General features: G+C 45.1%; 1 protein-coding gene across 1 annotated transcript; it reads right to left on the minus strand.

The window, feature by feature from the left end:
• Positions 1 to 139,358: 139,358 nt before the first annotated feature.
• MYO16 (myosin XVI) lies at positions 139,359 to 487,127 on the minus strand (the record flags this gene model as incomplete). The annotated part of the gene is made up of 35 exons (XM_080928526.1): positions 139,359 to 139,586; positions 163,796 to 163,887; positions 171,555 to 171,713; positions 195,784 to 197,058; positions 203,547 to 203,815; positions 205,515 to 205,743; positions 211,303 to 211,399; positions 231,720 to 231,822; positions 260,216 to 260,421; positions 260,720 to 260,800; positions 264,086 to 264,258; positions 265,773 to 265,848; positions 286,483 to 286,683; positions 287,895 to 288,047; positions 298,270 to 298,342; positions 316,170 to 316,311; positions 318,703 to 318,774; positions 319,440 to 319,557; positions 321,819 to 321,930; positions 341,368 to 341,515; positions 349,863 to 349,980; positions 354,326 to 354,431; positions 356,976 to 357,103; positions 358,808 to 358,873; positions 365,395 to 365,505; positions 372,639 to 372,789; positions 380,913 to 381,066; positions 383,282 to 383,357; positions 385,928 to 386,053; positions 387,414 to 387,538; positions 396,512 to 396,620; positions 419,283 to 419,426; positions 425,070 to 425,140; positions 460,776 to 461,039; positions 487,100 to 487,127. The coding sequence occupies 35 exons, from the start codon at positions 487,125 to 487,127 to the stop codon at positions 139,359 to 139,361; spliced, it is 5,784 nt and encodes a 1,927-aa protein (XP_080784652.1).
• Between the last annotated feature and the right edge of the window lie 73,507 nt (positions 487,128 to 560,634).

A 560,634-nucleotide genomic window follows, 5' to 3' on the forward strand; every position in this document is an offset into this window, starting at 1 on the left:
ATCTATCTATCTATCTATCTATCTATCCATCCATCCATCCATCCATCCATCCATCTATCTATCTATATGTATGTATAAAAATAGTTTCCTCTATTTTTAGTTTTTATTGGATATATTTTATTTAATTTACACTTCAAATGTTACCCCCTTTCCTGGTTTCCCTTATCCCCCTGCTTCTATGAGGGTACTCCCCCATTCACCCACCCTCTTCTGCCTCCCCACCCTGACATTCCCTTACATTGGGGCATCGAACCTTGGTAGGACCAAGAGCTTCTCTTCCCACTGATGCTCAACACGGTCTTTCTCTGCTACACATGCAGCTGGAGCCATGGGTCCATCCATGTGTACTTTTTGGATAGTGGTTTAGTCCCTGAGAGCTCTGGTTGGTTGATGGTGCTGTTCTTATGGGGTTGAAAACCCCTTTAGCTCCTTCAATTCTTTCTCTAACTCCTCCTGCTTTGTTGCTTTCTAAACAAGAAGTGCATTCGCCCCTCCCAGCAACCTTGCAGCTCCATCCAGGCGTTTATGAGTTCCTGACGGCATTACAGCTGGGTGAGCATTACTTGGCCCAGTGCTGGTCTGCAGCTGTGCTCACAGACCCCTGGCTTTTAGGAGTGCTACTGTCAGAAAATTTCCGACATATTTTATTGCTCACTAGTATATATGGATGTGAAAGTCCCCTTGGAGTACACATATTTCATTTCAGACGATCATCTTTTCAACGATAGACACATACATTCCGGAATGTGGTTTTAAGCTCGGGCATGTTTCATCCTGGGAGGCTCAGGTTGCTAGTAAGGTATCCTGGTGATGACCCAGATCCCACAGGGACTGTTCACCTGGGTGTGTTGTGGTAAATAGTAAAAATGTGGTAACCTTTTATCCCACACTAGTGCAGGCACCATTAGGCCCACGTGGCGCTGAGGGGAGTCTTTGTCTCAGCGGCTCCACGCTGCGCCCAAGTACCCTCAGACCCAGGCAAACTGCAAGCTGACCTCTTCTGGCTGTCTCCCTGACAGCCGGGAACTTAGCTCACATTCCCCACAGTCTGGTAAAACCATGATTCAATAATCAATAATTTATCAATCAGATTTATAGATTAGATTTTCAATCCACGATACATCCACACAATAAGCTTATAACCATTTGACAGAGATGTAAACCAACCACCTAGATAAAACAACTTGATCGATAGGATCCCTTAGAAATAATCATATCTACCTATCGCCAATTAAGACAACCTGGGTCTAGAACCTCCTCCTTCAGCTCCATCTTGATTCTTCCTCCTTCCTCTCTCCTGCCTTACAAAAGCTTTGTCCCCGCCCCACTCCCTACCGTCCAATCATCTATCACCTTGACCTAACTAATGCCAGCCCTCACCTGCACATAGACATCAAGCTACATGGATGTTCATCAACACAGCTCAGTTATCCATGCCAGAAGAATGCTGCATTGTGGTCTAAGGAAGGATGGCAAAGAAAAAGAAAAATATATACAATTTGTTCCACAAACATTGGCTCAGTTCCATGTTTAAGGAGACAGGAACCAGACACATAAATGTAAGTGTGAATGGCCACACACAAAGATACCCAAAGATACCTAGGTGTAGCACAGTGTCCAGGATCTTTGGATACCACAGACTAGTCCCCATTTCTTTCTAGGTTCTTTTCCTTGCTCTTTTTTTGACATCCCTAGACTCTGTTGGCCTCAGTGTGGACTGAACACAGTGTCAGTCTCCTCCTCAGGGCATATTGTTAAAATTCCACTCAAGTGAGGTATTCGTGTAAATCCAAGGCTTGGCTCCTTACAACTGAGCAACACGTGTTAGCAATGAGCACTTGTGTTTCCAGCGTTTACTTGTTTTAATGAAAGAAATAAAAAAGCATGTGACTGTAATCTGAGTTTTGGTCTAAGCTTACCGAAAAGAAAAACAACGTGTTCCAGAGTGAACTGCAACACGTGAAGGATCAGAGAGAGAGTCGTCAGGGGAAAACTTGGGTTTGGAGCAACGGCTAAGCCACTGCAACTTCCTCTGGAGGAGACTGAGGATAAGAGCAAATGACTGACTCTTCACACCAGGAACACGGGATACTCCATGGAAGAAGCCTGTACTGTCCCCAGCACAGGAAATGGCTTCAGTAAGGAGAGTAACAGACAGAGCACATCTGTGACTGAGAAGCCAAGACAAAGCCTGCGTGTTGACAAGACCTGCTTTATGAAACACAAACAAATAACACTCAATTTAGTGCTGAGTCCTCCAGAACCCACAATGCTGCGCTGCAGGAAGTGACATTTATGACATGTGAATTCCATCCCAGGGAAGCTGTTGTAGAAAGCACACTTCCCACAGAACAGTCAGGTGCAGACTTGGAGCTCTTCACCCCTTACCAGAGCTGGAGAGCTGAGGAGTCAGCCAATGGCAGTGTGATAATTACTAAACAGAAACAGAGTCAATTTCATGCTCCTCTAGGGCGTCTGGTGGTAACCTCCATATATAACCTCATGCCAGGAATGCATGGGTTGACTGTCTCTGTCAACACAGGCGATTCTGAATCACTGGAGGAAATACGTGAGCTTGTCCTTAGGTGGATTTGATTCCTGCTTGTTTGAAGGAGACTGTATAATGTCTCTGGAGACTTATGTGTTTGAGCACTAGGTCTCTAGCTGCAGTGCCTCTTGGGCTTGGGCTCTCCCTGGCCAATATTGGATCTATGCTGGACAGGACTCCTCCTGTTCTGGAGGACTGATACCCCCGCATGAACCACCATGACCTCCACCAGGCCATCCCACCACAACCGTGAGCTAGAACAAGTCCTTTGTCTACTGGTTTGCTTCTGCCTGGCATTCTGTCACAGCCCTGATGCTGTGCTTCTTGTGGTGCTTGCTGCAGAGAGGAGCTCCCACTGCTTCTGAATCATCTGCAGAGAGAGCCAAGGATGCTAGGAAAGAGGAGGGCAAAATGAGCCATGGAGCACAAAGTGGAAGCGAAGGGAAACAAAGCAAAGCAGAGACAGGGAAGAGGGCACTGTCAATACCAAATGCCACAGGAGCATGAGCAGAAACCCAGGCATGGCTCAACTATCAGTTGTGTCTACAAACTGCGGAGGCCAGATTCCAAAATATAGCACATGCTATTTATAAAATCAAATTAAAAACACCAAAAGCTTATTAATTTTTAAATGGTATGGCCTGACTTGTGTGTGGAAAACCTGGTGTGTGGGACCATAGCACCAGCACCTCAGAGCAGACAGACACATGTTTGGAGACACGGTCCTTATGAGAGAATTGAGTTTGAGCAAGGTCCTTAGGTTGGGTTTTGCAATGGTACCACTGCTGCCTTTATGGGAAGGGAAAGATGTGGAGAGGTGCAAGAAAAGGCAGACCCTAGAGCCAAAAGAAAGCCTACCATGAAGGTCCCCTCAGGCTCAGGACCCAGGCCTCCAGACACTTTGTTCCAGGACTTTTGGTCTCCTGAAGTTTGAGACAATAGAGTTCTGTTTTCTAAGAAAACCATTCTAAGCAGAGAGACAGCAGCTTGAGTGAGTTAATGTCAAGTTAACACCAGTTAAAATCTCCACGTCCTTCCGCAGAAGCAGTAAAGCACCTGTAACACATGAGGCAGTCATGCAGCCAGTGAGAGAGGTAAGAGCCTGGGACACAGGCACAGTCAACTAAAGGGTTAAGGATCATCGAGAGGGCAAGATGTGCGGGTGGTGTGTTCCTAATGGATAAAAATGGGTTTTAAGACCAAGGCTGAGTGATGCCAACATTTAAATGAAGTTTAAACACTGCTTTTAAACACAATGAATAGGAACCATGCAGATTGCAAAAGAAAAAAAAAAAAGATGACATTTGATAATTAGATATTCCCGGAGCATCATCAGAGTGTGAAACCAGAACAGAACGGAATCTTTTCTACTGTGGGAATCAGTGCAGCTTCCAGCAAAAACACGAGTGCTCACAGCAACAACAGAACACGCTGTCTCATCATGGCTCCACCAGAGATGTTGGATGCAAACACTCCTCACAACATCCACCATTCAAGGGAGAATGCTGACTCTGATTATCTCATTCCCAGTGGGGAAAGCAGTGGGGCTTCACAGTTCTCAGGAGATGTAATGTCATCAATGAACGGGTGTCCAGATGCTGGCACCAATGTCTTATGAAGGCTTAAGTGATAACAGACACTTGAATCGTGTATCAAAGTATTGACAACACACATGAGCATATTTAGAATATCTTCGAATAGCTCTCAGAACTAATAGGAACCATTTGTCATTTTAGGAATTAAGAACGACTTCTAAAATAAATATTAGGGCTGGCCCTGGTGATGCTCACCTGTTCTCCCAGGTGCTCACAATGGCAGGGAAGGTGAATCATTGCTTACAGTTTGCCTGAACTATGAAATGAGCTTAAGGTTAAGCCACATTAGTGAGGTCCCACCTCAGTGCAAAACGAGAAGATCTTTAGTTGGTAAAAATGCTTGCCTAGCCTGTGCAAAGCTCTGGGTTCTATCACCTATTCCAAAAACAAAATAAAATCACTGTGGAAATCAGGTTGAAAATTTGGAGTTTTAGGTATTTTTATGAACATTTTATTAATTCAAATGACATAGTGACTTTTAGGAAAAAAGGGCAGAACACTAAAAGTCTGGCCATTATTGCTGTTAAGAATTTTATATAAAGCTAATTTACTGATTTTTCCAAACTGGAAATACAGTGTTTTAAAAGTTATTTATTCTCAACAATCTTGGACAAATACAAGGATGTGCTTTTATTTATTTATTTATTTATTTTTAAAATTAACCTTTACTGTTGGCACATGAGGAATGCCTCAAAGGAAGAGTTACCATGAGCCTCATAGACTCCTGTAAAATCAGCTGGAAGTTTCAGCCAAACTTTAGACTTGGTTGTGAACACTATTTTTGGTAGCATTCAGGTTACCACAGCCACCCATGGATGAGCTATCAATGGCATAAGTGTACCCCACAGAACCCCTTGGCTCTCAGCCCCAGTGTCTCCAACCTTTTCACTACATGCCAAGTGTACAGAGAGCACAGATCCGAGGGGGGTATTGTGGTGTCATTACAACCTAAGCTGCAAAACGGTGAGGCTTGACTCAAAGCGAACACCTCCATTTGGTGGTCTTTCAAAGATGGAAGAAATTCCCCATGACATTTGATGTCAGTAAAACCCATTTTCAGAAGGATGGTGGTCTCAGTGACAAAAATCAACTTGTTTTCTATTGTAAAACTTCACACAAGCCTTGGGATTGGAGGTCAGATAGTGAGCTAAACCAAGCTGCTTAGTGACTAGGCCTTGCCTGGAGGCCGTGGTTGTGAGTGTGAAGGCAGCAAGGCTGGCTCATGTGAACCTCAGATTGCATACCCAGGCCGTGGTTGTGAGTGTGAAGGCAGCAAGGCTGGCTCATGTGAACCTCAGATTGCATACTGTGGCTTGGACATTTGGAGAGTCACTGCTGTTTACTCAAAAGGAACCCAGAGACTGAGCAGAATGACAGGTTATGCCAGGGAAGACACGCATCCCTCCTTTGTGTCTGTTATTCGCCAATGGCCTTGAACAAGTCCTGTGCCGTTTCCAGATCAAGTGGGAGTCCTGAGTGGCTTCATATAGCAGCTGACGTTGATGTTTAGATGATCACAGAAGCAGCTATAAAGGTGGGAGATTATTTAGACGTTAATATCATTTTGAGGAAAGTTGTTTTAAGCACACCACAGGTAAAACATGTAAAATACCTATAACTCAATGCAGTTAAGCGGTAGATAAAGGAAGGTGCATTTCTGCTTGCGGTGCTTATATCTGACTGATGAATATACAGTATCCATGGATACACTGGACATCCTCACTCCTGTCCTTATGACTTGTATCATCACCAGTGTTCTCCGAAGCCATTCAGAAGACAGAAACGGGAGCTGAAGTAAGAAAAATGGAATCTTAGAAAAAAAATTTCTTTCCTTGCAAAGTTAAAGTTTTAGGTTAGTGTAGTAAGTGTGTTTTCGAGTTGCTGTCTGATAAAATATCCTGACTTAAACAGTCTAAGGAAGGCAGGCTTCACTTGGCTCACAACTGTAGTTACAGTCGGTCGAACCTGCTCCTGCTGCAGCCAGACCCACTGAAATCAGAGTGACGAATGAACACGTACTTAGCTCACTTCCTCCACGCTTACATGGTGCAGATCCCCTTCCTAGTGGCTCCAGACTGTGCAGTGTCCACACTGAGAACTAAGCATCACAGTTAGTCTAAATTCCCGTGGGGGAAATGCTGGGGTGACGTCACTGACAAGACATTCTGACATTTACCGGGCAGATAAATCATGAGAAATGAAAGACTAAGTTTGGGGTGAAAAAGAGTAAGGAAGATAGATTTGTCTGCATGTGAAGGGCCAATACATCAATTACTGTGGGTTTTGGGGGCTGGTGGGCTGCAGAACAGATGGAGTGACACAGAGGTGACGAGAGAGACACAGGAACAGGTAGGCGACACTTGGGACATAATCTCTGCCAATTATACATCTGTCAGGGGATTACTACTTGGGGTAATACTGTAAAAAAAAGGAGCACCTCAAATAAGTTATAGTCACTACCAGGACAGATGAAGTCACCAGCAACACTGAAAGCAAGCAGGCAAAAGGCAAAGCACTCCTTCCATCTCATTGTATCCAGACCACCAAACCTAACGCATCACCTTTACTGTGGGTTTTCCTGCTTCATGCAACCTGATGAAGAAAAGTCCTCCATAGTGTCTAGCAGCTTGCCTTGAGTTGATCGCAGAGCCAGTAATGTTGACAATCAAGACTAACCATGACGTACGTTACAGCCTGGATGCCTCTAACGGCAGGTGGCTGGTCTAGTTGTACCAGGATTACGTCATTTGGGGGAGGGGAGACATAGGTAGGGCAGGATATTATCATGTTAAATAAATTAAGTCAGGCTTAGAATGACACATATGTCTGAGAATGACATTATTAAACACATGTGCTCACTCATGTGTGCATGTGAGCACACACACACATACACACACACACAGATGTGCACACATGCACACACAGAGCTAGAAAGGAGGCCACATAGAGGAAGGAGTGAATTATTTGGAAGGGTGAAACACTATTAGGCAGTAGGAAGGTATCAGGGATGGTTAGAGTGAAGCACAGACAGACATCTGATCATGAACATCCCTATGGAAGAGGGAACGTGCTGGGTTACTTAGTAAACAGTCAGTGAGATGCTCTACCACATCTGAAACATTATATCGTGTTTTGAGGGAAATGCTCACCACAGAACGTTGGCATGGAATGAACATGGTGAGATTGGCTAACGTACCAGACCTTCAGGAATGAAACTTGGGTGAGAGTCAGTAGACATCAGGGATGGTTCACAGAGGTTGCTAAAGAACAGCTTGTTACAGAAAAGATGCATTGAACAGTACACACGTTACTCTGTCTGCCTCAGGAGGCCGAGGAGATGCATGCTCAGTGGGTGAAATATTTACCATGCAAGCAGGAAGGTCTGAGTTCAGATCCCCAGCACCTACGTAGAAGCTGGAAATGCTGACAGAGACAGGCCCATCCACCCCCACAGGCTTGCTGGTCAGTCAGTCTGATTAGTTGTTGAGCTCTGAGGCAGTGAGCGACCCTGTCTCAAAAAACAAGGTGGGGAACAATTGAGGGAGACACTCAGCATCCACACAAGTACACACATGTGTCCACACACAGAGACATGTGCTCATACACAAAATAAAAACTAAAGCATATTTACCCTATCTGTGAATCAAGTAAGTTTATCTTGCTAATGACTGTTTCCCCCTGAGTGTACTTACGAAAACATACTGTCTGCTGTATTTTCACCGTACGGTTACCAGTTTCCAGGTTGTAATTAACAAATATGAGATACTTGAGATGTGCAAACACCTAGTTCCTGACTGCCCGGCAGGTATCACTTTCATTCTGCGGTGACTATTTTTGGTGTTCACCAGGGGGTGGGGCTTTCTATTTCTTTTCTTCATTCTATGGCTGCAAGCTGGATTTCTGCTAAAATTAAAATTTCTTCATCAGCCGATTTTCTATTTCTGCTCTCCTGCCCCTTTCAATGAAAAGAGTTCGCCATCTGTGGAAACTCCAGGCCGAAAGTGAGGTGTTCAAGTGAGCAGAGATAACTTCACCTGCTACCGGTTCAGTCAGCTGCCTTTCCTAGTGTGCTGTACCAAGCACACTTAGTCTTCTATGTCAGCAAGAAGAAATCTCCAGCCACCAGAGAGGGAAGATGTGTAAGGTGTCTCTCCAGCATTTATCCAAAGGGTCTGTATGACAGGAGATGAAGGTGACATGGGAGCTCGCCACTGTGGGCCTGTGATTTTTGGGTCATATTCTGGAGCAGACAGTGGGTGCGAATGGAACAATGGCAAGGTCTGAGTGAAGTATCAGGTTGGCTGATTGCACTCTGTAGGAATAGAACTTTGGTGCTGACTCATGGCATCATGGCTACTGAGGGGCTGTCCCTGGGACAATGGAGAGAGGAGATACAGTGTTTGCAACTCCTTAAAAGTCGGTAGTTACTTCCAGATACAAAGTTAAAAGAGCAGGTGCCCAGGGTACAGTGAGACCCTTGGGTGGATTTTAACTACCCCTCCCCACTATATTTTGCACAATGACCCCTTTGAGAGCCTCGGTGTTTCTGGAAAACATATACTAACATCACACTTACAAAAATTATTACCATATATAAGTGCACAGAGTAACAGGCTTTATCTTCACATTTCAGGCATTCTTATAATGTTCTTCGGTCTTGTACACACTCTTGATTAAAATGTTTGACAGTTTCATCCTTGAATATAGTGTCCTGTGAATACATCCATCCCTGACTCCTGCCCTCCTCCTTCCTGACCACTTTCTCTCTCCTGCCTTTATGTCCCTCTATTTTCTATATTTTTTTTTCCTGGACCCCGTGAAAGCTGCTGTGTATTCATGGTTTGACCACCTAGTTGTACCCAGAAGACAGTGCCCCTCGGCCCTCTTTCTTATCTTCCATTCTGCCCTCTTCTGTGACGTTCCTTAGAGAGACAGACAGGGATGTGTCTCCAGGGGCTTAGCACTAAGCAGTCACTCACTCTAGGCACGTTGACTAGTGATGGTCCTCACAGAGCCCTGAAAAGACTTCCATATATGCTACATAACTGACACACATTATACAGTAAGTGTGACATTTGAGAGCTTTAGTTGGGGGACAGACAAACTGGACCACACGATCAACAGAATGGCCTTTTAAAAGAGGTGGTTGAAGCTGTTCAAATGTAGCTCGATACTTACTAACCCGAACTGTTACGATGCTATGACTAGGTGAATAAGCATCATTAAATCCCCCAAAGAGAAAAGCAAATGTTCTCAGACCACACAATGTCTATATTTAGCCATTTTGGACTTCTCTGGACAGTTTAACCACCAATCACACACATGTCAGTGGCAACCAACACATGTGTAATTGGAGGGAAGTCATGCCGTACACTGGACATTTAGACAGATTTCTGGAGCCAGTGAGGTCACGGACTTAGGAAAGAATCCATTACCATCACTTTGCTAGAACAAAATTCCTTTCTCTAGCCTAAATCTTATCCTTATCCCCACAGTAAGTGTATCTCCCACACCTCATTATAAAGTCTCCCTTTAAAGCACGTGGAGATCCTCACGGGAAATCACAGCTACACACAATGCAGAGAACAGGTTGAGGGGAGCCCAACACCAACAGATGCCTCTCCATCACAATCCCACTTGTATGCCTCAGGGAACACCGTAGACTATGGGATGGAAAGACTGTAAAAGTCAGGATACCAGACAGTGGGTGATGAAATGGTCTCTTAGAAATGGCAGTATGAGCAAGACTGGAACAATGCAAAAACAGTAGACATGTTAACACACAAAGAAATGTCTGTGAGGTACCACCACCAGATGAAGAACTACATGTAAGTAATGACATCTCAGAGCTTCATTACTGACTTGGCAGGGCAGAGTGGTCAACCTTGAAACTATATAAACACAATCAACCAAACCCAAAATTCACCACGTGTGTGTGTGTGTGTGTGTGTGTGTGTGTGTGTGTGTATACATCTAACAATACTATAATCTAAGAAGGAAAGGCTATCAACCTGAGAATTGGAGGGTTTGGGAGCAGTTCAAAGAAAGAAAAGGAGGGAGAAAATAATGTAAATATTTCAATGGAAAACTTATTCCAACAATCAAGAGTTTTCTGCCATTGTTTCTTAGCACGGTGGTGCAATATGCCAATAAGATTATGAACCTGATCACAACTGTTCTGTCTTTTGGTATGAAATAAAATTAGTTGAACAACATCACACAAGAAAATCTTTTGTAATTTAAGATTAAAAAAATAAGAATTTTAGGTTTGATGATACTGACGCTGCTCAAAACCTACAGCATTTTAGGAGGTTTGTACTGACACAGAGATTAGAGAGCAAAGAGAGACTACAGACAAATTAATGGGCAGCTATGAATAGAAAGATGGATGGTAGGTAATTGTATATCCATGGGCATGGTAGAAGATGTCTGTCTGTCTGTATGCATGCATTATGAGTGGATGGACAGATATACGAGCATATAGATGGACAGATGAGTGACTAGGTGGGTCCGTAGGTAAGATGGACATATAGGTAGGATTCAGGGAGATGTCTGCCTTACCACAGTGCCCAGGAAAGCTGGAAAGTGAAAACTCCCCTGTGTGGTCTCTGCTCAGGCCTTTCAACTCTCTCCAGGCCTCTGGGCTCCACACAAAGTTCTCTGCCAAGATGCTCTCATGCTGCCTGGGACTTGCTGAATTTTTCGGAGTGCAGTGCCCCTCTTACAGACTTTCCCTGTCCAGGCTCATGTGCTTTTCCAGAGCTTTCTGAGCTCTCACCCAGGAAACAAATGCCTTCTTCAGTGTGGGAAACTGAGGTAGCTCCCTGGGGAGGCTGTGTTCAAATGGGAGCTCTGAAGTTGCTGGGAGAAGAACCTCTAACTCTTCCTGTGAATGTGCAGAGACTGGAACCCAGTACCTAGCCTGAGCCATTCCAATCCCATCCCCTACAGTGGAGGCACAGGCTCAATGTGACCATTCTCCGCTTTATACATGGGCCCTGGGGATTTAACCTGGGTCTTCATGCTTGCACAGCAGGTGCTTTCTTATTTATTGAGTCATCTAACCAACCCTATATATTTTTAATATTAAGATTTGTTTTAATCAAATATATAGTCTTATAATTAGGAAAAAATACTAACCCACAACCTTCCTCCATCCCAAGTGATCAGAGATGATGGGAAGACAGACAACAAGGTGAGGGGACAGTGTGTCTGCCAGCACTGTGGTTAGTCCAAGCGATGTCACCTGTCACTCATCCATGTGCTGGAATCTCTTTTCTTTGGGAACATACAGATCCCTGCCAGCCACGCAGAGGGCGGTCTCCTAAAATTCACCACAGACTCACCTTCCTTCAGCACCTCAGAGAATTTATGATTTGCCATGCATATGTGCAAAGATATAAAGTCAAATAAACTGCTCTTTTCTTCAGAACATCTGTCTCCCTTATGTGGCAGTTATTGGGCAATTTCCTGAGGAATTTATTATTAAGCCAGGGGAAAGAAAAGAAGCCGTAGGATAAGCTATGGAAATCCCTCTGTGTAACCGAGGGACCGCGCCCTGAGTGCTAGAATACTAAGTAGACTTTGAAGAGCTGCCTTGCCTTCCACAGGAGCTCAGATGGATCCTCAACCTCAGCCTCTCGGGATGGGAGACCAAGTTGATGACGAGGAGGCGGTCCAAGAGTCCATGGGCACCAACTCACACCTGAGACCTAAACACTGTGTTATCCACCTTTCTTTAGGAAACTGTCAACTCCAAGGTCCCACGACGGGTGCAGAGTTAAAAGACTGATTCTGTAAGGAACAGCCCACCACTGCCCTGAAGACCTCGGGTTTTATTCACCAGAAGACCATGGTCTTTAGAGGAACTGAGTTCGGGGAGGGGGTTGGCAGCTTTACTCTTTACTGTCCCTCCCTCCATCCCTTTCCATTTTCTTCTCTCTCTCTCTCTCTCTCTCTCTCTCTCTCTCTCTCTCTCTCTCTCTCTCTCCTTCCATTTTCCCTTTCTTATTTAGCTTTCTATTGGTGGCTGTTTGATAGCCATAAAATTACATTATCTAAAAACAATTTTACTATTTAATATAATTTTTTTTTTAATTTGGCAGAAACAAGGACAATAAACTTAGGCTGTGGACAAAAAGGCTTGAGATTTTTCTTGTTGGTCTTAACAGTCAGTAGGACACTAGGTCCCCGCATCTCTGCATTATTAATGTCACATGGGTATTGTATGGCTGCTGTAGCAGGGCAGACCACCTGACAGCGCTACACGGTCGTGCTTGGTGGGGAGACAGGCTGCTCTCCTCTCTGCCCCTCCACAGGGACTGAGCCAGGCTGGGTTTCTAATGCCAACTTTGCCACTGCACCTGAACAGAGGGCACCCTAGGATTTATGCTTTGCCCACAGAGGAACACAGATAAGCCTTTTCATTCCTAAGTAATAAGAGGTATAGCAAAGAGGCCTCTTTAAACGTCGTAGGACGACAAAGCCATGGACTGATGCTTTGTTTCCAGCTCACCATGAATTGTAACAGAGTTTCTTTCGCAGCCCATTCCAAGTACAGTTTCTTGGGACAAGAAAATCATGATCTCACCGAAAGCAGGCTGCTGCCCTTTCCTGATAGGCCTTTCTAAAGGTCTGGGAAAGGAGCTGTTTTTTTTTTTTTTTTTTTTTTGTGCCCCTGCAATGAAAGACAGAATAAAAGTCCCTTCACTCCGAGTGCTTAGAAAGCACCGAAGTAATTTGTCCCGAGGTGTCTGATCTAGAAAAAACTGGCAGCCCCAGGGCCTTTCAGCTCTTTGAAGGTTTCATTATGGTGAGCTGAATAACCCATAATATAAAGACTGAGCAGACAAGTTGGAAAACTTGCAGCATATAAACTTTTACTGAACTCGGCCCCTTCATCAAATGGAAGCAGCGCCTTTGAACCGTGGGTCTGCGCAGTAATAAGCTTCACGTGGGTTATGACGTTTCTGGTCTTGGAAAGGCCCCGCATATCTAAGAGCCCTACTGAGGAGAAAGTTCTGTTTACAGCAGCCTAGCAGAGAGCTGCCCCACTGCCCAGCCCAGCTCTCTAGAGTATTAACCCTGGCTCTGCCGCTCTGAGGAGGAGCCTCGGGCCCTTTGCAGACAGCTGGGAGGGATTTTGTTCAGCCTTGCAGGCATTATGTTTGCTCTCACAGACGACTGGGGAAACAGTGAGAACAGCCTTTGCTCGTGGCTGTCACTCTCCCTGGCAGAGGCGTAAGTTGAAGAGGACAAAGGACTCTGCCAACCCAGGAGCAGGCCGAGTGGCGGGAAGCACAGGCCACACTCTAGGGATGGTTTTGACAGCCTGTTCTTGCAACTCAAAATGCTCAAAAGGAAGCTTTTGGCAGAGGGCTGGAGGGAGGTGCGCTTGGCACTGAGAGTCACAGCAGAGCAGATGGGCTCTCCCCGTCTAGACAGAATGGTACTGTCCCAGACGGAAAGGTCTCCCAGGCCAGACAGTCCTGAAGCACCACCCTGCTGAGGGGCCTCTCAGGCAGAGAAGGCAGAAAATAAGAGAACAGCAGTGTCCGTGCAGGCAAGGTAATTAGCAGGGTGAGCTGTGTCCATAGCCTGTGCGTGTGTGCATGTGTGTGTGCATGTGCATGAGTGTGTGTGTGCCTGTGTTCTTGTGCATGTGCATTTGTGTGTGTGTGTGTGTGTGTGTGTGTGTGTTTCTCGAAGTTCTCTACACATCACCCATGAGCTCAGTGTAACAACCTTCCACTTGGGTTTTAAAGGCAATTATAGAAAGTAAGCAATTCTGTAACTAGATTTGTTTCAAGCAAGTCAAAGAAACTCCCTTTCCACAGTTTGCTTCAAATAGCAGGTCTCAAATGCAGAATCCCAAAACTCAGAATCCAAACAATGATGCTGTCAACAACAGTCCAGTAGCCTCGGGTTTGGCATTTAAAGCAGTGTGTGGGAATGAATGTTTTGGGGAGGGTGTATATTTTCAAACCATGGACTTGGCAAACAGGAAAACTTTAGAACAACATGTCTCCTTATTTTAAAGCAGAAACCCTTCTCAGCCTCCCTGTGCTGAGGATCTGGCTCTGCTGTTCCCTCCAGAGGAAGTGCTCCTTGTATGGGCCTGGTATCTATTGGCTCTTTCTGCTTGAAGGTATTAGCATAAGTTTGTACAAATTTAAGTTGTAGCTCAGGGGAAAGTAAGCTGGTGCCTTGCTTGCACAAGGCAGCACAGACCTGCTTTTGAACGTGTGTCACGTGTTCATTTTCACACAGAGAGAACATGTTCCAGTCTGTACCAGTGCTTTCTTCGATAGGTGTCAGGGACCTCTGTTATTAGACCAGGGCAATTAATTGCTTTTGTGTAAAGTTGACATAAATTTGAGACACACGGTCTGTGCTGTGCTCATGGGGTTGGCCAGAGACCTAAATATACATGCTGCTTTGTATAAAACAGTGGAAATTTCCACGCCCGAACTTCCTCAGAGCCAGAGCCCCAAGCACAGGGAGGCTGTTTCCTGTTTCATCCACTGTTACTTCAAGACACCTTTAAAATAAAAAGCATAGATCTTGTGTCCACGATGCTGCCTGCTTAAACAAGCTCAGTGGGCAGAACAGCAGAGTCTGGAGGGCACCAGTGTGCTGCATCGGACTTTGTGTTCTGCACCTGACGCTCTGGAGAAGCACTGACCTCTCTCCCGACAGTCTTTACACCCGTGAGGAGTACATCCCAGGAAAATGAGGTGACATGACCATGTATGGAAAAAGTGGCTCCTGTCCTCTGTCACCATTCTGCCTTGGTCCTCACAGGGTCAAGTTGAGCAAAGGACAGAGACTTTGCCCCCTGGTGCCGAACACAAGCTTCACATGGCTGCCAAGAATGGCCCAAAGTCTATTTTAATCTGTGTTTTGTCAATTTTAGTGTTTAGTACTATGCCTAATCTGTAATCTAAGATGGCTGTTGGAAATAAAATCTAGATAGGGCTCTAGAAACGGGAGAGACATGGCAATCAGATAACAAACACAGTGCTAGCTAGTCTCCGCACAATAGGCTCTTGGCACAAACTGTAAGACACAGCTGTTGCTCAGAAATTGTCCCTCCAAATATGGGTTTGGAATGAATAAACAACACTGTTAATAGAGCCGAGAAGTTGCTGCCTTTGAGTTTGGGCCTATAGGAATTTATATTATATGGTGTTGAGTAATTTAAGGAGAATTCATTGTAATTGAATGGAAACATAACTATCACAAAATAATTTACTTCCAAGAGGAAAACTATTTTTTATGCTCTGTAGAAATGTTTATCATTTTTCTGTCTTCAACATCAAACTAATAAATGAATTTTTATCCTCAAAAATTAAAAGCCTACATCTCCACATAAGAAAATAGAGAACTCAACAAAGCAACTGTTTCTCAGGTTGCCCTTTCCTGGAGGGCTCTAGGGTTAAACAGAGTCTTGAAAAGGTTGGTGAGTGGGCTTTTTGGCAACTTGGGATTCTAGGGAGATTATTTTTGTTATGCACAAGGCTTTCTGCTTTCAAGTTTTAGCACCAGCAATATACTATGTAAATTTTACAAAAATAATAATAAAAAAAACATTTTTCATTGGTTGACAAAAAGATTGGCCAAGGAGAAGGTAGAGAAAAGGTAACCTCCATCGATACTCCAGAGCTGTTTATTTATTCATGGGGGTTCTTTGCAAATTTTTTCTAAACTCTCACTTTCTCTGTGGGCTGGTGCTGTGAATTTTCTGGATATGTCTTCTGGGTTTTGCACATTATACCTGCTCCCTATCAGCAGCTGTCATGCCTAAGTCACTCTTCAACTTGGCACCACTGCCTGTAGCTGGCTTGGTCTACTGCACAGCACATCGCAGCCTCCCTTGGGAGTCCCATAAGGCCTTTGATGGAGACACCTTCCCCTCTCCAAGCTGAATCCAGATGCATGTTCACACCTTCCTGTCTGCCCTGCATTCAGTGGGGTTTTTATCCAATGCCAGATTCAGTAAGGACTTTATAGCTTATCCTGATTCCTCCCCTCTCTCTCCCATGGGTCCCCAGACATAGGATCCCTAGCAAAAGTTGTCTTCTCTTTCTCACCAGCCCTCCCTCTCTTTTTTTCTGGTGGCCAGTGAGGTTTTCCTCTTAATGCCCATGTCTAATGATATCTTTCTCTGTTTTGAATCCTTTTAACAGCTTCATATATGGTCCTGAGATAAACCTAAAATTGATCATATTGCCAGCAGATTTCATGTTCTCTGAGCTGCCAATGTGATCAACTTTTCTAAGATTCCCAGGTATTGAACCTTCAGTCCTTCCCAGAATATTTCCAAAACTTGATCCATCAGATTCGAAGCCAGATCTACCACCATCTACCTACAAAAGAGTCCCTTGAAGAGGAAAACTAAGTCAGGGTCCTCTCCAAAGTCACTATCTGTACTGCCTGAAGGAGAAACTTTGTTCCCAGCAACATGTTAATGTGGGCGATTCTGTCACCGTGACAACATCATGCACATGAAGAAATAGTCATAGCTACTGTAGAACAAGAGCAGACACTCAGTTTCCATTTTGTTCTAGGTTAATCAGTCATGGGCTATGGGCTAATATGGAGAGAACATTGTCAACGGAGTTGGAAGGCTTCGAAGCCATAGCAGAATTCCATTGAGCCCAAGAGAATGTGGCATATTTACGAGACAGGAGAACCTGACAGGGATGCTGCCCATCCTTTTATAAGACCATTTGCACCATTATCACATATACATATGTGTACTGTATAGAGCTGAATGTACATCTGTTTCCTGGGATTTGTGTCACCTCACATGTGTGCATGACACACTTACTACACCATGATGTCAGGAGGGCTGCGTTGGCTCCAGGAGGCGGGCAGTTTTCAGCTCTGTTTTCAAGGACCACAGCGTGTTGTCAGTAACTGTGTTCTTATGTGCCTCAGGCTCCATGTCCTATGGCCCCTGCTCTCTTCCTCTCAGCTCAGAGGCAGGCTGGGATTTGCCCTCGCAGGGTCTCCAAGCCCCGGGCCGTGTGTGGCGTGCAGTGCAGAGGCATCACGGCGAACAGGCAGATGCTGTGATGATTAATCTGAACGTGGTTCATCATTTTGACCTCAGGATATGCTTTTTCTCTCCATGGGTTTTCTTTACAAGCCCTGTGCTGTGATGGATGGGACCGATGCCCAAGACTGCAGGTGATGGAACACCCGAGGAGCTGTGTGGAGTTCCTAAGCATTGAGGTCTGTAGGCTAGAGTTCCAGTGAGGCCTTTTCTTACCATCTGACCTAATTCTGACTGCTGAGCTTCTTTCAGCCAAACACATACCCAAGGGACTGGGAGATGGTCGTAGGTAAAGCTCATGAGAAACAAGCTCATCTGAGGACCCAAATCTCTGGATCCAGAAATAAAACCAAACTGGGTGTGTTTGTGCATGCCTATAACCAAAAATAAATGGGTGTGGTAGTTATGCATACCTATAACCAAGCAAAAAGGCTGTGGTTGCGCATGCCTATAACCCAGTTCTGGTGAGAGACAGGCAGATGCCTGAAGTTTGTTGGCCAGCCAGTCTAACAGAAGCAGTCAAGCTCTGGGTGAGTGGGAGAGTCTGATCTCAATAAAACAAATGAAGATGCTTAAGTTTAACCTCTGGCCTCAATGCAGAAACCACACACATACACACACAGACAAACAGACATAAATCCACACAAACAGACATACACATGTATACATACATATTCATACATACACACATACAAACATACACACATAATACACATACATATACATACACACATACACACAAACATACACACACACGTAGACACACATACATACACACATATACACACAAACATACACATGTAGACATACATATGCACACATACACACATATACACATACACACATGCATGCATACACATATATAAACATGCACACACACATATACATACACACATAAACACATATTCATGCATATACACACATGTACACATACACACATATAAACATGCATACACATATGCATACACACATAAACGTATTCACGAATATACACACATATACACACATACACACACATACACAAATATACACACACATACATACACATGCACAAACACATATATGCACACATATACACATATGAACACACACCCACACACACACAGACACCTCATCTCACCTGAGACCTTGCTCTATAATGCATGTGTAGATGATGGCCCCTGGGTGAGGCAGGGAGAGCTTCCTCTGAATCAGTTTTCCTGGACACCTGGATCCCAGAGCTTTTTACAGACCTAGGATTACTGAGCTCTGCTGAGTGCTCTTCTCTAGGCAGCTAAGGTTCTTGTTTGTCTCAGCTGGGCGTCGTTTTACATTGCTATTGTGCATACTGTATCTTTTACTTCATATGATGCCTCGATACACATTTTAAAAATAAGTCAATATTTAGAGACAGTGACAAAAAAATATCTAGCTGGTGTCTCTAACTTAAAATCCCGACGCTCACCCAGACACCCGGCACTATCAGCATAAAGCCTTGCTCTCAAATTTAACATTTCTTTTCCTTTGAGGCATATCTGCTGTACATTTAATTACCAATAATTGCCCACCAGGTGGAATGGTACAAGAAGTATCAATAATTAGTAATTGTGTAGCCGGCTCGTCCCCTCCCCTTCGGGGAGATTTATTTCTACCGTCACTCTCAAGCACAGCCCTTGAAATACGAGATAATGGATTTTTATTGATTTTCAGCTGAACATTGAAGATGTACAAAATACATTTCCATAACTTTGATGACTATGAGCTTGAGGACGTATTGATTGAGGAGACATGATACATTTGTTTGTTTAGAATATGATCGTTATGAAAGGCAAGGGCTCCTGCAGATAGGTCAGGTTCTTCACTGGGGAAGGAAGTGGGCAGATTGACCGCACTCAGAGCCCTGTCCAGGGGGGTCAGAGCTCCCTGCAGGGCCCTGCTGCCTGAGCCTCTCAGACCAACTCAGGAGTAGCCCAGCCAGCTCCATCTAAAGTGTGCACAAAGGAACCACCACATGTACTGTGTGCATGTGCGTGAATGCATATGTGTGCATGTTCATGTGCTAGTGCGTGTGTGTGTGTGAGTGTGTCTGTTTGTGTGCAAATGTGTGTGTGCGTGCCCAGGTGTGTGTCTATGTGTGTGCATGAGTGTGCATGCATGTGTGTGTAAGGGAGGCTTGGAAGACTGCAAGGTCACACTCTGTTTTTCTCAACAGTTGGCCAAGTGGGTTTGTGATCAGGGCCATTTTCAGGGAAATTATTCTTCTCAGTGAGCTGCAAAAAGCCTCAAGGCTCCGCAGTAAGGACACCTCTTCTTGCTGAGGAGAGCTGCGTACAGTTCATCCAGATGCAAATGGTGTTAGTGAGAAACAAAGGGTTAATTTATTTCTCAGAGGCTCTCTCAGCCCGGATGAAATAACAGGGCCTCAGCAGCCTCGATCCAGTTACAGAAGCCATCTTAGAAAATAAATCAGTCAGAGGCAGCCTATCCAATCAGCAGTTCATCTATTGATCTAGGGTACTCAAAGCAGGAACCTGACAGCACCCAGCCGGTGTTGCTGCTTTTGCTGGTCCTATTGGAAGCTGGATCTGCTCTAAGCCAGGCCCTCGTGGTTGATGATGCTCTGGTGGTGTCCTCATAGGGTAAAGGAAAGGCCCTGATACACAGGAGGCAGGAAGGGATTCCTGTCTCTTACCTGTTTTGAGCATCTTGTAGATAAGAACGGGTACAGAACGAGAATTAAACAAAGCTCACAAGGCCGCTGTCCGCATACTTGGCACAAGCATGTGAAAGTATGTTGAAGTTAGACAATGTCTGCCCCATTTATATGGGAGGATGCGAGCAAGTCTTTAAAATGAATACGAAGAATCCAGTAGACAGCGAAAGCCAGCATGGGTCACATGGTAAAGGTCCGTCCACATGGCCACTAAACACAAGGAAAGGCGCCAGTGCCTTCAGCGTCAGGTGGCACAGGCACTTGGTACCCGTGCTTCAAGGGGAGATTTTTCCAGCAAGTGGGTGGTCTGTGTTTTAACACTGGCTTTCTGTCTCTGATCAGCTATGTGCTTACAGCAAATCTTACATTTTAATGTACAAGGTATTGAGAGACACCTCCAGAGGCGCATCCAGCCCACAGCCTCTTCCCGATTTTGTAATATGTAAGTTAAGCTGGGTGGTGTAATCCTTAGCCTACACAACAGTCTGGTTAGGGTCTGAACACGAGAATTCAGAAAAGAGGAGTTCACAGCAGGTTTTTGCAAAGACCTGATCTTGCAGCTGCACAGGTATTGGAGTCTTTACACCCCAGCAGCAGCAGAATTAGCAGAAATGCAGAAATAACCCACTCTCGAATCTTAAATTATAGCCAGAATTTTTTTTCTGCTACTGAAATTATACTTTCAAAGATTCCCAATGTTTCTAAGAATAATTCATTAATAGAAGAAAAGAAAAGTGGAAAAAAAAAAAAACCCTCAAAATAGAAGGTGATTATCTGGTATTTCTATGGGAGAAAGTGACTTGGATATGTGTGTTTAAGAGCAAAGTAGTATTTAAAAATTAATCTTTTCCAGTTGTGTCTTTGGTCCTCGTCGAGCGTGTCCTTTGTCTCTACAACTGGAGAACCCAGCCTTCCTGCGTCACCTGACTCCAGGCTTGTCTGCTGACTCTCAGCAGAGCCAAGACTCTGTGATGGGAGTCAGACCAGCAGGGGTTCGATAGAAATGGGTTCAGGGCGAAGCCACCGCCCTAGCGTGGGTCTTGTCTCACTCTATGGGAATAGGGAAAGATTAGTGCCAGGCCCTCTGCAGACGACCTCTGTGACAAGCTGTGGTCTAAGTGACTTTCATCACACTCCGTGCCTCAGGCTTCTGCGCCCCAGGAGCTGCAGTATAAAATGTTTCCTTGCTAAAGAGGAAACTGAGGCACAGAGATTCCAGAGACTTGCTGGTAGTGGTGTCAGAATCGTTTCTCCTATGCCACCACCAGTCTTTGCTTCCTATGGACTCAGCAGACAAGGCAATGGGTGTCCAAGAAGGGGACAAGCCTTGTTGAGTCAGAAGAAGCAAAGCTTCCCAGAATGCACTCTGCTTGTTTGAGGCTGAATTTCATGACGTATTGCTTACCTTGCCCGGAGCTCACTGTGTAGGTGTTGCTGACCTTAAACTCTGTGATCCATCTGCATGTGCCTGAGTGCTGGGGTTTAAACCCTCAGAATGCATTCTTCACAGAGAATTAGGAAGCCAGTCTGAGAACAGGAGACAGACCCACCTCATAGTCACTGTTCCAGAATGACGAGGCACAATCTGAAAGCCATCAGGATCTAGTCCAACATAATAAGTGTGTTTGGAAACATAAAATATCATCTTGGAGGAATGTTGCCAAGAAACCCAGCTCATAGCTAGAGCCTGGGAGTTAACAGTTCCCCTCCCTCAGCTGCTGGACCTCCGGCTACAGGAGGATTGAGATGACACCGGTAAATGAAAACTGTCTCAATCTGCATTAAATCTCTCCGGTCCTGTGTCTCCTCATACCACCTACAGAAAAAGGGTGCAACCAGGAAGCAATCCATAACCCTCCCCGTGTTGCAGTAAGTCTCCATCCCCAATAAGTCTGTCTCAGTCGGGGTGTCTATTCCTGCACAAGCATCATGACCAAGAAGCAAGTTGGGGAGGAAGAGGTTTATTCAGCTTACACTTCCACATTGCTGTTCATCACCAGAGGAAGTCAGGACTGGAACTCAAGCAGGTCAGGAAGCAAGAGCTGATGCAGAGGCCATGGAGGGATATTACTTACTGGCTTGCTTCCCCTGGCTTGCTCAGCCTGCTTTCTTATAGAACCCAGGTCTACCATGCTAAAACTCACAACTCAGCCACAATATGTATAAACTGCACACCTAGACTGGGCAGATTTACCACTACACTACTCTGTTCCCCAGCTATGAGATCGCTTGCTACTTATGGCTTCTCTGGGCCATGAGGTTCTGCTCCATCTTCCTTCCACCTCTTTTTCATCCTCTCCTCTTTCCTTCCCTACTCTTCCCTAACTCTCTAAAACCTCCAGCCCCACCTTTCCATTTCACTGCTCTAGCCTTTATTTGGTCATTTAATGGGGAGAAGGTTCACATGAGAATGTGATCTACCTATCTTGAGGAAACAGGATTAACATTAGAATACAAACAGCGCCTGGGAAACCCACAAACCTCCCTGTCCCATGTCTGCCCTACTCTTCTTCCACCATGAAAAGGGCTCAGTTGTGGGTGTCATGTGAAATAAAATGTCATGTTATCATCTTCATATATGTAAACAACGGATTGTATCCATGTGTGATGATTTGTATATGCTTGGCCCAAAGAGTAGCATTGTTGGGAGGTGTGGCCTTGTTGGAGTAGGTGTGTCACTGGGTGTGGGCTTTAAGACCCTTGTCCTAGCTCCCTGGAAGTCAGTATTCTCCTAGCAGCCTTCAGATGAAGTTGTAGAACACTCCTGCACCATGCCTGCCTGGATGCTGCCATGTTCCTGCCTTGATGATAATGGACTGAATCAGCCAGGATTATATGTTATCCTTATAAGACTTGCCTTGGTCATTGTGTCTGTTCGCAGCAGTAAAACCCTAATACACGAGATGGTCTCAGGGAATGGGGTATTGCTGTGATAGGCCTGACCATGCTTTTGTTTGGAAGAATGTAGATTTGGGGACTTTGGATTTGGAAAGCCATAGGATGTTTTAAGTGGGGTTTAATGAGCCAACCTAGTAGGAATATGGAAGACTTTGCTGCTGTGAGTGATTTGAACTGTGCAGACCTGGCCCAAGAGGTTTCAGTGGAGAGCTTCAGTATGTGGCTTCAGTATGTGGCCTAGAGACTGTTTTGTAGTATTTTGGTGAAGAACGTGGCTGCTTTTTGGCTTTGTCTCCCTTAGATTAAGAAGAAGAATCTTGGATTAATTGCATTGGCAATGGAAGTCTCAGAAATGCCCATCATAGACTTTCTCTGCTTAAGTCTCTTGAAGAGCATTTTAAACAAGTATAGCATGCTGAGAAAAGAAAAATATAAAATATGTAGTTTGAGTATTAAAGGGTTACCAGGAAGTGAAATAGAATTGAATCCTGTGTTCAAGGAGATAACAAATTAAGGGAGTGGTACTTTTGGGGTAAGATCCTACCCAGTTAGACTCAGGCATGGTGGTACACACCTTTAATCCCAGGAGATAAAGACTAACAGATCTCTGAGTTCAAGGCCAGCCTGAGTCAGAGCTGCCGGTCTTATGGGAGCTGAGTGAGTTGGGTGACAGTACATCAGCAGTTAGTGTGTCCTTCTTCCCTAGTGACCCAGGGATTGCTAACGTGGGAAGAGACCAGTCCCAGGTGTGGCTGAAATGTTTGGATATGAATTCTTCAGGATGCTTGATGCTAGAAACCATGAATAACTTACTCATAATCTGCCTTCATTTCTAGCTAGAGGATGTGCGACTGTTTACTGCCCTGTGCTCACCACAGCAGGCTACTTATGGCGACAGCTTCTGTCCTGGGCACGGGTGCCCTTCCAGAAATTCTCTGCCTTTATGTTGAGGGTTCTTTTATCTTTTTATCTTGTTCCTGCTCATTAATGAGCATAGGCCTTCAGAATACTCCTTTTCTCTGGCACCTTCCCTTCTGCCCACCTGTGTTTATTCCCATGATGTCTAGGATGCCCTCTGTCTTCTCTTACCTTGAGACTTGGAGGCATGAGATAAAAATTGCCCTGACCTGTTTAGTCATGGAAAAGTCTCTCAATTTTGATATCTGTCTCCTGAGCCTTTATTTAGACACAAGGTAGGTTTGGCAGGCCATTCTACTTTGATTGGCTGTGTCCTGTTGTGTCTAAAGGCCTATTTTGGGGTCCCTTTGGGCTGTGACAACAAAACCAACAACAACAAAGTGGATGTCAGGGTAGAGTCATTGGCACAAATGGTCTCTGCTGAGGGCCTTGATCTGGGGTTCACAGTGACAATCTTGTCACTCTACTTCCCCATGGTAGAAGTGGCACAAAGGAAGAGGCAAGGGTACCCTGGGGGTTTCTTTTGTAACTATATTGACCTCATTTTGAAGGCTCCTTCCCATCATCCCTTTACCCCCATCCCCAAGGTCTCATGCCCAATACCACATGAGGGTTGGAATTTCAACTCATGAATTTCTGGAGAACCTAAATATTTGGTGCAGTAGGGCCAGGTGCTCCTAGTACTTGAGTGACAGAGCAGGATGTGTTAGATTACTTAAAGAGCAGCTGGGACAGGAGGAGCAGAGAGTCTGGGCCCGCAAGGGAAGCTGGGAAGTGTAGTCCTTCAGCAGGAAACCACCTTTCCCAACTCTGAGAAGATATAAAAATGCAGGGAGAAGAGTTATAGCTGGTTTCTTCTGAGGAAGGTCTTTATCAGAGCGGGTATCTGAACAGGGGTCCTCAGGTGAGAAGAGCTTGGTCAGCTGCGATGGATCAGGCGATTGCTGCCCTATGTTCCTGAAGAGACATGGCAATGTTCATTAGAGCGCTGTGAGCAGATAATTTGGTTACAGAGTTAAGCTGAGAGATTTCTCCGGAAGGCTGAGGGAGGAGGAGGGGCAGAGGTGGGAGAAAGTTGACATTGAGTTGATCTGATGACAGTGGCCAGTCTCATCCCCAGGACCGCTGCACCCAAATGACCTAACAGAAGCACTAGGGAGCTACAGAGCAGCAAAGGAAGGAGACACGAAAAGACAGAGGACTGATGTAAAAAACTGTGTCTGCCTTGGATGGAAGGGAGGAAGGTTCCTTTTAGCTAGAGTTTCTCCACAGCATCTAAAAAATCCTTTTGCTGATGTGTTAGAAACAAACAAAGCTGTTGTAGCGTGAGAGCCATTGGGAAGCTTGTGTAGAACATTTTGTTTGTGTATAGGGTGAAATTCAGTGAATAAACATGTGAAAGACAGGGTTAAAACAGGTTGAGGATAAGGAGGAAACATTATCAGTGGGAGGAGCCAGAGCAGAAGGGAATCGGAAGGAGTTTTTGTCTGGAACCTGTCTCTAGGCTCCTTTGAAACGAGCGAGGTGTTACTGGTGTGTGTGGAAGCAACATTAGTGGAAGGCATCCTTAGCAGCAGCCAGATCTAGCCCTCCTTCATCTTAGAATACTGCAGCCGGGATGCCAGCTGGTCCTGAGGGATGTTAAACTGATCTGAGCTGGTGAGACAGGTTTGATGCAAACAAGGCTTCAGTCCAGGTTTTTAGTCCGAGTCCCACAACCAGTGTTCAGATTGGCAAGGAGAGGGATGAATCAAATGGCCGATGGCACATTAGTCCCCTTATAGAGGTCACTTGAACTGTTTTGGGGGGTTTGGGGGATGTTGCTCTCTCAGCAATCACTTTAATGCTGGTAGAGGGCAAGGAGTAGAGCATCCATCAGCGACTCAGAAGAGGGTTCATCCAAGGGGCCATAATGAAACTTAGCAGTTGGCAGAAGATACAAAACCTAAGCCAGGAGGTAATAACTGTACAGCTCTGTGGGGAATATTAGGAGACAAAGTTACAGGGGGAAACTTTTGCATCAAGGTTAACAGGAGTTAAATGCAGTTGGACAAGTGGATGGAGCATGTGCCTGGGTTCTGAAGAAAGCTGAGGTAACTGTGATTACCTGTTTGTTCCCACCATAAGGAACCATCAGCTGGAGGCTCTGTAGAGAAGGAATTAAAGTCAGTGTCTGAGGAGCAGACGAGGTGTCTAAGTGACAGCTCCTTTACATGTGATGCATTTTGTATATTTGTCTTAAAAATGAACAATATCAGTTCTTATTTAATATTCAAAGCCAGAGTATCTTAAGTAAAACACAATCTTTGGTCAGAAACAATTTGCTTAAGTAAAACATGAACTAGTTTGGCTGACATAACAAAGGAAGGCTAAAGCCAGCTCTTCTGCTGATGGGCAGATCTCTAAGTCAGCACATGCTGACAACATAGAGTACGTTTCTTAACATCATTCTAGTATAAAATAGGCTGACTGTCTAGAGGCACAATGTGTAAAGCAAGGTAACTGAATTAAATGAGCTTTTTCACTTTTGGAATTTCCTAGAAAACATCAAGAGGCATCAGTGTGAAAACCTGTAGGCTCAAGGTGAGAGGTGCAGGTGCTGACCCTGGCGATTTCTGTTTGGGTAGAGAGTATATTTTCTCAAAGCCCCACAGGTGAGCCCAGGTTGGAGAGAATCTCCTTTGTGTAAGACTTCTCTTCCCAAAGGATCTAAAGGTTTCAGATATCACTTAATGGAATTGTTTGTTGACCCTACAAAAACAAAACCAACCGTCAAGGACACTGCTTATATATTCTGAATAACTTCAGAAGCTGTGAGTTTGATGACAGGGTATCAGAAATTATTCTTTAAAGAGGGAACATAGGGGGTTAGGGCACAAACTGAAATTAGCTTTGGCTGGAAGCAGGAATTGAGTGCCCAGGGGCATGAACGATTGACCTAGCATGCAGGTTCCACGTCAGTCAGGTAGTAGGCAGGCTTAAGTACAAGGCTCCTCTGTCTTCACCATCCTCATATGTCAGTTTGAAAACACTAAAAACAGAATAGAAAACTGCTTCCCAAAATTAAGCAAATCAGTAGCCTTCATCTATTCAAAGGATAATCAGGCTGAGAAAAAATTTAGGGAAATGACACCCTTCACAATAGTCACAAACAATATAAAATACCTTCGTGTGACTCTAACCAAGCAAGTGAAAGATCTGTGTGACAAGAACTTTTAAGTCTGTGAAGAAAGAAATTGAAGATCTCAGAAGATGGGAAGATCTCCCATACTTATGGATTAGCAGAATTAATATAGGGAAAAGTGGCCACCGTGCCGAAAGCAATCTAGAGATTCAATGCAATCACCATCAAAATTTCAACTCAATTCTTCATAGAATTGGGAAGAATAAATTGCAAATTAATTTAGATTAATAAAAAACCCAGGATATCTAAAACCATTCTCAACAATAAAAGAACTTCTGAAGGAATCACCATCTTTGACCTCAAACTTTATTACAGAGTAATTGTAATAAAAACTGCATGGTATTGACACAGAGACAGGCAGGTAGATCAATGAAACAGAATTGAAGACCCAGAAATGAACCCACATACCTACAGTTAATTAATCTTTGACAAAGGAGCTAAAATCATCCAGTGGAAAAAAAAGTCAGCATTTTCAACAAATGGTGCTGGTTCAACTGTTGGTCAGCATATAGAAGAACGCAAATTTACCCTTCTTATCTTCTTATACAAAGCTCAAGTCCAAGTGGATCAAGGACCTCCACATAAAACCAGATACACTCAAACTAATAGAAGTGAAAGTGAGGAAGAGCCTCGAAGACAGGGCACAGAGGGAAATTTCCTGAACAGAGCACCAATGGCTTAAGCTCTAAGACCAACAATCAACAAATGGGGCCTCATAAAACTGCAAAGCTTTTGCAAGGCAAAAGACACTGATAATAGGAAAAATGGCAACCAACAGATTGTAAAAAGATCTTTACCCATTCTACATTCGATAGAGGGATAATGTCCATTATATACAAAGAACTCAAGAAGTTAGACTCCAGAGAACCAAATAACTGTATTAAAAATGGGGTACAGAGATAAAAAAATTCTCAACTTAGGAATACCAAATGCCTGAGAAGTCACTAAAGAAATGTTTGACATCTTTAGTCATCAGGGAAATGCAAATAAAAACAACTCTTGAGATTCTACCACACACCAGTCAGAATGGCTAAGATCAAAAACTCAGGTGACATCAAATGTCTGATAAGAATAGGGAGAAAGAAGAACACTCTACTGTTGTTGGTGGGAATGCAAGCCGGTACAATCACTCTGGAAATCAGTCTGGAGGTTCCGCAGAAAATTGGACATAGTACTACCTGAAGACCCAGCAATACCACTCCTAGGCATATACCCAATTGATGCTCCAACATATAACAAGGACACATGCTCCACTATGTTCATAGCAGCCTTATTTATAATATACAGAAGCTGGAAACAACACAGCACAGTTATCACTGGTAGGGTTAACAGCACAGTGGCTTCTGTAGAGGAACAATTGCTAGGAATGAGGGGACAGAATCCTGTATGCAAGAGCTGGGAACAGGCAAAGACAGGAAGCGGGCAACAGGTTCAGAGTCCACTTGGAATGTTTTCCCTCTATGGTGGCAGAGAACTTCTGTTGGAAGAAATAAGGAATGAAACGAAGTTAATTAATAAAATCTAAACATAAGAGAACCGGATGTCTGCAATTGAAGTGGTGAGTGTTGATGGGAATGAGGGGCCATGGAAATAGCAGAGAGAAGTGCCAAGCTCTCTCTATCACTACAGCTTTCCTTTGCAGATCAAGGCTGAGAGTCATAGAGGGACCTCATCAACCTGTGGGTGAGCAGATGACAGGGAGGAGAGGGTGAAAACCAAGATGAGGTATTCTGAGCTTAGGATTGGGTCTGCAATTTCCATATGAACATTTTATCTGTTCATGAGGCCTGTGCACATTAAGGTGACCTTTGCCTGATTTGGGGACAAACTAGACAAGATGCCCTATGTTGATATCATCAGGATCCTTAATGGCCACTGAACTGGCTGGGACTTTGTTATAGTATGAACATACTTTCTGGAGAGTACTCTGCAGCTCAAGTTGGAGGTATTAACCCCTCCCTTAGTCAACACACACATCTCATGATTTGGGTCCTGTTTCTATTCTTCTTTGCAACTTTACCCTTTAGGTATAATTATTTTCATTGCTTAGTATGTGTGCTTAATTTTAAATTATTTTATTAATCACACTTATTGTTTGTTTGAGCATATATATATAAAGGGACATGTGTACCACAGAGCATGTGTGAAGGTCAGAGGGCAACTTGTAAAAGTTAATTACTTCCTGCAACCATATAAGTCACAGGGATTGAACTCAGATCATCAGGCTTGGGGGCAAGTACCTTCATCTACTGAGACATCTTGCCAGCCCCACATGTGTTATTTTAGTGAGGGAAATGAGCCAATTCTTTCCCTCTGGTTCAAATCATAATTTAAGAGGGTGCTTTTTTTTATTGTTATGACTATGATCAAGACAACTTGTATTTTTAAAGAGTGTTTACTTGGGTGTATGGTTTCAGAGGATGAGAGTCCATGATCACAGAGCAAAGGCATGGCAGCAGAAACAACTGAAACCTCAGTTTGATCCACAAGCAAGAAACAGAGAATGCACGAGGGTGAGTCTTTTTGAACCCAAAGTCCACCACCAGTGACACCTCCTCCAACCAAATTATAACCCTTTCCAAATAGTTCCATCCATTGCAGACCAACTATTCTAATATATATGGGGGCATGATTTTCCAAATGACTACACCCTCTAATGGCAAATGTCTGTGTACACCCTTAGAGCATTCATCCACACATTGAGTTCATCCAGTCCTCCATCCTCTGGTTCAGCTTATTTACAGTGTGCAGAGGGTATGTCTATGGGACTACAGTGTGGACAAATGTCCATGGTCCTTCATGACAATCAGCATAGAGTTAAGATTAAATGCTTCTGCAGTGAACTCTCTAAGCAGAAAATTAATGCCTAACCAAGCAACAAAGCGCAGACTACATTTCCCAGAATTCCTTGTCACTAGGCATGGTGTGTGAATGAGTTCTAGCCAATAGCTTGCAGGTTGAAACATCAGGTATAGTCCTGAAAAGAGTTGGATACAGTGTAAAGCCTGGTTATGACTTTTCTCTGTGTGTGTGTGTGTGTGTGTGTGTGTGTGTGTGTGTGTCTGTATGTGTGTATTTTACAGTGTCTCTTGGAATTAATTTTGACTGCTGAAGCTGTGTTGGCCATTATGATCTTTGAACAGCTCAGTGGAAGGCATATTTGATTAAACTGAGATTCTAGAAGGAGCCTGGATCCTTTAGAGTTGGCTCTGCTCAGCTCTGTACTCTTTAAGCCTTGTTGTTTAAGCTTCCGGTATTTTAAGAATTCATGTATGCATATTTCTGTCTAACTAAAAAGAAGCTTCTACCCCAAGAATGTTGGAGGAGCTCAGAAGATGGAATGGGATTCGGTCTGGAGCCTTGAGGTGCTTTCCCTGAGTAGTGATTTAAGTGAGTTGGCAAGTGTTTGAAATTTGATGAAGTCATGGATGGAGAGCCTCAGCTGGGGAAGAGCAGTGTGGAGAAGAATCATGAGGAAGAGCGGGCTGCACCTCAAAGGTGCAAGGATCCTGACTTCATCCCACTAAACCAGTGAAAGGCCGGCAGGGCATAAACCTGGAGAAGCTGGCAGGGACCAGAACCTCCCGAGGACAAAGGTATGGTAACAGTTCTGCTCTGAATTCTAAAAGGAAATGGGATGTTACTGAAGGGTTTCACAGCAATCAGACCACGACTCTTAAACTTCTACCCTTGTGCGTAGGAGTATTCACGTATTCACTGTTCAGGGAAGAAGGGCAAGACAACCCCCCAGGAACTCACCCTAGTTTTTCTTGCTGTTTGCTGTAAACCCAGAAACTGCAGGGTCAGGCAAGTTGAAGTCTCCTGAGAGGGCGGAGCTTGCCCTCCCTGCCCTGGGCTCTCTGTGCAAGGTCAGGAGGATTTCCTTAAGGTGAGAATTACCTTTTCTGGAGTTCTGTGAACACTGTCACGTTCAATTTATTGCTCCATAGCATACCCACAAGACAGCAGAAGTCTATTTTACACACTCTTGTGTGTTTCCAAGCATTCAGCACAGTGCCTTGCTCACAGTTGGTGCCCAATACATATTTATTGATTTAGTTAACGGATGGATGAGTAAACAATGCTTGTATAATTCTTCCCAAAGGAATCCAAAGATGTGAGCAGAACTTGCTGGAAGGCTCCTTGGAGAGTTGTTTGTTTGCTGACTCTGTTGATATGTGTAGCTAAGGCAGCAGAGACCGAAAGACTGTGTCTGATTTTGCAAATTCATTTGCCTGTTCAAACAGCCATGCTGCCAGCATTTTCACAGGACCCAGAGCAGGACCTGCGACCTCTGTCCTCCGGCAGAGTGTCTGAAAACACAGCCTAAGCCCACTTGCTCCTTTGCAACCGGGAGTAGTAACTGTAGGATGTAGGAGTCCCCAGTGGCTTTTTACCTCTTTGTCGTGATTCAGGTTTGAGCAACAAGTTTTGTTAACAGTTTTATGTATCTCCTTGATCATTACGGTTGTTTATTCAGGAAAGGGCAAAACAACTTTCACATAAATTTTTGGGGTTGAACATGAGTAAATAGAACCAAATATTTTACCCAAAGCCATGTAATTGTTGGCCAGTGAGATTTTCCATGATGAGTCAGAAACCCAGAAAAGACAGCTTCACTCACATTGTCCAGGCCTACTGTCAGCGGGCCCATGTGACAAAGGGAAACAGGTAGATCTGAGAAAAGGACTTTTAAAGAGTTCATAAATTGATCCTCCGATTTCACGCACCCAATCATTACTTTTGGGGGGTGGTGTTTTAGGAGACAGGAGCAGCCCTTTGTAGGAGTAGGACCCAGGTAACCCTGCCAGTGCACTGGGATCGAGTGCCCAGGTGTGTATCATGTGTGAGTAGAAGACCCATGAGAAGGGTTGGAAGAGACACCAGGAATTGACAGGTCGATTTCTTCCATAACTGGTCAGCACAGTTTCAGCTCACTTGCACTAACTGATGGTTCACCACATGTCAGTTTATCTTCAGAACATCCCCATATAGACCGAGTTAAAAATTTTGAAGACAACACACAAGCAGTGACATTCGGAGCCTGTATTTTTTCATCTCACCCCTCCCCCACATTTGTATTAATCCAACTTCTTCAAAGCCAGACTCTTCCCATAAGCCTCTGCTTCCCATAAGGACCTGTGGGTGCGCCCACAGCAGGGCTGTTTGCACAGGCAAATGAATTGCAGAGCCAGATAGAGTCTTTCAGTTTGCCCATCAGCAAACACTTGGTAATCATTTGAGAGCCTACTATTTAACTAAATTTGTGGCCACTGCATTGGCTGCACCATGCTTGCTTCCTGCTTGGTTACTGCATCTCTTTCTTTCATTTGGGGACTGCAAAATTCATTCTGGTTTTGTTTGGTTGCTTGCTTGTTTGTTTAATTTTGAAAAAACACAGGGCCCCTTTCTATGTTTCCCGGGTAACTTTGTTTCAGTTGGTAATATGTGATGGTTTGGATGTAAAATGACCTCCATAGGCTCATGTGTTCTAACACTTGATTCCCAGACAAGGATACTACTTTGGGAAGCTGCAGAGGCTTTTATGCACTGGGTTTACCAGCCAACCGGCAAGCTATAGGACAGACCAGAGAGTTAGGCTGACTTGGCTTCTGAGTTGGTTCAGCTTTCTGGTCTGGAATGTATATAAGGAGCAAAACCAAACCCTTCTTCCCCTAAGACACTCCTGTGTGGTATATTGTCACAGTGAACAAATGTATCATACAGTTACTGCAAAAAAAAAAAAAAAAAATGCACAAGAGCATGAAGAGGGAAGGACCCTGGTCTTCCATGAGGGTTGCCTTAGGGTTTTATTGCTGAGCAGAGGCGTCATAACCAATGAAATGTGTACAAAGGAAACATTCACTTGGAGCTGGCTTAGAGGTTTAGTACATTATCTTCATGGCAGGAAACATGGGTGGCGTGCAAGCAGACATGGTACTGGAGGGGCTGAGAGTTCTACATCGTGATCTGCAGCAGAAGACTGTGTGCCACACTAGACCTAGCTGGAGCATATGAGAGTTCAGAGTCCACCTCCACAATGACACACATCCTCCAGCAAGGCCACGTCTCATAAAAGTGCTATGAGTTAAACTTTAAAACACATGAATCTGTGGGAGCCATCCTATTAAAACCCCCACAGAGGGGTTCCACTTTACAGCATTCAGTTATTCCACTGGGTCTACTGTAGCCAGGACAGTGACTGCGAGGAGCCAGGAACTACATCCTTTCAGGCTCCCTGCCTTCCCCGCACCTGATGTACCCTTTGAGTCACAACAATGTTGCACACTTTGGTTTCTTTTTGTATCCTTAACATGTCTAAGCTACATTTGTTTCCATATCATTAAATTTCTCAGCACACATTGTATTGTTTTGGATACTTGCATATTTTATAAAAAGAATAAGCTGTAACAGTGTTTTTTTTTTTTTAAATCACTAACAATAGGATTTGTTTAATGTTTCATTCACATAAACTCTATTAACGTTTCTATTTACTTTGGGCCACAGATATTGCTAAATACCTAAACAACAATGGTCACACATTTATAAGAATCCTCACCTGATTTCTGATTATGGAACGTAGAGTGTGGGACCAAAGGCCAGGGAATTATGAAGACAGTATTTCTCAAAGAGGAATTTTCACAGCTAAAGATATTTGACTCAAGTCTAATTGGCTTCATTGATATGTCAGTTAACATTTGGAAATCGCTTAATCAATTAGACATCTTCCAAACGTTCAAGAGGGATTCAGAGAACTTCATGGCTCCAGTGCTGCTCCCGATGCTTGCTGGCTATACCGTAGACAGGGAGTAAGTTTACAGCCAGTGCTCTCTGCCAGAGAGTTCTGTAGACACACCTGCTGCCCTCTGTGCGAGAGGAAAACGTCTGGGGCTGTGCTCAGCACCTGTGCAGGTAGTGTGGAAATCCTCCTGCCAAAGGGGGTGTGTTAGTGGCCAAGGCTGGATGCTTTCTCCCTAGCGGTGAGCTGCTTCTATACCCCACTGAGAGAACACAGGTTCTAAGTTCATTGCACTCTGTGTAGACCCATGCCCTCTGCATCAGGCCGTTTGCATGCAGTCTGTGTCTCAGCATTCCTCCCACCCACGGTGCCTTCTGCTGGGAAGCAGACAGATCTGGAGCGGTGCTGGGCGCTGGGGGAACAGGTGGCTGGCAGCACTGTCTCATATTTCTTCCCCTTCTGGAAGGCAGTGGAATGTGGATCAGGACTGCAGACACTTAGCAAAGATGCTCTTCGATTACTAGAGGATCTGTTTGAGGAGAAAAAGGAATGAGTTAGGTTCCATGAGTAAAATTAGAAAACACGCCAGTCTTAGGAGAGGTGTTTAAGCACTGACAATGTGTCGGCCAATGCTGAGTTACGTATACATGGCAAAGACAACAACGGTTAAGCGACTGACCAGGTTCAGGGTGTGAAATCTTGAGGATTTTACTTTGTTCTGAAAAAATAAGGCAGTGGAAGACACCTTGGATGAGGCTTTGGGTTCAAGGGTATTGTGACAAACATGTGGGAACCTGTTCCCATTTAATGTGGACATCTCTGACCCAGGGATATGCAGCGATGAAACCAATGTGATAAAATATTTCATAGGTTTGGGGAAATATTCAAGCAGTCAACATATGAAAATCCAGTGCGTTCTTTGAGAAGAAGAAAAAAACAGACTTAAGGTTTTACAGCTTTACTGATGTCAGGCTGCGCACGTGAACTGCACATAATTCAGATGCACACTTGAGAGGTGTGCAGGTTACACACACACAAATCCAGCAACACTGAGAGTTGTGTCTGCTCCTTCACCCTGACTCTTCCTCTGTGCTGTTCACAGCTCTTCTCCAGACACGGTTGCTCAGCCTGTTGGGGCCATGACAAGAATGCATGTTCTGGAGTGATGTGTAAGTGGGCTCTTAGAATGTGCTCTCTGTTGTCGGCTTTGTTTGCCTCCACAGAACTGCATCACAGTCCATTCATATTTTAGTGGACAATGCTAGTTCATTCCTTTGTGTTGCTGATTAGCGTTCCCACGTGTGGCTGCATGTCTCAGCAGATATCATGGCTCTTTAAGTCACATGTGTTAATGTGTCACAGAAGTGCATTACAGGCTGAATTTTATTCTGCCTTTATCAAGTGGGTAAAGTTTTCTACAGCATCAGTGTTCTTTATGATTTAGAATGATGCTGTTTATGGCTTTTGTGGTTTTGTGTGTGTGTGTGTGTGTGTGTGTGTGTGTGTGTGTGTGTGTAAATGTGTGTACCAGTATGTACTGGCTGGTTTTGGGTCAACTTGACACAAGCTAGAGTTATTACAGAGAAAGGGGCCTCAGTTGAGTAAATGCCTCCATGAGATCCAGCTATAAGGCATTTTCTCAACTAGTGATCAAGGGGGGAGGGCCCAGCCCATTGTGGGTGGTGCCATCCCTGCCCCAGCAAATTGTGGGTGGAGCCATCCCTGGCCCAGCCCATTGTGGGTGGAGCCATTCCTGGGCTGGTAGACCTGGGTTCTATTAAAAAAGCAGGCTGAGCAAGCCAGGGGAAACAGGCCAGTAAGTAACATCCCTCCATGGCTTCTGTATCAGCTCCTGCTTCCTGACCTGCTTGAGTTCCAGTCCTGACTTCCTTTGGTGATGAACAGCAATGTGGAAGTGTGAGCTGAATAAACCCTTTCCTCCCCAACTTGCTTCTTGGTCATGATGTTTTGTGCAGGAATAGAACCCTGACTAAGACACAGTGCATGTGTATTTGTGTGTGCATGTATGTATGTATGTGTGTTTGTTTATACATGTGCATGGAGTTGCAACAGGGTTGCATATGTGCATTGTGTGTGTTGTGTTTTGTGTGTGTGTATGGAAGTGTGTACACTGTGTGTGTGCATGTGTGGGTATGTGTGTACATGCTAATTTGGAGACCAGAGGACCACCTTGGGTATCAGCATCAATCTGAAGACGTCACCTACCTATTTTTGAGACAGGGGCTGTCACTGGCTACAGGTCTATGATTCAGCCAGTGAGCCCCAGAGCTCCGTCTGTCCCCCTCTGCCCCATCTGGCCATATGGACTCAGATTGAATTGTTCCTTGAATGTTGTTGTCTGGGGTCTGAGGCAGAGGAGCTTCCTGCTTGCACTTTAAGGACTACGTCCTATCAACAACAAGCGTGATAGTCAGCACCTTACTGACAAGCAGGCCTTGTGTCGGCTGATCTCACCCACTGAGGTCCTGAGCACACCAAAGGCAGGCAGGTTGAAGGTGTGATTTCTGTAGCATGACAGATCATCATGGATGTCACATGGGATGTTTGGTGTCTGGCTGCCATCCAACTGTGTTGCCTTCTTCTATGCCTTTAGGACTTGTAAAAACGATGACATATATTTTATCTTTGCATCAAGCTATTGGTAGTGAGGCTCCAAACAGCCCAGGCTAAGACTTACATACTCCACCTCCTACTGACAACTATTGTAACTCCTGAGTCAGTGACCTGATCCCGTGAACCACCCTGCCACGAGGTCCCATACCATAGTCGGTTTCACTTGCTATGCGTGAGGGCCACTCCCTTCATCTTTATACCCCTATGCAAGGCAGAGGGTCAAAAGATGGCAGGCATTTACAGCAGGGTATAGGTGGAAGGTGGAAAGAAATCAGTATGGGGCAGGGATGAATGTGATTGGAATATATTGTGTGTAGTATAAAAAAGTCAGAATGAAACCATTATTGCATATAACCACTGGTGCTCGTAAAATATCTAAATGAGATAAAACTAAATTGAGTTAAATATATATTGGTTAGATGAGATGCCTGCTGAAGTATTTTATTAACGTATTGCTGGGCTAGGGAGGTGACCTATGGGTTGACAGCGTGTACTGCTCTAGCAGGGATCTGGGTTCAGTTCCCAGAACCCACAGAGTGGCTAACAACGGTACATTCCTACAGTTCCAGGAGATCCAGTGCCTTCTTCTGGCCTCTGAGTACACTTTACACACACACACACACACACACACACACACACACACATATATATATGCACACAAAATGTTCACACATAAAAAGTAAACTAAATAAATCTAAACTAAATTTCTAAGTATTGTCTTCTCTTTAAGGTGACCAGACTCTTGGAAAAAGACCTGGCATGACTGACTGGTACCAGGTACTCATGCCTCAGAGCATCTAATGAAATGTAGACCTAGTAAATGTTCTAGGAGAAGAATGCCTTTGCCATCTAGGATTTGTGCCAGCATACCCTTCCTTCTCTTTGTGGCTCTGGGAAGTCCACATGACTACCTTCCTTCCTCTTCTCTAATCTTTTCTCATTTTGTTTTTTCAAAAGTCACAAAGATGTTTGGGGGAATCATGCTTCAGCTGTTTTCTGGATCCCGGGCCTTGACTCGGGGCTCCCAGGTTGTTTGCTTGATACACTCACAGATGGCTTGTGACATTGCACCTGATCTGCCTTTACTTTTGTATCAGAACATCGGTGTGTGTGTGTGTGTGTGTGTGTGTGTGTGTGTGTGTGTGTGTGTGTGACTGAAGTAAGCTAGTGAAGAGTGGGGAAGAGAAGAAGGTCAGTGGGAATTGTGCCAACACAGCACATGCTCACCTGGTCCTCCAGAGCTTAGTGATGCTGAGGCAGAGACTGGCTAGTTACAGAACTCAGGGTATCCTCCTCTCCCTCATACTATTCCTCTCCTTAATGCCGCAGTGGCCATGCCCACCCCTCGATGCTCATGGTTAGACTGTCTCTATTCCATTCTCCCAGTCTCACAAAATGCCAGTGGATGCTCATGGCTCGCAGGCCCACCTTGACGTCCTTGGTGATAGCCTGCAATGTTCAGCAGCACCAGACTGAACTCCAGCCAGCCAGCCAGCTTTTTATCTCAGAGTATCTTGTTGCTGGGGCACAGGGTCCTCGAAGGGAGGGAGGGGTAGAGTCAGATGTCCAGCATTCAGTGGAGAGGAGATCACACCCAGCTCCTTCTCACAGCCAGGGTTTCCGTGAGAAACACTCAACAAAGGCCACACTCTCCTCCTGACTTCAGCTTGCTGTCAGCAGCCTACATTTATTTCTGAACATGGTTACCCACCCAGTCTGGCATCTCACACTTATGTGTGTCTGGACAGACAACTATGGAAACGTCATTCCAGATAATAATGGCCCCCAAACAAGAATTGAGTCTGCTGCAACTGAATCTCAAATACCCTGAGGTTCTGCTTCTGGAGAGCTTCCTGCAGTGTGAACGTTCCCTTAGTTAGGTTAGCAAGGAAGCTTTGCAACAACGCTCTGCCATTCTCACGTTGGGAGACGATGAGACAGAGAAAGCCTCCGACTTAGATTTTTCTACCCAGATGTACTTACAGTCACCATGGTCACACGCCTGTAGGTGTGTCTGTGAGGACAGAAGACCTCTGGATGTGCATCACACCAGCCTAGGATGGAAGGAAATGAGCAGAGCTGAGAACTCTGCTTCCTGCTGTGAACACACTTCGGCCTCTGCCCACCCTGCTGTTGACACCAGGACATCACTGCTGTGATGGGCTCACCCTCGTACTGCACACCAAAGCAGACCTTTCCTTCCTTCTGCCCATGTGTGAGTTATTTGGCCGAAACAACAGGACAGATGACTGATACATTGTCAAGCCCTTGCTGCAGCTGCCATCATGGGATCATGGTACAGAGGCAAAACAGGTGTGACCCTGTGGCCTGCTGGGTGCTGGGACATATGCAACTGTAAGACTTGCCGTGGCCAGTGGTAGGTGCCGAAGATGTCCGTGTTTTGGAGACTTGAGTGGGAATTCACCAAGGGCATGGTCTCTGTGTGAGATTCAACATGGACTGTGTGTGGCAGTCAGCATGGTTTGTGTGAGATTCAGCGTGGACTGTGTGAGATTCAGTGTGGACTGTGTGAGATTCAGCGTGGACTGTGTGACATTCGGTGTGGACTGTGAGAGATTCAGTATGAACTGTGTGAGATTCAGCGTGGACTGTGAGAGATTCAGTTGGACTGTGTGTGGCAGTCAGCATGGTTTGTGTGAGATTCAGCGTGGACTGTATGAGATTCAGCATAGACTGTGTGAAATTCAGCGTGGACTGTGTGTGAGATTCAGCGTGGACTGTGTGAGATTCAGCGTGGACTGTGAGAGATTCAGTGTGGACTGTGTGACATTCAGTGTGGACTGTGAGAGATTCAGCGTGGACTGTGAGAGATTCAGCGTGGACTGTGTGAGATTCAGCGTGGACTGTGTGACATTCAGCGTGGACTGTGAGAGATTCAGTTCGACCGTGTGACATTCAGCATGGACTGTGAGAGATTCAGTGTGGACTGTGTGACATTCAGCGTGGACTATGAGAGATTCAGAGTGGACTGTGAGAGATTCAGTGTGGACTGTGAGAGATTCAGTTGGACTGTGTGCGATTCAGCGTGGACTGTGAGAGATTCAGCGTGGACTGTGTGACATTCAGTGTGGACTGTGAGAGATTCAGAGTGGACTGTGAGAGATTCAGAGTGGACTGTGAGAGATTCAGCGTGGACTGTGAGAGATTCAGTGTGGACTGTGTGACATACAGTGTGGACTGTGAGAGATTCAGCGTGGACTGTGAGAGATTCAGCGTGGACTGTGTGAGATTCAGCGTGGACTGTATGACATTCAGCGTGGACTGTGAGAGATTCAGTTGGACCGTGTGACATTCAGCATGGACTGTGAGAGATTCAGCGTGGACTGTGTGACATTCAGCGTGGACTGTGAGAGATTCAGCGTGGACTATGTGAGATTCAGTGTGGACTGTGAGAGATTCAGCGTGGACTATGTAAGATTCAGTGTGGACTGTGTGAGATTCAGCGTGGACTGTGTGACATTCAGCGTGGACTGTGTGAAAGTGTGTGGTGCAGGCCATGGGTCTGGTCTCTCACTTGCCCCTCTCCGAGCTGCCTTACCTCCACTTACTCATTCAAGTTTCTCCTGAAGTTTTCACTCACGACCTTTCATGTAATTTCTCTCCCCCCTCCCCCACCACTTCTAGGTTGTCTCCATGGGGATAAAAGAACAAGGTGTTTTAATTATTCTTCCCTTGTGTTTAAGAATGAAACTACCAATGGCCTTATCAACTTAGTGCGGGAAGATGAGCACGTGGAAAATGGTCACTGTCAGCTCACAAATGCACACACCTATAATCTTGGCACTGACATGGGTGAGGCAGAAGCGGGAGAACTGTCGTGGGGTCTAGCCTGGGGAACTGTCGTGGGGTCTAGCCTGGGGTCTATAGTGAGTTCCATGACTGTGTGGGCTAAAATGAGTCACTGTCTTTAAATACACAAACAAATAAAAAAGCAAACATAAAAGCAGACACTATTTTTGGAGGTTGGTTTTAACTGAGAAGGCAGTTGTAGTTATTTGTCAGAGAAAGGATGTCATCCCTCTGTAGACTTGTTCCATGTGTGTTTCCATTAAATGATAACCATATTTGGTGTTGTTCATTCACTGACATTGAACCCACTGTACTTTGTGTCCAAATTAAGTTTATCCAACATTTACTTATTTCAACCAAGGCTCACCACAGCCTCACAGCCCACCAAAGCTCTATGGGGAAGTTCTGCCATCAGCCACCAAAACACCAAAAACCTACAGAGGTTTTGATGCCAAATGCAGTTACAGCGGGTGTCTGTGAGAGCCAACAGCAGAGGGCAGAGGACCATGTTGTTCAACCTTGCACAGTGATTCTGATCCATGAAGGACCCCAGAGCGCTAACCAGCTCTGGGTAAGAAGTGAGCTGTAAGGAGCGGCGAGATTCGCGAGTGTAGGATCTGTGACTGCCAACACACTACATCCCGGGACGGGCCATCTAGGAAATTATGTTCCAGACTGACAGTCATCTTTGGCTCTCATGGTGACTCTACCTAAGGTAGACAATTTTCCCTGGGTGTCTGAATGGAACACCTGCTATTTCTGCAGACTGTGGGACCTCGAGACTCAGTTGGGCCCGTGTTGCTGTAATGTAATACCAGAGGCAACTTAAAAGCAGGGAGGGTTTATTTGGGCTCATGGTGGGTAGCAAAAAGAAAACAAACAAACAAACAAACAAACAAAAAAAAAAAAAACAAACCAAAAACGTCACCTCACCACAGACAAAGAGCAGAGAGGAAGCAGTGTGAAGAGAGTCCAGACAAAACTACTCTTCACCTCTTCCCCAGCCCATCAAGTCTAACACCTCTACGTAGGACCACCAGCTAATGGACAAGCTTTGACCAAATGAGGCTTTGTGGACATTCAGATCTGAAATGTTCTAGAAAACTCATTTGACCCTGGTCCTCATTGGCTACTACCAATTTCCTTGGTGTTCTGTAATATTGGAGCAGACACCCAGAGTCTCTTCAGCAGGGCTGCTTCCCTAGGTAGCTTGTCTTTCTTCACAATTGGAGTCTGAGCTGTATCAGTAGGTAGAAGCTGGTTTAGGAGACATTGGCTACAGACTTTTCTTTGAGTCCTTGGGGTCTCCAGTGATCCTTGATATTCATCAGTGCCCCCTCAGAGCTCCTGGGTGCTCCTCGGTACTCCTGGGTGCTCCTTGGTGCTCCTGGGTGCTCCTCAGTGCTCCTGGGTGCTCCTCGGTACTCCTGGGTGATCCTCGGTGCTTCTGTGTGATCCACAGTGCTCCTGGGTGCTCCTCGGTGCTCCTGGGTGCTCCTTGGTGCTCCTGGATGCTCCTCAGTGCTCCTGGGTGCTCCTCGGTAATCCTTGGGTGCTCTTGGTACTCCTCGGTGCTCCTGGTTGCTCCTGGATGCTCCTCGGTGCTCCTGGGTGCTCCTCGGTGCTCCTTGTAATCCTTGGGTGCTCTTGGTACTCCTCGGTGCTCCTGGGTGCTCCTGGGTGATCCTCAGTGCTCCTGGGTGCTCCTCGGTGCTCCTGGATGCTCCTCGGTGCTCCTGGGTGCTCCTCGGTGCTCCTGGATGCTCCTCGGTGCTCCTGGGTGCTCCTCGGTGCTCCTGGGTGCTTCTTTGTGATCCACAGTGCTCCTGGGTGCTCCTCGGTGCTCCTGGGTGCTCCTCGGTGCTCCTGGATGCTCCTCGGTGCTCCTGGGTGCTCCTCGGTGCTCCTTGTAATCCTTGGGTGCTCTTGGTACTCCTCGGTGCTCCTGGGTGCTCCTGGGTGATCCTCAGTGCTCCTGGGTGCTCCTCGGTGCTCCTTGTAATCCTTGGGTGCTCTTGGTACTCCTCGGTGCTCCTGGGTGCTCCTGGGTGATCCTCAGTGCTCCTGGGTGCTCCTCGGTGCTCCTGGGTGCTCTTCGGTGCTCCTGGGTGCTCCTCGGCTGGAAGGTAACTCATTGCTGCCTCTGCTCTGTCACACTGCCTCCTGTGTGGTTCTGCCTGTGTTTCTTCTTCTGTAAGGACATTGGATCCAGGCCTGTCACATGACTTCATGTGCTCTGTGGTAAGTCTGTGAAGACGATCCCAAGGACAGCCCTGAGACAGCTCAGAGGATAAGGCGTTCACTGCCGATCGTTATAGTCTCCTATGCTTAGACCCAGGAACCATGGAGACTGAGAGCTGTGTTCTTTCCTCCACATACACAGGATACTCACATGTCCCCCACTCCTCTACACACGTGATAAATACATACATTTACTGAAGGAATTTTTTTTTAAAGACCATACTAAATCTAGCCTAAGGTCACACATACTGGAAGTTAGTGCTTGAAAACATCACTGGACATGCAGGGTTCAACTGGTGGCCGTGTTCCATGCTCCAGCATCTCAGTCATTTTTCTTGCAGCCGTAATGAAGTAGTTTCAGGGAGGCAGGGCTGGATCGGCTCCTGGTGTGAGGGCAGACAGTCATGATGGTAGGGGTGCCATGTCTGCTCCACACTGAGCGAGCCTGCACCCAGACAGCTCCCAATTTCCAGTCCCTTCCTTCTGAGACCCCAGCCCACAGAAGGTGCAGCTCACATCCGGCAGGTCTTCCCGGCTCTGTTGAACCCATGGAAACCTCTCTCACACAGAAAGGCGTGACCTTTGCTAATGTGATGGGTGTTTCTTGAGCCAGTGACACTTCAAGTTGGACACTTGCAGTTACATCACTTTACCAAGGAACCGACCCTCCCCACACACACACAATATAGTTTAGTCATTTAGACCCCATGGGGTGATTTCTTCTTTTCTCCTGGCTTTCTCTTCTCTTTGCCACTACAGAACAAGTCCCCCAATTCCCCCACACATTTCATTGCTTATTAAACATTAACGGAAAAAAAGCATACATCAACTTACTGTCTCTCTGAATAATTATATTTTCAACCTTAAGTATTTAATTTTCTAATTCAATCTAAGATGCTCATTTGACATTTGTAAAATATTATTAAATTCTTGGTGAAAGTAACAATTACCAGTGACACCAATCTCCAGGACAAGTACCCTGCTCAAGAGAAGGTTTTCAGGTGCAATTAAATAAAATACTAATGTGAAAATTTTCTGCCCAAGATCTCATAAGGGCTTATGAAGTCACAGTGCCTTCTGCTCAGTTTAATTCGTACTTTTTTCTACAAGAAAATAGAAATGGATACGAGTAATGATGTCTTATTTGTCTCTGAGGGACACCGCATACAGCTACAGTCGCTCTGAGGGACACTGTATACAGCTACAGTCACTCTGAGGGACACTGCATACAGCTACAGTCACTCTGAGGGACACTGCATACAGCTACAGTCGCTCTGAGGGACACCGTATACAGCTGCAGTCGCTCTGAGGGACACCATATACAGCTACAGTCACTCTGAGGGACACCATATACAGCTACAGTCACTCTGAGGGACACCATATACAGCTACAGTCACTCTGAGGGACACCGTATACAGCTGCAGTCGCTCTGAGGATCACCATATACAGCTGCAGTCACTCTGAGGGACACCGTATACAGCGCAGTTGCTCTGAGGGACACCGTATACAGCTACAGTCATTCTGAGGGACACCGTGTACAGCACAGTCACTCTGAGGGACACTGCATACAGCTACAGTCACTCTGAGGGACACTGCATATAGCTGCAGTCACTCTGAGGGACACTGCATACAGCTACAGTCGCTCTGAGGGACACTGCATACAGCTACAGTCGCTCTGAGGGACACTGCATACAGCTACAGTCACTCTGAGGGACACCGCATACAGCTACAGTCACTCTGAGGGACACCATATACAGCTACAGTCACTCTGAGGGACACCGTATACAGCTGCAGTCACTCTGAGGGACACCGTATACAGCTACAGTCACTCTGAGGGACACTGCATACAGCTACAGTCACTCTGAGGGACACTGCATACAGCTACAGTCACTCTGAGGGACACTGTATACAGCTGCAGTCATTCTGAGGGACACCGTATACAGCTACAGTCACTCTGAGGGCCACCGTATACGGCTGCAGTCATTCTGAGGGACACCGTATACAGCTACAGTCGCTCTGAGGGACACTGCATACAGCTACAGTCACTCTGAGGGACACCGTATACAGCTACAGTCACTCTGAGGGACACCGTATACAGCTGCAGTCACTCTGAGGGACACCGTATACAGCTACAGTCACTCTGAGGGACACTGCATACAGCTACAGTCACTCTGAGGGACACCGTATACAGCTACAGTCACTCTGAGGGACACTGCATACAGCTACAGTCACTCTGAGGGACACCATATACAGCTGCAGTCATTCTGAGGGACACCGTATACAGCTACAGTCACTCTGAGGGACACCGCATACAGCTACAGTCACTCTGAGGGACACTGTATACAGCTACAGTCACTCTGAGGGACACCGTATACAGCTACAATATTTCTGAACACAGCTGGAAACAGCAAGCACAGACCTGACCATTTTCCTCTTGCTGAGGTACCTTTTTGTTGTTTGTTTATTGTGTAAGATTCTTAATGTTTTCTGTGCTCTGCTTTTGATTCCGCAGCCAATTGGAATGAGAACACAGTGCCCTGAGAAGGAGGCAAATGGACTGCTGTTAGTGCTGCGCACCAGGTGTGCCCATGGCTGGAGAGAAGAGGCTTAGCTCACGTTGCTAATAGCAACAGGCACAGATCTGGGCTTCAGCCACAGGAAGTCACGTCCACGCCAGGCTGCTATCAGCAAGAGAGACAGACAGGTGCATCAGGTCCCCATCTCTGTCTAGCATCAGAGGTGTGTTTGTCACCCTGTTGTGACACATCCGCCAGAGATGAGCACTCAGACAGGAGGTCAAGCCAACTGAGTCTTTAATAGCTGGCTGGCGCATACCAGTCAGGTGTTTGCAAAGCAAACACAGTCCTGAACATTTCTCAGGGTGGGCTTTTAAGGATAGAAACTACAACCTGGGTTACACATCTCAGCAAAAAAACAGTCAAAAGCAGATCTACAGTAGCCAGGAAATACATTCGGCGAGTTTGCATGGACTTTGACAGATGAGTCTCCGTACAGCCCTACCTGCCCTGAGCAGCACAGAGAGAAGACGGCTGCCAAGGTCTTGTACTATCTAAGGCTTAGGTTGTGTGTGTTTTTTATTCTAGAACTAAATGGTAGAAACCCAGGGTCGGGATTAAAAATTTCTACAACGTTCATACATTGTTTCTTACTAAGCACATTTTTGCTACCTGCCTTACCATGGGCACAGACGCGCGTGTGTATGTGACTGTAAGGGTATGTTTGGTAGTGTGCACATGTGGAGGTTAAAGGACATTCTCCAGGACTGATCCTCATCTTCTGTCTTGTTTGTCTGATGACTGTGCCATGCTGGTTGCTCCGAGAGCTTCTGGAGATGCTCCTGTCTCCGCCTCCTATTGCCACACAGGAACCCGGGCACCGCCACTGCGGACATCTATTCCCATCTTTCTTTTCGTGGGGATTTTAACTCTGGTCCTTAGGCTTTTACAGCAGGGGTGTTTACCCAGTGAGCCATTGCTCCAGCCTGGCTAGCTTTTATTTTTTTAATTTAATATAATTTAAGTTTTTAATGAGAAGAAGTTTATCAGGGCAATAGTCCGTAGGACACACAACATAAGTGACAGCCCTGTGTTTTGATAATGGCTCCTGCATCTCTCTTCTGAGCTCACTGTGGGGAAATGTCTCTGTGTGTCCATTTTCTTACAATAACTTCTTATAAGAAACTGGCCAGCAAGTTGTTTCACACACAACCATGCCTTTCTTCTTAGGGACTTGGTTTGTGGAGGGCTAGTTTGCCAAAGCATCCTTGACAATGAGTGTCAACCCAGCACCAGCTCCTGAAGTTTCCAAAATGCAAAGCCCGGGTGAACATAATGTGCACTGACCTTCACTGTGAATGCCTGTTAAATGTTTTCAGCTCCTCGGGTCCCAGGGTAACCTGTTATGTATTCCGGGAGAGTATTGTGTGCTTGGTAGTATCTTCTCCGGAGAGCCTTTACATGCTAATTAATTAGATAATGCATCCTTACCATACCATGAGGTCCAATTCACAATTGGATCTGGCATATGGTGCTGGAGAAATATCTCCCAAGACACAGCACAGGCTTCCCGAGAGCCACTAGTAGGAGAAGCCCTCCTCTGTGGCCCTAATGAGACCAGCAGAGGAGCAGAAGCCTGGAGGCAAGATACTTGCAAATCAATCCCTATCTCATTCCAGGGGTTTCCTTCTGAGAGTGGCTTCACAGAGGGAGAAAGAATCTCTTACGACTGGTCATCATAACTGTATGAGGATCCACACTGATATCCTTGCAAAAGCATGCTGTTGGTTAACTTGACTTTCTATACATGCAAGAAATACTAGTAGCTAAAGGTCTGTCTGGGCAAAGCAGCATGAGAGTAGCGCTGTCATTCCGGGAGTGTCAGGTGTATGATGTGTGAGGGACCTGCTCCTGAGCCCAGCTCTCTCTTTAGGAGCAGGTCCCTAGATGCTAAGTCTTGGAGCGCAGGTGGGTTATTGAAGGCTCATAGTTGAGACCCTCTTTTGGACTCTCCTCAGCTGAGCAGAATTTTAGCTCACACATGGAGGTGTGCTTGTGTGAGTGGCCTCCCATACCACCAGGCTTCCACACCTCCATGGTTTTTGGAGCGGTGTCTTGCTTCACCATAATTTAACAACTATAAAGTCGCTCTGCGGGGTTTCCTGGTTCTTGTCATATGGCTGGTCCATGCCCTTTGATAGCCCCTTCCTTATTTTGTACATACTACCTTTCCCTAGACAGGTCGGGCCAGAGACAAAAGAAAGATAAGGACCGAGTCTGAGGAGGCACCTTGGGCATGCAGTGTCAAGCAGACAGTCCTCAAATACCCCTCAAAGGCAAGCCTGTGAAACTTTGATGGGAATCTATGGCCACTTCCATGATCCAGAGGAAGGATAGTATCTCAGGGTCCTAGCTGCTCAAGTCCATTGATCCAGGGGTCCTCACCACAATTCTCAGAGTCCCATTATTTTACTGTTGAGTCCTGAGTCTGGCATGGTAGAGCTTCTAGGGTTGGAAAGCCATGTCTGCAGGGCTTCAGCATTCTGCCTCCATCCGAAGCTCCTCTCGATTGATCCCTGCCTGAGAGGAAGGCCACCTCTGAATTTGACAAGAAGTGCAACTGTCAGCTTAGGTTACTCAACAAAGAGCATAGATAGATGCCTCTCGTGAGAAAGGATTCTCAGTATGGCGGCTGGAAGGCCAGACAAGATGCTGCCCAGCTTCTTCAGGAAGACTTTCCTGATGGCGTGGGAATCATAGCCTCCCTCTGGTGTGCTCCCGAGAAAGAGTGAGGCCTTCAGGATCCCTCTCTGTCTGGGGTGGGGACACTGATCTCATCTTATGATCAGACAGAACCTTACCCTCGTGATCACAGTGCCCTGATACCCATTTCTATCACATGAACAGGTTCAAATTCCTTCTGTAATTAGGGGGCACAATCAATGCACAGAAGAAGCCCTCTGATGTCTACCCTTATGGATTTTATTTCGTTCTCCCTGGTGCATGAGTCCCAAGTCTTTGCCCTGTGGGTCTGTGGGTCCCTCCTGGAAGAAGGCCTGCCTATTTACCCCTGGCTTATATATATCAGCTGCCAGCACAGAATCCCCCCAACACACTTTTAGTTCTCAAAACTCATCTCAGTTGTCAAATATTCAGTTGGAAGCAAAATACAATGTTATACAGGCTGTCACATCCTTAGCCTCAGCAGGGAACACCAGGTTACATGGTCCTGAAACCACCGCTATCCCATGGTCTACACGGCCCACAATTCCTACAGCATCTAAGTTATAGCACTAGCTGTGGTGAGTCTCACTGCATAGCCTGGGCTGACCTCTGAGTCTAGAACTTCTGCCACAGTCTCCTGAGAGATGGCCTTACAGGATGTTCCACCATGCTCAGCAGGAGCCAAGGTTCTCTCTCTCTCTCTCTCTCTCTCTCTCTCTCTCTCTCTCTCTCTCTCTCTCTCTCTCTGTGTGTGTGTGTGTGTGTGTGTGTGTGTGTATCTTTGTGCACATGTATGACCACAGGTCAATGTTGGGTGTTGTTTTAAATCTCTCCACTTAATTTTTTGTGATAGTTTTTCACTGAACCCAAGAGCTCTCCAGTTTCACGAGGATAGCTTAAAGAATTCCTCCCGTGTCACTTTGCAAGGGCTGGAATTACAGGTGACTGGCTATTTTACCTTCTACCAACTGGACCATCTCCTTATTTTTAAGTTTGCATATTTATATGCCACAGAGTGAGGCCCTGTGAGTGGTGCTGTGCTCTTGAGCGATAGCCTCACCTAACTGAGATTAAAAGATTAGAAAGGAGGCAGCAGTCAGAACAGGCATGTCACCAACAGCTCTGTGAACACCCCAGGGAATTCTGTCCCACATCTTTAGCTGTGGACTCTGAGCCTAGAATCTCTTGCTCAGGGAACCCCAAGGAGGATTTCTCTCCATTTTCAGGTGGGGCTTCTGCTCTGATCATTCATCCTATGAATCTGTCCATCTGTATTCATCCATGTGTCTGTCTGTCCATCATCCACTCACTCACACAACCATCCATTACTCATGCATCTGTCCTTTCAGTATCTGTCCATCCACTGTTGTCTGTCCATCCATCTGCCCGTCCATCTGTCCACCCATTCATTCACCTCGTCCTTTGTGCTCAGACTTAGAAGTAAATAATCCACACCCTGGGGGACAGAGGGACTGTCTCTGCTACTCAGGTACAAATGAAGACACATCGCAGGGCATGCCGGATAGGGAGGTGCTGTCCCATCGGAGGCTTGTTGGAGTCCTGAGAGACTAGGTATAGAGCAGGCAAAGCCTATGCCAGTTACAAAGAAAGACAGGTATTGTGTTTAAACAAAATACCTCCATGTACTCGGGGTGAGTCAGCAGGAACACAGAGACCTGGAGATGAACCTGTATGTAATAGGCAACAAATTTCAGGGTAAAATTTTTTTAAAAAGCAACACTCAGTTACTTCATTTGCTCTTAGCTATCAGAATATTGAAAATCAAAATAGTCCATGCAGATGAGAGTTCTGCAAAAAACGTCTCATATGTACGGGGAAATCTAAGTTGACCAAGTCTTTTGGTTTCAGAGTAGTAACCATGTCCTTTGGTCCCATGATGGCTGCTCTGGGAGCAAGTCCTCAGATCTTGCTTCTAAAAAGGAAGAAAGAGGCCGGTGAAGACGCACAGCTAATGGACTTGGGAAAATTTGTCATAGTACAGAGTTTAGCATGATGACAATTTTGAATTAATATCCTGTTTCAGAACAGGATAAAACCCAAATCGAGATAGGGCATAGCGAGAGTACCAAATCCATGTGACACCCTTGTGTTCTCATAGATACAATATGTGTGTGCCCCGCACAAGTGCCATTGTGACAGTTTCTGGAGTCTTCTTGGTAAAACATGAGTGTGAGCTAATTAGCTTGCCAGCTGTTTGCCATACCTGTCCCATGTATGACAGTCACATGTATGTTCTGCTCCAAGGCAACACAGATACCTCCCCTGGGGCTGAAGTTCCCAGGAACTCTGTCTCTTCTTGCCCACGGAGGTGAGTTTTTCCCCCACAGGCAGCTGGATATGACTGTCCTGGGAAACTGAAGAGGATCAGCATTTCTCTGGGGCTTTGCTCTGTGGACGCCCTCGTTGATTTGCTTTTAGGAAGAGCTGCACAGGTAAGTACCATGTGTGTCTCTGGAAGATGTGCCCAGCCAGGCCTACTGCTTCCAAGAGGGCATCTGCCTGTCCGTCACTCTGCTGCTGTGGGGCAGGATGTGAAAATGGTTAGTGCTGGCTGGGTCCAGGGTGATCTCTCCCTGCCCTGCTTCCTTGAACCCCAGACATTCTTTACTTGTGAGGTTTCTTTAATCCTTCTTCCCTTCCCCACTCAGGCCTTCCACCAAGGTGCTGGTTTTCTGGGGAATGTGAGTGGGCTTGTCCTGGCAACTCGGAGGTGAAGGTGCGGGAATTTGTTTATGTGGACTTGGACTCTTCCATCTCTGCGGAAGGTCCTTTGTGTTGGACATAGACTGGAACAGGGCATCGGCTGGAACAGCTCACACTTAGCAAGGCCCACCTTCAGACAGCGCTGGTGCCTGAGCTGCCTTTGAGCACAGTGACAGCATTCACCTTTCAGGCCTTGGGGGTGCCACTGTGTGACGTGTGCAGCACAGAACGGGGCCCCAAACAGGTGAGTGTCCTTCTTCTTCCTGTGCCACAGACAGGATGTGGGAACTCAGCCACTGAACCAGGGAACAGAAGAGGTATGAAGGAGAAGCACTTTATTGTCCTGGAAGTTAGTTTTGCACTGTGGTGAGGTAGAGGTGTGAACAGTAGCAGCCCTGAGAAGGGAGCTTGATTTGAAGCAAGGGCGAGGGGGGCTTTCTGTGCTGCCGTCTCTTCTTTTGGCACCTTGCTGAATTCACCCCCAGTCTCAAGGCACATGAATAATAGCCTGCCCGGTGTTCTAGCTTGGCTTTTGTCTGTGCTGCATTTGCAGAGGCTTCTCTGCGATGACAGAAAGGGGTTTTTCCCTAATGAGATGCTGGCCCCCAGCTTGAATTCTGTGCCTCTGCTTCTGCAAGGCCAAGCATCACTTGAGCCTGACAGGAATAGACCAGGCAAGCCCCACTTCTGTTCAGGACCCAGCCCTGGAGTAGCACAGGCTCCCTGGACGGAGCAAAGAGACAAAGCCAGCTACCTCTGCCCTTAGATTTGAAAGGGACGGGGGATCTGAAGTCCTTCCTCAGCTGGCACCACCCTGTGTGGCCTCGGCTCTTTCTCCTCCAGGCTCAGGTGTCAAGAAGAGATATGATCCCTGTGCCCCGATGGTGGCAGTACCATCACCCCTGGGCTTAGAGAGGCCACAGCAGGAACTGACAAGGACACAACGAACCCGGTTGTCCTAGGAGGGCACAAAGCTTGCCAGTCTGGGGCAAGATGGCATAGATGCCCTGCCTGCTGCCCGGGGGAGGCCCGGGCTTTATCTGCGTCTCCCCTTCCGCCTGCTCTACTTTGGGAAGGCTGTGACTGGTGACCCACATGCTTTGAATGAATTTTTCTATTTTTTGCTGTGGCCTCTGCTGTCAGCAACTCGTTCTGGCATTTTCTGCTCTCTTCGCGTTGCTTACAGCCTGGATGGAGACAAAAAACTCTATACCCTGGGCCAAGGCAGTTAGAAATCAGGGCACCAGAGCCTCTGAGAGGAGCAGACAACAACCTGCCTAAGTGGTGCGGAGCCTCTGCCAGCCAGTGACGTCTGTCACCGGAGGGGCTCATTGGCTGGAAGATGGCATTTTGGAGATTTATTAAAATTACAGTCATTTTCAAAAACAACAGCAACAACAACAACAAAAACCCAACCTGCCTCTTATCCCAAAACACCAGCTACGTAGATAGGACCGACCCACCCAGAAACAGATAGGAGGTCTTGGCTGTCATTTATTTATTTATTTTCTATAATAATAATGCATATTATTATAGAAAACAGCAAGCAGTCTCAAAATCAGTGTAGCGTGGAATGCAGTGGATTAGCATATGCAGTCACTACCCACACATGCTGGGATGCCCCAGTGCCGTGGATTAGCATAGGCCATTACTACCCACATCACCTAAAATCTACTCTACAAGTTAGAAGCTTGACCTGTTCATTGTTTATTTATTTGTACTAGCAATTGAACCCAGGGCCTTGTAAACATGAGGCGAGCACTCTTCCACCAAGCCTCACCCCGGTCCTCTTGTTTGCTTTTTATTTTGAGGATGGGTACTCAAGTGGCCCCATGTCAGGAGACCTAGAAACCCACGAGCACAGAGTCATCTTTAATGTCTCCTGGACTCTGCTCTGGTACATCTAAACACTGAGGGATGAAAGAAAGAAAAAAACTAAAAACTAAACAAAACAACAACAACAACAACAAAAAAAACAACAGACCTTACTTGATTTTTTTTCTCTACTTTCAATATCTTGCAGCGTTTGCTCAACAGTGCATGCCAACCACATGCAAGGGAGTAGATAAGTGCACGCGCCTTTGTGTGTCTGCACCTCCCTTCATCCTGCCTTCCCTTTCTTTCTCCTTTGTCTTATTTCAATGCACCAGAACTCAGGTCAAACATTTGTAGAAGGTTTTCTTCTGTTGTTCCGTCTTTATTTCTCTTAGAACAGGCCATAAAGTCTTAATACGCTCATAAATCTTAGGGTCTTTGTCACACTGAATGTGGTTGTTGTTTAATGTCTGTGTTTACAGTCCAGGTGAAAGAGGAAGGGCTTGTGGGATGAGAGGTCAAGGCGGCCCCTCACAGGCAGGCTGAGTCCTGGGGTCTAATGAGGGAGCATGGAGGCGCCAAAGGGCTCAAGGAATTAATCCAGACAAAGCCTGGGTTTCCACTCAGCAGCCTTGTGGGCTGCGGGCACTACACAAAGCATCCCAGGACCAGAGCATGAATAGAAGACACTCAGGGTGGCAACACTGGAAGCAGAAGCTGGAGCAAGGCAACCTCTGGGGTGGCTTCTGTGGGCCAGCCAACCCTTTATGTACTTTCCTTCTAGCCTCAGGGGGTGGTGTGGCTTCTGAGCCCTGACTCCCACCCCTTCATCCATCCTTCCTTCTCCTCTGGTGTGGGCATCTGATCCTGCAGTGTGGGTACTAGGAGTGAGGACTTAGGTGAACATAATTCAGCCCATACAGATGCCTCTGGAAGTTTCTTGCCGCCTCGTGGTCTGCCTGCCCTAGTGATGGTCTTTGCTACTTATTCTTTGTGAGGAGCTGCTGAGGCCCCACAAACAGCATTCAAATTAAATATTTATCCTGGTCTTTCAGGGCCCTGCTTACAGGAGGGGCAGTCATTGTGATGCTAATTACTTTTACCAGCATATAGTTTCTGGCAATAAAAGGTCTGTGCATAATTAGCTTGTATGAAAGAAACAACCCTGGTAAATATTAAATATTTAATAATGAATATTTAATAACTAAAAATAACTACCTATCATGCTTGGCCAGAAAAATCTACAATCCTGGACTCTGAGAAAACCAACTTTATAATAAACAATTCACAAAACCAACCTCTGCCCACTGCGTTACTTTATCCAGGGGAAGCAGATCTCTGGCCCGTTGGCACATATGGATACCTAGGTGGCCTCTCCTGTGCTGAGTCCGGCCACGTGCACAGCAAACGAAGAAGGATGTCACGGCTCCTGGATGACAGCAGGTCTCCTTTCACTCTAGGCTCCTTGAGATAGGAAATGTGTCCTGCTGGGAGCCTAATACGTTACAATTCTGAGTAAATGCTTGTACACCTCTGTAACAGAACTGGGCTTCTCCACCATCATTATTATTAGAGTATTGGTGGGTTATGTTGTTGCTGCGACTGAATATCTGGTAGCAAACAACTTAAAGGGGCCAATGAATTTGTTTTAGGTGATAAGGTCCACGGCGGTGAAGGCAGGGTTGTGGCATCTCTGTGAAGGCAGGAACAGGAGGAAGTTCTTTACTCCTACCTCAGTGGACCAGAAAGCAGAAAGAGTCAGAGGGTAGCAGCTCCGCCAAGATGGACTGTTTTTAAAGCTTTGTCCATTGTAGGACCCTAACATGCAGGATGGTGCCTCCAGGGTTCAGCTTCTCTCCTTAGTTTCCTCCATAAGATCTATCACAAGGGGGCTGGAGAGATGGCTCAGCGGTTAAGAGCACTGACTGCTCTTCCAGAGGTCCTGAGTTCAGTTCCCAGCAACCACATGTGGCTCACAAACATCTATGATGGGATCTAATGCCCTCTTCTGGTGTGTCTGAAGACAGCTACAGTGCACTCACATACACAAAATGAATATTCGGGGAAAAAAAATCCATCACGGATGAGTCCAAACACCCTGCATGGTTTCTTCATCTGATAGTTGACAACCTAGAGATCTTCACCACCATCTTTATCAATACTGTATTTAAACCTAAGAGCGGACAAAGAGAGACTCAAGAACAATGAAGACTGTAGGACAGTGGAGAAACAGAGTGTAGTTGGAGACAGGGGCAGCTTCACGGGCATGAAGGGCACTTGAGAAACACTGGGGGCACACTGAGGGGAAGGGCCAGCATCTCTGAACTGGTAGGGATGAGAGGTTCCTGCTGTACACTGGGTGCACTGGGCATGCCGGTGCTCCTTCCTGGCTAGCCACATATTCCAGGAAGGAAAGGAAAGCTCTGGCCTATGTTTCAGGAAGCTCCAGTGGCTGGCACCCCTTGCAAGTTTGCAGGGAAAGAGTGAGAAAGAGAGGAAGGCCCACAGGAGGAGTTGAGAAAAGTCTCCATTTCAGAAGGTTGGAGTGGTGGTCTTGACAGGAGGCAAGCTAGACTTCAGGGAGGTGTGCCAAGACAAACTCCAACAGTTAACACCTAAAGTAGATGTCTAATGAGTAAAGCCAGAGATGAGGAAATGGTGCAGCTCCTGATGCATGATCACAGACATGGGGACAGCCATTGGATGGCCAGACCGGCTCACTTGTCTGCCTTCTGTTCTCTGGAGCCTTTCCCCACTCCACCTCCCACCACTAGGACTCACATCACCAGAACCTATGGGTAGAAATTAACACGATCAGGATGCTGAGCTTGAAGCCTGGGGCCTGTGGTCTATGAGCAGGTGGAGTCATTTCAGGACAAACGTGTTAAGGACATAACCCCTATACAGCCACACTTGGAAATCCAGATGATGTAGATATCACTAGTAGAGCTAAAATGGCTTGGACCCTAATCCTCTCTGTCTGCATCCTTGTAAGATGAAAGCTACATGAAGACCGGCCCTGGGAGAAGCCACGTGACAGGAAGAGAGTAAAACCATGAGGCTAACCACCAAGGGGCTTTAATGGGCTCTAGGAAGCCTGAAGAGGCTCAGGGAATTACCCTGCTGTTCGGTGGTAGTATCTTCACACTCTGGCCCCCAGCATTGTTTCAGAATTGGTTTCTGCTGTTTGAAGCCACTTAACCTGATAATACTTGGTTACAGATGCCCAGGAGAACAGTCATACATATCTTGTGCTCTAAATCTAAAGAGAAAATCTAAAGAGAGAATCTAAAGAGAGAATCTAAAGAGAAAAAGCAAAACAAAACAAAAACAAAAAATCCAACGACTATCTTATTTGAAACTATTACGAGTATATCGAATGTCAAAGCTTGACCCCCTGTAAGTGGCTGTGACTCAGTTCATCTTTCATACCTCAGCTGCAACAAGATGGTCCCCACTCACTGGACTTTTTCTCCTCTTTAGGCAACAAGCACAGCCTTGCTCAACCCCAGCCCCCTCAAAACACAACAGCAGCTCTTACATATTCCATTCCTGTTTTGAGTTATCTCTGCTCTACTTCCGGCATAGATTTGAGGCAGCTTCTCATCAAAACATAGATGCAAGTTTTATGCATGCCAAAGATGCTGACAGTTGGAAGACACGCCCATAAAGCATGTGATAATATATGGTTATGTGGCCGTGTGTGCCGGAAGGGTAGTAAATTTCTGTGACTTCTAGATGAAGATGTATCTTTCTAATACCGGCTGACAGGTTACTCTGTTTATTCATTTGATCAATTTTGTTCTTGTGTTTTCCCAGAGCTTTCTTGAACTGACAGACTGATCGCAGTCTCATATGAACTGTGAATTTTGTGCTTCCCCGTGTGGGACTTACAGAGTAATGGAAGGGTCGGGAAGCAACTGGGGACTCTCTGTTGTCACCGATCTGGTTGGTTGGCTGCAGGTCATGTGTCCATCTCCTCTCAGAACGCAGGAGGCATGCTCAGCTATGTCGGAGTCTGTCTCCAGCACTGCCTCTGTAAAGCAGTCTGACAACTGACAGTTTGTCAAGGCAGCAAAGGTGGGTTCCTTTGTAACCCTTTCCCACCAGTTCCTTAGAGGCCAAGTTCTGGGCGGTGGTTGGTGGTCATCCTGCTGTCCTTTGCTTTACTGCTCAGTGACTGGATTGTGCGCCACCCTACAGTAGTGTTTGGCAAATAATTTTTATCATAATCATTCTGGGATCCCTTTTGTGTTTTTCTGGGAGTTTCTAGGAGACCACTGATGTCTTTTGAGTCACACAGCTATGGACAGGCTGGTTCTAAGGGCATTGATCTCTCTCTCTCTGCTCTTTTGGCTGCCAGTCACTGGGGGTGGCTGTTCCTGACTTCTGAGGATAGACTCAGTCCCTGCCCTGCTGGTTGGGGGTCCCAGAGTGTTCAGGGAAGACCGGCAGCCTGTCTCACACACACACTGACTGCTCATTCCTCATGCAGAGTCCTACAGGTGTGAACTTTTCCTCAGGACTTAATAAAGGTTCCCTCCTGAAGGGGGAGGAAGGTTCCAAATACCACGAAGTGCACGGGGACTCCTAAGACTCCTGAAGGCCCTGGATGAAACTGTGTGGGAACTATGTATACCAATGCTGGTGAGACGCATCGGTGGTGGGGCTACTTACAAGCTCTGCAGGAATCTCAAGCAGTGTGGCTTTCTTGAGCTGTCTGTGTTAGAGTGGAATTTCTGGCAATGTAGCAACTTGACTCACACATGCTCCTGTAAATGACCCCAATAAACTCACTGACCCATCAGGATGGAATCTTCGGTCTATTGGTTCCCTTCTGTAGAGTAAACAGACTTCTCAGGAAAAGTATCCTCATCCTCCCTTGTGGAAAACAGTGCTGTAACCACTATGTTTTCTCCCGCAGGATCCCCAGAGATGTTGCTCATGGTTTCAGATTAAGGAAGGATAACAGGAGGGAATGCTGAGAGCAGAGCAGTTGTCTGCCACAAAAGGAGTAAGCTGTGGTAAGAAGCTGTGGAGCCCGACCTAAGCCTTCACGCCATCTTCGCTGGAACGCCTGCTCCATGAGGGCAAAATGGCAGAGGGAGTGAATGTGCAGGCTGAAGTAGAAAAGTAGAAAGATGAGTCAGAAATCTATGCAGATCAGTTTGTGCACCCACGAAGTTTGCAGAAACAGAAGTAAGGGGAGCTGAAGATGGGGACACGACAGTATGCTGCTGTTGGTAAGAAGTCTCAGTGGACCTGGAATGTCATCCTGCTGAGCTCATCCGGAAAACTGACTGCCTTTCTTACAGCCAGAGCAGTCCTGCTGGCCCTCCACCGGCACCTTTGGCATTTTGGACTACTTCTGTTTCACCTGTGGCCAATAACTTGTGTACAATAAATCCTCTTGCTCTCAGCTGAAGAATCGAAGAAGAAGGAGAAGGAGAAGAAGAAGAAGAAGGTGACAAGGAGGAGGAGGAGGGGGGAGGAAGAAATAAAGAGAAAGCAGCATGAGGAGGAGAAGGAGAAGATGAAACAGCAGCAGCACTGGGGAGGAGAGAGGAGAAGATACCCAGCCCTAAGAGACAGTGTGTGGGGAGGGGGCATCCACCCCTTGAAAAGGGGCAGTGAAATTTGGGCTTAATTGGTCCCAGACTTTCTCCCAAATCAGCTGGTGCTGATCCCACCGGGTTGTGAAGGTGAGAAGAGACTAGCCTGCCCCATTGCTAGGCAGTCTGACAGTAGCCTTCATCCAGGTGCCACGGATCTGTGTCCGCAGTCCAGGTGAGGAGCGAGCATGCTCCTCTCTACTCTGTGGGAAATATTAACCTAATAATCTGGCTGGAAAGAGGAGTCCAAGGCCAAATGTGCAAAATAATTAAAGCCGTGATCAGGGACCAAGGCCATGGGAGAGTTAGACCTCCTAAGTATCGCATAGAATAGGGCATATTTTATAGTTCATGACTCAGTTCAATTCCTCATGTCACTCGGGACACTGAAACTGTTGCTTCTTCTGGGAGCACACCTATATGTCTCTTTGACAGAGGGTTGTTTTGGAGTGACTGAGATGACAGAATTAACTCTTAACCCCCCCCCCCCCCCAACTAGCCCGTACACAACCTGGGAAACACCCAGCATGTGGCAATCGTCTGCTGGAAATGTCTAGAGTTCTTTCTCACAGAAAGATCTGAGTGACACAGGTTGTGTGGGACCCACACAAGTGAGCAGGGTCTGAAGGCCCCTGTGGAGAGTGTTAGGTTTGGGGGTGAGTGAATGTGTGAGTAGCTGGTGTTGGGATTCTGTAAACCCCACCCCTCAGTTACCTGGCAGGTGTGCTCCGCCCCAGTGACCTGACACTATAAAGGGTGCTGCTTGACCCCTCCTCTCTCTCTCTCTCTTTTGGCCTCTTGCTCTCTTGTTCTCTTGCTCCCCCCTTACCCCTCCTCTTCCCTTTCCCTTCTCCCCTCTCCCTGCACCTTCTCATGGCGGCCTCTACTCCTCTATTCCTCTCTTCTCTCTCTCTCTGCCTCTACTACCCTCTTAACTCTCCCATGACTTGAATAAACTCTATTCTGTACTAAACCGTCCTGTGGCTGGTCCCTCAGGGGAAGGGATTCCCAACATGCCCCCCCCCCAAAGGCATCTCCCTTGCCCCCAGGCCTCACAGCTCCTCCACGGGCCATATGCCCTCCACTCTCTTCATCCTTCCCCTAACATTGGTGCTGAAATCCGACAACAGCTGGGGTATTGTGAATGAGCTGTGGTGAGGACGGTGAGCTGAGGAACCAGCATCCTCTTCTGATGATGAGGAATCGTGGCATAGAGATGTGAAATGGATTCCAGAATCAGTTGAGCGACTCTTCTCCATTTATGTGCCACCTCTGTATCTCCTGCTGATCGCACGCGTCCTTGTTTATCTTCCTCCGAGTGGACAAAGAGGCCCAGACACCAGGAAGTGCAGCAGTGGTACAGGTGCGTTAACTAACCACCCGTTGCCAGCCCGGGGGAAACTCATATTTCATGGTTCCAGTGTAATCAGAGGCTACAACATTTAACCAAGGGTTTCAGTACTTGAGAAGTCTGTGAGAGGATTACTTTGAAATATTGTCCCCCATTCCCCGCCTCCCATTTCTTTTCTTTAAGCACAAGAAGAGACCAGAGCGATGCTGGGTTTTAACCAGTATCACCAAAATCTTCAGATCCCACATGGGTCTTATAATTTAAGGCATGAAGAGCCACGCTGTACATTCTCTGCTTCCGTAAATGGCGAGGGGTGGTGGGGTGCAGCGACGAGAGGGGGCAGGGTACTGAAATGTATAGTGCCCATCAAAGGAGGGAAATCCTCCTAATTATTGTCCTTTAAAAAAGAACACCCCCAATTTTTTGAAGGAAATATATAAAATCGAGATCTTAGGTTAGGCAAGAGATCACTGGAGGATAAGATACCCAAACCCTAAAATCCTATTAACTTTGTAGTAGATCCTCCGATGACACCCTTTCTCTTGCCTACAGATGCTCATCTCTGTGAAACAAGATGTAGAAAGGAGGGATCTGTAACCAGAATTTGAGGGGAATAGTACATAGTGTCTTTTGGAAAACTGGAGGCAGGTATCTCTTACTATGCTAAAAGATGCCAATAATTGAATCAGGGCATCAAAGGGATGTCTCTGCTCCCTGAGGCAGGAGGACGTCTTGGGGACGAAACACACTGGAAGGGGAAATGGAAAGAGGATGCACAGATGTTAGCTGGTGACTGGTGTTCCGAGAGCCCACAGTCCCTTGTCACTAGGAATTTGTCCTGTAGAAAGCTTAGCTTATTCCCTTTCCTTGAAGCTTCAGACCTCTGTAATGCAGTCTGAATAGGCTTTAGCCCTCCGTGACTGATGTCCCTATAACAGAGTAGAGTAGGGTCCCAGTATGCCTCTGCAGATGACTAAGAGGTCATCTGAGCAAGTGGAGTGGCTCACCCTGAGCAGACAGTATTGGCAGCTTGTTCAAACCAAACAAAACAAAACTGTAGGTGGCTCATGGCACAAGTTCCAGTGACCCAAAGGGACATCAGAAGGTAGATGACAATTTGGGATGCAGAATCCTAGTTCACAGAGGCTCTCCAGGGGACAGACTAGTACAGCTACTCTGTCTAACACAGTTTCGTACACACACACACACACACACACACACACACACAGGTGAACAAGCAAACGAATGTACAACCACACACTTACTTACAGATAATAAACACAAAAGGGCACACATGTGTACATTCATACATAAACACGAACAACTCTACTTCAGACAAATGCACACACCCGTCACAGGCTGTCACACCCACTCTGCCGGTGTGAAAGAAAGCTTTCTGGAGCAGCTAAAGAGAGACCTTCCCCAGGGCTGCTGCTGGTACAAAGAAGGAAGCTGGGGAGCCCCCCACCTTCATGCTGTCACGAGGCTTTGGAAATAGTCATGAGGGATGCCTTGTCCCTGTATGCCGAGGAAAATAGTAAACCACAAAGACCAAGTACTTTTTCACCCCCCACAGAAGGAACAAAACAATTTATTTACTCTGACGTGCTGACTTTCCCATCCCTGCTCCACATCTGTTTTGATTTATGAGTGGCCTTTCTTTTCCTTAATAACAGCTTTCTTCTAGAATGTTCTCACCTGTGAGCAGATGGTGTCTTTTCTTGTCCCTATCTCAACATGTAGTATGAATGTCTGCATTTCTCAAGAAAAACCAGTGAGTTTCATTAAATGATGATGATGATACCAAGACATAGCAGCCTGTGTCTGCTCTGAAGGACGACACGGTACAGCTCAAAAGATCCCCTATTGGGGAATGGGCATCAGCTCCAGCCTTCTGTTCTTTCACTACAGACTTCATATGTCATCCATGAGTCTAAAAGGCTAGCTCCCCTTCTTAGGAGAGAGCTGTGTGTGCTATTTGGAGGATCTTCATAGCTGGGATAGAAGACCTCCCAACTGCCTTTGATGTCTGTGCTTATATAACTGTCTATCTGGATTTGTGTGTAGGAAGAAAATGTTCCAATAATTCCCAAATGGGATGATTTCCAAGGTGTTTTCCTGCCCTTAATGTTTTATAATCTCTTCCCCAATCAAGGGATTGTAAAGATCTTTGAGTTACATCTTCTCAGTCTGCCCAAATCTCTCTTGACCAGCCCTACCTCAGAATTCAGTTGGCTCAGTTCACCCAGAGGGTTGTGGGTGGAAGAGCCATGGGAAAGATGACAATTGAGCCCAGGCTCACAGATTGAATCCTAACCATGCCTGCCTCCACCCAGGGCTTGATTCCGCCCAGGGTTTAGTTTGATTCCAGGAATGGGTTCCTAAGAGCAGAGGACAACTGCCTTTAAATAGCTCCTGATCTTTATATTATTAATTTCCTGCCCCCCCCAAACTGAAATGCCTTGTAATTATCCAGCTGTAGGAACACATAAGACGGTGCTAAATTTTACTTAAGTACAGCCTATCACCAAAGCGGAAGCCAAACTATATAATTAGGTTGGCATTAACATTCTAGGGCTGTGCGAGTGATTTCGATGTCACAAAGGCTGTGGCTCTTGGGAAGGGCAGGGCTGCTGGGTGAGTGTAGCCGAAACCCTGCTGTAATAGTGAGCGCTCCCCAGCTCTGGTCATGGTGCCAGTGTAGGAGTCCCCACAAGAAGCAGGGCTCCACTTGGCAGGTCCCAGACCTCTGCGTCACAGTCACAGAGTCTAAGCCCATGAATGGAGGTGAAGAACCTTCAGACTGCAGCATTCCAAGCTCTGTCCCCGGCAAGAATCCATCTCCTTACCTAGTAACACAAAGGAACATCCATCTCCCTTGCCAGGCACTGTCCCTGGATGTGGGGTCATCATTTTCCACCATAAATTCCAGAAGAATTTTTCTAGTCAAGTAAACAGAGAGGTTGTGCCGGCTGCCACCTGCCCACAATAGCAATTAAAAGTCAGAGAGAACTCAGGGACACCGGACATTTCTCCGTTTGAACTCCTCATTTAAAAACTCTGCAGTGTGAATTCGGCCAGTTTATAAGGGAATGAACATTTTTAGTTTGGAAGTTGTTTGAAGCACGAGAAATCTCCTGAAGACACAAAATGGTGACACCAGCTGTTGACAGGCTGACTAACTCAGCCCTTATGACCTACAAAAGGGAGGGTATTAAGCACAGTAGCAGGGGAGTAAAAAAAATCTTAATCACTATTAATGAGATTCATTATAATATAGAGTCTCCCCCACAATGAATTTTAAATGTCCCTTGTCCATTTCTCTATCAACACGACACAAAAGGAAACATCTGCTCTGTGGTGGCCATGGGGCTGCATTCTGATTAGCTGATATGGGTAATCTATCCATTATCTCGCCTGTCATGTTGATGGACAAAGGATCAATTTCAGGCCCCTATCAATCTTCTGCCCAAAGCTCAAAGCTGGGGTGTATGTGTGGTGTGCTTTTAAAATCACATATTAAAATTAATACCCAGAAATTCAGCTTTGTTCTCTGTCTTTCTACTTTCTCTTATTCACACTGATAGAAACCAACCTTGCTGTTTATTATTTGACAGAATGAAATCCTAACCTAGTACATTTTAGGAAAGGAATTGAGTTATTTGTGAACGACATGGGGTTTAATCTTTCCTGGAAGTTTCTGCCCTGAGTAGCACTCTGCTAGAAACAGAAGGCAAGCAGTTAGCCTACTGAGCTTCTGTCTTCTGGTAGACACATTTAAAACAAGGGGGGAAAGCATATAAAATCAATACTAATGGTATTTTCTACTAAAGCCAACACTTTAAACATTATTAAGTCAGATGATCAGCATAAATATTGTAAGTGGCCTGGTTTCCCTCCCTTTGTGTGCCTTTCTCCTTCAGCTGTCTCTCCCCTCCCCTACTCACAGCTCGAGACCCAGACAGATGTAGCCCTGGCTTCCGCACCAGCCCTGTCAGGCTGCAGGAAACATTTTTCTGCTACTCTCATTTGAGAAACTACAAAACAATGATCCAAGGTAAAACAAAACCAGCCCCAGCTGCAGAGCCCTTCTGGGTGAACGCTGCCTCTGCGGCTGCTCCGAGGCTGCACCGTCCTACCGGCTTGAAGCCTTACTTTATCCTGAAGGTGGAGTGACTTGTCATTAAAATTATTATTATTATTTTTTTAATGATCTGACTTAATACCGTAAGAATGCACTTTGTGGGTTAAAATGACACTCTTTAGAAATATCTGCCCAGCAGATTCTGTGGATAGAAATCAACTGAAATCTGCTCCGTGTTGAGAGAGAATTTGCACTTTTCGTTTCTTTCTTGCTTGTAGAAACTGCAGAAGGTGGAAGAAATGAAGCTTTTCCCCACACTCCCTTTAGGCAGGCAATCGTCTGTAAATGTAACTCAGTATTTTGTTCAGTGATATCACTAACTTAGGAAAAGCACATCCTATGAACTCTTGTTTGCACTTTAGTCTGGGGCAGGTTTTTAGCATTCTTAAGCAGACTGCCAAGACCACACTGTACTCTACCTAACACATCCATTTTCTGTCAGTGAGTGCCAACTAGTTACAGAGCCAGAGACTCTTATTCTCTTACTCTAGATTAAGAGTCTTCGGTCATGATAAAAAGAGTTCGGTTTCGCACATGATGTATGAGCGATATCTCAAGCTCAGTGGGGGCCAAGAGGGGTTGGATCAAAAGAGGTGTAAAGCCACAAATCTCCGGGTGTAAGACGTACGGAGAGCTCTACTTACCAGAGAATAGCAATGCTTTGTCAGCACTAGACAATCCCGGGATGGAGACCAGCCTTTCCCTTGGTGGGAAGAGCTGTTGGGAGAAATGGGAGTGAACTGTAAGTGAATTGTGGGCAACATTTGACAACCTTAAGAGGGAGAGAGCATCGTAGAAGAGATGAGACAAATCCAGCGGAAAGCAGATGAGGTGAAGAACAATTGGCCACCCTTCTGATCGAAGACAATCCTTGAAAGTCAGTGGGGTTTGGCTCTGCAAGATGCGGGTTCACGGGGAACTCAGATGGCATTGTACAACAGTGATGTAGCCGTGAGACTGGTCCTAAGACACGACAAGGTGCCTTTCTTTCGTCACTATGACCCATGCTACAGAATAACGACAGCAAAGAGAGAGACAGACAAGAGCTGAGCATCTCTCCCATGCTGCCTCCTCACCACGACGTTCTACTTGCATCTGCCTGCGAAATGCAAAAGTTCCAGATAAATATCCTATAACCTTCGGGCGTCACGTTTATGTCCAATATACCTATTGTCTTGAAACCAAGTATGTCTGCACTGTTTTCTGCCAAATACGGAAATAACTGCCCGCGTTATGCAGATCGACACGGCCTCTGCAAGCTGTGTTCATCTGCACCTCAGCCGATCTCTGCACCTGCTGGGAGTGCTACCTGGAAGGCCAGGCTTCTGACATGGCGCTGATGAAGTTCATCCTGGTGTAAGGGACATGAGCATGTTAGTGCCACACAATTCCAACTGTCTTTGGAGAGTCAGAGGGCAAAGAAGTGGCTGCAGGACGCCTAAGTCATAGGAATCTTCACATGTGCATGCATGTGCGCAGACACACACACACACACACAGAGACATAGACACTCACATAGATACACAGACACACACAGAGACAGACACAGAGAGACACAAAGAGACACACACAGAGACACAGACATACACAGAGACACAAAGAAAGACAGAGACACACATACACAAACACACACAGACATGCACACAGACACAGACACATACAGAGACACATAGAGCAAGACACAAACACAGACACACACACAGACACACAGAGAGACACAGTAACACACAGATACACAGAGAGACATATACACAGACACAGACACATAGAGACACACACACAGACCACAGACACATGCACAGAAACAGAGAGAAAGAGACAGAGACATATACACACACAGACATACACACAAATACAGACATACAGAAAGACACACAGAGACACTGATACACAGAGAAAGCATGCACACACACACATACACACAGGTCCAAAGACCCAGCATGGTTCTCTAAGGGTCATCTTGGTGATACCACAAGCTGATCGACAGCAGGAAGGAAATCCTGGACACACACTAGGCTACAGTTGTCAAGAAATTGTACACATGTGTCCTAAAACACAGACCAGCCAAAACAGACCAAAGGCAGAACAGGATGAACTATGAAGTAACTGATAAACATTTTCCCAAAGCAATGATTAATGCACAGATAGGAACGTGGAAGGAAGTTATTAGTGGCAGGCCAAAGGGTTCTGATGAGATTAAGTTCGGTCAGATGCTTGCCTTACACAAAGCCATAGAAAACATGCTTCTCAAATTAGTGAGTGATCTAACCAGAGGGGACATGTGGAGATAAGCCAGTGAGAAGATAATCACGGGAGCTTCACCCTTAGACGTGCTGTGGGCCCAGCTGATTAGCCCTTCTGCTTTTGAAATGGATTCGGTGGGTTAAAATTTCCTTCCTATATTGTGTCTAGAAATAATCCCCAACTCAAAATCAAAACAGACGTGTGTGAATATCACTTATCAAGAAACCAAAATGAAAGGAAGAGAGAGAGGAAGCCATGCTGAGTGTTTCTCAGAGCCACTTCAGTGTGGAGGCCGCGAGTATGTACCCCTATAGTTCTGGGGTCCAGGAAAGGTCAACAATGTCTACCTCTCTAGTATAAGACAGACCTGGAGTGAGACCTTGAGCCTCAATCCCACCTGCTTCTGGCAGAGACTTCAGACTGAGTATCCCTCTGAGAAAGATTCTAGGAGAGCTGCCAGGGAGCCAGCAAGTGCATTGGTGATGTCAGACGGTGTCTTCAGTGGCCCTGGAGGACAGGGCCAGGCTTCAGTGGATGCCATGCTAGGCTATTCTATCCTGCTGGAGGAAGCAAGAGGTAAGAGATTAATTTGCACACCTGTAGCCTTTTTGGTGTTGAGACTCCCACAGTCAAGAACAGTCTTTGTTCCAATTAGAGGGTCCTTCTGTGTTGATGTTGGTATCGAGTGTCCTATACTTAGTGACTTATTGTTGCATGAAGAGGCTTCTCACCCTGAAAGACTCCATTCCATAACTTTGGGTGACATTTTGAGGGTGGAGGTGGACACAGAATACTGTCTGTCTGGTACCACTCGTGCACAGACAAGGGAAGGAGCAACTCCTTCACTTGGACTCAGTACAAAGGTTGTCATCCACCACTCTGATGGTAGAGGTTACACTCAGCTGCCATCTGCCATCTGATGGACCTCAAGGACCAAGGGGCAGGGAACTCCATCTTCCTGAGACTTCTGCCTGGTTCCATTCCTGCTGTTGACGGGACTACTCAAGTGTGAACCACCTGTCTTCTTGTCTACCTGGACGTGTATCTGTCTTTCCATTTCTTCATCTTGATGAGGCCCTGTTCTTTTCATCTCAGCAGCTGGACTCAGCTCAAGGCTTCTGCTTCCAATCGGAGACGCCCTCAGCGGCAGCCACTCTGGTCTCTGCCGTTCAATTTGGGTTTACTGTGTTTTCACTGTAGACAGAGCCTGTTCCTTCCTTTTGCTTTCCTAGCCATGGCTCCTCAGGGGTTTTTGAAACTCTGTGCCTTTAATCCTTAATAGGACTTGTAACCTGCAAATACAGAGAAAGATGTATTGACTCTGTGGTGTGTGATCTGAGATTACTGTCGGGAAGTTGGGAAAAAACTGTTCACTTGGGCTGGACTCAAGAAGAGCCAGATTATCAGGCAAATCGCTGTCGCTGAAACTTCCATACCTAGTGGATTTATGTTATTTAATGATTTCTGACACTGTGGGAAGATTCAAGTGTGTTCCTTTATGTTTCCCACACAGTACGTTCATGACAGTCTACTCAAAACTGAGAAAGGCGAGAGACTGTCAGGGCACGTGGAGATGGTGTGGATTTTCAGGTGGAGTGAAAATTAGTTTCCTGGTGAAAATGTGGGCTATAAGCAACAACAACAACACTGTGACCAAAGGACCAAAGAGGGTAAGTTAGAACTCACTCTTCCTCCCTGTTGGGAACCAGCCATACAACCATCTTTGTCATGACACGGTAGTTCAGGCAGTGTGTTGAGTGGCAGAAGGAGGCACTGTGTGATCTAGGGAGAAAGTGAAAAAAAAAACTGTCTAAACACACCAAAAATGACAGCCAATCAGAGACAGAGTCAAAGAGAACAGTGACTGTGATTTAGCAGCGGCCATGACAAGCAGGAGACACAGAAAGTGAAGCAGGCATAGACAAGGCCACCACTTGCTAATGTCGTCAGAACATCTAACGGTTCGTCTGCACGAAGTTCCAAAGCAGGAACAGTGCAAACACTTTAAAACCTCACTGTATTCCACAAGTCAAGAACCTGCATATCCCATTCCAAAGGGTGCTTCACATCCAAGAGAAATCCACATGAGACAGTCAATGAATCTCAAACTTAGAGGGTACCTAAGTTTGGATTCCTGTGCTGCCATGGGAGAACACACAGTTAAGAGTATAAAATAACGTGAACTTACAAGCTCCCTCATAGTTCTGGAGGTCAGGGTTCCAGACAGTCTTAGTCTGAAACCTGGGCATCTGCTGAGCTGTGATCTTCCTGGAAGTTTTGGAGAGAGTCACATCTTCTGGTGTCTCAGACTATCCACGCTTCTGCTTACAGCTCCCTTCCTCAGTTTCAAAGCCAGACTCATGGCGTCTTCAGATCTCCCTGACCCATGTTCATGATCCGTCCCTTCTCAGCCTCCTCCTGACAGTGCTCCATGATAACTGTTTCTCTGTAAGACCTGAGAATTCCCCAAGTCCCTCCTGCCGTTTTAAGGGAGCATTTTACATGAGTTAGAGATTCAGATGTAGGCATCTTTGAAGGGGGCGTTATTATTCCTGCCATAGGATGCACATGAAGAATTTCCCTCGAGGGAGATAAAGAGCAAAGCTAAGCTTGCTCGTGCTTCTTTCTCCAGGCTGCAGGCAGAATGGAAAACTACGCTAATAGTTGCTGGCTGTGACCTAACAAATGGCCCAAAGCTCAGCAGCTTAAAAGAGCAGAAGCTTGCAGTTCTGTGGTGAAGAATTCAAGTGCTTTACTGGGAAGGCACAGGTAGGACACCCTACCTTCAGGTGCCTTACGCTTTGAATTCTGGGTGTCTTAGTCAGGGTTTTATTGCTGTGAACAGACACCATGACTGATGCAAGTCTTATAAGGACAACATTTAACTGGGGCTGGATTACAGGTTCAGAGGTTCAGTCCATCAACATCAAGGAGGGAGCATGGCAGCATCCAGGCAGGCATGGTGCAGGAGGAACTGAGAGTTCTACATCTTCAACTGAAGGAAACCAGGAACACACTGAGCATCCTCAGGCAGCTAGGAGTGTCTCCAAGCCCAGCCCCAGAGTGACACACTTCCTCCAACAAGTCCACACCTTCTAATAGTGCCACTCCCTGGGCCAAGCATATGCAAACCACCACAGGGGGTTTTGTTTGTTTGTTTTAGTGAAGTTCAGAAGATATTATACAGAGTGTTCAGGGATTCCACGAAGCAGATGTTCTTGCATTTTCTGGAGAAAGTAAAAATAGAAATAATTTTCTAGAAGGGCAGTATGGCCATTTATCAAAATGTAAGGTACTCATACTCTTTGGTCAATGACATCACTCCTAAAAATGATTTTCTAAATAAATTTGCAGGCTAGTAAAATAATTTCGAAAACAGAATGTGTGAAGTATTCTTCAATTTTTTTAAAATTCAAATATAAAGAACATAGTCACTGACCCGTATTGACACAAATAAATTATTGAATAAGTCTGTAGGGGAAACAGAGAAATGAGTCACGCAGAAAAGCATTCCCAATAACTCAGTTATACGTGTCAGCCTCCAGGAAGACGATCATACCCTGAGAGTGGCAGCGTCCTTCTAAGGAATGGATGCCTCAGTAGAAAAGCCCAGTGGTGGGTGACTGGTGCCCATGAGCAAGGTCGATATCCACAGCATAACTCTCAGCCGCAGTTCTGTGGCACAGGATGATGGAAACTGAACCTTGTCTCTGTGTTTTCCTCTCAGCAAACCTCCAAGAGGGCTGTCTGCTGTCTGCCAAGAGGGCCGAGCAGAGCCTGAACGAATACATTCCACAGGCTAGGGTCCGGCAGGGAGGAAGTGTTAGAGCTCTGGGCAGCCTCTGCAGGGAGGGTAGCTGAGGTCCTACTACCTTCCAGAGTCTGCGCCAGCGACAGGGGCGGAGTCGGTGTTCGCCTGCCAGGTGTGTCCCAGATCCAGCTACGAATGCTTTGGAAAAGCGAACTTTTCCCCAATTGTACAGCCCAGTAAAACAGTTCCTTTCAGTGGATCCTCGGTGAAAACGTGTGCACTTCATTCCGTGTGGACAGAGACTATACAAACATCCAGAAACAGGGTGGGGTTTAGAGGTAGCTGTTTCCTATTGGCTCAGTTTGAAATATTAGCGACGCTCTGTTTGTGTGGGTAAGGACTCCAAGTGTTTTCAGTACGTGACTGTGACCGACTGTGACCGACTGCCACCGTCTTCTCAGTGGGGTGTCCTGGTTACATGTTCCGATCAGGTACAGAAATGGATCTCAAGTCTGAGATTTCTGAGATTTGAACTCATTCAACCTTACCGGTTCTTCTGTCTGGTGGCACCGCCCACTTGCCCCACATAAACCTATAATTTCCCTCTAATCGTGAGAACGCCATTAGCCAGATTCCACAGACAGTCTACAAAACACCATCCAGCCATCCTCCAAGTCAGTTATCCATAATAAGGACAGGCTGAGAGATTTCCTTGGCTAGCAGCACCCTGGGGAGGCAGGATGAATTCATGTGTGGTGGAAGCCCAAACCAGAAGAGATGGTAAAGTTAAGGGGATCGGAACGACAGGCACTATGTTTAATAGAGAGTCAGTGTTGGGTTGTTAACTATTACAAATACGCCACGGTACCACGTTTATCAAGTAAAGCTGCAGTAACAATTATTCCATCCCTCTTGGGCCTTCGCCACTTTTTGTGATGGTGAAATGAAGCTTTGTGTTGAGTGTCTACAGCTGATCTCCAGTTTCCCCCCAACCCCCATGCCTGGCCCTTCATCTCTGTGTAGACACTACGCATTTTGCAACTCTTTCTTAAAGAGCTCCCACATTTCCTGAAGCCTTGGTCCTGGGCCTCCAGTGCAGGCTCCGAAGTCCAGGCACACTTGTCTTTCAATCCTTTTGAGCTGTTTATCTCTGCTGGCAGATTTATTCAAACCCTTTAGGCTTAAATGCATTTTCTCAGGACAAATCAGCCATAATACTGCATTAATGAAGTGTATTCACTCAGACTACTGCAGGGGACTCTCTCCCATTGATATGCATATGAAGTTCCCATTAATGGTAATAAGAGTGAAATATGTGGGCATACTGACAGAAAAATAGGTCCCCCGGGCTCTACCTGTACAGTACATTTTGTTAATTGGGAAAAACTTATAAACAAAACAAAATGAAAAACCAAGTAAACAAAACAAACAAAAAAAATCACGGGGGACGGAGGGAAGGCAGCAACATTAAAATGACTTTAAATGAGAGAAGAAATCTGCTGAGTCTGGGTAGAAACTTGTTCTCAAAAACAAGTCAAGCTCCTGAGTTTACATGGAGGAGGACACCAACTGATTGGTGGCTTACAAAGGAGGACACTGCTGATTGGTTGCTTACGTGAGAGGTCACTGATTGGTTGCTTACAGGAGGTCACTGATTGGTTGCTTTCCTAGTTGTTAATAAAGTACCCGATTTAGACAACTAAGTAAGGCTTTGATTTGGCTCACAGAGTTCTGTTCATCATGGCGGGGTAATGTATGACACCATGAAGCAGCTGGTCACATTGCACCCGCAGTGAGGAACCCAGAGACAAAAGTGAAGGCCAGTGCTTAGACCTGCACTCCTTTCCTGCCTCCTGGTCAGCCGGACAACAGCTTGCAGTGCCGCCATTCAAGGTGAATCTTTCCTCCTTGGTTAAGTTTCTCTCCTAATATCCTTGCAGACATTCCCGATGTCTTCTAGGTTATTTCGAACCCAGTCAAGTGGACAATTAACATCATAGAAGAGTTTAAAATCTGGAGTGAGCTGTGCTGGCCTTTGCAGACCTCCTCCTGTCCCTAGACACCATTCTATTGTGGCTACAGCGACTTCACTGGGACCAGAATCCCTGAGCTTCCTCTCAGAAGCGCTGCACTGATAGCAGGCATTGTCCTCAACACAGACACAGCTATGACTGTTAGTTACACTCATAGACATTTCCCAATTGCCTCGACTGTCCGCCTTGGCATTTCCTAAGATTTGTTTTTTACCGACTGACCCAGTCTGACTCCTGAAGACTTGGTGACCTGGAAGTTCCAAGTGACAATTTAACACACTAACATACGCAATACAGAATTGGCTGTCTCCAGGATCTGGACCTAGCCTGAGCCACCCTGTTTCTCACATAGGCCAAGTCCTTGTGTTTCCTGAACTCTGACTTGCTGGAAAAAGACCAGTCATTCCCAGTATGAAATTAGGACACGTTGCAGAACCGAGCCTCTTTCCCCAAGGTTTCTTGGGATTGGATAACCTGAATCCTGTGGTAAAGGAAGCAGATGACATCAGCAGGTGAGGGGCCATATGTAGAATAAGGCCAGCTTCGGTGGTGGTGGTGGTGGTGGTGGTGGTGGTGGTGGTGGTGGTGTGTGTGTGTGTGTCTGTGTGTGTCTGTGTGTCTGTGTGTCTGTGTGTGTGTGTATCTCTAGGAAATAACATAAATCCAGCTGTCTCTCTGGTCTGCTGCCGATGCCACACCCCAGATGTGACCTTCATTTCAACAATTTCAAAGCCAAACTGTTGGGGCATCTCTTCTAATCTCTTCTAGCCATGAGTTGTTTCGGGGATCTGTGCTTAGTGCAGAGACAAAATGTTCAGGATCCTGGAGATTCACACAGAATGGTAAACATGGACTTTCTCTCCCATCCCTTTCCAGCTTTGTTAACAATGCAAATACATTCAGCAGTTCCTCTGCTCTGTGCCACCCAGGGGTGTCTGCTGGTAGTCTGCCGCCCCAGGCAAGATGGGGAAAGGAGACACAGGCCCACACAGCCCCCCACAGCTTACAGACCTCCCTGTGACAGTCACTAAAGCATTTTCCTGCCCTAGGCAACCACCTGCTCTCCCCACCAGTCAAACCATCCCTGGCAGCTTAATTCATACACAAGTAGACTGCCTTCATGTTTCTGTTGAATGGTGCCTACCAAACAGTGTGCATTCAAGTCAGTATATTTTTTAGGGGATTGAAGTAGTTTGTTAGAATAAGAGGAGGAGAAAGGAAGCTTGTGTGACCTCTCTTCTAGAAGCCCACGCAGCCCAGGATGAACTCACATCCCTCTCAGACGCTAGAACCACATGCATGCCCCACGTTCAACCTGCTTTTTCTTTTTTAAATAAATTTTTATAAGAACAATTTTAGTTCTTTTTCCCTTTTTGACTTCTTTCTTAATTTTCTTACAGTTATTTATTTACTTTAGACATCTGCTTGAACATTTTCTGTTTAATCGCCAGGGCTGGGTAGTTTTATGTCAACTCAACACAGGCTACAGTCATCTGAGAGGAGGGAGCCTCAGTTGAGGAAATGCCTTAGTAATATTAAGCTGTAGGCAAGCATGTAGGGAACCTTCTTAATTGGTGATTGATGGGGGAGGGCCCAGTCTTTTGTGGGAGGTGCCATTCCTGGGCTGTGGTCCTGGAATCTATAAGAAAGCAGGCCGAGCAAAGCTATGAGAAGCAAGCCAGTGAGCAGCATCCCTCCATGGCCTCTGCATCGGCTCCTGCCGCCAGGTTCCTGCCTTGCTTGAGTTCCTGTTCTGATTTCCTTCGGTGATGAACTATTGTATGGAACTGTGAGTGAAATAAATACTTTCTTCCCCAAGTTGCTTTTGGTTATGGGTCTTTTATCACAGCAATTGAAACCCTGAGACCTCACCATACTAAAATCCTTTTGAGAAAGGTGGGGGTTGAGATGAATCAAGTGGTTGTTGGATCATCTCTTGATGTCACTGTAGATGCAGTATTACATGGTACACAACCATCATATATATCATATCCTAAATATCCTCGGGACACACAGGGAACCAACTCAGTGCCACAGGCAGAGGCTTCCTACCCTCTGTGTAGGTAAGCTGATGCCACAAAGAGGCCAAGATGTAGTTAATTAAGATACATTGTATCTGCCTTCCCTAAAGCACACAAGACAGTGTGGTCTGAAAGATTAGATTGGAGTCTGGAGTCCCAGACCCCATAGGTTATAATCTGGAGATACAGGGAAGTTCTGCTTATCCACCCACACTCTCCTTTTGCATTTGACCTTCCATGTAGAGGTAGGGTCCCAGGAATATTTACCCAGGTTTTCCTGGTGCCACGATGAACTCATGTTTCCCCTACAAGCTTGGAAATAAGCTACAGATGATTCTTCTGCACGTCTGGGTGTCTGTACCTCAGCAGAGAGGGAGGAAAGAAAGCATGGGCTCCAGTGGAGAAAGACCCTTGTTACAAAGAGCCTGTTCAGAAAATGACAAGACAATGCCCCCTCCAAAGCCATGCTGGGCCTATTCTATTGTCTTGGGTCCTCCATCAATAAAAGGATTGGGACTTGAGCACAGGCATTCACTCATTACCTTGCTTCCAGTCTGAGTGTGACGGTCATCTTGGATCCTTCTCTCTGTAGTACGTCAGTCAATATTGAGTAGCCTCCAGCTTAGTTGCACGCCCCACCCCAGGCGTCAGGTTCACAAGGTTGGGAATGCTCAAATTCCTGACACTGAAAGGTGGTGGTTGAAATGGCAGTACTTCCTGGTCTTTAGCCTGCTCCACAACTTCAGTTAGTGTTGCTATGGTAATGCCTGACCTGTTTTTGGATGCACGGATGATTACCAAGCACCCAACAGTAGACAGAATATCAGGTTTCGAGGGCTGTGGCCAGCGTAAAGCGTCCTGCATACTCAATACTCAATCTCCCATCACAGTGAGGCTTGCACCACGTGGGAAGAAAGAGAAAACATGCCGTGGGTGACTACAATGTGTAAATATTGATTACTCATGTCATCAGGTATCTTAGCTCACATTCGGCTTCATTTTCTAAAGGGCTAGGTCAATTCCACGTCCTTTCTAGCTGCCAATGTCCACAAAAGTAAGATTTGTGAAGTCAGCTCCCGTAACAGATGGGAAAAGAGGCATAACACTTGAAAATGCCACCTTAATTTTCTGTCTGCCTCTGCCTGGTCATCTTCAGGGTGTGTTCTGATACAGCTAACTTGTCAAGCTTCCAGAACTCCAGGAGCAGTCACATAGATGTGTAAGTCATAAGTCCTCAGCGAGGTGAGGCTAGAGGGTAGGCAAACAAGTGAAGAGGAGCCTGTGGAGAGGAGCAGAGCCTTGGAGAGAGGGGCGGAGCCTGTAGAGAAGGGCGGGGCCTGTAGAGGGCAAAGCCTTAGAGAGGGGCGGAGCCTTGGGAAGGCCGAGCCTTGAAGAGGGGCAGAGTCTCTGGAAAGGGGCGGAGCCTTGGAGGATGAGATGCCTCTGGAGAGGGGCGGAGCCTTGGAAAGTGAGGAGCCTTGGGGAAGAGTGGAGCTTTGGAGAAAGCAGAGCCTGTGGAGAGGGGTGAGCGCGTCAAGCATTTGCTGTGTAAGTAGGAGGGCCTGAGTGTAGACCTCAACAGCAAAAAAGATGAGTGTACCACCTGCCTAGAGTCCCAGCATTGGGGACAAAGACAGGCGATTCCCAGAGGTTCCTTGGGGAGCCATTGAGGCTCATTCAACGTCAGCCTCTGACCTACACACACACACTTTAGTGGATAAGTGTACACACACACACAAACGGGGGGGGGTGACAGACAGACAGAGAAAGAGAGAGAGAGGGAGGGAGATCATGCCTGGTGCTGGCACCGGCAACTTAGACAAAAACCCAGGGAGAGTGAGGTCATGGGTCTGAGATCAGAACCTATATTACTAAATCAACATTGCCCCTAACTGCACTCTAGATGTTAGTCCTTATTCCTACATGAACATGTAGTCCTCACCCATCTGCAAGGAAATTCTACAGACCATTACAGAAAGCCATAGCCCATCAAAATGCAAATTGCTGGAGCCCAGTCCCAATGGATGCATCTACAATGCAACTCCTACACCTAGGACTCAGAAGATGGTAAGATATGAGGGTGAAAGATTGTAGGAGGCAGAGGATCAGGGTGTTTGGCGTGACATCATGTCTCCTAGAAACATGTCTGTTTAAACATGAGCTGAGCAAGGACAACATCAATAGACATGCTAACATGGATGGGGGAACTCTCACTGGGTTTCAACCCTACACAAAGAACTACAGGAAAGGAAGGAATGTTCAGAATAGGAAAGGTAGTCTTCCTCAGGGAAGAGCACACCAGCAAATGGCTACTTCTGAAAACAACGTACCATGAATGTATCTCATTATACAAAATGAGCAGTTGCATTGATGCGCTTACCAATATATACATGCACATTCATATACAGGGAACAACTACTGAAGAAAAAGAGGTCATAATTTGAAAGACAGCATGAGGACATTGGGGAGGGTTTGAAGAGAGAAAAGTGGAGTAAATCTAAAAAGTCCAATTGCTGCAGAAAACTCAGCACATGTTTCTCATGACTAAAGCAGTAACATGAGGAACAAGGTGGTTTCATGTTTTTAAAAAACTGGCCACATTTTCTGTGGTTACTTATGGGATGGTTATTGATTTGCAAGAAATAAATAGAAAAGGGTCCTGATGGGGTTTAATGTAAAAGGGATGGCTTTTTGTCCGCTGCTGACATCATTGTGATGTCAAAAACCTTTCATCTCAAAGGCTGAAGAGTTTTATATGTATTTAAACAAACGTGGTTCCTGAGAGAGTCAGTGCAATGGATGAGAGCCCTGCGTGTGACTCATCCAGGTCAAAAACAGATGATGGATCTTGGAGCTATGCATTGGTTAATCAGTTTTGCATGAGAGCCTGGCACAGTTTGTCCCTTTTGTGCCAACCAGACGACTCCTGTACGCATGTGAGTTTGCCACAAGGAAAAGCCAGTGTCTTTGAACTTCATGATATACTGAGTCATCAGGAGAGAAAGTTTAAAACATGAGGTGGGGGCCTGTGATGGTTATTCTTGACTATAAACTTGACTCACACCCTAGGCAGCTGTACCCTGAGTGGGATGGCCTGATGCCATGGCCCAAGGTGAATAAAAGGGACAAGCAGAGTGAGCTCCATCTGTCTGGCTAAGCAAACTGACCACTGGCTACTCTTCCAGGATGGACGATCTTCAAACTGTGAGCCGTGAGAAACCCTTCATTCCTTATGTTGCTCTTATTGGCTATTTTGTTATAGTACCACACTGAAGAATGACTAACTTGGGGTCCATCTTAAACACACTGACCCATGGGTGCCTTAGAGAAATCCACCACAGGAATTTCTAATAGCTGCTGGGATCTGCTATTAGATAGATGGCTTTTGACATCTCTGTTGGGTCCTAGAGTGATGTGCTGCAGAGCCGTTTCTTGAAGGTGGGCACGCTTCTGGGCCCCCTTAGCTCAGCAGCCTTGTCTGCAGTTCCACCAGCATTTGGGATGGACAGCTATAATTCTCATGGTTCCAGTGTTGTACTGACATTGCTGTTCACAGACCATGGTTTAAGGCACACTTACAAGGGTAATTTTATGCAAAACTCTCCAAAGCATGCACAAACACATGCCAGATTTACAGTTTAATAATACATGTGAGTGTTCAGGGTTGTCATATTTTAACCAAATGAGTCTACCACAGACTCCAGTTCTAGGAAGCTGGGAGGTATTTCTGGGGGTATCTGGCAGGCATTCCCAAAGCCCAGTTTTTGCTCAATGGCCAAACATACCTATAGAATGTCACGTACACCTTTAAAACACAGAGTACAGTCTAGAGCTCTTAAAGGCTAGTCATGCCCTCAAGTGAACATGCAGTTATTACATAATCAGTTTTCACAGGTTGGTTTTTAATGTGCAATGTAAGAGGGAATGTGATTAGAATCTTATAGACACAAGTGACCTTGGCTGGCAGATATCACAGGAAAATCAGATTCACACGTGTGGCATGCCTGGTTGGCTTACTTTGTGACACCTGTCTGAAGCCAGCACCCCTAGGCTGTGAATAGAGAGTGTGCCCTTTCCAGCAGGGCCTTTTGTCATTCTGTGTCACCTGTTAATGTTCCTGCTCCTAAAAGCTGCTTTGGACATAAAATGTTTTTATTCCAATGCACCAAGGAGAAAGCTGGCACATTGTGTCCTAGGTTTATCTCTGTAGAGCTATTTTTCCTACCACGTTTTCCATCAGTTCCAAATAGAGGGAATGTTCTCTTTAAACCATGTAATCTAATCTTTACAAGAAATTATTACAAGGAAATATGATCTTAAACATAAAAAATTTGTTTTTTTTTTTTTCTAAAAGGTGGGAAGATTTTTAGACTGGCTTTAGCTTTCATCAAGCATAATTGCCAATGTGTCTATTTTGGTTACAGATTATATTCTGTACCATTGCGTGCTGAGAGAATTTAACACAGTTTTGATTCTTACAGGAACCACAGTGAAGAGACTGCCTTCAGTTTCACAAGAGACTGTGGACGTTTGAATGGGGTTGAGGCTGTGAAAGACCGTGGGGACTTCTGAAGTTTAACTGAACATATTTTGGACCAGAAGGTAGCCATAGCCCATGTTGGACAAGAGACTGAATGCAAAGGTTTGATTGGGAAATGTCTTCCACAGGCTCACGTATTTGAGCATTTGTTCCCTAGTCATTGGCACTCTCTGGGGAGGTCATGGAATCTTTAGGAAGTGCAGGTTTGCCAGAGGAAGTACATCACCAAGGGTAGGCTTTAAGGATTTGTAACCCCCCCCCCCTTTCTGCTCACTCTCTCTGCTGTGTGAATAAAAACATGCTTAGCCAGCTTCCTGTTCTGAAGCAGACATGCAAGTCCTTGTGCTCACAAATAAGTTCTAGGGAAAGTTAAACTCACAATATTGGTCCTTTAAAGGAAAGGATGCATAATTCGTCATCTACCCAGAAACCTGGGAGTGGATGTTGTTAATGGCTTGGTGACTGATGTTCTATCGGTCTGGCCAAAGTCTTATCATAAGCTTGTTTTTCTCAGCCAATCAGTAGAAGCCATCTTTATGAAAGCTGTCCCGAGTACTTTGCAAAGAGTTTCAGTGTAGTCCCATCTGATGGTTACTTAGCCTGATCTGTGTTTTATTGTACAATGAGATTGCCTTAACTATCACCAGGAAAAGTTTTCAACAAATCTCATTGTGCTGAAATGGCCGGGAATAAACTACTGGGTCTCAGGGTTTCTACTGCTGTGAAGAGACACCATGACTGTGGCAACTCTTACAAAGGAACGCAATGAATTGGAGATGGCTGTTCCCTGTCATCATGGCAGGTAGACATGATACTGAAGAAGGAGCTGAGAGTTTTGCATCTTAATCCAAAGGCAGCAGCAGAAGACTGTTCGGACCACACTGACCAGACTTAAGCATAGATATGAGGCCTAAAAGCCCCACCCCCACAGTGACACCCTTCACCCAACAAGGCCACCCCCACTGCAGCAAGGCCACATCTCCTAATAGTGCCACTTCCCATAGGCCAAGCATATTCAAAGCACCACAAAGCCGTACTTGTCATAGCTTGAGCATAGGACACCTTGAAAACCTGTTCCCACAGTGATACACTTCCTCCAACATGGTCACACCTACTCCAAGAAATTCACACCTCCTCGTAGTGCCATTCCGTATGGGCCAAACATTCAAACAGATGAGTTTAAGGGGGCCATACCTATTCCAACTACCGCAACCATCTACTTAGTCATGTTGAACTGAATTGCATTCTTGCCTCTTGTGGCTGGTCTCTCTGCTGCCCATGAAGGTCACAGAGACCCCAAAGTTCTTCTGCAGATATGCTATGCTTCTCCTACCACCTCAGACTCTAGCTTCTTGCAACTGTAAGCCAAAAATAAATAAATAAACAAACCTTTTCCTCCTTAAGTTGTTTCCAGTCATAGCATTTTATTATGGCAACAGAAAAGTGACTGACATTGTCTATCAGTGGCCCGCGATGGTCTCTGAAGTCTCTGCCGATTTAGGTGTCAGTAACAATTTAGGTGTCAGTCCACTCAACAGTACCCTAGCAAGAGCAAGGCAGAGAGCATCCTGGCACAAGTACAATCATCTAATACACTCCAGATCCAAGTTGAGTGTGCAGGGCATGTGCCTGCTTTCACCATGTCTTGGCATGGTTTTATGAGACAAAGCCATATTGAGAGAAGCTGTAACAAGGTCTTGACCATCTCTTCTGCCAGCTCCTAGCCACACCCTGTGGATTCACTCAGGGCAGCAGATGCCACAGCTGAGTTCTGCTTGTCTAGGATGTCAGATTCTGGGGAAGGAAGTGCGTGATCCCAACACACTTTACTTGGGTGCTTGAAAAGAGGAGAAAAGAAAAAGATGTCTACTCAGTGCCCAGCTACCACAAAGCTCGTGCAAGTTAGCTGCTGACTGTATTAGGCCTGAGAGGTCTTGCTTATCACATTCGGAAGAAATACATCTGCTCTGAAAATGTTCAAAGTAAAAGAATAGAGCCAAAGGGCCAAGGAGCGAGAAATCGTCTCCGGTTTTAAACCAGCCTGGACAGGAAAGACTGGTTTCATTACTCTTTCAGAAAAGTTGAGTTGCACAGAAGGGCTGGTTGAGTGAGGGACCCTGGCTATGGATGTGAAATTTTCCCTTCAAGGGTTTGAACGCACAGTGCCTAGCTGCGGTACTGTTTGGGGAAGCATGTTCAGGCCTAGGGGGAGGAAGAGTGTCTTAGAGCCTAGTCCTGCTTCATTACAACCCTCTGCTTCCTGTCACCTTTGAGAAGCAGCTGCCTGCACTCTGCATCACCACAGTTAAGGCTGCCTCTGCACCGCGCCCTGTCCTCTAGGGTGAAGTAACTGTACTTCAAACCCTGAGCGAAAGTCCATCCTGGTTCTCTCAAGCTATTTTTAGTTGGTTATTCAGTCACAACAACAAGGGAAGTGACATGCAGAGCCCTTTCCAGGCTTCTAGTCCACTTATGAAGGGAAGGGGACAGCAGGAGGCATCAACTCGGAGGAGGAAAGTGAGGTCCACTCAGCTGTGGGTGATTGTGTAGTGGCCGCTGCAAATCCCCCTTTGTTTTGGTTTGGTTTTGGTATTGCTCAAACTCTGAGACTCAACATGTTTCCAGAAGAGAAGTGCCGTAAGACAGGTTGTGGAGGGGACATCAAAGGTCACATGCCAGACAGAATATATGCTCTTTAGCAGATATATCTCACCTTAGTCACAACTCGGAGTTGGCCGTGACTAAGCACAAGCTTCCTTTCCCTCTCAAATACTTCAAACCGTTTCCTCTCCGGCCTCTCAGTTCAGCTGTAGGATACAACACTCTATCAAGGCACGGGAGAGCAGGCAGTAGTGCGAGTAAAGATAACAAGGTCTCAGGGCAGGGGTAGGAGCAGGAGACAAGGGTAACACAGTAGGGGCTGAGAATCTTCCAGCTCATTGCCACAGCCTGCTATTCCCGTAGGGAACACCTTGGAGCCAAGAGTTCAAGGGACAGAACAGTTGCTGATACAGAGGACATCACCTGGGCAATTGGCCTGAAGCATCCTCCTCCCTCTCACCCTTTCTGTTCTCACATGTCTTATTGTACTAATCAATAGAGGAGACACAGCTGGAACTGAGCCTTAAGTATTGTAGGCTAAATATAGGCGAGCACAAACGCTTTGTAAAAGGTTTTTAAATGTGTAGTGTGTGTGTGTGTGTGTGTGTGTGTGTGTGTGTATGAATGTGTGTATGAATGTGTGTATGAATGTGTGTATGCATGTGTGTATGCATGTGTATGTATGCGTGTATGTATGTGTGTATGCATGTGTATCTGTTTGTATGTGTACATGATGTGTGTGAATGTGTGTATGTATGTGTGTATGAATGTGTGTGTATGCATGTGTGTATGCATGTGTATGTATGTGTGTATGTATGTGTGTATGCATGTGTATCTGTTTGTATGTGTATATGATGTGTGTGAATGTGTATTTGGTGTGTATGCATGTCCATAGTATGTTTGTATATGCTTGAGTCTGTGTGTGTATGTATGTGTGTGATTATGTGTATGTGTGTCTTTGTATATATGTGTGTAGTGTGTGTATGTGTGTGCTTATAGCTGTGTGTTTGTATGTGTGTGGGGGTGTCTTAGCCAAGGTTTCTATTCCTGCACAAATTATCATGACAAGGAAGCAATTTGGGGAAGAACGGGTCTATTCAGCTTATACTAACACATTGCTGTTCATCTCCAAAGGAAGTCAGGACTGGAACTCAAGCAGGTCAGGAAGCAGGAGCTGATGCAGAGGCCATGGAGGGATGTTACCTACTGGCTTGCTTCCCCTGGCTTGCTCAGCCTGCTTTCTTATAGAACCCAGGTCTACCAGCCCAGGGATGGCTCCACCCACAATGGGCTGCCTCCCCCCCACCCCCATCACTAGTTGAGAAAATGCTTTACAGCTGGATCTCATGGAGGCATTTCCTCAAGGGAGGCTCCTTTCTCTGAGATAACTCCAGCTTGTGTCAAGTTGACACAACACCAGCCAGTACAGGGAGTATATGTATATGTGTGTATCTGTGTGTATGTGAGTATGTATGTATATGCATATGTATGTATGCATGTCTGTAGTGTGCTTGTGTATACCTTTGTATATCTGTGTGTGATGTGTGTATGTGTGTGTATGTATGTATGTATGTATGTCTGTATCTATATCTGTGTATATGTATGTGTGTATGTATGTATGTGTGTAGAGTATGTGTGATTTCTATTGTTTTGGCACCACCACAACCAAAAGCAAAGGGCTTATTATAGCTTACAGCTCAGAGGAGTAGAGTTCACCATGGTGGGAAAAGCCTGGTATGTGATAAGAGCAGGAAGCTGGCTTGTCACATCTTTATCTGTACACAGAAAGCCTGAACAGAAAATGAGGTGAGACTGAAAACCCTCGTCACTTATCCCCAGAGAGGAAATTCCTTTAACAGGAATTCTTCCTATAAATATTCCATAATCTCCCCAAACAGCTCTATTAACCAGGGACCAAGTGTTCACATACAGAAGGCTAGGAGGACAATCTTTCTATGCAAACTACCACACAGTTTGGCAGGCAGACCTGCTGTAAACCCGGTTGCTCCCCAGACAAGGAATGGACACACACAAACACACACACACACACACACACACACACACACACACACACACTTCTTTTCTTATTCCCCTCCCAGGAGGCTCAAGAAATTGCACCAACAACTCATCTCTGCTATGAACTTACAATATGATTTGATAATCTGTGTAACTGGAACCTGATTTAGGGCTGTCCACATGACTGCTGTGCTTAAAACGGCAGAGAAAAAGAGTAAGCAGAACTTGTTCAGTTCTAAGACAGTTTCTGCACTTGTTCAGCCATTCCCCAGAGAGAAAACCCAGCACATAAACACACACTTCTGGGGTTGGGCGCAGAGCTGACATCTCTACAGGTCAGGACATGAAGAATCCTGCCTGAACTGGATGTAGCTTTCACCGTTTCATAAGCAGATATGGGAGAGTTGTAGCATCCCTGGGCCAAATGCATATTACCAACACTTTCCTTTTCATAATCAGCCCTGGCTACCCAACTGAGAGAGGAACTTGCTCCTTGCCTAGAGCTACTGGTGTGGAAAGGCAACATGGCCCAGAGGCAATGCCATTTTTTTCAAGGATGGGTTTATTGCTGTGACCCCTGGGAACAAAAGTCCCCAGCCATCAGAGGACATAATTGTAAGGACAAAAATAATACAACTTTTCCAACAGGGTGTTAGTGATAGACTGGGACCAGTTCCCTGGCTTCCAGACTAGAGGAGTATCACAGCAATCTGGAGGGCACGCGTGGGGCCATCATGAGCGGCTCCACTGCTGCATCACAACCATCTGCTCTTTGGGGGCCACTGCAAGATGGGGTGAGTGACACACATAAGCCAGTAACACCGCTGCACTTCTCTGCTGATGTGCTGGATTTCCGAAGGGGCAGGAACTCTGTGCCAGTGCCCTGTGGATTCCTTGAGCCCACACAGCCTTTGGCAAAAGCACTTCAGGCAAAGAGGACACATCGACCCCTTTCAAGACTGAAACCATTTATTTGTGATCACTTTTCCCAAGAACCAATGACTTCTTTTCAACTTGGGAGAAATGACTGTGTTAGAGACAGAAGTTTGGGGTGCTGGCTGGGTGGGTGGATGTTCTTTGTTTTGAATCAAGACCATTGGATGAATGCAGAGGTGGATGGCAGGACCCACACATAAACTCCATATTAGCTCTCAAAATTTGCTCTTAAGCCCACTGAGCAATGGTAAAGAAAGGAAGGAAAGATCATATCTCACACCCAGAAAACAGGCCTTCCTGCCTAGCTCATCAGAGAAGACTTCCTTTCTGACTTGGCTCTGTGTTAATGGTTCTCAAGGAACACGGACATCCTCGGACTCTGTGGTCACGACTCAAATGGAGATGTGTCTCAGATTTCTACACGAACGGGATCTAGTCTGGGCATGGGAGAATGAGCTGACTGGCTCCAGATTTAAAACACAACTAGAACAGTGGTTATAACCGGACCATTTGGTGGAGCTTTGTTATCCTTTCTTATCATTTATCACTGTGTAAACAGACCAGAACCGAATCAGGACATAGTAGGAAATTCTACCTGTTTACTTTTCACATCCCAGACATGGCTGTTACTCTCTCCAGATGCCCAGAATGGGACACCACACACATCTTCTTTGGCTGAATAGGAAATACACTTTACATCTACATGGAAATTTCTCTCCTTGGGTTTGAAATTGACCCCTTGGGTAAATTCTCAATTTCTAGAATCATCGCTCTCCTCACAGAGCATCTCCTCCTTGGTGCCTCCATGCTTTTTCTGGGCTAGAGGGAGCCTACAAAATATTGCCAGTTAAGCATGCAAACACGCCGCTCAGATGCGAGTGCTTGTGAATGCTGACGAGCAGATGTGGAGCAGGTACTGACTGATCCACATGGTGCTTACAGCACAGGGCCCCACAACAGTGAAAACAGACCTCCAACCTGGAAACCTCGCTTTGCCTCCTCTCTGTTTCATTTGTCTATGAGGGAAGAGTGAGAGGCGTTGGCCACTGGCCACAACGGAGGACTCACGCGTCAGTTCTTAGCACAGAGGGCTTGTAAGTTCTCTCTGCCCTTGAGTGGGGTAGGATTTCCCACACTTTCCCTTCATGTGACCCAGGGCTTTCCCACAAAGGGGAGACTGGTCTCATGTCTACTTGTTTTGTTCTCAGAAGGCTTTGGTGTGGTGGTGGGAGGGCCAAGTAATTAGAGAGGTTTGTATGGTTTGGGGGCAGTTAAACATGTCATGCAGTGGGGCTCCCTCCAAAGTTAACAATTATCTTAACACAATATTTACCTCATGGGGAAGCAGCCATGCTGTCTGCCTCTTCCTTTGGAGAAATCTCCTGTGGAGCAGACTTCAAAACAGTGGAGACAAATACCAGCTTTGTAGAGAGCTCTGCTGGAGCCAGGAAGTGCTGAGAATCAAGGTATCCCGTGGAAGTCTTGAGATCTGAGGTGGTCAGACGTGTGATTGGCAGCTCCAGAACACTGCAAACAGAGCTTCCAGTGGATTCAGGCATTGTGGCACAATCCTTGTCAGTTTCTTCTGCTGACAAGAAGAGAGGCACCAGGAGGGGACTGTATTGATTGCTTTTATTGACCATATTATCCAGGTAGTTATCAAACGTAGGCTTAACTACATGCTAGCTAGATCCTGCTGCGTCGCAGGGTGAACAGTGGGTCATAATAGAGTTTGCTGCAAATGGTGTTGACTGACAGAGATGCAGCCATTTATATCTTAATGTAGACTTAGAGCAGGGCTTTCCTGTAGGCTCAGTAAGTTTTCTCAGAACCCCAGGTATATTTTAGGATGAAGGAAGTCAAGCATACAATTGTCTCTCCCTTTTAATTCTTCAAGCTGTCTCATTTGGATAGAACAAGTGGAGCTGCAGGCTTTGGTGATGACGGGTCCTCCGTAGGTCTACAGGCTGTTGGCTTTTTCATGGTCCTAAGAATAATTGGGTCCCTCACCAGGGAGGAAACAGCTATGGTGGACACAAGACAACATGCAGTGCAGACCTCCAAAAGAGCTTTCAACCAGGACGAGAAGATTCATGGGCAAGAAGTGATTAGAGATTAAAGCAATTCAGTAGTGCTTGGGCACATGGATGACTATTAACATGACAGAGTCATGAGAATATTGAGTAGGAGAATAGCCCTGTTAAAGGGAGGTAAAATTGAATTACTGAATTACATTTTAAACATTTTTATTCTATATCTGTACATATATAGAATAAAGCATGTATAGCTTTGCCAAAACAAACAAACAAACAAACAAAAAACCCCTAAGTCCCCTTATTTACAAAAAGCTTATGTATAATGGTATATATCATAATAGAAACACATGCACACAATCATGTGCTTATACATGACCCTCAACACACACACACGTCAAACACCAAGTGCTATAAACTAAACTGTTAATTCTCACAATCATGCTGTGTTGCTGCCTAGTTTTGTTATGCTGATCCTTACCATTGGCAAACACACAAACAAACCACACAGGAGCTTCCAAATGAACAGTGTACAGAGTCATAAATCCCAGTTTTGAAGGTGGCACCCAGGACCTCTACTTTAGGGCTATACAAGTGATCTCCATGCACAGTGAGAGTGTGGACCATTGCTTTAAATAATTAAGAGTCATGCTCTGCTCTTAAACTTCCTCTCTCTAGTTTGAGTCTTCTGCGTAGGTCTATAGTGACTATTAAAGCCCACCACAAGTTTAGCTTTTACAGGAAAACCTACTCACCCAGTTTCCTACTTCCAGTGAGAGGAATCCACCTATTTCCTGCATTGAAGTAGGAAAAGCAGTGCAGAGTCCAAGTGCAAAATAGGCTGCCTCACACAAAGGCTGAATGACCTCTTCAGAATGCTGCTTCATAGGTATCTCTTCTCCATTCCCTCACACTCTCCCTCACTTCCTCCCTCCCTCTTTCCCTCTAGAACAAACAATTCTACCAGTTCAACATTAAACCAGCCCTTGAGGACTGGAATCAGTTATCCCTCAGACTTGCAACGTAGTTAAGTTGGAGGTCCCCTAATTATTTCTTTTAAGGGTAAAATGTTGACTATTTGAGGTTAAGAGGGTAAAGAAAGTCACTGTGGACATGTCTGAAATGCTAGTTGTATTAAGTAAAACCACATAGTGGTAGATCCATGTATCTGAAGATATGAAGAAAAAGGACCATACCAGGACTGAGTCAGGACTGAGGCCCCACTACAATGAGCCATACTCACCTGCAGCATACCCTGTTCTAGAGAGCTTTTAGAAGGTTCTTCCTGATGATGGTTGCATAAGGCTGAGATAGAGAAGAACCTAGAGATCATAAAGCAACCATAAGAATGAATGTGTGAGAGATAGATAGATCGATAGATAGGTAGATGATAGGTAGAAAGATAGATGATCAATACATAGGTAGATGATAGATAAATACATAGATGATAGATAAATACAGAGAAGATAGGATAGATAGATAGATAGATGATAGATAGACAGATAGATGATAGATAGATAGATAGATAGATAGATAGATAGATAGATAGATTAGATAGATAGATACAGATGAATGAATGGACAGACAAACAGATAGGTAGATGGATAGTGTGATTTTGCGAGTAGATGTAAGATAAGTCTGCCTCTATCAGGCCAGCATCTTAGTGATGGGTGTGGCTAAAATAAAGGCTAGAAAAGTCCCATGTAGACTCCCGAGTCATTGATGGGGAACAAGGTTTGCTGAAGAGGTGGTAACTAAAGCAAAGTAGTCATTTACACATGGGGAGGAAAAACCAAAAGACCTCCAGATATATTCCAGGTGCTCACAGCCTTCCTCAAAGGCAGGCAGTGACCTACTGAGGGCAAAATAAACAAATGAGCATAACTCTCAGGGCTAGGACCTTCTTGGGTCTTTTCTGAAGGCCACCCTTCACCAGCCATCCCTGTTGGCTCTGGCTGTGGACCCAACTCTCCTCCTCCCTTGAGAATGAAGCTTTTAGCACTTCATACTCTGTCATCCTCTCCTCAGCCTCTCTCTCTTCTCTCTGCTCTCCAAGGTATGGATGACCTGGCCCACATTACTGCTGTGCGTGGTGAATCATTTGTATAACTCGCCTCTGAGTTTGCTGCATCGGTGAAACTGTGAAAGCAGACAGTCTTCATCCCAGTTGTCTGTAACTCAGTGTCCTTCACCGGTTCTCCCACATTACTGTTCTCTGCCCTGGTCCTCACCTTTCTCGTGCATTCCATATCAGGTAAATAACTCTAGATAACAGTTGTATAATGTCAGAACAGACTTCTTCCCACATGGCATTGTCTAAGCCCACTTAGCCATCAGTCTGATGCCTCCGACACATCTCAAGTGTTACTTTTCAAAAGAAACCAGTGAGCACCAATCCAATCTTGCTGCATGATCTCACATATTCACACACTCACATGAACACATGCATTCTGATACATACTTATGTGTATATATAGACACATAAGCAGACTCCTGGGCACATAGTAACATAGGCAGGTCCACACAAAGAACCACAGATACACAGCACACATACCCACATAGATACAGATGGACAGATATACACACCGAGACAGAGACAATGACACAGTCTGACAGACATATATACCCACATATACATACATACACACACAGAGACACACAGATACATGAAACAAACACTGACACACACACATACACACAACTGGCACAAAAGACAGACAGACATACACAGACATACTGACACAGATACACACATAGATACAGACACATAGACATGAACACACAGAGAGATACAGACATAGACACACACAGACACACATGCACACACACACACTCATAGAAATACACACACACACACACACACACACACAAGCTCTTACCTTCACTTCCCCTGTCCTCTGCACTCTGCACATGCAGTTCTAGTTTGCTGAGCCTCTGGTGTAAATTTTAAGAGTAGCCTTGGCCTCTCCTCCCAATCACATTCCATACTTAATCCTCCAGGAAATCACCTTAGCTCTGTTTTCCGTTCAGTTCCAGAACTGACCTCAGCAGCTCCATGTCAGCCTGAGCCCCTTCAGATCACAGAGACTGTGGCAGCAGATTTGTCCTGGCCCTAGTGTGAATTCCTGCCTTCTAAGAAAAAGGTCATTCTTAAAAGTATCAGTAAACTCAGTTCAACCCACCTCTATGTCCAAACTCATCTCCAGAGTCCTTGGCCAGGTTGTTCCTTTGCTGCTCTCATGGAGTTCTGTCTGTCTCCTGTTGCCTATCAAGTGTTTGCCCCAGCAGAAGCCACCCTCCTCCTGCCCCTCTGAAGTGTCTCCCAATGTTACATTAGGAGATGCAATTCCTTTGACCTTTAATCACGAGGCCGCAGCTCACTCTCCTATAGTCATTCTTCATCATTTGAAAAATGCATCACAGATCCTGTTGCCAGGGGTCAGCAATCCTGGACTTCTGGGTTGGGTCAAGTCTCACAGCAGGAGACGATCATTGTCTGAACTTATATGTCTGACTTGCAGAGAGCAGCAAGAATTTAAACAAGAAATGAATTTTCCAGGTATTTATGTGCAGACCTCAGACACTTTGTGTACACAGGGAGACTCCCCAAGTTTCATTCCTTTGCTCATCTCTCTCAGGATAATCTGAAGAAAATATGTATGCATGGATTGTTCCCAGCGGAGCATTCGGATTCTAGAACAGGACTTTGAAAAAGTAGGGAATCTTTGTGGAATGAAGGGAGGAAGAATAAAGGGAAGAGAGAGATACTGGGAAGGAGAGGGGAAAATGGGTCCAAGACAAAAACTGTATACAGATGGCAAGAAAAGGTAGTAGGAGATAAGCTCAGGAAGAGCACAGGAGAGCGCAGGAGAGCACAGGAGAACATAAGAGAGAACAGGAGAAAACAGGAGAACATAAGAGAGCACAGGAGAACACAGGAGAACACAAGAGAGCACAGGAGAGCACAGGAGAGCACAGGAGAACACAGGAGAGCACAGGAGAGCACAGGAGAACACAGAGAGCAAAGGAGAGCACAGGAGAACACAGGAGAGGACAGGAGAACACAGGAGAACACAGGAGAGCACAGGAGAGCACATGAGAGCACAGGAGAGCACAGGAGAGCTCAGGAGAACACAGGAGAACACAGAGCACAGGAGAACAGAGGAGAACACATGAGAACACAGGAGAGCACAGAAGAACACAGGAGAGCACAGGAGAACACAGGAGAGGTCAGGAGAACACAGGAGAACACAGAACACAGGAGAGCATAGGAGAACACAGAACACAGGAGAACACAGGAGAGCACAGGAGAACACAGGAGAGCACAGTAGAGCACAGGGAGAGCACAGGAGAGCACAGAACACAGGAGAGCACAGGAGAACACAGAACACAGGAGAGCACAGGAGAACACAGAACACAGGAGAACACAGGAGAGCACAGGAGAACACAGAACACAGGAGAGCACAGGAGAACACAGAACACAGGAGAACACAGGAGAGCACAGGAGAACACAGGAGAACACAGGAGAGCACAGGAGAACACAGGAGAACACAGGAGAACACAGGAGAGCACAGGGAGAGCACAGAAGAGCACAGGGAGAGCACAGGGAACACAGAGAGCACAGGAGAACACAGGAGAGCACAGGAGATCACAGGAGAACACAGGAGAACACAGGAGAGCCTAGGAGAGCACAGGAGAGCACAGGAGAACACAGGAGAACACAGGAGAGCACAGGAGAACACAGGAGGACACAGGAGAACACAGGAGAACTCAGGACAACAGAGGAGAGCTCAGGAGAACACAGGAGAACATAGGAGAACACAGAACACAGGAGAACACAGGAGAGCACAGGAGAACACAAGAGAACACAGGAGAGCACAGGAGAGCACAGGAGAACACAGGAGAGCACAGGGAGAGTACAGGAGAACACAGGAGAACACAGGAGAGCACAGGAGAACACAGGAGAGCACAGGAGAACACAGGAGGACACAGGAGAACACAGGAGAACTCAGGACAACAGAGGAGAGCTCAGGAGAACATAGGAGAACACAGAACACAGGAGAACACAGGAGAACACAGGAGAACTCAGGACAACAGAGGAGAGCTCAGGAGAACACAGAGAGCACAGGAGAACACAGGGAAGCATGTCTTCTGCTCCTCTATCCCTTACGTACTGGGGTTCAGTCATTCTAGGGCTCAAGTTTCTGAAACAAACAGCATTTTTCTTGTTGGCTCTTCATGGTCCCAAGAGCAGTGCCAACTCAACCAGATCCCTTTGAAAAGCTTCACCAATTTGTGTGGATTTCCACCACACCAGCCATAGTTTCTGTGTGCATTTTTTTTTCAGACACCTTGGAGGCTGTGGTGCATTCTACCTGCCCTGGGTGCCCAAGAGAGATATTTGTGGGGACCCTGATGACACAAAACCCAGTATGTGGAGGCCATGTGTACCTCCTCAGCAGGAGCAATGCTAGGAGCTCTCATGCAGGCTTGGGCAGATGCTGGCTCCTCTGCCTTTGAAAGTCATCACTGATAAGGCATTTCAGTTGTGTTATCTCTGCAGCACAGGGCAAACCCAGAACCTCAGCATGTCCTCATTTGCACCCTGTGAATTTCATAATCCACTAATTGTCTTTTATAATGGTATTTGGCTTTTCATTTGCTTTTGCTTTTGAATATCTTAGCTAGAAGAAGGTTACGTTTTTGTTCAGGTTGATGTCATATCTTGTGAGAAGCATCAGTTCTTAGAAGCATCCTTTTGAGGAGCAGGGAGGGAAGCAAGTGCCTGTGTTTGGCCTTTTCAATTTGCTTTGTGATGTTTTAAGCTGCTTCCGTTCCTGTGCAGATTAGCTGGGAAGCATTTCTTGCGGTTCAGGGCTCTGCAGCCTTGGCACATTTCTTCAGGGCTGTCCTGTTCCTCTGGGTTCCTGCATCCCTGCTGTCCATCCACAGGTTGCTACGAGCGACCCTCTCACATGAGTGACAACCAAATGTGTCTCTGAGCCTGCTGGCCAGAGTCCTCTGGAGGCAATGTCACCTCCAACCAAGAAGCCCTAAAATTGGGGCTAGATGACTCTCCTTGTCATGACAGGAGCAGAAGAGAGACAGAACCCCCTCCCTGGGATGCAGATCCAGAAAGGCCAGCTTTAGTACAATCCAGTGCACTTCCATTTATCAATATTGAAAGCAAAACAAAGTGTTTGTTGGCATTGTACATTTTCAAAATTGCTTGTGTCTTAAGCCCCAGATCCAGATGGACACTGCTCGGCTACCGGAAACTCCAGCATTATGAGCCACACCTCACTTCCTGACAGGGCTGGGAGGGTCATACTGCTTCCCAGGGACATGTACAAGAGTTTAAGAGTCCAGAGTGGCGGTAAGGAGACATCCCGTGGCTTTCCGTACACAGCGTGTGTCAAGTTCTGGTTCAGCTCACAGACGCCGACTCAGCACCGCTGCTCCAGTGTTGGCGATATGCTTTGTAGATTCAGTCAAGCGCCACACTTCATGAGAAGCTTTATTAAAGACATTTATTTTAAATAATAAGGTGGATGAGGTATTCTGAGCAATCGTGATTTTGAAATGCTACAAATACATATTAAAAATTTAATAGACCATAGCCAGAACTTTGATTCGTGGAAAATTTGTCATTAACAGAACAGAATGACTAATTCCCAGCAAACCTTCTGAGATAGCCTGCAGCCATCAGCAATTTACGAAGGTTAAGAAAAAAATTTTAAACTATTATTACTATTGTAAATAATTGATTATCATTTATTATGAAATAATTACCTTTAAGCAATTACCACAGCTTACAAGTGATTGCTAAGAGATTATTGCTTAATCACTACTAAACAACCATGTGCATATGGCCTCTGATAGTCATTGTTCACTATTACTTTCTACAAGCACAGATGGCTTGGTACAATCAGTCAGGAAGACTGACGGGAAGTAATCATTTTTAATGTAATCACCACATAAATATGTCAAATGTTTTTCTGTTTGTTTTGCTAACAGCATAACACGATTTTAATGACGCTGCTGTGGATGGTGATTTTCCCATCTAACTAGACAAAAGGAGAATATGCAGCTGAGCTATTAATAAAGATTTATTTTAAAAGAATTTATATCACAGGCATTCATCCCATTGGTCCATCTGACCTTGGTTTAATCTCAGATGAGAAGTACATAGACGTTGTCATGGCCTGGTGACAATTCCTGGTATGCTGATGTGGATGGTCCATTCAATAGAGTGCACACACATCGATATGTGTGTGGTTCTAGAAAGGCTGATCAGAAGGTAAGAGGAGAGTGGGCTGCTGGCCAGTGCAGGAAATAATCTGCTCACTAGAGTTGACCCTGTGAATATACAAGACTCTCGATCATGTTTATAAGTTGTTTTCACTGAAGTATGAGGTTATGAGGAGAGTCCTGCACCCACGGCCTCCCTTCCCTGCACCCTGAAGCCCATCTTTCATCTCAAGGGCAAGAGTCCAAGCATTATTCAGATGCATGAGTAAACAGGAGGGCAGGAAACGACCCGTGTCGGCACCAGAGCTGGGTTTGGGAGAACTGGCTTTCGTGGGACAGCCTGGCTTCGGGAAATCTCACCTCTTGGTCTGGGAGACAAACAGTTGTAGACATCATGTAGGTCAGGGGAGGATTCATCTAGTGAATCTGAGCAGCCAGCCAGAAGTCTGAATCCTGGGTCCGGTCAGGATGCTATTGCTTTGGGCCACAGATGGTTGCAAGGTGGTGGCACATGTGGTCACTTCCGACTGTAGCACCGTCAGGGTAGTCATCTCCCTATAGAAAGCTCAGATCACAAGCAGCCTGCTCCTAACTTGGGAGGCAGGGCATGAACAGATGTTGAGAGTCTCCTTGGGGAGGCTCGGCATCGACTGCAGGAGAACAGGAGCTCTAGGGAGCCGACTGCTCCAGCCCCATGCCCCGGCTGCTGGTGGGTCCAGTGCCTGATTTCCGGTGTGCACTGGGTCCCTGGAGGATGCCACAGAGGCTACTTCCCGAGTGGTCATGTGCTTGTCATCTGAAGAGCAAAGATACACAGCAGTTTCAGGAAAATGAGAAGACTCTGCTGACAGGTCCTGGCAGTTAGGTTTTATGGCAAATCACTTTTTTTTTACCAAAATACTCCCAATTCTCTGGCACGAGTCAGCTCAGGGCAACCAATTACATTCCTAAGAGGCAGGAACCACAGCCATTTCACAGAGTCATGTGAAGGATTGAAGCCACCCTGGGGTCTAACTGGACCTACACCCAGGTCGGTCATACGCACATCTTGGGCACCCACAAGGTGACTCTCATTCCTTCTTGCACCGAACCCACAGATTCATGCAGAAGGTCCCATCAAATACACACCTTTAAGCTTATAATTGACTTAAGTCTTTCCCATGTAAAAAGTAGGAAAACATAGGCAAGAAGAAAGAGACAAGGGGGGGAGGAGTGAGGGGGAGAGAGAGGGGTGGAAGAGGGGGGAGGGGAAAGGGAGGGGAGGAGGAGGGGGAAGAGAGAAGGAGGGGGAGAGAGAGAGAGAACAAGACCCGTGGTGACCACCGAGCCTTTAGATTGCTCTACTAAGACTTCTCTGGTTTAGGGCTGGAAAGATGTCTTCATAGTAAAGAGCACTGTATGACCCCATTCCTAGCACCCATATGACTGCTCTTCATGGTCTATAAATTCCATTTCCAGGAAATCCAAGGTCCTCTTCCAGCCTCCACAGATAGAAGACATGCATACACATGATGTACAGACATACATGCAGATAAGACACCCATACACATAAATGAAAATAAAATAAAAATAATTGTTCTGTTTCAATCGAGATGCTCCGTCACCTCCACCAGAGAGTTGTGAGCTGCTCTTTCCAACAGTGAAGGAAGGCAGGCCGGTGGATGGGCTGACGCGGAGAAAAGTTCCGGCATTGTGAATTCCCTAGGCTTCATTGTGTAGAGAGCATGTCATGCGGCTTCTGATCCGGTTTCCCTGCGACATGGCACAGCCTACTCAGCTGATAAACGTTAGCTCATGTCAAGATGTCTTCCTTAGATCCTGGAAGTTTCTGGAAAGCCATTGTTAACCCACAGGTGTGTGTGCTGTTTCCCCTTTCCAGCTCCTTGTCACCAGCATCTATAGCTGATGCCAGTGGAATTGCAGGTTTTCTATAGGTGACTGCAGGGTTAGGGACCAGACTGGTCCCAATGGACCCCCACAGCAGGACACTTCTATTCCTGGTAACAGAAGGAACTGTTATATCCAGTATTCATGACAAGACTTCAATAACCCAGTAACCCGGGTGAGTTGAAATAAGGGAGGAAGGATGTCTCCTAATGTCCATCCCTGACATTCTCTGCAAGAGATGCTGAGCTAAGAGCTCGCCAGCACAGTTTCCCCCTCTCTCTCTCCCTCCCTCTCTCTCTCTTCCTCTCTCTCCCTCTCCCTCTCTCCCTTTTCCTCCTTCCCTCTACCTCTTTCCTATTTTAGGATCAACTTATCAATCAAATTATTTAATGCACAATTTAAGAAAACATTTCAAGGGGTCTGATAATCATCAAGTCTGAATCTCAGAAGGATGATTTGGGTTGGGCACATGTTTGAATAGTGAGTTCGACTTAACCATTGTGATTTATTTTTTAATCAAAGACAAACAACCCATTTTTAGAATGCTTAACTGAAACCGATGCTGTCCCTCAATATCCAGGCCACAGCACTTGAAGCTATTTAAGGGCACTTTGGTCTCAGAAATCAGAGCTCATGTTCTCGGGGGTCAGCTTAGATACCTGCTGCTGTGTGAGGCTGTTTCCGTCCCCACAAGTGCAGGGTGGACAGTTCACATCAACCACTCTCTGCTCCTCAGGCTCAAAGGGTCTGGATGGGTTTAAGGATTTGATAACATTAAGTGACACACGAGGGAAGCTGTTGGCTGGAGAAGGACAGAGACCTTCTTTGTTTTGGCATTTACAGTTAGGGCTGGGGTTCTAAGGCACAGAATAGCCTGGAGCGCCACCAAGCCCTGCCATTATTATTACTGAACGTAAAAGATGATGAATAGTCCTGGTTGTTCCTTGGTGCCAGGCACTATGCTGTTTTTATAAATCATCCCTGTGAATCATCGCACAACACAGCAACCGCATAGTTCATGTGTCACTAGACCTGAGGCCTATGAGGAGGGGAAACTGAGCCACAGCAAAGCAAGTTTGCCCCAATGCAGTGTCAGTTGATAGTGCTGATAGATCACAAAGTCCTGGAGGTAGAGGACCACTCCTTAACCACTTTCCTCAAGGCCACACCCACTCCATCAAGGCCACACCCATGATGACAGGGCCACACCCACTCCAACTAGGTCACACCCACTTCAAGAAGACCACATTACTCTAACAAGGCCACACCTCTTAATAGTACTACTCCTTGGACAGCGCATATTCAAACCATAAAATCTACAGAGTGGAAACCTTGAGTCCTCGCTGAGTGCACACATAGACCAGGCTTCAAATACAGCTACATCTACCACCTCCCCACGCATGTGCATGCTCTCCACAGTGCTCTGCCCCCAGGTTTTCTCAATAATTACCACATACATTTCTCTAAAGCAGAGGTGGCAAAACATTCCTGTAAAGGGGCAGCCACGATGGTTCAGCAGCCAGCAGGTCCCTGGGTACACTTCTGTCCAACTTCACAGCAAGGGAGTGATCACAGAGACCTGGGTGGTATTTGTGCAGTCTGCATGTCTGGATTTGATCTACTGAGTCATTTACAGAGTCCTCATAACTGTCAGCAACAGAAAACCTACTGTTTGTCTAATATTAAGCTGATCCCATTCTTCGAAAATCCACAGACAAACATTTGTGTACAGCAGCATCAACTTGAAGTTCCTTTGGTTTGGACAAAAAGATCAGTGTTCGGTGTTAGTGCTTCTCGCTCAGATCAGTCTACTAGGACTTTTCACTCCCTCCAACACAACCAGGACCCATCCTGTCAGTAGTGACTACCCCAGAGGCCACCTGGGAAAGTCATCAATGCTAATAAGGGTAGTCACCTTTCTGTGAGCTCTGACTCATGCCCTGGGTGCAAACACACAAACAAAATGTCTGCTCATGCCGGAGCTGTCACCCACTCAATAATTAGAATGTATGTTTCCAGGGAGAAGAGTGACAGGCAGTTTTCAGAGGTGGGATGAAACCCAAGGGTTCTTTTAATGCTAATGGGGAAATGGATGAAAATCAGAGACCTGGGCTGGGTACACAGTGGTATCGTGATCCCTACTTTTAAAAGTATCTTTTCTGTTCCCCTTGTCAGGCATGATACTCGGATGTCCCCTTGCTTTCACGTGTTGAACTTGACTGAGATGTCAGTGGTGATGGTCCACTGCCAGCAGGTATGCACTGAAAGCCCCAGATGTCATCTTTCCCAGTGGAAGGATGCTAGACAGAGTACCTAGGTGGACGCCTAGCCTGCAGCAACCTATCTCACGATCTCCTGTCTCTTACCTTACACCCCCTGTCCCAGGCAGGGATGGGGTGAAAGGGTGAACGGATGGTTACTAGTGTGAAGGAGTCTCATAAACAGAGCTGCAGGGGCTTCATAAATGGCAGCCACAGTCCAGTGCGTGCTGGAACTCTGCACTGACAACTACTGTCTGGGCAAATGCCTGCCACAGAGCCTCCGACCACTCAGCTTGCAGAGTTCCCCACTTGGTACTGTCCATGATGGTTCCTTGGATCCCTGCCTCCCTGGACCAACCTTCATTCATAAGCCAACTTGTGACTTCAGTTTTAGCTCTTCAAGAGCATCCCTACCAACCACAAAGAAAACAGTGCAAGTGTAATGAAATCATTATCAACAGCCATGAGGGGAGGCCAAGTTGAGACCAAGTCGAGAGGGCACATGAGCCAGAAGGCACAGACGAGAATTGGGCCCCTGTATACATTTCCCTGTTCAGGAATGGGCCTCTCAGACTCAGGGCCATAATGGCGGAGGTAGGTCCCAGCATCCTCAAATTATATACCAAGATGCATCGGATAGAACACACTCAGGGGCAAGGGGCTCAGTGAGTCAAAGCACTGGCTGTTCCCGCAGAAGACCTGGGTTTGGTTTCAGCGCCAACATGGCTATTCACAAACACCCATAACTTGTGTTCTAGGGCATACGATGCCTCTTTTGGCCTCCATGGGCATTGCTCACACATGGTGGACAGACATGCATGCAGGTAAAATACCCATTAAATAAAATAAACCAACCTTAGAAATAAATTTAAAAACGTGTTTAGTTCCTCTCTGCTCCACATATGTACTTGTCTGGATACTTTCAACACTATTCTAACCAGAAACCTGATGAACGACTGAGGGCGGGAAGGTTTGCCTCGGTTACCAGGCTCAGAGTGTGTCGTCCACTGTAGTGAGGAATGCATGGTGGCTGGAACTGCTTGGTAAGGCCTGAGGAGTGCATGGTGGCTGAAACTGCTTGGTAAGGCCTGAGACACAACACCCTGGTGGATCAGAAAGCAGTGAACTTAGGATGGGTGGAGACTTGGCTCCTAACCTTCAAAAGTCCATCTTCTTCAGTGGCTCGATAATACTAAAACTGAATAGTAAGTTGAATTTTCTAGCCCGAGCTCCAGTCTCCCTCAGCAGGTTCTGTGCTCCAGAAGCTTCAGAGCCAAAGACAGCTTTGGAAAGGCAAGCCATGCGTCCAAGGCTGGCTTCCTGCCATCTCCCAGCTGCAGGAAAGACACAACCATTCGGCTCCCGCCTGCTGTGTATGGGAAGAGTGAGGTGTGGCTCCCTAGGCCCTTTGCACTGTGGTAATTACAAGGTGAGAGTCGCCAGCAAAGGGTTAAATGCACTGGAATTCGTTTATATAACCATTTTCCATAAAAGAAAAATTAAATCATTTGGAAGAATTTGTTAAAAGCAAGCTAATCTAAAAAAACAAACAAACATAAAAAAAAACAAACAAACAACCCAAACTGCTGCTTTTCCAGACTAGTGTGGCTAAGACCACTGCCAATGTTAGAAAGAAGCAGATTGTTTCCCAGCAGTTGACAAGTTCTTAGTCTAACTAATGGTGATAGAGACAGAAAACGATAGCAATGTTAAATTAAAACAGGAAACCCCAGCCAGGTCCAGTTCATGCAGCCAGCTGCAGAAACTTCTCAGTGGATACACACAGACAGTCGAATGAACCATTTACACAATTAACTCGCAACATGCCACGCATGGAGGCCGTGTGCATGGAGGGATCACATGGAATGAGAGGGAAAAGGGAGCTACTTGAGCGGCTGTGAGAGTCACGTGATCACGAGAGGAGGCCACGCCTCCCTCCACCAGGGTTTTGGTCAATTTAGTCATCAACATTTGTCTTCCTCCCTTTACTCTGCCCTTCCCTTATTTTAATAGATTTACTTCTCTCTCTCCCTCACCACTCCCTCCCTCAGCACTCCCTTCCTCAGCACTCCCTCCCTCAGCACTCCCTCCCTCAGCACTCCCTCCCTCAGCACTCCCTCCCTCAGCACTCCCTCCCTCAGCACTCCCTCCCTCAGCACTCCCTCCCTCAGCACTCCCTCTCTCAGCACTCCCTCCCTCAGCACTCCCTCAGCACTCCCTCCCTCAGCAATCACTCCCTCAGCACTCCCTCCCTCAGCAATCACTCCCTCAGCACTTACTCCCTCAGCACTCCCTCCTTCCCCACTCCCTCCCTCTCCACTCCCTCCCTCCCTACTCCCTCCCTCACCACTCCCTCCCTCACCACTCCCTTCCTTACACTCCCATTCTTCCCACTTCCTCCTCCCCATTTCCTCCTGTTTTTTAATAGATTTTCCTCCTCTCTCCCTGTTCTGCTTCTTTCTCTCCCTTCCTCCTCCCTCTGTTCCTTTCCTCCCTCCTCCCACCCCTCCTTCCTTTACCTTCCCTTATATTTCAATAGATATTTCTCTCCCTGTCTCTTCTTCACCCTCTTCCTCCTTCCCTCCCTCCCTTCTTTTCTTCTTTCCTCTTATGTGAGTGCAGAGAACAGAGGCCAATGTCAGATGTCTTCTTCAGTCATTCTCTCCACCCCCCTCTCTCCCCTCCCCTTTCCTCTTCTTTCTTCCCTCTTTCATCCCCTCCTTTCCTACCTGCCTCCCTCTCCATTTCATTCTTTTCTTCATCCCTTCCTCCTCTCACCATCTTTCTTCCTCCATCAACTTTTCCCCTTCCCTCTTCTCTCTCCATCCCTTCTTTCCTCCCTTCCTCTGTCTCTCCCTCTACCTCCCTTCTTCCCTTCCTCCAACTCTCCTTTCCTCTCTCCTTTATTCTGTCTTGCCATTTTCTTCCCCTTCTAAATCTTTGATTACTATTTACTGTCTGGCAAACTTGGAGCATGGTTTATGTATTACAGTCTGTTGGAGGAGACAGGGAAGGAACAGGTGATCTTTATGCACTGACCACCTGCAGGACAGCGCTATACTCTGGAGTAGAGCCGCGGCCTGGCCACAGCTCTTCCTTCCCCTTTGCGGAGCACCTCCCTTTCCTCCTCTGCTGACACTGGCCCTTTACAATGGCTCATTGATTGGGTCTGCCAGCATTTCTCTGATATTCTGCTGCTTCAAACAGAAACACTCCTATCTTTTATCCATTTCAGAGGGAAACTCTTCTCTCCCCTTGTGTGTGTGTGTGTGTGTGTGTGTGTGTGTGTGTGTGTGTGTGTCTTTTATTTGATCTTCTGAAGCATTTTGTTCTGTGCAGATGTTGGTAGCAGGATATTAGAAAATTCTCTGGCAACAGAACAAATTGTCTTTCCAACAAAAGTAAATGAATAGATGTACAAAGGTTGATGGAAATAGCCTGAGGTCCTGGACTGACTGCTCCTCACCAGGCCCAGGCTTCCGACTATCACAGAACACAGTCACTGTGCACCCAGGGAGGAAGAGTCAGGAGGGAGAAGGTCTTTCAGCTCTAAAGACTGAAAAAAAAAGATTTCTCCTTTGGGACTCAGTGGCCCTTGAAGGCCTCTCACTGTCTCTGTTGGAAGTTAGGCAGACACAGGCAGAACCTTGCACACACAGTCTTGCCTTGTTAAGATAGTACCAATAGTTGTGTGAACAATACCAATCTCTGTGACCTTTAACCACACAAGGACAGTAGTTGCCTCTAGCACTTGTGTGCTGTGCAGTGATTTTTCCCTATTCTGTGATAATCTACTGCAAATAATGATCTAAGTTGGGGATTTAAAAAATCACACTTATCAGCAACATGAACTCTGTTCATTTCTAGAACGTGGTATTGTGGGTCTTGGTCTCCTGTTCTCCTACCACATCTTTCTCTCTCCTCCCTCCTATGTCACGGAGATGCTACATACTGCACATGCAGAGAGCAAGAGGACCAGATGTCAGAGAACAAACACCATTAGGTAGGTAGTTAGGACAACACCAACAGCATTAGTGGCTGTCTGGGGTCATGAAACTGACACAGCTTGTCCGTAGCGTGTAACGCTAGTTGTCAATATAAACCGACAGGAAGGCACATGGAAACAGGCTAAGGTTTTCAAAGTTAAAACAGATCATTTTATTATAGTGACCATAGCATGACCAATGTCAACATTTGGATCATATTAGTTTTAAAGAAGGAAAATGTAACTGGTAGTTTTGCAGAGACAACAGCTAACGCATTGTTTTATGTTTTTGTTTTTGTTTTTTTTAGGAATTTTTTTGTGTGTGTTTCATGACTGTATGTATAATTTTAAGAAAAGAAGAAGCCAGCCTACTTCCTGACAGGTTCTTAGTGCCAGTAAAGCAGCACGGCTTAATAAATGTTCCAGTGTTTCACAGGATTTATCGGATGCTTGGAAGTCCTTGTGTGCATCTACAGAGGTCACGAACACCACCTTTACTGGCCAGTTTGCTTTTTCAAAAATCACTGCAATGTGAAGTTGTATTCTTAGAAGCAGAGGGTGGGGTGGGGTGGAAGAAATTCTTTGGCTAAACAAAGAAAAAGAAGTGAAGAGAATACAAGCTCTTAACTGTGACTGACAACACACCGATGCATTAAAAAGTCTAGAGTCCCTTTAAATATTCTTTAAACACTTAGCATTGGGTGTTCTTCACACACACACACACACACACACACACTCACACACACTCACACAGTACACTTATACACACTCAAACACATACTCTGGTGTCAGAGGACATAGTCCTACTGTGTGTTGCTACTCATTTCTTCTCAAGGAACTTCTCACACACATTTTATTCATGTTATGTTTTGTCTGTAACACATTGACACAATCATCTGAGATCACACAGACAACACTTTTCAGATGAAGGTTAAAACTGAAGGAGCAAAAGGGCTCTGTTTGCTTGATTTTTAAAGTGTTAGGAAACAATTTTAAATTTTATTTTGAATTTTGTGATTTTTAAATGTATTACACACTTAAATCACAACCTTTAATATGTAGAATCATGATATGGAAGTCTTGAAGCAAACACAAACAAGAGGATTTCTTGCAGAGAAGTCAGGGATGGGGTCCCCAGGGGGAGGCAGTTTTTCTTTTATAGATTCTACAGCAAGCTTGCATACAAGGTGTTCTTGGAAGCATGATGCTAGGAACTAGGACAGCCTTAGGAAGGGACATCTCCACTCAGAATCACGTGCCCGGGTTTGATAGCTACATATGGGATGGATCCCCAGGTCAGGCAGTTTCTAGACTTTTCTTCAGTCCCTGATCCTCTATTTGTTCTTGTATTTCCTCCCATAAGTGTTTTGTTCTCCCTTCTAAGAAAGACTGAGGCATCCACATTGGCCTTCCTTCTTTTTTGAGCTTTATCCAGTCCATTAAATGTTTCTTGGTTATTCTGAGAGTTTTGGGCTAGTATGTGCTTATCAGTGAGTGCATACCATGCGCATTCTTTTGTGACTGGGTTATCTCACTTAGGATGATGTTTCTGTTCCATCCAGTTGCCTAAGAATTTCATGAAGCACACATGGAGAGACCCATGACTCCAGCTGCATATGTAGCAGAGGATGGGGTTGTCTGGCATCAGTGGGAGGAGAGACAGAATAATAATCATTGCTGGTGTCTATTGGTAGTCACTATGTCTGAGGCATAGCAATATTTGAAAGGTTATTGCTAAGGAAGCTGGATGTACCAGTTAGTTTTTATCATCAATTTGACACAAGCTAGTGTCTCCTGAGGAAAGGGAACAATAGTTGAAGAATTGACTCTGTAGGATTGGTCTATAGCCATGTCTTGGAGAAATTACATTTTTTCCTAATGATTAATGTAGAAGGGTCAAGCCTATTGTGGGTGTCCCCATCCCAAGGCAGATGGGTTATATGAAAAATTTACCAAAGAGCCCCATCCTTTCATGGCTTCTGCTTCAGTTTCTCATTGAGTTCTTGCCCCTTTCTGTCTCTGGACTTCAGGACAGCGTCCTCTGCCATGCCACCTGTCTCAGTCAGGGTGTCTGTTCCTGAACAAACATCATGACCAAGAAGCAAATTGGGGAACAAAGGGTTTATTCAGCTTACACTTCCACATTGCTGTTCATCACCAAAGAAAGTCAGGACTGGAACTCAAGCAGGTCAGGAAGCAGGAGCTGATGCAGAGGCCATGGAGGGATGTTACATATTGGTTTGCTTCCCCTGGCTTGCTCAGTCTGCTTTATTATAGAACCCAGGTCTACCAGCCAAGGAATGGCACCACCCACAATGGGTTGGGCCCTCCCTCTTGATCACTAGTTGAGAAAATGCTTAACAGCTGGATCTCATGGAGACATTTCTTCAGTGGAGCCTCCTTTCTCTGTGATAACTCCAGCTTATGTCAAGTTGACACAAAACCCCACAGTACACCACCTATTTATTTGATGTCTGCCTTGCCTCAGGCCCACAATAGTGGTGTCAGGGATCATAGTCTGACACTGTAAGCCAAAATAAAACTAACGGGACACCCTTTGAATTATTTCTCTCAAGTGTTCAGTCACGCTGATGGGAAAGTAGCTAACACAACTGGAATTAACTAAAGAGATTTTATCATTCACAAGAAAATGCTGAGTCTCAGCTAGGGCATCCCTATCAGCTAACCTAGCTAACTATAGGAGTCAAATCTATCACTGTGTGATGAGCAGTTGAAGTGTTGTGGTCCTCAGAAACAGAGGTACTCAAATGGCCGTGCTATGCTTCCACAGTTACACAATAGGGTCTACAGCTTGCCCTCACAGCAATAGACTATTGTCAAGAAGTAGACAGGAAAGGCACTATGATGGTGACGCAGGGAATGTGTGTGTGTGTGTGTGTGTGTCTGTGTGTGTGTGCTTGTTACCTTTGCATGCACATAAATCTTGCATGCAATGGAGTTTCTCAGGTTCAAGTGTGCCATAGGTGAAGTAGATCCCAGAAAATGGGATGCCATCTAGTTGTGAGTCTAGGGCTTTTACAGATATGGACAGGGCCTTCAGAAAAGATGACCAGGAGACGGTGACACAGTGCCCCTAACCCGGGTCATTAGTGTGAGAGTCCCCGCACTGCCAGAGTTCCATCAGTCACGCAGAAACAAAGAGTTTCTGAGAAGGGTTAGCTTCTGTACTGGAGCCTGATCCACTTCAGAATGTCAAGATACTATGCTGGAGAAAAGAATCATGTGCCTCAGGAAGGAAAGAGGCCAGTGCCACCATGGCCATGGTAGGGTTTGCAAGGTCATGAGAAATGCCTTAGAAAGGGTAGAGCTAGGCTATGGAAAACTGTAAAGCAGTGTGGGCAAGAGTATGCTTTGCCTTTAAAGAAGAAATAGAACAAGGTCTCACATGGATGTAGAGTGGGCATTGTTTTTAGGGCTGGGGGGGGGCAAAGGAATGGTGCATGCAGCCAAAGTGCTGCCCTGGGGAAACCACCAGGTGTGCTTCGTTTAGCAAAAGTACTGCCTTGGGGGGATACCAAAGGGTGTGTGTGTAAAAGTTTATGTGTGTGATGAGAGGCAGGCACACACTTCCTGTCCCTACAGGAGTGGCAGGTCTGGGACTCACCAGGTCAGAAGGCTTTCATCTCTCTTGCCCATTGATGAGGGGCAACTGGCTAGCCAGGACAAAAAGGAGTAGAGATGTGTAAGTGAACAGAGGAAGACAGAGGCCAAAGGTGAAAGACAGGGATGTAGGATGGTGCCAGGAAAACACAGAAGTGACTGCGGGCAGAACCAACGACCTGAGCATCACTGAGGTGTTATGTGCAGAGTCCGTTATGTTCATTGTATGTTATGTGCATTGTATGTTTTATGTGCATTGGACGCTATGTGCAGCGGCTACAGATTTTCATGTGCCATCCATACCCCTCCTCTCAACTCCTTTGTTCTAAGCACCTAGTGTCTATGGTACCTTTCTGTTGGACAGAGATGGTGGCTGACATGTTACCTATGACTTTTGTCTGTGAGACGTTGCTTAGGAATCTACCTACTGTGCTCTCTGAGACCTTCAGAGATCTGAGAAGCTGAGGGAAGGGAAGGATGGCCCCAGAATCCAAGACTGACCAAGCATAGTAACACCTCCATTTGGGCCAACGACAGCAATCTGGCTCTGAGAGTTTCCTAAGCCTTCCTCATTTTCTTCTTCTCTTCTCTGCTTCCAGGAAGAACATTGGAGGCCGGAGCACCTTTCCTGTCTCTTGGTTTCTTCACGTTCCAAGAATCCATGTTTCGGGATGACTGCTTCTGAGCCCCATTGTGGTGTTTCCAGCTTTGCCTCTGTAGAACTGTATCCAACCAGAAGGCTTGGGTGGCTAAACACATCTGGACCTCATGTGCCTGCTAATATACACATCTGCACTCCCACACAGGAGAGAAAGGTAGCACACAGCTCAGGGAACAAGGCCCTTGAATCTTTTAGTACCATCCCTTTCTCTCTGTCCTATGGCTTCCATACTCTGTGCTGCCAAAAGGGGGTGTCGACAAAAACATGAGCTTCTCACTGGCTCTTATAATGTCTCATCTCCTGTAACACAGAGCCATGCTTTGGAACCTCTGGGGATCCATTTTATTCTCTCTGCTGTTCCCATTCTCTTAATCTTTGGTGGTCTCCAGACTCTTCTGGAAGGGTCCCTGAATATCAGGCTGGCTCTTGTTAGAGAATTTATTTGACTGTGTGTGTGTGTGTGTGTGTATGCACAAGCGCACACATGTATGCACAAACACATATGCATGTGTATCTGTATGTATGAGCCTCCACACTATTCCCTACATGGATGAAATTCTTTATCAAAGTTACAAAAGAATTACTGAAGGCATCTCAATGAATTTGTTTTCTTTATTTCTTAAAATAATTTTGTTTTAGATATCATAAAAAATAATAGATTTCTTTTCTTTTTGCTTTTATTACAATGAAAAGAAACAAGTCTATATTGCATGCAACCTGCTTGGAATTTCTAGAAGATACTGGGCCTCTAACTCTAGGCAGCCTGATGCTTAGCTTAGAGACCCCTTCTCTTTCAACAAAGAAACCCTCAATTTATACCTCCACAGACCCATCTCAGCAAGTTCAGTCTTTCCATTAACCCCTGGTAGCCACAATGACTTCCTAATACCAGTTAATTAACAAACACTGGTGCTCCAACAGATGAATTCCTGGGAGAGTCTTTGGTGTGGTCCCCAGACTGCTGGAGCAGAGAGCAAGGTTTTCCTTTGTTCTTCCAACACTTTCCTCATGGGCTGCAAAGTACTTTGAATCTCAAATGAGCTCTCTAATTAGTCTCCACCTGCCGTCCTTCGGGATGGGCAGGACTGTCCATTGTCTCCACTTTGCAGATAGTAACAATTTACAGGACTTGGCTGAGGTCACTGGAACCTTAGCAACCCAGCCAGAATACAACTCTTAGTCACTAAACCCATCCTCCTACCCTGTTTCCTAGACAACTCCCTCCATCCCATCGGCAGGGAGACCTTACCGCTGCACAGTGAACTGTGAACTCGGGTGCTTGAGGCCAGGAGGTTAAGGGGGATTTGGAGAAAGGTGTTAAAAGGTGCCATGGATGGCTCAGCAACACTATGAATATTTCTGTCTCAAAACAAAACAAACAAATCACACCAATGCCATTACACACTCCATAGACTATCTTCATGGCCCAGATATTTCAAGGCAAGGCCGAGTGAATGTAGCACCTGTGGGTGATTCTCAGCAACTCAGCATGCTTGTGAAAGGTTTGGGGACTCACTGTGCCCTGTGGTGATTGCAGATGGGATTTCCTCACTGTCCAGCATTCTGTGCATGTGATTTGAGGCTCTTTCTGATGTGTTGAGTAGTTGTGACATGGGGAAGCCACATATTTTCTCACCTCCTGAGGAGACACCAGAACTCTGTTTGGCCAAAGTCCAGGGCCGTGGTAACTATAACCAGGTCTCTCAAGAAATGTGTGAGTGCAAACCGTGCAGATCCAGCCAGTTCCAGGGACTGCTACTGGTTGATCTACAGGCAAATTTCCCAGAGTGCCATAGCTGAAGACTGAAGAAGTGGCCTTTGATTCCTGGAGCCCCAGTGCTCAGAAATGTGTTTATTCATGATGTTCGGCTGACGCAGACTCCCAGACTCCTTTCCCCACCCTCTCTGAACAGTAAACAAGTCCTCCCATGACTGTGGGAACAGGACTAATGAGTGATTACACGTTTGAAAGTCACCAGAATGGAATCCCAGGGTGGACCCCTGGGTAAAGGAGAGTTTTGGGATAAATGCAAACACATTCTTTGGATTCCAGATTCCTGTGTGGTGCCAGGGCTCAGCTTCCTTGGGTAGGACATGAAAATACAGTGGGCTGCAAGGTTGACCCTCTCAGCCATTTCGCAAAGGCACTGCATCCAAGAAGGCCAGCCGCAAACATGAATATTATTGTTCAGACTCTTTGCTCTCTCCTTCAGATATTGTGAACAATATCAGCATAAGGGAATTCTCTGCTTTAAGAAGTGTTAATCTCAACCCAAAGCAAGGGATGACTTGTGTTTTTGTTTATTTACTGACTTGCTTATTTGTAGTAGCACTAACATATCTGAGTTAGTGAGCAAAGAAATGGGCATTCTTTATGTTTTGAATGTTGCAATCAATACTGACTATTTAGTTAACCTTCAATAAACGGCTCTGGAAACTATCAAAGCTAATGATTTAGTAAGGAGACCTGCCCCAGTCATCAGTGTGGACTGATCATACCTTGTACAGGTGAACCACATCCCATGTGTGGTAATCACGATAATCACTAACCCCTAAAGCTGCTTAAAGTCTGCCAGGGCTCTCTGCCCTTGGTAGCTAGAAGCAGCCCCGAGCAGCTGCTCCCTTTGGCCAACCAGTTCATTATTTCAAACAACATAGCGGCCAAGACATTAACTTGAATGATGGCCCTATGTCACTCCTATGGACTAGACCAGAGTAGTGTAGGATTTCTCTCAGGGTTGTTTCCAAGCTCGTGTTATGAAGGGAGCAAGCAGGCTTTCTTCAAAGGTTAGCTTCACCACAGGTGGCTTATCCCTTCTGAAAGACTCATCCAGTCCCCACAGGCCGACTTGGAGCATAGCTGACCCCCTGTTGCCATAGCAACTTGAGAAGGCCAGGGTTGTTGAAAACAGTTCCTTAATCTGTTTACTATTTCACACTCAAGAACAAGACCCGAGGTTTCTGTCTCTACCCCAAACTCTGCCTTTCTGACGTTTGAAATAAAAACAGGAATTAAAACCCTAAATGCTGTTTTACACGGAAGAGACTCTGAGGAACTAAGCTTTCTCCTCACGTTATAGACCAGGAAGTGGAACCAGGGGCTCTGCTTCATATGGTGGGCAGACTCAGCTAGAACCACCTACCAAGCAGTGTTGTCTCCTGGATCAATCTGCTGTGTGCTGAGACTGACATCCTGGAGTCACCTTCTGCTGTAGGTGCAGAAGTGTCTGGCTGCAATCATAGGGCTCAGACCCTGAAGGCCAGACCGTCAGACTGGTTAGTATTTCTATGGATTCCAGGGAGCTGATGAAGCTCTCGGAGCAGTATCAGCCGGCTGCCGATGCTTCTTGCCTGCCAGAGAGCCCTGGCTCTGTGGAAGGTGTGAGTTGCTGGGAAGGAGGAATCGCTTAGTTTATATCCTCGAGAAGATCTATCAGCTCTCTTGAAAAGTAGCTCTTTGGTGAGGTAAAGAGCTGCCTGCTTCTTCATCGTAATTAAGACGAAAATCAAGTCACTAAGAACTCAGTCTGTTTTTTTCATAATCCCTCTCCAGATAAGGTTCAACAAAACAAGTGGGACTCACCAGACTGGACTCCTTTGCATATCAATAGCTCCCATATTGGTTAGACACCTTGGTTGGAGTTCTGGGCAGCATCTTGATAAGGTGTCAGCTGGACAGGGCTTCCTTGCTTGGTGGTGACTTTCTAGGTGTCTGCAGCAATCTGGCTTTGCTGTGTTCTAGAGAAGGGTTCTGTCTCAAATACCTGCTCTGGTAAACTCACAGACACCATGTGGCCTCTTAGTTGAGGGTTCTTGGAGGGGAGGCAGAATATAAACTTAAAGCTTGATATTCAGACCCACGGGTGGTATCTCTGGACTCTCTGTAGAGAGAGGGAACCCATGTCCTCCAGTTTCCCTGTCAGGCAACAGAAGGGCTCAGTTTATCCACACTGAGCTGTCTCTTGGGTTGTTATCAAACACAGCGAATCTCATCTATCAAGCCTCCCAGAGAAAAGCCTTGGGCCAATTTCATTGAGAATTGAAAAACAAAAAACAAAACCAAAAACAACCTTCTGCCTTGCCCACTGGGGCAGGTCTATGTCCAGCAGCGCTAGCAATAGAAAGCAGGATCGGAAGGCAGATTATGTAAGTAGATTTCTAAGCAGTTAATTAGATTCGAGACAGGGAGAGGTTGATATCAAAATAAGTAAATGTTGAACGGGAGGAGTCTTACAGCTAAAGACAACTCTGGGAGAGAGTAGGAGGCCAGGGTGTACATGATTATTTCCTGACTAATTACTGTTAGAAACGGTTTTCAGCCACCTGAATGGGGGCTCTCAGATCAACAGATGCCTGGGATGGAAATTTACAAAGAATGCCTGAACACCTGGAGGTAACTCTTGGGTAGGAGCAATTCTCCACCACTCTATGATTCCTGTCTGTCTCTGCCTCTGTCTGTCTATCTCTCTCTCTGTCCTTTCTCCTCCTTTCCCTTCCCCCCCCTCTTTCCCCTTCCTCTCCCTCTCTCCCCACCTCCACATGTGCATACCTAATGCACACAAATGCCTGAAACCACAAATGGTTGTGAGCCACCAGGTGTGAGTGCTGGGATCAGGAATAGGGGGGTGGGATCCGGACTAGGGGGTGGGATCCGGACTAGGGGGGTCCTCTACAAGAGAAGAGCAGTGAGCACTCACAGCTGCAGAGCCCTCTCTCCGAAATGCACAACCCTCTTTGGAAGACTATTTTATTGTGGGTGGCGTGAATGAGAATGGTCTCCATAGGGTCATAGATTTGAATTTTTAGTCATTAGAAAATGGAACTCTTTGAAAGGATTAGAAAGATTAGGAAGTATGGCCTTGTTGGAGAAAGTATGTCACTAGGGGTGGGCTTAGAGGTTTCAAACATCCATGTCAAAGCCAGTTTCTCTCTGTCTTTGGATTAGGTTGTAGTTCTCAGCTACTTTTCCAGTGGTGTGCATGACACTATGTTTTCTGCCGTGATGATAATGGACTAAGCCTCTGAAAATGTAGGCAAGGCCCCAAATAATGCTTTTTTTATAAAGAGTCGCCATGGTCATGGTGTCTCTCTTTTTTTCTCTTTCTTTTTAGTCTTTTCCTTCTTCTTCTTCTTCTTTCTTCACTGGGGGTGGGGGAGAGTCACAGGAAGCAGACATAGAAAGACAGAGGTAAGCATGATCCTGATATATGATGTGATTCCCAAATGATCAAAATAATACTAAGAAAAGCAACCCAAGACTATAAGCTCTCTGTAAAAATCAGTTTGACCTCACTACTTCTGCTAATTGTATATTTTGGCTTTTGTAAATATATACTTGGCTTGCAGCTGCAGGAAGGAACCTTGGGTACTTTCCAGCTAGGTTTTCTGGCCTAAATATGGACTCTGAAAGGCTTTGGGGCTGCACTTGGGTCCCAGACACCTTGGTGCAGTCACCAACTGGCTGTGACAAACACGTCCAGGGGACTTATAGACTATATCTGAATGGTCTTCTCTGTGGGATTCAACAATGGGAGGAATAACTATTCCTTTATTGAGACAATGCACGTTCCTTTCCCTAAAACCCTCCTTTGCAGTGTGCATGGGGCTGCAGCTTGGCTCAGTTTCCTTCCTGTTTTCCTTCCTCCCTCCCTCATATCTTCCTTCCTTTCCATTTCCTTTCTTCCTTCTTTCCTTCCTTACTCCTTCCTCTCTCCCTCTTTCCTTCCTTCTGTCCTTCCTTCCCTTTTCCTTCACTTTTCCTTCTTTCATCCTTTCTTGCTTTCTTTCTTCCCCATCCTTCATCCTTCTTCTTTTTTCTATTTCCCTGTTTCTTCCTTCCCTCCTACCTTCCTTCCTTCCTTTCTTTCTTCCTTCCTCCCTCCCTCCTTCCCTCTCTTCTTCCTTCTTCCTTTTCTAATTTCTAAGCATGCTTTCTCTGACAATTTAGGCCGTCCCATTTTCTCTAAACTTATACCCCCACTTTCACTACATATCTGGTTGCTTCTATGTGTCTGCTTGCTCAACTCCCATTGCCAGAGCAGTAACTTAATCCAAAAGGGGTGGGTTCCCACTTTTCTTTATCCCTTTCCCCAGTTGTTGCTTACCCAGTTGTCTCTTAAAATCTAATAAAACTGCACTCTAGTTTCTCTGGGGGTCTACTTTTAAAATCTCTTACTGCTAAGAACCCAGAACAGGGGACCCAAGTCTTCCAAGTACAATGTAGTTCCCAACATGGGGCTGCCTAATGTTTCAGTAGCAATCTTGGACGAAACGTCTTGGTAGAGTCTTTGAGTTGACTCTGGAAACCCCCTTTAAGGGTAGCACTTGCGTATGATAGTTATATACTCTTGTGACTCATTACTACATGTGAGCCTGGTGGAAGTCAGGTGACCTGAACATTATGCTTGAGCCTTTAGCTCTTCCTGTTTAATCCCTGACATCTCTTAATGCATACTTTGCTAATGTTTCAGCCTGAGGGATCTAAATGTCCTGATGCCGTGCTCAAATGTGTCACTGGGGACTTGTCTGCTTTTCCTATCTATCTTATCAAGTCTTCAAATAAATACCAGTCACCAACACTGGCCAGTAATAAAAGCCAGCAATTGGGAATGCATCCGGCACACCTTCAGTACATTGTGGTGCTTCGGGGGGCTCAGGCTGCTCTCCATCTTCTCCTAGTGATTCCAGTTCTGTCCTGTGGGGCAATTTAATTAACCTTTCAGTGCCTGGCTTTCTTATCTTTCAGAAGGAGACAGCCACACTGTGTCTTGGATGTGTTTGAGGATTAATTGAGTAGAGACACCAAAAGGCCCCCTAATACTGTGAACCACATCCAAGTATCCAAAAGGGTGACTGGCTTCCAATGTGATCATGCAAATTTGACAGAGTTCCCATCAGCCTCTTCTCCTCCCTCTGTAATGGTGTGCACAGAAGGGTTCAGAGCTCTCAGGACATATCTTTGTACAAGGCCTTAAGAACCAGGAATAGGGTCTGTATTTTCGTAAGGCAAAAGACCAAACTGATGTACAGAAAGGAGAAACATCTCCATCTAGGTGCAGGTGGTCTAGACCAAGTATTCAAATATATGAACCAATAGGGGGCTTTTTCATCCAAAACACAATAGGCCTCCTGTAGTAAAGCCACACCTCCTCCCTGGTACTTTTAAAAATTATTTAATCTTAGTATATATGTATTGATGTGAGGGTGTCCAGATCCCTTGGAACTGGAGTTACAGACAGCTGTGAGTTGCCATGTGGGTGCTGGAAATCAAATTCAAGTTCTTTGTAGTAGCAGACAGTGCTCTTAACCACTGAGCAAGCCATTAGCTCATGAATATCCAATCCATGGCATTTTAGAAAGTACAACCAAATGCAGTGGAAATGTTCATCTCAGGCATAATCCTACAAACTCCCTTTAATGTTTTGAAGAAAACTTGGGCAATTTTATAGATATTTCAACATAGATATCTGAGCTTAGGTTTTTAGATCTCTTTGAAAACGTGACCTCAAAACCATTATCACACTCAAAGAGGGAGTAGTTTCTCCACACGAGTAAACGCCCAGTTAGGATTTAAGGTTTTGATTTCCTCTGCTCACCCCTTCCCCCTTAAAAATTTTTCAGGATTGTTAGCATAGTTCACATGTGCATAGGTATGTCTACCCCATAGGTGTGGTGTTTGAATGAAAAAGCCCTCCCTTTGGTTCATATGTTTGAACTTGGTCCCCAGATGGAGTGGTTTGGGAAGGTCTAGAAGGCATGCCACTGAATATGTGTGGGTTTTGATGTTCCAAAAGCCCTTGCCATTCCTAAGAAGTCAAATTAAATGGTTTCTTTTGTGAGTCACCTTGACCATGGTGATAGGAAAGTTACTAAAACTAGAGGTTTTGCCTCTTTTGTCCCTCATGTGTTATTTTTGAAGAAACTACATAATGCATCCTCCAGAGGTGTGCTCACAGCCCAAGGTGGAGCCACATTGCCAGCTTCTTTGAGCTTCTGGCTACTTGCAGACAGCCCATCTCAAGACTCCCCACCTGAAGAGGCTCTATGAGACAAAGCTGTGTTTCCCTTTGCACATCTCGCTGGAGAACCCTCAAACAGCTAGTCGTCATTTCTCCTCTCTACCAGAGAACAGAGGTCAGAAACACACACCCATACAAATGAGATATGAGGTGCGGACTTGGAAGAGTTGCTGGGTTTGAACCAGGCTCAGGACAATGTGTTTTAGGATCCTCATCAGACCTGCAACTGTATCTTGGTTCCTTCACGCTAAGAAACCCAGGCCTGAAGCACAGCTGTATGAATAGAACTTTTCACATGACAATTACATAACACACCCACATCAAAAATTCTCAGGACAAAGCTAACTACTAAGCAGTGAGTAACACTCTTGTATGCATGTGTAGGACATTTCACATGTGTACAGGACAGAAGCTTTTACATGAAATTCCTTGGTCAAAATTGAACACATAAATTATTCTACTAACATTCCCAAGTTCTATGTGCTTGGCGGAACACTGTTTTAATTTCCTTTGCCTTAAGCACTTACCACAACCCCCTGCTGTTCCGATTGGCCTCCTTTGTCCTTTGCTGTGGTGGAGGAGAGATATGGCTGTATTTTGGGATTAGGATTAAGCTAAATACTCATCACAATTTAAAAGCAAAGGAGAGCATCCTCAGCAGCTAAGGATGTTCCCAAGTGTCCTCTGCCAAGACCACAGCTTCTAAACATGAAGCATTAGTTAAACTGCAAACAGCATCTTCCAGGAAAGAGCATCCACTGCCGTGAGATGTAGCTGGGTTTGGTTTTTCTCAGGAGTGCTGTTTAGCTGTCTGAAGGTCTTCCTGAGATGTGTATCTGGCCAGGAGGGAGAGGTGTCCATGCTGTTAAAGATGGCTGTTATATCCAATCAGTGTCTCCTCTCAAAACCTCTTAGAGGAAAGTGTTTTTTCCTGCTCATAATTCCTTGGAGTTTACCAAACGACAAACTTCTTTTCAGGAGAGTTATATTCCAGAGTCAAGAAGGACTCGCTCCACAGGAAACCAAAGTTGCTTCTGAGTGAACTTTGTATGGAATTACAACAATCCTGTCAGATGACATCTAAGTATTCTTCTTGTATTAGTCAGGATCTCGAAAGAAAGCAAACTTACATAATTTTATATATGTAAATATATATTCTATAATAATTCTATATATACACATATATTTTTCATTCTATAATAATTCTATATATAGTATAATATATGTGTGTCTGTATGTATATTGAGAGAGAGAGAGAGACAACTGTCAAAATTTAAAAGCTCCCTTCTTCCATTTATATACCTTTCCTTTATATACTAGAAAATGTGTCCATAATTATATGTTCCCAGTTCAAAAAAACCTGGATTAAAAGTGCGTCTTTCTACTTGGAAAGATTTAATTAAGAAACAACTCTGTCAAAATCATAGCCAGACACTTGTGCTTTAGTTAATTCCAGATGTAGTCGATTGACAACCAAGAAGAGCCATCACAGATTCACCCCTGTCAGCTTGGCACACAGTCATATCTTTATGTCATGCTTAATTTCTAAATGAAAAGATAATCATGTCATAATGACACGGTGTGAATATCCCTCACACAAATGTGTTATAAATGTTAGAATATGTGACAATGCCTCTTGAGGAACATTCTTTCGGTATCTCAAAACTTAAATATGATAGATGCCCACAGTTATAACATAAGTCAATGATAGATACCTACAGTTATAACATAAGTCAATGATAGATGCCCACAGTTATAACATAAGTCAATGATAGATACCCACAGTTATAACATAAGTCAATGATAGATACCCACAGTTATAACATAAGTCAATGATAGATGCCCACAGTTATAACATAAGTCAGTGATAGATACCTACAGTTATAACATAAGTCAATAATAGATGCTCACAGTTATAACATAAGTCAATGATAGATGCCCACAGTTATAAGTCAATGATAGATACCCACAGTTATAACACAAGTCAATGATAGATACCTACAGTTATAACATAAGTCAATAATAGATACCCACAGTTATAACATAAGTCAATGATAGATACCCACAGTTATAACATAAGTCAATGATAGATACCCCACAGTTATAACATAAGTCAATAATAGATGCTCACAGTTATAACATAAGTCAATGATAGATACCCACAGTTATAAGTCAATGATAGATACCCCATAGTTATAACATGATAAATCAATGATAGATACTCCTCAGTTATAACATTATAAGTCAATGACAGCTACCCCACAATTATAACATGATAAGTCAATGATAGATACCCCACAGTTATAACATAAGTCAATGATAGATACTCACAGTTATAACATGATAAGTCAAGGATAGATACTCCACAGTTATAACATAAGTCAATGATAGTTACCCCACAGTTATAAAATAAGTCAATGATAGATGCCCACAGTTATAACATAAGTCAGTGATAGTTACCCCACAGTTATAACATAAGTCAATGATAGATACCCCATAGTTATAACATGATAAATCAATGATAGATACTCCTCAGTTATAACATTATAAGTCAATGACAGCTACCCCACAATTATAACATGATAAGTCAATGATAGATACCCCACAGTTATAACAGAAGTCAATGATAGTTACCCCACAGTTATAACATAAGTCAATGATAGATGCCCACAGTTATAACATAAGTCAATGATAGTTACCCCACAGTTATAACATAAGTCATGTCAATGACAGCTACTCCACAATTATAACATGATAAGTCAATGACAGCTATCCCACAATTCTAACATAAGTCAATGGAAGAAAACACAATTATCTGTGCAAACATATTCTTAATGAAACATGACAAAAACATGCAGGTCAATTATAATCTCTGTTTGTGCAACTGGTCAGGTGGCAGTGGGGCCAGTTATCCATGGCAGCAAGGTCATGCTCTGGGGCAGTTCACTTGGTAGAAACTGTACAAACTGCTGGTGTGACACTCCGTGGCACAGGTAGATTTTATTGTGTACATGTGTAGAGAGAAAAGCCAGAGGCATCTGGAAGAGTCCAGAGCAGAGAGAGCAAGACGTAGACTAAACATGGTCAGTGGTCAGCAGATGTGAAATGGTCAGGGTTATCAGTGAGAGCGAAGGGAGCAGCAGGACATAGGGGACAGAGAGAACATAGAGTCACAAGAGTTGTGAGGATGGTGAGGAGCTGACAGGAGGGAAGGACCAGGAGCTGGAGGGAGTTTAGGGCAGAGGAAGAGGAAGAAGGATTAGGATGCTAGTGTGGACTTGCAATGCAAATGGATAGGAGGCACATTCAGTTTGGAGAGCCATTTGTTCCTCTTGCTGAAGGGACTTCTGCTCTTGCTGGCACATCCTTTCTTTAACTGGCACTGAAACCCACTTCTTCAGGATTCTAGAATATACTGAAGACCAGCTGAGACATCTAGCCTGGTAGACTGAACAACTATCTTGTCTGTCTATCTTGTCAGTCTGTCTGTTTCTCTGTCTTTCTGTCTTATCTGTCTTTCTAGTTTATCTCTATCTATCTATCTATCTATCTATCTATCTATCTATCTATCTATCTATCTATCATCTATCTATCTATCTGACTATCTATCTATCTTTTATCTATCTACCTATCTATCTTCTATCTATCTATCTATCTATCTATCTATCTATCTATCTATCTATCTATCTATCTATCTATCTGTATATGTATACTCTTGGTAGGTGGGAACCAGCTTCACAAGTTCCTGAGAAATACTGGCTTTTATCTAAGTACCAGAAATCTGTCTGTGGTCCAGACTGAGCGCCTTTCTGGATATATAGGTTGCCTTCTGCAGTTTAGAGAATATAAATCTCTCTTGGACATGACATGGCAGCCTTTGTTGACAGTGAGTGGCAGTGAGAACCTGTGTGGCTACCTTGCTGGGGCGATCTTCCTGGACATGTTAGGCCAGCACTGTAGCCATCTCTTCTACCTGCCCTCACGGGATAGCACGGTACTGAGGGCATGGCCATGAGACACATGTATCTTTTCTCCCCTGCAGAAACACAAGCCGAATTCTTCTCCATTCATTGGACGTCAGCCTCACGTATTCAGAAAATTGGCCCAGACTGAGGCTTCCCTTTCCTTCCGGCTTTCTGGCTGGGGCCTGAACTCTGTCTCTTTGCCTGCATTTCCAGACACTTTGACGCTATGGAAACAAACATGTTTCAGTAGCTACTGTAACTATTATGTCCTGTGCTTCAGCTTTTCCAAACATGGCTATACACATATTTCCCTTCATGACTACTCTAACCCATGTGTTTCATTAAAGAGCATGGATGTTTGTATGTATGTTTTTCAGGATCATCTGTCTAGGAAGTAGTTTGACATGTGTAAATTTGGGATTTCTGACTCCAGCTACATTCTGACTCTTAGCATTTGTGAATGGTCCCGCTGTCCATAGTCAGGGTCATGCTGCTGAGAAAGTGGTCTAGGAGTCATTTAACTCAGAGAGACAATACTCTCCTCTTGGGGAAGTGATGCAGGCAGGGTTTCTGTGAAGGATGACTTTAAATGGACCTATGCAAGCCCGGTCAGGTGCCTCACGCCTCTCACATTCCACGGAGTCCGATTACACAACCTGCTTTGACTTTCTCCTCTGAGTAATTTCAACCATTTGTGCTCACATGTCCTGCTGAGGGGTTATGTGGGAGCCTGGATGTTTCGTTTCATGATAGACCAACTGGGATTCCTTCCTGTGTGGAAACAGGCAGGCCAGGCCAGGCTAACCCCATACAAGGCCTTGGGCTGCTGGCACTTCTGTTGTGTTGATATTCTATTTACAGAGAGCCTGGGTCTTACATAACCTGTATCTGCCAATGGTGATGAGGGCTTTCCTTATATAGCTTGTGACCCAGCCCCATAGTGAGCAATGCTACATTCGTTTCTCCTCCCTGAATCTGAGAACCTTGAATATGCTCCCTGATGCAATCCCATAGATTTTGTTTTGTTGTCTGACCTGGAAAACCAAATAGCAGGAAATGACTCTGATTTTTCTGTTTGCTTTAACACATCCAAGTATAAATCACTACCTGGTCTGTGGTCCCCAGGAAACAATAGTCACCTCTTCCCAAATCCCAGACATAACAATCAACAGCAGACGGTGAAGCACACACAAATCTACAAATTAACAAACACAAAACCTCATGGAAACTACAGTCTCATGGGCTCTCTTTGGTCAGAACATTTATGTTTTAATTCCTAAGTTAAAATTACTGAGGCCAAAAGTTATTTTAAAGAAAGTAGCTATAGTCCTGATGCAAACATGTTTTATTCTCTCCAGCATCCATGGCCTGTCAGGAATTCAACTCAGGAACAAAGAGAAACCTGAGCTTTCACTGAATTGGAGCATTCTAATCCTCGTTCACTCACATATAAAATGCTGTAAAAGCCCACCACCCTTTGTGGGCAGTGCTTGTTTAATGCTAATGGAAGAGAATTTGAGTTTTTGTAATTTTCTATGTAAAATATATATTTATAGCTAGAAGGAAAATTGGGGCTAGGCGCTTTTGATGCTGTTGCAATGGTTGCTCTTGCTTGATGTTACTTATACGCTTAAATGCAATACTCACCTGTCCCTCCATAGAAAGTGCCTAGGACTGTTCCCTTTGCAAACCAAGTTCTGTGTATTTCTTGCCTTCATGAAGCAATGAGGCTGAAGAGGAGTGATTCTGACAGGGCTCCTTCTCTAGATTCCCCCTTGCATCTGTGATTCTTTCCAATGGGATTCTCTTGTTTCTTTGGAATGATTGACTTACATAGACCTGACAGGGCTCCTTCTCTAGATTCCCCCTTGCATCTGTGATTCTTTCCAATGGGATTCTCTTGTTTCTTTGGAATGATTGACTTACATAGACATGGGAGAAAGAGCACAAAGGTGTTCCCATTTGGAGTGTTTTCAAAACCTTCCTAACACAGTTGCTCCACCTTGCTGGCTTGTGCCTCTCTGTTACAAAACACGGGTGCCCCACTCTTGATAGATCCTGCTGAACTCGGGCCCTTGTGAACTACTGAAAAGTGGGGTTTTACTTGAGAGGCCCAGTTTAACCCAAGGAACTTGCAAGAAACCATTTAGTTCCTTCAAATCAACCATTTTGATTTATATGTTGTATTTTAGAGTTCCCAGCTAATGAGTGCTTGGCAGTATTGATCTGTGAAACCCCTAACCTTGCCTTGACAAAATCCCAGAGGTTCCACAGTCCAAAGCATCAGGCTAAATTTGGCAACTGCTTAGACAGCTATAGGAAAGGAGGTTGGTTTCTAAAGCAGAGATCACACAGAAAAACTGTTCACTGGACGTTGAACTTTGAAGCCAGAACCCTGAACAGAGGGAGGGTATGGTACTGCCTTCCGGGTCTGTGGGCATTACTTCATACGTGTTAAAATCTCCACCCGTGCTCCACTGTGCTTGGGAAAACCTAGATTTGTGAATAGAAGGACAATGGAGTCAGTGGCTGGTGGGACACTGAGGAGGGACGGTGGAGGCATTTGACACAATTGATGTTGTTGAACAGATCCTGTGACTTTAAAATGTTTCACAAGTTACATTACTTTAGAAGGAGCATATTCCCAGGGAACTCATTGAAACTCCAAGCTCACTGGCTGTGAAGGCTCGTGACTGTGACTCAGCACCAAGTGACAACAACAAAGGGGTGATACAGGTGGCTGGGACACAGTGATTCCCTTGAGTCGAGGCTAGCCTGGGCTACAGGGCAAGACTTTCCAAATCTCAATAAAACAACTGAAAGAAAGATATCCTAGCCACAGCACCGATGAAAGAAAAGAGATGTCTGGGGTTTCAGCACCAATGTTAGGAAAGAGATGAAGAGAGTGAGGGAGGGGAGGACATGCTCCTTGGAGGTGTGGCGAGGCCTGGGGACAAGAGGGATACCTCTGGGGACCCATGTTGAAAATTCCCCTCCGCAGGGACCAGTCACATGATGGTATAGTACAGAATAGAGTTTGTTCAGGGCATGGGGAGGGGAGTTAAGTGGGTAGTAGAGGCAGAGAGAGAGAGAGAGAGAGAGAGAGAGAGAGAGAGAGAGAGAGAGAGAGAGAGAGGGAGGAGGAGGAGGAGGAGGAGGAGGAGGAGGAGGAGGATGACAACAACGACGAGAGGAATAGAAGAATAGAGGCCAGCCATGAGTATGTGGAGGGGGAAAGGGAATGGGGAGAGGGAAGGGAAAGGGGGAGAGCAAGAGCAAGAGACCAAGAGAGAGGAGGGGGAAAGCAGCCCCCTTTATAGTGTCAGGTAACTGGGGCAGAACATACCAGGTTATTGCCAGGTAACTGTGGGGTGGGATTTACAGAATCCCAACAACTCTCTCTCCCTTTTTTCTCTCTCTGTGTTTGTCTCCTTATCTCTCTGTCTCTCTGTTTCTCCCCCCCGTGTGTGTTTGTGTGTGTGTGTGTGTGTGTGTGTGTTGAAACAAAAGACTATATTTCATTACCTTTTCCTGACCAAAACATCAATCATCGAAGAAGTAAGACGGGAAGTCAGAGAGACTATGGACCATCCATCCTGTATAATCCACACACCCTGAGTTTTCTGGGCCCTGTGTCCCCCTCTACTTGTACCTTTTATTCCAGACTCTGCCATGACTCCCCTTTGTAATGCTAGTTTTTCTCCATAGCAGCCTAAAGCCATACATGAAGAACAAAACCTTTGTCACATGTGTAGACATTAAGTCCTGGTGACTGACTGTTTCTAAACACTTCCAGTCTCCAGGTTTCTCTCTTACAGTTTCCTTTCTGTCAGGTGTTGTCTCATGACCTTGGACACTGCCCAGAGAATAGGTGATGTTTTTTTAGGCCATCCTAGTGTCAATTAAGGAGAATTAGGTGCCACTTGTCTGTTGTGTGGCATTGTTCTCAGAAAGGATAAACAAACATCTATTCTCCCCTGATATGAAGCCAATGACAGACAAAGAAAAGATACCAGGGAAGTTCAACCAGTGAACTAATGAGTTGTGGTTCCTTATGCAGTAGAGCTAAGAGATGGGTCATAAATGACTCAAAAGAGCAGTATCACAAAGCCTATCCCAGCACTGGTGATGGCTCACAAAAGCTGGAGCCCTGTTTCTCCCCCCCCCCCCGTGTGTGTGTGTGTGTGTGTGTGTGTGTGTGTGTGTGTGTGTGCTCACCTGGAGCTCACCGCACAGCTCCACAGGTCGCACAATGTCTCTATTTTGGTATCTGGGCTGCCCCTTCTAAGCAGCTCAGCTTGTCTAAAGGCGTCTCCCAGAAGTCTTTCTGTATAAACTTGGGGAGGGAGGAGCTTAGTGAACCAGGTCAGTTTCAGGAACTTCCTGAAGCTATTGAATTTTTTATTTCCTAAGTTTAATTCTTACCGGATGGAATGTTCCCTCCCCTTAAAGCATCCTGTTCTTTAGGAGCCTCCCTCTAAGATGAAAGATTTTATCTGGGAGAAATTGTTATGTAACTGTCACATGGCATCAGTCTGGATATAGAAGCAAGAACTCAGACTTCAAATTTAGAGAGTTGTAGACATACAAAGAGGTGTGTTTCTACAAAATTTAAACATTTCTCTATACCTGAACATCTGTGACAGTCCATTGTCTCAAAGTCCTGTGATTGTTTTTTGTTCTTCAGTAATTTTACACCTGCGCAGTTGCAGTTGTGGAATGGACAGCAGGTGTTACAGTGTGGAACAGGTTGACTCAGACATGGGCATTTGCCTCTGAAACTACCACGGACTAACACCCAGCAGCTGCCGATGTTTATTTGTGCCCACAGCACTTCCAGCATGTGCCTACCCCTGTCCCTTGGTGTCTGACCCACTTTCTGTTACTAGGAAATTTGCATTTTCTCAAGTTGTGTGTCAGTGGGCCAGTGGATGCTCTGTGTTCCTTCCCAGCACACTGTCAGTTGCTGTGTGGCTGTGTTGGAAGCCTTCTGTCACTGCTGAGCAGTGCTCCATCACACAACTCCCCTGCCATTTGTCCTCTTGCCTCTTGAAGGACATTGGATCCCCTCCAATCTGAGGCTACTACAAATAAAGCCACATATGTTCATTTGCAAACATCTGCTTTCCATTGCTTTGGTTAAAGATGTTGAGAAAAGATTTAATTATATGACAGGCTATGTTTACATCCTCTAAAGCTTCCAGAATGCTTCCGAAAGGTGCTAAGAAGAAGTCACACGCAGAAAAGGGTCCCCTGTAATCAACAGGACTTTAGCTTGTACCCAAGTGCATAAGGTTGGAGAGATGGCTCAGTAGTTACAAGAGTGTACCACTATTAAAGAAACCCAAAACTCAAGTCAAACGGGTCACAGCTGCCTGAAACTTCATATCCAAGGCCTCTGGCACACTCTTCTAGCTTCTGTGAGCATCTGCACCTATGCACAGAAACCCACACATAGACACATGACTTAAAATCAAAGAGATTAAAAGCCAACAATCAAGTGCATTCACTAAGCCTGTGATCCCAGTCAGGCAGTGAAGACACAGGAGGCCCCCTGGAGCTCACTTGCCACATGGGTTCAATGAAAGACCCCATCCTAAGAAAGAAAACTAGCAAACAATTAGACACCCAAGATAGACTCCTGGTCTCTACATACTCATGACCAGACGTGTGAGCACCAGCACACATGAACATGCACATATACTACACACACACATGTGAATAGCACACCCATGCACACACATACACACACACCTCACAGCAAAAACTAAACAGTTTATTAACACATGTCTGAGCCTTTTTGCATTCCTGAAGGAGCTGTGTGGGGGGTCAAGATCTTCTAGTCCCCAGCAAGATGGAAATAATTAATCTCATTTCACTCAGCAAGCACGTGCCTTATGGCCATATACTGTGTTTCCAACCAGCCTTTCCAGGATGGGTGCAAAGCACCCCTCGGTGTGATTATTTGTGAGGTATCTATTCAAATCCCTGTTGTTGGGGGGAAATTGTTTAATTTCCGGTTGCTGCGCTCCAATGCTAACTCTTAACTTGGGACGCGTGTCCTTTGCTGGTCTGATTTGCGCCTGTCCCTCCCTTGCTTATGATGATGCTGGCCGTGTACGTGAGCCTTCAGCCGTCACGCAGTCTGGATCCACGGAGCCTTTTCCGACGTGGCCCTCAGGGTCTCTGCCCGTCTGAAATCGGCCTTCTTGAAGACTCACGCACCCCCACCCCATTCTTAGCAAAATGCAGCTTCATATGTCACGTCTAAACCTTTTTATTTCCCCGTGCTGGCTACCCACAGCCCACCACTGGTCCTCTATAAAGTTTTATTAATTTGATGATATCGTCTCTTACATTTAGTGTGCTTATTAGCATGGGTGGGCTTACACTAGTGACCTTACTTCTGGTTCCTTGCAATGACCCTGGTTTTTTGCTTCTTGTGGCTTGTCCTTATTCTAATGCCGTCGGTGTGCCTTGTGTTACATGGATGACACTCTAGAGTCGGGACAGTTTTTATGTAACACACAATCTTTTTACTCTTGTCATCCTCAAACCCTGTGGCAGTATGACCATCACAGGAACTGGAAAAGGATTTCCAGAGGTGAAGTGTATTTTATTTCCATGCTGCTCTTTGTGCTTTCGTTGTCACATATATATCATATGTGTGTAACACATATGTGTGTGTAACAAGTAGTATATGTGTTATACACACGTATGCTACAGTATACTGCTATATGCGATATAACTTATCTGACACACTTTTTGATATAATATAGTAACAAATCTAACGTATAAAATATGTTTGACACAAATACATGCTATTGTTTACTATTTGAATGGTCTCACTAGTGTGTCATAGTGAACACGTAGATGGCAGAGGACAGCATCAGGAGTTAGCTCTCTTCTTCCACCATGAGGGACTTGGGAACTGAACAAATGTCAGCCGGCTTGGTGGCAAGCGCCGTATTCGCTGATCCACCTTGGCAGCCGCAGGATGATTCTTACTTTGTTTTTGGAACAATTGAAAATAATTCAGTGGGTATACAAAGAACATTGAAATTTCAGTTTGTGCATCTTATAAATTGACAATCATGGAACAGTCGTTTGAACAGCAGACACACAAGTGAAAATACTTTCCGGGGTGTTTGGAGTCAGAAACATGGTTCCGCATTTGAAAAATTGGGATTCTCAGGGTAGTGAGCTATGAAACTTTAGAGTTTTCACCGGTAATTCTTATCCTCCTGCCCAGGCACAACCATCAACCATCTGTCTTTTCTAGTCCTCTGGATACCAGTGTCATAACTCCATTGTTACACACACACACACACACACACACACACAAACATGGATACATACACACATATGCATAGATACTCACATACATATACATATATACACACATGCACACACATGTACACACATGCAGACACATGTACACACACATGCACATATGTACATATATATACAGTCACACGCATACACACTTACATGCATGTACATGCATATACACAAGCATATACATATGCACATACATGCACACTTACACACAAACACACTCATATACACACAGGTACATACATGCACACACATACATACTCATATACATACATAAACACATACACACACATGCACATATACACAAACACAGACATACACACCCATGCACACATTAACACACACACACCATGAACGGAGCAGAATTATTTCCTGTATTGAAGTTGTCACTCAGAATTTTGTGTTTATTTCTTCCCCCATCATAGTTGGATAATCTGCATGCTGTGGAAGCTGGTGGAAGGCACTGGAGAAGTTCCTATCGAGAGGGTCCCAGCTCATTTCTAAATGGAGACCGAGGTCAGAACACATGAGGAAAACATTGGAGACCATAGATGACTCCAATGAGTCAACACAAGAAGGTTTAATAACTTACTGTATTAAAAAAAAGAACAGAGATGATCCTAAGGAAGTAGACAGTGGCCCATGTGGATTGATGTCGCTCTGAGGAGGAATAGGAGACATACCTGACATCTGGGCCTCACAGTGTGAATAACAGAAGTTAGTGGCTATATGTAGCAGCTCGTTTGTACAGTTAGAAGAAAGAAGAAAAAGGGAAGGGGTGGGTGGAGGATGTTGGCTTAAAGAGGATGCAGAGAGGGGGCAGATGGCCACTGAAGGTGAATTTATATCCGATCAAGACTCAAGAGATCACTTTTTGAGTAGATTTTCCCCCAAGAACTAGTGTTTTGATGGGATCTTCTCCAAGCTGGGAAATCACAATCTCCACCTGCCTGTCTGCAGATACCCCAAATACTACTTGCATCCTGTTGGGTGTTGGTTAGGAGGCCTGATCTCCCATCAGCCTTCTGTGCCTCCAGAAAAGCTGTGAGCCCTCCAAAGTGAAGGGCACTGTGCCCTCCTAACACCTCTCTACTCTTTCTCATCTTGTAACCACCCGTGACCAGAGCGGCCAGCGCAGCTGCATTCCCTGTGCTATCCTCACACTGGGCGGTTGTGTGCCCCATTACTTCCATTACTGCAGGAACAGAAAGGAGCAGGGGAGAGCATGGGAGAGGGACCCTGAAGTGCCAGCCAACCTTGCTTCCTTGGCTGCCTCTGGTGCTCTGGAATCGGAAGCCCAGACAGAAGTCATAGACACCACACATGGCCTTCTTAGAAATACATATAATTTCAGGGATCTACACTATAGGACTAGGTCTTATTCCTCAACACACAACCAAGACTGCAGTGTGGGGTGCTGGAGAAACAGCTGGCGTGGTGCACAAGACAGACAAGAAAAACCTTAAAACACAGGATTCCAGAAAACTAGGAAGAAGAGCCTTGAGACAAACTGTGTACTTCGTGGGGTTTTGCTTGTTTCAATACAAGTTCATTTTCTAAGGACCTGAGGTACTGGGGGAAAGTTTGCTTTTCCTTTTTATTTCCTTCCTTCCTTCCTTCCTTCCTTCATTCATTCTTCCTTCTTTTCTTCTTCCTTCCTTCTTCCTTCCTTTCTTGTTTTGTTCCTCCCTTCTTTCATCTCTTCCTTTGTTTCTTTTTTTCTTCTTTCATTCCTTCCTTTGTTCATCCCTTCTTTCCTTCCCTATTTTGTTTCTCCTGTCTTTCCTTCCTATTTTCCTTTTGCCCTTCCCTCTTTCCATCCCTTTCTTCCACTGTTTCTTCCTCCCTTCTTGTACTCTTTTGTTTTTCTTCCTTCCCCTCCTTTTCCTTTCTTTTCTTGTCCTCCACTCTCTCCCTCTTTCCTTCTCTCTTTTTTCATCCTCCACACCGTCCTGTTTTCTGACTTTCTCTTTGTGTGTGTGCATTTGCCTGTTTAGATTAACAAAGGTTTTCTGAAAGTGGTGAAGCCAACCTCTGCTAACTTTGCTTGCTGTGAGAAAATTTAAATACAAGTTCCTAGTAGACATCGAAGCTCTACACGGATGAGTTTCCCGGTCCTCTCCACTGTACATTTTCCATTGTTTTTCTAAGCTAGGACTGGAAACTCACAGTGTCTGGGAACTCAGAGTTCTCTTGTTTCTAAGTCTCCTTGGAAGCCCTGGTCCTACGCTCCCGCTTATCAGTGTGAATCAGAGATGAATCAGCATACCCACGTGTCTGGAGAATTAGAACCCCCACACATGGCAGGAGAGGCAGAGTCACTGTCTCAGAAAGAAAACATCTCAGCATGGTGCAGATGTTAGAGACAGAATATTCTCATCCCCACGTGGTTCTGGAAGCCACCCAAGTTATTAATAGCCATGGTGACAGGACTGTACATTACATTGTTTCCTCGTCGAAGGAACAGAATGTCAGGCTGCAGGGCCTATGACATGGAAAATTGGCTTTGTCTCTCCCCGTTCTCCTTTTGAGGCCATTCTGTCCTGTGTGCTTTTTCAATAATGCTTGTGGGCAAACATTTTAGGGAATAAGAAGAAACAAAAATGGCCTCCTAGAAGCATACTGGCAGTGACCCACAATTCATTGAAATAAAGTGGACACATTTTGTCACCCTCCTAGGGAGTGCCCTCAGCTTGGCTCCCCAGTGTTGGCCATATCTGTCCAAAACAATAAACCCAACCCTCCAAAGTGAACACACTGGATGGAAAGACTTGTATTTTCCCAGGCGAGCTTCAGATTCCCATCTGATCTAAAAGAGAGCAACTTTGGAGCTGAGATGAAGATCGACATGGAAAAAGCAATGTGCCGTTGCTGTTCTCAGTAAAGGCAGGCCAGCGTCGGGGCTGGGGACAGCAGCAAAGGCCTGTACCTTCACTTGTTGCTGTTGTGCGTTTGTTTACTCAGTGGGATGTCATAGATGTCCCTGCATCTAGCATTGGAATGGCCAGGTTTCTGCACACAGTGTCCCTTACACAGCTTCCTCTCTGAGACTGGGGAGGACCCATCCTTCTGCTTCTTGCTTTGACATTACTTTACTCTAGACTCTTCGCCACTTGGGGCTGGGTGGGTATTTGATGTACTTTACACTGATGTCCAGGTTGTTATGGTCTCATGACTGGAAGTGTTTGTTTTTGGGAATTGAGCCAACCACAAGCTTTCTGCTTGCCGAGGACAAACTCACCGTCCTGTAGTCTGAGCATCACAGAGCTGAGGTCTTTTTCTGGCTAGTGGGCACTCATGCAAGCACAGCGACTTTTGTTTTCTTACAAAACCTGAGGAGGGAGGTTATTATTTATAAAATATCATTATAAAATATCAAAATTTGTGGCTGGATAGATGGCTTGGAAGTTAAGAGTGCATATTGTTTTTTTCAAAGGACCTGAGTTTAGTTTCCAGAACCCATATCATGTGGCTCAGAACTATCTTTAGGGATCTGACACATTTAGGCTCTAAGAGCATACACAAATACACAGACACACAAATACACAGGCAGGCATGCATGCATGCACACACACACACATACACACACACACACACACACACACACACACAATTAAAAGAGAAATTTAAACCACCAAACTCTGGCTATATCTCTGTGGGGTTTAGTGTTATTTAAAGCACATAGTAGGGCATCTGCTCAGGGCTTCTCCAACATACGTCTCTTCCAATTCTCCAGGGTCCTTGGACTTTCACTTTATAGTTCTTAATCAATTTTACATTCCACGGTGGCCTTTTGGAATTCCACAGAAGACCTGCCTGTGGGGAAACAGTGGAGAGGTGTTTGCTCTCTGCTGAGCATCCCTTCTCTGATCTTCACTTTTAGGAAAAGCTGTTTGGTTTTGCTAAGTTCCTGAGGACTACCTTCTGTCCTGGTGTTCTCTGGGCAGGGCCGACCCCATGAGAACTGGGGGACAGGATGTCTTCCAGCTTCAAGTCAACTTTTATTTTCCATCCAATAAGCCGCTCTCTCAGGAGTGTCGTCAAGCCACAGACCTGTGCTTGTATTTTGTTTGTTTGTTTTAGAAATATCTGAAGGTTTTTCTAGAACGATCTATGCTCTTAGTTGAGAAGAACACTGTCCCTTTTAGACTTCCTGGCTGGTGCAACAACAGCCTTCTGGCTGTTCTGCCTTCCGTTAATTATCCAATTATGATACAAAGAATGAGACCCGAGGGCTGTGCTCCGGAGATTTGCTCCTGCTCACCTTCCTGTCTCTATCGGTCCAGCCCAGGCTTCACTCTGAGAGGCTGTTCACAGGCGCCTGCACTTATCACTGTGACTGTTCTGTGAATCTCATCCTTCCTTGGGTGACATCAAACAGGGACAGGCATTTGTAAGTTCTCTATCTGAAATGACTTGCAAAAGCAAAAGGCTGCATCTCCCCTTGGCTGTTTGGAGAGCCCCTGAGGGTTAAGTAATAAGGTTGTAATGAGACAGGGTGACTTGTGTTTGCAAACCCCTCAGTGTGAGCCTTCCCTTCGAGCAGGTCACATAACCGACACGTCATTGCTGAGCCTACTGAGGGTCATGACCAAGGAATGGAGTCTCAAGCTCCAACACTCAACACAGCCTATCCAAGCTGCATGGCAGCTCAGTAGGCCCTGCTCTTCCTCCCCTTTCTTCTTTCACCCAGCGTGAGCCTTACCCTTCCATCCATAAAGATCTAGAATGGGAAACCTCTTGGCATTCTGGATTCATGCTTCGATTTTTAACCATACTCTTCTGCTTACTAATGTTGTGTGTCCTGCCTGCGTTACTTAGTGGGATTAGATTTGTAGTCTCTAAAGTCCCCCTCTGTCTTTTCAGAAGGTAAGCTGTGGGTGACAGTTCCTATAGGGTTGCTCTTCAAATGTTTACAGAACAAGTCCCCACGAGTTGTGGGCATCTTGTTTGCTGTTGACATTCAGTGAGGGCTTCCAGCTCAAATTATGTTCTCTTTGACCAACAGGTGAAATCTATGTCAGAGACCCATGTTTGAGGGCCAGGTGTGCACCAGTGTCTAACACCCCAGCCTTTTTACCTAGCACCTCCACCCTGAGTCAGTAGCTCCTCTGGTGAGAATCTAGCCACAAGCTCAACAGCAGGGGCCCTCTGTGCTCAGCAGTCCCCGAGTCACCAGCCACACAGATTGGGACTCATCCTCACAAGGGCATACAGTCAGAAGAATCTTCCAAAAGCCACACGGGTTCAGTTATGTTAGATCACATAGGATCAACAATCTGATTGGGACCTCCGTTTAACTGAGTCTGTTTTGAAGGCGGTGGTGGTGTTTACTTTTTATAACACCACATGATATATGGATCACAAATTCAACCTTTGTTCTGAGCTCACATGGTATTTGTGAACTGGTATTTATAGCTCACTTTTTCCATTACCTCCTCTGCGTTACTTTGCACTCAGCCAAGAGGATTCTTATCTAGCAGAGTGTTCTCAGTCTTGATTTGTGCAAAGTCTGAGTTCTGTTGAACTGCTGACTCGTGCCATCAAGAAGACAGATAGTGGGTTTTAGCTGTAAGATTCCCTTCAAACCTCAAACTCCATCCTCTTAGCCCACATCATTATCATTTTCTTTACTGATACAGGCGCCTGGCTACTCACAGGCGCTCCACTGTTGGTCATTCACAAAGCCACAAGGTCAGTAGGACCACTCTTTCCTTGGATCAAAAGTTGCTATAGGAATAACACAATCTAAGATCAACTTGAATTTGCAGTGATGTGGGAGAGTGAGACATTCTTTCATCCCCAGCTTGCGTCATGTGTTGAGGTTTGGTCTTTTGCTATGCTAAATACTGGCTGCTCTCAGAGATCACACGTAGACCCAGGTGATACTATGTGACTGCCCTGCCATGTTATCCCCGATTGGTGAATAAAGATGCTGAAACCCAATAGCTGGGCAGAAGTGACATAGGCAGAGCTTAGGGTTCTCGGGCTTAGAGTAGGAGGAGACCAAGAGGAGAGAGAGGAAGATGGAGAAAAGAGAAGATGCCATGGGATAAGAATCTTAAAATCACAGCCATGAGGGCTGGCTCTTTGGAGTTAAGAGCCAGCATAGATGTAACATGGCAAATTATATTGAGGGATTATTGGCCTGGAAGTAGACTTAATATCATAGAAGACAGACATCTGTCCAGCTCTTGTGCGGATTAAGGCTTATTATAAGTATAAAGGTTGTGTGTGTGTCTTTTATCTGGAAACTGAACAATCAAAGGTGAGGTAGAAGCCCTAGATGGGGATTAAATATTTTCAACAACAAGTGTGTACTTATGTGACTGTGAAAGACCCAGTACTACACATTGATTTTTGTGCTCTGTTAAGGCAACATGCTTCATTTCATTCATTAGTAAACTCATTTTTACACGGCTGCCCCACTGAAGACATGGCTGGTGCCAGGTGTGCAGAGGACTATCTCAGCACCTGTCAAGACCTAGATGTGCCATAGAGAACAAGTCCCATGAATTTTCACCCATAGGCACTTTGTTTTTTGAAGGACTGAGGTTTGAGGCGAAAATTTTCTGGGTTGCCACAAGTTCAAAGCACTATGAAATAGTAATTGACAGTATCATGGGGTGAAGATTGGTGGGAAGGGATGAGAAATCCATAGCCAGCATCTAAGAGGAAAAAACCCCTCTATGGTAGCTGGTTGCTCTGCTGTGGGTACTAGCTGGGGCAGATGGGAGCTGAGTCCCTCAGTGAGGTCTCCTTGGTAGACAAGACATTTAGACGATGTAGTGGGGCTCATCCGCATGCCAGACTTGTATTTTACACCCATTTGTGTTAGCATAACCACGTCTTCTGGGAATCCTTTGAGAGGTCTTAGGGGTAGCAGAGAAAACTAAGTGGTCTGGCACTCACAGCATAGAAGGGTTTGCTTGCACCCTTCAATGCTGGCTCTTTTAGACAATATTCCCATGTGACTGGATTCTGAAGGTCTTTTAATTCTCTTACCAATGTCCATCGTTGGTTTTTTAGGTTGTCCATCTGAAATGTTCTCTGTTTCCCAAGAACCTACACATACCTATACGCAGATATTGTCACATCTAGTTATCTTTACACATGCCTATATGCAGATATCATCACATCTAGTTATCTTGCCCTTGGCTTGCCTCCTTGGGGGAGCGTGCAAAATTCTGTCCCTGACCAGGATGTCAATGACTCCAGCTTTTCTTAGCTTCCACTCAGCTTACTTTGGAGGTACAGAAGAAACACAGAATAAATAATTATGTAAGACAAGCATCTGTCAAATACTGATAAATGCTATAGACCCCCAAAATCCCTACTTTGAAAAGGTAGGGGTGTGGGGATACATTGCAAAGCAGATTAGAATGGTCAGCAGATGCTATCTTGACAAGGTAATAGGAACTACACATTAGCAAAGTGGAGTCTAAAATCAACTGCTGTCCCTAGCAGCAGCTGCTTCCAGGGAGATACTCACAGGACTATGGGAATGTGGACGGGAGGGTTCCTTCCATGGGAGACCCTGGTTGCCAGGTCCAAGGTACAATAATAGATTTGATATTTTGAGAGTTTTTAGTCTAAGAAACTTTTAGAGTTACATTACCCAGACACTGTTTTGGGCCTCAGGTCAGTCAGAAATGGCTTCATGAAAAAAGCAAGAGCTAGCGTCCTAGAATCAGGGAGTAGAGCTTGAAGGTTCTGAGGTCGTTGAGTTTTCCAGGGTCATTAGCTTCTTCCCTTTACCTCAGTCCAGTTTTGGGGATTCTTGTCTTAAGAGCTTCCTTGGTTCACACACTGTAGACTTGGGGGAGACAGAAGCTGACTTTTTTAAACCTAGTTATCTTACAGCTACAGGACAACATTTCATAGGGTTGGGTGTTCACTGGCATCCCACTAATGGTGGAGACTGATGATGAGAACCCTATGCGCGTCTCTCTCTCTACCCTTAGGATTTTCAAGATAGTTAGAAACAGCCAAATACCCCCAACTACACTGTCCTGCCTTTTTGCAGTTCTTGTCTGTGACAGCTATTGAGGTCCCCAGGCAGTCTAATTTAAGGTACACATCCATCACAGTACCCCACAGACTCACCGGAGTCCTCTGTTTAAGGACATTAGAAACAAATTGCATTCATACCTAACCAGGTCAGATGGTGCTTGGCTTCCATTTCTGAGAATCCGGTACCTGGGATGTCTCTCTGGACCCTGTGAGCATGTTCAAACAGTCTCATTGAAGAAATAGTTTGTGCTGGTCTGTCATCCACAGGATGACAATTGGCAGGGTATGCGGAGGCTCAGTTGGAGCATGAAGAGAAGACTCCGACTCTACAGGAATGGCCTGTTTGGGGGATGTGGCATTTAGGTGACATTTCCAGAACAGAAGGCCGGCTCTAGAGCAACCTTTTATCTATCTGATTGGAGAGCTGTCACCAAACCTATTTGCCAAGACAGGATACCAAGTCTACCAGTTTTGATGTGTCTTTCCCTGGCCATAGACTGTTCTTGTGTTAAATTGTTTTGTTTTTTGTCTTGTCTCCAGTACTTGGTGAAAGGTGACTGTGGTCTTCCTCTGTACTTCTAGGAAGCCCAATTTTCTGCTGCATTGTATGGATTTTCCACCTTACGGACTAGGGGCAAGGTGGAGCTGTTTTGCTTTGTTTTGGGGAGATGAGGTAAGGGTGGAGGTCTTGATCCATCACAGTGAGAGGTTAGAGGGCTCCTGACAACCTGGTGTCTTAGTTCATTCTGGTGCTGAAACAGAATATCGTAGACCAATGATAAATACACATGAGGACTATGCCACTCACGGTTCTGGAATCCAGGACGCCCAAGATGAAAGACGCAAGTGACTCCGCAGCCCCCGAGGGACCTGTGATAGATGCACGGAGCCTGGTTGCATCTGTACCTGGTAGTGGGAACATGGGGTCTCCCTCTTTATACCGTCACTCACTAAGCTTCATTCATGAAGGGACAACCTTCAGCAATTGGCCATCTCCCCAAAGAGATGCCTCTGAATACATCATTAAGTTCCAGCTTAGAAACCAGGGGTCAGGATAGTGATATTTAGACCGCAGAACGGGGTGGCCACCTTTGTGGTGAACACTTACCTGTGCTGTCTCTGTTGTAGAGAATAGGAGGTGCCTGGGATGGCAAGCTCATTTCAGGTAAGCAGCTGTAGAAGGTTCCAGAACCCTATACCACCATGGGTAGCAGCTCTCCTTTATACATACAGAACATCCTTCTGTTTAGGAAGCTTTTCCCACTCCAGTGTCCTGTTTATTCAAAGTCCTGTATAATAATTTAAGCATTAAAAAACAAGTCCACTTATCTTCAGAGATTTGGGATGGGGTAGACTTCTGTAAGTGCCAGAGTCTATATTCCAGAATATTTTTTCCTCCCTCCCCTCTCACCCTCCTTCCTCTCCTCACCCACTTATCTACTAGTTTATTTAGCCATTTATGAGGGACATATATCTTCTGTGTGCCCAGGACTACTCTGGAGTCCAGGGAAGTAGGGAAGATGAGATTTCATATGTCTCCTCGGTTTTGGGGGAGATGACAGAAATTATGCTATCAGTGGGCAGGTCCTGTAGGGAAGTCATATGGGATCACCCCGAGTCCTATACGCTTCATATATCAGAATCAACATGCATGCTTCAGGTGCCCTAAAGAAAATCTCTGAAAACAAAATGGAAAATCAACTGGCATTCTTTCCCCATAATAGCTGCTCAGCTCAAGAGAATGGCAGCCGTCCCCCAACAGTGAGAGCAGAAGGAACCTGTGTGCTCTCTAATCGAGGCTGTTCAGAAGTTAGTCTGGTCATTGCAGGACAATCTTACTGAACACGTCTGCAGACACTCAAGACCAGGGCTTCTGTACTGTGGGTCTGCTCCTCCAAGGCACCATGTGAGCCATGTGTCCCAGGGAAGTAGAATGAGACTCCAAGTAGGTTCAACCCCTCAGAACACAAAGGACCATGCACATCAGGTAACGACTACACACCATGGACACCCAGCTTCTTTGTTAAACTGAAGATCAAAAGCTTGAATTGAATTTGGTATTAGTCTGTTTTTCTGTGGAGTTTTGGTCTTTTTAAAAGAATTTATCAATAGTCTTATTCTCTTTCCTTTCTTTGGATATTAGGCACCAAATGGTGACATCAGGAGAAAATGGGGTCCCTCTGGCTACCTTCTTTGAAGCCGTCCACACTCCCGGCGGGGGGGGGGGGGGTTGGAGCAAGACAAGGCAGCACACTTGCCCAGGGGCCTGCAGTGACTAACTCAAAGGCAGTGAGGACATGGGGGGAGGGGGGGGAGGGGTGGGGGAAGGGGTGGGGGGAGGGGACATCCCTGTTACACCACAACAGTAAGATGGAGGCATTACTTACTCATCTTTAACTAGTTTCCTGTAAGAAACTCCTATCATTGTGATGTCCTGGTTTTCTGCATAAAACCCAGATGACAAGCCTCTGGTTCTGGAGCACACACAAGTGACATCTAAGTATAAATACACTTCAAAACCCTGGAGAGTGATCTGAGAAATTAAAACAGACAGATGCATGATAGGCTTCTAATAAGACTCACCCTTTGAAAATACCATCTCTAAAGTTTACAGCCAGGCTGGATTTTAGAGAAGCTTGTTGAAACCCTCACAATGGATGCTTGCAGGGGTCTGAAGAACTTAGGCAAGGAGACACAGCTACAGAAGTGGTTCATTCAAGGCTGAACCCTGGCTCCCACCGGTGCAGTTTCTTAAGGAAATCAGCGTCACACAGACACCGTGCGGAGCAAGCCATTGTTCACCGTGAAATATTATTGCTTGTGTAAATAATGAGGGTGAAGAGGGTGTGCTGAGGCTTTTGAAAGCTATGGATTTCCCATTCTGTGCCACACAGCCCTATGTGTGCACCTCTAGGAACAGTTGGAAAGATGCAATAAGTTTATACTAAAATTTACCTGCAACAGTTTTAATTTTCCTCCCCAGTCAACTTAAGAATGCTTTCAATGAGAATAGGAATTGAAATCAAATACATTAACTCCTCATCAAAGACTGAAACTGAATGTTGGTGGGATGGCTCTACAGCTTAAAGAACAGAAGGAAAATGTGCTGGGTTACAGTGAGACATCATATGCAGTGAGGCACCTCAGATCCGTGTGTGCATGAGTGTGAGTGAGCATGTGGTGTGTATGTGTGTATGTGTGTGAGGATGCGTGTGTATGTATGTGTGTGTATTTACCTGTGCATCTGTGTGTGCATGTGTGTTCATGTGTGTACATTTTTGTGTATATGTGTGCATCTGTGTTTATGTACCCATGCATGTGAACATGTGCATGCATGTGTGTGTATGTGTGTGCACATATGTGTGTATGGAGGCCAGAAAATTGTGCCTTTCCTTAGTGGTGCCCTCCTTTTTTCATTTTCTTCTTTGTCATGGTCTGTCACCTACCTAGTAGTTTAGGCAGTCAGGCCAGTGAGACAAGGGATCTTCCTGACTGTCTCCCTAGTACATGGGCTCCAAGCATATATGACCAAACCAAACTTCTTTTACACACTTGTACACAGACAGCTCTTTGTGTTTGTGTGGCATGCACATTGCCTACTGACCCATTTCCCCAGCTCCCAATCTTTGGGCTTATATGGCCTTGGAGCTTGAGTTTGATATCCAGCTGGAATCTGACAGCCATTGAGTTTTGGCAGAACTCTGGCCATCGTTCCAAGCTCAGGAATTTGTAATATATTACTTTTGCACAAACAAAGTAATTAATATTTCTATGTGAAGTTCGTTCACCAATCTTGGATTTTAATTGGTTGTTACTTTTATTGAGTGGATTTATGTAATCATAATTTTACTAAATTAGATACCACTACTCAAGAATAGTAATGAGGTATTTTTTCCACTCTGAAAAATAGGTTTTAAGTCAACTTAACCCAATATAAACATTTCAATAGTAGTTTGTAGAGGCCCCTCATATTTTTTTTAAAAAAGCAATAGAGTAGGTAGTGTTTGAACATAGCATCATAATTCTTACCAATTATATAGTTAAACATAAGGTTGCAGGCCTAATAATATATCATAATTCATACCTTATGGTCTGGTGGCAATTAAAATGCCATCTTTCTTTGCAACTGTGTGTAACTGAATATTGCTTGTGTAAAAATAATGTTCAGGGCCTTATTATCCAGAATGCTGCCTCTGTCTACTTACAATGTTACCCTTATTGCAGGGCTGTGCCTGGGTCTCCCAATGCACACAAAGAACTGGCCTTGATCTCAGTTACTATGGCTGGTGATGATGGATATTGTGGTGCTGGTGCTGGAAACTGCCCATCTTTCTATCCTGTAAAGTCCATAGCCTCAGTCACATGATGCTACAAAGTAATGGAAGCACAGGCCGTGTCTCCAGAGTGGAGAAGCCAAGCCGAGCACAGATAGCCTTCCACACTGATGGAGGAGCTGGCAATTAGGCTACAAGGGGTTGGCTTCTGGCCTCTGAAGGTCAACAAGGGGCCTCCGGAGACCCTGACTAGCTCATACTTTGTGATGCTCACAGCATTGTAGTAGTTGAGCCCTTCCTGTTGTATGAGTCTCTAGACTGCAAGAAGATTTGGATCACACACTTCTCAAAGACCCACCTTCATAGAGGATCTCCCTATAGTGGCCCTGTAACATAATCTCACACAGTTGTATATCTGAAAAAATTCACTTTGAAGATCTTAAAGCTCTAATGTAAGGTGTTGACAATGTTGGAAATCAAGTTGGAGTGCTACATTGGAATGGGAGAAGGAAAGGTGATATTTGAGAGGCTCTATTAAAACTCTGAGCTATAATTTTAATATTAATATAAGAATGAGCACAGTGACCTCATGGGTGTCTGTCAGGGCCATGAACTGAGCCCCTGTGTGTTTGCCAAGTTGACACACTGCAGCTGAAACCTCAGTGTGACAGCACGAGGAAGTGGACCTTTGGGACGACAAGGTCATGAGAACACAGACAGGACTCTGCGAAAGACACCCCAGAGGCCTTGATGCCTCTTTCCCTTTTCCCATCGCATGACCTTGTCATGAGAAGACAGCTATCTGTAAACCAATAGTCATCCCTCACTAGACATTAGCTCTCAAGAGAGCCCAGACCTAGGCCTTTCTGGTCAATAAGAGCTCTGAAAATGGGCTTTCCCCAGTCCACCCCCTTCGGGTACATCTCTGGATAGCACAAACAGTTCATTTTAGCAATAGATAGCCGGGCATCGCAGTCTGAGCATTGCACACAAGAACCGTGCTGACACGTCATGGCCTACTCTGTATGGAGGATCGGACAAGGTTCCAGTTCATTCCCGATTATTGACATTCGAAATGTATGAGGGCTGGTGGAGGCCAAAGCAGTTCTGTGTCAGTAAGAAGTCATCTCTGCCATAGTCCTGTGGGCTGAATTCAGAGACAGAAATGAAGAGGTGACAGAAAGGCTGGGTGGACCAGGCTAGGAGCAAGCGGAGCACCTCCTTGACCTCGGGAGGGCAATGTAGTTAGCCACAATGTGTCATTCTTCCTGTTGTGATATCCTGGAGGGGCTGTGGTCCCCAGGTGGCCTAATTCTTAGATATAGCAAGTCACCCTTCCTTGGGCATTCCTTTTCATTTGAAGCTACCAACCCAGAGCCCTCATCCCAACCACCTCCTTTACTGTGCCTTGATTCCTATAGATACTCCTAGATTTTTTTTTTTAATGCTGCACTCTCTTTGTGCTAGCAGGTGTCTCTAGAAGCTTACAAATGGCTACAAAGACCATAATATAAAGGAGGCTCGGTGAAGGCTCTCCTCTCCGTTGCCTCCACATAGCTGATCAGGAGACAAGAATTCCCAGAGGACAGCACTGAGCACAAATGACAAAAGAATAGAGTTGCACCTTTTATTGGCACAGATACAGTTGCACCTTTTATTGGCACAGAAACCCTGCAATGGCAGAAACGAAGGAACAGGTCCAAGTGGTAGGGGGAGGTGGCAGATGGCTGGTGGGGCCACCACTCAGAACTCACGGACAGTGGGCAGAAGGACGTGGAGAAGCAAGGCCATCACACGAACAGCAGCCGGTCGGGCACACAGCGAGGGAGTCATGCAGTGTTCCTAGGGAGGGCAGCACACTACTCTGTCCCATGAGATTCAGCCTGCTTATCAGTACTGCTGAAAGTCCTGTATCACCAGCTAGGAACTTGAAGCCATACGTTTCGAACCTTGAACATCCTGTCATCTATGTCAAGCCTAGGGGTTGGGTGGGAACAAAGCTTAACCAATGAGTGCCAAAGCCACATGGACCCAAGAGAGATGCTGGGTGCAGTGAAGTATGGAAGAACAGGACACATAAACTCTAGTTCTCAACCAGCATTGCTCTGGGTGTCTGTTAAAGTCAAGGTAACACACAGTCCCCAGGCCTTGAGGGGCTTTGGGTTAAAAACAAGAATGTAGAATTAAAAAAAAAATCCCTAGAAATATTTTTGTTTTTTTTTTAAATCTGTATTTTGAAGAAAGGGAACACACCAGTTGTGTAACGTTATAAAATATGTTAATAAACATGTGAAATGATCATCGGGTTTGTAGTTCTAATGACAGACAACTACAAGGAAATGAAACAGATGTCCTTTGTGCTGCACCATATGACAGCCACTGGTGGGGTAGTGGCCACTGTGGGGTGTAGTAGGGACAGCTGCCTGGAGGACCTCCTCCCATTGCTCTGACCTCTGACCTCAGCCACATGCCTCCTTGCTTCTGGCTATCTGGGAGCAGTGTGGCTCTATAATTCAGTGTGCTACCAAGAAATGAAGACGGAGCCAGCGAGCACACGAAGGAGGTCTTGGGAAGTCATCATTAGTGTCCTGTGCTTTTGTGGAGATGCCTGGAGAGGAGACCTTGGGCATCTGAAGGCAGCCTCCGGTGGAAGCAGCCTGAAGTTTGTCGACAGCTCAGACGGGTGCCCAGAGTCCAGGCTGTATCAGATACTGCTGTCCCAGAGTTGAGAAGGCAGCCTGGTGCAGGAGCCCCCCTCGGGCTTCTTGAGGAGTGTTGGCTTCTTACAGGGTGGTGGCGGAGGTGCGCGGGGTTCTGGGTGCTGTAGGGCTTCCTGCCAGCCTTCTCTGGCCTCACAGAGCTTCCTCCTCCAGTCCAGCAGCTCCCGCAGAGCTACACTTTCATTCTCAGAGAGCCTCAGCTGATGGATAACCTGCAGTGGAACAGAACAGAGTTGAGCAGGGGCGTAGGGCAGCAATGGTGGCAGGGAATGGGAGGGGGCCGGGGTGCAGAGTCTGTGGCCTTCCAGACCTCCAGCTGCAGGACCACTGGAAACAGTATGAGTCCAGGGATCGAGAAATGACCTTCTGCAGATGGTGACGTTGTCATCAAGAGGTACCACCCTTCCCAACAGTACCAACCTGCCCTGCATTTCCTAAGTTTACAAACACATCTGTGCCAGATTATATTTTCCCTTCATTTAATTCCTCTCTGAATGGATTTGCTTTGACAAAAGCAAGACGTCTCACGCTTTACCCTGATTCAGGAACCGCTTATTCATTAACACATTCAGCAGGAATGTCAGGATGACATAGTCCATCTCAATCATAGACTTTAGCCTAAGGACAGACCCGCCCCACCCCCAATCCCAGAACAGTTGCTAGAACTGGGTCATACTGATTAAAAAAAACAAAACAAACAAACAAACAAAAAACCAAAAAAAAAAAAAAAACAGTTCCCAAGCACAGGGGTAGTAAGAGACACCCACTAACATGCTGTCCACTGGAGGAAGGCTAGCTGTGTCTGAGAACACACTTGCCACCTGCTACGGTGTCTAGTCACATGATTCAGGTGAGGACAATGGAGCAGAGACATTTGTCTAGGTGCTGGGCACTTTCTCAGATGGTGAGCTTTCAAACACAGGCACAGCCCAGTCTTCTGCTGAACAGCACCTGACATGCAATTGTATTAGCTGCTTCTTTTTCATCGACAATGGTTCCTGAAAACTGACCCTTGGCTGCCCAGTTTATTTCAGCCTGGGCACAACAGGGTGAAAGGTTACCTTGTTAGGAACGAATCCCCCTCCCCTTGCCAGCGCTGGAACTCTATCATGCAGACCATTAGAGATGCAATTTTCTGGCTATTCTAACTTTTTTAAAGAAGATTTTTTTTAAACGAAGAATGAGATTCTAGAATTCCAGGGGAAACGTGAAAAACAAAACAAAACAAAACAACCTAAAAGATGGTTTTCTCATCTCCTGGGCCTCAAATGCCTGGCTGCAGTACCTTATCTTTTCTACCATGACTTCTGATTAAACCAGAGGGAGCAGAGCTCTATAGAACATGTACTGTGACCTTCTAACAGAGAACGGTACCCAGAGAGACAAGCCTTGCCAGCAGTCCTGGTCTAAGTCCGAACCCACAATTGAGTGGGCTGTTTAGTCACGTAAGGGTCTTTCAAAGTTGATAGCACCGAAGTCCCAAAGGTCAGATTTAGGTCCAGAGTCACTACATACAGTCCTCATTAGCAAAAGGAATTTCCTATACATGTGAACAAGTCATCAGAGCAGCAGCAGCAGGACTTCGATGAGGACATCTCTGGGCTCCTGTTCCATCCCAACCTCAATCTGAAGGCGTCTATAGAAAAGCTCTCCAAAGCAGGTTGGCTCCTTCGTCCTTGTACTAGTCTCCAGGATGACCTGCATGTGAGACAATTCTGCAGACTGTGTCTACCCACAATGGAATGAACCAGGAAAGCTGGGCTCTGGAGCATACATAGAATTTGTTCAGCTAGTGGATGTTGTGGAGGATTAGCAAGTACAGGCAACTTTCTGTGAACCAGGCTGCTCCTAGGAGTTCTAAAAAGTCGAGGCTATTATTCTGTGGGTGAGGCAGCTGAGGCACAGATCCGTTCGTTTGCCCAGCAGCACACAGAGAAGGTGCTGTTGCAGCCCACGTTTATGGCTTTGTCCAGCTTCTTGCCCAACTTCTGTCCAGGTGCTCTTTTAAGCTACAGTCAGGGTCTCCTATTGCCAAGTGTGTGACATGGATGTGACTCTTTGTGAGTGCATTTTCAAATGTCCCTGCTCCCCTCTGCTAATGTGACATTCCACTGAGGCCAGTCTCCTGTGTTCTGTATCTGCTCACAGTGAGCACACAGCATGGGGTAGGCAAAGGGTACTTTCCTTCAAAACTGGTAGTTCTCCACCAGCCCAAGTGGATAATCCCAAACTCCTCCATGCATCCAGGCAGCACTAACTGGACTGGATGTGTTAAACCAACCAACTAACCAACCAACCAACTAACCAACCAACCAAACAAACAAAGAAAACATTTAGAAGGACATGCAGCTAGAGGGAGATGTGATAGGGTAGGAGCTGGAAATCGGGAATGAGGGTTGGATGTGATCAAGATACACTGTATCCATGTACGAAATTTTCAAAGAATAAATACAAAAGTAAAGGAAGAATGTGCTGCTATCCAAAGGACCTAAGATGAGAGCCGACACTGACTTCTTAGCAGAAGTACTGGAAGCAGGAGAGTGACGAAGATGGATGGAATTGCTGAGAGCCAGCTTTCAAATCACAGAGTGAAAGAAAGACTGGCACAAGCAGAAATCATCCTCCGATACCTTGCATTGGCAGAGACACCGCAGGGTGGTTTCCCTTCATATAGGAAGAGAGTGATCTCAGAGGGGAGAAAAAGTAAAATTTAAGGCTTAGAAACACTGTAATTAGCAAGCCTACAGGTAAACATCAATTAGGAGCTTGGAAAGACTCCTAGACTGTAAGTCACACAAAAAACACTCAAGGCGGCCAACAGTAACTGCAAAGCTGGGGGGATTGAGGGAAGGTTAAAGCCAGAGTTCTAGAAATATCAGGGAAGTGATAAAAGTAATAAAATATGCTAGAATGTAATGAGTCAAGCATGCATGTCCCACCCTTCAGCCAAACCACTAAAGCAACAGAAACCAGGTTTAAACAAGGAATTAAAATAGGGGAAAGTGAATAGCAAATGCTCAGTTTAACTGTAAGAAAGCCAGGTGAGACAAGCCTGTAACAGAGACTGTTTGCAACAAAGAGTCAAATTCAAAACCCAAACAAAAGAACCCAAGCCTCCATTCAGCAGATGGTGCTGGGATCCCGACTCCTTCTCTCTGCAGATACAAGAACCTGTCTGTATTTCAACTACAGCATGAACTCTGCCGCATTTTCCAGGACAACCAAAATGATGCCAGATGCGAGACTCCATTAAACCCCCAGAAGGCACAGCTTTGAAGTCGGCATCACAAGAACCTAAACACAGGGGGCCTGTCTCCAAAGTGACTCTAGGGAACTGCTGATCCCAGTGAGACTTGACAGCAAATTTGACAGAAAACATCTCTTGAGTCACAGAGTCTTCTCCTGTGTGTGTGTGTGTGTGTGTGTGTGTGTGTGTGTGTGGTGTGAAAGCCAGAAGTCAACCTCGGACATTGTTCCTCAGATACCAACTTCTTTTTCAAGGCAGAGTCTCTCACTTGTCTGAAGCTCCTCAAGAAGGCTTAGCAACTGCTCGGATTCACATGTATCTGTCTTCCCAGAGCCAGGATTTACAAGCAGGTGCCGTCTGTACACGATTTTTTGTTTGTTTGTTTGTTTGTTTGTATGTGTGTGTGTTTTCTCTTTCTTTCTTTTCTTTCTCTTTCTTTCTTTCTTCCTTCCTTCCTTTCTTTCTTTCTTTCTTTATTTTCTTGTAGGTTTTCACAGTAAATGTCTTGCTGACTGAATGATCTCCCTAACCCTTGCCTTTTCTTCTTGGAAAAACAAAAACAAAAAAACAAAACAAAAAAAAAAAAAAAAAAAACCACACCAAAAAAAAAAAAAAAAAAAAACAAAACAAAACCTTTTTCTTCTTTTGAAAACTTTGCTACATTTATTAGAAATACTCAAATTACCAAGCACATTAGAAAACATGCAGCTTGTGCACACAACCAATTATCCAGCTCTCTCAGTGAGGGTGTCAGAGGCCTGAGGTGCTGAAGGGGGTCCAGAGGAATGGAAAGAACCAGCCAAGAGCATTCCATGGTCCCCCAATAGGTGAAACTCTGACTGACGATTTCGATAATCAGCTTGAGCTCAGAATAAACCCTTTCTTGGGAGAATACCACAGAACATTCCTCAGATTCTATTTTAGAGATTAGTCCCGATTAAGAGAAATTTATTAGGCGTAAAAAGAAGCACTGGCAGACTTGCATAAAAGGGATGCCAGAATGCCAGCATCAGTGTTCTGCATTAAACAGTAAGCATGTTCATAGGCATGTCTACATGGAATTCCGACATTCTACATCTTTGATGCAGAGGGATTTTAAGATTATGATTTTCAGAGGCTTGTCCCAAAAGGAAAACACTATGGGGCTATTAACATTTAATCTGCTTCACTTAGATCAATTAAATTTATTAGATTGCAAAACCCAAGTATCATGGTCTCAGAGGTGATAAAAATAGGGCTTTTGTATCTCTGATTAACAAGTCAGTGCCGTTACATTACTCCAGTGTGGTCCAGTACAGTGTAGACAAGAAGCATTTCAAATACCACACAGTGTCATAGAAACACCTGCACCAGTAACCTCCCTCCTTTGTGGTCTTATGATGCACTGGTAACAATAAAAGACACATCAAATAAATGTAATTTAAAAATAAATGAGTAAAACTGCTGTGTAAACCTAGGGAAATTCTCTGTGTTTCCCAAATGCTGTCAGCTACCACCCTTCACCATCCAGGGCCTCCCTGAATCTCCAGGGGCTGTGCCCAACGTCCCCTACTGTACAGGACCCATCGTGGCAGAGAGGCTTGGAACTGGGGCACTGTGTCGCCAGGTAAACTGTATCCTGTATCTGCCAACTCCAACAGCATTCAGTGATCAACAGAATCCACCTAGGCCAACCTCTCTGATAAGGTGAGAGCCACACCATGCTGGCCATGTTGTTCTAATGATGAACAGCCCCATTGCACACAGGAATTCTATGTTCCCTACAGCTCAGGGACACAAAGCCTGGGGCCCTCAGGAGGCCATGGAAAGCCAAGAACATTCTGCCTGGTTTGGAAATTTCCTGGAGGTGAACATTATTTTCATTCTCATGATTAAAAAAAGAAAAGTCACGATTATCTGACCATCCCTAAAACTTGGGGACAGTGAATGTTTGGGGACTAGCCTAGGACAGAGACCCACCAACAAGTAGACAAGTCCCAAAGTGACTCAAGGGAAGGAGTTGGGAAATATTAATCCAATGACCTCAGGGTCATATCTGAGACATTCATGATCAGTATAATAAAACGCTCAGTGGACAAATGCCCCTGCTGCCGACCCTGACCAGTAGAGGCTAATCCCCAGGGCACTGAGACGGCTCAGTGGACAAATGCCCCTGCTGCCGACCCTGACCAGTAGAGGCTAATCCCCAGGGCACAGATGGTGGAAAGGGAGAACTGACTCCCAAAAATTGTTCTGTGACCTCCATACACATACATACATGGCAGCACAGATGTCCACGGGTGTGCTCACGCTCGCGCGCACACACACACACACACACACACACACACACACACAATAATTAAATAACAATAAAACACACATGAATTATTTGATTGTCCTTTGATATTTCCCAAATGAACCGAGTGTTATCATTGGAGAAACTTATTTTGGTAATACATCAACCATTTTGCTTCTGAAAGGGGAAATCGTTTCCTCTTAGAGAAAGACGGAATCACAGGAGGTAGGGCACTACCACATCTCAGGTCAGGGTAGGCTGGCTTCACACCCAGTGGAACTCACCCGTTTGTAAGTCAGAAGTCACCCTCTTTCATCTTCCCCTCTGCAAGGTTGCACAGAACAGTCATTAGCATTTCTAGGCAGGAGGCAACAGTTATGCCAAGGCATAAGAGGCACCCCAGTTAAACCGTCGGAGCTCAGGGATCCGTCCTGGGCTCTACACATGACTTAAGGAAATGGTATGGATAACTTCCTTCGATACCCAGGGTGTAGACAGAGCATCCTGTCACTCTGTTGTTAACCATTTGCGTTGGTATGGTTGCCTTGGTAGGAGGCTTGCAGAGGATCTGAGTTTTGGATGGGGACAGCCAACTGAGCAACAGGAAACGGGAAATGACGCAGACTGTAACGATGACTCTGGACTTCACTCTTGACAGGGATCTTGAAGACATGGAGGATCTGGTGTCTAGGCCTGAAGGTCTGCCCTCTGGAGAGCCGGGCTGGGCTACATGCTCAATGTGGTCACAGAATATCTCACAACCATTTAAGCAGTAAGAACCAGGCAAGGGTGGGTGACTGACATGTGAGAACAGACACGAACAAGGGGTAGCCTTGGGGTCCTCACCTCACCTCCATGTCCTCTAGAATTGCTGAAGAAATCCTGATGCCCAAATCAAATAACATCCAATAGAAGGGCTTCTCTCAGTGAAAGGCCCTGGGGTTCCCCCATCTTTTGTTATGAAAGAGAAATTCTCCAAATTTCTCTTGCTGGAGTCACCGTGTGAGCGATTTAGGTGTAGTTGTTTCTGACAGTCTCAGAGGGGACTTAAAACCAAGGGAAGCAGTGCAGGCGGAGGAGAGAGGCTGAGAGTCGTTTCCATGGTTTTATTGTAGGTGTGAAATAAAATATTCTTACCGTATAAGCACATTGTTATGAGCGATTTAAGCAACTTTTAACAAAACACTTCTTTTTTTATTTATTTTCTGTAAGTGTGTGTTTTGTCTACATGTATGTCTGTGTACCCCCTGTATATCTGGTGCCTGCCTGGTCAGAATCCTATGAAAGAAGAGTTGCAGGCAACTGCGAGTTATCCAGTGGATGCTGGGAACTGGACCTGGGTCCTCTGTAAGAGCAGCAAGGCTCTTAAGAGTTGAGCTGAGCTTTCTCTCCAGCCCCCTTGAACAACCCTTAAACACTGAATGGTGATCTAAGACTCAAGAGTCCTTGTGTTGAAACATTCTACATCTAAGTTTGTGGTTTCTTTTCTTTTTCTTTCTTTTTTGGGAAAAGGCATCATGTTGAGGAAAATTTGCATCATTTGGACACATTCTTGTGTGATTTTTTTTGGTCATCTTTCTAGTTTATTGCTGTTTATTGCTTTCTAGTTTACTAGGGTGGCATATACCTTTAACCCTGGCACTTGGGAAACAAGAGGTAGGCAGATCACTGAGTTTGAGGCCAGTCTGGTGTAGACTACAGAGCCAGTTAGAGCAGGCTATGCAGAGGAAAGGCTGTCTCAAAAAAGAAAGCCATAATGAATGAACAACAAAAACAACAACAACAACAACAACAACAACAACAACAACAACAACAACAACAACAACAAAAGAGAAAAATCAACACAAGTTGTCCGATGCTGGGGAGCAGACAGATGGGAACACATATGCTTTGTTTCTCCTCCGAGCAAACCGAGTGACGGTGCAGAGATGAGTCAGCACAAAGGCTGGACCACAGCTCACTACAGAGCAGCTGTGGATGTCCCCGGCAGCCAAGGCAGGAACAGTCAAGCTGATAGAAACTTCCAGTGTTTCTGCCAACTCCCACCCAGGCCCGGTTTCAGCAGTGACTGTGCCGGAAGCAACCTTTACCTGAGTGTCCTGGATCTTAATTTTGTTTAGGCTTTTATGCTACTCAATTTGTAATTTTTTTTTTCAGGTCAGAACTCAATATGAGCCAAAAGGATAAAGGGAGTTCCCATAGCACCATGCATACTTGGAGTTAACATGTCTATAAGAATAATTGTCAGATGTTCAGGGTTGAGGAGAATATGTTTCTCACTTAGAATGAGCAGTCTCTCTCATGCAGGTTGGAGAAGAGCTGATTGGTCCAGTGTGTGCGTCTGCCTCTGACTGAGCAGACAACGCTGTCCTTTGGTGCTCAGTGTAGAGCATCAATTGAATCAACGTGTGAATGCTGGGCTGGGCTCAAGAGAAGGGAGGAACATTAGCAGAACAGAATTCACTCCTGGGTTCATTTTTTTAAAAAAACTCAACAGCAAGAAATCTTGTCTCCACCCCTCTCCATCTTCTCTGGGGAAGACCTTACAGGTCTATAGTTTCAAGCAATGCCAGGCTCACCTGGTTACACTGAACATATCTTATGCTTTGGTGCTTCTCACAGCTCAGAGACTCAGCTAAGCCCCTTTCACATACGGGAAGCCCTGGGAACTTACTAAAAATGAGCTGCTGGGAATCCCAGGGATGTGGGTGGCCCTGCAGCCCTGACTTGCAATGCATTCAGTCAAGCCTGGATGGGCCTGAATAACCAGTGGGCGGGGCTGTGGAGGGAGAGTGAGATGCCCCTGGGAGACCTTCTGCTGGCAAAGAATAAAGAGGCTTAAACCAGATGGATTAAATGAGTTTATAGTATGCCTGGGAGTGTTATTTGGGGATGGAATGGGGGGAAATGGTGTCTTCTTAAGACAGGTCCAGACCAATAGCTTCACAAACCAAAATGTTTGGGTGGGAGATCAAATAGAACACTTGAAAACTGTCCTGTGGATTTTTGTTTTTTGTTTTCCCAGACATAATATTCCAGCAATCTGAAGACTCTGACAACCCTTCTAGTTCAGTTGTGAGAGGGTCACATGTCACAGTGCACAGAGAACCAGAGAAACCAGATCCCAAAGGCCCGTTTCACAACCCGTGGCTGAGGCAGCATGACCAGAAAGCAAAGGAGACAGCATTTGTTCCCAGCGTCCTCCTGTGATTCTATATCACCAGACTCCACCCAGGCTCACCTACAGCAACATTTAATCCTGTGCCCTGCTAGCACGAAGAGTTTCTGTAAGGGGGGCACAGAGCTAAGTGCACTCAGATGTTTTCACAGGCCTCTGATGCTCCAATGTAAACAGTCAAGGTGCAAGACACTTCCCAGCTTGGAGACTGCTTTTTCATAAACAAAATATTTTTCTCACAAAGCCTGTAATGGAAAGATCCCTCCACTGAACCACTGATCCTTAGGGGGAAGAACGGCACAGCCTGGAACACACAGCTGGGGATAAAAGCCACAGTGTCCTTAAGGCCTCAGAGAGTCTGGATGACTCATAACGGAGACAGTCACATAATTTCTGTTTCCCCTGCTCAGATCCTAGAGTCTCTTGTGTTGTGCCACAGCTAGGAAATATCCATTAAAAATAAAGACAGAACTTGCTGCCATGTTATGTAGATCCAATTCATGCGTGCTGTTTCCTAAATGTTTATGTGTACGTGTGTGTGTTTGCATAAGTTTATGTGCATTGTGTTCATTCGGGAGCCCAAGCAGGCCAGAAGAGGTTGTCAGAACCCCTGAGCTGGAGACACAGATGGCTGTGAGCCAACCTGGGAGTTCTGGGAACTGAAATCAGGTCCTCTGCAGAAACAACACATACACTTCTTCACGGACCCACCTCTTTAGCCCGTGTTCTTTCTCATAAGTGAGACAGGCAGTTACATCAGAGGTTAGATAAACAGTAATTCTGAGCCTAGACAGAGATACATGAAGTCTGCAGGCTTAGGGCTGAGCATGTCTGCTCATTTTCAACAGCTTCCCGTGGTTAACAGGGTTCCATGAGATGAACTGTGAGCGGTTAGATTGCTCAGCTCCCCCAGACTTCTCCTGTTCTCCTTTGGACAACACTAATTATTAGCAACTGATTCCTGAGATTTTTACCTCAAGTCTTTCATCTCGAGGATTAAAATCATCTTTGTAAATAATTCAGATGCGAAGTCATATTGCTGTTCATTTATCTCAGAATTGATTTTTCTATCGACTGTTTACCCAAAGGTGAACAGAGGCATGTGCTGGAATTCATGGAAATTAAAAGAAGGTAGTGCCCTGGCTGTCCCAACTCTGAATATCAGTGTAAAGAAGGTAGTGCCCTGGCTGTCTCAACACTGAATATCAGTGTAAAGAAGGTAGTGCCCTGGCTGTCCCAACACTGAATATCAGTGTAAAGAAGGTAGTGCCCTGGCTGTCCCAACTCTGAATATCAGTGTAAAGAAGGTAGTGCCCTGGCTGTCCCAACTCTGAATATCAGTGTAAAGAAGGTAGTGCCCTGGCTGTCCCAACTCTGAATATCAGTGTAAAGAAGGTAGTGCCCTGGCTGTCCCAACTCTGAATATCAGTGTAAAGAAGGTAGTGCCCTGGCTGTCCCAACTCTGAATATCAGTGTAAAGAAGGTAGTGCCCTGGCTGTCCCAACTCTGAATATCAGTGTAAAGAAGGTAGTGCCCTGGCTGTCCCAACACTGAAAATCAGTGTTCCAGATGCAAATCTCATTTCTGCTCACTGTTAACAAGAGACAGGAAGAAAAAAATCAGAAAATGATATCTGAAAATCAGACTACATAAGCAAGGAACATTCTTGTGAATCTTAAAGATGTGGCTTAAAGCAAGTGAGACTCGGAACCAAGCCTGTGCCTCATGTTAATTGGGGGCTGATGTTTGAGATGGAGTTTCACTCTTGCCTACCTGCTGACTAAGAAATGCCAAGTACCTCAGGCTAGTCTCAACACAGTCTTCTTGCCCCAACCTCTCAAGTAGATGAGGTTACACTGCGAGCTACCATGTGCCATTGGAAAGTAGTGATTGCAGTATGTATGTCTCTACTTCCTTAGAAAACAAATAAACAAACAAACAAAGCAAAATAAAAAGAAACAAACAGCACCACATGGATCTAAAAGTGGGAATGGCATTGGTGGTGTGGACTGAACAAAGCTGTCTCCTCCTAATGCAGAAAAGGGTACTTATGCATCAGTCCAGGGGCATTTACTCATGGGACTTTGGTCTTTGTACCCTCAGGTTTAAACACAGGGTAGGAGGTCCCCCAAAGGGCACCGAAAGCTTTTACTGGCACGCAGCATGGCTGCATCTAGACCTAGTTAGGGGTAGGTTTGTCCTTTCATATCCGGATGATGGGATTTCTGAAAAAAATCCAGAACCATTCTCACTAATAACAATTAGCATTACAGAAAATAAATACCTATTTTGATTCCAATAGACGTTTATTTGGATTTGCTGCTGATTTCCTGCTATCAAGTTATGACTCAAAAAGGAACAAAAGATTTTTAAAAAGTCTGTATGTTTCTTTAAGTCCATTGGAAGTAATGAAACCCAAGGACTGGGAAGGATTTCAGCATTAACTCCGCTTGTCCCAACTCTAAAGCTAGGCAGGTGTAGAGGGCACCCTGTACACTCAGACACTGGAAGGCAGAGGCAAGGGATCTCCGAGGCAAGCCGGCCACCTAGGTTCAACTCAGAGACTCTGGCTCAATAAAGCAGTAAATAATCAAGGAAAATCCCTGTCACTGTGAAACTTCACGAGTCATCACACAAGGGCACACACACACACACACACACAGTCACACATACATGTTTACCCATACATGAGAACATGGATACACACATTCACATATGCCTCACATACCCAGAGGGGACAGTGACAAGAGAAGCTCTTACGATTGATGGCACAGAGCTGGTGAATATTTATAGTTATTGTTAAGTGACTCAGACGCAGGGAACTAATGAGAAAAGCTCGAACCTAGTAGACTGGAAACTTGGGAAAGTCGAAGTATACTAAAACCCCTCTTCACCTATTTTCTTGGCATGATAGAGAGTTGTTACAAGCCAAAGGAGGCCTGGCTGCAAACTGTTAATCCACACCCCACCTCAGAGCCTACATTATATTCGTGGCTTATTCTCAATGGTCAGTAGAGCTGCCCTCCCTCCCTTGCCCAAAGCACTAAGCCTGCAGGCAGTACTGCAGACTGTGCACGCGCTGGTGACTGTCTTGCCCTCATCTTTTCTCTCAGACCGCATATTTCAGTTCAGGCGCATGGACGCAGAATTCCTCTAAGGTTTTCTTTCTATTCCCTGTGATGGTCTCTGTGCTTTAGATACACATTATTCTCCTAACCACTCACAAGCTCAGGAAGGAAGCGGGTTAAAGGTTACCAGCACCTCTCTCAGACAGAAATCCACCCTTAGGTGCTGAAGTCACTGGGCTGTACCTGTAAATCGAGGAGGTAAATCCAGGCACACAGGGACTTGTGGGTCGGCCTTAGTCACGTTGTCGTCTGAGAGGTCCCCCTCTTCACCCATCTGTTAGCAAATGTATTTAGGTCCTCATGAAAATGGAAGGAACTGAGACTTAAACAGAAGTACCCAACACGATGTGTGTTCCTCCAGGTGCCTCGTGTGACAACAAAAGCAGAAACTCTTGTGAACTGGACAAACGGGGCAGGATATAGGTGTGGAGGAAGCACACAGAGAGAGCTCAAGGCAATCTAATGTTCAAAAGGAACGTATCAGGGATAGAGCGGTGCCTTAGCGGTTAGCAGTGCATATATGACCCCTACAGAGGACCCAGCTCAGTTCCTAGCAACTCTGTCAGGTGTTCACAACCACCTACCTCAGCTCCAGGAGATCCAAAGCCTCTGTGTCCCAAAGGCAAAAATGCTCACATACCCACCTCCCTTTGCACACTCACAGGCACATGAGCACACACACAATCAAAACTAAAATAAATCTGAAAACGGCAATAATTTCTTCATGTGATCACTGTTGGAACATGGAGGAGACCGTGCTCTCAAGGCAACATGAGGGCCGAGCTGTAAGGTCTCAGCTAGATTTGAAGGACGGGAAGGTCATTTGGGTGGAAGTATGTAAACAATGGCACACGTGCTGCTCACACCTTAAGCATGAACTTGAACATGAGACAGCAGCCATGGGGAAGCCGTCTGCACTGTGGACTAGCACATTGGTGTCTGCTTTTGAAAAACAACAGAACTAGGAATGAGGATGTAGGGAGGTGAGGCCCAGGCCAGTGAGGGCAGCCAGGACCAACAGGGTCCCACCCACTGTCCTCAGCAGACAGACAACAGGAGCCAAGAGCTACTTCCCCACCTGCTGTACTAACTGGCGGCGTCATGTGACATTTGTAAGGCATAGCCTGACCAGCTTTTTATTATTATCTCAAATATTTACCTTCCAGAAGGAACAGAAAGTTATGTGCTAAAGGGATAAATATAATTAAGAATGAGGGAAAAGCATTTTATGAAAATGGATATTCAACAACATCACCTAAGGGGAATACAATTGTCATCCATGATTGACAAAGGGACAAGGCAGCTCCTTGGGCCCTGGAGCCTGTTACAGTCAGAGGAGTACAATTGCTGTTACTCCCCAAACAGTTTCCTTCCTTCCTTCCTTCCTTCTTTCTTTCTTTCTTTCTTTCTTTCTTTCTTTCTTTCTTTCTTTTTTTAAGATTTATTATTGATATGAGTACACTGTAGCTGTCTTCAGACACACCAGAAGAGGGCATCGGATCCCATTACAGATGACTGTGAGCCACCATGTGGTTGCTGAGAATTGAAGTCAGGACCTCTGGAAGAGCAGTCAGTGCTCTGAACTGCCGAGCTATCTCCCAAACACAGCCGGGTCTCCCTGAGTGTCTGTGGGCTCGTTGTGGGTCTGTGTGGTTTCTGTATTCACTACTGAGTAGAAAGGTCATAAAAGCGGCATCTGTCCCTAGAGCTCCTGTTCTGTTGTCAGGTCTCAGTGGAGCACTGAAACATCTGGGCAATGAGGTCTAGCTGGGTGTGAGAAAAGAGAGTTCGGAGGGTACAGCATCTGCCCCAGAGGCTCTCGGGTTCATCAGTGTCTTGAACACAAAGTAAGCAAAGCAGACTGTGCACAAAACACTTCTAGGAGAGGAAGGAAAAAGACAAGATTTTGCCAAAGTAGGCAAAATGAGAGCCAATCTTTTAAGTCAAGACTTCCAAAAATAGGTAATAAAAATTACCTGTTAGTGTACAGAGTTATTTTAAATCCATGTGGATATCATTGCTGAGTTTTTATATCGTTGACTCCATGATGCTATGTGAGCACAGTTCTGTTTCCAACCTGTTTCTGGCAGAGTCAGAGAAACAAAGTGACAGCTTCCAGGAGTAATGCAATCACGGCAATCAGAGAAAACAGGCCTCCAGGTCTGGGGTTCGTGAGATAAATGCCTTCATCCCTGGAACTGTTTGCATTTTTGTACAATAGAGATCTGAACATTTTAGGCAGTTTTGTTTAAAAAAATTGAAAAAATGTTTCTTGATAAGATGCTCTGATCCTGAGTATTTTTATCAGAAATCTCTTATCTATCTATCTATCTATCTATCTATCTATCTATCTATCTATCTATCTATCTACCTATCTATCTATCCAACCTATCTTAGTTACTTTCCTATTGCTGTGATAAGTCATCTGATCAAGGTAACTTATAAGAGTTTAGTTGGGGTTTATGGTTTCAGAAGGTGATTCCATGATTATCATGGCACGGAACATGGCAGCAGGCAGACAAGAACAGCATGAAATCAAAGCTGAGAGGTCTCAACGTGAGACATAACCAGGAGACAAAGAGGCAGAGAGGGCTGAGTGGGAGTGGCCTGGGACTTTGAAAACTGGAAGCCTGTCCTGAATGGCACACCTCTTTCACCAAGGTTACACCTTCTAATCCTTTCCAAACAGTTCTAGCAACTGGAGACCAAGTATTCAAACATATAAGACTATGAAGGAGGCAAGATCATTCAAACCATCTATCTATCTATCTATCTATCTATCTATCTATCTATCTATCTATCATCTATCTATCTATCATCTATTTCTATCATCTATCTATCTATCTATCATCTATCATCTATTTCTATCATCTATCTATCATCTATCTATTTATCATCTATCTATCATCTATCTATCATCTATCTATCATCCATATATCATCTATCATCTATCTATCTATCTATCTATCATCTATCTATCTATCTATCTATCTACCTATCTATCTATCATCTACCTACCGATCTATCTATCTATCTATCTATCTATCTATCTATCTACCTATCTATCATCTACCTACCGATCTATCTATCTATCTATCTATCTATCTATCTATCTATCTATCTATCATCTACCTATCTATCTGTCTGTCTATCTGGCTATCTACCATCTATTCACTCTCCTTTCCATCTTTGTCCCCTTTGTACACTCCTTAGCAAATAAGCCTCCAAACATGGAATAATAATTTTATTTTTTTGTGAGTGTGTGTTGGCATATATACATGTATGTTACACATGTAGTGTTTTTACTTGCAAGTTTTTATGCATGAATATATGAGTTTCTGGGAATCATAGGTCGACCTTGGGTGTCATTTCCCAGAAGGTATCTACTTTGTTTTTTGAGACAGCATCTCTCATTGATACTTGGGGCTCCCTGATTATGCTAGGCTGGCTGAGTAGTGAGCCCCAGAGACCCATATATCCGTGTGTCGAGTACTGGGGTTTTTTGTGTTCTAGAGCTGGTATTCAGGTCCTCACACTTGTGTAGCAGGCTTGTTTATCTTCCTGGAGTAATGGTTATGAAGAAAGTCAACCCACAACACAGTCATTGTAGACATTTTTACAGTTAATCTCTTTCTTAGTCTGGGCCTACATTATAATTTATGAATTCCAACTTTATTGTAAGAAAGCAGCAGACAACTGCCTCTCCAGTGCCCAGTTCCTGCAGCTCTGGCTCACCCTTTTCTGGATATTCAGTTCTGCCAGCAGAAATCAGAACCCTTGGCCTTCTGGCTGGTCTGTGTTTGATGCCACTTCCTGGTCCCCAGACTCAGCCTCCACTCAGCTCAGGTGTATTCCTCCACAGTGGGCCTGGCCTCCTGCTGACTCAGCTCAGCCCCGCTTTCTTGTTCATGCTGCTTTTGGTGGATTATCTGTTTTTCCTAAATGCTGCCTATGGTTGGTTATTTTCCTACTGAAGCTGGGCTCACAGAGAGGAAGGTGATTAATTGTGAAGACTGGGGTATTCGGTAGGCCGGGCCACTGTTCAGAACAGTGGAGCTTCTGTGGACATTTGCTGGTAAATGGGTGAAGGAATGAATCTCTGAATAAACAGTTGTGTCCAATACACAATAGTATGTACACACTCATACACACATACACACAATAGTATGTACACACTCATACACACATACACACAATAGTATGTACACACTCATGCATACACACAATTGCATGCCTCATCCATCATGTGTTATGGATAAATGTGTTATATAGTTGTGTGATTATGATCAGCAGTAAAATACTGCATATTGCTTCTTATGGGCCAGAGAATCTTCTGGAGCCCTTCATATCATGTGACTCTCAGACTCTGCCCCCTTTCAGAGCTAGTAACAGAATGTTAGCATCCTAGATACTAAATTTATTGCTGTATTTTTTTAACATGGGTTTTAATAAAAACTATTCAATAAAGCTATGGAATATTATATCAATTTATTTGCCTTAATTCTTCTAGGGCTGCCACTGGCTGACAATTAAATTGAGTTGGCGATTTATTGAGTGCTGGTGTGTGCTTTCAATACAAAGTAATTAAAATGTACTTGGTGCAGTCTGTAAAAACGCAACTCCGTCAAGCTGCAGGTACATACACACACGCGTGCCCACGCACAGATAACCCTCAGAAAATACCCTCTCCAATACACACAGGTATACACACACACACACACACACACACAGAACAACTGTTTTCCAATCAGAGAAATGAAAAATATTACAGATGACATGATTCTAGACTCACAGCCCGAGAGGTTAGGTTCCTACATGTAAAAAGCAAAAGAGAACATCATCTTTAATGAAAGCAAATTATATTAAATTAAATTAAATTAAAAAGACTTTTCTTGAACAGAACAACAGAAACAGAGACCCTGAGGCTAAGGGCCAGTCACCCTCAGTCCATTAACAAACTTCCAAGGGTAGATGCCTGGAGAGGGTCAGGTCATGGAAAACCCAGGACAGACACCCTCTGCAGGACTGAAACGCACACAGAAAAAAACACAGCACCATCAGAGTCAGGAGCGTGAACAAGCATGTAAACTACAGGGGGCAGGGGACACTGTGGAGAGCTCAGAGAACCCTAGACCTGACCTAAAAGAACTCTCCAGAATGAGCTGCAAGCTGACAGGAAAAGTGTCCCAGCGTCAAGCGGCTTGGAGACCGGAAGCCTGGCAGCTGCCAAGACGCTAGCTTGCCCTGTCTGGTGTGGGTGCTTCTTTACTGTGACCGTTCTGATTAGTTTTTGTCAACTCAGCAAGAACTCCAGTCACTCTCAAAGAGCCTCAGATAAGAGACTGCATCCTTCGGACTCACCTGTAACCAAGTCCGTGGGTCATTTTCTTGATTTGTGATTGTGGTGAGAGGGGACCACAGCTGGGTCGGTGGTCCTGGATCATGTAAGGAAATAGGTGGAGCGAGCCATGGGGGCCAGCAGTGAGCGGCGCCCCTGTCCCTCCACAGTCTGCTCTGTTCAGTCTCTGTCTCCAGTTCCTGTTCTGCTGTCCCTCAGTGACCAACTGTGATGCAGATGCACAGGACAAACAATCCCTTTCCACCCCAAGAAAGCAAATGAAGACAACGCCTTCTGACAGCAATATTGCCTAGGAAGTTTTCATGCAGGCAGATGGACACCTATGATGATGGTTGGCCACCTATGAAGCAAGGGTCAGTTGTGGCGTGAAGAAGGGGTGGGAAGGGGTGACATGATTGGCTCTGATAGACAAAAACTTGGTCCGTGTCTATTACAATCAACAAGGCAATTACAAAAGCACTTACAAGGTTATGCAGTCAGACCTGTCAGGAAAAGAACAGATCCAGATGTGCCCCTCTGAGTGTCCACCAAAACAACAACCAGGGAACACCAAATGAGATGGCAACCTGACTCACGGCACAGGAATCACTTGAAAGAATAAAATCTTTAAACTCAACATTTATCAGTGGAGCATACTTTTAGAAGTGAGTACAGTTGGGAGCACCGCAGATCAGAACCTCAGCCCTTCATTTCCCCCTTGTAAAGAGTGAAAGGCACATCCCAGGCGCGCATCTCAGCATGGTTGGTAAAAGCAAACACACGGGCTGTTGTTTTTGTAGTTTTCCACACCAAGTTGTCAAATCATGGACATGATCTCAGGAATTTGTGACTGTATTTACTTGGATTTCAGAAGAAGCCAAAGTTGAACAGACCGGCTCACACCTAAAATGTGGTACATTCTGGCCACTGAATGCCAACACCTCCCCAGATCTCTGGTAAACTGAGGGTGAACATACCCAGACAACAGCAGCAGCTGTGCACATCTGGAGGACAGAGGCGAAGACCACTGGAACTCTTTCACCGTGAAATCCCTGGTGGCCAGGCAGTGAGACCAACCTTAGGGCAGGGGCAGAGCCATGTCCCTGGACTCTTCCTGCCCCCTTCGGTTTATGCCCTCAGATTTCTGGTGAGCTAAAAGCCGCCTTGGGTTGACAAGTGCAGGGGAGTGGTTGTCTTCACTAGTTCCGTGGGTCAGAGCAAACATCTCAACTCTAATGCTTCTTTGTTGAGCCTACAGCTGACACTCAGGCTGATAAATTGGAAAGACAGTAACATATCAAAATGAGACAAAATACTTCAGCCACATCCATCAATTCATCAGTCAATCAAACCATACAAAGACAGTCGCAGAATATCTGTAGGAGTGATGTATTTATTTACACTAAAAGCACACACAGTGCCAGCTGCTATCTTATGGGGACCGTATGATTTACGGATTTACTTGGCAAAGTGAAAGTGCAGATGAGGCTCTGCTGACTTCAGAGTGATGAGTCACTTCTGGTCTGGCAGGAAGGCTGGGATCAAGAACTCCACTATTGATTGTTTCTCTAAAAACTTAGCTCAGATGCTAATACAGCAAGATTTATCAAAGCAGTGTGTTTTAACCAACCACGGTGCTTTAAAGAAAATAAGCTAATAATATTCCAAAATGAAAAAAAAAATAAAACAATCATAACTATGGGGCTGGAGAGATGGCTCAGTGGTTAAGGTCTCTGGCTGTTCTGCCAAAAGGAGCCAGGTTCAATTTGCAGGACCCACACGGTAACTCACAACCCTGTAACTGCGTTCTCACACATGCAGACCAAGCACCAATGTACGCGAGGCATTAACAGAATAAAATCTGTTGTAGGAAATCATGGGACTAAGGCTATACAGTCCATAGGTAAAGCGATGCTGCGTCTGAGCTCACATCCAATGGCTCAGTAAGAACCCGGCATGGCTATCATGTCTGTAGCTTCCTAACTGACAGAAAAAGACAAGTGGGTTCTGGGAACTTGCTGGTCATTCAGCCTAGGTTCAGAGATAGACCCTTATAAGACAAACAGCAACAACAAAATCAGATATGTATGGGAAGACTCTAATGTGATCTCTTGCCTCTCTATACACACATGTAGATAGATGCACCTGTGTGTGCGTGCGCGCACATGCACGCACACACACACACACACACACACACACACACACACACACACACGTGCGTGCGCACACGCACTGATTTCTTTCAATTCCTACTAGATAATGGGTCTTTTAGATTCAGCCAACTCTCCTACAAAACAATGAGCCCAGAGACAGAAGACTCCTATCGGTTTGCTCTAGAAGTCAGAAGGCAGATCACCAAGTCACACCTACCACCCTTGAACAGTCTTAAAGAGATTGTTCTATGCCTGCATTCCAACAGCTCTGCAAGCCTTGCTTAGTCATGTTTCCCTCCTTTGAGTTAAATATTTTGACACACATCTGTGATCATGTTTGCTAGGATTGACATACTAACGCCCACGTGTTCTCAGTGACATCACTGTTCCTTATCCAAGTGTGTGGCTACCCGCTTCTTCTCATCAAGAAAAAAGAAGTGGTCTGAGTGAGGCCATATAGACATATGTCTATTTGGACCACATGTGTATATATACATGCAGCTGTATGGACTGATTGATGTGGTTATAAGTACATGCAGGCTGTGTGTAGACAGGTCTGTTTTCCTTTGCACACGTGACTTCTCATCCTCGGCATACTTTTACAACTCATCGGTAATCTTAAATATAAAATGCCACGCATCTTATCACATTCAGGTCACACAGGGAGAGCAACACAGAACTACCAAACATAGGATGTCTCCTGATGGTATGTATAGAGACACAGATGACAGACAGACAGAGGGAGAGATGATGAAGACACACAGCTCTTTTGTCAGAATTACCTATTTCTCCTCTACGTGGGCTTCAGAGGGTCACTATATTTAAACCAAACATATCTACGTATCTTTATCTCACCTGACAGCTTGTTTCAGTTCTGGCTAGGATAGTTTTCAGCAGGTCTATACCACACATATGACAGATATGAACAGCAAACACTGAATCTGTTTAGCGCCTGCTATTCTTAATTTTGTTGATGTATGACATCACAAAGAGGTTTCTTTGATAGTTCAGTAAAACAAACCACGTAACAATTTGCTCCTTAGGTTGGGTCGATTTTCTATTGATCCCGGTCTGGTATTCCACCAGCGGCTGTGTCAGGGGTGGACGAGGTATTTATGAAGGTTGTGGAAGCTGGCCTGCAAGGCATTTATCAAACGCCATCAATGATCTCCTGTGATGGGGATTTGGATATGCCCAATGCTCACGGTGACTTTGCACACTCTTTGAAATACTAAAGGAAAGGTCTTGTAAAGTCTGGCCAGATGTGTGAGAGTCCACCATGAAAAGGAAAGAAGTGGGAGGGGCAAAAGGCTATGGAAGAGGTGTCCCTGCAAGAGCAGCAGTGAATACAAATGACCTATCCTGGGAGGAAAAATAGAAGCAAGTCCTCGAGCAGTGTACAGTGTGGACACTTTATCTGTGTGCAGGGGGAGTGCCCCCAGCAGGGTGCACAATGGACTTCTGGGCTTTGTTACCACGGCTACAATCGCTCCACACACCTCCATGCTATAGTCTGTGTCTGTGTCTGCTGGCTTCTTCTGACGCGATCTAGCCCTCTGGCTCAGCAGTGGGCAAGCTGACTGTGAGAAGGAGGATCCTTAGGGGAGGAGGGGTCACAGGAGTGGGAGGAGGGAGGAGCAAGAGGGAGGAAGGCAAGGATGATCAGGAAGAGTAGGAGGAAGGGAGAGGGAACCATGCTGGGCTGGAGCTACCGGTATTGAACTCATTGCTGAGTCTTTCTCCACAGCTTTGAGACCAGCATGCCAACTAGCACAGACATTAAAGACAATTATTCAAATATCATAAAATATACAAAGATAAACATTCCTGTAAATGCTGTCTAATTCCCAAGTAAGCCTGCAATGCCTCTCTAACCTAAAAGATTTCTTCTATCTTTGCATCTACAAGATCCTCTAAGAACCAATGTGTGGAATTCTGGTGTAACTCATTGCTGGTGTGATTCACGCCTAGGACTATGCAAATATCCTACTGTGGCTCATGACAGCACACACTGGCATACTAACAAATACACCACCAAGACTAGGGGACTGTAAATGCCTGCAGCCCTGTTTTTTTTTTTTTTTTTTTTTTTTTGTTTTGTTTTTTTGGTTTTTTTTTGATTTTTGGCTATTTTAACTGAAAGTTAGATGTCATTGTTTACAAATAAAGGTATTGCATTTCTCAAATTAATAAAAGCCTACAGTGAAATATAATGCATTATTCATCTTGAGGAAAAGAACAAGTATTGGATGTGGAGGCTCTGATCTGGTCAGATACTGTTGTAAGTTTATATTAAGAGCGGTACAGGTCTGGGGAGATAGTTCAGTGGATTGAGCATTTCCCTGGTAAGCAAAAGCAATGATCTGAGTTCAAATCCCCTAGAACCACAAGAAGGCACTGGGCACAGCTGCACTTGTAATCAGAGCTCTGAGGAGGCAGAGACAGGCTCACTGGCTGTGGCACCAAGGTGGATGGCACCCAAGCTTTAAGTCTACTCATTGACCTGCATGCATGCACACACTGAAAAGCGCTGAGGTACGGCTCGGCTGCAGAACGCATGCTTTCCACTAACACCCAGCATTCAACACTCAGCACCAAACAGTAAACTTGGAGACTTTGTACGGCTGGTGTAGAGAAGGCACATTTGAAAACAAACGGACTTTGTGACTAGCGACAATGAACTCAGCACCAGTCAGAAGTATTTGCCAGCGTGAGGAATGAATGCCGGACTTCATCTGTGGGTACAGCTATTTGGGAAAACAGAAGGTCGAAAATCAGTGGGAAGGCTGGCTGGACAGGTGGTAGCAGACTTTTATTGTCCCTCTGTTGCCTCCCGGAAGTCCTCAAGAGGGGCTACGCCTTCCATCCCTTGCATTTTATGTCTCTTTAAGGCTGGCTATACCCCAGTGCCCCAACACGTGCTTGTCGCGCCGTGGAAGACAAGGAGAGAGCCAGTGTCTTCCTCTGATCCATCAAAGTAGCTGAGGTTGGTACAGGGAGACCAGCTCCCAACAAACAAGACCATGAGTCCACTGTGGCCTTCCACATGGAGTTCAAGCACACAGAGACGGAGGCAGGCCCCCTGCTTCGTTTCCCTCAGAAGCGGACTATGTGGTTTTAGCTCCCCAGTGAACTCGGCGAACTTGCCATCTGACCCCTCCCAAATGACCAACTCTCTGTCTCCTTTATAACATATTTTGTCTTTATTAAGCAGGTGTCACTGAAGCCCCCGGTGACACTAATTCCGAAGCACAGACTGGGCTTCATTTGGTGGCTCCCTTTAATCGCACTGCTGTTCAGCACTGGTTTTGTGCAATTCCTGTGGAATTGTTCTGGCAGAAACTCTAAAAGGCGACATGCCTGACTGTGTCTGTACTTCCTCTATAAATGTCAGGGAGGAGATGGATCCTGGGGACATGTGGCAGTTAAACCACAGTGTCCCATAACTCATAGCTTCTTGGCAGTAAGGAATCTGCTGCTGCATGTGAGTGCCTCCAGTCAGCACAGCCACAGAAGAGCATGGGTTTCCCTGTTTGGGGAGTGGGGGTGGGGGTGGGGGGACAGGGTGAGGTGACTGGGGAGGTCTTCCAGGGGGGAGATGGGAAAATTTCCCCACAACCTTTCCCAAGGCTCTCTGTCTTGTAGCTAAAGCCGAGAACGGACAGGAAGACCCAGAGCCTCCACTTCAGGAACCTGCTGCTAACGTTCTCCCAGCTCCTGAGACCCAGCGCAGTGGCTGGGAGAGGGGAGGCAGGTCCTCACTCCGTTGTGGTGCAGAGGAGTGGTAGCCCCTGTTCGGGGCAGAGAGGTGCCGTGGGAATCGCCACACGCTGGGCATGTGTGATCACAGAGGCAGATGCACCTCTCAGGAACACAGGCACGATTAAGACAATTTATTACCCCTACCAATCAGCATTTCTCTCCATCGTAGCCCTATAGATCAGCACAAGTGATTTCCGCAGATTGCCTACTGTAGAGATTTATATGTAAGATTAAAATTATTGATTTCTTTTTCACACCACCTCATCGGTGTTACTTAGAAAGATCTCGACTCGTAGTGTGGCTGTGCATACGTGGCATCAAATGTGTCGCTCAAAGCTAACCTTACTGGCACTAAATGGCTTCATTCTGGATTCCTTTGCATTCTGAATCCACTAGGGTATTGTTTTCTCCTGAATAATCTTAATTTTGGTGTAATATGTAAGGGTTAAAAAATGGTGAGCATGAACAGGTAATCCTGACACACACACACAAGGTTTCCAATCTAACCATATTCTCACAGTAAACGGTATCGTGCATGTACTTGTGTGTGTGCGTTCCTATGTATATGGGCTCATGTACTTATGAATGTATGCATGTGTGTGCAGGTGCATGTGTGTGTTTGTGTACACCCATGTAGAGTGTAGATTAGAGGTCAACCTGCTGCTGTTGTTCCTCGGGAGAGGCTGAATTCTTTTTTTTTTTTTTTTTTTTTTTGAGACACGCTGGCCTAGAAGTCACTGAAAAGGCTAAGCTGGCTGCTGGCAAGTGACAGGGGTCTGTCTCTCTCTGTCTCTCCTTCAGTGAAGTTTACCATGTGCTACAATATCCATCTTTTCCCTTGGGTCCTGGATCTTATACTTGCACAACTGACTGAGCCATCTTGGAAGCCTCCCTCCTCCCCCCCCCCCCACAGTATCTTAAGTGAAGCCGATTATGCAGAACTTGGAGGTTCTGAGGCTGAGCAGCAGGACCTCAGGACATCGGGATGCTACTTCCAAGTCTGTCACCATAGCCTTGTGCTTTACCCCGAGTCACATGCAAAAAATGACCTCACTGTCAGGAGTTTCATACCGTTACCACCAGCAGCTAGTGACATTAAAGAACCACACACAATGATGTCTATAATACTCTACTAAAAATAATGCTGGAGTTTGGCTGAGATGGAGGAGAGAGAGAGGGAGGGAGGGAGGAGGGAGAGAGGTTCAGACAAAGGACAACAGATTGCAGTGAGAACAACCTGAGTTCTCACTCCAGGAAAGAGACCCATCAGCATAACTCTGACTGTCTGCCATGGTCTAACTACACTCACTGCTGTGTGGAGGAGGACAGGGTGTCCTTACCTGGGTGGTGTGGCTCTCCCGATGTCTCTGAAACGATGAAGTCCCCATGCCACTCAGACACAGCCTTGAGCACCCATCATCCTCAGCTACACCTGTAGAGGTCAAAGCACAGAGCTGTGGTGAGTTTGCATCTCCTTGACAAATGGGAAAAAAAAACAACAACAAAACCCTTCATGCTTAGATATCAATCAGACACTGTCATATTCCATGCACCAGACCTCTAGACAGTAGCAGATATTCCCTGAGTATTGAATTGTGCAGCTAGATGAGAACACCTTAAGCGACTGTAGTTTCGGTAAGCAAATGAGGAATTACTGTCAGAGAGGAAAATAACCTCGAGCACGTTGGAGCAGTGCAGAAGGGGCTGAGGGAGGGGCGCCTTCCTAGATCCTAGATACCATTCAATGCACTTCCAAGAAGAAAGAAGCAGGTGACCGGCGGTGTTTCCCAACTGGAATGGCAATGAATGGGATGGCATGGAGGAGAAGCAGGGGCTGAAGAGATGGTGAGACAGAAGCACACCTGGGTGCCATGGAAACCAGGGCTGGTGTTGGGCAGCTGTAAGGTAAAACTGACCAGTTAGGACTGACCAGTTCTTAGCCAAGGACGAAGTAAAAGTGACCTTTCAGGAAAAGCACACGGCCCTCCCACAAAGGGTGCAGACGTCCTATGGGGCAGGGGATGAGTCTCTTTATTACTCTGCACAGCAGAGGCCTGTCTCTGACCCTTGGCCTTTGGCCTGTATAATTCTCTGTTCTAAGCCTGCTGTGTGCATCATAAACAGTAGCATACACCGTCTTTATGCGCTGGACTCACCCTGACTCATGACAGTCAAAATGATTTTAGACATTATTAAATGTACCTTGGGGACAGATCTGTTCCCCTACAGTGATTGAGGGCCACCATGATGGAGGTGGCATGTACTGCCCCAAGTGACTTGATTAATAAACATGAACAGATAAAAGGAGAAATAACTGCCCGATGGAATGAATTCAACCCAGAGAACTTTAAATACTGAAGCAATTACTCATCTCCTCTGGAAACATAATTAACCAGTGCAGTTTAATTGATTAAACATATACATGATTCCTAAATTAAAAATCATTAGGAAATCACTGTGCATTTTTCCAATTACAGGAGTGTGCCAGTTCCTCAGGGAGGTCTGTGTCCAATCAACATAAGGCGGGTCAGTCTGCTTTCTTGGTGAACGTACATAGGCCTCCATGTGAAAAGGTCTCATCAATGCTTTCCATAGCAATTTCTTCCCATATGAAGCATTCCATCCTAGAGGGAAACTCCTTAAGACTCAGACAGTTGTAAAGAAAGACTAGTTTAGACACAGGAAGCCGACAACTCACTAGCTCTAGGAAGTCTCTGAAACGGACCAGATTCTATCTCCAAGGTTATATAAGCAGCATTGATGGAGTAGGTGCTCAGAGGTTCAGATGTCTATGAATTATACTGGCTCTTATAAATAACCCCAGTAGACACATTGGTTTTTAAGGCTGGATTTTGGTGATATTATTTAGTATGTCATTGGTTCAGTTTTCTATCTGGGGTGAGTAGACATTTATTCCCAGAAAGATTGCTACAAACATATCAGGACAGAGCTGATTGTGAGTGAATAGTGACCCACCACTGAAGTGTCTGGTGGTGAAGACTGGGTCCTAAACATGAGCAATGGTGAAGGTATATTGGACACAGGTGACGGTGCACCTCAAACAATTGTGTGGCAGAATCAAGAGCTAGGACCCTATGGGTCAAAGACAAGACACCATCCGTAGAAAGACTCCTGGTTAAAGGACATGAGAGATGAGGGGTGAGGATAGGGGTACAAAAGTGGAGTCTGTATGACATGCTAGTCACTTCTGCTGCTGAGTTAAAATAACCAGCAGAAGCAACTTAGATAAAGTGTTTGAGTTCTAGGGAGGCACATTCCATCATGGTGGGGAAGGTGAGGAGACAGGAGGAGAGGCTCACTGGTCGCACTGAGTCCTCAGCCAGGAAGCAGAGAAAGAAGGAAATGAACCTGGGCTATGGAGTACCAAAGCCTGCTGCTCGTAATCCACTTCCTAAAGAGGAAGTCCAACTCCTCACAGTTCCACAGCCTCCCCAAACCACACCTCCAGCTGGAACCACATGCTCCAACCCAAGCCTATCCTTGATGTTTCAGATCACATGTCTCCCAGACAGGACAGAAGGTAGAGGAAGTGGAATCCATCTTCAAAACAAAACAAAACAAAACAAAAAAACAATTTGTAAACTAGGAACTTGATGTTTGGAATCAAAAGGGGAAATCAGCTTAGACAATGTCACAGATCCAGAACTTTCCAGAGAGTCAGTGGGTAAAGACAGTTGTGAGCTTTCTCTGAACACAGTGCAGAACAGTGGAGAAGAAAATAAAGAGCCCTAGTGATAAGGATTGTCAGCTTAATGAGCTGAAACATAGTTAGAAAAGAAAGAATGGACTCAGGGCTGGGGATAGTACAGACAGGGCCTCCGTGCAGGGGGAAGCAAGGAGTCCTACCTGGGAGATGGTTCAGGGACATTGGCTGACATGACCCTGAGGACAGCCAGTTTAGAGGGGCAGCTGCCTCTGGAAAAATAGGTCAGAGTGTTTGGTCCAAATGAACACAGGCATGCACAGTTATTTTCATTAAACGGTCCAAGAAAATGCATATAGGACATAGCAAGTTCATTTGCCTCAACACAGAAAAGATCTTTGGATTTGTGTAAAGAGAATTTGACTTGAAACCTTACATCCACCCTTGACCTCTGGAGCTGTGCATACTCTGGCCTTATTCGATCTGTTTCTACTCACTTTGGACCAGGCAGGGTGTGCACTTGGGTGTGTGTAGGTCACTCCAGGTAATTTATAGGGTTGCAGCCTGCACTATCCAGGAAATTCAATTCACCATCATGCTCCTTGTCTATTTCACTTATAACCCCCATGACTTCTCCATGCAAACTTAGAAAAGCTCCAAGATTTTGTGAATGGGTGCTGTTGACTTAGTGAATGGGTACTGTTGACTTAGTGAATGGGTGCTGTTGACTGAGTGAATGGGTGCTGTTGACTGAGTGAATGGGTGCTGTTGACTGAGTGAATGGGTGCTGTTGACTGAGTGAATGGGTGCTGTTGACTGAGTGAATAGGTGCTGTTGACTGAGTGAATGGGTGCTGTTGATTGAGTGAAGGGGTGCTGTTGACTGAGTGAATGGGTGCTGTTGACTGAGTGAATGGGTGCTGTTGATTGAGTGAATGGATGCTGTTGACTGAGTGAATGGGTGCTGTTGACTGAGTGAATGGGTAATGTTGACTGAGTGAATGGGTGCTGTTGGCTGAGTGAATGGGTGCTGTTGGCTGAGTGAATGGGTGCTGTTGGCTGAGTGAATGGGTGCTGTTGGCTGAGTGAATGGGTGCTGTTGGCTGAGTGAATGGGTGCTGTTGGCTGAGTGAATGAGCATTGTAGTGTGAATGCTGACTGGGCTGATGCTGCCCTATTAGGTTCCCCCCATAGAAGTCTGACAGGGCCACTTGCATTATTTCTTTTTCAAGTTGAGAAGTAAAAGGCTCAGGACCATGTCCATGTCTGAGGTGCTATTATGTCAGATCTGGGCTTTGACAACTGGCTGGATGACGCCTTAAACTCCAGGAAGGGTGGCAAAGCACACACAATCCCAGCGACTGATTTTCAATCCTCAGTTCCCAACACCGGCGAGAACACTTAATTAAACAAAGTCCAAAGTAGATTAGTTCCCAACACCGGCGAGAACACTTAATTAAACAAAGTTCAAAGTAGAGGTGATTCAGTATGACTTCAAAGTGCCTTGAACAGAAAGAGTATGTCAGGGCTGGTCAGATAAGACAGGAGCTCTCCTCCCTGGCAAAGGCCCCTCTGCCTCTCAGTGCGTACAACCGTAATACTCTTCCCTTTGTGAAGTGGAGGTTCGCTTGCTTCACTCTGGCTCTCGGGACGAGAATCAGACAACAGTGTGAGCGCCAAGGGATCTGGGCAGTTCCAGAGATTAAGTTGGAGATGCATGTTCTTGGGGCATAAGTGATGGGAGCCACACTCTGCTACCCTAGGTCTGTGTGACTTGGTCCTGATGCCTCCCACCGCCACCCCCACCCCCAGACGAGGGGAACGATGCTGAGATCAGCAGTCTTTCCCCTTATCCCGACTCTCCTGGTGAAGATAACCCAGACTATACACGGAGTGTAAACATAACACACAGAAACGGAAGAGGGATTAATGTAATGACTCCATTTTAATTGCCATTTTTCCTGATGCTCAGCAATAAAATGCATATCCATTGAGCAGCAAGAAAGAAAATCATACTGATCATAAAATGTCCTAGTTCGAACTTTTATATCTCTACTTCACCACAAAATAAACATCTTTGTATTACCATATTTTTTGTTTGATATAGCTGAAACATTCTAACACCAAAGGCAGCTCTCCAATGTAATGATAAATAACCACAAGTCCAGAGAATAATTAAGTACAAAAAAAAAGTATCCAAGTCTGTGTTCACATCAGCAAAAGGATGGCAATTAAAGTAAGTGATCGCTATAATTAGCCACACATAACTGTATTTCAGCAAATGAGCAAACATAATTATTTCTGGGAAACAGAGGCAGCACGCAGATCCCGGCACGCCAACGAAATCATTTCCTAGAAAATAGCGCTATTTCTGCCTCGCCCAGAACTTAAATTATTTTAAATATTTACTTGCTTCTGGTCCTTTTTTCAGAACAGACATTAACTGTTCCCTGGGCATGGGCATGATAAATCCATACCAAAACTGATCCCCGGGGCGGCTGGAGAGATGGCTCAGTGGTCACGAACACTTGCTGCTCTTCCAGAGGACCCGGGTTCGGTTCCCCGATTCCATACCGAGAGGCTCACAGCACTGTTGAACACTAACTTTAGGCTAGCCCCATCTACAGGTTGCCTGTAAATGCCATGGCATAGTCTTTCATCACACCCTTTTTAATAGGAGAAAACTGGAAGGTAAAAGATCAAGTATCTTTGTCCTATGGCTGGATATTATTGCACTGGGTTTTGAACTTGGGCAGTATGACACTCTACTGAAGGCTATGGTGTTCCAAGAGGATCTGACGTCATATTCTGGCCTCCATGGGTATTTTTACACATGTGGTATCCCCTCAATCCCCATACAAGATAAAATGTAATGAAATAAAATAAAATCTTATTCTCCTCTAGAGGTACTGTGGTAATGAGCAAGTCACAGCCTGCCTGTGTAGAAACTGCTCAGCTCTGTAACACCAAGGACGGGATTTTTCTGACTGTCTACTTAGCACTTACTGGCGCATTTGCAGGTGGTACTTTTCCTTCAATGGGCATATGTTTATTGAGGCTCCAATACACAGGGCCTGGAACCACAAAGTTTAATAGTTCTGGGAAAATATCTCTGACCAGGAAGTCATGGTGCTTGTAAAAATTCATCAGCTTCTACCAGTCAAACTTCCCTGAGAGATTTGAGTCAACTTTACTGGATCTACCTATGACCATTTTCCAAGTTGTAGCTTTTACATTTTGATGATTTTTTAAAACAAAACATAGACTAATTAAATATTTAGCTACCTTGCTTCCTCCTTCTCTAATGTGTTTGTTGTTTGATCTGCAGGATAATAAAGACTGTAAAGTCAAGAACATGGGAGCTCCCTGGAGGCTCAGGCTCCCCTGAGACTGGGCTGTTTCTGGTGGGGGGACTCAGTCTTCTTTCTCCTAGGGCTCCTTATTGGGACTCTTTAGAAGACCCTTAGCAGATCTGAAAGTCCATGTTTGTCGAATTAACTCAAAATTAGGGGTGGGGAGTAACTTCTCACATGACAACAGATAATGAGACATCTGCTGACTTTTTGGAGAGTGCCAGATTTATGTTAAGCTTTATGGATTATGAATGAAGGGTACAGAGCATCTGTTCTCCATGCTTGCATTGACACTGCCCGTGTCTGGGCTACATGGGAAGAATTTGCTGGGCTCTGTAACAGAGCACCACGTCTGATCCATGCCTGGATGCTTTCAACGAGAAGAGATTGCTGGGCTCTATAACAAGCCACTAAGTCGGACCCACGCTTGAATGTGGAGAGTTTACCAGGACCCATAACAAACCAACTTGGCTCTATGCCTCCATGCTTTCACAAGAGCCGGAAAACCAGCAAGTGTTTCTATATTTAATCACCCCCTCTTCTGCTAGAACCTCACAACCTTTCCCACTGAGCTGGGTCCACACCCACATCAATTCCTGCAATCCCATGTGGTTTTCTGTAGAAACTACCTACCCATTGTCCACCTAAGCAAATGAACAAATTCAACATCACCCAGCATGGGCTTTCCTGGGATGTGTGTTCTGCTTTCTGCTGGGCAGTCAGCTTCCCCTTCTGCCTGAATTTCTGCTTTTCTCCACTTCCTCTAAGTCACCTGTCTCTTCACTCTGACTGGTCAAGCTCTTTCAAGAAAACTGTGATTTGTCAGTTTTGTCTCCAATTTTCCATCTGAGCTCTGTGCTCATAGGTCTTAGGAATCTTCATTGTGTGCTGTGTCTTGTATCTAAAAGGTGGTTTGTGGTAATAGTAAGAGGCTTTGTCTTTTATTGCCCTTGGGAACTGATTTGTGTTTTCTCCAGGGGCCTAAGGATGTTACAGCTTCAGTCCAACTTGAGGGTTCAGAGGAGCCTTAGCTAACCCACGCTCCTGGTTCTGGCACAGCTGACTCTGGGTACAGCACTATTCCATCCCCTTGGTGGCCTTAGTGAATCCTGTACTTGGTATGCTATCAGAGAAGTAGGCTTTTCCAGTGTCCCCAATGTCCCTGGGAGGAGAATGAATGTAGCATCACTTAGGACGGTGTTTCTAGAAAGGTTTAACAGAGGAAGGATGATCTGCCCTGAATGTGGGTGGCACCCTGTTCTGGGTTCTTGAACTAAGTAAGAAGGAAAAACCTTGGTTAAGCCATCCAAGTGCCAGCAGGCCTCTCCCCTTCTCACCCTGGCCACTGTAACAATGGAGCCTGTCACCTCACCTCTTACTACCAGTGGCTTCCATGGCATGGTGGGCTATATTGTCTCCAATCATGAGCCACCATAAACCTTTCCTTTTGTAAGAGCAAAAACAAAAACCAAAACCAAAAAACAAACAACAACAACAAAAAAAACCCCAAACAACAACAACAACAACAAAACCAATAAAGGGCACCATAACCTCTGGTCCCAGCTCAGCATCTGACGATCTGTTAGGTCTCTGGCCACTTTCATTGGAGTAAGCTGAGATACTTCCTGAGGCTCCTCTGGGCACCCTCGGGAAAGAAGAGCTGAATTTTCCCATCAGCCACTACTAAATCCATCTCAGGGAAAATATCTGTTTGCATGGACTTGGGCGTGGTGGCCTAGCCAGTTTCTAAGGGATAGAGTCACCTAATACCCTAAAGCTGCTCTGTCCTTTGAAGCCGCTCAGTTCTTCCCTTCACGTTCTAAGCTGTGTGAAAACATTGAATTCCACTGTGTTGGTTGAGCACAAGAAGCATTGCCTACTGGTCCCTGTAGAGCTGTGTCCTCTCAGATGGTGGTGAGTCTCTTTTCTGCCTCAGTGGTGAGATGCTGACAGTGATGCTGAGGTGAACAGTTTTTGTTCTGTGTCCAGACGTTAAGCCTACTTCATCTTTAACTGTTAAATATCCCCTTTCTCCAAAGTCCACGTGGCTTAAAACTGTGGCTCTTGTATTTAGAGGGCTCACCGTTGGTGACGGGGTTTCCGTTTTCAGCCATAACAACACTGGACAGGGAGCTGGACAGTTGAGACCCGTGGTTGTTGGCGTTTCTGTCTTGAGCCTCTGGAACCATCTCTGATGAACCGGGTTCGTCCCGGCTACTCAGGTTCATGTTAGTTTCCAAACCTAAAATGAATTTTAGAAAAGTTTATTTCCTATCTAATAAAATGTACTTCAAATTGGAGTAAAACACTAGAAGATGCTCATTAATCAAACATTCTTTATGCTTAAAACAAATGCTCCAAAATACTCAGCGAATCTGCGGCCTAGCTAGCAGTCAATAGACACTGCCATGGTACCCTTGAATGTGAGCCGGGGAAAGCAACTTGTAATTTGTTAAACAACCTAGTCCAAGTTTCCGGTTTGTATCCAAGAGTTTGTTATAACCCTTCCCATGCTGAACAGGTAATGGATTTTTTTTTGTGTGTGTGTGACTGAACTATTTACATATGGTACAACAAGCTTATAGTTCTGAAAAATAAGTATGTGTTGAACAAGACTGCAAAACTTGTATTATCTGTTACAGTTATGGAAACTAAGCTCCTAACACACTGAGATACATTTCCCCCCCAAAAGGAGAGTGATGGTTTCCTAAGGCTGAAAAGCGTGAGTGAGCTAAGAGAGGAAAGGATGTGTTTCCTGCTGGAGTGTCACTTGGAACCCTGTAAGTAAGTGCGTGTGCTTATCTCTCTCAGATGAGACAAACAGCTAAAAACGGTCACAGTTGCAAACCCCAGGCAGAGGGACTTATGCTCAAATGCCCCAGTGAGCCACAGGCTGGCCAACTCTGTGGTGTACAGACACAAACGTGGACACTGCAATGGTGTTTGTGCAGTCAGCATCTATAAAAACGCTGACGCAGTGGGAAGTCAGGCTGATTTTCCTGGTGGCCCGTGCTAGAGCTAAAGAAACGGCTGCTCAGCCTGCTCAAGTCTTACAGCTCCTGTGTGCCACTAAAGCAGGCTCAGCTTCAAAGCCGTCTGAAGACACGGGCATCCATCCATGGGTCTGCATGTGTCTGTGGGGACATCATGCTTTGTTCTCATCCTTTTGTCCAGCTGCTGTCTGAATGCCTACTATGTACCAGACATACTAGGTGCTCGAGATTGGAAATGAGACCACATAGTCTTGAAGGCTGAAGCTTACCTCCTAGAAAGGGGCTAGATGACCAATCTACAAGCAAACACACCCACAGACCGAGCACTGGCAGGCGTGCAGCCCTGGACGAGGGAAAACTCTGGGACAGAACAGTTGCGGGGTCAAGCTGTATCTGCACAGGAGGTATTTCAGTTAAGAGAAAAAGCAGAGGGAAGCTGCAGATACAGAGATAAACTCTACAACATCTAGTTTAAAGATTTTGAAGCCAAAACGGACCAGCCTTTCCCAGGAAGCATGAAGCACTTATCTAGATGAGCCAGGAACGTGAAAACAAAGGAGTGACAAGTGTGGACATTGTTGGGGAGAGAGCCCTGTCACTCAGGTACCAGAGGCAGCCCAGGAAGAAATGAAGGCCTTACTCTCAGGGTGATGGGAGAGCCCCCAAGTTCAGGGAAGGTTAAATGAACACAGACCCAACAGAAGAATCTGGCTCTTTCTGATGGTCAAAGAGACAATCTTCCAAGATACATGGAACCTCTGCACTGAGCTGTTGATGTCAGTCTTTCTGGTAGCCTGTTTCTGTCATATAGACACGTGGACACCATAGTCTAATCCTTCAGTTTTGTTATTGAGGCTTTAAAGTATCTCTCTGCTTCCAATCCGCAGGCTCAGCTGGAGTCACCATGCGCTCAAACACTTGCGGGTGGGGGGGGGGGTTATATCTCAACCTTTGCATTGCCTGCTGGTTTTGTTTTTTCATAAAAAAACCCACCAGGTCTATTTTAGGGTAGCTGTGAACAGAAAGCAAGGTCCTGGTGCGTCTTAGTGTGAGCGCTTTCAGATGAAGAGCCAGCAGAGCAACCGAACAGGCCCTTCTGCCACGATCCAAGAGTTTAAGATTCGGTCTTGTCAAGGCAAAGCAGTACATGAATCCTCCTCCGAGCATGGCCCACCAGTGAGCACCTATGCAGTCCCAGCTCAGAGGGCTTCTCTGTGCACCCAGTCCTGTGTCCTCTTCCCCTGCTTATGGCCTTCCCTCGTAAGCTGAGGCGGCTTCTGTCCCTGACAGTATCTCTGATGTTCCACGGCGATGAACCAGGAACCCAGCCTGCAATATGCCACTGTCATAGAAGAAATTCCTGACCGAGGACTCGCTGCCCTCATCAGTGTGATTGTGTTTTCATCAACACTAATCGGGACATGTGGCTTGTTGCTGCAGTAAATATTAAAATGGATTGTTTATCTCTTCATCGGGCCTCGAGGTCCCACTCCATGGATGCCGCTCTAGTGTGGAGCCCAGCGCTTGGACTCTGTCACTCGGTCCACAAGCCACACCCTCCACATGACTCCCTTCCTAGGCGGTTCACTCCACCTGTCCTGCCACTTCTGTCCTGGGTGGATACAAATGCCCCTGCGTGTTCCTTTCCACTACCGCCTGGCACAAACATTACTCCAAAGCCCAGCAACTTTTCAAGCAGGTTTATATATTAACTTCTCAAGCCACAAACCCTCTACACAACAAGATTATATCCAATGGACAAAGATACGAACTGCCCTTCTGTAAGAGATAAAAAGACCTGTAGAGTCCCTTGAAATATTCATATCTACCTATTGCCAATCACAGCCACCAGGATCTAGGTCTGCTTTCTCCAGCTCCATCTTGGTTTTCTCTTTCTCTCCTCCTCCCTTCCATTTTCCTACCTTTTCTCCACCTACCTCTCTACTGTCTGATCATGTATCACCTTAAGATCAATCTACAGCTTGTGAGTGACATGCCAGTGTCTGTTCAAAAACACCCCACCCACTCACACCCAAAGAAGTGAAGGAGTCTATGCCATAACTCGTTGACATTTAGATTCGAGCCCTCTGCACATTCCAGTCCCCTGCATACGCAGCAGCTAGGTATAGGACCAGACTCTGCATTCCTCGCTGAAAGCATCACCCTTGCCTTGTACGTAAGCAGAACCACAGCAGAAACAAGTGGTCAGTTCCGTGGCATTCGGACTGTAGAGTTCTCCAAGTGCACACAGAAGCTGCGGACTTACCTGGGGCTAAGTCTTCAAGCCTGCTCATGCCTTGTTGCAGGAAGGGTGGGAAAGGTTACCAGGTGGAAAGGTTGGAGAGAGTCTTGATGATTCAGCAGAAGGAAAGAGAAGCGAGCAAGGAAAATGCTGTCTCAGAGTTACAGTCTCCCCGAGACATGTCTGGGGCTGTGCCTGATGTGATGCATGTGTGTGATTCATCCTGTCTTTCTGTTGGGTAACGCTTGATAGTTTGAATACCTGTGGTGTTTGAACACTCACTACAGAGGGTACAGGTTCAGAAGAAATGAATCACACCAGGATGTGACTCAAAAACAAGGGCTTGGCCTTAATACTGGGCTATGTATACATTGACTTTTAACCTAGTGCGGGGGGTGGGGGTTCTGGCAAATTCTCCAACATTAACATATAATTTTGTTGACTTCTACTTGCTCCTAAATAATAAAAATAGCATTCTGGGAGAGCGTCTTCCTTGGGAAACTGTGGCTATATATTAAAGCCCCTCCACCCCCCGTCCAAGGGGACACTCAGAAATGTCTGGATTCTTCTTAGTTGGACATTACAGCTGGGGTGGGAAGCGGTGTCTGGTATCTGGTGGGCAGAGGCCAGACATGCTACAAAACTTCTTAAGGTACCCAGAAAGGTTGGCTGCAGACCATGGATCGATTACCTGGCCTAGAATGGAGTGTCTCCAGCCCAAAAGTCCTGCTTTGAAACAGCGAGGTCATGCATTTCCAGCTCTGTGTTTTCTAGAATCATTTGAATTAAGGAACAAACGTCTCCAAGCAAAGGATCCTCCAAGACTCTGTTAGCCCCAGATTTTGTCCTTGTAAACTTTAACCTCCCTCTGTTCTTACTACCTGAGGTCACAGGCTTCAGGAAGAATAAAGCTCTGCACTTATTCATGACTCTGTGCCCATGAGGACGGCCCTCCAGGTGACCTCTTTAGGCAGGGCGGCTTCTCCTTAGTCCTTCGCCAGGCCTGGTACATCCTTTCTCTCCAGCTTGCTTGTGTTCTGCCTCCGTCCTCTGGTGGCACGTTTACTTCAGATATATGTCCTGATATTTTTACAGTGTTCACATGCCTAGCATGTAGCGGGAACTCAATACATCATGGCGGAGTAAAAGAGGTGTGGGCAGAGTTGTATGTGCTATAATCCCAGCACCCAGGAGGCTGAGGCAGGAGGCTCACTGAATGTTTGAGACCAGCCCTGGGATGCAGAGTGAATATTCTGGTTGGTGGGTCTTCATAGCAAGATGTTGTAATGCCAAGAAAAAGACGCATAAAGAAAAGAAGGAAGAAAAAAGAAGGAAGGAGAGAAAACGAGACAAATGGGCAGATTGACAGCAGGATGCAGAAGCTTCACTTCCCAAGCCACGCCCCCCACAGGGGTAAACCAGCTGTTTTCAGTAAGAATTCCTAGCAAGCCCCAGAGGCAGCCTCAGGCTTGGACAATGGCTGGAAGCCGGCAGGTCGGAGAGGACTGAGTGTCGGTGGCGATGGCATGCCTTTGTGTTCAACATCTGCTTATTTCAGATTCCAAGGTAAGGACAATATTCCACTGCACACTGGATGCCTCATCTATGGAAGCCCAGCATCTTGCAGGAGGAGACACTGATGGATGTTTGCAGGCCGTGCCTGGCCTCGTTCTGTAGTTTCTGTCATTGCCCCACCAATAGTAAATAAGCATGGCCTATAACTATGAGCTATTTCTTAAATATTACAGTATGTTGCTTTAAAATCTCCTGCTTTCAGGGAGTCAGTTTGGCAGGAACGGGCATTCCTCACTTGAGCTGCACGTGACTCTGGAGATCTGGTGGTTGGGATAGCCAGCTTGTATCTCTGAGCTACAGTGATGGGTGTCATTTCTCAGGCTTCCAGAAGGGGCAGGTGACTCCTCCAGGCCAACAGCCTTCAGGATACCCTTGAGGCTTCTAGTAGAGAATAGTTCCAGGCTTGCATCAGAGCTTCCCAAAACACTTACGAAGATCCACAGGAGAACATGGATAGTGGGGAAGTGCAGGGGGCAGCATCCTCACACCTCTGCATGGGATACAGAGAGAATGGGAGGGGCCCAAGGGACAGAACTGGTTGTGTCAAGAGAAAAAAGCCAGATCTGCTGCTGCTTTTGGGGTGGGTGGGGTCTGCTGTATTTGATTCCTCTCCAGCCTGGCTTCTTCCAAATGCCTTGTGCACAAGCTTAAGGGAGGAACTTGATAAATATTCACCCGGCAGAGCTCATACGTTTGGAGGTGAGGCTATAAATAGAAAAGCTGTAAGGGTTTAGACTGGTGCCCTGCTGAAGGTCTGCGCAGTGGGGCGAGGGGCAGGCCGAGGAGCACCCTCAGCAAGGAGGAGTCCAGAGAAGGAGGAAATGCTGGAAGACTCTGCATGGGGACCTTGGAGGGACGAGCATATACCCAAGGATTGAAGTGAGCAGCTGTCCTTGCAACAGAACGTGCATTTTAAAGTCATAGGCAGGAAGAATTTCTCCCAGGAAGGATGATGCTTAAGAGCCAGTGTGGACGGTAAAGGCAGTGAGGGACAAGTAAGGTGAGCTTACAGAGAGGAAGGAGCAGGCTCAGCCAGGGAAGGAATGGGGCCGGACTAGCCAAGAGTCTCAGTCCAGTCAAGGATAAGGGCACCCAACAGGTGGGGAGTGTTTCTTTGAGAGAAATGATTTTTTTTTTAAATGTACCCTCTGCTAGTTACCGTCGTTGCCTGAGATAACCTTGGCTCATCTTTTGAAATCACATGAGCTGGGATCCAGGTTTCAGTAATACCGGAGGGAACCAAACCGGAGCCGTCTACAGGGCTTGACGCTGAGAGTGCTATGTGAGGTAGAAAATCCTGAGGACGCAGCTCAGGTTCAGACTCATCACTCCTGCTTCTGGCTACAGCTCCCAGGCAACACAACAGGGAAAGGCCACCAGGCCACAACACTTGCCCTTTCTGCTTGGCATTAAGGGACACTTAAAGTACAGAGGGAGGGCCTGGCACCTCCCCCATCCTCTCTGGCTCTTGCTTTTAGGATTCTGGAATTCCAACTCAGTGCTGGTAACGAACACATACAGATGGTATATGCTAAGACCTGGACAGACCTTCTTTGACCTGAAACTGGCAGTGAGTTTCCATCAAGCTAAGTTCAGCCTGTGTTGCATGGGGCAATCTCCTTTTGACCCATGATAAGGCTAATTCTTCCGTTGTTGCACAGAAGGGCATCACGCACACATAAGGACTCCTTGGGGGTAATCTGGTGGCACAGCACTGCCTGACATGGGCATATGCAGGGACAAGGGTTCAAATCCATATAGCAACACACACACAAACCAAAAATTCAGCTTTAATAAAAGTGGCTGTCCTTTGTTCTTCATAAATCCCAGTGCAAGCCTGCTCCTCCGGAAGCCTAGATTTTGTTTTGTTTTCTTCTTTCTTTTATGAACCAGCACAAAATTAACCTCAAGGGGACAAAGACTCTTCTAGAACACAGATCTTACTGGAGCCTGTTGTTCCTGGACCTATAGACTTCTTCACCTTCAGATTCCTGCCCCCTTAAGGGGTACAGTCCTGTGTTTTTTTCAGCCCAGCCCGCCGCCAGCCAGTCCTTCCCATCTCCAGCTGCAGCGGAGGGACTGTAGTGAGCTTTCTTTTGGCACAGCCCAAGCATTTGCTTCCCGCTCTTTCAGAAAGACAGAGCTAGTGGAAAGGGTTCTCTAACAGCAGCTCCCTGGAAGCTCTGACTAGGAGATCCCCCACTTGGAAATGCTCAGGAGCGAGGGACAGGGCACCCCTGGAGGAGAAGTGTGCATAAGGACAAGGAGGCAGCAGAGAGGCCTGGAGTCTGCTCTGTGCAATTCCAATCCACCACAAAAACACACAGCCATGGCTAAAGTGTGTCACAGGAGACATGGGGATCCAGGAACCCAGCATCTGTCTGTGTGGCAGCTGGGCCAGTCAACACCAGGTTGACTGGAAGTACATCTGTGAGAATTTATTATTTCAAAACCCCCAAAGCACAACGCTGTAGCCCCTGAGAATGAACAGTATGGACAAAGCTGAATGGTTTCTTACAGTCTCAGCTCCGTGAAGTCTAGGAGGGTGGCTAGCCAATACAAAATTAGCTCAATGGTGTTCTGTACTGTTTACCTGTGTGTGTGTGTGTGTGTGTGTGTGTGTGTGTGTGTGTGTGTGTGTGTGTGTGTTGTCTTAGGGCTCTTCATTTTGCATATCTTGGTTTATGGTTTTTGGTTGTGTGTGTGTGTGGTTCTTTTTTTTTTTTTTTTTTTTAAGAGAAGGGGCATAGAGTTTGGTGGGTAGAGAGGATCTGGGAGGAGTTTAAAGTTTAAATATATTATATAAAAAGGAAAAATCAATAAACCACAACAAAACTGCATTTGTACACACATGCAAATGCACGTGCACGCACACAGGCATCCAGAGCTGGGTTTTCAGCTTCCTTCCCATGATGCTCCTGGTCCCAGGGAGGGAACTCTTCTAGCCTGCTCACCTCGAGCAGCAAGGCCAAGGCTACCTTCCCGGAGGGTTGGGTGGAAGAGGAATGTTTGCTTATCCCCATTCGTAACTCCTGCCGCCCACTCTCTGCCAAGCATGGAGAGATGCCTTCCAGGAGAAAACACCAACAGAGGAAACAGACTGGTATCTCCAACAACATATGTGCCCAGCCGGGGAAGAACGTAGGAATGGCAGAGCTAGGGAGAGGTTGTCAGTGTAAACAGGGCTCTCAGACCCAGAAAATGCACAGAAAATTAAGTCCTGCCAATTTCCTTTTAAATTTAACGAACTGTATCTTCTTTTCTGTCCTGTTTCTTCAGAATCTGCCACAAGAGGGGGAATCCTTGAACCCAGAACTGGCTGTGAGGAGCCATCCCTAACTGTGATCTTCTAGGCTGTGGAGACTCTGACAGAGCTGCTGGGCCCTCGTCCCCTCAGTAGCAGGGCTGTGGATTCAGAAGCCATGAAACCGTGCACAGAGGTAGTGTGATGGCTGACATTCCTTCAGACAAACAGCCTTGCTCTCCTGATGGGGAAGGCAAGGAGAGAGGATATGGTCCTCAACCTTCTGCTGGAAGGTTCTAGCACCTGGGCTAGATGAAAGGATAGTGATGTAAGCCATTTGGTGGAGTGACACAGGCCGGGAAGAACCAGCAACATGAAAGAAATGAAAGAAACAAAAAACAAAAACAAGAATGGTGGTGTCCTGCTCTTCTCAAATACCTTGCTAAGAACTCACTGCTAATGTGCCCACCAAAGTATGACAAAAGGCGCCGACCAGGTCCACGAGAACAGGTCTGAAACACTGAGCTCCTGCAGTATAAACACAGAGTATGAACAGCCGGGCTCTGCTTCCCAAAGCACAGGACCCTTGGCACGGAGGGACTAGTGCTGAGTCTGGGGTATGGTGGCTGCCACCTGCCCACAGCACAGCGGTTACTCTGAGGGCTTCAGACAATACATGAAAAAATCTCTATGGAATTGGCAGGTCAGATTGCAATCTTACTGGGCTACTGAGACTGTTCTTTCTGACAGCCTTGGCTGGTAGCTCTGTTGACGGACAGGTCCCTCAATTCCTGGAGTCTCCAACGTATGGATTAATGGGTCTACACTCAACCACAGCAGTGATTAGCACAGAGAGGATGTCCAACACCCAGAGAGAGCAACAGATAAGGAAGGTGATGATGGAATCATCCTCGAGCTCACATTTCGTCCAGAGCTACTGCAGGGGACCATCACCAAATGGCCAGTTGCTGCTGAGGTTTCCCTTGCCATGAGGCACTTCAGGGAGTCAACTGTGGGGGGGGGGGAGAAGCCCAAGAGGAATAATATACATCTGAACCTCCCAAACCAGAAATGCTGTGAGCCCCAGGTTTTCTGGGTGTCGATATATCCAAAGTGAAAAAATTACATAGCATGAATCCAACGGCATAAACAATGGTATAAAATGCCATATAAAACTGCCTTCTTTGTAATTGTCCCCCGAGAGGCTCCACACAGCAGCCAGCGGGAACAGATGCAAAGAACCAAAGCCAGACATTAGATGGAGTTCAAGGATTCTTGTGGAAGAGTTAGGGGAAGGACTGAACAATCCAGAGAGGACAGGGACTCCACGTGAAGACTAACAGAGTCAGCTGAACCAAAGTGTGAGCACAGGGTGGATCTAGGCTCCCCACACATACATCGCAGATTTACAGCTTGGTCTTTATACAAGTCTCCCAACAACTGGAGTGAGGGTTGTCACCAACTCTGTTGCCTGCCTATCGAGTCTTCTTCTAACTGGGCTGCCTTGTCTGGCCTCAGTGGGATAGGATGTACCCAGTCCTGGGTCTGTGGGGTGACACTTGGGAGGGGCTCCTCCTTCTCAGAGAAGAAGAGAAGGGGAGTGGGGAGAGATAACTGTGAGAGGGGGAGACTGGGAGAGGAGGGGTTGATGCTAGGATGTAAGCGAGTAAGTGAATAAATTAATGGAAAACCACCCTCTCCATATGTGTGCAAGGTGCACGTAACATACACGGATTTCAGGTTTACATCATAAGGTAAATGTAAGTACTCTGGAATTCAGAAAACTATATAACCTGTTTTTTGTCCATAAGTAACTGGATTTAGAAAGCAAATGGAAGCTAGTTTGGCATGGGTGCACACCTTTAATCTCAGCACTGGAGGCAGAAGCAGGTGGATCTCTGCGAGTTTGAGGCTACACCATAGGAAAACAAGCAAGTTTGTCCATTCCGTGGAGCCGGGTGCTGACTCTGAAAATCGGTTTCACACTCCTTATAAATCCTCCCACTCTCAGTTCCTCTCTGGCTTCCAGTCAGAGGGCAGGCGTCCTCTCTCCCTATCTGTTCCTCTCTTGCCCCTCCAGGATCTGTTATTCCCACTGCTGTAGCAGGATCAAAATGGCATAATTGTGTGTGAACTGGTGAATCATTCCAGTGGGTCTGGATAAACACTTCAAAGGGAAAGGGATGAGAACTCTCTGGGTGGGAATTTCACTAGCCTGAAGGCCAGGCCGAGCGCCTTCTGTAAAACACCTATGCCATCCCCATGGGACATGGTTGTCTTGGGCATCCCTCTTTACAAGGAAAACCCGCCTTTTCTTTTGCACCTGGGCTTGGGGAGGTGAGCCAGTGGGTAAAGTATGGATGCAAGCATCCAAATTCAAATCTTCAGAACCGGAGTACAGAGGTGTGGCAGCGTGGGCCCAGAGCTCAGAGACCGAGATGCACCAAAGGTGGGGATTCACTGGCCAATCTGTCTGTCTGTGAATGAGCTCAAGTGTGAGACCGTGGCTCAAAACACAGAACTATGGTGGTGAGCAGTAGAGAAATACTTGGTGTTGATCTCTGGCATACATGAATACATATATCCCCATACACTAGGGTACGAATGCATGTACCACATACATGCATCCACACATGTGCATACACCCCCACCTACACACACACACACACACACACACACACACACACACAGTGAGAGAGAGAGAGAGAGAGAGAGAGAGAGAGAGAGAGAGAGAGAGAGAGAGAGAGAGAACCAAACCAAAATTAAATCTGTGCTTTGGAACCAAAGAGACCCACACTGTATTTTGAATGAACAAATCAAGCTTGTCTCTCTTCACAATTTCTCTAATTCTATTTAAAATCTTAAGGCAAACAGCAACATTGCGTATGATAGCTAGTTTAACCTTTCATTATTATTTTGCCTGAAGTTAACCTGTGATTTTTTTTTTTTTTTTTTGTTTTTAAGTCCCGGAAGGAGCTACGTGTCTTGAGGCCATGTCAAAGAATAATTTCATTATCTGTTCCATGAAACGTGTTCTCCAAAGTTGTCACTGAAGGCTCCTAAGATGTTTTAAGTCACACAAACATAGAAATACACTCAGATTCCCAGATGGGTCAGACCGGCTTTCTAATGACCACAATGAAGCAGACAGTTTGAAGATTTCCCAACACCATGCACAAGCCCAAAGCCTTTCCCCTTGTACCCCCCCCCCCCTAAATTAGAGTAACAACTTCAACCTGGGGGCGAGAAAAGCAGAGACTCCTCACCAAGGCAATGACATTAATTCTACTAACTGGATCTTTCTGTTCTGGTGCCACACATAAGGGACCTGGACAGATCTCTGTTAGTGCTGAGGTCACATGGTGCATGCGGGTGTGGCAAGGATGGGCAAGGGAACAGCGAGCTGGGGTCAGAGACTGAGCTGGAGTCTCTGTGGATCAGTAACTGTGGGTGACATGTCTCTGAGGACTGGGGTCATTTATCTATTACAGATGTGAGGGACTAGATTACTAGATACACACAGAGGTGGCTAAATGCTGAGGACAGAGCAAATCCTCAAAGAAAACTGTGGAAGATGCAGTTTCCTCCGATTGCAACTACTACCGGGCATTGGCTACTGAGGGCCACTCTCAGTCAGGTGACTCCTGTGTATGTCCCATGTCTCCATTAGACCCAGGCTTAAGCTGTGTGGCAGGAGATGAGGTCTGAAAACTAGAGCTGGGGAAGTTATTGGGCCATGCATATGTAAGCCTGCAAGGACACTGGCTTCTGTCTCCACAGGCATGAGTGTTTGAACACCAGCTCTCAAGTGGAGGTGTAGCTAGAGAGGGAGAGATGGAGACCGGGCCTTGCTGGGTGAAGTGGGGTAATGGGAGTTGGGTTCTGAGGGTTACAGACATGTTCCACTTTTGGCCCCAGTCTGTGCTCTTTTAGCCCCCAACAAGCCACAGGGCAGCCTCACACATCTAATGCACAGCTATGAGCCACAACTCACAACACCAGAGCCAAGACAAACCCTCCGCCCTTAAGTTGCTTCTTGACACAGGCTTTGTTACAGCAATGACATCTGTAGAGTGACTTCCACCTTCCACCCAGCCAAGGTTTGTTCTCACTCTTTTCTTTCCACATACAGGGGGAAAGGTAAAAATCAATGTGCACGCTGTCCTTTGAAACACTCCCATGTGTCCCTGGAGGACTATGGCTGAACCCAAGCCATGTTTGGAATATGAAAAGGTTCTTTTGGTGGGTTTTTTGGTTTGTTTGTTTGTTTTTATGGGACTTTGGGCAAGGCTTGAGTTTGCAGATCTCAATGTACAGTTTGTGCCATGTTGTGAATCAATGGACCCTGCTGGCTGGCCTCACGTCCTGGCTGGGTTTAAGCAGGGTTGGAGGAAAGAGAATCCTGTTGGCCTGTGGCCTCTTACCATGTTCACAAACTAACAGAATACAGGGTTTAAACAAGAAATCTGCAGATCTCAAAGAGAAACCAGGATTCCACAGCTACAGCCCAAGGCAATTTAGCAGAGTGAAGGGAGGTAAGAGTGGTTTGCTCCAGGAGTGAGGGAGGCCCTGGACAATGTCATAGTGGGTGTGGTCGGCTCTGAGACTATGTGGAATTTTCTAGGCTGATTGTAGAAGTGATTACACTCAGGCATGGGGAGGGAATTACAATGGTAAGCAATTATAAATCAGTCTTGCCTCCCAGTGTTTTTACCACAGTGAGAACTTAGCTTCAGTCCTCATGTAGGTAAAGCGCTTTTTGGTTCTTTTCTCTTTGTGGGTGCATGTGAGTGTGTGCGTGTGCGAGTGTATGTGCGTATGCATGTGTCTCTGTGTGTTGGCATGCATGTGTGTGTACATGTGTTTGTGTGTATATATATATGGTGTGTGTATATGTGTATGGTGTGTGTGTGTGTGTGTGTGTGTGTGCATTCACGTTTGCATGCATGTGTTCCTGTGTTTGGAGGCCCTACATTGATGCTGGGACTCACCCTTGATCATTCTTCCAATATGTTCACTGTCACAGGGTTTCTTAGTCAACCCCAGAGCTCAAGTATTGCTGGGCAATCTTGCTGCATCTAGTGTTTCCCATTCCTGACTTCAGAGGTTCAAGGTACAGGTGGGCTACCATCCCTGTTAGGGATGTATTTGAGTTACTAGGACCCTATCCTCTGTCTGAATTAGGGTTTTTAGTGATGTCATGAGGCACCATTGCTAGAAGGCAGGTGGGGAAGAATGCATTTGGTTTATGATTTCATGTCACTGCATCATCAAAGGGGCTCAAACAGGACAGGAGCTGATGCAGAGGCCATGGAGGAGCACTGCTGACTGGCTTGCCCTGCCTGCTTTCTTATGGAACCCAGGACCACCAACCCAGGGATGGCACCAAATTGAGCTGCTCCCAACCCCCATCAGTCACTAAGAAAATGCTCTACAGCCAGATCTTATAGAAGTATTTTCTTAACCGAGGACCCTTCTTTTCAGATGACTCTAGTTTGTGTCAAGTTGACATCCTCACAACTTTCTCAGCAAGCACTGTGACTGCTAAGCCGTCTCCCAGGCTTTGTTTGTGGTGGCATTGTCTCCTGCACATCACCTCTGACCATTTCTTCACAGAAGGCATGAAACACCAGACAGTGAGCTATGCATGGACAGTTGTCCTGGCTGGTTCTGTGTGAACTCGACACAAGCTGGAGTTATCTCAGAGAAAGGAGCCTCCCTTGAGGAAATGCCTCCATGAGATCCAGCTGGAAGGCATTTTCTCAACTAGTGATCAAGGCGGGGGGGAGGGCAGTCCATTGTGGGTGGTGCCATCCCTGGGCTGGTAGACCTGGGTTCTATAAGAAAGCAGCTGAGCAAGCCAGGAGAAGCAAGCCAGTAAGTGACATCCCTCCATGGCCTCTGCATCAGCTCCTGCTTCCTGACCTGCTTGGGTTCTAGTCCTAACTTGATGAACAGCAATGTGGAAGTGTAAGCTGAATAAACCCTTTCCTCCCCAACTTGCCTCTTTGTCATGATGTTTTCTAGGAATAGAAACCCTGACTGAGACAAATTGGTAACAGCATGTTGGGGTATTCCTGTGACAACCTGACCATGATTTTGGGAGGACTGTGGAAGGACTTTGGAACTTTTGAGCTAGAAGAGCCACTGGGATGTTAAGAGCTCTGTGGGATGTTTTATAGAAACTTGGAAGATAATGTTGAGAACAGTGCAGAAGATGGAGGCCTGGCTTGTGAAATTTCAGAGGGAAGATAAAAGACTCTTCTCAGGGCTGTTGCTGTTTTGGTTGTGAAGATTCTGTGGTTTTGGTTAGCTGGGACTGAAGGATCAGATGTGATTAACAAGATACCAGAATGACTAAAGCAAAACCTTTGCATTACTGGGACTATTGATGCTGGTCAACTGGACCTAAGAAATTAATGGTGATTAAGAAGAGACCAGCATCACTAAGGTGAAATCTTCTGGGAAGTGTTTCCTGAGAGCACAAAGAAGCTGTGTCCCAGAGATAGCCAAGGTTGTATCTCATGCTGTGGCTGGACTTGGTAATGTGTAAGAGTCACCCGGGTGGTACTGGGTTTGAAGGAATGAAAGGGTCATGGAGAGCAGTTGAGGCTCAGTACTGTGAGAGGCCATGGAAGGCCATTGAAGAAGGTGCAGCCTCAGTTGCAATTAGTGCCCCAGGACTGACAGTAGTATTTTAGAGATGCCAGTACCATGAGATGACCATCAAAAGCAGCAGTGGCAGTAAAGAACAGGCAGCTGGAGCCTTAGAAGTCAAGGTGTGTGCTACAGAGAGCAGAGCTGAAGAAGTGACTCAAGCCCTTGGAGGAGCCCAAAGTGGATCCCAGACATTGAGAGTTTGATTTTTCTTTTGATTGTGACTGTGCCCTGATATTTTTCCCTCTTGAAGGAAAAGGTGGAGTCCACAGTTAAGAGACTTTGAATTGAAAGAAGACTTTGAATTTTAAAAGATTAGATATTTAAAAAGGACTGAAATTTTAATATGTAAGAATTTGTAAAGACTGTGGGACTCTTAAGGTTATTTAGATCTTGGGGATGAACAATAAAGTAAGGGTGGAGGCTTTATAGTGTTGTTTGTATGTCAAGTTGACAAGGGGTCAATTGTACTAGCTGGTTTTGAGTCAACTTGATACAAGCTGGAGTTATCACAGAGAAAGGAGCCTCAGCTGAGGAAATGCCTCCATGAGATCCAGCTGTAAGGCATTTTCTCAACTAGTGATCAAGGCAGGAGGGCCTAGCCCATTGTGGGTGGTGCCATCCCTGTTTGGGTTCTATAAAGAAGCAACCCAGCAAGCAGCATCAGTCCATGGCCTCTGCATCGGCTCCTGCTTCCTGACCTGCTTGGGTTCCAGTCCTGACTTCCTCTGGTGATGAACAGCAATGTGGAAGTGTAAGCCGAATAAACCCTTTCCTCCCCAACTTGCTTCTTGGTCATGATGATTTGTGCATGAATAGAAACCCTGACTAAGACAATAGTGAAGTTCCGATCATTGGGTGGGATGTATCGGTACAGTGTAGGCAGGTGTGGGAAAGTGGGGGAAGATGGAGGTGGCTTCTTTCTCTTGCCTAAGAATTGCTGAGTGGCTTGCAAAATGGAAGACTAGACTTCTCCTGTGAGCCTCCAGTGGCACTTTAATTTGTAATCCAGAGCAGAGGCACACCATACAGGATAGCTGCTTGTTTAACAGTTGACAGTATTTTTTTTTCCTAGTTATAAAAGGCAGCCCATCTCTGAAGCTACTGTGTCATTTCCATAGTTTTAGGTACCAGACTCTTCTGCTGACAGTGCATTCCATGCCTAATGGCTTCTTGGCTGCATTTGGCTCGTTTAAAAAAAACAATGCCCTACTTATGCCATGTGCACAGCCCTGGTGTGACTGACACGCTAGCTACTGTGAGTTCACAGAGGAGATGAGAAGGCAGTTTCTCTAGATAACTCATACAATTCAAAGCTAAGTTGTTGTTGTTGTTTTAAGACACACTGAACTAAATGCTTAACTGTGTAGCCTTCTGCTTGGTTTTGTTCCAAGGGATCACAGAATCATGAAGAAGCAAGAGCAACTGGAAGAGACGCCATTAGGAATGGGGTGGCTTTAACATTTTCTTACAAATGACCAGCATGAGAGCCAAATACGCGTGTGAGGTTAGCTCTTGGTCTAGTCATTCCTCACTTTGCTGACTACAGATGTTATGGGAGCAATGGGGCTATCTTTCTCCTGTGCTGACCAGGTAGCTACTGAAGGTCACTGTCTCTCAATCTACATGGTCTTAGCCATACTTCCCAGCACATGCTGTGGGCTGGTTCATTGCTCATTTAAATGCTGGGGTCCTGAATAGATGTCTGACATCTTCTTGTGAAATGGCCTCCAATGCCCTCATTCCTACCTGGAGTCAATTTGTTTTCTATGCAAGATTCTTGGTGGGCATGCCATGATAGAGCTTCAAAATGCTTTGCTTTTAGTGATGAGAACTCAGACACTGTGTTGGTTTTCTTTCTTTATTGTGACCAAATATCTGGCAAGAAGCCACTGAAGAAGGATGAACGGTTTATGTTGACTTCGAAGTTCAGGGGACATAGCCCATCAAAGCAGAGAAGGCACAGCGGCCAGGGCAGTTCCTGTCTGTCAAGGCAGTAGGATGCTTTCTTATGTCTCTGTCAGTCAGGAAGCTGAGAGAGGGGAATGCTGACTTTCAGCTTCTTTCTCCTTTTTCTGAGTCCAAAAGCCCAGCCCCCTTGGGATGGTGCTGCTCACATTCAGGGAAGCTTATCCCCTCGGTCAATCCTCTCTGGAAATGCCCTTATAGGCGCTCCCCAGATGCACACCTCCATAATGCCCTGGGTGTTCCTTAATCTGTTCAAATGAGCAATCCAAATTACCCACCACGGGTCCATCCAATGTCAACACTTCTCTATCAAGCCATAAAAGTCTGCAGAGTATGGAAGGAAGTCCAAGATAAAGAAACAGAGGGAGTAAGACTATCTTGGAATATGGTGAACAGCCCTAGCCTCATCTTCTGTGTAGGGTCCTACTGCAGCATAATGGACTTTGGGTTGTACAGGGAAGATGTGGTGGTTTGTATGTTCTGGGCGGAGGGACTGGCACTATTGGGAGGTGTGGACTTGTTGGAGTAGGTGTGTCACTGTGGGTGTGGGCTTTAATACCCTAGTCCTAGCTGCCTAGGAGCTAGTATTCTGCTAGCAGCCTTCAGATAAAGATACAGAACTCTTGGCTCTTCCTGCACCATGCCTGCCTGGATGTTGCCATGTTCCTGCCTTGAGGATAATGGACTGAACCTCTGAATCTGTAAGCCAGTTCTAATTAAATGTTGTCCTTATAAGACTTGCCTTGGTCATGGTGTCTGTTCACAGAAGTGAAACCCTAAGACAGAAGAGGAGCAGCATTCTAGAACATTCTCCCAGCCACGAACCTGCTCCTGGTGTTCTCGGGAATGCTGACAATAAGGTATAGGTTTTATCTGCTGTTTACTGCATCTGCTCCTGATAATGAGTCTGTGTTTAACCTCAGAAGGAAATGACTTTCTCAGGCAGGGTCTTGGAATCACCATTTTAATGTTAATTGTTTGCAGAGTCTGAAAATAGTATCATAGGGTTTGGGGGGTATGTTTGACTCCTGACTTTAAGATGGTAGATTTTGTGATTATGGGGAAAATCTCTCAATCTTGAAAGCCTCAGCTTTCTCCTCAGTAGACAGTGAGGTGACACCTGCATCTCTGCATCAGGAAGAGGAGTCAACACCCTGGCCAAGGAGAGAGCTGCAGGTAAACCTCAGCAGCTGTGCTTATGGACAAATACAGTCATAGGCCACACAGTATACTTGGGTGCTCCCACTATGTGACGGTCTGCCCTTACAGGGAGCCACCACCATACGGATTTTCCTCCTGTGGAGATTTGTGCTTGGTTGTGGGAGGGATTCGAATGGCCGTGCTAATTTCTGAGGGATAGAGGGGAGGCATGGAAGCATCAGAGCCTTTTCAGGAAGCTGAAAAGTAGCTTCTAGAGAGACATCACTCTGGGCTTGACCAGTGAAACCTGCCTTCTCTTTCCTTGTATCCAAAGCTATGCTCAGAAAGGGCCAGGGTTCCTGAGCTTACACACCTCACACCATGTGTTTTCTATGGCAATTCTGGGTAACCCCTCTGCATCAAGAAAAATCCGGCCACCATCATCCCTTCCTTCCTTTCTTCTTGTCTGTCCCAAAAGTCACAGGGACAACACCTGCTCCGAATCCTGACTGCAAATGTACTTTGGGGGCACTTTCTGCCATCATCTCTCCCAGGGTACTGCTATTGTGTGACAACCAGATGACATTTCAGTCCCCCCCCCCCCAACAAGGTACATAGGGGTTATGGAGACACTTAGAACTCAGCCATGGGTCCACCTCACACTTGAGGGTTACTCCTCTCCTGCACTTTCTCTCACTGAAGTGGGACTCCCACACAGCCTGGGAGAAGGCAGAGGCAAGAGGAGATTTAGTCATTTATTGTTTTGGATTTCCAGTAGCAAGCCCTGTTCTTACACTGAGTTACTGGGTAATGGAATTCATTCTGCAAGTCTACACAAGCCTGGCTGTACAATTTGCTCATACAAATTCTTGGGTATTTGGAGAGGGAAACTATGGTAATTTGTGAGATAAATGTCAAACTATAACCAGCATCTAGGCATTAAAAAAGTCTTTCTAAATATTATAGAGGACAAAGAGCTCTGCCCTTTACATGGGTAAATTTGGCTACTGATAAATTTATAAAAAGCCAAAGAACATTTCTTACTGTAACAGGCTAAAGTCTGAGTTTTCCAGACATCGGAGAATTAAAATAATTCAAACTCACAGCCACCTCTCCCAAGCATGAATACCCTTGCTTGATTCGAGAATTCAAGAAGTTAGTAAAGAACTCCTTGTCAGAGACACGCTACACCAGAGCCTGTGGATTTGGGGACAGCCACAGGTCTGCCAAGAGAAGAACCTTTGCCCAGTTCCTCTCAGGACATTATTATGAGTGGTGACTGGGCCTTCTCTGAGGATGCCTATCTCATTTCTCCAAAAGACTTCTTGTTTGGACACTGAAGGAAACTTAATGTTAATGCAAGATGGTTCCAGAATACAAGGGGATGCTTTCTGAGCCTAAGAGGGAAACTTCTGTGTTAGGGGAGTCTGTGGATAGCTGCAGTGGATGGAGGAGATTCGATTCACACAGCAGTGAACTGTATGCTGGCTACAGCTTTGATAATATTCAGGAGCCTTAGAGCTAACTACAGTGTGCACTCAGGGGCATGCACACTCTAAGTATATCACCGCATAGGGCGGTATCTGGGGGCAGAAGGAAAAGAAAGCACCCATGGACAAGACAGCACAAGATATATACATGGGCAAGAACCTGGGGTGGGGGGAGAGGTGGGGGGAGTGGGGAGGGTTGCCTCCTGTTATTTGAGGTCAAGATTTGCACTAGGCAGACTAATTTCTTGTGGTGCCATCTCATCTGAATGGGTCAGAGATTAAACAACAGTAATGTTGGGATTTCTGCTTCAAACACAATCATCCAGAGAGTAGGCATTTGCAAACAGGGAGCTTGAGGAGCTGCCAATCCCTGCTAGTAAGTCAGGAAGCAGGTGCATCTTGCTCCTCATTGCTAGGCAACACCCAGGTACTTGTGCTGCGCCTGGCACAGAGGCACCAATGCTTCATAGAATTTTGACTCAAGATGCAGCTTCGGCCTTTGTTTTCCGAGACAAGACGGAAATTCTTTCTGAACCCCAGTCCTTCATATTTAGCAATGTCTGGATGTAACATTCAGGAATACAGATTTTCCCCTAAAGCACAATGGTGGTGTATACCACCTGTCTTACTTCAGGAAGTGTCACCAAAAGTGAATGGGGATCTTGTTGGCATTTTTTTGGTGGCATGCAAGCCTAGACCACTGCTGTGCTCACTGAACGGTGGGCCTGGGAATCAGCTCTGCTGTGGGTAGAGGACACCCTCACAGGTGTACACGGGGTGCAGTGACTGCTCTGTCTGAGGTAAAGGCACTTGAGAATGTACCTTCCCCCTTGAAGAACATATACATGGGCTATTTATAAATCAAAGATTTGCTCCCAGCATGTACTTCCAGTTCACCCAGTGATGGGAACTGGCGTGGGCAGAAAAGAGAAAAATCCCAGACCACAGAGTACTCTCTGTAACCTATTCCCTTCGGTATATTCAAAGTCTTCCACAGGTTAGCTTTAAAGCCCTTCTATAACAATATTTGGAAATAAAAAAAATTCTGTATGATTTCATTTATAAAATACAGACTTCCAAACTCAAACTATACTTTATCTGAAATGCTTACATAATAGAGTAGACTGCTTGAAATGTACAGTAATTTCCACCTGGATTAAGCCAGCCTTACGTGAAAGCACAACGAGGGGATGGATCTAGGAAACATCTATATGTAAGCCTCTGTGTGTCTCTCGGTTGCTCTGCAGAAGTTAGCGCTTCCATAAGATAAAGGTTCAACCCACCCACAGTATGGCAGACATACTGTGTAGTAGTCTTCTGTGTAATCATTTCCAAGGACTTGTTTACTTATATCTTGTACACCCTGGATTTGTGAAGTCAGAGAAGAAATGAGATGGATGTTTATTTTGTTTTGTTTTAAAGGAATAACTTGAATCAAACTCTCATTAACCCTGGCCTCTTCCTACTTTCTTCCCCAAACTCCTACAACGCCCCATGTTTTCATGGACACCCCATCTTCCTGGTCCTGTCCACTGGAGGAAGAGTGAGCTCTGACTTTCAGGATGGCTGCTCTAAAGATAAACATGCCAGGCCTGACCCCCCACTCAGAGCAATGGCGCCTCCTAGTGTCTGGCCAAGCCTTCACCATTTGAACAGGGCGGGCCTCACATCTTCAAAGGAAGCAACTAGAAATAGCGTGGTGATCCTCAGACCATCAGAAGAAAAAGCATGTGTAGTTCGCTGGAACTATAGCTCTTACAGGGAGGGCAAAGGCAAATAATTATCTGGTCATTTTTTACCTCAATGACCAAATGTTCTGTTTCTAGAATTCTATAGGACTGTTTACGTGTAATCCAAAAAGTACCTGTTCAACATTCTTGAGTTTTCTCTCCCAAACTCTGTGACTGTTACTGTCACACTGCAGCAATAAAATGTGTATTTAACCCCTCCAACCCTGATCTTTCCTCAGGTAGCATCAAGCAAAGAATTATGGAAGGAGCTATTCTAGACAGACCCACTGCCTTCTCAGGCTTTGCCTTCCATAAGCAGAGAAACGTTGAGCAAGCTTCTAGTTTCCCCAGCCTTGGTTTTCCCACCTGTAATATGGGCATATTTGTAGCAGGTACCTCAGGATAGAGTGTGGGAGCAGCAGGGCTGTTAAAATGGTGCATGAAGCCCCCACTGCTGTTAGCCCAGCATTACTAAGCTTTCCAGTCAGGTCTATGTGACCCCCCTTTCCAACTCTGTGTTTTGTACTATTAGAATTTGCACGATTCTTTATCTCACAAGAAAAATCCAAAGCCTACCACTCTGGAAGCCACGGCAGGAGTATTGCCGTAAGTTAGAGGTCAGCTTAGGCTACATTTTGAGACCCTGTCTCAAAAAGCAAGCAGAAAGTAAGCTATTTTACAAAACACTTACTCATGAAACCCTACGAAGAAGTCTCCAAAAGAGTCCTGAGATAGAGTCATACACCAGTGAACCTATCTTACTCCTTCCTGTACACAGTTTCTTTCTTATGATTGCATAACACATCTGTGTTCAAAATATCTGCAACAGGGAATTCACTGACAGCTTAGTGTCCTCCAAGTCACCATACCAAAAAGCAGGAAAAACAAACCCAAAAAACAAAACCAAAAACACCGTGAGCCACTCTGCAAAGCACGCACACCAGTCTCCACACTTCTCGGCCAGGCACTGAGGGGAGCCACTGCTGAAACCTTCCAGGAGGGCGTATTAGTCACACGCTAGATGACTTTAGGTATAAAATGTCTCTCAAAGATTCGAGAGAAGACAGTTGAGCATCTGAGCTATGGTTCACTATGAACGCAGTCTGGGGATCCTTCAGTAGAAAGTGGATTTACTCTTCTGAGGATGAAACCCTGTAAGCCTTAATAATCGTGTAAGCCGCTCCAGCACACGGCAGGGGCATTAAATCCCTCTCTCCCATATCTTAACATAACCCTTTCACACTCTCAGAGATCACCCCGCTCTATCCCATGAGGGCACGTCACACAGGCGTATGAACCCACTTCCCTCACAGGCCAGAGAGAATTCCCTCAACTGTGCACCGGGAACTCCTGCATCTCCGTGGGAACAGCTGAGGCTCACATCACTAAGATGTCTGGTGTGATTACAGCACTGATCATAAATGGTTCAAAGCAGCTTCTCTTATTTCAGATTAGGACGCATTTTGTGAAAACTGAAAGGATACAAGAACGCTATAGTTTTCCCAGTCCCAGTGCTGGCTGGTATTACCTGGGAGCGGGACAGACGTACAGGCCATGCCTAGAGGCCCCCTGACGCCCCTCACCTGCTCTGCAGCCTTGTGGCTTCTCTTCGTTTCTTAAAGATTTGTTTTATTATTTAATCCTCGTGTCTGTGTGTGCATCTGTGCCTGTAGATGCTACAAGAGACTCTGACGCCATGGAGCTGGCATCCCAGGAGGCCGTGAACTTCCTGATGTGGGAGCTGGCGCAGAACTCATACACGCTGGAAGGGCACCAAGCACCCTTAACTCTTGAGACACTTCCCAGCCACCTCTGTGAGGTTTTTAAGTGATAAGCTCTCTCTAGACTTATATGGGTGTCACTACTTTGAGACAAAAAGGGATCTAGAAGAATAGACCCAGTTCTGACCTGTAGAAATGCATGTTTGATGGGTCTCTGATACACTCTTAGTTCTAGCATCAAATAGCACTTCTTGACTTTATTCCTTTTAGGGTCCATCTTGGCTGTTGGGATAACACATGACTTGTAGAATCACAACATTTTCCTGCTCCTTACTGGTGTACTTTCTTTTACTAATAGCTTAGAATCAAGAAGTCATTAGTTAAACAATTGGGCACTCCGAGGCGTGGCTGGGGAGTGGTAATTCATCTCCTTGTCAGTGGTCCAAAGCTTCGGCCTACTTTCATCATATTGCTTTTCAGTTTTTCCTAATTTTATTATTAAAGGTCCTGCTTGCATTAAACCAAGGGAGTTGGGATATTTATGTATTGGACCTCGAAGAAGGAAGTTGATGTGCACAGAACTGGGTTCCACTCCTGTGCTTGGCTCCTGTGCTCGCCCCGATGGAGATTCCTCCTGTCTACAGTGGCTCGGGTACCGGGTGCCTTCATCCTCAGTGGGATATGGGGCTCTGGAAGATAGACTTCTCCTTGGAATGGCAAGATGCTCCATTTCTTCTCCAAAAGATAGAACACTGAGAAGATAGTTCGATTTCTATACATTCTCTCTGTGGCACAGCACACTGAGCACAGCTGAAGCAGATGTGATGGGCCCACATCAGAGACTGTCCACATCCTCATGGACTGCTGTTGGCTTCCCTCCTTGTTTGCAGAACACAGAGTGTTTCTCATGGCTGGCAGCTGCATCTAGGCTGCAGCAGTCTAACCCCAGCTCAGCCGAGTGGCCAGAGACTGCGACTCTCTCTCAGCTGAGCGGTGACGGAAAAAAACAAAAACAGAACCAAGCCTCGCTCTTCCTTGGGTTGCTATGTGAGAGAACAGACAACCACCCAGGGGCACACTCAGCTGAGTGGTGTTAGGGAGAAAGGAGTGACTGGACCAACGACAACCTCAGATACTGCGGGCCAGCATGATGGGACAGAAGGACACTGGGGATGGATGACGAATAATAGCAAGAACACAAATCGGCAACATCAGAGGAGCAAAGGATACTACGTTACACAAAGAAGCAACATCACACCAGCAAAGGATACTATGTTCGAGTTGTCAGGAAGTTTCATGGGAAAACAACAGTACCAACAAAACTGAGAAGGTACATTTCAATTTTGCTCTAGTTTATATGCTCAAGCACTAATTTGTCAAGTCATGTCAGTGTGTGCCATTCAGAAGTCACAGAAAGTGTTCCAGCCTTATTATTACTTGTCATTTGAGACCAGGTTTCCAATCAACACTCACTCTGGATGGTCTCTGAATACAGGGGATGTGTGGCTTAGGTTATGCACATGTACCAGGATTCCATGGACTTTCTGCTTACCTTCCGCCTCCCTGATTCTTTGTCCCACTGCAGACCTGCGCAGCACACTCTTCCCGGAGTTGAAGAGGCTGGCCAGCTCATCCAGAGGGCTGGACAGCGGCCTGCTGTTGGGTGGGCTGTAAGGGCTCGGTGGGGAGAAGGTGGATGAGGTCTTCCTGAGGTCCCCTCTGGCTGTCCTTCCAGGTGAATACGGAGCCTTGACGAAGGAGCTGCAGGGACCCGGTACTGGGGCTGAACTGGGCTTTGGCTGTGTCCTGGGCAGGTCAGAGTTAGTTAGTGCTTTAGCTGCAGTGACCAACACAGAAGCTGGTGGGAAGGCGAAGTGTGTGGGTGGCCTGCAGGGTGCAGGGGCCGCCCCACAGGGTGCAGGAGGTGGTCCGCAGGGTGCAGGGGCCGCCCCACAGGGTGCAGGAGGTGGTCCACAGGGTGCAGGAGGTGGCCCGCAGGGTGCAGGAGGTGGCCCTGGGGGTGGTGGTGGTGTGGCAGGTGGTGAGATTCTGCTGGGCCCATTAAACCCAGGAAAGCCGGGAGACGCCAGCTGGTCATTTTCTCCCTTCTGTGCTTTTGAGTACTGTGGTGACAAGGGACTGGAGCCTTCGGACTGCACCGGGTACTTGAGGTTGGTCTCTAAGACTGGCAGTTTCTTCACCTCTAAGGGCGTCAGTGGAGACTCATCAGAAGCTGGGGAGCAGGTCACTGGGGTGGGGGGAAAGACCAGGAGTGGTGGCCTATGGGGAAGCAGATTCGGGAAGGGTGGGGGGATGTCACATGTATCCTTCAGGGGCTGGCAGTTCCCCTCGCCAGCCTCCAAGATGATGGCTTTTCGAGTCTCTAAAAACAGAGGAGGTGAGGCAGGCAGGAAGGTGAGCATCCCTGGGCCACAGCCCTCCTCAGGCAGGACATACTTCATCTCCTCATACACAGACTCGCCCTGGTCAGGGCTCTCGGTCTCAGATCCACCTGCCCTGGCTGCGTTCCCCACCATCTCAATATACACGGGTTCAGAATCATCATCACAGTCACTCTGTGGCAATGGCAGGCGCAGAGGCAGCTGTGCTGTGCACTGTGGCACTGAGTCAGGCCGGGCCCACTGCACACTCAGTGTCCCTGGGGCCTGATGCCTGCCCACCTGGCCCATTATGCCAGAAGGCCGAGGTCCCCAGATCTCCTCATAAGAGCCACTGAGTTTCGTGTGTGGACTTCTCTTTGGCTTCCGAGGGGGAATCTTCTTCATCGTGCTATAGTCATCACTGTGGGGTCTGGGCCGTGTCAGAGCTGAGGCAGAAGACAGAGATACAAGAGTCAGTAGCTGGTGTGTCCCAGGAAAGCCAGGCATATATGGAGTTGAGTGACCCTGCCCCCCCATCGCTTTGGTTGCCTCTGCCAGCCCTTATGCCCTTTAAGCAGAAGAGACTTGTGGCTTGAGTCCCTTCCGTCTGGAGGGGATCTAGACACCTGAGAGCACTAAGGGAAACTGTAGGTCTTGGTGCCAAAGACACAGTCTATGCACAGAGGAACATGGCCCATAGTAAAGGAAATCCAACAGATGCATGAGGAGGAGGTGCCTTCTCTCCAGAGTGACAGGGTCTGGCTGGTTCTGGATGTTTGCATATGAGCAGGAGTCTAGACTATAACTGCAAGATAACTGGCCCATCCTCAGCCTCAGCATGGATACACATGGCATAGAAAGACCATCCCTTCAGAGGCAAGAGACAGCTAGTGGGTACATTTCACTGTGTTCCTACCTGTGCTCACAGCATCAGGGAAACTGCAGAAAGTATGGTTGATCCTCTACCTTCATGGCCATTTTTGTACAATGGTATCCTACAAGACCTCCTATAAGCAGACAACTACTATAAATAGAAAGTGCTGACTTCCTAGTTCCCTAACGCATATGCACCATCCCAACTCCCTAGAGGCTAACCCACAGCAGCTCCTGAGCTTTCACCAGACTACCTAGGAAGGCAGTTAGATCAACACCACAGCAGAATCCCTCCACAGACACTTGCAGCAGCAGATCTACAGTGGAAACCATTTCTCCAGCTGGCTTCCAAGTGGGAGGATCTCTGGCTGCCTCAGAGAGAGATGCTAACGGGCGGGGCAGTATTGAGGACATCCTGACTTCTGAGGCTGAGCCATGGCAGCGTATCCTGCTTCCTACTGAGTGAACCCCAGTTCACCTGAGCAGTGCAGACTCCTCCATGGGATGTGTGAAGAGGCCTCAGAGAGGAAAAGAGACACCGAGTGGAGAGGAAGAAGATGCTTCAGTGAGGGAGAAACCTTGTGGAGGCGAGGGACTGAAGTCAGAAGATCTGAAGACTTTGCTGTCGAATCCGGAAATATATGAGCCATGCCTTTAAGGGCCTGAGCTTCAAAGACAGCCATGATCACACCATAAAGATAACATCTTATTGTGACCAGTCAGACTGTAGACCCATGAGGAAATGCTGCCAGCATCCTTGGATCCAAAGTCACTGCCTCTGGGAAGTTTGTTATATAATCCCAGAAACACAGTGCAGATACTGGAACCTGTGCCTCAGATGGTGAGAGTCGCCTCACTGTAGGAAGTCAGGGCTGAAGCTCCCCTTAACCAGAGCCTGAGGGCCCCGAGGAAGCTCTGAGAAGAGCCAGGGCAGATATGGTGTGGAAGCTAGAGGAAGCCATACAAAGCTTTACATACAGGGCTTTAGGCTGGAGTCAGAGGACAAGGAGAAAATCTCTAGCTGGTGTCTAAGGATTTGTTATGTCAGGGAACACAGCTCCTAGAGTCCTTCCAGTGTGACAAAGGAGAGATGAGACAAAGAACTTATTACCACAAAGGAATGGGCTTTATTGATTTCCGAGTCTATCAGTACTGCTCCGTATGCTTTGAAGATGGCATATTATTCTAATATGGAGAAAGGACAAGGACCTCCATGAAGCCTGCTCTTGCAGTTGGAACCACACACTCATCAACAACACCCTCCACTAAGACTTCAGAAAGACCTGTGCTTCTCGCTGATCTCTCCAAAGAAGCACGGCCACCCGCCTAAGTGTTGCCTCAGACAGTGAAGAAAACCCAATGCAGGAGAATTGTAGATATGGTTACTGACTAATGAGATGGGTTAGGAATTGACAGGCAGCTCACACAAGTATAAAGGGACTTTGTCCATGTGCCCTGAAAAGTGGCACCAGCCATGCCTGAAGAAGACACTCTGGCCCCTAGAATTTCGTGTGCAGGGAACAGGCTGAGGGAAAGGCTGAGAGAACACTAGCCCTACGGCTACATCACTGTCAAGATGAAGAACTGTAACTCAAAGGGAGCACCTAAGACCCTAGAGCATCAACCTCAGAGCCTAGGAAGAAGATGGTTGGGAGCAGGACTCCATTCCCATAGAGGTCCTCACAATGCCAGCCGACTGTTGTTCTACATGTCATGCACAAACTCTGAGTGTCACTTCATGTCCCCTTTCAGGCAAGAGCATGTCAGCCTAGCAGACGTGGAATGTCTCTTTATATCACAAATCTAATGAACCTCACTTACCCAAGTGAACATGGCCTTGAAGGAGACAGGAAAGCTCACTGTTTAAGGAGCTTCAGCCTAAACCTTAGATGTTGGGGGATGCAGGAAGAAGGCTTTGGGAGCTTTGAGAGGTGGCCTTATTGTCACCTAGGTAACTCTAGTCACCTAGGTAACTCTGTGAGTAGAGAATGAATTGCTTAGTTCAGAGTGGACTGAAGCCGATTGGATTTTCCAAAACATTTGCCACAGGTTTATCTTCAGCCCTATCAAGTGATTGGATGTGCACTTCCTTTCCCAAACCTGGACAGGATGCTGGAACTGTCCTGGTGAATTAGGTGAGGCAGAAGCAATTCTTCATGGCTCCTGGGGGTGGTACATATAAGGTGGCTCTTTTCCATCTGCCTTTACTCTTCTATGGTGAGAACTTTGGAGCAGAGGCTTTCCACATTAACCCTAGAAGTCTCCAAGCCATCAAAGCAAAACCTGAGACCAGCTAGAGAAACAGCTTGGATGCTGAGGTGTCACATGACCAAGAGACCAGATCTGGTGACCTGATTGTAGATCATTGTAGCCGACTTCTTGTGGGACCCTGAGTGTGAACCACCAGACAATCCACATCTCCCAGAACCTGAGAGACAGAGCAACAGCCATCATCTTATTTAAATCACTGTTTGGGTGGGTTGCTAAGCAACACTGGAAAATGAATGTAGCTTTCCTGCAGGCTTGCTTCAGAGGTAAAGCCTTTTGTATTGAACGACAGGACGAGGAGCCTGTTAGATGGGGCAGCCAAGCAATGGAGTTCTGGAGTCTCCCTGGCTGGAGCAAAGCTTGTGTCTGAATGACAAGGGCATGTCATACCCTGTTCCCTGACTCAGTTTCCCCACCTGCACAAGGCCACGATGATTTGCCACAGGCCGTTGTTAGGATGGGAAATACTGGGAATAAGACCTCTTATGTCAGTAAGCATCACCCCCCCTTTTCTTTCAACTGCTCAGAAGTGATGAATCATGGGAAATGCTCATTGCTCATAGGAGCTAGACAGCGCTCCTTAGAGTGTGGCTGGTGTTTCAGCAGGTGGAGCTCCGGCAGGTGCCTTGCCTGGAGTAAGGCACTGATTCTGCAGGGAGCACGGCTGGAGTCTCTGTTGCCCGGGATTAGGAATCTTTACTCTTCATAAGCTAAAATTAGGGAAGCCACAGTTAGAGTACTGAAGCCTAATTTGGTCTTGTGGCTATTTTGGGGTGTGTGCACATGATCGGCTTATTTGCAAGTACGGATGTAAGGACAATTAAAATTTACTTATTTTGAGAGTTTTCCTTTTTTTAGTTTCCAAGTTTATGTACAAAATAGTCACAAGTACTCAAAAATGCCAATGAAACGTGAAGCCCCAAACAACCCTGGTCACGGGGTGGAACACTGGACCAAGTTTTGGTGTCTAACAGAACTCAGAAGAAGCCACACTGCATTTCTAATCTCAGAGGTTCTGAGACTCCACCCCACCTGAGGTGGCCTGAAGTCACAGTCACCAGGCCCTAAGCTCTGGGAGGAGAGACACATCTGCACACACAACTTCCCTTTGGTGTTCTGTGTTCAGACACATTAGTATTATCTAAGACTTTATTCCTACAAGCACAACCAAAATAAAATAAAATAAAATAAAATAAAAAGACATGGTCCATGCAAGACTTTAAGGACAGTAAGAGGAAGCCCAGAGACCATAGGGTGGGTTTAGGAGCCCCCGGTTTCCAGTTCTCCCTGGGTGTTTCTGCTTAGGCCCAGCGCCTCTCTGGTTTTGTTTTTGTTCACTTCTTTCTGCCTCCAGCACCGGGCACACATTCTGCATTCATGCTTTCTCGCTATTTTCCTTTTTAACTATCTATGTGACTTCTGGCCCCAAGGGACCAGAACAGTGTCCTCTTAGCATACTGATGAACTTGGGGTCTTGGATTGAGCCTCACAGGACAGAAAGACAGACGCTCTGAGGCCTGTGCAGGGAGCTGACAGAGCCTGCCTGCTAGGTGCAAAGAAAAGTGGGGCTGAACTTCACAGGCATTGTGGTGCTCAGTCTCAGTCAGACTTGGGGGGTCTGGGCTTGCTTTGACTTTCCAGCACCTCTTCCCCATCCCACTCCCCTCAGTGTTACATTCTGTTTCATTGCCCACATAGTTTAATCGTCTTCTCTCCTTGTTCCCCTCCCCCTCTGAGGTTCCCTCCCTTCTAGCGGTGGCCTAGCACCTCACAGTTCTGAGCACACCCTTTCTCCGGTTCTCACAGGCCCAGAGGAAGAGCAAGCCTGCTTCCCGCCAGGCCCCGTGTTCTGTGATCCAGGAGACGTCTATTGCAGACCCTCAACATGGCCCTCTGGCCTCCACCGCCCCTCATATCTTGCACGAGGCCTTCCACCCCACACATGGAGATGTGGGCTTCTCCTATACCACCTCCTCAGAGTTTTGGAAATACAACTGGTGTGTTGAAACAGCAGCCTTTATTTTTGAGGTAAAATTTCTATAGAAACGTTTCTCATCTTATTCTTTCTTTCTTTAAGATTTATTTATTTTATATATATGAGTATGCTGTAGGTGTCTTCACACCAGAAGAAGCGTCAGATCTCATTACAGATGGTTGTGAGCCACCATGTGGTTGCTGGGAACTGAACTCAGGACCTCTGGAAGAACAGTCAATGCTCTTAACCGCTGAGACATCTCTCCAGCCCCCTTATCTTATTCTTTATTTTAAAAAAAAAGATTGATTTTTACTTAGATGTGTGTTTGCCTGTGTGTATGTATATAAACCACATGCATGTCCAGTGTGCACAGGTCAGAGGATATCATATCTCCTGGAATTGGATGGAGTTACAGATAATTGTGGGCAGCCATGTGAGTTCTGGGAACCAAACCTGGGTCCTTGAGAGACTAACCAGTGCTCTTAACTGTCAAGACGTGTCTCCAGCCCTCCTCTTTGCTTCTTTTTTACCTCCCCTCTCTCTCTCTCTCTCTCTCTCTCTCTCTCTCTCTCTCTCTCTCTCTCTCTCTCCCCCTCTCAGCTCCATCATGTTCTATCATGATCACCATGATCATCATCATCATCATTATTAATTTAGTTTTTGTATTTAACCTCCTGTACTCCCTGTCACCTCTCCCCTCTGCCTTTCCCCATCCACACACTGCTCCTTTTTTCCTGAGAGCCCATGGATACCAACCAATCATATCAAGTTGCAAGTATGATTCTAAGGAGTGTGACTGTCTCCCAGGGATCTCAGATACTGCCACTGCTCTGGTTGTCTGTCAGGGGTCAGAATACTGGGTCTTTCTTTAAACAGAGATTGTCATTTTGCTAGATTTCTGTTTCATGGAATCACTTAGCCACTGCAATCACTCAGCTCCACATCATACAGGCAGACACTGTGTTCCAGCCGCTTGCTAGAATCTTCTTGCACATACACCATGGCGACACCTCCGCCGCCTCTCTTTCCACAGCAATGGTTCCAGGCTAAGATCATCACAGGTTGACTTGTTTGTGACCTGTCCCTCCCCACGAGCAGGGTCTCTGCATCCCCAGGAAGGACACATGCACTTAGGTACTTGGTGGTCACCACACATCTCGTCTATGCACCTCTGTCGGGAGCCCGTTCCATCAGAAGGACTTGCTTTGTCTTTCCGGGTGTCGAACCAGCCGTCAGTGAGCACTCAATGGACATGGGTTTTTGAGAGTGGACGGAGAGTAGTTACCATTTCCCCTTCCCACATGGCTGTTTCTCGGCCCGTCAGAACAGAGCCCTTTGCCATCTGGTCAGAAAGTTACACAAACTGAGTTTTGTGAACACATTCCTCTTCATGTCCTCTCACTCGCCACATTAAAAAACAAAGTGGGCTTAGATTTTAATTAGATCACAATCGGGAAAGCCTGGCAAATATTTTCTACTTGTTGAAATGAATTAGTGACTATTTATATGGAGTAACAACCGACTTTTAGAACTGTCTTGGCAGTAAGACGGTGAGGTAGTGAGGCTGTTAGTTCAGGGCAGACATGAGACCCAGAGTGAAGGAACCCATACCTTAGGTAGCTTTCCCCTAAGAGACTTAAGGGTCTGAATATTATTTATATTTAATGATTAAAAAGCTGCCAGCAAGCCAACAATCGGATTTATTTCTATTAAAAAACCACATTAGGGCCACAGTGGTGCCATGAGCACTCCCTGACCAGAGTCCAGCACAGGAGTGAGCTGGGAAAACAGCATTCACTTGTTCCTCCCTTGACTGACCTTCACTGGTGGTGCCCTTGGCGGCTGAAAGGCAGGCACTCACAGCCTCATAGGAGGCACTCAGCCGGGTGTTGGGGTCCCTCTTTGGCTTGGGTGGAGGCTGTTTCCGAGGTGATGGGAGGCCAGTGCTGTCATCCATGCTGAACACAGAGTGCAGTGAGGGGGACCGGGTGGATGGTCCAGCCAGAGCCTGGGAGAGGCTGTCCCCTGCCACGGATACTGGTATGGAGTTGGAATGGACATGCCGGCATCCTCCTTGGTCTTCAGCTCTTAAGGGAAAACGAAATACAAACAGCCCCAGAGCAGAGGCCCAGGTGTGTCATTCAGGTTGACAGTGATGAGCCCATTACCCTAACACAAAGAGAGTTTCTTGGCAAGGAGCCTTGCTAGCTGGCCTTGCTGGAAAACCTGCGTTCAGTTCTTAGCACCTTGCTCAGCCAGGGATTGCTGCCTAGGCCTGTGTGGTGCACTGAGGATGTCCCTCCTGGTTCCTTTCAGGATTCCCCCAGCAATGCTCTAGCTACTTAAAGGGCTCCGTGCCTCCCATCAGCCATCCCCAGAATGGATTTTTCACAGTCTGATTCTTAAGCAAATGAAAAAGGCAGAACTTCAATCTGAATGATAATTTCTGGAAAATCCATCTTAATAGAGAGTTAGTGTTGCAGCCAGTATGCAGAGCTCACCACCAGTCCCTTGTCAAGAAGATAGTCATACGCCACACCGAGCAAGGGAAATTCACTGTGAGGCAGCTTCCCCCCCTCTCTGTCTCTCTGTTTCTCTCTGTCTCTGTCTCTCTCTGTCTCTGTCTATCTCTGTCTCTCTCTGTCTCCCTCCCCCTGTCTCTCCCTCCTCATCTAGTCTCACCACCGATTACTAATTATGTCTGGAATTATGACTCTTCCTGTGACTCTGCACAGTTGCCTGGTGCTGAGCAAGCCCCTGGTATCAACACGTAGCAGGCAAACATTTCTTCACTTAATTTTGCATCAGGCAAATAAAACCACAATCGAACTGAGGGATTGGAATGTCTGTTTAGTTCCAGCAGGGAAAATGATAAATAGGATTTGGGAAGCCACTGAGAACAAGTAGCTGTCCTGCTTTCACAGCTTCCTTTCTGCCTTCCCACGTGCATGTGAGTTCCTTTCCCCAGGAGTTCCTTCTTGCTGTTTCATAATTATATGTGTGTGTGTGTCAGAGCATCTATAGGGCTGGAACCCAGCAGCATGCGAGCTGGCTGCCCAAGTAGAGCATGAAGTCACAGAGGATGAAGTGGGGCTGCTTGGTGAATGATTTTTTCCTCTGTAATTCCTAATTACAGTTTTCACTACAAAAGAATTTTTGCCAGTATTTAATCACTAAGATATCAGAAGCTAATTAGCAAAGACACATAACCATTTCCCCTTAACAACAGCAACAAAATCATTCCACACAGGCAGTGATGGCAAGGGAGAGTCATTTTCAGAGAGAAAACCAGAGGTTCCCGAGTTCTTTACAAAAACTGACAGCTACCTCGTCAGGAAGGCCAGCACAAGAAGCCTAGTCCTGTCCTCCTGAGCACTCGCCTCATACATAGGGGTTCCGGTTTATTCACCACTTTTATGTTTTCAGAGAGGTGTCTGAACTCTTTGGACAGGTTTCCAGACTTTATTAGCCAGCTGTATATACCTTGCACCTTACAAGCCTGTTAAAGGTCTTGCTTGCCGATTTTGCTAGCTGGGAGCTTTGAGTGTGGCATAAGTAACATCAAGGAGGCTAAAGAAACAATGCTATTTTTATATGACTAAACTTACAGGTGGAGATTGTTTTCCAGGCAAAGCAAGCCTGTGATTGCTAGGGTGTCTGACTAACACATCTGTTCCCAGCTGTTCTCTTTTCTCCATTCAGCTGTGCTTCCTGTTAAGGGCTATCAGAAGCCCCTGGCTCCCAGGACCCATCTTGAAGATATTTAAGGTTACAGATTGACCTTACCTCTTGGCTCCTTCCTCTTGTCTGTTCCTGTGGTAAGCAGCATGGACCTCCTTCCGGAGCCGATCATGTTCCCGGGCGATGTCAGAAGCGTTCTGAATAACCAGGGCATCATAGGCTTCCAGCGCCATGTCCTCTGTGTTCTGTAAGAAGCTCTGGATGGATGCGACCTCCTGCTGCTTGATGCTCACTCTCTGACGTAAGTGCTGACGTGCCAGAAACCCTCTTACAACTTCATAAAAGAACACAACCCTAGGTCAGTAGGCAGATCTAAAGGGAGAAACCCAGACAGACACAGACATACAGACACAGGCACACAGACACATGCACAGATATAGGCACAGACACACAGACACAGAGATACACACAGAGATACAGACTCAGAAATAGACACAGACACACACACATAGACAGACAACAGAAACACATACAGATCTATACACAGACATTCAAAGAGACACATTCAGACATACAGACACAAATATACACATACACAAATACAGACAGACATACATACACACAGAGACATAAACACACACTGACATAAAAATATAGACACAGACATACAGACATGGACACACAGAAACACACACATATACATAGATATATACACAGACAAACACAGACACATTCAGATATAGAGACATAGATAGACATATACACAAATATAGACACACACACACAGACATAGGCACAGACATAGACAGACACACAAAAATATAGACACAGACATACAGACAAAGACACATTCACACACACACACACACACACACACACACACACACATACATGAGCACACAAGTACTGTAACCAAAACTTAACACATTTAACCCGGAATAAGAATTTGCTAGCACATCCCAATCTCTGTCCCAATGTGAAGTGTCCTACACTGTCTCCGATGCTCGGATAACTGGTTTCCAGCTGGTGGTGGCATTTGAAAGAGTGAGGACCCTTTAGGAGGCAGAACATTGCTGGAGGAAGTGAACCACTGAGATGGTGCAGTGAGACACTATAGATCAGCCTCACTTCCTGCTCACTCTCCCTCATGTTCCTCACCAAGGTAGACCAGATCCCACAGGAACCATGAACCCAAGCAAACCCTGAAGTTACTCTGGTTGGGGGCTATTTTATCACTGAGGGAGTATGATGGACAGCCCTCTCCCTGAATGACGTTTCTTATACAAAGCTCTCTTGTCTTTTTTAACACAAGCTGACATGGATGGCCTGGAATAAATAAATGAGAAATACCTCGGGTGTGGTTCCCCAGAACCATTTTGGGGTGCACTAATAGTCTTCCATAATTCCTGGTCATTCCAGAAAAACTCAAGGCTCCCTGAATTAGTTTCTTAAATACCTGTTCATAATGGTCCTAGGGTTTTAATACAACTTTTAGAGATAAACACTACCTCAAGAGTGACAGAGGTTTTACAGAAATAGGAAATGTACCCTTCCTGCTTCTCAGGATTGCTGGTCTAAAAAAATGTGTAAAATCTGGGAAACAATTAACTAGAAGATGCAGCAAAACCAATAATTGGTCAGTAGGGATTTTGTTGAAGAGAGAAAAGCCAGAGGCAGGATCTAAAGGCACTTGGTCTCTCAGATACTCAGATACGCCCTTTAGTGTGGTAACAATGTGACATAAAGATCTCTGTGCACTGGTCTCAGTGATAATGGAGCTCTTCGAACTTCCAGTAAAGAGGACGAGCAGGAACGGCAGAGTGTGGGTTCCCATCCCTCTGTGCTTGTGAGGCAGCTCCATCCCCCAAGCTGCTATCCTCTAGATGTGATTTGTGGCCCTCCAGAGGGGACAGATCAGCAATAGGGGAAGTCACATGGAAGGATATTGCAATCAATAGATGAAAGAACTTGCTAACAATTAGTGCAGGGTAGAAATGGAGCAGGCTGCCTTCTGAGAAAGGGAACTGCCCTTCACCCCTGATGTGGGCAAGGCAGGTGTAAGGGCCAGACCCTGCAGATGCTGGGGTCAGGCACAGAGTGCTGACATCCGACACTAGCCTTTCAGCCTCCGACAGGACGCCCCTTCAGGCTTCAGTTGCCTCAGATTAGGGGAAACTGTAGATGAAAAGGTCAGGCAATGTCAGAAGGGAATCACTATGACACTCCCTCATGCCTGAAGGCATCACATGTGTGGGAAGTCTAGGAGACTGTAAAGTTGGAGACAACTTTCTCTACTCAAACCCAGAGGAAGATGCTAACTGGAAAGTTACTTTGGGATACAGCTGCATCAATGCCCCCTGGAGACAGCCGTGCCGAATCAGTCAAACACCAAAAATATAACCGTAAAAGGTAGGCCAGACTTTCAGGAACGGAAAATTCAGAGTAAGATGAAGCACCAGAGGGGACTGGAGATCAGTCTGCGCTCTCGCCTGAACAAGAACAGTTTCTGGCCTTGAGAAGGCAAAGGTAGAACCACAGCCAAGAGGGTCAGGCTCCTGAAACACAGGGCAGACGGACATGGGGAGCAAATGCCAGGCTTCCCTGGAAGCCACCTTGCACACCCACGAAAGCTGCAGTCCCGTAGGCAGATGTCTCCACCTTCCCACCCTTTTCAGTTGGCAGCCTTCTAGAATAAAGTCACATGGGTTGCTGAAACACTCATTCTCAACAAAGAAACACGCACACACAAAAGTCAAGCATGCTGGAAGCAGGCCACAGATTTCTTTGTCCACAGTCTAAAGCCCGCCTCTGCCGCTAGACCATGGCTGCTTCATTTACAGTGTGTGTTTAAATTTTACTTTGCTTTAAATTTAAAATTCTCTCCTCTCCAAATATTTACCAATGACAACAGCCAAATTATGAAATTAAAATGTGGAAATTTATCTAGATTACATCAATTTTGAATGAATTTAACACCAATTTTCTAAGAGATGAGAAAACATAAAACCAAAAACCAGTAAGTAATGTTCACATTCCAAAGCCTGTGGTTCCAAAAGTGCTTTTCTTCTGGTGTGCATTCTTTCATTTATCCAAATGAAATTATGGTTTTCATTTCAATGGCGTTTTCACGGCTGTTCCCATTCTTATCTGCAGAAAGGTGAGTGGGTGGAGTTCAGATCATCCCTGTTCCAAGCTGGTTAAAGGGGGCTTTAATTAAAAGAAAAATTTCAAGTGGGCATCACATGGAAGAGGGGGCCCAGATTCCTCTAATTATTTTTAAGGACATTTCCCAGGAACACTGGGGTGCCCTGCTCTGTTCACACATAACATTGTGTTAAATGGGGCTCTTCCTGACCCAGATTCAGCTGTGGCCAAGTTTGGATTCAGTCAGTGTGGGCTGGTGCTGAAGCTACATTTCCAACCAGCGTCCAGGTGAGTCCCAGTCAGCATCTCTTGGGCATGGATGTTGAGCGAAGTCACAGGGGTCCACAGGGTGCATTTGTCATATGCCAGAGAGAAAGAGACTCAGAACCAGGAGCTGGGAACTGTATCCTCAGCCAAGGTTCCTCAAGGCTGGAGAGAGTGATGTCAGAGACTAGCCTAAGAGCTTGACATGAGTCTACTGAAACTGTGTGGGTTCAGCAGTCTGCAGGGCCCCAAGGCCACAGCTGTGACCAACAGGACTCACAGTGCCTATAGAAATTCCTGCCAGCCTTTTTCTCCAGGGCAGGGTAGTTTTCCAGGAAGAGACATCTGCTGGGAGAAGGGTGAAGGGGAGCAGGGTCTGTGAATCACTTGGCAAGGTGCTGGCCATAGAACTGTGAGTGCATGAAATCAGAGTAATGTGTCAGGATGGGTAAAGGACACTTTGAATCTGTCCCAGACAGGAATACCGGTGCTGGGTCACAATGTACCTGCCATAGTCCTTACCGCACTCCTCCTCCTCTACCTCTTCTTCCTCCTCCACTTCCTCCATTTCCTCCTCCTTCATTTCCTCTACATCCTCCTCCCCTACTTCCTTCTTCACTCCTCCTCATCCTCCTCTTCCTCCTCCTCTTCTTCCTCCTCCATTCCTACTCATCCTCCTGTTCCTCCTCCTCTACCTCTTCTTCCTCCTCCATTTCCTCCATTTCCTCCTCCCCCACTTCCTCCTCCACTCCCCCTCATCCTCCTCTTCCTTCTCCTCTTCCTCTTTCTCTCCTTCTCCCCATGCCTTCCTCCTCTAGATTCTTCCTGTTCCTCTTCCTTCCTTCCTTCCTTTCTCTTCTTCTTCCTCCTTCTCCCCCTTCCCTCTCCCTTCTCTCTCTCCTCTTGACCCTGAAGAAGTAGGAGGCACCTGAGAGACAGAGACCAAGATCATAATTTCTCTCATGGATTCTGTAAGGGGCAGGCCTGAAGTGGCCAAGATGGAGGCTGACTTGGAACAAGGTTCTGAACTTTGGTCAAGATTTAAACTAGACATGTTAAATTCTGTGTATGGAAGGGCATTTTTTTTTATCATCAGAGACTGCCGTGGCGGGGGGGGGGGCACAGATTTCCCCAAAGGCCACAGCCTAATCGAATTCACACAGGAAGGAAGACAGAGGGAAGGGGGCTCATAGCATCTTTCTAGCAGAGTTCCTGGTTTAGAAATTTTCAAATACATTCCAGATTTGGCATAGCCTAAGTTCTTTTTCCTGTGCTTTTTCTACAATGAAATAAACTATGGAACCTGTTAAAAACCTACTTAAAGAGGGCTGAGAAGATGGCTCTGTTGGTGAAGTGGTTGCTAGAAAATCGTGAATACCTGAGTCTAGCCACCAAACACTCAAGTAGAAAATCTGGTTTTAGGAGCAGTGGAAAGTTAGAGGGTTGGGGGCCAGAAAAGTAGACAGGGATTGCTGTTCAGCCATCTTAGCCAGTTGGATGAGTTCTAGATTTAGTGAGGAAACCCTGTCTCACAAAATAAGGAGGAAAGTAATAACATGTTACTCAGTATTTGCTTCTGACCTTCATGATGGCAAGAGATGCTGCATTCACACACACACACACACACACACACAGATATATACTCACAGAGATATACATACACACTCCCATGTGAGCAGACACACACATGTGCACAGAAGCATGCACACACACACAGATATATACTCACAGAAATATACATACACACCCCCATGTGAGCAGACACACACATGTGCATACAAGCATGCACACACATACATGCATGTGCATGCACACACACACAGATGTGCGTACACACATTCACCGACAGGGACACAGAAACATACATTTTCTCATGTACTGATTATATCCATTTCATGTGAGGAGTGGCTGTTTTGTACAGCTGTCAACAGTCATTTGGATTTGGATAGAAATCATATTCAAAGTTAAGTATCTCCCAGATTATAATGCAGCGGATGCCAACAGTCACGAAAGAAGTTGCAGCAAATTTTACCATCACTCTCTGAAGGAAAACAGGGTCAAGGGTTTTCCAGGGCTTAAGGAGAGTCACGGAAATGCTGTTTGGGCAGCTGGCTGGTTCCAGCTCTTGGAAGGCAGCACAGGGACCTGCACTGCAGCTGCAGCCAAGTGTGTTTCCCACTGCCCCGCACTTCCTGAGGAGCACACTGCAGCCGGCCATCTGCAGGGTACAGAATGCAGAGAGGCCGAGATGTGTCTATCTTCTCCCCCAAACAGATTATAACCCCTAAGACACGCAGGAACTGCAAACGCCGGTTGCAGTGGGAACTGGTACAGCTTCCCCAGACCCCATGTGGCGTGGTGCTTGCCTTGATGGAGTGTCAGTCAGCGAGTGGGTTGGGACGTGCGCCGTGGTGCTAACCCGGCTGACAGTTAAACTCAGAGGTGCACCGAGCGGTTTGGGAGCTGAGTGCCCACGTGTGCTTACCTTTCTGGCAAGTTACAATCTTCCTTTGTAGCTGAAGCCACATGTCACCGAGCTGGTCCACATGCCAATACTTCAGGAACACTTTGTGGATCCCCATCTACAACAAGAACAGCAAGGTCAGGTTTGGCAGCAATAAGGCATCAGAGGGATGGTAGGAAAAGGGTTGGGCAGGAGATATTTAGAGCAGAGAACTGGAAACTATGAATCACAGGATTAACCAAGGAATTTATTCCTTCTTTTATAGCACATTTTATTTCATCAGAACGTAAAGCGATTTGTTATAGAAGATTAGCCGGCAGCGTGTGCACCATCACCAGTGTGGAAATACCTGTGCATAGGTAACACTGTGGCTGCCCTACAGAGTAAAGACAACACTGCCCCAGTGAACCCTCCCAGGGCCTGATCAGGGCCCCTCACCTCTCTGGTGTGACTTTCATCTCCTGCTCTTCCCAAGCACAGCAGAGGAAGAACCCGATGCAGCACAAAAGACAATCCCACAAACAGGCCAAACAAACAGGGTGTCAACTGCTGTCTCACCTCAGTCCTTCTCCCCATAGCTCGGTGAATTATTATGCACCAAGTATTTATGTTTCTGTTGTTAATGAACTTCAGAATAATAGAGAAACTCCACAAAGCTGGTTTAAATATGTTTTCACAAAGACAGCTTGTGCCACGGATGTGAGTCTCCACAGTTTTGTTTTGTTTTTGTTTTTTTTTTAAATATTTTATTGGATAGTCTCTGTATTTACATTTCAAATGTTATCCCCTCCCCCCCCCAGCTCCCATCCCCTCTCCCCCTCTACTTGCTTCCATGAAGGTGCTCCCACTCCCAACACCCTCTCCACCTCAGTGCCCTGGCATCCCCCCTACACTGGAAAAACTTTCCTTCACTGGACCAAAGGTCTCTTTTCACATTGGTGCCAGACACTGCCATCCTCTGCTACATATACAACTGGAGCCATGGGTCTCTCCATGTGTGCTCTCCATGTTTTATTCCCTGGGAGTTCTGGAGAATTTGGTTGGTTGATAATGTTCTTCTCATGAGGTTACAAACCCTTTCTGCTCCTTCAGTCCTTTCTCTAGCTCTTTCATTGGGGTCCCTATGTTTAGTCCGATGGTTTTGCTGCAAGCATCCTCAACTATACACTAAAACAATTTTGATTTCTAAAGGAATTTCAGTATGACTTTAAATCTCTCTATTGAAAGCACTACAGGTGTCTATCTGAGCTTAACCTACGATACCAGTGGCCAAGAAGGTTGTATTGGTAAAAACTGCTGCTCAGGAAAGCATCTTAGAGCCAGAGTGACAAGCTACAGCCAGGTGATTTAAAAACTATTTTAGCCAGGTGCTGCACTTCTTGTCTGAGGAGCAACAGAGAGGAGGGGTGTGTGAGAGTGGTCCCTCACAAAGCAAGTGTTTGAAGACATCTGGGGAAGCAGGCAGGGAAAACTGGAAGATCCTGCTGTGTCCCAGCAGGAAGTGTGGAGGGAGCTTCAGTACTGTTCTGCTATGGAAAGACCAAATGCTGTCCCTATAACTATCATAATCAGGAGCTTGGCACTTGAGACAACTATCACTAACATAAGATTAACCTGTGTGTCCCCAAGCATGAGTAGGGGATGTAAAAGTGCCAACAGCTCTCAGTCTATACCACACATCCATGACACTAGAGGCTGGCACATGTGCCGCACTGTTAGATACTAAACGGGTTTGCCAGTCATGCTTGCGGTCAGGATGCTTGGCCAGAGGAGTCCCTGTGCCACAAAGTGCCTCTGAGCATATCTGGTACATTCCAGCTTTCCTGTGAAGTCTTTCTTAACAACTGTGGCCCACTGTCTGACTGAATAATAGTTTTAGTCTGACAGACAGGTCAGTGGAGAGAGCTCTCTGCTCCTGGGTTAAGCAGCCATGGACATCATTTAGTTTTCTCTCAGTCATTTGGAACTGGAAACAGTCACAATGAGAAAGCTCTTTCTCAGCAGCATCTATGTTTCCCCTTATATTGCAATTCTCTTTCTTCCCCACTGTACTGACTGGTAGAGTCATGGGGGGGGGGTCTCAGTTGAGGAAAATGCCTCCATGAGATCGACCTGTAGAGGGCCCAGCCCACAGCAGGTGGTACCATCCCTGGTCTGATGGTACTGGGTTCTATAAGAAAGGAGGCTGAACAAACCACAAGAAGCAAGCCAGTAAGCAGCACCCCTCCATGGCCTTTGCATCAGCTCCTACCTCCAGGTCCCAGCCCTGCTTGAGTTCCTGTCCTGACTTCTTCCAATAAAGGACTATGATCTGAAAGGCTAAGCTAAATAAACCTTTCCTCCCCAACTTGCTGGTTTTTGGTCATGGTGTCTTGTTGAAGCAATAGAAACCCTACCTAAGAGAAATTGGCACCAGCATAGTGAGGGCGTTGCTGTGCCAGATCTGACCATGTTTGGGGAAAGATTATGGAAGGACTTTGGAACTTTGGTCTAGACAACCATTGAGAGCTCAGTGGGATGTCCTGTGCTGAGAGCAGTGCAGAGGCTTGTGAAGCTTCAGAGGGAAGTTTTGATTTAAGATTTTTGTGGTTCTGGTTAACTGGGGCAGAAGAATCAGTTTCAATTAACAAGATACCAGAATCACTGAAGTGAAACCTTTATAGTACCAGAACAACCGATGCTGGTTAACTGGGGCTAAGAAATTTTCAGTGATTAAGAAGAGACCAGCATAATGGGAAGTGTTTCCTGAGAGCACAGAGGAGCTGTGATTCAGAAGCAGCCAAGGTTTTACCTGGTGCTACGGCTGGACTCGGTAATGTTTGAAAGTCACACAGGTGGTACTGTTTTTGAAGGCATGAGGGGGTCATGGAAGGCCATTGGTGAAGGTGAAGCCTCAGTTGTAGTAAATGGCCCAGGGTTGAAGGCGTCATGCAATGAAATTGCATGCTTCTGCCATGAAAAGAACCTCTGAAAGGTTGTTGGTGAAGCCTAGTTTCAGCAGAAGACCCCAGTATGGGAGATGCCAGTATCATGGGACAACCACTAAGAACAGCAGCATCAGTGGAGTAGAACCAGCCGGAGCCTAGAGGATAAGCAGTGTATGCTACAAAGGGCAGAGGTAAAGAACTGACTCAAGCCTGCTGGAGGAGCCCAGAAGATCATAAATGGAGCCCAGACACTGAAAAACTGGAGTTTGATTTCACTTTCATTTTGACTGTTACCATGCCCTGATTTTTTTTTCCCTCTTAAAGAAAAAAAGAATTTTACTAGGGTCCACAGTTAAGAAACCTTGAATTTAAAAGACTTTGAATTTTTAAGAAATTTGATATTTTAAAAGGACTGAAAATTTAATGTGTTTGAACCTGTAAAGACTCTGGGACTTATGTAATCATTTATGTTTTTAATATGAGATCTTGGGGAAGGGCTGTGGCTTAATAGTGATGCATCTGTGTGTCAGGTGTGTGTCAGGCTGATGAGGGGTCACTCGTGGTCTTTTTATTCTCTAACTGTGTGATGACTTTTGTAGTGGGCAGGAAGAACACTTAGCCCAGACTGTGAGCTCTGAAGAACAACTCTGTGAGATGGCCATGGGAAAGGAGGAAGCTACTTCTCTCTGCATCACAATCTAAGGGACTCATTTCATGGTAGAAAACTGAGTCCTTCAAACCCAAACTTGGACAGGGATCTTCCAAACAGTGCACAATGAGATAGAGCTTGAAGTCACACAGAAAGAGAAAAAGTCACTATGAGGTGCATGGGAGCGAGCAGAACACCTGGAGGAGATCAGGAAAGACAGAGTAGAAGGGAACTCTAGTCCTCAGCCTTGCCTTCAAAGCGTCTTGGGCAGAAGGTAGCTGGCGATGAAGAGTCATGCTTCCTAAAGTCAGTTAAATACCAGAGTAAGTTTATCTGGGACATTGTGCTAGGCTTTGGGGAAACAAGGTAGGTGACCCTTGTCCTTGGGGAGCTGATGGCTTACTAAGGGATGTTAGCATCAAAAACTTTGATAACACATGTTCTATCTGATGACTGCATTGCACACAAGAAAAGGAACACAGGGCCTAGAGGTGTGATCAAGATATGTTTAGGGCATATCTTTTGCAAGGGCATCTTGAAGGGTAATAAAATGACATGAAAGGCCCTTGGAGATATATCTATTTGGCAGAGAGGAGGGAATTTGACTTCCAGGAAGTATTAACATACCATGAATGGCTTGTTGGAAAAAACTCAACAAGTGTGTGCATGTGCACATGTGTGTGCAATTTGGCTATCCTGGAAGATTAGAAACTCAAGTCTAAATTCATAAGATAATTTTTGAATTTTGGATTGAATTTTACAAAGTTAATTTTAAAAAAGTCTGGATGGTAGACTTTTCTGGTGGGTTTTTGGAGTACACAATGGGTGATCAAGGAAGTGAAGCCATGGACTACTTGGGCTTGGAAAGATTCTGCATCTGCTGCTGGTCTGTTGGCCAACTCTTGTCATCCTTCATAACTAACATCAGCGCTCATTTTCACAGTGGGATTAAAATCAGCTTCTCTACTTCTACTGGGGCTCCGATGCCCTCCATTTCTATCCTCAGGGACTAGAGATCAATTCTTCACTCTTCTATTTGTGGATGCCATGGCTACATCTCTTGACGAACAGAGGCTCACATTCTTGAAGAATAAAGCGTTATGGATGGTAATGTGGACCATGCAGATAGGAAGAGAACAGAAGAGACAACAGATTGTACGTAGAGTTCTGTATAAGGCAAGTCATGAGGGCACTAAAGAATACTGTCTAGGCTGCCAACTGTCCCTCAGTAAAGATTACAAGCCAGCATAAATGGTGGGGCCCCCAAGGTAGTATGGTAACAGGGAGTGGGGTGAAAAAGAAGCAGGCGGAAGCCAGTTCATGTGTCATGGCTATAGAATGGGGGACAAGTATTTGCCTCACCTGTTCTCTACCCTGGATAAATAGGAAGTGAGACCTCACAATAGGGAGTTTGCAGGAAACAGTTTTGAGATCAGATAAAATGCTAAATGAATACATAAGCACAGAAGTGGGTTTTCTTTACACCACGTGGTAAAGATTCAGTGATACCGAAGATGGGTAGTGCAGGATATGTTTGCAAGGTCCCAGGAAGATCTGCATGCTAAGTTAACATGGATGTGAGAAAATAAGAGTTCTCCTGGGGCCTTGGGTTGGAGTGATAACAAGCAGGGGGCAGCAGGGAGACTGAGGCTCAGTGGTGAGGATGGAGAGAAGAATTTTGGGTAGGCAGGCCGTGCATGCCTCCAGAGTCTTCTGTCAGTGTTTGGTACAGCTGCACCCCTATGTTGATGGTGTGGGACCATGGGCTCTGAATGTGAAAGGGACCCCCAGGCTTCTGAGCCACTGGAAGGAGGATGGAAGTCTGAACTTGCATATAAGTAACTCAAGACAGTGAGGTTCCAATCATTGTGAAATGGATGAGATCCTACTTTAATTGCATTCAGGCTTTGAAAAAGAATTCTTCATTCAAATACTGAGACATAGTATCCTACTTTCCAGTGGACAGAGGACATTACAATATCTGTCAATACAGGGAAAACTCTACAGGTACCTGAAGATGATGGTGGGCTTGCTGCCATTTTGTGCCCGGTAACTCATATGAGAATTAGGAATATTTGGAGATGTTCTTCGGAGGTTTCAGCATTTGTTTGATTTCAATGACTGTTTTGACTTTTCATTAAACAATAAAACTGTCTGTCCACAAGGGATTCCATACAACTCTATGGATATCACACACACAGTGTGTGTGGGGGGGGGGGGGGGGAGTAGGCACGCTGTGTAATATTTAAACCAGGGCAGACATTCTTATTTCTCCAAATGTTGATCACGTCTTTGCAGTGAGCACTCTCAAATTCTTCCTTCTGCATAGTCACCATGTAACAACGCCAGCTCCCGTTTCTCCTATGTATTTGTTCTGTCCAAAGACGCTACATGTGCACACAGTGATTCCTCTCTCCCAAAGGAGTTAAATTAGCAGGTTGTTGGTATTTGGGAGTTCTTCCTGGGAAACTGTCTCTTGATTTCCATGATGCCAGGGATTAAAAAGGACAGAAGCCTAAGGATACCCAGAAGGAAAACATAGCAGCAGGAATCCAGAGAGCCAGCACTAGTTTATGCCACTGATTGGGTAAACACTTCTGGTCCAGACTGCCACTTTTGTCCAACAAATGGCTGCTGAGGTATTCTGTATTGAATCTTGGGTCAAGACTCAACAGATTTCAGTCCAAAGACGGAGGTCTTCTCTGTGAGTGGTCTGGTCCTACCTCCCCTGCAAGACTATCTCTCACTAGCTAGACACAGGGAGAGCTTGGAGTCACAGTGTTCTTATCTGAGACAAAAATGCTCATGTCACTCTGACCGCCTCAAGAGCAAGGCATCTGTGAATCACACTGTCAGGATGCTCCCCAGGAAGGCATTGGGACATTCTTGCTTGGAAGTGACAGATTTTAGAGGTTTAAACAAGATTGTCATTGATGACTTCTAAAGCTCCAATTATTCTTCCAGCTCCTGGGAACTTTTTCAGAAATGTGGGCCGTGGAGGCAGACAGACACAGGAACAGAGGTGTAGGTGGTATGTGGGATGTATTAGAATGGGGGGTGACGAGAGGAACCCTGTGAAACTCTCCTTGTTCCTTGAGGGCAATTTTGGGAGCATTTTGTATTTCTGGCAGGACTTTGTAATAGATCTTATAAGGGAAAATATATAACTAAACAGATATTCAGAATATATAACTGGGACAATTCATGTGAGTCACACTTTCTTTCCTCTGCCTCGATGAAAAGAAGAGAAATGAGCATGGAGCGAATCGTACCCACAGAGCCAGTCTCACAGAACAGGAAGCAGTATCACCATTTGGATGTCTGTGAGTTCCCGGAAGAAGACAGATCCACCGTCTGAATGCCCAGTGTGAACCAATTTAACTCACACACTTTATGCACAGCACAGAGGCTAACCGCTTCTCCTCTGGGTAAGTTACAGAAGAATGTGAGGTTCCCATGTCTCTTCTTGACCAAGGGCAAGGACGGGTCAGTTAAAGGATACAGGGAGGGTTCTGGTGACAAACAGGTGATAAGGAAGAGAAAAAAAAGACACTATGAGGTAAAATGTGTCTTTAGAAGGGATTATTAGGAGCCACTGTATATAGATCACAAGAGGGACTGTCCATAAATCATGCAGGTTTAGCCTATAGACCTTGCCTAGCTGAGCCTCTGTATGGTCTAGGAGAGGAAGAGATGGATAATGGACAGAGATGGTGGCAGAGGTGATCAGTCTGGGCTTTCTGGGATCCAGGGTAAAACACTAAACCATGGACTGAAGGTTCAGTCTGCTTATCCATCCTGTGAGCATCTTGAAAGTTGGGTCTGGCTCTACAGACTCAGCCATTCCAACAACCTGTAGATGTATGAATCCTTCTGCTGCAGGCTCTGTGACCCCATGTCAGTGTTGGCCACGGGCCTTGTCTGATAGTCTTGTATCTTCATAGTTCTCACATGTCTGTACTCCCTGATGAATCCTTTACCCCAAAGCTTCTGTTACAGATGATTCATACATCTGCAGGTTGTTGGAATGGCTGAGTCCAGGCCTAGAGGACTTGTTGCCAAAGGTCCACAGTGAATTTTATGTTTTTAGACAGGAGTCTCCTACACTTTCCTCCTCTGGCATTGAGTTCATCTCCTACACTCCCACCTCAGTGAGTTAAGGCGCCATGCTACAGATGTCCCTGAGGAACCTCCATCCCAAGATATGTCCAGATGTTATTTCTCTCATACACACAGGCTGTTTCTTTCGGGGGAATAGCAGACATATCAGCAACTTATTCTCTAAGACAGAGGTACAAGGTGCAACCAATCTTGTTTATGGCTTTTCTTTAGGTCCTGTTTAAAGGCCGATAGTTGGAAAAGTTCAATGACTTAAATAATTCATTGAAGACAAGCCTTAGCTATTTCATATACATTTAAACTGTGTATTTTATTTTTATAAAGCATGTGTAATGTGGTTCAAGAACTAAAACAACAAATCTTACATTCCCAGCTCCATTCTTTCTAGCATGGGATGGCTTCATCTAATGCTGTCCCAGTTCCCAGCCTACTCTTGGAGTCAACCTGAGCTCCTGAATACTGCTTTGAACTTCCTCATCTCACAGAAACTTTGGTGGCTCCATGTAGGCAGCAAGCCAACATGAAAACCCTTGGACTTGCCTTCAGAGCCCTGTTCAGCATAACCATTTCTAAGAGTGAATCCTTTTCCTCCTGTGAACGAGAGGCTATTTACTGTCATTTCAGCTTCCTACTCACTTGCTGAAGCAGAAAGCTGATGTGAGGAATCTTTATATACCAGCAGGGGCGGATGCTTAGACACGGTCCTTAGTGAATGATTCACTGCTCTTGTGAGTGTTATGTTCCGCAATTTCTCTTTATTTCTATAATTATTGGACTATTGCTATTTGTATAGATTATATTTTAACAAGAAATACCTTATTGAAGATGAGTTTCTTTGCTTCGAACAAAACATTTGATTTTCATTATTGATGATTCCACTCAACCTTTAAAATTTCTAATTTTCCTTAATCTAAAACTATTCACTGTTTTCGTAACTACTTCATGTTTTATGACATGATAAAAATACAGTTGCATTAAAAGTAGTTCTCTGCTTTTACTGGGATGTTAAGATTCCCTCAAGTGTCCTAGTATCTTCTGAAGACCCCAGCGATGTCAACATGCTCCTGGCTTAAACATATTGCTCTTCTGTGCTGACGCAAACAGTAGTCTTTCTCTTCTCCATCTCCCTCTGTCTGCAGAGGCCCCCAGTTGGGTTTGTTATTTTTCCTGCAGATCTGAGAATGTCACTGTGCTCCTGTAAAACATGGTTCTATTTTTACTATGCAAAGCAGTTTCTGTGCCTACCAGGTCAAACTCTTCCTATCAGAAGCATCCTTCAGAGCCCAGAATTTTGTGTTCCATAAAGAGTCCACTCTGTGTGCTGGTACAATGAACAGTTCACATGTATGTTTGTACCCCGCCCTCTCTCTCAACCTTACAACTAGTTCAGACACTGTGAACAGCTCACCGTCCCCACTTCAGTTCTTTCTGGCTTTCTCTTTCTCATAGCACAAGATACTTTGCTTATAAAAATCTTCCCAGCTCTGTCCTACACAGTCTGCCACCATTTCCCATCTGTATTACACACACACACACACACACACACACACACACACACACTTATACACGACACAAATCCACTGTATCATGGTCTTTTCTTGTACCACATGGCACATAAAATGTGGTCCATAATTTCCAGATGCTCAGACAAATGACTACTGTTCTCAACTCTCTTCTCTTCACACTGAATTCTCATGGTTTTCTTTTTTAATGCTTTGCTTGGTCTTTTTGAAGGAAAGCCATTATTTTCATAATACATATAAATATATATTAATTATACTATAAAAAGCTCAACAAATTAAATTTTTATGGTAGCATTGGAAACCTACTAAACAGAAATGGTTTTTTGTTTTTTTTTAATGTACGGTTTGGTTTTGAATGTCTGGATGTACTTTGAAATATGCTCAGGGATAAATTTATACACAACGCAAGTTCTCTTTGTTATAAATAGACTGCTCTTGAAGTTTCACTCCGACGTAGAGAAAGATAATCACAACCACACACATTTGACAGGGTATAGTGTGGTATCTGGGAGAAGATAGTTTGGCTTGAATGACGTGCGATTTTATGTTAGACAAATTAATTGCTCTCACCCAGGACAAAATAGTTTGCAGAACAGGCAGTGATGAGTTGAACTATTGTTTTGAGCTCACTAATGGATTAGTCACCCTGTGATCCTATATATTATTCATTATAAAAATCACATCAATATAGCAAGGATGTTCATGACAATTTCCCATTCCTAAAGGTGTAGACCAACAAGAGCCATGTACCCCAAGCAGCATGGGAAATTTTGATTTCTGGAGGAAGATTTGAGTCACAGTCAAAAGAAGCCACTATGGTACCCCAGTGGGGACAATACTAAAGCCACCATAGTCATTTGGCTGGTGCCCCACAGTGGAGACACCATTAAAGGCACTGCAGTCACTGGGCTGTGTGTACGCCCACATGAGTGAGCCTGTTCTCAGTACCTGCCAAGGCTCTGCCACTGTGCACTCTGACGCTTAGCCCACTTCTAAAGATACAAATACCCTTGGTATGCCTTCCTGGCACCCGGCCTTATACTGTTCACCACAATTTTAGTGATTCAAAACTTCTTATATTACCTTCTTATTTCCCGACAGCGTGTTAGTTGTGACTTCTTTGGGTTATCTTCTGTTCTCGGTCTCTGTGGTTTTTTGGGGTGTCGCTCAGGATTTTTTAAACCCAGTTTATAGTTGTTAAAGGCCAAGCATGTTCCTTACTTCACTGATACCCTGATACCCAGGACTTCATCTTATGCCTGTGACTTTGTAAGTGCAGAATGCAGCCTCTTCTTCCCTGCAATCCCTCATGTGCCATGTCTTCTCAGCCTCTGCTGTTCCTCCACTTGCCTATGGCACAAGCATTAGTCTGCGTGCTGGTGTCTCAGACCTATTCTTGTTCCCACATAAACACATTGAAAGCATAAGTCAGACCACAACACTGCCTTCCTGTCTTAGTCAGCACTTCTATTCCTGCACAAACATCATGGGGCCAAGAAGCAAGTTAGGGTGGGAAAGGGCTTATTCATCTTATGATTCCACATTGCTGTTTATCACCAAAGGAAGTCAGCTCAAGCAGGTCAGGAAGCAGGAGCTGGTGCAGAGGCCATGGAGAGGTGCTGCTTACCGGCCTGCTTCCCCTGGCTTGCTCAGCCTGCTTTCTTATAGAACCCAGGTCTACCAGCTCAGGGATGGCACCACCCACAATGGGCTGGGCCCTCCTGGTTTGATCACTAGTTGAGGAAATGCCTTACAACTGGATCTCATGAAGGCATTTCCTCAACCGAGGCTCTTTTCTCTCTAGTAACTTCACCTTGTGTCAAGCTGACACACAGAACCAGCCAGTACGCTTCCTTATAGCTTCTCATGAGAAAACCCACATTTTTATTTTCTTGTAGTTCATGGTGTATGACAGGTGCTCTGAAACATTTGTAGGAAAACAACCCTGTGGGTCTGGGCACTACACAGAAATTGCTTCATGACCCCCCACTGCCCTATTTAAACCAATGTCTTCCGGACAACAGTGTCATTGCCTCTCTCCCACTGGGGATTCTTCTCTGATGTATAATAAAACATGATGCTTAACTTTTAACAATCTTTCCCTTTCCCTTCCCAGGCCATAAGCTATCATCTTTACTCTGTATAAATTCAGGAAAATAAACATGTTCAATAAGCAGCTTGAATCACTAGAGAGGGAACGTTAGGCACAAACACAGGTAGTTTTTGTTTCATCTTTTAGGTTTGTATGCTTCCATAAGCCAATCAGCTAAGGGGGTGTGTCACTGAGAAAGCATACTAGAAACAGGCACACTCTCTGACTTTACAAAGTTCATAATAGAAAAGTGTGAGAAACAGTGAGATCAGAAACTCTGAGTGGTAGTCCCCAGGTATCTATACTGGTCCTGCCTAAAGGTTCCTGAATGTCCTTTTCAATTGCTTAAAAATCAGGAATACATATTGTTCTATAACAAAGTCTTGATGTCTATGTGTACTGTGGGTGTGTAAGTATTCAGCATAGGAAAAAGGAGGGTGTGATGGTTTGTATAAGGTCAGCCCAGGGAGTGGCAATTTTAGAAGGTGTGGCCCTGTTGGAGTAGGTGTGTAACTGTGGGTGTGGGCTTTAAGACCCTCACCCAAGCTGCCTGGAAGTCAGTATTCTGCTAGCAGCCTTCAGATGATGATGTAGAACCCTCAGCTTCTCCTGCACCATGCCTGCCTGGATGCTGCCATGTTCCTGCCTTGATGATAATGGACTGAACCTCTGAACCTGTAAGCCTGCCCCATTTAAGTGTTGTCCTTATAAGAGTTGCCTTGGTCACGGTGTCTGTTCACAGCAGGAAAACCCCAACCCAGCAGAGGGAATGAGATATGTGTAGCTGTGAGCTGGTTAGAACATCGTTTTCAGAGATGTGCTTAAATCACTACTGTTGACTCTTCTCAACAATGTTAATTCCACAGAAAGAGGAGTCATTGAAAAAGGTCACTTTATAGGCTATTTTCTGGCTCACAGTTACAGGCGATTTATGAAGTGCCCCTAGAGTGATAAAACAAAAGCTATAAACCATTAATTCGTTGAACTAATAAGAGCTGAGGGCCCTTGTCTTAAAACATGGTTTTTTGTTTTTTTTTTTTTGTTGTTGTTTGTTTTTGTTTTTTTGTTTTTGTTTTTTAAACAGGATGGTTAAACTTGAACAGTATCTTTGGTTCTCTTTTCACCATCATCTCCCTACTGCACTATTTTAGATTAATGAAGTAATAAATCCTTCATCCGGATGATTTTATTTAATGTTATGGTAAATGCTCCTCTTACTGTTCTCAGCACAGCTTGGGTGAATCCTTTAAAATCCTGTATCTCAGACCCAGAGGAAATGTGGGCCATTCTGTAAGCGTCACATTAAGAAGGCGATGACAGAGAAAGGGTGACTGTAGAAATGCTTTGTTGTGATTAATGACCACCCACAGGTGGAAATGTGTGCTCAGTCAGTCACCATCAGAGAAGTTTCTCTGTGCAGTGGGCAGTGGTTGTTAACACAGGAATCCATGACTGTCAAAGTGCAGAGAGTGAGTGAGTGCAGCTCAGCCATGCCCCTTTGGACCACACCCTTCTGAACCACACCCCTCTGGATCTCTCCCCTCTGACCACACCCCTCTAGACCACACCCCTCTGGATTACTCTCCCTCTGGACCACACCCTTATGAACCTCTCCCCTCTGACCACACCCTTCTAGATCACACCTCTCTGGACCATGCCTCCCTGGATCATACTTTCTGGATCACAGCCCTCTGGACCATACTCTTCTGGACCACACCCTTCTGGGTCATACTCTGGACCACACCCTTGCCTGAGCCTTGGGGAACATGCTAGAAGTAAAGAGGAACTACTGTGAAAACCATATGTCTCCTGAGAAGGACAGTACTCACAAACTCACACAGCCGTGGTTGCCTGTACCACATGCATAGTGCCATGCCAGTCACAGTGCCAGCATGGCACAGGACGCCTCAGAGCTGAGAGACCGACTGGCAGTGGCCTGTAGGGATAGAACAGACTATTTTAAGGATGTGTGCGGCCCTAACACACAAGTATATGGTTATAACAAACTGGAATCCATGGGCTATAAAATGGGACAAGAAGTTCGATTGGGGTGAGGCTGGGGGAGTTGGGGGGTAGAAATTTGTGTATAATCAAATGTTATATATATATATATATATACATATATATTAAATTCCTAAAATATTAATGTTATATATTAAAATTTTAAAATGACTTAAGGATTTGGTTTCTATGAGTGAACTTTGTTGCTTCTTAGAGTTTCTTAATCTTTGTCTTTCTGTGTCTTTCCCTATCTTATACATGCACGGGATGGAGGCATGCCTACCACATACAGAGACACAGACACACAGACAGACAGACAGACAGACAGACAGACAGACAGACACACACACACACACACACACACACACACTGCTCCCATTGCACAGGCCGTGGAGGTGAAGGAGAAATTCCCACTGCATTTCTTGCTTCCATCTGCATGATCTTGCAGAGGGACCTCGGGAGCATCCTGTCTCCTGTGCATTTTCCAACCACTGGATGACACGCTGTCAATGAGGCTGGACTGTAAAATGACACTGCTTCTGGGGACAACATCCCAGCACCTAATTCCAAGGATGCCCTGGATACCCCTTCCCTCCCTTCCTTCCACCCAAACTGTCAGAAGTCAGCAGAAAACATTCCCTCCAAGTATGTTTGAAAGTGTTCTGAGCAAGGCCACCCCAGCCCAACTCCCCGAGGCTCTCAGTGCCTGCTCTACAGTGCCTGGCATCCCGGAACACCCCGAGAGATCTGCTTCTCCATCCTCTCTCCCTCCAGATGGTAGAGAAATGAATATAGCATTCAAATAACAACACAGAAGAAAGCACCCTATAACCAGTTGATGCATATAAAACGTGTGAAAATCAGATTATACCACTTATTTTTCCACTTAGAATTAGTTTCAGAGGTTTTCATTTTACAGAAATGGAAGAGCAAGGAAAATAAGATTATTCCTTGGTGGTCTAATGTCTCCTAGTGGGGCATCTTCCCAGAGGCGCATAACTAGACACTGGCTACACCAAATTTATCTCACTGAATGGAAAGTGAACATATTGTTACAAATAAGGTACAAATAATGAATTACAATGTTGCAAATCATAGATGGTTCAATGACTCATTTAAATCTATGACTTCATTAAGTCTATTTGGGTTTATCCACCACACAAATAAGCAATTCATGAGCTCTTTGTTTAGTAGAGAAAAATATATCTTGTGAGAAGAAACCAACGTCTGGAGACAGTCACGTAGGTTCTACTCAGGTCATTTTTACTAAGCTTCATTCCTCTTAGCAAAGACACTGGTATTCCAAGTCGGCCTTGCAAATAAAGGTGTGTCTCTGAGTAGCTACACACACATACACACACACATATACACACATACACACACAGACACACACTTGTACACATGCATGCACATATATACACACACAAATATTTAAGAGTTATTTTATGTCTTTGTGTATATGTGCCCGTGGGTATGTATATGTCCATGAATGTATGTATGGGCACCACCCATGTGGAGAGCCTATGGAAACTTAAAGAGTGTGTCAGATGCCATGGAGCTGGATTTATAGGCACCTGTGCTCTGCCTGATGTGGTGCTAGAAAACCTGATTCTTCAGCAAGAGTAGCAGCAAGTGCTCTTAGCTATTGTGGCCCCACAGTTCATGTGTGTGTGTGCACGCATGCGCGCGCGCGCGTGTGTGTACATATGTATATGTATTTGACTTTATTATTTATTTTATGCCCTTAGGATTTTGCCTGTATATGAGTCTGACTCCCACAGGGATGAGAAGAAGGCATTGGATCCCTGAAAATGGAGTTAGAGATGGTTATGGGCTGCCATGTGGGTGAGGGGAATTGAAAACTAATCCTCTGGAAAGCAGCACGTGCTCTTAACGGATGAACTGTCTCTCAGTCCCCAGCTCCTGGTGTTTTAAACATGATGTTCTGTGTTAAACATAAATAGGAAACCACTAACAAGAAGGTTCCCTCCCACTGTGTTCTGATTTTCTTCCCCTTTCTTTGAAATAAAGCCACATTATGTAAGGGTAGTGATTCTGAGTATTCAAGGGACAGTACCGTGGGGGAGTTTGCCAGAACCGGTATTTACCAGCTCGCACTGTAAAAGAAAGCTGAGCTCTTCTGGTGCAGTCAGTGATTGTATATGTGAGAGCCACAATGGGAAGTACAGACTGGAAAGTCAAAACCTATGGAGCCACCTATAGCTTTTATAGAGATTCTCAACAAAATGTGACCTTATTTGAATAGTCTATGCCCAAATTGTACACAGGTTACTTTATGCATTGTATGGCCTTTATGTTTTTTCAACACAGATTTGATGGGTCAATATATTTTTTATAAGCATAGACTCCACTCTAGGACAGCTTCCTACACAATGTGTGCTAGTTTTCTGTTGTGGCCCCATTTGACAATTCACAATTGCTTGTCTACATAAAGTACCCAGTGTGTATCACTGGTGGTCCCTATTCTCAGAACTCTGATCCTTGGTTCACTTACAACCCTCAGGCAAAAGCTGGGTGCACTGCAGGAGCGATGCTCTGGGCACAGAGGACTCTTTCAGAGCCGGCTTGCACAGGAAGTGGTCCTAGGTCTTTCCTTCATCTGCCCAGTGAATTATAAATACACACACACATACACACACACACACATGCACACTCACACACACAGGCACACTCACACACACACAGGCACACACACATGCATACACACATAACACAGGCACACGCACACACATACAAAACTACCAGCTGCAAGGAGCAGACTGCTCACTGATATAAGAATGTGAAAGTACCTGAGACCAAAGCTCTATAATTAAGCACAATCTGTCCCTTTCAGAGCTGCCATGAAAGGCTGAAATCAGGCCAAATGCAAGAAGAAGGTTGAGGTAGACTCTAGGTTGATCTCAGCAAAGATGAGGTGAATAGAAGCTGGAGCCCTGGTTCAGACAGAACGCTGATCCAGCAGCCACCCTCTGGGGAGCAGCCTCTTTACTTCTACACTGTGGCTACTTTCTTCTTTTCCACAGAGAGACTATTAGGCTAAAAGTCAATAAAATGGAGAAAGTGCTGAGTGGTCACCTCACAACACATAGATGAAAAGGACTGGCTATTCGCCCCAAACTCCTCACATCCTGACAACCATCCAATGACATTCAATAAACCACGCGTTTGTCCTCACCTAACTCCCTGCAGCCCTCCCCCACCTCTCTCTCTCCTCACACTATCTTCCTCTACTTTCTCCATTTCTTTCTCAACAACAACAAAACCTACAGCCCCCAAGATCTGATGCCTTGAATCAGGGGGAGGCTCCAACAAGAAAGCAGACTCAGGGACCACGAAGCTGTTGTCCTGCTTAGAAGACATAAGGCTGACCGTGCCAGGTCTGATGGATGTTAGGGATAGGTGACAGAAGCTACTGGGCCTCAGAGACTTGAGGGACAATAAAAGAATAAACCCTTTATTTATGTCTCTCTGTTTCTCTCTGTGTCTCTCTCTGTGGGAGCTGCACAGCCCAGTGATTTAGAGCACCTGGTGCTTTTGCATGGACAGAGGTTTGTCCCCAGCACTCACATCAGGTGACTCACAACTGCATGCAGCTCTGACCACACCTTCTCTTGACCTCTGTAGCTCAGTGGCACATACGCTTAGGCACACATATACACATAAATCAAAAAAAGAAAAAAAGACATTTACTGAAGATTTGAATTCCAAGCTAACCCCTAGCTTAGGTTCATAGGATGTGAAAGTAGCTCTGGGCTCTTTTGCTCTCCAGTATCCCTTATAAAGATGTGGGGAAAATAACCATCAATTTGACACTGACTAGTTAGGGCCCAGTGCCCAATGTCACCACCCTGTGCTCTCGGTGTTGGGGCCATGCTTCACGTGTGTAAGCTTCCCGTTGCTCTCCTGGCTCCTCTGCCATGCAGCCCCTCACTAAATTTTACTTAATTTCCGATGCGACTCACAACCCAGAATAGAATCAATGGCGGAACCTGTCGTAGCAGCAGCCCATGCAAACATGTGCTTTGCTTGTGAACCAGCAGACTCGGATTACTGTATCAGGAAAAACTGAGTTTTTTTTTTTTTTTTTTAAATAGAAATTACTTTCTGTTTGACTTAGAAGTGTAAATAAGCATTATTTTCATGACTTTAACTACTCATCTTGTAGCAGAAAGAATATAGATGTCTCCCCTTGACAAGGCTGAAGAAAATCTGTCTTTCCTAACTAGAGAATGCAGAACTCATTTAGTAGATATATGGGGGGGGGGGCATCTCTCCCTCTGTCTGTCTGTCTCTCTCTGTCTTTGTGTGTGTGTATCTGTCTCTCCCTGTCTCTCTGTTTCTCTCTGTGTCTCTCTCTGTGTCTGTCTCTGTCTGTCTCTATTCTGACACACACACACACAGACATACACAGACACACACATACACACACAGACACACAGCACACACAGACACACAGAGACACACACACAGAGACACACACACACATAGAGACACACATACATATATACACAGACATATACACAGACATACACATATACACACACAGACACAGACACACACACACACACACACACACACACACACACACACACACACACACACACACCTCTCCTTAGCTACCCTCTCTCTTGTATTTTCAACTTTCTTGTATGGAGAAAAAATCAGGTCAAGCTAGCGAGATGGCTCAGCAATAAAGCACACTCATTACCCTCGAAGAGTTTCTGGGTTTGGGATCCAGTACCACATGGTGGCTCTAACTATGTGTAATTTTAGGCTTAGGAGATCCAGTGCCTGGATCTGGTCTCTGCAGGAACTAGAGACATGTGTAATGCACATACAAGCACATACAAGCACATGATGCACAGACATGCAGGCACTCACAAACATACATACAAGAATAATAAATGCATCTTTTTTTGTACATGAGGAGAAAATAGATTTGTGTAACAAAATGAAAATTTTTCCCTATTGAAATATATTTGATTTTTGTTTGTAAAAGTACCAATGTATGTTTCAACAAATACCATCTTCCATCTCTATGCCAAGTTTTCCATCCTGGACACAATTCTGGAAAGACTACTGCCAACCAGTGTACATCGATGTGCATCCCGCATCCCATCTTCCTCCCATGATTGATACTTACACACTGGGAATCCTGATTGGGTATCAGCACTGACAGTAACTTCCCTACTGGGAGAAGTGTTTCAGATTCTGTCAGCGTCTGAAAACACACACACACACACACACACACACACACACACACACACACACACACACACACGTGAACACCAGCAAGTATTCTTTACAGAAATATTACATACCCTGAAACCATTTACTTCATGCAGTTCTTAAACCACGACTCTACAATTACCTATTTGAATTCCCAGCAATGATTAAGCGGAAATGACCTCAGCTCCCCACCATTTTGCTAAACCATATTCTCTGTGGAGTGCACGCTGGTGTCTCAGGCTCCAGAGTGAGGAGCTGACATCACTCTTGGTTAGTCATTTCTTCCTTTTTAAATCCAGTCTCAGCACCGGCGTGCAGCCATGACAACCCAGTGTGAGTAAGAGTCCTCCCTCAGACTGTGATTAAAGTCCGGCTTCCATCAAGATTAGATGAGAAAAAAAAGGAAGAAAGAAAACAGAAGGGAGGTGCAGGGGTGAAGTCGTGACTCTTCAGAGCCTGAGCCCTACGCTCTTTGTTCTTGGTCATAGATGAGTGTACCCATGACACCTTCTCTGATGGGTACATGTAGGTCATGCTGCTCTCAGACGCATCCTGATGTGTGGAGCCATCTGCTCCCTCTGCTTCTGAAATGGTGCCCCCCTATTCACCCCCATCAAGGACCCTGCACACCTGCTCAGAGACGAACCATAGACCTCAAACCTGAGGTCATTCTGCAGTAAAGGATGCCTCACAAAAGCCCCTCCCCCATCCTCTGTACCACCTTTGTCCTCCAAGGACTTCACTCTCCCTTTCCCTAAATCTAACCAAGGATGCTACCCTGATATCATTTAAGGCACTCTTCCATCTCTAGCGGGGTACCCCGTGTGAGTTTGCCTTAAGTTATTTCCTTCCTGCGAAATATGAGCCACTTCCTGTGCAACACAGAGCACAGAGAGAAGCCCTGAGACTCACAGCTTGACCCCTTGTTAATGCTCAAAGAGAGTGGAATTTCACTGTGAGGAGGTGAGAAACAGAGCAAGGAGAAAGTGAAGTGGGGGTTCCTGAGCAGCCCCCCAGCCTGCGGGCCCAGCCTCAGTACAAACATTTTGTTTTGCTCAAGAGGTTTCCTTACTCTGCAGGGTTGCTTGTTTGTTTGTGTGTTTGTTTAGTTCTGCTTCCTTTATGGTTTGGATCTTATGTGTCTCCTAAATGCTCAAATGCCGAAGGCTCGGGTCCTCTCCTGTGGCCACTGAGAGGTGGTGGTCCATTCAAAGCTGAGCCTAGAGAGAGGAAGTCTGGTCGCCAGGCTGTGTTTCATCCTTGAAGTAGGAGACACTGGGACCCCGAGGTCTCCATCTTGCCTCTTCCTCTCACCCCCTTTCCTCTCCCATTCTTCCTGGGTGTCATGAGATGACCAGTTGACCTCTCCCCTCCATCTTTCCTCCTCTCCTCTCCCCCTCTCCTTCATCCAGGCCATAATCTGAGTGTCTTTATTCACACACGTACACTATGTGTGAGTGATGCTCACAGTCTGCCAAAGCCCAAACACAACGGCCCCAATGGACCATGCACTGTAGTCAAGGCAACCTTTTCTCTGTCTACCTCGGGTTCTTGGTCACAGAACTGGAAAAGTGACTAATATGGGTACATCTGAGATGCTTTACAAAGTGTTAGTGATCAGGCATGGATTAAGCCAACTGACCAAGCTCAGTAGTTCTCTATGTTGCTGTCAAGGTGGGTCGCCTCTTATGCTGTCTCCACGGCACTAAACCTCATAAATCACACAGAATGACATGTTTCCAGCCAGCACGCTGAGTGCTGGGCCTTGCCAAACATATCATGGGGGTTTGTTTTTGCCAGGAAGGCTGATGGCTACTGAAGTGACTCACATCTTTAAAACCCTGGCCATCTCTTTTCATAGTCTGTAGACCACTGACCTGCCAACCTTGTAGTTTACAGCCCTGGAGAACAAGCCGACATCTCTCCTCGGCAGGCTGACTCTTCTTCTCTCCCAGAAGAACGGAGGCCAGTGGCTCGTATCTGTCAGGAAACAAGTACAAGAGCAAGTGACTGCCAAGCAGAGGCTGAGATTAGTGGGGCTGGCTAATCATGCCGTTTCTCTGACTATCTTATTTTATCTAAAGAACCTTAAATAGCTCATTGGCTAGGTACATACCAGCCAAGTGTGACTATCCCCAACCTTCTACAGAAAAAAAAAATTAGCCTTAAAATGAGTTAACTATATTTTCAGTTTATATGTAGCACCGTCACACAATGACACAAGCCACTTACTCATAGAAAGTTGGAAGAGAATAAAAATCAATTATTTACCATTTAAATATTTGGCTTGGCCTTGTATAAAGAAACCACCTTTTTAGAAAAAAAATGGAAGCATCTTTTCAATTAGTACTTGAAGAAAGATTCAGATAGTTTACAGTAAAGAAAGATTAAAACAGTGACAATTCTTCTTTCAAGGGAGACAGAGCAACTTTCTCCCTACAGGCTGAGTATTTTAACATCCCAAAAGCATTTTTATTTTTAGGCATTATCACCGAGTCTTTGAGTCCCACTCATTACCTGAGACTCACAGCTGCACAGCGGTTTCCTGTAGCTTTTTCGGACATTTAAAAAGTTAGATCGGTCATTAAATGTATCCGAATACTTCATACTTAAGTTATGTAATGGGACACTGAAGGAAGGGGTGGGGAAGATGAGGGGGAAGTGGAAGAAATGCCCCAAGGTCCCACAGTGTGTTTTGCACACAACCCCCTCAGTTCTCGTGGGGACAGCCCTGCAAGCTCAAGGACGATCAATGCAGAAACCTAAGTCTGTGTTTTCCGATGATATTTGCACATGTCAGTGCTCTACCTAAAACACGCTGCGGAAACATTGACAAATACCACAATAAGTTTGTCGTTCCTGTCACCCACCCCATTTCAGAGTAGCAAGAACCCCCGAGACACCTCCAAGGTGTGGCCTGGGACACTTGAGAGGGTTCTGCTTCTACAGGAGAACACATTCCGAGTGTGACTGTGGGAATAAGTCTCAGGAGTGCAGTGGTGAAGGGTGGGAAGGAAACAGACACCTGACTGCAGGGCCCGTCTCTCCCCTGACATCTGCTAAGGAGTAGCTGACACCCAGACGCCCAACCCAGACAGTCCCAGAGCAGAAAAGAGACCAGGAGCCACAGAAGCCCAACAGCTACTACCATCAGCGAAGTTCACAGGCCGGAGGAGGACCTCAGTCTCCTGACCTCGGGGCGACTGTGCCCCTTTAATAGCAGGGCAGAGTCAGTGTGAAAGGTGGATCAATGTGTGCCCTCAGGAAAGTCCAGGTGAAGACAGAACTACACAAGGAAACAACACAACGTGTGTTCTAATTCTGCAGGCACATCCCACTCCATTTCGGAACTCACTGTAGCCGGGAATGCAGTTGATACCATTCAAATGTCTGAATCTGCCGTGAACGAGTCAGAACGGACAGCCCTGAAATCGCTGCTTTTCTAGTCTCAGATGGTTCTTCTGACACTCAAAAGTGAATAATTCAGACATTTCAGCAGCAATGACAGGAATGCCATCTGAGACAGGGAGGTGAGGACTCTTTTCCTGTGACTTACACAGATTGCGCCTCTCACAATTGAGGTGACAACTGAGTGTCACCTCGGGTGATGGCTCTTGGACAGAAGACATGATCACATATTTTCAGTGAGTCAAGTGTGTCTTCCTGAGGCTGACAGTGGCCCTGCAGCTGTCATTGGACCAGGGCACGGGAGCCTCAGACCACACTGGTGTCCGCTCGCCTGTCCCGCGGTTCTCAGGCTGCTCACCTCTGGCTCCCGAAGACTCCATGTGCAAGCTTTCACAGGCTCTCAATCGGAAGCTGACTACAAACCGAGACAAATTCTTGGCTCACCTTCTCTCCAAATCTCCCTGGTCTGGGACAAGGGGACTATTGTGACTTTACCCTCCTTCAGGCTCAAATGATCTATGCCCCATTATAAAGTGAAGAGGAAGATCCCTAGAACCCTGAGTGACCACCTGCAGCCCTTCTCCAGGAACATGGAGGAGGCCAGAGTGGCCGTAAGAAAGGAGCAACACGCCAGGCTCCTGAGAGGAGCTTTGAAGGTGACAGAGCAGGTAAGGATAGGGTGGCCTGCAGGTGATCAGCAGGACCTGGCTTTGTCAGAGCCAGCATATGTGACTCTAAAAGCACCCTTGGGACTGGGATGAAGTGGGGTTTGAGCAAAGATCAGGCCAAGAAACTGACACATGAGCTGGGTGGAGAAGGGGATGCTGGGAAGTCCAATCTGTTTCTTAGACTCTCAGGAAAGCAACGGGGTGACTGTGTAACTGAGAGCAGAAAGGAGTTTAGGTGGGGTGTGGCCAGAGGCACGGACAGTTCTCTGTTTTCAGGTGGTTATCTGTGGCCGGTTCCTCCACTGCCTAGATCTGATGACACAGCAGGCAGGAATGACACTTTTGGAAACTGAGTCACTGGTGTTACAGTGCTTCACACCCAGGGCCCCCGAGAGTCTAACACCTGAAGATGCACCGGAGGATACATGATCCTCCCTTCTGTACAGCATGTCTGTCTCCCTACCCTTGACGTCCTTTCCTTCTGCATGCTCTCTGTCCACATCGCCCGTCTGCAACAAGAGCAGGTTCCAAGGCTCTGAGAGCTTCTCTCTCATGGACACCAGTGATGCTGCACCTTCTCCACGACCAAGAACAAAGCACACATCTCTCTTCAGCTCTCAGCACCATGTATGAGGTAGAATAAAACCAGGGACTAAACCACCAACCAAAGAGTACACATGGAAGGACCCATGGCTCCAGATACACATGTAGCAGAGTGACTCAGTCAGGGTGTCTATTCCTGCACAAAGCATCATGACCAAGAAGCAAGTTGGGGAGGAAAGGGTTTGTTCAGCTTACACTTCCACATTGCTGTTCATCACCAAAGGAAATCAGGTCAGGAACTGAAACAGGTCAGGAAGCAGGAGCGGATGCAGAGGCCATGGAGGGATGTCACTTACTGGCTTGCTTCCCCTGGCTTGCTCAGCCTGCTTTCTTATAGAACCCAGGTCTACCAGCCCAGGGATGGCTCCACCCACAATGGGCTGGGCCAGGGATGGCTCCACCCACAATGGGCTGGGCCCTCCCCCCTTGATCACTAGTTGAAAAAAATGTCTTACAGCTGGATCCCATGGAGGCATTTCCTCAACTGAGGCTCCTTTCTCTGCGATAACTCCAGCTGTGTCAAGTTGATGCATGAAACCAGTCAGTACACATTGGATGGTCTTATCTGACATCAATGAAGGGAGGCCCTTAGTCCTGTGGAGGCTCAATGCCCTGGCATAGGGAGGTGCTAGGGTGGTGAGGTGGGAGAGGGTGGAGGAGCACCTGCATAGAGGCAAAGGCGAGAAGGGAGAAGGAGGGTGAGGTGGAGGGGAGGGGAGAAGGGGGATGGGATGGGGGGAGAAGGGGGATGGGATGGGGAAGGAGAAGGAAGACGGGGTGGGGAGTTGTGGAGGGGTAACCCTCAAGGGGAATATCATCTGAAATATAAACAAATAAAATGATTTTTAAAAACCCAAACAGACAGAAACCCAGTGTCATTCAGAGCCCCAAGTTGGAAAGACTCCACACTGGGGTCACTTTGAGGTCTCTGTGTTTCAATGGGGATGGATCGAAGTTAGACATAGAGAAAAGCCAACACTGTGTGAGGTCCCAAGAAGGACTCCAGAGGACACAAGCGAGTGCTTCTGCCCACAGGCCAGTGCCCCTGTTGGTGTGAAGGACACGGCTGACATCCCATTTCATGGAGTTGGGTTTGTTTTTCAATCCACATTAACACCGAGGTTTTAAAATAACAACCTTCAAAGGAAACGAGGAGGAAAGTACAAGCTAAGTAAATCAGGCTGTCTTTTCTACCCCCCAGTGCTCCTGTGAAGTTGTTTCTGTTTATTGAATATCGACATTCCCTCTTACCCTCAAAGAAAGTTCTGTTGTAAAAGTGAAAGTTCCGCTTTTTTTTGGCTCCTGAAACCCCTTAAAATTTTAATTATCTCAATAAATATTTATTGAGCATCTATTATGAGCAAGCAATTCCTGCCAAGAAACGGCTAGATCAGCAGTGGGATGGGGCGGTGATCTGCTTTCTCTGCCTGTAGTCAACTGTAGAGCACGGCTTTCCCGGATGAAGATTATCTTTCAGGAAAGAAGTGTTTTCCTTATTTTCAGAGCTTAAGAAATGCATCATTATGGTCCTTGTGAATAACGTGTGAATAACACCAGTTCCTGTCTCACTTATACCCCTGTAGCCGACTTGATGAAGGAAGGGGATCAGGGATGGAAGAAACGTTGTCTTTGGAACATCCCAGAAGGCTGGAGGGCTGGAGGCTGTCACCACAGGGAAGGAGTTTTGGCAAGTGTGCTGGTTAGCTGTGTCCCAGGGGACATTGGACCGTGATCTTCCAAGGCCTCTGCCTCAGTTCCTGCTTCCGGGTTCCCCACCCTGACTGCCTTTGGTGGTGGACTAGATCTGCAACTGTAAGCTGAAATAAAGCCTTTCCTCCCTACGGAGGTCACAGCACTGTCCCTGTAGTGGATCATAACTGATGTGGTAATGGAAAGGTACAGGGAGAAAGAGTCTGGACCTTTGTGTGCAGCGCTGAGTGCTGCACCCGGTGTCACGTGTCACCTTGGAGAACTGTCTGTGGGGTCTGGGGACGTCTTGGCTGATGGGAAAGGTGGAGGGTGGGGTTCTACAGGCCCCAAAACAGACAAAACATACAGACCTGTGGGCTACACGGAGGTAAAAGTTTGGGGTGTTCTGTTTTGCAAAAGCAAGAATATTGACAAATCTTACGGCATTCAGCATGCCTAGACACCCCCAATGCCTTCATTAACTCTCATTTTTATGTATCTGCATTTTAAAAGTGCATGAATCCATTCCCTTGAGGTTTTCCTCAGGGTCACAGCATGGCCACTTTACACACCACAGGTGCCCCAAAGCGACTGTCTGGTCCTGGTTTATGAACCAGGCTGCATTTGGCTCCCTGTGTGGACTTGCGTGGATGCTGGCTTTGCTCCCATGTTCTTGCTCGCGGTAAACACTGCACAGGTGCAGATTTTCTAGCTCCTTCTCCTCAGTCACAGGGCTGAGCACAGCTGCCTAGCAACAGATTTGCTGTGCACCATGAAAACAGTGGAGAGGAGGGTGGAGGGGGTGCAGGTAGGTTTGAATATTGCCACATTGAGTGTGGGGGTCAAACCGAGAGCTGGGCTGGCAATGATTATTTTCACGTAAGGAGAAGGATGTGAAAACAAAGATGGAGTTGCAGCAGCTCCCCTCGCACGGAGCCCTACTGCCTCCCTGCCTTCCCATTGCTTTAGTGAACCAACTGCCTACCACGCGCCAGCTCAGGGTGGCTCTCCGCGACCAGAGCATCCTGCCACCTACACAAGGGCTCTTTGCACCCAGATGAGTCAGTTCTCCGTGTGTCCCCGTTTTCACTCTGTGCTTCCTGTGGCCTCTTTGTGTATGCAGCGGCCGGATTTCTGTCTCCTCTCATCCCAGGGCCCTGTGTGTCTTCTCGTAGGTCAGCAGAGGTAAAAACATTTCCACTACCTGTGAGGCTCCTGGAGTGCTAGGCATGCACCTGGCATTACATTTACTTTCACCTTGATTGGGATCCACCCGAGTCCTATCCAACCTCAGCCCCAGAGAGTGTGGCGCCCCATCGAGAAAGAAATGAAGTCAGGTGTCAGGGAAATGGTAAGCCTTCTCCTTTCACCTTAGAAGTCAGTGGCAGCCTCAGTTAGAAGCATGAATACTTTTTTTTTTCTTTCCCTGAATGTGATCCCATGTACTTCCTGGATCATGAACAGTGGGGTCCTAGCAGAGGCCATGGAGTGTGTGACCAGGCTCCTGGATACAGGCAGCCATGGAGTGTGTGAACAGGCCCCTGGATACAGGCAGCCATGGAGTGTGTGAACAGGCTCCGTGGAAGAGCAAGCTTCTAATACAACCATGGGCTGTGTGGTGGTGCCTTGGAGTCTGGCACACGCAGGTACTTCTCTGACTTCAGCATGCGATTCGCTGGAGTTGAAATGGAGCAGGGAGGGAGAGATGCTGGGATTGAGGAAGATAAGAAAAGACTGGCAGAGTGACTGTGAAGTCCAGCATCCCCTCAGCTGCTGCAAGTCTCGGCTCCTCACCTGTGTCTTCGCAATCTGAGGATGCATTAGCGTGACGTCAGAACAAGAGGGGGTTCTGGCAGATTCCACCTCCTGTGTCTAGTTGTGGTCCTTGACTAAATGTAGATCCTGCCTAGCAGTGTGGTGGGAGAGGACAGAACTCACACCTTTCAGTCGTGTGCTTGGAAGGATAGAGACAACCATTGTAAAGAATAATGTATAAATGGAGAATATTAATGAAATATTAACTCCACCAAAGCCATTTATTTTCCTCATCCCCTTGAGGCAGAGACAGCTCTGTCAATAACCCAAGTACCAACCTGGTTATGTGTTAAGCATTTGTTAAATGAAACACAGCTTTTGGGATGAGGTTTGTCAGAAGCACAGAGGGTTCAAAGGCATGTGCTGCATCTCAGAGGACATGCACTGGACCAGAGTCTCTCCAGCTCGCTTCAGTGTGCACTGGCAGGCTCTCTCCCCAGGTGCCTCTGCTCACTACCCACGTGAGGCATGCGAAGATGAGGTACTACTGGCCACAAGCTACGCACATCCATGCCCATTCTGGCCATGGTTGTACCCACCGAATCTTGATCCAGTCTGAACATACAACTTCAACCTTATCCTGTGTACTCATGGGCTCCGTGGAACCACACCCAAGGCTCTTTACCCTGCACTCATGGGAACCGGATAATAAAGAATGATGCTGTTATATTTCTGACACTAGAACAGGAAATGCCCTTACGCACACAGTGAGCAGCTTTAGACCATCTGCCACCGGTTTCCATGACTACGCTCTTAAGCTCTGAGCTGAAGCTGTTCTCACCCTGTTATCTTGGTTTCGTGAATACAACAACATTTGACTCATCCAGAAATGAATGAAGGATGGGCTAGATGCCTCAGATGGTGAAGGCTGAAGGCACTTGAGGCCAAGCCTAAAGACCCGAGTTCAGTGCCTTGGTTCCACATAGAGGAGGAAGAGAACCAATTCCCACGACTTGTCCTCTGGCCTCCATGCGTATATGTACACACACACACACACACACACACACACACACACACACTTATTCACACACACTACAGATAAATAAATGAGTGAGTATAAAATATTTGAAATGTTCACTGATAAAGGAAACCAAAAGAGGAAGGAAGAAAGGATGAAGGGAAGAAAGGAAGGAGTAAAGAAGAAAAGAAGGTAAGAGGGAAGGAAAGAACAGGAAGGAAGAGAAGGAAGGAGGGAGGGAGGGAAGAAAGGAGGGAAGGGGAGGAAAAGAAGGAGGAAGAAAGAGAAAAAGGGAGGGAGGGGAGGAAGGAAGGGGAGGAAAAGAAGGAGGGAGGAAGAGAAGAAAGGAGAGAGGAAGGGAGGAAGAGAGGGAATGAGGAAGAAATGAGAAAGGAACAAGATGAGGTATATCACTCAGTTCATGTCTGCAGCAGCCCTTCCAACATGCAAGTTTTGTTTTGTTATGTTTTCTCAGCCAGGTCTGCCCCTGCCCCTGAGGCAGCCACAAGAGTATTTATCCTCTGCCCCCTTCCCCAAGACTTGTAGCTGAGGGAGTGTCTAAGGCATGCCTCTGTCTGGATAGAGTGATGGAGGTGGAATAAAGGTCGGTCCTGCTGCCTCACAGCCAGCGGTGCTTTCCGGGGAATGCTGAGCACAGCCAGTTCTGTGACTCAATTTGATGGCTCTATTTCCTCATCCTCTGTGCATTTTGTGATTTGCTGGCTGAGCCATAGCTTGTATCAGGTACAAGAACGGCCTGTCTAGTTGAGCTGAAAAGAACAGATGTTCTCTCCTTTAAGCCTGGATGAGAGACCACTTGAAGCTATGATGTTTAGATGCAATTACCCCATTCCTAAGACAATTTGCTACTTAATCCAATATTCTCCAGGGCCACTCTGACCTGTTTCTGAGCAGGAACAGGAAGCTCGTGCAGGCACACTACTTATCAGGGCATTTGTTACTCTGCTGTTTCTCCCTCTGCAGACCAGACAGGGGTGTCCTCGAAAGTGTCTAAAAGTTTTGTGGCAACAGGTGGCTAATGCAAAGGTTACATAAATTTAAAGAAGTGTGTGGCTGGCGCTATCACATTCAATTAGAAAACCATGAAGAAGGCCGGTGTGAAATGACGGTTTTCCACCGAGCCTGCTGGCACGGAGATCGGGGATACAGAGATTGGTTCTTACTATTTCATTTGCTAAACAGACCCCCTCCCCTTGGACATCCACACTGTGAGTGAGGGCTGAACTGAGACTGTGGCTTCTGTTGGTGAACTGAACAGTGCTCACCGTGGAAACTACTGGTTTTTTAAAAAGCACATAGCAAATACTTAAAGTTAAAAAAAAATACACCAAAAAAAAACCCCCAAAACAACGCTTATTCTAGTGAGGCATTAAGTATTAGGGACACCGCATCTTTATATCTTAAAAGGCAATTTTAAGACAAAACAACCATGTTGCTATGAGAAGGTGAGGTCTAAATTTCCTGCTCTGGGACCATTTAGCTACCAAAGATTGCTTTGGCCTCATGCAGCAGTGGTGAGAAATCTGCAACCCTATGAAGAATTTGAAGCCAGGATGCTTGTGCTTTGTCAGAAAATAGTGTATCGAAGTCATATGACTGTTGGATTATTTGTCCTTAGGGCTTGTAAATCCTGGGCAGAAAAGTTTACAGGACAAAAGCTGGTGACATGTGTATTTGTGAGTGCGTGGCTGGTGCAGGTGCATGTTCACGCTTGAGTGAAGACCCGAGAACCACCTGATACAAGTGGTTCTCACCAAAGTCTACAATAGGCCAGGCTAACTGGCCAGCAAGCCCCTGGTTAGGCTGACTGGTGGGCAACCCTCTGGGGCCCTCCTCTTCTACGTCTCCAATGCCTGGGTTACTAATACATATCACATCCAGCCTTAATACCTAGGTTACTAATGCATATGATACCCAGCCTTTTATAATATGGGTTCTGGAGATGGAACTTGGGCCCCCATGCCTGGGAGACAAGTACTTTAAAGTGGGTTGAGCCACCTCCTCAGCCCTTAAATGGAAGTCTTAAACAAAAGAAGAAAATTTCATTTAACTAGATCCCTGAAAGAATTAAATATATAAGAAGTCTTTTGCTCATTAACTACCCCACCTCTTTGTCAAACCTAAAAGCCTAGCCCTGTTGCCACTGTTCCTATGCTATTTCTTTGAAGTTATTCCTTAGGACTAAAACTTCTGGAGGTTACAAATAACAGTGAATAAGACTGGCCTACTCCGGAACTTTTCAGCTGAAAGCTGGGTCTCTGGGGTCCCTCTGGGTGTTAAGGAGCACTGTGGAGGTGTGAGTTTGATTGCTTTTGACGAGGTCCTTTCACAAATCTTTTGCAGAGAACTTGAGTTGTGGAAAACCTATGAAGGTCAAGTAAGCCCTGTCCACACAATGCATGTGACACCTCCCTGGGTAAGGCCAATAAATTCTGTCATCAGCAAATACAAGCCTTTGTAAGTTAAATTTTCATTTGAACTGGCATAAACATCTCACTTGTTTCCTTCCCCTTTACAAAAAAATTGTTAGGATGTGTTTCTAACCCATTCCTATGTCGGTCATGATTTTATCTGGTTGAAATCACACCTTAGTTGGTCAGCCTGTGGGAATGGAGACCCAACAAGGGAGGGATTCTGACCAGGCATTCAACCAACATCCAACATTCAGGTCCCTCTGTCGGAACACCCCACTGTTACTGCAGACTCCTTCACCAAAATACCTCAGATCTACAGAGCAGGAGCCTTTCTTCTCTAAGTCAAGATAGTAACAGCATTCCAGGGTCCCTGTCACACAATTCCACCCCCGTAAAACTTGGTGTTTCTGTCACTCTTGTCTTCTTCCAGAACACCTCCTGGTTCTTAACTTTCCCTGCCTCTCTACCTCCTACATTCTTTTCCTCATAGGCGCCATCCCTCCTTTCCCATGCTATAGATGTATGTTCCTATCAGCCAGGGTTCTTGACACCGTGGCAAAGTATCTGGCACAAACAGTATTCAGCATGAAGGCTATTTCTCAATGCCTGGCTTCAGAGGCTCAGTTCGTGGCTGCTTGGCCCCACAGGCATGGCAGTGGACATGTGTGGTGGAGAAGGTTTGTCACACAATGCAGCCAGGAAACACTGAGAAGGAATCCAGGAAGAGGTCAGGGCAAAATAAATCCCACAAAGATATTCCCTATTGACCCCCTTCCTCTAGCTGAGTCACACCTCCTAGTGTTTGCAGATCCTGCCAAAATCCTGTCCCTAACTGGAAAGCAAATGTTCAACACACCAGCCCTTGGGAGGCTCAGCTGGGTCGGTTGCTTCACCCTCTGCTTTTTTGATTCTCCTTCAGTCTTTTCTCAGCACCTCAGACACATGCCAGGCTGAAGCAGCCACATAAAAACCCAGGACGTAATGTGTGCATGGCAGACATGATGCGCATTTCTCATACTCCGTGATACTGAGAAAGCCCACGAGCAGCACAGGTTAGATCTGAGAACCACCAAGTCGCATATCCCTGTTTTCCTGTGAATCCTGGCGCTGGATTCCACTCTACCATATCTGAAGCCTAGTTTCTTCCCTACCGGAAGTTAATTGGCCTCTCAAGTCTACATCACCAGCCAGATTCATTGCTGCCTCTTCTGTACCGACAGCAGTACTGGTCACATTTAGGAGCAGCATTCGCACTAAGAAATGCAGCAATGACGGAAGTTTCAAACTTTCAGGTCTTAAGAGACTACTGGGGTAAGGCTCAGGCAAGAAATGGAAGACCTTTATGAAGGATGTGAAGGAGAAGAATCTCGATAGTGTTACATGTCGCCTGGTTTTCTTTATGATTGGTGCTATGACGGATAAATGCTCCAGTGAATTCCACGTTGAGAAAGTATCCCTACACTGTCATGTGACGGTTTTGTGTGCTCTACATCCTAGTCAGTTTTTGTCCACTTGACACAAGCGACAATAATCTGGGAAGACAGACCCTCTAACTGAGAAAATGCTCCCACCAGATTGGTCTGTGTGCAAACCCGAAGGTGCGTCTTCTTGATTGATGATTGATCTGGGAGGGCACAGCTCATTGGATGGTTTTACAGTGTACAAGAAAACAGGCTGACCAAGCCATGGGGACAAAGCCGGTAAGGAGTGATCCTCTCTGGCTTCTACTTCATTTCCTTCCTCAGATTCCTGTCTTGAGTGCTTGCTCTGACTTCCTTCAGTAACAGACTGTGGGTGTGAGGTGAATCACACCCTTTCCTCCTCTTGTTGCTTCTGCTTATGGCCTTTAATCATAGCAACAGGAACCCTCACTACAACATTAGAGAAAGGAATTCTGTGCGAGCACGATCAAGATGCATCTATTTCTCTGAGACACAAATAAATGCTAGTACGTCATTTTATACAGTTTCCCTGATCACTGACATTAAACGCCAACGCTGTATAACAACGGTCAGAGGGGTTTTGTGTTAACAGTGGTCTTTTGAGCATTGATGCTAAAAGAACATTAATTTGGGAAGGAAAAGGATTTCAAGTGGTGTTGGGGAGCCACCGGATGGGAGAGAGTGGAGCCGGGCTTGTTTCCATACCACGTGGCATCTGTGTATGGGATCTTCAAACGATAAAACTTTTTAGTAAAAGAGCAATGTCCTACTTTATTTACTTATACATTCTGAAGGTCCTTAAAACATGTTAACATCTCGGGATTCCCTGAGCTGCAACAGTGCGTGCCATCAGTAAGGGAAGGGAAATTCCCCTGTCATTAAGTTCTATTGTGAACAAAGCAGGTGGTACATTTTTTTTTTTTTTTTTTTTTTTTTTTTTTTTTTTTTTGAGCCAAGGCACTCTGTGAGGGAGATTTAGGGAGGGACTCAGAATGCTCAGAATTCTGTTCAGACACTTGCATAGAAGAATACAATTTTGACCATTTGGTGACTGAAACCCTCAACCCAGATTTCTCCAAGAATAGGCTGACAGTCATGGGCTACATGAACAATGTCTAGTCAGCTTACTTTTAACTTAATTAAAACCCGTGCACATTTAAACAAATCCCATGTTTGCCTCCACTTCCTATCCAAAGCCTATGAAATACCAGATGCTCTGTGTTAATTTCTATACAGAGACATCAATCTGTTTAGAAAATGCTAGGGTATATAATCTGAATAATCAGAGCAGAGTAGTGAATTACGCACACTCACCAAAACCAACTCAGTGCAAATGTTCAAACAAAAGCTCTAGTTTTGGGAGGTCTTCTGTAGGAGTAGGTTTCAGGGGCTCAGAGCATAGCCCAGGATCGATGCCCTGGTAACATCACAAGGATGGGCCTGCAGCCATCAAGATTAACCTCTGATTAATTAATGTCTCACTGTTGTAACCTGACAATACACAACTTGAGGAATCAAGGGTTTATTTGGGCCCATAGTTCAGAGCCATGCTGAGGAAGGCAAGATGTCAGGAACCTGGCAGCAATAGGTTACGTTGTATCTACAGTTAGGAGTGGGGGAGGAGGGAGAGAGACAGAGAGACAGAGACAAAGAGAGGGGGGAGGAGAGAAATGGAAATGGTGTCTTCCTCTTTTTCCCATTTTGTTTAAGTATATGACCCCAGCCCACAGGAGGTGCTACCTACATTCAGGGGGTCCCCATGCTCAGTTAAACATATCTGGAAATACCTTCATAAGTCGCCAAGGTGTGTCTCCTGGATTACACCCAACAAAGCCAAGCACACGCTCTCTAATCTACAAGGCACACAACTAAATAAAACATGCCAAGCAGTGTCCCTCAAAGATGCTAGTCCCTGAAGCCAATGATCTACAGACAAACAAGAAAGTTCAGTTCTAGTGCTGTCTTAGCTTGCACCATGGGAAAGTTTTCAGCCTTCTTTCTGGAGAGGGGAGGGGAGGCCAATTGGAACCCCACAGTATTTCCAAAATGGAGAGATCAAAGTGAAGGTGAGAATGGGCAGGCAGCTTAGCACTTTTGAGGGTCAGAGAGGAGAGCAGAGAGGGGAGGAGATGGGGAGGAGAGAGAAGAGAGAGAGGTAGTGGGAAGGGAGGGGGAGGAAGGGAAGGAGGGATGGATGGATAGATAGATGTGAAGATAGATAGATACATACACACATACATAGGTACATAGATACATAGATTGATACATAGATAGAACAGTAAAGCTCTTTAATTATTCCCTATAACTAAACTCTACCAGATCTGAAGAAAGAGAAGAGCAGAATCAAGATTATTGAAAACTTTCTTAACGCCCGAAAGTCTGTCCCAAATACACATCCCAGGAGAGACACCAAACCATGACATCTAAACAATGGGGGAAAATTATCCACTAACACTGACCTAGAAGCAACATAGATAAGGAACAAGGAATAGACACTACACTGAAGGGTGAAGAGTTGAAAAAAAGACCTTGGCTTGGGCATATGGAAATGAAAATTCTAAAAACTGAGAGCAGGGCGGGGGAGGGGGAAAGCACAGGTTGCTTTAGCTCAGAAACGGGAAGTCCACTAGAAGGCAGCCATGGCTGCCAGGGAATAAAGGCAACTCAAAGCAGGTGGGCAGAGCACAGGCTGTTCAGGGACAGTTGTGCACGATGCCGAGTGTGATACTGTAACTCCGAGGAGCGCGCAGAAGGGATGGCACAGCTACCGAGTTATTGGGCAAGCACAGACTCTGACAAAGCTCTGGGACTTAGGCTGAAGTTTGCTGAGACACTCTGCTCTAACAAACACACTATTACAAACAAGTAAACTACACCTGCAGCTTGAAGCTCAGCCCATGAGTTCATTAGGAAAGAAAACCACTGAGTGATTTCCTAGTCTTCCTCTCTTAGCCCACCTCACCAGGGGCAGCCTGTTCCCAGGTCTATCCTGTCTTCCAGGCTGCAGGGTGGGATTCCTCACCCCATTCCCTGGGTCCTACCTAGCAGTCATGTTGCATATTGACAGGGAAAGGGGACATCATTGTCCCTGGGCCCGGCCTGTATGGAAGGCTGCACTGCAGAACAGAATTTGGCATCTACAGAACTTTCTGTGGGGTGTGTGGCAGTTCCACAGCAGGACACAGCAGCTTCCGGTCCTGATCCTTGAGCCGGAAGCAGAGGCTTCCTGAGAACGTGTTCCATTTACCAAGTGTCTACACCTGAGTCACTGCTGCTCAGGATCCTGGGGCGATGATGAACTGACCCTCAAGTCTGTGCTATTTCATCGAACTGGGAAAAAATTCTGCATTGAAACCGAGGTTGAAACAGACCAGCACTGGTAGCCAGGGGCCCACCTTATGACAGAAGACACAGAGCTAAAATAAACCCACAGAGAGCTGGAAGGAGCTACTGGACTTAGAGAGGTTAATGTGGCTGTGAGGTTATTTGACAGGAAACAGAGATAACATCGGTGACCAGACCCTAGCTGGGCGACAAATAAGGAAAACCAGGTCAGTACTGACAGGTGCTCAGAAGCTGATTGGCTGAGGCATGTTGACTCTTCCCTTAGGCCCACAGGGACCGAAGGCAGGGTGAGCACTGGGCAGGCACCTCTGATTCCACCATGTCTGTCTCCTCTACATTGGGTGCCTTCCTCATTTCTAAATGTAGGTGTGTTTCCTACCCAGGGAGCCTGTCTAACCCGGTTTACCCTCCTTGAGCGCTGATGGCTCACAGACAGCTCATTTGCCTCCCCTGTCATCATTTTGGATTTTAGGAAGAGCCGAACCACCCTGGGCAAAACCAAACCACCCCAGATGGGAGCGGTTGTACAAGAATGTGAGGCTGCTTGGTAGAATGGGAGAAAGGCCTACTGAGAACCAGCGTGCCCCCTCAGCCAGTAAGGACTCGCTCTGATCACGGGATAGAACTGGGGCTGAGCCATGAGCAGCCGAGCCAGCGCTGGCCAGGATGGTCTCAGTCTGCTTACACACTGGCTCTTTCCACAGTCCTGCTGTTAACTAAACTCCGTGTTGTCGGCAACCCGAAAATGAGCTCGAGGTCACTAGCTTGCTTCAATTTGCTCGTCTTTCCCTGTAGCCACCAGGAATAAATGTCCTCTGTGTGTTAGGCTCTGTAGCCAACCCAACTTGTTGAGGCTTCTTCCTTAAGAGCTCCAGTCCCCACATCAGGAACGAAGTACAGGTATAGGGTGACCACACACCCTGCAGACAGGAAAAGGGTGATAAGGAAAGAGTCTGGGTAACTTGGATCCTCGTGACAATATGGGTACAAAATGCAGGCATGGTGGCTTACACCTGCAAACTGGCACTTGGGAACCACAGGCAGAAGGCTCATCGAAAGGGTCCTATCCTTAGCCAAGAGGCTGTTTGCAACTGATAGTGGCAGAGAGTGAGGGAGGGAGGGAGAGAGGGAGACAGACAGACAGACAGACAGACAGACACACACACACACACACACACACACACACACAGAGAGAGAGAGAGAGAGAGAGAGAGAGAGAGAGAGAGAGAGAAAGAGAGAGAGAGGAGTATTCTTCAGTTGAGTGGAACTAGCTATATTAACCCAGGACAAAGCCCTTGTTCAGTAGTTGCCCAACACAATTCAGACTCTCACTGTTATGTGTGAGCTTTATTTTTTGTTTCTTAGCCCCTGCCAGAGTCATACAGATACAGCTGAGGACGCCTGCAGCTAACCATTGGACTGAACACAGAGACCCCAATGAAAGAGCTAGAGAAAGGACTGAAGGAGCTGAAGGGGTTTGAGACCTCATGGGAAGAACAACATTATCAACCAACCAGGCCCTCCACAGCTCCCATGGACTAAAACACCAAACATTGAACACACATGGAGAAATCCATGGCTCCAGGTGCATATGCAGCAGAGGATAGCATTGTCTGGCATCAATGGGAGGAGAGGCCTTTGGTCCAGTGAAGGCACGTTTTCCTAGTGTAGGGAAATGCCAAGGCACTGAGGTGGGAGAGGGAGGCTGGGAGAGGGAGCACCTTCATGGAGGCAAGTGAAGGGGGGAGGGAGGATGGGAGCGGGGAAAAGGGGATAACATCTGAAATGTAAATATGATAAAATGTTTTTTTAAAAAATAGAGAAAAAAAATCATGAAGTTGGGTAAGTATGGTGATAAGGAAGGATCTGGAAGGAATTGGGGGAGGAAATTTCTGAAAAAAAAATAAGCAGAAACAGAAACACACACACACACACACAATGCCCCCTTAAACTTTTGTGAGGGCAATCTAAGGAAGGCAATTTCTCAACTGGGATCCCCTTTTCTACTTTTTTGTTGTTGTTGTCGTTGCTGTTGTTTTTGTTTTTTATGCAAAGTTGACAAGACAAAGAAAACATAAAAACTCAGTTGAAAGTACAACTACAAAAGTAACCACGAAGAAAAAGATTGAAAAATTATAATAAACTGAATTCATACTGAATGACCTCTCAAACACTTCTGCAGACCTGAACGAACTCACCAGCAAACTCTGTGAACAGATCAGTGTTTTCTCACACAGGACAGCGCTGCAGGAACTATTTGTCAAGGAAGTAGCTTGTGTGAACGGATCGTTAGAAGATTGAGAGAACCTCACTGGATGATGAACCCAACACAAAGTCAGGCAAGACATTGGGACCAAAGTTCAGCGAAGACATGTGGATACTGAGTTAAGCCCGTGGATGGATGTGAACTGGCCTTAGAAATCAGGAGAATACAAACTCACAAAACAACAGTGTATCCTCCAGAATATCACAACGAAATCAGATTCACCTTGTGGCTGTATCACTGGAAGAGCAACATTCGTTTTTTCTATTCTAACAAGAAAGAGCCAGGTTAGGAAAAGGACTCTTTATCATCCCTCTCCTGAGGAAACAGTCTAATGTGGGCCACGAGGGTTAACCATTCTCTACATGCAGCCATAAGATACTCAGCAAGCCCATGAGACAAAACAAAGGGCACAGAAGCAATTGCCAGAGGAGGCCTTGGGCAGTGTCATGGGTCAGTTTGGTGTCAACCTGATTGGATTTTAATCCAACTGGAGACAAACACAGGTAGGGTATTCCCAGAGACTTGACCAAGATGAGATGACCCACCTTAGTGGAACAGTACTATCCTAAAGGCTGAGAGAGAAACAAAGAGAGATGAGTACAGGTGTCACCTCTGCTTCCAGACACAATGTCACCAGCTGCCCCACTTCCCACCTGTGTGCTTACCTGCCCACGGTGGGCTCCACCCCTGGGAGAGCCGCCCAAGGTGGACTCAAGTCCCAGGAAAGCCGGCCACAATGGACTCCCCCCACTCCACCCCGGCCCCGGGAGAGCCAAGTGAATCTTTGTGTCCTTAATTCTCATTGCCAGGCTTTTTTTGTCACAGCAATGGAAAAATAATTAAATCATTTGGAGTGTGATCAGAGTGTGTTCTCTTCATTGGGAGTCATAACCAAAGCACCATCAAGGATCAGAAGTAGCTGTGCCTCATTGTGTTCTGAGCTGTTTAGTTCAAGGGTGGGAGCGGACTTATTGCAAGGATGTTGTCCTGACAGCAGAGTATGTTGGGTTAGAAAGGATTGTTCTAGAAGTGTGCCTGCCTCAAGTGCAAGCTCAGCAGATTCATTTTTTCCCTATGTGATGGCTAACTTTTCAAAGATTCTTCCTGGTAATTTCATAAAAGTCAGACTCGAAATGACGTGCAGGTCATCATTAATGAAAACAAGACAGCAAAGGTGCAATCTTGTTTTCCTGTATGAGTAGATCATCATTCTTTTATTATCTCTAATGAATAAATGTCAGATTCTACTTCCTACTCTTGGGATGGCTTCACAGACATCTCCTTAAAATAAAGCAGACGTCTTTCCTCCATGTTTCCTTTGACATTTTGCTTGACCGTGTCCTGACCATCACAGTTGAGAAAGGTCACCCTGGCCTTCTCTCTATCCACTCACCACTTGAGGCTATTTGTGCGACTTGTCTGTCTGTCTGTCTATCTGTCTGTCTATAATCTACATATCATTCTCAGGTCTCTCTAATACAATTCACTGTCCTGCTAATGCTATTATTTTGAGCTGATTAAAGGTTGTTTTAAATTATTAAACGTTTGATTGCCATAGATTCAGTTTCTACAGAGGTCTAAATAATTTTGTCATAAATGGATGATCTTTGAAAAAAGGCAGAAGTTTACAAATAAAATCATCTTATTTTGAAACAATATGTTTTTGTAAGATCATGGATTTCTTGATAAGAAAACAACTTTGTTTTACTCTAAACTTACTCCTAGAAGTGGATGACTATCATTCCTATAATATGAACATTTACTAGCTGAGCTGTCATGGAAGTAAGGTTTTAGGTTTAGGAGGTGGGACTTTCAGGAGTTCAGAGTACTCTGTATTTGTGGTTTCCTATAAAGTGGGTCAGCTCTGCTTGTGATCTTTCCATACGTTAAAAATAGTCTTTTACATAAATGTGAGATCAATACAATATCTCTTGTGATGTAATGTTTTTATTGTTAAAAATATTTCTGATGCACAAATTAATCTCTAACCTCACAGTGTAGCCGAGAATGCATTTAGTTGATTAAGCATTTAAAAAAAAAAGCCGAGAAACAGAAAATGCAGCCTTCTTTTCCATACGGAATGGAAGTGTGAATTTATAAATGCCTGTCTAGTTACTATGTGATCAGAAGTCTCGGATAATGGATAAAGACATATGTTTCAAAGTAGGAATATTGCTAAATAAACCACAGATACAACAGGACCATTAGGACCTACAACACCTAACAAACACTTCTATGGGGGGAGGTGATAATGAGAACCAAAGTAAACATTTTGAAACTATTCAGGCAATAATCAGCATGCCCCCATTAGTACATCCATTATGACGTATCAACAAGTACTATGTTTCAAACACAAGATACAGGGCTCCACAAGGAAACTGCATAGAAAATTACATCAGCTATTCAAGTGTATGTAGTCCACACAGAGGGTTTTTGTTGTCAACCTGTCAGCTGCCTTGTGACTGGCATTGAGCAGCCTTTTTCTAACAGCAAACTGTCTGCTGGGTATGGCAGAAACTGGAGAAATGAGCAGAGACATAGATGAGACTTCCAACCCCCCTGCTTGGCCATGACGCCTGGAGCTGGGTGAACTAAGAGTGGTCCAAAGACAAAGAGAGAGGGGATGCTGAGACAAGAGCTCAGCCTTGCATGCCCGGCTCTGCGTGCTCACTTCAGAGCAGTAAGGCTTGGAATTTTACTTCCTCTGGAGCTGAGCACCTGTGCACTTTACAAGGTGTGCTAATCTTTGAATTTTCCTTTTCCCACGGGAACCTTAGAGACTGAAGAGTCAGTTATGGGGAATCCCTGGGAAACGACCCTCTCTTGTCAGAGCTGCTCTTTTGTTTCATTGTGACTTTTGCATTTATTCTGGATTGTTGACCACCTGAGGACTAGTCTGCAAACTCTACATTGCTTACCCATGTTACCCGGTGGCTGCCCGGTGAGGCAGGGGACTGCTGCTGATGAATGAGGGGCGACTGTAGATTACTCTTATTTAGGGACAAACACATGGCAATTATATTTCATTATTTACGTGTGTGTTTATGCTTGTGGTGGGCGTGTATGTAGGGGTCAGAGGTCAATTCCAGGCATCTCCCTCCACTGTTCATCACCTTATGTTTCCAAATAATGCCCGTTGAGGCCACCCAATCTCATAGATTCCTCTCAAGTGGCTTGACAGTGAGCCCCTGGGGTCTTCCGGTCTTTCCCTCTTTCTCTGGAGCCGTTATGGATACGTGTTACCATGCCTAGCTTTCACGTGGGTGCTGTAGATGCAAACTCAGCTCCTTACACTTTTACAGAAAGCACTTTATCCACCGAACCACTCCTGCAGCACAGGAGACTGTTGTCAGAGCCTCAAGTCAATGGTTTCCTTTATTACTTTTCTGGCAGTACTGGGGACTGAACCCATGACATAGGCCTTGCTAGACAAGTGCTCTACTACTGAGCTTCATCTCTGACTCCTGTAATGATGATTAGTAGTTACATATACCGATTATCTTCATAATGTTAATAATTACCCAAGAGGGCTTCTCCCTGAAATCCAGTGACACAGCTTGTACTGAGTCCAAGTTACAGCAGCACCCTGACTCAGGAAAAGTTTGGACAGAGAAAGAATGAATGAATAAGTAATGAAGAAATGAATGATGAATGAATGAATGAGCACTGTCCCAGCGGGATAATAAAAACTTGAAAGAGTAGACATTGGGGTCTGAGCCAGATTTCAAGAGTGAGTGCTGAAGCCTCTCCTCATGGGCTCGGCTATAGCTCTGTGGCAGGGCATCCGTCCTCTAAGCACGCCAAGGCCTCAAACTCCAGCCTTGGTGCCGAAAGCAAGCAGCAACGAGAGAGCCACCGTCATTGCCCTTTCACTGTATAAAGGGCACTGCGCACAACACCGTCTGGAAAGGAGACAGAATCTATACGGATTGTTAGCTGTCCTTAGGCCATGCCCACATGTCCTGCTTGGGTGAGGATGGGTTCTGAACGCCTCGCCCCTGTCTGCCTCCACACTGCCTGTGCCACAGCCGAGCACAGCACATGGTCTGTGGGATCTCGGTGCTTACTTTTGGGGTCTCTGCAGACAGTTGAAGCAGATTATAGAGGAGCTGCTGACCCACAATCCCAAGCAGTGAACCACGCTATGAATAAAGATACACGGGATTATGTTGCAGTAAATATTAAATATCTAAATGCTTATCTCTTCATCGGCCCCTGTGGTCTCACCCTCGGACATCACTCTAGTGTGGAGATGAACTCGCGGACTCTGTCACTGGGTCCTTGAGTTACACTTTCCACAAGATTCCCTTCCCAGGAGGTTCACTCTGCCCGCCCTGGTGCTTCTGCCCCTGCGTGTTTCTTTACCCCACTGCCAGGCACAAACATGACTTTAAGGCCCGACAGCTTTTCATACAGGTTTATATATCAAATTCTCAATCCACAAACCCTCTATACCACAGATTACATCCAATAGACAAGGATACAAACTGCCTTTCTATAAGAGATAAAAGACCTATAAAATCCATTAAAAATATTCAATCCTACCTAATGCCAATTACAGCCACCAGGATCCAGGTCTGCTTCCTCCAGTTCCATCTTGATCTCCTCCATCTCTCTGTTCCTCTTCCGTTTCCCTATCTTTTCCCTGCCTACCTCTCCCATGTCCAACCATATATCACTTTAACATCAATTCACAGGATTAGACTTTTGTCGAAATGACCTTCCAGCCATAACATAAGCTTCTGTTAGTTCACATTTCAAAAATTAAAGGCCTTCCTTATTCCCAATTACACCAAGTCTTACATAAGCACAACAGATTTGGCAATACTGCCTTGTAAGAAAATGTATCCTTTGCCAATTCAAACTTTCAGGTTTAATATCCCCTGACCTTATAAATCTCAGTTCTTTTAAAGAAGTGTTGGACAGGGCTGGCATCTTCAGGGTGCCACAAGGACACTTTGAGAAGGTTTTGGCACAGACTGCCTGCTTTACTGTGTAGTTGCCACCCCGGGCTTTGAATCCACCAACTTCTGTATGTTTTCCTTCTGTCCTTTCCCCTGCCCTGTGCGCTGCTGTGGCTCTTTTCCTTCACAGCAAAGCCTTTGATCAGCCTATGTGGCTTAGACAAGCTGAAGGATTCATGTTATTTGCAGGCGGGATCTTTCCTAGTGTTGATCTGAAAACAGAGCTCTGGGTGATCCTTTGGCCAAACATAATATAGTCATCCTGGGGCTCTTGCTGGTCAAATCCTCTGTCCTTCCCAAATACAGTGACCTCATTAAGTATAAGCCTCTCTCTTCAATGACAATAGATGGCACTCACCTCCAAACATAAACAATTCCCTGTAAAAGCCTGCCACCCCACACCACCTGGGCACGTACCACCAAAGATTCTTGATCCCCAAACAGGACAGAAACTGAGGAGAAGAAAAAGAAGAGGGGGCAGGATCTCTCGGGAAGGCATAGCACACCGTAAACCATCGAGGATCACAACATCATGAGTATGCAGAGGATTGAAGAGATCGCTGAGGAGGATGGCCAGGGCCAGACAAGTTACGTTCTTAAACCGTGTGTCAGGATGTGTGTGTGCGTGCTGGCTCCTATGTTCTTTTGGTTATACACACATGTGGGAGTCTGTGGTACAGAGGTCATCTTTGGATATCATTCCCCAGGAAACATGAGACAGCTTCTTACAGAACCCCGAGCTAAGTAGGCTATGTTGAGTCCCAAGTGTGTGCCTGTCTGCCCCTCCAGAGCTGGTGTTACAAGCATGACTTACCATTCCCATTTTTTGGGTGGGTGGACATCACCTTTGATAATTCCTCTATAATTTCCTAAACACATGTTAACTCGATGTTTTCCAGCCCATGGAGTTAACTGTATATATACACACTGAGAAGTGATGAGAGCCAGCCAGTTTACACCTGAGGTCTGGCTGTAGGGGGCTTTCCTTTGCTTCCATATATACGCACCCCTGTCTCCCCTTAAAGGTATATAGCACCTTGCCCCAGTGTTACCACACCAGTTGCCTGTATTCTAAGAGAAGGGTCCATACCAGCTGCAACCATTGTGCCTCGCAGAACAGATGGAGAACTTGCTGTACCTAGCTGAGTAGGAGCCCCTTGGAAGCTTTTTCCAAGGTAGGAACTCTGAGCTGCTCTGCTGGAGGGGTTGCCCATAGTGGGGCTGCAAGGTACCAGACATGTGGGTGAGGAACACGCAGGCTTGCTGCAGTACCAGCTGTCCTGCTGTCTGTCCAGACCTACAGGAAAGAACTCACCCGTCCCAGCTGATTGGACAGGGAGGCTGGAGGAAGAGTAAGTTTTTGTTTTGCAACACTAAGTTTTGGGAGGGACTAACAAGGTGATGATGACTGAGCTCTGATGCTCATCCTCTTCTGCGTGCTTTCCATACCCCTCCTGTGGGTCTAGTCTTGTTCCACCTGTGGGTGCTGCTTCAGGGGATTTGAGAGAACAATGGGCCCACTTTCCCCTTCTTACTTACCAAGGGCGGGTTCTGATTCTGTCATGAAGTAAAGACCAAACTCACAGCTGATTTGAGCTGAACCCTACTGCTGCTAAGCCCCAGCTCATCAGTAACAAAAGCTTTGCTATTATGAAGTGCACAGTTTGGGTTGTTGGTAGTTTGCTGCCCGTGGTCTATAGAACAGGCTGGTGAGAACTGACTTACAAAGCCATGCTAGGATGTCACACAAATTGAAGTAATCGATGATGTCAACAGAGAAAGTGCTTGAAATAGAGACTCAGATCAGTCACTCTTGATACAGACGAGGCACACACCCAGGCCCCTTAGGGCAAAGCAGTGACAAGAAAACCCTCCATAAAGAGCCTGAAATTGAAGGTAAGCTTTTTGGACAACACATTAGATGCTACGCTTTCATCAGAATGGCCTGTAAGACCGTCTGAGGGCATTTTCTCAATATAATAATTAACATGGGAAGACCTAGTCCATTGTGTGTGGTGCTGTCCCCAGGCAAGTGTGGGTTGTATGAAAACGCAAGCAGAGAAAAGCTTGAAGAAAGCTCATAAGCAGCGTTGCTTTATGACCTGGGCTTTGGCTTTGGTCTCTAGGTTCCTGCCCTGATTCCCCTTCATGATGAGCCGCCAGCTATAGCATGAATGACCCTTTCCTCCTCAGCTAGCTTCTGATGGCGGCATTTTTTTTTTTTTACAGCAATAAAAAGCAAACTGAGCACTGTGTTTTCAACCCCACATTCTAGGACTTTCTCATCTGTTTTTGCCAACCTACCATCATGCTGAATTCAGTGTAAATGAATGTTATACATTCAAACTGCATTCAAAAGGCTGTTTACTTTACTGTAAAACTGGACAATGTTTTTATCTGTAACTTTGGGGTGAGCATAGATTTCATACATGGTAAGCCTTTTGCTTTGATGGGTTTTTACCTCTCTAATTTTCAAGTTAGCTGTGACCTGAGGAGAGGTATTTTATGATGGCATTAAGTAGAACACAAGTTCTGTTTTACTTGGGAGAGGTAAGCTGCTATCTGGAATTTCAGCAGAAAATGATTTCTATTAAATTCTACCTCCAGGCTTTGGTTTAGATGGTGGCGCTTCCTAGCATGGGGTCATTTCAGAGTGCAGGTGAGATTCTGAATATGCACAGAGTATTAACTCACAATGGCTCTCTGACAGCACTGTTTTGATTGTGATTTAGTCACGTTTCACAGAGACAGGCAATCTCTCCATAGATCAATGTTTTTTGTCACATTCAGAGAGATGGTGACACATTTCTGCTAAAATAAATTGATAGTTTAATTTCTGCCTAGCCATTCAAAATAAAGACAAGAGGAAATCACATCCCTTTCAGATAAGAAAATGCTAAAAGGAATACAGGGACAAACTCACGTGACAGTTCCCACACTCAAATTCTTTGTCTAACATAAATTCAAAAGTATGGTTTTTATTTTGTTATTCAAACGTTTTCATTCTAAGTTGAGATTCAGTTAATATCCTATGGCTGATTTTGTCTGAAGGGGTGTGTGTGTGTGTGTGTGTGTGTGTGTGTGTTAGGAATTGAACCAGGGGCTTCAAACATGCTACACAAACACCATCAACTTATATGTCTGGATCCTGAAGATATTTATTTAGTGCCTACAAGGGTTGTTAGTAGAAATGGTCCCTGCCGAGAAGCTATTATCTTAAGAGAAGTATAGATGTGAAAAACCTGTACTTAATTTCAAAAGGTTAATTGCATAATCTGTTTTCATTAAGGTAGGCTCTGACAGAAAGTCATATAAAAGGCAAGATGAAAGTCCTTTCAAATCACCTCAATGTATAATACCACACAGAGTCATGACCCCCACCCCCACTATTCTGTAGGGACACAGCAATTCAAGATGTCTGCTTGTTGTGATAAGCATTAGGGGGAGAATAAAGGTGCCTGGAGAATTCCTGAGGGATGCCTTCACACAGAGCTTGATCGACATTGTGTTCCTAAGACAGCCTCACTAAACAAACTAGTCGATGCCAGAGATGTACTGTCACTGTTGGCAGATGGGTCCTGCTGTTTGGGCCACAGAGTATCCCAAACGTGGGGGAAGACTCCTTAAGAAGTTTGGCAAATTGACATTTGAAATTGGTGGAGCTGAATACTTTACATTTTACACACACACACACACACACACACACACACACACACACACACACACACACACACACACGGAATTGGCTTTGCAAGGGTGATATCAAAACAAAACAAAACAAAAATTCCCTAAGAGATTACCTCAGAATGATGTCTATCCTTCATTAACTTCAACATTTCTGGCCAGCTTTTGGAAACAATCATTGACAAGATTCACCTCAAGCCCCAGAATATGAAGGATTTGAAGCCCCGATTTGGTCTACCTCTGATGTGCATGGCGTGGGCCTCTTATGAGCTGGAAATAAAATTAGTCCCATGGATCAAACTATGATGTATCTATACCCATGGCTGGAATATGATTTCCTTCATCTATAGCCTTTGATAATGAGCCATTGATGGAAATATAACCCAAAGCTTAGAATTGCGGCCCCTGTTGGTCCCATCCTGAAGGTTAAGATACATTTGTGAGGTCTCTTAGTTTTAAGCTTGCAAATGGATACTCTGGTTAAAATTCTTCCCTACACATAGATACAGGCTATTATAAATATTCTTAAGGGATGGGTGTGTGTAGATAGGATTTTGTGTTGTCTATATGGAAAATTTATCTTATCAGTTGGATCAGAGATATTGTGTAATATGTTCATTCATGTAGTTTCAGAGAAAGTTCAGTGGCTGGCTCACCAAACCTGCCTGTGTATGCCTGGTGTGCTAACAACCCACCAAGGGAGCAGGGAGTGAAAGTGGCGTGGCGGGTGCCACACTGGAGCGGCTTGCAGACCACCCAGGTCAGTGAGAAGGGGTCCAGAGAGCAGAACACGCCAGAACCATATATTTTTAAAAACATTTACTGCTACATTTCATCTTTTATTTATTTATTTATATTTTACTTTTAAATTTTATTTATTTTTCCTTTTTTTTATTGGATGTTCTCTGTATTTACATTTCAGATGTTATTCCTTTATCCCCACTCCCATCTGCCCTCTCACTCCCCTTGCCTCTGTGAAGGTGCTCCCTCTCCCAACCATCTTCTCCCACCTCAGCGCCTTGGCATTCCCCTACACTGGAGAAACACACCATCACTGGACCAAAGGCCTCTCGTCCCACTGATGACAGATAATGCCGTCCTGTGCTGCATGTGCACCTGGAGCCATGGGTCTCTCCATGTGAACTCACTGGTTGCTTATGGGCCAGTTTACAACTCATTTACCCAAAGACCACTTGAACTTAACGGTACAGAAGGGCTGGCCTCTAAAAAGCCAACTAGATGCATGAAACAAACAAACAAAACAAAAAGCCATAGACCCATTTTATGTTATACATCCATGAAGACTGATTTGATTTCTGCTGATGAAACAGACAAAGATGGATGGAGATGTATGCAATAACCAATAATATGCCCTCCCACTGCTATCGCAGCCTCATAAACCTTACTCCTGTCCAGGCTTACTGTACTCCTATCTAGTTACCAACTTTACAACTACCCGCTATGAATTATGGCACCATTGTTGTGTCTATAAGCAGTTATTAGTGCTGGTATTATCTTTACCAAGATTAATACTGACTTCACCTGAAAGCCAGCTCCCTGTGGCCTCTCTCCTGTGCTTCTGCACTGCAGGAACATGTTCTATCTACCCGGCTCTGTCTGCTCTTTACCCGTGTGTGCAGGTAGCTGTCTGCTGTGCATCTCTGAGATACAGAGTCAGAGGAAGGCAGGAGACGAGATCTCCAGACTGAAGAGTGACATTAGCATACATTTGTAAGCTAAATGAATATTCATTAACTACTTTCTTTAAAGCAGATTCATTTAGATTTTTGATTTTCTTAAACTGAAACTCACCTCTGGGTTTAGTTACCTTCTGTTGCCATAGTAAGGCGCCAGAGAAACAACTTAAGAGTCTGTTTTTGCTTATGGCACAGTTAGATTCCCGCAGTGATGGGGACAGAAGGCAGAGAGCAGGAACTGGAAGTGGGCTGTGGTTACAAACTTCAAAGCCTGCCCCTAGTGACACACTGCCTTCTGAGAGGCTCTGTCTCCTACTGGCTTCATAGTCTTCCTAAACAGCACCACCAGCTGGAGAGCAACTGACCAAATTCATGAGCCGATGGGGACATTTCTCATCTAAACTACCACACTTCTCAAGTGTGGTCACCAACATCCATGAGAAAAAGCCAGACAAAGAAGGAGGATTGTCCAATCCTATGGCTGGGGAGAAGGAACAGAGGGACCCCTGGAGAATGATGGCCAGCTAGCCAGTGTTTCCGAATCACATGTTCACTGTGATGCCCTGTCTCACAGAGTAGGGTGGGAAGAGATGGAGGGAAGAGGAAAGTCACCTGGTGTCAACGTGTTGTGTGCAAATGCACTTACGTACCACTGGGACATATAAACAGACATATGCTCCCCCAACACAACAGAAATAAACGCCACATAATACCTAGGCAGATACATAGTCTGAAAGCCTGGTGCAGCCTTGGGGTTGAATACTCCGGCCTAGCTGCTGTGGTAAAGATGCGTTCGAGAAGAGACAAGGCTCTGTTCCCCAACATGCCCCTTGTCTGTGCACTGTTCTGGGCACATAGGCTTTGAGTTGAAATGATCTAATATAGGGGAGGGGTCGATGCATTTTCCTATAGGGGCAAATAATAAAAATGCCTTAGCTGTATTCTGCACTGTCATCTCTGTGACCATCCTAAGGGGAAATAAGACCACAAACAGCAAGCAGATAGATGCTCCTGATACATTCCAGTCAAGTTCCGTTTATACAAAGAAGGGCCCGACTGTGTTGTTTGGTAACCTTCATCTAAACTCTACTTTTTTTTCATACAAGACAATGAAAAGATTACCACATTTACACCAATCATTGTAATGAATGTTATGCAAATACTGTGTATGTCATAAGTCCATGGACAGCCACACATGATGGGGACTGAATGGTTTTCAAAGTCCTGTCTTCAGCTATGTTGGTCACTTTTTATATAAACTCTGCTGACACCTTCCACTGCCTCCCAGATTCTCCTGTTTCATGACAGCAGAACCACTGAGCATCACGCTCCAAATGGAAGCTGAGACGGTATCAGCACAGCATCTCCACGGACGGCAGAGCAACAGTTCCAGACTAACCTGGAAAGGAAGTCCTCGAAGGAAGGGCGCACTGGGTACCCATATCGGAACAGCCTCACCAGCCCCAGGACACCGAGGTACTGCAGTTGGGCAGACACGTAGAAGTGATCGAACACACCAGGCAGCTGCGAGGTATTGGGCTTGATGCAAAGGATGAAGTGTGGACTGCCCCTCTGCAGCTTCACAGTGATGTCTGCCAGAGACTTCTACGGAGAGAGCAGAAGGCAGCTGACTCCCAGGACACACAGGCAGTGGGTGGGAGGACAAATTAAAACAAACAAACCAATCAACAAACAAACAAACAGGGGTCTCTGGATGCATTCCATGAGGTGTCTGTGTGTAATGCATTGTTTTAGTGTGTGTTTGTGTGTGTGTGTGTGTGTGTGTGTGTGTGTGTCCTTTCTTCTCAAGGTACTCAAGGTTTTAAAAATGCAAAAGAACCTGTCACATATACATATTACAACTGAAACAAACAGGGAGCTTTTGAAGAAGGAGGTCACTCACCGTGAGTTGTGACGCAGTGGTGGCTGGGTCTCCCCGTTCCAGTCTTTGTAGGAATGTGGACGTTCCCTTCTTTTTTAATAACTGTAGGGGGGCAAGGAGGACAGGTTTATCTTATTAACTTTTGGTTTAGGAGGAAAAAAAGAGAAACTAAACTTTTTTCTCATGTTAATACATTTCCAGACAAATACACAAGCAAGAGGTCATAAAAAGTCAGAACTACTGTTTGTTTTTTGTTGTTTAGTTACCACAGATTTTGGGAAATGGCAGCTGTGGGTAAGGTAACAGTCACTGCTGCTGACATTTCACACTTTCTTACTCAAAGCAGACTCACCACCTGCCTCTCCCCATCTTGAGCTCATAGTAAACTTAGGTTGGACCAGTAGATAGCGCTTCCGTGCAGTGTCCTGCCTGTTTACTAGTCCTTGGCATTAATCATGAAATGTAGCTACTTTGTTATAGTTTTGTTATTTTAGTTGTTACTCTGTTTATAACACAGGAGTGTGGGTTCGACTTATTCTTGGGTTTTCTTTCTTTCCTTTATTACTTCCTTTTAACTGCTGAAAGGAATAGGTTGGGTAGGAACTTCTTGAAAACAGACAGAAGGCTGTCTTCAATACAGATAAAAGCAGCTCTTTAAAGAAAAACAACAAGTGTTAATTGCTAATAGGAAAGGAAAACGGAAAAGACTGAGAATGGTGCCATTGAGTGAGGAATTAAAGGGCAAGTGGTAATTAATTAAACCCCACCAGGGGTGAACAATGCCACACAGCATTGCACAGAACTATGACGGGGCAGACTAACATACCCACTGCTCTAAAGCAATTTCTCTTAACACCATGGAAGAGAAAATTCTGATGAAACACAAATCTGGTTGGTAGCACTGTGAGGACAGTAGTTAATGAGAAAATCATCTGTTTAGTACCATGAGGACAGCAGCTCATTTCCTTTCATTAAAGATGAGCTATGCAGGGGAGTGATTCACTGTGTCCACAAGGGAATACATACTGAAGGGCCAGCACCTACCCATCTCCACAAATTCAATGCCCACTGTCATGTCCATTTAAGGAATGGGTAAAATTTCATGTTTCTGGCCCAGGGATAGATGTATAAGGACAAGGACCGGGGAAGGTTGAAGGGAAAAGCAAGGGCAGTGGGGAGCAAAGCACTTAAGGATTTGTGATGAAAGTAAATCTCCATCCCTACAGGTGGGCACAAAGTTTCTTGTTCTGGGTAGCTTGCTACTATAAATTATCTATCCTCTCCAGTCCTTCAGGGAAAAGTCTAAAGGTGCCCAGGTTTCAGATGCTTAATGACCGAGGTTAAAATGTGTGTTTAGATTAGGTGTATGGAAATTTCTTACTTCTGATATACTATCTGAATAAAATGCCCCTCAGAATCAAGTGCTCTCCACAAGGGCACCCTTGGCTAATGGCATTTACTAGGCTGTGAGAAGGGATTCCTGCCACATCTAATTCTACAACATGACTAAGGGTCAGTGATCCTAGGGTCTGCTGACTAATGGCAAATGCACACGTGAGCATGTCTACCTGCACACACACAGAAGCACATACATATACAAACACACATATACATATATACAGGCACCCATAAGCATATACATTTTCAGAGACACACATACACACAAGTATGCTTGCACATACATACATACATACATACATAAACAGGCACATATGCACAGGTACACACATACACATAGGCAGATACATACAAATATAAGTACATATGCACACATACACAAATACACATATACACAGACAGGCACACACATATACATGCATATAGGTACATGCCCACAGTGGACATACATATGCACATTTACACAAAGCATACCCATGTATGCACATTAGTACCTATAAATATATATGCACACATAGATATACATACACGCGCACATACAAACATGTGCAGAGACAGAGACACATACAGAAACACAAACACACATATGCACACATTTACCTACTTACATATAAACTTACGAAATATTCACAATAATATGCATGTATCCATTCATATATACATGTACATATGGTCTATGCACAGAACACATACACGTATGCACATATACACAAGGGCATACACACATTCCCGCACACCTGTCATTTTTCAAAGGGCAGCCTCTTAAACCATGCTTTCCTTTGAACTGGAGAGCTAAGCTTCAACCTGCCTCAGTAACTCCATTTTCAAAACCAATTGTTCTCAACCCCTTCCAGATTACGCACCACCCCCATATTTTGGTAGACATAATGAAGAGATTCGTTAAAGCAGTTTGCTCTTGTGTTCTAAAGAAACAGAGCAGTGCAGGGACATTTCCATAGCATTTGAAATAGCTCGGTATGGGGGCTTGAGTTCTCCTTTAGAAATAGAGCCTTTAGTCACAAATCCAACACGTGTGGATGAAACACACTGGCAACTGAGGAAACACAAAAGCAAGCCCAAGGTCTACACACACAGTGGAAATGTTCCAACCCTGGGAAAATGAAAGAAATGACAATTTATCATTTCCAGAACCAAACCTTGGAAGCAATCAGGTCAAAGGATAGGGTACTACGTTTATCTCTTCGAATCCAATTGCCCTGAAGTTCTTTCACACCCATCCAAAAAGATGGCTGAGATAAAAAAGGAACAGGATGTCACAGAGACAACGATGACATTGAAACCAGTCAGACTGAGTTGTCAGTATACTGAGCCTTCCGTGTCCTCCTGCATAGTTATAACATAAAACACTACCTGTCTTCGGGCAGCTTATCTGTTAACCTGAAACAGCCTAGAGGTGCCTGAAAACAAAAACAAAACAAAGAAAACAAACAAACGAAGGTACAAGTGATTGTTGTTATTGGGTTGGTCTCTGAGGGACTGTCTTATTTAGTGCAGGAGAGTCCAGGCAAGTGGCCCTGGGCTCTGCTGTACAAGACTAGCTAAGCACAAGCCAGTGAGCCAGCCAGAGAGTGAGCAAGCAGCATTCATTTGTGGTCTGTGCTTCAGGTTCCTGCCTTGAGTTCCTGCCTTGAGTTCCTGCCTTGAGTTCCTGCCTTGAGTTCCTGCCTTGAGTTCCTGCCTTGAGTTCCTGCCTTGAGTTCCTGCCTTGAGTTCCTGTCCTGCATGCCCAGCTCTCTCCGCCCCTGCAGCAGAAAGGCAACCAGCCCTGCAGTTTTCCTTTTAATTCCTTCTGCTGGAACATGAATATCTTCTCATTGTACTAAAACCCGGCATTTTATCTTTAATTCCTTCCGCTAGGCCATGAACATCTATCTTTATGTTGTATTAAAAATTGTGCCTTTAAGGAGGGCAGAGACCATACCTAAGCAGAGTAAACTACAACAGAAGTGAGAGCAAGGAACCCCCTACCTTGCTAAGTTCTAGGTAATTCTTGTTCACTCCAACCGTCGAGGATGCAGTTCTCTTACTGAGCAGGGTGGATTTGTGTCCTCCGAATTTGAGGGATGGGTAGGAAGATAGGAGCGATCCCGTCTGAGAGAGTTTTGACTGGAACAAATGGCTGATCACAACATTTTCACTTGCTAGGAGAGAAATATATGAACATTGTAAACTTAAAGTCACGGCCGGGGCAGGGCTCACACTACATGGAAGCACCGTCTATGGTATTTCCACCAGCATTCATTTGTCCAGACAGACAGTGAGGCTTGCCCACGGTCTACAGTGGCTGTTCTTTTGTCCCAGCAGAGCTAAGTAGCTGTAAGAAGACCCTAAGGAGACAGCTCTGTGCCCGCCACAGAAAGCATGTCAGTGCCTCACGTCAGTGAGTGAATCCTGAGTATGCCAGAGCAAATTGTAAACTCAGTGCTCCTGCTGAGGACTAAGCAATAGTTACCCATGTTTTCTTGACATCGGATTAACTTGTTAGTGAGTTAAAACAGAAGAAAGGCTTTAAGATACTGGCATTCTATAGACAAGCAAGATTAAAACATCTCTCGACACTGCTTTCTCATTCTATGTACACGGGGGTCCTGCCACCAGGGACAACACGAATAAAACAAAGGGACAATGTCTATGACATGCTCTGCTTGTCAGACCTTCACACAGAGACCAGCAGAACAGAGCAAGTTCAAGTAACCTTAGTGGGGAGGCCGCTACCCTACAGGGCGAGCAAGGCTGAGCATTTCCAGTCTCCAGCTCTTTGTGATTTCACCCGGCTCCTGTTCCCCTGCAGCGTCTCAGCCAAGAGAACTCACAAAAGCTGCGTGACTGAGGGGCTGAGAGAGGGCCGCTGTGTAAACAATGCATCATGACCACGAGGCTGTGGTGTGCGTGGTGACGCAGATATCTGACCTTCACTTCAAAGCACCTGACCACTTCACGAAGCCTGGATTGTCTTTCCAGGAAAGACAAATGGCTCTGCCTCACTGAAAACTCAGCCTGTTCCGTCAGAGGCTACCAGAAATACGTGAATCACCAGGGACTCTATTAAGAAAATTATTACTAAGAACAGACAGAATCACATATATCTGATTATGATAAATATGTTAGAGTATAGTGTTCCAAATTAAATAGAATCATAGTTGGCATATGCATATAAAATATTAATATCCACTAAGTAGGAGCCAATAACTATATGTAACTATATATCTCTGCACATGTGTATACGCATATACATCGATCAGCTTTCTACTTAGTGAGCATCAGTAGTTCATAACTAAAGGTACATGAAAACAAAATGCCACACAAGTTTTGCTCCTGAGTCATCTCTAGTGATAGAATTCACGGTGCTGTGGCCTAAGTAAGTTCAGAAGCTGATTTCATCTTCATTCGTCTTCACGGACAAGCTCTTCCGTGTTCATACACAGGTGTAGTAAAGCTGTTTTATTACATGCCTGTCTGAGAGAAGCTTAGTCAAAATTGCATTTCCACTGGACTCCCAGTTAGGCTGCAACGCTCCGTGTGGTGACACACCCCTTGCCATCCGGAAAGTTGGCAGGAAATGGTTGAGCACCTGCCCTCTAGGCAGAGCAGAGTGCATTTTACAGGATATTGTCCCAAGATCAAGAAATCAGTGCGGGGAGAGAAATCAACTTACTTTTCATTACAAATAGGAGGTTCTGTGACAGAGAGTCCTTGTTTCTTTCAGCTGCCCCTCCAATTTCATACATTACCTGAAATGAGACAAAAATAGCAAAAATGGTTAAGGATAAAAGGTGAGTGTGAAAAATTCTTAAAAAAAAACATGATTTATTTGGTCCCTTTAAAGGTCCCTGGAAGAAGCATCTTCAGGTTTCTGAGTTCACATATCATGTAGGGCAAAGCTGGCTGTCCAGTTGCCCACTCCAGAGCAGGTGTTAGCACACTGCAGTGTGAGTCAGGTACCACGCTGCAGTCCGTAGACAGCCATGGCTCATCACCATAGCTTCCTCTGAATCACAGAAGCTGCTCTCAGCAGGGCTGGTCACGACCTGATCAAGTCTCTCATCAGAACCTGAACACATTTTTTTTTTTTCTTTTTCTGACACAGTGGACCACACTTCTGAACATCCCGTGGTGCACACAGTGCAAGTTCCCAGCCATGGTGCAAGATCACACAACCTGTAACTCCTCAGTGTGGGCGTAAACTGGTCTGGGCTAGATTCTTCCTGTGTGAGGGAGCGCAGCTCAGTGACATCGTGCAAGCTAGGTCACCTCGTCTTTACAGCCACCTGGGTTCATCCATATAGACTTTGATAACCCCTTTAATGTCCCCAAGTTCTAATTTTAAATTTTCAAGGTAGTAGTAGGTGGCATCCTGTGTTGCTAAGTCTGTAATGGAACGCACGGGAACTTCTCCGCAGATCTTCCAAAAGTTAGACAGGAAGTCTGAGGTGCTGTTGGAGCATCTGGCCAGCCCACAGGACATTGCTGGTGACCTCTTCCACCCATTTTAAGGAAACGAACATCAGCTGAGCTCACCTTCTCTTGGCACAACCTCCATCATCACTGAGAAACAGGTGCAGCTTTGTGTTTTCTTTCTAGATTCCCTAGGGTCCCTTCCAGATACCCCTGATGTTTTTGTGAAGATTGTATCTACATTTTCCTCTTCCGACACCCTCTTCCTGGCTTCATGTGCTCCAGCTGCACACACTTGGCAGTTTCCCAACACTGGGTATTTAAACCACAGTCCTCATCCCCAACAGCCTATGACATCTTCGTGCTGTCTCTCAATTTACCTCCAACTCTCCTCAAACTCTCGCCTCTCCCAGAACTCTGGGAAGCTGCTTCACTCAGAGTCTTTGAGGTCTTGAACCTCAGGCTGAACACAAGAGCAGCAGGTGCTGGGGTTCCACATTCCTGACTAAGGAAACAGGGACAGGGTAGTCCTCAAGCCTTGACATGGGGAGAGACCCTCTGCACCCTGCATCTCATGCTAAGCTTTCGGCTCAGTCTGCTAAGAGTTTCCCAGTGCATCTCCTCATGACAGCTCATCAGTGGGCACATACTTAGGAATTGTCAAAATGCTCCTGGTCTTCCAGTTCCCAGCACAATTTCTAATTCCACTCCTTCTTGGTAGCTGGCAATATTTCTTGCTTTCAGGGTAAAGCTAAGACTCTTATGCAGTAACATTTCTGGGCTCTTATTTCCTTTCCAAATAGCTTTTTCCCATTGTTTGTGCTCTATTATGGTGGAGTGCTTGGTATGACCAAGATGGCTTCCCTGCTAAGATTGTCCCTGCCATCTGATGGTGGCTACAGCCCCGAGCTTGCTTCTTCTGTCTCCACTTTTTTACATGTTATTCATCCTATTAATTATTAGTAATACAAAATACTATTATTACTAAAATAAGAAAAAGACCAAAATTTAATTTCTGACTTCTATATTTTCATCTGAATTCAAGGCAACTCCACTGTTAGATGGGAATGTCATTTACACAGAACCACTGGGATGCTGGTGTGTAGGAATGTTCATTGTATGGTTCTAGGCTATAATACCAGTCTGCATGAGAATTCTCATAATGACTCCAAATGAAACATGCATGCGTGCACACACACACACACACACAAACACGAGTTTGCTCTTGTACTAGCATTGCAAATTCAATTTATGATATGGTCTTTACAGTCACAGACATACAGCAGCAAGACTTCCGAGTAGGGCCTGAAATTTAAAAAGAATGGAAAAGAAGAAAAGATAGAAAGGCAGGAAGGAAGGAAGAGAGGAAGGAAGGAGGAAGAGAGGAAGAGAGGAAGGAAGGAAGAGAGGAAGGAGAAAGAGAGAAAGGTAAGGGAAAAGATGGGGTAGGACAGAGATCAGCTGGTAAGAAGGGGGCTGACTAGGGTGAGGAGGATTAACAAGGGTATCAGAGGTGACTGTGATTGTTTGCCTCGTGAATAAGATGATCCTGTTAAAAACAAAAGTCTAAATACAGGCATCCATTAATGCCAGTTTCTGTGGTGTGAACAGCGTCCCATTCTGCCTTTTAAATATTACAACTTACTACTTCAAATCTAGGATACCTCAGAACCCATAAATCTTGTAAGAAATGATACAGGAAAGTTCTATTTGCCCATGATCAGTTTCCTTTCATAGGAAGATCCTATAACATAATCAAAACTGTGAGACTGACCAATGAGGTGAGCATATAGACTATTAACCCCTGCGTGGGGACTGCTCAGTCCACGTGTGTGCTCTCGGCTTCTTTGTTCGGTGAAGTCCACTGCCTTCTGCCACTGTCTTGAATACAAAGCTTCACCATGTCGTGAGATAGTCAGATGACCCTTCCCACTGTATTCTATAGACATCACTGTAGCCACATTAGTGACCGTGTCTTCCCATATACATTTACAGTGAGATGGACAATGCTTCCACAACTACAAAAATAATTGTTTTGATGCGAGGTCTCCCCAACTCATATTTCTTCTGCTTCTGCTTCCTCAGCAGTGGAATTATTACCGGCATGCTCTGTCACACACACCACACCACACATACACACACACACACACACACATGCTTCTTCCACTCTCACCTGTGTTTTTGACACACTCTTTCTATATATGTTTAGCGAGACTGGCTTATACCAGACCTGACCACTGTGCTGTTCCTGAGTGGTTATGAATGCTATCATGCTTAATTTCCCTGTCCGTGACTGACATTAAGATACAACACATTTTTATGTTTTCCTGGATCTTTCTTAAAGTTTTAATTTTTTGAGGATTTCATGCATGGGCACTGTTTGTATTATTTCCGCCCATCCCCCCCTTCCCGTGTTCCTCCCGACACCTCTGTGGTCAGCAGGGGCTCACCGTTAGTATTGCTATGCTGAACGTCCTGTCTGAATGCCTTGGTTCTGCTATGGTTGTCTTTCTCTTGAATGGATTCCTTGTGGTTTTGTACACTGACATGTATGTCATGTATAAGCAGGGATTTTTTTTTCTCCCACAATCTGTCAGGCTTTTATTTCCTTTCTATCCTCATTAGATTCACTAGAACCTACAAGGTCACATGGCACAGAGTGACAGCAGCCAGCATCTTTGCCAAACTCTTGGCCTTAAGAGTGACACACCTGGTTTCCAGGGTTACTTACAGCAATAGGCTGCTGCCAGTGCTCTTCCTGGGGCAGTAGCATGTCGTCCACAGCTGTTTTCTTGGAATGCTTGTTGTGGATATATGTTGAATTTTATCCAATGTTTTTTCTGCATCCATTAATAAATTACATATTTCTTCCCTTAGCTTATTAGTATTTTGGATTGTCCTGAATAATTTTCAAATATTGAAAGTACTTACATTTTTGGAAAGCATTAACTGACCATGATCATAATATACATTATACTATATTATTATGTTATTATATATTCATATATATGAACCCAGTCTGCTATATTTTATTGAATGCCTATCTAATTTTGTTCTTGAAGGACTGATTTGTGGTGTGTGTGTGTGTTTGTGTGTTTGCGCATGTGTGACTATATGTTTGTGTGTGTTTGTACGTGTGTGACTGTGTGTGTTTGTGTGTGTGTGCATATGTGTGTATTTATGTGTATGTGTGTGCACGTGTATGTGTTCTAGCTCTTGTCTGATTTGGGGAGGAGAGTGATGCTAGCCTTGTAAAACAGATCAGAAAGCGTTCTGTCTTCTGTTTTCTGGATGCGACTGCATGGAGTTGGTACTGATTTTCTTTGAAACATTTGGTAGAATTCTCCAGTTAAGCCATCTGGAAGAAGGTTTCTTTTTTGGGGATTTTGAATTTTCAAACTCTTTCCCTGACTGGCCTGTTTGGACGATCTCCTTCCCCGGGGTGAGGTGAGGTAGCTGAGCTCTCTGAGGAATCAGTCCATGTTAGCCCCACCATCCCACCATGTGGGGTTACTTCTGTGCCTGATCTGACTGCTGGCCAGGCCACAAACATACTTTCTGTCTTTTTCTTGAAATTGGTCATATGTATACACACACACACATACACACACACACACACACACACACACACACACACACACACACACATACACACGTATGTATTTTTGGTCAGCTTTACTAGAAGTTTTTCATTTTATCCATGTATCAAAGAACAGTCATTTTTAATAAAAGTGTTTATCTTGATTATTTTTAACTGCTGTGTGTGTGCATGTGAGTGCAGGTACTCACTGAGGCCAGAGGCATTGGATGGATGCTCTGGACCTGGTTATAGACAGTTGTAAGCCCCCTCACATGGGTGCTGGGATATCAAACTCACATCCTTTGGAGGATCAGCAAGTGCTCTTAACTGCTCAGTCTTATTCCTGGCTGCCATACGTTTACTTCAGATTTTCACTCTTCATTTATTTTTTGATCATGTTTCTCCCCCCCTTAACTCTGGTCCTTCCTACCTCCTCACCCACCTAACTTCATGATCTTGTCTCTTTCTCAAAAACAAAACAAGCAAAAACAAAAGAGCAAGGGCTTCCCAATGGAGGAGTTAGAGAAAGGACTGAAGGAGCTGAAGGGGTGTGCAGCCCATAGGGAGAAAAGCAATATCAACCAACCAGAACCCCCTCCCCCCAGAGCTTCCAGAGACTAAACCACCCAGCAGAGTACACATGGAGGGACCCATGGCTCCAGCTGCATATGTAGCATTGTTGGACATCAGTGGGAAGAGAGGCCCTTGGTCCTGGGAAGGCTCGATGCCCCAGTGTAGGGAAATGCCAGGGCAGGGTGGGTGGGGGAGCACCCTCACAGAAGCAGGGAAAGGGAGGATGGGATAGGGGGTTTCCAGAGGGGAAACTGGGATAGGGGATAGCATTTGAAATGTAAATAAATGAAATATCTAATAAAAAAGCTAATTTCTCCATTCTTGATTGAGACTGAAACTTAGATTTCAGAATTTCTGTATTCCCTGACAGGTGAGCATATGATGTTATCCAAAGACCTCTCTACTGTGTTGACTGTTGATGTGCTTTCACATTTAGCCAGCCATATAGACATACATCTATATTTCTATGAATCAATTCTCATGTACATATTCATATGTGTGCAGATGAAAGTACATATGTACATATATACAAATTCTCTTCAGATTCTCCTCTGTCGTTTTTGCCTAATATGTTATTTAGATGTTTAGTGGCAGGGTATCCAAAAGATGTTGTCTGTGGCAGGGTATCTAAGGGGAGTTGGTTAAGGCCAGGGTGTTTGGGGAACACTGTATCTGGTGGTTTTCTTTCCATTCTTTTCAGTTTGTTGCCAGTTGACTTGCATCACAGTGGGGTAACCTCCTCTCTGTCCCCCATGATTTAGGATTCCCTGAGTTTGGGCTGGGTCTACCCAGCACATGGTCCACACTGATGCATTTTTCTCCAGGTCTTAGAAGACGTGAGCTGTGTTTCAGGTGTCCTGGCTGTCCTAAAAACCCTTGCGCCCTGCTGGCTCCTGAGCTCTTCAGATGCCTCTTGGTGTGCCCTTCTTCTTTCAGGCACTGAGAAGGGCGAGCCGGTCCCTGGACTTGGTCTTCTCAGTCCTGTTTTCCTCTAATAACTGAGTAGGGAGGCAGGCACGGCCTCAGAACCTACCCACCGGGCATCAGCCTAGCTCTCCCTGGACATCTTTGAAGTGAAACTTCATTAATCCTGTTTGCCCTTCTCCTGGCTCCCCATCAGGCATTACCCCAAGCTGCCTGACCAACAAGAAGACTCACACTCACACGTCTTTAAATTGTATCAGTTGAAACTCATTTACAACTTTGTGACAGAACTGTATCTAAACAGAACAAACCTCCCAGGAAGGCATCCGGCATTGTGGCTCACCAAGAGCAGTGTCACTGGCCAGAACCCCTATCAGCAACACATTCACAGGAAAAAGACACAAAGTGAATCTGCAGCGAGTAGGACGGTACTGAGGCCTCGAAGACTAGGGAGCCTGCGGAGATCCGGCCACTGGCTTTCAGACAGTATAAAAGCAGGCAGCCTCAAAGCCTAGTAAAGTGGACAGGTTTCTATGCAGATAAAAAATCTGTCATAGAAACCACCCATAGCTCACCGACTGGTTGTCAGGGGAACAGAAAACCATCTGTTCTCCTATGGCAGCATCCACCTGGGGAAGCAGAGAACAGGTTTTAGTCAGAAGGCTTTCTTGGGCCATTAAGGTAGCTCCTCTGCCCGGGGCTCTGTTCCTCTGGTAGATAAAGGAGAGAGATGGGAAACGCAGAAGAGGGAGGCCAGGTTAATTCCTTCATTTCCCTTCATGTCCTCCTATAATGGGTCCTCAAGCCTTCCTACTTCCCCCTCCTTAGACCCTGAACAACAAGCTTCATGCTGTGAGTAGCAGTACTCCTCATGCATGTAATAGAGAAATTTATATGCACACAGCCCAGAACAAAAAAATCTTTGAGGAAATCGCCGCGTATTCAAAAATTTCTCTTTGGAATGATTCTGCTCAATAAAATTACTCAAAAGAAAACTTAGCATTCCGCTTCAGCTTCGTGGGCAAGCAACAGTCCAACAGTCGCTAGGCCTTGCTGTGTTGGTGACAGGCACAGAGGGGTTGGGAGGGGGAGAGTGGGGGGCAGGGGGCTGCTTTGGTGGGTGTACTCCCTGCAATACTCCTGATGTGTCACAATAGATACAATTAAGAGATAAATTATGTGAGCCATACACTAAAACAGGGAGGTGGGGGAATCTTCCCGGGGCTGTGAATCACAACTCGCCATGTTGCCTGGGTTCCTGGATCCACAAGGAAAATAAAAGTCATGGAACACGAAAGCACACGTGTGTGCTTTTTTCCTAAGCAATGTCAGGGTTAGGGTCAGGCTGGAGCTTGGCTCATCACCAAGGAGACAGGAACGCAAGGCAAGATGGAGCCTTAGCCGCAGCTCCCTTGGCTCACACAGATACAGTTCCCTGAACTTAACTTAAGAGCAGCTGGTTGCTTTGATTGGTGAGGAAGTTTGGGCAGGGGTCAGCCAGTACTTCCCAGGCAGGGGAAACCTCCTTTGCCTGCATGGGACCAGTGGGAGAGGGGTGCAAAGATGGGGTTACAGCCCAACCTAACTGCCAACTACGGGGCTGGTACAGTCAGCGTTTCTGAAAATAGGGCTTCCAGATTCCCCATCCTCCAAAGTCTTCATTTACAATTATTCATGTGAAGGCAAATCTTCCAGATCTCACCCAAACTCCCAGTTGCCATTTCTGGGAGGCAAGCCAGAAGCACACAGTTGCAGCTTCCTCCCTGGGCGGTTCTTATGCAAAGTCAGAGATGCAGGCTAGACCATGAAAGCAGAGGGTGTGAGCAAGTTCAAGCGAGCGTTAGGAAGGGAGGACTCCCAAGGGAGTCCCACGGTCAGTCCACAGTCACTCCCCATGCCTCAGTTCTGTTAGCACGGACCACGGATAAGTGTGGTGTTTGCAGAGACCGAGAGGAGGCCTTCTGTGGGCATGGTAAGTGGGCATGAGTGGACCTCAGATATTGAGATTTTCAATTTGTCTTTAGTGTGGCTGAGAGCAAAGTCTATTAAGATAAAATCGGCACCTGGGTGTGGTGGCTTACACTTGAGATCCAGTGCTCAGACAGAAGGCTGGGGCAGTGGGACTGTTATGAGTTCAAAGCCAACTTTGGCTATATAGACAGATCCAGACCAACTTTGGTTATGTAGTGAGTTCTAGACCAGCCTTGGAGGCTACAGTGTGAGACTCTGTTTAAAAAAAAATTAGTAACGACAAAAATGTACCTGGACTGAGATTATCTGAATTAAAAATAAAACTTGTTTTAAGTTCTATTAAATAGCTGAGTGCTCTCATAAAGCACATATTTATAAAATTTGGGAAACATTGAGTAGCTAAACTTTGGCATTACCACAGTTCCTTCTTCTAGAGATTGCTAGTCTTTAACTTCTCTCGATCTCTCTAACATCAGCTTTGCTGTTTTGCCTTTTCAAGAGCTCGGCCTCTGCACATGTTCCCCTTGCTTCTCCAGGACATCATCTTGTCCTCTCGGATGTAGGTTTGTCTCCAGCCATCCACTGGTCTACTCAGTTCTAGATGCTGACCTCCTAGAGATGCCCTGTGGTCTTAGTGCTACCTGAAGCCCTCATCTGGGATAGGATGGGAAAAGAGGGGGTCACAGCACCTCTGGTCACCACCGTCCTCTCCAGCCAAGCAGAACCTGCTGCTCAAACAAATGGTCACAGGACCCATGGCTCCACCTTCCAGCATCTGCCCCAAATTCCCGAGGCCCACGGTGCCTTTTCTTCCCATATTTCCTGCTGGGTGACATCTGGGTGGTGGCTGCTCCTGTTCTGTAAATCTCTTAGCCATCTCAGATTGTTGACATTTCTTGTACAATAGATCCCCCAAATCATGTGGCTCTCTTCAAAATTTATATATGTATAATACACACACACACACACACACACACACACACACACACACGCTGTGCCCTAATTTGACAGTTCCCAAGGTGGTTTTGTCTTTGCTGGTCTTGGTGCCAACAGTTCATCTCTTTGTAGCAGCCGTGTAGCTCACAGAAAAAGTGAAGCCAAGAATGCGGCCATGTCAGTCAATTGCTCTAGCAAAAATGTTGGGCCTCTTGAAGGTAAAAATCAAAATCAGGGTGCAGGAAGGCTGATAGATTCATTTTTTGAGAGACCCCATGGCAGGAGATCCTGACCATCCCCTGAACTCAATCATGTGGGCAAAGAGACCTAAACCAAAGGATGAAAGAAGAAACAGCCAGGGGCCAAGAGCTTCGGACACTGCATTTAACTGCCGTGTACATCCTCAGCCCTGGCCACACTCAGGATGGAGATGGCTTCCTCTGGGCACTGACATCACCACATGCACCGGCTTCTAGGGAAATTCTGGGTTTCCTGTAGATTCTCCAATCACACATCAGCTCTCTTAATCTCCATTCCGTTACAGTCTCCTCACTGGGGAGATGTCTCATAACAGACACTGGGCTAAATGATCATTTGTCTACTGCCTTCCTGCTCTGCTTTATAAGTCAACATGGCCAAGCCAAGTTGATAATTGCATCATTATGCAGTGTTCCTGAGCTGGAGAGCGACATTTCCATGTGGTTGAAGTGCTGAAAATCAAATCAAAAGTTTCTCTACAAAGTCCCCTGCAATGACAGCTTAGGCGTGTGAGGACATGTCACCTTAAACCTTGGAAGACTGACATGCACGGCTGTCACAGTCCACGTTACAGTTCTGCATGTGCACAAGTCTGTCTGTTCTGTGCTCAATACGCACACGTGTGTGTGTGTGTGTGTGTGTGTGTGTGTGTGTGTGTGCATTTGTTTGTGTCCTCATTGTTCTCTAATTTTTCTTCCAGTGTGTCACAGAGCCATCGCCCCTTTGATGTCATGGAAGAAAAGCCACAGCCAACAGAAACAAAGGTTCAGTCTTATTCACACTGGATACATGCGAGTCAGACCACAGCTGTGACGTCACCTCACTCCAGGTGGATCAACTCAAAAATCATCCAGAAGCTGAGGCAGGCCCTTTGCTCCCTGCTGGTGGGAACCTAAATTAAGACCGGAAGTATTGAAATCAAGATGGAGAGTCCCTTCAAAAGCTAAAAATTCGACTGCCCTATGGCATGTCCATCCCATTACTGTGTGTATATATCTAAATGGAACCATAGCATTGAACCAAAAAGACTCCTGAACGCACGTGTTTACTGTGGGAGCAGATAAAGCAGCTACCGCAGGTGTCAGCCTTGACCATCGGAGAGCTGACAATACAGAAATGCAGGTTAATCTGGGCTGTCTGAAGGTCTGTGTGCAGGAACCCCACTGCGACCACAGAAGTCAATCTGCAGGAAGGGGAGTGTGCCAGGGAAATCCAGGAATAGATGCACAGAACCGTCATAAGCATTTCTGTACTTAAGGCCTTTGGACAGCTCAGCTTTTGTGGATGTTTGCTGTTTGATTATGAAAAATTAAACTTAGTAAGTGAAAGCCAAAGTAGAGCGTTTGGAGCTGCCCACATTTATATCTAGTCGTACGGAAGACCCACACTTTCCAAATGCACTGGAAAAGGCAGTGCCAGAAAGAAAAATTAAATTAAATTAAACTAAAACCATGCCATGGAGAAGAAGAACTCTGAAAACATCTGGAACATCTGCCCTAGAATGAAAAGCATAGGTTACTTTATATTCAACAAACTTAGGGGCAGACTGGCCAAAAGGGCAGCTTGCATGTCATAGGTAAAGCATCTACAAGAACAACAGCTTATGTCTGCTCCTAACGAGCTAACAGCAGTGTTAACAGAGAAGCACAGCAGGCAGGGGCCTCAAAGGCAATACATTGATAAGCCTTCGAGGGAAAACAGTCCTTTGTTCTTTTATGGACTATTATCGTCCCAAATTCAGAGGCTCAGTGCCAGGAATGGCTTACCTCTTTAGGAGCTTTGTGGGTTGTTGGCCAAAAGGATCCAACAGGCCCCCAAAAGATCACAGGCTGTTCCCACCCTTCTTAGTTACCCTCGGGAACTTGACAGTCAGGTCCTGTTGCTGAAGACACCATTGGCTTGAGTCACAGAACGTAGAGAAACCAGGCTGTTACTTACCTTGAGGCCTTATCTCTCCTGGTTAGCTATCATAGTGTTGGAAGTGTTATGTCTGCTACCAGGGGAGAAAGGTATCCATCAGTCTCAGCCACCGTGGATTCCATGAACTGCAGTAGTGAAGGGCTACATTACTGCCTGGAAATATGCGCTCTCCAAGTAATGGTAGCACAAAGGTTACAGGGTAACTGACCATTTTCTGATTATGTGTAAGGACTATTCCACAGGATGGAACTTTTACTTGGCACCGTTAATTAGGGCAAGAACCTGAGACTAGATAGGTCATGGGCTCTAGGGGAAACCCTACCACTCTTATTCTGGTAAATGGAAACAATACTCAAATGACTCATAATGACATAACGCTACACTCATAAACGAATGCGCTGCTCAGGTCTCATCAGATGAACTTCTTTTGGTTGTAGAAGGCGACTCACACAGAGATTCACAACTAGTTGATATGAAAAAAAAAGGCGCTTGATAATATACAGGCCTAAGAAGGACATCTATATCACACCCTTCACTTCAGGGCTCAGGGATCTTCTAGTAAGAGGGAACAGAAAAAAACACAGGAGGCAGTGCTTCCATATTATGATGGATAGGTTGCACAGACAAACTCATGGCAGTTGTGACAGACTACGTGTAAGATCTGTGCTAGCTCAGTCCAGAGTCTAACTTGGAGGGCAGAGGGTCTCTAATGAGCTTCCCTCATTAGGAGCAAACTCTTGTAAGGCTCTTGGAGATGCCTTACCTGTGGCTCCTCCTAACTGGGGAGCTATTGATATTTGATGGATGCCGAAGGACCAAGAATAACAAGAAGCAGTTTTCCTCAAGGCTATTGATCTCCAATCTGTCTATCACACTCCAGGGCAGACCCCACAGCTAAGAATAGTTAGCTAACATAACAAGACTCTATTGGATATGGAAAAGGGAGAAGGAGATGGAGAGGGAGAGAAAGGGAGAGAGAGACAGAGACAGAGAGAGAGAGAGAGAGACAGAGAGAGAGAGAGAGAGAGAGAGAGAGAGAGAGAGAGAGAGAGAGAGAGGAGAGAGAGAGAGAGAGAGAACATAAGTTGGATGGGTAAGAGTGAATTTGATCAATATACATTGTACAAAAATATCAAGAATTACGAAAAATTAAAACACTTTAGATTTTGAGGTTTGACATCACAGTTTCTCAACTAATACTTCTAGGAGCAATTTTAAAATCTGAAGCTGAAATATCTATTAAATTAGAAACACTTTGACCTCAAGCCTTTTGGATGAGGGATATTCAACTTAGCCTTAGGTTTTCTTGCTTTGCTAAAAGTTAAATGTGGTATAAACATGGAAGTTATTTTTTAATTGATTTTGTTTTTAGAATGAGCTGAGAGAAAGTGGGTATTTAGAAGGTGGCAGGGAGTCCTGCGAAAATCTGGAGCTCCCAAGAGAGATAACTAGATCACATATCTGAGTAGCCATCTTCCCAGGACACCAAGTCATAAGTGCCCACCAGCTTGGCACTCAGAAGATCATCAATATTTATGGGACAGAAGTAAATCTGCACCATCCTTTACGTCCCCACTCCCCGCCTGCATCCTGCTATTTATGAGATGCAAAATATCCTCAGAGAAGTGGTTAGGATTAACAGATGATAAAAATGCAGAATCTTTGCAGACATACTTGTGAATTCAATATATCACACCAGAATATATGCGAAGACTGGTTTAGCAAAATAAATAAATGATCATTTTCAGGAAATGCAAATATGCCTGGCTGCTTCTCATACAAGGCTGCAGCTCCACACCCAGTCTGTCTCAAGGATCTTGACCCCTGTGGACTGCTGAGTTTGTTCTGTTTATCATCAAAATTATAAGCAGGGCACTGAGGGTTTGCATATAAGGTGTCTGCAAATGGTCTCTCAGAACACGTGTGCGCAGCTGGTACAACAGCTTGGATAGGTGTGGGGAGGGGGATGCTGCCCGGATACGGACAGGGCTTGAGGTATTTTATCTGCTTCCATTTCTTGTTCTCTCCACTTTTTGATTCTCCTGGATGTAAGCCAGCTCCCATGCCTACAAAGTACAGATGCCATCTCACCTTTCTGAGGGTGAGCAACTGCACCCTTAATTAATGAGCTTACATCATCCCCTCTTTCCCAAAGTCACTTCTTGTCAGCTTTTTGGTTACAGCACTGAGAAAAATAGTGAAAATGACACACTTGGTTATTTTTCCAAGAAATGACTTCTGATAGTTTTTAGTATTTCCTTTCCTTTCGGTTCCAATTCATGATGGGCACAGCCAACACTGGGCAACGGCAACGTGAAGAGTCATCGTCTTGATGACAAGAGTCCCGGTTGGTGAAGCTGGCACAGCTGAGGTGCATGAGCTCAGTTCATTTGCTTCTCTTGGGGAGATGGTATTGACAGGAAACTGTCGAAATTTTAGGAGATGCAAAGCGTCATATTTATAACTTTTTATCTGGCCATAAAAGTAAGAGGATGTGCTGAACTTAGAAAGAAAGCCCAGAGATCTCTGCACTCTTATCCACCAGTGAGGGAGGGAGAAAGAGAGACAGAGACACACAGAGAGACAGAGAGACGCACAGAGAGATAGAGGAGGAGCAGGAGAGAGGGAGATAGGAAGAAAGAGGAGAGGGAGGAGAGAGGAAGAGAGAGAAAGGAAGAGAGGGAGGGAGAAGAAGGAGGAGAGGAGGGAGGGAGGGGAGGTGGGGAGGGAGCATCTCTTACAACAGCAGCAAACCACTACATCTTCAAGGACAACCTTCAAAAGAAAATTTGACGTAGGAGGAAGACAGCAGGGTCCAGCTGAGGCTAATGTTTATTTTTAAAAACATCTGACCAAGAGGGGGAACAAATGTAGATTGTAAATTAAGCTCTTTCCACATGGGTCAAAATGTTTTCATCAAATAACCTTTAATAGCATCAGTTTTGCTGAGACCAGACAGAGTTGATTGTTGTGTCTGGAATTTTTGCCTGGAGAAAAAGTAAGGAGGGAAAAAAAAAATGCAGTAGCCACCCATCTATTTGTCTGTCTCCTCTGTCGTTTGATTTACAGATTCACTTCCAGAGTTTTCCTGGGTACACATTGTCTCCCACAAATCTTCAGAGAGACAAAACCCAGGGCACAAGCTATAAATGTCACTCTGGGCACAGGTGCACTTGCAAGGCTGAACAGGTTGAAGGGTCCCCATGATCTACCCATGACAATGGGTCAAGAGTGCAGAGGTTGATTTTAATCAGTATGCCACCTAGAACACACCAGGATTATCAGTGGAGCAAAGACTTTTCTCTGCGGGAAGATCCAGGTGCCAGCATAATTCTCAATAAGGGGTAATTTTCAGACTCCAGCTTATTCAGGGAGGGAACACATCCATTGTGAGGCTCCATTGTGAGGAGAAGAAAAGCATCCAGGTATTTCACAGATGGCCCTGTATCAATAACAGCTTTTTATCCTCATTCAGTACCCATCATCAATGTGCTAGTAACAGATTCTAGCAACTGCCTGGCAAATCACAATAACAAATAGTACAGGACTCAGGCTTGCGTGTCTGGGATGACAACTCCTTCTTTATGGATATAGTGGGGGGAGGTTGGGGAAGAATGCTGATGCGTGCTTTCAAAACCATAAGTACACTGTAGTCGGGGGCTATAAATTTTTATCTCATCGTAAAAATTACTATGCTAAGTGCATACGCCAATTGCAAGGTTTTAATTTTCTTAAAGATAATATTGAACGGATGTCACTGAATGTACAGTAAAGCCCCACACACCTGTGGGTTCGCACTGTTAGGCACAATCCCAAGTGCTAAAGAATCTAATAGTTTTGCAGAATTCTTTTTAATCAAGGCATAGCTACTCGCCCCACGGGATGGGTCCAGCCAATGAGAAAGAGAATGTCACATTAGCATAAGTCAAAGCAGTCATCTACATACTTTTAGCACAGGTTTTATGGCTCCCCCAGATAGAGAAATCACTGAATTGTCTCCACTTATTGTTCAGGGAAATCTATAAAGCTTGGTAGGAAGATAGGAAGAGACCATAGTACAATCAGAGTGGTCACAGATGTCCTAATGTTGACCAACTTGTGCTAGGAAAAAGGCAAGTATTGTTACATTGTTACTAATCCCGGCTCTGCCTCCCAACACATGCAACATTTATGAGATGCAAGACTGTACAAGTTCTGTCAAACCAGACCAGATACTTTAACACTTAAATATGGTAGGTCCCTTGGCCTACCAATATTCTCATCTGTACAAAAATAACAAACTGACAGATGATGCCTTGGTTTATTTAGTTTGATCTCTCTGCCTATTCAAATTTTTGATTAGCCTGGTGGCCTGCCTATATTGAAGGCCTTAGGTTACTGTGCAGGGGCTTTGATCGATATATTTGAGGAAATATGTAAAAATAAACATGCCTGAATGTACTGCCCGCCTACTCCTAAATCCCCAGGAGAAACCATGAGACTCATGATGATATTCTCCTCAATTTTTAATTTCATGGATGTGCAACTGAGGGCCCTTGTCTTCACAGTCATATAGCTATGGAATGAAACTCAAACTTGCTTAGGTAAAGCATTGCCTCTTTTTCTCCCCTACACATGTGGATTCTGCAGCATGTGGACCATAAAGCATCATGCCTGCTGACCCAGTATGTGGAGGAAGATGAAGACAGAGAGCCTTGTGAAATGAGAAAGAGGCCTGCCACCCACGAGAAACTCCTGTGTGAGTGGTCTCTCCCAAATTCATGTTCACCAAGTCTTATAGACTGTAATTTGCAATGTTTTTTAAAAGATGTATAATTTGTTAGACTCAGAGGGAGACATATTATCCCAAAACTCATAGGGGAAGAGGAAATGAGCCGTGAGACAGAGCTGGGAGAAATGTACTCACAACTCATGGACTGACTATCCTGTGAGCAGAGAGGCCAGGAGGAACCTGCAGATGCTACCCTACTAGTCCTACTGGCCCATGGTCTCTATCCTTCTGATCATGCCTGCTGGGGTCACATGACTCCTCAACCCTCTCTGCATACTACCATTAGATCAGACAACCTTTCATAACTAGGAAGATGCATTGCAGGGGGGCGGGGGGGGGGTGAAGCCAGCCAGTTTTTGTTCATCTGTAGCAAGAGATCTAACAAACTGTGCTCATAAGTGCACGACGGTGATGAACTGTAGACGCTGACCAAAGGCCTACTTAGAAACTGACATGGTGCTCTATGTACAAGGATGTGGTCACTGTGCAAGTGTCAGGTGTCACGGGGACAGTAAGGTGCAAAGTATCGTAGATTAGCTCAGGAGCATGATGTTCAGAGAGATAGCACAGATCTAGAACAGAGGACGCAGGACATCCAGCTGAGGAAAAGCACGGGAGACAAAGAGATCTAGAAGTGCAGGGGTTAGCTCAAGACAGATTACCAATGAGGAAGAGACTGTAAAATGTTATATGTCCATGTGTTCCACATTCCTTGTATGCAAAGTGACAAGAAACAGTGAATGTTTGTGTTCTCTTCCTCAGGCTGCTGCTGGAACCTGTAAATAGTTTGGGCAGCTGCAAAAGAGAGGTCTGGGCTCCTGTGATTCTGGAGAGAGGAGTGCCTGGAGCTCTGGGGGATTCCGGGCAGATCCGTCCTGGGTGGCTCATGTCCTACTGGCCCATGGTCTCTCTCAGATGACCCAGTCCCAGGCGACCACCATACACCGTAGCCCTGAGACATACACTAAGACATTTGCTCTGAGCAAGGCTGTTCAGAGGTTGAACACAGGAGTATCTGTTCATGTGTGTATGGGATGTGCATTTCACAACGGAATCTTTATTTAAATTTCTCTGACTTAATCTTTACAACCTCATAATCTATTCACCTTTTCTCACTGCAGAATTTAGAAGCTCTGAAGTACAGTTTCTGAGTAGAGTTCGTTTAGCATTGTCTTAATGGAAATCCACCTCTCCTAAGAGCTGGTGTTGTCAAGCTGTGATGCCTCTTTGCTTCAGGATCCTGAATTCTAACCAATAAATGCAGACACGTGTGTGGGTTTGACACTTACCTGCCACTTAAATCATCAGGTTAAGAGCAAATTCTAAAGCAGGTAACTTCGCATGTGATTTAAAACTGGCGGAAACAAATAATCAAACAAAATGAAGCCAAGCCCCCAAGCCCCTGAAAGCTTTCTTTAATTCAAACGTACACTCGTTAATGAGGTCTCGTTAATATTTCATGCACAGCCTCTTCCCATTTACTTTAAAATATTTCTGTAATGGAGACAGGAAGCTTCACTACGCTCCTGGGGGTAATGAAACATTCAGATGTGTTTAGGAAGAATCATCAGACGTAATTCAGATAATGGTGCTTAAACATTCCTAAAAGGACCTGCGAGCTTCTGCCTCAGGAAGCTCCCTAAGCCGGGCAGAAGCTCCTCTTTGCAGTTTCCAAGTTGGGGAAGTTCATCTAGAACCCATCCAGACAAGGACGGGGAACTGTGTTAGTTTCAGCTCTGCAGAGAGCTATCCCTCTGATATTCCATTAAAACAACCGAGCCAGCCCACCAGGCAGGAGCACAGCATGATGCGGGATGTTTACACCATCCATCTGGTCAAGGAGACGCCATGAAGAGGCTCAAGAGCACATGGAGTCAGCTTCCTGGGAGTCAGCTCTGGGGTCAAAGGTTACTCATTCTATAGAGTACACGCTGCCTTTCAGTGGGCGAGCTTCCCGCCCCGGATCACTTAATCAACAAAACGGAAAACCTTCCTGATAGTTTTGTTTTCTGATGCAGCAGTCCAACACATAAATGCCTGTGGCTACATCTGACAATTCAAAAGGCATATGGGCTGACATATTGCTCGAAATCACATAGAATCTACGCTGTGGCACGTGAACAGGGCCTTGGGGACTCCTTTGGCTACAACTCATTAGTACATCTCAGCAAAATGAAAGATTTCTGTAAAGCCACAAAATTGACTCCAATTATGGAAAACTCTCTTTAAAAACAAAGATGCTGTTAAAGGAAAATGCACGATTCCATGGGGGGCTTTGGCTCTGTACCAACTAATCATCAGGCTGTCCTGTGTTCTTTAATTTCTCTAAGAACTTGGTGAACAATTCCCTAGTAATTTAAACTGTCAGTTGTTTTCCCCTTAAAGTCTCAAAAACAAAATTAAAATTGAAATGCTATTAGGTACTTAGAAATAATTACAACTCAACTCAAAATAATCAGGCTAAGCTGCCGAACCAAACACTGTTGTTGATTTTTAATGCTCAGCACTTCTTATGGGTCTGCTATGTCTGTAAGGCACAATGCCACAGACTTATGAATAAGGGTGTTCAGATGCAGGCCGAACAGAGACTCTAGGAAGCTCCTGAGAAAGTAATTTCCTAAATTAGAAGAAGTCATGATACCCAACTGTAGCTTTATACATGTTTTCTCCAAAGTCAGTGTATCACATGAAGATGGTAGAGTTTGAAGACGGAGGAGAGTTACAAGTGGGCAGTATTCAGGGACTAAAATACAGAGCCTTGCTCCAAACTCTCTCCACGTCCCACAAGCCTCTTCAAGCGTCTAATGATCTCAGTCAACTCAACTTCTCACAGGGGCATCTTCTGCCTAACATCCACCTTATCAGGGCTTCCTCGTCTCCTCCCTGGGCTCCTGAGAGGCCTCTCTTGTCCATAGTGGTTTCTCTCCATGCTGTTCTTAGATGATTGGGTCAGTCAGGATGCTCACCATCCAGTCAGAGTTTGCATTAAATCTCCACACTACCAGCTTAGAAGACCTGAGCCTGGCATCTTCAGTGTTCCCCTTTCTGGGATACAGACCTTGGGTCGTAGTCCTTGTTTATCAGCCACATGAGGACAGTGGGGTCCTACTGGCCCTGATTCATAGCTCTGACTATCCTTTCCCTCACTGCCTTCCCTCCTTCTCCCTTGCTACTGCTCAAATGTGGATGCTGGGCGATCACACCAAGGCATGCTCTGCCTTTCCCCCAGTATGTCTAACACCATCTCCGTAGTAAAGCCTCATCTCAACTCCTTTGAAAATGCCAGGGCTTGAGAGGATGGAGCCATTAGGAGGCTGTACACAAATATCCACGGAATAGCCAAAAGCAACAATATTAGGTGTTTCAGCTGTCAACACTCCTTGCACAGTCAATGGGACTTGCACCCTTTCCCCAATACATGGGTGGGTAGAGGCCCGCCCACTCACCCTCACTGCTTTCTGTGACTGACTCTACTTTGCACCAGAGAGTTCAATGTTCTCTGGCTACCATCTGTCCACTGTGACTGCCCTTCTTAGAAGGTGGAAGTGACCGAGGCTGTACCTCTGGGCTTTCTGATATGTCACCAGGTAAGCCCACCACACACCAGCTTCTCTTTGCTGTGGCAGTTGGAGAACCCTGAGTCTAGTCCTGGTTCTTCCAGTACTGAGTGTGAGGGTGGGCTTGCTGCTGTTCTGCAGGGGATGTGGTGTCCGTACAAGAGCTGACAACAAGCTGGCTCATGACATCCTTTAGGAGCACCCCTGAAATTTCATCTCAGACCTTCTCAAATTTCTTCTAAGCTGAGTTGTTTCCTGTGCAGACAATGAGATTAGTTTCTGTCTTGTGCAGCTGAGTTCTGTGTGACACATACTTCCAGAGTTCAAATGTCAACTGAAATCCCTTTCCCTCACAGTTAACAAGTGCCTCTGGAGAATATCTATATACTTATATGAGTCAAACAACTGCATCCTTACATAGCATATTAATTTTGTTACTTCTTTCACCATTGGACTGTTAAGTGTGTGCTATTCCCGACTCATCTCTCATCTTCTTTTGGTGGACAGTGAAGTCTCAGTAAACAAGGGAAGTGATCAAATGGAATACTTCATAAGTCCCTAAATGGTAGATCAAAGTATGGGTGTGAGTGTGTGTTTGTGTGCATGTGCCTATGTGTGTCTGCCTGTATCTGTGTGTGTGTGCCTGTGTCTGTGTGTGTGTGCCTGTGTTTGTCTGTCTATCCCCCCCCCCCCCCGTGTGTGTGCATGTCCCTGTCTGTGTATGGTTATAATCCTGAACGTGGAAGGCATCAATAATAAACAAGAGGTGGGTAGAGAAGAACAGAGATTATTTAATTAAGAGGCAGGTAAATGTGTTGTTAAGTAGGCTTGAAGGATGTTTCTACTGTACCTAGGAATGAGTTTATTGGAGTAAGAGGGACCCAAGAAAAATGAGAGGATTAGAACCCCTGGCCTGAAGAGAAGACACCTCAGAGTTATGGCAGGTAAACCATGGGGCAACGATGCATTCATTTGGAGCATTCTAATGGGAGACAGCAAAGGATCATGGGGACACCCCTACAGACGGGTTAGACTCTGAAGGAAGGAAACCAGTTTTACAAACCCAACTAGAATCCAGGGAAAGGCTGGAGGGCTTGCTTTCTTAGGTTCTAAGAGAGAGATACTTCAATACTAAGCTCACATTCAGGCCAAGTGCATTCAGAAACCCAAAGTCTCTATAAGAAACATGTCCCCAAAATGTGGAGGAAAGATATTTATGATAAACTTGAGGCTCTTCCACTCATGTTAAAATCGAGTCTATACATGCAGTGAGATTGCTCTCCTGCCCAGCACACACTGTTCTGAGACATGAGCTCAGCCTCAAAGCAAAGGCAAGAAGCTTGCAAAAGTTGATGACTATGAGATGTTCACGTGGCCTTTGAGTGTGGAATAGCACATCCTGGAACCCCACGCTCCGAAGCTCCCTTCCCTCTGGTGCATCAGTACCCAGAGCACACCGCCACGTGAGCCGTCCACTCACCCTTCCTGCGTAGTGCATGACAGTGAACGCTGCGCCTTGGCCTTTGAGAGCAACATTCCCATTGCCGTCCTTTAGAGGGGAACAGACTGCATTTGTGTTTGACGATTCCAGGAGACCCTGCAGCTTTCTGGGAAGGTTTGACTCTACAGACCAAATCACTTGACTCTCCTCATCCAGTAGCGAGAAGAATCCTGATGGTTTCTGAAAGTCAGCAAAAGTCATATGTTTGCTTCTGTTATTCCACTTGGCAACCTTGATACATGCTCTCCAAATTTATCATATTCACACAGAAAACCAGAATGGGAGTGTCTTGAATTTTAACACATGTCTATGACTACCCATGGCTGTACTCAGCCACTTTGGATCTCCCAGACATAACTCTTATCCTAATAACTGGGTAATAGGTAGTAGATTTCTATGCTACAGTGTTAGGAAAACACAAATGGTTTGTGAGAAATCTACCATTGTAGAGAGACACAGAAGGTGGAAAATGATATCTCAAGCTTTCAAAAAAAAATCTAGATGTTGCCCACTTGAAACACTAGTCAAACATTGGAGGTGGTGGGTGACTCTATACAGCATCTCATGAGAGGAAACAGAAGTTACTGTTGACAAGCCTGATAAAACATGTTCTCACACGAGTTTATTATCTTCCCCCACCATGTGTGTTCAAGTATGTGTATGTGTGCACATCCACATGTTTACATGCCAGGGCATTCCTATGCAGGTCTGAGGACAACTTGCAGTAGTTGGCTGCTTCCTCCTACCCAGTAGGTCCAGAACAATAGGTGCCTTTACCACTGAGACATCTTGCTGCCTCATATAATAGATCATTATTGATTCAGAAAAGGCACTGAGTCAGAGCTTTCAGTGTACACGAAAATAAAGCATATGGGCATAATCACACGCGGATGCCCTCAGGATTCATTTTAATCAAAGATTAACTTAACCAAAAGATTGTATATTTTTTCCTTCCAACCTTTCAAAATATAAATTTCAGAACTTTTAAAGACCAATATGCAACAAACAATATATTTCATGGTCTCTCAGTCTTAGACATTAGTCTATGGAGCCCATTTTGTGCATTGGCCTCTTGTAACTGGCCAATGAGACTTTTAGGTTTGCTTAGTAAAATGGTGTGTATCCTTATATCAGCATGTTCTGATATGTCTTTTCCTTTCAATGAAGTTGTGAGCTTTCCAATGCCCCTTCAGGCAAGGGCAATTTGTGCTTCTCAAAAAACAAACAAACAAACAAACAAAAAACAAACTATTGGGGGGATTATAAAGGGATTGCAGAATCTCATAAACAAGGATACCGCACAAACAAGACCTTCCGAAAGAAAATTCTCTCTCTTCAGGGCACCTGAATGCAGGCCTCCTGTTACATTTCTAATTATGTTATATAAGTACCTGGAAGAAGAAATCCAAAACTCCAGCTTGGTTACCAGGAGAACAGGCAGTTTCCATGGCAACCCCCTCTTGTACACACTCTGTTTGCTCTTGTAGGAAAAGTACTTCTTGGATGTAGTGATGCATCTTTTCATTGGTCAGGTTGACACAGAGCTGTTCAGGGAAGAACACAATACTTCAGATGACACAGTCTGCTATGCAGAGCCACCTGCCCATGCTGAAGTGTCGTCCCCACACCCCCACACCCCCAGTGACACACAGACTGAGGACATTCAGACTAAATCTCCCATTAGGATGACTCATGAATCTTTGCTCTGGAAGGCAGCTTTACTCAGTCACTCCTGAGGTCATATTGTCCCAATGTTCAACACGAGGTGGGCATGTTAAATGCAACAAATGTGGTCACAGTGCCAACATACAAACAAGTCTCCAGCACTAGGAAAAAGAAAAATCACTTCTAAAAGGAAGAGGGATGCTGCTCTTGAGGACAACTGAAGAGAAATGCCTCTCTGCCGTGGGGTCCCAGGGAGAAGACTGTGGCTCTTGTGTGCCCTGTTTCTAGTTACCTATTGGTCATAGGTGAGAGCGGACATAGATTTCCTCTAGAAACTACATCTAGAGTAATGGTTTTATTACACAAATAGTGTTTTTAAATCAGAGTGCACCCTACAAGAACCCTCTTTCCAAAAGGCAGTCCAGAAAAAACAGAGTGTTATCTTTTAGTCTTAAGTTTTTCTTTTCTTTATTTGTTCTTTCATTAATTGATTTATTTATTGACTTTACATCCCAATCACAGCCCCCTCCTCCTCCCTGTTGTCCCTCATAAGCTTCTGCTTTATCTTAAAATGTTTATGTATTCCTCCACCATCTCCCCCCTCACACATGGTGCTTTGATCACACCAACCTCATTAAAAAGAGGTCGAGAGGCCAAAGGCCAACACTGGGGGGATGTGATCGAGGAGGAAGATTTCTGGCAGACCTCACTGGGGTTCCAAGAACATGGCTGCTAAGAACTGAGCCTGACCACAGTGTCTGCAGGGACTGGCCCTTACACCTGCCTTGCCAACATCATCCTTCCTGACTTCCTTCAGCTCCATCAACCCCATCTCTGCTTTGCCTACAGCCGACCTCCTGCAGGGCCAGATTCTTCAGTCTCACAGAGCTTTGTTTCTCTGCCAAGTGATCCCTGAACCATACCTAAACTAGTATTTCGAGTGGTTCTATTTCAGGAGAGGGATCATTTCTCTTTTGGGCAGTTACGGTCAACACTGCATGCTAAAGTCTAATAATTTTACAGTGGTTATTATTTCTTAGTAACAAAATGACCCGAGCTTTCAGGGAATTCACCATTTTAAATCGAGGAAATGCAACAAGATACCTCTAAAACAAAGTGCAATAACTTAAAATTTTAAATTCCCTTGTCTACTGGCTATTTTCATAAACATCTCTATCTTTTCATAATTAAAGATAGAAGTGGCAGGCATAAACGTTCCTTTCACTGCAGGGATGTATCATATCCAGACAGATAGCTTCTCTTCCAGAACCCCTGCTGGAGGTGTGAGTCCAGGAAAGAAGCCTACCCCCAGCTCCCCAGGGAGGCTCTGATGGACAGGTGTGAGGTTCGAAAGAGTAAGACAAGGAGGTAGGCCAGCTGGTCCCCACAGGTGAAGGTTTTAGTGTGGGACTTACATGTTGAGTGCATATGTATCCCCTTTGTCACCTGGAAGTTTTCCCTCTATTCAGTTCTCTTTGCTACAGTCACAGGGCAGGAAGAGTGACAAGGCCCATTTCGGTCCCCAATCTCTGCTTCAGCTGCACCTTCAGTCATCCACACAGATGACTGGCCTGACTTCTTATTCAAGAGAATCGGTTCACACAGTCACACGAAGTGTGTGCATTTCTGAGAAGCCTTGTGCCTTAAACCTCAGAACCCCCAGCTTGTACATCCTATGAAATACAGTTGCCGAGGAGCAGAGGGGAGATGTTCTAGAGAGCTGTTGGGCAGGTGCAAACAAGGTAGGGGCCAGAGAAATGACACCACTGGTTTAAAGCACCAGCTGCCAAGCCTGATGACCTGGGTTCAATTCCCAGAACAACCTGGTAGAAGAGAATCACTGACTCTTGCAAATTCCCCTAGCAATGTACGGTGGTAATGTACATATCCATGAATGTCCACACAACACACACACAGGGGAGGGAAAGAGGGAGAGGGAGGGGGAGAGGAAGGGAGAGAGATGCAATACATTGTTTTTAAAAAGAAGATTCTGAGAGTGCTAGTGGTCCTGCTGGAGTGGTGGTGGGAAGACCATGATGGAAACAGAGATTCCAAATTTAAAGTGATTCTCTCTCTCTCTCTCTCTCTCTCTCTCTCTCTCTCTCTCTCTCTCTCTCTCTCTCTCTCTCTTCTCTCTCTTTTCTTTTCTTTCTTTTGTGTGTGTGAGTGTGTGTGTGTGTGTGTGTGTGTGTGTGTGTGTGTGTTGTTTTTGTATGGGAGCACACTGTAGCTGTTTTCAGACGCACCAGAAGAGGGCATCAGATCCCATTACAGATGGTTGTGAGCCACCATGTGGTTGCTGGGAATTGAATTCAGGACCTCTGGAAGAACAGCCAGTGCTCTTAACCTCTGAGCCATCTCTCCAGCTGTTTTTTCTTTCTTTCTTTCTTTTGTGATTTTTCTCTTATTCTTTAGAATATAAATGCTCTTACACTGGAAATCAGAAACCCAAGGACAAAATGATCAGAGAGGACAGTATCCTGGAATTTTGGTTTTCCATCTAGAACTAAGAATTTTTGTTCTCATTGTATGGCTGTCAATATATCATGTTTACATTTTACTTTTAATGTGCTTATATTGATCAATATATTTTCATGAACATTTATATCTATCCCAATGAATTATATTGATTAATACTATATTTGATATATTTCCACATATAATACTCCATCTGTCATAGTACTAATGAATATTGTCTGTGTGGCTCTTCCTGGTGCTGGTCACTGGGAAAGGCATTCAGATCACTGACTGGCACTGGAAGCAAAGGCTGCTCCTGTGGTCCCTAGAAAGAAGGAGATACTGGCTTCCAGAGGAGGAATGGATATCCAGAGGGGCTTAGCTGCTACCTGGGGTACAATGACACTAGACGTAGCAGGACCTATGCATTTTTATATTACTTTTGTTCTAAGCATGGTCTTCCCGGTCACCCCCATCGAACACGAATGCCAGTGGTCTCTGGGTAGGTTTTCAATTTTACTAACATCTGTGTCAGCCATTTTTCTTCAACTGCGCTGAGTTACCAAAGGCTACACGTGTGTTCACCTAGTGTTTGGATGGAACCCGATGCAGCACAGTAGCTCAGGGAATCATCAAATACAGAGACCTTTCTGGGGGATGAACTTCAAAACTACCTATAAATGTTTGTAAAGCAGCTAACACAGCCCTTCCCTTCCTGCCTGGTACCTACTTGAAACAGTAAATGTACATCTCACTGACAAAAGAGGGACCCAAACCGGCCAACAACCAATGATTCTGCCTTCGTTTACCCTCCATGTAAAGATGTGTGTGTGTGTGTGTGTGTGTGTGTGTGTATGTGTGCATGTGTATGTGTGTATGTGTGTGTACATGCACAAGTGTACAACACCCACAGAGGAAAACTTAATAAGTACATTTGTCATGCTTCTAGAAGTTTCTAGAAGCATAAATCTCCATTTAATCTAGATGATCATCGGCTTCAATGCAAAACAATTGTTATTTCTCCTTTTCATGTCTACCCGCTGGAGTTATACGTGGGGTAGATCAGACTTCCGGGAACTCCCCAAAGCAGACTCAGAAGTGGGTGAAGGGTGAGGATAAGTTACTGTCAAATGGCTGGTAATTAGTATGGATACTGCTCTTATTAAGACACGTGCTTCATACTTGAAAGGAACTAGCAGGTTTAATAATAAAAGTGGTGCATCCTTTGAAATCTCTCTTCAGCAGGAGAACCTTGCGGCTTATCCAGATGGCCCATCACTCGGATTAATGACAAACTTAATTTCTTGAGTAAATTTTCACCAACTGTTCTCCCTTCATTTTTACTGCTCAGTGAAATCTATCTGCAGGAAAACTAGACAGTGCATGACGTATACATCACGAAGTTGGGAGGAGAATTGATTAAAGGTGACTCTGGTAGATGGCAGAGCCCTGAGTGGCCAACAGGAAGGACAGCGAGTCTTGGTTCTGTTGCTCACTGCAATTAAATGGGAGCTTTGTGAAGGCGGCTGATGTCTGGGTTTGACCCCAAACCCATTAAACTGGAGTAGGGCTCAGGCTTTGATGTGTTTAAAAGCTTTTCAGGTGGCTGTAGAACAGACTGAGCTAGATGAGAGAAAGGAGCACAGCCTGTTTGCCAATTTTCTCAGCACTGAATCTAGACATATGTACAAAGTGTGATTGGTTGGGCATGGGTGGGTGAGAGAGATGAGACTAGATAAAGCATTGAAATTTCAGACGCTGGACAATTCACAGATATGTCCAGGATATTTAACTGTCTGAGCTGTGGATAGCTATTTTCTAAGAAAACATTGAAGAGGCTGACGCCTGCTGGAGAAACGCTGAAGTAAGGGAAGTTCACACGCTTCTGTGCAGGACTTCCCAAGGCCTTCGAGACGTTAGGTAGGTGATGTGTCTCATCTGAACACCTGTTGTCCACATTGCTGGAATGCTTCCTTGTAACATTTCTGGATCTTGTCTCTTGCCCCAAGCTTCCTACCCTGCCACACTGGCTTTTACTAAGGTCCATTTCCTGCCTCTTACTGTCATGTATCCCCTGACAGACTGTCTTACCATTGCCGGCAGCCAGGTCCTATTTAAACAGGTTGTGGTGACAGTGGACTTCCCTGAGAGGTCCTTGGGCAGCACACAGACTTCCTTTTCTTTGTCCATTTTTTCATTTTGAAGATAAGGTCAGTGGGTCCTGGTCCCAAAGTCACTGTGTTGGTAACTTTGACTCTCAGTGAGGTGTTGAGAATATGGGATCTCAAACACGTCTGGGCTATGTGTGGTTGGTCCCTGTTTTCATCAGATGATGTTCCTGCTAGGATCTGCCTCTTCCTTTGCCCTTCTACTCATCTGTTCTGTGAGGAGCAAGCCTCCTACCATGGGGAATTCAGTATCCAGATGATACTTTAGGAATGGACACAACTTTGCCATATATAAAGCCTTTGGGAACCTTGACAGGTAGCATCTCAGAACCACGAGATAATAAGTCTCTGTTCTTCTACATTATCTGGGAACAAGGATTCTGTTGCCACAGCACAAAACCTCCAGTTAAGTCAATGTGTTGGGTCCGAGGCATGATCTTCAGGAAGTAGCTGGCCAGTAATGAATCATCCCATCCTGTTGGATTCCATATTTTATACACACTAGGCAGCTCAGGGTGGAAAAGCATCATGTCAAAGGGAATGACTTTTAGACATTTTGTAGGTCACCTCATAAATCAAACCTCAACTTGGGTAGAAACCAGGCTTTAGAATTAGAACAGAGCCTTTGGTCAAAACACCATTCATTCCAGGTTCTGGTGTTGTTTCTCACGGTTTATCATCCCCCAGAGAAAACAATGAATACATGATTTTGTTTTGTTTTGGCAATAAACTTTGGCTGAGTCAACACACCTCCACTTAAAGTTACAAGCACAGGCCGAGAATCAGCTGACATGGAATCTCTACTGGATGACCTGCAGGCTGACAGAGCACTGTGCTCAGGGCCCCGCCTGTCTGTGTTTGAGCTCTAGTTTGGCCCCTTAGCATTCAGAAGACAGCCAGAGTAAGAGATCACACAGGGAAATAAGCTCACTCAAAGGAGAAGCCTAAGGAAACTGTTCTTTGTCCGTCACGAGCCAAGACCACCCATAAGCACTACCATTAGGACTTCAGGGTTTTTCCAGACAGCCGCTGTGTTAATGCTGAAAACACTAGCTCTTCTCTGAGATCGTTGTATAGTATTAGTTGATATACTAATCAATAGTAATATTGATTACTAAGGAATAACTATGCAGTAATGAAGTACTATGCACTGTCTTCATTACTTTTCTAGTTGCCGTTAACAAGGGAAACCCAAGGAAAGGCCTTGTGCCTTCTGGTGGGAGGGTGCACTCCCTCCCTGCAGGAAAAGTGTGCTGACTACTGTCAGCCAGAGCAGGGAGCAGACAGCTGGGCTGATCTGGCTTTCTCCTTTCTCCTTTTTACTCAGCCCAGGTCTTCAGCCGTGAGACAGTGCTGGCCCACACACATGATGGGACTTTGCTCCTCAGTTAAACCTTTTTTGTAATGCCCCCAGAGCTGTGTTTCTGGCATGACTCCAAATTAGCCAAGCTGAAGTGGGACCTTGACGCTAACTTTGGATATGTTTCTAGTATTCACATAGACTCACAAATTCTTCCTTTTTGTTCCAAATCATTTTATTCTAATCACCCTGGTGCTAGGGTGGAAAGGTTTTCATTCCTACCTCTTTCGTTTTAACTAATGGTCGGCTTTAAAATGGATTTGGTGTAAAATTCCAGTGTAAATAGCAGCCTGTAAAAGGTATTAAAGGGACACTGCTTGTATGTCTCCCAATAGCTTGTATCCTAGCTTAGAGGAAATAATAAAAATGCTGTCATTAAGGGGAAGCAGTTGGAGTTTAGAAAGTGTATACTAATTGTAAAGGCTTGGGTCAGTCCTCCGATGGATGCAGGGTTAGATGGCTTTCAGGGGCAACAGGACAGCAGGCAGCATTCCACCAATGTGACCTAAACTACCTGAGCTTTGCTTTAGTGCCAGACAATGCAAATGAATGTACAGAACCAGTTCTGACGAACGGAAATCAACCTCACAGTGTGCACACTCACAGTTTGCACACATCAGCTTGCCTGAAGAGGCCCCTGCACTCTTTCTACGTATAGACTCTGATCTTAAAAGAGGCACATTAAATGCCGTGTGGTCCTATAACTGTTTGGGTTTTTTTTTTTTTTTTTTTTCTTGTCTATGAAACTACCTGGAGCAGAAAACACTTTGAGACAGAGCCAGTCATATTGTGTCCATTTGGTTTTCGAATCTGCATGGGAAATGAGTTAAGCTCCTCTGAGACTCCCTATCATGTATTCAGCATAAAGGTCTCCATAAATGTCCAACCATTTTCAGGAATCTGCTATGGTCAGAATCACATGGACCACAACCCCTTACACCTAGAGTAGCAGCTTTTCATCACCAAGTCTTTTGCAGTATCTCCTGCACAGGAACTATTAGGATCAGCCTTATATGGGAAAATATTAGTTCCCACGTAGTTTCCCCTGTGGGATTGTGCAGAGGATGCCACCATGGTTTAGCTTATGGTGCTTTTCTGCCTTTAGGTTTCTGTTCCTGGCTCGCTCATGAATGTTCATTGTATAGGTTTCCCATAGGTTTCCTCCCTCTCCTTCTGCTTCCAATTCTCTCCTTTTGTTTTTCCTTCCTTCCTTCCTTCCTTCCTTCCTTCCTTCCTTCCTGCCTTCCTTCCGGCCTGCCTTCCTTTCTTCCTTTCTTCCATTCTTCCTTCCTTCCATTCTTCCTTCCTTCCTTCCTTCCTTCCTTCCTTCCTTCCTTCCTGCCTTCTTTCCTTCCTTCCTTCCTTCCTTCCTTCCTTTCTTCCTGCCTTCTTTCCTTCCTTCCTTCCTTCCTTCCTTCCTTCCTTCCTTCCTGCCTTCCTGCCTTCTATCTACTATGCAATAGGCTACCATAGCACATTTCTCTCCACTGAAGCATCTAACACACTGCCAACTCATATAGTCTGGAAAACCGTGTTCACTGTAATATGAGAAGTCACAATGCATCAGAGAGCTGCCTCCAGTCCCACCACCTACCTACACTGAAATCTCACCCACTATTTCTGGTGCTAGAAGGTGAACAGGACCACCAACCATCCTTGTGGAAAACATTGCTGCTTTTATGGGTGTGTGGCCTTGTGTCCGACATTGTGAAGACACAAAAGGAAATCTCTGGTTGAGAAGGTGTCCTTAGCAGACACAGAACTTGGACACTGTGGCACCTTGCTTTTGGGTTTCCAACCTCCAGAGCTGAGGGCAATGAGCACGTACTGCTTAGCACAGGGTAGCTCGTGACAGCACCATGGAGACCAGGAGCAGCCCCATAGCATGAGGTTGGCTTGGCAAGAGGACACAGAGGTAGTGATGTCAGGGCTTTGGAGTAAGTACATCCTCTAGAGCTGGAAACCTACTGTGGGGATTTCCTCCTTACCAGATTCTTTTCTTCTATAAATTTCAATTGCAAACATATTTGATAAAATTCAGTTATGCACAAAACGATGGACCAGACACAATTTCAACCCTGCTGGAGTTGGCACCCTAGTCAACAGCAGATCTATCTGTCAATAAGCCCCAAACAGGATAGAGTGAATGCTTATAAGGGGAACACTGTCCCTTTAGGTATGCCTGTGAACAGAGCAATGAATCCTGAAACACAGCAGCCTCCGTGTATGGTGGACCGGGAAAGGAGGAAGTCCCTCTAGCAACAAAAAAATCCGCAGGGAAAGAAACCAGTGGCCTTAAAAAAGTTCATATGCAAATTTTGGAATTTACTGCTTCCAGGTAAAGATGCTGTTGCATTCACATTGAGAAACAACCTTGTCTTTCTGGGAGATTCCTAGCACAGCAGCAAAACAGACCAGCCAGAAAATGGCATGTTAAAAAAAAAATATTCTTTCATAATCAAAGTCCAAGAATTGATCCTGACATTTTACCCATCAGTGTTTCAAACTCAAATTTAAACAAAAGATCGATTCATTTATTAGATCTGAAGGGAAAATGTCCCCTTCCTGATACCCAGAAATCACAAGCTGAGAGTATATTCTGAAATACATCATTAAAACATTCAGCACAAAGACAGAACAAAGGCCCCTGTGATGGTTGTATAATGCCTATGTTTTCATAAGGAGGCACCGTGAATGTCTGAGTGTCATCTGGAAGCACAAATGTGCAAGCAAGCTGAGTCTGGCTGTGGATGCCAATCTCTCCAGAATGGGACTTCCTGGAGCATCCTTCCACTGTGACTTCTATGTGTCATTTACTGAGACATGTCACCGCATACATGGAGGTGTTTATGTATGCGCGCACCCACATGCATATGTACTTTTGTGCTTTTCCTAAGGTGAATCTGTGAGATCTTCACACTAGAGCAGACAATTCTCAGGGACTGAACAGAGCTCAGCTGAACAGCCTACAGGCCTGTGAGCAGTGTGCAGGCTCTCCTGCTCCTACTCCCAACCTCTTTTATTACTCCTGTTACACAACATGTACAAGCAGGTGTGAGGAATACATGCAGGCAGGTATGGACAACACATACAGGCAAGTGTGAACAACACACACAGGTAGGTGTGGACAGCACATATAGGCAGCTATGAATAACCCACACAGGTAGGTGTGAACAACACACAGGCAGGTGAGGAGATGTAGAACTGTTCTAGACTGAAACCAAGTTGATGCTACACTATTCTTAGTGTTCCCACACAAGACAGAAACCCATGCGTGGGGTATTTACACTACCCCAGCCTCTGTCACGGCCTCATCTCTTGCTTTGCAAGACAGTTGTTCACATAAGTAGATAACGTGAAGCCCAGGCATCTCTATTACTAAAGACACAGAACTGGTGTCCACGTGGAGTCTATGTGAATCCTTGTTCAGTGTCACTGATAGCCCACATTGTACACTTAAGAAAATAAAAGTCAACAAACTGCTCACAAATTACATGTAATTTGACAGATAAACAGCACCAAATTCAATTATCTCAAAGTGTCATCCAGTTACATGGCCACTGTGCAGGTTGCTAACAGTATCTCTGCTTCTCTTCAATATTTACATTTTGACTACATTTAATTTGATTTACAAACTATTCCTGCAGTACTACTGAGATGCACAAACAAGTCATATCTTTCTTAAAAAGCATCCTCAACAGATGATGAATGAAGGCAACTAGTGACTCCCCAATGTGCCTGTGGATTTCCAATACTTCTATGTGTGAATGTCACACAAGATGAGCCGTCAAACAGCAGCATGAGGCACAGCAGGGCCCTGCACTCTGATGCAGGCTAAGCTCGCTTGGAGCTGCTTCCTAACTTCAAATGCTCTTGGTCTCCATCTTCTTCTCTCACACAGTGCCCATGTGCCCACACACAGCTACACAAGAACTTAGAAACAGGTGACTCTGAGCACATGAGCCCTCTGGAGAGGCAATGGGCTGTTAAGACACCAAGATGCTAACTTGAACTGAAGAGAGGAAATGTTTCTTTAAGTCTGTATTGGAACGTCTTAACATGAAGCATGCCTTGTGAAACCAATAAACATTCACAAGATTTTAAAAGAAAACTTACTTGTTCAAATTCATTCTTTTGAAATTCCTCAAAACCAAAAATGTCCAGTATTCCAATATCCAATGTCTGTAGGCTGAAAGGAAACACATCATCATAAGTGGGCATTCTCAGTAGCCTACTGTTTGAGAAAACTGCAACTACACAGCACAGCGCATCACCACTGACTTAAGTGAAACATTGGAAAATAGTGAAATCTCTGAGAGTTGGCAGCACCGGGCCACTCCTTCATGGCTCCTCAAACTACACACTGAGAAAGACACCTTGCTTTCTACTTAATTCTAAGTGTAACTATGGGTGGATGACTTAATATTTCTCTCTGAAGTGCTGCCTGTGTCCTTCCCACTAGACCAAACCCACTGTCCCTCAGAACCATGGATCCACATGTTCAGTGTCCTTCTCCCCCTGACTGTACTCTTGCTTTCTTGGGTTCCTCGTACAGTCAAGAATCACCTCATGCTGTATAAGTACAACATTAGGGGAATCTATGATCTCTGATGGATCAAATTTAGACAATTAGTACTGTGAACTTTCAAAAGAACAGGTGAGGTGACTCTGGGTACCCTGCTTCCAGGAACAGATAAGAAATAATTTGACACACATTTTGGAAGTTTCTATTGACAGACCTGTTTTCAGAAATTACCGTGGGGGGGGGAGAATTCTTTGTACAAAGCTTGAAAATATTCAAATCATTCATCGGAGTGCATTTATGCTAAGATGGGTAGGCTACCATAAGAGAGACTTGTGAACAAGAACTGCCAAGGGCCGGCATTGGCTTGGAGAGGGGTTATGAGAGAAGGGGTGTTTGAGGTCATCAAAATAAATGACTCAAAGTCAAAGCATGGGTCCCAGGTGATGACTCAAGACATCTTTTGGATTGCTCTCTCTATTTTCTGCTCCAGACAGTTCTCCAAGCAGTTCTCTGTTCTATTTCTAAAAATTCTCTGGATAGCTCATCTCTTGCAGAACAAAAGCCAGCCCTTCGTTCACATATTAATTTAATAGACCAAGATCTCTTTTGACTATTCCATGAATCAACATCCCATGACCCCAGCCACCTGATTATTCAGAAGAGACAGCACAAGCACAGACTATAAGATAGCTGGGTAGAACCCTGCTCTGGAATTACCATTCAGACCACACCTAGCCTTGGACCTAAACTTCCTCTGTTGTAGGCTGATCTTGAACTCCGGAGTCTGCCTACCTTTGCATCTGCTGGTCTTTATATATTTCTGACAAGCTTGCTCACAGTGCACTGCCTCTTTAGATCCCTGAAGAACTTTATACAATTCATATCACATCCTTATATTTTGCATAGCTGAGAAATTATACATTTTTGAACTCATGTTTTCAGCATTCTTGCCCACAGCCTTGAGGGCTGTTCTGAAGGTCACAGTGTTCTGCCATTTTGCTGAGACATAGATACAACCTAGCCTCTCAGACCTGTGCTGTCTCTGATTGTCATTATCAAGATAAAGATTTAAATGTCACACATGCATTGTACATTGATGCAACAAAATGGTCACTTTCTTGGGGAGAAAAACACACAGTCTGAACAGAGTATTGCCCAAGTAGAGACACAAGAGAGCCAGCAGGAAGTGCAGCAAGCCCAGGGAAGGGAAACAAACTTCATGCTTACTTCTTATAAATGCTTTGTCATTCTGATAACCACCAAATATTCTATTCATGTTTACAAAATTATATGAAAGCATCAGGAATGTCCAGCAGCAACAGAAAGTCAAGAGAAAAGGTAGAAATGAATGTATCCTTTAGAAGAATTGAAAATCATATAATGTTAATGATATAAAAACGTGCACAAGGGATGCTCAGTAGGTAAAGTCCTTGGCATGCAAGCACAAGGACCCACATGTATGTCCCCAGAATCTATGCAGAAGGCTGGATGTGGTGGCTTGCATTTCCTAGTGCTCCTGCAGGGAGATGCAGGCTGAGGAAGCAGACTTCCTAGAAGATTGTAAACCAGCTATCCTGGTACATGCAGCAGTACGGGAAAGACACTTTCTCAAACAAAGCAGAAGGGGAGACCTTATGCCAAAAGTTGTCCTCTGACCTCCATATGCAACAGGCATGTCTTAGATACATGCATTCACGCGTGTACACATGCGCACACACAAGTTAACAAAATAATCACACTCATTTTACAGGACAAAATGAGAGACATGAAGAAAGAGTTGTTACAGACTGGCCAGGGGGCGGGCATTTTATAATTCTCTAAATATCACGTACTACTATAGCAAAACTTTTCATTAAGCATATTCAAAACCTTTTATTTAAAAGTCTATGCACATTTTACTGCAGAGGGCTTTCTATTGAGAAAGAAAGAGGTGTGAACCTGCTGTGGGGCAGAGGTAAGGAGCTCCAGCGAGAGACTGATAGGCTGTGCTGTCTCTGTTACTGAATGGGGGTATGCAGGGTCCATAGTCAGGACACAGGAAACTATCTCTTTTCCAAGTGGCTATCTCAGGGGCAGCCACCTACCCTCTATGTCCATCTCAGGTGTTAGTGGTTTCTTGTGTGTGCCCATCATCCAAGAGCGAACACTCCCTTATAGTATATAAGTCTACTGATATTATGTCATACTTTATTAACCTCATTCAGCTGCCTGCTCTGGTTGGTTCCCACTGACTTTGAGAGTAGGGTCCTCAGCATTACAACACTATTTTGGTAGAATTCAAAGAAAGTACCAATAGATTCCAGGGACCCTGTAATACTCCAACAACCTCCTCTTCTCCCGGGATTGCAGTGTGATGTTGACACCAGACAGAGGTGCTTAGTGACCGTATATAGAGGGCAGAAAACTTGCCTGAGGACTCTGACTTGCATTATAAGTATGTCATTAGTCACCCAGAGGGAAGGGGAGGCAGGTTGAAAATGCTACAAATTTAAAATTGGAAAACAAACAAACAAACAAACCAAAACCCACAAAAATTCAGAGTTAGGAAAAAAATTAAATGTAAGTGTAGAGCGTGGTGAGGCCTGTCTGCAGGGACTGTGGGAAAGGCGGGCTCTGTTACAGCCTCAGTTTGGTCCTTACAGCTAAGTGAAGTTGTGTTTTGACATTAATGCCAGTGGGAGAACTGTGCCACACAATGGCCAACACAGCCTGTGCCACACAGTGACTGACATAGCCTGTGCTGCACAGTTACTGACATAGCCTGTGCTACACAGTGACCAACATAGCCTGTGCCACACAATGGCCAACACAGCCTGTGCCACACAGTGACCGACATAACCTGTGCTGCACAGTGATGAACTTCCCCTTCCCCTGGAAAGCTCCAGTCCTGTTATACAGCTCTGCCACTCCATATCAAGGCTCCAGAAGAAAGAAACAGAGAGAGCTTCAGACCTATTAACACCCAATCTTTCAGGCGAAATGACCATAGTGATGACCCAGGCCATTCTACCTAAATTACCCGAGGGTTGTCCATGGAGCTTTCCTAGTGGCTGATAACTTACATTAGCTTATTGGTAAATTAAACACCTTTCATATCACACAAGTATTCAGTTCTGTGCCACTAGCCTTGTTTGATCGGGTGTATGAATAGGTGAGAGAAGGTTTGAATGTGAAGTGACATCCTCAGACTTAAACATGAGATGTCATCACAGGTGAAAGCCAGCTTAGACTGTTCTCATCCACAGAAAAGTCTTCTGGACAGTTCCCCAAGCCTTGAGTAGGCTCGAGAAAGGAACTCTAAACATTTAGCTATGAAGTGAAAATCAAATTTGAAAAGATGGTGAGTAAAATAAAGCCCAGTCAGGAGCCATGGTAGAGCATGGTTAAACGTAAGTTCAACACACAGCAGGAGGCCCAGGCCAGTTCTCCTGCATAAGTCATCTACAGAGAGCTATCGGCTTTGTTACAGGCAAATCAGCCTTTTTGCAAGATAGCAGACCAAGCTGGCTAAGAATCATTCCAGATGCAGCCAACACCTGAGCACTGTTGTGTGCCTCACAGCCCCTAGGAACAGCTGGATTCACACAGAGGTTATTGTTGGAGGTCCCATGAAGGAGTTGGCTGTGCCATGGCACCTGTCAGCCATGCCTTCACCAGCCACGTGGCTGCCATAAAAGTGCACATGATAAAAGTCATTTATTCCCTTCCTAGCCACAGAATCTGAAGCTCAGTTCAGTGCTGTTAGGGACACACGTCCCCTTGTGAGAACCTGCATTCACAGTCTTGATGTGTGGAGACTCATCACCAAGAATATCTTCAGAGACAGGAATCAAGTCAGCCTACTACGTGCTTTAACTATTTCAAAAACAAAAACTAAAAGCAACCCCCCAATACACAAACAATATTTAAATGATCTCGATGCTTGCACTCTAAATCTAAAACACCTCTCGTTTCGTTCCGACAGGAGCCTGAGTAAACGGATCATCACTACACCACCAGTGGCTCTCTAGTCATTAAAATGGTGGTTATAAAACTCAGAAACACAGATGAATAGTCACTGTAAATGCAAACAGCCCAGGTGCAAAACTCAGTGTATGGGGAATGAAGCAACTATATACTTCATCCGTGTCTAGAGACAGCCTACATGGGAAATGTGGTGTGTGATTTGGCTTCCTTTACAGAAATAAAGAACTGATTGTAGAATGACCCATAAATTCCATGTCTGGACTTATATCCAGAAGAACAAGCTCCTTTGTCCAATCGAAAACATATGTGAGCATCTTGGGACTTCTTTGTTCATGCATTAAGACTGGTAATGGTAAAGCAGATAATGAAACAGGCACCTGCTACATTGCTACATTGCTGTAGTTATTATCAAGGAGTCTTGGACAGAAGCAAAAATCTTGGACTACTATAACTAATAACAGTTGCCCTCAATGCTGACCAGGTCACCCGAAGCTTCTGACGTTGGAGGCCACAGGCCATCAATGTCGGCGGAATCCACAAAACTCTGTGTGGATGGCCAGACTCTAAGATAGGTGAGCATCAGTAGAATAGTAAGGAGATGTGTGCTCATGTGCATCTAACTATGCGGGGACAGAGTTTTCCAGGTAAAGGAATGATACATGATAGGTGCTTAGATAACGGTTACCTTGGCATTGACGGAATGGCATAAGGGTATGACATTTTATGACCAACTCTGTGCTATGAGTCACCAAGCACCAGTCATTACCAGAAAGATAACTGCAGGCAAGTGCATTCCAGATAAAGCTTCTGAGGTCCTGGCTTCCCTACCTTGGGTGTAGCTACCTATGCCATGCAGGAAGCTTCCTTGGCACACCCTGAGGACGGTATTTCATAGCAGGTGTCTTGGTCCTCTGGTTCTTAGACTCTTTACTGTTCCCATTTTGTCTTTTGCCTTGGGTTAGATCAAGATTTAATAACTCTGGAAGAAAATGATCCATGATGTCCTTCCAACTCCAGCTGTTCCAGTGAGGAGGCCACCCAAGTCCTGGGTTCTGTGTGGGTGAGCTTTTTTTTTTAAACTTAGTAAAGCCAAACATCCAAAGTTATGAAATCACAAAAGCAAGCAGAAACCTATGAAGGCCAAGCCTCTGTGCCTCAAAGGGAACGGCAAGCAAAGAACTGAGGAAGTCAAGGTTTGCATTTCTCTCGGGATCCCCTTCATGTTAAGTGGTAGGTCAGAATTGGAGTCCCGGTCTCTGCTTGTGAGCCCTTGAGAAATGAAAACGCAGCTAGCAGACTGAAGTGCACAAATCAACAGCCCCGTCCTTAGATGTATTTTCATTCCCTGTGCACAAACCTGAATATCCACGTTTTCCCAATGCATTAGCCAGGGCTTCTGTCAGGATGTCTAGGTTTTGTTGTTGCTTTCTTTACTATTATTATCCTTTCTGATAGTGTTGCTCTTGTTGTTTATTTTTGTCCCTTCTGGATAACTGCATTCCAACTCAAACCCTCCTTTGGCATTTCACTACATTTACAAATAAATAAATGTTAATGCATGTGTGTGAAGTGTATTGTGTGGTCACAGATTCACGCAAGTGTGTGTGTGTGTGTGTGTGTGTGAGAGAGAGAGAGAGAGAGAGAGAGAGAGAGAGAGAGAAAGAGAGAGAGAGAGAAACTAATGTCCTGCTAGATCCTCATTCCATCTCTCAGCGATGAGAACAGTTGTCACATTTAGCGTCTGTGCCTCTGTATGCCACATACTCACCACTCCTGCCTTTGATCAGCATTTTCCTGCCCCACACCCTGAGGCTCTAGTTTTACTGTGTGTTTTTAAAGAAAGCTTCTGTGTTTTTACAGTTTAATGTAAGTATGAAAAACAGGTCTTTATCACCCAAAGGAGGGTTCAGAGGGGGAGGCTCTGTGAGATGGTGTATCAAAGAGCTGAGGGAGCATCCTGTCCACATGTGGAGGCCAGGCTGCAGAGAGGAATAAGAACGAGGAGAAGGGACCGCGATGCCGCAGAGCGCGGAGCGAGCGCCTCTCCTCACAGTGGCTTTCAGCCAGGCTGCCTGTCACTCATTAGCTGGTCTGCCAGTTCACGGAATGTGCTCTCAGCTGCACCCCGCTCAGCAAAAGCTGCAGACACCTGCACACCCAGATGCAGAGAATCAGAGGACCTACTTCCCTCAGGCATGGCTCCCATTTGGAAACGCTTTACTGTAATCCTAACTTCACTGAGCGGAAAGAAATCACCGACATAAAAAGAATCATCTCTAAACCTTTCCTTTTAAAAACAGCCTCCCCAGCCCTATTGTTGCATCTGTAAAATTGTCTCTTCCAATGTCTTTTTCTGGAATGTGTGCCTGTACCCCACATGTGTGTCTTCTGCCAACAGGAGCCAGAGAGGGTTGGGTTCCCTGGAACCGGAGTTCCCGATGGGTGTGAGCCACCACATAGGTGGAAGAACAGCCAATGTTCACGACTGCTGACCCCTCTCTCCCAGTCCTCAGGATCTTCCTTATAAAAAGCACATCGGAAAGATGCAGGGTTCAGAACAAGATCTACCAGGGTTCACATCCCAAACCTTTTCTTTTGTTGCTGTGAAATCCCACCATTTACAAAAGCCCTCCATGTTTATGTAAAAACAGGAAAACAATGTGGCTCCCATGACTTGAGTCAGTGTACAGAATGACCGTCTAGGTCCTAAACTAACTTAATATAATGAGGTTAACATGACAACCTCAGCCACTGTCTCCTCACATGGATTAAGCTGCACACCAGAAGAAGCCAGGCTTGGATGGGTGTATGTCTCCAGGGAGGCAGTTTGTGCAGAGAGGAAACCTCCGATCATGATTCCGACTAGCTTTAGTGGGCTTTGCTTACTGGATACAGTCTCCTCAGACAAGAGACATTTATGACACAAAGGCCAAGGTGTTTAACTACAGTCACTGACAGGGCCTATGTGGACTTTCTGATACTGGGGCTCAGCACAGAGCATAACATGGCCTTTTGTTCAGAGACATGATCTCCAAGGGCCAGGATGCAGATCGTCTTCCCCATTCTTATCCCTCCAAGGCATTGTTCATTCTGACATAATTTTCATTATGCCCCAGCGACAGGCATGGGGAGTTAAGGAACAGATCCCATTAACTTCTCTGAGCAGGACAGGTCACAGGCACCAGGAGCTGGTTGAGCAAAGATGACAGGAGCTTCCCAGAGTTCTGTCCTACAAAACAAGATGTGTGCTGGCTTTCACACAAAAGGAGCCAGGAAGTAGGATGAAGAATGTTTATCTGCCTTAGAATCACTTAATTACTTGGAGAGATAGTATTTTCAAAGACTAGACGTCATCACTGACAAGAAAGCTCATGACACTTGATGTTACAATAGTCACATCTCTACAGATCAGTTGCATCTCTTGAAAACATGGAGTCAGAACCAAAGCAGACAGGTCTCCCTTACTTAGGCTAGTCTGTCGTTCTTGAATATAATTCATAAGTGTTATGACTGACATTTAAGTTCAACTATGATCTTGTCCAAGGTGTCTGGCAGTGTTCACAGTAAGAACAGCACATTCTTTAGTATCTGCCATGTGGACCTGGTAGGTCTCATTTGGGTGGTAGAATGTTCTGGGAGCTTTGGGTACCAGGGGCAAAATCTTTTCACTCCACTAGATCTTATTTGGAACTAGAAATGCTTGCACGGGATCATGAAAAAGAAATGCAGTTAAAGAGGAAGATGGTGGGCTCTTCAAGAAACCACCATGTGTGTCTGTGGGAGAGGAGTCGCCAGAGCTAGAGGTTTGTTTAGAGAACAGGTTTTGCTTTAGATATTTGCTAAATTGCAGAGTTTGGGTTGTCATGGTAACCAGCAGAATGATTTAAACAAGTCTACCCAGAAATAGAAGTCACTTGTACTGTATTCATAAGAATCAAAGAAATCTATTTAATGAAAAGAAAATTTCCTGATTTGAATGAAAGGAAACATAGTGTGTCAGATTCACTTCTCTGACAAACTGCTTGTTATTACATTTCTGGAATGGTAGAAAGACAAAATATTTAGAAATGAAACACGTAGAAAACTTGTGGAGTGAACTTGGAAGTATTTGCAGGGTCGTTTATATGCCCAAAGAAAAGAAAATCATCTAAAAATGCCAAACTCAATCCATAAGCTCAGAGAACAAAAGAACAATTCTCAGAAATAGCAAAAATGAGAACACAATAAACTAAAAACTAGCAAAAAGAATACGAGAGTTGATAATCAAACACCACCACTACCACCAACAGCAACAACAAATGCTTTTTAAGAAGTGATTCTTACAGGCTAGTTTCGAGCCAGACCAAACACAAAAACTCTGAGAACCGCATATCCCCACCACAGTTACAAATTTACTAGACCATAAGGGCACACCTGGGACCAACACAGAGTAAGGGTAAACCTTAAAACAGGTAGTCTTCGGGAAGCATACGTGAGTCAAAAACTAAACAGAATTTCATGGTCACAGCCAATCCGTTCCCTAACTGTTGATGGCATGAGAAACAGTGTTGAGAGGAGAGAGACACACAGGCTGACTCTCATACTCAGTAGTACGAATTTGACAGTCAAGAGATCAACCAGGAGGAAGAACTAGAATCCCATCTCATGAAAACAAACAATCCAACAAAGCTAAAGCAAACAAGGATGAAGCCCTTACTGGGAGAATGAATCAGTGTAAGAAATAAACCAGCCAACGAGAGAGCTGAGAGGTCAGGAGTACTGTCTGCTGTGGTGGAGGCCGTGGTTCCCGGCATCTACATGGGCTCACAACCATTGTGAACACAGCTTCATGGGATCTGATGGCTCTTTGCAGTCTGTGGTCACCAGGCACTTATTCGGCACACATACATACATACATGTGGTGCACATACATACATGTGGTACACGTATACACATGTGGTATACATACATACATGGAGTATACACATATATGCGGTACACACACACACATATATATAGTGCACATACAGAAACATGGTGCACATACACACAAGCAGGCAGATACTTATTAAACAATAACAAATTTAAAGTAACTAAAATATTTTAAAGTAAAAAATGGACTTAGTGAGCATTTGTGAGCATATGTGTGCATTTATGCATGCCTGTGTGTGTGTGTGTGTGTGTGTGTGTGACAATAGTCATTAAAGGGGAAGCCATGAATTTGACAGAGAGAGCAGGGAAGACAGCAGGAGCTGTGAGAGACATATATAGAGAACTTCCATGTCTTTGTCTCAAAGAGGAAAGAAAAGGCCGAGTGTGGTGGACCATGCCTTAACCCTAGCATTAGAGGCGGGTGGACCGCCGTGAATGTGAAGCCAGTCTGGATCACTTACTGGGTTTCAGGCCAGCTGGGGCTAGAGATCTTGTCTTGAAGACAAAACAAACAAAAAACAAAGTCTCATATCAAAAATTAAATATTAATTAAAAGTACAGACATGGAAGCAAGGGACAAGATGGTTATTATCATTCCAACAGATTTTAGAAAGTTTGCCTCAGGAAAGTTAGTGTGGGAACTTCAAGTCAACAGGGTGCAGAGGGCCAGTCTTAACCATAATGCCATCGTTTGGGAAACAAGACAAGAAAGACATTGTCACACACTTACAACTGTCTGGCAGCGCTAGTCTGCTCAGTAAAGCAGCAAGGGGAGCCAGGGGCACAGAGGGAGGAAACACCCTCTGATTGTTTATTAGAAAAGGCTAAGCTATTCCAGCAAAATCTCATCAGAACCGATAAGAAAAGCCCAGGTAGAACTTAGGATTTCTGGAGAGAAGGTCAGCCTGGGAAGTGCTCCTCTGGGAAGTGCTCCCCTGGGAAGTGCTCCTCTGGGAAGTGCTCCCCTGGGAAGTGCTCCTCTGGGAAGTGCTCTTCTGGGAAGTGCTCCTCTGGGAAGTGCTCCTCTGGGAAGTGCTCCTCTGGGCATCTCGGTAAACTGAGGCGTAGCGGAACAAAGTCCGTGGCGGTAACCCCAAGTGAAGCGAAATGTCCAGAAAAAAGAAAACCAGGGAGCAAAGGACACTCAGCGAGCTGAGGAGAAAGCAGCAGGCATTGCTGACTGCGTGAAAGAGCAAAATGCTGCAGTGCGGAAGCTTGCCCAAGAGGGACAGGCTCCGTATATCCGTGGCTGTGCTCTGGGCAGTAGCCTAAAAGAACATCTCATGAAAACTGAAATAAATACAGATTGTACAGAAGAATAAAGATCACCAAGACAAAGGAGAAAACTGGAAGCCACTAAAAGAACCAACTCGTTAAAATGTGTTATTAATATGATTTCAGTCGGGTTGAAACGCAGGGTCACCGAGCATGGATGTCAATGAATAGAGCAGGAACCCCTGAGTACTCAAATCAAATACGAAATTGTTCCAGTCCCTCTACACAAAATAACTCTTACAACGTGCTGAAAAATCTCAATTTTAGGAAAAATATAAAATACCCTTGTAATAAGAGAGGCTCATCTATGGAAAGTCTGGATCAAGACTGAAACGTGCCGTGCGAGCATCTCAGACAACCTCCGGGCCCAGCTGTCGCTGCATTTGCTGGAGGAGCCGCTGCTCGGTCAGAGAAATGCAGACTCATGCTGACAGCAGCCCTGTCATGAGAGCCCAGCCCAGGGGAATCCTGAGCGTGTACCAAAGCTGCACACAAGGATGCAGCTGGCAACCGAGAGAAACATGGAAAGAGACGTAGCTGTCATCTGCAGGTGAGGTTTACGAGCCCACAGGAATCATCCAGCAAGTAAAAGCAATAGGACCTCTCTTGATGGATTAATGTGATTAAATCTCAAAGCCAACATGGAGTTTAAAACAGGGGCAGAGAATACACTTCTGTGCTTCTTTACAATGTACTCTTAGGCAGTTGCCAGGGGAAAGAGGACGGCTGGAGAGCCAAAGGAATGGTGGGAAGGACTGAGCCAGGCCTACCCTAGGAAACAGAAAGGACCTATGCTTTTAGCTCTAGGTGCCTGTCCCTTCGGTCTCATTAAAAATGGAATGCCAAGTGTTATTCTTGCAAACTTGCAGCTGCAGGTAAGCACCCGCCTTCCATGTTACTTTGTACTTTGGGTTATTCAATCTTTTCTAGCAAAGAGTAAAGATAGCAACTGAGAAGGGAGGGACACCAAAGGCTATTAATTTTAGTAACGATATTACTCAGTAAATGGAGAAAGGACTGCTGAGGGAGACTCCCTCCATTTTCCAGCCAGTGCATGGCTGGTGTTTTACTATTTTCATGGGGCATTTAAAAATTAATAACATAAGTCCACTTATTAAGAATTAAGTGCTTTCAGAAGGATTAACAAAGAACATCTAAACTGTCTTTTTAAACCCCGTGCTCACGTCTAGAATTTTACTGCGTATTTTCTGCATTCTTTCATCTGCCTTACACTTTACTGAGGGTAACTTTATAAGCTGGAACCCTTCATGTTTAAATCTTCCTTGTCAACTCCATAAGATAGGGTAAGAAGAGGAGTCAGAGTTTATTGGAAAGTAATGATTCCTGTCCCATTCTTCGACACATCGGCTCTCTACAAATTACAGTTTCCTGATTTTGTATTTGTTAATCAAGGCTAGATATCATGTCCTTTCCTGGACTATCACAAGTATAAATACAAACTATAGTGAAATGAGATTGGGAGATGGAAGGCAAGCGATCACATCGTGTGGTGGTTTAAACAAGGGGAACCCCATGAGCTCAAGGGTGGCTCCCAGTGGAACTGTTCAGGAAGCTGCAGGAAGTGCACCCTTGTTGGAGTAGGTCTGGCCTTGCTGGAGATGTATTGTTGGAGATGGATTTTAAGGTTTTAAAAACCCATGCCAGGCTCCCTCTCCTCCTCCCATCCCCTTCTCTCTGATGTAAACTCTCAGCTACTGCTCCACTGTCATGCCTGTGTACCATCACCACGGTGATCACAGACTCACCTTCTGAAACTACTAGCAACCTCCCAATTAGATGCCTTCTCTTACAAGTTGGCTTGGCCATGGTGTCTCTCTATAACAAGAGAACGTGGTCAAGCATACATGTCTTCAAATATGTACAGTGGGCAGTAGAGGGGAGACTGAACAGCAAGAGGAAAGTTAGTCCAGCAGGCTTCCTCTCTATCCAGCAATTAACCTCAGCACATGGAGGAAATGGAAAGATGGGGTGGTGGCCTCAGGCCTCCTGGAGAAAGCCCTGGTCATTTGACACAGCAAGCCTTGAGCCCTTCCCTCTCTCTCCTCAATTCTCACCATTCCCAGGGGCAGAGAAGCACCCATGCCCGTCTCTGTGACGCATACCCCACTGATAAGCACCTGCTCAGGGTCTGTGCTAGTTATCTTTATGTCACCTTGACTTCTTGTCTCCTTGCCTTGGTTGAGGATGGAACCTAAGTAGAGGAACCGCCTCCATAAGATCAGATTGTAGGCCCATAGTCTCATGTTTGAATACTTGGTTTCCAGTTGGTAGACTGTTTGGGAAGGTTTAGGAGGTGTGGCCTTGTTGAAGGAGGTGTGGCTTTGGAGGAGGTGTGGCCTTGTTGGAGGGGGTGTGGCCTTGTTGGAGGAGGTGTGGCCTTGTTGGAGGAGGTGTGGCCTTGTTGGAGGAGGTGTGGCCTTGTTGGAGGAGGTGTGGCCTTGTTGGGGGAGGTGTGGCCTTGTTGGAGGAGGTGTGGCCTTGTTGGAGGAGGTGTGGCCTTGTTGGAGGAGGTGTGCCACTGGTGTTGAACTTTGAGGCTTCAAAAATCTAGACCACTCCCAGTTAGCTTTCCATGTTTCCTGATTGTGTCTCTAAAGGTAAGCTCTCATCTACGGCTCCATGCTGCCTGCCTGATGCCCACCATACTGGGCATGGATGCACTCTCTGGAACTGTAAGTCAGAATAAGTTATTTCTTTTATAAGTTGTCCTGGTTATACTGTCTCATCACAGCTATAGAAATTAACTAAGACACACATGAACTGTGAGGGTGGTCATCTGGGTTTGGCTGCATGCTTTTGAAATAGAAAAATAAAGGTCGTATCTCTCTAAACAGGAGCTCGAGGTTTACACCATCTGTATCAGCTCGAACCTTATCTTCTGGACTCCAGGACTCTGTATGACACTCCACATGTCTTCTGAAGGTGCTATGGAGTCCCAAACCCCTTTCCACAAACAGAAAGTCCACCACACACCTGTCTCTCAGGCACTGCTGTCTCCCACTGGACATGGGATGGGATGCAAGCAAATATATAAATATATTAATATTCTAGTATTTGATGAGAACAGAATTTGGCTAAGAAACAGGCTGAAGCTGCCCATAGCTGCTCTTTACTGGGCTGTAAGAGCATGTGCTGGCCACTGCTGTTCTCAGGACGGTGTGGGCTCCACTTGTGTGAGGAGCTAGGGACCTGGTGGGTAAGCCAGCTTCTGTGAGCTCTAACACATCATTTGCTTTTCTGATTCCTTTTGCCTCACTGCATGGCTGGTCCAGAGCCAGGAAGGACGGCAGTATCCCGAGGAGGGGAGCCATCAGCAGTGAACCAGAGGTGAGGATTACAGGTGAAGCAGGGGTCCACAGGTAGGGTCTGACTCTCTCATAGGAGCCAAAGCAGATGGTGCCCACACTGCTGTGGGTTACAGCAAGTTTTAACAGTGGCCTCATCATCTACTCCCCTCCCAGACAAGAAATTATAGCTTAGGAAAAGCAATGTCCCCAAAAAGGATTAACATCTGAAAACTGTGGCTTTAAAATGTATGTGTGTGTGTGTGTGTGTAAGTGTGTGTGTGAGAGTGTGTGAGTGTGTGTGAGTGTGTGACTGTATGTGTGAGTGTATGTATGTGAGTGTGTGTGTTTGTGTGCATGTGTGAGTGTGTGTGTGTATGAGTGTGTGTGTATGTGTGTATGAGTGTGTGTGTGTATGTGGGTGTGTGTGAGTGTATGTGTGAGTGTGTGTGTATGAGTGTGTGTGTATGTGTGTATGAGTGTGTGTGTGTGAGTGTATGTGTGAGTGTGTGTGTGAGTGTGTGTTTTAAGAGAGAGACTTGGAGGTGGGACTGGAGGGAGGCTATTGTTTTACCTTGGTGTTTGCTATTTTAGTTTTTAGCTATTTGATAGGATTTTTACCCCCAAAGGCACTTTTGGACACACACTTTGAGGATAACTAAGATTTAAGGAAACACAAAGCTGGGTTGTTAGAAGCCCCCCTGTCCTTGTTGCTTCTGTTATGGCTTTCTCTTCCTCAGTGTGTCAGGTCACCTTGAAGGAAGCCTATTAAACCAGCTCCAATGTGCCTCATGTCCGACCTGAACCACAGCCTAAAGCGTCCTGATAGGGCCACACAGATGTCAAGGTCACAGCAGATAGAAGCCCAGAAAGAGCTCACATCAGTCTTCCAGACAGGCTTCTCCAGACAAACACGGGGACAGTCTGTTCCTCTTAATTAACTCGTCAGGAACTGTCCCCTGCCTGACACCACAGGATTCTCAGAATCAAGAAGAGAACATACGATTGAGTTTTCATATTAGACCCATTTTACACTCTGAAATGAGGTGGTTGTTCCCAGAGAAGACATCAGCATTGACTTTGCTCCTTCCATGGTCCCTCAGCATACAGATGACCAGCATCCACTCTGGCTTGAAATGTTCACAATAAACTAGAGTGTCACGATATCCCATTTCAGTGTGCTTGCTAATTTAATCCACTGGGTTTTCAGAGTTCTGAACCTATCATCTTCCAACTCTTAAGAATAAATGGGGACTGGCAAGTACCAAAAGGTATTGCAAGGTTATAAAAACAACCCCAACCTTTCTAATCAAGAAGCAAACCTTTAGCATACGAATGTACTGAGAATTTCTAGGAGTTAGAAATAGAATAGATATAAGTTTTCGTTGCATTGCTAGAGGATTTAAACCCTACTTTGGAGGATCATGAAAAAAAAGTTAATATTCCAAGGAGAATCTATCCCTTAGAGGTAGAGTGTATCCTTATAATTGATGATTCTTTTCTCATTCTCCATGAACACTTTCCTCAGATAGTCCCTTAGAAAGAAATTCAGAATCCAAGGCTGCCTTCCACCATCCCATCCCAACACCCCAGTTTCCAATCATAAAATCTCAAGACTGCAGGATTCAAATGTCAAGTGGAAATGTTCTAAAAGTCTCCAGGTTTATGCACAAATTAAACATCAATTGATCACTATCCAAGTGAGTGAGGATCCTACTGTTGTTCCACAAGGTTAGTGTATCGGTATCAGCTGTGAATAATTGTCACGTTTACAGACTGAAGTCTCCTTCCTATTGTCAACTTGATTGCAGTAAGAACTGCATGTGGACATTAGTGGGGTACACCTTTGGTGGATTGTTTGTAAGACTGAAGTAAGGGAAGAATGTTCTCTTCCGTGTGGACAACCCATGGACTAGCAGGCTGGTCCAACTTAAAAGTAAACAGGAGAAAGCCAGCTTGATCCTGGTATTCCCCTGCCTCTGCTTTGTTGCTCACTGACTTGCTGGACTAAGCTGCTCCCACCCCAGACTTCCCACCCCAGACTTCCCACCCCAGACTTCCCACCCCAGACTTCCCACCCCAGACTTCCCATCCCAGACTTCCCACCCCAGACTTCCCACCCCAGACTTCCCATCCCAGACTTCCCTGCCAAGTCAGACTGTATCTCTTCCAACCCATAAACAAAAGTAAATCCTTTGTGACTTAAGCTCCTGCTCTTAGGTATTGCACAGGGAAGGTAAGAGCTGAGAAGACAGAGGACCACAGACCAACAAGAGAAGTGAGAGACAGGGCCCTTCTCACACTAGAGAGAGGGAGGAAGGGGGGAAGGGAGGGAGGGGGAGGGAGGGATGTCCCGCGCAACAGTCTCGCCTGCAAGAACGACGAGGCACACGAAATAGGATTCTTCTGCGGTAAACTTTAATGCTCTCGAGAACCAGCACTTGCTGCACATGACGAAGAAGACGAAGAAGACGAAGAAGACGAAGAAGACGAAGAAGGAGACGAACAAGACGAACAAGACGAACCGGAACTATCTAGCCCGTCCCCTTATAAAGGGATCAGTCCTTGCCTTGGACGTGGAGCCCCCTGATTGGTTGAAACTCATCAGGCCCTATGACCCACGGGAGAGGCAGAGCTCAAGGAGTGGAAAGTTACCCAGCACGTGCGCACATGACTTGTTTACTGCTAACTCCAGCCGGATGTCAGCGCCATCTTGTAATGGAGAATGTGCAGGCGGCGCCCCACAGAGGGAGGGAGGGAGGGAGAGAGAGAGAGAGAGAGAGAGAGAGAGAGAGAGAGAGAGAGAGAGGGAGGGAGGGAGAGCTCCAGGATGGGGCCCTCATCACACCAGAAAGAAAAAAGAGAGAGCAAGAGCGAGAGTGAGCAAGAGAGAGAGGGGGGGGGGGAGATAGAGAGTGAGCAAGAGAGACAGAGAGACAGAGAGACAGAGAGAGCACCAGTTTTTCTGCTAAAGCACATGAGCCACCCTAAACTTCCCAGGAGGTATTGAACACATGCACTGCTGGGTACTGAGATTGTTGCACAGTACATTTAAAGAACTTTAATATCCCTTAATTCAAAGCCTGAAATGCCTACACTTATCCCAGAACTTTCTCATTAATTGATGTTGATTTTAATATTTTCCAAGAAATGGCTTAATCCAGGGGTTTAGTAAAGAATTCTAGGACGACAGAAAAATTCTCAGAGTTTCATTCAAAGTCAAGCCTGCCTGTGAAGACTTGTGCCTGTAATCTCACTTACAGATGCCTGCTCAAGGTCATTACCAGTTACAAGAATAATATCGAAGGTCTTTATTGACAAAATGCCATGGGAATCTATAATTTTTAGATGATCAAATAGTCCTGCAAAGCTACTGCTTAGGGATAATTAAGGTTAAGAGCCAAGAGGATTGCCACAGAGGCCCTTTGTCAGACAACCCATGAAGCAGGTAAGGAATCTCAAGGCAGAATTAATACACACCATCCAACTGGTTCTGACAGAGACACACGTGGGCTTTCACCAACCTCTGAGCTTTAGATATTCTTAGACTGTCTTGTTCCTAGAGTCATGAAATTTCTATTCTTCTCATACACAAAAGGCCACATCCATACCTTCATTCTAGAGAGAACACATTTGCATATCTATGCTTGAGAGGCAGTTTGATTCATCCATCAGGGTTGGTGGGTGGGAAGGTGGGGTGGGGCTTATATTTCTAAAGCATAATTACTAATACCTTCCAGTGAGGCGAGCTTGCTAAAATGAAGTATGAATGAAGCCTACCCTTGGGCGAGGCTCTGATGTGTGCAGTGGAGTAACACTTGTGCCACCATCCACAGCACCTGAACTGATTGCAGCTGGATAACCCAGGGGCCCAGCACCTATGGTCCTGAGTTGTGTGTAACCGAGCGGCTGACATTACCAGCAACATCAACAGCGACTGGGCGGATGTGTGACAGGGTCACCGAGAGCTCAGTGTCCAGACCCTGAATTATGCATGGCATTGCAACATAGGTGCAGGCATCTGCCTCTCCTACCTTTTATATCCATCTTGGTTCTGGAGGCAGCCATTCACAGTGTTTATCAGAAAACCAAACAAACGACTGTACAGGGACTTGGCCAAGAGGTCTCGGTAAAATGCTGCCATCTGGGTGGTATGTCGGCGAATTATCACCTCTCCTGGAACAGTGAAAGGAAGAGGAGGCATGAGGACAACGGTCCCCTTGTTAGAAGCCAACACAACTGTCTACGTCCCATTGTCCTATTCACTCTCTCTGACACCCATGCATGTCCCCCCCCCAAAAAATGGGGCTGAGAGGCGGTGCCGGTTAGTTATCAACATCTGAAGTGAGCGTCGGGTGCCTTGACTTCTTACACTGTGCCTCTCCACAACTGAATCATTTCCTCACAGCTGAAAGAGCTAGCTCAGGGTTCTGTGAGTGAGCTTTCTGACAACAGCTCACTGGCTGGGCACCGAACTGGCCCAGGACATTTGCCTGCCTGGAAAGTAATGGCCAAATTGATCAGAATGTGCCTGTGAGTCTGGGGGGCAGGACTGGTCCTCCAGGGGAAAGCCCCTGTCATTCTCAAATGTAGTGATGGGGGATGGGGATCCTGAGAGAAGAGAACTTCCAGAATAGAAGCCAGTGAAGGAACTCAGGACAGGGAGTTAGGGTGACCTGGGGTACAGGAACCCCAATTTAGTACTGCTGGGGAAACAGTGTTTGAATGCTGGGGTCACGACTTCTTGCCTGTGGCCTTGGCCAGCAGGGTGTGTCAAGTCTCAGGCTGAGCAGGCTGCATCGATGGGAGAGCCCCCCAGTTGGCTGGAGGGATAGGAAAGAGCCACCACAGAGACAAGATAGAACTTCACCTCCTTGAGAGAGAAGATCAAGACCATGGATTGGTGCAGCCTTCCAGGAGATGTGGTTGAGGAGCTTTGGAGAACGGGCAACATGGTGAGGGGAGGGAGGGCCGCATGTGCTGAGAGGATGAGATGGAAAGTGACCAGAGATTTACCCTGTGTACCTGCTGTGTGTCAACTTGACACAAGCTAGAGTCATTGGAGAAGAAAGAGCCTCAGTTGAGGAAATGCCTCCATGAGGTCCAGCTGTAAGGCACTCCATTACTGATCAAGGGGGAGGGCCCAGCCCATTGGTGGTGGAGCCATCCCTGGGATGTGGTCCTGGGTTCTCTAAGAAAGCAGGATGAGCAAGCCAGTAAGCAGCACCCCTCCATGGCCTCTGCATCAGCCCCTGTCCCAGGTTCCTGACCCATCTGATGTCCTGTCCTGACTTCCCTCAGTGATGGATTGTGATCTGGAAGTGTAAGCTGAATAAACCCTTTCCTCCCCAAACTTGCTTTTGGGTCATGGTGTTTTGTTACAGCAATAGAACCCTGACTAAGACAACAGGTCTTCAAAGGACAAAACAGAGGGTCCTGCATCTTGAGAACATCAGGTGCTTGATGTAGCTGGAATGGATGGGGACATGGCTAAGAATGGCCACGGAAGGGGGCCCAGAAGTCTGTCCTACAGGGCGGAGCTTTCTCTGATAGAATTGGTGTCTTTGAAAGATTGTTGCCCACAGGTGAGAAGCACATTTCTATTGCATTCCCTGGAAAGGGGGAAATGAGTGAAGTCCAGATGAAAACGCCGACAGTGGCTGCTGTGGTGACGCTGGTTAGAAAATGGAGGGGGGTAGTGAGGACAGAAGTTCTTCTAGGGGTCAGAGGGATCCCACTGGAGAAGGGCGGGGTAAGTGGAGCCAGCAGAACCTGGTGAACGGCTGGGTGGGTGACGGGAAAACTCAATGTGCTGACCAGTGTGGAAGGGTCATTAGCCAAGCATCAAAATCCCTGTGAGCCAGAACCACGAGGCGGCCGGTAAGTGCAGCGTAGAATGATGGAGCAGGCTAGCCCTCCCATCTGTGAAGAGGAAGGTTGAAAGGGGGCATCGTTCCTGGATTCTCAGTGAGTAACTGAAGCACACACAGGAGGGCCGGTCTCCCGTGCACCCAGTATGGCCTTGCTCTGGTGGTACAGGGCGTAGGGCACAGAGAGAGCTGGAAGCTGCCCGTGAAGGCAGAGAACCTCTTTACCAGCGGCTTGGCATCTGTGCTGATTAACCCCTTTTCATCTGACGACTTTCCTCCCGAGGAAAGCAATGGTTATGCCCGCCTCCTGACTATTCTTGAGATCAAAGATGACAACATTCGGAGCATTGGCTCTGTGCCATCCTCTCATAAACACCAAATAAATGACAGCCCCCATTCCGAGCAGGAAAGGCAGAGAGAAGGCTGCCCCACCCTCCCCCCACGAAGGTCCATGTTTGATGAGAATACATCCACTTAGATTGATGGCTTTGTTTTTCTGAACTGACAGGTTGATTAGGAAGGGGGCTAGTTACTCAGAATGATCTCCCAGGAGCACGGCAACATTCTCACGTAGGAGCGGGGACCAGCCAGGCTTGCCGTGTTCTGACGGACGCAGGCAAGGCTGTGCTTAATTTCCATACTTGAAAGGAGCCCAGGGAGTGTACACAGGTCAATGTCAGATTGCACAAGGATTTACCTTTAAGATACTGGATGTCAGTTGTTAAGGCGGATGCCAGCTCGTCTGTGGACACCTGCAGCAGGCCTGCCACTGAAAGTAAAACAGCCCATGAGAACGAAGGCACCGTGCATCCTGACACAAAGAACAAGGCCGGCATGCTCGCTGTGCACATACTTCCTAAGGGACTCCAGACACCAGGGTGAGCTCCTGAATGTCTGGATTCCGTAAGGACACATTTTCCCCCTTCCTTCTCCACCCTCACAGAGAGTGCTGGATTATATCCCCCAAATTTCTTATTAAAATAACTTTGAAACAGGTGAAAATAGGCCACTTATTGAACACATGTGGTTTGCGGATGTTTTAAAAGCTAGGTGTGACCCTGAAGGCAGTACTGGAGAGGAGAGAACTTTTGAACACAGTATTTAAAGGGAAGTCATTGTGAATTTGTAAGGTTTTGCTAACGACTCCTCTCCAAATCCTGTGGGGTGGGGCAAAGAATACACAGATAATTTCACATTAGGTGACGTACGCTGACACCCCCATGCTCTTGGTGTGGTGTGCAGAATGGGACCACAAAAGCACATTTGTCAGCCACCCCCTTTAGAGGAAAGAAAGAGGTTCTCCCCTCCCCCCAAGGACTTCAGCCCCAGCCAGTGATTGTTGCTGCCAGCCTGACTTGTGCTGTGTCTCCATCTACTGGCAGCGCTGTGAAACTGCATCCCAGCCCATTCCCATCCAGGTGGTGCTCCACTGACCTTGTTCCAGGAGCTGGAGGTCAGAGACAAAGGCCGAGTCAGCCTCTGTCAGCGCGGTGAACTGAATGTCTCCGATGTGTAATATCGCTGATAGGATAACAAACAGGTTCTCCACCTCCTAAGTGTTTACAGAGAACAGACGGAATAATTCAGAGGTGGGAGCTCCAAGCACTCCGGGTGGGGGTGGGGTTGCCACTCTTCAGACCCACAGTGGGAGGTTCACGAAACTGCGACTGCTGTCCCAAGCTGTTGTTGCACATGGGTGCAGAGAACAGGACAGGAGGATCTAGAAGTCTAGAACTGAGGGAAGAACGGGACCTGGAGCTGGGAACTGCCATTTTCCCATCTTTAAAGTGAGCACCTGGAGATGCTGATCGTAAGTCCTAGGGATAACAGTCTGTGATGGCGGAGGGCAGCATTTCCTACTGGACTCCGCACAGGCAACGAGGACCTGTGCTGCTCGGCGCGGGGGTGGGGGTTATGACTCAGTGAGGGAGACAGAGCTCTGAAAGTTCAGTACAACCCAGGACATAACTCCCTGTGGAAGGAGGAGACCTGGGGTGCTGCCTCTGGCTGCAGTGGCTCAGTGGCTCTCACTTGCAGGCTGCCACAGTCTGGGTGCAGAGATGGAGGCTCCTCTGCGCGGCTGCCTCAAAGAACCGCAAGGCCTTGTGGGCTTTGGTCTAAGAACCAAAATCCCTTGCAGATTTTGCTCTGAAGGCCTTTTCGGGCAGAAATAGCATTCTTTGAATTGTCGTGGACTAAGGCCAGCCATTCCGAAGTGGAATGATTTTTGTTCCTCCCATTGCTTTAAAGGCTTATGATGAAGGGATGGATATCAGGCTGTTTGTGTAAATGCACTGCCGTCTATCAGCTATGCCAGCCAGCAGGTGTGTTTTGCTCGCCCTGCCTTTGAGGATCAATTGTAGAACTTCAAAGACATTTCCAAGTGAATGATATTTTGGTAAAATGGTATTCTGTCCCTGTCTGCCTTCCTGTTCCCTACAGGATCTAGAAACTGCAGGTTGGGGAGTAAGGATAAGAAAAGAGACATCACAGAAGCCAGTGCTAATAGAGAGCATGCCAATGGTCGGTGCAGAAAAAGACAGACATATAGATAACGAATAATCAGGCCCAAAAGAACAAGAAGTCACCGGACTGCCTCTTACTGTGTAACTCCACGCTCTGAAAGGTGTGGGGCCAGCCGAACAGAGTGTCTCAGTGACTCCACTTAGGGTGAGCCATTTGTCATCTGTCCTATATACCTCCCCTACCCCTCATGTCCTGTTGCTCAAGACTGGGCAAGTGTGACAAACTTTTCCAAGAAAAGAAAAGGAGCTCGTACTTCGGCTTCCATCTGGGATCAAGAGCTGTGTGCATGCTGGGGTCAACAGTGACCTCTGGGTAATTGTTCCTGAGGACTTGGCCACAATCCAAAATGCTTCCATATTGAGGGAGCAAAGATAACACATCAGAAAAGCAGAAATGACATGTAAGAGCATCCTCAGGGACATAACCACTCCTGTCTAATTCTCGGGACCAGACCGGTTCAGAGCCGTAACCTCTAATCATGTGGCTATATAAATTTAAACTAATAACTTAAGACATAAAAAAGTTACTTTCTTTAACCTCCTTTGTCACATGTTAAGTGTACAGTATCCGGAGAAAGCTGCCAGTCCTAGGCAGGCTGGCTTGACCGTGGGTCTCTCCGTTATCTTAGAAATTGCTCTGGCACAGCAGCGGGTTAGAACTTTCTATACACTCTCTAGCTGTTCGAGAAGATACTTACGTAAAGTGATTACATTAGTTCGCAGGGCAGTTGTTTTTAACAGTACAGTTTCTTCAGATTAGTTTCCACTTGGTTCAGACAACACAGTTATTTTGTTTGTTCTGGATATGGGAAAGGATTTTTCTATCTCTTTTGAAAATGATGGGTCTAAGGCGCAGGCTTAGTGTTTTGGAGTGCGGGTGCTCTTGGAGAGGACCTGGGTTTGAGTCCCAGTATCTACAAGGTAGCTTATAAAACATATGTAGCTCCAGTTCCAAGGGACCCAATACTCTTTTGTTATGCAAGGGTGCTCTGTGCAAGCTCAACACCCATGCATATTAAGGAGGGGGGGCAAAGAAACAGTCACACAACAGATAACATCAATGTCACTGTATCTCATAGCATCTCTGCCTTCTGTATCTACAGCCCTTTCATCCTGTTCATCTGTCTCCTCACACTGGGCCACATGGAACCTGTCCTCTGCTGAAATATTGTCAGAGCTGGCAACACCCCATGGGCCACACCGAAGTTCAGGAAATGGTTTGAGACAAATGACTCTGCAGACTGGTGGAGGCTGGTTTTCTGTGTGAAGCCCTGATGAGGGGACTCACCAAGGCACTGAAGCCGATGACATTCAGAGCATGCTTCAGAGCTGCAAGCCGCTCCTTGTTCAGAGAGCGCTCTGCAGTGGACACTTCCTCCCGCGTGCCTTGACTCACATACCTGTCGGGATAAATATGTGGTATTATGGCTTGGCTTGGAGTCAAATGCTGGTGGTAAAAGGTTACCTCATCGATACCTGATCTCTGTCATGGTGGAAATCACCTGGACGGTGTGTCCCTAGGTGTTTACAAAGCTACTCAAGAGCACATGATGTTTCAGGAAAGCAGACAGTTGGTTATTCTAGCGCCAAACTATCATCACACTGCAGACATGGGACTCACCTCATTTGAACCCTTCCTTGTGAAGGCAGAAGGTCACCAGCATTCTATGAACCTCACATAGGAGGCTAGCAGGTGCCAAAACAGGCATTGCAAGTCGCATTTTCATGAAAGATGCTTAATGCATACTAATGTATTATTCCTGCTTGCCAGTGGCATTCATTATTTTAAGGTTGCCGATCGATTCCTTTTTGATTTACAAACACAGAGGTACTGATTACCAAATGCAGGAGTACCAAAAAGCTGGGGACAGCACAGAGACAAAGGTGTCCTCCAGGAAACTCATCGGGAACAGGTTAGGTACCCAAGGCAGAGACGAGAGGAGGACTGGTGACAGCACAGCATGCAGGGAGAGCCACTGATCTGAGTGTGGGAGCACAGTGCTTGTAAATGTGGGAGCACAGTGCTTGTAAGTGTGGGAGCACGGTGCTTGTAAGTGTGGGAGCATGGTGCTTGTAAGTGTGGGAGCACGGTGCTTGTGAGTGTGGGAGCACAGTGCTTCTGAGAGTGGGAGCACAGTGCTTCTGAGTGTGGGAGCACAGTGCTTCTGAGTGTGGGAGCACAGTGCTTGTAAATGTGGGAGCACAGTGCTTGTAAGTGTGGGAGCATGGTGCTTGTGAGTGTGGGAGCACAGTGCTTCTGAGTGTGGGAGTATGGTGCTTGTAAATGTGGAGGAAGCAGGTAGGCACCAGGAGGGAGCACTGTGGAGGAGCGAGGCTCCCTCAGGAGAGCCAATGGCCAAGTAAGAATGGGCCTCCTTTGCAAGTAGTGCCCATGTCCTGGGAACCTGCAGTAATGTGTATGAAGTGAGACAAGGTTACTCACACATGGTGTGCACAAGATACACAGGTGAGCAACACGAGAATCTAGGGTGAGCAAAAACAAAGACTGCCATGACATAAGGGGGAGTGAGGGCTCACATTCAGCAAGAGGAGAGAAGCCCTGGCAGGGCTAGAGGCCGAAGACGGACATCTAGTCAGGGGCATCGGTCAGGGATCCATGAGATGAAGTGACCAAAGGTGGAGTGTAGTGGCTAGTTTTGTGTGTCAACTTGACAGAGAAAGGAGCCTTCCTTGAGGAAATGCCTCGGTGAGATCCAGCTGTAAGGCATTTTCTCAATTAGTGATCAAGGGTAGAAAGACCCATTGTGGTGGTGCCATCCCTGGGCTGGTGGGTCTTGGGTTCTATAAGAAAGCAGGCCGAGCAAGCCAGGGGAAGCAAGCCAGTAAGTAACATCCCTCCATGGCCTCTGCATCAGCTCCTGCTTCCTGACCTGCTTGAGTTCCAGTCCTGACTTCCTCTGGTGATGAACAGCAATGTGGAAGTGTAAGCTGAATAAACCCTTTTCTCCCCAACTTGCTTCTTGGTCGTGATGTTTGTGCAGGAATAGAAACCCTGACTAAGACAAGGAGAAAATCTAGGTGCAGACAGAAGTCAGGTTAAGGCTGGGCAGGAAATAGGCAGGCAGAGAGGGTAACCTGGGCTGGGCAGGGGCCGGGTTGAGAGGAAGCAGTTAGAATGCTTTATATCTGGTGTCAGTGTCCTTGGGGTGGTGGATCTGGTCTGTCCCCTGGGGATCATGATCAAGGAGTGTATCTTTAAAATAAACTGTTAAGGTTTAAGCCACAGCCAGAGAAATAACAGCGATAAAAATCTGGAGCTTGTGCAGCCTCAGGAGAAGAAGATGCACCTAATCTTGCTGTAGCTGATATGCCGAGGCTGGGGGTGAACTGGGAGGAGAGAAGAAGGGGAAGCTGTAATTGGGATGTAAAGTAAATCAATAACTTACTAAAACATAGTTAAAAACAAGAATCTGAAACTCAAAAATTACTAGAAAAAGGTAACAGGAAGCCTTCCCTGTGCAGGACCCTGAAATCACTTAAGTGAACGAGCTCACAATGGAGGTGGCTGTAAATGTATGAGGCCACCGTCTCTCCAAAGTTGCTACATATGAGAGGAAGTACATAATTATAAGAGCGTAGAGGAGGGCAGCTGAGAGGACGAGCTCGGTGTGCATCTCATACACACACACATGAGAGAAAGGGGTGTGAGAAGGAGATGGGAGGATGGAGACAGTAGGTAGGGAGATAGACTGATAAATACATAGGTACATAGATAGACACACAGATACTTAGATACATAGATACTTAGATACATAGGTGATAGATAGATGATATTTGTATAGATAGATGAAGGAATGGATAGATTGATAGATAGATAGATAGATAGATGATAGATAGATAGATGATAGATAAATACATGATAGATAGATGATAGATAGATGATAGATAGATGATAGATAAATAGATGATAGATAGGTAGATAGGTAGATAGATAGATAGGTAGATAGGTAGATAGATGATAGATAAATAAATGATAGATAGGTAGATAGGTAGATAGATAGGTAGATAGATGATAGATAGATAGATAGATGATAGATGATAGATAGATGATAGATAGATAGATGATAGATAGATAGATAATAGATAAATAGATAGATGATAGATAGATAGATAGATAGATGATAGATGATACATAGATAGGTAGATAGATGATAGATAGATAAATAGATGGATAGATAGATAGATAGATAGATAGATAGATAGATAGATAGATGAATGGATGGTAGACAAATGATAAGTGGATGACAGACGAATGATAAAAGAGCAGTATGTGAACTATAGATAGAAGAAATATATGATAGGTAGATGACACATGATAGACTATAGATAGATAATAGATAGATAATAGATAGATAATAGATATTATACACATAGATGATTGACACAGACCAAAATAATCCCTTATATTCCTGCATTCTATGGCACTAACAGGAAGTGACAGGAAGATTTTGGGTTGCACTATGTAGTTGATATGAAGTGACTCTGGACAACTTAATGACACTCTGCCTTAAAATAAAAAAAATAGTGAAGAAAAGGCCTGGACTGCAGTTTAGTGATGGAATATTTACCTTGTGGGGTCAACACTCAGCTAAAAAATAAGTATAAACAACAAACATCAGGGTGTGGCAGCGCACACTTTGAATCCCAGTACTTTGGAACTGAGGTAGAACATTCAGGGCTTCAAGTCTAGCCTGGGGTAAGTAAGGAGTGAGTGGCTAGCCTGGACTACATGAGATCCTGTCTCAAGAAAATAATCAGCCAAATGGACATGAATATAATGTTTCTATCCAAAACTGGGGGATCCCGAGCTTTGCTGTCGTATCCAGAATGATAACCAGGAAAAGTGTTTCGGAATTCCCAGCAGACTGTGCCTCATCATGAGGCAGCTGGTGATAAAGAAATTACATGTTTATATTTTATTTATTAAAGGTAGTGATTTTCCCGTTGACATCTCTCATCATGAGACCACACACAGAGGCACAGAGATTGAAAAGTATGCCTGGGAAAGTGTCGGAACCCAGTGTCTCCAAGGAGACTGACTCTAAGGAGCAGCTACCGCCCCCCCCCACTCTCTCCATGTGGAGTGAGCCTTGGGAAGCTACACTCACTAGAAAGCTCCCGGGTCTGTCTCACTGGAGGCGATTGTGCCTTCCACATACATGAGGGTTCCCTGAGTAGGTGGGGTGGGGTGTGGGAGGAGAATCAGTCAACATGCCGACTGTAATAACACAATGGCAACAGCTGACAACAGTTAAGTGAGCAGCAGGTCCCAAGCTGTAGGGACTTCCTGAGATGGTCCTGCAACATGGGGTAGCCCTGCCACCATTTCCCTTTCCCCTCAGCCGGATAGGAAGGGGGTAAGCACAGCTTCTAAATCGTTTAAAGAACCCCAGATGCAGGTTATGTGTGCCGCATGACAGTGGCCTTGGCAGGTTCTGTTACCTTTAAGGGGATGATGTAGGTTCAGGCTTGGATTTCCCTGTAGGTAGCCACAGAGCTTGACAGACTCCGCCCCCATCGCACCCCGCCCACCTTACAGCAGCTCCATGCACCCTCAGTAAACTCCTCTGGATCAGACTATTGGTCTCCAGCTTAACTCACTAATCAATGGTGTCGCAGTCCCCAAAGCTCTTACCCTCTCACTCAGGGTTCAGTATCTTCTGTGTCACAAGTGACAACCATACTCCTACATCAGGAACAGTCTATACTGTCATCTCCTTTTTAAATTCACAAATAGCACAGAGCCACTCAGTGCCTGCATTGGGATATTAAAGCTAGCCCCTTGCTGATGTTTCAAGACTGCTGGGTCAGGAGAACATTCTAGATGCTACTTTTCCCACCGGGCTGGAGAATGTAATTTAAAGGCTACATACTTCTTTGGTAACCTGGGCTACCCCTTCTGATGGAAGCCTATATACTTATTATATAGGTTTATATTATATAGTATGTATGGACATGGGAGAAGAAAGCTTTTGCTCTTTGCCCACTCGCCCTTGCCTTGTGACCATATCTGCTCCTTCACTGGCACTGGAACCTTCTCTGGGACCCCAGCATACACGGAAGATCAGCTGAACCATCCAGCCATGTACACTGAACAACAACTCGATTCCTGGACTTTCTGCTAACACCTACCTATTGTCCAATTATCTGGACCATAGCTGCTAAGCTATTCGAATAAAAGACATACACGCACACACTATTACATAACTGTATATTATATAATTATATTAGATATAATAAATTAAGAATTATGTATGTTATATTTAAATATTGTTACATATATTTATATGTCATATATAAGTATATAAATGTGTGATATATATTATGTATATGTGATATACATAATATAATAAAATATAAACATATTACATATTTATGTATGATTATACATTATACAATTAATATCTAATATTACTACATGGTGTATCCACCCAGAGATAAAGGATACCAAGTCTTCCCTACTGGCAGAAGCTGCTATGCACCAGGAGCCTGTAGCAAGAGTGGATGGAGGATGCTTAGGGGAGCTGAGTCACCAAAAGAACTACTTAAGACAAACATTTTATTTTCTTTTAAATAAAAATTTCATAAGCTACATCCTCTCTTCGACTCTGTCTTTGCCCCCCACACCCGTCCCTCCTGACTTTATTCTCTCCCTCCCTTCTTGCCTCCGTGCCTACCCTCATATTAACCCACTGAGTTTGATTAGTCTTTCCCGGATGCAAGGGTGTGGGGTCGTCCCCTGGGACATGGGTGTCTTAAGCATACACACTCTTACCCTCATACACTTCCCTTCATGGTCCTAACACACCCACATCTTTGCTGTGACCCCATCTATGAGGAGAGGAAGGAGGGAGGGTTTAGCTTGGGACTTCCTGTTCTGTTGATGCTTCTGGCTCTTCTTTCTCGGTGTTTTTTTAATCAAATATGCCCGCTTGACTTCCTCGTGTGATTGTTGGTGAGTAATATATTTTCAGCACAAACACTTTCCCTCTACAATAGCATTCACGTGTCATGTTATGATGATCACTTTTGAAATAAAACCAGTGCCCAAAAAGTTTAAAGCAAAACTCACTGAGAGGGCTACGAGCTCCAGGATGAAGCTAATACTGTGTTGTTTTCTGCATTCTAAGATGTTCTGAACCACTCAGTATGTTCCTGCCTACATTCACAAAAATGCCTTCATAAAATGATGAAAGACACTCCCATAACAAATAATACTCCCAATAATCTGTCTCCTGACATAGAGTGAGCTTTCAGGTGAGAAGGACTTCTATCTTAGGATGGAGGATAGGAGAAGAGTGGAGAGGGGAGAGAAGGGAAGAGAGAAGAGGGGAAGGGGAAGGAGGAGGGGAGGGGGAAGGGGAAGGGAGAGGAGGGGAGAGGAGCATGACCATGTACATTTGGAATTACAGATTATATGAAAGTACCAGGCCACTCTTCTTTAGGAAGTTATTTGATAATCTTAAATGTTAACAAAATAATAAATGAAAATTGTGACTACATTGTTCATCTTTGCACCTGAACGTCCATCCCCACAGCCTCCCCCAACCATGCTGTGAACGGGCTTATGATCACACAAATATGAGTATTCATCAAATTATTCATCCAATGTAGAGATGCTGAATGTTCAAGTCAAGCTTCTTATGCCAGTGAACCATGAGCTAGGCTGAATAACATGGAGGCTTTAAAACAAAAAGAAGGCGATCTTTCTAGAATACAGGTAAGGCTCATCGTAGGCTACAGTTCTCAGGGAAGTAGAAGATCTGAATAGAAAGGCTGAAAATGAAAGTTCACCAGGGGCACTACCCTTGCCTTTGATATACACTGCTGGTTAAAGTTGATAAAGCGTCAGTTAAGAGACAGAAATCGTTTCTGTAGCACCAAGAGTTGTGACTCCTGGGGACCCAAAGGAGACTGAGGTACATAACTGCCCATATACAGCAAGCAGGTCATCAGGGAAGGAGAGCCAAGATGGGGACCTGAGGCGGGTATGGGTGCATAGTTACAGCCAAGATGGGAGACCTGAGGCGGGTATGGGTGCACAGTTACAGCCAAGATGGGAGACCTGAGGCGGGTATGGGTGCATAGTTACAGCCAAGACGGGGGACCTGAGGTGGGTATGGGTACACAGTTACAGCCAAGACGGGAGACCTGAGGCGGGTATGGGTGCACAGTTACAGCCAAGATGGGAGACCTGAGGCGGGTATGGGAGCATAGTTACAGCCAAGACGGGAGACCTGAGGCAGGTATGGATGCATAGTTAAGTACTGTGGAGATGTATTGTGTATTAGACAGCAGTGCTTACTAAAGTCTGAGAGGGCACACCAATATTTACAGTGTTTCTTGGTTTATTTAGACTCTGATATGCTGGGACCTGTTCAGATGATACCAGCTTAAGCAAAAGCTAAGTGCATTCTAGTCGGGACACGTTAGACACTCGGGTCTGCAAATGCATTCTCTCACCTGTCACATTTTCTAAAGGCTTTGCAAGCCCAAGGGTTCTTCAGCACTGCGGGGAGGGTGGGCTGTCTACAGGAAGGAAACTAAGAGTCATGCAAGGGCTTTGAGCAAATGCATTCTTTGTCATAGTTGTATTAAACAAGCCAGAGTAAAAACAGCCAGATAATAGTGCTACCACTTGAAACAATAAGAATTGAAAAATGCATCTCCAGTCAGAAGCGTCCAGTGGCGCACCTGCTGAGCAGGCCGAAAGACAGACCTGGGGTCCTGTGGGCTCTGTGCAGGCTTTTACTACAAATTCACAATGGGTGATATTTGTGCCAAGGAATCCACAAAACTAGCTTATTGTATGAATGCGAACCCAAATCGACTTTTACGTGTTTAATAAAATTCAGCCAATTGAGCAAAATAAAATCAGTTTGCTTTGAATTAAAGAGGATATATTTGCTGAAACCAAAGTAACACCATATGGCATGTAAATTTCAAGATAATTTGAACCTCATAGCTACATAGCTCCCGCATGAGGATGCGTCTCTCAACTGAATCCATGCCTAGAGAAGACACCGCAGAGGAACAGCTGAGGGGTGTGTCTACTTCCGGGTTCTGGCTGTGTCTTTTCATGGTGTTTGGCCACACCCAGAGGACATGTTCCTCAAAGGGGCAGGGGCAGAATCAAGAGCCAGAGAGAAGGATGATCGTCACCTCGAGTCCACCCCAACCTCTCTCCCACCAGTGAGCACAATCTCTGCCGTCAAACTTCCTTTTACTCAAAGGATTCAGATCCTGTAGACTCCCTCACCATTCTCCCAGGGCAGGCCTTCTCGGTTCCCTTCTCCCTACGAGGCATACACACTGAGCCTTGTGCAGTCAAATAACAGAACTTGATGTGGGGGGAGCTTAAGTTGAGTAGAATACCCTAAAGTCAGGCCCGCCCTCTTGGGAAGAGTGTTTAGAAAACTGTTTTAGTCTCTGAAACATTCTCTGAGACATGAGCTAAGATTTCTGAACACATCCTGAGAAACAGGGCTCAACTGAAAACTATTCTATGAGACTAGAGCCCTGTCAGCCCATTCCTCGGTCACCCAGCACCTCGAATGCTGTTTGTCGCATTCATCTCGAGGGAGACAAGCAGACATATCTCTTATTTCAGAAATGAGGGCGATGTCCAGGGGTTGCGGAAGCAGAAGTCAGAAGCTCGCTGCAGCCCCGTTGTCTCAGCTCAGAGGTTTCGTTTCTTAATCTGATTCTTATTCCTGTGTGATCATCTGTAATTAATTAGCACTGGAGCTTCCTAGTTCCCTTTTCCCTTCAACAGCTCTCTCACATCGCAGTCACCCAATGCCTTCTCTGCCCTTGTGGTGATCACACTCTATTGCTAATTGACTGAGTTCTAGCTCATAACGCAGGCAGTGGTTTCATGGCTAGACTGCACAGGCAAAACAGGAGCATTCTTTGACTGAGTTGACAAGAGGCAACGAGGACAACACTTCAAGGGGCTGAGAGTAAGATGGAGAGAAATAGACAGGCATGGGGCATGCTGCTCTGTTTACCACAGGGTGTTTGAACAGCTGAGCCACCACAGCGAGCTGGGGACAAAGCAGTCTGTCCTGGGTGTGACACACAGATGCTATGCAAATCACACATGGGATGGGTTGCCTGGGGCAGGTGATGGAACCGTGGGTGGTGCCACCCAGGGCCCTTCTGTAGACATTGTAAGCATGTTATTTCTCATGAACATGCCAAGTAGATCTATTTATGAGCCATTTCCAGTGATGTCTCATAGGTGCAAAGAGATATGTTAGAATTTGGCAAATATGCTGCTGGGGTGAAGTTCAGTGAGGTCTGTTTCTTGGGCTAATACAGGACACTTGAGGCACAGCTTTCTGCTAGTCAATAGTAATCAAGCATACCTACAGACTCACAGATATTCCCTCAGACTTAATAGGCAGCACACAGCAGTTAAAACAATCCAACAAACCCACTTAGAATATATAATTAAGAAAATAACATCTTCATTTCTTTAACTAGGAAGAGCATTACCCCAGAATGTCTTGTTAGTCTAACCCTGAGACACCGTGGACCAGAAACCATAGCCTTTGGAAAGGCGACAGGCATCTGTGGGGGAGGGGACCACTGAGCTGCCCAGGAGGCCGCACCGGTTCCTTAGTGTGGATGAGATCTTATTATTTCACTTCTTTTATCCAGAGACTCTGTTTCTAATGGCTGTGTGGGGAACGAGTTATCGCTACCCTTATTACCAACCAAGGTGCTGGACCTCAGTGCTATGTAAAACATCTACTGTGGCACCCAGGTAGACAGCAGAGGTAGTACCCACCTCCTCCGAGGTAGATACTGATGGCCAGGTCAACATCTTTCCCACAGGAGTCAAGATGACAACTGGCCCTCTCCTGTGTCTAGGTGTTCAAACTTCAGTGGCATGCTAAGGAGTCTAAGATGGGGGTTAACATAAAACCATCTGGAGGACCGACCAACGGATGGAAAACTTCTCTGGACAGATCACCCTTGTCACAAGCCGTGCAGGTCCCCAGCCAAAGCCTTAGAAACACTGTGTGTCCTGGCTCTGTTGCTGTGCTAAGTATGTCCTGACCTAAAGCAACTTAGGGGAGAAAGTGTCAGCTCCCAATTCCATGTTGCCATCCATCATTGAGGGCAAATAAAGGCAGGAACTTGAAACAGTTGCATCAAACACAGTCTTGAGCAGAGAGAAACAAATGCACACACGTGTGTTAGTGCACAGCTCACACTCTACACTTATACAGTCTGTGATCCCCTGCCTAGGGAATGGCGCTGCCCAGAGTGATCTGGGTCTTCCAACATCAGTTAACACAATCATGACCATGCCTCACAGTGCCTGCAGAGCAACCTAATCTAATTTCCCAGGGAGGCTTTCTTTCCAGAGGATTCTAAATTGTGGCAAGTTACTAGTGAAGACCAACCACACCATACCACACCCTAAGTTACAGGTTACAGAACCTCTCTGGGCAACTAGCAGGAGAGTTACCAAGCAACCACAAAAAGCACTCAGAACTTTACATAAAACGACAGGCCGCAGATCACAAAAGAAGCTTGTTCAAGACTCCTGTAGAAATAATGGGTTGGGATATGAGAAAAGGAACAAAACAAATATTTGAGGGGAAAAAACAGATTTTAAAAAGAGCCAAACAAAACTCTCAGAAGTAGAAGATAAGTCACGGAAATGAATATTCAGAGCACGAGTTAAGCATGTACACAGGAAGGGTTGAGACACGGTACCATGGAAATTACCTAGAGGGGAGTGCAGGTGACACAGAGGTGAAAACATCAAAGAAAACAGAATGAGAAATGTGACATCTCCTTGAAGATGCTGGTAATGAGGGAGAGGGAGAAAAGAGGCAGAGAGAAGTCCAAGGAAAGACCCCTTATCTTTCAGATCTGGCTAAATGGAGTTCACTCGAGGAGATGCTGACCAGCCACCTCAAACAGCTTCAGCTTTTAAAATGTCACGACCCTGTGGTAAGTTAAACAGGACACATGCACGTGGAATGGTGTTTGTTCCATTCCTCTTAATGATAGAAGAGCTTCAGCATCCAGAGCTGGGACTGGGTTCTGACTCTTATAATGGGGGATGATGGGAGGGGTCATGCAGCCCACATATGGCCACAGCGAATGCCTTGAACAGTGAGTGTGCAACGAGTCTGTGTGTTCAGAAGATGGAGAGACAGCTGTGACAGATCCTGGACGATCACAGAGAGGGGTAGACACACAGCTCTACTCAGGGAGAGAGGGGGAAGGGTGGGGGAGAGAGGGGGAGATGAAAAGAAGGAGGGGAGGCAGAGGGGGAGAGGAAAAGGAGGAGGGAGGGGGAGAGGGAAAGGGGGAGGGGGATAGGGAAAGGCAGAGGGATGGGAGAGGGAGAGAGGTGTTGGGGGAGAGCTGCTGTGAGCCAGGGACAACCTTGAAGGTGAGAGGAGAGATGCTGGTGGGCACTTACAGATAAAGATGCCTGAAGATGCTGGTGGGTACTTACAGATAAAGAAAGGTGCCTGAAGCTGTGTGCTTTATTAGTTTCCCTATCTGGCTACTTGAAAACCAAATCCCAAGGTTGCAGGTTACCAGACAGGGCGATGCCAAGCTGCTCAGCATACAGAGATGAGAAGGCTACCCCCGGAGCAGCTGCTCTGCAGCCCATGGCCCAGTGCAGGCTTTATCCTTCAGGATGGAAAGATCCCTCCCAGGAAGAGGCCCCACGGGAGCCGAGATGCCAGCTACTCTTCTCTGTGGCCCTGCGAACTTTCGATGCTACTCTTGGTATCTTTGTAAGTGTAAAAAACAAGTATCCAACTCAAGCATTGTGTAATAAATGATAAAGAACATTACTGTCAAATGACTCCTTGGTATGCATCTCACTTTATCATTTATTGAAATGGAAAGGAAATATGCATTGTGATGAGATAGCTTATTTATTTTTGCATAAAACCCACCATGGCTCCCTAGGCCCCTCTGCACATCTCGAGTATTGTTATCTCTCTAGTCAGGATGGAGCCAACACCGATCCTATCTGAGCGAATTCCTTGTTTTTAACAACACAGGGATTACTGATTGCAGTAAAATATATTCCAGACTGATGTCAGGGGATGCGGAGGTTTGTTCCAGCCGTGAGAGTCTGTGAGCTTTCACAGGGCCCAGAAAGCTCAACAACAACCACCACCACCACCCTCGCAACCACGGAGACATTGGACAAATGAGATGGGACACCTGTGTGGCAGTGTGCACGCCTCCAAAGCCCACAGCAACCTGCTGGCTGCAGAAGACCTTGCAGAGAGTAAAATACAAATTTGTGTGTGTGTTCACACACAGACACACACACACAAGCACACGCACACTCACACTGATGAAGGTAACAGAAGCCGCAGCGAGGTGCAATCTCGCCGGAGAGAGAAAGAGGCGGCAGAATGCTCTACCTGGATTCAAGGTCTCTGCAACTGCCTGCCAGGAGGGAAAGCCTATAGAAAAGGCCCAGCGCCTAGGCTGAGAAACCTGGCTTATCTGGAGAGATGAGAGAAGGCTTGCAGAGGGGGTGGCAAGCCTGCAGGGAGCGTGGGTTTAGTCTTCTCACTGGCCAGCCTCCCTGTGGGCTAGGAGACCCCAGAGCCTTGGGCTGTCTGCCTCCATGAACACCTCCGCAGAGTTCCCTCTCTAGCAGCTGCAGTGACAACCGCTGCGGTCTCTGTGAGCACAGACGACTCTGCTGCCCCTGGGGTCTGCACTTCACACTTTCAATGTCTCCACCGCGTCCTGGTCACCAAATTCTTAGTTGGCCATTCCCAGCAGAACCCTGAGGTTGACAGACATAGTGTCAGCCCTCACCTTCATTGTCACAGGACCATCTGTGAGTGGTCCCCCGTCCCATTGTGGCTGGATGGGGCACACACAGCTAGGGCTGAGTGGATTTACCTCCTTAACTTAGCAAAGTGTTGATATGAATAAAACCCATGCCCAGCAGAAGCTGCCAGGAGTCAGCAGCTGAGGGATGGGGAACCTGACCATCTTCATGTGTTTGTGAAAAACATCCCTCACTCTTTCCTAACAATTTCTACCCTAACCCCCACCCCACCCCATTTTCCCTCCCAATGTCATAGGCTCTGATTTATTTAAAGCCCACTGTGCTTACTGTGATGTGTTAAATGAGATGTCACCATAGTCTTAGGACTGTAAATACTTGGTCCCTGGTGGTGTGTCTGTCTGTCTCTCCCCCCCCCTCCCACCTCTCTCTCCCTCCCTCTCTCTGTCTCTCTGTGTCTCTGTCTATCTCTGACTTTGTGTATCTGTCTGTCTGTTTCCCTCCCTCCCTCCTTTTCTCCCTCTCTCTCTTGTTTGTGGTTTAAGATATGAACCCTTGGCTGCCTGCCTACTGCCATGCTTTTGTGCCGGCACACCAGGTGGTGAACTCTTACCCCTCTGGAACCTGAAGCCCAGATAAACCGTAAGATGCTTCAGTGGTGGTGATTTACCACAGCCACCTAAGAGTGGCACTTGTGTGTGCACGGGCGTGGGACTTCCCATGGTTGCATCCCTGAACAAAACTGACCTCCCTTCCCTCAGCAGCTATCAGTTGCCAATAGCTCCCCAGAAAGGGGTGGGGCTTCATGATCCGCCCCTTCTCTATGCTGGGGTTTTGTCTGGCTTGATCCCTTGAAGGTCCAGTGCATGTTGTCCACCCTACTTTTTGGCCCTGTGTCACTGAGGCACTGAACTGGGAGACGGGGGACAGAAGTTTGTTCCATACCTGGCTGTATACAGCTGGGACGGAAGTGTGCTGAGCCTTAGGTCAACTCCATGCTGAGCATCAAGGTTTGGTTGGTTTTGTTGTTTGTTTGTTTTTGAATTTCACTCCCAGGCTATGTGATTTTTAAGTATGTGAGTTTAGCTTTACGTGCACATCTGTAAACACATGACCTGATCCCAGGACTCTGTAGAAACCAAGTGTATAGCCCATAAATGTTTGATGTGAGCCCCAGGGAGTCCTCTAAAGCACACAGAGTGGGTATCTCAAGCTCCACCCCACCCCTTCAGTCCTGCTGACAAACTCTTCTTCATTGTAACTGAGTGAGTCCAACTAAACATTTTCTTTATCACCCCTCAGATGATGTCCAGCCCTAGGGTGTGTGAGCAGATGTTCTTACAGGAGTTTTAACTTCTGTTGTTGGTACTCACAGGGCCCGGTGAGCATGGAAGAAGGGCCAGCAGCAGGCCTGGTGGGACCCAGAGGGGCCAGTGCATTTCCACATCCAGGGTGATCCACCATCAAAAGACAGTGGGAACAGGGCTGTCTCTGACTATATCACCTGCCTCTGGACTCCCCTAACTGGGCTGCCTTGCCTAGCAGAAGAAAATGCACCCAATCTTGCTGCAACTTGATATGCCAAGGCTGGCTGGTATCCATGGGAAGCCTCCATTTTACTGAGAGGAAGGGGCAGAGGGGTGGGTGACCAAGTGCAGTCAGAGGGACTGGGAAGAGAGGAGGGAGGGGAAGGTGTGATTGAGATGTAAAGGACATAAATAACTTAATCAATACGAGAAAAAGATACTGGACTTCGGGAACTCAGATATGCTGTTCACCAACTAGACTGGGCCATTCAAAGTCCTGACACTTGACTCGGCCACAGAGGCTCAGCCACACAGAAGAGTGGAGGGACAATTCTGGAATCCAAAGCTTCTGTGGACCTGAAAAACCTAACTGTTCTTTTGTAACCTTTTCATGAAGGCACGATCTCCATTGGTCTCTGTAGGATGGGGGGCAGAGCAATGGGTAGTGGGGGCGGGGCACACTTGGCACTGAGTGGAAGGCCAGAGATCCTCACTCACACTCACACGCACTGAGTAGTCTGTCCTCCCTGGCAGAGGAGAGAAGTATTTCTGATCACTCTCCCTGGGAGACCCGCTCTCATTTCAACCGCACTGGTGACTGACCATGCAGCTTTGAGGAGGGCAAAACAGGTATGTGCCACTGAATGAACATTCATGAACTGTGCTTACTGTTGCATATTCATGAATATTCATGAGCCACATTTACTGTTGCATATTCATGAATATTCATGAGCCACGATTACTGTTGCATATTCATGAATAGGCATGAGCTGTGTTTACTGTTGGATGTTCATGGGTGACAGGCAGCCCCTCACTCTGAAGTCTTTGTTCTTTAGGGTCCAGCAGCGGTGGAATCTCTGACTCTGTTGCTACAACACCTGGGTTTAGCTGACAACTCTGTCAGCAGATGAGCTTTGGCAATGTGTTTGTCCAAAGGACAGCGTCTTCAACTGTGGCCCATGACACTGTGTCCCTTAGGCTACAAAGACTGTGATCCTGACTGTCACTTCCTTTAGATTTGGAGTTAACTAAGAGGCATGCTTTTGGAACAGTTTTTGAGGCGTCAGGGCTCTCCCCCAGAGTAGGCAGCCCCTCCCAGTTAGGAGGACGAAGTATCGCTGCCTGCCTGCCTTTGCTCCTTGCTGGCGAGGGCATCCACCCTGTGGCTTTATTAGTTGCCGCTATCCTTTTGTGACTTTAGAACCCAACTTGTTCGGTCTTCCAATGCAGAACAAGAATGAGTCACACTCCTCAGAGCCCCCTCATGCCTACAAAGCCACACCGAACAGCTGAGGTGAGAAGGTGCTGCCTCTCAGTATCTCAGTAGCTCCATCACGGGGACACATGAGAGCCATCCTCGAGTCTCACTTTGTGATCCATTAGACCCTGTCTGACATGAAGACTCGGGAGTCCCGAGAGCACATGGAGTCTTCAAGAGAGGTTTCCATGTGTTAAACTCTACATACAGAAGGGGCTGTGGTACGAACGGTGCCCAGCAGGGCTCAAAGGAGCTCAGACCAATACACAAAGGGGTAGGGTTTACTCCACTTCATACTCAAAATGGAGGTCTCACACAGGGCAGTGTGGGTGCCCAGTGCAGTGGCAAAGTATCCCACTTGAAAAGGTCTGGAGAGAAAGAAAACAGCAGCCATTACCAAAAATGTATCGAGTGGCCGCCACATTGACTGGACAGATGGAACTAGTCACTGGTATGACACTTTACTAGAGCCATATAACAAGATCTGAAAGAACACACACTACACAAACACAGAAGCACACACGCATACATGCACATTTACACACATATGCACACACACCACAGAAACACAGAAGCACACATACATACATGTATACATGTACACATACACACATACATACACATAGGCACATACACACATGAAAACACCTGCATACATACATTTACTTACACATAAACGCACAAGCACATATAGTCATATACAACATATATATATATATATATATATATATATATATATATATATATATATGGTCCCACACAATACATCCACACATTAAAAACATACACATACACACAAACTGTGAACATGATCCTGTGCAATCTCAGTGGGACCATGCAGTCACCATGACCTTGCCTTTCTCCATTGCCCCAAGCTAAAACTCCATCCACCTGTTCAGTCACAGGGACCAGCAGAGCAAACTGAAAGTCCATTCCATAGTTTCTACCTATGTTCACCTCATATCCCATAATTTGCAGACAATGAAATAAATCTATTACTTCTAAGAAGTAAGTAGGGTTGGGGGGAGATGCCAGAGATTGAGAGGTGGGGACAGAAGGGAGCAGAGGAAAAGTGGTTCTTCGAGCTCCACCAGCCAGTGCTCTGCTGGGGTCCTGGAGGTGGCCCTGGTGGATCACTGAGAAAGCCTGTCCCGACCCAGTTCAGACCTGCACACTGTGTTCAGCCCCTGCTTTGTAGTTAAAGCAGAGCTCGTTCTGAAATCCACCATTTTAAAAGTTAGAGTCCTGTTTTCATCCCTGGTAGACTTGGGGCAACATCTTCTAATCACAAACAATGTAGTTCTGAGTAAAATTGCTTGAATCCTCCACAGATGCCCAGCGGCTCAAGCTGCCGGGGTCTCATCTCGGCTTGGAGCATCCATGAGCCGGCCAGTCTGGGTTTTCACCACCACCCAAGTCTTAAGTAATTGTCTGGTTCTCAGAACGCCGTGGGTTTGGGATAATGAGTAAGTCCTTAAGAACAGATCCCCATGTGCTCCGAATACACAGAGAATGCCTGCCAAACCCCGGATTAATGTTGAGCTGTGTTCTGACCCAAGAATGACTTTCTCTTTCCATGACTGATCCTTCACTCAGTAAAGTGTGAACTGTAGTAAGATTTCCCGCATAAGTCTTCCTAGACAGATGTCCAGTGGCTCAGACTGCCGGGGTCTCATTTCAGCTTAGAGCACAGGGTGAGCAAGTTTGAGCCAGGTCTGGGTTCTCACCGCTGGGTAAGTCCTAAGTCATAAACACAGGTTTTCACCCACAGGTCTCATAAGCCATCAGGGTTTTTCCTTGCCTAAAAAACATGTGCCTGAACAAATGCTTGTATGTCACAGTCACAGAGAGTCACCTTTAAATGACACTGAAATTTTCCTTTACCTTGGGGAAAAAAAAACCTCTGTGACATGCCTTCAGATTCACCCCAGCCCTGCCGATAACCACTTAGCAGAGTACACGCTTCCCTGGGAGTTAATTGCTCAGCTCTCCTTGACAGTGTTTGCAGCCATCACAAGTTCACGGTGACTCAGCTCCTGCTCTCTCAGAGCAGGTGAGGAGCAGGTCACCTGCTTTCTGTCAAATGACTTTCCCAGCACAGTTCAAATCCTGACCTTTGCCAAAGAAATCGTCCGGCAGTCAGCCAGGAGGGGGATTACGGGTCTCTTCTTCAGATTTAAAAGCTTAAGTTCTCCAAGGCTAAACCCACAGAGATCATTTTGAGTGGTTTGAAGACCAGCCTTGACTACGTAGGCTGCTTTCAGTAAATCTGGATTTGCAGGACTATAAATCATATTTATCTCCCACATGCAATGTAGTATGCACACACAAAAAAAGAGAAATATTGCTTACATAAGGAATATGGGGCAAGGGAAAGAAATACACAGAAGAAAAGTGTGAACAAGAAGAATGAGTTTGGTTTGCTGTTGGTTGGCTGTTCTGGTTTGTGGCCCTCTGAGGTGTGGGGAGAGCGCCCTCTTGTGGGATTTGCAGTGCATGTATTCTGGCTAGTCACAGCTTTACATGGTTATATGGGGGAGCTTGGGCAAAGGGCTGTTTCCATGAACTGGAGGGATGGGTGCCTATCCTGCCCAAGCAAGCTCTCTGGTCAGGCAGAGGAGCTGTGTCCTAGTGAGCCTTCCCATGTCCTCTAGAACTGTAAGCAGAGGTCCGTGTGTAGCTGGTCTTTAATTCGGAGGCAGGGTTTATTCGGATTTGTGTGAGGCTTAGAATACGTCACAACACGGGCATAGCTGAAGTTAAAGATGCGTCTGCTGTATGGATTCTAAGGCCACAGCAGAGACACTGTTCGTCTTTTAGAATAATGGTCACAGAAGTCAGGCTGAGTGCAAAGGTTCCGCACACTCATCTTCCTGCTTCACGTAGATAAGGAGATGTTGTGTGTGTGAGAGAGGAACAGCGTTCACTGCAGGTGGTGGTGGTTTGTCATAATTATTCTAAGATGTAACATACTTCATCAACATCTGTGTGTGTGTGTGTGTGAGAGAGAGAGAGAGAGAGAGAGAGAGAGAGAGAGGGAGAGAGAGGGGTGGGGTGGGGGAGGGGGATTGTGTTAATTTGTTCTGTCTAAGACAGAGATCAGGGAGTTTGGGCAGAATATGAGGTAAGCAGGAACATCCTGTAGCACAGGAGCCCCTGTCTTCATGTGAGTAGCACCCACTAGCTATTCATAATGTATGTTAATAGGACTCTTGCTGTGTTCCAGCACAAAGTCTTTGTGGCTCTTAAGCATCCTGCTGGGGCTCCTCACAGAGACACCCCAGGCGCATGGCTTTATAGTGACTTAGAACACTGCAGTCACTCTCCCAAGAGAGACAAGAGTCTGCTGTGTCCTGTTTATGAAGTCACCACTGCACCCTGCACTTTGCTCACCCATAATGGCTCCCTTGCTGTATCTCAACACCACACTTTCCATCTAAGCCCTGGGGCATCTCTCAGCTGTGCAGGACACTACCCTCAAGTGCCTGCATGGACTCTGTACATCAGGAGCCATCTGAGGTACCCCTGTCATCTACGACAGTCACTGGCTACCACCTGGCTCCCTGATCTATTTATCACAAAATCACTCTGGTGAGTACACACTCATTTGTCACAGGCTTCCCATAGGAACACACAGACTAAGCCAGACAGTTCAACAAAGCAGAGTAGAGATGAGCTGGAGTTTCAGTGTCCCAGCAGCCTCTGCTCTGGGCAGCATTTGCTCCTTGTAACTTCTAATTCTCATCCAAACACCAACTGGCCCAGTGCTCTGTGGGGTTCTGGGAGGAGGGAGTATATGAAACCAGTGCTCTTCAGGTGACCATTTTTGTGACCTCACGTCGCACCAATGGCTGAATTTCCCCAAAGCTTTGGCCTTCCATGAAGAGCAACCACCCTTGATTTAGAGGCGGATTCCTGTCTTCCTTGTGTAGTCTCAGTGACTACTAGTAAATGCTGACTACCCGCGCCATGGCCTGACATGTTAGACCAGACAGTGTGCCCAAAACAGTCAAAGGCACTGGCATGTTCACAGAATGCTAAGTTTTTGTCTCTCTGTCAGACTCAGTAAGTTCAGCACATCATTAGAACCCTGCTTCCCAGACAGCTCAGCCCCGAGGGTAGCCAACAATCTTCCCTTGGCCACCATTTCACCTCTGGAAAATATGACAATCTGAAACTGAGAACATGGTGGCAGTGTCCAGAAAACTGTTAGGAGTCTTTGATCACTCACCGGTGTGCACAGAAGTTACTAAGGTGAAGTCCACATTTTTCTTCCGAAGATAATCCGTCCATCAACCAGGAGAATATTAGAAAGCTACCCTGGCCAGGAGGCTGAGACACAAGCCTGGACTTCTCCAGCATGTAAGTGGAAATTCTGGCTGGTTAGGAAAAGAGATGGGATTCTGTTAAATGGCATTGTTAATTCAATTTCCATAAATTTACATGCTAATTAATTATAAACCATGACAACAAAGCTCTTCTTCCAGCAGACACTCAGAAACATAGGAGAGACTTCATTTCCTACATCAGCTTAGGCCCCTCAGAGATGCTCAGCCCAAGGCATCAGGAGTTCAGAGCCCCGACCCGGCTGCCACGGCCTATGCGGTCCCTGCGAACAGCTTATGTGACACTTGGTTAAGTCTGAAGGGTCAGCCCTGGTCTGTGCTCGACAGGGAAGTTCATGCTTTATATAAGAGCTCACACTTCATCCTGCAGTCCTGTCCCTTTAGAGAAACTTGTCACTGTGTGGAAGATCCACCTTTATTCTATCATAATACAGGGTTCCCCTGTGTTAGTCAGGGCTCTCTAGAGAAACAGAACTGAGAATGAACACACACACACACTCACACACATACTCACACACTCTCACACACACTCACACACACACTCATGTTTATTATATAAAATATTCATACATATATTTATTAAAATGGCTTATAGTCTGTGGTCCAGCTGGTCCAAAAATGTCTACCAGTGGAAGGTCTAAGCAAGAATACAGTAGTTGTTCAGTTCACAAGGCTGGATATCTTCACTGGTCTTCCTGATACACCAGAATCCCAAAGAAGTAGCTCTAATGATAATGAAGGAAACGGATTTGCCAGCAAGAGCGAGGAGGCAGAACACAAGCTTCCTTCTTCTGTGTCCCTTACACAGGCTGCAGCAAGAGTGTGGCCCAGATTAAAGGTGGATCTTTCCACCTCAGAAGATCCAGATTACAGTGTATCTTCTCACTCCAACTGATTTTACTAAGGAAAATCGTCCACAGGTGTATACAGCCACTTGCATTTTAATTCATTTCAGATTAACTAAAGAACAGTAGACAATCAAGAATAGTCATCACGTCCTCGGTCTGCAGTGTGTGTATGCATGTGTGTGGACATGTGTGCATATGTGTGTCAAGTGAGAGTGTGTGTGTGCATGTGTGTTAAATGCATGTGTGTGTCAAGTGAGAGTGTGTGTGCATGTATATGTCAAGTGAGAGTATGTGTACATATGTGTGTCAAATGAGAGTATGTGTGCATGTATGTATTAAGTGTGTGCATCACATGTATGTGTGCATGAGCATGTATGTGTGCACATGTGTGTCACATATGCATGTGTGCACATTTGTGTGTCAAGTGCATTGTGTGTGTTGCATGTATGTGTGTCATGTGTGTGTGTGTGTCTCTGGTGCATATCTTCTTGGTGCTCTGTCCAGAGAGAAATCTGAAGTTGAAATCTTCTAGTTTTCATTCGTTTTTATTTTTAAACAAAAAAGTTTGGTGATTTTTCTGCTAGATCTTAAGTGTGAGAGTGCGCACTTGACTCTGTGCAGGTGTGCCACAGGTCACCACACTGGCCCTGCCTGTGGTTTTCTGTGTCGGGTAAGAAGTGAGGGCTGAGAGGCCCTGGTGCCCCTGGCTTTGGCTAACACACACACACTTCTCCCAGCAAAGATTCCAGCTTCACAAGTGACTGGAAAACCCTCATCTAAATTCCTAAGCAGGGTAATTATTAATCATGCTAGTTAGCACATCTCCAGCAGTGAATTAAATTGCCTGGGATTAACGGGTTCTGATGAGCAAGATGGAAGGAAAATAGCATTTTTGAAAGAGCATCTACAGGCAAACTCAAATACAGGCGGAGCAGAGCCCAAGCAAGAGAAGATTCTTTGGCATCTGAGGGGCAGCAATGAGGTCAGAGAGGCAATGCAGCTCTGGGTTTGAGAGGTTCCAGCATCTAACACAGCCAGGCCCTCTTGAAAGAGCTCCCCTCGACTGCCAGCCTGACCCTAACGTGTGTTTTGAAACAGTTTTTATATTGGAAACAGTCCTGACCATAAACGCAGGTGTCACCCTTCACAGCTGTCTCCAGACATGGACATAAAAATATATTTCTCCGTGAGCCCATGCTGTTTGTTTGTACCTGACTTAGTCAGGGTTTTACTGTTGTGAACAGACACCATGACCAAGGCAGTTCCTATAAGGACAACAGACTTAGAGAGTTTCTTTCAGCCCATTCTCATCACGGTGGGAAGCATGGCAGCATCCAGGCAGACAGGGTGCTGGAGAAGGAGCTGAGAGTTCTACATCCTCATCCAAAGGCTGACAGGGCAGATTGGAGCACATATATGAGACCTCGAAGCTTTGTCTCTGATCGCCTCTCTCATTCACGTAGAAGTCAGGACATAAGGGTTTAGAGAGTGGCCCCTCACACTCTCACTTAAAAAAGAAAAAACAATTCATAATTTTTACGTTACCCAAGTATGTCACACAGCCATGGTAGACTGGAGGCATTTCCCACTGTGGGTGGGCTGTGGCTTTAACTGAATTAGATCTGGGGTTTGTCGGTACACAGAAAAGGCTGGGAGGCAAGTGCTTCCCCACTTCAGGCTGGGACTCTGGGATGGACACCATGATGAACGTCCTTGGGCAGGCTCCGGTTACTCCGTCCACCTGGCTCCTAGCCAATTCCAGGGAGCTCGGACCTGGGAATTGTGCACACACTGGCTTTTGACCTGGCTAGTGTTGTCTGAATCTGTGCTGTAGCCATACAGGATGTAGTAAATCATAACCTTACAGATTCTTGCCGTCCATTATCCTTCCCTATAGGCTTCATGGGGAGCTTCCGTTCTGAAGGAACTTGTGCCTCATGCCAATGTGTTTCTGTGAGAGAGGACGTCTCTGTGTTTTCAGGGACAAGGTACTTATTCCCGTAGTATTTCCACCAGCTTTTTTATCAATGACATTCTGTTGAGAGCCAGGCCAATCCAAGGCTTTCTCTGAGGCCCCATGAAAGGACAAAGGGAACCTGGTTCGATACCCTGGACAGAAGCAGAGCTGACAAGGTCCGGCATGGAGCTAGGAGTCTGGTTCCTGGACACTTGGCTTTTCTACCTAAAGAGACCGTAGCCATCAGTCTGGAAGCTGCTCTATGCTACCCGGGGCACACTTGGGAAACCCTGTGCTCCTTTTGCACATCCATTGACTCTTTTGAATATGCTTGGCCCACGGCAAGTAGCCCTATTAGGTGGCCTTATTTGAGGAGGTGTGGCCTTGTTAGAGGAAGCATGTCACTGTGGGAGGAGGGGCTTTACGGTCTCATATATATGCTCATATCTTCCCCTTCAAAACTTTATAATAGCATTCTGTGATTCTTAATAGACATGCTGGGTGTAAGATGTAGCCTGTGCAAGGCCTCCTTCACAAAGGGAATCCCAATCCACCCAGTTTGTTGCCAGAGGATGGTTTTCTCTCCACCTGAGGGCAAGGAAGGAAAAGGGGTCACAGCTGGAAATGAAACCCACATAACTCACTGAATGTGGAGAGGTTGGGCACACAGAGCCTTCACCCCCACTTTTCAGCATCTTTGGGACAGGAAGGTACACATGCAAAGAGAAATGTGACACCAACCCAGCCACAAACTCTTTGATCTACAGTGGTGCACTTCCTGTGAGACATAATAGGGCAAAGGGAACACAAAGCTCGTGTGAGGAGCCATCCAGTGTCACTCAGCAGTGCTGGTGTGACCGAGCACCTGTGAGATGGATCCACACTCGGCACTGCTGGTGTGACCGAGCACCTGAGACTAAACAGCTCAGGGAGCTAGGTAAAAGGTCATCACAATAAAGTGACTGTTGATGGCACTGTGCTCTCTCGCAGGCAGATCAGTGTCCCAAGGATCAGTAGAGAAGCTTATTCCTGCACAGATGGAACAAATATGGAGACCTGTCGCCGGGCATTATGCAGAAAGTGAGAGACCTTGGAGGATTCATTCCTAAATGGATGTCTCCATGGAATCCTTCCCCTCTACAGAAGAAGGGAGAGAAAGAGACGTAAGAACCAGAGGAGATGAAGGACCACAAACCAAGGCCCTCTAAATGAGCTGAACAGAGCTCGTCTGAACTCTCAGAGACTGAGGAGGTCCCCACCAGGCCCTCCGCGTGTGCGCTGTGGCTTCCAGTTCAGTGTTTTCATGGGACTCCTGAACATTCCAACAAATGGGTCTCTGACTCTTGTGCCTTCTCTTGGGCTTGTTTCTTTGTCTTTTCTGATTCTGACTTATTATTCTTGATTTACATATTATATTATTATTATTATATATTATATTCATGGCATTATGTTATTATGTTTCTTAGAAGCCTTCTTTTTCTACTGAGAGACAGAAGTGAGTGGATCTGGAGGGAACTGGGAGGGATCGAGGGAGGGAAACTGGAGCAGGATATATTATGTGAGGGGGAAAATCAATTTGCAACTGGAGGAAAAATTGGCATGTACTCTGGGGTGACTGACAATCTCATGATCTTGTTCACCTAAAGGACAGCTGTCATGCGGACACTTGGGACAGCCGCCTGACAATCTCTTCCTTCGTCTCACGGGTGGTGGTCTACAAACCTCTGCTTTCTTGGGCAAGAGAGGTGGTTGTCAAGGTGACGGTGGTAGGCACAAACACAGGTGCTCCCTGACTCAGTGGGACCTTCTTTGGCAAATCTTTCCTTAGGTGTTTACACACTGTTTCCCTATGCACTTGCCTGTGGTGAAGTCCCTCAATCTGGAAAGATAATGGTTCCTACATAGGGAAACCAGGAATGACTGCTCTGTTAAATGGATAATTAGCTGGAGAAAACACGGATATGGGAGCCAGACCAATAAGTTATTTGCTAATAAAATTTATGCAAAATTAAGAAAATTAATTCATAGCCACTCGTTCATAAAACTAAGCCTGATGTTTTTTTATGTTGCAATTTGTGGTTACATTCTGGCAAAATAATTGGTGTTAAATTATTTAAAAATCACTAATAACAACCACTAGAGAAAGCATCTATCAGCCTTAAGATTAGTATGATAATTCTCCCTGGCCAACCAGGGTAATCACTGCTTTGTACATGCTGATAACTTAAGCAAATATAGTCTACCATAAAGTGCAAATGCACCACAGTCTCTTCATTGACTTGACCTGATTGTAATAGTCTTAATGCAATTTCATTAGCTATTGCAATGAACATTTACAATTCATCTGCTTTATTAGCGGCTCAACTTCAGTGAGCGAGCTCTCTTGGCAGTTTAAATTCATGCATCTTTCCTTTTTCTTTCCTTTTTATAAAGTGTGTGTGTGTGTGTGTGTGTGTGTGTGTGTGCATGTGTGTGTGTGTGCAGTGTAATGTACGCCTGTGTGTGTGTTGTATGTGAATGATATGTGGGTGTGTGTGGTATGTAATATGTGTGTGTGGTTTGTGTGGTGTACATGTTCGTCTGTGTGTGTGTAATGTGGTATTGTGTGTGTATCTGTGTATGTTGTATGTGAATGGTGTGTGTGTGTGTGTGTGTGTGTGTGTGTGTGTGTGTGTGTTGGGTCCCTCCAGGAATAGTTCCACACAGAAGTTTGTTATAGCAGGTCTCAGACACCGACATTCTGGACTATTCCCAGGCTTCATGCCCACACATTTCATTTATCTTTGCTCACATGGACAGGGAAACAAGGCTTCCATGTTTTTCACAGAATATCAGACTAGCAGCAGGCAGAGGTCTCATCTTCAGAGTCAGCACAAAGAAGCATCTCTGTAGCTATCTAGCCTTAGTGTTCTGACCCCATGACCCCATACATCGCTTTAAGGCTCTGTTTCTCTACTCCCTCACCACATCTGAGCACATCACCATCACAACAAGAAAGCCGCATCCCTGAGCTTCTATGGTGGGTGTCCCTGTGATTAACTGATTGGCACGTCTTCACACTGCACATCACAAGCCCCGTCCACATAGTGAAGTGAGTAAGTCTGTCACAGAGCATTTGCCTGACTCTCCTCTGCCCTGTATCTGCACCATTCTTCCCATTCTCCAAAGATGATACACTCAGTCTCCAGTTTCATAATGAATCTTCCCAGGGTATATGATTATCGGTTTTCTTTTACAAAGAGCAGAGGTGAGCTTGAGGTTGAGCCCTTCAGTGCGCTCTGGCTTCGTAGGATCAGGAGCAAATCTTCATGTGCCTCCGAGAACACAATCCCAGAACAGCACCGACTCTCTGTGTTCTTTCCAATTAGCTTTATTTGCCTTAATTTTAGAATCTTTGAAAAAGATCACTGAAGCATTTGACTAGATTGTTAAAAGAACACCAGGAAGCTTTCACAACTACACATGTAAATGATGGAGTCTGAAGGGTCTTCATTAGAACAGAGTGAGAAAGCAACATGAAAGTGAAGGAGTGTGGAAAACGCCTTCCATGATATCTGCAAAGTGGTTTTTCAAAGGGAAGAGGCAACCAAGTCATAGACAGAGCCCAGAGAATTACCCAAGTCACATAGAGAGCCCAGAGAGTCAAACAAGTCACATAGAGAGCCCAGAGAGTCAAACAAGTCACACCCAGAGCCCTGGGAGTCAAACAAGTCACACCCAGAGCCCAGGGAGTCAAACAAGTCACACCCAGAACCCAGGGAGTCAAAAAAGTCACACCAGAGCCCAAAGAGTCAGCCAAATCACACCCAGAACTCAGGGAGTCAAACAAGTCATACACAAAGCCCAGAGAGTAACCAAGTCACACCCAGAGCCCAGAGAGTCAACATAGATACTCACAGAGCCCAGAGAGTCAACTGAGTCACACATAGAGCCCAGAGAATCAATTAAGCCACACACAGAGCCCAGAGTTAACCAATTTACACACAGAGCCTAGATTCCACTGCCCTCAGTCCACATTCTTTTCCCTGAGGAATCAGAGGCAGAACACCCGCAAGGGGCCACATCCTAGTCACATGAGCCTCTTAAGTACTTCGGGTGTAACTGGGCAGGACCATGGAAACTTCTTGACAATGGAGTGTGACTGATGCTCAGAAGGGGCTCCAGGAGTCTTGGTGCACTCTTCCAGCATGTGGAAGTAAAAGCAGTCGTCCTGCCAGTCCTCACAGCCCACCTTGTTTGAGACATGGCCTCTTCATAGCTTGTTCCTGCATACAGAAAACTAGCTGACCCATGAACTTGTGGAGGTAGGAGAACTCGGGTCTCCACCTCCCATCTCACTATGGGAACACTGGGTTTGCAGACACGTGCTGCTGCCCCTGCCTTTCCTGGCTTTCTGCGGACTCAAACTCAGGTCTGTCATCCACGCTCTTCAGAGTCTCTTGTGTGTCTACAACAATTTTCCATACAAACATTCTCGATGTGAGGACTCATGAACTCTCTTCAGGAGGAAGAAAAGAAATGCAGGAAGAACATTGTCGGGTACCTTAGTTAGTAAGTTCCCGAGGGGAAGAGGATATGGCTACAGAAAGGTTGCTCTAACGGAGCCCCAGATGCAGGTCTTTCCTTGACAATGTGTGGACTAGGTTTGTGATGCCCAGGCCCAGCATCAGCATGGGTTGAGGAAGGAAATGCTTTAGGCTTGGTAGGAGCCATGCTCTCAAACATTAGCCAGTATGAGGCGCCTCAGAGAATGTCCTTCCACACAGTAGAGCAGGCAGGTGGCCAGTGAGGGTCTGGGACACACCTGCTGACTGTTCAGTCTGATCACAGTCCTCACCGGGGTTTGCACATTCATGCACCGATGGAGTCACAACCTTTCTGTCTGGTCTCTGGGAATTTCTCACTTGGGAATCTTACACTATGCTCAGGGCCTACTGGTCAGTAAAATCTTGAATTATAAATGAGTTTCCAGGAAAAAAAAATGCACAGCTAATATTTAAAGCATATAAAAAGCCGATCCCATTTTAGTTTAGTTTGGTGATTATTTTGATGTTTAGATTGGTTGTAATTCAACTGTTTAAAAAATTTCAGATTTGATTTAAACAGACAGCACAGGGTGCTGTGTAAAAACCGCACGTAGCTATAATCTGTTTGTATCCTTGTGTGAGAAGGACTATTCCTGTCAGGTTTTTGTTTGTTTTGTAAGCCTTTCTTCTGTGTGGTGTCATTTCTACAGCAATCCTCCTTGGAAGGCTCACCTTGCAGTAGAGAATATTTGTGATTCCCAGTAAGGTCCGAGGCTTGAAACCGGAAGCCTCGGCATGCAGAAGGCAGGCCAGGTTCCTCTAGGCATACCTGGTCATGGTTATTATAAGACATTTCTAGGATGTGTATAAGAGACCTATAATTCGATAAGCCATGGTAGTGAATTCTCTTATAGTGATGGCCTGTTGTTGGCTTCTCTCTGCTGTGTGCTGACTTGGGGTTGTCTAGATAGTGAGGGTATGCTACACAGGCCCCATGGCCTCTGTCTCTCTGGGAGCAGGCGCCCTCTGCTGGCTGCATGCAAACTCACCTCCAGTTACGTGTTTCCTCCTCTGGCAGAACTGTAGTTCCCAGTACTGTATGAGACAACTGGATACATTGTTGAGTGTGGTCTTGGCGTGTCCGAAGGCTTCCAAGATGCATATGGCCTGTGGTTCAAGAGAGAATTTGGTTAGACTACTCCTTACAGGAAATAAAAATGGAGAGCCATAGCAAGGATGCTGGGCATACTCTGCTTTGTGGAAGGCTCTGTGCTTTCCACAACAATGCATACTGTAAGGTGGTCCTTTCCTCAGATGCAAACTACAAGTGCACACAAGGTTGTAGCCATTGTTAATATGGTGTCACATACTTTACCTGCCTGCCTGCACACACACACACACACACACACACACACACACACACACACACACACACACACACACTGGGGGAGGGGCTGATGGTATATGTGCACGTGTGAGGAGGACATTGGGTGTCCCAATCTGTCATTCTCCGTGTTCTTTCCTTACAACAGGATCTTCCCCTGAATCTGTAGCTAAGCTGACAGCCAAGATGCGCCAAGAGTCTCCTGTCTCCGCCCCACAGTACAGGAATTACAAGCTCATAGATGACTTTTGTGGCTTTTCACCTGGGTGATGGAGTCTGAACTCAGGCCCTTTCTACACTCTTACCAATTGAGACCCTGCCCCAGCTCCACGATGTTTTAGAAATGACAGAAACCTGAGTCCTTCCTAATCCCTGGGCACGTGACACATGCAGGCCTGCTAACCTCAGCTCTGCCTGCACTGCGGCCCTTTGCAACCCACTCTCTCTCGCTGACATGTGACAACTAATTCAAGTCACTGTCATGACCCCACACTATCATGTGCTTTGTCTCAAAGGCTGAGAGTCTGTGGTTCTAAAGCTCTAGCGCAAAGCCCCTCGGGTGGCCCTGGGATCTGACATATTCTCCAAACAAGTATCTTCGAATGTTGAGCTTGAATTAAAACCTGCTTCTCATTGTCAGCTGACAGTGACCCTAAGGATCGTGACCTGACCAGGTCTCCAAATGTACAGAAATCTGGAAAGTCCTTTGTCTTTTAAGGCTCTACAAATATGTTATACCCAGTGTGCCATTCAGCCACCAGATAGCAAAGGGTCATCTACTGAGTCAATGGGTCCCCATCCCACACCCTTTAGTTTAGGACATAACTTTTGAGCTCACCCTTATTCATCTGAAGCAAATATATCAATCCATTTCTTGTCTCTTTGGCATCTGTTACATATAGACACTCATTAGTTTGAGAAGCATTCTGTATGAGTGACTGTAATCAAGCGACACCATGATCCCAACCACAAATCAAAAATGCTAAACGTAACAAGGAAATGTGTTTAAGCATCTGGTTCTGAGACTGAGGTTTCTGAAGACACATTAAATCTTTACAGAACTCTATGATTTGGGCCTGAAAATTAATCCAACCTAAAGCAAATCACTAGCAGGCGAGATGCAACTGCCAGTCCAAAAATTAGTGATCAATGGGATCTTATTTTTCTTTAAAAACTACACAGAATAGGTGACTATGCATATGCTAAAATGAAAAATATAATTCCATCTCACTGCATGAACATACTGCAAAATAATTACTTTTAAAAGCTATAAAATAGGATGAATTAAAAATATTTTTGATTCGAAGCATCTGTGTATTGTATTTTACAATAAAGTGATACTTTATTATTCTATAAGAATATCATGGATAATGGGTGATGTGTGCCCAGACAGGACGTGTGGGGCAGTCTTTATGTGGTTGCCTCCCCATCTCAGGTTAGCAAGTTCCTTCAACCCCCAACATCATTCCGCTTTACTTTAACACAGGATGACTTCTTGGTGCTTTGCTGTGTCATGTGTGTAGAGCAGACACATGCATGACCAATAATGATTCTCTGTCCATCAGTGGCTGTAGACATACATCTAATGTGTTTACTATCTGTCTGCCCACATTCTAAGATGAACTGCCCACGTAAGCACATGTGTCTTCAACCTTCACCATCAGTCTCCACCTTTTCATCAAGCAGACAGAATCACCAGCTGTCAGGATCATGGACTCCAAATGTCCTAGCTGGGATTTGAACCACGGCAATCTGTCTGCAGAGTCACACACTTAATCCTAGCTTTGGTCTAACGTCACCCAATTTGCCTTGGATTAGCAATAAAGACATGTGACACTAGTAGAAAGCTAAAACCACCTAGGAATTGTAAATTCTTGAGACCTTTTCAGTAAGCCCACTGCTTTGATCTCCCAGATGGCAAAGCCAAGCTCTTTTCTTCTTTCTCAGCTAGTCAGCCAATAGGTGGCGCTAAAGAACTGTATTAGGAGAAATGCCGAGGAAACCCCAAAACTGGCATATTCCACTGTCTCCCTTGGCTCCGAAACAAGATTATGAGACGAGCACGTAGCCATGAAATTTTAAATAAAAATGCACAGAAATAGCACCTGCTTGTATCCTAGATGTCTACTGATTAAAATTTTATTGAACCGATAGTTCCCTCTTTATACTGTGTGGTATTAGTTTTAATAGTTAAAGTGACTATGTGCTAATTATATTGTGTTTCCCAGAAATAAAGATCTGGGGCTCCTGAATGACTACCCACACCCAGTAATCACACGTATCCCTTCTGCAAAGGGACTTCTCGGGAAAGTCTTATTTAAGTCATTGGGACAGAACTGAGTGACCCTGAACCTCATTTGGAATGCAGTGGACAAGAAGTCCCAGGTCATTTCTTCCAAAAAAGGTGGTTTTTCTGCTTCAGTGAATCCGGTGACACGGAAGAAGCCCTGATTCTGATCATCAGGGTTTGGATGTAGGGTCAGAGACCGAGCAACGTCGGGGCTGAGCTGCTCCCAGACTCAGGGGAGGAGAGCAAGAGCTCTGAGGACTGGACTCCACCGTCACTGAACACATGAAGCACAGCAAACACACAGGACGCCTCTCACAGGACGGGGAGCGCCCAGGCTCCCTCTCACAGGACGGGGAGCGCCCAGGCTCCCTCTCACAGGATGGGGAGCGGCCATGCTCCTTCTCACAGGACAGGGAGCGCCCACCCTCCTTAGCATCTTTCAGACCCAGCTGTGTCTTTGTCTTTATTGGGTTCCTGAGAACACCATGCCCCAAGAGCGTAAACCGAGAGGCCATGGACGTCCCAGACTCACACCCCCTTAATCCTATGGGGCTCTGACAAGGCTGTTGCTGTGTCCTTCATCACCCTCTGTGTGACAGTCACTGGAGGTGCCCTCTGCCCCATTTGTCTCGACTTTATCTCCCTAGCTTGTCCCTGGCCCGGGTGCCAGAGAGAGGTCCCAGGCAGAGGGGTCACAATCAGCCTGTCAGGACAGCCCGCCTGCCTTCACTTGAGAGCTTGCAGTCAGTGGAGCTGGGTCTCAATCTCAACCTCACTGCTAAATAGCTGTGTGTTCCAAGGATGCTCTCTCTACTGATTCCACTCCGCTATCTTTATCCCATGCAGAATTCAGTAGCCCCCACCTCTCATGCCCACTGAATTTTACAGATGCTCGTTACATAGTTTTACTATCGGTTCACAAATTCATCTGATGCTTGCACAAATCCCTGTTTATCCCCCAGGATGCTTTGCCTAACCTGCTCTGGGCTTCATGAACTTAGACAACGTTATTTGTGTGGATGACATCTAACATAGGGAATCCCACAGTTAATATGAGATTTAAATATCCCATGGGGAATGAAGAAAACATAGAAGAGGTTTCACTTGAAATAGCCACGAAGTTGGGGGGAGGTGTTGATTCCCCAGTGCCAGCAGACTTGGGAGAGTTGTACCCGACTAACTCAACAGGAATTGGAAAGTACTCACTTAAAGTAAACAGCAAAGTCAATTTACATAAAGTGATCAGAGTGCACCTTAGAAATTGCAGAGCCTGTTCTCTTGCCGATGATTATTTTAATAGATGATTATCTTAGCCGGTGATTTAGAGGGGGAGACTATTGTTCCCTGTCATTTCAATTAAGTCAATAGATTCTGCTATTTCCATTAGTTACCCGGCATTTATCTTATAACCATGTTGATTTATTCATGTTTTCATTTGGGAGTATCAGCCGCTGGTACGTTGGCATATTTGAGTAGAGGCTTGCCAGTCTTCCCAAGTTGACTTGTGGAGTGTAATGACAGGCTACTGAAGACGGTGCAGCCTTAACACATAGCTGTAGATTAAAACCACCCATGTTTACTGCAGCCACTTCTTTTAAAAACATTGCAGCTTTGTTGTTTGCTCTCAGGATTGCTCCACTGTGGCTTTTCGGGCACCCCCCCCCCAGAAGAAGTATCAGCCTGCAGCATTCTGTGCAAACACACAGAGAGAGGGCCTTTCTTTTACCCACAGTCTTTGACCATGGTTTGATTATGGGGATGCATCCCTGAATTAGCGGAGACATTTCTCCTGGCACGATCCACCCTCTCCCATACTCACCAGCCCAGAAGCCACTTACATGCTTGAACCTGGCATCAAACATGGTACAGCTGGAGCTGGCCCTGCTGGTCAGGTGCTTCATGATCTGCTTGCTGGCCTGGGTCTTCCCTGACCCTCTTTCTCCACTGAAAACACAAATTCACTGGCTTAGAAGAGGGAGAAAAAAAAAGCCAGAGATGATGCAAAGACCCAGGGATAGTGGGGGCCATGATGCTGTCAGGGAATCGATGGGAGTGTGTTCATTGGATAGTGTGTCCTAAACACAGAGTCAGCGGGTGTCCTGTCTTGTCACATCGGGTGTTGGATATCAGAACGCCAGAGGACCGCCTGGCACCTGTCTTCCTATGACTGAAGGGAGAACCATGTTATAATCAATTAATTAAAGTGCACTTGCTAGAAAAAAATGTTGAAATGTTAATACTAAACTCTCAACTTGATGAATGGTCTTCTCTTTTTAGCTCCATTGTCCTGATTGATAGAAGCTACCGGGACAATGGAAAAAAAAAAACCCCAAAAAAACAAAACAAAACAACAAGAAAACCAAAACCAAAACAACAACAAAAAACCTTTAGGATGTGATATTAAAATGATGATTGTAAAGCAAATTTAAAGCAATGTCTTACCTGGTACTAATTTATGGAAACACCTAATCTGGAGATATTTAACTTTTCCCCTTTTTATTGAAAATACATTTTTTTCTCACACATATCCTGATTACTGCTTCCCTTCTGTTGTTCCTCTCTGTCCCTCCCCACTTCCGGTATCATCTAGATCTACTCCTTTCTCCCATCAGAGAAAGAAAAGGCTTCTAAGGGGTAATAATAAAGCAAAGTAAGACAAGAAAAAAAAAAAAACTTGGACACTGGAGTTGAACAGGACAAAGCAAAGAAGGAAAAGAGCCCAAGAGAAGGCACAAGAATCAGAAACACACCCCTCTATTTTCACACTCGGGAGTCATAAAAACACCAAACTGGAAGCCACTATCTAAGCTCGGGTGACCTGGGCAGACCCGTGCAGGACCTGTGCAAGCTGCCTTGGTCTTTGTGAGTTCATAAGAGCTTTGATCACATCTACTTAGATGGCTTTATTTTGAGTCCTCCATCCCCTCTGGCTCTTACATTCTTTCTTGTTTCCCTTTCCTCCTCAGGGTTTGTTGATCCAGCCTCTCATGACTATAATACAGGCTACCCTCTGTCTACACTAGTTTTGGGGGCACACGAGAAACAGTCCTTGAGTGCACATGACTTCAGCTGAGCTTCTCAAGGCTTGAAGGTGAGGATAAAAAAGACTGAAGTCTTCTCCCTGATCACTGATTTCCACATGGAGGCCAAGCCATTGTGTGCAGCTTTCAAAGAAGGGCCAGACTGACTAGTCACTCCTAAATGTTTTCAAATCAGAGTCAGTCTTCGTTTCCCTTGCTTATGAGGATTTGGGAGACTTGCATAAATGAAGAAACAAGGTTTCCCCCTCCAAAAATATAGCACCCTTAAAATCTGCCCTAATGGGACATTTGTGGGGAGTTTGGGGGAGAAAGTTACCATGAGCAAATGAATGTAGAATTCGGGGGTGAAGCAAATGTAGCCATGTCTACCTACAGGACTCTTACAGGGCACTGTGAGCACCCCCCACAGCCTCCAGAGCAATCTCTCTGTCTCCAGCCCTAAAATTCCCTGAAGCAATGTTGAGTTTCTTAAGAAAGTGTTTTAGGATATATTTGGACAAGGACACACTGGGAGAGAGAAACATGAAAGGAACCAACAGTCTGGCCCACACTGGAAAGGCTGAAGGCTTCTCCTGAGATAGTAGTCCAAGCCCGATTTTAACCCTTCAGTACCCTCTACCTAAGTGTGATCCCATCCAGACCTGTTGCTGCCCGTCCCCTCGCGTCCCCTCACATCTTAATCTGAAGAGTTTTATTCCCCAGTAAACTTCCTTGCTGTAGTTTGAAATGTTTCCTTACAAATTTTCAAGACAAGCCCCTTCTGGAGGCGTCCAGAGAGAAAAGGGAGCAGAGGAGGGTAGGAGAGGCACGCTGAGGAAAGCCTGCCTTGTGACTAAGCAAAGCTATCACTTGGAGCTTGTGGGGACCACATATGGAGCAGGGACTTAGGCCCAATACTGTAGCAAGCTTTTCTTTCTCCAAGTCTGTTTCTTAGCTTTGAAAGCAGAGTCCTCGTGTTGCTGTTTTAAATCTTCAGGATGTGCTACCTGTGCCCTGGACTACTCGCTGCTAGCCCTACCTGCCTCTGGGGGTGGAGGTGAGGTGGTGTAGACCAGGAGCAGGTGAGAAATGCTGCAACAAGCTCATCGGAACTTTGCTGTGAGCTTCTTTAATACCCTCCACTAGTACCTCACTGGTCCCAAGAAAGCATCTCTTCTAAGCAGCAGTTCCTGATGGCTGGCACTGTCTGCACCGGCAATCCTAGGTCCTCCTGCAGGAGATGGTTTTACAACTGTGGGGACCCCCAGCACTTTCATAGAGGTGGCCCCACCGTTCCCACTACAAGGATGAAGTGCATAGCAGGCTGTTGGTTGCCATGGATTCTGCTACACTGGCCGAGTTCTCAAAGACATTTCCTGTCCCTTCTAATAAGACAAATGTGCCTATTGGAAGATAGACTGAAACATGTTGAGTCCTAGGATCTGCACAAGGTGAGTGGCTGGCTCACCTGAGGATGATGTTCTGCGACCTTCGCTCCTGGAACAGTCTGTGGAAGGCTCGCTCTGCACAGGAGAAGATGTGGGGAGGCAGTGAGGGGCTGCGCTGGCCTGTGGGGCTCAGGTACATCTGGGACACCTGGGGACAGCAGACCAAAGATGGAAGACTCATTCATCTCTTTTGTCCCTCATGAAAAGAGGATCTCTTGAAATTGAAACATGTTGCTGGGTCTATAGTAAGCCAGGGCAGGGGTCAGTGGTGGGGAATGGGGACAACCTGGACAGTCACCCTGCCCTCAGCCCAGTTCCAGGAGGACTAGTGACAACACAGAGGTTTATATTTTATCCTCAACTCTGGTCCACACGCCTTAAACTATTCTAATGGCTTAAAGAACAGCACCAGACAAGTTTCCAGTCTGGTAGATATCTCTGATATAAGCTTAAACTGGCATTTCCCATTACATCACAAGTTCACCCAATATTTGGCATCAACATCCTAAAATTATCCTTGAATTCATCACAGGAATTTATTTACAGGCTTCTCAGAGATGTAATTACTTTCAGTGACCTATGGATGTCACTGATACTCACTGCTAGTATCTGTGTTCCTGGAAAATTCTGTTTTAAGTAATAGGAGCCAAGTGAAAAACTAGGCAACAGGATCACTTCCAAGTCATGAGGAAGTGCCAAGCACCTGACAGGGTGGCACAAAAGAACACCGCTCCTGCCCTCACTGTACTGAGAGGCCAAATCTTTTAAGTTCACACTCCATTTTAGAGAGCCTGACCTAAGTTTGAACTCAGGTAAACTAACAGACTGGTACCTAGCATTAGTTTACAAGTTGCCCCCCTTTCCTCCCCCCAAAAAAAACTCTAGCTCCAGTCTCTATCACAGCAAGACCAGCATCTGCAGGTTATACCCTCCACGAAACCAGCATCTCCAGGTTATTCCACCAACAAACCTACACCTCCAGGTTACAAGTCCACCCCCCCAAATCTACCAATGCAGAAGGGAACAGAAATTAAGTTTATGATATGACTCCCAGCACCAGCCCACTATGTTAAAAGCCACAATAGCTTTCCAACTAGATCCTTGCACACTTACCTCCTCCCCCTGCTGCTTACTGTAAAGCCTTGCCCCAATAGATATTTTGGTACCTCAACACCAAAACCATCCTGCATAATGGCAGTGCATGGGGTGGGGGTGAGCTGGCTGGAATAGAATAAAGACCCTGCTGTGGGTTACATCAGATCAGCTCCTGTCTGTCTTTGTGGGGATCACTAACATATTTCCTGTCACTACCGGATCTCTATGGTACCATTCACACTAGCTCCCAAATCTCTGTGATGGTTTCAGAGGTGGCACTGATGTTTAAAATAAATTGATTATCCATACACATTTACCAGGTGTAAGGTGTATGCTGCAAATATGCAGCTAAAAAGACACTGTAGAAATAGGACTCAACAACAAAGCCAGACACAGTGCCAAGCTTTTCCTTACCATCCATCAATACCCATCCATGAACTAAACACCAGTCAATATCCATCCATGAACTCTAAACCAAATAATAACAAATTTGTCAAGGATGCATGAAAACATAGCGTAGTATTATTTGATTTATAGAGTGTCATACTTAAATGTAAAGGAAACCTTTGGTACAATAAGTTTGATTCCAAAAGTTGCATCAGAACACATTATCAAAACCATCATGCAAATTCAAGTGAGAACGACCCTGAGAAATTTTTCATTAATTGTTCTTTTAGTTTTTATGTCACCAAATACAAATGTGTATGCCCCATGAATGTCAGTCACTTCAACGTGGTATTTGAAGAGGTATACTCACCATAGTGGAGTAAATTGGGAGTTCTTTGAATGGGTTAACAAGCAAAAAGATGTCTCCGATAAAAGTCTGTCAAAAAGATGCAAATAGTTCATGAACCACATCATTAGAATCATCTAAAAACATAACTTAAACTATTATGGGAAATATAGTGGATCAATAAAAGTCATATTGCAATATTTTAAGCTGACTCAAGCACTCTTAAAAATATATAATTCATATTCAAACTACATGAAGCTATCAGGTTTGTTTCCATGAAACACAAGCAATGAAATGATTCTAAGGATTTACCCCAAAGGGATGTTGTGATAATTAGTCTGGGTAAACAACACAGAAGTAAAATAAACATAGCAAGAAGAAAATGGGAAAGTTAATTTTATGCCATTATAGGGAAAAGAAGATATAAAGTGTTTGTAAAACTCAAAATAAAACAATTTTAATGAAGAAAGTTAAAGCAATAAGATGTAAAGGCTTGGGGATAAATGGAATAGAGGTTATAAATGTAGATTTAAGCCCACAAATAGAGAGAGCTAAGTCCACAAATGTCTGTAATTACAACAAACACTAGTGTTCCAAATACTACAGCTAAAAGACAGAGACTTTGAACTGGGTGAAAATATTAGCTGTGTTCTGCTTTAGAGAAAAAAAATGCTACAAATATAGAGAACAAGGGGATTTGGAGGTAAAAGGATAAAGAAAGTTATACAGGTAAACAACAGCAGCCGAAAGCTGAGTGTGTATCAACCCACAGAGATGCAGCTTGGGCAATGCCAGGGGCCAAATGGAGCATTTCCTTATGAGGAATGGACAAAGCAATCAGGGAGAGATGACAATTCTATGCTTCCACGATAAATCAATCCACCATTAAGTATCTAAAGCAAACAGCTCCAGGGAGGAAACCTGGGCTCACACTGACAAGGGATGATTCTTGCCTGTTGGAATGAGCTAACGAAAAATTCAAGTAATTATTGATCTGACCAGTGATTCATTCAGAAAGCAGTTGCCAGAAACAGTAGATATTTATCCTCTAAACTAAACACAGGACAATGATTTAAACCTAAAGGAAGTGAGTGACTTGGTGTGGGGGTGGGAGAAGTCCGTCGGAACATCTCACCGCACACGGGAACAGCTAAGAGAGCTTAGGTGCTCACACTGGAAAATAAATGGCTGTGAGGCTGATCTTCTTAATGTTACAAGCCTTTCGGTCTGCAGGTCTACCATCGGTTAATTATTCAACACCACAGTGGGCACCCTAAATATATAATCCAAGTGAAAAATCTTTACATTGGGATCATTATTAATGGGATGTGAGATTCTCCCTGAATACGTGTGCTAAAATAAACAAAGATATAATGATAAAAATCTGATTGAACATGGCAGTAAAGTCATCAGAGGAGACACTGTATAAGTCACGAGAGTTGAAGAGGGCGCTCTGACCAGGGCTTCCTCGGCTGTGGAAACAGTCCCTGTAGTTCTTTGTTCTGACGGGTTGTTCTCTCAACAGTATGGACGTGCTCTCTTCCAGGAGCACCTTTCAAGTAGTGCGCAGGCATCTCAAAGCATACCTCAGGCAGCCTGCCACAGGAGAGCCTTTGGCAAGAGAGGCTGGCACAGTGTGTGGCATGCTGTTTGACCTCACACTGAAGTGCTCCTTAAGTGATCCCTGCCCTCTGACCTGCTTCACTTGAGCAGAGGTTACAGAGGACCCTGGGGCTGTCAGGAGTTCCTTGCTCTGGTTTGTCTAGCGCAGCCCTTAGAAACCAGGGGTTTTTGCACTGACTTTGCAGGCTGTTTCCTTGTCTCGTGAGCATCCTTGTGCGGTGTGTGATCTGTTCTCTCTGGTACTGTTAGCGTCCTTTATTCCAGACATGCAATGTTCTTATCTGTGCATTTTCCTGTCAAGCTCATCACCTGCAAGCCATCTCCTCCCCATTGTGGCAGACAGGTGGAAATTCCCCAACCAACCTAATATCCAAATGAGTGTTTCGCACTCAGGCAGAAGATGCATGTGAATTCCCCAACCAGCCTAACACCCAGGGAATGGTACACAGAGGACTGGGCAGGGCACAGCTGCCACGGGCAGAACACATCACAGAACAAATGAGATGGAGAAGAGGAAACGGATTCAGTCAAACCATCAGGTCAGCTGCAGCATCTGAAATATTAATAGCTCATCTCAGACTCAGCTGTTTGCCACAGATAAATTCCTATTAGCCTCTGTCTCTTGTGCTAAAAAGGTGTATTTGACCTTAGAGGCATTCTCATACGCGCAGTCTCTAAGAACCTTACATGGTACTGTGCATCCATGTGTGCATGCGTGGTGAGCATATGTGTTCATGTATGTGTATGCATTTGTGTGCACTGTAGGGGAGATGGGTCTGCGGCAGAAACCACACACAACATAGAACACGGAGAGCAACCTCAAAACTGGAAAAGCACCATGGGAAATTTCTGAAAAGTGAGGCCATTCATTGGTGTGCAGATTTTAGGGGTACAGAGAGGTGGTGTGCGCTCACTGGCATGGCCATCGTAGTTCAAGGTGACCAGCAGGACAGCTGTGGCACAGACGGTCAAAAATACAAAACATAAGGGGCCAGAAACAGTCTGTGGGCTCTGGCTTTCCCCTGAATAGCCACGCATTCCCTTACACAGAAAGTGAGAGGACGCTCTAGCAGACATAACTCCCCCGCACTGAGAACAGACAGGAAGTCAAGGGAAGCCCCGACCTTCCCTACAGATCAGGGGAGATGCCGTAGCTGGTGGCAGGGTGCAGGTCGTACCCGACTCCATCTTGCACAGTGGGGCTCATGGGATTCCCAAGACAAGCAGAAGCAGAGTATGAGCCTGGTCAGGGGTTCACACCAGTGGCCTCACCAGAGCCTGCCATCCAAACACCTTGGTGGGCTGAGGTTGGAAGAGTCTGTGATGGAGGCTGTCCTGGGGAGCTTAGCCAGCCCCTGTCTCATGGGGAAGCTCCTGCTTAGCATCTGTGAGGCTAGGGGTTCGATCCCCTCACATCACAAAAAAAAAGGAGAAGAATCGGGGGAGATGTCAAGCACCAACTCCCTGTATCTGTACATAGCCTGAGAAGTCAGAAGTACACAGCTGCAAGGGTCCCATTGGTCGGGTGGGCTGCAGGGCAAGGGGGAGGGGCAGGCGTGGGAGCAGCAATGAGAGGGGGAAGACCAAAAAAAGGTCTTAGAATGTGGAGATGTCTCCTAAGCAGTTCTTTCTATCCAGGGAAGGTACATCTTGGTTTAGTTCCTTTTGACTGAGGGGCTGACACTTTTATAAAACAGTAACAGATTCAGAGTTAAAAAATGAAAAAGGACAAAGACATAGAAAACACAAACTCCAAATCTCATCTGATCCAACAGGCTTGAATTTAGGTACCAAAAGCCGTACAATAGTGGTACATGCCTGAATTCCAGCATGTGAGAAATAGAGGACGGAGAATCAGGAGCTCAAGGACAGCCTAAGCAACTTCATTCTCTGGCTCAAAGGTCCAATAAAATAAATTCCAATAAGGGTTTCCAATGTTCCAATCTCTTTGCAGGTCTGTAGTACAGAGTTCACACGCCCAACAGTCCTTAGAAGATGCCCAAAGGCATTAATTGTCTGGAATTATGTTGAGATTACTCATCAGTCTCATCTCAACATGATTAGCTGTGACTTCAGCTACCTCAATGGCAAGTTCACAACTAACATGACTTTAGCATGAATGTTATTCCTGATGATCGAGCTAGAGAGAGAATCTGAGTAGAGACTGCTTCAACGAGTGTGAGTGAGTGTGTGTGTGTGTGTGTGTGTGTGTGTGTGTGTGTGTGTATGTACGTGTGTGACGTTTGGTGGATGGGGGAGGTGGATAGGAAGAACCTGGCCCTCAACGTCAGCAGCACTGGCCAGGCATCACATGAACACAACTGTCTGGTTCTATTCCGTCAAATCCAGTCTGACGCAGGAGCCACGTGTCAACCACAGCACAAGGAGAACCCTGCCCCTCACCCCACAATGCATGTTCTCACAAGAGAGAGCCCACTGTGATGCAGTTTGGAGATTAAGGGGAGACACGAAGGTGAAAGCATATTTGAGGGGGATTCTAGAAAGTTCTGTTCTGCAGAAAGCAGGAGAAAGATGCTGGCACACAGAGAGGAATCCCTGGAAAGCTCCCAATGCTGGAAGGAGGGCAGCTCTTGCCCGCCGAGTGACAGGGAATGAAGCCCACTCCTGGTTTGTCTGTAGCTGAGACAGGCTGGTATCTCAGCTATGAAACCAATCTCAGAAAAACATCTGTGTTCTCCCTGCCACAGGACAGACTCAGTGCCTATCCTGGCTGTCCGCAAAGAACATTCTAGTTCACTGCGAGCTCAGGTGGTAAGGAAAGAAGGACCTCCCAAGTTGGAGGATGCCAGGACAGGGAGGGTAGTGACCATAGTGACCCTAGCAGCACAGAGTGGGGCTGCCAGAACCGAAATGGTGTTGACCTCAGGTATACAAAGTAGGGCTGACAAAGCAGGGGCTGTGGTTGGCCCAATAGTGAAAGGGAGGAACAGATGCTTAGAGAGAGAAACCTGAGGATCATGAGGGAATTAAGGAACAAAGACCAATTCAGTCTTTCCACGGGCTTGGTGGTATAAAACCCTCAGAAGGCTAAGGCAGGAGGATTGCCAGGTCAAGATTATCATAGGATATGCGTTCCATGGCAGCCTAGACAATTATCCAGATAAAATGCAAAGAAAGGATCAGGGGTGTAGACCAATGGTTCAGAAGGAGCAGCTAGAACTAAAAATAAAACAAGTTAGAGAAAGAGAAAAAGGAAAGAAAAAAAGACAACGAGAAGAAACAAAAGGAAAGAGAGAGAGAGAGAAAGAAGGAAAGAAAGAAAAAAAGGAAAGAAGAAAGAAAGAAACGAAACAAACTAGAAACACATCACAAAAGCACCTTGACAGTTGATAATAGAAACCAAATCAGTCAGGCTTAACCACTTCTGTCAATGGCAACTTTCCAACAGTCCTGATGCACGTGCTTAATTTTAAATATATTTGTGGTGGCAGGCAGTTTATTGAAGCCTTGAGACGCTGGGTTGCAGCTTCATGGGTTAATCAGGACCTGACAACTCCTGTTATTGCTGGGAAATCTCAGTCTCCACATTTACATGAAAATGACTTAATCAGATTCTCAGTAGATTAGGACTAAATGGGTGTTATCAGGGAATATGACAGATTCAGGCATAATCAGAAATCTCCACAGGCACTTGGACTGAATTGTCTTGGGCTCTGTATGGGACAGAACATGGGAGGGAACAGAAGGAGGCTGTGGGGAGAAGGGCTAGCTAGCTACATTGTTACTGCATTAGAAACCTAACATACAGGCAAAGGTTAGAACCAATTTTATCTCATTCTTCATCTAATGATATTGTTTGCATCTTTGTAGAAATCTAACACACAGGGTTTATTGCCCAGAGAGACAGCCCGTAGATTGGGGGCAGTACTCAGAACAGTCTCTGGTGTCTAGGCAGACTGAGATTTATAAGCAGCTGACCTACAGATATTGCCAGTTCTGGAAAGATCTTCCACTCAGCCAGGACAACAACAAAAAGGCACAAAGAATGTGAAAACGAAATCAGAGAAGGAGGACAACTGTTCTTACAGTACAGACAAGACTTTATTGTGGAATTCGGGAGGAAGCAGGCAGAGGAGAGAGTCCAAGCTGAATGTGTCCAGGAGACTAAACCAGACCATGAGAGAAGGAGAGGGAGGGAAGGAAAGCAGGACAGGAGCTACTAACTGACCAAGAGGAGCAGCTAGGGCCAAGAGGCCAAGACATCAGAGTTCCCAAAATGGCTAGATTGTGGGGGATCAGGCTAGGGAAAGGGAACTAAAAACCAGCTGCTGGGACTGAGAGGAGCAGGGGGTAGGGTAAAGAATGCAGAGAAGGAGCCAGGGGTACAAAGGGATGCTGGGAGAGCTGGCCAGCATCTGCTTTGGTTTGTTAATAAGCACCTGCTGTATGTATACACTTGGTCCAGGGAGTGGCTCTATTAGAAGGTGTGGCCCTGTTGGAGTAGGTGTGGCACTGTGGGTGTGGGCTTTAAGACCCTCATCCTAACTGCCTTGAAGTGAGTATTCTGCTAGCAGCCTTCAGATGAAGATGTAGAACTCTCAGCTCCTCCTGCCTGGATGCTGCCCTGCTCCCGCCTTGATGATAATGGACTGAACTTCTGAACCTGTAAGCCAGCCCCAATTATATATTATCCTTATAAGTGTTGCTTTTGGTCTCTGTTCACAGCAGTAAAACCCTCACTAAGGCATCACTTCAACTAGCCATTTGTCTCAGGTTTCTGAGACCCAACGCAGCATTGGAACCCACTGTCTCTGTGCAGAGTACTAGCTTACACTTTACCCTGAATTGGGGAACTTTGCTAAATATGACTAAGAACCTTCCCAAGAAGAGTTTGAACTCAGCCATTCCCACATCCAGAAGCTTCCAGGGACCCATCACTTGCAGCATTGGTCCACAGTGGGGACACAATGGGAACACAGTGAGGACACAGTGGGGACACAGTGACACATGTGTTTGGTGGCACTCACGTGTATCTGGTCATTTCCAAAGCGCTTCTGAATTTCATACAGCAGACTGCTGTCGTTAAGCTCACTGAGTGTGGCTAGGTCATCGCTGGGAGCCGGAGGCGTGAGCTGAACCTGTGGGATGGGACAAAGGCCAGCCTCATCAACTTTAGTCACTTTCTGATCAGCTTTTCACAGGTGCATGTTCCAACTTCAGGGGCTTCTCAAAGTTCTGAGACTGAGACCTCCTGGGTTTGAAACCAACATTAAAAGGGGGGATGGTTTGAGGAAGAGAGAATTGTTCAGATCAGGGTCTGTGTTCCATATCTATAAGTCACATACATACACACACACACACACACACACACACTCACACTCACTCACTCACACACACACCACCTTGTGCCCAAGGTCCTTATGCCTTGAAGACCACCATCATGTTGACCTTGAGTGACATTTAAGCATTTGTTAGGTCCCAAAGCTAAGCCTGTAAGACTGTTTTGGGAATTGAAAGGCAAGGGGTTCAGGCTCTGCCTTCACCGGGGATAGAGTCAGGTCTTCAGGGTAGACCCCAGATTTGGGGCTTGTGATTTTTATTCTGTTTTATATTGGTTTTAAGATTAAGGTGTCTGTGCGATTAGGTAGCTGGCAAGGGGGAACAAAATCACACTCATCCCTTTAAAACCAAATGGTATTTCAATAACCACTTCAAATAAATTATTTCAAGATAAGTATTTCAAATAAACCCAGATGGCTGTGGTCTTTTAATTAGATGGAAACCAGTGCTCTCCGAATGAGACATGCGCAATGCTTAACCTCACAGATACAGAGCGCGCGCCAGCAGCAGACTCTGGAGGCCGCAGAGCAGCTTTGGCTCTCTCCTGTTAAGCCGAGGAAACAACAGAAGAATCTGTTCAGGGTTCTGCGAGCTCAGGACACACAGGAACCATAAACAAGTTTGCTTGTGATCTCTTTTTGGATGTAGCCCGTGTTCTCTCTCCTTCAATTCATATCTACATTGCACAGGCATTATTTATTCTGTGTTCTTTTGCTGAATAATTTAAATACAATTAATTATCACTGTTTATCCGGTGGAGGGATATTTGTAGAGTGAACTCAGAACATATCATAAACCAAGAAACTTAGACCAATTTCCCCAGAGCTAGTGACTACTTCACAAGTTGAAAGTTTCCTGCTCTGTCTCTCTGGCTGCGTGCTGCCCATGTACACTAGCAGCAGAGGCAGAGGCTCTGTCTTCCACATCTCAAACTCAGGAAAGTCATATAACCCACGGGGAAGAAAGCATAGCTAGGAGTCCCTGGGCATTGGACACCAATTCATTTCTCTACACGAGAACACAGTACACCAACAGAAGCCTGCTTACTCACTGAAAAACAACATCATACGATATTCCTGATCTCAAAATTTCCAACTGCCAGCCACCTGACCCTAAGACTCACGCACTGCACTCACGTGAAGAACGTAGCCCAGTGTCAGCTCTGCAGCTGAGCATGTGACACAGGCATGCTCAGCTACACAGCTCACAGGGGTCCAATGGCAATGACCACTCTGCCAACGTCCCTGAGGGATACGCTGGAGGGAGGAGAAGTGGGCAAGTGTGGACATTACTGGGCAGCCCCTTGCTAAATGACACTGTCAGGGATAATGGTTAGAGGAGTTGAAGGCTAACAAGGATTTATTTGAGAAGAGTAGAAACAGGGACCATAGACTGAGGTGGTATCTTCTAGAGTTGGGCAGAGATGAACTCAATTCTAACACTTGTCAGGGCTGATGATTAAGGGACGGAGAGGAGGCATCAGAGGAAAGGGCTCTAAGGGGAAACACGGGAAGTAGAAGGAACCTATGTACTGGATGCAGCAGATTCTTGCCAAAGGCAGGCAGAGTGCCCAGACCCCACAGGGCAGACGCAGAGGGGATGCTGATCTGATTTGCTATTCAGCAGGATTTCAGGCTGACAACTGGAAGAGCTGTTTTTTTCTGTAGCCCCATGATTGGTGATTCTTTATTTTGTTCAAACACTGGTGAAGGATGACTTAAAAGTATTTGCCCTCGGAGGGCAGAGAAACAGAGTCACGGCTGGCAAGGAAGCTGTGGCAGCGGTGAGAGCAGCTTGGTCTTCGGTGTCGAGGTGTCAACCAGGAGAGGGGAATGTCAGAGCTCAGCTGTCTTCCTTCGCTCTCAACAACTTTTATTCAGTTGGATGAAACCACCCACTTACGGGGGGGGGGTCCTCTCTCTTCAACTAAAATTGTCTGGGAAAACCCTCACGGGCACAGCCAGACGTTTCCAGTTCCATCGAGCTGACATTGAAGACTGACATCAGAGATGGTTAGTTAAAGAAGTTGGGCTGGTTAACACTGTGGAACAGTCAGAGAGAGAGGGCGGGGTGTGAGAAGCAGCTCCAGGAACACATTCAGAAGTTCACAGGCTCCGTGACAGGCCTCATGTCAGTAGTTTGATGCAAAGACAGAAAGAGGAAATAAAAGGAGACTTTGTCTTTCATCTTGGCATGTCCTCGGTCTGCTGGAGGGACAAGCAAAAGGCGCAGAAGAAAAGGACCTTGGAAGAAGTTTGCTCTGTGGTGATCTAGGCTGCTATGGTTTGGGGGGGGTGTGTTCAAATGAAAGTGGGAGTCATTTGGAAGGACAAGTCTCTTAGGATGGAGGAGAAGAGCCAGGATGATGTGTGGGGAACCCTTGAAGACCGCTGTGGCTGCAGGCATGCAGGTGTGAAACCTTGAAGAGTTGGGGATGGCTACATAGTTCCAAAGGTTATTGAAGGCTGCCCAGTGGCTGGAACACAAAATTGATTTCACTTTATGAAAGTGTTCTTTCAGCAGTTGGTAAAAGTAACAGGCAGAGGTGCCAAGGCTGGTTAGTAATTACCCAATGCAGGAGGTTCACAAAGGGAGTCAGGAGAGGAGGGAGAGCTGAACATATTCACCATGCTGCCTAGTTCTTCAACTTGACATGAGCTAGAGTCATCAGAGAGGAGGGCACCACAATTAAGAAAATCCCTCAATAAGAACAGGCTGTAAGGCATTTTCTTAATTAGTGATTGATGGGGGAGACCAGCCTATTGCAAGTGAGGCCATCCCTGGACTAGTAGTCCTGGGTTTTATAAAAAAGCAGACTGAGTAAGCCAGAGAGAGCAAGCCAGTAAGCAGCATCCCTCCGTGGCCTCTGCATCAGCTCCTGCCTCCAAATTCCTGCCCTATGTGAGTTCTTGTCCCAATTTCCTTCAATGTAGAAATGTAGTCACAGTTAGTCTTATCAATAGAAACCCCCACTAGACCTCTACTGAAGACAGGAGAGTATTGCTGCACTCCATAACTGGTTGCTACTGTGTACTTTATGTCTTAACAAGGATGAAGTTAGAGGAGTTGAAGGTTTTCTTGTATCAAGTGAACTGTTTTATTTCTAGGGTCACAGACTAGAGCATCCTTAGGTATAACAAAAGTCTATAAAAATTAAAGATGGAAAAGTATACATTTTCTAGAGATCCTGGCAGAATTCTTTACATGGAGAGATAGAAAATGAAATTTATATTTGCAGGCACCTATGTAGGTTAACGAGGGTGTGGGATTCCCTGGAGCTAAAGTTACAGATATGGTACTGAGAATAGAACCCAGGAGCTCTTCTGCCTTATCATCATCAGGTTCTTATTTTAAAGTTTTTGTGAGCATCCCATCATTTCCCACAACTAAAATCTCATGCATGGTATAGATCTTCACATGTAGATGATTGATCTGCTATATTATATAATACATAAGATTGCAAGAATATAGAACATTCAAAAATAAAGCCTAAACCATCTGCAAGTTAGTATGTGTTTAAACTCCCAAATCAAGATAGATAGATAGATAGATAGATAGATAGAGAGAGAGAGAGAGAGAGAGAGAGAGAGAGAGAGAGAGAGAGAGAGAGAGAGAGAGTGTGTGTTGTGGGTTGATGTCTATATGCAGGTGAGGGCAGGCACAAGATAAGCCAAGGCCTGTGATTGGCAGTGAAATATGCAGGTGGGGAAAAAGTTTTAGAGGTGGGAGACATAGGAGAGGAGAGAAAGAAGAGAAAATGGAGGAGGAGAAGGACAGCCCAGCCCCATGTGGTGTGGCTTTAAATAGCCACAGGTAGCTATGAATGTCTTATAAGGGATGGATTATTACAGGACAATTTGTCTTATGTAGGTGGGCAGTTTGTAATCAGTATCAGTTGGATCTGAGTTTATTGTGTGGACGTTTTGTGGGGTGAGAACTTACTGATAAATTACAAGCCTCAAGAGTTTTGATTTTACTGGGTTACAGGGGTTTGTGAAAGTTAACCCCGAGGTGTGTGGTCATTACATGAGGCTAGTGTGGTAGCGACCCCCCATGGGGCTAGTCATAGAGGCAGCAAGACTGCTGGGGACAGAGAGTATCTGGAGGTAGCATGGTGATTATTTATTTTATTTAATATTTACTGCTACAGGGAGAGACTTAAGAGGCATGCCTCCCACCAATGCAATGAAATTCCAGTTTTAACCAGGGACAAAGCTAGCATGTTCTAATCAGTTTCTACGGCAGGTTGAGAAAGCATTGCTAATGTTAACAGAAAGTCTATAGGAGCAACTGACAGCATCCAGTGGAAACCCCCATTTTCTTATGTGCCCCCATATTTGTACTGGGTTGGAGAGAATGTTCTAGAATGTCTCTGAATGATTCAAACAATGTGCTCTTTGGCTGGATTAGAGTTAAACAGTGACTCACATGGCATCAGAGACCATCAGGGACAGGCAGCTTCTTGTAGTTATCAAGTGGTTACCAAGACTTCAAAGTCAACAAAAGAGAGCTCTGATGCTCCATTCTATGCAGCTTTTGAGGGCATGGGTCCCTTACAGAGATTCCACACATGGCAGCTTTTCTCTGTCTTTTTCAGAAAGATGGATGGGACTGGACATAGCCACTAACTATCCATTTGATAAGATACCATTTGATAAAGTTACATTTTACAAAAATCCAGAAGAAGAGGTGCTAAGTGGTTTTGTTTTGATTTTCATTTCTTTTTTACATTACATACTTGTTTCTAAAATGTTACTTTGTACTTTGTTGCTTAGAAAAATCTTTTCCAAGGCTCTCCTGTGGAAGGTGAATGCATGACCCAGCCACCTATAGTGTGGCCTCTTATATGAAGAACTATACCAACCAAAGAGTACATATGGAGGGACCTATGGCTCCAGCTACATATGTAGCAGAGGATGGCCTTATTGGGCAACAAGGAGAGGAGAGGCCCTTGTCCCTGTGAAGGCTCAATACCCCAGTATAGGGGAATGCCAGGGACGGGAGGTGGGAGGGAGTTGATGGATGGGTGGGGGAGCACTCTCATAGAGGCAGGGGGTGGATGGGATAGGGGAATTCCAGAGGGGAAACTGGGAAATGGGATAATGTTTGAAATGTAAGTAAAGAAAATATCCAATAAATAATAATAATAATAATAATAATAATAATAATAATAATAATAATAATAAGATGATGATGATGAGAAGGAGGAGGAGAAACCATCCATCTAGTGGCTCCTTGACTGAAATGTCTGTGACCTGGATTTCGGGTGGCCCTTAGTAGATTTAGTAAATTTTACAGGTCAGTAATCCAAAATCCCCACCATGTCCTCCAAAATGATCACTGTGTTTTTACATCAAGGATACATAAGAGATGGCAGTCAGAACACAGAGACCACCCACAAGGAAGGTCCTGCCTCTGTGCTGGGATACTGTAAAAGCCTTATTAGTTTTTGAGAACATGTTTGTCTTCTAGAAACCCCATGTTAAATGATCACTTACAACCTATTATTAATTTGTCTACATAGAGGCCCAAATCTCAGCATTTACATCAAAGAATGGTCCAGGTTTGTGCTTCTTTGATTAAACCACTGATGGTTGTGCGATGAATAGACTCAGATATATTTAATAGCTTGAAGCCAAATTAGTGGTAGCATAGAACAATTTACATATTTTCACTGCACGGGGCACGTGAGGATTGTAACTGCATTGAAGTGACTCTGTCAGTGAGCTTCAGTAGTGGGAAAGTCTAACCGATGCCAGTTTCCACAGACTTCTGTAAGCCAGTCAACAAAATACTTCAAAACAATGGCAATAAAATGACCCCTTCCAGACATTTCTTGGTTTCTTTGAATTATCTTAAGCAATTTAAATTACACGTTAATAGTGAGTTAATAAAGGGTATCCTGGTCAGTTTACCTGTCAATTCGGCACGACATAGAATTACCTGCAAAGGGAGTGTTAGTGAGGAACTACCCAGATCAGGTTGATAATGTAGGCATATCTACAAGGGAGAAAGTCATGGCCCACTGTGGGCGCTGACATTCCCTAGGCAGAGTGTATTCTGAGCTTAAGAATAAGGATGTTAGCTGAGAGCGAGCGAGTGAGCAAAGATGTATTTATTCTCTTTGTTCTTGACTAAGGCTGTGGTGTGCATAGCTGCCTTGACTTCCCTGAATTGATCGATTGTAACTGGGGACTGTGAGCTAAAATGAACATTGTCCCTTAAGTTTCCTTTGTCAGGACATTCTTTCTTCACTGTCAGAAAACTGGCACTAGAACAGAGAGTCTTTTGAAAAATGAATAAAATAAAGTATTCTGAATTAGGGACACTGAAACAGGAACCAGAATGAACTTGACTCTGCCTGCTATTCACAAAGCACCTAGCACAGGAAATCATTTACTTCTGTACAGGAAGAAGGAAACTTACTAATTTGTATTTCTCAAGCTTATAACCCTTCAAAACAGCAAAGCAACCTCCCCTAAATCAGGCATTAGGTCTTAAGTACTACATGCACACACACACATACACATACACATACACACACACACACACACACACACACACACAGAGAGAGAGAGAGAGAGAGAGAGAGAGAGGAGACATCATAACTTCTTTAAAAATGAAACGCCTCTGAGCACATCTTTGACCTTGGATAGCTGAAGAGACAGAAAGGCAGAAAGAAGGTACAACAATATTTTCAAAGACACCTGAAAATATATAATAATAAGATATGGGTTAATTATTAATTGTAAAATTTAAACTTCTCTAAAATTAAACAGCAACTGTATTTATTAGTGACAGTAGGATGGCCACATTGGCAGAAACTTTGAACAGAACCCTGCCCTGTGCATTTATAATTTATCCTTGAGTGTGAGATGGCAGACAGCAGCTTTGAACGCTGTAGGTCTGCACAGTGACCTTGCACGGTTACCTGCTCTGGCTTGCTGCAGCTGCTCACCATGCTGGTCTCAGGAGGGCCGTCCTGGGATTCCTGCTTGCAGAGACCTTTTGTTGTGTCTTTGAACATAATGTCTTTTTCCAGTAAACTGTCTTGCTTGGCAATTGGTAGCACCAGGGGACTTCTACAAGAGACAATCAATACCATAATTAGTTTTCTTAAAACACTGCTGTATCAATCAAAAGCTCCACAAGACTGGGCCACAGAAGTTATGTTTACTCAGAGAAAAACATGTCCTATAAGCTGCAGAAATGGAACATTTTCATGTCAGTCCACCTGTCATTCAGTTTTACTTCTGAAAAGAAATGCATTTATTTCAACTCCAAAAGAAAATGTTTACCAGGATACATTTAACTGTAATAGAAAGATCAATAGGTAATTTGAATATGTTTGAAGTGCACAGTTGTACTAGGCACTGAATTTAAATGTGAAAACGGATTTGTAAACAAATGAAAAAAATTAGAATCATGATTAAAATACAGTGGGTATAAGATTTAATGTTCAGAGCCATAGGCAATAATTTGAGTTTGTATTGTATAAGAGTAAAAAAAAAAATTAAGTTGAAGGACTGCCACATTAGAAACAGAAAAATGCTGGTAACTTCCAAACAATTCAAACAAGGCAAAGAGAGATAAACAAAAGCTACTGCAAGCCCTGAATTTGTAATATTCACCACAAAATAATTACTGGGTTTGTGACATGACACTTTACAACAACGTTTAAGAACAATCTCCTTTAATGTGAGCGTTCAAGCAGAAATGCACACCCATTTTATCAAGTGAATGTATGCAAACACTTGTGTCTTCTGATGCGTAGGAGTGGATAGCTCTGGTTAGAGCTGGCTGAACTTGTTCTGTCGAATTTTAAGTGTATCTGTCTCATATGAAGTAAAACTGTTTTGTTGTAGACATACAGTACAGTGTTCTCTTTCTCTCTCTCTCTCTCTCTCTCTCTCTCTCTCTCTCTCTCTCTCTCTCTCTCTGGGTGTGTGTGTGTGTGTGTGTGTGTGTGTGTGTGCTTACAGAGGAATATGAGCAAGCTAAGGTTGATATCCTCAATTGTTTCTCTACCTAACTTTGAGACTGTGTCTCTCACTGTCTCAATGTTTCTATTACTGTGATAAAACACTGTGACCAGAAGCAATGTGGGGAAGAAAGGGTTTATTTCACCCATGGTTTCACACAACTGTTCACCATCAAAGCCAGTTTAGGACTGGAACTCAAGCAGGGCAGGAACCTGGAGTCAGGAGCTGATGCAGAGGCCATGGAGGGGTGCTGCTTAATGACTTGCTCCTCAAGTCTTGCCCAGCATGCTTTCTTATAGAACCCAGGACCACTAGCCCAGGGATGGCACCACTTGTAATGGGATGGACCCTGCCCAATCAATCACTGTTGGGAGAATGCCCTATTCTCACCAAACCCAAGACTTGCTTTATTGAGTTGACTACCTGACATTGTTTAAGGAGTGTGTGGTGGTGACAGCAACGTTACCGCAATAGTGTTGTTCATTTACAGCCGATGTTGACCCATGATTCCCAGTTCTCAGCGAGCACTGTTGTGCCCTCTGCTCCTTTCAGATTTGCCTTCAGAGTTTCTGCCTGAGCCAGGTTGTAAGTATGAGTGTTTGTTGGTCTGCCTTACTCTATCTCATGTGAGGCGTCTCGGGCTTATCCTATTTTGCTGGGGAAGATTATCTTCATAGTTTGATAGTCTCCCAATGTAGACTTGGCCCGGAGTTCTGATCTCCCTGAGAATTGGCCCTGAGAATTTTACTCTATTGTATTACTCATTATGAAGAACACTGTTGTGAGCACAGAGAATAAGTGGGTCTTTGAGGACCCCTACCTCATTTCTTTCCAGTTAAGGCCCAGAAGTTCCAGGATTCCAGGGTCACAAGGCAGGTAAATTTTAATTTTCTGAGCAACCTCTATGGTTTCCCAGCCAGAGCACAGGTCCCCTCCTTCCACTCCCTCCTCAGCACTGCCTCAGGTCTCCATAGCAGCGTCCTTACAGGGGTGGTAGGGTCTTTGTCTCTCTGGGGTTCTGACCTCTGTTTATTTGAGGTTAGAGATACCAGGCACTTTCCTGAAGACTTTTGGCCTATGGTGCATCTTCTCTGGGACTTACTGAATGAAGCCTTAAAACTGCTTTGTTTTTTTTAATTTTATGTTTTGTTTGTTTGTTTTGCTTTCTTGTTATTTGCTATTGAGTTCTTTGAACTCGTTTATTTTTTATATTTATCATTTATGAGGTTTGCAACTTTGTTTTGTTTTATATATTTAAAAGTACACTGGTTGGTTGATTGGTGGACTGACTGATTGTGTGTGGGGTGTGGCCATGCACAACATGACACGTATGTGTTTGTCCGTGTACATATGCAATATTTGTGTCATGAGGCTTGGTGGCAGATGCCTTTGCCTGCCAGGTCGTGTTAATGGCCTTAGTGACATATTTTTCTGTGCAGATGTTTTCAGGGGTGGCGGAGTCCCTCTTGGGGACATTTGCTTTTGTTCTTTGTGCTTCTGGTATCATATATGAAAAAAAGATCCAAAATAACAGTCTAAGTCCGTGTTAAGGAAGCTCTCCTTGTTCTCTCCGTGGGCTCCTGTGCTTAGAAAGCACACATTTCACCTTCGTTAGCCTCCATTTTACGTCTCTATAGGTGTAATGTAAAGAACACGTTCATATGGTCATCCTCCCGCGTGCAGGTGTCCAGCTATCACAGAGCCACTTACATGGAAGGCCATGCCTCCCTCTGTGAGTTGCTGGGAAGGCCCAGCTGCCCATACCTGCTTAATTCCCCTTCTGTGGCCCTCTTCTCTCCTACTTCTCTAACTATTCCAATCCAGTTCCATCCTGATTAAGACGGGTCTGTAGAGGAGTTTGAACTCAGGAACGAGATACTTCCAGCTTTATGCTCAGAATTGATTTGGGTATTTTTGTTCTTTTACAGTTCCTGGTGGTGTCTCTTTAGTAAAGTGTTGGGTGATACTCTCCACTTTTAGATAATAGTCTATATTCTAGACACAAATATTTAGATGAACACTTGAAGATATTCTTCCTCCCTATATTTCTATCAGTTTATTTCCATAACAATATACTCAATTTACTTTTCATTTTCAGGTTTTCCTTTTTTATGTCTTATCTAAGAATTATTTCCTCAACCCAAGATCAGCAAGTCTTTATTCTGGAATTTCTAGCTCTGTGCTTCCTTGTGTTTACATGACTTTCCATAAATCACAGCTTGGTGTCTTCTCTTACAGTCTGGGTGTTTCAGCACCCATTTTGAGAACAACGCCAGTCTTTCCTCAACTAATTATCTGTATCTGCTGGTGAGAATCAGTTGGCCATTGGTGAGTCTATTTGAGGGTTCTCTCCTGTACTGCATCAATAGGCTGATGCATTGATTTGATGGATGCCCTGTCTCAGGAAGTACTAACTCACACAGAACAGCCAACTTTGTTTGCTTTTAAGATTTTTTTCTTTTGGCTATTCACTGCACTTAGCATATTTATGTGAAACTCAGAATCTACACCAATTTTCACAGAAATGCCTGTCAGGATTTTGATGAATGTGTTTAATTGACGAACGGATTTAAAGAGAATTTCAATGCTAGCCATGTAGAATTTTGTCATTCTGGAGAACTCTCGACTGGTCTGTTCTGGTCTTTGCTAGTTTCTCCCATCAGTATTCCATCGCTTTCATAAGTGAAACCTTCCACATGACTGGCTGCCTTTGTTTCAGCACAACCCAAGTCCAGAGCTGCTGTAAATGTATTTTTGAATTTGCTACAATCATTTACTGTTAGTCAATATACAGATATAAACGATTTGCGTATTTGCTGGGGAGTAGAGTATAATTGGAAGACTTTTATGATAATTACAGTCTCACAGTTTTGCTGCCTGTATTGATGTCATGTGTCCCTGGCCACACCTCTGCGCATCCTCCTCCCGGCATCACTAAGCACTTCCACCGGCTCTCAGGAAAGAGCCGAGTTCAGCAGAATCAAGCCCATTTCTCCCCACATTTCAGTCTTGAGTGAAGTCTCTATAGGAAGTTCTGTCTGTCCTGATGTCGCTTCTCTGCAAGGCTAATTAATGATGTTTTGTGCACTTCCTGGCTTATCTTCAACAAACAAGACTTACTTTGAGTACAAAAGGGACAATATTTGTAATAGAAATTTACCGGTGAGGATCAGAAGAAACAACTGTAGTAGGTTCTCTAGGAAATGAAAGCGACCTCATGCCAGGCCTTCAAGTAAGCGCTGCCCCACCTTGAAGAATTCCACATGGGAAGGCAATGACAAAGACCAGACTTTGCCCTCTGCTAGGTTCTAGTCAACACTTATTTTGATCAACAACAACAGCAACAACAACAACAACACAAAGCAATAGGAAAAAGGAAACAGTGCCTGCAGGAAATATGCTGAATGGGATTTTATTTCTAAAATGGAAATAGAAGAACAATACAATAAGACCAAAAACTATCTCCCAAGCCCCAGATTTCCCTCCTAAGAAAAATTCCTCAGGAATTGATTGATGGTTTTATTAAAACTTTATAATTCTATCCTGTAGAGCTTTCACCAGGTAGTATAATATCTGATGCTTAGTGGGCTGAGTGCCCTTTAGAATTTATTATTATGTGGATATATGAGCGGATGTATACATTAGATGAGATCTGTGGTTGTGAAATTCTTCTTAAAAGTAAGGCAATATTGATGTGTGAATTGTTGTAGAAACAGCAATCTACTAACTCATTAAAAAATACTATGCTGAAGGAAAAAAAAAAAAAACACATACACACAAGCCATCTTATACTGGGTTTTCCTGTTTTAACCAAAGTAGAATGTGAGTCTTCAACTAGAGTGGATTTAAACTGGAAGAATTTGTCTTAGTCTCTGGGCTCAGGGACCATGAGATTAACCAGCAGCACAAACTTTCCTGCTTATTAATGTTTAAAGATAGGCATTTCTGACAGGGTGTGTGGTAGATATATCATTGGTCTGGTTATGACATCGTGACTCACTACACAAAAGTACTCAAGAGTTGGAGCAGAAATGACGTGTTTCTTGTACTATGAACTCCCAGAGAGAATCACTCTACTCTTAATAATGCTGCTTAAATGTACTCTGCACAAGAATGGAAAGTCAGGGTTGGAGTGGACAGGGAGATGAGCAAGCCTTGTGCAGAGGAAGTACTGCAAAGCCTGCTGAATGAGGGTTGGGGACATGAGAGTGCATTTAGTCCATCAGGGTGCTGACACGCTGTCATTCAGAGCTGGGAGCTACCACCTGATGTGCAGGTGGATGAAAATGCAGCCTCTGGTTGTGGCCTGGGAGGAAGTCTCAGCTTCTGTGAATTTTGATTGTGCAGATAGATAGTGATCTGAAGTTCCCCAAGACACTGACTAGGGGTTTGTTCCCAGGTCATGTTGAGGAGAATGCAGCCTGCTCATGGCTAATGCTTTCAAGAGTTCCCACTTGCACTTTCACAAGGAAGAAAAGGTGCATCAGGGCACCTACAAACTTCTGTTTATAAGGAGCCAAGTCACAGAAGCCAAAACACCCTCGTGGAACTCTTTGTATGGTCCCTTCATGACCGATGAATGCACCCCACTCTGTCTCAGGTATGGCACAATGACATTAAAGGAATAACTGTGGTCAGCTCATGACTGCCTGACCAGAGCAGAGAAAGACAAGCATGTTCCATCCCCTGTTTGCTTTCCCACTGTTGCTTTGAAGGTTTGCAAACTTTTCCTTTGTTTTCCTAAAGCTCAAGGTCTCTACAAGCAGGTGTAAGGTGAGATCTCATAACAAAGTGTAGGTCAGCAAAGCTTCAATGGCATGCCTGGTGTGAAGAGGCTTGGCTCACTGGCACATTGGCTCAATGTTTGTGAGACCCTGGTTTGGGTCTTGATTAATAGTGTGATGGAGGAAGTAATGAGGAAAAGGAGGCAGAGGAGGAGGAGGGAAAGAGGGAAAAGGAGGAGAGAGCAGAGAAAAAATAAAAATGAACACATCATTCCAATCAGCGTGGATGGTGTAGAGGAACAGCACCCAGTTTACTGGAACTCCATGAGAGGTGGATGGGGAGAGAGAGGGAGATGGAGGGGGGCGTGGAGAGAGAGAGAGAGGGAAGGAGGGAGGAGGAGGAGAAAGAGAAAGAAATTAAATTCCAAGTTTGTTCCAAAAGGAGGTGGGATCGAGGTCTGTGCACATCTGGGTAGGAAGAAAGGGGCTCATGGGTAAAGCATCAGTCAGTGACTCATGGCACTTCTTGCCTTTGGTAATACACTGGTTGTTTCCCACAGAAAAGTTGCCACCATGTTTCAGAAATGTATCCAAATGAAAAGCCACTGTTGAGACACAGTATCAACGCGCTCCATCCCCTCCATCAGCCTGACCCCCGAAACTGTGCTTCCTCCAGACTCGGGGTGCTCACTTCCACCTAGCCTTGCAGCAAATTCTGCTGATTACTGGAAGCTCAAAAGAATGGCCCCCCATGGAAACCCAAGCCCGCAACACAAGCACACACTTCAATCGGGTTTTATCACGTTTGCTTGTTGTTATCTGTATTCATTACCGCACAGCAGAAATGACCAGATAAAACATGTCACAACTGAGAACTACAAAGAAAGAAAAAAAAGACTGACAGACAGACAGGAAGAAAGACAGACAGGAAGAAAAAAAGAAAGAAAGAAAGAAAGAAAGAAAGAAAGAAAGAAAGAAAGACGTGGAAAGTACTCAGACGCCAACCACGCTGGCTTCATTCATGTACTATTTACCACAGGCAACAGGAGGACAATGGAATCAGACCACGTTTAACCATGTAGAACAAACAAGCCATTGATTATTCTGCTCATAACCAGATTAATCCATTGTTTCGTCAATAATAGGAAAGCCACAAGAGGCATCAATTAGAACTGCATATTTTCTTTCACCTTTAAAACAAAACACAAAAGAAGCTATGAACCATACAAAGGCGAATGTTTACCTACTCAATGTAATCTTGTTTACCCTTTAAAGTTTTTCTTTTTTGTTGACAATTTTGTTCTTAGACAATTTCACACATGTATCTGGGCATTCTGTCTCTCTCTCTCTCTCTCTCTCTCTCCAGCTTCTATTCTCCTCTACCCCCATCTTCCCACAGAACCCCTTCCCACATGCATGTCTTCTTGCTGTGTTGTGGGTCTCACTGATTTTTGCCAGGACTGTTTGTACAGCTATGCAGCCGGGATGAGCTCACTATTTTGTACACAGTTCAGAGCAATGGCTGTCCCTCCTCCATGTTCTGGGAGGTGTCAATTGTTCAGGTGTGCTTAGGGCCCCTTAATCCCCGTCTCCACGCATGATGTGCTGTTGGCAACCTCACCTTTGTTTATGTTTTGCTGTCTACATATTTGGGAAGGCATAGCACAATGCCGAGGCCGAGTGAATCAGTTACGGTCACAGCTACCTTTATTTAAAAGAAAAAAAACCATACCAGCCTCTCAGAACACCCTTTAGCCATGAACAGTCTGTCCCTGTTGGCCCCTGTCTCCTGTCACACTGACTGTTGGTGTGCTTTCTGCCTTTTCTATTCAGGGCAGCTCGTGAGGCTTTGGGTTATACATTGAGTGGCTGAGAAGCCAGAGGACTCAGAGCAAGAATGGGAATCATATTGTGAGTCAAGTACACTCGTATGCTCCAGTTCTTTAATTAGAGCAACCTACCTTGGTTACCTCATCAGCCACATTCGGTGTTACTGTCTCAAGGTGTGACCGTGAAAGCAAAGTCAACCTTCACTCCACCACTCAACAACTTTAAGCATCATCATTTTTTTTTTTTTTTTTTTTTTGGATAGTGTGGACTCATTACATTTATATTTAGGAGAGAATTAAGGCATCTTTGCATTTGCTACTTCAGAACAGTCAGCCATTATGATAATCGCTGGATAGTTTACATGAGTTCAGCTCAACTGTAGAGGAATGATCAGGACACTGCTGTCAGAGTTGCCTGGAACTTGTTGGTTCCATCATACACTGATGCCTTCTGAGGTCATGCTAATGTCTTGAGTTATGCCGAACACATCGTCAGCAATGGAATTTTTGGTAAATGTGCTGATAAACAGCCACAGCACTTGTAAACCTTTGGGCAGAGAGACAGGAGCTCCTCTCTATGCAATGGCGGGTGACAGAGAGAAGTGGTGGAGACAGTGGGCTTCCAGAGGATTGTCCAGCTGCCGCAGCCCACTGGGATGAAAGCACTTACAGCTTACTGGAAAGATCCGGAAGGTCATGAAGGATCTCATCATACAGCTCCTCCTGTGCTAAGCTAGGGACAGATGGAGACTCTTTCATTTTCTCTTCCCAGGCGATTTCGGCTTTCAGCAGCATCTCCTCGATGGCCTCAGAGGCAGCAATGTCTACGGGGCACAGCAAGCATGTTAGACACGGCAGTGGAGGGACAGAGCGGCATGTGCTCTCACAACTCAGACGTGCTCCAACTCGGAATGGATTGATCGCTAATATGCTAAGCCCATCAAGAAGTGTAAAGGAGAGAGAAATATCTGAGTCTGACATTTTCCAACCCTGTCACACACCAAGGAGGCACTGAACTATACACAAAATAAGTATAAATGTGCAGTGGGTAATAATGGGGAAAGGAAAAGTCACAGGGAAGCTAAACTTGGAAGAATATGTGTGCTGGTTCCACTGGCTCCCCACACAGATTGTAGCTCTTCCTTGTGACATTGTAGCACTTCTGGCTGCTCGCCATGGCCTTTTGTGTTCTGTTGAAAATGTCAATCACTGGGGTCTTTAACTAGTGACCACTGGACACACGTGGGCTGTGGTACGGATGTGCATCATTCAAATGTATAGTCAGCAGTAACTGTCATGAGACCTGGTGACTCTGAAGGACCTGCATTGGCACCGGCTGAGAGCCCTGTGGAGGCAGCACTTCCCCATCCACACCAAGTCGGGCAGCCACAGGTGTCTGTACATCTGAAGTGAGTGGCTTTATGGGGTTGTCAAATTCACTAGCACATGAGACGTTGTTCCTGCCATGACTGATCTAGCATCAAAGAGCAGTGGGAAGGGAGAAGCTGCCTCACTGGGAGGCTGCATTCCTGGTACACTTACACACTAAACTGCACAATAAATACCACAGTAGCCTTCATTTAATGAACACACACACTTATGGGGTTCTATGCCAAGCCTACTGCCATGTCTCATTGCCAAGGTTCTATGAACGAGGAGCTGGGAAGATGGCAGACTGCAGGCTGTCTGAATCTTTGTGCACGGGAGTCAGCTGCTGCTGGGACTTGGCTGTGTAACACATGGCAGTAGCCATGAGACAACACGAGGATGGCAGGACAGACAGGCAGAGGTTTGAGGGTCATCACACCTTCGTGTCTGTGGAGAAGCTGAGAATGGGCATTTGGTCATGAAATCTCCTGACAGTCTGGTGAGAGACAAAGCCAGCAAATGTGTTTTTAAGAGGAAAAGCTACAATTTTTTAAATTTGTATTTTTTTTTTGTTTGATTTGATGCATTTTAGACAGGGTCCCACTGTGCTGTCTCACTTGTCTGGTGCTCAGTATAGGGCCCTGGTTGGCCCTGAACTCCAGCTTCCGCCCTCGAGTGCTGGGATTGTAGGTACATACCACACAGCAGCTGCCATTTTAATCCTTATGATTAGGTTTAAAGTATTAAATTAAGTAAAACAATATCAGTTCATGACAAGATTCTTAGACTCTCACTGGTATTAGCTTAGCTCTAAAGCCGGAGGCAACTGAGAACTGTTCCCTCGAGTTTGTTAGACCTTTGGTTTATTTTAGCAAACACACCAAAGCCACCAACAGCAAGCACTTTAACTCCAATAAAGATGTGAGAATGAGTCCCCCCGACGGGTTTTCACTTACTCCTAAGTCCCCCTCCACGGTTTTCACTTACTCCTAGCAGTAATTAGTCTGGGAGTTGAAACATGAAAAGCTTTGTAATCAGAAAGGGCACATATATAAGAAAAAATAGGAATTATTTTGTTCTAAAGATCACTTTCTTACCCAAGACATTTCTTTGTTATTTGAATTCTCCTATTAATATGGCAAAAATAGTGTTGAGAAGTAGCTGATGTTCAGTTTTAAATGCTACAGAACTGAGAGCATTAGATGCAGGAGTGTATTAGTGGCAAAGAGGATTACAGAAGTCTTCAGAAGCATTTACCCTTCTGAAATCAAGAGGTTGGAGATCTAAGTTAGCACCAGACTAACTTTTGTGCTGAAGTCTAAATAGTCACAAGGAAATACTATGAGACTAAGTGTCAGAATAGGTGAGTAGCTGGGAGCAAAGTAACAAAGGAGATAGTAGGCAAAGAGGTTCTGCAGTGATGTGGGCTGATGTGTGTCTAGTCTAGGCTCAGTGTGTAAAAACTGTGAAAGGAAGGTGGTCTCAGGCTCACTTTACCTACTGCTGTTGGCATCCCACAAAGCAGTGAGGAGAACCCTTATGGAGCCGTGTGTGTGTGTGTGTGTGTGTGTGTGTGTGTGTGTGTGTGTGCCCACTCATACTTCACACTGCACCAGTGATGGATGAGTTGTGTCCATGACAAAAGAAGGCTCTCAGCCTGCTCCAACCTACCTGATGGTTTCTCCCCATTGCAGTTCACAAGGTGGGGGTTTGCCTGATGTGCCAGAAGGAGTTTCACCAGAGCTGTCTGCAGCATGAAGACAATTTTGATCAGCACTGCCATGAAGGACCCATCAGTAAGTACAAGGACACTGAGATCATATCAGTAAATACCAAGAATGCTGAGGACCCATCAGCAAATACCCAGGGTACTAAGGATCAGAATAAGTAAGTACCCAGGGCACTTAGGACCTGAGTCAGGAAGTACCTAGACCACTGAGTATCAGATTCAGTAAGTACCCAGTACCGGGGGCACTGAGAACCATCAGTAAGTACCCATGGTACTAAAAACCATCAGTAAATACCCAGGGCAGTAAGGACCATCAGTAACTACCCAGGGTACTAAGAACCATCAGTAAGTACCCAGGGTACTAAGAACCATCAGTAAGTACCCAGGGCAGTAAGGACCATCAGTACCCAGGGCAGTAAAGACCATCAGTAACTACCCAGGGCAGTAAGAACCATCAGTAAGTACCCAGGACACTAAGGACCATCAGTGGGTACTTACCCAGGGTACTAATAACTCATCAATTAATGCATAGGGTCACTTCCCTGTAGAGGTTCCTGACATGGCAGGAGACAGGATAATGTCGTTCTTGGCATTTTTACTATTCCCAGGTTCTTCCCAGAACATGCCAGACAGCCAAACTAATTCAGAATTTCTATACTAGGAAAAATTATCAAACAGGGTTTAACTCCAAAGATTCTGAAAAGGACATTTTGTACATTAAAGTTCCTTCTATTATGATGTTTTGTGGAAACATAATTTACTTTTGAGTATTTTGCTTCCATTTTTTTTTTGTTTTATTCTTTTTAGTCATTCATCAAAGTCACAGAAAAGATCTGGTTCCAGAGTGCAAATATTATTTTATTAAAGTCTTATTAGCCATAATATGTAATAACTTGCTCCATGTACAAAGATATTTAAGCTAAACTTCTGACTTTAAAATAGTTTGGCGTAACCTAGACTCTTGGGGGCTCCCTGAGACCAAACCACCATCCAAAGAGCATACATGAGCTGGACCTAGGCCCCCTGCATATATACAGCAAAAGTGTAGCTTGGTCTTCATGAGGGTCTCCCAACAACTGGAGAGGGGGCTGTCCCTGACTCTGTTACCTGTCTGTGGATACTGTTCCTTCCCCTAACTGGGCTGCCTTGTCTGGCCTCAGTGGGAGAGGATGTGTCCAGTCCTGCAGTGAATTCACGTGACAGTGTGGGGTGATAGCCAGGAGGTCCTCACCCTTCTCAGAGAAGGATGGGGGAGGGGCTTTGTAAGGGGAGAACTGGGAGGAGGAGGGCTTCAATTTGGGGCGTAAGGTAAATAAATGGATTAATGAAAAATATTAGTTTGGAATAAAACTACATCCAGAAAATATATACTATTTAGATATCTTAGAAACTAAAGAGAATACAAAATGTTTGTCTAAGAAAATGAGCAATTCATTTTTGTTGAAATACTGAAAAGCATTTGCATCCCAGCAGGAAGGCAAACACACCTCTCTGGAAAGGTGATTTAAAGAACATTGCTTTCCTTTCTGACGTTTATTGTAGATAAGATCATTGATTGAACAGCACAGCTCATTGACAGGCTCCTAGTGTGCACTTACAGCCAGTATGTCTGTACGAGCAGACGGATGGCTGACACTGAGGCCACCACCCACATGCCATGACTGTGCACCGAGTCCAGCAGTGAGCAGGGTTGTGCCGGATGAGAAGTTTTGTTATTTGTACAAGGTGAGCAGCCGGCTTCCAGGCTGGGGTGAGCTGTTTCTGGGGAGCTGTGACTGTTAACTGCAAGGTGTTCAGGAGCCATTTCTGGGAGGAGGCAAATCTGGAAACACCACACCTATCACACAATGACGTACCAACACGAGGAGGTAAAGATCCTGCTCTGCCCGTTTTCTCGTTTCTTTCTACTGTAACCATTTTCAGTCAGAGAGAAGCATTTTCCTGTAGTTCTTCAGTTTATGGGATTGGAACAGGTAGTTTGAGAACATACAGTAAAGATACCCCAAAGAAACAACCCCTTCTGCTTCCACTGTATTCTGCCTGAGGGTGTGGACACAAGTGGCTATGGGCTGTCCCCTCAATGTCCTTGAGCCAAGACAAATATCTGATCATTGAAGGTGCTTTTCTTGTGCAATTGGTCACAGCAGCTCATAGTGCTAATTCAACATCTTTTATTCATTAAAGTGAAGTGTAATTTACAGAGTAAAATGGGACATAAAATGTCATTTCACTTTAGATCTACAATGTGCGGAAAACAAACGGAACGCTAAGAGACTTGCGTGACTGGCTCACCACGTTATAGTATGGAAACTGCATTAGTTCTGTGAAGGACATTTATGGCTGCTATGTACTTCTCCAGTGAGCTCAGCTGTGGTGTACAGAGCCCAAAGGAGGGTGAAGCTTCCTGCGCCCTTGAGAAAGTAAATACCTTTTCTTATTAAATTATTTGTATAGTAAAATGATGCCATTAGGAGTCAAATTATATAATTATTAGCATATAAATTGGAAGAAAATCCAAATTAAGTATGAAGTTTTCTTCCATTAATTGTCCAGCAATGTTTCAGGGAGGATTCAGAAAGTCACCTTACCTGGCCATACTTGGCTGCCAAATGCAGGGGCGTCCAGTATCCATCATCCGTCCCATTGAGGTTTCCACCGTGCTCTAAGATGAGCAGCGCCACCTCTTTGTAGCCACTGGCACACGCCATGTGTAGCTGAAACATGGGTGCGTTTGTTATTCCTCCATTGGGAAGAAGTAGTCACACCGTTATTAGTTCAATAGTTCAGGCAGAACCATTTAATAAAGCGTTGAATCAGAAACACGACAGTATACAATTTAAAAAGCTGAGGTATGTAGTTTTATTACTTTGTGTAAGTCATCACTGGCACATTTTGAAAGAAATACTATGAACTGTTTCCATTCTGAATAACTGGTCACTTTCCCAGGTAACCCCTACTCCCCCATGAGCTCCTTCAACTGTCACCTGAGCTGCTGAACACCCCACTAAATCTATGGACAATGTCCCCTGCCCCCTCACCCCCATCAAAGACCTGCAGATGGCTCTCAGATCCACAGGCTGCCTCTGGTGCTGGACAGGGTGATTCAAAGGCAAACACAGAAACAGGAAATGAGTTGCAGGTATTCTGGAGGCTCCTGGGGTGTTGGTGAAATTGTATTGTCTTAGCCAAACTGCCTGTTACTGCCCGTCCTAGGTACACTTTAGTAATGAGAGGTGCCACTTGAGTTTAAGACAAAAGGGTCCAAGAGTCTTTTGAGCTGGTTACTACCATTTTAGGACAGGCTAACCACTTGCATGCAGCAGCTGAGTGTCCTCTGAATTAGAAGTAACCGGAAGCCCAGAGGCACATAGACGGGGCACAGCACAAACAGCCCAAGCAGGTAGCTCCTATAGGTCTTGGTTGCAGTCATGGGAATGACTAGTAGCCCAGATTCTCAGCTAAAGCAGAAATCACAGGGCTGATGGATAAAGTGTTGGGGAGTGAGTCCAGAAGTGATGTCACTTAAGTCACAATCAAGACAATTACAAGTTACAAGGTGGATTGAAGGACTCTGGCCAACTCCTGGGCAACACAGACAGAGCTTCAAGCAGGAGGGTCGGATGTTTAGAGCAGTGTACAGTGGTGTGTACAAGTCCCGCCAGAGAAGCCATGCAGACTGAGCTTGGAGTACCATCCTCTCAAGCCACCGAGTCTCCTCCAGTAAGTCAACCAACGGCAAAACTAAAGGAAACATGGGGAAGGAAACCAGACACCATGCAGATCCCTGGTCCACAGATAGCACATAACATTTATTTTAAATCTGAGAGAGCAGCATATGGAGAAATGGTTGGGAAAATATATCAACACATTTTCACAGGCCTCCTCTGGGCTGTGGTATAAATATTTAGTGTTTTATTCTTTATATATTTATGCTGTCCAACATATCTTCAAAGATTGTATGTGCATTATTTTCTATTGAAATACCCTTCGAGCAGTAAATTGTAACCAATTTCATGTTTTAGAATCAACTCCAATGCCCTATGGAAATGAGTTCTGAGACACGTGTGGACTCACCAGGGTCACCCCATCGTCATTTTTCTCGTTGACATCTCCGCCTGAAGACAGGAAATGCCTGACGTCTGTCAGCATACTCAGGGGCCGCTGCAGCTTTATCTGGCGCAGTGAGCTGAGGTCCACCCCTGGGACAAGAAGACCCATTGGTACCAACGCAGATATCTTTCAACACACTCCTCTTTCAGAACCCTCCTCTTCGAAACCTGCTCACCTTTGAATGCATTCTATTTCTCATAAATCATAACTATAGCCTGCCTGGTAAAAATTAAGAACTAAGTTCCTATATGTTTGAACATGTTTGCACATGGCAGGCTGTTCAGGACTCTGACAAATATACTTAGTGTGTTGGTGCAAATTGTACATATATACTAGTCAAAAGTATCTTCAAGTACTTAAATGAAACTGGAAGAAGATGCTAAGCCATCAGGTTATTTTCTTGCTTAGATTTTCTTACAGAAACACTTGCTCGTGAATTCTGTGTCCTGGGCAAACAACATTACTTCTGCTGAGAAGCCAACACCATGTGAACAAAACCTGAAGCTCTCAGCACTACCCTGCTCATGGACAGGAGCTCTATACAGCACTGGTGCTGGGCTACGGTTGAGCTTCCAGTCGCATTTGGGGATCCTTTATCAGGGTTCTGGAACTTTCCTGGATGCGTGAAATTATTTCAGGAGATAAGTTTTAAAGACTGCTCTGACTGAACAGGTCAGGGTATTCATGTCAGGACAGACACACAACACTGAGAGATAGTAGCTCCTTGACAGACATGGTTGGCTCACGCGCCCTTACATCAGCTCACAGCCTTCATCAGCGCTCGTTTCTGCCTGAGATTCTAGGATAGCCCAGTCCTGGTCTAGCTTGTCTTCTCATTTATGACCCCGCGTTCCTACCCCTGCTTCGCAGACACAGACATTTACTGAGGTCATGCTTCTGATACGTCCGGTGTGAGATATATCCACTGTCTGGTTCTATTTTGAGAATGGTTTCTGGGCTTCATGATCCTCAGCCACTTGAATAATAAGGTTTCAAAGAGGAGAGGCTATGGTTCCTCCTTCTTCTCCCAAGTAAAGGTGAAAAAAAATGATGATGGTGGTGGTGATGGTGGTGATGGTGGTAGTGGTGTTGTTGGTGGTGGTGATGGTGGTGATGGTGGTAGTGGTGTTGGTGGTGGTGGTGATGGTGGTGGTGGTGGTGGTGATGTTGGTGGTGATACTTGTGATAAAGATGGTGGTGGTAGTGGTGGTGGTGATGAAGATGGTGGTGGTAGTGGTGGTGATGGTGGTGATGTTGGTGGTGATGAAGGTGATGGTGGTGGTGGTGATGGTGGTGGTGGTGGTGGTGGTGATGAAGATGGTGGTGGTAGTGGTGGTGATGGTGGTGATGTTGGTGGTGATGAAGGTGGTGGTGGTGGTGGTGAAGATGATGACAACTATGATGACAAGTGACTGATGATAAGGACGGTGGCCATATTGATAGGGATAGCAATGGTGATGGTGCTGATGGTGAAGAGAGTGAGATATTGTCTGTGTCAGCTGTGAGCTAACCATTAGTCTATGTCTTAGCTGGTTGAATCTTACTGGGAACACCCAAGGAAAGCATCCTAGAATGAATGCAAACACCATTCCTGCGGTGTCACTCCTGGCACACTCAGCACAAGTCTCACTTCCTCAGGCGACTTTAAGAAAGTCATTTTGTCTCAGTCATTGGGGCAACAACAACAAATTCCAAGGTTATGTTTTTCCCCAAGGCAGGGCCTCTCTTTGTAGCCCTGGCTATCCTGGAACTCACTCTGTAGACCAAGCTAGCCTCTGACTCAGATCTTCTTGCCTTTGCCTTTTGAGTGCTGCAGTTAAAGGTGTGTGCCACCACACTGGGCTACAGTTTACAGGCCTCTCGATGTGTCTCAGGGGCAGGGGTTGGGGCATTATCAGTCAGTAAGTAGTAACTGGCACTATTCTCGCATTTCCTGGAGTGCATTAACACATGGTTCACATGGAAGAGTATTTGCTTGTTGGCAAGAGCCCTTGAAAATGAGCTTTGGTTGATCACTACTCTGACGAAGCACAGAGTTGTGTGCCAACAGAAACCATGACCAGAAGCATCTTGGCCATGCCTCACCTGATCACCAAGTAACCCCACACCATGCTGGAAAGACTAACAGACTTCCTTTTGTAATGGGGCACTGGAGGTCTGTGGGAACCAACTACAGCGGTCACTTCATTCTCATTTTTTAGGGTGATGGAATTTGACATGTGATCTAATTTTCAGAAATGCTCCAGGGACATTAGCATTGATGTTTCCAGAGGGAGTGGTGAAAACCTCCAAGGCTCCAGAACTTGGGGAAATTCCACAATGCCACAGTGCTTGATCTTATGTACCTTCAGGATACGTGAGGACATCTAATTAAAATTAGATGACCGTAGGATGCAGCAAACACGGAACACACAGGCTGAAACACCGTTTCAACCTCACCGAAGGCTGGCTACACTCAACACTACTAGCAAGGCAAACGGCCTATTTCTCAGTCCTGTTACCAGGATACCACAGGGGAATATTTTGACATTATATTGATTTAAACTCAATTTTGAATCAAATCTGGTGCCAACTAATGTGTGATTTTTAGATTTTTGTTATAATTATAGGAAAGGGGAAAAAAAAGCCCCTTTCTGTTCAGCCAATACAACACAAATTCTGTCTCCTCACATCAGTCAAGTGTCTAACTTCTGAGCAAAGCAACCAAGCTAGCGGAGCTCTCCTTAACCCTAGTCAGGGGCAGGGAATGGGCTCGGTCTCCATTCTCCCTTGTTTTAATATTAAAAGACTTAATTTTATGTTAATATTATTTTCTGGAACAAATAAGCCTAAAGACTGTTTATATCTATTATTTTGGGGCGGGATCTGGTATTTCTTTAAATTTAAGAATTAAGAAGCAAGGTGTGTTACCAAAACGCACAAGTTATATAACCCTGTTGTTTTCGCTCGGTCATCTTTGATGGTTATGGACACCAGCGCCACTTTTATTAACCTATTTACTAACTGTGCTAATACCCGTCCAACTTTGCTCAACGCCATTCTCAAAGACATTGCCTGGTCCGACTGGTTTGTGTGAGGCTGTGCCACATGGGTGGTGTGACTGTGTGTATAGGAGCTGACCTGTCCCACAACAATCCCCGAGCCGAAGGGAACTTATCTCTCTTCCATTGCTGTTCCAAGCGATTTGCCTCTGAACATCCTACTTACAGGAGCCCACGAGATTCTCTGGCATCCCAGCCCCTCCCCTAACATTTGCACAGGGTCAGTTCTGTGAAGCCTTCTGCAGAGGTCTCAGGGGAAGTTAAGGCTTCCTTCCTGGTGGGTTTGTGTCACACCAATATCCAAGGAACCTGCATACCCTTCTTCTTCTCTATGACATCCCTGAATCATCACTTGAGTCAACCCAACAAATAATGTTGTCCCCAAAAGAAAACTGAGCCAATAAGCAAGCAGACCTAAAGAGACACTGAGGTTGTTGCTAGGCCACAACAAGCTTTTACTATGTACTTCCTTAGCTCAAAGGACTGAAGCTTCTTCATGGCAAACTTCCTAAAATACAGAGGGGGGCTTCAGAGCTGGACAAGAAATCCCTAACAGTGATATCAGCACAGAGAAATGAACACATCCAGGCTATGAGGGCTTGATGCTCCCACCTAGCCTTGTTCAGGCACTGTCTCATGTAGACAGGGATGTGCTGTCCCCCTTGATTATGTGGGATTCTGAAAAGTTGAGGGCCAGAAAAGGACCTTGAATAAACTTCATTAAGCAAATAAAGTACAAGATACTGATGGGCTGAGTTTGCTGGGGTGGCCTCTGAAGGAGGGGGCTCTGGAGGAGGGGACTCTGGAGGAGGGGGTCTGGAGGAGGGGGCTCTGGAGGAGGGGGCCTCTGAGGGAGGTGGGCTCTGGAGGAGGGGGCTCTGGAGGAGGGGGCTCTGGAGGAGGGGGCTCTGGAGGAGGGGGTCTGGAGGAGGGGGCTCTGGAGGAGGGGCCTCTGAGGGAGGTGGGCTCTGGAGGAGGGGGCTCTGGAGGAGGGGGGCTCTGAGGGAGGTGGGCTCTGGAGGAGGGGGGCTCTGGAGGAGGGGGCTCTGGAGGAAGAGGGAGGAGGGTTAAGTATGTTGTTCTGGGAGCAGGCTTGGAAGCCACTATACTAACAAATGTTAGAGATTTAAGGGTTTTAACTCAGGAAGAAACAGTGTGGTTGGTATGGACAGAGTCTACAGCCGTTGACAAAGCAAGTGCCATAAGACTTAGTGACAACTGGGCAAGAGGAATGGCAAAAATCCGATGACATTCAGATCGTTGTGATGTCCTTGAATGAGAGTGACACCTTGGATAAGCTTTTCCAAACTCTCTGACCTCCACACCAAGATGCTGAAGACACTAACATGCCGGATCAGAGATTTCAGAAGATTCTAGGACCACAGCTCTGAGTTGGGAAGCAGGAAAAGCAAGCAAAGAGGAGCTCACTCAGCACCCATAGTGCTCTGTCCCAGAAGAATGCTTCCCAAGGACAAACACCAGAAATGGCCAACAGATGCAGAGCTATGAGCATGGTACCCCAAGCTATCAGAGGAGGAAGCTTCTAGAGGAGGTGGGGAGAATGAGCGAGACTTCAGTAGTATGCTAACATCATGCAAAGTCATAGAAAGATGATTTCAAAGGACAGAGAAATAAATCCTTGAAAGGAAGTTCAGGAATCGGGGAGCAACTATTGTAGGGGGTTCTCAGTGGGCAAGAAGCTGAGCACCATATAGTTGAAGAATAAATAGGGCAGACAATCTACTTGTTCCTGAAAGGGTAGAAAGAGAGAGAAGGGGAGGTGGAAAAGTATCATAGAAAAACTATCGATAGATAGACAGACAGGCAGGCAGATAGATGATAGATTCACCTATGCACGTACACACAAACACACACATATAGATATATGTATATACAGGTTGCTAGATAAATGAATGCTAGTAGGTAGGTAAATGGTTAGATGGATAGATAGAAATGTAAATACTTCCATGTATGATTACGGACATGGATGACACATGTACAACACACACACACACACACACACACACACACACACACAGAGAGAGAGAGAGAGAGAGAGATTGATTCTGTCCTGGCTACCTTGAGCTCTAACCTGGGCTCTCTCTTTCCGCAGAGGCTCATTTTAGAACAGATTGCTTTCCTTGCAGGCCCAGCTGTTTTGCTTTGTGGGAAGATGAGATATTCATCAAACACTCAATCAGCTCCACGCCCCTCTCCCTTACACAATCCTGGAACCCACAGCACGGAGCTGAGGTTAATTGCTGTGGCCCGTTTACAGTGTAAGTTGGTGCTGACAGCAGAATTAGAACTTTGCAACCGAGACTTTCTCTGTAATCAACTTGTTCTCCATGTCTCCTGCCCCCTCTGCCCCTGCACCCTGCTGTGACAGCCCAGTACATCTGATTTGAAATGGGGATTTTTTTTGCAGAGCTGGTGCATCCAGGATCGAAAGCACCTGCGAAGATTAGTGGGTTGTAGAAATGACAAGAGGTAGAAAATGTCACCCGGCCTATTAGGAACTCCTGATGGCTTTGGTCTGTGCTGCCACAGCAGATAAGTCCCGGTGTCCCCAGGAGGGGGTGGGAATAAATGGACTTGGACAGAGTTTACCAGGGCGGGGGAGGTGACACAGATAAGCAGGAGGGACTCTGACAGCAGCTGAGCAGGACAGGAGAGAGGGTGCACGAAAGGGGCTCGGTCACAGCAGCAGTGACAAGTGCGGAACAGAATTAAAAATTGAAGAAATATTAAATGGAGTTCGTTCCGGCAAAACCTGCATTTTACAAACCGATCATGACAGCCATAGTGACAGCCCCTTATCTCCGAAGCGGAGTCATGAACTATCTCTAGTTTCTCTCCCAACCAACATTTGCCTCCCTGGGAAGGGGGTTGCTTTTTTTGTTTTTTTTTTTTTTTAACATGTGATGAAAAACAGTGATTTTTTTGCAAACACCAAGCTTTCCTATTAAACCTAATACTTGGTGGGCTGGCAGCCTACTGCTAGTGCTGATGCATCTAAGGATTGGAGACTGAGGTTGTTTGGTGGCCTTAGGAGGGAAGGGATCAGGAACAGGAAAGACAATCAAGGGGCTCTCTGGATGAATGAGAGAGATACGGTTCAGTCTTTTCAGCATCGGGGGTTTTATTTGACTTAATTCTTCTGTATTTTATTTGTTTAATTTGTTCACTGATTTTTAGAGAAAGGGTTTCATGTCACTCACCATGTAGCCAAAGGTGGCCCAATGTCCCGATGTTCCTGTTACGGCCAGCAAGTGATAGACTCAGGTGTGCTCCACCACGCCTGTGTACCTCGTGCAGGGTCCTGACCAGCAGCATGATAACCGAGATACACCCTGAGTCTGCGATTTATAGTTTTAGATGTTTATTTTTATATGTGTGGGTGATTTGTATTTGCTCTCGTGTGTGTGTGTGTGTGTGTGTGTGTGTGTGTGTACCTGTGTGTGTGTCTGTGTGTGTGTACGTGTGTGTATGTGTGTGTCTGTGTGTGTGTCTGTGTGTGTGTACGTGTGTGTGTGTGTGTCTGTGTGTGTGTACGTGTGTGTGTACGTGTGTGTGTGTGTATGTGTGTGTGTGTGTCTGTATGCACCACATGTATGAGGTGCCCACAGAGGACGGAAAAGAGCATCAGATCCCCTAGATCGACAAATGGACTTTGAGCCAATGTGTTTGTTGGGAATCCAATTCAGGGCCTCTGCAAGAGCAGAGGTGCCTTTTATCACTCAGCCATCTCTTCTTCAGTGCCCACAATTTGTTTTATTGAGGTGCGGTTTACATATTGACATTTAGAAATCCCTTCCTCTTTCTCCCTCTCTAGCCCTCCTGGCTACTCTCATTTAAATATCTCCTGGATCCCCTCCATTCTATAGCCTCTATTTCTTTGATTATTCTTACATATGTATGTATGTACTTACATAAATGTGCATATACAAACTTCACACACACACACACACACACACACACACAACCTGCTGAGTCTGTTTCTGGAGTCTCTGTGTGTGTATGGTTTCAAGGCTGACCCCTCTGCAATGGACAACCAGTAGTGGGCTCCTCCCTGGACAAGGCTAACTCTCCTTCTCCCAGCAGTCTTTAATGTACTTCAGTGCTTTGCTTAGGGGCAGGGTGATGGCTTGTTTGTGCTTGGCCCAGGGAGTGGCACTATTAGTAGGTATGGCCTTGCTGGAGTAGGTGTGTCACTGTGGGTGTGACTTTAGGACCCTCCCCCTAACTGCCTGAGAGTGAGTCTTCCATTCAGATGAAGATGTAGAACTCTCAGCTCTGCCTGCACCATGCCTGCCTGGATGCTGCCATGCTCCCACCTTGATGATAATGGACTGATCCTCTGACCATGTAAGCCATTCCCAATTAAACACTGTCCTTTTAAGAGTTGCCTTGGTCATGGTGTCTGCTCACAGTGGTGAAACCCTGACTAAGACAGACAGGACCTTGTGACTTTTCCCCTTACCTGTTGGCACGCCCACAGGAACTGCCATTATTGTTATCTTGTTTGGCCATTTCCAGGGGAGTCATTAAATCTCCTTTATGCGGCTCTGTGCACACGCAAAATGTTAACATGTCCAATTGATAGGCTTGGAGGTCCCCGTGTGTGAGAACAGGGGGAACAGCTTAGGCCAGATCACTGAGCTGCCTCACTTTAGCCACCATCACTGTCCGTGATAGGAACATGCCACGTAAACAGTTCTAGGGTCACTTTCCCATAATACAGAGAAGTTAGCCTCAGGCTGCCCCACAGTTTCATACAAACTCTGAACTCTGACCTGCCTGGGAAGTGCTTCAAAAGTCTGAGTCCTGAACAGCCTGCTGGGAAACTCAGATCACCTGGAAGTTTGTTCCTGGTAGAGCTAATAAACTTTTCTCCAGAGAATCACAACCCAGGGCTCTTGAAGCTAGCAAGAGAGTTCTGCTCGGGATCTAGAGGGTCTGGAGGATTCCCAGATTCCCAGTGGGCAGTTCACCATGCTCTGTGTCTACCTGAAGCTTGCTTCTGCCCAAACTTTGCTTTGGTGGCCTTCATGTCGGGGGATAATCACTCCTGCCTTGCTTTCTAATTTAACAAGACTAGTTCTTGTTAAGAAATCAGGGCTGCTAAGCGCTAATTATTATTCTTATGCCATCCTCAAAATAAACCTTCTGAGACAAAGGAGCTGGAGGAAGCAAAGCATGCTGGGAGTGAGCTAAGTGCTTCTGCAAAGAAGACAAAGGAGCACCATCAGCCCCCAGAGGCTCTGAAGACTCCAGAATGTTGTCTCTGGTCAGCAAATCCTTGAAGGGGCTTGACTACCAGTGTAGTAATTTATGTTTAATCTTCAAAAAAAAAAAAAAAAAAAAAAAAGAGGAGGGGAGGGATTTGTCCTTTCCAGCTTTATCACCAGGTGCTGAGTGGCTCCCATCCTACCCCTGTCCCCTGCACCACTGAGCTGACTCACTGGTTCATGCTGGGGCTATGTCATTAATGTCCTGGTGAGTGACACACGGGGCTCAGCCCCGTTTCTTCAGGCCAGCCCTCTCTCTGATCCTAGGCTTTCTTCTCAGGGTGCTTCTGCTTCTAAATGTCACTGTGGATTCTGGGATGCATGCTGCCCTTGCTAGCTCCAGTCCTCCCTGAGCTGGCTGGCAATTCCTGCGGTGATCACCTTGGAGGACACTCTCAAGGTGACCTAGCTCTTATTAGCTCAAAATTCAATTGTTTGGTCCACTCGTCTTGCTATCTCCAGGGAGGAGAGTTCATAATTACAAAACTAGTCCTGCCAATTATGGGCTCTGGGCATCTGTTGGGGGTTCCTTCCCTGTTCTGAAGCAGGTGCCAGCCAGTTTGCAAAAGTCAGAGCTGGCTAAACCACCAATAATCGAGAGGTGAGATAGAAAACTGCCTGTGTTACACCCTCCAGGGAGACAGCACAGCCTGAAATAATGCATATACTTCTCTAAGAACAATACATGTTCTACCAATGCATCACTTTATAAAAGGAAGCGTTGGGCTACCGTTTTCATCCAAATAGGCCAGCAGGATAGCACTAGATTCTGTCCCTTCAACGGCGTAATCTAATGGGATATTTCCGTTCACATCTTGCAGAAGGACGTTGGCTCCAGCCTGTATGAAAACAAACAAAAAGCTAGTGAATGTTAAATGTTTAAGATTAAAAGTACATTTAAAATGTTCTCTTCACTTTTGACCCAGAAACAGAAATATGTGTATTTTATTCAGACACAGTGCTGAGGGATTTTGGAGAAAGTCACTTTATTATATACCCATCACAGTCCCTGCTCCATCCCTCACCCCTCGCCTCACTCCAAAGAGGGGCTGCTGAGCCCTGTCTACTGCTGCCAGCCCTTCTCTACTGTTAGTTGCTGTGTCTGTTTTCCCGAAGTGTCCAGGTCTCCAGGTGAGGTCTTAGTGTTCAAGCTGTGAGCCTGTCCCGATGTCCCCCAGATCTATTTGGTCTGTCTTTGCCCTCCTTGGGATCCACCTGGGCAGTCCTCGTGTTGTTCTCTCAGAGTCTGTGCCGACAGCTACTGCTTGGCTTTGGTTTCATGAGACACCGAGTCCTAGCAAGAATCACAATCTGTTCTAGATCTTCAGAGAACCAATCCACCATGGCCTCGCTGTGAACACCTGTCCCCTGATGTTTATCCTCAGAGTGGAAGTCTTCCCTTTACCCCTGAAAACCAGTCACAAGAACGGTTGGTCCCAATGGCTCTGTAATCACCAGTGAGACCCAAGTGTTTGGCAACCACGGCAGCCATCATTCCTCCAAGGCCAGTGTTTGAGCCTCTGTCCCACTTCCACAGATGGAAGATCTGTTCCTTGAATCTATTTCTGTCCTTCTCGGTACTCTCTTGTTCAAAGTTGGTAGTTTTTTCCCTTTTATTAGCTACCAATTCACACAAACACACATTCAATATTCCTAGTTAAAATTATTGGTAGGAGTTTTGGTTCTTAGACTCTGAAAAAGACTGAAAGTGGAGTAAGCCAGGATGAGCCATGATGCCTGTAACACAGAGCTATGAACCAGGATGAGCCCGCGCTTGGATGTACTATTTCACTATGCTGGGCATTTTCAAAGCTAGGGATGTAGGTTTCTTGGCAGGCTGGTGTGCAATATTTTGGAAAGCAAAGCTTCTCTGTTGTTTAAGTCAAATTATAAATATCTTGGAAGACTTTTTTTTTTTACTGAAATATGCACGCTGTGAGAAGATAGGTCTGCTGGTGTAGATAGGTCTGCTGGTGTAGATAGGTCTGCTGGTGTAGATAGGTCTGCTGGTGTAGATAGGTCTGCTGGTGTAGATAGGTCTGCTGGTGTAGATAGGTCTGCTGGTGTAGATAGGTCTGCTGGTGTAGATAGGTCTGCTGGTGTAGATAGGTCTGCTGGTGTAGATAGGTCTGCTGGTGTAGATAGGTCTGCTGGTGTAGATAGGTCTGCTGGTGTTCTGCAAATGCCTGTGACAGTCCAGAGTCAGACTGGCCCATTAGTTCACTTGCATCTGAACAAAGGATTCTTCCCTTCCTTACATGAACTGATTTCACAACCGGTTTTCGGTTTCTATTACACTCTGATATTCAACATCAGTAGTAAGATTAAGACTGGCGTTTTTATTACCCACTCAGCTGACCCAGGAGTGATAGTAGGTCTCCTTAGAATCAAGGAGCTGATTATCTACAAGGTGGAAACATTTCTTGAAAATGTCAGAAGATATATCTTATCATCATCATAAGGTGTAACCTGTAGCATACGCCATGGGAAATCCATCAGGAATCCACTGTGTTGTAAGGAATTGTGCTTCTTCTAATAAAAATGTTTCAGATGCTCCGAAATAGCAAATCAACTTAGCTTTGTGCAGTGAAAGTAAGCAAGAAATTCAGTTCACTAAAAATACTACCCGTGATGTTGTGCATTTAAAAAGACAACATATACATATAAGTTAAATATAACTTTCCATGCACTTGAGATACTTGAAAATGTTCTATTTTGCTCTTCTGTTTTTACTTCCTAGAGATGGATTCAGCTTTCAGCCATGCATATGAAGATGAGAGATAGAGATATGTTTGTTACTTGGTTTCCCTGGATACCGACTGCAAGCCTTTCTGTGCTGAACCATTAAGATAACATCAAACATGATACAAAGTTTGTAGTATGTCAGAGTGTGCATTTGATTCTTAAAAAAAAAACAAAATAAAAATCATGAGAAATAAAGGAACAGGGAGTTGAAGGTTTTACACTAAATTTTTCAAATGAAAAGCCTGGGATAGTGAAACCTGGCTTTATCTTTAAATATAACAATTAACTCTTAGGAGTTGCTACACATCTCATCAATGTTAAGTACCATTTTAAAATAACTGGATATTATCCTTTATTTTAAGAATGTTGGGTCTCCAGGTAGCTCCAGCGGCTGCTATAGAGCCAAAGGCAGAACAGTCCTGTGTTGGGGTTAAGGTAGCTCACAGTCCTCACCAGAGAAGTGTCTTTATGCTGTGGACAGTGTCAAAATGCTGAGAAGAAATGAGTGTGGCTGCTCAGCCACAGACAGGACAGAGATGTCACACCCATGCACAGTGTTCAGTGAGCATTGAGGAAGAGGAGGCTGAAGGATTGTAGAAGCCAGAGGAGGGGAGGATTAGGGGAAAGCAGTGTCTCCTGGGCACAACAGCACTCTCTACCTCAGGCACTTGTGTTTCTGCACAGGATTAAACCGGTCAGCACCCCGTGGAAAGATCCATAGCCCCACCCACAGCTGAGGAGTTTGGACTCCTTGAGGGGAGAGAGTCAGTTTCTTTAAGGGTGTGGCTCCTGGGGGTGTCAATCATGGTTCATTGGCTGGTCCCACACCCAGAAGTATCAGGACAACACAACATGGAATAAATGAGTTATTAAATATAATAATAATGTGATAATGTGATTGAATCAACAATACATCAAGTCCAGAGACAGAGTGTGGGTTAGAACAGAGGTATGTGTGAGAACAGAGGAAAACACTCCGACTGAAACACATTAGAGAAGAGGCTGCTGGTCACATCACACCCATAGTCTGAAACCAGCAAGTGAGTTCTCAGGCCAGGGACCGGCTCCGAGGATAGCACTACCCATGTTTAGAGTGGGTCTTCCCAACCCCATATACCCAGTGAAAGACTCTCCATGCAGACGGCCCCCAGGCAACCAGGGCCACGGCACAGTCCTTCCTGGAGACTCCCTGCTCAGGTTATTCCAGACTTTGACCATGAAACTAACCACAAGCTTCAAAACGCCTTCTTTGCGGCATGGACGTCCATCCAGCCCTGGCATTCTACCTACAAACTCAGAGCTCTACTGCTGGACCAAGCCCCTAGGTCAACAGAAATTTATTTATACAGCCTAACTGCAGGGCAGATCCTGACAATTCTCTCAAGAAAATAAATGAAGCACACCATGATTGCTTCTGATCACTGGGGACGTGAAGGTGATTCATTTCCTCCATGTGAAACGGGCAGGTGCTCTTAAAGCAACTCAGTTCAGATCCTTCTACCAGGCCTTAGGCATATTTACTCTCTTCATTGAAACTGAAAAACTGCCTAATTCCAAATTTGTCCTAAATTTTGTTCTCGATGTATCACAGTTGGGACTCACATATATCATTTCCTCTAAATGGCATGTTTAGTGCATGCCAGATGACATATGGACCAATAAACATTTTATTGGCTTGTGCTTTGTAACAATTTAATCTCAACAACTCTATTTGCACACGGTTTTACTTAGTAATAATTCTTTGTCATGTTAATATTGAAAGCTTAGTAAAAGTCATGTAATGAAATTGCAATGATGAAATGCCACTTCCTTCTCTGTGATTAAATTTTTTGGTAACTTCCTAATTTTAGATAATTACAAATCTACTGAAAATGGAAATGCTGGCACCAGAGTGTTTGCTCTGTTGTGAGTTTGAAACCACAACCCCCCCCCCCCCCAGAATGATCTGTTGAAACTCTAACCCAAGTATCTCATTTTGGAATCTGGTCATTGCAGATAATGCTAGTATAGAGGGAGTGAACCTGGAGTAGTAGAGACATTATTTCAAGATGCTCAGTGTCTTTAAAAAGAGAATCATTTGAGTAGAGACAGAAACATGGTAGGACACAGAGCTGGACAGGTGTGACGGAACTTAGACTGATATCCTTAAGAAACAAAGCCTGCCCTGTTCTCTTGGGAGCTGAAGAGGCAAAGAAGAGTCCCAGGACTGCAGACATCTAGAGGTGTCAGAAAATAACATTTATTCTTTAAAGCCACAGTTTGTAGACTATTATTTCAGGAAACCAAGATGGTGTTCTGTGCCCATCACAATAGACTAAATGTTTATGCCCTTTTTCGAAATTCCTAGTTTGAAAAATAACCCATGGAGTGGTAATATTAAGATCTGGGGCAGTTTGGGGTGATTGGCTTATAATTCTGGAGCCTCAAATACTGAGATTGAGTTAATGTCTTTATGAAAGAGACCTCAAGTCTGTAGAATTGTTTGTCAGGGTCTGGGCAGGTGAAGAACAAAGTACAAATTATTATTTTTTAAAACTCAATTTATTTTGAAACACACATTTATGTATGTGTATGTGCCTGTGTGTATTTATGTGTATCATATGCATTTAAGCCCCCTTGGAGTCCAAAAGAGAGACTTGATTCCCTGGGACTGAACTTGTAGGTGATTGTGAGCCACTGAGGTATGTGCTGGGACCCAGTCAGGATTCCCTAAAAGAGAGGTAAGTGTTCTGAACTTCTGGACCATCTCTCTACCCCCTTAACAATAGAAACTGATGTCATAAATAAAAGGGTTCCCACTAGAGATCCAAAGTCATGAAGAATAAAAACATTATGAGCAGTCTATGCAGCCACAGTTACAACTGATGTGAAATAAACTAGTTCCCCAAAAGACAGACTGCCCCAGATTTGAAGAAGCAGGCCATCAGCTGCATCTAAACCTATTAATAATCTCTATAACCCAAACTATGACAATGTGCTTGATTCATGTGAATTTCATAAATTCTTCAGGAAGTAAATGTGTCCGTTCTGTGCAGACTCCTTCAGAGCGCTGAAGCAGATGGAAAACTTCTACACATTTATCAGGCCAGTGTTACCCTATGTCGAAGATGAGTGAAGGCTTACAACTACAGACTCTCATTAATTTGGGTGACAAATCCTCAATTCAATACTAGCAAATTGACAAAACAGTGCATAAAAGCAATCATATACCAAGTAGGGCTTCATTGAGCTGTTGGTGCGGCCCTGCTTTCTCTGCTTTTAAGAAGGACACCCTCTTGCCTCTCCCAGCTCCTGAGTGAACCAGGCTTGTCTTGGGTCATATACTTGTGTACACAAAGTTCATATAAACTTATGTAGGAACACACACATGCAGATTGTGATGGTTTGTATATACTTGGCCCAGGGAATGGCACTATTAGGAAGCGTGGCCTTGTTGAAGTGGGTGTGTCACTGTGAGTGTGGGCTATAAGACCCTCATCCTAGCTGCCTGAAATCCAGTCTTCCACTAGCAGCCCTCAGATGAAGATGTAGAACTCTCAGCTCCTCCTGCACCATGCCTTGATGATAATGGACTGCACCTCTGAACCTGTGAGCCAGCTCCAATTAAATGCCTGCCTTTATAAGACTCGCCTTGGTCATGGTGTCTGTTCACAGCAGTAAAACCCTAACTAAGACACATATAAATCTAAAAATTGTTAAATTATAATTTGTATCTTTGTCTGAACCTGGCCAGAGGTTCAGCATTTAAAAATCAATAATGCAATATCTCACACTAATAGGCTGAAAAGCTAAAGATGTGTATGTTCATATCAGTGGATATTGATGAAGTATTTGGTACAATCCAGCATCTGTTTATGGAAAACCAGTAAGTAGCATAAAGTGTAACCTCTGTTTGTCAGACAGCACCTTGACAGATAACACTACTAAATGGTCAGAGAGTGGGAACTTCACAGTGACATCAGGCATCCGGCCAGGCTTCTGCTCCCCTTAGTCTTTCCCCACATTCCGCGTGGTGCCTGAGTTAAAGGAATCTGACAGAAAATGGAGATAAAGGTGTACAGCCTGTGAGCCTGTGAGAGAGAAATAGAACAGTGCTCACAAATAAAACAAAAGTTTGCATAGAGGCTGCAAACCAAAACAAAAAGAAGTCTTCCCCCCACTCCTACCCCCACCATCCCCTGTGAACATCTAGGTCTCAGGATGGAAGGACCGTGTGACAGAAACAACTTTTCTACATGTCTCTATTCTACAAACGTGAGGGCTAACCACAAAACATGCTGCTGTTGCTATTAGAACCCTGGGGTAAGAATCAGTCAGATCATGACCCTAACAAACTGCTTACGAGACAAGAGGAGATGGAAGGCTCCCAAGAAGTCCCTTCTAATGCACAGTTGAGGAAATATCCCGTGGCGATGGGTAGGGATGCCGAGAGGACCATTGTTCTCAAACGTGCCTTGCAGAATCAGTAAAATTCCAACTTGACACCCTAAAGAAGTGTTTGTCAGACACCAAGAAGCTGGTGACAAAAGTTTTGCAGAGTCAGAAAGAAACCTAAATATCCAACACAACATGGAAGTAGAAAGGCTGACTTCATCCGACCAGAAGACTCGCTGTCAAGCAACGTAATTGACATGTGAGATCTTGCTGGAAAATTATGCACAGATCAATAGTCGAGGATGGAAGGCAGGGTCAGAGTTCTAACAATAGAAATGAAGGCTATACGGACAGTAAAGAGTGCTGTCAACAGTCAGTGCGGGGAAGTTGGAGATGAGTGTGGAAAAGAACCAGCCCACAGGCTTGCCTCTGCTCTTCCCCCACAGCGGGCCACACTGTCCTGCAGTCCCCCAGAGGACTTCTTTGAGCTTGTTACTGTCAGAGGCTCTCTTCTCATACCCCTGACTGCCTGCCTCACTCTCTGGTGCACAGACCAATGACAAACTTTGAATTACTGCCTTACTGAGATCCGTGCCTTGTGACTTTAGTGCACAGGCTGAGTCACATTGTATGGCACATTCCCTTTTAAAACACCACTGTCAGGAACCTTGATTTATTTGTGAACTGAAGGATTCCTTTTCCTTCAGGGCCCCACCATGCCCGCCTATCACCTTGATAATAGACTCTCCCATTAAAGTTCTTTTCCTAGGGGTAACTTGTCTCAGCTTCCTTTATATGAAGTTATAACAGACACATCTTTCTTTGCAAAAATTTCATTCATAATAGATCACAGACCAAAATGTAAAGTGCAAACTTTGAAACGCTCTTCAGATGAGACAATCTAGATGTCACAGAGTGAGGTGATGGGGTTGTTGACACAGCACCAGAGGAGAAGACACAACACAAGTTAGGCATCATCAGGAACTTCATCAAAGTCACAGTGGAAAGACAAGAGAGGTTTCTGGATGAAACTCCTCTGCACTTTCAAAGGACTTTGGGGTATTTATGGCCTCGAAGCATCTAGGTTAGGGTACTAAGTAATTGAAGAGAATTGAGAAAAATGGATCACTGTGAAAATTTGACTTCAGGGCTTGTCAGTGTTTCTCAGCTCTCTTGCCTCTTGTCTCCGTCAAGGTTTAACAGCTGCTGCAGTTACAGAGGACCAGAGATTGGTTCCCAGCAGCCCCACAGGGCAACTCACAACCACTTGCAATTTCAGCTCCAGGTATCTGCTGCTCTCTTCTGGACCCCTCATTTGGGCAAGGATAAATATTTTAAAAAAGAGAATGATGATTTTTATGGAAACTAATTTTTAAGTCATTAGCCACCCCCAGGAACAGTTAAAAAATAAAATAAGTTCACAGTCCCTCTACTCAGAGCTAAGCAGCAGGGTTTCAATGTTCTAGGTTTTGTTGTTGTTGTTTATTTATTTATTTATTTATTTAGTGCTCGCAGATGCAGTGCAAGCAAACGTACTTTGTGAAAATAAACAGGACTCAGGTCTCCACCCCATGGTCTCACTTCTGACTTAAGCAGTAACTGCAAACTCCCTTCCTCCTCTGTCACTAAACCCTAGCAGACTACCACACAAAAGCCACCGGAGACTTATTTTCACACACTGATATATTTGGTTCATCAACCTTATAAATCATAGTCCTGTACTCTATTCTTTGTCTCTAAACAAGAGGTTCTCGCCCCTGGAGTGAGCATTATATCTGCAATCCAGGGTCATCTGGGTGCCTAGGGCATTCGCTTCAGACTTGAGTGTGCCTGCTCCTGGAACTATTCCATGACTTCCCTTCATGAACACTCTGCTCTGGTTCCATTCCAGACACATAGATTTTGTCCCTCAAACATTCCCCTTTCCCCCCAACTCCTCTGTACCTTCTATCCCAAACCTGAATGCCCACAATGTCATCCTGAGCCACTTTAATCCAGCCTTCTTCCTGGAATATCTCCTCTTTCTCCACACTATGTTCTGCCATAGTGTTCTGGTGGAAGGGGGGGTTTATTATTCTTTAGTGCCTAATAGTGTGTGTCTTTAGTTTTTCTTTTTTTTTGTTTGTTTGTTTGTTTGTTTCTTCTTTCTTTTCCTTTCTTTGTTTCCTTCCTTTCCTCCTCCTCCTCCTCCTCTTTGTTTTAGACACCGTCTATCATGTAACTCTGACCAGCCTGAATCTCACTGTGTGCATCAGGCAGGCCTCGGAGTCAATCACAGAGTATTGGGACTAAAGGTGTCCTGAAGGTGGGTGTGGCCAGGCTTGGCTGTGACCCCGTGAAACTGTACTGTGGCCATCTGTGCTTCTTTCACAAACATCTGTCCAAGCACTTTCCTGATAACAGTCATAGTATTTTTTTTTCTGTTGACAGATCTTTCAGATCTTTGCTATGTTGTAAACATGCTCCCCCCAGACAGATGAGGAGATTAGTTTCCCTGGAACCAGAGTTACAGATGGCTGTGAGCTGCCCTGTGGGCTCTGGAAACCGAATCTGCATCTTCTGCGAGAGTAGTCGGGGCTCCGTACATCAGCTCCAGCTATCCGGCACCCCACCCACCCCAAATTACTCTTGAATAACTAAATGGAAACCTGAGGCTCTGCCCCCAAGTCTCCCACTTTTGTGACCATCTCCTAATTAGGCTCAGAGAGATGCCAGAGCCCCAGGCTACAGTCAGAGCCTTCAATACTAAAGCTAGCAGTCAGCCCTGTCTGGCCACTGCTGTGAGGGGCAGGGCTGGGGAGGTAGGACTCTCTGACCTGGGGCTGGCCACACCCTGACCCTTGGTTCACTCTACAGTGATTTCTGAGGCCTAAAAGCATCATGGACCGCATCTTTCATTTCTAGCAATCATTGCCCATGGCTGACATTGTTTATGAAGAGAAAATTAGAAGCATGTAGTTCTTCTCCAGAGTCTAGGTTTTTGGCAGATAGTACAGCTCATAATAGAGTTGGGTGGCTCTCTTATTCATTAAGGAGCCATGAACTGAACTTTTATTGTGATTAAAATGTGCTTTGAGAATTTAACACTTACAAATTTTTATGGCAATAAAAATTAAGAGCCCTAACTGTGGCCATTTAAAAATGTTCCAGCAGTTGGGTTATATTGGAACAGGGTTTTACAGCTTCCCCTGTGAAAGCTCCTTAGGTCAGTGGTAACTACTTGGGGAGACATAAATATTTACATGTGCCCTCATTACCACGGTACAAAGCATGCAAGAGAAGGAAAATAGTCCTCAGGACTGCAAGGGATTGGGTGTGAGTGGTGTGTGGTGTGCAGGCGTGTGGTGTGCAGCCAGTCATCCTAATGACATCTCCAGAGACTCACAGGACAGTTTGCTACAGTGGTAAAGGGAGGGTGTTCCCGTGGGCTGTGAGGACAGAGGTCTCCACCTGATCTCCCAGACCGAAGAAGAAAACTCAGTAGGAGCCAGTGTGAGTATTTAGCAGAAGATGGATGTTAAAAACTGGAAAAGTCACATCGTAAACAGGAAGGAAGGTTAGAAGGGAACCATTGATGTGCCTGAATGGAAAAGGAGAGAAAGGGGAAGGAGGAGATGCAGGTTCCTAAAGCTTGGGGAACGTTCATTATAGATTCACCCAGAGCATAAGAGGCCTTTGCAAGATCCCAGACTGGACCTTGCCAGCAGGCTGAGCTGCCAGCAGGCTGAGCGAGCAGGCCCTGAGAGGAGAGAGGGAAGAGGAGCAGGAAGAATAGGAAGGCAGGTTAGGAGAGCAAGTGAGCAGGAAGGACACCAAGAAAGTGGTATAGTCAAAATGGCTGTAGGGTAAGCTGGAGTATGGGGGTAAGGGGGCAGGGTGTGCCAGGTACTGGCAGAGCTGAGAGAAAGGCGTGCATCCATCCCTTTGGTGTGCTAATAAGCACCTTAGCTGTTGCAGGGATTTAAGGGCTTCCACTGGGATGTGAACCATCCTTTAAAAATGATGGGGTCTTGTCAGAACCAGGAACTGGTAAAATGCAAAACCATTAAGGAGGTAAAATCGCCCCCGCCCCGCTGATGTTTGAATGCTTTCCTCCCAGCTGTTTGGGAAAAGTATAGGACCTTTAGAAGATGGAGCTTAATTGAAGGAAGTGAGTAACTCTGGTGAGGGGTCCTTACAGGATGTGGGGTTTTTATTTCCTGTGTCCTCTTTGCCTCCTCTTACAGTGAGCTGTGAAGAGATAGGGAGTCCTTGACACACACTCTGATCTCCTTGGGGTCTGCCCCGTGTTTCCCCAGAAATGAAGGTCTCTGTCCCTTCAAACCCTGAGCCAGAATAAACCTTGCCTCCCTTGGGTTGCATTGGAAGTCGTCCTGTCGTATTGACAGGAACCGGAACCAGTACAGCAGACAGGGATCCTGTACAATGAGATACGACACAGCAATAAAGCAATCAGTAAAAGAAGAGATGTGTGGCTTACGGAGCACCATTTATGTCACAAAACCGCCTAATAGTAAAAAACCATGCTATGGGAGGAAATTTTCAGGGCTGCAGAGAATAAGGGAGAACATCCTTGGCCTTCACTCCTTGCTGGAAGCTGCCGAGTTAGGGTATCTTACTTCAGGACTCACTGAGAGAGCAGAGCCCGCGCCCTGAGGGAGGAGACTGCAGTTCGAATGTTTGCAGCTGATGCTAGCAGTCAGTTCTGTGTGGTGGATGGAACTGGAAAGGAGAAGGACCCTCTGCTGTGAGGCTGGCCACACCCTCACCCTCAAGATACCCAAAAGGCTTCTGTTAGGCCTCAAGACCACACATGCTTGGAAACTGCAGCCTGGCCCACAGAAATGGTTCCTAGTGGTTAGGAAAACGGCCAGCATTCCTTCAAAAACTTGTGGAACAAGATCCCATCTGCTGAAAGCAGTCCTTTGCTTTGCCCCTGGCAGAAGGGAGGTATGGCTCTCCACTGATGTATATATCTTGCATATCAAACCCATGCTGCCTTCCATGTTCCTTCGGTCCCCCACTCACAGCCACACTAGCACCCTGGCCCTTCTCCTCTAGTATGCTCCCAGGCTGCTACAGGTCCCAGGTTTCCCTATACACAGATGCCCATTGATCTCCATACAATGGGCAAGGTTTCTCCCCTGCCTTCCTTATCCTACAATTATCTACTGTTCTTTGCTTCTCTCTGCTCCCAAGAGACCAGTCAGCTTCTCTCTGACTCTGGATTCTTCCAGGTGCCTCGACTGTTCTCCTCTCTCTCACACACAATAAAAACCTCCCTCCAGGTTGTCCACTATGAGAACATGGCCCACAGAATTAAACAGGCAGAGATCACGGGGGTTCACAGAGACTCAAGCAGCAACCGTGGAGCCTAGTGGGTCTAAGCTGGGTCATTTGCATGTACATTAAGATCCTGCAGCTTGGTGCTCTTGTGGGAATCTTAGCAGTGGGTGTGAAACCATCTCGGACTCTTTGTTTGCTTTTGGGACCCTATCCTCTCGTGCTGGGTTTCCTCATCCATCTTTGATAGGAAGGTTTGTGGCTAGCTTCATTGTAGCTTGTTATACAGTGGTATGTGACAGATAGCCCTAGGAGGTCTGCCCTTTTCTGAGGGTAAATGGAAGAGTAAGTATGGCAAAAGAGGGAGGTGTGGGGGGAGGGACTGAGAGGAACAGAGGAAGGGACACTTAGATTGAGAGCATAAAGAAATAAATCTACTTCAAACCATAAATAACCTAAAACAAAACCTCCACCTAGTCGTGAAGTAAACAAGAAGCCTACATCTCTGAAGCTGTACACAGGTACATAGATTTGGTGATTTCTCTACATATCCTGGGGTGGGGACACTGGCACTGTACTGTCACCTCCCTGTGACACAGCTCTTTATCTAAAATGTTATCCCTTGCGTTTGGGTGGAATTTCCCACCTTTCTCCAATAAATTGTGTTACGTTTCAATGGAGCATGTCTTTTGAAAATAAATACGGAACAGAACTATCTTGGAGGTGACTGCCCAGAGCCCCGCTGACATGCCCCTAGCAAGTCTCAAGTCTCCTAAATGCAAAGGTGAGAAGGAATTTAGACCCCTTAACGGTTGTCTGGGGAGCAAGCCGGAGTGACATTTGAATCAATTAATAGTCAGAATATAATTAAAGGTCGGCTAGCCAATTAAAAGAAATAGTTTTACAAGAAAAGCCTATTAAGAACGTGTTTCTGAGGAAAGGGTTATGAGGGAGGACAGTGGGGAGCTGAGCTGTACAGGAAACGCAGCTCAGTCTCCTGTCACCTACGCCGCCCACCCTAGAAAGCCTGGCATGCCCTCTGGGGGAAGCTTTGTGTGCAACCCACGTAGGTACTTGGTCAATGTTTAATGTACAAGGCCTTGCATGAAACCAGCCAGTACCCCAAACTCATTAATCACTTATTTAATTATTGTCCAAATCAGCCTTTATTAAACACGTCTGGCTGATCTGAAGGGTCCATACTTGGCCAGAGAAAATACAGCCTTTTCCAGATTTACAAACAAACCCAAGGTTTGGGAGGTTGACATTTTCTGTCTCTCAGTTCACTGGCTGGCTACACCAACAGCCTGAATATATGACTTCTCCCTAGTGTCCCAAGGTGCCAGAACCTATGGGTCACATCTTCCTTTGCTTGGAAATAATGGGTCAGGGCTGGGGGCACTTGCTGCCAAGCCTTCAACCCGAGTCACATCCCTGGAACCCACGTGGAGGAAGAAGAAAACCCAGCACGCAAAGTTGTCCTCTGGTCTTCAAATACACACCGAGAGACACACTCATGTACATTTGCAAATGTACACGTAGTAACTAAATGCTCAAAGACTTTAAAAGTATCTTATTTGTGATTTAATCTTCTACTCAATCATGTTTACATACATAAGTAAAAGAAGCCACAGTATAATCTGGTCTTTCCCCTTGCAGGAGGGATGGGTGTGGTTTTCTCCATTTGACTGGGTAAGGACTCCCAGAAATATAGCCTCCCCCTCCCCCGCCTTCACCACAGCACACGCCTGGTTTTCCTTGCAAACCTGGCTGCTTTTCTCTGTCTTTGCAGCCCACTGCTTCCCCAAAGATAGTTCATAATTGGCTTACTTTTCAAATGCTCTTTCCATTTTTAGGGTCCACATTTCCTGGGCTGATCTGATTTCCTGCTGGCTTCTGTTGCCTTCACATGCAAATATGACTCTCTGTCTCTGTCTCTGGGTTCACTGCCAGCCACTCTTGTGCTTCTAGGGGGTGGGGGTGGGGTGGGGGCAGAGTTTCCAGGAACCCTAGTGTTAACATGTCCTACTAGGAATGCATGGCCCTTCACATACAGATTATCTACTGTGTCTATACATATGCAAATATATATGTATGAATGACATACATACATATATGTGTATATTATTGTACATTATATATACATCTATATGTACATGTTATGCATTATATACATATAGATGTATATAGATATAAACACTTATTTCTTGCTGCATACATGCATGCCGCAGTCTGTCTGTCTGTCTGTCTGTGTCTCTGTGTGTATGTTTGGGTCAGGTGGTATTAAGTTTCCTCAGTTCACCACGAGGGGTCTTGGGGATCACACTCAGATCTTTAGGCTTGGCGGTAAGTTCCTTTACATACTGAGCCATCTTTCTTAAATCCTGGACATGGAAATGTTCTTAAACCCTGCCCCTCTTGAAAGCAAGGTGAAGGCCACAGACTGTGATGTCACGTCTAAACTCGTCACCTCTGTGTCACTCACTCCAACAGCTGTCACTCAGAGACTACCATCTTTTTATTTCATGATGTGCCCCAGGTTGTATAGGATGAATAAAGATTTCAGGGGACCAATCACTGGGTGGGAAGTAGGTGGGACTTCCAGGTCGGAGTGGGGAAGGGCAGAGAGAGAGAGAGAAAAGAGAGAGAGAGAGAGAGAGAGAGAGAGAGAGAGAGAGAGAGAGAGAGAGAGAGAGAGAGAGAGAGAAGAGGCTTGAGGCCTTTTGGGAGAGATTTTGGGGTAGAAGGAACTAGAGGCCCCCTGGTAAGATTTAGGTCTCCAGGGGAAGTAAAGAAGATGGAGGAAGAGGACAACCCAGATTCCAGTGGCTTTAAATAGCCACAGGTAGCTGTGAATATCTTGTAAGGGACGGACAATTACAGGACAATCTGTCTTATCTAGGTGGACAGTTCATATCAATATCAACAGGCTCTGAGTTTATTCTGTGGACGTTTTGTGGGGTGAGAACTTACTGATATAAATCTGACTGATAAATTACAAGCCTCAAGAGTTTTAATTTTACAGGGTTACTGGGAATTGTGACTGAGCAGAGTCTGCAGCAAGGGAGCCTTGGGATAGGTGGACTCTGCATGGGGCAGAGAAGGAGAGACCTCTGGGGACAGAGAGTAGAAGGCTAGCATGGCATGTGCCTTTTCTGTTTTTATTATTATTTAATGCAACAGGGCAGGGCAAGTCTCAGATGTCTGGTGCATGCTGTGGCCCAGAGCTGCCTGTCTAGCCCTGAAATAGGATCTGTGTTTCAGCTTCAAAGTTCCCAGCAGTGAGTTCACCACAGTCAAAAGCTCTGATATTGGCCAACATGGAAATCATTTGTAGAAATACTTTAGTGCACTAAATACTAATAAATGAACCCGTGCACCACACAGGATGACCCAGGGGAGGTGTAGAAACCTTATTTCCCAGTTTCTGTCAGACTCTGAAGTGAGCGGTGTCTAACTTGTAGCGGTTTTAATAAAGAATGTTGTGTCTTTTGGGTTTTTATTTATTTATTTATTTTTGAGTGTTGGGGACAGAACCCATGGCCTTTCCTCATTTGCATGTATACCTGCAGGGTAGACAGAAAAGGGCATCAGATCCCCATTACAGATGGTTGTGAGCCACCATGTGGTTGCTGGGAATTGAACTCAGGACCTCTGGAAGAGCAGCCAGTGCTCTTAACTGCTGAGCCATTTCTCCAGCCCAATGGCCTTTCCCCATTAAGTAAATGCTTGATCAGCTACACACCAACTCCCTTTATATACACCTTAGTATGTGACAGGGTTTGTTAAATTACGCAGGCTGGCCCTAGGACCAACCACAGCTTTCTCTTGAACAACTTAAATAACTCTTACTGCCCAATTTCAAATTCTGAATTCACCTGTACACCCCGAGCTCCTCTTGGGCTCTTCCAGCTGCTGTTCTCAGCTGAGGATGAATAGATGTTTTAACAATACGGGGCAGAATTAAAGACGCTAATGCTTTACAGCAACAGTTCAGCGACATTACCAAATGGCACTCCTGGGCATCGGGCGTTAGTGTGAGAAAGCAGCGGTTACAGAAATGGGGTCAGTATTGTGCTGCAGACAAACGTGAGCCTGGAGACGACCAGTCCTCACAATCTCCCGCCTGACATCCTCCTGGCGTGAGCACATCTAGAACGGTTGAACTAAAGGTATGCGTGTTCTCACCTTGAAAGTAGGCCATCCTGCTCCCAGGGACTATGGAAGTAACGCTTTCAGTCCTGCTGACTCTGTACCTCTTCCCTGAATGAAGTGCTCCAGTATTTGATCATAATTTATTGTCCCTCTATTAATCTCTGCTCAGATGACCAGAGAAAATACTCTATTGATCGATCCACTGGGCGCCCTTTATACTCTCACAGGCATCCTTGCTCCATCAGCTTTGAACTATATTTTATGGTCCAGTGTGCTGGGAGGTTTAAGGCCTCCCTGCCAGGTCTACGTGATAGCCTTGCTTACTCTATCAGTGATGTAGCCCTGGGGTGGATCTGCATATGGGAGCCCCTAGGGTAAGATAGAAGACACCTTGTCCACATGCCCTGGGCAGGTCTGAGTTGGCAGTGAGCTCCAGGCATGGCCTGTAAAGGCCTTGGTAGGACAGTCTTAGCCTGGAGAGGCCATGGCATCCTCCTCTGTGGCTCTGCTTGTGTTAACTGCTTTAGTGATCACATACAGGTGGACACAGTCTCACTGTGGATGACGAGGCAGCTACAGGACTCGTTCTGAAAACATCAGACTTGCACGCAGTGCCCGTAGACAGCTCTGTGTGTGAGGACACCTGCTCCAGAGGCCCCCACAGCCACTCTGGCTTTTCTTTACATTTCTGAACCACGTCTGCCGTGGACTGGGTAGTCACACTGACTATCTTACCCAGCAGCTCCTCACTTCTGTTTCTGCTGGAAATTCAAGTTACAGATTTAGTATGTATCTGCTTCTTCTTGGCTGACAGAAAAATGCTTAATGATAACTTACTTTATTTGATACCACTTAGTTTTTAATTGATTTTTTTGAAGCTAAAATACATATTCTCCATGTGTGTTATACCGTGCATTTTCCCACCTGACTCATGGCACCTAACCTTCTATGGAAGTCTTCAGTTGCAACATGAAAGACTACAAAGGCGCGTCTGCTAAACACTACAATATTCTGCTTTTGCGTTTTTTCTCTATGAGTTGAGCTCGGTTTGCATTTCTCAGACGCTGCCAACCCTGATCCCTTTATGCAACGGTTCCTAAATTTCCACTCCAGCTTCTGAATGCAGTAGCCATTGCTTTCTTCCTGGGTTGTGTAATGACTGACCAAGGATTTGACTTGCATAACAGACTGACATGTGATCAAGACAAGACAGTCAAGATATGGAAAGGCAGGTCATGCAACAGTGTGTGTGTGTGTGTGTGTGTGTGTGTGTGTGTGTGTGTGTGTGTGAGCATGCTCGCGTCCGAGCACATGTGTGTACATGTGTGAATGTCTGTATGTGTTTCTCTGTATTTGCATGTGTGTGTCTGCATGTGACTCTGTAAATGTGTTCTGCCCCCACATCCACAAAAGGGCCACTGGTACTGTGCTTACTGTCACACAGAATTCTGAGACATGCTTGTTCAGCCCAGACAGCAGAAATCTTCTGAAGGTTTTGATATCGCTGTATTGATTCAGAGGAGACAGTCTGTAAAATCTGCCACAGGGGGTTCACTCAGCACGGCCTGGCTTCGGCTTTCCAAATTAAATAATTTAATAAGGAGCAGGCTTCATCATGTCTCCATGGAACACGATAAAACAGCTAACACATAAATTACCCTGTACCATATTCCTATTAATATTAAAATACCCAAATGTGGCAGTTGATATATATATATATATATATATATATATATATATATATATATATATATATATGTAATATTGGAATAGGAATAAGGATGTCAAGTTCCTGAATGAGAAGAGTTATTTCACGCTAAGTTGTGGAGTATGTAATGTGCTGGGCCTCACATCTCTGAGCTCCACACAGTGAATACATCTAAGCAATGCTCTGATACTGAAACGTGTTCTCTGAAAACACTTCCACACAGAATGTTTCTGTGAACCTCAGTGTTAAGGAGTGCCTGACTCCACTCAGAAGCCTGGGGTGAGATCTGTGCAGCAGGCAGCACCACCCTCAATGTCTGCTCCTCTGAGGACAGAAGCCAGAGACGCACTTTTCCATCTGCCTCCGGGAAATCCACTGGTTAGGGGCCCCCATGGAAAATAAACATCAGCTGCCTCTCATCAGTGACTCGGAGGCAATGAAAGGCTGAGAATTGTTTGCACCAGTGACAGATTCTGTCCCCGTGTATGACTGTCACACAGGGGGTGGAGAGTGGCTGAATCGTACTGTCTGGAGACTGTTCCAAGACCAAAGCACAGGCAGAGACCACATCTGGTGAGGCTTACAGATGTGTCCTTATAAGTTGGAAGAGGTTGGCTACCTCCCAGGAACCTAGTTATTTGTAATCTTAATCTTGGGGCTGATATCCTCTTGACCTAACCATTGCCCCAAATTCCTATATCTGTACCCCATTATTTGGAGTGGTAGGATTTTAATGTGCATTTTAGGAAATATACTCTTTCAACATGCTATAAGAATCCTTGAATTACTTGGGTAGTTACTTGGGCATGGTATGTATGTATGCACATGTGTGTCTTTATACATATGCCTATGCTTGTGTGTGTGTGTGTGTGTGTGTGTGTGTGTGTGTGTGTTTATGTACATGAACAATTTGTTTGGAGGTCAAACAACCTCAGACTGTCATTGTTCAGTCAGCATGTTTTCCACTTGTTGCTTATGTTGTAAAGTGGGGTCGCTCATATTTTCCTGGAACCTACCAAGGAGACTAGGCTGAGTCAGCAAGCACTTTCTTCTCCCCAGCTCTGGATTGCAAGACCATGCTGTCGTATCTGGCTTTTCTTGTGGGTGCTGGGCTTGAGCTCAGGCCCTCACAAGCAACTAACAGTGTACCGTCTGAATTGCCTTCCTAGTTCCATATCCGAGTAATGGTAACAGCATCTACTGGGCCCCACCATTCCCTTCCTCTGTCTCCAGGCAAATCTCTTTCACATTGCTACCTAGCTATGTACCCTGATAACCCTCACTCAAAACTCCAGGCCCGTTTCCAAACATGGCTTCCTACATATGCTGTCAATTCCCCCACCCTCTGGCCGCCTGCTCTGCACCGAGAACCTTCTTCAGGTCTCCTTTGCCTGACTCACAACGGAACACGTATCACATCTCTGCATTACCTGCCCTCAAGTCCCCAAGGTCTGGACAGAATGTGTCCTCCTGAATATTGTGTGCCATGGTTCAGACCCTTCCCATCACTCCGCCTCCTGATGGTCTAGGTGTTCACTGGGTTCTCTCTGAGTTGCTACAGCAGCTACTCCACTAGCTCGGGATGTGTTTAAAACCCCTGGTTTTTCGGTGCTGTAGCTATCGACCAACGGGGCTATCCCTGAACTCAAAGACATCAGACTGTGGACTAACCTGGCGTTTATTCTCCATCTTGCAACAGCAAATGTGCTGCTCTGCTTTCTGACTGACCCCTCCTCTCCGACAGCACCTGATGTACTTGGTGTATTATCCTAGCACGTGAGCCCTGCCTTCTTGGAAAGGGGGTTCCCTGCTCAAGACTTCATGATTGCATCCTTCACGGCAACCATGTACTTTCCACATCAAGTTACTCTTCCGTTTATGTTCCTTGGTGTTTCTGTTTCTACCACAGTGTCACCAGCACAGAGGGTGCATGGGAGCAGCAATCCCACACCAGGGAAACCTGTGAGTGGACATTTCATCATTTGGAATGTATCCCTGAGTTACACCCACAAGACCAAACTCACACTGCAGGCACAGTGCATGGCATACTCCTGTCCACGGGGACGTTCACACTGGGTTCAAGGTCACGATTCTAGATGTGTAACTCTTCTCAACCCTTCCCAAGATGGCAATATGAGGAACACCTCGAGGTGGAGACCAGTCCCATCTCAGAGTGCGAGATGTGGGGATGCTTTAACTAACAGCCTAAAGGTATGGGACTCACTGCTCCAGTGTCCACAAGTGGTCAATGCCTGCTTCGGTTCAGACTCCTACTTCTCTTATTCTGTTTCACTGCTGGTGCAAAGAGATGCTACATTTCACTGGAAATGCAGACTTCTTAAATTATGAAGTGATGATCATCTGTGAGTATGAGGAAGTGGAAACCAAGTTGCCAAAAATTATTCCTAAAATATTATAGCACCTGAGTATGGAAACCATGCACCACTGAATTCATGCTTAGAATGTTTTAAAATGTGGAAAATACCCAGGAAACTCTGTGAAAAAAAAAAAAAAAAACAAATGACATGCACCTGTATAATCTAAGCATTGAGTGTGTGCTCAAATATGTGCACATACACACATGTGCAGATACACACACACACAGACTCACAAGGAAATGGTACAATGTGAACATAGTATGAATTCAAATATTAGGAAAGCCTGGCATAGTTCTTTTCAAAGGAAGCATTTTTAAAAGAATATGACAGATAATGAATTATAATCTTTTTAAGTTACTCCGACCTTCCCCAGGTTGCAGCCTGCCTTTAGTTCACCCCAAGAGCTGCTGCAGAGCCTACACTGTAGTTGTCTCTAGCCTTATTCCCTTGGCTTCCTTTGAAGGGTTATGGTTTCTCAGATTTCCACTGATTTTTTTACAACCTTGGAAGAGAGAGGCACACCTCTATGTGTTATGAGCAGTGCCCCTTGGATGGGAATCGCATGAAAACTTCTCATGTCTTTGTGGGTTTGTGTGTTTTGGTGGCCACCAGAGATACAAACTACCATTCTCGTCACACCAAGGGCACCTGAAGCAGACACATCTCATCACTGTTGAGATGGACCTTAACTTCTGAGGGAGTTCAGGTCAGGTGATGATTAGCCACCCTAATCATCCTTTCCACACTGTCAGCTTCAGAAGGCACTCACTGGGGACACCACAGTATCTGAATGAAATGCTGTGCTCCAGCTACTTGAGAGTAGACAAGCCACATGGATCTTACATAATTCATCCACACAGTATGTCTGTGCGCTCTCTCTGGTTGGAACACAATCCGAGGATCCACAGGGAATTTTGAGTGCTTATAAGAAAATCCAAGAAAAAAAGCTAGGTGCATTGTGAAGTCAGCTTCCTCAAAAACATGCAACTGTTCTTAGAACATACTTTCTTGCTCTTCCCAGGGGTACTGGATCGGAGTAAGTTTATGAAGCTGCTGTGACTCATGTGTTCCTATGGGGTGGGGGAAAAACACGCTTTTGCCACACGTGGCTTGTCTTTGTGATTGAGCATGATACTCCACATTCTTCCTAACTCCCAGGGGAAAGATGATACTCTGAATGAAGTTGGCCATTGCATGAGACGTCAGTCCCCCTCGTTTTCAGGCCTGCTCTTTCAGGTTCATGCTGCCAACCAGAGCAGCAAACACCCCATTTATTATTTTTAAGTATAAGCACAGAGATATTTATTATTGCCTGTCTTACATTAGAATCTACTATGACTGCCTTTGGTAGTTCCTCCAATTGCCTCAACCTTGGCCATTGGGAAGGGTCTCTTTCATTCTCCTCTGTATCCTTTGAAAGGCTTTCCTCCCTCCCTCTCCTGATCACAGAATCTCAGTCTTGCAAACCTATACCCCTCGCTTGGATTCCATCAGCTCTCCTCTGCTTGATTTAGGCTTAAATGCTCATCTTTCTTTAACTTCTTTAGTGGAAAGCTAAAATTACTTATTGTTTCTCCCGAGAGTGTGGAGAAATAAACCATGATTTAAGCAAGTGTGTACTCACGATGAGGTGAGGGGTGGAAGAACAGAGGCAACCTGTTGATAGTTTCAGGGATAAACAAGGGTCATGTTCAAAGAATGGGGGGACGAATTGAAAGCAGATGACTGCCACAAAGAACTGTCCACTTAGCACAGGAGCCAGCACTGAGTCTAGCTATAGCATGTGACATCCATCCTGAGTTAAGACGACTTGATGCTTCTTCAGGGAGTCCTTCTTCTAAACATTTATTCTGAGAACCGGGATGGATGTCACTGGTCATTGATTTTTCTTGGAAGAGGCAATTCAACTTCAGAGGACACAAACCTCACATTGATTTCCTCATTCTTGGAGCCTCAGAGAGACCTAAGGAATTTGCTGCCATGTAGCTCATCTGAGCTACGGAACCTCAGGCCTCAGTTTTCATGTCCCGGTTTACTCTAGTCTCCAAGTATGTGCCTTGGGGTATGCTGCTTCCAGACCTTAGTGGAGTTCTGAAAGAAATACTTCTCACAATGACAGTCTCTCTGGTCAAAGTTGGGGGATCTTCACAGAGGTTCACACAGTGAGTGTTTCCAGCCCATGACGCAGTCGTGTGTGAGCTTGGGGTTGTTCTTGATGCCCAGGTCTACAGCATCAATTCTGTCATAGCTACATGTCACCATGGAGACCACACAAAGAAGCTAGCCTCTTGCCCTGCACCTCCATTAGAAGTTTTGGCATTGTAGACTAGGGGGATGGGATGTTGGCTGGCAAGGGTATCAAGTTCCAGAACTCTGCCTGAGCTTAGAAAGTCTGCCTAGGGATGTGTATTTACGCATGGGAAGAGAGATGGTTCCTATTGCTAGTCCACGCTGGGTATGTCATAAGTACTGTATCTGCATCATTTCTGCTTCACCTACCAACTTCTGCTGTGTCTTCTCTGCTCCTTCCCAAAGTCATGATCCCCTTAGAAGACAGGTTTTTAAAAGTTCAATTGCAGCTGCCTGCATGTGCGTTCTTGAGAACAAACATGGCATTCTATTAACACTGATGTATACCAAAGCAGGCTACTCTAAAGCTTGTCATCACATGAACATCAGTTATTTTAGGAGACTCGAGATTGACAACTTATTTTCTAAGTATCTGTATTCTTGGGGCATGAATGATGGCATAGACACACGCTTTCCCCAAAAGTAGTGTGATAAATTGTGAGATAGTATTAAACATACATCTGTCATTGCGTCTTCAAGTGCTTGGTCAACTAGATTCATGTACTTACTAATATGAGCAACAGGACAATGTCAGGGTTGTCACAGGCACAGGCAATGTGCATTGGGGCCCAAAAGTCCTCGTCCTGATGGTTGACATTGACACCCCTGTCAATGAGGACTTCTGCGATGAAGACATTGTCATAGCGGGCACACTGAAAGAAATACAGAAAAGAAACACAAGCTATGATAGTCAGAATGCGAGAAGTGAAGCCCAAACTGTGTTCTCTGTCTCCAGTGAGGCTGAGAAAAAGGGGAAGATGTCAGCCTGATGGGGAAACTTGGCTATAGATATTGGGGATGAGAAAGTAAACAGGGGCAGATACTTTATAAGTTAAAGCACCAGTAATTTGATGAACAACACCATAGTTTAAAGCTGGAAGGTTACAAGACTGAATAATTGTGTACAGGAAACCCCCGATTGTTTCCCATAGATGGAGGCCAGGTAGGACTGCATGGTCTTGTCACTCCTGAAGGCCCTTGTGGGTATAATCGCAAATGACAAACAGTGTTGGTCATTAAACTCAATTCTACTCACAGAGGACCTGCAGATATCTGGATATAGAAAACAATTATAATACCTAATATATATGTATGACAGAGTTGTAGGACATAAGGTCAGAGCAACAAATCAGATTTCTATACACTAGTAACTAGGGTTTAAAATTGAATAGTTTCAGAATTTTGAAACATTTATGATTAAAACAAACAGAGATATGTAAGACTGGAATCCTAAGAGCAATGAGGTGTTGGTGTGGCCACATCTCATAAGCTTGGAGAAACTGGAACGTAGCCTGTGCCACTGAGAGAGAAAACAGGAACAGTTAACTGATTCTTCCTCTGTCTGTCTACAATTAAATGAAATGCAAGCAGAATCCCTACAGGTGTTATCTGCACAAACCCAAACCCCGAACGCAAGAGTCATAGGTTAATGCGTAGGACCAGAAAGCTTCAAGATCATGGGCAACAAAAGAGTTGTAGACTAAAGGCGCCCAGAGTCTAGACTTACTTAAAGTTGTGATCAACCCAGTGTGATATGGATTCACAGGCAGAGGAACTATTGAGACACGCATCAGAATTTGGGAATGGATCAGCACACATAGGGGGCCTGATATCTGAGGAAACCTCAAATGGAACTCAGTGGCAATGTTCTTTCAGTAACTCTCAATGGGGCAGCTGAGCATGTGCTCACTACACAACTGCAGCTGTGTGGTTTTCACCAGGACACCTGGGCAAGTGCTCACTACACAACTGCAGCTGTGTGGTTTTCACCAGGACACCTGGGCAAGTGCTCACTACACAACTGCAGCTGTGTGGTTTTCACCAGGACACCTGGGCAAGTGCTCACTACACAACTGCAGCTGTGTGGTTTTCACCAGGACACCCGGGCAAGTGTTCACTACACAACTGTAGCTGTGTGGTTTGCACTAGGACACCTTGGTGTGTGTGCACTATACAACTGCAGCTCTGTGGTTTTCACCAGGACACCTGGGCATGTGTGCACTGCACAACTGCAGCTGTGTGGTTTTCACCAGGACACCTGGGCAAGTGTGCACTACACAACTGCAGCTGTGTGGTTTGCACTAGGACACCTTGGTGTGTGTGTACTACACAATTGCAGCTGCGTGGTTTTCACTAGGACACCTTGGTATATGTGCACTATACAACTGCAGCTCTGTGGTTTTCACCAGGACACTTGGGCAAGTATGCACTACCCAACTGCAGCTGTGTGGTTTGCACTAGGGCACCTTGGTGTGTGTGCACTATACAACTGCAGCTCTGTGGCTTGCACTAAGACACCTTGGTGTGTGTGCACTACACAACTGCAGCTGTGTGGCTTGCACTAGGACACCTTGGTGTGTGTGCACTACACAATTGCAGTTTGTACCATAAACACAAACACTCACTCATCACAGAAATGTGAAGATAAATTCAAAGTCTAAAACTACAAAATAATAAACAATCCAACACTGTAAAACCTAAAATTGCCCCACTTTGAGGTCATTGAGGCCATTCTCAAGCATCCTGTGAGGGTTCGAGGAAGCCGCTAGTTAGTATGTTGGCAGCTTGGTGGAAAAGCATCACCTTCAAGCGAGGTCTGTGTCTCTGGTCCCCTGTCAAGTGTGTCTCTGTTAGAGCACTTGAGAACTGGGTGCAGTGAACGGGGACACCAGCCACCGAAGCATCAGTTTTAGGGATTCTCAGTCCCTCAGGAGCCGGTGTGGAGTGGGAATTGGATCCTGATGAAGGTATTTCTTCCTTTGCCTTCCTCTTGTGCACTGCTCCACCCCGTGATGGTGTGAGTGACCGGTTAAGATGCCCTTGAGGGGTGTCACAGATGGCTAGTCCGTATGAATGCCTCCATTGCCAGCATGGAGAGCTGAGTTCAAATTCGGGGCACCAACGTAAAAGGTCAGGTGCATGCCAGTAATTCCAGGACTCGGGGAAGGGGAAAAGAAAGGGAGAGACTGCTGGCCAGTTCAGTGGTAGTCCAGGTTGGTGAGAAACTGCCTCATGGCGATCAGATGGAATGTGGTAGATGACACAAGACCTCCTGCTCCAGCACAGAGGCAGGAGTGTACCTCACACTCTCAAGCATGCAGCTCCCCACACATACTACACACATCTACACACTAACACAACGGCATCCCTGACATGGACCACAGAAATTCAGTCATACCTCACACTCACAGGTATACACCCCAACCCCAACATGTGCGCTCACACACTCACACACACACACACACACTCACACATACACATACACACACTCACACACACTCACATACACACACTCACACACATGTGCACACACACACTCACACACACACTCACACACATATGCACACACACACACTCACACACACACACTCACTCACACATACACACTCACACACACACACACACACACACACGCACACACACGGCACAGCACACAAAGGCATCCCTAACTTGGAGTATGGGAATTCACATTTACACCCCAAACGTATTTGGATTTTTGGGACTTCACAGTCTTTCAAGAAGAATAAGAAAGTTAATTAGATGCAAAGCTGAAAGCGACACTCCCCCTCCCCTAGTGATGTACTTTGTGATTCACACGTCTAAGGATTATGAATAATAATTTGACAGGAATAAATACCTTTAATCACACTTGTCTGAAAAGATTATGAGGGCTGAACATCCCTGTAGCAGTGTTTCTTACAGCGTTATCACTGCTTAGCAAAGCTCACGCTCCCTAGGAAGGATTTTCCTCAGGCTAACACCTCCCCGCTCAGTCCATGCTGATCACCATCTCTGCAGCCAGCTTGTGAGGGCGCTTTCTCTCGACAAGAAAACTAGCAAGATGCTCCCCTCCCAACCCCTGTGCTCAGCAGGGAACCACATTTCTGCCCTGTCACCTGGTGCCCTGTTTGCGTCTCTCTGTCCAGCTGTCAAGATCAACTCCCCACGCACTTCACGTAACTTAAAATGTAGTGTCTCTTGTTCAAAGACTAAGTATCTCAAGGACCAGGTCTGGTGCCCTACGCAAGGCCAGTGCCCTTCTGCCCCCTCACCGTACAGCGTGCAGTGCACAAAGCAAGCAATGTGGTGTTCCTCTAACGCAGGCTGCGCCCTCTTCTCTCTCCTTGTTGGTATTAGGAGGATCACCTGATCAAAGCACCGGCCCAGAGTCACCAAGCTCCTTAACTTGTTCACTGCCTTGTCTCCCGTATTCTTCTTTCCCCTTCCTTCCCTGCCTCTCACCTAAGAGAACTTAGTGTAAACACACAATCTGTCATGGATGCTTCCCCAGTGTAGACAACACTATTGACCCGTAGGGCCATGAAAAAGCCTAGGTAAGCTCTGAGTTCACTGCGGGTTCTAGAACCGAGCATTCCTTACTCTTCTTTCTAAGCCGTTCCTCATCTTTCTCACCATCTGTGTGTCTGTTCTCTATCAACCATATGCCCCGTATCTGTCATCTCTTCCTATCATCTATGATCTATTTTAATCTCTGTGCTTGTCCTCTGTCAATACTCTCTCATATCTGGAGTATCATCTATCGCCGCCTCTGTCTTTCCCTCTCTGGTGTCTGTCGGTCAGTTCACTCGGCATCTCCCTTCCTCTCCACCATCTACTCATGCAGTTACACACTCGGTTCTCTGCCCTACGTTTCTGTGTTCTGCTGTGGCTCGGACGTTTTTGTAGCCATCTCAACAGGGATTCCTTATCTCCGTATTAAAGTGAGAATCCAGCAGTAAAAGAGCATCTGTAATTCCCCTGGGATTTCTTCAGCCTGACCGTGGTGTGGGAGTGCACGGCACAGCATCGCGGACGTCGGAAAATCACTGTCGTGGGAGGGAGCGCTGGCAATCCTCTTACTTCATGTAACATTTTATCGAGCCCTCCATGGTCCAACTCTCCCTAATCCTTACCAAGATTTAATTCCGAGGGCCCCTCTAGGTTGACCGAATGAGACAAACTGCCTGGGGACAGAGGGCGCAGACGTGTTTGCCTTTGCCACGATTTCCAAGGTTATCATTCAGTTTGGTACAGGAATTTTTAAAAGAACCGTTAGGCAAAGAGACTAAGATAAATGTGTTTACAAAAAGATATTAAAAATTTAAGAACATTTAACCCAAAATACTAACCTTTCTATGGAGTGTATAGCGACCTTAGCCTTATTGGGACATTTAATCCTGTATGTTTTTTCCTAGAATAATTCAGAGAAGTGTCTTGAAGAAGCTCAGCACTGAGCACAGTGCTTGATGTTGGAGTTAGATAAATGCAACTCCGGGAAAGCCTAACAGTACAGCACCGTGGGGCCTCTGCCAAGGCAACATTGTAACAGTATATAATTAAGACCAGGTCTGAGGAGCATCAGTGTGGGATGCCCCAAGGCCGGGCTCCCGGTGTGGCCCTTCACACTTGGCATTCTTGATGGCTAAATTGCCTTTCTCCGCACCAAAAGTACTCAGAAACCCTATAATTTTTTTCCTCTCTAGCAACCTGCAATTGTTCCTTTGTTTTTTGTTTTTTTATTTACCCAGTAATCTCTGCTAAAGGAGGGTGCAGAGCACTCCTCTGTGAGCACTCCTCCTTCTCCCAACACTGGGTTTCTCTGTAAGTCTCCCAGACCCAACCAACCTACGCACCCACAGCAGCATCACAATGGCCACCTCAGCCCGTGGAGAAGTCTCTCAACAGCCCTTTCTTGCTGTCCTCTTGCTGAATCTTTGTATTCTATTGACTGGGTCTAAAGTAACTCCACCTGTGTTAGTCAGGGGCGCTGGATCCCAGGCAGTCTTTAGTCTGTGCTCCTTCACGTGCCCCGCCCCGAGGACTCAGAGCATCACCTGGTGACATTACACAGAGGACTGTGACAGCCAAGATCTAGTCCGAAGCAAGGATAGTGTGTGTGAGGTCTAAAAAGGTTCAGTGGGTATAAGCTGAGGAGTGAGCTGAGGCTGGGCCCTCTTGTTCCTAGACTCCTCCCCAGGTCAGCTGGGATCCAGTGACTCCCCCTAACTCAGGAGCTTTCTAGCCACACCCATCCTCTGAAATGTGCTGATGGACCACTTTGTTTTCTGGTCATTGCTGGAAGTTCATCCTGGGGCTTAGCTTCGAATCCTTAATTTACTCGCTGTCCCCAGGTGCTACCACGTGGTCCTTCCAAGTGTCAGTTCTTTTTTATTTATTCGATCATTTTCTTTTGGATATTCTCTGTATTTACATTTTAAATGTTATCCCTTTCCCCCCTCTGCTCTCCCCCTCCCCTCGCTTCCATGAAGATGGTCCCATTCCCAAACAGTTCTTACCAGGTGGAGTAAAGACCCTCCTGAGGAGACCAGAGTGTGTGGGTCCGCCCCCTCCTTCAAGAGCTGGAGCACTGCAACAGAAGGGAGAGGAGAGAGTTGAAGAAAGCGTGCTCCACACAGAGCCCAAAACGGTGGGATGTCAGCCGACAACAGCTGGAGGGCGAGGGCAAGCCACTGTCAGATTCCCACACTAGGCACAGATGATCACAGTGTTTCTCCTTGTGCCCAAGCCTGACATGGAAGTTTGATTGCCCACCACAGCCACAGAAACTGACGTGAGGGTAGAATTGAGTGACTTTATAAGTCCTTCACAGAACAAAAGAACACATAGAAATCAAAAGGACCCGTTCTCTAGCCTCATGAGGACCTTGTTTTGCAATTTGCAAGGACCTACTGGCCTAAAGCAGTGAAAGTGTTCGTTTTGCACATTAGACCTCCATTTGTGCTGTTAACCCTTGCCCGTGATTCTTTTACTGTCACAGACTTTTATGGGACAAAGCCATTCAGTCACATAGATAAAAATATATACCAATTATCAGAGCAAGCCAACAGCTGGAAAACGACCTGTGTGTCCAGTTGATAGCAAGGTGAGTTCATTAGCACCGGCAACGTCAGGAGGCCGGAGACAGTCTCTGCTGCTGACAGCACCCTGATGGGACATGTCTCCTAGAAGTGTCCTTAGGTTCTGAGGCACTGGTCTCCACTGTCAGTAGCATACCCATGGTTAGAAAAACATCACTGAGGCACTTGGCCCACAAAGAGAACAAAGTAGCGGCTACCCTTTGTTCTTTAGGTTTTGTTGTTATTGTTGCTGTATCTTTGGGTCAGTGGTTCTATGTAGCCAGAGCTGGTCAGCCAGGAGCACCTCAGTCTCCTGCCTCGGCCTCCCCAGGACAGGAAGTATAGCCATGAGCTAACAGGTCCAGCCAGAGCCTCTCATATACTCAACTGTGACACAGCGTCGTTCAATGTGGGTCAGGCATGTTGCCCTTCTACCCAGTTTCTTCTCTATGATCTGGAGGTGCTGTTCTGTCTTCACCACGATATCCATGCCTCTAGGTGTCTTCCCTTGCTGTCTCCCTCACTCTAACTAACTCCAAGAGGACACGCACTCTCAATAGCCTACCAGCCACTGAAAGCCACTCTGTTTGCTGGTGTGTGCTGTGAGCCGGATGTACCACAGAGAGGACCTATGAAAGCAGCCTAGAGTGCCCATCCTCAAGGTTTTCTCCACTCAAAGCATCTTATGTCCAAACTGCTTACACTACAGAAACCAGTTGCCGGCCTACTGTCTGAGGGACCAAGAGCCGCACCTGCCCTTACTTTTTGAAGGTATAGCCTGTCTACTCCAGGGGTATTCCCAAAAAGAACTTCCTACACATAGGTTCTAGGTTCTATTTGCCAACAAGTGACTTTTGTCTCATGATGATGTTCTTTCTTCAGTTCAAGATTTGCTTTCAAACTCAAGATCCAGTTTGCTGAGGAACCTTCCCATTCCCAGAGGTGGCAGGTCTGTAGCCAAATTGCCAGCTGCCGCCATTCTGAGAGAATGGACCAAGGCAGGAAAGCATAAAGGATAGATTATCCACCTGGGACTCCACTTGTCTTGGGCGGTACACACCCGTCTGAACTTGCAGGCAACCGAGGACCCATACCTGCATCAGGCTTGCTTGTGGGCAGACCTGCTTTAAACAATGAAATTAAGTTACTGCCTTTAGTAACCTGTAGACAATATTTTACTTCAAACACATCATGACTCATAGTCTGGGCACTCTGGAAAATGGGGGTCAAGAGAAGTTGTGCTGGTTTAGGGGAGCATACAAGTAGAGAACATTTGTGAACTTTTAGGGGAATCTTGCATTTGGCATCTATTTCTATGAACAGTTGGGCATGAGCGTGGTAGAGGCAGGGTGCTGTCTCCCCGGGGTCAAGAGGCCGTTACGCAATAGCATCCCCACGTGATAAGTGCAGAGATCTAGGCACTTACGGAACACAGCCATAAGTGTGGGTGCCATTGGGTGGTAGAGTACGGACGCAAGCTCTTCTGGTGTCAGGAAAACCCACTGTCCAGCTCCATCAACTCTTGCGCACTTACCAATGTTCAGAGGAGACTCCAGAGGACAGTAATTAACACGGTCTATAATAGGCATGTTGAATAAACTAGATATACGTCCTTGTTTGTTTACAAACACTTTAGAATTAACTATTTCCACAGAATCATTATGGTAATTAAGGAGATTTGGGGGGGGACTAGAAACACAGAGAATAGAATAGAATGATGTGGAAAATAAATTAAAAAATAAAGAAAAGCTGGGCACGTGTCTGAAACACCAGCCTATCTACATAATGAGGCATTGTCTCTAATTAATTGAAAAGAGGAAATTATCAAGATAGCTCTAGGCGAAGTCTCTCTCCCAGGTCATATGACCTGAGTTTGATCCCCAGTGGACGAACTGATGCCCTACAGTTGTTCTCTGATGTACGAGTGTGTGCACGGACAACAGCTAAACAGGTAAATAAAGCACTACAGTAATAAAACAATAAAGGGAAGGAGGACCTAAAATGGCCACTGCAGAGTTGAAACAATGATGCCGAGATGCTTTACTACACTGGGTGTTTCTGTTTTATCGGGCACACTCTGCACTCAGCTTAAAGCTCCTGCTCAGTGCTACTTATGGTGCTCAGAGCTGTGTGGCACTTGTGTTCCAAAATGAGCACTTTCACCACTACTGTCCTGACAGGGCTCTGGCCCAGTGTAGAGCAGAAGTGGACACAGCGGAGTCGGTTCTCCATTCCTTACAGGAGGAACTCAGTGCGACCCCATGTGGGGCAGTGTTGCTGGGTTTGTGTAGCTGCTCTGTGGGGAAGTTGAACGCCCAGACCGACGCGGAGCTCACTTACTGTGCCCTTGTGTTTTTAATGGCTCTACTGAGAGGTGTGATTGTGTCCCTTGTGCTCAAGTTAAGGATATGCTGTCTTTCAGTGAATGGTTTTTCATGCATAGCAGTGTCCTTGTAGCACGGTGTGAAACACACTTGGTTATGGGATAGGTTCTGGGTGTCCTTGTGGAAGGGTCCCAGAGCCTGCCAAAGGGCCACTGGAGTTCTCACAGCCCCACCAGTCTATCTTCTTGCACAGGATGGCTCTGGGTTTCACTCTAGGGATACCGTCCTCGAGTATATTTCCTGTGTTCCTGTTTCTGGAAACATCTGTGGCTTTGTTAGACTCTTGTTAGCCACCGCGAGGTTCCTCTGGGAACCTGTGCTGGGCTCCACTGTGGAAAGAGAGTAACTCCATGTCCTTGAAGCCTGCCTTCATTTTCCAGTCTGCACTGGTTGCCTGCTTCGATCTCGATGACTTGGGCCACTCCGTGGCTTTTCGATCTCACGTGGCCTGCTAAGCTGCAGCATACGATTTTATGACACATTTTAGCTCACTTTATCTTTTTAGTTAGCATGTGACTAAAACTCGCTGTCCTTCATCCCTGATCTTTGTAGTCTGAATTGTTTTTCATTTATTTTCATTTTTTTTTTTTTTGAAAAATTTGGGTCAATTTAGCTAATGATGTTTCAAGTATGTTGACCATTCATAAAACAATTTTTAAAAAAATTTTCAGAATGTTGCTTTTCTCAACATTTCTCGTGTTTAGCCCAGAGTGTGTACCTTTCATGAGCATTGCCTGTTGCTTAACTGGTTTTGATTCTCAAGTGTGGAAAGTTCGATAATTGGGAATTCATATACTTTTCTTCTATAGGCATTTACAGCTATGGGCCTGTACTGATAGTTTCATACAGTTTAACAGTTGTGAAAATGTACCCCTGTCACATGGACATTAGTGGGGGCTGGTGTGCCAGGGACACTGGTGAGGGTCAGTGTGTGACAGGGATGCTGATGTCTATCTAATGGGTCACTAATACCATTTTCTAATTCAGACACCATATTGGATATCCAGGAACTTCTGAAGACCAGGACACAGAGAAAGAAAGTTATTACTCAGCCCCTTCAGGATGGGAGAGCCTGTCTGGAAGTCCTAAAATAGATGCTGGCTGGGGTATTTTGTAGGGCTCTCGAGTGATCCCCTGACCCCATTGGTCCTGTTGAGACAACCATGCCTTCCTGCAATTTCTCCTCACAACATCTTCAGGAAACAAGAAGATAGCATCTCAGGGAGCCACTCTCCCTGTCCTTTTCTTCCCGCACCTTCCTCCCCAGATCTCCTCACTTTAATTTACCACCTCAGAAAAGAACATACACTGAGAATTAGTCACATTCTGATGTGCATATGGTGTGGTGGTTTGGATGAAAGTGGCCTCCTGAGAGTCATATGGTTGCATAGCTGGTCCCCCGTTGGTTAATGAATAACTAGAAGGTGTGGTCTTGCTGGAGGAGGCGTCCCAATTGGAGATCTCAAAAGTCTCCCACATCACCACTGCATCTGTCTCTCTGCTTCATGGTTATAGATCAAGACGTTTGCTCTTGGGTGTTCTGCCCCTCTGATTCCAGATTTGATTATTTCTTTTATAAGGTGCCTTGGGCATAGTCTTTCATCACAGCAACCGAAAAGTAACCAAGACAAAGGATCGGGAGCCCCCCCCAAAAAAAAAATGAATTAAGGAAAGAGCATAATGTGAGTCGCAGAAGCTAGTTTTCTGCATTTGGAAATGTCCTTCACAATCCCTGCTAAAGGAGATGGCCCTGTCTACAGCCCACTGCATGGCCTGCTATTCATACTCTTTCGAGTGGAGTGCGTGGTCTACCAGTGTGGGAGACGGTGCCTTGCACACAGCTGCCCCATGGCTGTGAGTCTTCTGCATCTGACTTTTGTGCAGTTGCCCCACCCAGCACTACAATACTACCGACATCACACCATGCCACAAGCTTTTCCCTTTCCAATCGTCAGTTCCTCTGCCTTGGATCTTCATGTGGCCATAGGTATGATACGATTCCTTGTCTTCAAGATGGATGATCCCCAATTCCATACTGTGTTCTTATTTAGCTCTGACAACTTAACTCTTAGTGTTTTAAGCAAGCAGAACTTTCAGATTGATTCACGCTGTAACTGGGAGCAGGTTGTGTGGCTAATGGCTGGCTGCTGCTGGTCAGGACGTGTGGGATGTCTGTTTAACTTTCCTACCAAAGTCCATGTCACCAGCAGCTGGCAATCCACTCCAGCTTTTCTTGTGTCCTTTGACATATCTGTGCGAATCTTTTGTTTTGAATGTGTTTGTGTTTAAACAAGAGTTTCTTACAGACTGGACACAGCTGCTCAGCTTTCCATACGTTCTTCCGTTTTCTGCCCCTTGAGTGTTACGTTCTGTTCTTCGAGACGGTTCCTGAGAGAGGACTCACATCTGACATTTGCTACTTGTTTGCTTTGTGGATTCTGCCATATTTCCTTCCCTAAGCCTCCGTTGCACCCTCTCTTTGGACTTTGTTTTTCTGTTTGTATTTTGTTTGTTCTTTGGTTTTATGAGAGAGGGCTTCTTCCTTATGTCGCCCACACTGATTGCAAACCCAGGACCCTCCCCTCAGCCTCTCAGAGTGCTTAGATTATAGACAGGTGCATTCTTCCTTTGTGTAAATAGGTCTTTACAAATTGTCATCTCTATTCATAAGCATTCAGATGAATTATTCATTAGGGTTATAATTAATATTGTAATGCATACCAACCTAATTTACATTAATTACTATTGACCAAATTTCAGCCGTGAACAAATGCTGGATATTCCTGCATCCCTTTCTCCCCCAACTTCAGGCCACTGGACTTAGCAAAGGACCCTGTGCATACGCGCCTGTTCACTGTGGGCATATTTGCTTCTTTTGTATGTCTCTCTAGATAGCTTTGGATAAACTAGAGCAGCAAAGCACACATTACCCTGTCCTCTATAAACACAGATGTTTCCCCTCTGTGTCATGGCTCCTGGATATGGCCCCTCTGCATCATGGTTATGTGAGATTGGACATGTCTCCTCTGTGGTCCTGTGAACTCCACAGTCATGTCTTTATGCCAGTCCAGAATGTCTGTCCACCACAATTCTCTCAGTTTAGTTTGTCAAGGATGCCAAAATTGCTCCTACCTCTGAGGAAGACTGCTTTCTAAAAACAACCCCGCCCCAAAACCAAACAAACTTCTTGATAATCCTTCTGTTAGCTTTAGTTTCTGTCTCCCCGTCTTCTGACCTCTGGACTCACAGTATGACGTCAGCTGCTGATCCTATGGTGTCCTTGAAGAGGGCGAAAGCTGCATTTGATATTAGAAGACTCGTCCGTGCATGATCCTATGTGTGCCTAGATGTGGCTGCTCTGTGTATTGTGGCTAAGCTATCCCTAGATGTGCATCTATATCATGGCTGTGTGTGCTTTAGATGGTGTCCCTCTGTGCACCATGGCTGTGTGTGCCTGGATGTGCCCACTCTGTGCACCATGGCTGTGAGTGCCTGGATGTGCCCACTCTGTGCACCATGGCTGTGTGTGCCTGGATGTGCCCACTCTGTGCACCATGGCTGTGTGTGCCTGGATGTAGCTCCTCTGTGTCTGTGACCATAAGCACGACTCTGCTTCACAGTGTCCACCTGGAGCCTGTGTCTTCTTTATTGTGCAGTTTTTCCCCGTCACACTCACTCAGCTTCTTCCTTGGCTTTCAATAGCCCTCTTCCTGCTCCTTTGCCTTCTTGTCTGTGTTCACACATCCCCTCTTGGCTGCACTTTCTCCTGGCTGCTGGCTTCACCATGTTTCTTCTGCTGTATATATGATTTCACATTCTGTCCTTTTCAATACAGGATTTATATTTAGTTCCTTTTTGGACATTTGCCCCTTTCTGAGATTATAATAACATGATTTTTCTCTCATTTGGTTCTTTTTTTGCAGTTTCTATCTGGATGTGATTCTCTTCCATATTTCCCCATACTCATTTAGAAAGTGGTTCCCTTTACTTACAGGAATATTAAATAACAAGCAATTTAAAGTCTCTCTTGGAAAATAAAAAGACTGTTTAGGATTGCACAGGAATAGTTTCTTTAGGTCTATTTTTTTCTCTTTGTGAACCAAACTTCCTTGTTTCTTCACCTTTCTCAAAATGTTTGTTGAAGATTTGACATTAGAAAGATAACATGGGAGACCATGGAAATCACTTCCTTCCAGTGTGTGGGCTTCACTGCTTCTGAGACCCTCAACATCTCTACCCTTGCTCACGCACAGTCACTCAAGTCGCCGCTCAGAGTCAGTGCCAGCTTGTGGACTGAAAAGGTTTCCTTAGACACCTGGACAGCTCCCGGCGTTTGCAGAGGAACTCTGCCCAGAACATTTCTTCCGTGCGCTGGTAAAAGGCTAACATTTTCCCAAGTCTGCACTGACCTTGGAGAAAACATTAGTTTCCTGCGTATTTTAGGAGCCTGTCCTCAGCCTGGGATATGTTGTCTAGCCTCCAACATCCTAACAAATGCACCATCCCTGAGAGGTGTCTTCCATCCAACTCCCACACTGGTTACAGTTTTCCTCTGCTCTCCGAGGCAGCTGTCACCACAGCTTCCGGCAGGGGCGGTGCTGAACATTCCTGCTGGTTCTTTTCTGCAAATGCCCCAAGGAAAAAATTTGTAGTGTTTTGGTTTCTTTTCCTAAATTAAGCAAAATAAAAACAAATCTTTCCTCTGAGCACGAGTTTCCAGGAAACTTGCAGACAGGTAAAAATGGCAGTCATCTAGAGCTTCCATCAGCGTCTGCAGGACACCCAGGATGGCAAGGATGGTAATTTTAAAGGCTGCCACATGGCCAGCAGAAGAGCATCCTGGGGCTGTGACTGGCAGCTGTGACCAGCTTACACTGTTGAAGCTGAGGATCACCCAGGTTAAAAGCTGGGTTATTCCCAGGTTGTTGATAACATTCAAGGCTCCAGAATAGTTTGCTTTTGTCCTTTGCCAGCTGTGATGGCTTGTATGTGCTTGACTCAGTGAGTGGCACTATTTGTAGACGTGGCCTTGTTGGAGTAGGTGTGTCACTGTGGGCATGGTCTTAATACCCTCACACAACTGCTTGGAAGTCAGTCTTCCAGTAGCAGCCTTCAGATGAAGATGTAGAACTCTCAGCTCTGCCTGCACCATGACTGACCTGGATGCCACCATGTTCCCTCCTTGATGACAATGGACTGAACCTCTGAGCCTGTAAGCCAGCATCAATTAAATGTTGTCCTTACAAGACTTGCCTTGGTCATGGTGTCTGTTCACAGCAGTAAAACCTTAAGACACCAGTTTTCTGTTGACTCCATGGATGGCAGGTTCTTTGTGACTCTCTGTATTCCCAGCAAGGGTACCACATACATTTTAATTCTTTGTATGAGTTCCTAAGAATGTTTGCCATCCTCAAGATGAATCAGCTAATACTGGGTTGAGTGATAATAATTGTGTTAAAGCTTAAATTGCCAAACTTTTATATAATGAAAAGTTACCTTACAAGGTCAATATCAGACTTGCCTATGCCTCTCATCTCCTCGATGATAGAGTGCTTGCCTGGTGGGAATTAGGAATGGCCTGCTCACTAGACCTGACCTTAAATCAACATGGCTCTAAATACTCCAGAACACACAGGAGTGACAGTTTTATAATGACAGACATTGGTCCTCGTATTTCTTCAGAGCCCAGGGCAGTCGCAGTAAATCCAGAATGCACATGATGTAAACACAGGTTTCAGGCTTCGTTTTCTCTCGATTTACGACTCTCCGCTGGATTAGAACATACAAAATGCTCTTCCCCTGAGCCAGGTTCAGAAGATACCCACGTTTCTAAAAGGGAGCTACTCTGAAAATAAGCTCAATGAGAACCTCTGCCACTAGTAATTAATGTGAATTAGTCTATGTCCACAGATCAATAGACTAATTTATAGCCCCGTGGGATAGTGGAAACAAAATAAAATAGTCCTTCTCATATCTATTAAAGTCTATAAAAGTATTAAAGTGTGAGTTGCTTTCATTAAAAACCCATACTCACACCCTGTTCTGCCTACCCCACCCCTCATACACCTTACCCCAACCTCCTATACCATGAACATAAATCCTTTGTAAAGTCCAGCGAGCAGCAAGTAGTGGATACTGAAACCATCACTGATGCCTAAAGACAAGCCGGCAATCAAGAGGCGCACCCCAAGATGCCAACAGCGGTACTTATGTGTCTCTGGCTTCTCTGGGTCTCCGTCTTTTAAAGTGTAACCTGGGACACACTTAAATATTACTGGTGAAAATAAGATGATGTGACTGAGATAAAAATGATTACTCAGCCAGGTCTGGACACAGGGGAGGAAACCAGTTAATGGAGGGGACAGACACCTAGGAAAACTCAGTGAAAACACCCAGCACGCTGAGCTAAATGGGAAAAAAACAATTCTCTTGGCTTAAAGGGGTCTCACTTCCTCTTTGAGGTTTTGGTACCTGACTTTTGTTCCCGTATAAAGATTGTCTAATTTACTGTGATGAATCTAATTCACCCTCCCGGGTCACCGAAGTTCCCTCGATTGTAGGTAATTTATGACACCAACGATGACTTGGAACTTTCGCAGCCACTGTGCTTTTCTGAGAACCACATAGGAGCTCATGAGTTCTCAGATTCTCAGGCCTATCATAAAACTGTAACTATATCACCTTAGGATGTGTTTAGAAATTGGACCCACATTAAATGTCATGGCTTGTGCCCTGCTTCTTCTGTTAACATCAGTAACAGGTAGCCACAGCCTGCCTGAGCGCACGGCTGCACCACACACGTGCACACCTCACTCCTGCACCACACACACACACACCTCACCCTCACCCCTGCACCACACACACACACCTCACCCTCATCCCTGCACCACACACACATACCTCACCCTCACCCCTGCACCACACACACATGCCTCACCCTCACCCCTGCACCACATGTGTGAATACTTCACTCCCTGAACATCTCAAGCATAGCTGTTTCCCCAGTGGGGACTTCAGAGCTATAACACAGAGTGTCTGTGTGTCTCTGTATGTGTGTGTGTTCATGTGTGTGTGAACATACATTTGCATATGTGTGTTTATGTCTATGTGCATGTGGAAGGCAGAGGATAACTTCACAAATGTTCCTCAGATGCTACCCTTTTTTTTTTTTTGAGGCAGAATCTTTCACTGGACTGGAACCCGTGGCCAGCAAGCCTCAGGCACCCACTTGCCTCTGCTCCTATAGCACTGGGTTTGCAAGCCGGCCTGTGTGAGGAGATCAGTTTTGGGTCTTCCTGTTTGCAAGGCTAACACTGTTGTGAGTCATTCCCCAAGTCCTAGATATGATTCCTCCAAGATCTCCTAAAGGTTACCTTGGAAGTGTGGTCAGGTGACGGATGAGGCGGGTCCCTTGAGGACTGGCAGGCCACTGTGCTCCTTTCCACACATGCGTGGACTCTGCAAGGGGAATATGCATACCGTCCTTGAGCAGGTGGAATGTCTCCATGGCAACCAGAAAGTCACAGAGCAGAAGCTCTAGCCTTGTACCACATCTCATGGTCACAGTGTCTGCTGGTTCCTTGTTCCTTGAAAGAACAGACAGCTCCATGCCTTAATGGAGGGGAACCTAGAACCAGCTCATTTGGGCTTTCTCAGAAACACGACTATTGGAAGTCTGTGGTTTGAATGAACTACGGGAAAACCCGTAGTTCCCAGCTCGTGGCCATGTTTGTAGAGAAGGAGAAGGTGTGGACTCACTGGAAGAAGCATGTCACTGTGAGTAGAGGTTTAAACCCTTGAGAAACGTCTGTTCTCTGCTTCATGCTTGAGGTTTAAGATTGAGTTCTCAGCTTCCTGCAACTGCTGCTGGGCCTGCATCTTGATACTATGCCTCCCACCAACACATACACGCAGACACATGGACATGTGCACACACACACACACACACACACACACCTTGGCAGACTCTTATGTCTGTGCAACTATCAGCAAATGTGTGTGTCAAAGCCTATGAATAGAGGTCAGAGGGCAATTTCATGGAGCCAGTCCCCTCCTCTTCTGTGTGGGTTCTAGGAATCAAAATCTGGCTTGCATGGCAGACTCCTTTACCCACTGAGACCTCTTACCATCTCTAGACCTACAGGTTTTAATCTGGTGCAACAAAACTGTCATTAATATGTAAGGGAAAATAAAGGTAATTTTTTTGTAAACCAGAGGCTAAAAGTAAATCATACAAGTTGGATTTAAGAATAAAATGACTCCTTTACTTAATTTTATTTCTTTAGCAGCCAGTGACATAAAGAAACTAAAGCAAATGTCCATGCTGCTGCATGTGATGGGGCAGATGCTGGCAGCCAACCATCAGACTGAGCCTGGGGACCCCAATGGAGGAGTTAGGGGAAGGACTGAAGGAGCTGAAGGGTTTGCAACCCCAAAGGAAGAACAACAATACCAACCAACCTGACTCCCCAGAGCTCCCAGGGACTAAACCACCAACCAAAGAGTACACATGGAGGGACCCATGGCTCTAGCTACAAATGTAGCAGAGAATGGCCTTGTCTGACAGCAACGGGAGGGGAGACCCTTGTTCCTGTGTAGGCTCGATGCCCCAGCTTAGGGGAATGCTAGCATGCTGAGGCAGAAGGGGGTTGGATGGATGGGTTGGGGAACACGTCATAGAAGCAGGAGGAGGGAGGAATGAGATAGGGGTTTACAGAGGGGAAACCGGGAAGGAAGATAACATTTGAAATGCAAATAAATAAAATAACCAAATTTTTAAAAAAGAAAAAAAAAAGGAGAAATGGATTCAGGGCAGGAGCAAGAGTCCTGGAAGAAGCATGTGTGACTGGAGCTGGATTCTCCAGCTGCCCTTGTAGGCGGGGCTCCAGGGTCACCCTGGCTTGACTTGTTTCAGTTCTTTGGTTCAAGGCAAAGAGAAGAGCTCTGCAGGGAAGTGGGCAGCACTTGGTGAGAAGCTTCAGTGCGGAGCAGCCAGAGACAGAGAAAGGCACAGAGCTCTGCATGCAGGTGCCTAGTGCTTTGCACACATGGTCTCTGCCCCAGTTAATCCACAGCAGGCTAAATGCCCATCATTGAACATAGGGTGTTTGTGGGGCTGGAGCGATGACTCGGAGAGTAAGAGCCCTGACTGCTCTTCCACAGGTCCTGAGTCCAATTCGCAGCAACCACATGGTGGCTCACAACCATCTGCAATGGAATCTGATGCCCTCTGCTGCTGTGTCTGAAGACAGCTATGGTGTACTCATATGCATAAAATAAATCTTAAAAAAAAAAAAAAAAAAAAAAAAACTCCATGGGGTGTTTGTTTCAAATGCATCACAGAGAAGACTTATTTTTTTTTTTTTTAACTTATTTCAAAACTAAAATTCCCTAAACTCGAATTATGCTGGATTTCTGGTGTTTGTCCACACTCAGTGGGTGAGCACACATGTTAGTTTGGAGCGAGACCCTGTTTGTTCTGGGTTACATATGCACTCCTCTTGTAATCGTGCACTGGGCAGCCCGTCTCCTTACCTACGTGTACTATACATACATCCCTTACTGAATAATGCGCCTAGGAACCTGAGAATGGATTTCTCAGCACATACACCCACCGACCCTGAGCTACAGTATAGACTTCTTTCTCTACACCTAGGAACAATTAGATTTACAGTATTTCTATTCAAGTGTATTCACAATGTATGAAGACCAGAGGCTGATCTGACCTGATGCCAAGGACCAGCCTTGGCTTGGAGAGAAATTCCCGAGAGAAGGGGTGTTTGAGAACAGAAAAGAAAAATAAAATTCCACATGACTTGAAGTCACTGGCAGAACAAGCCATGTACAATGGCCCGTGTTCTGCTCGAGACAGCTTTCCGGACAGCTCTCTGCTCAAGACTGCTCTTTCTTGCAGCTCTGAAAACTCCCTGGATAGCTCATCTGTTGCAGATCAAAAGCCCAGTCTTTTACTTTTCTCTCTCTGAGATCGAATTCCTACCACACCCAGGCCTCAGTGATCTCTGTCCCAGGCTGACCTTGAACTCAGAAATCCGCCTGTCTCTGTATCTTACTGACAAGCTGGTTCATAGTGCAGTGCCCCTGCTCTTCTGCACCGTGAAACTCCTTACACAATTCATATTGCACCCTTATATTTTGCATAGGTGAGAAATTACACATTTTTGAACTCAGGATTTCAGAGTTCTTTGATAAGGACATTGACACATCCTGGACTTTTGCTGTCTCTGATTATCATGGTCATTTACCTTGGTAGAGAGAACAATCCCCAATAACCTTGGCAGAGAGAATATTTTCTGAAGGAGGAATATGAAGTAAAAAAGATATGTATTTTTAGACAAACAAGCCTTATACCCAGCAAGCTGTCAAGATTTGTGGAGGCCCATGCCCTGCAGGCTCTGACAGGACAGGAAACCAAGCCACATCATCCCTTCTACATGGAGAAGCAGGATTTAGCAGCCTTAAATATTTTGGGGTACATGCTAAGTAAGGGAAACTTTAACTTCTCTTTAAATTTTTAGGGAAAACCCCCTATTTACTATCCTTTACCAACACATAATTAGACATGCATATGGTTAAAATCTGATGCACCATGGGAAGAGATACTTGCAGATCTAACCTGTCAGTCAAACCAGAGAACCATCAAAACCACATCCCACATAAACAAACCTCATTTCTCCTGTATCCCCTCAATGAAAGCCCTGAGCAATGATCTGAGGCCTTGTGTCTTTCACAAATGTGCTCCCTGTCAGTTTTGACTGTCCCTTGCTAATCTGCTCTCTCACTTTGCTCTGGATAAACGCATCCATTTCCTTGACAAATCTGTGTGACCCTGATTTTCAGTTCTTTGGGTCTGAGGTCAAGAACCTGCAAACACCTGGCACCTGACCACGGAAAACATGTGGGTGAATAGAAGACCAAGCTCCTGGCTGGACAGAGTGGTTAAAAAGGCTCGAAATCCCCAGTGAGCTAGTGTAGAGCAGGCAGAGCAGGCTGGTTATCGGGTTCATTAGAGCGTTACAGTATCCAGTCCTGGGCATTGGTAAATAACAGAGTCTAGAGATAAAGAGTCCACGGTGAGGCTCACAATCCAGTCTTCTGACTTCCCACAAGTTGTGTGACCTAGATGCATCAAGAGGCTTTTTCTGCACAGAGGCACCATTTACCTTTTGTAAAATGCACAAATCTTCAATGTATATTGGATTATTTGTGCTTGTGAGTAGACCTGAGTAACCCTCACTTAGCTTACAGTGACAGACTATCTGTCATCCAGACAGCTCTCAGTTGGCACCCTGCAGTGAGCAACCCAATCTGTCACTCATACGTCTAAGAGAGTCAACATCAATTAATTTTACCTAGAATTAAAGATCAAATGTCAATAACCCAGACTCAGAAGACAAATGTTACATGTTTTCACTGGCCTTGAACATCAGGGATGCTGGGATGCTAATAGGCACCACACCCCGCTTTACATTTCCCAAGCACCTGTATTACAACCGCACACTGTCCTTATATACACTGGACACAAACAATCCCGTCTAGAGGACTCTTGACTCTTGCACTGTTGAGGAGTTCTGACATAGGAAGGGAAGATATTGGTGGAGCAGTTCAGCTTTCTGACTCACATAATATCCACTGTTTGCTGGAGTCCGGGAAGCCTTCAGAATGACCAGTGAGAACAGACTGAACACAGAGGCTGAATCTAATCCCTAGGAAGGACTCCATAGGGTCCTCGTCCCTGGTAGATGCCATGGTAGGGCTTCCAAGCAGAGGCAAGGGGACCAGAACTTGTACTGTTATGTCAGTCACACCTTCCTTTCTGCATCTCACCACATGCCCCAATGGTTCTTTTCATCATCAGACATATGTCCCATTCAGCCCTGATAACTTCCGTCCCCAGAGATGCTAACATAGAAAGGCAGGCACCAGTGACCCAGAAAGAAGAGAGAAAAGAAGAGCCTTCAGGGTACTGTCAGCTCCAGTTCAATGTTAGTCAGAGGTGTCCTCCCTGAGAGAACCCTTCCACAGCCAGCCAAAAAAAAATCTATCAATGATCAACACCGGGTGTTCACAGAGGCGAGTTGGCCTTACTTCAAATACTTCATTCTAATCAATTCACTCTCTGCTGCCTCTTAGCCGGCCTTTAAAGCCCGACATTGTGTGACGTGAGTGGGTTTAGCTGGTGAATACAAAACACCTCAGTCGCTCTCAGACCTGCGTAGAACACATCTGTCTCACGAAGTTAAGAAAATACTGGGATATGTAAGTGGAGCCGCATCCCACTGTAGGTGCTGCGCAGAAAGCTTTTCCTGGTGCCCAAGTCTGACTTAGCTTCAGTGTCCCCGCCTTTAAAACTCCTCCACCAAATGCCAAGAGAAGGTCAGACATGTCAAAGCTTGGGCAGTGAGTCTGACTTATGGAGTTCCCCGAGTGTTAAGGGAAACAGTGCCTAGGGAAACTATAAAGGTCTCTCCTCCATTGTCACACAGGTGACATCAGAATCAAGGTCTCCTCTTATGCAGCGTGACACATAGGACAGTTAGAATAGCCCTGTCCCCCAGTTCATTCCTGCTCCTCAGAGACCTCGATAACTATCAGAGTGCAGGGTGAAAGTCACTGTGTCAGTTCAAAGAATTCGTTAGACAGAAATTAGAGTAGATACCCAAATGGCAGGGATCACTGAGAAAGGAATCATCCACCCTTAGGAAATGTAGACAAAAACAATCTCTATTTTAAAACTAAATAGTAGCCAAAACATATCCACCCCCTCCCAAAAAAGAGTGACTGGTTTGATCTCCCCTCCCCTGCATGGTGCCACTCTCTGCCTCTTCTTGCTCTCCACTGACTACTTGCCCTCCAGGGTTACTCTGTTTCTTTCTGTTATTTCAAACATACAGAGCTTGAGGGACAGATCAACAGCCAACAGAGATTTTCTGTACCACCCGAGGGTCTGCCTTCAGCTCTCAATGCGACATAAGCCAGACATAACACCAATGCCCTCAACTGTATTACCCTCATACAGTCATGCAAGCAATGCACACACACACACACACACACACACACACACACACACACACACAGATAAATAAATGTAATGAAAAATTAGAATGCAGTGGGCACATTTTTGACAGAAGGCATACAGAATGATCCTTTCCATAAAGCATAATCACAGGAATTCTGAGAAGCTTTCATGAAAGTAATTTCTGTCAGCATCTACTTTGCCCACGTGAAAATACGCAGAGTGTGAATAGTGCTGGCATCTCACAAACCTAAAGGTGAATCTGAGATGGTCACAGTGCAAGAGAAGATTGGGGACTTTATTTACTGTCACTGAATACATCACCATGTTAAAGCAGGTTAAATTCTAGGACCACAGCAAGAATTGTCATTCAATTGACAAGAGGCAGACTCTGGACTCATTTGGATGCTTAGTTTTATCATAGGGATTTTTGAAAACTAGATTTTAATTGAAATCTTAATTAAAGATTAATTTAATTAAGCCCTTCCAAGATAGATGACTTTTCAAGATGGTATGGATTATGTTTTTATGTGTTAAATGTTTTTTTTTTTCTTAAAACACAAAAATAATTATAAGGTTTTCTTTTAGAAGTGTGCTATATTACAAGCTCAAGACTTCTGTATCAGTAGGAGGCTGGTTCTTAAGCCACACTGGTGTCTGTGCTGGTAGAAAGTAGTTACGTGACATGAACTTCAGGAAACAAACAGGGCTGGAGGTCTGGCTCCATGCTCCAGAGTGCTTCTTCTGAATACTGAAGTTCAATTCCCTGCACCCACATCACAACTGCTCATAACTCCAGCTCCAGGGGAACTAAGTCCTTCTTCTGGCATTTGTAGACAGCCACAAACACACATGTGTACAAATCCACAGACATGCAAAAACATACATGAAGTTAAAATAAAAAGAATATAAGAAACAGTAATCTGTCTTCTGTAAATCGACCAAAATCTGTACTTAAGTATCTTGTTTTCTCTCCCTCCTTCTCCCCCCCTCACTCCTCCCGTCCCCCTCACTCCTCTCTCCATCCATCCAACCTGGGGCTTAAACTGTGTGGGGCTTTGACACACTAGGCTAGAGAGCTAGCCCCTGAGATGCTGCTCTTTAAGTGACTTCTAAATCTAACTATAAATCCAGTTGTAAGTTTGCTGAGAATGATTTGTGCCATATAGCTTCCTCTTCCCGAGTCCACTTCTCCCATATTTGGCCACCAGATGGTGACATATCGGGTGATATATAGGGGTGTCCCACTACACAGAAAAGCTAATTAAAGTCACAGATATAAGGTCAAGTGTCACAAACTGAAGTATTCCCTAATTATCTCCTAGTTCTGGCCTATTTGTTAAATTCTACCTCATGTTTCCTCAACAGAAAACCCATAATCGTTCAATTAATCTAACAAGTTCAATTTCTTAATGACTATTGAAACAATGTCTCCATTGCTCACCATGACGGCAGATGTCTGTGCCTGTGCTTTTAGATAGCAAGTAACCTAAACCCTAATCTTACAGAAAGTTTTGTCTCCATTCTAGAATACAATCTTTCACTGTCAAGTTAGCAAACTATTTCTAGATAGTTTCATAATTACCTACCAAGGTTTATGAAAAACAATTTATAATAAAAATGTATCTAGACGGTCCATGTGCAGCAGAAGGTGGGTAATCCTCCAACTAAGAAAAGATAATGGTTTAGGTTTTTATTGGATCAAAGAGTCTTAGCAACTATGAAGCATGTAATACACTGGAAACTACAGGCTGGGCTACGGCTGTCAAGATACACGTCAGGCTGGGAGATTAAGGGATTAGAGAGGGAGATGAGAGAAATCAGATAAGTCACATCCCTCTGGAATTAAAGGACAGAGACAACATCCAGGAAGCAGAAAAATAGAGATATGAGAGGCAGAGAAATGTAAAATGGCAGAACAGATGAGCACACAGTGAACTAGGAGATGAACTCAGATCAGAGAAGCAGGAGTGGCTGCCCCATCTTCAAGTCCCTCTCTGGAACAACTCAGGGAGGGGACTGGCTTTGAAGCTATGTCACTTAGCATGACACTGATACAAGATGCACCCAGTATGTTATAGAATAAGTGTGTACATGTTGACTAATGACTGATGTGGGAGGGCCCAGCCTGCTGTGGGCAGTGTCACCCTGGACAGGTGGTCCTGGGTTGTAAGAAAGCAAGCTAAACACACTGTGAGGAGCAGGCCAGTAAGAAGCATTCCTCTGTGACCTCTGCTTTAGTTTCTGCCTTGGCTTCCCCCATAATAGACTGTAACCAGTTAGCCAGACAAATCCTCTCCTCTCCATTACTTTGTTACAATGTTTGAGTTTGATTGTGGTAATATAAGCCCAACTAAGACAACCCCCTTACCTCTTCAGGGAGGTAGTTGTGTCTCTACCAGAGAAGCTAGGAGGTTCCAGCCTACTGACGTTGAACGAGTCTCTTTATGCCCTAAGCAGAGGGCCCAGCTGTGCCCGGCCAGGCTCCTGTCCCATGGGCATTGTGCAGGATGAATGGGTCTAAGGCACTAAGTTTGAGGGTTTTTTTTTTTTTTTCACACCAACAGATACTCAATAAGGCTACGAAGGTATTTCACAGAAACACAAAAATGAATCAAGGAATGTTGTTTTGATCTTGGAGAAACTTTTACTGACTGGCATTAGGAAAAGAGCAAGATGGTTAAAGGGAGTGTGGGGACACTTGGGAAAGTTTCTTGGCTAGAGAAATGTTACTTGGTAAGGGCTGAAGCAGGAAAGCAAGCAAAAGACAGCACTGGCTTCGAGGAAGGTGTGTGGGCAGGGAGGTGCGACACATTTCGATCAGCACAGGCATCTGCAGAGAGCCTGGGTCAGGGTGAAAGCAGGCTGAAGCTGCTCTACAAAAATCTTGACACTGACATGTGGGGTGCAGAGAGCCCTGTGTACTAGATAACCACTGTCCATCAAATGGAATCCAGCCCATTCCAGCTCAGACCTGCTCAGAGTCAGCATTGCCCACACACGGAGTAGAACATTGACCTCTGGGCCTATGGCTATCTTCTCAAGTCCTGTAGTATTCACTAATTTAGGACTTTGAATGGAAGGGATGAGGGAGACCAGAATATAGGAGAGCACAGCCAGGGCAGAGCGATTCTCTACCCAGCAGACTTGATGAAACAGGAGAGACCTTGACCCTGAGTCAGCTGTCCACATGTGGCCTGCAGAGTCCTGCGGGAGCAGGGATCAGCCTGACTTGCAGAAGAAATCAGATAGAGGAAAAGCAGAGTGAAAACCTCAGGATGGCTGCTCCCACTGTCAACCTCTCCATTCCCCAAGAGTCCCCATGGGGTGAGGCATCCTAGGAGCCTGGGCAGGTGCATTCCGTTAGCTTTGTTTCATATTCACATTTCAGGACATCGAGGATGACCTTCACATGAGGACATCAGAGAGGAGCCAGTGCTAGGCATTGGGCTTTCTATGTTGAGCTGTGAGGATTTTGATCAATATTTGGAGAAAGTCAGATGTTCCTGGACAGCTGATTCTTACATGGATTGCTACACCAACTATGCACACACATACACACATGTGCATACATGTACACATATGCACACACATGTACACACACATACATGTTCACACACACCATATTTTCCAGAATTACAGGTGATATTTTCAGGCCCCACTGCAAACACTGAATGAAGAATCACAGTTTGGACAGCTTCTCCATGGCCCTGTCCTCACTGAGCCTCTGTGGCCTCTCTCTTCGGGAAACAGAGCTGCTGGTTTCAGTGTCTCAAGCTTGGGCTGCCAGGTACCAGCTTTCCTGAGTAAGTTCTTTGTTGCTACTAGGTCTGTCCCTTTCATATCACACAGATTCTGTGTGCACTGTTCTGTTGATAAGAAAGGGCAGTTAATAAGAAAACAAGAAAATGGGTGATTCCCTTCTCCCCCAGTTCAGCATAGGTAATTCCTGAAAATGAGAGTTAATTGAATTCTTACGATGTGATAATTGAAAAGATAATAAAAGCTGGTGATTCACTTAGAGATCCCATTGGCAATTCAAGTAAAATGAATCATTTTAATTACGACAACACAGAATCACGATAAAATCCTGGGTCCTTTTAAAAAGCGATAACTTAATAAGCAAAGAATGATGTCTCAGAAAATTTGCTTATCATATTTAGTCTACTTGTCATTCTATTTATTTACTCCTCTCTCTCTCTCTCTCTCTCTCTCTCTCTCTCTCTCTCTCTCTCCTCTCTCTCTCTCTCTCTCTGTGTGTGTGTGTACATGTCCCATTGTGTGTGTGTAGGTCTAAAGACAACTTGCCAAAGCTGAGTCTCTGTTTTCACTCTGCGGGCCTTGGAGGTTGAAGTCTGACCACCTGTCTTGGTGGTCATCAGATTGACTCTCGGAGCTACGCCATCAGCACATAGCTGATACATATTTTTCATTTATGGATGCTACATTTTAAAGTTTAATATGAGCATATTAAGACAACTACATTTATAATTATTTAACACATTTCAATACTTTAGTAAATCCAGTGTCTATCATGCATTCTTGAAGCATCTTCACAATAAAAAATACAACACCATAAGCAAACTTTAAAACAAAACTCAAAGAAGCATGACTTTTCCTGCAGATGGCAATGCGTTTATAAAAAGATAAAGAGAAGATATGTCCCGGGTTTCGGTACCAGTGTTAGAAAACAGATGAAGAGAGTGGAGGTGTGTTCTATGGGGCTGTGCTGAGGTCTGGAAGGAAGGAGGTGCCTTTGGCGGACCCATGCTGGGCATCCCTTCCCCCTGAGGGACCAGCCACATGACAGTATAGTATAGAATAGAGTTTATTCAGGGCATGGGGAGGGGAGTTAACAGGGTAGGAGGGGCAGAGAGAGAGAGAGAGAGAGAGAGAGAGAGAGAGAGAGAGAGAGAGAGAGAGAGAGAGAAGTAAAGGTCAGCCATGAGCACATGGATAGAGTGGGGGAAGGGAATGGAGAGAGGAGGGACACAGGGGTAAAAGCAAGAGGGCAAGAGAAGAAAACAAGAGAGTGAGGAGGGGGCAAGAGCCCCTTTCATAGTGCCAGGTAACTATAATGGGTGGGGCTTACTTGGCTGTTGCCAGGTGACTGTGGGGTGGAGTTTGGAAGAATCCTAACAGATGATGTCTGTCTTTGTTAGGTTTTTATTGCTGTGAACAGACACAGTGGTCAAGGCAGCTCTTATAAAGGACAACATTTAATTAGAACTGGCTCACAGGGTCAGAGGTTCAGTCCATTACCATCAAGGCAGGAACATAGCAACAACCAAGGCAGGCTTGGGGCAGGAGCAGCTGAGAGGTCTATATCTCATTCCAAAGGCAAACAGGAGAAGACTGGCTACTCAGGCAGCAGCTAGCAGGAGGTCTCAAGGCCCACCCCCACCATGACACACTTCCTCCAACAAGGCCACATGTCCTAATAGTGCCTTGGGCCAAACATATTCAAACCACCACAAAGTCTATGTGAATTATGAAATAAATCCAATATGATATGAAAATGTCATGCTGATAACATGTTCTAAAAGTTTAGGACCTGAAGTTCTTAAATGGGTTTAAAATTTCATGACAGTGGTTCTGCCTTATCTTCCTTTGAACATTTATGGGTTTTAATAAGCATGACACATTCTCAGGAAACCTTAGACAGTTTGATACAAGGAAAACCATCATGTAATCAGCATCTTCTGACCCCTGATCTTTACCACAAGCTTATCCATTGCCAATCTCTACAGATGACAAAGCCAAAGCCCAGTGATCCAACAGAGTTGTCACCAAGTTACACCAACACACCCTGCAAAGCCTTTAGCTCACACTGTATTCTCCACAGCACTCAGGCTAAACTAAATAATTCCTCCATAAAAGGCTTTAACAAAATGATGGAGCATCTACACTGTGACTGGGAGAAAGGCAGGTGGTGTCCCCAGGACCTGAACCTTTGCTTGATCTGTTGCTGGCAGACTGGAATGACTTATGTTTGATGATGAAGCAGACAGAGCCTCAGATTTGCTGACAGTGTGGAGACTTTGCACCTCAGCCTGTACTGAAGCTGCTACATGGTCCTTGTGGACGCGATGGTGGTATCAGGAGAGATTTTTAAAGAGAGATCAATCCATCGATGCACAAAAACAATCAACTGTTAATAGCTATAACAGTGGCACACAGCTCCAAGCCTCAAATTCACAAGCACAGTACCGAGGGTATAAGTATCGTTTATTACCCAAGAGCAACCTGAGGCTCAGGGACTTCGGTGAACGTTCACAGCATGTTCTCTGTCTCCCAAGGCATCCTGCACAGAGTGCATGAGATTGCTCTCTTACATGGAGGTAAACTGTGTTCTTCTGTGATTGCCAGGTCTGGACTTTCCTTACATGTTGAACTCATGTGAGTCCTAGTAGGAAAAACAGGCTATAAGATGCTGTCCTGTGGAGCCTTGGTCTCCTGCCTCTTTCCAATAGATTTCGGGTCTCTTAAGGGTTAGGATCTTGATGTGTCCACAACCTATTTTCTAGAAGTGTCCAAATTAAGTCAGGGTCCAAATTAAGATCCTTGTGGCAGGCTTTCTACCCCGTTTCAAATTTTACCCTTCTTATCCATGCAGGCCCTGGTTTGTTGGACTGGAAGAGATTATGCTGGTCACACTCTTACCAATAATCACATTTTCCTAGGATTTCTTCCTTTTGGCTATGGCTATTTATAGACCAATTCCTATCCATCTACCCTCCCTGAGAAGGGGATGGGATAAAGCTCCCAACTGTGGCTTGGTTTTCTGAGGAAAGGCTGCCAAGCAACAATCCACACCCTCCACTGACTGCCCCACATCAGAGCTAAATATGTGTCCGTCACCCAGAAACTTCAGAGCTGGGAGAACTGGGTGTATAGTGTAAGCATTTCTTGTTGTATCAAACACTGCCCTCTTTCCATTTGCCGCTGTGTTTGCAGTCTTCTGTCTTCACCTTGCAGCTCATGGCTCTACATGTGTTCTTGCAGAAGTCAGTCTCTCTTAGCTCACCAGAACCAGAGCATAGCCGACCACTTCCTAACTCTGGTCTTCCCCAAGAAGAAATTCCACAGAGCATGACAATACTAGTCAGACTTGGCATCGAGTCTCATCTTTAAGAATTTTTGAATCGACATAAAATTATCTGTGTTTATAAAGATCCATTGCATTTGAATAAAAAGCAAATAATTATTTAATAGAGTAATTCTGTATATTTTTCCTGAAGTATTAAAAGTTGTCTCCTAAAATTGCACAGCCTCGGTCAGCATCTTACATTCTACACTGCTTCCACTGAAATCCATCTGCCCACCTGTCAAAGAGTCCTTGCTCACAAATGTTCCTTTGAGTCTTTGATTATTTATTGTTTTGTTTTGGCTTTTGATCTCACCAAATTTCCAGTTAAGTCAGTAGTTTCTGCCATAGGCACTTACAGGTTACCACACTGAGGGAAGGAGGGGGAAGGAGAAGAGGATGCTCTCCTGGGAGCCTGTGTCAGGACTGCAGTTGTGTCTCACTGGGATGGAGAGTGACCAGGGACATTATTCCACGTGAGAGTAACTGGACAGGAAGTTGTGGGATTGAGAACCATGAGGTCAACATGACAAGTGGATTCTGTATCTATGACACAACTATACATCTTCCATCACTATAGGGGAGCAACCAGCTCCGTCATGGAAGTCAGTGTGGCCGGTATTTAAAAGTAAAGCCGATCTGCCATGACTGGGCTACATCACTCCTGAGTGTATTTGTCTGAAGGACCCCAAGCCGACATACCAAAGATCTCTATACATTCATCTTTATTGATTTCCTATCAGCAAGAGCTAAGAAATGGAACTCTGCCAGCTGTCTATCAGTAGAAGAATGGATCAAAAGAATGTGTTTCACACACACGGTGATGAAAATTTTCAGCCATAAAGAAGAGTGAAATCATGTCCAGGCAGAAAAACGGATGGGACCTGGAAATGGTCTTATTACCCAGACATCTAGATGTGGAGAAATACACTGTGCTTTCTCACACAGAAATTCATATATGAGCATGCGGATATGCTCACGTGTGTTTGTAAAACAGGGCATGGACATGGGCCATAATCAGAGAAGGGGTGACCTTAAGGATGGAGGCTCAGGAGAGGCCACCGGACCACATTCCAATGACATCAGAAGGGAAGACAGCTTGGAAGGAGAAAGGGAAGCAAGAGAGAGGCTGGAGTGACGGGGGAGGGGCATGAGATTAATAAGGACAAATCATGTGACCAGTGTGAGGATTAGGGCTGGAGAGAAGGCTCAAAGTCTGAGGGCATGAGTTCAATCCTTGCAACCATGTCAAAGGGCAGAGGTGAGAACAGACTCCATGAGCTCTGCTCTGACTTCTACATGGGTACTGTGACATGTTATGAGCACACATGCACACATCACACACACACACACACACACACACACACACACGATTCTGAAGGTTTAAGACAGTATTGCAGTGTAACTAGGGCTAGTCTGAAACTCACTAAGTAGAGTAGGTTGGCCTTAGGACCACAGACATACGCCTATCTCTTTCTTCTAAGTGCTTGGATTAAAGGCTATTTATTTAATTATGTTCATATATATGTGTATGTGTGTGTGTGTGTATGTGTGTGTGTATACACATACATCATGCCTTATTCATATATATGAGTAATAATAATGAATGTATATAACAATATATAATAATTATATATATATATGTGTGTGTGTGTGTGTGTGTGTGTCTTTCATCCAGGAATCCAGAACATTGGGGTGTGTGGTGAGAAACTTGTACTGCCACTGCTGCCGGGGAGCATAGAGAAGATTAATCGGCTGCTGCATGAACGAGCCTTCAGGGGTCATAGAGGGAGGGCACCAGATTCACTGGAACTAGAGTTACAGGTAGTTTGAAGCTGCCGTGTGGGTGCTGGAAACTGAATCCAGATCCTCTGCAAGAGCAGTAAATACTTTAAATCTCTGAGCCACCTCTAGCTCTCACTCCATAGGTCCACATCAATGAACAGCCAGGAGGCTGCCAGCTCACTTCCTCCCCTTTGTATTGCAGGGTTCCCAAGTCCTGAAACAGGGCTGCTGACAGAGTGAGACTTCCAAACTCATTAATGTAATCCAAACAAGCCCTTATAGACAAGCCTAGAGGTTTATCTCTTAAGGAGTTTCTGATCCTGTCATGTGACATTAGGTCTTGGGAGGTGGTAATGGGATCATCAGGACAGTGGCAGAAAGCAATCTTCTTGACTGTACTGAGAATGCTGGTGTCCTGAGTCTGCCAAAGTATAGCCAGACAGGACTGTGCCTGGAATCTGCTGAAAGTACCAGACAAGGACTCTACCCAAGTGTCAGGGGAAACATTTTGAAGGAGATCATTGGGAGGTGACAATGTGAGAAGTTGAGCAAGAGTCAAGGGTGTATTCGTATGTTTTCTGTTGCTAACATAACACCTAAGACTGGCCAAGTAGTTTTACAGTAAGTTTACTTAGGACAGCATTTGACATGGTAGAAAGAGACAGGATTGTAGGTGACACTGTAGGATAAAGGGTTGTAGATGACACTATAGGAAAAGGCAGGGCTGTAGGTGACATTGTAGGAGAAGGCAAAGTTATAGGTGACATTGAAGGAGAAGTTGGGATTGTAGGTGACACTGTAGGAGAAGATAGATTGTAGGTGGCAGTGTAGGAGAAGGTGTGGTTGTAGGTGACACTGTAGGAAAAGGTGTGGTTGTAGGTGACACTGTAGAAGAAGACAGGTTGTAGGTGGCAGAGTAGGAGAAGGTGGGGTTGTAGGTGACAGTGTAGGAGAAGGTGGGGGTGTAGGTGACACTGTAGGAGAAAACAGATTGTAGGTGGCAGTGTAGAAGAAGGTAGGGTTGTAGGTGACAGTGTAGGAGAAGGTGAGGTTGTAGGTGACAGTGTAGGAGATGACAGATTGTAGGTGGCAGTGTAGGAGAAGGTGGGCTTGTAGGTGATACAGTAGGTGAAGGCAGGGATATTGAAGATGAAATGGGCACTACACATGTTGTGACTTGAAGCCTCTCACAGGATCTGATTTTTTTGTCACAGAAAGGTGGAGAGAATAATTTATTAGTGCCTCCCATCAAATTTTATGTTAAACCCTAACTCAATGGTGCTCCTTGGCAATAGGACTCTAACACTTCCAAGTTTAACTTATCAGAAGTGATGGGTCACCAAGTGGGAAGGAAGTCCTTGTGCAAGCAAATCCACCGTCCATGACTTTAGCACCTCCAACTTCCAGAGTCCGGGGATGACACGTTCTTCTGTATAAGCTCACTAGACTGGGGCACTTTGTCACAATAGTCCAAGTAGACAAACACAGGTTGTGAGGTGTGGAATGAATGTTCTGCCAAGACTAGATAGAGGGAAACACAGGGAGTGGTCCACTGAGGAAGAGCAAGCAAGAAAGCAAGAAATGGCCAGTGAGGTCAATGCTATTTGCAAACAAATAAACTGTAGGCTAAAATATTCCCCAGGAGCTTGATATGGTAGAGGGGTACTTGGTATGAGATCATGAAGCCCAGATTTTAACCCCCAAGATCTATGTAGCAAGCCAAGAGTGACACAGACCCCCGAGACTCCAGCCCCAAGGGATCCTGTGCTCTCTTAAGCATGTGCACACGAATACCACAATGCACATAATACAAACAATTAAATGTTTTTTTAATTTCCCTTGAACTTAATAACAAGTCAGGAGCAGATGAAACTGGTGAAGAACGCTCCAGAGGCAGGGGTCAGATGACCCACAGATACTTAAAAGGCTTTCTGGTCATGATGGGCAACAACAGGCAAGATATCACGGCTCTGCTTTCCTGATATTTTACCCATAGACATGGACCTGGATCTCGGATGATCGGAGTTAGGGCAAGTGATGTTGAGGAGGCCAGTTTTGGTGCTGCAGGCAGACGCTGTTCCATACATGAGCATTCACACAGTTCACTCCTAGACACGCTGTATACTGACACGGCATAGGACATACTCTGCTAATCTATTTGAATATCATGTAGACACTACATGGTTCTCTGGCTTTACAAATGGCACATCTCTGCCCTCCGTGTAAGACAGCTCATTTCTTCATGTGCTACAGACTGTGAGAAGCCATCACTGTCTGCAGATTGGCAGCAGATTCATTTCAGAAAAGCTTCTGAAGGACTGCACCTCTTCCCATAAAATTACCAGCCCCTTCCCCTTTCCTTGTGGAGCATTTGGACACAGAGAATCTGACCTCTATGCTTACCGTGGAAGCAGAGCCGTCTGAAACTTGATACACAACACAGTGTGAGATCGTAGAGTACTAGAAGTCAGAGGTCTCATCTGCACCATGAACTATGACAGCAGGTTTCCCAGGGAGGGAGAATGCTTTCTCAGGGAGAGCCACCTGCTGAAATGGGCCGCTGCCACCTTGAGAACAGGCAGCAGACTGACTGAGAAGGCTCAGCACAGGATCTGCCTGTGTGCTTTCATCAAGGCCAGTGTGATGAATGGGCGGTGCTCTGACACAAAGACTGGTTCTAGAACTCAGGTCTTGGTGGCTGTGCTGGACCTGGACTGTGTGCAGAATTTCCCCCAGGACAGTTAGGTTTAAGTGATATGAAATTCTCACATACCGTCTTTTTAGGAGAAAATAGGAGAGAGCATGTTCCGTTTTCATAGGTTACAGTGTTCACAGTCCGCACTTCCGAATGGGCAGCATGCCTGAGCGAAGTAGGCATGAGGACAACTTTACCAATATGGCAGTCATCCGCTTAACTGCTAACTGATATGCAGCAAGGAAACATTAGCTCAGCCCAGGATGGGGTGTGCTGGAAGAGGAAGCTGGAGACACAGAACAGCAGCCTGCCTTCCATAGTTTCTTCTCCATGCAAGCTTATGTGTCAGAGACCCATGTTTCCCTGTGCACAGGGTTCACACGTAGGACTAGCACGGCCAGGGTGGGGCAGGTGGTGGATTTACATTAGCTCTGCTCGCTGAACTGGATGCTTTCTGATAACAAGCAACAGCTGCTACCTAATTGAAGGCGCCCAATCATGAGATATAAAAACACGAAGAGTTGGTGATTAAGGGAATTTGAATTCCGAAGGGTTCTGCCTGAAGTCAACACATGGTTTAGTGCCTCACAAATACTAAGTGAGCATCCGGCAATGTGGCCAGTATTTTAACCGCCTGCTTCACAGTTGTAACTCGTCTAGCTACTGGCGAAATAACTGGGAGGGGATTAAGAATGGGTCATGTGCATGTATGCGCATCACTGTGTTGCCCATTAAGAGATCTGTCCTACGTGGAAGGCTTCATAAGTCTCAGACTATGCGCTGTGGATTCATGAAACGTCCCTCACAGGCCTGTACATTGGAGGTCTGCCTGACAGCTTCATGGGCTGGGAGGCAATCAGAACTCTGCCCCCACTATTAGCTAGTCCCCTGAAAGACTCATATGGGCATTGTAATGAAGGTGACAGAAACTAAGAATTGGGGTATAATTGGAAGAAGTGGGTCCCCAAGAGGTACATCCTTGGGAACTGTATCTGGTCCTTTCAGCATTCCTTTTTGGAGAAAAAATGATTATTTTATTTATTTACATTTCAAATGATATCTCCCTTTCTGGTTTCCATTCTGCAAAACCCCCATCCCATCCCATCCCATCTCCCCTGCTTCTATGAGGGAGCTCTCTCACCCACTCTTAGCCTATGCCTCACTGACCTAGCATTCCCCTATTCTGTGGCTTTGAGACTCCACAGAAACAAGGGTCTTTCCTCCTTTTGATTTGAGATAAGGCTGTCCTCTGCTACACATGCGGCTGGAGCCATGGGTCCCCCCACCATGTGTGCTCTTTGGCTGGTGGTTTAGTCTCTGGGGGCTCTGGGGGATCTGGTTGGTTGATTTTGTTGTTCTTCCTGTAGGGTTGCAAAACGCCTTCAGCTCCTTCAGTTCTTCCCCTAACTCCCCCATTGGGGTTCCTGTTCTCAGTTCAATGGTTGGCTGTGAGCATCTGCATCGGTATTGGTCAGGCTCTGGCAGAGCCTCTCAGGGGACAGACATACCAGGCTCTTGTCAGCAAGCACTTCTTGGCATCAGCAATGGTGTCTGAGTTTAGTGTCTGCAGATGAGATTGTTCCCATTCCTTTTATCTGTTTCCTGTCCCTTGGGGTATGAACACCCCTTCTCCCTGCCACAATGGGCTGTCACCTTTGCTCCATAGTCAGACAGAGCTTTCTTCTTTTGAGTTGCTTCTATTTAGTATCTGGTCACAATACACCCCCCCATCTTTTGTAGACAGAAAGGAAAAGGTTTGAACACAGCCAACTCCGTAGGACAGGTTTTCAGAGGTGGGAGTGCCCTGTGGCTGCATCATTAGGGGCTGACACTGAGATCTGAACTCTGAACTGGGCAGAGTGAGCTGCTGATCCTGATTCTACAGCTTAGGACCTGAGTGTCCTTGGCTGAGGTAGTCTCCTCTGCAGGCCTGCAAACAGTAGCTGTGAGAACTCTAAGATCCCAGCATGCACCTTCAAATGACATCTGACAGCTCTCCCTACTGTGCATGCATGCTGAGTAGTAAGTGCTCTGTGGCTTTAGGGGGAGTTTACAGCCATGGGTAATGACCTTGGCTGCAGTCTGATTTCAGGGAGTGATAAACTCACTGTGAGTGTGTGAATGGGGTTGGGGTTTTAGGAATGTCATGAGCAGTCCTGCTACACATCATGAGGAATTTGTAATTATGGGGAGGAAGGCGGAGGTAGACACACAGCTCAGAGCTGTTTCAAGTGTGAATTAATGAGTAGCTGGATTGCTCGGTCCCCTTGGAAATGGGATGAAGGCAATGATCGCATTGCTTCTCAGATGCTCTATACTTGTCATGTCCCACTCAGCCTTCCAATCACCCTGTGAGATACTGTGCTGCGTTATCATATCCATCAGAACTGTGACCAGGGCCTGGTCATGGAAGACTGGCAGTAATGAAGTCAGGAAGAGCCTTCCAGGGATAGGGTGGGCCTTAACCCAGTGGTCCAGTGATGGATCTGCAAAGCCAGGACATTCAAACACACAAAAGAATGACAAAACACAATGAGAGTAGAAAGAGGGGAGAGGGAGGAAGAGAAAGAGACAGACAGAGAGACAGAGACAGACACACAGAGACAGACATAGACACAGAGACAGAGCAGAGAGACAGAGACAGAGAGACAGTGACATAAACACATAGAGACAGAGTAACAGACAGACAGACACAGACACAGAGAGACAGTTAGATAGACACAGAGACAGACAGAGACACAGAGATACAGAGACACAGAGACAGACATAGACAGGGAGACAGAGACACAAAGACATAGAGACACAGTGACAGACAGACACAGAGAAAAGAGAGACAGAGACAGAGAGAGTGTGGGGCTGTGGTTGTGAAGGGTACCCTGATTCCTGGTTGGGAAAAGTTGAAGCCCGGGGACGCTAAGGGATGACAGGCAGCTTCCTAGTCTCCCAAAAGATCAGGACCCTATCACACAGCTACAGCCCTGTAGAGAGGTTTGATTTGCATAAATCATGCCCCAAGAGCCCCACCCAAAATGAGGACATGACCACAAGTCATGGGGGCTCAAGACAGAAGCAGGACCACACCCCCAAATATGTAGATGAGGTATTCCTAAGCGCTCAGGCCAAGCCAATAGGAAGTACCAGTTGTTAGACTCTGAACCATCCCCAAACTGTATATATGAGGTCTGTTCAGAATTAAAGGTGCAGGAATTACCCCATCATCTGAGAGCTTCTGTCACAAAGGCTGTAACACCGCTGCTTGGATAGAGATCTGCTCTCCTGAAATCTCCTGCTGGCTCAGCCCAGATTGTGGCCCAGTGGAGACAGAGGCAGAACAGGTTCCCCCTCCCTGCCTGAGCTCTCTCCCCTTCCCCTGAACCCATACACCTAGCTGGATCAGAGATCTCCATCTGAGGCCTCTGGAACCCAGCCCCACAAGACAGAAAGACAGGAACCCAGAGACTGGCTTTCCCTGAGCCTGCAGAAGGAATACAGTCTCTCACACTCATCTCTCAGGTTTCTAACTTCCCACACTGTGAGGTGGCAAATCATGTTTTCCGTTATTAATTTCCCGGCAGGTTGTTACTTTGGGACCATGACTTCAGCAGTATAGATAAGTATTTGTAAAAGTTAGACTCTGGTTCTTCCTCCCCATCTCATCCTCCCAGAAATAAGACTCAGACTCAAATTGTATTTACAACACCTTGGCCATACAGCTAGGCTCTTCTCTGACTAGATCAGAACTTACAATATCCCAGTTATTTGAGCCTGAATTTTGACATGTGCTGGTTACCTGTGCTCAGGTACCATGTGTCCACCTAGAATCCCCTCTTCTGCCAATGTCCCACCTCCTTTCCCTGCCTATTTCCATCTCATTGGCCATAGGAATTTTATTAACAGGTGATGCTCATACAAGATCCTCTCTACAGGGATTCCCTAAGTAAAGGAAGTCTAATAAGATGCTGGAAAAGACAGCACCAAACAGGAAAGGGGTGGATCCAATCCCATGCCACCACCCTGACACCTCAGCTTTCACACCAAACCAACTCTAAGGGTGATGTTAGCTGTTCTGACATTTCTACGAAGTTGACTAGCTTTTCTTCTTCTGTTTTCAAACCATGGTCCTACACATGCTAGGCAATGCCTTGTGACCGAGCTTCACCCCAGTCTGAACTCACAATGCTACATTGTCTCCTCTTCCTACTCTTCTGCTCTCCGCCAATGCTTGCTGAGATCTAGGTCTTTCATGAGGTATAATACAGCCGACTAAAAGCTACTGGAGCCTTCTGTCCTGCCTACCAATGCCCCACGGAGGGGGCATCAACTCCTTCAGCACCTCGGTCTCATGGGTATCTCTGAAAAGTGTCTAGACCTACTTCAGATAATTAAACCAACACATTTATGGGTGAGGCTCAGACACGAGAACTTCAATCAGAAGCTGCTCAGAGGGTCCTGCAGCATGGAATGTCCAGTTCACACCATCCAGACGAGAAGCTGCTCAGAGGGTCCTGCAGCATGGAATGTCCAGTTCACGCTGCCCAGTAAACACCAGATCAGAGACCTGCAGTGCAAGGGCTCTCTATCACTGTGGACATCATGTGAAGATTCAGGTTCAGTCCCAAGCACCCGCCCTTTCAGGAGTAAACAGGATAAGGGCAAAGGGTCTCTCAGGCTATACCAGATCATGCCAGTGCCGTGTATAAAGGCCTAGGAGCAGATCATTTAAATGAGATGAGGTGACATCTCAGCCAGGAGAGGTTTTACTGGGATAAGCAAACAGAGGGCGGAGCGTCTCATTGCAGCCTTCATAGCACACAGCATGCTGGTAGCTCTCTCATCTCCAGACTCACAATCCCTGTCTGAGAGCCTTGGAAATGGATATATTCTTAAGTTCATGCATTTTCCAGATTGTTTAAAAAATTAAAATCAGGTCAGAGAAATAGCCTCTACAGTGAGCTACAAAGAAAACCTGGGGTTTCTGCACTCCTCCCATTTCAAATTGTGACTTCTACATTGAGAAGGATGTCCGTCTTAGCTCCAGTCAACCACTGGCATCAGAGGCTAGCAAGGTGTAGATATCCCCCTGGCTTGTCTGAGAAGTCTTCATTTACACTGTATTAGTTACAGCGCTGTTGCCGTGACAAAACCACTTAAAATGAGTCACGCTATACCACAAGTTGTTTCAACCCACGGTTGGACCTAGGCCTTGGGCAGAGGCCCTATCCTGTCTGTGAATATGCTAAAGGAAAGAGAACGGGCCCATGTGTAACATTCAAGGGCACATAGACGTGAACTGCTTCCTTCAGTGAGACCTTCCTTTCTAAACATTCAACCACGTGACAAAAAGACAAAGAACTGGGGACCAAGCAGCTAGAGATGAACCTGTGAGGAACATCTCAGGTTCAAGCCATTGTGTTTTATTCATGGCCCTTTAGCCCAAGGCTGACTCATAATGAAAATTTCAGGCATTCTGTCTCCAAGGAGCCTGAAAGCTTTATCATTCCAAACTTTTTCAAAAATTCAAGCTCAATGTCTCCTTTTAGAATCAAGATATACTCTCAACAGTCAGCCCTGGTGAAGATTAAAGTAAGTTACATATGCCTGTATTTGGTGGTTAGCATAGTTTTCCCCCCTTCTGAAGAGAGAAGAACACCTAGAAGGAAGAGAACCCCCAAAACTGAAACCCAGCAAATTAAGTTCATGCCCAACATCTATGATATCCTGGGTTATAAAATAAGTTCGCAGGGCCCTTTAAACTCTGCACCTGTGGCCTTGCCATCTAAGTCCATGGGACATCTGACCTGGCCTGGCTGCTCCGGGCAGGTGTCTCTCATACTTGGCACCTCAGACATCCTGGGCTATTCGCCACCATTTAGACATCATCCTCACCACCCTGAGCACATCCCTCTCTGCAGCCACTTCCAGGAACCCCAGCCTCAGCGATGCTGCTTGTCCCCCACCCCAGCTTCAGATTCCTTTCCAATTTTGGATGGCAGTCTCCACAGCTAGGGTTTTTCCTGCATTTCTTCCACTCCAGTAAACCCTACACCTGTGGCCTGCACACAGTCTTGTGCAAGCTGAGTACGTAGCTCATTCCCCTACCCCACCATGACTTCCCTGGGCAGCTGAGTGTGCTGGAAAGAGTCCTGAGAAACAGCTTCCTGGGTACCCCCCCCCCCCCCCGTGAGCAGGGATTCCAGAGGAGCCACATTTTCAAAGGAAGTTTTCCAAGGCTCTCATCTCTCGGAAGCTGTGACAGTGAGGATCTAGCTTACTCCAGAGATGCCCTCATGGCTGTCAGTCACCTGGCAGTCCTGAAAAGCACATGTGGCTTCTTTTCCTGATGTTGATCTCTGCTGAAACCAAGGCCTGCCAAGCTGTTACTTGGTTATTCTTTTAATTTTAGCTCTCACTGAAAAGCAGGTTAAGAGCAGAGAGAAACCATTGACATTTCTTCTCACAGAATGACCCGTCCAACTTTAAACATAGTCTGCCAAAGTCTCAGAACATGGACAAAATACAAACCTATTCTTCATAATAATTTAATATTTCTGGCCTCCACCCAAAGTTTAGACTTGGATGTCCTCAAATGATTTTCAATGCCAACATTGCTGCTGGCATTCTAGTCTTCTGAGCCTTCATCAACATTGGTTATTAACTCCTCTAAATACCTAGGGTTTCTCTGGCTACAAAGGACAGAGTCCGTAAGACATGGTGATGTGAGTAGGAATGCCTGCCTCAGAGGGAGTGGCATGATTAGGAGGCATGGCCTTGTTGGAGGAATGTGTCACTGTGGGGGTGGGCTTTGGGGTCTCCTATGCTCAAGCTGCACTTAGTCTGGCACACAATTCTTTTCCTGATGCCTGTAGATCAAGGTATGGAATTTTCAGCTCCCTCTCCAGCACTATGTCTGCCTTACATGTCACCATACTTCCTGCCATGATGATAATGCGCTAAACTTCTCAAACTGTAAGCCAGCCCCAATTAAATATTTAAGAATTACTATGGTCACAGTGTCTCTTCACAACACAAGAAAACCAAACCAAGTCAGGGGCCAAGCATCAGATGCATTAATCTGGTGAAAGGAACACCATGTTTTATCATAACATAACTCAGAAATAGAGCATTTCTCTCCCACTAAATCTTGGAAAAGTAGGTGGCAAAAAGAAGCAAGAAGCTCAGAGATAAAAATACATGGTGTTGAAATTAATTGGGCATGCTTAAGAAATTTTCACATCCTAACCCAGGATTTTTAAAATGCCAAAGCCACCCTGAACAAACGGGCACATCTGGCAGAACTTCAGAGGGACTTCAAAGTTTCCCAGCAGCCTAATGGTAGCATAAAACAGGCTAGAGACCAATGAAATGCTATAGGGACCTCCCTGACACACGCCCAAACTCAAGCCCAACTGGAGAAAGTCCTGGCTGCACACATAGCGGAGGGAGTACCAGTGTAGACCACACTGAAGCTCAACTCCATCCTGATACAAAATTAGTCAAAGACCCAGACGTAAGATCTGAGGCTGTTCACCGGCTACGAAGACAAGGAAACTTTGTAGCTGCCCAGGAAACGAGTTTTAGAAAACCTGAGTCTTGACCTTCTGCAAATTTCGAGGCAACTGCCTTTGCCACTGCTGTAGACATGTGGATGAGAGGGGAATGAAAAGAGCAGTCACGGCCGTCTTCTAAGACAGTGGTTCCCACCCTTCCGAATGCTGTGACCCTTTATCTCGCTTCCTCGAGTTATGGTGACACCCCCCAACAAAAACTGTTTTCATTCCTACTTCATAGCTGTAATTTTGCTACTGCTATGAATTGTAAAGTAATTATCTGAGATGCAGGAGATTGAATGTGCAGCCTCTACGAAAAGGTTCTTTAACCCACAAAGGGGTCGCGACCCACCGGTTGAGAACCACTGATCTGAGAAAACTTTGTCTTGTTAAGGGTTAAAATGTGAGTTTAAAAGAAGTTTCTTGCCTTTCAGATAGGTACTTCCTTTTTCAAGCTATATACAAACATTTCACCAAAAACTTATTTTTGACATATCATTTAAGACGTTCCAAACCATATTTCGGAAGGAACATCCTTTTTATAAAAGCATTCTTATATCCCTTGGAAACAACAAGCAAAAGCAGGCTAAGAGATCTCTTAGGAGAAGGCATACCCTCTTTGTCGTGGTGGTGAATGATAGCATCCTGAATCATGTCAGCCAGGCCGAAGCGGACCTTCTGGCTCTTCCCAGGCTTGATTCTCTTCAGGAGCCCTTCCTGCTTCCGGAACACCTTCTCTCGCTCATAGTAGGCTTTGATTTGCTCACAGCGCATGCGCTTCACCAGCCGCTGCCGCTGGCCCAGGGGGAGGGACTCCAGCAAGCACTGGTCAATTTCCATCTCATGAGATCGAAAGACATTACATAGCTGGTAGCAACCTGAAGTAAAGAGGAGAGGAAAGTCACAAGGTATCTTCTCACTCCGTGTCAGCGTCGCACACATACCAACAATGATGTCCATGGCCAGGCGAGTCTATACTGTCTACTACACTGCCTGACACCACAGCATCCATTGCGTTCCCGACTCTGCAGTGCCCGCTGTGTTCCTGACACTACAACATCCACTGCGTTCCTCACTCTGCAGTGCCCACTGTGTTCCCGACTCTGCAGTGCCCGCTGTGTTCCTGACACTACAACATCCACTTCGTTCCTCACTCTGCAGTGCCCGCTGCGTTCCTCACTCTGCAGTGCCCGCTGCGTTCCCTATTCTGCAGTGCCCACTCTGTTGCTGATTCTGTGACTGCCACATTCCTGATTCTATAATTCTCACTGCACTCCTGACTTTGCAGTGCCCACTGCGTTCCTGATTCTATAATTCTCACTGTATTCCTGATTCTGTAATGCTTACCACATACCCAAATCTGCAATGCTGACTCCATTCCTGATTCTATGATTCTCACTGCATTCCTGACTCTGCAGTGCCTGCTACATTCCTGATTCTGCAATTCCTTCCGCATTCCCAAATCTCCAATGCCCACCTTTACTACACCTGCATTTCCGAATCTGCAATGCCCACTGCAGAGCAGGAATAACCTACACACCATATCTCCTCCCTGCTTGATGCACAAATGCAGCTTGGCCCACTTTACAGAACAGGGGAAACAAACAACGCCCACAACTTCATAGTAATAACTGAATCAGAACCTTTCCTCAACATAGCTTTGAACCCAGCCATTCCCTTCATCATGTCTATAAATGTACAGAAAGCCCTCAAGGTTTAACTGTTAAACTCAATTATGACCAAATACTACCAACTAAACTGATGAATTCTGGGATAAAATCTTACATACAGTTCCTATTGCTTACATACAGTTCCTATTCCTCCCTTCCTTGGCAACCCTTCATGTTCACAAAGGCCACACCCCTGCAGTTCTTTCCACCCCTCCTAATAGAACTGGTCTCCCACTGCATGGCATTTCAGCCGTTATAGTGGAATGGAAAACTTGTAACATGCAGTCAGTTTTCCATGGCGTTAATCACTGTTCCCACTAACTCCCAGCTGACCTCTTTTCCACGTGATAAGAAGCGTTTGTTCCTAAGAGACCTAAGTATGGTTAAGTACAATACAGAGTTGGCACAGACATTTATTTTTATCATCTCAAAATTATGCAAAACACTGTGGTTAGCATCACCATTGCCTTACTGATATGGTGACTAACCTGACTGAATTCTTCATTCTGGAATTTCAAACACTTTACCTTTTCATTTTGTCCTAAGAAACCATGGGAAGCACCAGGGGTCAAACCTGCACAAACACATTTACCATGTGACTAAAATGTGTGACCAACAGAAAGTTGCTATTATGAATTATGAAATCTGGCTCATATATTCAGCTAAGTGTCTAGGTGTTCTTAAATTTTAAAAAAATCCATTCCATTTGTTTGCATTCACTGACTTTGAACAGGAGTGGGTGTGTCTGCGCCAGGATGAGTGTGTGAACACCAGACGGCAGTTCGCTGGAGTTGGCTCTCTCCTTCCAGCGTGTGAGTTCTGGGGATCCAGCCTTGGTTATCAGGCATGGCAACTCCAGAGTCTTCTCTGGACTTAAAACATTTTTTTTAAACCTAATGCTTTAAGACAGGATTTAGTCTAGACTATCCAGGAACTGTGTTACTTACCCCAACTGCCCTCGAACCTAATAATCCTCCTGCCTCAGCTTCTAGAGCATTGAAGTTACCGGCTTGTATGACCACCTCCAAATGCATGCTTTCTTCTTAATGTATGCATGCCAAAGTCCAAAACATATTAACAACTCGCTACACATGTATACAATGTGGCCAATTCTAGACTTAACTTGAAGAAGACTCCTGTCGCCATCAAAAGACTGCTCTGTGTTGCATTAAGAGAACATGCCGTGGAGAGGCTGTGTGTGCCACCCTGCTTTCACGGCTACTTTACATTGTTCTTGCATACACACAATGTGCTAAAGAACACAAGACTTCAGAGAAGGTGTGGCTTTTCTAGGATCTGAGACATGTTTGGCTGCTGACGTCAAAAGAGCATCCCATAAACTCACAGCAAATAAGCAAGCACGGTGTGCCGCACGCAGCTGTCTGCTGCCACCAAGGAGAAGGAGGCATGCAAGAGTGGTAAGAAGTCTACACCCCTATGTCACAGCCTCAACAGGGAGAGGCGCTGGCCGCTTTTGCCGTATGACAGACTATGGAAAGCTGGCTAATGAGAGCCCTGACTGGAGTGACAGAGGTCAGAGAGTTAATCAGGAAGTGTCTCAGTGGCTCATTCAGGAGACTGGACCAAGTTTGACTTACTGACGTTGAGCTCTTGACATTTTGGCTTCTATGACTGTCCTGAATTGTCATTAGATACCCAGGGGACGGTCAAGCTACAGGAAAACCTACAGAAGCGAGCTGTATCCCAGGGGCCATGTGCTAATGAGCATGGTGTTGATAGAAGGGATAATCGAATAAACAGAGTGGTCTTCTGGTGAAAGTGTCGACTGATTTCCAAGGACTCTGCAGTGACAAACATGACAGGTAGAGTGACCCTTGACAGGCTTCCAAAGGGGTCAGCAGCTGTGACTGTCAACAATTTCTCTGTCTTTATTGCCACAGTTGCTAAGTTTCAGATTCATGTATACCAATTTCTAGTATACTTCTCTTCTTATTAAATTTTAGGTCATCATACAAGGTAGTGGATTCCCTTGTGACATTTCTATGCACATGTCTCAGTATAACTTGTTTATTGTCAAATAGAACCTATGCTTTGACTTTTCTTAGTCTGTAGGTTGATTATAGCCTGGAAGTGTTTGATGTGTTGTGATGTTTTGTAATTATAGGTGAATCAACAGTAACCCATGTCAGAGAGTCTGACAGTCTGACAGCTAATATTAAAACTAACAGTTAAGAGAAACACAGGTTTATACAGTCACTGAATATCTGTAAAGTCTATAAGCAGGATGCTGAACATGGTCCTATGTCCTATGGATCTGCTAAAGATGGGTTGGGGCAAAGACATGAGATGGGCTACCCCCAACACTGCACAGGTCTCTACATGTGTACCCTGAGTGCAGACAAGGTTTTCCTACTGCATCATGACAAAGTCTCCCAGGCTCCTCTGGGTCTCAACAGGGCCAGGGCTAATAGGGACCAGTCTCTGCTGGCTCGCAATCCCGTGTGGAACCCCACATGGACTGACTCTGCCGACAACATGCAGATGGATACATATAACAGTTCTGCCTGCAGAAAGCCAGAGTGCAGTTTTTACTGTGACAGAGAATGACCAGATGCGCACAAAATCAGCTTTTCTTCTTAGAAACACATGCCATTTCCAGAGTTGCAAGACTGGCCCGTGGTGTTCTAGCATTTGATGCTGTTATTGCTGCTTCTTTCAGATTGATGTCTCTAAGCACTGCGCCCATGGAGGCCACTTATCCCCAGTGCCACACTTAGAGCCCTTTGCCACTGCCAAAAGGGGAGCCACCCACCAATGCACCCATACCCTGAACTGACTGAGGAAGAAGTCCTTGGTTCTTGGCCATCGGTGGTTGGGAGCTCAGGGTCTCAACAGTTATCAACTGAGGTGATATTGGGCTTTGGTTGTTTTCCACAGTGCTGGCCTGTGCATTGGGAACACTGATATTTCTGAATGAAAACTTTCACCACTCCTGCCTCAACAGTGGAGCACTGGTTCGGTGGAAATGGGAACTTTGATTGGTTACGGCTTGTTTATTTATCATAGGGCAGATTTCCCAAGAGAGTCAACTACAAGCACCACTGTGACATAAAAGGAAACATAGAAAAACAAAAACAAACCAAATTTTATGACCATTTGTTGACCTCTTCAGCTGTTTAGTAAAATCACTTGGTGGTTCTATTGGCTTGCTGAAATGCATATTGACAGTTTAGGTCACATTTGTGGTTCATTAGGACCCTCTGGATGGTTTTACATGCCAAAGCCTTGCCACACTCTAAGCAAAGTTAGACTATGTTTCCTCGAGGCTTCTGCCTTTGAGCACTTTGGCCTGAGCCACACCCTGATCTCAAAGGCAACACAGGAGAATGGCTTGTCTCCTGTGACAGATGGCTTTTCTGAGTTTTTGAAGTAGATTTCAGAGCAATTTTTTTCATAAGTGGGCTTGACCTAGCCAGAAAAGAAAAAAAAATCTGACAGTAAGCTCAGTGTATTCTTGGCAGAATCGGGAATACAAAGCCTTTTACTCAAATTCCCGAACAAAAGGGCAATCTTGGAAATAAAATAAAAAATACTGCAGTTTTCCATATGAAATGAAAGAAAAGGCGTTTTATAATTTGTAAGCAAGAAAATATATTTATGTAAAATTAGGGGGTGAATTGCATTTCAGGACACCAGCTTGTGTGTAGAGGAGGAGGCTTCGGCCCAGGACAAAATTTGATGTGGCTCCACCCAGATCACACTGTTGGCTGGGCTCACACCTGTTTCCTTTGACCTACACAGTTCAGAGAGTAAAAGACCTCCTGCCTGTTATTAATCACAGTCACTGAAAGCACACAGACTATCTGCCTGACTTAGTGAGAAATGGACAATCTGCTTCAGAGCAGGGAGTATGGGTTGGTTCCAGTCTTTGCCAGGTTCATAGTTTTCTTTCCTGTTCATGTTCTTCTACCTTCATTCCCTTCCCTGTTTTCCCTGATAGCAGTCCTATGACAAATAGTACTTCTGAATAGACCTCTCAGATTTTGCTTCCAAGGGACATAATCAAATACATATAAGACATACTGCAACTCCTGCCTCGGATCCTTATTCGTAGCATTCATTGTTACAGGATCTAGAGGCTTTTTGTGTCTTTTTATTTTCTGCATAAAAATGTCAATAATACAAACAAAAAAGAGCACAATGAGGGTTTTCAAAGAGAAGGGCATAATTGCTACATCCTCTCACAGCTGTAAGTCTACAATGGAGCAGGGACGTCTTCGGAGACTGAGAGCTTAGCATCTCTGAAATGGAGTTACAGGGATATTTCCTTCCTCGAGGAACAAAGCATAGAAAGAAAACACATTTCAGCAAGATCTCGCTTAATTCTTTTCTGGAAGTTGGGGGTCATGAAACATCTAAACAATCTTTAAAAGTTTAAATTAAACTTAAGAAAGTCAGAGACATTTTGCAACTGGTTTTCAGATCCCTTCCAACGTTTAAATTTATGTGCCTAGAGGACATTTCTTGGGCCCCCATCCAACTGTTTCCACCTATTCTAGTGAGGAAATCTGATAAGGGTTTTCTCTTTACAGAAGAAAAGAAATAAGCACACAAAGATTCACTGTGGGGTCTGTATTTCTGTCCCCGATTTTCTATTACTGTTTCTTTAATGACAGGTTACTTGGTCATGACATACAGCCTAGTGATACAGATTGAAATCACTTTTACTCTCCAGTCCTTGTTTCTGGGTAGAAAAAAAAAAAAAAAAAAACCCAAAAATCCCTGAACCTTGTTCCTACCTATTCTAGTCCATCTTCAGGTGAATCAAACCTGCTGGGTTTTTCCTGTGCCTTGGGTAGGCCCACAGTGGCTCACTGTTCTGAAGCTCTGCCCAAGGACTTTCATCACACTGAGAAGTTTGGCTTGTCACAGCCCACCCAGCTCTGACCATCCTAGGGATCTGGGGCCCATATCATTTCAGACCCACACTCAACTGTGGATTTCCTCTCTGTGCCTCTGACAAACCACAAAATGGAACTGAGGGCAAAGTTCAGATGAAGAGCAAGCAGAGTCTCTCTTGTCTCCAATTTTCTCTCAGAATGACCACTTCTAGAGAAGTCCAGCTTCAAAAAATCAGAGCCTGCTACTGATAGCTGCTCAGAGCAGGTCATGATGTGGCTCTCGGTCCTGTTTATGTTGAGGTGCTTGAAATTCTAAATTCCAGGTGTACACAGTCATCTCTCAAGATTGCAACAGTCACTCTGCTCACATCAGAGAAAGTGGGGCTGTGTAGTTGAGGTAGCGTTTAATAAATGTGGATTCCACACTTCCTCCTGTTGTAGGTACTGTGGGTTTCTTTGGGTTTATATGCAATGGGGGGGTGTAGACTTCTCTCTCTGACATAGGGGGTGGAGACTTCTCTATGACATAGGGGTGTAGACTTCTCTCTCATGACATAGGGGTGTAGACTTCTCTCTCTGACATAGGGGTGGAGACTTGTCTATGACATAGGGGTGTAGACTTCTCTCTCTGACATAGGGGTGTAGACTTCTCTCTCTGACATAGGGGTGTAGACTTCTCTCTCTGACATAGGGGTGGAGACTTGTCTATGACATAGGGGTGTAGACTTCTCTCTCTGACATAGGGGTGTAGACTTCTCTCTCTGACATAGGGGTGTAGACTTCTCTCTCTGACATAGGGAGTATAGACTCCTCTCTCTGACATAGGGGTGTAGACTTCTCTCTCTGAAATAGGGGTATAGACTTCGCTCTCTGACATAGGGGTATAGACTTCGCTCTCTGACATACTCATTGAGTTCATTGAGTCCTAAATACCAAGTAACCCTGATCTCCGAATGTAATGTGTCCTTCATAAACATCTTAAACTCCAGTCCTATTCCTACCATATAAGGTATTTACGAAACACACTGCTCAGGGTCCAGGCAGTCTAGCACAGGAGTCTCAGCTTCAGCACCTTTCAGAACAAAAAGTTTGCTCCAATCCCTGAAGCAATGTCCCAAGGAGAACAAGGCATGCTTTGAATATGGCAGCAAAGATTACGGGTTTCTACTCATTCTTTGTCAAGGTTCTTCATTATAACTGAAAACTGCATTCCAGTTTCACAGCTACAAGTGAGAAACGTGTATTTAGACACATTTCTGAATCTTAAAATAAATCATTTAAAATACTACTTTAATATGAAATGTTGGTTCCCTTAAGGGAACTGAGAAGACATTGAAAAATTACATTCAATTTTAATTCACGATGTTTATTTAGCCATTTTCTACAACAAACATATTATGTTAAAATAGGATTGTAATTTGTACTCTTCAGGGTGGGGAGAGACTTTGAAGTCAAAATGGTTCCCATTGCTATGCACGTTGATTTATAAGAACTTTCAGATGAAACAAAGTCTTCACGTTTGACTCACAGCCAACAGCAGAACAAAGGACAGTGTGGAGAGGCATCATCTAAGTGCCCAACAGGAGGTGCTGGTTATCCTGGGGCTCACTTACCCCGCTACACACCGTGTGCCTAGTCTTCCAGCGTAAGCTGGTACAAAACACCCATTTACCTCAACACCAATACAGAATAATAGTGTGTGAGAGAAGCTGGTCAAGATTTATGAATTTACCATCTATGGCCAATCCTGCCCACCACAGGTCACTGCAAACTACTGTTCCACTGGCTCACCTCACTAGGCCACACCTTACAACTGTCTCCTATTCCCAACATGGAACAAACCATTTGCCTCCTACCTAGAACAGTGTAAGCTTAATCCTGACAACTCATCTCCCTGGAGAAACCTCATTCCTTTATCATTCTGGTTCTAGTGGGGTTAACAGGAATTTTGCTGGTACAACTGCCCACCAGGACTAAAAACTGATGTTGACTGAGACCATCATAATAGCTCATCCTTGAAAGGAGTCAATGGCTGGTCCTTTGGGGGGTATGGTCCTAGCTTGGACAGCTCAGGATCCTTCTGTGAGGTATAATTGATAAAAATAATACTTGGAAGAGTTATTTTGTAGGCATATCGTACCTTAAGATCATCCCACTGAGACACAGGTATTTGATATCAAAGCCTACAACTTTTAAGAGATAGGGAGAGGCAGATGGAGAAGAAGAATTGTTTTAGTTTCATTCTCAGATACCAACATCTGCAGTAACAAAAGGCAAAATAAATCCAGCTTTAGACTTTCTAGGTATCAAGGGTGTTTTATAGACAGGAGGGCCAATAATTACCTTCTGTATTTAAGCCATTACAAATAACATTTTGTCAACAGCCAGCAAGCAACTCATGTAGAAGTCAGTGCTGTTCTGGGGCACACACTTCTATGACATCTGGTTTACACTTCTAAGAAAAAATATATCTTATGTATGTATGCATGTATGCATGTATGTATGCATGTATGCATGTATGCATGTATGTATGCATGTATGCATGTATGCATGCATGTATGTATGTAAAGTATTTATTCAGTGTCCACAGAAACCATAAGAAGAAATCAGATCCCCGGGAACTGGAGTTATAGATAGTTGTAAGTTGCCATGTGGGTGCTGGGACTCAAACTTGGGTCCTCTTGCAAAGTAGCCAGTAAAGACTTAAGTGCTGAACTTTGCTTATGGAGGCCCTTTAAAACATATTTGAATGAATGAATAAGTTAGTGTATGAGTTAGTACATGTATAGATGATTCCATGTATTTACAGGGGCTGTGCCCAGCAGGGCTAAGCCATCTCCCCAACTTCCTCCCTCTCTATTAATAATTATATTTACTTATATCTTGGGTGATGGTTAGAGGACAACCTATGGCAGTCAGATCTCTCCTTCTACCATGTCAGTTCTAGGGACCAAACTTATGTTGAATCTTGGCATCCTTCATCTACTGAGCCATCTCACCAGCTGCTCTGTTCTCTCTTTGCCATGGTCATACATCTCCCAGGAGCACTAAAGATTTAAATAATGCATGGCATATTTGTTACATATAAGTCAGTTTTAAATGAAACTCTCAGGTTTCAGATAGCTTCCTGTTTCCTGATCAATATGTATTATACTTAGGACAGAATATAAATATTCCCAATCAATCAACCACTATTAAACCAAGCATTGTCTGAATTCCTTCTGGGATCAAGGATGTAAACTAATGCCTGGGAAGTCAAAGTGCCTGTTTGCAGATTTAGTCACAGGACTGAAACTCACATGCATATGGCAAGTGAGAGAAGCAGAAGCCAGTGGACGCTGAGAACTAGGGACCAGCATCCAGAGAAGAGTGTCAGCCTGGCTCTCTTAGGTCTTTTTGACCCACTGAACTGAATCCTTGCATTTTACTGTCTTTCCTCTGAATATGTCAGAAAACCTGACGTGAAGCAATGGTGACTGTCTGTAATTATGTATTAATGATTAAGACTATATTTCCTGTTTCATTTTGTATGTATGTAATGTGTGTATCCACACATATATGCAGTATGTATGTATGTACGTACGTACGTATGTATGCATGCATGCATGTATGTATTATGCATGTGAAGGTGAGTATGGGCATGTGTGTGTCAAGGATGTCATATGGATGTCAGAGGACAACTTTGGGTACCAATCCTCACCTTCTATCTTGTTTAAGGCAGGCTCTGGTTTTGTTCACCACTAAGCATGCCTGGCTCGTCACCTATTTACCTGCAGGTGGTCTTCTTGCTACCTCCCATCTCCTGTAGGAGCACTGAGATTACAGGTACACACCACTCTGTCTCCTGTAGGAGCACTGGAATTACAGATACACACCACTCCATCTCCTGTGGGAGCACTGAGATTACAGATACACACCACTCCATCTCCTGTGGAAGCACTGAGATTACAGATACACACCACTCCATCTCCTGTGGGAGCACTGAGATTACAGGTACACACCACTCTGTCTCCTGTGGGAGCACTGAGATTATAGATACACACCACTCCATCTCCTGTAGGAGCACTGAGATTACAGATACACACCACTCCATCTCCTGTGGGAGCACTGAGATTACAGGTACACACCACTCCATCTCCTGTGGGAGCACTGAGATTACAGATACACACCACTCCATCTCCTGTGGGAGCACTGAGATTACAGATACACACCACTCCATCTCCTGTGGAAGCACTGAGATTACAGATACACACCACTCCATCTCCTGTAAGGAGCACTGAGATTTCTGGTACACACCACTCCATCTCCTGTGGGACCACTGAGATTACAGATACACACCACTCCATCTCCTGTGGGAGCACTGAGATTTCAGGTACACACCACTCCATCTCCTGTAAGGAGCACTGAGATTTCTGGTACACACCACTCCATCTCCTGTAAGGAGCACTGAGATTACGGATACACACCACTCTGTCTCCTGTAGGAGCACTGAGATTACAGGTATACACCACTCCATCTGGATTCAAAGCACTTTCCATACAGAGCCTTCTTCCAACTCTTAAAATAACACATCAGTCAATATTCTTCCTCCTGCTCCACTGGCCACAGACTCTGTAAAGGCATGGAATACCTCTATTTTCACCCACAGTTTCAGCGACAGAACATGTCTAGAGGCCAGCCACAAATCACACACACATTTACTCACACTCTAACTTTTTCATTCATTCAAATATATTTCAAGAGGCAGCGATAGCCAAAGTTCAACACTTGATCAAGTCTCTGCTTTGCCATCCTGCCATTTATCAAACCAAGAAATGGTGTGTCCCTGAAACATGCTCAGGTCGAGACAGGGTAAGCAAGACATCAGGATTAAAAGGGACTGGAAACAGACCTGGAGTCTCTGTAAGGGACAACACAAGGGACAAACATGATTTTGGAGAGCCTGCTGTCTCCACAGCTGCCCCAGTTGCATCTGCACTCTGAATTTCCGCCAGCAGGGGATGCCAGGCCATGTCTTCTAGGCATAGCTTATTACACCAGTTCCTCGGGGACAATTACCCATGAGATGCTTTATGGTTGTCTGGTGAGGTGACTATTGACTGATTAAAACCTGTTCCAAATGCTCCAAGTGAGACAACATGCAGCTCTGCCCACATGCAGTCCCCGGGTGCTCTGTGAGCTGGCTTCGGTAGACCTCTCTAAAACTCAGCTCAGTATGGGGTGGTGGTGGGAATAAACAATCATGAACTGGAAGTTTGAGAGAAAATTCTGTCTTGAAAGAGCTTCATGTTCTTCAGTAAAAAGGCATGGAAATGTATTTTTGCATCCTTGAATGAAGCACCACAGGGCATGTCTGTCATTAATTTTGCATTTGTTACTAGCCCTTTCAATTCATAGCTTCCTCTTCTTCCTTTCTCGCCATGATGAAGAAGAATGGCCAATTGATTTCACAATCCACTCATTAATTTGTATCTATCTCTCTTGTCATTCCTCATTTCTAGATAATAAATAATTCAAGTCTCTTAATCTCCCCTATTTAGAGGGCCCTTAAGCTTCTTGCCTTTAATTATTCTTCTCAAAACCCTTACTCTCAGCAGAAGACCTTTCAAGATGAAACACAAACAGGGCAGCTGCTCATTGGCACCAGTGAACCTGCAACTCTATCACAGTGTTGGCTTCGCATTTTATTATCTTCGTATAAAGGACAGCGGATTCTAGTTAGATTTCTTAGCCACGACTATCTCTGGAGATGGCAAAGATCATTGACCTCTCCAACATGACCTCTGGATAGCATCCTGAATACACAAGGCAGTTTAACGTACCTTGGCTGGAAAATTAAGACTAACTCATGGTTACACAAAGCCTGGATTCCTACAGAAAGCAATGAGAGACCCTGGTATTCACCAATGGCTGTTCTCACATAATTGTGACACTAGGAACACGGGGCCATGGGTTCTCCTCGAGCCTCCACTCAGTCACAGCAGTAAGTGAAAAACAACCCCATCTTTCTGGCAATGCTGGTGGGATTACCCCTTGTCTCCTTCCTTCTCAGGTACCTTAGCTATCACGGGACCTACTCGGTCAGCTTCTTGTTCTTTACGTCTGTTCTCTTATGATTGTTTTCCGAATGTAGTCTCCCTACACAGGTCTTAGGTTGCTTCATTTTCTTCCTCCTCCTCCTCTTCACTTTCTTCAAATTATTATCATCATCATCATCATTATTATTTTATTATATGGAGTGTGTGTGTGTGCATGCATGTGCATGTGTGCATGAGTGTGCGTGTGTGTGTGAGTGAGTGTGTGTATGACACTGCACTCATATAGAAGTCAGAGAACAGTACTTGGGAGTCTGTCTTTTTCCACTGTGGGTTCCAGTGATAGAACACAGGTTGACAGGCTTGTGTAGCAAGGACTTTCCATGCCCAGCCATCCTCTGTGTGATTTTCATTCTTTTTGCTGGACTAGTTTAGAATCTCCTGCTGTAATCATGACATCCTCACTCGGCCGAATGTTCCCAGCCTTTGCTGACTGAGATATTATGGATGGAGGGGTTTCGCCAGTCCATTTGTTTCTCCACTTCCAGTGCAGAATTATTTTGGCTTCTCCAGTTCCCCAATTCTGTCAGAGGACACCCATACCTTGAATATTGGTCAACAGATGGTCTTCTCCTGTCTGTTGCACATATTGAGACATGCAGAAGGTCCTAACTGACAGGTAGAAAATTCACAATTACCCCATACTCAGCACAGGAACGTGTGCACTGGAAGCAGAGAGAAACTTCCTCTACCTACAGCTTTGACCCTGTCCCTAAACCTGGAAAATCCAAACACTAGAGGGCCAGAAATAATGTCTCCAGTTTTTGTCCTTTGACTATATCACTAGCATTTTTTATATTTTATTTATTTACTTTTATTTCATTCTCTATGGTTCTTACCCAATTTTGTTTTTGTGCTTTTTGTAATCAGTAATTTTTATCTTTTGCTTTCTTTCTTCTTACATCATTTTGTTATTTCTTCTTTTTGTTTTATTGAGTCTCACTTTTTTTTAACCTTTCATGTTTCTACTATCCCATTATATTTTACTTTTGTTCTAACTAAGGTTTTATTTATTGGTTTGAGTTTCATAGCTTCTTCTACACCGTTCTCATTCTTGCCTCCCTGCCTCCTGTAGAGCTGGTTGTGTTGCAGTTTCTGTTTCCTTAGTTACTTGTTACTGTGTCACTGTATTTGCTTTGACATTGTTGCTATTGGGGCAACTTACATTTATCCTTCTGATTGTTGTAGGGACCAAGCCCCCAATGAGTCAGATCACCAACAATACTACTGTACGAAGCTAGAAAAAGATAAGGATCCCAGAAAATGCTCACAACACAGGATACAAGAGTGTGCTAGATCACAAAAGTGGCTCACCCAAAAGTTTATAACTATTCAATAGAGGAATTTAAAGGTGTTAAAAGAATTAAAATATCCAATAAGAATCCAAAAGCCCAGTTCTTATTATAGATGACCTAATGGAAGACTCAAGTAAATATGTTAATGAAATAAACACATCACTCAAGACTTAGGAGAACCTTAATAATGTAGAAGGGACATTCAGGAAACAGAAATTCTAACAAATAAAGCAGTTGAAGATCCTTGAAATGAATCAAAAGATCAAGTGGAAAAACTCAAGGAAAGCATTGCCAATGAAGCAGACCAAGTAGGGAAAAAATTCAGGTATCGGAGACATAGTTAAGGTATGATTACATTCAGACAGTAATAAAAAACAATGTAATATTTAGGACTCTATGAATCTCGGATGTAAAAGAAGGAACCAAGAAATAGCATTATAGTGTAGAAATCCCATACAGTGAATTGTAGCAGAAACTCTCCTACAAACATCTCAGGGCAAGAGGAATTATGAACCCAACAGACATGATCAGAAAATAACCTCTCCCTATTATTTAATAGTAAAAAGATAAAAGTGATGAGGTAATAAATAATACTGAGTATTTTAAGATAAAAGTGTAAAAGTTGTTTTTTATAAAGAAAACCACATCAGAGCAGGAGCAGATGTCTAAGTAAAAATTCTATAGAATAGGGGACTAGGGGATGGTATTCAGGCAGTGAAATAAAATTTTTGCTAAACAGAATGACTGAATCCATCAAAAATTATCCTTTAAATTGTAGAATAAGTGTGGAGATTTGCCAGAGTGAAGACAAACTAACAGATCTATGACCCTGACACAGTGCTGCAGAAGAGAAGGACATGTAAAGGACACATTTCTACATATGGATAACACAGAAAGATCTGCACAAGTGAACTCAGGAAAGATAAAAACTCAAAAACCAAACACAACAAAGCAGAAATATTAAGATAACGGGGAATCAGGCATTATTGACCAACTAATGTAGCATATCTCTAAGACAAAGAAATTAGTGTAGACCTTCAAAACAAAGTCAATATTAGTTACTTTTATGCTGCCATGATAAAAATGCCACAGCAAGGCAACCTATAGAGAAAGAAGGCTTTATCTGGAGTTACAGTCCTAAAGGGATAAAAGTCCGTCACCACCAGGACAGGGAGCATGGCAGCAGGCAGGTGCGGTGGCTGGAGCCTTTATCTGAGGGTGTACATCTCAAGACTGCAAGCAGGAAGTAAAGAATAGCTAGGAATGCTGGTGTGGCTTCTGAAACCTCAGATTCCACCTCTAGTAATGCATCTTCTCCGGCAACACACAGAATTATCAACTGGGACCAAATGTTCAAATGTGTGAGACTATGTGTGTCTGGGGGTGTGGGTGTCTCATTTAAACCATTTAAAACTTCTCATTTAAACTATTGCAAAAATCTCAAATGTAAACAGTCTCACATTTCTAATTAAAAGAGACAGACTGGATGAATGGATTAAAAAAACCCATCAATCAATCAAACAAACAAAACCTCCAAAGTCTAACTTTTTGATGCTAGAAGAAACTCATCATCCCAAGACAGACCCATTGAGACCAAAAGTGACAGGGCAGAGGATAGATTTCTAAGTAAATGGAGCCGAGTGGAAGCAACAGTAGTTACACTCACATGGGGCAAAGCACACGCCACACTGAAACTAGTCAGAAGGATAACGATTCTCACACATTAATGACATAAATTACAGGTCATGAAATTACAATAATGACAGACATGTGTGTATCAGTGACTTTGATGCACACAGTTCCCTAAGACCAATACTACTAGATGTAATGGACAGACAGCTCTAGATGCAACAGTAATGGGTGGTTCAGTCTCTAATGTTCATCAGTACATGGGCCATTCAGAAAGAAAAACGAATCTAACAAGGACCTTTCAGAGTTCATTCCTCCAATTACAGACCAGATGATTTGAACACACACCTACAGGATGCTCTGTCCAGCTGCTGAACCCACAGATCTCAACAGTCTATGAAATTTTCTTAAAATTCAAGTTGTAGATCATAAAGCAATACTTAAATACATAAAAAGAATGAAACAGTGACTGGTATCCAATCAAGTAATAATGCAATAAAGTTATGTCAGCAACATAAAACCTACAGGCTATTCCCAAACATGTACAGATTGAACATATGAAACTGAATGATTAGGGTATTGCTTAAGTGATAAATGAAGGTTTTTAAAACATTTCTAAAAGTGAGAACAAATTGTAATATTTTATACAACTTTATATGCTATCTAATAACATGAGAAAAAGAAAATGCACATCTTACAAGAACTTCCTTATGTAAACCTGTTTAAAACAGATTTGCACCTGAATTCTAGGCCCAGATCACTGGCAATTTCCACAAATTATTTTATAAACATTAGGTTTTGCTACTTGTAAAAGTCAATACATTTTTACTATTTATTCTTTACCTCACTGACCTGAGAAATTCAAGAAAGCAGGGGCATTCATTAGCTGGACTTTGTGTCCTTGGCTCTGTAACTATACCTAGAAAAAATAGGAGTTCAGTAGAGATTTCTTGAATTACTGAGTCAAGAATGAGAGACAGAATGAAGGTAACAGGAGAAAATGGAACACACCCAGCTCTGTGGAAAGCCAAGATAGCATTTGCCATCACAAGATGGCGCTGACTTCTGTTGCGGCAGCCTGGCCCCTCTCTGTAATCAAACTGTGCGCATGTGCAAGAGTGTGTTCGCGCCAAGTCTTTGCCCACCCCGGGGCATGCCAGTGAGATCATGAGTAAGCGACCAATTAGATGTGGACACGAAGCTTTGGGGACTATATAAGCGACAGCTGGCGGGGCTTCCTGGTCTTCCTCTTCAAGATGCAATAAACACTTTGCTGCAGAAGGATCCGGGTGTTCCGTGTGCGTTCCTGCTGGCTAGACGGTAGCGCGGGACACAGCTCAGTTAAGAGAGAATGCTGTAATTATGGTCTTAAAGTTATATTTAATGTGAAAGAATAGACCACTTCATTCAACAGACAACAGAAGAAAGAGGTGGAGAAAAGGAGAAGAGGAGAGGTGAAAAAAGAAGAGGAGATAGATGGGTAGATAGATAGATAGATAGATAGATAGATAGATAGATAGATAGATAGGTAGGTAGGTAGGTAGGTAGATAGATAGGTAGGTAGGTACGTAGGTACATGAATGGAGAAAGACAGAGAGACAGACCCAAACAAGGGGAGACAGTGAGAGAGAGCAATGTATCACATTAGAAAAGCAGGTATCAAGTAGGGATGTAGGTGTGGATTCCTCCAGATACAATAGCCAGCCTTTAATAATGCAGTGTCAACATAGTAATACACAAAAACATATGATCAGACATGGAAAACAAACAAGCCATGCTCTCTTGAAAGTCTGTATAAAAGTCCTGTGTGTGAAGACTGAACAGTAGAAATGCACAACAAAATTTTATCATTACATATATTTTCCTCAGCTCTCTATCCTTGTGATCTGAGAGTAACACACACACACACACACACACACACACACACACACACACACCAGTAAGTAAGATGCAGTCTAACTGTAGATGTAACTATACCATCTAAGGCTGAAGATTTCCCTGCAGCAGTATGCTCAGTGATATCTTTAACTGCAGTATATTTATTGGCTTCAGAATTGTCACTACTATAAGAACATCATTGACTTTAATATTTCATACTGTATTGCTGACAGAGTATCAAAATACCAAGTAATTATAGATTTACTTTCGGAAAGATGAATATCAGTTTGGAATAGCTTAGCTCTTTGTCTAAATTCATTTGGAGAAATGAGAGTATTACAGATCAAGAGAACTTATTCTGAGGTTTATTGTAAATTTAACAAGCTGGATGTATCTTATAAGCTATGACTGTTTATTCATCTTTTAAGCCTATTTACAATTATTTTTATTATTTAGTAATAAACATCTTTCTACCAAACCAGCATCTCTACCTACCGAACTTCACATTCTTTTTTCTCTCCCCATAATACATGAAAATAAACAAAAACTAAAAGCCAAGAAAAGCACGCACATGCACACACACACACACACACACACACACACACACACACACAAACACACACACCAAAACAAAACAAAAACATAGAGTGTGTTTTGTGTGGGTTAAAATTCTCAAAATACTAAGTGAAAAGTATTTCTGAGTATCAAAGGAAGTGAAGAGGCTTCCAGTCTTCATCTGTGCACAGAGCTAAGGCTATTCCACAGTGCTCTATACTCAAATCCTGCCTGGAAAGAGCTGGTCCCAGGAGTGTTCTCACTCCTAAGATCACAGGCTCACAGGCCCAGGGGAGAGAAAAGCAAGTCAGAGAGAGCAAGACAAACTAACACCAAAAATAACTAGATGGTGAGAAGCAAGCACAAAAACTTTAGCAACAGAAACAAAGACTACTTGGCATCATCAGAGCCCAGTTCTCCCAACACAGCAAGTCCTAGATACTCCAACACACCTGAAAAGCAAGATTTGGATTTAAAAATCACATGTCATGATGATGATAGAGGATTTTAAGGACATAAATAACTCTCTTACAGAAATACAGGAGAACACTGTTAAACACATAGAAGACCTTAAAGAATTACAGGAAATCAGAACCAAACAAGTAAGGAATTGAACAAAACCATCTGTGATCTAAATATGTAAATAAAAACAATAAGAAAATCACAAAAGGAGACAACCCTATAGGAAAGAGATCAGGAGTCATAGACGCAAGCATCACCAACAGAATACAAGAGCTAGAAGAGAATCTCAGAGGCAGAAGATAACATAAAAAACATTGACAAAATAGTCAAAGAAAATGAAAATGCAAAAAGCTTCTATCTCAAAACATCCTGGAAATCCAAAACCTGAGGATTATAGGTGTAGAATAGAACAAAGATTCCCAACTTAAAGGGCCAGTAAATATCTTCAACAAATTTAGAGAAGAAAACTTCCCTAACCTAAAGAAATAGATGCACATGAACATACAAGAAGCCTATAGAATTCTAAATAGATTGGACCAGAAAATAAATTCCTATCATCACATAATACTCAAAACACCAAATGCACAAAACAAAGAAAAAATATTAAAAACAGTAAGGGAAAAAGGTCAAGTAACAAATAAAAGCAGACCTTTCATAATCACATCAGACTTCTCAACAGAGACCATAAAAGCTAGAAGATCCTGGGCAGATGTCATATGTATCCTAAAAGAATACAAATGCCAGCCCAGGCTACTGTATTCAGCAAAACTCTCAATCACCATAGAGAAACCAAGTTATTCCATGACAAAACCAAATTCACACAACAGTTTCCACAAATTGAGACTTACAAAAGATAATAGGTGGAAAACTCCAAAACAAGGAGGGAAACTATACCCTAGGAAAAACAAGAAAGTAATCTTCTGGCAACAAACCCAATAGAAGATAAGTGCACAAACATAATTCTACCTCTAACAACAAAAATAGCAGGAAACAACAATCACTATTCATTAATATCTTTTAATATCAATGAATTCAATTACCCATAAAAAGACATAGACTAACAGAATGAATACATAAATAGGACCCAGCATTTTTCTCTATGCAGGAAACTCACCTCAGAGACAAAGACAGACACTACTTCAGGGTAAAAGGCTAGAAAACAACTTTTTCAAGCAAATGGTCCCAAGAAACAAGTGAGAGCAGCCATTCTAATATCAAATAAAATTGACTTTCAACCAAAAATTATCAAAATGATAAGGAAGGACACATCATACTAATCAAAGAAAAAAAATATACCAATATGAACTCTTAATTTTGAATATCTATCCTCCAAATGCAAATGCAACCACATTCATAGAAGAAACTTTACTGAAGCTCAAAGCACACATTGCAGCACACACAATAATAGTGGGAAACTTCAACACCACACTTTTATCAATGGACAGGTCACAGAAAGAGAAACTGAAGACAGATACAGTAAAACTAACACGAACCAAATGAATTTAACAGATATTTATATAACAGTTTACCTAAAAGAAAAAAGATACCTCTTTCTCAGCATCTCATGGTACCTTCTCCAAAACTGGTCATATAATCAGTCACAAAATAGGCCTAAACAAATACAAGAAGACTGAAATAATCCCATACATCCTATCAGATCATTACAAACTAAGGCTTGTCTTCAATAACAACAAAACCCACAGAAAGCCCATATATACATGAAAGCTGAACATTGTGCTACTCAATGATAACTTGGTCAAGGAAGAAATAAAGAAAGAAATTAGTTAGTAGAATTTAATGAAAATGAAGGCACAACATGCTCAAACTTGTGGGACACAATGAAATCAGTTCTAAGAGGAAAACTCATAGCTCTGAGTGCCTCCAAAAAGAAACTAGAGAGAGCATACACTAACAGCTTGACAAAACACCTGAAAGCTCTAGAACAAAAAGAAGCAAATGCACCCAAGTGTTTGGACATCGGGAAATAATCAAACTTAGAATTGAATTCAACCAAGTAGAAACAAAAAAAAAAAAACTGTACAACAAAACAACAAAGCCTGGTGCTGGTTCTATGGAAAATCAACAAGATAGATAAACCCTTAGACAAACTAACCAGAGGGCACAGAGAGAGTATCCAAATTAACAAAATTGGAAATAAAAAGGGAGGCATAACAACAGAAATTGAGGAAATTTAAAAAAATTATCAGATCCTACTACAAAAGTCTATACTCAACAAAACTGGAAAATCTGGATAAAATGGACAATTTTCTAGACAAATACCAGGTACCAAAATTAAGTCAGGATCAGATAAACCATATAAACAGTCCCATAACCCCTAAAGAAATAGAAGCAGTCATTAAAAATCTCCTAACCAAATAAAGCCCAGGAGCAGATGGGTTTAGTACAGAATTCTATCAGACCTTCATTGAAGACCTAATACCAATACTCTTCAAACTATTCCGCAAAATAGAGACAGGAGGAACACTACCCAATTAGTTCTATGAAACCATAATTATGATTATACGTAAGTCATAGAAAGACCCTACAAAGAAAGAGAACTTCAGACCAATTTCTATTATGAATACCAATGCAAAAATACTCAATAAAATTCTAGCAAACTGAATCCAAGAACACAACAAAATGATTATTAAGATCATTCACCATGATCAAATAGGCTTTGTCCCAGGGATGCAGGAATGGTTCAATATACAGAAATCCATCAGCATAATCCACTATATAAACAAACTCAAAGGAAAAAAAATACATTATAATCTCATTAGATGATGAGAAAGCATTTGACAAAATTCAACACCCTTCATCATAAAAGTTTTGGAAAGATCAGAAATTTAAGACTCATACCTAAACATAGTGAAAGCAATATACAGCAAACCAGTAGCCAACATCAAACTAAATGGAGAGAAACTTGAAGCAATCCCACTAAAATAAGGGACTAGACAAGGCTGCCCACTCTCTCCCTACCTATTCAATATAGTACTCAAACTCCAATCCAGAGAAATTAGACAACAAAAAGGTCAAAGGGATACAAATTGGAAAGAAAGAAGTGAAAATATCACAATTTGTAGATAATATAATAGTATACTTAACTGATCCCAAATATTCCACCAGAGAACATCTAAACCTAGGAAACCTGATATTTCAGCAAAGTGGGTGGATATAAAATTAGCTCAAACAAACCAGTAGAACTCCTCTACTCTAAGGATAAACAGGCTGAGAAAGAAATTAGGGACACTCTTCACAATAGTCGTAAATAATAGAAAATATCTTGGGATGACTCTAAATAAGCAAATGAAAGATCTGTATGACAAGAACTTCAAGTCTCTGAAGAAAGAAATTGAAGATCTCAGAAAATAAAAAGATTTTCATTGCTCATGGATTGGCAAGATTAATACAGTTAAAATGGCCATCTTGCTGAAAGCAATCTACAGATTCAATTCAATCCCCATCAAAATTCCAATTCAATTCTTCACAGAGTTAGAGCAATTTGCAAATTCATTTGGAATAACAAAAATCTCGTGACAGCAAAAACTATTCTTGACAATAAAAGAACTTCTTGAGGTATCACCATGTCCCTGACATCAAACTGTATTACAGAGCAATTGTGATAAAAAGTTTGTGGTATTAGTATAAAGACAGGCAGGTAGATCACTGGAAGAGAATTGAAAACCCACACACCTATGGTCACTTGATCTTTGACAAAGGAGCTAAAACCATTCAGTGGAAAACAATACAGCATTTTCAACAAATGGTGCTCTTTAAACTGGTAGTCAGCAGGTAGAAGAATGCAAATCCATTCTTATCTCCTTGTACAAAGCTCAAGTCCAAGTGGATCAAGGACCTTCACAAAAAACCAGACACACCAAATTGAATAGAAGAGTAAGTGGCAAAGAGTCTCAAACACATAGGCACAGGGGAAATTTTCCTTGACAGAAAACCAATGGCTTATGTTCTAAAATCAATAATTGACAAATGGGCCCTCATAAAATTACAAAGCTTTTGTAATGCAAAGGACACTGTCAATAGGACAAAACAGCAGACAGCAGAATGGGCAAAGATCTTTACCAATCCTACATCTGATAGAGGGCTAATATCTAATATATATAAAGAATTCAGGAGTTAAACTCCAGAGAACCAAATACCCTTATCAAAAAAGTGAGATACAGAGCTAAACAAAGAATTCTCAACTGAGGAATATCGAATGGCCAGGAAGCACCTTAATAAGTGTTCAACATCCTTAGTTATCAGGGAAATGCAACAACAACCCTGAGATTCTATCTTCTACCAGTAAGAATTGCTAAGATAAAAATATCAGGCGACAGCAGATGCTGGCAAGGATGTGGAGAAATAGGAACACTCCTCCATTGTTGGTGGGATCACAAACTGGTACAACCACTCTGGAAATCAGTCTGGTGGTTCTTCAGATAATTGGACATAGTGCTGAGGACCCAGCTATACCACTCCTGTGCATATGCCCAAAAGATACTTCAACATCAAACAAGGACATATGTTCCACTATGTTCATAGCAGCCTTATTTATAATAGCCAGAAGTCGGAAAGAACCCAGATGTCCTTCAGTAGATGAATGGATACAGAAAGTGTGGTACGTTCACACAATGGGGTACTATTTAGCTATGAAAAACAATGACTTCATGAAATTCTTAGGCAAACGAATGTAACTAGAAAATATCAACCTAAGTAAGGTAGCCTGGTCACAAAAGAACACACATGTACTCACTGATAAGTGGATATTAGCCTAAAAGCCCAGAATACCCAAGATATAGTTTCCAGACCATATGGAGCTCAAGAAGAATAAAGACCAAAATGTGGATGCTTCAGTCTTTCTAGGAAGGAGGAACAACATTCTTATGGGAGGAAATACAGGGACAAATAGTGGATCAGAGACTGATGGAAATTCCATCCAAGGAATGCTCCTCCTGGTGATCCATCCCATATGCAGCCATCACACCTATCACTATCGCTGATGCCAATAAGTGCTTGCTGACAGGAGCCTAATATAGATGTCTCTTAAGAGGATCTACCAGAGCCTTACTGATACAGATAAGGATGCTTGCAGCTAACCATTGGACTGAGCATAGGGACCGCAATAGAGGAATTAAAGAAAGAACAAAGGGAGCTAAAGGGGTTTGCAACCCCACAGGAAGAACAACAATATCAACCAACTAGAGCCCCCCAGTTCTTCCAGGGATTAAACCACCAACCAAAGAGTCCACGTGGCAGGGCCCATGGCTCCTGATGCATGTGTATCAAAGAATGGCATTGTCTGGCATTAGTAAGAGGAGAAGCCCTTGGTCCTGTGAAGGCTCATCTCACCAGTGTAGAGGAATGCCAGGGTGGTGAGGTTAGAGTTGGTGGGTGGGAGGGTGAGCATCCTCACAGAAGCAGGTGCAAGGGGTTAAGGAGAGGAGGGACCCAGGAAAGGGGATAACATTTGAAATGTAAACACATAAAAGATCCAATGAAAATATACAATTTTTAAAAAGAAGAGAAAACTGATAAAAATGTTTTTCCCACATGGTGGTTGGATACCCGGTGGAGACCCCACTCTCTCAGAGGAAAGGGATGTGGGGAATGCATCTGTGGGACGGACACCCAGAAGGGGCAGCATTTGATGTAAGTAAATAAATAAATGTAAAGAAATGTTTTTCCCTATAGAAACCTAAAGCCCAGTTCACATATTGTCAAGGTATTCCATCACAATGCTTTACTTTTATTCAGATTAAAAATTGTTTTTAACACCTTTTAAAAAAAGAAAAAAAGTGAAGAGACTGTGTACGCAGGATGGGCTTCCAAATCTCAAAGCTTACTGCCACTCCAGCAGGCAAACCAGTATGCTCTGGAGAGCGACCAACCAAATCCAAGATGTAAAGACTCTTGGGCATTTAAAATGGATGAAGAAGGGGTTTCAAAGATGTCCTGTTGTGAGTGAAGGGACAAATGAGTAAATGGCAAACCAGGCTTTTTGTCATATATGCACCTTAATATTATAAATATTTTAATTATAAAATCAAAGTTTTCAGAAAGGTGTAAAAGACTCATCACTAGACTGTAGGAAACACACCACGAGGGAACACATGAACCCAAACCCAGGAAAGAATACATGAGAGCTACGGTTTGCACACCATCGCAGATAGTCCAAAAGAGAAGAGTCTGGCTCAGTGCAGAGAGCACTGCCGAGGAATCAGGCTCTATTCACACCACCCACACGGTTTCTCACAGCTGTCTGTCCCTCCAGATGCTTTAGCCTTTGAGGGTACTAGATATATTGCAGATATCCATGAAAATAAAACACCATGCACAGAAAAGAAAAAACATCCATTAGGGGAGAAAGATGTGCTGCAGACAGGATGTCCAAGTGGAAGGCCCGTATTTATGAATGTATGATATTTGGAATTTTGAGAAGCATCAAGGCCATATACTAGGAGCAATCCAATAACTGAGGTAGAGTCAGCCACCATCAACTTAAGAAACAGCCTTGACAGGCAGATTTCCGAGTTCAAGGCTAGCCTGGTCTACAGACCTAGCTCTAGACAGCCCGGGCTACATGAAGAAATCCTGACTTGAAAAGCCAAGAAGCAAAAAGAGGAAAGAGAAAGTTGCCATTTGTAAAATGATCAAAGGCAGGTATTACCTCAGAAATCACCCGAGGTGAGGGTAGAGGACCTACTGTCTGCTGAGCTTCTTCACAAACACACAATCCAGTGACAGGAGACATCCCTTGGTGGCTTCAGCCACAGGGAAACATGGCTTCTAAAGCCCGCAGCAGAGGCTGGAAGTGGTAGGCAGTCCCACCCTGTCGGTAATAGCTCAGGAATAGGTGAGTGGTAGGTGTGCACTTCCTAATTACTTCGGTAAGTTCATCAGGAATGCTTTCCCCCAAGCATTTTCATTAACAAACATTACTAATTCATTACATTTACTAGCTCTGCTTTTATTTCTTACAGTGACCAGTGGTGAGACTTGCCTAAAGCATTCCATTCTGTTTACCCACTGCCTCTTTCAGGGCCCGAGACTCCAGTCAGTCCACACACTTGACGGAGGTGAAATGAGGCAGGAGAAGGTAGCCTCACCTAATGTCTAGCCACCACAGGTCTCCAGCACTCCAACCCTTTGAGCCCCTGCCCACTCTCCGTGGCTACACCCCACTGGGGTGTGCTCATCTTCTGGACTGAAGTGATGCCGAGGGTTTGGGGAATTCCCTCTGCAAAAGCCAGACAGGAACATGACAGCACCCTACCGGTGCAGTACATTGCAAGCGAGTGGCTGCCTGAAACCCAGCCAGGGCACTGCACAATGTGTGTCACTGGGTCAGTGGCAGTGACACTAGGGGGGCTAATCTGAAGACTACTCCACGTTTCAAATATACTGCAGTCTTACAGTGTTTATCAGTTAAAGAATTAATTTCCAAACACCCAGGCTGATCAGTGCGACCTTTCTTGGCTCTAGAAGCCAGGCTTCTGAACTAGGCATTTTTATTTTAATAATCACAGGCTCTTGTTTATTATCCAGCCCACTCCCCCAAAATAAGAGTAAGACAACTATTTTCTTCTCAAATATAGTTTTTTTTTTTTTTTTTTAGTCTCCTTTAAGATAAAATTCAAGAGCCAGTTAAACCACATCCCTTGACAAGGTGCTTAGTTAACATTGGCGCATCCTTGTTAGCAAACCCACAGTCTTATCAGAAATCTGTCCCCCATGATGCCGCCCATCCCTTTAAGACTAAGATATAAATGTGCAGAAGTTTTCAAAAGTGCTATCAGAGAAAAAAATCCATCCAACGAGCCTGTTTTGCTATCAATATGTCCTCTTAGTCCTTGTCACTATCAGAGAAGGTTTAGGTGCAAGTAATGTCTAGCTGAGAGCCCCCTGCTGCAATTCCAGTAGTAAGGAAAGCCACAGGGAGGCCTGCTAGCTAACTATTCTGCACCAGCAGAGCCTGGGTGCAGAGTCTCTGCAAGGTGAACGGTACAAGGACAAAAGTTCCCAGCCAAGGACAACCCTTGAAAGGCTGGGAAGGAAAGCCGGGAATGATGCCGCAGCAGCGAAACTCGAGCGTGAGTGAGACCCACCGTGAAATCACCTTAGCCTCAGCCCAGGAAGTTGTACAGACATCACCCAAATACCTCAATAATGTAGAAATCCTTAAACAACTTTTCTTTATTTATTTCTCTTCTTTCTCTGATTTTGGTATCATGCATATCTTAAAAAAAAAAAAAACAAAACAAAACAGCATTTTAAAATTTTTTTCCCCACACTACAGCATTTAGATAAAAAGGGAATTATTTTAGAATCTGACATGAAATGGATTACCCCTGTCAATTGCCCTTCACAGTTACCAATGAGTTTTAACCATCTGGATGCCACACACCAGAACACCTGCCTTAATTCTGGCATATGTTTAAAATGACACTTCAACACACACACACACACACACACACATCAGTGAGCCTACTTACAGCACTTGATAAAATGATACTGAGACATTGTCCCTTCTCAGGCTTGGACCCCGCCGTGGGTCCCAGCATTCTCTTCAGCAAATGCATAATTCAGGGTCCCTCTTCAGGCAACGGTGCACCTCAGAAGGCATTACTGAAAAGAGGCTCCCTTCCTGATCTTGCAGAGAGCACCAACTCATTCTCATTCAGCAGCTGGAGTTCAGAGCAGCCCCTGGGTGGGTCTGAGCCACTGCCGCTGCCCTCTCTGCACGTGCTGTTCTATTCGGGCGCCCTTGATTGACACATTCCGGAGCCACGACCCTGGGAAGGGTCGCTTTAATTGGCACTCACATGCGTGCGGCTACAGCTTGCTACAGCGGAGGTGTGCTGCAGTGCGGCTCGCCCTCCTGGTCCTGCCTGCTAATGGCTTCTCAATAGCTTTCAAAATGCAGAGTACACTGATGAGTGGGCAGGAGGGGGATGCTGCGCAAGGCATCCGGAAAATTGCGGGTGCTCCCGTGCACTGCCCTAGAGGACTGAATTCTTAGTTGGTGGCCACACTTCTTATTTTTAGTTGCCACCAGTTGCTGTGTGTGAATAGGAAACGGACAGCCAGAGCTGAAAATAGCCTCTCTTAGGATGAGGAGTCTTTGATCTGCTTCTAGCCAGGAAGCTTTCCCACAAGGGATCCTTTTGGTTATCTATGCAGAATGCGAAATTTAAATTACCCACAGAAATGTGTTGATTTGCACAGCTTTAAAATTTAGGATTTTGCTACCTCTGCAAATTGCAATGAATTAAACTGCGCAACCTAAGCCAGAAAATAAAGTTTGCCTGGATTGTAACCAGAAGGAAGCACATGGTATTCCAGACTCTATTTCAATGGAGATAAATATCATATTTTAATAGCTAGTTAGCCAGAAAGAGTCATGTGTCATTTGACACTTACAAATGGGAATGTGTCAGTAGTTACCTTTTGTAAGTTAATGCATCTTTATTTTTAACAATATTTTTTATTTAGTCCTTGAGAATTTCATACAATATATTTTGGTTCTATTCTTCTCCTTCACCCAAGTCCCCACCTGCTCAACTTCATGTTCTTTCTCTCTTTACACAAAGAATTCATGGAGTCCAATTTGTGTTGGTTAACCACTCTTGAATATGGGGTCTGCCCTGGAGTATGGCTGATTCCTAGTGTCACACCCTCAAAGAAGACTGATTTTCCTCTCCCAGTTTAATTTGAGTCATATATCATGTGGGACAATATTCTAGCTGGACATCATATGCCACCAAGGAAAAGCTCCAGGCAGGCAATGAGTTTTATCTTCTTGACTCATTGGACAACAGTTTCCCTTGAACCAATACCATTATAGGGTGTTGTCAGTGTTCTGGGTTGCCCTATTGCTGAAGACAGCCCCTACTTATGTCATAGAACATGGAGAGATCAACTTGGTACTCATCTGGAAGCTTCACTCCTACCGGCTAGTGTATTGGAAGGCGCTGTACACGTTGTTAGAAGAAAAAGATAATAATCACTCTCCCAGCTAGGGACTCTGCAAGCTACATAAAGACCCGGCTGCAAGGTAGTTATTTTTATGATAATCTTCTTTAGAAGTGTAGTCAAAATCTGTTTTCTATTTGAAGACACTGAGAATGTAAAAATGGACCAAGTGGTATGGGTTCACACCATTCTGTGGTGGCGCATACATCCTGGGTCCCCTCATAACTAAAACTTCATGAGTTTGCCTTTATTAAGTAAGATTACAAGAACCATATCTGTATAGAGAAGGTCATGAATACACTTCAAAGGACGGTGTCCCAGCCACACTCTGTCACATTTCCCATCCAAGTTCAAATTCAGGTTCTACCACCTTCCAGGGTTTCACTTTAGGCAGGATTTTACCTCCCACTTATGGGTAGGAAGTGTGGGACCTAATCTCTGTCATGTGTAAAAACCGTTGGTTAGAGTTTTTGTGTTCAGAAGGACTACTAGAATTAACCAGAAGGAAGTTATTTTACTGTGCATCAAATGATCCTGTCCATGCTTCAACATTCATAAGAATTAGAAAGGAGACTTTCAGCTTTCTTTAAAAAAATGGATTCTTCATTATTCACCCATTCAATAATTGTAGCACCCTAACACCTATGACCTATAGCAGGTTAGGTGATTTTCAGGAATAAAAGTGTGTCTTTAAAAGGTCTGAAGTGCAGTATTTATAGTGAAGGATAGTGTAGCTTGTTTTAAAAGCTTCTTTGTGTTTTTTCAATGATCCAGTCAGACAGTGGACAACTGTGCATAAGGAGCAAATGTCCGTATGCACAGTGATTCTTCGTTCGCCGAAGTGCTGTCCAGTCTCTATAGGGAACTCCCTGCCACCCAGATAGCCACCCTCAGTCACACACTGACAGATAGACAATGGGCCGGCTGTACTCCTCCTGACATGTGACTTTCCAGAGTTTGCATTTGCATGCCTCTGAATGTGCACAGTCAGCCTGCATCTTATGACCACTGAGTTCTCTGGCACATGGTCACCCTTAAAATGGAAAACACAAGTCCAGGAAGATGTCACTGGAAGTGTGATTGACTAGTCCCTAGTGATCCTCTGGCAGAAATCTGACGGAAGCACAGCCCTGCCCTCACGGTGCTCGATCACTGGTGAAATGCAGACTCACACCACAGTGTGTGGGAAACAGCAGGAGGGGGATATGAGTCCGTGGACTCTGCGGAGGAGCTACACTAGGCACAGCCACTCTGAGGACACAGATGAATATACAGTGTGGAGATGCTTCACTGAGCTTCATATGCATAAGCTATGTGCGTAAGAACTGTACCTTGCCTGTGCAGCACATGCCTTTGAGTTGTGTCTGAGCTTCTGCGCACGAGCTGCACACAAGCCATACATGACATGTACACAAACTGAGCATGTGCTTGAGCTGTGTGCACACTATGCTTACACACCCTCTGGGGTTGTCTTACATTTGGCTTTTGAACTTCATGCTCATTTTGTAAACCTACGGGGACAAGCACAGCCAAAAAGAGACATATTTTTGTTTTTCCATCGCTACCAAACAAGCACTGGTTCCTTATTCAAGTACGAGAGAACTTAGATTGGACTCCATTAACTCATAAAAATGGAACAAAGGCTGATTTAAATTTTATTACATTTCTTGAAATTTATCTTTCCTATGAAGCCCAAGCTCTGGTGAGGATTACACCGCACCGTAGCTCTTGGAATCACATTTTATGGATAATATCAGATTTGATGGCAGCAGTAAGGCAGAGCTGAGACGGGAATGGATGCACTTCCTAGAAACTCACTTACTCTGTGGAACTGGTCATTGAGCACAACGTTAAATACATGCATTTGGAAGGAGGAGCTGTTTTCCATTGCCGGAAAACTTTACAACTAATAAAACAGTTATTTCATTATTCTGCAGAAGTTTTACAACACCCTATTGTTATCAGTGAAGATGTCAAGAATATTTCAAACAGCAGTTTTCATTTGCCATGTGTCAAACGACTGCCCGTTGCTCACACTTATACAAACACATGCCTTTTTTAAATGCACAACAGACAATTTTCAAGTAAACTAGATTATTACCCAAGTTAAACAAACTCTGACAAGCACTCGGCAATACACACTTGCTCCAGAGGTGCATTCACTCTGTTCCAAATCAGACAGGTCATTATGGTTTTACTTAGAATCTGAGGCACATGCCTACAGGATGGGGTCCATTTTCCTAGTCATCTGATAGATAATTCCTAATCTAATAGTTCACGGACTTTTCACATGATTGTCAATGATGGAGTTAAAGACGGAAGCCCTCACTAATCACCACCATTAAATGTGTGCTTAGTCCACATGTTGGTCAACTTCTTTGTCATCTTGACGTGGTTTAGCTAAACCTAGAGACACAGCTCCAAATCTCTATAAGGGCTTTTCCAGAGTAGTTTAACTGGGGGGGGGGCACAATTTGAATGTGAATGTCCCCATACTGTGGAATAAAAGGAAAAGGAAGGAGGCAAACATTCTGTCCTCTGCTGCTTGGTGTCTCTCCAGTGTGACCAGTGTCTCAGGCGTCTTCTGACACAGTCAGTGCTGCCCCCAGGCCCTTCCCACCAGGATGGATCATAGCCTCTCATCCCCAAGCTAAGGCATCCCTTCCTCACTGAATTTCCTTTGGTCTAAGGAACGGGAAACAATGCAGACAGCACACAAACGGCCTCCCTGTATTTCGAACCCAAACTCCAAGACAAGTGCATCTTGTTTCAACTCCACAAACAGACTGTGGCTTCATACGCTGATAAAGAAGTGTAAGGACCTGCAACAAATGTGTCGCACACCACCATGACCGAAATACCTGGGAAATTCATGGTCAAGCCTCTGATCGCCAGCATCCAAAGCGGCTGGTGGGGTGAGGTCCTGAGCTAGCCTGTAATCATGGCTTTGGTCAAAGTTCATGGCTGCTCCTTAAAGAGCAACACATGTTATATCTGTGCTTTGACGAGGACATGGAAGCCCCAGACACTTGTTGGGTGTTCTTGTTGCTCATTCTGGGCATCTGATCGCCCACACACCTCTTGAGTTTTCTCCTCTAATGGAAGTGAAATGTTTTGCATCTTCTCTAGTATCTAGGCAGAACATTTGTAAGGCTTTTTTCCCACTTAAATGTAAAAACAAACTTTGAAATAGCCATAGCATATGTGTGAGAATGAACCAAGAGGAGCACCCCATCTTCCCTCTCACTAAAGTTTGAATTGACCCCACATTTGCTTATCCTGCAGTGAATGAGAGTGAAGCAGCGTTAAGTGTGTGTCAGTGCCTTGTGTGCACGTGTGTGCATGTGTACTGTGTGGGCAGGCAAAGAGTCACTGGATGTTCTCTGCCTCTTCACTCATTCTGAGAAAAACAAACAAACAAACAAACAAAATGTGTTGTTCAGTGAAAATAACACAAATTTTCCAAAAAGAAGATAAAATACATTTCAAAGTAGTTGTAGATAGAAATGTCTTCCTATTTCTCAACTGATTGAACTGTGCAGAATATACACATGTCGGTTTATTCATAAACACACACACATATATAGTATAATACATACATGTCTACATTTACACACACATACATTTGCACATACACACTTACCACGGGAAACTGACTGGCCTCAGATGTTTCTATCTTTGTCTCCAGGTGCTGGAATCCCAGGTGCTGGAATCCCAGGTGCATGCCATTGCACCTGGCTAGTAATGCTTTATTTAAGATTAGTTTTAATTTAATTAATTTAGATTTAATTAACCATGCACTTGCCTACATACACACAAATTTACTTGTTTAATTTCTACAAATCCTCCAGGTTTATATTAAGCCCATTTAACCTACACATGCATTTCACTTAAATTCCTCTCAGGATTCCAGCGATTCAGTGTTTATTTTCCCCTTGGACTAGTCAACTCAATGCTCCGATACAGTGTTTTGCATGTTTCTGGGCATCACGTGGAAGCCTCTTTCTTGCTAGGTGTTATTTGAAGTTAAAACCTTGATTTTTCCTTATTTCCAAGAAAGTCTAAACTATCACTGAACAAGCAGGTCACAGGGAAAGAGCCATAAGAACCAGATGGTGGTGGCCTCCTCTAGGGTGTGACACTGGAGGCTGCAGGTGTTTTGCTGAAGGCAGATGACAGGACACACCATCCCATGGGGTTTGTAACTGTCAAGAGCAAAGAAGAGAGGGGGAGAGAAAGAAAGCTCCTCTTCTTCATGGGAATGACCATGAAACAAGAAGACTTAGCTTATCTGACTTTAACACTAGGCAGGAAGTCTCCTTCAACCTGCTGAAGGCAAGTTTAACTTTAAATGAGTTTCCCAGATACAGATTCCCCTTGGGCTACCTTGGGTGAAGTGTGATCTCTAAGGAGCTTCACAAAATGTAAAAATATTTTAAAGGACATATAGAAAGAAAAAAGAAATGTATCGGGGACCATCTCAATTTGAAAACGATATTTGTTTTCTCGAAGTGCAAAGTATTTCAGATACATTCTTAGTGCTTACTGGTAGGGTCAAGGTCCTTAGTACTGAGTGGCAGAATTGGTCCTTAGTGGGACGTAATGCTCCATATATGGCATGGTTCTTTCTGTCTATGGTATGGGGTCAGTAGGTCAAGGAGCTTGGCAATTAAAATTGACCATATGGAAAAGCAGCCTTGGAAGACAAGCTGGTGTGAAGAACTGTCTTCCCAAAGCTGATTAGCCTGAGAATGTCTTCCTCTGCCTGTCTCTTTCCCTCTCTCCCTCTCCAGCCCCATCTCAGTAGGTAGATTGATGTGCCAGCCACCTGTAGTGTTCTGATGCATGGGTCTGAGGTACAGTCCCACCACCCACACAGCACAGCATCCGGAGCTCCATGTATTGTTCTGTGCTGTGGGCTGGATGAGAGCGAGGCAGGACTGCTGTTTTCAAACCCCTCATCCATGGCCTGGCCTTTGTATTTTCTGTTTGTCTCCATCTGCTTAGTTCTCCTTTCTCCTCCCTCTGCCCCCTGCCCACGTCTCCTCACCTCTTTCCCTCTCTACTGAAAGCCAGAGATGTTTTAAAAAACTTTACAGATAAACAAGAGTCATGTGTTAATTCTGCCTGCACCAGATAAGCCTCACTGTGTGCCATGAATAAGGAGCAATTCCAATGTGCCATGCATGTTTATAACCGCATCTTAAGCATCCACTCAGCTAGCCCTCATGATAGAGTGCAAAAGAGATCACTACTGCTCTTTTGTTTGCAATAAACAAGAGAACGGAAACTTAAGGACTACGTAATATGTAATATGTGTGAGCATTCAGGCATGGAAGAGCCAGACCAGGTCACCATGAAGCTCCTATCACAGGGCCACTCTGTTCATGGAGGAACCCTGCATTTCTCCAGTGGCTAATGCCATTTTACAATGGCTTTCAGATGTCACGTGTCTTTTGTGCTGTAACTGCTGTCATTCACTTCTGTCTGCCAGGCTCATCACTGCCTTCTTCTCTCTTTTACTGCCCTTCTCTGTACTGTGCCTGGTGAACCTCAACCCTTCCTACTATATACAGAGAGACAAGGTAAAAACATGAGTACAGAAAGGACACAGGAAAGAAGATGGAAGGTCACAGACAGCAGGACAATCAGGATTCAAGGGTGGAAGGAAGATGGACATCATCTGTCCCCTTCCTGTTCCTTTCTTCTGTGCTTAGGTTGGTGATACTAGCTTATCATTTGCTGACCCTGGTTATATATCCTAAATTACACACTTACATACATACATACATAATCTGCATTCATACAAAAATGCATACACACATGCATACACATGCATATATGTGCAAACACATACATACATGCACACAAGCATACATACATGCATATATGCATACATGTGCACATACACATACATACACATGAATACATATATACAGTGAATGTATGCATCAAGTGGTCTTCTTCTGAAATGCCAGTGAGGTGCTGACACCATGATATTTACTTTGCCACCTTGAGTGTCTACCAGAGTGGACAGTGGAGCAGAGCCAGCCCACCTGGAACATTGCAACATGGAGAGTCAGGCTATCACGAATGTGGGAGAAAGGAAGTGTTCGTAGAAGGTTTACAAGTGGGCTCAGCACAGTGCTGATCATCTTTCAACTCAGCTTGGAAAGCAGAAACAGAAAAATCTCTGATTTAGGCTACCCCCATATACATACAGACTTCCAGGCTAGGCAGATCCTGTCTCAAAGATCAACACCAAAAGACTTACTAGCAGGAAGTAAGACTCAGTAAGAAAATAAAGGTGAATTTTTACAAATGGAATCTCAAAGTGTGCTAAGAATGGGATTTGACATCCATCCAATAGCTCAAAAGTAATAAGTTTTTCAGAATATTGCTATGACCATTAACACTTATGTCTAAGCTATTTGTATTAGAGGAACTTCTTCCACATCTCCATGGCGGCCACAGATATGTATCTTCATGTCTTCAAACCCTACCTTCAGGTGTTAATTGTTTCAAAGAATAACTGATGGCTGTGAAGAAAATCTCCCTGAATTAAAAATTTCGCATGTTATATATATATATATATATATATATATATATATATATATATATATATATATATATACATAAAAATTTCATGAGGGAGCTCCAAGAACAAAGAAGATATCTTGCCTTTTGATCTTGGGGGTCAAAATATACAAGATCGAGATTTGTTGAGCTGTTCTGCAACATTCTTACACTTCACACAATGCATGTCACTGTTTTGGTGTGTGTGTGGGGGGGGGTGTGCAAGCATCTACACCAAATGTTGTCAAGGCTCTTCTCCCTCAATTGATCATCATCTTATTCTTTGAGGTAGGGTCTCTCACTGAACATGTTGGTCTACACTGCCAGGCCTAGAAGCTCCAAGGATGTTCCTGTCTTCTCCTTCCCAGCACTGGGATTACAGGTATGTGCCACGGGCTTGGCTTTTATAACATAGTCACTTGAGATGGGACTCCATATACCTGTGCTTATATGGTGCTTTCCTGACCGAGCAGTCTCCCCAGCCTCCAACATGACTTAGCTTCAGTGTCATGAACTGTGATATCCTCATACTGTAGCAACTGATCTAGAAAAACATCTCAAAGATGTAAGACAGAGGTTTCTTGAGGGAGTCAGATTTTCACACGCTCTCCTCTTCACCCGCAGATGCATACACACAAAGACAGAAATTCCCAGGAATGGTCAATAGGCTGTCATAATTCATATGTCCAATGGAACAGCTGAATAAATGAAAATAATTCTGGGAGAAGGCACTATGGTCAGTAGCCTCCACAGGGATCCTTGAACACCTACACCACACACAAGAAACAACAAACACTGAAGCTTTGGAGACAGACATGATTTGACCATAAATAACTTTATCTGTATAATCCAAAACTTTACTGCCTAGGTCAGCTTTCCTGGGGTGTACCTACAAACTTTGGGGAGTCCACAGGTTGTCAAAGGGCCTCCTGTCTGAAATATGAGGACATCTCTTGAAGTGGATGGGTATCCCCTATCAGTGAGTTGGGGAAGATTGCAAATGGTCATCTTGAGATAAGGTAGCCACCACGGAAGCAACATGAGAGCTGTCGTTTTACGTCAAGATGAAGGTGACTTGGGCTTGAAACCATCCCAGTGCTGAGGATGGGCAGGCTAAATGGATTCTCACCACATGGCAGCTTTGAGATTTCCATGACGGAGGAAATGAGATGTGTTATGAGAAAAGAGAAAGTATATATCTTGGCTAGTTGTCATCCTGATATCAGCTAGAGTCTTTTGAGAAGAGGAACCTCAACTGAGAAAAATGCCCCCCACCACTTTGGCCGGTAGGCAAGTCTGTTTGGGCATTTTCTTTATTCTTGATTGATGGTGGAGGCTGTGAGTGGGGCTGGCCCTGGGGAGGTGACGCTGAACTGAGCAAGAACATGGCTGAGTGAACCATGAGGGCTAATCCAGTAAACAGCACTACTCTGTGACCTCTCCACTTCCTGACTCCGGGTTGCTATTTTGAGTTCCTACCCTGACCTCCCTCAGTGATGAAGCTTGAATCTGAGAGTTGTAAGATAAAATAAACCTTTTCTTCCCCAAACTTCTTTGTTTGTGGTGTTTGACCACAATAGAAATCCTAACTATGATAGTCTGGACACTAAGTTTTGAAGAGGTTCAGATGGGATGAGGTCACACACCGGCTCAGACTGTAAGAGGGGGAAGCTGGGAAAGTTGTTTTTTAGGTACAATGAGTCTAGACAGCGTGCACAATAGATGCATGACAGAATAAAAGGTGAGTTACGGGGCCTTAGAAAGCCTGTCCTCGGGTCTCCAAAGGACCTCCATCTACCATGGTGATGAATTTACACAGGACCCTGCTGCTCCCCTGTAGTGTTGAAGAAGTTGCTGGATACCTAGAAAACGTTTCCATGATTTCCTTTTATGTTCTTTTAAGAACTTGTACCATGAGACAGAGTGCTGTGCAGAATTACAAACACAGCACACACACACAGCATATACAGCACTGTACACACAGCACACACAGCACACACACACAGCACACACAGCACAGCACACACAGCACAGCACACACAGCACACACAGTATACACAGCACAGCACATACAGCACATACAGCACATACACACACACAGCACACACAGCACACACACAGCATACACACAGCACAGCACACACAGCACAGCACACACAGCACACACACAGCACACACACAGCACACACACACAGCACACACACAGCACACACAGCACACACAGCACACACAGCACAGCACACACAGCACAGCACACACAGCACACACACAGCACACACAGCACACACAGCACAGCACACACAGCACAGCACACACAGCACACACACAGCACACACAGCACACACAGCACACACAGCACAGCACACACAGCACAGCACACACAGCACACACACAGCACACACAGCACACACAGCACAGCACACACAGCACAGAGCCACCTCTGTCAGTATTTTTTTTGACTCAAGGAAAATGCTTTGGCAGTAACAAGAAAAGAAGGGGAACTGCAATAGGAGAGCTATGCTCAAAGGTTAGCACATGGACACTTCTTTCCATCCCTGGGGTCTGGGGAGACCTCACTGAAATCATCCCCTCACCTAAATCTAAAGGGTGTGTAGAAGGAAAGGGGAATTAGCAACAGAAAGAGAATGCCTGAGTCCCTGCGGGCCATCAGTCTGGATCACTGCTGCACCAGTCTCTGAGGCAAGCCCAGCACCCTGAGGTCTTATCGGCCTTCTGCACTTGTGATCCTAGAATCGATGTTCTAGGTAACCAAAGACTGGATGAAAGGTTCATTAAAACTGCTGTGAGAGAAAATGGAAGGAACAGAGTTGTTGGGAAAGGGAGTGGAGAACAGAGATGAACTTGCAAGGGGAGGGTTGAAGTTGCTTCTCACACCGTCAGGAAGCATTGCAAGGATAAGTGTGTTCTTTGGGTCTCCACTGCTCTTAAGGGAGAAGTCAGCACAGTTGATGGACATTTCAAATCAACAGTTAACAGACACTACAGCTATGACTGTGATGGCAGGTACTTAAGCTGAGGGTGGAGAGTACGCCAGCAAAAAATCAATAACCCGGTCCCCAAGGCGGAGATCACACAGGCAAACCAACCAGACACATGTCAAAGACTAAGAGGGGGAAGAAGGGGCTTTCATATGTCTCATGAACTCCATCTACTCACAGGACCACATACTCTTGCTACTGGATATCATGTCAGCTTCAGAATCTGTCCTCTACCAATCTGTGCACACAGACAAGTCATCATTAACCCTTCGCTTCCTAGCACAAGGTTGCTTAATCATTAAATGACTTATCTGTATAAAGTGCACAATTAAAGTTCAAATTTTATCAACAGATTCACTCCATACAGCAGTTTCCTTTCTTCCCATCTTGCCCTTCCCCACACACTGCTTGAATGTAATGAAAGTGACGGCCAGACCCAAACACCTCCCTTCTGTCTGCTTCTTCTTTTGCTTGAGTTCTTGATGAGTCCCGAAAACTTCCTCAGAGGAATAAGAAATCCTTAAACTCTCGTGAATCTGAGTCTGCTTCCAGTGGGAAGCAATGACATCAGGTACTGGACCGACAACCTCACAGGGTAAAGAGTGAGGACAGTGTCCCCTGCTCCCTCGGTGACCAAGCATGCGGCATAGAGCTTCGTTGGAATGTCTAGGACAGTCTCACACTGAGCTCAGAACACACACGCTGTTCTGAGTGATTACAAACTAGTTTTGTTACTTAGACATGAAATGCAGGGAACGAACAACCTTTTCTTTCAAACACTCCACTGCTGCTCAGCCTCCTGTCTGCTTCAGCAGTTTTGGGTTGCCAAGCTCTGGTCACGTGATGGTAGGAGTCTTACCCTGTATGGCTGCTTTTCCAGACGATACTTCTGTGTTTCATCCACTTTGTGACTGGAACCACAGACTGAAACTGCCACTTCTCTTTAAGGTGATACAAGAATGTATGGGTGTGTTGTATTTTCCTGTTTCTTTTAACGGGTGAGCTTCCATATTTTTAGTTTTTATCACTGATCTGTTTTGCTGTCGTGAATGTACCGAAAGCTGCCGTGAATGTCACCACACAGGTCTCTGTATGGAACTATTACCCTCCATCCTAAGACTTTGATCCTTGGGAGATAATGTTTTCGGGTTCTACAATAACTTTACATTTAAACATGTTGCAGAGCTGACAAACTGCTTCCTAAAGGAAGTCTACCATTTTACCACAATCACTCCAATGCCGGAGTTCAAATCACACCAATGCCAGAGTTCAGATATTTCTTCGTCCTCACCAGTACACGCTATTCTCTAACGTTTTAGTCTTAGGCTTGTGGCAAATATGGAGTGTCCTCTTACTTTTTATTAGCCTTTTCTTAATTGTTAAGGTTTTGAGCACGTGTGTGTCGGTGTGTGTGTGTGTGTGTGTGTGCGCGTGCGTGCATGTGCTTTTCATTACTTCTTCTGCAAGCACAGGTTTGCTGGGTTCTCCAGCCCTCATAAGCTCTGTCTTCCTTACTGTTGGATTATAAGAACACTTTATCCTGGAGAGGTGCTTGTGTTTTGGGGTCTTTCCAGCGTCTCACAGGAAACATTAACAGTTTGGGCTACAAATACAGTTAGATGGGTCAGTTTGCATTTTTGACTCTCCTGTTGGTGTCAGATATAAGAATCTTTGCCTAATCCCAGATTACAGAGGTGTACTCCTTTGTATAGGAAGATTTTAGCTTCCTGCTTCCACAGGACTCATTGTTGCAAAGACTCTTCTTTCCCCATTGGACAGTTTCAGAGCCTCTTGAGAACAAGCTGACTGACCATAACTAAAGGGTTATTAGTTTCTACATAACTGAAGGTCTATTTCTGGATAACTGAAGGGTTGTTTCTGGATAACTGAAGGTTGTTTCTGGATAACTGAAGGGTTGTTTCTGGATAACTGAAGGGTTGTTTCTGGATAACTGAAGGTCTATTTCTGGACTGTCTCTTATTCTCCATTAATTATATATCTACTCTAAAGCTGGTACCATACTGTCTTGACTTACCATGGCTTTTTAGCAGTTTTGGAATTGTGACATGTTGTTCCATTGCTTTTCTTTTCATAATTGCTTTGCCTCATGTGAATACTTTACACTTACATATTTATCTTAAGCTTAGATCATCAATTTCTAAAAAAAAAAAAAAAAATCCCTCTGTATCCTTAAGAGAAATTTCACTTGTTCTGGGGATCAATTCAGGCACCACTGCCCTCTCTGCAGCATGTGGCCATTCAATCCATAAACAAAGAATGCTTTTGTCATCTATGACTTTCTTAGCTTCTGCAACAGTATTCTGTTTCAAATGTACAAAATTTGTATTTCTTTCATTGAAAGTTGTCATCAGTAATTTACTGTATCAGATGCTATTTATAAATGCAGTGCTTCCTTAAACTGACATGTGATTGTTCAGTGCTGGTTACAGACATGTTCTCAGTCCTTCGTCATATACCTGGTAAGGTTAGATGACTCATTTTTAATTCGTGTGTGTGTGTGTGTGTGTGGGTGTGTGGAGGGGGGGTGGGTGGGTGTATGTGTGTATAATTGTCTATTTGCAGGTATCTGTGTATCTCTGTGTATATGTGTGTGTAATTTATGTGTGTGTAGGTGTATGTGTGTATAATTGTCTATTTGCATGTGTGTAGGTGTCTGTATGTGTGTAGGTGTCTGTGAGTCTGTGTAGGTGTCTGTGTGTCTGTGTGATGTGTGTATGTTTGTGTGTGTATGTGTATATAATTGTATGTGTGTATGTGTGTGTTTGTGTGTGTGAGGTCATACTGAGAATAGACCTTTCCCTCTTTCTTGCTTTCCAATCTGCATCCCCTCTATTTTGGTTCCTTCTAACATGATAGTAGCTCATGAGTCTGAGAGCAGCCGAGGTGAGGGTGGTCTTGTCAGATTCTGGTCTTACAAGTAAAGATTTGCCAGGTAAAAGTGTCATTTTCCCAAATGTCTTTTTAAAAATATAAATGGGTTAGATCTTAGCATGTTTTACTGTTCTTTGAGGGAGACAGTAAGTCTTTTGTGTATTTTTACATTAACCCAGTCTACTGAATTTTTATAAGTTGAACCAATATTACAATCTGGGTAATTCTGGTGAATAAACCTTTTAAAATTTCTCTGCGTGTGATGTACTAGCTTGTTGTTTAATACCTGTCTTCTCACTGACTTTTGTCAGCTTTCTAGGATGTTTTCCTTGTGTTTGAGATGCTGCAACAGTGAACTTGGAGGGCTGCAGTGCCCTGCTCTTCAATGTGATGGCCCAGTGTGGAGCGTTTCTGTTTTTAACATTTTTTTTTTTTTTTTACACAACTGATGGAAACAAAACTCAGGGCATGGGAACCAGTTGGATGTCAAAAACAAAAAACAGGGAAATCACGATGAGTTTTGAAATGTGTTGAGCAGACAGAGAGGAGGGATGAGTTTTGAAATGTGTCGAGCAGACAGAGAGGAGGGCACAGTGAGAGGAAGTGTCTCATTTGCACACATCCAATGCTTGCTCAAGGAGAATGTCACATCCAGAAAGATTATGTAGATTTCCACAGACACACAAATGTGCCCTACTATCTTCAGTAAGAGCTAAAAACAATCATTTTAATGAATATGATTAAACTTTCAGTGTGTCGATGCAGACACCTGTGTTACACTTCCAGCATGTTGATGCAGACACCTGTGTTACTTTTGGACCTGCACACAGCACTCACCGCAAATCTACCTGTCCAGGCCACAGGCGTATTCTACAATTGCAGTCATTGCCAGGTGGCTTCACCACCGTCCCAGGCTGTGCCGTTTCTCGGTTTCACAGTCACTATGTAAGAATAACCCCCTCTCCACACCCTGCCATTCTCTGCAAGCTGTGCTCTGGTTGGGGCTCACAGACAATGCTCACACAAGAACCAGGCCTTCTCAGTTCCTCCCTCCCCAAGCAGTTCAAGCTCAGTAAGGGAGGAAGGAGCAGGGCCATTGACCATGTGCCAGTCTTCACCCTTGTCCATGTCCAGCCAGCAGAGGAGACTGACCTTGCATATGGTGAGCAGGGCAACACATTAGCTCCTGACCTGCTCCCTTCTCCTCATACAGGGCCTCGCTCCTGACACTGAGAAATCCTTCCTGCAGCGAGCGTCCTCCTGTATTTCTGCATCCGAGCAACTGGCATTTCCTCCCAGCATTTGCCTGGATACCTCCTGTGGACTCCATTTTGGTGGAGACCTGTGCAGGATTTAACCCAAGCTCAGCATTAAGTTAATAAAATGGCCTCCAGTTAGTATTTTTGAAATGAAAGTATCTCTGTGGAGGCCACAGAAGCACACTATTCCAAGAGAATGTTATCTTTGTTTACAAGGGTCACCTTCAGATGCAGCCAGCATGTTGTCCTGTGCCATCCCTTATGTCCTGGGGATCCCTCCTGTTGTTGTCATTCCTCTCCTCACTGGGCATCCTCACGATGGGACTGTGTGAACCAGTGGTCATAGCAAGTGTGCAAAGGGTCAAGAAGAACTGGCCGAATGAGCAGCCAGGACAACACCATGTTCCTGTTCTATGGAGAGAGCATCCAACAGACCAGCGTGTAAGCCAGAACACACTTACGACAATGTACAGGGAGGGAAAGGAAAGATCTACTGGAGGCCATGTTCCCTTCCTCAGTGCAGGCCACCTGCCTGAGAGTCTAGAAGGTAAGAGGTTGGCAGAGTTATTTCTTTCACCTTCTTGGCCATTCTGGACAGTAAATGAGCCTCACACCACCATTTGGAGCTGTGGTTTTGATCCCAGCACTTTTGCTGCAGACTGGAGGATGGTTTGTTGCTTACTTACCTGTTTACTCCAAGCATCGGCATGCCCCAAACCACACTTCCCGGGGTGTGGGAAGGAAGATGTACACTGGGAAAGTGTGAGGTTTTATGGAGGATGGAGTAGCAGACGGGACATTTGGACCCACCACACACCAGACGTGATATATCTTTTCTGCAGTTTCTAATTACTAACTGTATTCCTGGACAAGCCCCAACATTATTTATTCTGGTTTTATGTTCTTTAAATGGCCTCTTGGAAAGAAAACCCTCCCCTTACATGTGAGTCTGTGTGGACTGTAGTGTTCAGATTTTACAAGGCTCTCGGTGAGGCAGATGGCAAAACGTAACGTTGTTCTGACTTTAAATTGAAGCAAATCCAACTCTGGCTACATGTCAGGTTTTGATAGTTCTGAATCCATTTCTGTCTCTTTTCCTTCAGAGTGGCTTCCCTTTGAAACTTCACTAAATGATTAACTTGAGTCACCGAGTGGGCGATGTCCTAAATCATTTCGTTTTGCCTCCTTCCTGTGATAGAACAAGGCTGGGACAATAGAGAAAGCACTGCCCTATTGTCTGGGGAGGCTACATGCAGGAAGGGTGTCTGTCTGGCTTACACTGCCATGGGCACCTTGGCGTGGAGTGCTCCATCTTCACATGACACTTCTTCCAGATCGAGACATATTTTTTCCAGGGTGATATATGTAATATGTAATGGGTATCTTTAATTTTTAAAGTTCATATAAGAATTCATCACTTAACTTATGCCAGCTTTTGTGTGTGTGGACAACCTCACTGACGCCTGTCCTCTCGTCCATTAAAGTGACTCAATTGAATTTTTTATGGCTATGTCTGGAAATGAACTTCCAGGATACCTCCCTTTGTTTGGAGGAGAAAGATGATGTCTTAAAGGCAAGGTGACTGTGGAGACAAAAAACCCTCCCTGGAACTGGTCTCCTAGCATCCTTTAATTCACCCTATCGTTTCTCTTTGCTTTCTCCACTCGGCCTCAAGGTCACCTCTTTCTTGTCAGGACAGCTCCCGGCCTTTTGCTTATCAGTACCTCTGCCAGTTCCAACAATGCAGAGAAGTCAGGCGCTGAGCAAATAGAAAACCGGGATGTACGTGCCCTGTGAGGCTGTGTGGCTGAGATTGAGATGCTGACGGCTTCCGTGCACAGCCCCCGTTAGCGCCTCCCTGCACGTGAGGAGAGCACCTTGCAAGACCCTGCTCTGTGTGTGCGGCCACAAGTTTCCACTGCTCCTCCCTGTCTTTTTCAACAGAAGAACAGAAGCTGGCAGCGGTGGGTGGGGAGGTTATAAGGCACGACAGAAATCGCCCAACCCCCCTCCCCCCCCAATACACAAAGTACCAGAGAGCTTGCAGAGCAGCCCGAGCTCGGAGTTGGAGTGTGCTGTAATTATTAAGGGATGCCCAAGAGAGGAAATGGCCTGCACTGACTAACACTGATTGTCAACCTAACAGGACCTGAACTCAGTGGACACAAACCTCTGTGAGGGTGTTTCTAGATTGGGTTAAGTGGTAAGTAAGAAGACCCACCCTTCTGTGGGTGACCCCATCCCCAGGGGTTGAATAAAAAAATGAAACATCATCTTGAGTGGCTGCCATTCATCTCTCAGAGGCCATGACTGGATGTAACTCATCCAGCTATCTCATACTCCTGATGCCACACCTCCCCAACCCCAAATGGCCTTTCCTTAATATGATTTTGTCAAAGCAATGAGAAAAATAACTAGTACGTGGCTGTAGCTGGCGGACTTTAGTGAAGTCGGGTCATTCTTGTGAACCAACACAGAGTTGGTCTAATATCACACAGTTAAAATGGCGGCAAACTCTCACACCCAGATGCTAGACTATGAGGTTCTTCCTGAATGGCCTTTCTGTCCTTTAGTCCTCACCAAATTCCTCCAAATTAGATTCTATCCTAACCTATTTTACCTGCCAAGGGACTATGCCCAGAGCCGGTGTCCCAGAGGAACCAGAGAGCACATGTCACCTACAGGAAATTCCACCTTGCCTCAGTGACTGAGTCACCCACATAACTCCCGGCTTCTCCCGACAGGTCATAAGCCTGTGTTCATTTAAAGCATACGGGGGTTACCTGCATAGGCTGCTCCTTTCTGGTCTAATCTGCTTAAGGACGGAGTGCCGTTTCCTGAGACTTTAATACCACTGTGCCCTCCATAGAGGGTGGGAGTCTCTGAGGCCTGTTAGAACCAGAAAAAGATTTGCAGCAAGTTTAGCTTAGATTCCCTACAAATAGGAAGTGAAGCAAACAGCATGAGTACATATTGGGTGCATACGTAGCAACATGTGACATCTCACTTCTTTACATTTTTAAGAAAATGGTATTTCCATCCTACAAGAACAGCCTAATTTTGGCTCGGGCTGTGCTCACTTTAAGTCCTCTGATCTCCCCCTAGTGTTCTTGGCTTAGTACTGCATTTTCTCCCTTCGAACGAGGCTCTTGAAAAGTGCTTCTTCCTCCCGTAGCTGCCCTGATCCACTAAGCCGGTGGTTCTCAACCCTCATACACCATGACCCCTCTAACAGTTCTTCATGTTGTGGTGATACTACTATGAATCAAAATGTGAATATCCGTGTTTTCTTAGGTGACCAGTGAAGGGGTCATTAGATCTCCAAGGAGTGGAAGCCCACAGGCTGTTCACTCCCACACTAAGCACACACTGCCTTGAGCGCCATGGCGGGCTACCCGACCTGGCTATGAGTAAGACAGGTGTGGGTTTTTTCTTTAGAGACTCCAGTCCCTGCTGACAAACACAGGGACCACCCAGGCGTCCTCTGTCCCCTGCATGCTAGTCCTCTCACTGAGCCCGGGGTCCTCCCTCAGGGCAGTGCCGAGACTCCCCGGAAGGAATAACTAGGTGGGCAGGGAGAAGGCACCCAGGGTGGACAGAAAAGGAAGGAGAAAGCCCCTTCCTAGTCACCGTTTCATGGCTGGTGGCCGTGAGAGGTGCTCGGTCTGCTGTATGAGGAGTAAAGTGGCAAGGAAGGCGGGCGGTAGTGAGTGACAAGGAAGGCGGTCGGTAGTGAGTGACAAGGAAGGCGGGCGGTAGTGAGTGACTGCGATCCTGGACTGGGTCCTCTCAATGCTCTCTGGGCAAAGCAAAGAACTGTGCTCACACTGATTTGGAGCACAGGAATGCAGACTTGGAACACTGTTTCCCCAGTGGGCAAAAGGGACCTGAGGCATATCAGTGCCATTCAGGGGCCCACAGGGAAGCTAGGAACATTGTGAAGACTCCCGTGAAGATAAGGGATGGGGTAACAACAAGGGGGAGAAGAAAAGGAGAGGCTTAACTTTAGGTGGGGGGGAGCACTCCATAAGAGGTGGGAGGGAGCACTCCATGAGAGGTGGGAGGGAGCACTCCATGAGAGGTGGGAGGGAGCACTCCATGAGAGGTGGGAGGGAGCACTCCATGAGAGGTGAGGGAGCACTCCATGAGAGGTGGGAGGGAGCACTCCATGAGAGGTGGGAGGGAGCACTCCATGAGAGGTGGGAGGGAGCACTCCATGAGAGGTGGGAGGGAGCACTCCATGAGAGGTGAGGGAGCACTCCATGAGAGGTGGGAGGGAGCACTCCATGAGAGGTGGGAGGGAGCACTCCATGAGAGGTGGGAGGGAGCACTCCATGAGAGGTGAGGGAGCACTCCATGAGAGGTGGGAGGGAGCACTCCATGAGAGGTGGGAGGGAGCACTCCATGAGAGGTGGGAGGGAGCACTCCATGAGAGGTGGGAGGGAGCACTCCATGAGAGGTGAGGGAGCACTCCATGAGAGGTGAGGGAGCACTCCATGAGAGGTGGGAGGGAGCACTCCATGAGAGGTGGGAGGGAGCACTCCATGAGAGGTGGGAAGGAGCACTCCATGAGAGGTGGGAGGGAGCACTCCATGAGAGGTGGGAAGGAGCACTCCATGAGAGGTGGGAGGGAGCACTCCATGAGAGGTGAGGGAGCAGTCCATAAGAGGTGGGAGGGAGCACTCCATGAGAGGTGAGGGAGCACTCCATGAGAGGTGAGGGAGCAGTCCATGAGAGGTGAGGGAGCACTCCATGAGAGGTGGGAGGGAGCACTCCATGAGAGGTGGGAGGGAGCACTCCATGAGAGGTGGGAGGGAGCACTCCATGAGAGGTGAGGGAGCACTCCATGAGAGGTGAGGGAGCACTCCATGAGAGGTGAGGGAGCACTCCATGAGAGGTGAGGGAGCACTCCATGAGAGGTGAGGGAGCAGTCCAGACGGTCTGGGGTGGATGCATATAATGGATGTGTTGGTGAGGGAGCATAAGAGGCAGATTATTCACAGATGCACCTGGAACCACCTCACCAGTTGTGTGGGAGTAAACAGGAGGAGGTTAGAAGTCAACTGGAGTAGGAGGTGTTAATGTTCACTAACAGGCATATGAGTCCATCAGTAAATACTGGGTTGTGTGTGAATGATGCTGCAGAAGCCTTTACTGTCTAAAAGAGGAACAAGAACCTTCCAAACCAACCCCAGAATCTAAAATCAGGGTCCCCAGGAATCTGAAAAACCAAAAGTGATAATTACCCATTGCCAGAGCCACCTTGAGTTCAGCAGGGAAGAGATCCCCACTGGCTGACATTCAGGATGGTTGTTTATAAGACAGTCCTTAGGCCTTCTGAGACTTCAGGAGGGAGAACATTCACAGAAACATTCCTGGGGAAAGGCAGATGAGGATGGCAAGGCTGAGAGCCACAGGACAGTCAGTAGTTAAAACAAGGAGGCATTGATTAGCAGGCGTGTAGGCCCTTGTATTGCTGACCTGCTTTGAAGACTTTGAAGCCACTGAGTTCAGCTTTCACAAAGTTCCAGAGGCACAAGGCAGGTGTATGACATTTTTTCCTTCCCAAGCAACACCACAAATATAAAGTTCTGAGATCAGCCCTTAGCGCTGTGAGGTATTAATCGCTGTGAAGCTTTAGCTGTTATTAACAAGTAGCTTGTTTTTAAATAGACAAAGGTAAATTACTGGGACATTTCCTTTAAGAATGAAGTCATTCACGGTTAAATTTAGCTCCCAAGAGTAATTCTTATAAAGGATTTCATATTAAGGCTATGATCCAGTCTTTTAAAAAACAGAAGTAAATGCCTGTGATAAACTAATAAAATTACCTAGAAACTTTGCTTGAAGTCAAAACACATTCCTATGACCAGACATGAATGCTTTGTTGTAACAATCTTCAGGCAACTCTTGGAGAGGAGAAAGTTTGCATTTCCAAAATGGTGTCACCCTGTGGGAGGATGGAGTGTCAACCAATCCGATACCTGTCCATGTGGGCACGAAACAAATCAGCCACACAACTGGTAAACAACAAATCCATGCAACCCAGATGTGAACCAAGCCACCCATCTACCCGGATGTCACTCAATCCACCCCTTAACCTGGTTGTCAACTAACCTCTTTCTCAATCTGTCAACTAATCCATCTCCCTGCACCCATTGTTTTGGCCTTCTTGCCATAGTTTGTCTTACTGACATCCCATGTCTTTCCACCAAAGGAGCCTTAAAGTCAGTTCCTGCTATAGGGACATTTGTTCATCAAAACACTGAACCATCTTTATAAGGATGTTCAGAATAGATACTTAAGGAAGGTACCGAGTATTTGTTGTACTGAACTACAATCAGCTCTGATTAACAAAAAGTAGCAGTTTCTATCAGCTTTGGCCAACAACTAGAAGGTCCCTTGAGAACATATGGCAACAGACATTTAGAAGCTTCTTTTGTTAAAAGCATTTGACTCCTGCCTTGGCCTTCGAGTAACCAAAGGTCGCATAGAAGCCAGATGTCTCTGTCCTTATCTGTGACTATCTGTCTCCTTTATTTTATTGAAGGCACAGAGAACAGACATTGACCTAGATCTTTACTTTTTTGTGGATTCCAAAAATAAAAAAGAGGCAAAGCTTAACAAGGCAGACCACTCTCCCAGGTGACAGGGAGGCTGTGCCCTGGAGCAGAAGCAATTATTTGCTGAGGAAATACTTTAACCCACCACCTTAACCCTCATGAAATCACTAAGCTTGGGCAATATGCAAGGATATCACACTGAGGCCAGCTGCTAAGGGATGCATTTCTTCTGCATCCTCCCATAGCTCTCTCCATAGCTGACGCTCATATCAGGATCTCCAAGATGGCCTTGGGTACTGACCGGGTAGCTGAGCCTGAAGAGGTGGCTGGAGCTAGGCACTTGCCCTAATGGGGCAGAACTGTACACTGACTGCCTTTGTCCTTTTCTCTGTCACGATGCTAGTTATCAAACTGCAAATTGTAGATAAACATAAATCACTGACAAATGGGCCACCCAGACAGACTCACAGAAAGATACATGAAGCCACCTGAAGAGTGCTAATCCCATTGGTTACAAGCAAAGAACAGTGGACTTCCATTTAAATTATAGCGCAGTGACCAAGCCAAACATGGATGCTAGCATCTGATCATCCAAATATATGATTGTGAGAAGATTGAACAGAAGGAACTTGTCAGAGCAAGAAAGCAGTTCTCACCTCGAAGGGAGTAAGAGATGGTTTATTCTGGGGCAAAATATGAATGGCTGTCCCCAAGAAAAGACACAGGTTTACCACCAAATGCCACACTCCACTTTGGAGATGGTTACAGGAGATTATTTTGTTTTAGTTACATAACAAAGAAAGACATTAACTAAAGCATTTACTGAATAAGTGGTGTCAGGGGCTCAGAAAAGCAAAGCACAGTAAAGTTGAGGACAAGCCTCCTATAGGTCTCAGAAGTTACCCAATGGCATTCTTGACTTTGGCCTGGTAACAGTGAGGCGTGCCGAGAACATATTTTAAGGTCTCACTGGTCCCAGGGATGCTTGGTCAGATATAGATATGTACATTTAGTTGTTGGCTTTCAAGGGAAATAAACATAATCCAAGATAATTTAATTCTGGTTTGTAGCATTTTAACTCACCATAACCCCCAAGTTTAGTCATTTGCTTTTACAGAATCTTCATTTTAAAAAAGTATATCACAAGTATTTGCCTGCGCGCATACTAATGTACCTCTTTGCCTTGGAGGCCAGAGGTGGGTGTTGGTCTCTGTTCGACTTACAGTTAAAGGTAGTTGTGAGCTACCATGTGGTTGCTGGGAATCGAGCCCAGGTTGTCCATAAGGGTAGCTAGTGTTCTTTATGGCTAAGCCCTCTCTCAAGCCCCATGGATCTGTAGACTGTTTAAGACAGGTACAGTTTTTCTCTCTCTTTTATGTTTCTTCTGGGAACTCTAGTTCGAAAAGCTGTAATTGGACATTCAGTGGGTGAACCGCATATTCTGGATGAAGCCCATTAATTTTTGACACTATTGACCTAGTTTAGAAGAAAGTGACTTAATTTGGGAGAAAGTGTGGTAACTCCCAGAGCCCACTGTCAAGTAATCCGGCACGGGTGGAGCTCCCCCTGAGGAGAGGAAACATAAGAACTTGTAGGTTGATGACAGCACTTGGGCTGATGTAAACAGGCCCACAGTCTTCGTGAGCAGCCACGCTAGCAGGCATCCCCCAGCCCCAACTCTTCATATAGTTACAGCACATTTAACTCTTGGCTGTGTCTTAAGCAAGATAGACGTGCCAACTGCTTCCTTCACTTGTAAGCCGTGTCTTGAGAAACAAAGCGACGCTGCAGCAGTGCTCACTCCTTTACAAGGCTGGGCTCTTATAACCTACTTCTGAGCTCTGTCTTTTTGGTGGGGATTAAATGTCATGGTGAACATAGAGTAAAACATACAGCCCACAGCAGAGAAAAGCATTCAAGGTGACAAGTTCAAGGCATCCTATTTCTACATGAGAGGCCTCTCACTCCTCTTAGCAAACCGCCTGGTATCGCCCTCCTGCCAAGAAGCAGACACACAGCAGTGCCAGCAGCAAGCCTCCCAGACCCTCTTACTGTGGGCCAGAGTGCTAAGGACTACACTGTGGGCTTAGGACTGTGACACCATCTTGGAAAATGGGAGCGAATGGTCACATCTGCAGACCCAAGTACTATACCCAAATTCCTCTAAGCACAAGCTCTACCTTCGATGCAGAAGCATTTAGGGTCATCTAGAAACTCAATACCATATAGCAAACAAATGTGACTAATTGCTAACAGGAATTTTGACCACATGGATTTAAAGTTTCCTTCAAAGAGAAGGAAAAATTCACTTTTCCTGTTTCCTATGCAGGTAATATCTTTACACAGGATGAAAGGTGTCCTGTACCACTGAAGAGACAATCAGAGTGTACTGTGAGAAAGCCTGGTGCAAGCTCAGGCCATTTACCCTCAGGGCAGCCGATTGTCTACCACAAATAATAGGATGTCGTACACCCTAAGTTTTAGGCAGGTTCCCGCCTTTTTACCATCTCATAATGCACTCCCAAATCCATGAAATGCTGGTCGAAAACCTTTGAGTTTAATTGCATGCCTCCACAGGCCACATCTCTCCAAAGGAACACCCAGGGCTGGGTGGAAACTCACAGACACAATAACCTCTGACCAGCCTCCCAGGAATGCCGTCCCTCTGCCCTTCTGCATGGCTATTATGTGGGTCAAATCACCTGCATGCTGTGTTCAAAGTCAGACGAGAACCCCATCAAGCACAAAGGACCTGGCGTCACATAGGGCTTTTTCCCTGCAAAGCTAGAAAGAAATCTTCAAGGTGAACAATGTAATAAAAAACATACCATTTAATAAGACCTACTAGAAGATAAAAGGCAGAGATAGTTGGTTCGTTTATGCTGTCTCAGGCTACATTTCCTGAGCCTCCCCCAGAGACTTTAGATTAAAACAAAGGCAGTTCAACCATTGGTACAATGTTGCTAAAGTTCACAGCATTTCCCTTCAAATCCCCAGAATGTGTAAGGGAGTCAGAGTCCTGTCTGGACAGAGTCCCACGTACCCTCTCCTTACCATTCCCATGGGTGGTTTTGTCAGTTTGGCTGGCAACTATTTTTAACCATAGTAAATTTTATAGTAGCACATTTTTTCCCACTAAAGAACACCGATAGAATTTAAACAAAGGCAAAGTCTCAGGAGTGTAGAAGAGTCCACAGAAGCAGTATGAATAGTCGTGTTAACAAAGGGAACGTACTGGCTGCTCTCAAGGTACTGGCGCTGGTCCATGCTCCTCGTATGCATATTGGATGCTATAGCTCTGGGAAATAGGCATTTGGCACCATCATCACATCTCTTACAAGGCAGCAATAACTCATAGAAGCTTAGTAAACCACGCAATGTCAAAGACTGATCGATCTTAGCGTCCCCGTGCAAACTCAGTCTGTTTGATATAGCACAGACTCACGCCCCACAGTCTCTGGGCAGCACAATCAAAGCTGCGTGGGAATCAAATGGCACAGAACTTACAACCTTTCAGGGGCCAAAGGTTAGGGTCAACAATGACCCTGACTTGTTCAGTTTCACAATTTTGTTTGTCCCAATAAGTCTGGGGACTGTCATGTGCAGTAGAAAGCCAACAGCTGCCACAGGAAAAAGGACAATGTCCCTAAACTTTAACTAAGTCTGTTCTGGGACAATTGGTCCTTATGAATGGATCTTGTCTCTTTTCTTTCCTTACTTAAACAAGTATGTGAAGAACCCAGGCAAGGACCTTGTTTTGTCTCCAAATATGAGACTGAGAGAGCACAGCTTTATGAGACAAGCAGGAAATTTCACTGGCTGCTAGAAGGAGAGTGATTAGAGACAGAAAGAAAAGCAAACATTTTGGAGCCTGGGGAATTCACAGCAACCTCCAGGAATAACATTATTATTTGTATGCCATTGAATAGGATTTGAGCTAATTCCGTTCCCTCTCAGATTTCAGGCACATTTACTAAACACTAACCCTGTGCCTGCTGCTACTGTCTGCATGGTCTGAGCCCATCTTAAACATTACAAGACCATGGCCTGAGTCTGGTACACCGTTCCCACACAGCTATGGACTAGAAATATCTAGACGAAGGGCAGAGGAATCTCAGGCAGCTTGAGTCAGTGTTTCAGTTGTTTGGACACAGGCTTCCTGTGCTGCTCTGAAAGCAGAACACCATGCAACAAGCAATTTGACTTGTTTCAGTGAGCTAATGTTACAGAGTGAGGTGGTTAAGCCCCTTCAAGCTCCACAAGAAATCCACATACTTCCTTAACACTGCTAACTTTCCCTGAAGTAGAAAGTTAGCCACAGATGACGGTCACCTGCAAAAACAATGAGAAGGCAACAAAAATTCTCAAACTACAAGGAGAATGAAGGGGTCTTAAAAATATATTTCCTCCTGTAGAGACAAAATTCAATTTTGGTTTGCTTTATCAATTTGAAATAGAGTTTTTAAGATAATGGAAACATGAAATCTTTTCAGACTAAGTATCGCAAATGAGAATTTCCACAGTCTCATGTTAATGATTAAAGGGGAGAAATACCAGTATAAGAGATATATTTATCATTATAAGCATGCAGTAAAACAACAGTAATGAAAAAAATTCCAACTCAGAGGACCTTTAATATTTTCTCAAAGCTCTGGGGATATGAGCATTGTCACAATGTAGCTTTGCTTTTGCCTCCACAGCCACTCCAATGTTTGTTCTACAGAGAGTCACACCTTAAAACCTTACTGTTATAATAATCACTTTGCTGGCAGGGCCATCTGTGACCCTCTTTTGATCCCACAGTGCCTACCACATGGTTACTGCTAGTGTCTACAGAATAAAAGACAATGAATTTTTGTCAGCAGCATGGGCAATACCAACTTTTTGCCTCCGCTTTTGTAGGTGGTCAATTGTAATTTCCAGAACTCTTAGAGAAAGATTTTAGAGTACTAGGGGAACCTCTCAACAGAGCAAGGTATCTTCAGAGCTGGAGCTGCTGGCCCCTGGACAAGACGGTGTGGATGGTCCCTTAGAGAGCCCACAGTGAGGCTGAGGAAGTGTTAGCAACTTCCCTGATGTTCTACAGCCAAAGAATTTAGAAAGCTTCTGGAATAGAAATTCCATGGGTAGGTTTTTTATTCTAAAACCATTCCCCAGATATTAAACAGTGGGCAGGCAAAATTAAATACTATAGGATACTGCCCATCTTTCCCAGAACCCTGAGGAACTCCCATTTGCACAGACCAAAACCACTTTCTGTCAACAACTCTACCGGCTTCAAATTGACCACAAAGAATTCATGGCAGACAGAGGATGGAACCCAAAGGGTTGTGAGAGAAAGAAAGGGTAGGAGAGATCCCAGCATGTTTAATGCATGGGTGATGTACTTGGGTTTCGATTCTTCTCTTGGGAGTTATCAAAGCAACTGATGGAGAAAAGTAAAAGCCATGTGTATACTCAACAGAACGGGAGACAGAGGTGGTGGAAGGCATAGAGGAGAACCAACACCTTTACACTCACTGAAGTATAAAAGACCATGTTGGAGGCAGTACAAAAAGACTAGAGTCTCATTTAAAGATCTGGAAGCAAATCCCAGGGAGTCCTATCCTCAGAGATGCCTCAGTGTGCTTCTTGGGCTCAGAGCAGTCAACAGAGAAAGATACAGGAAGATTCTACAGTGAGCCCTCACTGGTGCTCAGATCAAGTTACCCTGAACTCTGGATCACTTTGATGACAACACCTCTTAAGCAGGTGATTACTTTCTAAGTCATGAGCTTTTCTGTCCTAAGGCTGAAAAGGGATGAGTTCTCAGTTGGAGATTGTCTCTTCTTAGTGCCAAAGGTGAAAACATTGAGAGTTCTAGACCCCACAGCAGGCATCACCTATGGTGAGAATGGGACCTATGGAGATACATCAGACCCTTTGAAAGATCACATGCAGCCTGATGCTACATCATCCCCACCCCACAGGCATTTAACATGATGTGCAGTACCTGCTGCTGGGTTTTTAAAGTGGTGTTTTTCACTACAGGCTTTCAACATCAGATCACAGCAAAGAGTTTGCCAAAGCATGAACAGCTGAGACAAATCTCCTTTGTCTGTCAGAACTTTATATTTCCACACTAAGGAAGATTTTTCAGAACTTGGAACATTTCTTGGTTTTAATCAGAGATAAGAATCTAAAGAGGAAGGTTGTAGTACACTGGGCTAGATAGATCGGAAAAGAAAACAATCCAACAAAAAGCCAAATACAACTGAGGGACGAATACCCACTTTCGAAGGCAGAAGTTTTAACCCCGTGTTAAACCCAGAGGAAAGACTGATCAAGCACTATGCTCACTATAGTGCACACAGAAGCTTTGACCTGGAGGAAAGCAGAACCCGACATGCCTCTGCAGTCCATAAGGCTCCTGCCCTGGCACACACCCTTCTGCTACCCCCCACCCCAGCTGAGCAGCTAGTTCTTGAAAGGCTAATGTCCGACTTCAGAGAAAGTCATTCTAAAAGGAGTGGAGCTCTGGCCAAGTCAATGGAAGCCCATGTCCTGTTCCACAGCAGCTGGCCACTGTTCCATTGTGACTTTGTGCAGCTCTTTAATGAACACGACACGATGCCACAGCCTGTGCCAGGTTAGAAGAAGGCCAGGACCTGCGAGTGTATTTTTGTGTCTAGAAATATTCTGAGCAGGCAGGAAAAAAAAAAAAACACCAAAATTACAGAATTAAAGGTTTGCTGGTATAGGATAACAAGGAACTGACTGATGTTCAAAGACAGACTGATGTGTAGGGGGCAAACTCATGAGCAGGGCCAGATTGGCACACAAAGACAGACTTGAGGGCTGGGACAGACTCATGGACAGGGACAGATTTGTGCAGGGACAAAATGACATGCAGAGACATACTGATTGATATTCAGGGACAGACAGACCAATATTCAAAGACAGATTCACATAGAGGGACAGACTGGTGTTCAGAAGAGAAAGGAAGCTGGGATGTGTTTTAACTTCATTTGCCAGAGGAGCCAGCCTGCCTAGGGATTTATTTCCAAGCCACTGTAGAAGATGACGGCGACTGTTACACGTGGTGGAAGGTCAAGAGCTGGAAAGTCCCCTGGTGCCCAGGCTGAATTAGCCTTCTGATGGAGCAGAGCTTCGCCTTCCAAACTCACTTCAGCATTTTAGCCACTTAGGGACTCGCTCTTACATAATACACAAAATTGTTTTCCAAGAAACATTTTCAAATCAACAAAAAGCTCTAAGCCAGAAAGTATCAGACAAATGTCTGCCGCATCATGTAGGGTGAGGGGGATATGAACCCATCTCACAAATCCACTCAATTCTCTTAAATGAGTCAAACAAGCCTGATGCTCCCGTGGAAACCAGAGCAATCCGGGTATGGTCTGTGTACTTCCAACCCATGGCTCCCAATGGCCTCTGTGACATGTCATCGAAACAAATAAAAATCTGTGCATAAAGAACAGCCAACTACTTTTATAGTAGAGAGTAGAGACAGTTGGGATTTTGACATTTGTATTCTAGAAGACATCTGACAGCCAAAATAGCCATAAAATGTAGATTGAATTTGTAGACGAGAGTTCAAAGACACCTTCCAGTAAGAGCAGAGCAGAGCTGAGCAGAACGAAGCAAAACTGTCTTCCTTTGACTCAATTTCTTCGATTCATAACAGCATGAAAAATTTCAGATTCTCCCTTCCCCAGATAGATGCTCAAGGCAAGCCTGATGCCTCCTTACCCATAACCATAACGCATATGAAAGGCTATGGAACTGAACCCACCCTTTCCTCCAGACCATTTCACTGGAATGTGTCTAGGCTCTATGGATTGTGTCAGAGGAAGCACAGAGGTGTCAGGGTCCAGAGCTTCAGGTTGCCTGAAAGCAAGCAAGTCAAGGGTCCATCAGGGGAATTCCACTGTTGATCATTTAAAGCCAAACCACTGACTCACAGATGCCAAAGTATTTGTTAAGAGATATCAGGGTGCTAATGTCCTGGCTAGAAAGGTGGTGGTGGAGGAGGTACACTAGGAAGAGTTTACACAAACCAGCCAGGGTGTGAGAGAAGGCTTAGTGATCATAGATGAGCAAAAGGCACCCCCTGAGTGGGTGAGTGTGCACCTAATTCACCTAGACCCAAGGACACTAGAAAATGAACATGTCTGAGCCGTCCGTGCTCCAGGAAGAACAATGTTCGCTGCAGGCAGGCTCAGGAAGCCGAACAAAAGAACATCACAGAATATGGGCTTATTTTAGTGGATTCTTGAGTAAGTCAAGGAAGCAAGCTTGCTGAGGACTTGACTTGAAGTCAATTTTCCCCTTGAGTATCACGCCAAACCTAATGTTTAAGGAAGGCAAGGGCGAGGCTAAGGCTGTGTTTAGCTGATCACACGACAGTTGTCAGCATGCTGGCTTGGGTAGCTGGCTTGCCTATGACATTCACCGGGTGTGTGTCGTGTCCATCTCTGACATCATAGATCGGCAGCTGCCAGACATTATTTATGTGCAGCAGCAGAGGATGTGAACTAGCTGTCAGGGAGCTTCTAGGTGGGCAAGTAGGAGAGGATTGTCAGGGGAGGAGGCCCCATGAGCAGACCAACAGAGCAGAAGATTTCCATCTAGCTTTGTGTGATCAGGTGAAAGAGCTGGTGTGGTGGCTCCTGCCTTGAAGATGGTCATTAGTGGGCGCACAGAGAGGGGGTCTCACTAGTTAAGAGTGTACACACCTGGTTTTACAGTAACTTCCCTGGGTCATAAGTCAATAACTTCTGCTATGTAAATATTGCCATTGCTCTTCATCTTTAAGATGCCCAAAACCGGTTTATCCCAGAGCCTCAGACCGCAATGACCAGGTGGCTCCATCCTGCTGTAAGTGGTGTTCCAGTGTCGAGATCAGCAGCAGAGTAGAGCTGAGCTTACAGCTCTACCCGACGGCTTGTCCAGAATCCCCAACCCCCACTTTGTTCTGTCAGGCTGACTAGCCCTGGCCTTCCTTCTACGATTTGACACAAGCACAGTCACACTAACATATAAAAGCACATTTCAAGCTGTCCTTTGAGTACATATGTGTATTTGAACTCTTCTGTGTGCACCAACCTATTCAATAGCTGCTAACAATTTCCTTCCTGGTGAGGATTGATCAACCCCTGCTTCCTTGTTATGTCTGTCCATTGTCTGTGCTTACGGCTCTGCATTTCCATGGTTTTAAGAGAGTATTTCTGAAGTAGACACTTTAAGGGTTCTTTGGAAAGTCAGTGTGTTTGATGGTGTTTTGCTGGGGCAGACAGGTAAAGAAATGTTTCGTGGACACAGGTGAAAGGCTAAGGCAGACTGTGAAGGAGTGTTGTGTTGCAACAGACACAGGATAGAAGATGCTCTGCTAAAGCAAACACGTGAAAGGACACATGATAAAGGGTTCTTAGCTAATGACACACATGTATTGGTCTTCCTTACATTGAGTAGTTGAGCTGCATTTCTTGGGTCTCCTGTACCAAAGAACTTGTGGTGGCTGGCTGCAGTTTCTTACCACTTCCACAGACGCAGGCTGATTGGCAGAGCGATGTCAACTGAGGTGAGGCATGTGCTGAGGCAGGACCCACAGAGGACCTGTGATGTTTGGAGAGTATGAATAGGACTCAGCAGACAGTGACAGGAGCTAAGCTCAGCCTGCTTACAGATATAACCGCACAATGCTTGGCTCATTGGCTTCATGTCTTTGATGACTCTCAATTTGCTGAGAGGCACAATTGAGAACTCCCGGCATTCCTCCCGCTCCTTCCTGCTAACTTATGATGAAGATAAGGCCTGGCTGTCTCTGCTAGGCCCTGCCACCACTGCTGATTTGTGTTTCCTGCTCCAAATCTACCCAACTGGACTGCTAATGTATCTGTAAAGTGTTCACCAGTAGATTGAGCTGCCACGACTAACCTATGAACTGAACACTGGTTTCCAGATAACACAGAAGAAAGTTGCTCCAAAGAATCCTTCTAAAGAGATCCACTTTCCCCTTATCCTTTCTCTTCTCCTACCTCTGTTGAAGTGTTTAAGAACCATCATTAAAAATAGGTTTTAAAAGATTAAATTTACAAAGTTCCTGCCCAGATACCATTGAGATCACCATGTGAGTGTCTTTCTACTATGAGTTAAGGATGTTATACTCTGTCATGTTCAGGAGAGTATGAGACATGGTCATCAAACTGGATAGGCTGAGGCATAGCAAGCACTATGAGTGGATTATTCTATCCTGAGGTCATTTTAATTATAATTGTTTTCTAGAAACCAAAGTATTTCATAAATTATAAAACTTAACATCATATAAACTCATCCACCACAACAGGAGCTCAGTATTCTTTCTTTATTAGACAGCAGTTTCTGCCGTCAAGTACTCTGGAGAAGGGTCTTGCACTAGCACCAAAGCTTCAAAAGTAGAGGGGGTCTGAGTGGCAAACCACACAGTGACATGTGTGCACATATGCACACACACATATCTGCACATATGCACACACATGTATGCACATATACACATGCACACATGCATGCATGAACACATGTATACTTTCACAAACACATACAAACAGGCACATTTACAGACATGTCTACACAACATATTCCCTTGACAGTAGCTCAATATCTTTTATATTTTAGCCAAGTCCATCTATGCATAGAGTACAGATATGGGCCTCTCTGCCTCAGACTAGAAAAGCCACTCTGAGCACACTTGAAGAAGGAGGCATGCCAAGTGACATGCTTTCTTTTCTGTCTTCTCTCAGCCACATTACACTCAGAGGCAGGACCTTTTCCAATTTTTTTAGAAAAAGAATCAAAGGCCAAATAAAAGCCCATTTAACTTCCCTTTCTTTGAAACTTCAAAGTAGGTCATTTACACAGTGAAAGGGGCAAAAAAGCAAAAAGAACAAGAGTTGACAAAAACGGAGGCTCAACAAAAGTCAACCTAAATCTGAGTCCTTCTTTCTCTAGACCACATGGCCCACTATTGTAAAAAAAAAAAGAAAAGAAAAGTCATAAAATTGGATTTTTGTTGTTGTTTCCTTCCCATCATTACGAAAGGCTATTGACTGGAAACCAAAAATGAAAAAGAAAAATAATCCAGTGCCCAAAGGGCGACGGGGATGTAACCAACCACTCATAGGCCTGAGAACTAGACAGCTCTGGTCTGAAAAGCTAAGGACTCAATGGCATCTGCTGAAGTCAGCATTCTCTGTTTTCAAAGTGAGGCTGGACACTGCTCTTTTGTGCTTAGGATGTGATTCAGTTCTTAACAACCAACCCCACTTTCTGACAGACAGAGTCATCTTAAACTCAGTTTGTAGACAGCTAAACCCTCAACCACACCTCTTGGTGCCTGGCTGTTCCCTCTAGACTCAACTTCCCAACATTTTCTTCTTCATCTAAGGACACTGGCTGGGTGTGATTTGTGCTCACCCAAATCCTCTGTTGTCTTTGACTGAATCTGCAAAAGTCATATTTCCAAATATGTGCACATACATAAGTAATAGCAACTAGGGGCTCAACATATTTTGAGAAGAGGATAGAAATTCAATCCAAATGTGCATGCCCACGCTGTGGTTCATGAAGGCTGTCACCTTCATTGTGAGGGGAAACATAAAAATGCTGCCATTACTAAGTTACATAACCTATTAAGCATAATTCTAGGGGTATAACTCTATGTGCCACTCCTTAGTAATTCTTAAGTCATCTGCTGTATGGGAGCATCCATAAAACACTGATAAAGACATGAATGTCAGGGTTTCCATCAAAGTGACTAATATTTTTAAGTGGGATGTTCATTTACTTAGTAGGCAACTGAAAGTATACTGGCCATACAATTTATGCTGAAATATTTTTGGTAAAAAACAGAGGGTTTAAAATTAGCCTTCAAGAACTTAAAAGTATCTCACTGATATGATTGTAAATTTTTAATACTTTAAAATTAATATCTTATGTAGTATAAAACACTTAGGTTTGGTGAGTGTGTGTGTGTGTGTGTGTGTGTGTGTGTTGCACATTTAGAATCACAGGCAAGGGCAGAAAGCACATATCAAAGGCATTGGAGCTAGAGAAGCTGATGTGAATAAATCCATGATATCAGGGTACCTATTTGGAAGCTTGGCTGTGGCTGTGTGCTTCTCCCTTTTGCTTTGAAGTGACTAGAATATTGAACTCTCTTTGAACTATTCTTTCAGATTAACCCAAACCTCCCAGAGTCATGGTTCCAGAAAATACTTGAAAATGGCATCTGATCCTTTCAAATACATAAATGTTGTGATTTGAGAAAAACATACCTGGACTGGGTGACACATGAACACAGCAAGACAGACATAAAAACAAAAGCTAGGAAGACGCTCAAAACACATCAAACACATCTACCCGACTCAACAAAAATCCCATGAAAGGGGTATCAAGAGTAATATTCAGCATCAATTTCTTTGGGAGTTCTTTGTGATTTCTTAGTTATTTTTAGTGATTATTATAATGATTTCTAAGTAATTATTGGCTAATGTCCTAGTCAGGAAGTTTATTCCTGCACAAAACATCATGACCAAGAAGCAGGTTGGGGAGGAAAGGGTTTGTTCAGCTCACACTTCCACATTGCTGTTCATCACCAGAGGAAGTCAGGACTGGAACTCAAGCAGGTCAGGAAGCAGGAGCTGATGCAGAGGCCATGGAGAGATGTTACTTACTGGCTTGCTTCCCATGGCTTGCTCAGCCTGCTTTCTTATAGAACCCAGGTCTACCAGCCCAGGGATGGCTCCACCCACAATGGGCTGGGCCCTCCCCTCTTGATCACTAGTTGAGAAAATGCCTTACAGCTGGATTTCATGGAGGCACTTCTCCAACTGAAGCTCCTTTTTCTGTGATTAATTCCAGCTTGTGTCAAGCTGACACAAAACCAGCCAGTAGAGCTAACCAAAATTTACTATTTCATACTATTTACTACAGGATGGTATGATGTGTGATAGAAAAACATAATCCAAAGGAAAGACAACAGTGAGTTTATGAAGACACAGGGGCTTGAAAATAGAAAGTCACCACATGATAAAGTATGAGAAGCAAAATCCTAATGTGCAATTACACTAAAACATTCATCAGGTCAACGATAACAAATCAGAACTAGTTCAGGAGGAGGAGGAGGTGTGGCTGCAGGAGGAGGTGTGGCTGCAGGAGGAGGTGTGGCTGCAGGAGGAGGTGTGGCTGCAGGAGGAGGTGTGGATGCAGCAGGAAAAGGTGTGGTTACAACAGAAATAGGTGGGGCAGCATCAGGTGAAGGGGCAGCAGGAAGGGTGTGGCTAATGCAGTAAAAGGTGTGGCTGCAGCAGGAAGAGGTGTGGCTACAGCTGGAGGAGGTATGACAACAACAGGAGGAGGTGTGGCTATATCAGGAGGTGTGGCTACAGCAGGAAGGGGTGTGGCTATATCAAGTGGAGTATGCTATGTACAGAACCAGAACAAATGTCATCCTAATCAGAATCCATGAGGAGAAAACAACATGGATCATGCTGAGGAAGATCCACTATGGTACTGAGGCCACCTTCTAAGCGTGGTGTTGACTGGGCTGCCTCTGTTTGTATCATTATCTTAGCTCTAGAAGTCCACTTCCTTTTCATAATTCATACTTCCATCATTTGATAACTATTCCTAGAGAGATTCTTCACTCTGATGTTACATCTTTAACCATAGGAATTGCATGTATTGGTCACTCTCAGTGACAAGCATCTGACAACAGCTTAGGGAAGGGAAGGTTTATGGTTGTCCCACAGTTTGTGGTTACATGGTAGGGAATGTCACAGTGGCAGGAATGTAAGGCAAGCTGTCACACTGCATCTATCTTCAACGGATAGAAAGAGACAGGTGTTGCTGCCTAGCACAGGTGAATGCTGACTGTCAGTATGGACCATCACACGGCCTGCAGCATTAGTAGATCCACTGGGTAAGGACAATGCCACTGAAGCACAGACTCTCAGGAATGCCCTGTGCCACGTGGACTCACAATCATCCCACTAGTGTGGTGTGTGCATACCACAGCCTTAGTTACAACCCAGAGCAACTTTTCATCTTTTCTGATGGGAATCGATTGTTCCCACTGCTGAAGAAAGCATTTCAGAAGGAAAAGGTGTTGTAGAGTGAAGCTTCTGTTGAACACGGTAGGAATTAACTCATGATCTGCCAGGTTCAGAGTATGGAACATAAAGTGGAAGGTCCGACTAGACCAAGGTTAAGAGAAAGGAATGTAGGTTATGGGAGAGTGTGAGTAAGTAAAGGCTGGGCTTATAACACCAACATTTAGGTATTAAATTGGATCTGAAGAGGCTATTTTGGATGGCTCCTAAGTTATATTGAGTAAAAGAATGCTAACCTTATATTGATCACAACTCTCAGTATGTCATTCTCTAAAAATAATCATCTTATTTTTTTTAGGAAGGCAATTTGATAAACTTGTGTTTTCCCTGCCATTTCTCATATCTACTGCCTCCTTTATAATTATTTATAGCTCCTTTATACAAGTGGGCTAAAATAATCAAATGCATCATAAAGTTGACATGAAATATTGATTGCTTTGAGTATTTTTGTGTTTGTATTTTGATTTTCTCATAGGTTTTTTTAATAGTAAATATAGAGGGATAACTTCATCTAAAACCCAGTGTCAAAAGTTTATGCAGAATTTTGCAAATTTATCTGAATAGCAAGACTTCAACAAATACTTGTTTATGGATTACACTCTTCTGTTTTAAAAAGGCCATTTCAAGTCTTTTTGGCTTAGGCTACTCTGTGCTATGAAGGACCTCTGTGTACCTGAATCACTGCAGTAGAGTAGAGCTTCACTACACCATGTGTCTTAGGTAACTTTCTCCATCACTTACCCTGACCCCAGAAATGTTGGTGATAGAAACAAAAGCATGCCAAACACTACTCTCTTTTGGATTATTACACATCTATTGCATTTTATTGCAATAATTCAATGACAGCATGTGTTAATATAGATTCATGAGCTCACATTAAGAACTCAATGCACAATACGTGGGTCATGTTTAAAGTAGCCCTCCCCATCCTCTGGCTCCTACCATCTTTCTGGTCCCTCCTGTAAGATGTTTCCTGAGCATTGGATGGATTTCCTGGGCTATTTACAAAGAGAAGAAGGGAAAACATGATGTTGAGAAGGTACCGTTTGTCATCTGGGAACGTGTGGAGGGAAGTAGAGAGTGGAAACAGGAGTGGACATGAGCTCCCATAATATATGCATAAATTAAGCTCACATGGATAAATCCCCCAAATACGTAAAACATCCAGTTTCTGCCAGGGAATACATTCTCAGGTTGACTTATTCAGCCTCAAAACACGGACAAGGAACCATGCTGAGGTTTAGGGGACAAAGCACAATTGTGAGCCTAGAGCATACATTCAAAGCCAGAGCCGTACCGGTCACAGAATTGACTGAGTGAATTCGGTATAAGACACTGATACCATATGTCTACAGTTTGAGAAGCAGAAAGAAAACCCCAGGGGTTAGTGGGTTCACGGCTGCAGCAACTGTGGCCTCTCTTGTCTAGAAGCCGGGCAGTAAACTGGAGTGTGGATATATGCTCAACTATGTCCGGGGGTAAGAGTAGAGAAACTGGCGCTTTCGCGTTCAGAAAAAACTCCAAACAGGAAGAATTCATTAGAGCCTATTGCTACTGGAGGGACCCGCCAAGGCCAACACTGCCATTTGAAATAAATCACATGATTTTTTAAAAAAATTATGTACATTCCAGGCCATGCCTCTGCATGAGTCTTTGAAATAATGCCCAGGCAAACTAGAAGTCTATATCTTACAGAACAAATCTAGTTCCTTCTATACTTAAATATACACACCGGAGAACAGTTAGAAAGCCATTAAACTGGGTGCCACATGCATAGATTTCTGAATAAATTTTTACAAGAATGATTTTCATGCCACATGGAGGTCAGCCATACATGATGAATCTATACATGGGAAGGCAGGCACGCAGGTCACATGTGAGCAAGAGGCAAACATGCTCTAATTATTCCAATCCCCAGAGCCTGTAATTATGAGCATGCCCCAGCACAAGGGGACAGGCTCTGGACTATGCGGCTTCCCTGGTGTTCAGATATGTCCAGCTGATGCAGTGGTCCCCAGGTTCTAAAGCACAGATTGAGGAATGATGGTGCATCAGCACGCCAGGGCTCCCTTCAGCGGCACTCTTACGGGGGGGGGAGTAGAAATGCTAATGAAAGGCTGGGAGCCCCAAGGAAGCATAAACAGTTTTGACAAGGAGACAGTTCACAGGCATCCAGAACCAGGCACACAGACCCACACAGCACCGTGGGCCACAGACCTCATACACAGTAAGCCATCACTGTTCTCAGACTGGCATATATGCAGGCAGCCCGTGCACGCTCTTCAGCACTTTCCTGTTCAGTAGTCCCAGCCGTGAGGTTGAGTGGTGGTGGACATCTCACTATCAAAAGGCTTCTCGTTACATGCTTCTAACATTTCAGATGGCGGTTTAGATGCACATTTTAAGCATTTTAATTATTGACTTAAAGTCAGAAAAAAAGTCTGCAGAGTTTTCCCAACTCTTCTAAGTCATTTGAGGAAAGTGCACAAATTCTTGGATCAGAGTTGCATCCTAATCCGTGAGCACAGACAAAGAGAATGTGTGCTCTTCTAGAACCACAAAGTCAACTTCCAGTGGCACATCTCCTCCAAAAAGGCCACACCTCCTAATCCTCCCCAAATAGTTCTTCCTACAGTGGACCCAGTCTTCAAACATTCGAGCCCATGGATGCCATCTGCATTCAAACCACTACAGGCACAAAAGGGATCCAGAGACTATGTAATAACTAGGGAAGAGCCTTGAAACTCGGGGCTTCCACTCTCCCCTTAGCGCATCTTCACAGTGTCATGAGAGTCCTGTCATGATCCATACCTGCAGACCAGGAAGCAGAATTACAGCTAAGGATTGGAGACCACGAGCACCCGACCATGTACCGGCTGCTTATCTGAAACACGATTCTGTCCAGTGGGTTCCCACAGAATGAGGGGTGTACACTTCGATGTGTACGGCTTCCTCCTGTACACAGACATCTACATCACAGAACTGGAAATGCCACTGAAGCCCCAAGAAAAAAAGACGTTTCAAGAAAAATCACGTGGTGGTGAGTGCACTTCAGGAAGACTGACTCGACTGAAAGGCATGGGAACAATCAGCGATAATTCAATGTAAAGCTGATACACCTGTGAAACTGTCAGAAATACAAGCTGCAGCCATTTTGACAACCAAACCATAATGCTTTATTTATATTGTAATTTGATTCTTGTAGTCTTATAATTAAAATCTCTGATGACAGAATAGTTTCAGGTTAAACACAATTAGCTAGGAAGGGTTTTCAGACACAGCTTCCTATATTTTCTATCTCATGAGTGACAGGAAACTGCTTACATCAGTATTGTTTTTGACTCCATGGTAGTTTGTCCTTATAGACATCTGAGCTCACATAACAGTGCAGAGTTACTAATGGTCTGTATCATCCTGATATATGCAGCATTTCAGCTTCCTAGACCCCAGAGAGGCTGAGAACTCCTGTGGCTGCTTCCTTCTCAGAGACACAGCTTGCTGCATTTAAAAGAGCTCACTGGCTGAAGTTGTAATTCATCTTCAAGGAATAGGCTTCATTCAGACCCAGTGTCTATGCCATGGTATGCCATGCCCTCTATCCTAATCATCACACTTGGGTATTTTCCATATTTTCTTTGGTATTCTGGAGTTTTGCACCTACATTTACCAAGAGTCAAGACATTGTTAATTAGGAGAGGGGAAAAAATTAAAGAGTTCTTTGGAAATAATTCATGATAGGTTCTTCCTCAAGGAAGACAGGTGTGATTTTATGGGTTTTCTGGGGTGCCACATGGAAAGTTTGGTTCATCCCTACGGTGAAGGAATATAGTAGGTTCAGCCTTGACCTTCTCTTGAAACCTGCAGTGACTTCGAGGGTTGAAGAGCTATGCTCTGAAGTCAGAGATGCCTATGATGTGCTGCACTTTGAAAGACATTGTTGTGGGTCAAGACAGAGACAGATTTGGGAGCTGGGAAATTGATTCTCCATCAGCTGCCTAAGAGTTCACAATGCCATACAGCTAAGATGGAAGCTACCTATTGCTTAGGACTGTAGAAGTGAACCCTGGGACATGGGCCACTGAAAGTGTGAAGGACATAAAAGAGACAGGTCTTTGAACCGGACAGAGGGCATCCATGAGCCCATGGTCACTCTGTCTTTCTGCAACACAGAGTACACAATGCGCAACACAGTCACCAGGCATGGCTTGTCCTTATCCCACACAGCCTGTCCTGAGCTGCTGACCCTGCTCTGTTTTTGTCATTAAAAATGATATGTAAGAAAGAAACCCTTTGTAAAAAGCGAGAACTTTGCCTTATTTTTGCAAATTATGTCAGATTGTTTAATTAAAAAACAAGACAACCCTCTTCTTTTATGGCTCCCAACTCTATTACAGCAAGAATGCTCAGAGCCTAACTATGAGGAGATGTTAACTTTAGATGTTTAACAGCTTAGGACTGTTGGAATTTCTTGATACTGGTTGTGTGGTTACTGTGTGGTGAGTTACTGTATCAAAGTATTAAAATCTAGCCGTAAATTAATTGAGATCCTCCTGTTGCATAAGTGAAACTCCCCAGACTTGTCAAAAGAAAACAAGTGCTCTGGGCTTCATTAGTCATCAGTGAAGAAAGAAAAGTTTGTTTCGAATTAATTATGATAACTGTTTAGACAATTAATTAGGTAATTATCCTTATCTATTAACCCGGCTTTGAACTCAGTCCTGCAGTCTCTCAAAGCCACACTAGTCCCCAGCTTACCGTGAGAGACAGTGGATGTCAACTTGACTTTAGCCTACTTTAGCTAACAATGTGGCTTTGAAAGTTTTCTGAACTCTGTGAAACCACCGAGAGCTGGACAATATCAGAGAGATGTAAGCCAGGAAGGATGTCAGATGAATCACCCACTGGCAGGAATGGGGTCCACACAAAGCTTGAAGCTGGCCTTCAGCATCATCAGCATCTCCATAGTCCTTAGTCCCAACTCCCGTGTAAATAGAGAAATACCGCATAGGGCTGAACCAATTCCAAGTCACACCACAGTCATCTGTGGCCTCTATGCCGCTAGCCCACCACAAAAGAGACAGTTTGACCACTTGACCTGCTTGACATTCTTCTCAAAATCTACCCCGTATCCACCCCTGGTCCATCTGATTCCCTACTGCTACCATGAAAATGCTAATATTCAGTCAGTAATTCAGTCAGCAAAATATAAGTATGCAATTGGCAAGAACTGTTTATGTAGATCACACCAGTTTAATTATTAAAATACCCATAACTTTAAACTCAGGATATTAAAATATGCCTATTTTTAATTTACCTTTAAATTTTTCCCATCTACTAAAGTAACTAGTACTCATTATAAAAATAGTTCTAAAACTGAATATTAAGAAAAAGGAAAATAACCCCTAGTTTCACTCATTATGGTGGATTCAAAGCCATAGCTTTCACACACTCTACAGATGGAGTTCATGTCAACATCTTTGCCCATGTACCTCTATATGAACTCATGGTAAGAAAAGACATTTGGATATGGCCACATAATTTTCTTGTGACAACTAAAGCCAGAGAAATTAGAAGCTACTGGAAGCTTCTACCTCATCTCAGGTAAACAGTGTCCCATGCTGTGTCTGCTTCCTTAGCCAGCATGGACAGATTGATGACATGGGGCTGAACCAAGCCCGGCTCATCTGTAACACGTGCCCACAGCCTGGGTCTTCAAGCAAGAGGCAGACTCGTCTGTTTTTTACTATGCTAGGGCTGTTATTATTTTTATCATAGATTTATTATCTAAATAGAATTTCTGGATTAGATGTGTAAATAGTTATGAGCACAAAGTCATATTTTATCTTTTAGTGAGAATAAACCCCATGGTTTTTTAAGCTGTCTTTTAAAAAAAATTATAAACAGAGAGCTCAGAATTTTTATTTGCCATGGGGCAGCGTAGGCAAGGGAAAGATACTCCCTCTTTTCCCTCTCACTGCACCAGGCAGGAGCACTGGCCCAAAGGTGGTGAGAATGGGAGAGCCAGCCCCACTCCCCACTGGCTTCAGCATCAGGGAGAGTGTGCCCTGAGCCTACCCGGGCAGCACAGTAGAGCTGGCCCCAGTGGCACAGAGGGGGGTGAGCTGGCCACAAGGGCACGAGAGCAGAAGAGGTTGTCATGGCCCTTGCTGGCTATGGCATTGAGTGAGCTAGGGGGTAGGGTAGGGTGGGAGTAGTCTTGGAGAGCTCACCCTGGTGGTGTGGGCATGGGAGAGCCCATGACTGACCAGCGCAGCTACCAACCAATCCCAGATCCAGGTCTTTAAGTTGTTCCATCCCAACATCTACCCCATCTATGAACTGCTGATGTGCATGCAGGGGTGGTCCTGCAGAACCAAACTACAGGATATCTGGGAGGAGTCCTTGTATGGATCCAGTATTGATAGTGTAGCAGAAGCCAGAGGCCTCAAACCAGACCAATGACTCATTGCAGTGAACATTTGCAAGTGAAGATGTGTGAATAAAAGGGTATGTGGTGGGGCACAGTGTGACACATGGAAGCTTCCACAATGAGATTTTTTTGATGTGTGTGTGTGTGTGTGTGTGTGTGTGTGTGTGTGTGTGTGTGTGTGAACATCACAGTGACTTAAAGTGAGTCACTACACCCCCATTTCTTCCAGGCTTTCTTCCTACAGAATTCTGGAATACAATGAACAGATCCTCGTATATATGGGGGAGATCTTGCCAGGATTTGGCAAATCTTGTGGCAGGATTTTGAAGCAGAGGCTTTGGGAAGCATTTAGGTTATGAGGAAGAGAGTAGGCAGAAACTACAGCACCCAGTCTAAGAAGCCGCACGGAGCCCTCTCAGCCACCTGCTGACTGTGAGTGGATGCAGAACTATGTCTGCAGAACTTGACTCTGACCTCAGACCTCCAATCTCCAAAGAAGGAGGTAGCAAACCCCATTGCATAGAACCTATTCAGGCAGGAGCACTTTATTGACCAGCCCAAGGTAGCCCAAGCTAGTTCAGACAGGTTTTGTTATATGAAAGCTCATCCAGGATAGAAAAAATAGGCTCAATTAATCCAGTGGCCAAACTCACATAACTTAAAAACCTAGATGAAGCGACATTGTGCTTAGAGGTATCTCTTCTCCTCTATGTAGATTCTATTTTGAATACACAAATGCTTTCTACTAGGAAACAGCATCATTACCAAACTGACTTGGATTGAAAACAGCAATTTGATGTGTTTGCTTGAAATGGTTCACTTTATTTAGGTCCAAATGGGTTTAGCATTAAAAAAAAAAAACTGGTAATAGCTCTTGATACAAACAGATCAGCGCATGATAAATTTTAAGGTCAAGTTTAATTTGTGGCATTGTTTGAATGTGCAAATTTATTCAGATAGATTCTAGTCCACCACTGAAGTTTTAGTCATGAAGTGTGTCTTATGGTATCCTGCGTGAGTTTAGCTAAAGCACAAGTCCTGCTTCATCAAAGCCATGGAGGACTTTGTATGTAACTATCAGGAAGCCACAGTGTAGCCAAGCTTTCCTTCAGAGCACCCTCATGTTGTCAGCAAAGAAGAAATGCATCGAGAGCAGGGCTTCTGCCAGAGTCTGGCAAACGCTTCCCATGGCGGTCTATGCCAGGAGAAGAAAAGGCTGTGCAAGCAAGTCATGATTCTCTGTTCTACTAATGGGAAAGTTCACAGCCTTTGATATTGGGGGAGGGGTGTCCCCAGAGAAGAGACACAGTCTCATCTCAAGCTGACTGTGCCCCGGGAGGTGCATTCTGTTAAAAAGAGCTACACCCGATATCAGTGGGTGGGGTTGGCAATTAGCCCAATTAGGTAGATCCTTAAATAGAACTTTACAGCTCCTTAGCTGGATGGACCCCTAGATAGAACCACAGATAGACCATCAGAAGCCCCCTCAGAAGTACCCCTTGTTAAGCCCTTAAAAGGGTGCTTAGGTAGAACAGGTTCTTTTATGTGCTCAACAATATTTTAATGTAGACAAAGCCTGTGTAGGGAAGGAAGGGATGCAGGCCCGTCATTTTGTCACATACCCCCTCCAAATAAGCAATTTAAAGAAACACATAAAATTTGTTCAAGGCATGTTTAATGACTAGACACACTGTAAGATAAATGGCTCCTAAGACGAGTTCTAAACACAAAGAAATACTTTCATGAAGCCAAACTGCAAGCTTCCTAAGTTCTGAAATATTAAAACCCTTGCTTTCCATGACTTATACTACATGTTACATCGGATACTGTTGGGTGCAAAATGCAGTTTACAAATGTCACATTAAACAATGTCTGCAGAGAACAACTTTCATTTACATTTCATTTAAAACACAACAACAACAACAACAACAAAAATCATTGCTCTAAGCATAATAATCTGAAATAACCAAACACTTGAGCAGTTTAACTGCAAACAGAGATACCTGAAATTTTAATCTCAAGTGCAAACTCAATATTTATTAGACAAATAAATTCAGATGAATGGAAACAAAACCAGGGTTGCCTGAAATAAATACAGCATAGAAATTACGTGATGCGGCATAAAATTAGCACAGCATACCTAATTTCTAAACACCACATTACTGAAATAGCCAAAGCAAATATTCAGTATCATATCAACAGTGTCCAGGTCATTAAAAATGCTGTTTTCCTACCAGAAATTGTATCCTCACAAAACTGGCTTGAATGTGTTCCTGTGCACAACTAAATCAATTTCACACTTACTCATAGCCCTGTCTCTGGGAGGTGGTCCATTCATCGGTTTGATGTTACCATAGCAACTCTGCAGCATGGTCACATGCCAGCTAAGCTCTACCAGTTGAGCCCTAGTATTCAACAAACTACACTGTATGAACTCGCCGTACTGTGCCTCCCTAGCTCTGGGCTCTTTGACCCTCACTCCTCACCTTAAACACCACAAAAAGAAATCTAACAGTAACTTGTGGTATTGAAAGGAATATTTTAGGTGTGCACATGAATTTTCTTTAAGGCCCTACAAAGAGAAGTTTGAGCTAACTTGCACTGCTGTTGTGACTGACGACTGAGTATCTAGTTAGAATGCCCTTTTCAACTGAAAGGCTGCTGGTTACATTTCAGGCCTTTGATTGCTGGTCATGAAAACTTAGTCACAACATACCTTGTTTTTCTTATAGAATCTCACTGGCTTTGTGGTTACCTGTTTGTCTGAGCATTCTCTCTAGCAGTGTGGCAAAGTAGGAACAAAGAAGAGGCATAACAAACTGAATTTGAGCTGCTCCCACATCAGGTTGCTGGAAGTGCAAACTCTGGTATCTACAGGACCCTCCTCCTCCAAACAACTTTGGGGTAGTGTCCCTTGTCATGGATGGCTGTGGCTGCCAGCCTGTGTTCCGTTGCTCAAATGTCCCTCCCTTCTCAGGTGTCTTTACATTCTCTTCCCTATATGCTTTGGTCAGGACACTCTGCCTGCTGACTGTAGCCAACCCTACTGCCTCATCCTCTCTTGATGACACATGAAAGGCTTATTTCCAACAGGTCCACGGAGTTCTGGGGATTAAGAACTCAGAATTTATCAGGGAAGTCGGTTCAGATCATCACGACTTTATTGGCAAAACAAACAGAATAAAGGCCAGGCAGGCCTCCTCCCAACCCTGCTTTGCTGACCTATGAAGAGAGGCAGAAACAAGTACTAAGTCATTCTCACACATAAACACTGGCACAACCTAACACGTGTGAACACACACCCATAGACTGGGCGTGTCATGTCTTCCTGTGAGTTTGGGCTGCTCCCTTACAGACAGACTCATTGAGAAGATCATGAAGGAGCTACAGAAACCAAATACGTTTCAACAAAAGGCATCAGCCAGAGACGAGAAGGTTGGAAACATCGAACAGATTCTAGGGCCACTATCTTGCACCTTCTGGGTAACCGTCCCCTCTCTGTCACCCTAATAGAGTACGTGTCAATGACACTTCTAATATTCTGAGCCCCTCTTACTCTTGGCACAGGTATAGTGATTGAGACCATGATGTCTGAGGATTCTTAGGAGCATGGACAGCAGCAGTCAGAGAGCCTGTCCTACGTGGGAGAAGCATGTGTCACTGGTTTAAGATCTTTCTACTCCTGGGTGCCTCTCCTCCTAACCACAATGCCATGAGTACTATTCCCGGACTTATGTGGGAATGGCCTTTCTGCCTGCTTATTGCCTTTCCTGTCCATGTTGACTTAACCTAATGTTAAGTTAATTAACTTAACTGTTAATGTTGACTCAAATGTCCTCCTCTAGCTTTTTGTTACATGTTTGCTTAAGTTAAGGAACAGGAAAGTTCACCAGCTTTGATTTCCTGTATGAGCTTTTCTGTTCTGAAGCTTATTTGATAGCTTGGTTAGCAAAATCTGTGGGAGCTACAATTGTTTCAGGATTACCTTACAGGAGACAGTGTATCTGAGGGGGGAAATCACTGCAACCTTAGTATGCTTGGAGTGCAGCTCTTATCTGAGCTATAAACAACTTAATAAAGATAGTCATGAGTCAAAGTACAAAAGACGTTCCCTACTCTGATGTTCAGCCCTGGTTATTAACTTAGCAGGATCTAGAATCACCTGGCAAACAAGCCGACTGGGTGTAGCAGTGAGGGACTGTTTAGATTGGGGTAACGAAGGTGCAAAGGCTCTGCAAGTAAAAAGGAGGAAGTAAGTGAGCAGCACCCACCTCTCTCTGCCTTCTGACGGGAACATGGTGTGATCAACAGGCTTCCGCTGCTGTCCTGTCCCTGCCACTGGACTTCTGTCCAAACTAGAAGCCACAGTGGATCCTGTCTTCTTTAAGCTACTTTTGTCACAGAAACAGAGGTGGGGTTGGAGCCAATCCTGGGCTAGATCTGCCATGTGCTATGTAAGCTTAAAGGAATAACAGAAGTGTTTGGAGCTGTGGTCTATAAAGGTCCTAGAATGCACAGGTAAGTGGGCCATGCTGGTGGGAATTTAGAGGCACAACCTAGGCTAAAAGTCACTCTTGCTACGTTCTGGTAAAGAATCCGGTTTCATTCTGTCCACATCTTTAGAACTTGCTTGAGGGGGAATTATGGAGTAATGTACTAATTACATTACTAATTACGGAGGAAATTTCAATCTGGTGTTGAGTCTGGGGCATGAAAGATGTTCAGGAACCAACAGAAATCAAAATGTGAAGCTTAGTGAGGAGCTATGGGGGCAACTTTAAAACTGTAGAGAGAGATGGAGAAGATAAAGAGTTGGCTTCATTGAGTCAGTAGGAAAGGCAAGATCCCACCCATCCAAGGACACAAGCTGTGAAACACAAATGAGAACACTGAAAGGCTCCCGGTTTCTGAAGAGCAACTGTCTGGGAAGTATTGCTTCGGGTCAGGAACGAAGCTACTGAAACTATACGGAGGGAGGTAGGCTTCAGTCCAAGCTGGTGGCAGAATTTGACAGTATGTGACACATACTACTGATCTTACAGTCGTGAAGGATGCAAAGCTGATAGAATCATGAAGCTTTGCACCTCAGATGCCCATAACCAGAGGATGTGTGGCATAGTTGGATCCCATGGACAGAAGCCCTGAGAGTTCACTGTGTGCCAGGACCAGAAGCTGCCCACTGAGGAAACCACAAGCATAGTTGAGTCTCCCCAAGATAGCAGCTGTGTGTGCTTCAGAGACAGAACTGGAAGAGTGGGGCTGCCCGACGCTTTTCAATACACACGGTTCTCCCATGAGTCTCAAGGGCCACACGTGAAGGTGTAGTATTTGTTATTTGCCTTCTGGGCTTCAGTCTTCTTTGTCCCAATCTTTCCTTATAATTTCCTAGTTCCTCTGTTTGGAGTGAGAATATTTATTCTCTTCTATTGTATGTTGGGGTTTCCTTTTTTAACTTTATATGAGTTCACAGGTGAATATTGCCTTGGATCCCAGATGAGACATAGACTAGATTTTTAACATTTGGAGTTGTTGAAGACGACAGGGACTTTGGAAATAAAACTGTATTTTGAATATAGATGGCCATAATCCTATGGGAACAAAGTTGGAAGCAGGGCTTATGGGTTAAATGAGGGCATATTTAGTGGCAAATTGGCAAAGGTCTGCTATGTTCAAGCTGGACCTTGAGAAGTGATTGGCTCAGTAGGTTTCTGACATCACAAGTAGATTAATCCATAAACAGTCACAGACAAATGAGAGACTGAAAGATGGTGAAGAGTTTAGGAGGTGAAATAATTTCTCAGAAGTAGACAGCAAGGGAGAGACATGCCTTGATGGGTGTGTATTTCATCCCTAGTCCCCTTTTCTCTCTTGCTTCTGGGATACTTTGAGCTGTATAGTTTTTCCTACAACCCCCTTCCCCGTCATTTTCTTCCTCATGCCATAGGCCTAGAAGCAATGGTGTCACCATATCATGGACTAAAACCTATGAGGTCATGACCCTAAATAAGCCTTTCCTGATTCATGCCAAGTGGTCATCTTCAACATGAGGAACTGACAGTGAGATGCCCCTGAGGAAGAATGAAAGAACCCTGAGCACAGGAAGCCTGCCGTGTGCATGTGGAGGAAGTGTGTCGGGTCAGGCAGTGTCGCTGCATCAGTCTCAGGGAACAAGAATTTGCTAGACAGTTGGGTGAATGGTTATGTCTGAGTCTTAGAAGACTGGGTTAATGGTATAGATTAGAACATTATCAAATATGGCTATAAGAGAGAAACCAGGGCGGAGATGGGACAACTCAGGGTAGCTATGTACAAGAACACGGAAGTCCTTGGAAATGGTGCAGTTCTCTAGAAATGTGAAGAAAACTATGGAGGAGTTGAGGATGAACTGAGGGGGGAGTTGAGGATGGGGGTGAGGTAAAGCACAGGTGTGAACTGAGGGAGGAGTTGAGGATGGGGTGAGGTAAAGCACAGGTGTGAACTGAGGGGGGAGTTGAGGATGGGGATGAGGCAAAGCACAGGTGTGAACTTAAGGACAGTGTTATATGATGCTCTGAATGTGAGTTCAGGAAAGACATCTTTATAAATATTCAAACACATCAACACCAACTACTTCAAAATGCATGTGTCACCACTATGATGTCTGTCAAACACATAGTAGCCTACAGCCATTTTCAATCAAACACTGTGTAGATACAAAACATCTCTAATATGGGCGCTCAGACAGCAAAGTAACATTGCCAGCAAAAACAGTAACAACAACAACAACAAACTAACAGAACATGTTTCTTCAAATGCACTAATTCACTTTCAAGTGTAACAGAAACTCAGTGGTTTTGTTTTTTAAATAAAACAACAAATCCAGTTGTGGGAGATCACTCTGGTAAGCATGATAAGAAACATAAATGGTGGCTATGGTCACCTCAGTTTGAGTCCACAACAAACCCACAGGCATCAAAAGTCACGACAGAACACAAATGGCTGCTTCGATGGCCACTGCCTGCCTTTGTATTTTCAATCTTGCTTTTACTCCAGCGAGTGCAATAAAAAACTATTTTTATCCTTTCTCTGAAGACCTGTCTGGATTCAGGGCTATGTGAAGTCTGCATCACTTAGAGGTAATTTGATGGCTTTCACCAGTGTGCATGCTCTGTTTTACCCACACGTGGCTTTTGAGTAAAAAGCTAACCGCTACAAGGTGGCTGTGGCTACCCGGCAATTAAAAGGTTGGGTTCTTTCAGAGAGTGTACGGCTGCCAAAAGGCTGACACCTTGGAAGCATAACTATGCCAAGGAGGTGGGTGAGAGACCTTGTCATCGGCGGGTAAAGTGTCCCTGAGACCCACTGTTTCTTCACATGCTAACTTCCTCTAGCCAGTAGGTCCTTCTGTCCCAGGTGCAGAGGGGTTGGCCAGCTGCCCCAAGGCACATGGTGGAAATGGGGAAATTAGACCGCAGTTCAATGCACAGAAGCGCATTCGAGACTCAGGCTTCAGGTGGTCGACCCGAGGGCCCAGAGAGTCTGCAGCACAGCTCGGTCCAGGAAAGTGTGATTCAGTTATTCTGCCTTTCACTATTGCTGAAATCAGTGTCAATTTGAGATCAGATTTATTAACCTTTAATCTCTTTCAAATATCTTGTGGTGTAAGGATAAGTTGGTTTTAGGCTGTTTCCCAATCAATCTTTATGTGTGCCTAGTAAGTGTATTTTCTGAAAATTGCCCTTTTCTGTTACACCAGTCTCTTTCCTCCTTTTCCTGCATCTCTTCCAAGAATGTCCATCTTCTTATCACTAGGGACTGGCTGTCTTCACACACAGCAGAAGTGTGACGTGGCCAGCCTATGCCCTATGTCGCCACTTGCTTACAGTGTTTAGCCACTGCTGCTAGGTGTGGGCAGAATGTGGGGAAACGGAAGCCAGAGACATGAGCTCCTCACCCTTCTAGGAAGCCAGGTGACCCAGTCTCTGCAGCTACCGGGCAGCATGCAGGGACAATCATTAAGCAAGGTTGGTGGGCCACTGTAAAGGACTAGCATGTCTCCAATGACTTTCAAGTTCCCATTTCTGGTGCAGAATTCATTTTCTCGTCACTAACAGGTCTGACATATGATATAAATTATATATCATATATCCAGATGAATGCATTTCCGATCCCTGTGGGAAAACTACAAATTGTGATGCATTCCTGAGAGATGTAAAGATAAACTTGGAACTGTCACTGCATTCCAAGACAGGAATCTGAACAGCACAAATCCTCAACAGCACTGAATAGCCATTTTAAACATGGTAACATAAGTTCAACTTAGTCGTGCTGAAATCAGTTTGGGAGGGAACAAGGAGGAAAGAGAGTAATTTCTGGGATCCAATTGTGAGCAAAATAAACAAAATACAGTGCTTTAAGGAATAGACAAAGACAATAAACAAATGAATGAACTACATTTTAGTGTTACAGAACACATTGTACAACAGAGGTGTGAAATACTCCTATGTGTACATATGTATGTGTCATGTAAGTATTGGACATAGAAACACACACACCTCCAACCTCTATATGTGCAAGATAAAAATTGTAGCATCCTCCTGAGAGAAAAAAGCTTTGGCAACTGACAACACACACCATTTTACAGTAATTTTGGTATCACAAATGCTATACAACATTCAATGAACCTTTAAGATGTTCTAAAATCATAGACTTATTCACAAATTATGACTTACATAGCAGGATAAGATACAATTAACATCACATGAAATGGAATATAACAATGTGTTTTATAATATTCATATATATTATATACCATAGTAACTACAAAACATCCCATCTCAAAATCACAAAGGATGAATCCATACAAGCTTAGGTCAGATTTCTGAACAGCATACATTTTTCTTATATATTAGATGGCTGCAAGGCTAAGAAAGGAACCAATGTGTCTTGTTAGAATGTCTCATGTTCATTTTCATATTCAGAGCAATGCACTGATAGATATGTAAGTGTAGCAGCACCCATCAGAAGTTACAGACCCATGCGTTCAGTGATGTTAGTCTCTCTAATGGAGTCATGGAGTCATGAACGCACCAGCAAGGCCAAAGCCTGTGTGAGGGGAATGTAAAGTCTGACTGGTCTGAACCAGTTGACAGCAAATAAATTGAAAGTAATAAGTAATCACACTACCTTATCATTTCATCTTTGCGAGAAGAAAGACAGATATTCTGGGACATCCCCAGCCAACAAAAACAGCCATTTAACACCCTGGTTTCCATCACGAATGTGCCTGGCAACGGCGAGTGCTGTCATGGACTAAGTTATTCTGATAGATTACCCTTGCAGACACTTCCTCCTAAATAAAATGAGTCACAGTGGATGAATGTGCAGACGTGGGCACCCAGACAAACACACAAAGACATATACACACAGGTGTACACACAGGCACACACTCAAGCACACACATACATATACACATTAGGCACACACATGCCAGCACACACACACACTTATACACCCTAGGCACACAAAGGAACACACACACACACACATATACACACAAACACACACACAGGGACACACACACATACACACATACCAGGTACACACACACAGGAACATACATACAGGCACATACACATACAGAGAGAGAGAGAGAGAGAGAGAGAGAGAGAGAGAGACAGAGACAGAGACAGAGACAGAGAGAGAAAGGGGGAGAGAGAGAGCCAGCCCCTGCCAAATGTACAGAAGTTGCAAAGGTCTGATTCAGCCATCTTAATGATCACCAACAATGACAGATAAATATTTAAAATTGTAGTTTCACTTTTAAATGAGATTTTGATCACATGTAAAAATGAAGTACATTATAGCAAAAAGTATGAATGGCATCATTTGGTAAAAAAAGGCATTTATAGATACCCGTAGACACAGTCAACATCAAATAGCCCCCTTCTTCCACCAATGGCATTAACACCAACACTACCATGCTGTCACATCAGCATCATCCCTACCATATTACACATCTATGCACCTACCATAGTCAACACTACAATCACCACAATCACCAGCCCTGCTATCATTGCTGTCACCATCATTGTTATGGCCATTATCATCAATATTGTCATTTCTGTCACCAGCTTCACTGTCATCACCACCACCATCACCACCACCACCACCATCACCACCACCACCACCATCACCACCACCACCACCACCACCACCACCACCACCACCACCACCATCACCACCACCACCATCAGAATTGTCACAACCCTCATTTTCACCACTACAGTCATGACCACCCTTTACCATCATATGCAGCTGCAGCAGGATATCACCCAAGTGAACTTGAAAACTGAGTTTTGTATTTAGTACATCTTATTATCCTCAGGACAAACTCTCACTATGAAGACACACACACTGAAAGGAACTAGATGATTAAGGAGAGCCCACATTGACTGCTCATGTTACTTGTTTACAGCTCAGCTCCTTTCCTAACCTTTATCATGACACGGTTCTTTGCTCCAAGCTGCCCTGCTTGGAGAGTGAAACTTGGTGTGGCAGAGCCAATGGGAGCTCAAGGGGCAAGCTCAGAAAGCTCAGAAGGACCATGCAGAGTGGAAAAGAAGCAGCTGGCTGCTCAGTAGTCAGCTGACACTGAAGATTCTTTTCTTTAAATCCAACCAACCAGAGTCCTGTTTTTCCAGGCCTGGAAGACCTCAGCCACCTGGGCTTTCCATAGAAAGCTTTTCACAGCCAATGTAGACCTCAATACACTTCCCTATGGCACCTCACTGCACATCACAGTGCTCTCACCCCACCTACATCACAGTGTCCTCTGTCCCACCCAGACATAATGTCCCCAGTCCCACCTACATCACAGTGCCCCCTGCCCCACCCCCACACAGTGCTCCCTGTCCTACCCACACATAATGTCCCCTATTCCACCTAAATCACAGTGTCCCCTGTCCCACCTACATCATATGTCCCATCTCACCCACACATAATGTCCCCTGTCCCACCCACACACAGTGCTCCCTGTCCTACCCACACACAATGTCCCCTGTTCCACACATACACAATACTCCTGTCCACCTAAATCACAATGCCCTCTGTCCCATCCACATCAGTGTCCCCTGTACCACCCAGATCACAGTGTCCTGCCCCATCTTAGTAGCAATTTATATGTGGCTTCTTGTTCAGAGACCATAAAATCAGCTCTGACAGGTGCATGGCACAGATGAGTCTCTTTGTTATAACATGAACCAAAGATGAGATGGGAGGCATATGCACAAACTCTCTGATCTTGTCAGGGCTTCCCCTTTCTAGCTGGTACAAAAATGGGAGGATTAAGGATGAACAGAGGCCATTTAAGGACAGTCTCAGACCTCTGTTTCTGGAGCTGCTACTCTAGTGGTTAGGTTGTCTTCTGAGCTGTGTGCATGAAACAGAGATAATAGTGGGAAAGATAAACATAGATCATCTTAAGAGATAATTATTTTCTCCATCGGGAAACAACAGCAACATCACATACCACAAAAGTCTTAGGACTCTTGTCAAGGTCATCTTGGATTTATCTAACAGTCTTTAAAAAAACAACCATGGAAGAGCTGGTCTTTACAAGAGTTCTGAACCAGAATAGTGTCCATCCAGTTATAACAAGAAATCCCTTCTGGGATCCTGTGCTTGTTGGCAGCTGTTGCAGCCTCTGGCAACAGTTGCAACTTCCACCTAGGGTTTCCCTTCTCCTTCCCCTGCTCATGTGCATATATCCCTGACCTCAGTATGTCTGTGTTTTCCCATCACACATTAATAAAGCTTCTCAGAGCCAGGATGCTGGAAGCCGCCAATGTCTGCATAGAGAACAGCTGCCGAGAACACTAGGAGAGGATGTTGTTCCAGCCCACACACAGATGCACTGATTTGACCGCCCTCACACCAACTGAGAAAAGGTTGTAGATATGGCACAGGTGTCTTACAATGGTTCTCTCAGGAGTGCTGAGCCAGTGATCCTCAGAAAAACACTGTTATTTAGACATCTTCACAGACACTGGCAGGTATCTCCATGGAGACGCTGACTTAGCTATCTCTACTGGGGCAATCAGACACACTCACAGAAAGGACGATGAGTCCTCATACAGTTAGATAATTCCACAGGAAGTATGATTAACAATCTCTTCATCCTTTTTCCGTGCTCACTTGACAGTTTTATACAGAAAAGATTTGTTTAGTTGACACTGACTGATGCTTTTAATTGGTGAAAGTTAGCAAAGAACATGTGGGTTAATGAAATAATTGTTTTGTGTGAAACAGAACAATATTTAATTGTCTAAGATGTAGGTGAATTTTCTCTTGTTTGCTCCAGTGACAGAAAGCAATATTTTTCCAGTACATTGTGCAAATTACTATACTAACCCTTTTTCCTCTACTATTATGGTAAATGTCCCAATAGCCAGCCAACATTTCTATAGCAACATTTACTTAAATGTCAATGTACTTTTTATTTCTGAGAATTATATATAAGCTTTCAAATCAAGGGCCAATCCCTCCAAAATTTGCACATTTAACTTCTTTCAAGAAATATTTCAGAATTTCAGACATCAAAGGAAGTGATAGGAGCACAAATACTATCAATCTTCTGTTAAGAAATAATTATCATAGTGGAATTAACATCTGAAGCCTGATTAGCATAGACCCTTTTTATAGTATACAGAAATTTTTATAGTAAAATGTTAAATAAGGTAAAATAAATATTCAATGTTCAAACCCTAAAGTCCAGGCTAAAGGTGTGAATTAAAGCAAGCAGCTCAGCAGCTAAGGACAGTTTTGTGTTCAACATTGGTCTGTACCAAAAATTGATGTACCAAAAATTTCATTTGCAATATTATGTGCATACATTTTTGTTCTGCTATTCCTAAAAAGTATATTCCTTAGTAGATGCTGATTATGTAAATGGTCTAAAATCATTCTTATGCAGCTATTGTTATAAGAAACATGTACATTTTTACTTTAGTTTCCCAAACTTAGTTCTCAATAATATTGTGATGAATATCTGATGTTGAGAGTTCTCCAAGGCTACTGACAAATTCTGAATGAGAAACATCCAATAGAAGCCAACTCTCCTATGAAAAAAATCTGGTCCCCCTGACCACATCATAGAAACTCAGTCTGTTTGTTTCTGAAGATTTATCTCACCTAAGGATGTCTCATTTCTCCTAGACGATGCTGAATAAATACACTCATTAATAAAATTACAAATTTTTGCAATATCAGGGAATTAAAAGTTTCCTGCATATTCATTAATAGTTTTAAATATATATATATATGGGCACTATGTGCCCTTGAGTACAGGTGCCTAATCCATAGGCCAGAATAAGGCATAGATGCTCTTAAGATTTGGTTTTAGGTGACAGTACACTGTCTGTGTGGGCACTGGAAACCCAATGCAGACTTTCTACAAGATCAGCACATAGAATCTCATCTTCTCATTTCTCGTAGAAGTGAAATTTGGACAACTCCACATCCTAAAATGTTTCTTTCTTGCAAGAAGTTCTGTCAGCCAACTCAGAGCACCACTGTGTGGGTCAGAGCATGGTGAGCATTCTATGCAAGTGCCAGTGTTACAGTAGATACTGTTTCCAGTTCCTCAAGTGCCAGTGTTACAGTGGATACTGTTTCCAGTTCCTCAAGTGCCAGTGTTACAGTGGATACTGTTTCCAGTTCCTCAAGTGCCAGTGTTACAGTGGATACTGTTTCTAGTTCCTCAAGTGCCAGTGTTACAAGTGGATACTGTTTCCAGTTCCTCAAGTGCCAGTGTTACAAGTGGATACTGTTTCCAGTTCCTCAAGTGCCAGTGTTACAAGTGGATACTGTTTCCAGTTCCTCAAGTGCCAGTGTTACAAGTGGATACTGTTTCCAGTTCCTCAAGTGCCAGTGTTACAAGTGGATACTGTCTCCATTTCCTCAAGTGCCAGTGTTACAAGTGGATACTGTTTCCAGTTCCTCAAGTGCCAGTGTTACAAGTGGATACTGTTTCCAGTTCCTCAAGTGCCAGTGTTACAAGTGGATACTGTTTCCATTTCCTCAAGTGCCAGTGTTACAAGTGGATACTATTTCCATTTCCTCAAGTGCCAGTGTTACAAGTGGATACTGTTTCTAGTTCCTCCTTTACAGAAGGACTACTGGTTCCCCAGGGTCTAGAAAGCACTACTTTAACATAACATCTGTACTGATCAGCCATTCATATTTTATTTTGCTCACTGCTTATTTTTGCCAGTTCTGCTAGGTACTACAGTACTGACTGTTTTTGCATGTGTGAGCATGCATGAACATGTATAAGCATGCATGGGCATGAGGTCAGACTTCTTCCCTCTTGTGCCATTTATCACAATCGAATTTTTTTGCACCTAAGCAATGAATCCTCTAACTTACAGTAAAAAGCAGGCTGATGTTACACCTTTTCCAGTTTACACCACTTCTCCACACCACAAGAACTGTATATGTATAAGTATGTGTAAGGCCAAAGGAAGAGGGGGAAAACACAGTGTATCTGTCTGTATATCTGGTAACAAATGACAAAATGAAATATTGATCTTTATTTTTTTTAACTGAGCTTCTTGGGGTTTACAAACAACATTCTCCTTCCTGTGAAAAAATCAAAACTAGAAATTGATTATTACTTACTTGTAGATCTTAGCTCCATGGATCTTCAACCGCTGACTAGTTAATTATATGTAGTAATGGGATCATAAATTAATACTTTCCCTATAAGTATTCATTAATAAACCCACTTTTCAATGCAAGAAACATCTGCATATGACTACTGTCATATTCCACAAGTACAGCATCCTACTCACTGTCTGACAGACCATGAGTTATCTGACCCAGGGGAGGGTAGATCATCAATCTTCAGTTTCATGCCTGGCATCCTGAATGAACTCTGAAGTTTAACACATGGTTTGAGCCTCTCCTCTTTCATCTGCTCAGGGGATGAAATGCCAGCACTTCAAAAAGTGGGACTTGGATCAGAAAGAGCCTACCCTTTGCTGTTTGACCATGAAATGTGGATTATGGCTGCTTCTTCTCCGTGTGCCCTAATGAAGGCTGCTGAGTTTGTAAAAGAATTTAATCTCCATAAAACAGATACTAGACACTGGATGTCCATGTATTATATATGTTATTAATGTTAAGGGTACCTTTGACAAGTCCTGGTCAAATTCATTTTTTAAACTCAAGCACAGAGAATGAAACTCTAGAAAGCATTTTTTCTGATAAATGGCATCATCAGAACCATTATCTTCTAAATCGGAGAATACAACAAGAAAATGGCAGAGCTCTGAGAAAGAGCAGCAAGGCAGAGGGACACAGGGTGTGAGCAGTGTGTAAGACAGAGAGACACAGGGTGTGAGCAGTGTGCAGGGCAGGGGCCACAGGGTATGGGCAGAAGTACAAAGTGTCTGAATAGTGGGCACAGTAGAGATGCACCGGGAGTGAGCAGTAAGGAAGGAAGTGGAAGAGGGTAACAGAGCAAAGTAGGGAGGTGAGGGTGTGAGTCTCAGGCAAGGCAGGGAGGTGAGGGTGTGAGCCTCAGGCAAGGCAGGGAGGTGAGGGTGTGAGTCTCAGGCAAGGCAGGGAGGTGAGGGTGTGAGCCTCAGGCAAGGCAGGGAGGTGAGGGTGTGAGTCTCAGGCAAGGCAGGGAGGTGAGGGTGTGAGCCTCAGGCAAGGCAGGGAGGTGAGGGTGTGAGCCTCAGGCAAGGCAGGGAGGTGAGGGTGTGAGTCTCAGGCAAGGCAGGGAGGTGAGGGTGTGAGCCTCAGGCAAGGCAGGGAGGTGAGGGTGTGAGTCTCAGGCAAGGCAGGGAGGTGAGGGTGTGAGCCTCAGGCAAGGCAGGGAGGTGAGGGTGTGAGCCTCAGGCAAGGCAGGGAGGTGAGGGTGTGAGCCTCAGGCAAGGCAGGGAGGTGAGGGTGTGAGTCTCAGGCAAGGCAGGGAGGTGAGGGTGTGAGCCTCAGGCAAGGCAGGGAGGTGAGGGTGTGAGCCTCAGGCAAGGCAGGGAGGTGAGGGTGTGAGCCTCAGGCAAGGCAGGGAGGTGAGGGTGTGAGTCTCAGGCAAGGCAGGGAGGTGAGGGTGTGAGCCTCAGGCAAGGCAGGGAGGTGAGGGTGTGAGCCTCAGGCAAGGCAGGGAGGTGAGGGTGTGAGCCTCAGGCAAGGCAGGGAGGTGAGGGTGTGAGTCTCAGGCAAGGCAGGGAGGTGAGGGTGTGAGTCTCAGGCAAGGCAGGGAGGTGAGGGTGTGAGCCATGCTGAACTCCAGTGGGGAGGAAATCAGAATCTATGCTTCTACTTCAGTGTCAGGACATTCTACTTTCTACTCTGTATGTCCTGGATTTGATGCCCTGCCCCATTCACACAAAATACCCATGAAATTTCTCCCGCCAAAGCTATCAACAAATTAATTGGCTTGTGCAGTGGTCCTGCTCACCCTCACCAAGAATCCTTGTCAATTTTAACTTCAGTTCTCCTTCCCGATGTAGCATCTTCCCTGGAGATCTCCCTGGATCCTTTGCTACATTTTATCTTTCTGCTTTGCCAACTCCAGCCAGTGCATATTAAACATTCAGGCTACATTTTGTGTTCTCTCAGTGACACTGTGCCTTAGTCGTCTTCCTGGGTTAGGTTATTTCTCATACACACTAATACCTGTGACTACAAATAATATGCAAAGCCCCTGCTAGAAATCCCAACCTTATTTCTAGTAACACAATCTGTTGCAATTACAACTGTTGAGATTTATTTAGGGTCCCTTTCCATTCAATCCATTTCAGACTCTTTATCAGGAAAAACAAGACCATTTTAGCTACTCTTCAGTTTTAAATACTCTACTTAACACTTTTATAAGTGTATCTTAGGGCATTTGATTATTCACACATATGACAGAGAAAATGAGAGATAACAGCTCCCAAATGTAGTTGAAAGTGCAGCTAAACTTTCTCACCATTATATCGTCCTCACATGATTTATAAGAAGTCAGACTGACTCATTTGTTCTGCAGATATCCCATGATTAAACAATTAACTGAGTAACTGGTTTGTTTTCCTTCTCTGATGAGGAAGCAGAGGCCCCTTATTGAGGTCTGCTACTCTTGAGCTTCTGACTCCAGAGTGTGTGGAGAACAATAGGAGTCGCTGTCCTTTCATCCCAAGCAGTTGGCTGTCCCCTGTGATGCTGTCTTCAAATGTTTCCCCCACCCAACCTCAGCAATCAACTGCCCCTGCTGGGAAATTCCGAAGTGGTATCGAGCAAACTAAACCCTGCACATCGCAGAGGTCTGGTGAACTGAGATTAGTGGCCAAGAAGGTTAGAACAAGCCTGTGGCAATGTCTCTGCTCAGGTGGCCTGAATGAGACAGGGCTAGCTAGAGACAACAAGGACTTATACTTGACCTACATCACACATTATGCTGGCACTGCTTTTAGAACATTTTGCTCTCTGGTAATTTCCCCATAGTTTACAAAATTAAACACACATGTACACACACACTAATGTGGAGTTCCACGAAGGTGAAATTTCTTTACCTGCATCTGACATTTCTATAAAGGGGATTTTTAAAATATAAATTTGGTAGGGTGAGCATCAAGGCTGCTAAGTAAATGATTTAGCAATTAGGAAAGTTTGGGGCATATCTGGTATTTCAGCAGAAATTCTAGGGAAACCCGAATTGATGCCCACTTTCCCAATATAGGACAACAAGACATAAAAAATCATGATTCCACATGATTCCACTAAAGTTCAGCTTGCAGAGCCAGTGACTTTAGTGTGCTAAAGTACAGGGCATGGTTGAAAGGTTAATTATAGGAGCTTGATTGACCCCCAAAGTAGCCACTCCACTAAAACACCTCACTGAGCAAAAACAACTTCCGTGTGGCTGATTAACTGATTATAGAGTTAGCTCTTCAGGTACTGCCCCACACTATGTTCTCCATTACCTCATGGCCCTGCTTTCAATAAAAAATAGACGCAGTGGTCCAATGGATAGAAATTACTTCCAAGAATGCCCTGAAAGGATGTTACAAAGAAAATGTTCTGTTTGAAGCCGACTTTCTGAACTTCCTACTGGCACAATGAAACAAAGTATCTTTTTGAGACACAAGAATGTCTACAGACAAATGAGAGGACCTCCAAAAAGCAACATTGCAGAATTGCTTAAGATCAGTAAAGTCAGCATTTCTGCTCCTGTGTGTGGATTATGATAATTGGTGTTCTAACATACTCAGTGACCAGCCTATCTGAACAAATGTAGAATCTGCCTTTTACAACTGCACAAAAGCAAGGGCAAGGGTGGAGGATCGTCCTCTAGAGCCCCAGTGGGGACTGCAATGAGATCAAGGACTTGTTTCCTGGGTACTGTGCATATTTCATAGAACTCAGGCAGATGAAACCACTAGAGAAGGACATCTGCATTTTTTCATTCAAGGCTATTATTAATTCAATGAAATATGAATTAATTTAAAATGAATAAATTATCATCCCAAATAGAAATTTCTTTCCTGATTAATTGCTATTGGGTGAGATGCCCAGTCCAAGAGACAAATCCTCTCAGCGTCTGTGCTGCCACCAGACAAGGCAAAGACCCTGGGTCAGAAAGTTGATGTGAGACTGCATACACTCATCTGTGAATGCACGTGAGAAACGGGCGTGATTGTGCACCTCCCTCATGTATCACAGTCACCCATCACCTCGCCGAATGTTTCTTCTTTCGCCTACGGTTATTTGCTGGATTCTGAGAGCATTTTAGTACTACTGGGACACACACAAATATTCTCTTTTAAAAAGGCAAACCAGAAACACTCATAACACTATAGGAAACACAGATACATTTTCTTAGAAAGAAAAATCAGAAACACCCATGACACTCTTTCTAGAAAATTCTCCATCCAGGGTATACATACTGGTCTAGACTACTGCAGCTCCTGACCTTCCATGACCTTCATGATGTCCTAGATGGATACCACAGAGATTTCACATGTTACCACTCCAACTGGGAGCTTGATCTTTGCCCCAGCTAAGACACAAAATACATTTCATAATCTGATGCCTCCAAATGTTCTCTAGCATAAAGTGCCCCCTGCAATTCTGTGTTTCTAACTCTAAAAGCTCTCTGGACACGGATCCTTCACTGTTTTGCCCTTTATGCTACCTGGTTAGCACACTGGGAGGGGTGCTCTACATATAACCATTTACATGTAACTGACTGTAACTCCCCACAGCTCCGCCCATGGCCTGACACAGGAAGGATTCACATAAGTTCAAGCTGCAATTCTGCATGACAAGACAGAATTCTTTTGTGGTGAGGACTGGTTCACAAAGCTCACTGGAATGTCTTATATGTACAAGTGGTTATGTTGACCATGAAGCAAGCGCACAGACTAGAAACAACTCTGGGGAGGTTCATGTACCTGCCGAGCATGGCAAAGCCAAATTCACCCAAGAGTGTTCCAGGATGATGCCGAAAGCTTCATTAGAAAGCATGGCCTGTAAATGCACACTGCATGCTTGGCTGAAGCTTCTAAATCCAGGAACTTCTGTGGTCCAAACCTCACAGAGAACATCATGGACTGGTTTTCTGTTTGACCAACCCCACCTTTAGGCATCTAGTAGTTCTAAGCTCAGGATTATTGTCCCTGGGCACACCCCTTGGTGACTGATCCACAGAAAGCAGCTAATAATTCAGGGGAAAAGAGGAACATTCAAGCAGAAACCAATGCGATCCAGAGGAACTAAAGGAGTGCAGTGAAAATTGTATTCCAGTGCTTTTAGAAGTCTGGAGGAAAGGGATAAATGTTCAGACATGTGTGACCTACAAAAATTATACCAAGACATAAACAATTTGAACTGTTCTATAACCAGCAATGTGACTGGTGCAATGATCACTGCCTAACAAAGTGACACAAGGCTCGGAGTGTCCAAGGCCAAATCCCATGAGACATGTAAATGAGCCCAGAGAGCAGAGTGCTGTCAAATAGATAAATAACTCCACAAAGCCTATTCTGTGGCTACAAAATTTAATAAAGTTCACACACACACACACACACACACACACACACAAAACCAGTAGGCTGATTCCCTCCAGGATCTGGGGTGCAAAATTTCTGAGTAAAATTCTTGCCAAGCTAGTTCACTGGAAAACAGAAGATCATGTGCTACGATCAAGTGAGTATCGTTTCAGAGATTAAAAAAGCAATTCAAGCTGTGTGAATCAAATAAATTCAAAATAGAATAAGGGCAATGAATGAAGTGATCATCTGAGTCTGTGCAGAACAGTTATTTGACAGAGTTCTGTGTTCTTTCTTGATAAAAGCCTTTAGAAACACTAAGAACATTTCTTTCTGAACCTGCTTGTCTATTGTCATAATATCTCTGGCCAAAAGCAACCTAAGGAGGGAAGTGTTTATTTCACTGACAGGACTCAGCCCGTCATCCAGGGAAACAAGCGAGACACTCAGGGGAAAGACAGAAGCAGAAACCAAGAAGGAACTCCATTTCCTGGCGTTCCCCCAAGGCTTACTCAACTCCTGTTCTTACACAATGCAGACCCAGCTGCCCAGGGTTAGCACCTCATAGACTGGGCCCCAGTGTCAAGCTGACAAGGAAAGTTGACAATGGCCTCCAAGTTTATTAAATAAATGAAACATAAATGTAAGGGCAAGCGACAAGGTAGTTCTCAAAAGAAGTGCCAAGGGTTAAACTATACACAGAAGTGTTCAACCTCCTCTGGCCAGTACAGGAGATGCAAATCCAAAGTACACTGAGATTCCCCTTCTGCCGACACAGAACAGCTATTAGCAAGGAAACGACCACAGTTCTCTGCCAGCGAGAGAGGATGGTGCTGGAGAAGGGAGGTGTGCACCCGGGCTGAGAAGGCACGCACAAGACCACGCAAACTCAGGCCAGACCAGACCTCGTCATGGAGAGGAAACCTGGCACAAAGTCCCATAAACAGAGAAGCAAATGGCAGTTGACAGCGTCTGGAGGAGGGATGGCCCATTTTCTATTAAAAGCTTAGACCCTGGCAAGTCCGGTGGGCTCCACATTAAGGTCACGAGGTCAGCAATGCTGGTGCAGCACAAATTAGTCTTGAGAGATTCAAACTTGTTTTTTTAAGGCATGAGTTGGGTGGACACAGGAGTGGATTTCCAAAGTGTGAGAGATAAATATGTGTGTTTGTGTGTGTGTGTGTGTGCGTGTGTTAAAAAATAATACTTTAAAATATGTGAAAATTAAACAAAAAGAGACATAAAGGGAAAACAAACCTCCCCAAAGGGAAGTTACAAGCACAGCCCAATCCAGCTTTGCCACAATTGCATATGTACCTGAAGGAATCTTAATCAAATATAATAGGAGTCCACACACACACAAACACACACACACCACCTCCCCTCCCTGCCCTGTTAACTGCAGAGATGTTCACCAATGTTGCCGAGCGCTAAAAATCAGCCCAGGCAGCTGTGTTGGTTATTCTCGGTTGCCAACTTAACTACATCTGGAATTAACTAAAACATACATTGAACACACCTGTGGGGAACCTGGATGACGTCATTTGACATGGGAAGTTCCACTTCTGATCTAGAATTTTGAGGTGGGAAGATCAACCTCTAATCTGGGCCACACCTTCTGCTGGAAGCAGATATAGAAGACATGGATGAAGGAAGCTTCCTCTCCCTTTGCTTCCTCCCCCTGGCAAGTCTATCCCTTCACTGGATCAGAACCTACAGCTTCAGGATTACTGTGTAGACTACAGTCCAGCTGAGACTACTGGATTCTTGGACCTTCTGGTATTAGACAGCATTTCTGGACTATCTGGACCACAATCTGTATGCCATTCTAATACATCCCCCAGTGTGTGTGTGTGTGTGTGTGTGTGTGTGTGTGTGTGTGTGTGTGTGTGCATATGTGTATGTATGTGTTTGCATATGTGTGCATACGTGTGTGCATGTGTGTATGTGTGCATGTATGTGTGCATGTATATATGCATGTGTGTGTATGTGTGTGCATGTTTGTGTGCATGTGTGTGAGTATGCATTTATGTGTGTGTGTGTGTGTGTGTGTGTGTGTGTATGTGAAGTTCTGTAGGTTCTGTTCCTCTAGAGGACCTAAAGAATCTTGAATAATATAGCATTCTTCAACAGATAAGTGGAGTCACTGAACCCGTAAAGAAGAAGGAAATGGTGTCATTTTCAGAAAAATGGATAGAGCTTGAAATCACTGTGCTAACTGAAATAAGCCAGACTCAAGAAGACAAACGTGTCTTATATGTACATGCAATCTCAGTCAGAAAAGTGGAAAAGAGGTAAAACGGGGAGGTGCTGAGGACCAGCAGGAGGCACAGGGCACATTATTACATTTCTTCGTGAAAATTTCATAATAAAACCTCTTGTCCCAAAAGAATATAAAATCATGGAAAGAATAAATAACACTTTTTTAAATCTCTGCATCCCATTATTATGATTAGAACAAATAATGTCCTCAGGTCTAATTTCACTAAAAGAAAGAAATGGCCAAGAATGTTGCTGGGTGCCTCCCAAGTTTTAAATCATCAGTGCCCTTTCTTGGGTGTCTTACAGTTACACCTTCTCTTTTCGTGATTTTCCCCACCTTCACAATGTTACAGTTTCCATTTGCTTTCTTTCTGCCATTTCTGCATGGGAACATTGTGAGAGGCTGTGCTCCCTCAGCTCTTTGTCCTCTGGATAAGGAAGAAAGCTGGAAAAGGGTCCGGACTGCAGGAGCCCCAGGGCTGCGCAGGAGGGTGGGCAGAGGTGCCTGGGGTCTGGGCTCCTTGGAGAGTTGCAAGAACAGGAAGAGAAGCCTGGTTCCTTGGAGGCTTTCTGTGGGGACCTAAGCGAATTAGTGCGGGGTGGGGGGTGATAGAAAAGAAACATTTCTCAACAAATGATTGCTCTTTCTGTACTTGAAGAAGCGGACCTTAGGACACCCACATGACATGGAGTCCGGGAACCTCCATTGACTGAAGTTATCAAAGACCAGGACAGCCGAACAAAGGAAAGCGAGACCAGGCGCTTACTACTCCCTCTGAATTATAAATGTGAGCCTTGGTGGTTAATCAAATCAGCATTAATTATTAAAGACCATTATTCAAAATGAGGCTGCTTTGAGGACAAGTATGCTTCAAGGCTAAGAACAAAATAACTTGTTTAAAGAAATGGCCCAAACCCAGACCAGTTAGACTCGATAAGGTCTGGGCTGGCCTTGCAGTCCTGAGAGAAACAAAGTATGAAGGTCAGTGTGCCCCAAAAGCAAGTGACCTAGAGTTGAATTGTATCCAAAATGGACAGAGTGTGCCAATTTGAAAAAAAATGCAAAAATGCTATGTGCCTATTGCTAACTGCCTATGTAATTTTCTTTATAAATATGTCCCCCCATTTGAGTTCAGGGTCGACTCCTCTATCTCCTTCATGAGATACCTGTCATCCCCAGAGCTCTGGAAATAAACCTCTTGCCTGATTGCAGCAAGACAGGCTCTCCGTGAGTTCTTGGGTTCGCGTATCCTGATACTTGAGTGAGGGGCTTCCCTAGTCCGGGGGTCTTTCAGTCTCTGGAGAACACAAAGATGTTTCCCTACTGTTTTAACAACGGATGGGGGCATAAGTTCATGGCTACACAGAGATGGTATCCCTTCCTTACTGGAATGCCTGTGTGCTTCCAATCGGAAACACTTCAGTGGGATACAAAACAGACTTCAAATGGAAGTGAGTGAGCTATCCAAACTGACAGTTCCACAGATGAGTAAGTGAGGCCTGCTCTACTGGGGGCTGGAACATGGAGAATCCCAGCCCACCTTACCCTCCTCCCTGCACACTCCAATAATCAACTGACCTCAAACCAGGGTGCATGTAAGACCAGGGCAGACCTGTGAGACATATTTATGGCAGATGCCAAATGCAGCAGCCGCAACCCGACAGCTGAGGATTAGGAGGGCTTGGTGAATGGGCTCGGCATTTGGGACTGGGGGGGGCAATTATTTGAAGTTGGAACAGGTCAGTCAAAAAAGGATTTCCTGGGGCAAGTGTTCTGGATAATTTGGTGACTAAAAGAGAATGGGAGGAGCTTACATGGTGATGTTACTTACAGAGGAGGGAGTCTACTGCTGACCTATGACTCTGACCCATGTAAGGTTAACCCCAAGAGTGGCTCGTTCCCCTTAGTCTTTCTCTTCTCACCCTGCCCTGCTCCCCTTACTCCGACAAAGTTATTTTCCCTTCCACTCACATATTTTTAGGAGAAAATGAAAAGTTGAAAATGCATCCGTGCTCCCGGGACGGCTCAGTGGACTGAGTACTTGCTACACAGCACTCCTGTAAATCCAGGCACATTGGGTTGGTGGAAGGCTCCCTGGTTAGAGCTCTGTCTTCTCTCACAGTGACCCATGGCCGTCTTGTTCCTTTGCTCAGGTTCGGTGGCTAACAATCACCTACTTCAGCTCACCTGGGGAGCCTTTGGCCTTCACAGATGCCAGCACTAGTTTGCAAGCTCCTGTATATACATACGTAATAATTTCTTTAAAATGTCTTTAATAATCAAGGAAGGGTGAGGTCCACTGAAACCCTAACACTCAGGAGGTCAAGATGAGGATCCCTGGGTGACAACAGCTAGCTAGACTAGATATAACTGGTTTTCTCTGGGACCAGTGAGAGACCCCAACTCAGTACCTAAAGTGGAGAGCAATGGATACCAACCTTGGGTATTATGCACAGGTTCACATACATGCACAAGCACATGCACACAATGCTCACATGTGTGCATGCACACAAGAAAATGTGTGTGCTAAAAAAATGACGTAAGGAGGAAAAAGACGTGGAATCTAGTTGAAGGAAATAGAGAGAGAAAGGGGAGGAGAGAAGGCTGCCAGCCTTGGAGCATCATCTGGAACTGTGCACTTCCTTGTTAACACAGGGTCACACACTTCACACTTCCTTGTTAACACAGGGTCACACACTTCACACTTCCTTGTTAACATAGGGGCACACACCACACTTCCTTGTTAACACAGGATCACATATTTCATACTTCCTTGTTAACACAGGGTCACACACTTCACACTTCCTTGTTAACACAGGGGTGCACACTTCACACTTCCTCGTTAACACAGGGATGCACACTTCAGCCCTGACACATTTTTTTTTTTCAGGACAGATAAACATCTCACTTCCTCACCACCCTAGTGTCTGGTCTTTTCCTTGTCATTGTATCTAATGTTTGTTGGTCCAAACTCCGTCCTCAGATCTCCATAAATAGCCCCGGTTGTGCCATCTGCTGAGTGCAGAGTCTGTACCCTGCGGGGGTGGGGTCGGGTCTGTCCTCATACAGCTCTCAAGTGGGATAAGACACTCGCAGGCAGTAGCAAAGAGCTACTGAGTGTTACTTTCCTACAAATGCTAACCCTCACCTGTGTGAGCCTGATGCCTTTCGCTCCTTCCTGTTACAGTGGACTCATTGGTAGCCTGCAGGTACCAATTTCCTGGGTGTTAAAGGAATAACAGGCCAGAAAGTCAACTGTCAGGAGAGACTCACACCAGGGACACAAGCTAAGAATGTCTTCTAGAGAAGGCAGGCCAGTACCACTGTGGTGCCTACACCCCAGACCGTCGAGCAGACAATAGCTCGCTTTCACAGAAAGGGCTTGGGCATGCAGGCACCATAGGCCCAGGAAGGCTAGCGAGCCCACTTTCCATGCAATGGCCACTCAGCCACTCACTGCAGTAAAGGGGGATCCATAGAAAACTGTAAGCGTGGTATCTCTGGGACTCACTTGGCAAACACCTGGAAGCTATAGAGCAGGGTACCTGATGGAGCAGGTGTGCACTCACCCAACACAAGCACGCAGAACAAAGCCAAGCTGGACAGGTACTGGGCAATTATTTTCCACACTGAAGCTGACGCTAAACTTCACTTGTGTCTTATCAGTTAAACTTGGATATGTTGTGAAACTTCGATGTTGGCTCAGGATTTCCTTTAGCTATGGAGGGGATGCTAACTGGGAAAAGCTGCATTTGCAGAAGCCCGTCCTGGAAAACACTCTGTCGCTTGCTGAACTCCATGAACCACTTTGTCAAAGGCAGTGGGGTTTTATGCACCAGCCTCTTGGTAATTATCTCGCCATCTGTGGCCTCACGGGTTTGTGATTTCATCCAAATTCAACGGCTTGACCTTATTTGTCAGCGAGAGAACAAGAACAGTGTTTGAAGATTCAAGCCCCACAGTTCGTCAGCGCTTCAAACACGCTGGCATTTCTCAGCTTCTCCTGGGGATGGAAGCAGGGTGCTAAGGGGGTGTTGACAGCAGACTCTGGAGGCTTAGTGACCACTAGAGGCAGAAATCAAACAGAATATCCATAGGTTATCCACCACATCCGTTGGTGGGACACTTTAACCAAAGCTCAAACACAATAGGTTGAGCGAGAAACTGAAACTAATATACAAATTATATTGTGAGGTTATTAATATGTGAATCATATTTTGAGGTGATTAATCCACAAATCTTATTGTGATGTTATCAAATCTATTCCTTCAACTTCGTAAAAACTGCTCCCCCGAACACAGCAGTCCTCTCTGGCTGTACCTGGATACTCCGCTCCCTCCATCTCATCCAACACGAATAGAAAGCATCGCTCACAATCTCTCTGGAAGCTTCCTGCTTTAAGTCACATGGGGTATACATTAAGCTAGCTGCTTCTGAAATGTTTACCAAAATATTCAAGTTGGTGATTTAACAAATCCTGTGACGGGCCCTTCAGACAATAGCATGCATCCAGTTTTCTTCTGACACAGCATCTGTGACAAAGCTCTAGGGTCCAAATCCTGAAGCTTGCAACATATGCTTCCAAAGGGGAAAAAAGAAGTATCTGCTCTGTTACTAAGAGGGCAGGAGCAGCTGCCACTGTCATCGGAGGGTGGTCACCCATGTCTGCACTTCTGAGAGCAGCAATCTGTAATTAATTCTGCATTCGCCAGCTGGCCTCTGCAGTCCCCTCCCCGGACCCCTCCCTAGGCCCCTCTGGAAGGCCCAGTGTGGAGATGTGAGCCTCATCTGTTGCCAAGCTTAAGGAAAAGAAACGGTATTGTTTGCTCAGGCAAGACACCCAGGAAGTGTGTGAAAAGAGTCGTGTAATTAAGTTTCTCAACAATGTAAGTTTAGTGCAATGCATTCAATCAAAAGAGGCCTGTGCATACAGACTTTGTTTTTAGGATTATCATTAAAACCTCCTTACTAAGTTAATCATCTGATGTGCATATGACCCAGCTCCACAGTTGTGTGCTCCATGGGTGTTCTTCAAGCCAACCCAGGACGAAGACAAGGTTGCAGCGTTGGTGCTAATGTCTCCTTCAGACATTTCCGTTTCAGTTATGTTGCTTCCTGACAATTTTTGGTGATGTTCGAGACAGAATAGTTGACAAAACTGGGTTTGGAGGCTTGTTTCAAGAGTGTAGAACCAGCTGAGCAGAAAAGCCACCACAACATGGGTCCCTGGCTTCTGATGAGCTCCAGAAATCCCAGCCAGAGCATGGTGACTCACGAATGTGTATATATATTTCATGAGACTGACTGACCAACTTACTTGCCCAGAAACCATGATTTGGACAAGAAACTGCCCAAAAAGCTGTAGGACAGGAATTGGGGCATAGCAGGAATCCAGAGCCTGGTGGTTGGATCTGCATTTTAAGTCATGATCAAATTCAGTGTCACACCATGGGTGCCTGGGTGAAAAGGAAAGATGTATCCGCATCAAAGGGAGCTGTGGTTACAAGATGCAAGGGCAAAGGACAGAGAGAATGAGCATCACCATTCTTTGGTCCATGTCTGCTGGAGGAGAGAAATGCTTACACCAAGCTAAAGTCTGTTCAGAGCTCATCCATCCAAGGCTGCTACCTTGCTGTGGAGTGCAGAAGAGCCCCTTGTCTGATGCTGAGCTGACACCACAGAACAGAGAGGGGATTCTAGCTGCGCTGCCTTTCCTGGTGGGTCAGCAAACTCAGGACAAGAGCTGAGCTTGCGTACAGACCTGTTTACTTCTCAGTGTGCTGGCTGAAGCTTGTGTTCAAGTTCACAAACATCCTTCTACTAGTAACCATAAAGAGCACCCTGACAACCCCGTACCAGACATGACCACACTAAGCTACTACTGCTACTACCATTGTACATCCTGGATTCATTGCACTAAGTAGCTTCTATGTGTCATTTCTGAACTGAACTGGTCAGGATCTTTGTGTGATGTGGGCATTGAATCCTGTCTCCCATTTTAAAATCTCCGTGTTGAAGCTTACAACCCATCTTTACTTGGAAGCAAGAACATGTAGCTGTGATTATTAAGGAGGTCTAGATCTAACAAGGCTGTGACCATCATGGTAGGGAAGTGTATTCAGCAAGAATAGAATGCAAGAATGAAGACCGAATTCTGCAAGTCAAGGGCATCGAGACAGTCAGCTGATCTCAAGGAACCAGAACAGGGCTGGATGGATTCTGCAGCTTGGCTATAACAACCAGAGCTGTGACATCACACATGTGGATTGTTGAAGCCACTCAGCCTGTGGATCCCTGTTGCAATGTCCCAAGAAAATGCACAGAGTCATAAAAACTAGGCTCTGGCATCTCTGGAGATTATGGCATTGACAAACTGGATGCTTTTTCTAAACTACAATTTAAATCCATATGAGGACAGGAAGCAGACATTTAATGAAGGGTATTTGCAAAATCATTCCTTCATCTATTCAGTGAGAACGGGCAGGCGTGTTGGAGTTGTGCGTTGGCATAGGTTGTTGTAAAGTCATTTGCCAGAGTCTTTGCTTTCTTAACAGGGAGGGACTTGGGGATATGCAACATTATCACCAGTCCTGGCTTGAATCATGATCTCTTCAAAAGATCTCCATTCTAACTAGATATAGGGAGCACGCCTTCAATCCCAGCATTCCGGAGGCAAAGGCAAGTGATCTAGGTAAATTTGAGGCCAGCAAGGTCCACACAGTGAGTTCCAGGACAATCAGGGTTGCGTAGTGAGACCCTGTTTCTAGAATATCAGGACATTGTTAAAATGCTGACTGTGCTTAGCTCTTGTCTCTTCCACTTGGAAGGTCATTAATAACTGCACTGAAAACCATCGACTGAGAAGAAAGCAGGGGAAATGCAAAGTAAAAAGATTCCTTGTGTCTTCAGTGAATGTTTACACAAATCTGAATAAATCTGAGACCTTTTGTAATGAAATAAATGCAAATTTAGAACAAAGCATAAAATAAACAGAATAATAGAAACATCTCCAAGATGTGTAAAGTTCACATTTGTTTTCTTAATTATTTTCACATTTAAATTTAGCCGAGAGAAAGGAAAAGCTGCTGTATTTACAAAACAGATCATTAACGACAATTACATTTATAAGGAAAATGACTTAGGTCCCATATGCCAGGTCCAAGGGCATACTGCCAGGCACACAGAAGACAGTTTTTGGTTTGAGTGCTGTTATTTTCTCTCCAGCTACACAGGAAGGTGAGGGGGTTAAGTATTAAGTAGCAGACAGGCACCTAAGATGTTTGTATTATAGGCAATTACGTCTGCCGCCAAAGGAATCAAGAAACGAGACTGATGTAGCTGATACTGTGTTGCAAATGGAAATTGGTAGATAATTAAAAGAAGTTGAAATCCAATTTAAAAGTTCCAATCATTTGCCCTGCTTGTCATCCAACATAAATTTACAAAAAGAAACGTCAATAAACTACCAAGTCTTATATAATCTCCACGTAGCAGCCATACAAATGAGCTATGTCCTTCCTTTCAGTGTCTTTTAGGAGCTACCCCTCCAATTCTGGTCTCAACAGTCTCCATTCTGCGCCCCTGACATTGATGTCACGCCCTCTGCATTTTCTGGGACAGATGCTCACCCGTTGGCTGGACCCCAACTGCCTTATTGTTTCATGGAGTCTGGAGTCTGTATCTTCCCAGTTAGACTGAGATACAGAGGACCAACCAACATATTTCTACCTTTCTCAGCATGATAGCTCTCTGGATACTTTTGACAGGAAGGAGAAAGCAGAAAACAGAAGAAGCCAAATTTAAAAAGTGGGGAATGAGAGATAGAGGGGAGAGGCGAGAGAGAGACAGAGAGAGAGAGAGAGAGAGAGAGAGAGAGAGAGAGAGAGAGAGAGAGGGAGGGAGGGAGGGAGGGAGGGAGGGAGGGAGGGAGAAAAATACAGGAAAATGGGTGTTACCCAATTCCAGCATCCAAACTGTAACCGAGGAGTTACCCAACTGGCTGACAGCTGAGGACAGAGTGTCGGACGTCTCTGCTGCAGATCACCTCTGGAAGAAACCAGCTGATGAACACAGGCAGGAGGTCCAAAATGACCATGGCCAAGGCTTCGCCCTGATAGTGAATGCAACCTTTCTCTTCTATGAACGGGAGGCAATTTCTCTTCTATGCTTTCAAATTGTATATAACCGTACTGCAGAGAGTTAAACGTTTATTGATTTAAATATACCCAAGGCAGAGGAGAATTTAAATCTCCATCGCTGTTAAATGAATTGTGAAAACGCTTCAGATTGTCAATGGATTTTACTAGCTAATTTTCTCTTTGACAAATACCATTTGTGATCAATATGCCCTAATTTCTAATTCAGAAAGAAAAATCTACTTTTTCCTCAGAAAGGGTTTACTGACAAGTTCTTAAAATATATGAAACTTTATGTTCATAATAAATACCTTAAAAATAATTTCTAAAAGTATGAAAAAAAAAAAAAACACGATTGCCTTACATTTTGTCTTTGTATTTAAGTTGGATTTCCTTCAAGCAAAACGACCCACAGTTAGACCATGATTGCCTCTCATATGTACCTGGGTAACTGCGATGTGTGTTAATACTTCACATCTGTCATTTGACTCTCACCACAGCTGAAGCAGCTCAGACTGACCTCAGACACCAGACCAACTCCATATAACAGTAAACAACTTGTTCAGCTCACATACGGAGCAGAGGTGGACCAGAAGTGACAGGCCACAACAAAGCCAATCCAGTGAGAGTGAATTCTGGAGAGGATTTTTAAATGTTTTATAAAGTTTTTCGACACGAATACTGTATTTATATCACCTCTGTGCCTCCCTCTTCTCCGTTAATTCCTTCCTGTCTGCCCAACACTGTCTCAAGCTCATAACCTCTTCTTCATT

The sequence above is a fragment of the Micromys minutus genome, assembly GCF_963924665.1.
Source record: "Micromys minutus genome assembly, chromosome: 14".
Classification (NCBI taxonomy): domain Eukaryota; kingdom Metazoa; phylum Chordata; class Mammalia; order Rodentia; family Muridae; genus Micromys; species Micromys minutus.